The sequence below is a fragment of the Hippoglossus hippoglossus genome, chromosome 20 (assembly GCF_009819705.1).
Source record: "Hippoglossus hippoglossus isolate fHipHip1 chromosome 20, fHipHip1.pri, whole genome shotgun sequence".
NCBI classification, from domain to species: domain Eukaryota; kingdom Metazoa; phylum Chordata; class Actinopteri; order Pleuronectiformes; family Pleuronectidae; genus Hippoglossus; species Hippoglossus hippoglossus.
In genome coordinates, this window is record NC_047170.1 from 12,057,151 (window position 1) to 12,622,941 (window position 565,791).

The 565,791-nt window shown below is 43.6% G+C and overlaps 37 protein-coding genes and 7 long non-coding RNA genes across 71 annotated transcripts in view; 24 read left to right on the plus strand and 20 right to left on the minus strand.

The window, feature by feature from the left end:
• The first annotated feature begins 11,798 nt into the window (after positions 1 to 11,798).
• Positions 11,799 to 41,307, plus strand: LOC117753937. Its single transcript, XR_004612329.1, has 3 exons — positions 11,799 to 11,973; positions 15,645 to 15,698; positions 41,159 to 41,307. It is a non-coding gene; the product is annotated as an uncharacterized LOC117753937 (long non-coding RNA).
• Positions 41,308 to 61,268: 19,961 nt separating this feature from the next.
• LOC117754050 (class E basic helix-loop-helix protein 22-like) lies at positions 61,269 to 62,378 on the minus strand. Its single transcript, XM_034572688.1, is given in 3 exon segments — positions 61,269 to 61,429; positions 61,432 to 61,756; positions 61,758 to 62,378. Coding segments are annotated over 3 exon segments (804 nt in total). The 5' UTR covers positions 62,214 to 62,378; the 3' UTR covers positions 61,269 to 61,406.
• Positions 62,379 to 67,568: 5,190 nt separating this feature from the next.
• LOC117754052 lies at positions 67,569 to 70,682 on the minus strand. Its single transcript, XR_004612352.1, has 2 exons — positions 70,417 to 70,682; positions 67,569 to 68,338 (listed from the first exon to the last, which is right to left on the minus strand). It is a non-coding gene; the product is annotated as an uncharacterized LOC117754052 (long non-coding RNA).
• A 58,156-nt stretch (positions 70,683 to 128,838) lies between these two features.
• Positions 128,839 to 136,835, minus strand: ythdf3 (YTH N(6)-methyladenosine RNA binding protein 3). 2 transcript variants are annotated; one of them, XM_034572541.1, is made up of 5 exons: positions 136,376 to 136,835; positions 135,882 to 135,906; positions 135,130 to 135,209; positions 132,871 to 134,652; positions 128,839 to 129,920 (listed from the first exon to the last, which is right to left on the minus strand). In XM_034572541.1, exons 3-5 carry the CDS (start codon positions 135,193 to 135,195, stop codon positions 129,897 to 129,899), a joined length of 1,872 nt encoding a protein of 623 aa, XP_034428432.1. In that variant the 5' UTR covers positions 135,196 to 135,209; positions 135,882 to 135,906; positions 136,376 to 136,835; the 3' UTR covers positions 128,839 to 129,896. The 2 variants fall into 2 exon arrangements, with proteins under 2 accessions (XP_034428432.1, XP_034428431.1); XM_034572540.1 differs by having other exon boundaries at positions 136,311 to 136,835.
• Positions 136,836 to 137,686: 851 nt separating this feature from the next.
• On the plus strand, positions 137,687 to 142,179 carry abhd10b (abhydrolase domain containing 10, depalmitoylase b). Its single transcript, XM_034572593.1, has 5 exons — positions 137,687 to 137,829; positions 138,323 to 138,509; positions 139,625 to 139,736; positions 141,135 to 141,272; positions 141,393 to 142,179. The coding sequence occupies exons 1-5, from the start codon at positions 137,736 to 137,738 to the stop codon at positions 141,732 to 141,734; spliced, it is 873 nt and encodes a 290-aa protein (XP_034428484.1). The 5' UTR covers positions 137,687 to 137,735; the 3' UTR covers positions 141,735 to 142,179.
• Positions 142,180 to 143,277: 1,098 nt separating this feature from the next.
• Positions 143,278 to 147,039, plus strand: tagln3b (transgelin 3b). Of its 2 annotated transcripts, none has more exons than XM_034572594.1 (5): positions 143,278 to 143,747; positions 144,573 to 144,780; positions 145,479 to 145,653; positions 145,789 to 145,891; positions 145,983 to 147,039. In XM_034572594.1, the coding sequence occupies exons 2-5, from the start codon at positions 144,601 to 144,603 to the stop codon at positions 146,122 to 146,124; spliced, it is 600 nt and encodes a 199-aa protein (XP_034428485.1). In that variant the 5' UTR covers positions 143,278 to 143,747; positions 144,573 to 144,600; the 3' UTR covers positions 146,125 to 147,039. The 2 variants fall into 2 exon arrangements, with proteins under 2 accessions (XP_034428485.1, XP_034428486.1); XM_034572595.1 differs by lacking the exon at positions 143,278 to 143,747 and adding an exon at positions 143,801 to 144,361.
• Positions 147,040 to 148,219: 1,180 nt separating this feature from the next.
• Positions 148,220 to 150,109, plus strand: c1qtnf9 (C1q and TNF related 9). The gene is made up of 3 exons (XM_034571965.1): positions 148,220 to 148,833; positions 148,948 to 149,010; positions 149,220 to 150,109. The coding sequence occupies exons 1-3, from the start codon at positions 148,647 to 148,649 to the stop codon at positions 149,987 to 149,989; spliced, it is 1,020 nt and encodes a 339-aa protein (XP_034427856.1). The 5' UTR covers positions 148,220 to 148,646; the 3' UTR covers positions 149,990 to 150,109.
• An 878-nt stretch (positions 150,110 to 150,987) lies between these two features.
• Positions 150,988 to 166,533, plus strand: spata13 (spermatogenesis associated 13). 4 transcript variants are annotated; one of them, XM_034571970.1, is made up of 14 exons: positions 150,988 to 151,592; positions 157,737 to 159,290; positions 161,008 to 161,448; positions 162,163 to 162,307; positions 162,529 to 162,659; positions 162,966 to 163,145; positions 163,643 to 163,822; positions 164,063 to 164,242; positions 164,324 to 164,556; positions 164,910 to 165,039; positions 165,127 to 165,502; positions 165,656 to 165,730; positions 165,848 to 166,038; positions 166,076 to 166,533. In XM_034571970.1, exons 1-13 carry the CDS (start codon positions 151,584 to 151,586, stop codon positions 166,030 to 166,032), a joined length of 3,819 nt encoding a protein of 1,272 aa, XP_034427861.1. In that variant the 5' UTR covers positions 150,988 to 151,583; the 3' UTR covers positions 166,033 to 166,038; positions 166,076 to 166,533. The 4 variants fall into 4 exon arrangements, with proteins under 4 accessions (XP_034427861.1, XP_034427860.1, XP_034427862.1 ...); XM_034571969.1 differs by having other exon boundaries at positions 150,990 to 151,592; positions 165,848 to 166,533; XM_034571971.1 differs by lacking the exons at positions 150,988 to 151,592; positions 157,737 to 159,290 and adding an exon at positions 160,146 to 160,520 and having other exon boundaries at positions 165,848 to 166,533.
• LOC117753711 lies at positions 166,445 to 173,612 on the minus strand. The gene is made up of 3 exons (XR_004612299.1): positions 173,372 to 173,612; positions 168,204 to 168,281; positions 166,445 to 166,838 (listed from the first exon to the last, which is right to left on the minus strand). It is a non-coding gene; the product is annotated as an uncharacterized LOC117753711 (long non-coding RNA).
• Positions 166,776 to 175,672, plus strand: tmprss7 (transmembrane serine protease 7). 2 transcript variants are annotated; one of them, XM_034571974.1, is made up of 18 exons: positions 166,776 to 166,967; positions 168,475 to 168,679; positions 169,344 to 169,474; positions 169,557 to 169,624; positions 170,114 to 170,304; positions 170,381 to 170,416; positions 170,503 to 170,734; positions 170,877 to 171,001; positions 171,659 to 171,771; positions 171,864 to 171,970; positions 172,180 to 172,316; positions 172,468 to 172,575; positions 172,699 to 172,806; positions 172,898 to 173,014; positions 174,044 to 174,239; positions 174,725 to 174,993; positions 175,195 to 175,331; positions 175,435 to 175,672. In XM_034571974.1, the coding sequence occupies exons 1-18, from the start codon at positions 166,896 to 166,898 to the stop codon at positions 175,594 to 175,596; spliced, it is 2,514 nt and encodes an 837-aa protein (XP_034427865.1). In that variant the 5' UTR covers positions 166,776 to 166,895; the 3' UTR covers positions 175,597 to 175,672. The 2 variants fall into 2 exon arrangements, with proteins under 2 accessions (XP_034427865.1, XP_034427866.1); XM_034571975.1 differs by lacking the exon at positions 166,776 to 166,967 and having other exon boundaries at positions 168,666 to 168,683.
• Positions 175,673 to 176,245: 573 nt separating this feature from the next.
• Positions 176,246 to 183,687, plus strand: LOC117753709 (suppressor of tumorigenicity 14 protein). Its single transcript, XM_034571973.1, has 19 exons — positions 176,246 to 176,416; positions 176,975 to 177,161; positions 177,256 to 177,380; positions 178,390 to 178,457; positions 178,577 to 178,770; positions 179,189 to 179,284; positions 179,452 to 179,671; positions 179,827 to 179,969; positions 180,111 to 180,208; positions 180,366 to 180,475; positions 180,670 to 180,803; positions 180,915 to 181,019; positions 181,213 to 181,323; positions 181,417 to 181,530; positions 181,785 to 181,904; positions 182,012 to 182,195; positions 182,268 to 182,539; positions 182,639 to 182,775; positions 183,228 to 183,687. The coding sequence occupies exons 1-19, from the start codon at positions 176,336 to 176,338 to the stop codon at positions 183,393 to 183,395; spliced, it is 2,667 nt and encodes an 888-aa protein (XP_034427864.1). The 5' UTR covers positions 176,246 to 176,335; the 3' UTR covers positions 183,396 to 183,687.
• Positions 183,688 to 185,385: 1,698 nt separating this feature from the next.
• flt1 (fms related receptor tyrosine kinase 1) lies at positions 185,386 to 216,549 on the plus strand. Of its 2 annotated transcripts, none has more exons than XM_034571966.1 (30): positions 185,386 to 185,752; positions 188,177 to 188,273; positions 189,251 to 189,456; positions 191,097 to 191,221; positions 194,588 to 194,756; positions 194,835 to 194,971; positions 195,899 to 196,070; positions 196,244 to 196,361; positions 196,589 to 196,758; positions 196,959 to 197,106; positions 203,106 to 203,229; positions 204,196 to 204,304; positions 206,105 to 206,413; positions 208,298 to 208,444; positions 208,526 to 208,657; positions 209,560 to 209,666; positions 210,517 to 210,652; positions 211,219 to 211,323; positions 211,995 to 212,108; positions 212,236 to 212,324; positions 212,709 to 212,817; positions 212,918 to 213,015; positions 213,103 to 213,225; positions 213,728 to 213,839; positions 214,311 to 214,410; positions 214,650 to 214,755; positions 214,869 to 214,966; positions 215,143 to 215,212; positions 215,316 to 215,407; positions 215,567 to 216,549. In XM_034571966.1, the coding sequence occupies exons 1-30, from the start codon at positions 185,695 to 185,697 to the stop codon at positions 215,730 to 215,732; spliced, it is 3,846 nt and encodes a 1,281-aa protein (XP_034427857.1). In that variant the 5' UTR covers positions 185,386 to 185,694; the 3' UTR covers positions 215,733 to 216,549. The 2 variants fall into 2 exon arrangements, with proteins under 2 accessions (XP_034427857.1, XP_034427858.1); XM_034571967.1 differs by having other exon boundaries at positions 194,591 to 194,756; positions 215,567 to 216,548.
• Positions 216,550 to 216,776: 227 nt separating this feature from the next.
• On the minus strand, positions 216,777 to 229,267 carry pan3 (poly(A) specific ribonuclease subunit PAN3). Of its 5 annotated transcripts, none has more exons than XM_034572101.1 (19): positions 229,084 to 229,267; positions 228,577 to 228,944; positions 227,542 to 227,663; positions 227,217 to 227,289; positions 227,045 to 227,115; positions 226,713 to 226,857; positions 226,218 to 226,435; positions 225,687 to 225,791; positions 225,528 to 225,585; positions 224,925 to 225,086; positions 224,448 to 224,564; positions 223,662 to 223,763; positions 222,750 to 222,915; positions 222,396 to 222,483; positions 222,069 to 222,208; positions 221,639 to 221,768; positions 219,891 to 219,955; positions 219,668 to 219,806; positions 216,777 to 219,243 (listed from the first exon to the last, which is right to left on the minus strand). In XM_034572101.1, exons 1-19 carry the CDS (start codon positions 229,101 to 229,103, stop codon positions 219,103 to 219,105), a joined length of 2,430 nt encoding a protein of 809 aa, XP_034427992.1. In that variant the 5' UTR covers positions 229,104 to 229,267; the 3' UTR covers positions 216,777 to 219,102. The 5 variants fall into 5 exon arrangements, with proteins under 5 accessions (XP_034427992.1, XP_034427996.1, XP_034427993.1 ...); XM_034572105.1 differs by having other exon boundaries at positions 216,784 to 219,243; positions 228,577 to 229,003; XM_034572102.1 differs by having other exon boundaries at positions 216,784 to 219,243; positions 228,577 to 228,941; positions 229,084 to 229,223.
• Positions 229,268 to 230,948: 1,681 nt separating this feature from the next.
• On the plus strand, positions 230,949 to 238,496 carry flt3 (fms related receptor tyrosine kinase 3). 2 transcript variants are annotated; one of them, XM_034572099.1, is made up of 21 exons: positions 230,949 to 230,954; positions 231,820 to 231,929; positions 232,022 to 232,140; positions 232,384 to 232,559; positions 232,746 to 232,884; positions 232,996 to 233,173; positions 233,556 to 233,656; positions 233,763 to 233,868; positions 233,988 to 234,190; positions 234,278 to 234,390; positions 234,530 to 234,666; positions 235,399 to 235,499; positions 235,588 to 235,698; positions 235,838 to 235,994; positions 236,129 to 236,241; positions 236,341 to 236,456; positions 236,789 to 236,911; positions 236,990 to 237,101; positions 237,205 to 237,304; positions 237,929 to 238,034; positions 238,201 to 238,496. In XM_034572099.1, the coding sequence occupies exons 2-21, from the start codon at positions 231,841 to 231,843 to the stop codon at positions 238,414 to 238,416; spliced, it is 2,616 nt and encodes an 871-aa protein (XP_034427990.1). In that variant the 5' UTR covers positions 230,949 to 230,954; positions 231,820 to 231,840; the 3' UTR covers positions 238,417 to 238,496. The 2 variants fall into 2 exon arrangements, with proteins under 2 accessions (XP_034427990.1, XP_034427991.1); XM_034572100.1 differs by having other exon boundaries at positions 234,530 to 234,662; positions 235,395 to 235,499.
• LOC117753772 lies at positions 234,241 to 235,657 on the minus strand. The gene is made up of 3 exons (XR_004612309.1): positions 235,521 to 235,657; positions 234,483 to 234,658; positions 234,241 to 234,374 (listed from the first exon to the last, which is right to left on the minus strand). It is a non-coding gene; the product is annotated as an uncharacterized LOC117753772 (long non-coding RNA).
• LOC117753773 lies at positions 234,692 to 235,259 on the plus strand. The gene is made up of 2 exons (XR_004612310.1): positions 234,692 to 234,906; positions 235,078 to 235,259. It is a non-coding gene; the product is annotated as an uncharacterized LOC117753773 (long non-coding RNA).
• Positions 238,497 to 240,652: 2,156 nt separating the features above from the next.
• Positions 240,653 to 241,980, plus strand: LOC117754145 (2-oxo-4-hydroxy-4-carboxy-5-ureidoimidazoline decarboxylase-like). 2 transcript variants are annotated; one of them, XM_034572878.1, is made up of 3 exons: positions 240,653 to 240,776; positions 241,004 to 241,268; positions 241,433 to 241,980. In XM_034572878.1, exons 2-3 carry the CDS (start codon positions 241,094 to 241,096, stop codon positions 241,780 to 241,782), a joined length of 525 nt encoding a protein of 174 aa, XP_034428769.1. In that variant the 5' UTR covers positions 240,653 to 240,776; positions 241,004 to 241,093; the 3' UTR covers positions 241,783 to 241,980. The 2 variants fall into 2 exon arrangements, with proteins under 2 accessions (XP_034428769.1, XP_034428768.1); XM_034572877.1 differs by having other exon boundaries at positions 240,654 to 240,776; positions 240,996 to 241,268.
• Positions 241,981 to 244,336: 2,356 nt separating this feature from the next.
• On the plus strand, positions 244,337 to 244,870 carry LOC117754146 (2-oxo-4-hydroxy-4-carboxy-5-ureidoimidazoline decarboxylase-like). Its single transcript, XM_034572879.1, has one exon. The coding sequence runs from the start codon at positions 244,457 to 244,459 to the stop codon at positions 244,868 to 244,870; it is 414 nt and encodes a 137-aa protein (XP_034428770.1). The 5' UTR covers positions 244,337 to 244,456.
• Positions 244,871 to 244,915: 45 nt separating this feature from the next.
• On the minus strand, positions 244,916 to 250,254 carry pdx1 (pancreatic and duodenal homeobox 1). Its single transcript, XM_034572518.1, has 3 exons — positions 250,012 to 250,254; positions 248,133 to 249,968; positions 244,916 to 246,280 (listed from the first exon to the last, which is right to left on the minus strand). Exons 2-3 carry the CDS (start codon positions 248,512 to 248,514, stop codon positions 245,895 to 245,897), a joined length of 768 nt encoding a protein of 255 aa, XP_034428409.1. The 5' UTR covers positions 248,515 to 249,968; positions 250,012 to 250,254; the 3' UTR covers positions 244,916 to 245,894.
• Positions 250,255 to 250,384: 130 nt separating this feature from the next.
• si:ch211-140b10.6 (protein POLR1D) lies at positions 250,385 to 253,040 on the minus strand. The gene is made up of 3 exons (XM_034572519.1): positions 252,885 to 253,040; positions 252,292 to 252,366; positions 250,385 to 251,237 (listed from the first exon to the last, which is right to left on the minus strand). Exons 1-3 carry the CDS (start codon positions 252,908 to 252,910, stop codon positions 250,895 to 250,897), a joined length of 444 nt encoding a protein of 147 aa, XP_034428410.1. The 5' UTR covers positions 252,911 to 253,040; the 3' UTR covers positions 250,385 to 250,894.
• A 1,022-nt stretch (positions 253,041 to 254,062) lies between these two features.
• lnx2a (ligand of numb-protein X 2a) lies at positions 254,063 to 265,852 on the plus strand. Of its 3 annotated transcripts, none has more exons than XM_034572514.1 (11): positions 254,063 to 254,223; positions 256,516 to 257,072; positions 260,871 to 261,106; positions 261,223 to 261,360; positions 261,577 to 261,776; positions 262,062 to 262,475; positions 262,587 to 262,760; positions 263,071 to 263,248; positions 263,342 to 263,567; positions 264,035 to 264,193; positions 265,319 to 265,852. In XM_034572514.1, exons 2-11 carry the CDS (start codon positions 256,669 to 256,671, stop codon positions 265,452 to 265,454), a joined length of 2,265 nt encoding a protein of 754 aa, XP_034428405.1. In that variant the 5' UTR covers positions 254,063 to 254,223; positions 256,516 to 256,668; the 3' UTR covers positions 265,455 to 265,852. The 3 variants fall into 3 exon arrangements, with proteins under 3 accessions (XP_034428405.1, XP_034428406.1, XP_034428407.1); XM_034572515.1 differs by lacking the exon at positions 254,063 to 254,223 and adding an exon at positions 254,257 to 254,451; XM_034572516.1 differs by lacking the exon at positions 254,063 to 254,223 and adding an exon at positions 255,261 to 255,651.
• Positions 265,853 to 266,239: 387 nt separating this feature from the next.
• Positions 266,240 to 268,462, minus strand: gtf3ab (general transcription factor IIIA, b). Its single transcript, XM_034572517.1, has 9 exons — positions 268,266 to 268,462; positions 268,043 to 268,137; positions 267,833 to 267,929; positions 267,658 to 267,746; positions 267,498 to 267,571; positions 267,336 to 267,416; positions 266,994 to 267,226; positions 266,571 to 266,624; positions 266,240 to 266,474 (listed from the first exon to the last, which is right to left on the minus strand). Exons 1-9 carry the CDS (start codon positions 268,377 to 268,379, stop codon positions 266,358 to 266,360), a joined length of 954 nt encoding a protein of 317 aa, XP_034428408.1. The 5' UTR covers positions 268,380 to 268,462; the 3' UTR covers positions 266,240 to 266,357.
• An 8,069-nt stretch (positions 268,463 to 276,531) lies between these two features.
• Positions 276,532 to 279,152, minus strand: rpl21 (ribosomal protein L21). The gene is made up of 6 exons (XM_034572119.1): positions 279,055 to 279,152; positions 278,203 to 278,281; positions 278,027 to 278,088; positions 277,807 to 277,919; positions 276,809 to 276,959; positions 276,532 to 276,656 (listed from the first exon to the last, which is right to left on the minus strand). Exons 2-6 carry the CDS (start codon positions 278,267 to 278,269, stop codon positions 276,567 to 276,569), a joined length of 483 nt encoding a protein of 160 aa, XP_034428010.1. The 5' UTR covers positions 278,270 to 278,281; positions 279,055 to 279,152; the 3' UTR covers positions 276,532 to 276,566.
• A 974-nt stretch (positions 279,153 to 280,126) lies between these two features.
• On the plus strand, positions 280,127 to 286,399 carry usp12a (ubiquitin specific peptidase 12a). The gene is made up of 9 exons (XM_034572116.1): positions 280,127 to 280,422; positions 281,523 to 281,603; positions 282,166 to 282,379; positions 282,575 to 282,810; positions 283,151 to 283,227; positions 283,850 to 283,933; positions 284,028 to 284,225; positions 285,287 to 285,365; positions 285,481 to 286,399. Exons 1-9 carry the CDS (start codon positions 280,375 to 280,377, stop codon positions 285,580 to 285,582), a joined length of 1,119 nt encoding a protein of 372 aa, XP_034428007.1. The 5' UTR covers positions 280,127 to 280,374; the 3' UTR covers positions 285,583 to 286,399.
• Positions 286,400 to 287,117: 718 nt separating this feature from the next.
• gpr12 (G protein-coupled receptor 12) lies at positions 287,118 to 290,547 on the plus strand. Of its 2 annotated transcripts, none has more exons than XM_034572117.1 (2): positions 287,118 to 287,428; positions 288,332 to 290,546. In XM_034572117.1, the coding sequence occupies exon 2, from the start codon at positions 288,344 to 288,346 to the stop codon at positions 289,370 to 289,372; it is 1,029 nt and encodes a 342-aa protein (XP_034428008.1). In that variant the 5' UTR covers positions 287,118 to 287,428; positions 288,332 to 288,343; the 3' UTR covers positions 289,373 to 290,546. The 2 variants fall into 2 exon arrangements, with proteins under 2 accessions (XP_034428008.1, XP_034428009.1); XM_034572118.1 differs by lacking the exon at positions 287,118 to 287,428 and adding an exon at positions 288,004 to 288,196 and having other exon boundaries at positions 288,332 to 290,547.
• Positions 290,548 to 293,845: 3,298 nt separating this feature from the next.
• On the minus strand, positions 293,846 to 306,109 carry wasf3b (WASP family member 3b). Its single transcript, XM_034572113.1, has 9 exons — positions 305,979 to 306,109; positions 300,679 to 300,835; positions 298,205 to 298,339; positions 297,803 to 297,956; positions 296,769 to 296,886; positions 296,395 to 296,576; positions 296,019 to 296,294; positions 294,957 to 295,276; positions 293,846 to 294,652 (listed from the first exon to the last, which is right to left on the minus strand). Exons 2-9 carry the CDS (start codon positions 300,809 to 300,811, stop codon positions 294,495 to 294,497), a joined length of 1,476 nt encoding a protein of 491 aa, XP_034428004.1. The 5' UTR covers positions 300,812 to 300,835; positions 305,979 to 306,109; the 3' UTR covers positions 293,846 to 294,494.
• A 1,400-nt stretch (positions 306,110 to 307,509) lies between these two features.
• cdk8 (cyclin-dependent kinase 8) lies at positions 307,510 to 315,382 on the minus strand. The gene is made up of 13 exons (XM_034572120.1): positions 314,734 to 315,382; positions 313,321 to 313,396; positions 312,870 to 312,980; positions 312,114 to 312,254; positions 311,362 to 311,419; positions 311,142 to 311,273; positions 310,892 to 311,035; positions 310,045 to 310,114; positions 309,775 to 309,847; positions 309,571 to 309,668; positions 309,075 to 309,153; positions 308,733 to 308,891; positions 307,510 to 308,552 (listed from the first exon to the last, which is right to left on the minus strand). Exons 1-13 carry the CDS (start codon positions 314,859 to 314,861, stop codon positions 308,427 to 308,429), a joined length of 1,395 nt encoding a protein of 464 aa, XP_034428011.1. The 5' UTR covers positions 314,862 to 315,382; the 3' UTR covers positions 307,510 to 308,426.
• A 1,217-nt stretch (positions 315,383 to 316,599) lies between these two features.
• Positions 316,600 to 322,308, plus strand: rnf6 (ring finger protein (C3H2C3 type) 6). The gene is made up of 4 exons (XM_034572121.1): positions 316,600 to 316,728; positions 317,804 to 317,959; positions 318,161 to 318,325; positions 318,685 to 322,308. Exons 2-4 carry the CDS (start codon positions 317,818 to 317,820, stop codon positions 320,535 to 320,537), a joined length of 2,160 nt encoding a protein of 719 aa, XP_034428012.1. The 5' UTR covers positions 316,600 to 316,728; positions 317,804 to 317,817; the 3' UTR covers positions 320,538 to 322,308.
• Positions 322,309 to 323,448: 1,140 nt separating this feature from the next.
• Positions 323,449 to 374,285, plus strand: atp8a2 (ATPase phospholipid transporting 8A2). 6 transcript variants are annotated; one of them, XM_034572122.1, is made up of 37 exons: positions 323,787 to 323,917; positions 326,848 to 326,955; positions 332,426 to 332,603; positions 335,059 to 335,158; positions 336,409 to 336,507; positions 336,609 to 336,654; positions 336,884 to 336,924; positions 339,090 to 339,163; positions 339,678 to 339,747; positions 340,142 to 340,269; positions 340,489 to 340,600; positions 341,357 to 341,525; positions 341,640 to 341,767; positions 341,858 to 341,935; positions 342,184 to 342,272; positions 342,523 to 342,567; positions 343,349 to 343,424; positions 343,537 to 343,725; positions 343,812 to 343,861; positions 343,958 to 344,027; positions 344,121 to 344,205; positions 344,525 to 344,664; positions 346,013 to 346,151; positions 346,770 to 346,834; positions 355,276 to 355,448; positions 360,382 to 360,565; positions 361,277 to 361,387; positions 363,321 to 363,395; positions 364,316 to 364,438; positions 364,855 to 364,933; positions 365,019 to 365,080; positions 365,567 to 365,623; positions 366,800 to 366,907; positions 369,082 to 369,170; positions 369,368 to 369,472; positions 372,364 to 372,455; positions 373,327 to 374,285. In XM_034572122.1, exons 1-37 carry the CDS (start codon positions 323,875 to 323,877, stop codon positions 373,419 to 373,421), a joined length of 3,675 nt encoding a protein of 1,224 aa, XP_034428013.1. In that variant the 5' UTR covers positions 323,787 to 323,874; the 3' UTR covers positions 373,422 to 374,285. The 6 variants fall into 6 exon arrangements, with proteins under 6 accessions (XP_034428016.1, XP_034428017.1, XP_034428013.1 ...); XM_034572124.1 differs by having other exon boundaries at positions 332,459 to 332,603; XM_034572123.1 differs by having other exon boundaries at positions 323,913 to 324,042.
• LOC117753788 lies at positions 323,507 to 331,399 on the minus strand. The gene is made up of 4 exons (XR_004612311.1): positions 331,266 to 331,399; positions 327,545 to 327,831; positions 326,794 to 327,426; positions 323,507 to 324,204 (listed from the first exon to the last, which is right to left on the minus strand). It is a non-coding gene; the product is annotated as an uncharacterized LOC117753788 (long non-coding RNA).
• A 2,087-nt stretch (positions 374,286 to 376,372) lies between the features above and the next one.
• On the minus strand, positions 376,373 to 382,987 carry LOC117753787 (protein shisa-2). Its single transcript, XM_034572130.1, has 2 exons — positions 382,054 to 382,987; positions 376,373 to 377,863 (listed from the first exon to the last, which is right to left on the minus strand). The coding sequence occupies exons 1-2, from the start codon at positions 382,355 to 382,357 to the stop codon at positions 377,298 to 377,300; spliced, it is 870 nt and encodes a 289-aa protein (XP_034428021.1). The 5' UTR covers positions 382,358 to 382,987; the 3' UTR covers positions 376,373 to 377,297.
• Positions 382,988 to 384,089: 1,102 nt separating this feature from the next.
• spice1 (spindle and centriole associated protein 1) lies at positions 384,090 to 389,533 on the plus strand. Its single transcript, XM_034572129.1, has 18 exons — positions 384,090 to 384,206; positions 384,449 to 384,544; positions 384,629 to 384,676; positions 384,903 to 385,043; positions 385,210 to 385,312; positions 385,410 to 385,528; positions 385,692 to 385,780; positions 385,907 to 386,049; positions 386,140 to 386,265; positions 386,370 to 386,644; positions 386,842 to 386,973; positions 387,073 to 387,199; positions 387,291 to 387,392; positions 387,476 to 387,903; positions 388,117 to 388,300; positions 388,383 to 388,458; positions 389,179 to 389,242; positions 389,356 to 389,533. Exons 2-18 carry the CDS (start codon positions 384,449 to 384,451, stop codon positions 389,410 to 389,412), a joined length of 2,310 nt encoding a protein of 769 aa, XP_034428020.1. The 5' UTR covers positions 384,090 to 384,206; the 3' UTR covers positions 389,413 to 389,533.
• A 22,237-nt stretch (positions 389,534 to 411,770) lies between these two features.
• boc (BOC cell adhesion associated, oncogene regulated) lies at positions 411,771 to 439,035 on the plus strand. Its single transcript, XM_034572133.1, has 18 exons — positions 411,771 to 412,146; positions 425,386 to 425,514; positions 426,220 to 426,492; positions 430,236 to 430,382; positions 431,539 to 431,682; positions 432,075 to 432,368; positions 433,513 to 433,785; positions 433,867 to 434,135; positions 434,219 to 434,384; positions 434,852 to 434,911; positions 435,188 to 435,397; positions 435,723 to 435,898; positions 436,060 to 436,282; positions 436,381 to 436,566; positions 436,660 to 436,871; positions 436,964 to 437,052; positions 437,547 to 437,701; positions 437,975 to 439,035. Exons 2-18 carry the CDS (start codon positions 425,403 to 425,405, stop codon positions 438,145 to 438,147), a joined length of 3,162 nt encoding a protein of 1,053 aa, XP_034428024.1. The 5' UTR covers positions 411,771 to 412,146; positions 425,386 to 425,402; the 3' UTR covers positions 438,148 to 439,035.
• A 1,169-nt stretch (positions 439,036 to 440,204) lies between these two features.
• On the minus strand, positions 440,205 to 449,441 carry LOC117753789 (basic helix-loop-helix domain-containing protein USF3). Of its 2 annotated transcripts, XM_034572132.1 has the most exons (8): positions 449,307 to 449,441; positions 448,646 to 448,770; positions 448,506 to 448,537; positions 448,338 to 448,420; positions 448,128 to 448,224; positions 447,726 to 448,009; positions 443,079 to 447,530; positions 440,205 to 442,547 (listed from the first exon to the last, which is right to left on the minus strand). In XM_034572132.1, the coding sequence occupies exons 2-8, from the start codon at positions 448,687 to 448,689 to the stop codon at positions 440,745 to 440,747; spliced, it is 6,795 nt and encodes a 2,264-aa protein (XP_034428023.1). In that variant the 5' UTR covers positions 448,690 to 448,770; positions 449,307 to 449,441; the 3' UTR covers positions 440,205 to 440,744. The 2 variants fall into 2 exon arrangements, with proteins under 2 accessions (XP_034428023.1, XP_034428022.1); XM_034572131.1 differs by having other exon boundaries at positions 443,079 to 448,009.
• A 201-nt stretch (positions 449,442 to 449,642) lies between these two features.
• Positions 449,643 to 453,744, minus strand: naa50 (N-alpha-acetyltransferase 50, NatE catalytic subunit). Of its 2 annotated transcripts, none has more exons than XM_034572137.1 (5): positions 453,466 to 453,744; positions 451,893 to 452,029; positions 451,441 to 451,560; positions 451,283 to 451,349; positions 449,643 to 451,094 (listed from the first exon to the last, which is right to left on the minus strand). In XM_034572137.1, exons 1-5 carry the CDS (start codon positions 453,471 to 453,473, stop codon positions 450,917 to 450,919), a joined length of 510 nt encoding a protein of 169 aa, XP_034428028.1. In that variant the 5' UTR covers positions 453,474 to 453,744; the 3' UTR covers positions 449,643 to 450,916. The 2 variants fall into 2 exon arrangements, with proteins under 2 accessions (XP_034428028.1, XP_034428029.1); XM_034572138.1 differs by having other exon boundaries at positions 451,893 to 452,026; positions 453,466 to 453,681.
• An 888-nt stretch (positions 453,745 to 454,632) lies between these two features.
• Positions 454,633 to 464,442, plus strand: atp6v1ab (ATPase H+ transporting V1 subunit Ab). Its single transcript, XM_034572135.1, has 15 exons — positions 454,633 to 454,785; positions 457,476 to 457,579; positions 457,732 to 457,860; positions 458,185 to 458,399; positions 458,488 to 458,625; positions 458,722 to 458,873; positions 458,977 to 459,139; positions 459,224 to 459,332; positions 459,482 to 459,604; positions 460,467 to 460,581; positions 461,920 to 461,983; positions 462,069 to 462,272; positions 462,374 to 462,468; positions 462,633 to 462,804; positions 463,725 to 464,442. Exons 2-15 carry the CDS (start codon positions 457,498 to 457,500, stop codon positions 463,815 to 463,817), a joined length of 1,854 nt encoding a protein of 617 aa, XP_034428026.1. The 5' UTR covers positions 454,633 to 454,785; positions 457,476 to 457,497; the 3' UTR covers positions 463,818 to 464,442.
• Positions 464,443 to 464,851: 409 nt separating this feature from the next.
• Positions 464,852 to 476,395, plus strand: gramd1c (GRAM domain containing 1c). The gene is made up of 18 exons (XM_034572134.1): positions 464,852 to 464,982; positions 465,532 to 465,638; positions 466,112 to 466,237; positions 467,294 to 467,394; positions 468,290 to 468,385; positions 468,478 to 468,558; positions 470,837 to 470,955; positions 471,040 to 471,196; positions 471,283 to 471,442; positions 471,532 to 471,675; positions 471,771 to 471,889; positions 471,973 to 472,115; positions 472,196 to 472,299; positions 472,702 to 472,872; positions 473,611 to 473,677; positions 473,877 to 473,996; positions 474,399 to 474,486; positions 475,786 to 476,395. Exons 2-18 carry the CDS (start codon positions 465,545 to 465,547, stop codon positions 475,852 to 475,854), a joined length of 1,959 nt encoding a protein of 652 aa, XP_034428025.1. The 5' UTR covers positions 464,852 to 464,982; positions 465,532 to 465,544; the 3' UTR covers positions 475,855 to 476,395.
• Positions 476,285 to 477,170, minus strand: LOC117753794. Its single transcript, XR_004612312.1, has 2 exons — positions 476,765 to 477,170; positions 476,285 to 476,729 (listed from the first exon to the last, which is right to left on the minus strand). It is a non-coding gene; the product is annotated as an uncharacterized LOC117753794 (long non-coding RNA).
• Positions 477,171 to 477,552: 382 nt separating this feature from the next.
• Positions 477,553 to 483,559, plus strand: zdhhc23b (zinc finger DHHC-type palmitoyltransferase 23b). Its single transcript, XM_034572454.1, has 6 exons — positions 477,553 to 477,751; positions 479,274 to 479,428; positions 480,019 to 480,708; positions 481,259 to 481,426; positions 482,383 to 482,652; positions 482,979 to 483,559. The coding sequence occupies exons 2-6, from the start codon at positions 479,292 to 479,294 to the stop codon at positions 483,022 to 483,024; spliced, it is 1,311 nt and encodes a 436-aa protein (XP_034428345.1). The 5' UTR covers positions 477,553 to 477,751; positions 479,274 to 479,291; the 3' UTR covers positions 483,025 to 483,559.
• Positions 481,250 to 498,808, minus strand: ccdc191 (coiled-coil domain containing 191). Its single transcript, XM_034572453.1, has 17 exons — positions 498,617 to 498,808; positions 497,149 to 497,187; positions 496,271 to 496,406; positions 495,988 to 496,140; positions 495,634 to 495,812; positions 495,269 to 495,492; positions 493,906 to 494,050; positions 493,539 to 493,729; positions 492,923 to 493,172; positions 491,948 to 492,369; positions 489,039 to 489,130; positions 488,453 to 488,535; positions 488,227 to 488,328; positions 487,902 to 488,045; positions 485,670 to 485,822; positions 484,840 to 484,994; positions 481,250 to 483,806 (listed from the first exon to the last, which is right to left on the minus strand). The coding sequence occupies exons 1-17, from the start codon at positions 498,692 to 498,694 to the stop codon at positions 483,575 to 483,577; spliced, it is 2,778 nt and encodes a 925-aa protein (XP_034428344.1). The 5' UTR covers positions 498,695 to 498,808; the 3' UTR covers positions 481,250 to 483,574.
• An 805-nt stretch (positions 498,809 to 499,613) lies between these two features.
• On the plus strand, positions 499,614 to 511,023 carry qtrt2 (queuine tRNA-ribosyltransferase accessory subunit 2). Of its 3 annotated transcripts, none has more exons than XM_034572455.1 (8): positions 499,614 to 500,198; positions 500,307 to 500,362; positions 502,178 to 502,254; positions 502,465 to 502,674; positions 504,014 to 504,213; positions 506,517 to 506,686; positions 509,933 to 510,050; positions 510,174 to 511,023. In XM_034572455.1, the coding sequence occupies exons 1-8, from the start codon at positions 499,996 to 499,998 to the stop codon at positions 510,433 to 510,435; spliced, it is 1,296 nt and encodes a 431-aa protein (XP_034428346.1). In that variant the 5' UTR covers positions 499,614 to 499,995; the 3' UTR covers positions 510,436 to 511,023. The 3 variants fall into 3 exon arrangements, with proteins under 3 accessions (XP_034428346.1, XP_034428347.1, XP_034428348.1); XM_034572456.1 differs by having other exon boundaries at positions 499,659 to 500,198; positions 509,933 to 510,054; positions 510,178 to 511,023; XM_034572457.1 differs by having other exon boundaries at positions 499,659 to 500,198; positions 506,517 to 506,668.
• Positions 511,024 to 529,049: 18,026 nt separating this feature from the next.
• drd3 (dopamine receptor D3) lies at positions 529,050 to 551,944 on the minus strand. 2 transcript variants are annotated; one of them, XM_034572319.1, is made up of 8 exons: positions 551,501 to 551,944; positions 549,403 to 549,735; positions 542,541 to 542,653; positions 539,035 to 539,171; positions 536,916 to 537,109; positions 533,843 to 533,908; positions 532,414 to 532,786; positions 529,050 to 530,845 (listed from the first exon to the last, which is right to left on the minus strand). In XM_034572319.1, the coding sequence occupies exons 2-8, from the start codon at positions 549,691 to 549,693 to the stop codon at positions 530,649 to 530,651; spliced, it is 1,371 nt and encodes a 456-aa protein (XP_034428210.1). In that variant the 5' UTR covers positions 549,694 to 549,735; positions 551,501 to 551,944; the 3' UTR covers positions 529,050 to 530,648. The 2 variants fall into 2 exon arrangements, with proteins under 2 accessions (XP_034428210.1, XP_034428209.1); XM_034572318.1 differs by having other exon boundaries at positions 532,414 to 532,789.
• Positions 551,945 to 554,251: 2,307 nt separating this feature from the next.
• Positions 554,252 to 555,743, minus strand: si:ch211-161h7.8 (thiosulfate:glutathione sulfurtransferase). The gene is made up of 4 exons (XM_034572322.1): positions 555,555 to 555,743; positions 555,045 to 555,167; positions 554,785 to 554,947; positions 554,252 to 554,354 (listed from the first exon to the last, which is right to left on the minus strand). The coding sequence occupies exons 1-4, from the start codon at positions 555,676 to 555,678 to the stop codon at positions 554,297 to 554,299; spliced, it is 468 nt and encodes a 155-aa protein (XP_034428213.1). The 5' UTR covers positions 555,679 to 555,743; the 3' UTR covers positions 554,252 to 554,296.
• An 8,337-nt stretch (positions 555,744 to 564,080) lies between these two features.
• LOC117753865 (cystatin-B-like) overlaps positions 564,081 to 565,791 on the plus strand; it is a 4,310-nt gene continuing 2,599 nt past the window's right edge. Inside the window, exons 1-3 of one of the 2 annotated variants that reach the window (XM_034572323.1) lie at positions 564,081 to 564,283; positions 564,408 to 564,509; positions 565,642 to 565,791. The exon at positions 565,642 to 565,791 is cut by the window's right edge and continues 135 nt beyond it. In XM_034572323.1, the coding sequence (XP_034428214.1) occupies positions 564,164 to 564,283; positions 564,408 to 564,509; positions 565,642 to 565,770 (351 nt within the window). In that variant the 5' untranslated portion in view covers positions 564,081 to 564,163 and the 3' untranslated portion in view covers positions 565,771 to 565,791. The remainder of the gene's footprint in view (positions 564,284 to 564,407; positions 564,510 to 565,641) is intronic. The other variant, XR_004612316.1, reaches the window with a different exon arrangement.

Sequence of the window (565,791 nt, forward strand, 5' to 3'; positions counted from 1 at the left end):
GGTGATTAGTTACGTTAGCCTTTTAGTGCTGTCAGTTTTGCATTAGCGCTGCACCTATAAAGTAGCTTAAGACGCTTACAGTCGAAATAAACAACATCCCATTAAAAGCAGGGGCGGTTTTTTTCTTCTTCTTTTTAGCGGATAGAGTGTCTCAATGCTTACACGACCATGATGAACACAAATGATGTTTCACTTCTTCGCGGCTAAACAACAACACATTACCGCACTCCACGGAAGCCTGACGTTAATACAAGAAATAAAAAGGTTTTATCCTCCCGGGAGACGTGCGAGCAGCTTAATGGGACAATCTTCCTTAAAGATGCAGCTCGGAGTGTACATCCTCTGTTACTGCTCATGGTCCGGTAACAATGTGAGTGGAGATAATGAGATAACACCGCCATGTGCATTTGGGCAGCTTCTCATCCCTGTAACTATATGAGTAAATGGGTGTTTGGTATGAGGAAAACAAAACGTTCTCTGTGGCGGTGCTGCTCAAACGACGTGTGATGACTTTATGGGCTGGAATCTTTAAAAAAAAAAACACATATACGTCTTTGTTTGATGATGTAGAAATGCATCTTTTCCACAAAGGAAAACTTATGAAATGTTGATATACATAATGCAAATGTTGAAGTAGACATTTTGGCATAAAAACGGTGAATTTACTTTATGTTGACAAGTATTGTAGATAAACTGTATATGTAGTAACTGTATATGTAAATTATTTAAATATTGTTTGAATTAACCTCATGAAATGGGATATTAAATTGATCTGTTAGCATATTAGGAAAACATGAAAACAAAATAATTTAGTTGGCTGATTAATCTTATCGAAGTAAGATATTTTGTGTTATTTAAGTGTGAGAAAAAGGGAGTTAAAGAAGGAAAAGTAAAAAACAAAACAGATAAAGTCAAGACCTATAACTTTAATCTCAGAATTTTGATCTTCTTTATTGAGATTATTGAGGTCATGCTGCTTTAAGAATTTTCTTTACATGCATTTTAGCATTAAATTCATAGGAAAATCTGCAGATCTGTGTTTGTTAGCGAAGCCATTTTGTCTCCTGCACCAGTGCTGAAGCGAGCGGCGTGCAGAACGAGGGCAGCCTCATCTCGGAGCTGTCAGGGCTCTGACTGGGATCAGCCTTATTACAATGATTGAGGGAACGGGCCTTTGCAGCAAAAATACCATCCACAGAGACTAGAAAGTCCACATTCATACAAGCGAGTTCACACATTTGTCTTCATTAATCCAATTCTGTTCTGTTTTGTCAGTTTTGCTACCAAACAGTTACACAGTTACACAGTCAGCGGAGAAATAAAGGGACCAGATACTGCCAGGGGTCACACGACTGATACAGTAAATAGGAACGCTGCATGTTGTGCGTTGTCTTGTTAGCTGAGGAGGTCCCTCGGGTGCTGGTGTTGTTGACCCTTTAACACCAAGCATGCGATTGTAGTGACATTTAATGTAATGAATCACTCGTTGATTCATCGCTGAAGGAATCAATTTTATCTGAAGAGTGATCATTTTCATTGGATAAAACGTCGTTTTCATGGCTGAAATCATCTTTCATCCGTTTCCCTCTTGACCTTCAAATATTAGTTTCATCAGAAAGGAGGACGAGTCAGAAACGAATGATTTTAGATTAATTTAACATATGTTGTCGGCACGCTATTTTGCTGCTGAGCTCTTTACTGCTCAGGCCAAATAGCAACTATCACCCAGACTCACCAGGCCCCGGGAACACAGAGCGTCATTACTGCCTTATCTTTAGAGATGGAGCGAGGTGTCAATGACACTTCTGCTGCGTGCAGGCAGCAGCTGAGCTGTGAGATGTCCTGGCACACAGCTCCGTCTTCCTGGCCAGAGATTTGTAGCCGAACCCAGAATCTTTACCTTTCAATTTCAGGGAGGATTCATCGTCTACACAAATACGACCGATAATAATTCTGTAATAAATCTGACTCTTCTATTTGAGCTAGTTTAAAATTATTCTTTTAGGAGAGGAAAAAGCAAAAAAAATAATTAATGATTTCTTGAGTTGGATGAGAAGCACAATACCAGTTTCATTCCTGCCTGTTGGCTTCAGAGAGGAGCTTTTCTAAGCATGAGGGAAACAAGAAGATACTTTACTTTCTTCCAGAACAGAAATGTTTTTTTAAAGGAAGAAATAGTTCTGCACTTAACCTCATGTGAAACCACAGGCTGGCATTTTTTAATGCATGCTTTATATTGATTGAACTAAAATATGACGTGTTAATTGTGAGCTTTAGAGGTGCCGGTACACAGGGTCTGTCACCCTTTAATGGAGCCAAGTTAGCTGTTTCTCTCTATTTGCAGCCTTTATGCTAAGCTAAGCTAACAGCTATTTGCTGTAGCTTCATAATTGACACACACAGATATAATCTCACTTTCTCTCTCTTTCTGTGCGTTCGTGCTGCTCTTTAGGAAAATTAGGTGCTCACACTGGCATGGTAAGCTTTTCCCCCCCACCTCTGAATTTGTGGTCTGTCTGAAAAGTGCTACTGCATGAAAAGTGACACATTTAATGGTAAGCCAAGGCCTGCATCTGTTTGTGTTTTTGTGTTTGCAGGTTTAGGCCAAAATCCCCCCAACTGATTTCCATGAAATCTTGTAGAGAGATGGGGCAGACACTTTGGGAAGAACATTTATAATTTTGATGCGGATTTGGTCAATTTCTTTAACGTCCCGTTTTTCAAAAATTTCTTTGATTTCTCTGAGATAATTTGGTGGATCTTGATTTTTTTTTTTAATCAAGTAAGATCAGGGGACTGATATTTATGAGAGTGTGAAATTTGGTGCAGATCCAAATAAAAATGTGGATCTATAGTGAATTTAAATGTGGTTTCATATGGGAACTGTTGGGCCTTGGCGGAGGTACATGTATGTAGGCCAGCACCATGGTAATTGGATTTGTAAACATTTTCATTTAATCACCTTTACCAAACAATTGAGCTGAAGTATTTTTAGGAATAAAAAAGGTACAGGGTGTTAAAGCCTCACAGCAGGAGGATTATATTACATTATAATAGTCTCCTCTTTATTCACTGTATCTGCTGCACCAGTATTCATCCACTATCGGAGCACAGAGAGGCCGAGGGCTCGTTGAAAACCTCTTCACCTGCTCCCTTCGCCCCCTCATCCGCCTCCTCCTCCTCCTCCTCCTCCCATCCATGTGTACCTGCAACACCGGGCTGCAGTGCATCATGGGTGCAGCTGAGGCCACGCCAAAACCCAATTTGGAACGTGTCCAGCACTTCATTGGAAAGTAATGGTTTTCACTGAACTGAGTTATGACCAGCTGTTTGCAGACAGTCTGTGACATACTGATGGAGCAGAACGCCGTATGTTGCTTTCCAAATCAAATGATACAAGGAGTGTGACAGTGTGGAGAAACATCTGTCATTAGCAATTTTCAGCACGCTCCGCTAATTCTGGACAAAATACGCCTAATGAAGTTACTGCGGGAAACTTCAAATATTGTCAGCGCAACAAGGCCACGAGAAGCCGCTGCTCACCAAGGCCTGTAATCGCATTCATTTGTTGTGTGGGAAATGCAGAAGGAGGAGGGCAATTGCTTTTGATCACGACGTTTTAAAATGCAAATCACAAATATTCCTCTTTAATCCGAGAACAAAAAAAGAAAACAAGGAATCAAGGACAAGAGGGTGGCTGGTTCGTCTTTATTGATGTCCCCTCCCTTGTAGTGTCGCTTCATAGACGGAGTTCCTGTGCAGAGAGGAGGGTGAGGATGAAGGCTTTGATTGGCCTGATAATCAACTTTAGTCACCGGATATACACGAAACTCAGATCTTGTTTCCTGTCATCCGTAAAAGAAGCTCCTCTCCAGTTTCTTTCAAAAATTATCTCATGGGTTACTCCTGTGATTTCAAAATTGGTTATTGAAACTAGAATTTAATCCGAAACATGATATGTTTTGTATTTTTTGTACATTTTGAATCCCAGCTCTCGATGCATTTTTGCGCTTGGTGAGATAACGCTGAATGATTGCCTCCTCCCTGCCTTTTGGTTTGGTTGGAGTTCAAATGTGGACTATGCAAAGTCTCGCACTAACCATTTTCATTTGGCCATTCCGTGTCTGTAATTTGCCAGTTTCCTAAAACCGTCCACAATTTATTCAGACTCTGCAGCGAGGATGAGAGGGATTGCGACAGGCAAGCTCTGCTGAAAGTGGTCCTCTCCCCCAGAACAGTTGTTGTGGTGAGAAGTGTTAGAGACGGGTGGGCGTCTGAACCCAAGTATGCTGCTCAAACACGAGGCCTGTGTCTATCTGGCAGCCGTCGCCTGGTGGCAGAAGGGCCATAAACCCGCCTGTGTTAATTCTGCCGTAATTATCATGGGTGCCACATGTTACGCAGGATGTCCTACCACTGCAGATCCACTCAAAAGTTTGCGGTGAAATCCTTCCACGCTGCTGCTCAAATCTGCGGCAGACGAGCGGATGCAGAGGGTGACAGTTGGCCATTGTGATTAGAGAGGGCTGCTCCTGGAGCCCTGCCCCACATCTCATTTCCTGTCGCGGCCCTTTGTTATGATGTGTTTTATGCGGTGCATGTTGGTGAATAACTGGCTGCACTGAGATGACAATAATCACCCATAATGCCCCGAGGGAGGGGGGTGGCCACTCTCAGGGACAACATTATTCATAAATATGCAAAACGGCTGCTGCCCTTACCGCACGCTCTTTCACAAATACGCTTTGTTTCAGTTCAAGGTTGCTCTAACTGTTTATACTTAAAAATATCTGATGTCAAACGCCGTAGCTATTCACATAAACAGGCACATTTGACGCCAGATGCGACTCTTCAATTTTACATCTTCTGCATTACAGTAAATCAGGGGATCAATCGAGGATGCAGTAAGAATGTTTACTTGCTTGAGCTGTTAAACATTTAGCCAATAATCCAGCTGCTGATGAATCAGTTAATCACCATTACCCATCACTCTCAGCCTCGCTCATCCTCTCGCTGTCGGTGCTAATAAGTGGTCCTCTCCACCGCCTCGCCTCGAGACTCTGAATCCCCACAGGAGAGCCACGAGCGGCTCCTCTCATCTGCCCGGGCCGTGCTTTGGCAGCACCACGCGGTTTAGCACCCTGAGAAATCGCACACTCTCCCTCCCAGTCAGCGTGGACGGCTTTGTGTCTCTCCCGGCCTGACCTTCTCCCACTCCTGCGCCCCTGCCGTCCATCTGTCCGAGAATGCCTTCCTCCTGTCGTTATGTGATTCTGACAAGATCACCCACATGGTCCCATCGTGTTGTCTGTTCGCAGGGAGACAAGCTGCGTGCACTGCGAGTTTCATACACCAAGTAGTAAATTGAATATTAGCATTGCATCTGTGATAGTTATAATAAGAAACTCTTCATCTATCATACTCTCAGTGCTCTGTGCCGTCCTGTGTCCGGGACTCAGAGCAGTTGGAGCAGGCCACTGACATCCAGACATGTCTGTCAGGTTAGTGGATGTCTCCCTGCCTAAATCTGCTGACGTTGATTTGCGAGCATGATGCCTGATTATAGGATGGGTGACAGATAAATTTTATCAAAATTAAGGCACAATTAAACATTTCATCTCCGCTAATTACTGGCTGTAGATTTGGCAAGATGACCATGTGCTGTAGGAAATCAGCAACCATAACACATTTTAATGGGGCACAGCTGTCTTACAGCTTGGTAATATTTGCACAGTGCACCAGAACTGTAATTTATGAGACAGAAAGAGGGAGAAAATCTGCATTGGATTGAGTGCCAGAATAGATTTGGAATTTATATTCTTTAATGAGGTTTGGATTTGTTGCTGTTGCTTGTGCTTTATTAAAGATCGATGCGGATGCTGCGGCATCCCGGTGCATCTGGGAAGAGACTTGCTCTAGCTTCTATTTATATGTGCAGTTTATGTAAATGCTCACTGAATTAAATGCTAATGCTTTATCTCACATCTTTATTTCCTTGAGAGGCTCACTGCGGGGAAGAGAATGGCAGCCGTGTTTTTGAGTGTACACGCTTTGCAGACACTGGGCAGCGTTGATGGGTTCACGCTAAAGTAATCAGCCCCAGTATCCACTTGTGCCAAGGAATAAGCCTGGGAAATTCACCAAAATGTGGGAACAGCTTGGGAACAGATTGATGCAGAAGGGTGAAAAAGGCTGAGAGGGAGTGTATGTGTGCGCTGAGTCGGGTGTGTATGTGCGTGTGTGATCTCGAAGCTAATTCCAAGGCAAACAGGAGGAAGCTTCTTCTAAGTAACTCAGCTCTGGTGTGCTCCGATGGTATGTCTCCATGGGGTCTAGCATAGCCTCTTCAATTATATGGAAGTTTGGCCACCAAATCCCCTCCAAAACAAGGAGGTGATGCCTTGTGAGGAATTTTAATTTCATCATTTCGCTGATCTGATGTCATTGACCCGAAATTCGATGTTTCCTGTGCCTGTGCAAGCCTGTTGCATTTCTCTTGAGCAACACATCGACTTATGCTGGTGCGACTTCAGCCAAACCTCTTCAGTAGAAACTACTGGACGATTTACCATGAAACTCTGAATCAGGGTGTGGATCCAAGACAAGTCTTTGACGTTTTCACCAATTTCTCAAAGAATAACTGATGGATCTAAATATAAATCAGGCGTACTTAGCGGGCTGATATCTATGAGTGTGTGCAATCTGGTGCGGCTTGATTGAATTTAAGGGGATCGTTGGGCCTTGGCGTTGATATCGGAGTGCTATTCTAGTTTGTTTGTTTGTTAGTTAGCAGGATTACACAAAAACCACTCCACTGATTTCCATATAATTTTGTGGAGAGGTGTGGCATGACCCAAGAAAGTAGCCATGAGTGCAGATCCAGATCAGGGGGAAGATTTCAGGAATTTGAACTCTCTTTAACGTTGCAAGATAAGGCATTTTTCACTATTTTACTTCATTTCTCAGATAATATTTCATGGATCTTGGTTGATCTCGATAAAACAAAATCTGGCATATTGAAGGGACTAAAATTTAAAATCTTGATCCAAATTAAAGTCTGGATCTATTGAATTTAAATGGGGTTTCGTAAGGGGACTGTTGGGCCTTGGCGTGCCATTCTAGATCCTGACCGGGCAGACAGCGAGGAGGGCTGGGTTCGGACTGTGCTGGCATGCTGCAGGCTGCGTTTGGTTGGAGCCCACCAAGGTTAATGTAACTGCTGTTTTCTGGGTGACACCTTCAGTCTGTGACAGGCCTGCGAGGGCCGGGTGCTCGTGGCACTTTCCATGATACCCCACCGATCTGCAGTTGGGTCCAGTTCAGGTACACCCCCCGAAGGCCCCGTTGACCTTCTTTCACCAGCAATTATTTTCATGCTTGGTGCGGTGACATCATGGTGCTGCGTGGTCACTTAGCTAAACCAACACTCTGTCTCTTTGATGGACTTGTGGCAGGTAATGATGGCCGCTCATATCATGCACAATATTTTCATGAACTAGCAACAGATTCATCCTTGAAATAGTGACAGTGGACTACTTTGGTTATGTTCGAGAATGCATGCACACATCTGAGTTAAACGCTCCTGTCTGTTCTAAATAATTAGTTTTCAATATGTAAAACAATGTTTTTTCAGGTTGCCTTGGCAGTGTTTAACCAAAGTGATGCCGCAGTCTGTGGCCGTGCACGGAGCGTTTCTGCTTTGCCCTGAGCAGAAATGTGACCACAGGCTGGCGTACAGTATGTCAGTTTGTGCACCGTGCTGGAGACTGACGAGGGGGCTCACCCTAGCAGATAGCCGGCTGTTGTCCTAAAAGTGCAGCACATTGCTGGATCGCCCCAGGACAGAGAATCAGGGACAGCAAAGGACAATAGTGTGCATGCAGCATGTTCTCCTGACATCAGCCCACCCTTTTAACAAACAAATAAATAAACAGCGATTTAATGGCTTTTTAGTCACTCATACAAAATGAATTATGCAGTTTCCACTGGATATGCTACTGTGAAGATTTTGAGACATCATTTATGCAAGAGAGTGTTTCTTCTTCACTCATTAGGTCAGCTATGCGCTTGAATAGTGCATCTTTGCAGAGGGAATCCAAACGCTAGATTAGATGTAATTGAGAGAAATAAAGCCATGCTTCAAGCAGTTAAGCCTTTTGCATTAAAGCGTGCACTGAAATGCTCTCTGTTAATCTCTGATCAAGTGGGATATTACCTCTTATGAAGAGCTCAGTAAATGCTCATTAAAGCGTTACACCGTAAATGCCTGAATAATTATGAATTCCATTTCACCTCCACATAAAATCTGAGAGTTTACCAAACAGTGAGCGGCAATAAAAAGTGGATGAACTTTTTGGATTCTGAAGGAGCATGACAAATGTGTGTTGACGTTACACATGTCAGTTTTTAATCCTGGACATACTCTTCACCCTCCTGGTCATGCAGTACATATGTCAGGGATAGGGACAACAGCCTCCTGCCAATGTCTCATACCAGGCGGAATCTGTTTGAATCAGACTCATGCATGAACGGACCTCACAAAGACCCTATTGCACATGCAGCGTAGTGCTTCTGATTATTTTATCATGACAATTTGCAGGCACTCACGCTGACGCCTCTTTAGAAGCACTTATTAGCGTTGATCAATGGGCACATGTGGTCACACAGCCTTTGCCACGATGCTGCAGGAGACTGTCGACATATTGTGTAAAGACGTGACATTGACAGCGTGTGGCAATAATCCTCGATGCCACACATCGAATCACAATGTCTATTACATGACCGTGTGTTACCAAGACGACAAATGTCACCGACACCCATGCCCACCTTGCATTTTTGCCACGTGCCAGATTTTCCTATTATACAGGATTAGAAACAGGTGTTAGTGTGTGAACATGTGCGTGCGTGTGTGTGTCTTTGAGTGTATGCAGATGTATTAACACAACCATCACATGCCCTGAGTAGATTTGTGTTTATTCTTTTGACAAGTGGTCCTGTGTGCTCTGTGTGCGTGCATGTGTGTGTGTGTGTACTGTCGTAGGCCAGTGACAGCTGAAGAAGAGGACTGTATTTGTGGAGGAACAGCATGGCTGCAGAGAGGAGTGGAGATCCTGAGGGAGGCCTAATGGTTCCACTCCTTCCTGCACAGAGATAAAGACTCATAATAAGCGTGTATGCTCACCATCTGGCCCTGTGCATGTGGCCCTTATGGAGGCGAAAGCAGCGCAATCTGTAAACGATCAGGAGCCATGGCGCTCCCCCTAGAGAGGCCGCCATGCAATCAAGGTGACAGATGGCACCACCACTGCTGTGGCCTCATGAAGGAGATCAAAATCACCTTCAATAAACTCTGACTGGAATGGGCACAGGCCCCTCAAAAAGTCAGTTTGTCAGTCAAACTGTGGCAGCTTGCGGAAACAGGGGTAAAACACAGCGGTCCGTCCGTCCACCGCCTGATTTCCATATTTTCCGTCTGACTGAGCCTGAACTGTGATCTTTCTCCAGTTGTCCTCTCGACTCGTGCCGGCGTGGGCGAGCTGGCTGCCAGGATTACCAATGCTACTGGGGGGGGGGGGGGGGAATTCAGAACAAGATACTGCTAATGTGGGGCAATAGGAGCGGATTGTGGTTGAGAGGCATTAAATAACCAACTGGTATTCTTTTTTTGTGATATGACAGGACCCCCATGAGTTGCCTCTCTTTGTTTATTTAATTGCACATTTACACACACACACACACACACACACACACACATTTACACACACACACACACAAAACCAGGCACCATTATACAGTAACACATCTCATCACCATAACATAGCTTTACATTCAGCCGAGGGCTCATACTGAATTCCTGTTCTCTGACGATCTTTTTGTTTTACCATCTGATGGAGCAGCATGGTCCGGCCTCCGCATCGTGTCTGTATCTCAGTGGTTGTGTCCCGAGCATGGAGACAGAAATGCTTGGGAATGCTATTTCACACATCCCCTTCATCTGATGCGCAGCTTCTGTCAGTGATGTGAGAAAAACAGCCTGACTCTCCAAGCTTTTTTTGCACCAGTGCAAAAGTTCAAAATTGAAACGCCATCTGTTCAATGAAACTAATCTAGGCAGGCAGAGCTGCTTCCTGTCCTGATTGGATGTGTTTCTCGTCTTTGAACTCTCCGCCACGAGGTTCAGAATCAACCCCGGATATTGCCATTTGTAAAGGACGTTGCAAATATTTAGATTTTAAATATTATATCATTATAATATTAATATATGTTTTTAAATCATATTTATTATGTTCCTCCGTGTTATTAATTCAGCTGTAGGCACTTTTATTGTACATTATATATCTGGATTCAGCCTCTTGACCATCTACACTCTTTAGTTCTAATAAAACGAGGCCGTAAGTACTTTCGGAGAAAATCGATTGTCCTCTCCTCCTCTGCAGCCCTTAAGCACTCACTTAGTTAATTGCCACACTTATTTGATTAATTGGACAAGTTCCATTGTAGTCCCCCTCTATCTCTTGTGTTTTATAGAGGTGTCCTGGAGTACTCTTAATCATCCACTTTCAAACATTTTTCCAAATGTTAAATATGTGCACTTTAACTAATAATTAGATCAATTACACTAATTAGTATCATAAGTTGAATTGGAAACAGTAAAGTGGCTTTTAGGTTTCATATCTATAGTGGGCTGGCTTTGTGACTCCAGTCTTAAATCTGTGACCAGTGTGTGTCTGGATGTGCAGCAAGGACGTCGGGGCTCTGGTCGGCCCAATTAAGGTTAAATTAATAGTGCTTAAAAAAAATCACCCAAATTGAATTGGTTTTATTTGGCCAATATATCAGCTGCAAGACAAGAGGACTGCACAAGAGCTGAGTCTTATAAGGACTTTTTTAACCATTAGTTAGGCTTTTCAAATACTATACTTCATACATGCTGTACAGTAGAGCTGATAGAGACCTTGAATGGTCCTGCTATAAAGTCATTTTTCATATTTTACAGGCTGCTCAATAGATGTTTTAATGTAGAAAAAAGTGGCACTACTGTTGATATTTGTACTCAAATCATAAATTCTAATTTGAATCATTTAGTGGTTGACCAACAATGAATTACTTTTCACAGGAAATGTAATTAAAAAGTAAAAACTGTGTAAATTGTTTTGGAAATATATAGAGATAGCCTGCTAATATCACTCAATCATTAAAACCTTCTCCTTACAGCCACCGCTGAGTCTAAATCTTATTTTATGATTGCCAATTTTTCAACAAGCACTGTTCTGATATAGTGAATGTTTTTAAATTAATGAATTAGATGAACCTGCCTTACAGCAAACCGGGTCCCTGGTAGTATTCCAGTTTATAATCAGTCACTTAGAGCAGGAGGGGTTGAGCAGCTTAAATTGGCCCAGGGGACTTGAAGCTGGTTAATATGGTTATGGGGTGATCTGCGAAAAACTAAGTACAAACATTAGCTTAAATTCACAACTATCAGGTTAAATTCAGAAATATTACATTATAATCCCAAATATCAGGTTAAATTCACAAATATTAAGTTAAATTCACAAATATCAGAATAGATACAAAATATATGGTTAAATTAGCAAATATCAAGTTGAATTCACAAATATTAAGTTAAAATCAAAAATATCAGGTTAAATTTAAACATATATCTGTTTAGATTGGCAGACATAATGTTTTGCTGTGTCAGGGTTTCACCACATTTTTTTCTTCGGTCAGTATTTGTAAGTGGGCGGGGCTTACTCGCAGAGCCGACAGGTGAGTGGTGCTATGACGTGCAGCTCAGCAGGAGGATGCTATGATGCTATGAAGTGAATCTGCAGCAATGGGCTCCAGCTGTCTACCTGCTGGTCAGCTGGACTTTCACTGACCAGTTTCCCCATGAAGGAGAGCTACTGGACGCACGTCACCTGAAGGAGCCCTGCTGGTGCTTAGGTAGCATTAGCCTCCAGCTAACAACAGGTGAGCTCCCAGCAACCAACTGTCCCTATCCTCTACTTCCTGTTTTGATCGTTTGCTACAGAGAAACACACACTTTACACCAAGACACACAAATACAGAGATTGTCGTTCATGTAACTTTAGTTTTTGTTGGAGGAAACATCTGGTTTTAACAGTTATAGAGACAGTTAGCCTACTGTTGACCTCTGACTTCCAGGCCTCTTCAGTACATAGACTGCACCATGGAGCAGGGACATTGCTGGTGTTGGACACATGAAATAAATAAGATGGGGACTTAATGTTTGCAGGAAGTTATATTAACTGGAGCTGATTGTTTATTATCTGTCGCTCTGACTTCTCAATGAGTCATTTTGGCAATAAAGTCCTGTAAAAATCACATTTCACCAGAGCCCATGGTGCCTCATTTTAATAACTTATTTCTTTTTCAAACCAACAGTCAGAATATAGTAATTTAGTTTGATATAAAGGAGTTTCAGGTAAATTTTCTGTGGATTGATTTGTTTAAATTTTATATTTGTTTATATTAGACTTTGGCATATTATTCTGCATGATAAAATATGAAGAACTTTATTTTCTTATAGAGCAAATTTTTTATCTGAGATTGATATTCTACAAGTGATGAATGTGAGTGATAAAGTTAAGATCAGGTGTTTGAGTCGGATGACACGATGTGATGTTTGTTTCTTTGGCCTTGTTCGAATGTTCTGTTCTGAAGAGGAAAAAAGTGACAGGAGCTTTGAACCCGGTTGAACCTCCAATGTTCCTTCATGAACACTTTATGAAGGAAATGCGGAGAAGGGCAATTGGGTTGATCCCAGGTGAAAATGTTGGCTTTGGGGCTCTCCTATGATTGGATTAAATCATACTGATTCATGAATGAGCTCACTCAGTCCCCATTGATTTGTCAGATGAGGATTTTAATTTGAGCCTCACCTGATGGATGCTGGTAATTTATGCTGATTAGAAATAAAGCATCATATTTTCCTTTATCATCCCCCACCCGTCTGAACAAGAAGAAGATTTTTCCAGAAGGGTATAAGGACAGCGGTTGATTAGTTGTAATGTGACCGCAGTACCCCACAGGCTTAAATTTATGTCCTCCATTTGAACTGTGGCTGCGTGTGCTGTATACATCAGGTTTGTTAATGAAATTTGTCGCCAGGAGGGAGCCGGTGACTGCGGTTGTTCAGCGCCTCGACACATAATTGTGTGAAATCTAACCTTTCAAACTTCAAGTCAGCACTACTTTAGTTGTAATATTATTATTCCTTACATCAAAACGTAATACGTCTGGCTTCTTCATAGATTATTACTTTCAGACTGTTAGGAATAATGAAATGAGTTTTATTGAATTATTGTTCATATTATGTCCTCACACATGAATGAGAAACTATTCTTCACATCAGCAGTGTCACCATATAGCAGCACTACAGTACCTGCTGTGTGTGTGTGGATGAGTGGCAAAGTGAGTTCATTGCTGTCCTGCATTAACATGAGGAGCTGTGTATGCTGCTGTCCTCTCCGTCCTGTCTGTGAGCGTGTGACTGACAGGTGTCAGAGTTGTCATGGCTTCCCAGGCCGCCGTGTGTGCGATGTGCAGGGACAGGGCGGGATGGAGGTGGTGGAGGAGAGGGTCCGAGAGAGTCTGTCATTTCATCTCGGGCCGTTCTCTTTCTGACACGCATCCTCACCCCCGTATTGTCTATCAGCATCACCAGATGACTGACAAAGAGACTGTGCAGCTACAGACAGGTCCACATCAGGACTGTGTTTGTGCCTCTTTGCTCTGTATGTACTTGAATGGCTTATGTAAGTGTTGCATATTAAAACAGCGGCGTGCCACTGCTTTGGGAGATCAGCATATCTTCACAGCGGAAGAGAGCCTGCTGGCTGCTCACTGCCCTCTTCCCCTTTGCAGTCACTGACTCTGGCCATCAAAATGCTGACTGCTTTCCAAAAACTTGATTTCACAAATGGAAAAACAGCATCTGCTTTCCTACAGCTTAACATATGGCGGCCATAGCTGCTCATATGAACTGAAGCAGGTAAGCTGGGCAGGGGGTTGGCCCCTTGGGGACCTTGAACAGAGGGCTTGGCCCTGGGGACTCTGCTGGGCCACTCAGCAGTTAGGGCCACGCTGTCCTGAGCCAGATGAACCTGCATATGAAATGAGGCACAGAGCACAGAGAGCTGAGACCGTGAACATGAAGGAAACTAGAGGCTGTACAGTCGTGGTGTGGATAAGCATAGCATAAGAGTGTTGTCAAGTAACAATATAACATTAAATAATTTAACACATTTATTTGTTTACTACTGTTTTTATATGAAAATGACAACACGTCTTGATAAAGATAGATTTTCTTTTTTTTAAAAGATAACTCAGATATCCTGGCACCCATAGCAGTGGTTTGCATTCAGAAGTCGTTATAGATATAAGTTAGGCAGGGTCATGTCAATCCAACAGATAGAAACCATCTATTGTGGACTTCAAAATCAGGTTTAAGAAAAGTTGCAGATGATCATAGTGAATTTTGAGATTATACTTCAAACGGTACATTCCAAATACAAGCTACAGGGAACCAGCCGCTCCATCCAAAGGTGCAGTTGGATCCGATTTTACTTGTTCTACATTCCCATCCACTTGATGGAACTTGAACTAGATTGAACCACACGTGAAATTGCACAGCTCTCAAATGTCCAGTCAGTTTGAGAGAGGGAGTGGGATTAACCTCTGTCAGGAATTTTTGTTTATGTTGATGATATTGCTTTTTAACTGCATTGCAAAAATAATAGAAGCAGTAGAGAAGAATAGAAGCTTCGTGGCTGTGAAGTAAAAGGAATTAAATACTTTGCTGCTGTTGTCAACCTGTTATTCATTTATCTCAGGATTTATGTTTACTGTACTTCCTGTCCCCCTCCTGTTTGTGGCTATGCAAGTAAATGGTCTGACTGCAATGTAATGCCATGTCCACACCATCCCCCTAAGTACAGTGCAGTCTGGTTTGCTTTTTTTAGTTTGGCCTTGGATCTTCTTCCCAGTGCAGTTTTTACGTGTCATTAGGTTAACTTCTTTCAGCGGACTGTCTCTCTCTTCCTCCCGTCCCTCTGGTCTCGCTCTCCTGGCGGTGTTACCGGTGATCACAGCGTGATAGACTGTCCTTGCGGAGCCAGGAGCACTGTTTACAGCTCTTTTGGTGTCAATGCCTCCTGTCTGCTCCAATTTCCACTTCACTGCTGTACCTCCCACACTTTTGTCCCTTCAGGATCTACATCTATTATACACTATTAAACGGAAGGGGAGAGATTCCAGAAAAACACACAGATAGCTCAGGCTTTTAACCTTTTTTATGTGAGTTGTGCTCTCTTTTAAACAAACAAACAGATGCTCGCACAAACACACACAAACAAATGAATTAGAGATCAGCTATCAGTTGGTTACGTCATTACCAATATCCGCCTGTGGGCCACCTAGAATAGAATGATGTGTAATGATTGCTAATTGCCTTGTTAGTATGAAAACAAAGCAGCGTTTTTTTGTGCTGAAGGACTAAATTAACGGGAAACAAACAAGTGGATTGGAACATGTGAATAAGGATGTTTTTACATGAGCATCTGTGGATACAGCTGCCGCTTACTCTGACCATCCTGCCTGCTCCTCTCTCTTTCTCTCAGGCTCAAACAAACAAAGCCAAACAAGACAGCAGCCTCATGTTCCTGTTTTTTGGGGTAAGTGTTATAATCCACGTGCCCAGTTGTTTATGACACTAGTTCATGTCTTTGTCTGGTGAATGAAAGCCACACCCATCTTCATCATAGGTGGCGAGTCTCGTCTGTTTTACGGGTTTGTTTTTAAGTTAACACCTGAAACTGTGAACCGCATCACTTATGGTATATTAACGTTATCACTTGCGTACCCTCTGGTAATGATTGTGATAAATGACACCCCAGGGCACTTGTTTCTTCGACAGCAGAAGCTATCATGTTGCTGATGAAACACACCCTCACTTTTATTCTTTCTCCTGCTCGCACCTTCCTCTTCATCCCCAGAGAACTTTGTTTACCTCAGCAGCCACCTGCCACCGCAGGAGCCAGAATGAGATTCAAAGGCCTTTTGTCCCAATCAGCTTTTCCTATCAGGCTAAATGCTCTCTGGAGACGGGGCTTATTACATGACACGATCCTCAGAGTAGATAAATGGCCGTCCATGTCACGAGCTGGACCCCACTCGTGGGGGAGAGTACGTGGGGGTGAGGAGACAGACAGCTTGGGGTCCAAGAGATGAAAGGAGCTCACAGCTTTATTGACGTTTTAATCAAAAACAGTTAGCACTGAATCAGTCCGTTTGCAAGCAACAATTCAGGGAAGCTTTTCATCGCTGCCTATTGAAAAAATGCATGGATTGAAATGCAGACCTTTCTGACATATAATTTACCTGCTGTCAGTCTGTATATGCATGTTTTTATTCCACACACACACACACACACACACACACACACACACACACACACACACACACACACACACACACACACACACACACACACACACACACACGCACACACACACGCACACACACACCCTCCCTTCACATCCCTCGTCACCTGTTTTAACCTCAGCTCCATTTCTTTCAAATTGATTTGTGCTTGTGAGCATTTGGTTATATTTACAAATTGTCTTAAAGGGTGATGAGACTGGGATGAGGTTAGTTTGAAGTCGGTTCTTTTTGGTGAGTAGTCGTTCTGCCGACAGAGCCTGTCGAGTGTCACAGTCTGATTTGCGTTTGTCAGGACAGAGGAGTAGTGAGTAAGAACTTGAAGAATGCAATGCAAAGGTTCTGGAAATCATGTAAATATCAGAACATTACTATTTTTAAAGACCTGCACATTGAAAATGGTTGAACCTATGCTGCAAATTGAAGTCTTGTTCTCAGCAGACTATTTTACTTAGGACCTGATTTTGAAGCAAATCAATATTGTTTGAGTTCAAGTGTCTCAGTCAGACATGATGTGTGTAACTTGTCCGCCCAAGATAAACGATATATCTTCTTTTTGGGCTTTGTGGGTCACTGTACTTCTACTTTTGAGTTAGACCATCATTAACCTGGGCAAAGGTGTAATTAGAATAAATGGAAACGAACTGTGTGGCCTTTAAAACGTTAGTAATTATGATGCTGGGATGAGCTGATGGTCACAGTTCTGCATCAACGATGGTAATGATGTTTTAATGGCATGAACATTCGCTGTATCATACACATTTCCTACATTACAATCAAATGTCATGTGTTCGTCTGTGTCAAGCTTGATGTTGATATCCCTAATGGGTCAGTAGTGTTGGGCATATTTTCCTTTTCATTAGTGAATTAGAAACCACTAATGCAGTGGCCATTCTAAACATCTGTATTTGGAACGGGATGTTTTCTTGGCCTATGGTGATGCTGGTTGCAGCTTTCTTTCTGAAACTGTAAAAGTGACCTGCAGTAATTGAACTGCAGCTAGTAAAGACCGGCTGTGGGGATCAGTGCTTCCTGTGTGTTCATAGTTCCGTGATGCTCGAATCAGTACGCAGGACCCCGAACTGGAGACTCAACTGTCCTTATCGTTGTAAACGTGGCCATTTTTGCGAACTCGTGGTTGTCGTTATTGACAACGTCATTTATGTTGATGAGTCCCAGTCGCCGGTATTACAGTGCGCTGGTCGTCTGTTTATTCAACGTTTGTTAATATTGAATGTATCGCATGTCCAAATCTTTTAACGGTACACTTCATTGTGCCCTTAACAATACAAATTGCCAATTGTGAAGATGAACGGTTCTCAAGATATGTGTTTCACATTCCGACAGATGGAGATTTCTGGAATTATTAGATAGACGAGCTAAAGTACATGAGGTAAACTGAGAGAATGTAAACAGACCAAATATGATACGTTTTTTTGCTTCATTTGTTGCCTTTTTCTTTTAAAAATAATGACCTTTAACGACTCACTGACGATTCACGTGCTATAGGACGTTTAAAGTCAAGTAGCAAATTTGTGTTTATCTTTGGATGACTGGATTGTTTGTATAATTTATGTGTAGTGTATATTTATTTTTACTCTATACGCCGCATCACAGTATGAAATATGGATTATAACATACCGGTGTCCGCTCCTGGTGCTTATGAATGTTGCCTCAGTTTACCTCTGCCACATCCGATTTCCCCCTCAGGATTTGAATGTTTAGAGAATGTTACAGACCAGGAATCTCAAACATTAACATTTCTGCTAAATTATTCATTTTGCACGCGTTAATGTGAGTCAGAGAATGCAGCAAAGAAATGTCCACACTCACAACTACACGACTAATTGTTAAGCGCACTCCACTGGGTTTTAAAGATGTTGCCACAGACCTTCCATCAAACATTAATGCGTGGTACCAATGATTTCACGCAGTTTGCTCTTAACATCTCGATCTTAGTGACACTCTGGAAAAAATCATAATAACTAATCATAAATTACAAAATGATAATGGGAGGAGGGACCGCGAGAAGAGGCTCTGCTCCCCGACCGGTCATAAGTTGATCATCTTAAGCTCTGAGCTGCAGGTAGGTGATGACAGCTGCTTAATTTGGTTTTGTCGCCAGGGTGACTTAATCCTGTAACGGGCCCCAGTGACAGCGGCCTCACAGACGGCTGAGAGAGGGAACGGCACTCTGGTTGCCCGTTTACAGATGCAGCAATAGAAACCAAGGTCACTTTAATTAACTGCCAAATTACAATTTAAACGATAATACTAATCACTCACTTTTGCAGTAGCAAGAAGCTACTAGCTGTCATGTTAATTTAAGGCTACGGGGGAAAATGGACATTTCCACGTCTGCCTCACAGTGGGGTTTGAGTCTGTGCTACGCTGTCTTCATTTTCTCTGCGTGCTGCCACTTTCCCACATCAAGAGCAGGGTGACCCGACTGTTTTTCTGCAGTTCTTCTTCACTTATTGTTATCGTAACATCTCCTTCTCTCGCTGTTTGTGTTTTCCTCTCACATTGAATCTCTCTCCTCCTCTACCTCGTCAGTCTCTCTGGATATTAATTAGATCCCACTGATGCCTTTGTCTATGTGAATTTCCTGTAGTTTGGCTGCAGAGACAAAGGGGCTTCATTACAAGAAGTTTCCTCTTTGAAGCATCTGGAATTTAAATGAATGGGCACACTAAAATCCACGTAGACATCCTTAACCTTTTTGTTCATGGTTTTGTTTTATTTTTAATAGAGGACAATCTCCTCAAGCAAAACCACAGGAAATGGTTGAAATGGTCAATGTTGCATTGAGCAGAAGTTCCTTTTGAGAAATAAGCTAATTTGCTTTCTAGACGAAATTTGCATGAGAAAATTCCACTTTTTTTGTTTAATCCATAGAAAAGTGAAGTGTAAGAGAGGATAATTTTAAATATTGCTTTGTCCTACCAAGTCCAAAAGCCCAATATATTCAGCTAACTATAATTGAAGACTCAGGAATACAAACTAATTTCAGTTTGAGAGGCTGAACCCAATTATTTTTTTGGCTTTTTTGCTTAGAACATTACTTCTTCATTGACTTTGAATCATGGAGTCTTAACCTTTCTGTTATTGTGGACTGTCATGGAGCCTAGTTGGACACAGTAGATATTAGGTAAGTTCCAGACCATGGGATATTTATTCAAGCCAACCTCCAACCCATTACAGTTACTGCCCATCTGCCACTGCTGCCACTCGGAGCCCTCCTAAAGGTTACTCATTTACATATGGGTGGGGGGGGGGGGGGGGGGGGGGGGGGGGCGTCCACTGATAACAGAGCTTCAATCAATCAATGCTTCATGATTAGTCCCATGTAAAATCCCAGCAGTTGGTAAAAACTATGCCTTTCTTGCCTTGTTGCCACTTTTCAAATGAGGTCCTGGAATGCTATGACAAGTAACTGGAAACTACCGAATGGAAAAATTCATAATTTCTCGGATAAATTATGACGGGGGGTCCTGAAATTGATTTATTATTGTGATCGTTAGCCATATGGCACACACTGCTTCCCCCCTCCCAACATTCGAAAATCTGCGATCACAGGGCTAGGTCAGTGCAACCTTTACCATTGCACGAATGAATCTCAGTCTAGTCAGAAGCAAAGGACAACAGAGAAATTTACTCAAGCTGCATTCACAATAAAACAATGGAAGATATACAGTGATCAGCTGCAGCATTAAAATCAGTAAGTGGTTTTAATGTTGTGGCAGATGGGTGCATATCTGTGGTTCATTTTGAAATAGTTCATTCAGAACAATCAGTATTGTGATTTAAAACTTATTTTGTAGTTTCAGTTTTTCTCTATTGGCTCCAGTCTATACTATCTGCCACAACGTTAGAACCAGTTATCTGATGTCAAAGGAAACCTAAATAAGAACAGTTTGCTAAAAGGTAGTAATAAACTTTTGAATCCAAACACCTACAACCAAAAACACAGGAAAATGAACTGAACTCTCAGTTGTATCACAAGTTTTCTAAGTTGTCACAGACCCGTAGGAGTGTTTCAAGGATATTTGCTTAAGATTTTATGTTCAAAGTTTATTCTCGACCTGGGTACAGTAGTTTCATTGCACACTGCACACACCACTGACATTTAATCACAGTTTAAGTTGCTTGCAGACATTTACCTTCTTACATTACATATCCAAGTTATGAAGCATTATTAGCATTCATTCCCAGTTGTGTTTCTGGTCACCAGTTCCATATTCCCTCTATTTCTGGCCTCAAACAGCTTCTGAAGGGAAAAACAAGTCTTAAGCTGCTAAATGTTTCACTATATGCATCACCTAGTCACTATTTGGTGTTGAGTACATGGTATTCACCGTGTTTTTTGGGGTACTACCTAATTTAAACAAAACAATGAGCTGAAAGACACTAACAAGTTGATTGATAATTCTATGGATGCATCACCATTAGTCACCCTTTTTACACCCACTGTGATTTGTTATCATAAACATATAATGACTGTAGAAGCTTTTAAGACTTGATGATCGAGTCCCAAACCACAAAATGTTAAATTATATCGTGGATTGTAATTTTAATTTCATTTTGAACTCATGGCATAACGGAAAATTAGACTGACAACCATCTCCATGTTCTTTTTCTCGGAAAGGTAATGAATCGACAACCTTACACGATACTTTAATTAATGAAAACCTTTTTGGTCTTGTTCTGTCATCGTTTCATTATTGCGTCTTCTTGAGTCCTGACGCCCCCCCCCTTCTTATAGTACAACCAATTATACCAAAAGTTCAAGCTTTAGGAGGAAATATCGTATTTATGATTATTTGCATGATGCCTGCCAACGTTTACATTACCATCTCTGTCTCATAATAATTACCTGGTCCTCCCATTGGCTCAGGGCAACGTTGTATTAGATTGTAATCTCCTACACTGTTTCCTGACACAAACTTGATGTGTCACCGTGATTGGCGTGGAGGAGATGACATGACAGAGCTGGTTTTGGGCGACTGACAGATAGTTGGCAGGTTAAGGCTCCCCTGTTGGGTGCTGCGCTGCCTCAGGACAGTCACCTGTCAACTCAGGTGAAGGCTCGTCATATCTGATGACTGGGAGCAGCAGAGTAGATATAATGGGATGAGCAGACTGACACAGATGTAGTGCAGGACTCCCTTTGTTTGTGGGCAAAGGAGTAGACCTGGTTTCAATCAAGTGTGCTGAATAGTGTATAAAGATTTTTCACACTGGTGGTGGCATTCATGTTGGACACATTCAACTGATCTGAGTAATATTCAGGCTGATGATATCAAACTGTTCATGAATTGTTTGCCTAAACCAAATAACCATCCAGTTATTGTTTTAAATATTGCATTGCTTTATAATTAGTTACAATCATAATAAAGATGTATAAGATCAGTTTTTTATTGGATGTTAGGTTAAGTGTAACATTTTTAACACTTGACTGTCCCCTGACTACAGTGTTGCTGAGGCAGACATTTTCAGTTTGAACCCAACTAAGCCAGAGAGAACATAAACTGAGTCCTTCCTGAACCAGACAGGCATTCTGTTTTTTGTGTTTGAACCCTAACTGAGCCCGATGTTTTACCTTTATATAGACATGTGTAGCATAAAAAATCAATTAGATAGCCCAGCTAACATGACCGAACCCGAGCCAAACCCAAATTCAAAAGGTCCAACTCATCGGGTCCCAACAGGTATCCACACTCTGCCCCTGAATGTTTGCCAATTGTTGCCTCCTGTAAGATAACGTTACATACAACACATTTGGAAGAAACCCAGAAAGACTATTTTAGATGCTCTTCTTTGTTCCATTAGACATTATCCTCAAATGACGCAGAATCATGAAAAAGTTAAAGGTGAATACACAACTTATCTTTTCCTCATCAAGAATATCAGTTGGCAAAATCAATGTCTGTGTTTGAGTTGTTTCATGTCTTTGGTTTTTGTGAGTCGGGATCTGGGGTCACTGCGGCGTGTCGACCCAATCACTGTTGCTGTTTTTGTTGAGTTTCCTCAAAAGACCGTCCTGCCAAGCACAGAGGGAGCATGTGTCCATCAAAGTCAGGCTGATATGAGCCATGAGGGCTGAGGCCTGCTCGAGAGATGTAAGGGTGCAACTGACTCATGCAGAAGCTCAGGAATCAACATGTCACTCTCAGCGCAGCACACTGCCACAGTGCGTTAATACACTCGGACTCTTCTGAAACTTCAAGCAACTGGATCACATTTAGATTCAATATGGAATATTAGATGAGCTGTAATTTGATGAATTTTACACAGGCATAATCAGTTTATCGAAAAATTGATATCATCTGAGAAATTAAAGGCAGTTACATTTCATTCAAAACTTATTTACAAGGGCGAAGACGTACTATATGTGTAACAAATTTTATTAAAGCCCTCAGTGAATTGTGGGTAATGTAGATGCTATGGTTGGGTTTAAGGGTGTAACAATGAAACCGAGACTGAAACTGCGATACAAATATCCTTGTATTGCAATACAACTGTGACAGCCCCACCCCAACCCTCTGCAGGTGCAGTTTGTTGAGTTCCCAAGTAAGAAGTTTGTCTTGGAACATTTCAGTTAACTGATGTCTGAATCAAATTGCAAATCATTTGCTTAACCCAGTGGCCATTTATTCCACCAGAGATTTTAAAGCGAGACCCACATCATAATGCTGATGATGATAACCGTCATAGGAACCTCTGACTCAAACACACACACTCACTAGCTACTGCTCACATGTGTGCTGTCCACCTATTCCGTATTTCAGCAGGTCTCTATATCTCCATGTCAAATCATCCGCTCAGTCCCCCGAGCAAACATCAGCAAGGCCTGTCAGTTATGAGGTCTGATCTGTATTCATAACTTCTGTCAAAGCACTGCCATCCAGGCTGTTCCTTCCAGCCTCTGTGAAGAGCAGCAGCAGTGCTCAGTAATCTGGATATAATCTCCATAACCTGCTCAGATTATGCAGCTTCTTGGCTACATCAGGAGAGGTATTATTGCTTGATCTAACGGTTGTCAGAGCAGTCTCAGAGGTCCTGAGTCACGCTACCCTAACCACTTTATAACTAAACCCAGACCCTCCCACATCTGATTCTTTTACCTTGTGATTTATGGACTGTTTTATTGTGAAAGGTAGAGCTCAAGAGGGGGCAATGCTGGCAATAGAGATCGAGGATTGGTAGCATTGTGAGTGCATAAGAAATAACTTGCCAAAAGATTCTCTTGCTAATTTTTACTAGTACTTAATGAGCTTCTTCCAAGTATTGTTGTCTTGACAGCTCTTGGTAAAACAACAATATATGCAGCAGTAACTAAATACAGCAGTAATCAATGGTAACTGTGCGGCAATTACAGCAAAGTCCCTGGACCACTTTGTGTGAAGCTTGTTTTCATCTCGTCTCTGTCATTCTACATTGCTGCAGGTGGTTTTCCAGTCCCATACTGTTCAGGGGCGAACTTCAAACACAAGATCTGCATAGTAAATATTGAGACAGGCGTTGTCTTTATCGGGAGTTTGCTGTTTGTCTCTCCTCTGCTGCAAGCCCTCTGCAGATTCGAGTAAACCCTGCCACAGGAAACGATGGTTCCCACTGGCGAAGTGCACATCAAGGTGCAGCCCACATTTTACCTTTCCCCTCTGAGGGGTTGGATTTAATCAGTGTGAAGTCAAGAAAACCTCTCGTTAATTAATGGGACCTCCATGAGAGGTCAGCGTCCAACACGGCGGAGCCACGCACATTCAAAACTTCAAAACAAAATAGTGGTAAACAGTGGTTGCCTCAAGGCTACTCTGAGTATTTATTTGTGGTTTTATTTAGCATGTTGTTTTCCTGATTGCAGGTCCTACCGGGGGCATCTTAATTCTCTAAATGACTTTTTAAGTAGTGCCTCTGCTCTGCGTGACCCTGCTGAGTGACAGGCCATTCTAATCCATTTACACAAGGGGAAACAGCCTTTATTGCAGCCTCTGGTTTGTTTTGCCCAAGCCCACAACATACGGCATTTAACACTCCCATAATTAAGTGGCTGAAGCCAAAGTGCTCTGGCCAATCTGAGGCCATCGGCTGGTGCTGATTGACAGATGAGCAGAGGGTATAAATTGTCCCTTTTTTTATGTACACATAAATTTTATTGCAACAGCTGTGAATAGATCGGGAATGGTAGAAAATATAGATTAATTTCATGAGTTTTTTTCATTTCATTATTTGGTAAATCAACACTTCACTTTTCATCAAACAGCGAAATGAACGTATTTGACGGAGATTAGCTCTCAAACACAAAATTACATGCGGTACTGGGGAGTCTTGACAGTGTCCCTGCTTGCCGTTTATCCTGTTCTCTTCTAGCCAACTGGGTGAAGGATACTCTGCCTGTTTCCCCACCCAAACTCTAGGTCCCATCTGCTCAGAGAAAGGCACAACATTTGTCAAAGTAGACTGGATAATGGCTTTGGCATCCTTATTATAATCTCAGCATAATCTTCATTTGTCCACTTTTGGCATCGAGACGCTTCTGGGTTTGGGAAATCGGTCAGAACTCTTAAGTGTCCTCGTTTCTTTTTCATTAGCTCAAATCTAGGCATGAAAGCTCATTTTGACTCCAATTTAAAACATGATGGCTGTGTGTTTTTTTTTTTTTAGAGGCACACAGACAGCGGGGATTGTTTTCAATCCTGCTGTGATTAGCCTAAATACGATTCCCCCAAATTAAAACGGTCGTAGAAATAAAGCCTTATCAGTCAGTGAGTCTGATTACAATTAATGTTTCGGGGTTGTATGTTCTTACCAATGATTCTCTCTGATACCCAGCGTAATATCATGAGTGAGACATTAGAGTTAAAATGATTATTACCAGTAGAGAGTGCAACGATCATAGAGCCATTTATTCAGTGTGTATATTCTTATCTGTAGACAAAAACAATAAACAAGGTAAAGAGAGATTAACAGACTCCATTTTCGACTTTATGCATGTAAAGACAATAGAGGGACAAACTTCATATCATGTCTCTCCAATCTCCATTAAGGTTGTGGCTCTCAGTTGACTACTGCTCCCCCTGTATGTGGGTCACACACACCGTTCCCAGCTGTGCAGCCCAGTCAGCTGTGCCTTTTGCCATGCCCGCCAACATCTGCTCCACAAAAACAATATCCAGCTTTTAGCACTCAAATGGAGGTTACACCATATGCCAGCAAGCCACTTAGTTTCTGCCAGGGGAGCTGGGGCCTGGCCGCACTCGTCGAGGTAACAATGAAGGAGAGCGACACAGGGATGTGAAGGAGAGCTCATCTTTCTCCCTAATTTTTCTTTTTTTAATTTCTTTTACTTCTGTTCTTTACCTGTATCTCTCATTTTCTTTCCTGGCCTTAATATTTAAATTCCAGCTCCTCCTTATGTGTGTCTAAAGCCTGTCTGTCTCTCGTGGTCTCTGCAGCTCCTCACTCAGGCCATCAATGTGTGCCAGTGTGCATCTGCTCAAGGTGCTTTGGCAGCGTCACCTTTTGAATATTAATGCACCACCTAAACAACAGTTTGCCTGCAAGGTCTGCCACAAGGTCTGGTGGCGTGCATGTGTTTGGCGTGTACACACTAATGGTGGAGAATCAACACAGCACTCCTTCGTATATGCTTTGCAGAAGGGATGGGTTCTTCTTTAACAAGACTTGAAAACACTTCCAATTCTTTCTTTTTTTTACTTTTCCTTGAAGAAAACTTTAATACAAATTGCACAAAATGCCATTTATCCATTTATGACCAATTAAGAGTGCAGATCTGGATAGTATGGGATGAAGTGCTGCTCATTCTACTAAGAGGTGATAATGGATTTTTAATTAAATATGGGAACCAAAGGTCCCAAAATGGAGCTTACAACTAACCAAGCAGTAGCCATTTGGTGTCTGTACAGACAAGGTCCATTATTGTCTCTCCGGCCTGGAGTCTCTTCACTTTCTGCGGCCTGTCTGCTGTCCGCTCACTTCTGGCTACCACGACGGCTTCTTGTAAGAGAAAGGGTGCATTGGAAATTAATAACGATTTAAGGTGACAAAATGTAAGATACAAGTATGAAAGTATTATTTTTAAGGCACAGGCTGCATTAAACGTGACATTTAATTCATATTCACACCTTTTTTTACTTCACTGTCATACCGTAATATATATATATATATATATATATCTGTTAAGTGTAATAATCTATATTTCTTCCAGGTTTGTGTGTGAAAACAAAACTGATTTTTTTTCACACACAAACCTACACTACAAGGCACATTGTCAGAGATTATCTTATTCCACTTGTGCAAGCTCTTGTCCTTGCTCAGTCTCCGGGGAGTGGGAGAGGAGGGGGAGACTGGCAGAGCCACGCGCTCGGGGGGTGGATCCACGGGAAGCTCTGGGACGGCGGGTCGGGGCTGCCTTCTGCAGGTCACGGTTTCACTTGTGGGTATTAATTTGGGAGGGACCGGCACACGGCAGCTGTGTGCGATGGCCATGGTGAGAGTGGTTGCAGGAGCTGGTGAGCAGTGAGGAATCACCTTGACGGGGTCTGATACTGTATATCATACGAGAAGCTGATGCCACTCATGAATGCTGATTAGAGTCTACTGGGAGTTTAATTACTTTCTGCTTAGATGCTGTCAGTGTTTGTGGTTTGAACCTCGCAGTAGCAGCTTGTTTATCAGAGTGAACGGTAAAGTCTTCTGATAAAACATGGAAAAATAGTCTTTTTTTGTAAGAAAACAACTTTGAGTATCATTTAGGTACCAGATGGTTGAGCTTAAGATTACAACAACACTGCTAAAAATTCACCCAAAAGGCTATGCTGGCAACGGCGATATAATTTAACTGTTGAAAAATAATATTAGCAACACATTGGGACTTATTTCCCCAAGTTGTTTATACCCACCTTTAGCTTGTATTTAATCAATCCGATAACTATTTTTCGTCCAACTTCACACATTTGTCACATTTATTTGATCAAATCACATCCGTCTCAGAGTCACATGCTTGCGTCGCAGAAATGCCAGCGCTTTTGGCAACGGCAGCAGATTTCTGTCAGCGTCTATCTTTGAACACCTCCCACATCATGTTCTGAGGAAGTGATTCCTATCCGCTGCCAAAGGGGTGCAGTCCAACAACAAATGGCACTGGTTATGGGGCTGGAGAGGAATGGGGGGGAGGGGGAGGAGGGGTCCTCTCATCCACCGACTGCGCACTGCCGACAAGTAATAAAACTAATCTTGCAGTCCTCCTTGCTTCAGAAGATGTAATGACTCCGGCAGTGATGAGGAGTAGTTGTGGTGGCATATTGATTGTATGCACTTCCGTGGACAGTCAGAGGAGGGCAGTGCTTAAGTGGAAACAAAGCAGAAGCTGTCAGGCTACAGTCGGCTTTATGTGTGTGTGTGTTGAGCTGTGTGTGTTTCTGCAAAGGTGTTGTGCGTACCCTTGTTTATATTCTGTGAACCATGTGGGTCTCTCACAGGTCAATAAGAATGTGTGGTTTTATATTATCCGCAGTGTGTAACATGCTGTTGGGTGTCTCTGTTGTGCTATACATTACAGTAAGTAACACGGACAAACTAGCACAGAAATTATGCTAATGATGACAATGATTATGTTAATTTGACTTTACCAGTCCAGTGCAATGATGCTGAGCTCACATGATTATTAATAGGATCACAACATGTTAGCTCACAGAATGGTTAAGATATGCTTGTGTTCTTTGTGTGAATAATCTGTGACATCAAAAAAAAGAAATTTTCTACTTTGGTTCCGTTTCTGTAACACAATTCACAAATATGTTTAAAAAGTAAATCCTTCCCTTTCTTTAAACTGTTGCTACATGACTTTATTTCTAATCTTGGTTTAGATATTTTTAGACATCGTAGCAAACTTTTGTCTCTGATGAAATTAGACCCCGACGCGACGTCTCTGTCACATTTGAGGTAAGTGGCTTTTATCGGGCGCTCGCGTCCCGACTTCTCTCCGAGACAACTTTTTAAGGCCATCGCATGACTGCTCCGAACGAGAGTGAGACCTCGACAAATGTGTTCAGTCAGCAACCACATCTGGGTGTGATGCATCATGAAGACCTGTCAAAAAACTCTGATCCTGATCAGTGTGAGAAGTGTAGACAAGGATGTAATATTGAACGTCCAGATGGTTTGCAGGCAGAGACAGACGTGTGGTGGCTCGGTGTTATCTTTAATTTATATCTGCTCAGCTGTTCCCCCCTACATTGTTAGGCCCTGTCTCTGGGCAATGGGAGATGTGCAACTAATTTAATATGGGGGAACAAACAAACTAAGTTTAGTCAGTGTCATTTTGGCCGGCACTCCAGCTAATTTGTGTGAACAGTATTGTGTATGATATAGTGCAACATGGTGAATGCTTTCACTTGCAATTGGAAATGACTTTTTTGGGGTGTGTTGCCAAGAGCTTGATGATGATGCTCAGAAGCCCAGTATGGTTCACGCCTCAGCGGTTCAAAGCAACCGCTAAGCTCTTTTTAATGATATGTCGTACGTTATTGTGCTCGACTTAGTCCCGTATACCTGTTTATGTCTCGTTTCATCACTTCTTGCTTATTTATGCATCAATAGAATTAAGTTTTGAGAATAATAAACACTTAAGATTACTGTCTTATGCCTAATGTTGTCTGAATTTGAAAACGTTCTTCACAAGGATGTAACATGTGTATTTACTGCAGTTTTTCAGTGTATTTTTATGGCCGCAAATGAAAGGTCTTCAGGAATGACAAATAAAGCTTTGTACAACCAGCTAAGATTCATCCAGGGCAGAAGAGCCAGAGTCATATCCCCACTTTCTCTGGACCCTGGTTTTCATACAAGACCAATAGAAAGTAGATGTGATGAACTAGCTGGGCAGTCGGATACGCTCATGTATTATCGATTATGGTGCAGATGTGTCTGTATCTGTGTGGTACGTCGACTAACCTGATATGAGAGCCCCGACATCAGGCAGGTTTTATGCCGGTGTTAAATGTCATAATTGAATTGTAAATTATTTTATTGGTGAAGAACACTCCAACATTTTGATTTGGTTACTTTTTAGTGAAGTAGTATACAGTCTCAATGCCAATATCGATCAGATGTTGAGTTGATGAACTTTCTCCCCTTGGAGGATAGTTTGCTTCCAAAATTCAATGCATCTGCTTTTCAGAAGCGACTGACAAATGTATGTTAATGTGTTGGCAGGATTTTAAAAGTGAAATGAGGCAGCCCATCTTTTCAGATCAGTCATGTGTCACAAAGCCAGAGCCTCAGCTCTTTTCCTCTCTCCTCCATGGGACTGGGATGACCTCAATAATTAAGGGACAATTTTAAAATGCATTTCTAATTTTCTACCAGACTGAAAAGCTTTATTATAGAATGGCTGACAAAAACCCTCCCCTTGAATGGGGGTGACTCCTGGGCTTCCACTAAACTGGTCATGAATGCACAAACCATCTGTTTTTCTGGCCGTTTGTCAGTGTGAGCGTGGCGGAGGCAGCTGTCGGAGTGGCCTCGGTTTGAATGATGGAGCACACAACCTTTGTTTAGCTCGGCAGTGGCTTTGTGAGCTCTGGCTCGTCCCGCTCATGCTGCCCTGCGTCGGAATAAGGCAGGGAGACGGTCTCTGTTGTCGGCCCACCAGTCACCTCCAAGTTGCCAGAAAGAGCAGAGTCACAGCGGCAAGAGATAGATTTGGAGACAGCCTGAGGAAATGAAATGAACGCGGAGAATGAACGAGAGCGAGAGGGAAAAATGGGGAAATGGACAGGAGGGATGTGGGGAGAGAGTTAAAGAGAGGGGAAGGTGTGCGGCCGGTGAGCGCATTGTGTTGGTGAATGAGGATCTGGGACATTGTGTGCAGGCCAATCTGTAGCTCAGTGGGTGAGGTTGTCAGGAGCCAGAGCCAAGGATGAGGGCCAGAGGGCCAGGAGAGAGAGGTGAGAGCAGCCAGCAGAGTGGAAGCATGGAAAGAAAAATGAGAGCAAGGGGAGTGAACATTGGCTGGTGGAGTTTAAAAAAAGTGTAGATTCATTTTGGATTTCTTTGACACAGTCTGGGATAATTTTGTCTTATCGAATCAGACAAAGTTTGTGTGACGTGAAAATAAACAGAATGAGTGAGTGTAATGTGGGCCAGTGTTCAAAGGCAGCCTCTAGGTTATTACACACTTAAAACATAATTCCCCCGACCACAGTATGCCTTTATATTTCCAAATTAAATGCTCGCACCAGCGTATTGGAGTATTATTTAATTCTTATCACGCACAGTGTGTACTGTACTGTGCTCCATGTGTTTTTGTGTTTATTAAGGTGATGTCCTCAGACAATTTTACCCCCTGTGCCCTGATGGTGTAGGGTCACAGTGTCCAGCCTGACCTAAATGCATACATTTGCGTGGCTGATGCACTTGACCGGAACAGAAAGGCTGTGATTTTCTTTTTTTTTATGATGCAAGGTCAGCCCATGTGGGCAGGGTGGGGGGTAGATGGTGTGTGCAGTGTGTGTGTCTTATATCACCCGACACTAGACCAACATATGTCAGCAATATAATCCCATTAGCATAAAGGTTCAGTATAGAGATAGACGGTGCAATCAGAATCATTAAGCCTCGTCGTGTTGGCTATTTTCAGAGACATTATTTGGGATTTTTCAACCAAACTTGAGAAACCTGAGCCTATTATCGACGACAGAAGTTGCCTGAAGGCTCCAACAAAAAATTTGGCCCAGCTCCTCTTGTGTGTGGGATTGTAATGCACCACTGCAGAATGTACGAGGAGCTGATGGGGTCCTTTCTTTGTGTCACAATGAAAAAATTCTCTCACACGATTTGCTGTTTAGTCACTGGCTTCTCGCGTCTGTGCGCAAAGAAAGTGTCTCTTCTTGTTGTAATTGGTTTAATGAAGAGGTTTATTCTTGTTATTTGTAACGGCAGATGGATGGTTAGAAATATATGAAGTGTATTGAAGAAGCTTAATTTTTATGCACAAGCAGTGTGCTGATACGGTTTAAGAAAATCCCTTAGCGTTTGAAATTCCTTCACTCCTTATTAAGTTGTTTCACTTAGCTGCTTGTGCGAGTACAAATGTGATCACGGCATTCGTTTTATTGCTCCTTTTCCATCCCTTTCCCTTGTAGTAGGCCCAGCGATGTGGGCTGGTAGAGCTTATGGTGGCAAAAGAAGAGCTTAGCAGGAAGCAGTTGTGTTCTCTCACACGCCAGTCTGAGCATGGCGTTTTTCTGTAGCCCCGGGGCAGGCGAGCACACGGCGCTCGCACTGCCCATGCCCAGCCCCTCCCCATCTGTGTGTGTCACGAGTCAGATCTCGTTAGGCATGACGGCTCTCTGATGTGGACAAATTGTCACTAAGGGGGGACCTGGAGACTGAGAGGCGCAGCTTTGGCGACTTGGAGGGGAGAAAGTGCAGGGGAAAGGCATGTTCAGAGGAGGCCCCTGGAGATGGTGGAGGGGTAATTCTGAAGCCTGCTGCTGTCTGTGAGGTGTTGGAGTGTCTCTGGGGTTTCATCCACCTCCTCTGTGAACGGTCTCATGTGGTAGTCTGTCTGGGTTTTGTAGTTGGGTATTTAGCCACATTCTCTGGGAGACGGTAGAAGAAGAAGCATTTGCAAATCCCACATGGCCATGGCTTCAGCACATTGGGTCTAATTTTCAGAGATTCCTTGAAAATCCCCAAATTCCAGTTTTTATTCATTAAAACGGACTCCAACTAAAAAACAAAACCTCTTTCTCTTTCAAAATAAATGCTTGAATCGCATCAGGTGCATATTCTCATTTGAATTGTGTGGATGGAAACCTCCAATGGACTGCCAAGCACTCATTCATGATCTCACACTTTTGTCTCTTAACCTCGAAGCCCCACAATAGACAGTGTGGTGACAGGGCGGCCCCCTCTTTTAATGGTTAACGGGCCAAGAGAGGCCGAGTGCCGACACCAGGCTTTGAGAGTCGGCTGGAGAAGCATATGGAGCTCTAAATAAAATTCAGATCAAGCACAATGATAGCGGAGGTCTGCTTTGTGTTCGGACTGCATGGTGAAAAAAAAGGGGTGGAGTGGAAAGTTAGATCCCCATAATAAGATCGTGAAGCATGAGCAAATGAATGTATGGCTCTGTAATGCGGCGTGCTTTCGAGTCTGGAGGAAAATTGTGGCAGCAGTGTCATTGTCCCGGACAAACTCTTCAAACTCGGCTCTCTATTACTTTTCAACGGTCGCCTTCAATGAGAACTCATCATCCGCCCAGAGTTCTGCTCTAATCAATGATCACTGACACTCGACAGATTTTCCAGGCTTGGGGTCTTTTGTCAGAGGCTGATGACCTGAAAGGGCTCGGGTGGTAGGGCAATGAATAAGATGTTTAGAGCTAATAAATAAACCCTTTAAAGCTGCTCTGGTGTGTGTTTCTATCACAGTAGAAGGAGAGTTGGGGGGGGGGGGGGATTTTTCTCTTTTCCTTTTTTCCTCCCTCTTTTTTTCACACTTGCAGAATCTGCGGCCTTTGAAGGACTTGTGAAGCCGAGGGCGTCCCGTTGCTCAATCAAACAGATTAAGTCAGTCAGACAAGCAGCGATCTGTCCCATTCAATAAAGTTACTTTTGTCATGCTGGATCTCAGAGGGCCTCATATATGCATAACACCGGACATGGACATGTCACTGTTTTATCACACTTTTTTGGGGGTCTGTTTTTGAAAAGTGTAAATTTGTTACGTACATGCCATTATTTTCTTTAAAAAAATTATGTTGTTAAAACATTTTAACACATTTCACCGCTCGCCTTCTTCAATTTAAGATTAAAGTGAAAGATTAAACGCTTTCTCTTAATCCCCTGAGATATGAAAACATGAGTATGTAGTAATTCTAAAACACGGGCGACCCAGTAATGAGGACATCTGTTCTCATATGGTCCTTGACGCGTAGCACCAGAAATTTGATGTCATCCTGTCCAAACTGGTACATGGCTGGCAGACAGCATGGCATCCTGTGATTGGTTCTGACAAGCCAGTGACAGCTCTGGAGGTGAGGAGGGTGCATGACAAAGGGCAAGCAGAGGGATGAGGGGGAACGGCATCAGGCTATAGGTCTGTTCGTCTGTCTGTCTGCCCGTCTTTTCTGCCTCTTCTACCAACACCCCCGCCCCATAACCCCCATCAACCCCCTCACAGCGCTCTGCCATAAACACTCACCCTCATAATCAGACCAATCAGATATGTTTTTCTAAGCTGTAGCATTTTATACAGCAACATAGTCATGCTGCTTTAAATTAAAATTTAGTTGGCTGTTGAACTGAGCATGCTACTGTTTGTTTTGAGGCTGATGTACTCAGTCATGGTGGTAATGTGGCAGCCACTGTGGTTTATGCCTTGTATTGTGTGTAGATCTCTGATTTAAAGATGGCCAGCTGCCATTATGAAAATCAGGGGTTGCTATGGTTCTGCACACAGCTGAGCGCTGTGGGAGCCCACAAAGCCTCCTTGACTTTGAGCGCACAACAGATTTTTGGCATATCCCTTCATCATTTCCCCCCCTCTCTCCCGGACATAAATGGGAATCCTCTGTTTTATAGAAGCACCATTTATTACAGCCGCTAATGAAAAAAAGGAGCCAGTTTAACACCCTGACATTTTATTGTAGAGGATGATGACTACATCAGTAGTTTGTGTCTGTGTTGGTCTTGCAAGGCAAATTGGATGGCTGTTTTCTCCTCATGTGGCCAGTCTCCAGTGTGACCTTGCATTAGTGCATATGCTCACAGCAGGGTCACTGGTTCAGGGCATGATCTGTCAGCCTTTGTTTATGAAAGGCAGACAGCACAAGCCTGTAAGATAACATATTTTATGCAATTAGTGGTCTGCTGTACTGCATTACACTTTCTCCACAAACACAGTAAACAACATAAATTAAAGCGAAAGCGTGGGTTGTTTCTGCTCTATGTATTCATACATTTGTTAATGCTATAATAGCTTTGTCTTCAAACTTTTCTGTTTGATCTGCTTGACTTTTAAAGAGAATCTAAACCAATAACATGTATATCTGGCAAAGACATTATAATAACACCAGAACAAAGAGGAAATGCTTAGAAAATGCTTGATTGTATGCATCTAATGATTACTGTCATTATGGACTAATATACAGATTTAATTTTCACCTGATTAATTGTTTTGTCTTCAGCAAATAGCAAAATATGTCCATCGCAACATCCCAGTTCCTAAAGACTTTCAGTTTGTCATTTTCTTTTTACAATTTTTGTTTTATAAATTACTTAAAATTACTTAAATCTTTAAAAATGATCAAACTAGTTGCAGATTCTAATGATGGATTAATCATTTCAATAACTGACTTATTATTTAGAGCCTTTGGAAATCTACGTATTCGTGATTTGAGACCAACCAGTCTATGGTGCAAAGAGTTTGGAAGAAGATGAAGATATGCACGGGTTGGGTCTGTATACTTCCTGGGCGAGCGTAGCGTTCACATGATTGAGATGGTTTCGATATGATAGAGATAGGTTGACAGAGACTGTCAGTGCGGAGTCGGCTGCAGCTCTGACAACAGGCACCCTCTGACAGTCGCTCTATAAGGCTTGGTAACCAGCCTTTTTCCTGGGAGGTGTTTGCTGTCACTGTGCGTTGTGGGTGCCTAGCAGCAGTATTTCTCCAGGCTGTCAATCTCCACAGACACTAACCTGCCATGTTAGATTTGACCTCCGTGGGGGAGATTACTGTCTGCAAGCTCTGGAGGCATCCTTCATTTTTCCTCTGCTCTGTAGGGATACCTGGGAGAGACGAGACAGTAGTGCACGCAATGCTCACAACACCCAGATTATACCAACATATTATTATCATCAAAATAATGTAATCGCTGCTACACTGTCATTAGCAAGGAGGTGTTTAGTTTTAGTGTGATGACGTTTTAATGGCCATTTCTCTGATAGTCTGCTGTTTCTGTATGCATTTGATTTAAAAATATCCCAGAATACATTCCTACAATATGCAGGGTTTGATATATGAATGTTCGGTTGTATCGTAACACTACAAGTCCTTGTTTTTGTCGAGTGGAGATGGGTTTTGGATACGGACACTGGCTGTGACTCTGATACAGTATGTGTGTGGGAGGCCTCAGAGATGCCTGTTAATTAATGGTGTTACATGATTACTCTCAGCACAACCAGTATAGGGTCCAGACTGAATTAGCCATCTCAAGGTAGTATTTTGGGACGTGATATTTTTTGTTTATGGCTCTTATGTTCATGGGATGCGGGGGAGGTTTTTGATGAAGTCGTTTTGTGATGTCAGCCGCAAAAGTAACAAGGTGGTTTTCTAAAATACTGTAGTTTTACGAATTTACGAAAGTGTGACTGATTATATGGGACGCCAAAACCTTTATTTTTCCCAGACCAGCAGGTTTGCTGGTATGATCCATGCATTATTTCCTGGGCAATTGGTGAAAATGTCAAAAATTCCATCTTGCAATGTTAAAGAGAGGGATGCACCGGCCCAAAGATTTAAAGTGTTCTTTCTAACCCCACTTTCCATCCTTCCACTAAGTTGTAAGTAAATCAGTTGTGTAGTTATTGTGTAATCCTGCGAAGAGACAGACAAATGGACAAACAACAGTGAAAATAAACATGGTGGAATTCATGATTACAATAAGCTGCATGCAGAGTAATTAATGTCATGTCAGTAAACGTGGAGCTTTTTCAGCATCTAGTTAGCTTAGCTTAGCATAAAGACTAGAAAGCACTTTCTAACACAGTGCCTCATTTATTCTGATATAACTCGCTCACTGGGATCGTTAAGGAAAATTGTCTTTCAGCATTTTGCCTTCATCTGTGGGTAATTTTCACAAAAAAATTTAAATTCAATGTTACAGTTCATCCAGACATTTTCATATATCATTGGATTAAATAGATCAAGTTGTGATTTTACAACGATTCATTTCAAGGTGTTTGTGATGCCCAGAAAAATACAATCAGCACGTACCATATATCACCTCAGTGTTTTGGCGGCACATAGCAGTGTATGAAGAACAATACAGTGAATGTAGAACACATGCAAGCTGTTTTATCTCAGAGGGAGAAGATAATCAAAACATACTTACCTGTGTATAACCACCCCTATGATTTCCAAGCACAATGAGCTGCTATCCAGTAATACACACAGCATGAATTACAGTATTATGCTTAGATTTTTTCATTATTTCCTGAATGTGTATCCTTAATTTAATTTTGGAATAACATTTGATGTTGTTTTTTTTCCCCAGTTTTTAAATATTGAATTTTGTGATCTCCTCTCTGAGCAGGTTTCGAACGTCTTGTTTGGATACAGCTGCCCTCGCTCGGCACGTAATGATGTTGTTTGAGATGGGCCATCACACATTAATTTACGGCTTTCTCCATTCTTATCATAAATTGACTGGTGCACTAAGAACGGGCGGTTATACAGTCACATAAAACCTCCAGTTATGGCCGGTGTTCTGTTTAGCCCTTGATAGAAATGTGCCGCTGCTTCCTGGTGTATTTCTGTCCATGAAAATTATAATATGGAACAAAGATTAGAATGAAATTATCGCGGCCGGAAGGCATTTACCGGCCGTGCTGTGGCACACTACACGGGGTTAGGGGAGGGGAAAAAAACCCTAGTCCCCAAGAATAATGATAATACATTAGGCTGTGAGCGTGCTGGTATTATTGCTGTACATTATGTATGTTCCATTTATACTACCTCACACAGCCCAACCGCTGCTGACGGATAGGTCATTACTCCCCGCACCGATGAACACTTATCAGGCCCCACTGCTGTTTATGGCCAGAATGAAGAGCACTTGTCAGTCAAGGTCACTGCTTTGTGTGTCCTCTTTAATAGTTCCTTCTTCACAGTTGTTGAACTTTGTATGCTAGCTCAGGCCCCCCCGTTAAGTGGTAAGGGATATGGGCTGGCTGCTTAAACAGGGAGATTCAATCTTTTATGTTTTGTGGAGGGATGTCCCCGCTGCCGCTGTTGACAGCAACTAAGTGTGTGTGTTTGACCAATGGAGAGCTTAAAAAGGTGCTAGTGGTCGGAGAAGAGTGCAAGACAGTGGGTTTCCTGCAGTGAGTGAGTAGCATACGTGTAAATGAGGGATTCAGGAAGATAGATTAAGGTCTTTGACTCTCCGTCGCAAACAAGCTGCTTTTCCATGTTCGCATGTGCATGTCGAGGCGCGTGTGAGCATGTGCGAGAGTATACGGTAAGTTTGGGTGACAGGATCCTAAGAGCCTGCTCTAACTGGAGGGCCAATGCTAATGCATGGCTGGTTGCGTTACACCAGCTAGTGCTGAAATCACAAGTGGCCCACAGTGCAGTACAGGCTTTGGCCCTGGGACAAAAACAGATTTTGGTCTGCCTCAGATTCCTTTAGCCTCAAGCCCCTAATATTTGTCATTGCTGCACAAGTCGTATCTCTGTATCTTGTAGCACTGTGGGCCTGCACAAGCAAAAACACACTTGTTTACCCCGACTGTGAAGTGCCCCATGGTAACTGTCCATGTTATTTTATGTTATGCTGAGATCATGATTCTATTTCTTTTCTTAACCATAAAAAAAATTCTCATTAAATTTTTAAACCTATTTTATTTAAAATAATATCTTTAAAAAAAATTTTTTTTTTTTTTTACTAATGCTTTCTACATCCAAAAAAAAGAAGAAAACATAAATGATGAATTTGATTTCTTTAGAATCAGAGATGTTGCACATTGTTGCGCCATGCAGGCAGCACTGCAGTGGACTCACACGACTCAGTGTCACATGAGCCCACAGTGGACATTGTTGTGTTTGACATTAACAAACCAGATCTCTGAAAATCATTCACACTCTTTGTCTCAAAACTCTCCCTTCAACTTCTTGTCACAGCTCTATTTTGACTCTGCTGTCATAAATCCAAGCGGCGGATAGTTGACAAGGTGCTTTTCATTGTCATCATTTCTCCTGTAAGTCACCCAGCGTAATTTACGGCGCTCACCTTTTCAGCCCGTTTCCCCCCCCAAAAAACCCCTCTGCACAGTCCAACTCTCAGCTGTAAAAATGAACAGTTCCTGTGTCACCGCTTTGATGCAATGCTGACAGGAGTCACTTTGATATACTTGGGAGGATGAAATTTCAATCCGTCCGGGGTTTTTTTTCCCCTCCCGAGGCTTCATCTTTGCAGACATTGGGAGCTGTCATTTTGCGACACCCTGTGACGCGGGTGACACTCAGCCGATGTGACAGGTGCTGGACAGCAGACACACTCCTAGGCGAACTGGCTATATTTCTTCAGGTAAAGTGCCGTGATATGTGTAAAGGAAATATCTATAAATTTATCACAGTGGATTTTTTCGAAGAAGTATCGAGTGGATGTCCAGAAATTTAGTATCATGTCATTAAGCACTGGCTTTGAATTTTGCACATTAATTGGAGTTGGTTAATTTTGGCAAATATTAGAATATTCCAACAAGCGGAGTAAACAATTATTAACAATTTTATAATCTGAGAAACACAATATCCTTTACAGCATGGTTGAAAACATTTCAAATTCACACTGATGTGAATTTCACGCATCGCTTCATGACTGTTACTACACTTTGGTACTGAGGCACTCAAACAGTTTCTCTGTGAAGTCTGTTCTCTCTGTTCTACTGCAAAATAATCCTTCTTCAGGGCTTTGCATTAACTTTTTTTGCACACAGCACTGGTGCTTCAGAGGCAGAGTTAAATCTCAACTGTAAAACAAAAGAAATTAATTTTCCACTCTGTTATATCTAAAATGTCTTTCTTTTGGGTCCATCATTTCATTTGAAATACAGCTTTATTTTCCCTTGTCTTCTATCTTGCTTGACTTTGAATCAACATGGAGGTAGCTGCATTAGAATTATGGCACCGTTCCCTCGGAACTGTGGGCAATGGTGTAGGATGTATGGAATCTGCGTGGCAGGGGACATGATTATTAATCACACAATAGACAACAACCACCAAGTAGAATGATAATGTGCCATTGATTCCCCGTCACACAAACAGTCACTTCACACCATCAAGCAGTTCTGTCTCACACATGCACAAATGTATTTAACAGGTGCTAAAGCGGTAAAATTCATTCATTGCACAGATCGTTTTTTTTCCACAGCACATGCAACATATGTCGTAGGATACAGCTCTGGTCTGGTCAAGACATTTGTTCTCAGATTCAGCCAGAAAAGTCCTCACACAAATGACATAATCTCAGTTTATGAGCAAAATGTTAAAGTGTTTTAAGAATTTATACGTTTTACTTTTCAATAACAGACTTGTTGAATTGTAAGATTTTTTGCAGTGTGCATTGGGATGAAGGCTGTGCAGTGCACTGTGGGAGCCCACAGGGTGTGTGTTCACAGCGTTTCCTGGATTAGACACCTTGGTATGGCCTGTGGAGAGATGTTCGTAGTCCGCTGTTCACACAATTTGCCTGCTACAGCTGAGCTGCCCTTTGCCAACAGGCCTGGAGAAAAGGACGGACAGATTTAGATCCACATGTCACAGTTTTCTTTTGGTGAAGCTCGCTATTATTTTCTTACCTTAACCATTGTCTCAATGTTAAAATAATCATATTTCAGAGAGGGTTATAATTTCATGTGTGTGAGGCCAAGGACGTGCTACCAATGTCTGTAAAAATAGAAATGTTTAAAAGTCACCAAACTACTTCCGTGTGTTTGTGGAGCCACATGTCTGTGTCCATATTATTTGAATATTGTGGTTGATACAATATTTACAGATTTGTATGCATGATAATATGTTGTATGATCGGTTACTGAATAAACAGCCAGTTTTGCCCATAATAGCACAGTTCACAGCTCACAGGCCCCATTGTTTCACCACACACACACAAACATGTTGACATGCTCGCTCATCTGTCACTAGGAAAACCGCCACAGGCTGTGGCCTTGGCACAAAGACATTCTCCGAACTGAGTGAAGATGCTCGGAGCCAAGATGCACCCAGTCAAAATGTTAAGAATTTCAGATGCCAGAACAGACAAGCACAGGCGTTGATTTGAGGTGAAATGATGTTGAAGCAACAGCAACACAGTGGATATCTATTTCAAAGATGATTTGCTTGTTTCTGACAACCACAGGATAAAAACTCCCTAGTTGGTTATGTTAAGACCTTTAAAATCACAAGAAAAATTATTTACTCAGAGTTTAAAAGCCTTAGTTGTGGCATATTTTGCTGTAGAAACAACTTTTAAGACTGACGATTCCTGCCAAAAACGAACGCTGCCTCTAAAGCGAAATCTTTAAAAGAGCTACAGCAGTGTGGAGCTAAATGTGTACAGGGTGTGGTCAAGAGTGATTGTTTACTTCAAAGCAGAAGCTGTAAGTAGGCATTATTATCATTATTTTTGCATCTGCATTCGTTCAAGAAACAGCTGTTGAATTTGAACGAAATTTAATGTGGCAGGGCCTGGAGTTGTTCTTGTTCATTCAGCTAACTTCGCTTTGACATGATGGCTTCTGGCAGAGTTTTGTGCTGAACTCAACATCTGTGACAACCGTCAGCGCCACTGACCACTGCTCCCTCCCGCTCCCTCTGTCTCTTTCGCTTCTGCGTTCACGTATTTGCCTTCACCCGTCCTCCATCTTTCCCTGCCTTCCAGGATTGCCCAGTTCGGGGTGTAAAGACCAACACAGAAAAAGTGGGGGAAAAACGGGAACCTTTGATGCCACTAGATCAGTTTCCTCTGCCAGTACCCATCTCCATCATCGCCACATCAGCTGGTCCCAAGGTTGCGAGGTTATCCGAACATCTGGCCCCTACACCATGTTCTCTAAGGTCAGTGGGTAGCATCTGTTTATAGACCCTGCCACCTTCAGTGTCTCTGACAACAAGGATCTCGCTGAGAAAACCAGACAGAATTATTTGATCAGTCATAAATGTTGACAGGCTGTAGGTCTGATGTAGTGAACCTACACTGGTACCACACATCTGGTATGGAAGCTGTAGCCATTGTTTTTCTCTAAATGTAGAAATATCAATAATTACATATTTGTTTAAATTTTCTTTAAACTGAATTTCTCCTATAATGTAAACAGGGTATGGACCAAACCAACAAAACAGATTTTGCACCCACTGTTGCATTTGGTGACCTGTTCCTTCATTAAGAAGAATACGGTTTGTTTATATCAGAAAATAATGTTTTGGGCCTAGTGAGTTGTCATGTATTTGGTATTTGGTTCTGGCCCTTGGTTACATTGTACTTGTCCAGACAATATATAGGCAATGTACATATTGTTTACAGACAGGACACATATACAAATATATAGTCGATCCAATACACACCCCCATGTTGTTTTAAACACTCGATATTGTTTCAAACATGTTTTCATTCACAGCTAAAAATAGTATCCATGATCCATTTTCCAAGATTACAAAGTTCAGTATATGACTTGTCTTGGAGTACAAAGTTACAGAAAAGACGAACAAGTCAAATGTTTGGAGAGATGTTGTTTTGGATTTGTTGAAAGAAGGAAATTTCAAAAAGACACAATTAAAAATACTGGCCCAAAGGTAGTTCGTATTGGACATATTCCATTTTTGCATGATCCTCCTTGATCTCCATCTCAACACATTTTCCTCTTTTTTAACAGTGCCCCTTCAGATTCAGCTCAGACCTCTTTCTTATTGATTATTCTCACTGACAGTTTATTTCCATTGTGTTATTAGTTTAACCACCCACTTGACAGATATACAAGCATCTTGCAGATCATTACAAACCTATGAGCCTAACTGAGTTGCATCGTTATCTTTTAGGTCCATATCCATATCAGTTGTTTGTTTGAGAGTTTGCTTGGTTTACGTTAACAACAATAAAACCCATGATCTCCGTCGTTGATGCAGGTTGTTGAGCCAGATGATTTGGAAGCGGGCACCTGTCCCTTTGTGTCTGGTCCCCCTGAAGTTTGAGCAGCAGCCGGTGCTGTGATGTCAGGGGCTCTCAGGGGTCAGGACAGGAATTATTGAACAGAGGGTGGCTGACAGAGAGAGCTGGCACTGGGAGCAAACAGATGTTGCAATCATAAAGAAATACACAACCTCTGAATTAAATATGAAGAGCGTGGGCAGCAAGATTGGAGGATGGTCATGACTATTTCTTCGCCAATCACAATGGCTTGTTGCGAGTTTGAGCACCGGTGATTGGCCTGTGGCCGTCGTGAGAAGAACCAGGTGAATTCTCACAAATTATGCAGATTTCTTAAAATGATGTGACCAAAAGCCTTGGAAGAAACTTCTTGCAAGAAGACAGCTGTTTGGAACATATTGTAGATGCATTATTCAGACGCAGAGGGTCTCCGGATGCAGCATGTTATGTCAAAGTGTTTTAAGGCATTTACGCCACAGCTCAGTGATGAAATCTGTAAAAATGGGACGAATCTGACAGAATGTCTTCAGAACATTGTTTTACCACAAGTGTTTTGTTTCCCAGTCATTTTACAGGGTTTCTCACTCACAAGGAATAACAAGTCTGTCTGAATATTTGATGGCAAGGACGAGCCTGTTTTTACTGAGAGAATGAGGCTTCAGTGAGGAAGACTTATCTGCCGATAAATCATGTTATCAGTGCCCTGCTGTGGACTTACTAACAATCATTACTTGTCTCGAAATTTCAGACTTTGTTCTGAAGTTGTTGCAAATATCAATCTTGCTTAACGATGGATACATTTATGGCTGCTGGTTAGTTAACCGTTATTTTCAGGGCAGAGTAACTCCTTAGTTATTTCCTTTTGTTTCTTCTAGTCTGTAAACAGTAAAAATGTCACTGACCACCAATAATACCATTCTTAACCACACTGGTGCCTACTGACAAACCTGCTTGTTTCTCTCTCTTTACGTATAAATGTACAAAATTAATAAGTAATGAGCTTTAAATCCACAACTGCATACTTCCATCTCCCTTATTTCCATAAAGTGGATGGCCGTCTGCCAGTTGGGCCCAGCTCCGAGTGCTGTAGTGTCAACACTGAAGAGAGAGGGCCAGAGGGGTGATGTAAGTATTGATACACTCCTTGAAATCACTTTGTTGCCACCAAGCTGCTGGAGTAACACAATAGGAGGGCGATGATTGTGAATTCTTGGCAGAGGGCTGAGGGATGCCATTAAAGTGGCAAATGTGATTAATTTTTTGTGAGAACGCCCTCGTCTTGGCGATTGTAAGTGAGGTCGGGCTAAAGGGATGTGACACAGAAATTACTCTTCCTCCTATCGTCTAATGTGACTCGTCACTTTGAGGAAATATCCGGGAGACGGGGAGACTGACAAAAAGGCTCTTGTCTAATTGACCGCCTATTTGTTCGAAGCTCATGTGGCAGAGATCTGGCTCGATATGGTGAAGTGATCTATTGCTTAAACACAGCGGATCACTTTATTATTTCAACACAAACAAAATGATCGTGTCTCAACTGAAGGCTTCTTCACATTTGTATGGACAAGGGACAAAAACAACACAATGAAGGAAGTGTAAAATAAAGGTACAATAGATTTCTGCTGTCTATACTTATATTTAATCTTTTTTAAAGAATTAACACAGTCTTCGAATCTCCTTGTATGTGTCAGTGTTGTCAGTGTTTTCTCTGAACCTGTTTTCTCTGAACCCCCCCCCCCCCCCCCCCCCATGGAGTGACATTTTCCAGGCGACACAAAAGTGCAGAACACACTTTTTCCCGACCGCTTCATAAACATGGCAGCACTGCCACCGCGGCCTGTCTCTTTAGTAGAAGTGCTAACAACAGAAGACAGCACGCAGGTCACGCTAAAGGTTATGTCTATATCCATTTCAAACAGTTTTAGACAATACATTTTTTTCTCTACAAATGTAACTTAATTAACATTAAGTGGAACATAATTATTACAATATGTTGCCTACAATGAACTGAACAGAAATCATGTTGGTCAGCCAAAGAGACGGTTTAAATAAGTAAGTAGACAAATACATTTCCATGTGTCAGTTTCAGTTGTTTTGGGTCTTAACCAAATTTAACTAAAGGTTGGATTGTAATTAATGTTTTTAAAACATTAACATTTCCTTCCTCATCTGTCTTTTGCCCTGGAAGTTACACCAGTGATGGCAAAGTCACGTGTAAAGTGGAGATGATGAAATTAAAAGGCGACCAAAATGAAATGTCTGGTTGCCTTAATTAATATTGTGGATTTCTCTGGATTTAATTGCTGTTATAAACATTTTGGATAATGTTAGTACACAAGTCAGCAAAATATATAACATAGGTCTAGTTGGTTTTTATACATTTAAAAGAGGAATTGTACGTATTATATCTTTAAAATTATATATGACAAAGAACAATTGGAAAATAAGGGCCTGGAACCAGTGAAATGTTGTATTGTGGCTTAAAAAACCACTGAAACAATCAGTCAAAATAGTTGGTGATTCATTTTCTGATTATCTGTTGATTGATAAAAAATTACATCACAATTACTTGTTTTGGCTCAAGTATAAATAGCAATAAAATCCTCATCCAAACTGTACTGCGTATTCAGTGAGTGCTGAATCGCTCATAAAAGTCACATTATAAATCATCTGAGATCGTACTTTCTTAATCTCTTTTTGTTTGCAATCTCAGATTATTCTTTGGTTTGTATCTCCTCTGCAGGAAATGACTCCCACTGCCACAGGCTGACAGAACAGGCCCCTGCACACAATGCTGTAGTTTACTTTAGTGAGAAAACCGCTCACGTTCTTGTATCCCATTACCGCGACCACCTTGAGATAAATGGCTCTTTCTCCCCTCTGCCATAAGGTTTTATATCAGACGACATGTGTTGAGTATCTGACTGCAGCTTATAATGTTTCAGCGGAAATAAAACAATCACCTCTGGAGCGGCCTGCCCGCCTGCGGTGTGTAACCGCCGGGCCAAACCATACACAGTGTTTATAGATGTAGGGAAGAAGACAGTGGCAGTTGACAGGTTAACTCTGCTGTGTAAATTCCTGGGCCGTGTATGATGTAGCCTGTGATCCTGCAGTCCTTGATTAGATCTGAGCTAGTAAATATCCTGTGATTAATCAAAAGGGCTTGTTCTGCGTGTAGCATCCCTGTGTCACCTTCACAGCTGGGGAGCAGGACCGCCTTGTTTACTGCTCCCAGCTCCATCTCCTCAGACCCCAGCCTTATTTCATGGCAGCTCACAGGGGCCTGATGTATACGGCTCCACACCTAATGCTGTGGACATGTTTGGCATTGTAAACTGAGATTAAAGGGACAATATTTGTTATGGTAAATTTTATTGTATATTGGACAAAATAATAGCTTATTATGTCCTATTGGTCATGTCCTGTCTGCCCAGTATGCAGATTCTATAAAGGAATCAAACTAACCTACTGTTAAAAATTGTGGTATACTGGTTACTATACTAATATTAGTATTAGTGCGTTGATGTGCAAAGCGTGTGTGCGATGCTCCCCTTAGACATAGTGGGCGTGCCGACCATCTTTTTCTCTCCTGTGTATGCTGCAGGATTAATGGTGACTGGAGGCGTGGCAGCAAATACGAGTGACCGTCCGTGGCTTGTCAACAAAGCAGACCGAGAAAGCAAAATGATTTCACTTACGTACCTGATGCTCAGGCCAAACCCTGTGAGGGATGTCTTAAACAGACTAAAAGTCACGTTACATAGAACACTGACTCACAAGGCTTGCTATCTGTGCATTACTGTGCAGCGCAATGTCCATGTGCAACAGGAACCTTGTGATAACACCTCGTAGATGCAAACGTAACTTTCACACAGATAATGTATGTTTACAATAACTTCCAAGCTGTTAAAAGGATCACTGGTTCCCCCTGTGATAAAGTGTCAGAGGAAAACTTTTGGGGAACATTTGCACTGAGATGCCATCACTATCCTTAAAATGGCCAATTCCCCACAAAGAAAATTCCACAAAAAACTGTATAAGATATATGTTGACTTTTATGTTGTTTCCCATAGCGAAGGGGAACAGACAGGAAGTGGACAGGGAGGAGAATGCTGTGTGCGACATGAGGCCAGGCTTCTACCCACAGCCTTCATCCACTCACTCAGGCTTCGGGTAATCATGGCTTTTACATTTTTGGGGGACATTTTTATGTTTTTTATTATATAGCAATAGTGAAGGTGGATAAGAAATGTGGAAAGGGAGAAGTGGCACTGACTTGTAAATGGCCCAGCTGGCCATCAAACTATAGGCACTTGTTCCTCAGGGCATTTAGAGGTATGTGACCTAACCACTCGGTTAATGGTTATTTCGATTACCAGAATACGACCTCCACCGAGGAGCCGTATATAGTCTTATTAAACCCAATTGATTAGTATTATCAAGTTGCAAACTAAAGTTGGCTATCAAAGATAAAACCTAAACATTTAGGGGATATTGGATTACTGTGCATACCATGTAAAAGCTGTGATAAAACTATGACTTTATACTATATACTTTATTATTACTTTACTATTTGTGGTAACCGATGTTCTAAATGCAAGTAGACATGTGAAAAAACATTAAAACAAACAACGAAACACTTATCAGCACATAAACTGCAGTTTTTATTGAGCATGGAAATAATCAACATAAATTACATTAAGTTTAAGTTTGGCACTTTGTGGTGATGAAGCTCAAACCAAGGACTGTCTGCACACTGTACACTACAGTGGTGCACTTAAGTGACTGAACGTACCCCGCACCCCCACTCTGTTACACTGGGTGCCATTATATTATTACTTTGAACAGTGACCCAATCATTTTTAATCCTTTTGCTTTACTCACTTGAGCCCTAAATGTGTATTAATCCTTAGCTGGAAATCAAATCAATGTAGTCCTGTTTGAGTAACTACATTGTTTAAGGAACACTTAACAATACAGACTAACACTCTGTTGTTTTTTAAGTAGAATATTTAGAGAATATTTCCTGAAAACAGCTTTGCTTAAGGCTCGTTAAATGCATGAAACATGTTAAAATGAGGGCCAACATGATAATGGGTGATTATAGTAATTAATAGACTGAACTAATTACTTCAGCCAGAGAGATTTATCTAATGAAGAGTAAGTGTTTGAGCAGAGGTTGTCCAACTGAAACTGAACCGTTTGTAATTAACCATCCCGTTCTGCTACCTTACAGTCGCTGTAACTCGCAGTAACTGGTGTCACTTCAGTTACTTTCTGCTTGTTAAAATAAAAAAAATCCTCCGTGGCTGTTACTATATTTTACTATATTATCTTCGGAACAGTTCACTCGGAAAATGCTTTTTGATGTCCCCGACTTGACAACACAGTCCTGACCGCAGAGCATGATTTCACTGATTGCTGCCCCCCTTTCCATGATGACCCTTTGATTGTCATTCGAAGACGTTGTATGGGACATGCTTGTCATGTTAATAAAGACATTAAACCACATGTATCCCTCCACCATCGAACAAAGTCAGGACCTGTCTGGGAATATAGATCTCTAATTGCTTTTGCGTGGTGGTGCAGCAGAATTGTGCTTCCCAGATGTCACCTCTGCCAAAGCCCAGTGCACGTCACTGTCAATAGGCCCGAGAAATCTTCCTAACAAGCTCGCGATTACATAAATCCATAGCTGTACTCACGCCAAAGAGACTGAACAACTTTCAAGGAGACTTCATGTTTGATGTCCCAGGGCTTGATTGCATTTTGAAAAAAAAAACGCAAAACCCACTATATTGGGAATGTGTCCAAACAGTCTAGGTTTGCTAATTTTGTCATAGTCAATTTCATAGCACAGTCGTGAGAACGGGCGGCGATGGAATGAAGTTCCTGAGTGCTTTGCAGAGGGGCGTGAGTGGGTTTGACAGGCCCAGTGAAATATGCTCCGCTCTACCTTTTTTCATTACAGGAGCAGGGACCAAAAATGCAAATCCAGGGTCCTTTCTCGAGAAGTCATTAGAAAAGTGACACATCAAACAACTGGCTCCAAGTGGCAAACCCCATCTTACATTATTGCTACATCATTGTTTTCATATTTTAATTTCTGACGCGATTATTGTGGCCTTTTTCAAACTCACAGTTTCAATAAAGAAGGGTTTCGCTTTGAGCAGCTCTCTGGTGTCATTGTTTAGATGGCCTCAGCTTTCACTTCCATGTTTAATATGGCAGAAATCCTTGATGATCTGAATAGCAAACACATCCTAAAGAGGGTGACTGATAGACTGGATCTGTGTCATGGCCTTCTCTGAAGAGGTGATGAATTGGCTTAATGGTGAGAAGATGAGAGAGCCACACTTGGGGAGGGAGGGGGTGGGGGGGGGGGGGGGGGGGGGGGGGTGATGGGGAGCATTAAATGACATGTTTTTATAGCCTATCAGTATTGTCATAGCCCCAGTGTAATTTCAGCCTCTTTTTTTTGTGCACCATTATCCAGGCTGGATGTTAGGCCTTAACCTTGGTTAAACACACAACTCTCTCTCCCATCCCTGGTAACTCATGACGCCATGTGTCCTCAACAGTAAAGCAAGTTCACGAGCTGATTGAGCTTCAACCATGAGAAGCGAATGCCAACTGGTACTTTAACATGTGCTGTTTGTAATGATTTTCATGGACAGCAGTAATGCGTTTATAAATATCACATCAATAACATAAATATCTGTGTTAGATGGATTGCCAGGTAATTTTGTGCCACCATAAAGTTGAAGTTTTCATTTATTAGTAGAATGTCTCAGCGAGTACGTACGTATTAGCTAGAAATTTGGTCGACACTTTCTTTGTCCCCAAAGGATGAAGTTCAATAACTTTGCTAATCCCTACAATTTTTCATTGAGACCAATGATCAGGTCAAACTTTTCTAAACCTAATGCAGTAGGTGTAATGTCTAGAATCAGCATGATAGCATGCATAAGCTAGCATTATGCTCAAGCTACTGCTAGACTGAGACTAAGTATGGCCTCAAAGAGAAAATGCGGCACAGTCACACCAAAATCTGCATTCTGCTCGTTTCAGTTGACGTTGTCGAAGGCTTGAACTAATTAATGGAATGAATAATAGACAACAATTCTGGGGAAGGTGAAGTCTATGTCCCGGACCAATATGTTTCCCTTAACTTTGAACCAAACCTTATCCCCAATACCGGCTTATTTCCTGATCTTGGTATCTAATGGTAACCCACTCATTTCTAAATGTAACTGGGTGACACATTGGCACATTGGGTGAAGTTCCCTCAGTCAGAGTTCATTCTTAACTGAACTTGCAAAGTTACAAGGCCTTCTAATGTCCAGCATTTTGACGGAGGAGGTGGGATTGACACGTCATTGTGGAAATATTACTTGTTCATATCTTGTTGTATCACCGAAGAAGGGATGTTGTTTAGCTGCAGTGAGTGGAGGTTAGTGAAAAGCTAACTTTTAGGACTGTTTTTGTTTCCCTTCTAGGTCTTGCTGATATATTAATAATATAATAACAATATAATTTATATACTCATGCTATTTCCTGTCCCCTCTTGCAATTTCAGTGTGAATGCACCTTTTTCTTTGTGACCATGTGATTAGAAAGGTAAACGAGGACTTACTGGGATTTGTCCGTGTGAGTGTGAGGCTGCATTTTCTAAGTTCATGTTTACTTGAACCCACTCGTACATGCAAGCCAGACCCCGTGAACACGGAGACCCATTAGTGTGATATTCTCCTTGAGTATTTACCAGGCTGTCTTCAACACAAGTCATTATTTGTGATGAATTAGCAGGCTGATTATAGTGATATGCTCTAATTTGTAAATGAGCGGGGTGCACCTGTCAGTAAGACTCATTTGCTAATAACAACCATCCACTGAATAAGTAACGACCTTTCTAATTTCAGTTGACTCCTTAACCGTCTGGTTTGTATTATTCTGCCCTTTCATTTTGCTGCAGATTTATTCTACCTTTTAAACTATATGTTTATCCTCATTCTTCCTTCTGCACTTAGCTGCTTGTCTAACAGGTGATCGGAGCCGAAACGATCAGTCCATTAATCAAACTGTTGCTTGACAGAAAAGTAATTGGCAACTGTTTTTATTGAAATTTGCAGGTTCGAGTTCTGGACTGTTTTGTCAAAAATTTTAAACAATAGCTATAATGTTGAGTAAAAATCATCATGGGTATTTCCCAACCATTTTATGATATTTTATACACAAAATAGTCAGTCATGAAGAAAATCATTAAAAATCGAATTTTCCCTAACAAAAGTCAGACAATTCTGTTATGAACTCTTAAAACGCAAGACTAAGACCGAGAAGTGTGGAAATCATAAAACCAGAGTGACCAGCAAGAGAGAAGGAGCAGCAGGATGGGATAACTGGTTTCCCATTAAAAGATACTGCCCCGTTACTTTATTGAAATACAAGACTAGGGGGTATGTGACCCTCAGCCATTAAACCACCCTGTTAATTGTCTAATAATAAAATGTTTTTATTGTGCAAAACCCCTTTACTATAATTGAATTTCTCTCTGCTTCCACTCGCCTATTTTTTTTATTTCTCCCTTTTTGCTGAGGCTGTGAATCCTCACCATTACTGCTAATAATGACGGTTATAGGATTGGTTTTCCAGGATTGCCACTCATCCACCTCTTCTCCCTGCAAACTTTACATTTAAACCCCTCTCATTACAGCCCAGATTACAGAGGCCTATTGGTCCTCATTAGTGCCCACTGATCCTTGGCTGGGCCCATGTCCTAACATCTTTTAATTAGCATTCTGGAAATCTAATCAATGTAATAACTCGGATTAATCTCCCCTTTTGCACTTATTTTCACCCACTCTTTTATTCCTTGATGTTATTGGCTCCAAGGCTCCAAGGCTGAGAGAACGGGGGCCGTTTTCTCAGCCTACCAGGTATGTGACATGAGGGGAGAGGAGACCTTGAAGGGCTCGTAGTTGAAGGGCAAACTGGATTGCTTAGTGGATTGTGATCAAACCAAATGACTTAAAAAACTCAAAATTCATTTCTGAGATATAATAATTTTTGTGTATTTCGAAAAATAACTGCACACGTGAGATATAAGTGTAAGTAGAAGAACGTGTACGCCTTTATACACATTTTAGTGACAGATGTACACGGAGAGTTGTGGGTTTTTCCTCTAAATGCCCTGTGAAGCCCCCAGTCCCCGGCCAGACCCTGTGGTGTGATATGAAGTGAAAGCCAAGGCGGGGTTTGGCACTTGTCGGCCATTTTGTGTCTGCTCTGATGCGTGATTTTACTGGGTGTCACTTTGGCTACATATCAGAGTCGGTGGTGGTGGCGGCGAGTGAAGCTGCAGGTCTCATTACAGCCTGTTTACTGCAACAGTTGCAGGGAAAACGCAGAAACCTGGTGAATTTTAACGACACATTTACGCAGGTTGTGGCGTCAAAATTCAAATTCTAGACCATCAAATCCTATTGTTCCCGAGCTGAATGTCATATCTTGAAATCGCAGATGCCAGTTTCAATTTTATCTGCTTGTAAAATAAGTAGAGGAGGACAAGCGCTATTAGGCCAAGCTGACTAGCATCCATGTGAGAGGACTGCAGTCTCTATCAGGCCAATATTCACACACCTTTGTGTACAGTAAAGTGCTATTTCTATGCCAGGTATCCAGGGCAGACATTTTGGCACAGCTTGGGCAGTACAGACAAAGACGCCAGGGTGTGATGGGACACAGACCTGCCATTTCCCAGCAGCACTGGCATGCCTCTCACTGTAGAATGATGAATGGTTGCACACACATCCCACACGTTTGCTCATGTGCACGCATGACACACATCAACGCATGCTCGTGTACACACATACACACACTAGCAAAAGTATACAAGCAACCCTCCTGGTCAGGTCAACCAGGCTTTGGCATTGCATCACACACACGAGCACAGAATCACACAAAGACAGGCGTCCTTACTGTAGCACTGCCATACTCAGAGCCAGGTGTAGGAGGAAGGGGGAATAAGGTTGTGTTTATTAGCTGCTCCCTTGGTGTTCTCTAAATTGCCTTGTTTGCTCGGCACAAGCACACAAACAGATGCTGTCCTCTCTGCTCTGGGTAATTCTCCTGGTCTCTGGGTATTTAGTGAAAGACCTACCGTACCAACACACACAGCCTCATTTGTGCCTGTGCACACAGTCTCTGCATACAAACGCACACATCAGACCGGGCGAAAAACACAGTACAGTCTGATTCATTGCGAAGAAGACATTGTCTCTCCACATAAGTAATTGGAGGGACCCCATACAGCAGACTTCACAGTGCCTAACCCTCTCAGCGACGCAATTTCACTCTTATTAAGAAAATCTGCATTTAGTAGGGACCAATGCTATCAGTCGAAATTAATCTGCTTTGACTGATCCCTAATGTGACCACAGTCATCGAGTAATTATTGTCTGGATGGCTGTGCACCAGCCTCATAACCACTGTCCCCCCCCCCCCCCCCCCCCCCCCCCCCCCCCCCCAAAACGGGCTAGTCCTTGGTGTGTGAATCCTACGTATAGTGGACTGGTTACAATGGGTGCGGGAGGCATGTCATTTAGCCCATGATCAGCGACTCGTGATTAGCCTGCCCTGTATTATTGTGATTAACGTCCACCCAGCGGACGACTGTCCTGTTGTCACCAGTGATACCATCTGAGATCTTGAGACTCTGGGACGAGGGCCAGTGGAAGAACCTGGTTGTACAGCGACACAAAACTGCTCACGCCGATGATGGCTGCATCCCCACACACACAAATACACACACACTTCCACTTCTTTCGCGTCAGTCACAAAATCGAATGCATGTAACGAGTGCAGTGCTCTTTCACCACGCGGCTATGTTTTGTCTGTGTGTCTGCTCCGATTAGTTAACCCACTACCTACTCTGCAGCTTGCGTGTTGTGGCAGTATTTCCGTCAGGCTGCATGCCTTGTGTTGCCTTATGTGCTGGAAACCCCAAAAACCACATCTTTTTCCTGTGCTCCGTTTTCATCTCGCACATCCTCGACCAACAAAGTCGATTTGATCACGGCTGATTATAGTAACGAAGGCAGTCCAAGAGAATATGCACTTTCTCACTGTACGTCAAATTAAATCAAAGCATGGGGGGGGGGGGGGTCGAGCGCTGACCCCCCTCCGTCCATTCTCCTCAGACAAATGGTCGCATACACACAGGGGGCCTTTAGAAAACAAGGCTGTGAAGCAAAGTGTGGCTGATGTCTCACTACTGCAACACACAGGACAAAGAAAGATAATCAGGGGAATTGAGAGGCTCAGATTAAATAGAGAACTTGTGTGTCACAGAGAAAAAGAGGAAAAGACGACCAAAGTTGAGAGGAAATAATTAAATGTAAAGTGTTTGTGCTTTATGTATGAGCTTTATACAAAAATGTGATATTTCAGAAGAGGAGAAAAGAGGATTTCGCTGAAAACATCAAAATCTACATACAAACTTATTTTTTCTTTTATAGTATTTTGATACTGAAAGTATCTGCAGATTTAAATATCTTAATTTCAAAAAATGTTTTTATTGAGGAAGCTTTTTATGCACAAATCTGTGTATGTGTGTATCATTCCTTTGTAATTACTCGCCTAAACTCAGACCCCCTTCTCATGGCTCTTGTGCATCCGCCGGTGGAGAAGAGTCAGTTTTGATTACAAAGTAAACGCTGCAGCCTCAGACAGGGGGGGGTTACATGCTGATGTGCATTCTATCAAGATGATTTATGCAAATTATGCACATTATTCCCGCAGGAATCTCTCTTCTGAAAGTGCCAGGATAAATTGCCGGAAATTAGCCATAAAATTCACTGTGCAGGGAGTGTGAGGTGAAGGCCGCCGAGGAGCCAAGGACATTGGGCCGCCGCGGTTACGCTTGGCCTGGCCTGCCTCCCCCATGCTTGGCATTCATGGCTGTTAAAGACCTCTACTCAGACAGATACACTGAAGCCTCGAGTAGCACTCAGCACATCAGTAAGATCAGCCAAGCAAGTGTTACACTAACGGCCGGGGTTTCATGCTCTAGTAACATGACAGATTTTCAACAGAGGGAAGCGCATCGTCCACTTTTTCTGTTCACATTTCAGATTGAAATCCACTTTATAAATTCTCTTACATTGCTAGAAAAGGAACGCAGTTGATTGAGATTCAGCGGATGACCTCAAATCTAGTCAGCGTCAGATTGTTTTTTATGTCGTCGTCATGTCTGTTTTTATGCCTCTGTTTATAATACACTTGACCTTGTTCATGGTGCATCTTAATCTTCAGATTACACCCCAATCAGAAACCTGTCCGGCAATCAGGTAATAAACAACATGTAAACAAGTAGTTGTCAGTATCTCAACACACAGTTCAGGCTGTGTTAGATGGCAGCTTTGTTATAGCTTTACCCACAATGCTGTAAACGCTCAGGCCTTTTATTTGTCTCATATATCTGTTTGTTTAAAGAATGTGTGTGTCTCTTACATAAGCTACCTTTTGGACAAATATCTGACTAAATATGGGACGGCTTGTCCAACTTGGGACAAAAGCTGTGTCCCTAAATTGGAATAAGGCTGACTTTTGGGTCAGTGGTTAATGTAATGGTTAGATGGTTAGGGAAAGTCTCCAGGAAATGAATGTAATGTCCCCAGAAGTGACCTATGACGGTGTGCGTGTGTGTGTGGCGAGAACGACACATTGAGTGATTCACACTGTTATTGTGTCATCCTCATGTCTTTATATCAATGTGGAAGCCACAATTAATGAACATCAGACTGGAGATGAAACCCACCTCACCTGAGTTTTAATGAACCCTGAGAGGATCAGGATCTGCATATCGATCAGGACAAGTGATCGCTCACGCACAATGTACACACACACACACACACACACACACACACACACACACACACACACACGCACACACACACGCACACACAGACAGAAAAGATAGTGATTCCTGCCCAGTCCAAATCAGAAAACATGTTTTATAAATTTGGCCTAAATAATAAAAACATTTTGTTGCTTTTCTTTTCATTCTTTTAATCAGCTGTTTTTTGTGTGAGTTTGTAACTGTTGTGTCTGAGTGCAGCTTAGTGTTGTATTGTTTTTTCCTGTTCATGTGACCCATGGAGGATGCCGGGTCACTGAGAACGCTACATCCGCTCTAATCAAACAGCAGCACATTCTCTGAATGCTAAATTCACAGAGAAGGACACTTCACAGCTGATTTGAGAACTACAGCCACCGTATAAAGACAAAAATACACTAATGTCCTTCATGTGTTGCTGTGACACTGTCACTCATCACAAGGTTTGTTTAATGACATGATTTTATACTAGGATTGTTGACATTTGTAGGTAATGTGATCACGTTGTGAACCATTTAAGCAATTTGTCAGCATGCAAACTTCAAATTTGAGAATGTGGGGTGAAAAACAACCCAACTTGATGTTTCTTATAAACACTGCGCGGTATGAAAATGTCAACAAATCAAATCAATGCCCTCCCATCAGCATTCATAATTTGATTTATTTATGAAAGCACTTTATCTCATTGCACCTGTTTTTGTTTGTTCAAACACGGAGTGAATTGTTATTGTGGGAAAAAAAAACAACCTGCACAGCTCTGTCCACAACAACACCACAAATTACAGCCCTCTGCCATGACACAATTTAATCCCAGAGGAATAAAAGAACATCAGATTACGACACAAAGGCAGAGCCATCAGTAAACAGGGATTAGGGGATTGGGACTTTAATCTGATTAATATGGAGGCAGTTGGAATATTAGAGATTGTACTCAACAACTGTATTCCAGATGAGAGGATAATCACACATTACTACGTCATTTATTGTACCCAGTTAGAGGTTTCAGAGCTAAACACGGCACCATATGTTTACCTGACCTCCAGGCTGCCTCAGAGAGGGAAAACATTCCCACTATAATGAATTAGGAGCTCATTAGGCCAGCAGCAAAACATACAGTCAGAAATGTACAGGACATTTCAGTGTTCAGACCAAGAATCACTGAATGAACTACCTCTTTGCCGGTGATAAAAACTTTTAACATAATTTCCCGAAAATAGGTTCTTTAGATTTAGGGAAATACTCTCTCTTTTTTTTTAAAGTTATACTCCTGTATTTCTAATCATAATCATTATCCCATAAACATTTAATTGAGGTTTATTGGTTTTTGAACACTATGATATCAAACAAAATCATGCAAATACACTGACAGGGGACAACATAAGGATCAAAATATATATTAGAATGGGATGTATAATAATAAATATAATCTTCACAGCATCCAATAGACAAAATTAAGGACCTCCTAATGTTAACCTATTTCAAACAAGTCAACTATATTCCTTTTTTTTTCAAAGGCAAATTTCAAGTGTTTCATAACTTCTTCCAGTGTGTGACGAGAGGGTGTGGGACTTTTCAGTTCAATAATTATACATTATATATAATATATAGCTTCAGTTAAATTATTATTGTCCATTCTATTCTATTCTCGCCTGAGATCTCAAGTATAGCAGTTGGAGGATGAGGTTTTAAAAGCTGTCCAAAAATAGTGTTTTGAAAATAGAGCTGCAAATAGTGTGTGTGTATGTGTGTGTGTGAGAGAGGTAATTATGTGTATGTGGGTAGGAATAAAATATAACCAATGATAAAACAGCAGTGACTGTGAGTAACTTGTGGAAAGTACAATTATGTAAAATGTTTCAATATATTAATGAATTGCACTAAAAAAAGAAAATAGAGCTCCAATAATGGAAGACGATTCCGCAATATGAGAGTAAGATAGATGGGGAGTGATCTGCACTTTAGGAAACATTTTTAACCTTTTACAACATTACATTATGCCCATTCTGCCTGAAGTCGTACGTAGTCACTTTCATGCTGTAGCCTGATCCCTCTTCTCTTATACCCCAAACCCCAACTCCACCACATGCCTGATTTTGAAATATTTAAAGAGAGAATCTGCAGGTTGAAAAGTTGATCAAATAAAGATGATGTTTTCCCTCCGACTGAGGGAATCTGATTAAAAAACAAAATATCCAAGTGTGTAATCATTAAATAAAAGTTTAATTAGTTTGACACTAGCAACAAACCTGAAGAAATCATAAAGAAGTGAGACCAACTTAATATTTACTATACAGTTCTGAATCCCCTTGAGTTGTACACTTGTGTTGGTCTGCATTGTGTGTGCACACAAAGACAACATTATGCATTGCTATCAGTGCCCTGACAAAAGTGAATTACCACCCAGCGGTTGATTTGGTGCCTCAGCCGGTGCAGCACATATATCTTTACACAGTGTGACAACAGCATGGATGAATCCATTGGCAGAGTTTTGCCTGTTACTGATATGAAGGGGACGTTTCGACTCAACACGCTTATGTATATTTTGACTTTCGTGTTTATCATTCTTAGCATACATCACATCAGCGTTATGAATAGGCACCCTGCTGGCCCTTGATATGGTAAATTGGACATTTTATGGTTTATGAAAAGGAGCGTTTTTTTATCTTCCACTTTTATTCATGAGCCCCCGATTCTCCCTGTAAATGCGTTTAAGACAGATTCAGCTTTATTAGACTCATGAATACAACGGTGCTGGCCTATTATGACTACTGGCCCTGTGTTGGTGGCCACTGGAGAAAGCTTGAGCCTCCTGGTTTTCTCTTTCTGTGACACTTGTGAGTGCTGTGTGTCGTCGCCCAGTCCAACCCGCCCACATAACATTTCACAGACCCTCGTGTGTACATGACATTTCACTGGCAGAAATACCAACAAGTATCTAGCAGTTCCCACATCAGAGATGAACATGGTCGCGTTCAGTATTGAAGATCCTACATCTCCTACATGTTGTCGTCCCTGTAGTGTTGTGAATTTTTCTTTGCATTTGAACACATATTTGTTGCTGGTGGTCTGTTTTCCTTGTTGGCACTGTTGTTTCTGTGCTCCACACGCATATGGCTCTGTCTCACCCCTGGGGAATTTCCTCTTCTGGGCTAATGTGAATATTAGTATGGGTTAAATGCTCCAGTCATTTGTGCATTAATGCATATTGCATAATTAATGTATTTTGTGAGGTCTCCGTTTCTAACAGCAGGAGGAAATAAAAAAGCATTTTTGTGCTAAAACTTAAAATAATCAGTTAAACCCTGGCGCAGGATGATACCCATGATGAGTTTGCTGACAGGATTTTTATGCCAGAGCTGTTTTGATGTATTCCAGATTATTCCATTCTTGATTTAGGGCTGTTCTGTGAAGATTCGAGGCATTCAGAGTGTGATGGGATTAAACCGGACACTGTAATGACCTTGTTGTCGGAATGGTTCATCATTCAGACACAAGCTCTGAGATCGCAGCCTGACGGAATAATCACACTTATAGAACACAATGACATTGTTTACTTTTATGTGGAAAGGAGAGAAAATATTTAGCTTTTTTGTCTTTAATTATTTGGTGAACTTTGTTCCTTTTAATCTATTTTTTATTGCGTGTTTTATTTTATGTATTGTGTCAGATTTAAAGTAGTTTAAATAATTTCTAATTGTATTTGGATACATCCTAGGTTACTCTGATCTATTGAATTTTAAGTGACCAAAACTTTTTCATTTTTACACATTTGATGTAAAAAAAAATGTGTTGAGGAAAAATAGAATATCTGATAATCTTTTTTTTGCCATCACAAAATATTTATAATGTGCATCCATAAATAATTATTCCGGCACCAACTGATAAAAATAATTCTTACTTTAATTAAGTGTCTATTTCTTTCCTCATATCTGTGAATCTCTGCATGTCAGTCTTACACATCATCAAATCTGTCTTAAAGGAGATAATTAATGGTGTGAAATAAAATACAAATGAAAATGACGTGTATAAATCAATCTTAAGACTCCAGGATTTTTATATATTTTTAGTTTTTAGTCTGTCGTGTCTGCCTCAAGAGTAAAGTCAGTGTTTGGGTTCCAGGGATTTTCAGCACCATGGACAGAGAATTAAGAATCAGTTACTTACACCTCAGTAAAATATGATTTTGTAAAATAAATAGAACATTTAAATATCACTTATAGATTGTGTCTTTAACACGTTTTTTTTTTTTTTTTTTAATCCAGCCTGTGTTTGATTAGAAATACGGTGTCCCCACTGTTTGGCCCTGAGTGTTTCAAGTGCTCACATCTGAGGCAAAATGTCAAATTCCACCCTTCTCTAAGGATTGAGCTCCATGTGTCTGGTTTTATGTTAATATTCGAGATATTTTCACACTTGTGCTGTTTGGCCCTCGTCAGAATGTGGGGTGAGGACAGCAGAGAGGGGAGGACAAAGGGCGAGTCGATGGGATGAGTGCAGCTGATGGCTGCGTTGTGATTAAAGACGCCAAATTACGACAATGAGCAGTGTCGTAATTACATTCCTTAATCACATTCTGGGGCTCTAATTGCCCTAACGATGCGTTTCATTGTGTGAAGCCAGGTATTACAGTCGACACTTTTCATACACATTTGTTTTCGAATTAACGTTATTACGCAGCGTCGTGGCAACTGTTTTAATAATGATAATCAGGGTTTATTTATCTGCTTGTGTGTTTCTTATTAAAACATCCCCTTCCTGCCCTGAGGCACACGTTCGCCCACCTCGTCTGGCCTTCGCTCCTAACACTGGACGTGACTTAAAACTCAAGAAGGCAAAAGTTGTCGGTTTTGATGGAGCAGAAAATTATTGATCCATTCCCCCCCCCCCTCGATAGTTTACTGGAGACGTGGTGAAAGTACGAGACTGACAAATAACCGTGTGTACTCCACCCCCACGAACGACGAAGGTCTCATTTAAAAGCAATCACTAATTACAAATTGGATTATTCATAATTTATTGTTCTTAAATCACAATAAAATGTCAAATTCATCTTATAATGTTATATGATCACGTTGAAGGTAGAATGAAAGTTGTATTTTTCCACTTCCTCGACACTTCACAGATGAATCACCAGCAGTATCTCTGTTGTTCAAAATATTTTAATAAAGCTTTTCAACACTGAAATACATACAAATGGCCCCTCGTTGCTCATAGAATAACTTAGGTATCTACAATAATCCACATCTTGACCTGACAACGCGATTATAATCTGAAGACCTCGATCACATTGTGTGAAAAAACGGAAAAAAGACACATACAGCAACTGAAGTGAAACTACAATGTGCAACACAAGCAAAAAAAATAAAAATAAAACCGCATATAAATATCCAAATAAATAAATTACAAAAAGACAGCGAAACCACCGGATGAGCCTTGATTCAGGGTTTTCTAAAATTTGCTGAATTTTTATTATGTCACAAAAAAGAATTGTAATCATCGTGCGCAACTTTTAACAAGTGTCTGGATCAGCACATAATATCTGTTCAAACCGCTGAACTCGTCCTCTGTGTCATTTTAACGTTGCCTTGCTCAGGACATTCCACCGTGCGCAATAGAAAAGTTCATGAAAACAGGCCTTGCACCGGTGAAACAAAATGTCTCTGAGGCGAATCAAAACAAGCAGAAACCCGCAAAATGAAAGGAGGAAGCAGCAGAAAGTGAGGTTGGACTAACTCTCCAGGAAGGTGTCCATCTATTCAAGTGAAAAGGTCGCGAGTTGTCAGGTCGCCGAAATCTCCAAAAGGGTCCATAACAGAGCGACTCACACTCAACACCTGCAGCCACTCTCACAGGCCTGTACTTGTGTTCGGCCTTCACTGTCATTCATACCAGCACTTTAAGGATGATGTATATACACAATCAAGTATTGTTTGGACAAAAAAGCGTTTTGAATGCATTTAGTACATATTACAAAAGTATTCGTCGGCGTAACTTCTTTGTCTCTAAGCCTACTGACTTCAAGCAACCACTCTCAGAAGTGATCTCACAAGTGGTGTCTGCTCTCCACTGCGCTTCTCTGGGTCTCTGTTAAGGCTTGTCAGTGCACTGTTGCAGAGGCTGGAGTTGGCGTTGTTGAAAAGGGCACATTTGTCTGGGCATGTGGCCGCGGCCACTCCGCTGGGGAAGGGGTATCCGGGCGGCGGCTCGTACGCGCCCAAGCCGGGATTGGCGAGCGCAGTGGTGGCCGGTATCGAGGCGGCAGAGATGGCTTGGCCCTGGTTGAGATATGCAACCAGCCTCCGCATCTCCTCCAGCGCTTGCGCCTGCATGAGGATGTAGTTTTTGGCGAGCAGCAAAGTGGCAATTTTGGAGAGTTTGCGCACCGACGGGCTGTGCGCGTAGGGGATGACCCCCCTGAGCTCATCCAGTGCGTCGTTTCAGGTCGTGCATCCGTCGTCTTTCTCTGGCATTGATGTTTAGCCTCAGGGATTTCTGCTCTTTGGATTTCTTACCTCCTTCTGCTTTCCCCGCGGACACCGTCCGCCCGTCGGTCAGGAGGACCATTTCACACCTTTCGTCACTGTCATCGTCTTGGCTCTGCTCTCCGCCGCTGCTCTCCGCCGCCGAGGTCCTGTTGGCGCTCTCGCCGTACTTTAAGCACAAAGATCCGGTCGGCAGACCCAGTGGTCCCCCTCTAACTCCCGCGAGTCCTCCCGGCTGAATCGGGTCTGGATCGGTTTGGTCGAAGCAGCTCATCGGTGACTGGCGGTCTCTGGCTGGTAGTTCAATGCCGACCGACGACCTGAAAGGATCCATTTTTTTAGTGGACACGGCGCTCAGAGTTTTGTGGAAAATGTCCCCTGCGCCGCCGGGCAAGTTCATCCCCCTGTCCATAGCCTCGGTTCCGCGTTGTTGCGAGCTACGGTCCCTTCTGGAAACTCTTGACGCGTCTCCGCGACTTTCTTCCCGTGTGCGCACTGCACGAGTTGAGTTGTGCGTCAGTGGTGAAGTTGTGGGCTTGTCAGCTGAGGTGTGGAGACGAGAAGGAGACTCGTGTAATAAGTGCTGCTCCCTCCTGCCTCTCTCTCCCTCTCTCTTTCTCTCCCCCCCTCCTTCTCTCTCTCTCTCTCTCTCTCTCTCTCTCTCTCTCTCTCTCTCTCTCTGTCTGTGATTCACCTTCACCGAGTCTCCACGATCATCCTCGTTACGCACAAGACGCCTGAGTCTTTTTACATCATTATCTCAGGCGGGTTATTAAAAAGGATTCGCCTGTTGGGACAGAGACACCGTCTCCCCCTCTCACTCTCCACCCAATCAGGTTAACGTTTTAATTAATGGCATTTAAACGATGACAAACAATACCGCGTGCACTCCATCTCCCCCTGTGCGTGTGATTGTGTGTGTGATGGAGTCTCTTTATGACGGTGTTTTGAGGAAGCCCTCTGCTCATAAAAATCTCTGTTTGTGTGACATTCATTCCTGTGTCTTTCAATAGAAAAGTTACATATCAAGGTAACAGTTGTCTCTCGTTCGGAATTAGAAAACAAGAATTGTTCTAATCCTTTCAACTATTTGTTTGGTGCGTGTATGCATTTGTTTGTCAGTTCTCTTTTTGAATGTGACACAAAACCTTCACTTGGATTCAGAGAAAGACAATTGTTACATTATATTTGACAACCACAGCCATTGAATTCTCACATGTTTTTGTTTTACATCACATGTCCCAAAAACACACGTGAATTTCTATGTTTCACTATTGAACTCTGTATGTTTCCGTTTCAGGACCAGTTTTTTCATGACTGACAAATCCTGCAGCACTCCTACCGAGATTAACTTGTGCCCATACTGCCATCTACTGGATTGTCTAGTTTTGTACACCCATAATGGGAAATCAAATGTCATCAGGGTCAACAAACAAGCTCCATCCAGTTTTCTTTAACCCCATTAAGATGCTTAAAGGAGACAATTTATAAGGAGAAATCCAGTCTTTGAAAACAGATGTGTAACATCTTCTAACCTGATGATGAAATCTGGACTTGACACATTTAATTTTCAACAGAAAGCCTGTTTCAAACTGGTGACCTGAAGTGTGGATGATATTTGTATTTACCAGACATGACGGCTCAAATGAAAAGTTCAACATCCAGTGTTTTGAGAGCTTGACCCATGCTGAACTACAGTCGGGTTATTTCGTGGGTTGTAGTGCTGTCCATGGTGCTGACGGCTCCACGGTTTACCTGAGCTACTTTCAATTCCAGAGGAGTCGTACCTAAACTCCATAAGTATTTCTTAAGTTCAGGCTCATGCCTGAGCATCTCAACATACACTAATATGCTCTGTAACTACTTGCACTTCGCAAACCTATTCTCCTTCACTTCAGCAAATTCAGGATCTACACAAAAAAGCCAAGTTGTTTGTAGTCTCTAACTGCAATGAATTAAAGACAAAAATCTCCCTCCACTTCATCTGGAGTGAAGATTACCATAGCATGTGTGCTGCTTACATTAAAGCTTCAGTGGGTAGGATTTAGTGGCATCTAGAGGCGAAGTAGCAGATTACAACCAACTAAATAAAACTCCTCTCACTCCTCCCATTGTAAGTTTGTAGGTTAAACTACTGTGGTGTTTCTTCTGGTAATTTCAACATAAAATGCTTTATAGAGCCAGAGTCTTTTTTGGGCTACTGTAGAAACATGGCAGTGCAACATGGTTGCTCAATGGATGAGGGCCTTCTCCCCACAAATCTTTAACTTCAGGTTATACCCAACTGAAAACATCATTATGAATACCATATAATTTGTCTGCCAATAAATCTTCCTAAATCCAACACACTTTTTAAAAGGTACCATCAGCTGTGATTCCAATTCACCGCTGCCGAATGGAAACCACAATGAATGTGTTTTGATTCATTGAGATGGTGCCTCTCAGCTACATATTGTGTAGTTGGAAATGAGATTTGTCCCTTGTATCAGCCACTGACGTTTGACAAAGCTTTGTTTCAATCTGTAAAATTATTGAATCTAAAAAAAATAAAACGAATTTGTTTTTGGAAAGTTTAATCAAAAAACTAGAAAGTGATTCAAAATGACCGTGAAGAGACACAAAAGACAAAACGAATTCAAAGAAACGTGACTTGTGGCATCTGTCGACCAAATGGTGAAGGCCCTTACCACAAAAGCACAACGTACATTGTTTAACGCCTGTCTCCCTCTTGACTGTCAGATAGAGCTAAAAAAAAAGTTGAACTCAAAAGAGATCATAATATAAAATCAACCCAAAGAAGATCAAATCAAAAGGAAGCAAAGAAATGTGTGTTTTCAAGTGCAAGTGCTGCAATTCTTATTATCTTGTCGAGGCTTCATGTTCACACAATAATTTTTTGCAGCTACATCACAAACACTCAAAGTCTGACACTTTGTTCAACACATCCAAGGTCAATGTTTCATCCCTTCTGGAGCATATTTCAATTAGCTTATGTTCTGTCTCTGTGCTCAGGCTCCATGAGAGGCCATCAGGGGCAGCATACTTGAGGAATTATGTTCTAACGAGTGGCAGAGACAGTCACTTTATCCTAAGACAGCAAGAGAACACCTTCATGGCCAATCAGGTCGAGCTAATGAGACAAGATGGGCCGGGACTGTGGCGCCGCCATTACAGCCGCGGTCCGTCAGCACTTTGCTAGTGAAGAGACCGTGGAGGCAAAAGCGTGTGAGGAAAAAGAACAAGCATCAATTTAGTTTTTGATGAAAGAAGCTTAGACGTAGGAGCGAGACAGGACGCGCTTTAACCATGAATTAAATTTCCAAACACACAGTGGGGTTTACAGTTTACAGTATGTGACCTTAAAAGGTGTCAGACATACGCACACAGCCCAGCAAAATCATCAAAATCGATCAATCGAATAATCCAATTTTATTTATAGAGGCCATATTCACAAATCTCAATATATGCAATAGATGTTGCTTATAACAGAGCTTGTCCACAAAATGACAATATGTACAATCCATATTTAAAACCCAGGTCTTGGGTCTGATTTAGCTGCATGTACCTTCATCTTACCAGCCTCATAAGTGGTCACTGATTGTAACTTCCAAAATTGATGTAGCCCTACTGATGTAAAATACTTAAATTTGACAGTATTTAATGTAGCAGATGCATTTGAAATTTGAACTTGTATACACTTTCACTGACCTTCGTGCAGTTTGCTTTCTCCCACAAGGGGGCAGTGAGTGACTTCTAATGGGAGGCCCAGTTCACGCTGGAGGAGCTGAGGGCAAAGCAGGAGCATGATGAACATGCTTTATGGCAGCCTGGTGGATTTCATTTAACTTTGAGGATTTTGGTTATCAGCGGAAGCCAGACACTCAGCCTGTCGAGTCCTGATATGAAATTTCAATTTTGTCATGTTGTGCTCTACATGGAGACGCTCCAGTGTGCCATATTCATGACGTGGCAAGAGGGCTGATCTATTTATTCTGTAGGCGACTGAGCTGCTGCTTTTTATAGAGTCATGCTTCAACATTTAGGGTCAGGGGTTGAAATAATTTGATTGCTGTTGGTGGGTCATTGCCATTACTATTATCTATTGTCTTAAGTGTGCCACTGGATCATAGGCAGTGTAGAGTGACAAGTTTGAGCTGTATTTTTGCAGCCAAAATTATATTACTATTTTATATCAAATGTTCAATTTATGCATCTCTTGTTAACGCAATTATTTTGTCAGCTGAACTCTTGGATATTATCACCGTGCTGTTGTAGCATTGGTTGTTGTTTTCTGCTCAATGCCTATTTGAAGGATTTAGGGAAATAGACATTAATGAGTGGATGAAATGATTGGAAAACACACACACACACACACACACACACACACACACACACACACAAACACACAAACACAAACACACAGCATCAGCAGGCCCCTCTTCCATTCATCCATCACTCCTCCCTCCATTCTCGGTGATAATATGCACAGACTCGCGTCATTAATCTTGATCTGATTATTGTCTGCTGTCAAAATGTGCAAAATGGAACCCGTGTCTTTATTCATAGAGCTAGTGCACAACCCCCCCCCCCACGGAGTGTTAGATGACAGCAAGGACAAATCAAATTCATGTAATGTTTTTTTCACATATCTCAGAAGGTGAGAATTGTTGTTCTGAAGTCTTATCATAGTTTCTGTTGTTGTGTTTTAAACACTTAACTGGAGAAGGAACACTATCCACGGTCATGGCATGGTATTGAGTGCACTGCTCATGAAGGCCACTAGGTGACAGCCTAACACAGCAGGATGTGATTTTCCTCTCGACACAAATACCGTAAGACTCTCGCAGCCTCTGGACTCTATTCGTCAGTTTTGTCGAAAGATTTGTTGGCCGACATTTCCTGAACCTCTTTATATTGATTTAATTGTTCATTTTGAGCTCGCGTCTGTGCTGGAGTTCATCTGCCCACCTCCTCATTTACATTCCATACGTGGCCCCGCGCCTATGGAAATTAATATGCAGATCAAATAAATCATCATTTAATATCCCTGTCGTGCAGAACCCTTTTTAGATTATTGCAGGAGGGCGACGGTGGATGTGCTTCACTGCGAAACATGGCCGTTTTAACAAAAGTGTTGCTGGAACAAGAGATCTGCTCAACCCTCGAATCAAGTGACAATTATTTCAATTTTATCAGAGGGATAGTTTAGTTATTATTAAATGTTGTATATGTACTGAAACAATATCAATCAAGTGTAGATTACTTTACACTGTTAATCTGACTCCACCCTCTTTAATTCCTGCTAAGATTTTATTTAGACCTTACTGCTGGATGCAATGACTGCTTTTTCATATAGCCTCTAACATCCTCGCTTGTAGGTTATATATCTCTGTGTGTGTGTGTGTGTGTGTGTGTGTGTGTGTGTGTGTGTGTGTGTGTGCACCGTTTATATGTCGAGATTCCGGGGCTGCATTCCTGCACTCCAGTGAAATAGTCGAGCCATTCCTGCTTGTGCACAGGAAGACGAGTAAAACAAAAGGCTGATCGGTGGTGCGTAAATTTCAGCACCACAGAAGGTGGACAGCGCTCTCGGGCAGCCTGTGTGTGTGTGTGTGTGTGTGTGTGTGGTGTGTGTGTGTTGTGTGTGTGTGTGTGTGTGTGTGTGTGTGTGTGTGTGTGTGTGTGTGTGTGTGTGTGTGTGTGGAAAGAAGGGAACAGAAGGGAGCCATTACATGTATGTTCACATAAAAATCAGACCTTTCAAAAATCGTTGTGTATTTATTTTATTTTCTGAAAGGGGGTAGAGAAACAGTACAAGGGTTACACGTTACAGTCAAAACAGACAAAAGCTAAACCGTCACTGTGTTTTTAAAGAATATAATGTAGTGTGTGTAATGCGTGTGTTGGATCTGCAGACACGTGAGGAAAGAGGAATCATCTCTTGGCATTCACCGCGTGCCTTAATTGTAAGACATTAAATCAAGGTCCGCTGTGAACACGGAGAGACACAACCCGCTCGTCTGTGTGTGTCTGTGTGTGTCTGTGTGAGTCTGTGGTTGCATGTGTGTTCGTCCTCCAGCTGCATTGACTCGACTGTAAGAAAGAGACACATCGAAGCTTTCCCTATAACCTGTCATTATGAATATCATCACATTATCTTACAGCCTTCGAGGCCTTTATGTTGTGCGACTACAAACTGTATCGTCATGTCAAGTTGAGCCAAAAATGGAAATACAATAAAGAAATCCCAAACATCAGGCAGGGTCCAAAGAGATCAAATCCTCTCCCGGCTGTTGCAGGCTTACCTTATATTGTAAAAAAAAAAAAAAAAAAAGAAACTAAAAGAATATGCAATTGGAGAAAAAGAAGTTAAGTTATAGAAATTATTTTTAACGCAATGCCAGCGGGTTTAGTTTTGCGGGCGAAATGCTCAGACGTCCCAGGCCGTTACCGAAGATTAAAAAGGCTCCGTTTGTTCTGTTCCCTTCGTCCAAAACTGCAGAAAGCGTAAAAGTCCTCCGTTATCCAACAATGCACCTAAAAAAAGAAAACACAAAAATTCGTCATGAACTTCATATTGGATGACAGGTGACACAAACTCATATTCCACAGTGACCTGTTTAAAAAGCACTTGGCATCCTCCATGAAACTGAAAAAAAAGTCACCGTCCATGTCCAAAATATTGATTTCACTTAACCCACGCAGTTTTTTTTTCCTCCCAACACGCACACACACACACAAGCCTGCAGCCTGTACTTGCGGGTCACACGTTAAAACTGCCGCAAATGGGGGCACGCTGAAGAGCCTCGGTAACTGCGGGTGTCCTGAGCGCAGCGCGGTGTCCCATGTTGGGTGTATGTGCGTCCACATGACGCGAATGACCGGGACGCGGAGACGCACCGAGACGCACCGAGTCCAGCAGCGACACCGCCTTAATGGGGCTGATCTCTCTCCGTCAGGTCTTTTCCTCTGACTTTGGGATTAATGGTGCTCCAGCCAAACAAATGAGGCATCTGCCTTCAGCACAAGAGGATTGGGATAGGAGGAGGGGGGGGTTGGGGATTGGGGTTGGATGGGTGGGGGGATTGCTGACGTCACCGGGCAAACAGATGTTCCTCTATATTACCCAGCGTCCTCCTGGATCACTACCCTGTGCCCTTGAAACTAGGAGGGAAACTGAGGACTTCCCATTCCCGGATTATTAACGTTTATCGGCGAAACGTGTTAATAGATCTGCAGTTGACTGGTTACACTCTCTGCATCTCTCCATATATGTGTGTGTGTGCGGAGAGGAAATGCCAACAATGGCCCCGCAAATTGTGAAGCCCTAAATCTGGCATTTGCTGTGAGCGGTTATGCAACATTGCACTATCCCCCCCCCCCCAAAAAAAAACGAGCGAGAGAGAACAGACGTGCACGTACGCACTCACACCAAATACAGACTCACACTCGTGCACGGGCATGCGCACATGCACCCTCCCCTTGCACACGCTTAGACGCACATACAGGGGGATGGATGGATGGATGGCTGAGGGAGGGATGCTCTTGTCATCCTGAGCCTGCAGTTTGATGTCAGAGCACTTTGGTCCAGCACATCCTGTGTTTCTGTTCCGTGTGATGAGCTGCAACTAAAATTCACTCCTTAAAATAAGAGTAAGGGTGAATGACATTCAGTGAAGTGGTGCACCATGTTCTTTTCGTCATGGTTATATAAGTGTGAAGGGGAAGTGCAGTAGCCAGTGTGTTTAATTTAGGTTAAATTACATAAATGCAGTGTTGCGAGGGGGTGACACAGATCTGAGATTATAATTCTAACCCAGACTATAGAGAACCACTTGCACTGCATATCTACAAATGCAATCTGAATTCAAATGATGTCAGTGCAGTCACAGTCGTGTACCTGCTCTCCAGTGTGCGCCTGACACCAGACCTGGCACCAGCTCTGCATCTGACAGCACATTGTGTGTTGGAGCCATCCCTGTGTAAAGAGTGGAAACGAAGAGGCGCAGGCTGCAGATATGGTAATCGCACGCTCGCTATAGAACCGAGAGGAGAGGGATGCAGAAACAAAGGGAATCGCCATTTTAGACGGAAACGTCCCCATCCCACGAAAACCGGGCGACTCTCGCGTCGGTCGTGCGTGGTTTTAGGAGCTCGATCGCGGCTCGTCCGCAGCACATCACGGTGTCTCGGGTCCCGTCGGTGTGGGCTATCATGACCACCGACAGTAACACGACCCCCATTGTCCTTTAGCGCCGCGCAACGAACAAACGAGGAGGCTCGGAAAACGCAGCATTGTCCTCGTTATGCGTCTTATTCATGCAAAACGTCGAAACACTACGGGTTTGCCTGTGCCTTCTTATCGCCCTTTGTTACCAGCTCCGTGCGTAAAGTGGCGTTATTCCCTAAAGCCCGCAATAACAATGGCAAGTGCAGCGTGAAGCGTCCAGGACCGTTATCCATCTACAGATAAAGAGCCGATCGCTGCTCTCATTTCTCCTGTGAGCTGCTGAAATGCGCATTTAACCATCAGACGAAGGCGAAGGTGAAACAATTCACGAATCTACATCTGATCATAAAGGATCGAACATAAAGCAAACGCAGACATTACTCACCAGGATCTGCTCCACGCCATATGGTGGTGCACCGCGCTCTGCTCGTATGTATCCGTGCTCTGCAGGGTTTTTTTTTAATTCTCTCTCTCTCTCTCTCACTTCACCTGTGTAATCTTATACTTCACTGCAGCTCTGTACATCTGACCGGAGACGGTCGCTTGTATTCCCGGTTCCGTCCTCGGTGGAGCGGCGGACGAGCAAAGACTCCGTTTGGCGACAAGCTGATGCTGCCAATGAGAGCGACGCCGGAGCCTCTGCAAAGCATGGCTGCGCTTTCTCGCCTTTTTTTTCAAAAGAGGGCAGGTCGTTCTGTGCATTACAATGAGTAAAACCCCTCTCTCTCTCTCTCTCTCTCTCTCTCTCTCTCTCTCTCTCTCTCTCTCTCTCCCCCCCCCCCCCCCCCCTCTCCCTCTCCTCGCATGCACACGCCTGCACACACGCATTAATACATACAAATGCGCGCTCGCTCACACGGATGCAAATGGAACCCTCCAGTGTTTTTATTTTATTTTATGAGTTTTTATATTTCTTTATTTTCGTGCATGTAGTGTCGCTGATGAACTGGCTTTCTGTGCGCAGTGAAACACCAACAGTGCAGTCGGCCCGTTGTACTTTATATGTGCAGCCATAACGAGCCTGCTGTATAATTTATTGCAGCTCTACATTAGGAATATGTGCAGTCGGATCGTCGCCGCAATTAATCATGTTTAATGCCGTTTGTCTTGAGAGGTTCATTAGTGCGTTGCAGTAGCTGATAACCACTCGGTCTCCGTAGATTGTGTGAGTCCAGTTGTGTTGTGGATGCACGTGTTTTTGTTTCGATTAAAGGTCTAAAATTGCTAATACTAAAACGCACAATATTTGGCTGTTCAGGGCCCAAACAAGGAAAAAGGAAACACGTTATTGTTTTCTTCTCACATTCGCACCCATTTGTGCAGCTTGAGGTTTTTTTGTCCTACAAAAGCACAGAGGCTGTGTAGTTAAAGGGAACCATTGGTGGAGCATTCAGCACTGAGGTAGTAATTGATTGAAGCAAGTGGCAAGTCCTGCGCCTGTGTCCCCCCCCCCACCCCCCCCCCCCCCCCCCCCCCCCCCCCCCCCCCCCCCCCCCCTCCTGCACTTCCTGCAGTGACTGACTCCCAGGCAAAGATGTCTAAACCGGGCCCCATGGATGATGTCATTGGAGTAACCCGCTAACCCCTGCAGCCAAGGCGGAACGCACCGGCCTGCTAATGCCTACTTATACCTCCAACCTATTAATATATAGCCTGATCTGATTCCAGCATTAGAAATAGCCTGTAGGTGTTATTCACGGTCCATTTTCCCCCCTCTCCCTCTCCCTCTCCTTCTGCCATCTCATCCTGTGCATGCGCATCCCTCCTCTGTTTCACAGTTTCACTCTGTTACTGTTTTATTGTTTCACCCTCTTACAGTGTTTTTTGGGCCTTTGACGCCAACCAGTGCGATGATGCAAGGGTGCTGGTGTGATGCAACGCTGGCGAACGCACCACTAACAGCCTTAACGTTTTGTCAACATTTTTACTCTTTATTTAGAGGGGGTTAGAGGGGGAGTCTAGCGGGGGCTTGCGTCAGGCTACATATAGAGGGAAGTTTGAAAGCTGCTTTGGAGAGAGGGGGGGGGGGGGGGGGGGGGTGTGGTGGTGGTGGTGGTGGTGGGGGGCTGAGCTGCTGAGGCTATTGTTCCCCCTGAAACAATGGGAGCTGCGGGGCGACATGCAGCGGTGCGCACATGAATGGCAGGGCTCCGGGAGTGTGTGTGGGTCAGGCGCCGGGTCTCCGTCCCAAAGCCCCTTTCCCAGCGCCTCACAATGAGCGCGCACAAGGTCGGGATCTCCGCGGGGTCACAGGCCACCCCCCTTTGTCCTGCACTTCAAAACACATAAACATTTATAATCAAGAGGCAACCACTGGATGTGCATGGGGGGGGGGGGGGGAGACAGGGGGGCGTGAAAGAAGTGGGGGAGACAGAAAGACATGAACTAGTGGCTGCAGAAGCGCATTCCATCATTATGGCTGAGGTGGAAGTTTGTAAAAGTTGCAGCACTAATAAGAGGGAGTTGTGCGCAGCAGCAGCAGCAGGATGGAAACACGCGGCCACGCGGGACTGTTTGGACTCGATCTCAAACCTCGTTCTTCTTCTGTTGGATTTGCGTTCGCCATCTCTGGAATGGGATTTCAGGCGATGTCCTTCTCCACACCTGATGACAGAAAAGAGGGGGTACAGCCGCCTGCACACATAGCACTGAAGCGACCTGACGAAATGACTTGAAAATAATGGAGTCAGTGGCAGCCGCAGTGTCACAGTGAATATTTACATGAAAACACACGGGGGGGCTGCAGGAGCCAAACGCCCTCCACACGCACATGGAGTGCAAACTAGAAGGCGATGTCGAAATGCTACTTTTGTGTTTGCGTGCATTTTCAACAACAGCTATTCAGTTATTTGGTGACATTAAAATCCTAAAGCAGGCCTCCTCCTCCTCTCCTCCTCCTCCTCTTCCTCTTCCTCTCCTCTCTCCTTTGCTGCAGCTTGGCCACATGACACATAGGCTAAGAATTTACTTTAAAAAAAATAGTAATCAACTTAATTTCACTCGAGATCAAATAGCACTTGGCACCGGTTAAAATAACACCCGCATTAATTTCATTTGAAAGGTGCTCGTGGGCATTAAAGCCACCTAATAGGCATCGGTGTTGTTCTTTTTGGGAAACAGTGGAACGAATTGGGAACCGAATCGAAACGAAAATACACGAGCCTGTAGGAAGAGGCTGCTGCTGCAGGCGGTGTCCTCTGCTGCTGCAGCAGCAGCAGCAGCAGCAGCAGGGTTTATAAACGCTGTAGTTGCATCGGTTTCAGCAACGAGATGCTTCAATATCTGCAGCCTTTCTATCAGAACCCCCTTTATTATCTGCATCATGCATCAGGCCTCCCCCCACAACATCACACAATTCTCTATATTCTCTTTAAAATGTGGATCAAAGCTGGTTTGATCAGTACAACTGTTAATTCTATTTTTTATTTTTACCTTATCAATAATTGATAGAAAATAACCGTAATACATTTGTTAGGGGTCCTGCAGCAATTAGTGGGATTTAGATTTTATTTTAGATTACATTTTTTATTCAATCATAATTAGGTTTTAATGAAGTTCAACTACTTAAAAGAGAAATTTGGTTTGAAATATGTATATATTATTTGCCTTCACGTGTGTATATATGTGTATGTGTGAAGCTGCAAATTAAAATAACATTACAATCATTGTTTTAGGATATTTAAATTTATTTATTTTGCCCTAAACTTTATTTATTGTCGGTTTGTGAAAATCCGTCACTGTGATCTTGAATATTCACGTAGAGAGTTGGAACAGGTCTGTTTTGGGTTTGTTTTGGTTTGTTTTGGTTCCCTGACTGAAATCAAAGATGCTGTAATGTCTAAATGTTGCATCAGCAGCACAGACAATTGAACTCATACCTGCAGTTCCACATAAGATAAAGAAGGTTTCTTGTTCTTCTTTATAATGCACATCATGAGTATAATAATTAACCCCCTTATATGTTTCTTCCACCAACTTCTGAACAAATGTATTGATATATTCTTCTGAACAATTAAATCCATTTAATTTTGAATCCATTTGCCATTTTTCACTGGGTGTGAAAACTGCTTTCTGACACAAATCAGCTTGTAAAAATTATTGAACAAACCTTGCCTTTATAACAAAACATAGGTATGTGTGGTTGTTATAAGAATACTTGATGCTAATAACAATAACTTTGTCATCAATGGCTTGTTGTTTCTTTAAATAAACCTTATTGTTTTGCGTTTTGCTTTTCCCAACAAACATAATTTCAGACATCTTGACATCATCAAGCATCTCTAAAGGCATCAGTTCCACTTTCGAAACATAATCTTGTGTAATCCGTGTTCGTAAAAAATGACGAGATGTGGGTCATAATGATATATGTGCCACAAATCAATGCCGTACCCAGTAGATGTATATCCTGGTTTGTTTCCGGGTGTGACCTCATTGTTCACTTTTCTCCCCGTCCTTTTTATTATTTTGTATTTACAAATTTTTTCAGGGCAAACAAATCCTGACGGTAACATGTGTCTGCATAGGACGAGCGGGGACACTGCGCTCCCCAAGCTAACATCAAACACCAAACAGCAGTTGTTATTTCATGGTTGCGTGCAAGCAGAAACAGGTCATCTGCACTGGGTTACAGGCCTGCTGGCTGTGTGTGTGGCGTCCTCCACTGTGCATCTTCCCTCGTGCTACAGACAATTTGTTCTCCGCTCAGTATAAAATCCTATCTTTCATATTTTTTGCCTTAGTTGCTGTCGAATTTTTACACATTTAACAACATCTTTAATTTCAGAGGAGGACGAATCAGAGAGGAGGAGTATTTATTAGTAACGGTGTGTAAAAAAAAAAAAAGAGGGATCTCTTGAAATTACATTTTGTGTAGGCAGTTTGTAATTTGACTCAGTTAAGGTACATTTAAAAGTTCTTTGGATGAAGCTATTTTTTAACTATCATGCAAAATTTGCCTCATATTGTACAGTGTGAATTCCAGTCCATTAAAAAGGTTGTTTGATTTCTGGAAGGATGATATCACTGATGTGTTTCACCTCTCGCCATGAGAACATTTCTATCAGGAAACCGACTCCTGTCCCTTATCACTGAGACAGGTACTTTGCGCCCTCGCATAGTGTTTTGTGCGAGTGAAGAGGGGATGAGTGTGTGGGACCTTCCCCCTCTGACATTAGCGGGGGGTCAAATGTGCATGTAGGGCACCTGGCTCTCCACCTCCCCTCTCTCTGTGATGTTAAATGTCAACCAGCAGCATCCAGAGAAAGCAAGGCGAGCCTCCATTCTAATGCTTATGCCAGAAGATCATCACGTCTGACTCCCAAAGCCATGTTTCTCTTGTGTAGGGCAATTAACGCTGAGAGAGAGGGGGAATTTACAGAATCATTAACCTAAGCTTTTTTATGTCTGTGAGTAAGATGGTGTGAGGGTTGGTGTGCTGAAAGTAAAAACCCCTGGCTTTAATATAAATTTAAGATGAGCAGCTTAATCTTGATGTGTCTCAGAAAGATACGTGTTAACAGCGACTCGTGCCTTTAAACGTAGTGAAGACTCTTATCCTCCATGTGTGAACATTACTCAGTAATTGCATTAAACACATGAATTAATTTATTCTGGACACAGGTGCTCATGCTTCTGGAAATCCTTTTGCTCTAATAACTCGTGTTCCGCCGCCGCTGCCTCTGCTTTCCTCAGTCACAGTTATTTTTGTAAAATAGATGCAGCAGGAGTGATATGATCAGACCACCGATGTTACAAGGCAACATGGATTAGTGCATAGTTCAATAACTGCATTGCACATTTATCCAGTCGCCCCTGTGATTCGAGGTATGCGCTTCAGAATTGTGTCCCGCTCCAAGGTGCTCGAGGGGTTAGATGTAAATCTGCACTATCAAACAGAGAAGCGTCCTCGTTCAGAAATGGCGGCAGTCAGGACCTTCTGCTGCACTTCCACTGTTCCCTAATAGAAATCCTATTGAGGCCCAATCAGCAGGTCTGTTCCAGGCTTGTAAGTGGATTTCTCCCCCTACACCCCCAAAGTTTGTGAAATAGGGGTCAATGGGTCTGTTATTGTTTTTCTCTGCCTCTTTATCCCCACATAGCTCTGTGATGTCAACGGTGAGGAGACGGAGAGCGCAGAGCCCAGGAGAAAAAAAAACCCAGAGAGGAAATAACTGCTATTATGATCTCTGTGTGTGTCTACCCTCTACTGGGCTGCAATTGTTCCAGTGGGCATGGACGCGTATCCATACGAAGAGAAGAAAGAGGTAAATATCACTTATCCTCCAGCAGGTTCAAATGAAGAGAGCTGCTGAAAGTCTCAAATTCATCACTAAGCATAAGAATCACTGTCTCCCAGATGGTGCACAGTTCATTTTACAATAAGCTCCCTCGTAAAATCATTTAATATTTAAACAATATTGTTATATGTGCCATTTTCATATGCTGCTTACACGTTTCACAGCAGGACACTGTGGTGGTAACATGTACAAATGCAGGGTGTGCGCAGCTTTTCACATTTTTCTTTTTCCCACCGTGGTTCTGTGCAGAGCAAAATGAAAACAAATGACTGTTCGCTAATGTGACTGTGAAGAAATGCATTTTTTAACAGATACGTTTATGTCAGAGATGCGATGGCATTGTTTTCCATCGTGTTGCAGCCTGGTGCCATTTATTAAATGAAAGTGGGGATCTGTTATGAGCTGGAATTTTATGCCTCTGCCTGCAATGTGATCATTGCGCCAAAGCACAGTCATAAATTTCCTTTGATATAATTGTATTAATGCAGCGAGTAATGGATGAGCATATGTTTCACTCTGATTACTATCCCTCTCTGACTGCGTGTCCTACTTGCCTTCCCATCGCCTGACTATCGGAATGAGAATATGTGCCTTGAGTTAATGCTGATTGCAGCAGCTGCCAACACATGAATCTCCATGGCAACAATAATGGTTGCCAGGCAACCATGCTCTTTTAGGGACACTGAAAGAAGCCCAAAGGCTTACTAAAAATATATATGGGAATAGTACTTCTCCAACGCCTTAGCCATATGCATTATGCACAGAACGACAAACAGTTAAAAGCTTTAAATCCCTGCGTGTCATTTTCCTTCTATTCAGCTGCAGTGTGCAGTTACCCTGATGCTACTCGTCTTTGGCATGAGCGCTCCGCTCTAAATGGCAGCCACAAATACCGATATCTCTCGTGACATTAATAGACAGAGCCGTGACAGGGGGCTGAATGCTTCTTTAAGGGTGTGTGGTGCGTTTAGGGCCGTGGACAGCCTGAGTGAAGAAGATAGTGATGGTTTTTCACACTTGAAAAATGGGGCAACTGTCGGCCATCTTGACTCCTGCATTGAGCTTCCCCTCGCCGCTCGCACAGACCCAGGTGGCATGCGCACACGCTGTGGAACAAAGCATTCCATCAGCGCAAGTGACATCACTGCAGTCAGCTCAGCTGTTTCTGCCTGCGCTATAAATAGTGTGGCAGAAAGACCGGCTTGCCTATGCAGAAAATATTTAACTCTGACCGGAGCGTTGAGAGAAATAGATTTTTTCTTACTCCCAAGGAAGAGGTAAACTGGATCTTTGCCAGTGCATCAATCATGAGATATGGGTGTTTGTTCATGCTCTCCTTATTGTTGTAAGTCCTCGCACAGTTTTTTGTAAAAGTGTGATGTATTATCTTGCGCTCTGGTGAATTTATGATCAGTGACTAAGCTTTAAAACACAGGGATGGAAATTTTGAAGGTTATAATAAAAATTGGATCATTCTGAGGTTTTTCAGATATAACAGCATCAACCAAAAGGTTTAATTTGTGTCACAGTATTGATTTGATAGTTTTTGTTATTTATTGTGAACAAGCCTTTGCTCTGTTGCATTTCATCTGGTTTTATTTTTGTATTAAAGATGTTTTAATCACATTGAGGATCTTCAAATGGGGAAATGACTTTATTTATGTTGATAATCTTGTTTTCTCGTTGAAACAGATAATTCAACCTCCAGTTGTGAAGCATGAAATTGCACAGAGCAGTGACATTTGGATTCCTTGCATTGGCTCCTGTTAATTCAGTCAGACCTGCGCCCTGGCTGATAAAGCAGCATGTCTCACAGACAGGGATCCTCCAGGTGGGGCTTCCTAAAGTAACTGCACTTTATTCATTTTGTCAAACTAATTGGTTCCTGGACGTCAGAACGGCAGTTGTGCTTTTATTGTGGTTTATAGACGTATTGTTTAGCCCTGTTAGCTGTGAGTTGTTCAGAAAGGGAATGTCGAGGTGAAGCCCGGTGGCGAATGCAAAGATAAAGCGAGGGAGAAAAGCAGGGGGGGAGAGCTCAGTCACACACACCGCTGAGAGCAGGAGAACCAATCGCAGTCATCGATAATGCAGCATGTCCTCTGGCTTCCTGCGGTGGCTTTTGCACATGCTCTCTTCCAATCACACACACACACACCCTGATGCACGGCTGGCTGCGGCTGATGAAGTTATCCCTCACTGTTTTCTTGCGCAGCGAGGCCATCCAGCCGGGCTGAGGGTCGTGGCGTGGCTGGCCGAGCGCCAGGACGTGTGCTGGGGGCTATGCCACGGCGTTGGCCCTCGCAGGCTGGCAGCATTGAGGAGGGTAAAGGCATTCAGTAGCGTGAATGTCCCTTTGTCTCAGAGCAATGTGCCAGGCTAGCTCTAATGAGGCAGCTCTTTGTGGCAGGCCTCTCAACATCAAGTGGGCTGGTGGACTCATTAACCTGACTACTGCAAATAAAGCAGGCAGGCACAAGAGACGCCTATGATAGCACACTTAAGGCCCCTGCTGAATCCCCCCACCGCCGCCATCGTCCCTCCACCTCCTCCCTCTCCTCTGTTCCCTCCAGTCTCCCAGGCTTTCTGGGGCTCCTCTGATAGGAGGAAATCAGCCTCTGGCCTATTTCAGGTGTCCCAAATAAGGGATGGGGGTGATTTCCATTTTCCTTATTCCGTCTCCTTCATACCTTGAGCTTTAATCAGTTTTTGGCTCCGTTCTGTAACCTGGATTTTTGCTGAAAAATGAATGAACTGGGTGCGTTCGCTCCTGTGGAACAGATGTACTCAGCTGGTGCAAGTGGCTCCGTACAAAGTGTTTCTGAAAAATGTGATGCCATCTCATATATTAATTTACCAACATATCTTTCTTTGCTCTTTGTTTATATACTGGTTGAAGCATATACCTGTCTGCGAGCTTTGAATATATTTAAAGACTGCAGTTTGTTTTAATACAGTTACAGTTCAGTTGAATTGTTCCCAAAAACAATTGGGTTTTGGGTATAAATGTCAGTATATTTTACCCAGTAATAACAGACTGTTATTATTTGTTGCTCTAGTTCATTTGTTTTTTATCAGCAGCAGCACAACAAAAGCACAGCCAGATTAACTACAGTCTATTCTGTGTTATATTCAAAAGTGGAAAAGAGAAGATAATAAAAAAAATGATTAAAGAAATGACTAATGGTAGGAAAAGTGTCAATCTGCTTTTCTTTTCATTATAGGAGATAATAGTGTTTTAACATTTCTAATTCATGGTTCTTCTCGATTTCATGTTCTGATTGAGGATTTTTAGGTGAAATAATGTTTCCAAAAATAATCTGACGAGGTACTCTCTCTGTGTTTCTCGTAGTTGAACCGCTGTCAGTCTGTCAGTTTCAGTTTCATGAGTCAAGTCTCTTTTTACCATCTTGAATCTTTTAAACTTATCAACTTGGCCGATGCGTTGATCAGCTTGACTTATTTAGGTCAGTGAAGCCTTTATGAGTTGTTCTACCAACTAATGAAGCAGTTGTAATGTCGGAACGAGGGATCGTGAGCAAGTCTGCAGAAATGGATTTGCTAACTTGTTTTGATGAATATTTTTATAGTGGTGTGGAAGTCGTATAGCTCACCAATGAATTATGCATCCCAGTGAAATTGGGTCATGAGCAGCTGTTCTGTGCACACGGACAAGGACAGGTCAGATCTCATCTCACGTTATGATAGTGTGTTGTTTTATATTTCTCCCTATTATTTATCTCTCATGTCCCTGCTGGTTATTAACGCTCAGCGTTATTGCTCATGGGTGTGGACCTCCCAGTTATTGATTCGATGTTAATGTCATGTACTGTTTGATATATGGCCTTTGAAATTGCTCAAGCATTTGATCAGGTTGCTTGTATGTAGATTAGATTCATTAGATATTCCCCCTGCTATTTTTCATGATGTTTCCCCACATTCATTTTATGGCCTCTCATTGTCCTCCGTGCACAGTAAATGATTTTAATCTGGGCGATGTTGTGTACACTCAACGAGCTCTGTGCAAATTCAGGCTGCAGCAGCGCAGAAGGCAGGAAGAGGCTAACGCCACAATAAGCACTAATCGTGCAAGAACCTCATTTTCTGAAAAGGAATATTCATACCAACATCAAAGGGGTGAGCACTCCTGACACTGACAAATTGCAGATGAGGTTTCATTAATTAAGTAGGCCACTAATGTTTATTTAAATGAAATTCACGGTTGCATTATTGATTTTCCACCGCAAAATTATCTGACACGATGCACGTGAGTCGTGAGCACTGGCTCTCTGCAGCAAGGACAGACGGCAGGAGTGTGAAAAGGGAGGATTGATGGTTATTTGGAGGGGGTCTAGGTATATTTGAAGCCTAAAGAGAAACGGGGGAGAAGGTTAGGAATCTTTATAGCTGCCAGCAAGAACATGCACTTACATATCCTGAGAATGAAGGAAAGGAGGTTTGCATTTAAACTGCAGGAAATCTGGATATAATATTTCTACTTTTATAGGACTTGTAGCAATAATGGAGAGAAAGTACACATCCAATTCACTTGACTTTATTCGGATAAAAACAGCACAGCCTCATATCTCTGCCAGCGTTTACCACACATCAGCATTACTGTCTTCAGTTTCCGTGCTTCTGGAACTGGTGACTGGCGATGTTTCCTTTCACTCTCACTGTCAATACCATTTTATAATAGTATATCTTAGCAGGCTGTCACATGTTGTAAGGAAATGCTTTACAATTGAATTTATGGTTTGAATTTAGAAAATCATTTTAGAAAACGAATTCTCCTCTGAACATCACCAAAACTATTTCATACACTTTCCTATTATTGATCCCAAGGGCAGGATCAAGGAGACAAGTCTAACCAGCGTGTGTGTCTGTCTGTCTGTGTGTGTGTGTGTGTGTGTGTGGTGTGTGTGTGTGTGTGTGTGTGTGTGTGTGTGTGTGTGTGTGTGTGTGTGTGTGTGCGCGTGTGTGTGCGTGTTTGTGCGTGCGTGTGTGTGCATTCATTGAAACACATGTACACAATTGTGAGCTGCACCTACACGCTTGGCGCTGTTTGCCAACACAACACAAGTAGACGAATTGCTATTGACAAGTATACACAATACACCAAGGGCTACTGAGAAGACTCAATAAAATTGAAGGATGGGCTCGTTGAGATCCAAGGCCTTTCTAATTTCCTGTAATAGACTCCTCTATGCTTTGAAATGTGATTTAGGCTGGAGTGGTGGGTTTCTGTAGTCTGTTAGCGACTCAATCCATCGCTCCTCCCTGTAATGGAGAGCATCAGAGTCGCAGGCAGTTTTTTACACAAGCGGAGATGTTCACCGCAGCAACAACCACAGGCCCCCCCCCCCCCCCCCCCGTCCATCACACAGTCAAACATTTGACAGAGCAAAAATCAATCGTAATTAGATCCCATGAAAAGAATCCAGGTGTCAGAGTTCAAGCTGATACTAATAAACCAAACTGTTTGTGTCTGGATTTGTACAATGATTTATCCGTGACTCCAAATAAAACAGTCCTCCAGCTCCTCTTGTGCGCAAATGGTTGGAACAGGGTTATTTTACAGACTGTAAAATGGAACAATATCTGTGGTGCCCAGTCTGCAGATACTTCGACACATTTACACCAACGTGTTCTCTTCAAGCGGTTTACACTCGCGTTACTCAGTGACTTAACACAGGCAAGACACACACACATGCATGTCGGGGTCCAATACTGCGTGCCTTTGTTGTAAACTCAGATCTTAGGGTAGTGTGTGTTTGTGTTTGTGTGTGTGGAAGAAGAAGAGCAGAATAGATGAAACTGTTTCTGTTCTCCTCTTCCTCTCAGGCAGCGCACTGATGGCAGGTCCAACGGGATGACTGTCTGCCATCTGTCCAGGTATCCTGCTCCACATGCCATCGCTGTGGGTGATAGAGTGTGTGTGTGTGTGTGTGTGTGCGCGTGTCTTTGTTTACTGTTTTTTTTACCATCCTATCACAGAGTGTTCTCTAAAACATCAGACAGTAACACTCATTTATGAGCCTAACTTCATCCTCCAAACAATTTTATCCACTCTTTGATAATAATTTTGTATCCACACACACACACACACACACACACACACACACACACACACACACACACACACACACACACACACACACACACACACACACACACACACTGACATGTAGTGAGTCGCACAGGTACCCTGTAGCATGTGTAGGCCCCCTTAGTGCTCAGGGATATGCCCATATATGTATGTGCATGTTTGCAGAGAGAAAAGAGTGGAGGTGGAGCTGAAGGCAGAGATATGACAGTGTTGTGTGCGTGCGTGTGTGTGTGTGTGTGTGTGTCTGTGTCTGTGTGTGTCTGTGTGTGTGTATGGCAGGTGGTAAATGACATTGCAAGCCAACAGGCTGAGGTCAACCTAACTGGGCATAAGCCCAAGCTATATTATCAACTGAGTAGCTGCCAGCTTGCTCATACTGATGCTACTGCCCACACCCACTGTTATCCACACCTAGACACACACACACACACACACACACACACACACACACACACACACACAAAACACACACACACACACACACACACACACACACACACACACACACACAACACACACACAAACACACACACACACACACACACATATACACAGCTTGCTAGAATATAGATTTTTAAACAGCATGAAATCCTACAGAAATGTAAAGTTTTATTGCTGGTGACAGCCAGCAGCGTTGCCTTCCGACTGAAGCAGCAACTAAAATATTGCCTTGAAAAAATCTTCCCTCCATTTGATTTGTATGGATATTTAGAAGAAAAATGAGGCCAGGAGACACACTATTCATTTTAACTGTGGCATTTTAAATAATGTGCAGTGTTTTTACTCTACAAAAGCAAAAACCTTCTTTATGTTCTGTAATCTCTGGACGTCTCTGCTGCAGTTTCTGCTTAGATACATTGGTTAATAGCGTTTTTTTTGCATCAATATCTGATCAAAAAATGTCTGTCATACAGAACAGAGTCAGACTGAACCAAGGCCATTTTCAGTGTTCAAAATAGATCAAGTGTCTTTGCTTGATAGCGCATTGCGTTGCCCTATCTCCATCATCTTCTCAAAGTGAAAGAAAAATCTTCTGACATGCGCTCATTTTTTTTTATGCAGCAAGTCATGCTTCATCAGAGCGGCGTGCTGTTTGACCCACTTTACTTCAACATTTCATCCTCCGTCGTCTCAAACAAAACCAAATACCACGGTGCGTTACAGTAATCGGGAAGGGACAGAGTTTTTCTCTGCAATTTGCTCCATATACTCGTACAGTAAATACCACAGTCACTTTACAAAATACCTTAGAATCACACATGGCTGTGTATTTAAGATTTCCAAGCTCCAAGTGAACATTATGTAGGTGTATATGCTTGATGAAGCATTTAAATCACCAGGGAAAACATTGCAATGATAAAGGAAGATGTATTTCCAGCAGGTGTTGGTTACCACTGGTTTATCTCTTCATATCAGAAGTGGGTGAGTGTAGCAGGAAGGAGGTCACACAAAAATATGACAGCAGCATTTTCATGATTTTACCCCTGCTGAGATCTCCACGCACCAACGGCGCGTCGGTCGTATAGCGAAGATTCCCGTCTGAGGTTAGGAGGCAGGGATGGATAGAGAGATGATGCTGAGGAGAGGGGGGGAAGGGATGGGATGGAGAGAGAGGGGGGGGGAGGCAGCACGGCAGCTGGCTCCTTTTTCCTGTCATTATCCCTGGTCGCTGTTTCAGTCAGCTCCATTTGATGAAAGTCAAATAGTACACTAGCCTGATTATGTGACGACTGGAATTCACCTACTTAGTTAATCCTGCGTCGGGGTTTAGATTTCAATTAATTTCTCTCTGGTTGCTCCATCCTCCTCGAGGGTGGCGAGAGCAGGGTGGGGGAGGGGAGCCTGCTGTGTGGGTGAGGAGTATACAGTATGATGGAGAGGGTGGGGGAAGGTGAAGCCATACATAGAGAAGAGAGATGGCGGAAATGCCTGCACAGCACATTCAGATATACCACGCAGGGCAGGGAGGTAGTAAATGTCTGGTTTTCATACTTCATACAATCAGCTGAATATTTTTATTGCAGGGGATTCATGGCGCGTGTGCGACTGCGGCGCAGACACCAACGTCTTTGTGCGCCGCGAACGGCAAGCTACCTGCACATCATATCTACATGCGCACATACATGAGTGCTTTTGTTCATGTATCTGTGTGAATCTGAGCTGCATGCAACACACATTTCAGAGCATGCATTTATGTCTGTGTTTCACACAAAAAAAAGCTGCATATTAATCAGGTCTCAGTGGGCCTTCAGGGAATCAAACCCCCCAGGTTGTGATTTTCCGCCATTAGTCTTATGAGGCTGAGGGGACTGGGACTGTTTAGGCCAGCTGAGCCTGCTGCGCTGAGGGAACAATGCTACTGTATTCTCTCCTCTCCTCGCCTCCTCTTGTCATCTCCTCCCTTCGCTCTATCTGACATTCCTTGACATTCTGATGGAGGTTTGAGTTAGAGGCTCCTGGCCGTGTCGCCATGGTAAATCTTTCGACATATGGCGTCCGGTCACACCGGGCGTCTGTGGTGGGGGAGGGAAGGCAGCGTGCCTGGTGCGATGCTGCTGCACATCCATTTAAAAATGAAGCAGGTAAATTCCAAGAATCAGAACAGATTGAATGTCATGTCTCCATTTTTTACATATTTAAAACTTAATAAAAAATAAAAATCACAGTTGTAGTGTATAAAATGTATCTTGTATTGAAACATTAAATATTGTATTATTCAAAACAACATTTATTTATTTAATCCATTAAATTTAGCTAGAATAAATTATGATTTTCTTTTGTCTAGGATATAATAGCCAATTTTAATGCATTTAGATTTAGCATTTTTCTCAACAGTATAATTAATATGATAACAAAAGACTCCTGAATTCCTATTAAAGAGTGATATTTACATTTTTGGAGGAGAACAACTTTAAATAATCTTTCAATATATAGGGTTAATAATCTGTCATGTGTACAACATCAGCTTTAAGTCTTTTACAACAATCAAGTCATTTTTATCATTTAAATCCCACAATTAATTTCATGCAATTTCTTAATTAATGCAAAGAAAAAACGTGTGTGTGTGTGTGTGTGTGTGTGTGTGTGTGTGTGTGTGTGTGTGTGTGTGTGTGTGTGTGTGTGTGTGTGTGTGTGTGTGTGTGTGTGTGTGTGTGTGAGTGAGTGAGTGAGTGAGTGAGTGAGTGAGTGAGTGAGTGAATGCGTGAATGCGTGAATGCTTCTGCTTCCATCATGTAGCCTCATACAAAAAGCATCCAAGCAGTTATCAAGGACCCTCTGCTTATGTGGGAGCTAATGGCAAAGCTAATGAGAAAGCTTATGCGCGGAGGTGCTGGTGGTAGCTGAAGATAATGCCATGTAGTGCTGCTGCAGGGAGTCCTTGCTCTCCATCAGGTCTCATTAATGGAGATGGTGCTGCGGTGTAAAACGAGGCTGACCCTTAATACACAGCCAGCTCGCTGCAATCTGCTTTCACCAGCATAAAGCGTCTATGTAGCCGGGTGGTTAATGTAGCTGACTCTCCTGTACCGTCCCTCCACCTCCTCATCCTGAACCTGCCCCGATCCCCATGTGGTTACGCTCTACTGTGTGTCCTCCCCACCAAAGTGAAGGCCTCAGAGTGGAGGACGCGGGGACACTAATGGAGCTTTGCATCCCAGCTTCCCAACAGCGTCTCCACACGAGCGAGAATACCAGTATGATGAGTGGAAACCCTGTAATGACACACAAAGCTGAGGTAGGAGGAGGTGAGGAGCGATGAGCTATTCAGGCCTCTGACTGGCTTCATTGTGCTGATACTGTTTAAAAGAGATTACAACTTGTGGTGGATACAAGTTTATTAGGTTGTTATATTATTGTTAAAAGAAAAAAGAAATGATGGCTCCAAATGATGACTAAATATATTTAACGGAATATTTTGGCAACATTTTTTGTACAAATGGAGGAAATGGAGACGTCTCATCCATCTCTCTGTTCAGAGCAGTGTTAGATTAGCATAAAGACTGGAAACAGCCTGGCTCTGTCCAAATATGTGCACTCACACATCAAGTGGCAGTTTTATTTCTCTGCCATTAGGAAAGAGATGACTGTAAATCTCGTCTTCAACCTGTACAGCTAATGTTAATTAAGGACTCCTTTGCAGTATGAGTTTTTAATATATGAAAGTGTTTTGTTTTGTGATGTTATCCCAGTGTGAAGTGTATCATTTAAATGGTACAGAGCAGGATGGGATAAATAGAGAAACGTGAATGTGCATATCCAGTCGGCCGTATTGTATGTAAACAATTCAGGATACTTCTTTGTGCTTCCATTCTAAATGCTAAGCTACGCTGACTGTCTCCTGGCTGTAGCCTTATATTTAACAGGGAGACGTGAGAATGGTATCAATCTTCTCCTGAACTCTAAACTCTTGCAGGGAAAGCAAATCACCCAAAATGTCAAACTATTCATTTAATGTCCAATCAAAATGTGATAGAAAGGACGAAGCAGTGAACACTGCATCTGAGTCATTGAGAGCCGGAGTATAGAGAGTTCTCCTGGCTCTGTAATGGCTGCCATCCTCGCTCTCTCTTTCTCTCTCTCTCTCTCTCTCTCCCTCCTCCTCATCTCGCGGCTGCTGCGGCGGCTCTCCGGCTCCTCCGCGCCCGTGCATGCTGTACTGAACTCCTCCTGTAGCTGGCTACCTCCTGCACCACTCCTCCCACTATTTCAAGGAAAGTGCAACCTTTGCCTTGGGCCTTAATTATGTTCAATTTGCCAAGCTGGGCCTGAAACCATTGGGGGGTGGAAAAGCTCTCTGACCTATTTATCAATGCAGCTTTTTCCTTCCACTAACTGAGACCCAACCAGAGACATACACACAGAGAGAGAGATAGACTGTTCACATAGTTTCACATTATATATATATATCGATATGCTTTATTTCTGTTGGTGAATTCTGATCGTTACCTCTGTGGGCGTGTCTCTATATATTTTTAGCTTATCATGAAATCAACAGTACGATCCAACTTGTTTTTTTTGTGTGTGTTTAATCCTCAAATCAAACCAATTTTTTTTCCTTTGTTGCATTTAAAATAAAATGACACATCAGTGTTTGTTTCACCTGCAGCCAACAACGCCGCGTTATCTCTCAACCCCACCGCTGCTCTTTCAATAGAGACGGAAGAAGAAGCTTTTTTCCGACCACATGATTGGAGGTAAACACTGAGGAGGCCATTGACCTTTCATTATAGCTTCTGATAAGGCCAACTATCTCCCCTCTCTACACTGTGCCCCAAATGTCAAGTCACTGTATGTGTTATAATTACCCCGAGTTGGTATTTTCCTCCTCTTTACGTTTCAATGCATGGAGCACATCCCGCTAGTTGAGGTTGGCTGAGGACATGTCATACTACATTAGACGTGTGCAGTTAATTTAGCTGTCCGTGGGATAATAAATTTCCCTTTTTTTCCCCCCTCCTGTTGGAACATAATATTTTCCAAAGACGGAAGGCATTCTTAAGGCTGAGAATTCACCTCCCCAGAGTCGAGAGCTTGTTAATACACTCTCATTAAGAGGTTTTATGCATGGACAAATAAACAAATGCTAATAAACTCCTAATTATTTTCTCACAGCAGATTCAGGGATTTTGAATATTCATGTTTGACCAAAAAGTACTGCAATTATTTTCCCTGTGCGTGGATGTTGCAGAGCAAGCTAATTTAGAAAAAGCTTATTTTTTGTTGACAACTATTTGACAGACGGAAATGTATTTCAGGAACAAAGAGGTAACTCTCCGTGTCAGGACTCGGTGTGTGTTCAACAGACAAGATTATATTTGAGTAATTATTGAAATACTGTTTTGATAACACAACTCAAGAAAGAAATCAAATGATCATAGTGTGACTTTATTTTTTGCTAATTTATATTTAATTGGTGTATTAATAATTTCCCTCCCTGAAAGCTATTGCAGTCGGGCTTTTCGCTTCCAGCTGTAGTGTCGATTTTATTTTCTTGTGAAAGATAATGGCAGAGTTCTGCAGTATTTCCCCATAAAAAGAGGATCAACCTCCAAACATCAACTCAGTACAATGAATTTCACCTCTATTGTGATTTTTTTTTTTTTTCTCCCGTGAAAACATTGTGCATCACTAATGCAATTTGACTTGCCGGTGCAATTGTGTGGAAGAAGGTAGGCCCATTTTGGTGAATGTCAAGGAAAGCTTTTAAACTGTCACCTCACTCTCTCCTTCCTTCATACAGAAACCTTTTAGAGGTCCTCCTCGCTGGCTCGGACAATGGTGTGTGTTGATGCCGGGTTGCTCGGTAGTCTAATGACTGATCGGCTGTCAGAGACTTTGTTTTTCGGGGATGCGCGGATGTGTACGCATGTGACACAGTGGGTTTTGACATCGTAAACATGAGGGCTTTTTGACGCATATACAGACATACCATATCGGGAGTCCAAGTCTAGTTTGCGTGTCGAAAAAGCTGCCATGATTCAAGATGGCACCTGTCTCGCTGATGTCTGTACCGCTGCTCCTCTGGGCCCTGTGCAGCTTAGTGACAGCGCGGGTCCTCGCTGACATGAAAACCCAGCGAGAACCGGAGGCCCAATCTGAGATTAGGAATGTTGCTGTAAGCATTAGGGAGCATGCGTGGCCCCCGTTGAGGACAGGGCTCCGCATTAGCCGCCAGATTAAAAACTGTGGGGTGCTGAAGACATTAGTCACTCATTCCAGGCGGTGATTTGCTGCATGCTTTTAACAAGTGCAGCCATCGCTTGCACACGGCAGAAAATGAAGTGAAGAGAAAATGAAATTATGATTTGTGATGACAAAACTGAGACGCGTGCGTGCTACCACAAAAAAAACAGCAACAACTCATGAATAATGCATGGCTGCCATGGGCTATAGATTAAGTGTGAATATTCATTAATTTGCTTGCCCTTTGGGAGGTGATGCAAATTCATACAAAGGCATGCTGGCAACTGGGTTATCCACCGCTCATATGAGTAAATAAGGATAACTACGGATGGCTCTGGATATTTCTTCGTAAATACCCGAGCTGCCTGGAAAATGAAGGACAGCTGAGTTAAGAAGTTCCGGAAGAACCAGGGTTTTCCTCAAGTAGTGACCCCCCCCCAACTCTTAAGTGCTAAATCACCAGAGCAGGGAAAGCCCATTAGCGTAAAGAAGGTGGTGGGGGGGGGGGGGTTGAGGCAGGAGTTTGAGTGATTAGGCTGATTGGATATAGCAGCACTAGTTTGCTCAGGTCAGGACTAATCAGCTTCAGAAGGAAGGTCCCTAACGAGTAAAGGAGAGAAAGATGGAGAGATGCGACGGCTGTCCGGTGTAAACAGGCATCATGTCACACACACACACACACACACACACAAATAACACTGTCATACAGCCCCCAGGCAAGCAGGGTTACTGAGTCAGCATGGAGATGGATGAGCCACCATGGAAGATAAAAATAAATAAAAACGGCTACTGGTCGATGGTTCTCTTTAGTCCATTCGTCCGAACCTGAGGCTTAAACTCTGCAAAATTCTGAAAAGAAGAGACGATATTTAGAAATCTCCAGATTTTCAGTCCGTACCGCGCAATTTCACCGAAAACGCAACTTCAAACAGAGCAGAGGGGCTTTTTCATTGAAATCACACTTTGTAGTTTTTGCTTGATATGACAGCCTGCTGACTCTCATCCCTGTTCGGCACATGGTCGCCCGCCGCTTCTCTCCTTTTGACAGTATTTTTTGACACACTTCACCTGCACTATAACTCGTGGCCGTGGCTTCCTTCCACACTCACTGTCTCGCTCTCCTCTGCCCTGAAAAAACAAACCCGACTGTGCAGGATAAATTGATTTTGTTTAGGGGATCATTTGCACATTTATCCATGCTATATGGAGGAGCCAGCCATGTGTATTGCCCCGGCAGCTCGGCTCTGGCAGGAGGAAGAGCAGGGATTGGATGGAGATAAACGACTCATTAACCCCAAATTGATCATGAGCTGCACACTTGTGAGGACATTTCACCATTAATATTTCAACTTAATTATTTGTGCGTGTGTTGACTCCGAGGTCCTAATTTACACGTCACAGTGTGATGTATGAATTATTGTAATGAACAATATTTGAGCAGTTATTTCTCCCCCCCACAACCATTTTTCTTTTTCCCCTCCTCTCTTTGTCTCTCACCTCTGTCGCTCCTGATATTTCTCTCTGTGTGCAAAGATAATTTGGCCTCATGATAAACTCATGTAGCAGGGGCTTAAATCTCAAAGAATGTCCCCTATAAATCAAGCTCCGCCGGCTGAGGGATGTTTGCCTGTGAATTGCCGGCACAAAGTGTCTCTGCTTTGTTTGCTCAAAAACATTTTTCGTTTTGGAGCAACACTTCTGAGAATAGCTGTCAGAGGAGATTGAATTTCTTATGCGTGGCAGAGAGATCGCAAAACATTTTCATGAAGTTTTGTGTTCGCCGCGCCTGAGCTGATTCCTGTTGTCCCCACTTTTATTCTGTATGACATGCAGTAGGTATCAGCATGGTGATTTGCTATCCCGCAGAGGTGGAGTGTCTGCTTTGCTTTGTTTACCTCCCTCCCTCATGTCCCCATCACTTGTGCTCACTCAGATAGTGGCGACTGCGAGAAACTTTCATTTGTGCTAACCCGTTGCCTTTCGACAGTTCAGAGAATCCACACACCACAAATCATTCTGTACACTTGTACTATAACATAAAACTGCAAAGAAACATCTAAAGCCAGACAGCAGGAGAGCTGTGAATCATTCAGCCCAAAATGCCAACACCTTTAACAAGACGTCTCATTTCAGGCACCGGCGCTGTTGCCACAGTTTCGACTCTAATAGACTCCTCTGGGTGAGGTTTGAGGTTCAGAGCAGAGAACCAGATTGAGAGGTCTGGGGATTGGAGGTGAGTGCAAACCTGTGCATCAGCATGTCTTAATCCCAGGGAGCCATAATCTGGGATTAGTGATCCTCTCCTCACTGGATCCAGATTAGAGCCTCCGCTCATGCAGCAGGCTCTGCACCAACGGCTCGCACCGCCTCCCCCAACCCCTGTGGGAGGAGCTTACTGAGCCCGTGGTGCCCCCTGATTGGAGAATGCTCTGGATAAACTATGTGGTGACAGGGGTTGCCAAGGCGATCACGCTGGCTTTGCAATGATTGGTTGTGTCAGAGCTCAGGATATCTGGCTGGCCTCAGACGCGCATTAGATCACTCACTGGAGAGGTTGTATTAACGGATCTACACGCTCACTGTTGAACATGCATGTAAACTGAAGCATTGAACGCTTTTCACCCCACATATCAATTTATTAACAACACACTCATTAAAACAGTGAGACATTGATTTATGGATCCAAAAAAGTGAGCAGTGCAGGTAGTATGTCATTAGTGTGCACGTGTGTCTGTTTATTGGGAAGTGGATCTTGTGCTGTCAGTTATCCGTAACACACACACACACACACACACACACAGAGCAGCAGCCCACATAGGTCAATCTCATCACCCTGCTCACTGGCACATGGTAGAACCATAATCCTAAGGGTCAGAGGTCAGCTTCATGCTGCTTGCCTGGCTGAAAGGGCAGATGGGACACACACACACATGCACACACACACACACGCACACACACACACACAGGTCATCCTCATGCTGCTGGGTGGGTTTGAAGGGCAGATGGGTACATTGTGTCATTATGGCGGCCAGGCTACAGCTTGTGGGGGCAGCCATATTGTCATTGAGAGGACACTCACTGGGTCAGGTGGACGGAGGCGGACGCTGAATGTGGTGTCTTCATTTTGAGTGTGGATGTCTCACAACTAAAATCCTCTATTAGACATGGCAAAGTCTTTTTAATGTATTTTAATTTTCGTGGGTCATTGTGAATCATGCTTTAAAAAAATTAAAAAATAAAAAATACTAGCTATTGTAACAAAAAGTGATTTGGACAACGCGCAGGAAGCCTGTGAGGCAGAAACTCAGCTGAGTTGTTCTTTCTGCCCACTTCCATGTTCTCATTTGGAGCTAATCCACTCGAGGGTTCTTAAGAGACAGAGAAATCTGTGAGCAGTAAAAACACTGAAAATGGCAAAGTGATATTATATTGATTTAGTAAAGTAACATAAGGAAAGTCGGAAAAACCTTTTTGTTTTTTAGTGCAGCTATTTGGGTCACAGGGCACAATCAATTACACACACACACACACACACACACACACACACACACACACGTCTGCAGTCTTTACAATCACAAACTTTTTTTTTTGTTCCTTCTGGGACGGATGAGCCTTTTCTTCTTAGTTTCTTACAAACAATCATCGGCGTAACAATATCGTTTGTCAAAACATCATTTACACGCTTCGCTTTGCTCGCTTGTCTCATCGTCTTTATTGCGGCAGAGACACGGTTTTGGGAGGTTTACGCTTTGTAAGCTGCTTCCATTGCATTTCCAGTGCAAATGTGGTATTAAAATACTGCAATTTTAAGGAATTTAATACATGTATAATCTGCTTCTGCTGGATTAGGCTCCCACATTAGAACAAATCGGCAAGAGACAAAGGGCAGGGACTGAGGGACTAAATATACTCCCTTTATCCGGCGCTGCATCGGCCCCATTTTTTGGAGATGCGCTTCTGGTGATGAGCGGTGGTACTTTGTTTTTACAAGGGAGGCATTAGAGTGTCTCTAAAATAGGCAGGGCTGTCAGTTCACTCTGTTTGTATAAAATCTGCTCGTGCCCTGATATAGTAGAGGGTCTTGTTGAGATAATCGATATTTAAAATAGATGTATTGTGGCTCGCACAGCAGAAGATGGATTTTAAATCAGTATAACACACGAGGCATTGTGAACATTTTTGATTGTATGCCCCCAATAGTACATTATTTATTCGTCAGTGTAGCGCACATTTTGACGTGCGGGGAAGCTGCAGAAGCCAGTGGCGTTGTGCTCGTACATGCACAGTATGTGTGTGCATGTGAGTGAGAGCACAAACTAGAAATGGGTATTACATGCTATGAGAGAGGTGGAGAGAGGGTGACAGCCCTCAGTTAGGTCTGTCAGACCTGGGACTCTGCAGGCTGTCAGTCCCAGGAAAGCAGAGAGAAAATGGAATACACTTTATCCCTGGTCTCCTGCAGGTCAACTGTGACAGGGTTGCCCCTCAATTACTGAGTATCAGCACCTCTTCTCTCCTCCCCTCTCCCCCTTTTTCTTCCTCCTCTCTCCCTCCTGCTCGCTGTCTGTGTGTGCTCTGCATGAAGCGTGCAGAGAAGAAAAATAGAGAGGAGAGTGGGGGCAGGGTGGCAAGTACCTACAATAGGCTGCCTGGAGATTCCATAAAGCACAACGAATTTCCAGAGGCGTCTATACCTTGGTTTATTGTTTGAATACATCTCTTTACCTACATCCAGGATTTGCTTGCTATCAAGTGTCTTAACGAGACTGTATGTTTTATTGATTCTGCTATGAACGCTGAGCATCCCTTCAGATATCGCGGCTATATTCGCAGTCGGCTATCCTCCCTTTAAATGAATTGCATATATCTAATGACCCCAAACTTCATGTTTTATGTATCCACCTTAACTAATAAGGTCAACTAGCAGTGAAATGGCTGACAGGAATCTATGCATTTTAATGCAGCTGCAGAACAATAGACACGCGCCAAACACAATAGGGTGGATGTGGAATCAGTCAATGAGGAGGTAGTGTGACCAGCTGGAGCCCTCTACCCCCTGACCCCGGGGTCACCAACCGCTACCCTTCTCTTTCATCCACCTCTCCTGGTCGACTCATGAAAATGCATAGAATAGGAAAGTTGCTTTGTCATACAGATAACCCCGACGCGTGGAGGTCTGATAGGGCACCATTATGAAATCACTTCCCTTTATTTGCAGGGGGTGATTGCTCAGACGCCCCCTGACGTTTCATCTTCTGCGCATTTGTGATGGAAAGCAAGGTCTGACCTGAAGCAGATGGACTGGGTTGTGTCTGGAAGTGGAGCGATATAACAGGACACCCTTGCTTAACCTTGACCTCGTGTGTACCCAGACTGCACTGCCCTGAGGTCACTTGGGTTTTAATATCTTCAAAGTATTAGGAACAACGGTACAACATTAAGCCAGCCGGTCTTTCAGCAGCTACACTCCTTTTTATTCCAGGCTTCTGAAAAGCTGCAGGCCAAACAGAAAGGGACTCGCTGGCTTCTGTGTGTCCCCGTCCCTTTCAGAGCAGTGACTCACGCTTTGTGTTTCGAGACTAAAGAGCTCTGTCGTGCTCTTCTCTCCTCTTTAGTCGCGCGCCGACCAGACCTTGCCGCCTCCAGCTCGCAGCTTGTACACCGCTGCAGCTCACAGACAGTAAGAAACCAAACAGTGAAACAATCCAACCTGCAGAGCGACTGATCCTCCACCCTTGTCCCTCTACACTTGAATGGCAATTCGACCCATTAGCCGGAGATGGGCCTGTCACAGAGATTGGGCCTTGAAGCCTTTGAGCGCCGGGGTGCAATGTCAGCGTGGAAATGCAGTTTGTGCACAGTTGAGCCAAAGGCTTGCAGATCCATTGAGACTCCACTTAGAGGCAACTGCTGACAGGTTCACGAGGCTTTTCGTTTAATTTAATTTTGTTTTATTGTTTTTTTTGTAAATCGATTAGATTTCACATGAAAAGCTTCTATGTTAAACCATCAGCTTCAACACTCAAGTTAATGAGGACTGATTTAACTGGAATCAGTGGATTCACTACAAATATTGAATTTTCCCAGCATTGCATTCAAGGTCTGTCTTTTCAATCTAGTATCATGCCTGTAAAGCTCAACCTCCGTTCGCCGGAGTATTGTCAGACAATTGCGAGAGCATTGGTTTGCTCACGCTCCCAGGAAGGAGGCAGAGACAAGGGAGAGCTACAGATAACCAACCCAAACATCCATGGATATCTCTGTGCCCGACTTCCCTGGTCTTATATTTCCAGGGTTAAAAATCAATAGGGCTACTGCTGATGAAATTTGCCGCATGAGTGCGCGTTGGAGTCTGCAAAATAGACCTGAACTGAGGCATTTCTCTTCACCCGCCCTTATTCACTTTTGTTCCATTCGGTTTTTAAATGCAAAGGGGATTTCATTTCATTCTCCTTTTGCCATTTTACTTCTTTCTTTTTGTGCTTTAAATCCAGCTTTTGGAAGGCCCAGGGGCTGAGTAAATGTGATCGATTTCTGGAGTGTGTGTCATCTAGGCCGCCCTTTTAGGAGTTGTTTTGTAACAGCGGCACAAAGGCGCGTGGAGCCATCATTCAGCCGGCTCTTCCATTGTTCACTTAATTCATGCTGAAGGATCCAGGTCAGGCCAGCGAGCACCCTTCACAGGTTAGAAGTCAGGGCTCCTTCGCCATAAACCACGGACAAGAACGAAATCACTTACCAGAGGCTTGATGTTTTATGATGAATTCTTATCGCCCAGAAATATATTTCCACAGCTGTTTCTTCTCTGTTTGTAATATGACTGTGAAACTAATGAGGACAGAATCTGTCTGAAATTATATTTGCTCAGCAGGGTTTGCAGAACAGGGAGTGGATATGAGAACATCAAGTTTGTGTGTTTGCCGGACTGTGTTTACTGGAGATGATTTTGAATCTACATTTTGTCGAACACGGTCGTCTTTTATGGGGAGAGGATAATACCAACTTGATTCGGTTTGAATGAACCGTAGCATGATGCCATTTGCTGTCTGTTAGGTATGGATACAGCCAGTTTATTTAGCTTTTATCTCTCACACAAAGTATCCTCCAGTCCGCCTAAGTCTATGACAATGAGCTCCTCCTGTCTTAGCTTTTCCCAAAGAAGCTATATCTTCTCCCCGTCACTGAGGGAAGAAAGCGCACGGCAGCCGGGCACTCCTGTGAAGGAGAATTAATCTGCTACAGACAACCTTTTATTTTCTCTACACAACTACTTGTCAGCCTCCACTAAAAGCAATTTGTTTTTGGCCCGCTTCTTCGGGCTCATGTAGCACGACTGAGAGAGCAGTGTGGCATGTTGTTTCAAAAAGGAGAAGCCGGGGGGGTTGTCGGGGGGGGAGACAGTGCTTTAATCTGATTAGACCTGGCTAAAATCCCAAACCGGGGCTGAAGTGCAGTGCTTGTGGTTTCTGAACGGCTTACGCTAAGTCTGTACCATGGAAATAATCTACTCTTAAAACCCAGGAAACAAATCAACTATGGTAAGGACATAAGTCGCTGTCATTACGGAGTCATTAGGAGAAACATTTCCATGCAGCGTGCAGGCCAGTGGTGCCGGCAGAAGGGGGCAGTGTGTGTGTCTGTGTGTGATTGTGCGTGCCTCTGTGATCATGTCTTCATATTTAAGAGTGTCAGTTTGTGTTTTAAACGTACAGTAGGAGCATGAATGTTCGTTTCTTCATATTTGTGTGAATTTCTACATTTTACCTGGAACAGATTTGGGTGTTTGCACATGCTTTCTCTGTGTGCGTTCCTATTTCTCCGATTCCATGTCTTTATGCGTGCGTGTGTGCACGTTTCTCTGTGCTGCTGTGGGATTGCAGGACGACTTCTCGGGTGCTGAATAATGAATCAAAGCATGAGCGAGGAGCAAAGTCACACTGCAGCAGCTTGTCTCTCTGCACTGCTTTTTACTTCAGCTGAGTTAGACGACTGGAGCCTGAAAGAAGCTCACTCTAATAGGGCGAAGACCCTGCCATCACCTCCACAACCACGCAGCAGTAAACCACCAAATTCTCTTTGATTTGTGGTTAAATGCAAGTCAGACCACTGCTAAAACTCAAGAGCATCGATTAATATTAATCATGGAATATTAATATTTATTGTCGAAGTAGTATTTGTTGATTGGACCATTAAATAAGACACGCAGGAAGAGGTCATTTAGTCAGATCAATAGAAAAGCCTCATAAACATGCACTCCATCAGATGGCTTTTGCTATCAGTAAATGTAGAAAAATAAAACCAGTTGGTGATCAATATTCAATCAATAATGTAAAAAAAACAACGAAAAGGAGAAGTTAGGAAATAGAAGAAGAGGACATAGAAGCTTTTACCGCCACATTTTTCGCTCGGAGCAATAAAACAATGCTAAATCTCCCTAATGACACTATTAAACTGTTTTACCACGGTATACCATGTTGTCAGCCACAGTGTTTCATTGTCTCATTAATAGCCTCCCAACACAGTGCAGATTTCAATATCAGTTCGCTCTCATTATCTCTCTTCTCTGATACCGTTTCATTTTGCACAGGCTAAATTAAATGTAAAAAACCATAATACAATTTTGCTAGAGGAGAACATGGCGGCTAATTGCATTAGGCTGAACTGTCGGTGGCGTCTGCAGCGACCAGGCCCCCATCACTCTCACGCAATTAGCGCTGGCTACTCCCCTCAGCAGCAGGTGTTGTTCTGCCCGTGCCAGCACTCCAGCTGATTACCTAAGCCGAGCGCTGCGAGCTGCTCCCCATCCATCTAGGTTACCACACCACCACAGCCCTGTGCAGAAACTGAGAGCCGCAATTACATTACTGTCGAGCCCACAGATACAGATGGTGGGCTGTGTGCGCCGCACTGTCGCACTGGAGGCAGGGGAGGCTGCCGAGTTGCAGAAAGGACCGGTGTGACGCTGTCATGCCGGAGACAGAGGAGAGCGGTTAGCTGCAACCTTGGCCCCCCGAAGGTTGTGGTGTGTTGATGTGAGAAGCCATGCAGGAGGATGAGGGAAGAGTGAGGGACAGCGTGGTAGTAAAGGCAATGGACTCACTCGCACACGTACACTTAAACACAAACAAACACACACACACACACACACACACACACACACACACACTCTCAGCATGAGGTTGGCAGCATTCCAGCAGACTCTGAGAGCAGTTGGGCTAACCGAATTATAAATTTACAAGGACTAAATTACATAGCTAGTGTACACACATACTGTCACATCAGAGACAACCACACACACACACACACACACACACACACACACACACACACACACACACACACACTCTCCCTGTGTGCCCGTCTCTCCTCTTGCTCACACATACACACATCTGCGTGTGAGCACACCGGGGCCACAGAGGCAGCCAACATCAAACAACTGAACTTGAACTTTTGGACAGGTGGAGAAGGTTCTCTGCCTGATATGAATAAAAAATCCCAGAAAGCTCAAAGCCCACAGCTTTTTGATATCATTTATTCATCTGTGATCCCCACATCCAGATTTCCGTGTATCTAAAACGCAACACAATGAAAAAACGCACAAAAAATAAATGAAACTGAGGTCGAGCAATATGAGAGACCCAAAGAGCCTTGACCATAGTGGGAGTAGTTAAATTATCATGTAAAGTCCAAGTGGCTGTACTTGATTGGAACTTGTTTGTGGAGTTTTTCTCTGCGAGTTCTTGTCCGTTTCTTTCATGTCTTGTAAACTGGATCCATGTTTGAAGCAGGCAGTTTTGAAGTAGGTATTGATCTGTAGTTCAATGTCAGATTTCACCCACAGATTCCACTGCAACACTCGACAGGTGTACCATACATGATCAGGTCCTATGGTGTTTTGAGTACTGCTTATTCCGCACATTCATCCATTTTTAATAAGGGTGAAGGTGTCTTTAGGGTCATTGAGACAATCGTCAAATTTATGTTATTTTATTCACTAGCGATCTCAGCAAACAGCAGGTTTACAGTCGAGGCTGCTTAGCGAGATGAGTGTTACTGAAAGGAATAAGATTGTCACCTCCTGTATCCCAGATTTGGGGTGTGCATCAGCCACAGTAGAGCACAGCAACAAACAACAATAAATTCACCTTAAGGCCGCTGAGGTGTTTCTGCAAATACGCTGGCTTCTTCAGGTTTCCGTGTTTTTGGGCCTAGAGAGCAGGTGCAGTTTTCCTGACTTCCTGTTGGCTAACCACACACATAAATGAAGAAATACTAAAATAATAATGAAGTTATGGAATTATACAGCTCTTCTAGACTTTTAAAGGGTAACTTGATTGTCTTTTGTGGGGTTGGTGATGCTCACAAACTTGTTCTCTTCAAGCATGGCCCCCATTCTTCACTCATATGTTACATGATGCACGTACATACACGTTCATACATATATGGGAGCATAAAAGCTGTGTCCAATGGTTGTGATGATTCTTTTGCTGCCTGCTCTAATTATTCTGTAGATGTCTCCTTAAAGGTTGTACATACCATATTCACTGCCACTTAGTTTCGCACTAGCTGCAGCAGTGTAAACAAATGCTTTGTCAAATGTCAACCTCCTTCCTTCGAGGGTTAGGGTTAGTTACAGTTTAATGGTGTTTGCGAAGCCCAGTGAAATCGCAATAACTGAACAAAGTTAGCCTGTGTACGGAGGAGCCAACAACAAACCATCCAGCTAGCTGCCGTGCAGACTGGTGAAATGGATTCAGCTGGTTTGCATGGATAGCATAATTAGCATAGCTGTACAGTGTTGATGTAGCATTATAAGGTGTAGCCGTGGTTGGCTGTTTCTCCTTTAACATCATGGGTGGTTGGCAGGTGGCAGGTGTGTTTATAGTGTGTGTGTGTGTGTGTGTGTGTGTGTGTGTGAAAAGGGTCAAAATTAGCACATCTATCCACTCATGTGTCAGTTGGTTGCTTTATTAATGTTAATCTTTCGTGCATAACCTTTAAAAGTCCTCTGAAAACTCCCAGGATTCCTGTGTTTGAATTCAAAACAAGCCTGCAATGACAACCAAATGGATTTGACAATTGCATTTCGAGCAGTGTTACATCTGACCCTCATCACTTGCCATCCAGGAAGATGTTAGTGTTTTATTGACTGATGCAGAGGTCCTGCTGTTGCATATTGCTCTCAGCCTCCGGGATTAAAGAGACACTGCACTCTAGACGTGACTCACTCATTGAATTCCCCCACTCACATGGCCTCACTGCAGCTCCAATCCACCAGAGACGTTACGTAAGTTGGAGGCAACTTCCCTTACTCAATCTATTATAGGGAGAAATAAAATGGGCAGCATTTTAAGTCGCTGTCAGCTTTCTCTGCACCCCCATCATAAACCAGTGATTTGTGTTTTTGGACAGGAAATGTTCCTGGATCTCTGACTGAATCCCTCCAAGTAGTCATCTTAGAGCAGTAATATAGGGAATCATGTAAGTAAGGATGGACGACATGACTGCTTCCCACCAGTAAAGCTTAAGAGCCTCCAATCGCCACATGGTGCCTAGCTGCAGCATAGGTCCTTAATCCTGCCTCCTCCATGTTAGTGGTTGGGAACTAAAACTACTAAGTCGAAGTACATACCAAGTACATTTTTCGCAAAGATGGATTCTGTCATTTTAGGTAGTTCTTATTACACTTATGTATGTTCAAGTACTTATTTTTCTGCTAAGTTTAGTTTGAATGAGTTATTTGATGTTGTTAAACATTAGGTGAAACATCATGATTGACAGCTGAGACTGGCCTCGCTACGTTCACATCAGGGATATTTTGGCTTCATTTCTGGATAGTGGGAGGAAGTGGAGATGTGTCGTCCATCTTTTTGTACAGTCAATGGTCCCAACGTACACCAATTACCCCGAGATTAAGAATAGGAAAGTAGGCATACAAACACACTGTCTCTTGTCCTCTCACCCTAGTCTTAGCCGGTAGCACAAAGAGCCATTTGACACCCCTAAATTGTCATTTGCTGGAATAAACAAAATTTCTAACTGGCTTTTTTATTTATTACACTGTTAGTAATGCAACAAAATGGTGCATGTATTATCTTAAAAGCCCTCTAAGCATCTATAAATGTATGCAGGAGATATAAATATTATGACTATTCTATTATATTAGTAATCAGTTCAATATGCTCTAAAACACCAGAATCAATAAGAACATTTATAAATCTACATGTACCATGTAGATTTATAAATGTTCATGGCCTGGTTGGGCTTTTGGTGTATTTTGATGAGAATGTCGTGGACGGTGGAGCAGCTCGAGCTCACATCCGTGCAGACGTGCACACGTGTCTCTCCCATGGTTAATTGCTGTTCATGTTACTTCAAGTGAGCCACCCCCTCCCATATCTGGCCTCAGCCAATTTACATCTTATTATGTCTATCTGTGCTGAGACCTAGTATCTCAAAAAGAGAGAAAATTACTCTCCATTTCTGGGGGAAATCGCTACTCATTGCAGTCACCCCAACATTGATGCTTCCTGTCAATGTGTCAGAGGTGCCTGTGAAGATATTGTGACCATGCAATGGCTTCTTTTTTGGCCCATGTCCCATCTTTCCACCAAGTTTAGAGGAAATCTGTTTGGTAGGTTTTGCGTAAACCTGCTGAGAAAGGAGGAAGAGGAGGTAACAAAGCCAACATCCTAAATAATGAATTCTAGATATCTGTTGATTAGTCAAGTGTAAGAAGGCTTGGTGTTCAGGTCATGCTTTTGTGATGAAGAGTTGTATTAATATAGTTGACAGAAAAATGAAAGGCCCTCCTATGGGGCGTTTATTTTTGTTATAAGCAGCATGCTTGTGGGCGGACAGCCTCTATATACTATACTATATACCCTATACACCAGCAATGAGTGAGTGACAAAGCCTGTCCATATCAAGGCAGCTAGTATTTTTACCAGCACTCACGATCGATGCTCTGCCCCACGCACCCATATGAAATAATGCACTGTTATGAGAGGCCAGGTGTAAGTGATGTCCCAAAGCTGTTGGCCTCATGATAGAGAATTGTCTTTAAATTCAATTTCCTTCAAACTCCTGCACACGTATGACTGCCTGTGACCTTCCTGTCAGCGTTTAGTTAATGCTGACAGGATTCTAGATGAATGTCATAAAATCAAGCAACGGTGTGATTATTTCTGACAACAAGATCAGTTCATAAACATAAAAGCATAATAAACACAGACGCACAACGAATGGGCCACGCGGGTAGCGTATCGTAGATGAAGAATTCTGAAGGTTTAATGGCATCGGGTGTCTTCGTTGTTGTGATTGTTCATAATTCATATTTATTGATTAACATATATATATGTCATCTCTACACTTTATTTTTATTTTATTTGGTTAAACGTACATTGTAAGTCAGGCCGCTAGAGGTCACTCCATCAAACAATAACTAAACACCTAGTTAGATGACATTGTGGAGCAGCATTGGATCATGGGAGTTGTTGTCTTAACCATGTTCACAAATGGTGAGGTAACATTTAAAAAAATTCTCCAGCAAGCAAACAGGAATGAATAATCGTGAACAGCTAATGAGCTAGCAGTGTGTTCTTACCTCCACCATTCGTTATTTGCCCCGGATGCTATAGCACAGCCATGGGTAAAGTGGATATGACACAATTAAAAGGCGAGCTAAATGAAATGTCTTGTTACCTTGAATACAAGTCGGCATTTCTCTGGGTTTGAACATTGTTGGAAACACTTTGGACAATGTAAGTACAAAAGTCAACAAAATATATAACACAGCTCTGGGAAGTTTTATACATTTTAATTACCAATTGTTCCATATTTTATCCATAAATGTAGTTTCTGTTGTTTTCATTACCTTCATTACCGACCCACCTGAGGGGTTTGTGTTAAAATATCATCCATGTTGTATCTTTATTGACTTTATCGGCAGCCATTAGACTGCATCTATTTGCTCTGTCTCTCATCCCCGTGTTCACACACACACACGGTGGTGGTGGTGAGATGGGATTCTCTGATTCAGCAAATCAAAGGCCTCTCCTCCTGTCCATATTATCGATGCTGCCGGAGGGCCGTAGAGGATGCCGGGGCACAAGGCAGGGTGGGGGTGGGAAGAGCTGGCGGATCTGTGGGGGGCAGGGCAGGCAGGGCTGGAGCTGCAGATTATTCTGGAAATTGCCAGCTGCAGTGTCTGCAATCAGGATCAAACCGGTTCCGGGTGGGGGAGGAGGAAGTCACTGTCGATTTTTGTCAAGCCAGCCTGTGCCTGTGTGTCTCCCGGCTGAGTGGGATGACATTCGCGAGGGCGATGGTGGAAATGTCCCACCACCTCATCCTCTCCTTAATAATTCATCCACCTGCCTCGGCTCTCTGCAGGTCTGTGGCTGCGGCCGTGCTATGCCCGCCTTTTAATGGAGCCAGTGATTACCAACACTGACATCTTAACATTTAAATAATACACAGACACCGGGCCGGAGCAAAATCAATAGCACATGGAGAGAGCGTAATGAAGAGCGCAGCACATCCAGCAGCCATCTTGCCTACTAAAGGAGGCATGTACAGAGCATGGGGATGCAAAAACACATTCAGCACTCCTTGCTCTGCACGCTACCTCCCCCACCCTATATTCCCAATGATGCTATGGGGTCTTCCTTTTTTCACTCCCTCATCCCCATCCTCTCCTCCTCCCTCTTTTCTTCTTCCTCTCCCTCTATCTCTGCCTCCACTTCTCTCCGAGGATTGCCGGGCTCCTGAGGCGAGCAGTGGAGCCCTGGGACAGACCCTGATTAAAACTGCCTGTTAATGACAAAGGCCCCAACGCTGCAGCTCGCGCTCTAATCCTAATCTGTATGCACCCGCCGCAGCACATATTTCCTCCCTAGCTCAGTCCTCTGACACCAGGCAAACGGAAGCACAGAGGCAGCCATTTTGGAACAGCTGCATGGAGCTTCGTGTAATGGAGGAGCCCTGCCCAGGACACCAACGGGGACAAAACCGCTGCAACAAATCCACTTGTGCTTGCATATATGCTCCTCTCATCCCTCCAGGCCGATGGTGCCATATTTGTTGCAACACGAGGAAGAAAAATAAAGGGGAAGACAAGGTGCACATTTTTAGTTGTTTTAGCCCGATGCTGAGCAGAAGCTGCCATTTCATTTGCGCTGATTCTAAATAAACCATGGGGGGGAAGCTTGATAGCAGGAGAGGCAGCCTGTTCACCTGAAAGCGAGACTGATGGACTAACAATACATGGGGAAGGTGAGCAGATTATTTTAGCAGCGAGGGGGGGGGATGTGTGTGTGTGCATGTCTCCAGTGATGCGGGGGTGATTTCTTTCGGCAGGCCTGCAAGTGCCCCGAGGCGAGGAGGATAAGGGCCATAGAGGAGAAGGGAAGAGAAAGAATCTGCCCTGGAGAGCCTTTGCAACATGAGTGCACTGAAGCCATTAAAAATATAACAAGACATGAGTGTAACAGTGTATATTTAGCTATGGAGGAAAAAAGCCTGCTACACTGTGTGTTGTGTGCCCGTACTAGTCGTTGGTTATGGTTTGGTCACTGCAGGAGCTCAAATCAAAGCCGAGAAATGCTGAAATGAGAAAAACGACGGTAAGGCAAACTAAGGTGTTTATCGGTTGTTGTTGTTAGCGCTGGTGTGTAATAGAAGCAGCACCACATCTGTGCAGCAACCACTTCCAGCGCGATAAGAAACAATGGAGTTTTAAAAATGAACGGGGGGGGGATTGGTTCAGTGCTCAGAATTACAGATGCTGGGAAAGGATCTTGGGTGTGGGAAAGATGAGAGAGGATTATGAATTTCAGCAAATCAGAGTAAAGCATGTGGAGAAATCTCAGCGTCGCTTCATCTATTTTTTTTTCTCCCTCCATCCCTCCCTCCTTTCTCTCTTTAATTTTCTCTCCCACTCTCTTTTGTCTCTATCTTGAGCTCCTCTGCTGTGTTTGATATAGAGGATTTTACATTATTTTTTCCATTGACATCTGCCTACATTTCAACTGCGCCCATCCTTTATTCTCTAAACTGCTCGTACATCTAAACTGCATGAGCAGCCCGTTCCGTATGAAACATCATTGGAGAGCTGCAGTATTTATTAAAACCTCTTAACTCTCATTTTAAAAACTGAGTATGTTCCTGATAATGGAGAACATCACAGACTGCTTCCGCTCCCCCTCGTACAATCGGCCTTAGCTGAATTATGGATGACTTTTCAATCAAATAGGTTTTGTTTCCCAACACTTTATGTTCACAGTTCAATCAAAATGTAAAATATTTAAAATATTTAATATATTTTATGATGTTATTTGAGAATGACTGCTGAAGATTTGCTTCCGTTAGCTTAGCTGGCAATTAGCTTAGCTTAGCATTTTGACTGGCAACAGTGCCTCGCCAAACTGAAGCCATAATAATATAATTTGTTTAAAAAGTACAAATTTTACCTTAGTGTTTATTTTAACACGTCGGTTATGTACTGATTTAAAAAATAACATAAGTTTCCAGTCTTTATGCTAGCTAACTGTACTGTCAGCTATTTTAACTGTCAGCTAAGCTATAACTCATCTTTGTGATCACTCAGCAATGCTAATGCTCAGCTAAGCTAGCACTCATCTATGTGAACACTCTATGCTTTATGCTATGCTATGCTAACAGTCAGCTGCAGTAACAAACAGATACAAGAGCTGTTTCACTATTTCATCAAACTCTCAGTATAAAAGCGATTGCACGTCTTTAAAAGGAAATGCGGAAACGACTCCATTCAAATAGTCATCACTTCTCCATTGTTGATTGCATGAATTTTCTTTTTATTTATTCCAGAATCTTATATAAAATATTTTTTCTTACAACTTACATTTCGTAGCTGTTTAATTGAAAAATAAATCAATACACAGCTTACAGTACCATCGTGCTTCGTGGCAGGATACAGGAGTCCATCATACTCGCAGGCATTTTCATTCTGTCCACTGATGAATAGGAGATGGTGTTTGTAATAACAGGGTGCTTTGCGGAGTGTGATTGCGGCGCACCGAGGGTCAGCGGGAGCAAGGTTCAAGCTTCTTGATAATTCCCAGAGAAATAAATATCACCTAAAGGTGAGCGTGGGCTCCTGCGGTTCACGAAGCCGTGTAGCTCCGTGTAGCGCACCTTTGGCTCCAGAGAGTCAAGGAAATGATTTAGTGATCTGAGAAAGCTCTGGGGTGCTAGTACGGAAGTGGCAATCATAGAGAAATTAAAGGGTAGAGCCTCTTTAATCCATGCCGTCGGCAACCTCTGTACGACAAAGTGTTTGGAGAATTGAGCAGATGGGTTTTGGAGCTAAAATGCGCGGTGCTGTGTCAGGTGAGAGCAGCTGGGGTCTTTCTCTCAACGCTGCCAAAGAGGCTCAATACGTGAGAAAATGTTTTCCTGGATATCACGTGTGTGGAGCGCATGTCCTGTGCTAAAAGCAAGACTTCTTACCGCAAGGGCCACATTATTCTCTCAACTCCAATGAAGCTAATGGCTGTTCTTGCAAATTCTCCCTTCTCATCACTGAAGTGACTCGCCTGTTAGCGCCGTACCTCCACACATAATACAGGGGGTGCAGGAATCTCCATTTTACAACAAAGCACAAGTGGATCTCATATCCTCCTCTTAACGGCAATAGTGGAAACATCAAATATTGAACTCAATAATTTGATGTTTGAATTGCATGAACTTCTACATGGACAAAGAAGACCAGCCCTCATCCTGCCTCTTCACATGTGTAATTTAAATCAGTGTTCGCCATTCTCCGGCTCTCAATCTGCAATCAAGGCTGAGGGTTGTGAAACATTTTCAGCTCAAACATGTCCATTTGAATATGAATAATACACAAGGTAGAGTGCATTATCATAATAGCCTTCAATTACACAAGATCTGCATATCTATCTCCTTTAAATCTTGAATGGCATGAAGAGGAACATTAGACATCTGAGGACACTGTACGCGAGAGCGGCGCGAGTCTTGGATCAGCGTCACGTCCCCGCTGCCTCTCCTCGTCGCCTGCCTGGTATCAGCATTCACAGCCCGCTTCAATCAATATCAATTAATTATCATGGCCACTCCAAAGTGATAAATGCTTTTTATCAATCAGTTCCCAAATCGATGGCTTCACTGTTACTGTGCTAACATTCCCCTCATCGTCCGGCTCAATCAATTGAGAAGTCGCAGTGGACAATTTACATTGGAGATGTATGATGAAGGGGAATCAATATTATTAGAAGTGAGAGTGAAGGGGAGTGTAATATCCGTGACAAAGAATAAAAAAAAAAAAAACAGCCCATAAACCTCAACGGCTCTAAAATTGTATCACGGTAGATCACAGAGTGAGTGGCGTGCATTGATCAGAGCGCACCACGCCCTTGCATGTCGTCTGCGAGGCTGTATATCACGGCTACCGTAATTCTCAGGTTCAGCATCTGACAGGATGTTAAGCCAGAGGTTATTCTCTACACGCCGGCCATGTTTTGCTGTCATGCAGCGGTTGTAACTCATGTCTCACATTGTCCCCCTCAGATCTGCGTGACCAAGACCCACCTCTGACATTTTTATGAAAGCCGGGCTTTTAGACAGAGATGCTAATTCGGCTTTGAAGACGTTTTTGTGCCAAGTGCTAGACTGTAATCTACATTTCTAGTGATGAAATAAGTACTCGATCCTTTTTAAGTAAAAGTACATGACCAAACTGTACTGAAAGTATCAAACCTAAAGATACTTATACAGGAAAATTACCTCAGTAAATATCACATTATTAGATTGTTAATGCATAACTCGATCGGTACATAGTAGAGGGTGTAACACCAACAGGGCCCAGCAGTCCCCTTATGAAACCACATTTAAATTCACCAGATCCCCATTTGTATTTGGATCAGTCCCCTACACATGCATGTTTTTGTAGATCCACTAATTAATCTCTGAGAAATCCAGAAAAAATTTAATAAAAATTTAATCCACCCCCAGATCCAAAGCCGCACCAAAATTGAAAGGGCCATTCCCTGATCCATACGGCATCATACCACATCATTTCATAGTAATTCGTCCAATGGTTTATTGCGTATTCCTGCTCTTATGAAACAACAAACCACCACCACTATACACATTATTTATTTATATTTGATATAAATATTCCAGCCCCACACATTACTCCCTTAACTGTATCATGTGCATTAATTTATATCTGTTGTTTGTTGGTCCACACAATGAAGTGATTTAGAAAAGTCCACTAGATTTCCATGTTCACAAAAAGAAAAGACTGATATCAAATATCATGGCATAGGTATGCAAATGCTGAGGAGTTATACTGCTCCCCTATTTAGAATCATTAGGGAGCAAACTCCATCCTCATTTTGTAATAAATGTCATGACGCCTGAAGGAGCCAAAAGTTTTTCTTTCCTCTCTTAATGTCAGGAACACCTTTGTCTCTACATTTTCTCCACAGAGCCCGTTTAGGTGCATATTTACTTAATTTGGACAGAATAGATTGTTCACAGCGGCCTAATTACCATAATTACACATGTTTCAATATAAGCCCATGAGTCCAGGTTTGATTCATTATGTTTTACCTCCCAGACAGTTTTAATTGTTGTGATGCGAGATAAGAAATGACTGCTGGCATTTTCAAAACTACCCCACAGTCGATTTTTAACTGCTGCCTTGGAATTTCACTTTATGTTGGCCACACGCCCACACACCTGTCGAGGAACCACTTAGTTATTATTCCAGCCGTATGGGGAATGTTAACTTCACTATACGTAAGGTAACTTTATGACGAAACTTTAATTTTCGAGCAGCTTCTCTTATTTAATATGTCACTAATCTATCAATAAATGTTTAACTTTGTTCAAATTGGAAAAACAAGTGCGCATTTTATGTGATCCTTTAAAAATATATAATTTGACAGAAGCTTTGAGGTACATAGAAAAGTATTCCAGTGTAGCCTTGAAAATAAAGTCACCAAGCCTTAATATCCTCCACAATAATTATGGTAGAATAAACTATGTTTTCAATTACAGCAGTTTTCATTGAAATGGCAAAAAGTCATTTAAATGGTGAAATTGAAAATATATCTCACATTCTACATAGTAATTGCTTGTGTTTCTCAACTTTCCACCAAAGTAATCTCAGCATGTGACTCCCAGGCGCTTCCATGCACAGGACTTCGTGTCCACTGATTCTTCTGCCTCTCGGTCCACAGAGGACACGTCTCGGCCCCACACATCTAAAACAAAAGCTCTCAATTAGTCATGGTTGCTGGAGTTTGGGCCCCGGACACATCCCCCCGCGATTACAGAGCTATTGATCGCTCAATTACACAATATGGGTCAAATTTCCCATGATAGATGACACTGTAAAATTGAAAAAAAAATAAAAAAGAAAGACAGATGGCAAACAAAGTGTGAGGAGTGAGGCAAAAAATACATGACTGGAGAAAGTTGTAGACGGCGTACAGTATAATAATATGTATCATCAGTATCATTTCTACATTGTGTACTTTATGTTCTCACATTAATTGCATATAGGATTATTAAATATACTGTATTGCAAAATGAAATCAGAAAAAAATCCTTGTAACACTATGTCAGATTATTGTAATGAGAATTCTTTTAAATTATCAACCTCTAGGGGACTTTAGCCTTTTTTTATTATGACCGCCAGTGATGGAATGTAAGTCAATTACTACAGTTTTATGTTACTTTAATTTTTTTTCTCTATTTTAATCTTCCACTCCAATCATGTACTTTTTAATCCACTGTTTACTCCAATTTTGCACCCAAATTGTATGATTATCTTAATAATGACGCAATACCAAGTGTAAACAAGCGAGCAGTGAGCAAATGATCACAATTTACTCATCTCCGCTCGTTACAACATTAACATGCAGCACAGACTTTAAAGCATTGTATGAAAATATAAAACAAGAGTAATTTGTAAAATTTGTCGGCTAAAAATTTGAATGCAGCCCATTACACATATACACTTACTTGCAGTACCTGGAGTATTTTTTATATCTACCAGATGATGTAAAACATATTTTTAAGTATGAAATAAATGTGTCATTCACACACGCGCACACACACACACTAACACAAACAGCATGTTATGACTTTCAAAGTCTCATGTGACCACTGATGTCACACGTAACAGAGAGTAATATTGCTCTGCAGCTCATGTGGAGCCTGATATATAAACTCCAGCCTGGTGTGTGTCTGTGTCGGTGTGTGTGTGAGTGTGTGTTTGTGCTGGAGTCACTGTGACAAGCCGAGCTCCAGATCCCTCATCTGTTGAACCGCTAGTGAAAAGTTTTCAGGCAACACAAATTGGTGGTGAGCTACCTGCGTAGTAAAGGTGACTGAATGGCTATAATGAAATCGTCACCCTGTTATTTATGTGCTCTGTCTGTCCCCGTCTCTCTCTCCGTCTCCCTCGGCTGTGCTATTTTCTGCTCTCCCTCTGCAGCGCGGCCCTCTCGCTCAGGCAGGCTCTGGCTCCCAGCTCTATTTCTGCAGCACTTGCCAACGTCCTTCATTTGACCTTGGCGCACCACGATGCCCTCTGTGGCCGTGCTGCTAGCCTCGCTGTGCCCCCCTGTGGCTCACCAACTTGTCATTACAGACACACACTGAAACACAAACACACACACACACACACACACATATTGCCATCCCGCTAATCAATAGTGCAACGGGCTCCGGGTCAACAGAGGGAATTAACTGAGCGTGCGCGATCAGGTGGAGTGGGCTTCTGGGAAAAATCATTTGCTCTGCAGCGTTATGACTGGTCACACGTGTGGGAAGGTGAGTATGTATGCCTAGGTGTGCTTGCGTCTGTTTGTGTGTGTTTTTAGTAGTGAGTAGGGTGTAAAAGGCTAAAAGCAATATTTGGATGATGACCTGTTGGTCGCTGCACACAGGCCTGTGTTTTTGTATGTGGGATGTTTGATCATATGTGTGATTTGCCAAGTGTGTTAACACTATGTAGGCTCCTGAACCTCTTCTATAGAGGTTACACTTGTATCATCTCGTCCTCCGCCTCCAGCTCGCTCCAGCTTCTGTTGAACAGGAGCACTTTACACCCATGTGTGTGTGTGTGTGTACCTACCTTAACTGCAGAAACAAAAAAAACGCCTTTTTTCTTACTGTGACTCAAAACACTGGGAACTTGCTAGCAACACAACTACTGTGGTTATTTCTGTCTTTTTAAGAAAGCCCACACATACCTGTGTACTGTCCTTGTGTACCTCTTTACTGACAAAATTGGTAGAATTGTTCTTTAGATTATCAGTAAATTAAATTTCCCATCGAGCTGCAATATCCTTTAATGTTTGTTTGATGACAGAAAGTAACTTACCACCATCATGGATGCGGCTACAGAGTGTAAAAATGCCTGATATTAATATACGTGCATGTGAGTCTACATTTTAACAGGACTCATCCTAAACCTGCATCTGTATAAAAGGCTGACCAGTGAGATAGAAAAGACTGCGTGGCATTCTGCTCTATCTCCACCGCTCCATTCCACTCATCTGTCCCCAGGGCCAGAGTCAGAGCGGCGGGATCAAAAGTAAAATCAGAGCGGAGAGCTGTATCCAATCGTGTCAGCCGGAGAGGTCTCTCCCTCTACTGTAGTCTGGCAACGTCCAGGGCTGAGGGCATTGATCTCTATCAACGAGGATAAATTCAGTCAAGCCTCTAAAATGTGTGGCGGCAGACCTCAAGTGATTTAAATCATTAAAATGAGGCCGGCTGCATCATGCAGGCAGAGCACGCAGTGGGGGCATCCAGCAGCCGGGCACAGAGAGAAGAGTGCCATCATCTGGCTCATGCTGATACATCCATCCCACTGCAGAGAGCCCGTGTGTGGAGAAATGCAACAGCAGGGCAGCAAATTGTTTAGTGCAAGTGTCTATGGGAACAAAATAATAAATTCAGGGGACACAGTTGACAAATTGTGCGACTTACAGGCCCATCGTAAAAAAGTAGAATCTGCACCTTTAAGCCAAAGTACTCATGTATAATGCACGTTTGCGGTGCCGTGCAACAACAGACATACCTGCGTCGTTCAAGTGTTTGCTTGCTCGTGTCCGTGCGTTCCAGGTAATGTGTGCAACAGTGCAGACTGAGTGTGGAACTTGTGCGTTGAGGAGAAAAGGCGCACTAGCCTGGCAGCGTCATTTTAAATCGGAACAGCTTTTACCAGAGACAGACAACAATCACACATCAACCGTTCCATTTGGCAAATAATAGCCCAGCGCCTCCCACAATCATTATACGGGCCTTCGGAGAGGGAGGGTGTGTGTGTGTGTGCTTTGTATAACTATAGGGTTACGGGCATATGTTTGTACTCATTCTTCTCATCGAATAAAAGTTGTGAGGTGATGATTTACGTTGCAGTGTGTAATTGAAAAAAGAAAATCAGTACAAGTCACTCACACTTGCAGTCTCCAAGGAAAAAAGTGTTTTGGGGGGAGTGAAATGAAGCGACTTCCTCAGCTGAGACATTTCTACATCGTACAACTCCAGGAGTTTTATAAAGTCTAATAATCATTCTGACTTTATCTGTTTAAACAAACTCACAGACTTTTCTTTGTCTCACTCTCACAAGCACAGATTAAAAAATAGAAAGCACAGAATGTTCCACCGCAGAGAAATAAGAACTGCTAATCACAGCCTTGAAATCTCAACCAAACTGGATTGTCCTGCTAAAAACAAGATCAAAAACAAACAGGCGGAATTATCTGTGACACACACCAGACAGCAAAAACACACGGGAGCGTCTCAGTCTATCAGCAATCACGCCGGTCCCGAGCATAAACACACCTATTATACACGCCAAGCGGTGTCAGTGTAAACAATGCAGAACAATACACCCTGCATTTCTAGCTGCAGTGGCTCCCCTGATTGGCCGGATCGATCGTCGGAGGTATTTGATATTATAGGAGGAGAGGCATATTGATTGGAGGATAATCAGAGTCAAGCCGGCTTGGTTCTCTTCAATAATTCAAAGGAAGGATTTGGGGTGAGATTCCCTCAGATCGGAGGTGTGATGTACATTTCATAGCCTGAGAGGTGGGGAGCTGCACGGGGAGGGGTGTGTGTGTGTGTGCATGTGTGTGTGTGTGTGAGTGTGTGGGGAGGTGGGGATGGAGGTCACGTGGGCTCAAACATGAGACCCCTTTTAAACCAATCACACCCCAAGTAACAGTGAACTAATGCTGTTCTGCATCTGCGGGAAACCATGGAGGGAAAAATGAATAATTTGTATGTTTTCTCACGTACGCCCATGTGCCTGCATGTCAGGTTTTTTTTTCCTCATGCACTTAATGCACATGTTTCCGTCTTCGGAGGCTTTTTGCAACATTCCTGAGGCAGCATGTATAACAAACTATGTTTACCTCACCCAGAGGACCCTACACTGCAATCCAGCCATTGATTTTCCTCTAACACCTTCAGCTCTCTCTGTGTGTGACTAAGTCAGTTTTACTGGCCGTGATATCGCTGTGAAGAACAGAACGCGCATAAACATTTTACCCTCTTCCTCTCTGTCTTTACTGTAATCGTTATATTCTGGATCAAAGTGCTGCCTTTCGACACTGGGCTACATTATTTGCTTGAACATCGGTTCACATTAGATCAGAGAACAAGTCAAGTTGAATGAGTGCCACACACTAGAAAAATTACCTTCTAAACAAGAGAGTTATTCTTGTGCTTCATCAGTGTATTCACATGGTGCCTGCAGCTCACTGGACATGAACACACCTCTAACAAGACTCCACCAATGAATACAGGCCAGATCCAGAACTAAGTGAAATGAGTCCAAAGATAAAGAAATTAAAAGAATATTATATTTATCATTATAGTCAGATCAAAAATCTTCTTTGTAGGCTATATTCATATGGACATATTAGAATCCATGCCAAGTAAATTGTGTGTGTCGGTGTGTGTGGGTGTGGGTGTGTGTGTGTGTGTGTCGGTGGGTGGGCTTGTAAATGTCTACCATATAGGTGTGATTATAAAATCCTATCATAAAATTGGAAACATTTATATATAGTGTGTGTGTGAGAGTGTGTGTGTGTGTTCATACAAAGTTCACCTATTGTTTGTACCATCTAGGTGTGAATGTCTTGAATAAATCGTTATATAATGGTACCTTACAATTTGAAGCATTTAGACATGCGGAACACTATCTACAGAAATCAATCTAAAATAATAGGGAGAAGATTGTGGTAGTTGTGTGGCTCTAAAAAGAACAGACATCATATGGAAAATCATTTTAAGAGAGGTAAATAGCACCCTGTAAAAAGTTGTGAACCCCTGCTGTGTCTTGAAAATATCAGGCGTGTGACGGTCATTACGCTGCTTTGAAAAACCTTTTGAAAGTCAAGCTGAAGGTGGTTTTGTCACAAAAGGCCTGCACGGGATTGTAAGTCTCCATATCTAACAGCACCACGACCTGCACATCTCCTGTATGTGGTGCTTTTCTCACACGTGTCTGGAATCAGACTGCAGCTCTGGTTCTGCAAGACGGCAAGAAGGTCTCCCTGGGGGCTTCCTCCGTAACGTACAGTTTTCTCTAGGCGCTCTCAGCTCCTAATCGCTGCAGTTGGCTCGGCCACACTTGTTTGTTTGTTTGTTTGTTTGTTTGTTTGGCGGAGAGATGCATTAGTGTGTTTGCGTCTCGCTGACCGGTGCAGACGTGTCAGGCAGGCGTCTGGGGAGGGACACTGCGGTTAGAGAGGAGGCTGACTGCAGATGCTGGATGTAGATAGAGGAGCCACCACCACCATCATCTTAAAGATCATCATCATCGTCTTGATCATCTGTGTGTGCAAGTGTGTGTGTGTGTGTGTGTGTGTGTGTGTGTGTGTGTGTGTGTGTGTGTGTGTGTGTGTGTGTGTGTGTGTGTGTGTGTGTGTGTGTGTGTGTGTGTGTGTGTGTTCCTCGCACGTTCAAAATGAAGCTCACAAACTGGGGAACTGCTGCATCAGGTCATCTGTCAGTGTTTCCATACTGCACCACACCCTATACACCAAAGATGCTCCTTTAAATGTGTTCACGTGTTCACATCTCGACTTAATACTTTTACGATCCTCTCCTCTATAAATGCTCGTACACCGTCTTTAAATCTTCACACTACATTTTTCATGTCTGACCTTTGACAAACACTTTTTTTTTTTTTTTGTTCTCTTCATGTCTATTTTTTTTCTCTCTCTATGGCACGCAGCCCTGTGATGTCTTGTCCTCGCTCTAGTCTCGCTCTCCCTCGACCGTTAACTATTTGAGAAGAGGAGGTGAGCGTGTAGACAAGCGTCCTCTCCTGTGCTCTCTGTCACCTCCTACCTGGAAGCACATCTCCATACGCACTCTAATTATCCAGTTTGATGAGAAACGGGGGCTCCTCCGCTGCTGCTGCTGCTGCTGCTGCTGGAGCTGCTGCTGGAGCTGCTGCCGCTGCTTCCTGCTCTGTCTCCAGGGTCGTCTCCAGCCCGAGCAGGTATATGCGGGGCTTCTCTCCCACTCATCGTTACTGCAGGAGATACCTGGCTAATTATAGCGCCGTGCCGCTGTAATACACACAGACCTGGGTATCAGGGTGGCTGGGAGGAGCATGTATGGCTGAAAAAGGAGGATATGGAAGAGAGAGGATTAACACGGGCGTCTTGCTGCTCATGTAGAAGACATCAGAGCGACGCCAGAAGAGAATAGATATATTTTCTGAATGCAATTTTAATGTAAACACCAAATTTTGTAGTTCTGTTGAATCCTTGTTTCTAATTTAGTTTTAAAGTATTTTTTTAATTCATTTTTTTTAACGTTTGCAGTTATACTCTTTTTAATATTCTGTGCAATATACAAATATATTCATTCCCTGTATTCTAACACAATAAGAGATATGTGTGAAGGAAAAAAATCCATATTTTTGGGATATATTTACAATGTATATATACATTTATAGGGTGGTGCCAATGTTAGCTCCAGCATTTCTCTATTCCAGCCTACACAGTGCGAAGCTTCTCTGTTAGATACAGTTTGACCTTGATCGGAAAACTGTAGGTGAGCTTGACGGCACGGTTCAACACACACATGCACGCACACACACTACGTATTGTGTGTGCTTATGCAATTGTGTATGTGTGTACATCCTCTCCGACCCAGCGTGTCCTCTCTCCATCATCCCCTGTTTTTTTTTCTTTTTTCTCCCATCATCGTAATGGTTCTCTGTGCTGCCTCTCCGGGTTTATGCAGCATCATTCACAAACATCACCCAGTCCTCCAGCTCCTTGTCCTTCCCCCCCGCTCACTCTCCTGTCCTCTCATTCTTTTGAAGTCCTTGATTCACGTATATGCTGCTGAAGAGCCTCTATATGTCAGCCCACCAGCCAGAGTGACAAAAGCAGGCCTGAGTTAATTACCTATCATTTAGAGCAGATGGCTGCAGATGATATGTAAATGTGTGTGTGTGTGTGTGTGTGTGTGTGTGTGTGTGTGTGTGTGTGTGTGTGTGTGTGTGTGTGTGTGTGTGTGTGTGTGTGTGTGTGTGTGTGTGTGTGTGTGTGTGTGTGTGTGTGTGTTCTTGTGTGATTGGTTTTATACCTTTTTATATTTTCTTTTGATTGTGCACACATATTCTCACACTCACATAAATAGAGGGATAAAGACGCTTGGCAATTTAAATTCTGATATGGATTGTTTTATTCCACCCAGATAAAGTGTTAATGACCGAGAACATAATTATGGGTTGCAATTTTTCTGCAATTACTCGCAGCCTCCTTTAGGCTGGCTGCAGATTCATTCAAATGTATGTTTAACAATCTGTTTCTTCATCTTATAATTACAATTCTGTGTTGTACATTTGCTTTTAATTATCTCAAGCCCATATTTTTGCACCCTGGCCATTTTATATGTATATTACAGATTTAGAAAAGCATGTGTTGTTCGGCACGTATATGTGCTCTAAATTCGGTCGCTCTGAGCCCACAGAGCACAGAGTTGAATCTAGGCCACAGTGCGTCTACGGAGACGTTCAGTTTTTGGTCTGCTCTTGTTTGACGGCTTCTCAAGAGCATCCCGTCAAAGCCCAAAGAGATTTTTGAGAAGCGAGTTCAGTCGATGCCAAACAGAAGCCGGTGTGCTCTGTTTCCTCGCACGGTAAATCAATGACAAATGTGCAGTGAATCAGAGATATATGTTACAGTGCTCCTCATGACACAGGAAGAAGTGTAACCACAGAGGGAGGGCCTGGGGGGGAGGGGGCTGGAGGTGCAAGCAGTCAGATCAATAGCGGCGTTCGAGAGGCCTGTCCGTTTTTTGACTTCACACTGTAAATTAAGCCTTCGCAGTGCCAAGGTTTTCTCAGCAGTGTGTGTGAATTACTGTCTATATATGCAGGCTATAATGCGCCCCTTTGTGCACGGTGCTGTGATGTGTGTGAAATAATCTGTGTGTTTATTCTACACCAACACGCCCAGCAGGAGTCTGTGAATGTAGCCAGCGTGTGTGACTGTAAGTTTGCAATGTCACAGATGGAGACCCACTAATTTACTCATTATGGAGATTTAATATGAGAGAATGCTGCTGCAGTGATCAGATGAAAGTAACTCACGGCGCTTAATTCACATTCAGACACCCCCCCACCCCCCCACCTCTCTGCTGCATTTCACTTATTTTATTCAAACCTAAATGCCCAAAAAATTTAATAAATCTTTTTTGTGTTTTCTTTGCACAGATTTATTTTTTTTATGCTCAGGCATGACACGAACAGTGCGGCGGCGGCAGCAGCAACTGGAGCCAATTCATGTGATGGTTAGTCCCCTATTGGCTCCCTGGTGAGCAAAGCTCTTCCACAGCTCTGAGGAGTTAAAGCTTCAGGCCTTTCATGGAATGATGGCAAATAGAACAGTTTGGGTTCATCATTTACTAACTCAGAAAGTGAATCATCAAATTATGTTTTTAAATACGTTTTTTTTTGCAAAAGAAAAATGTGTAAAAGATCTTGAAAGCAACTGTCAAACTGAGTTGAAATAATTTTTATAATGGTTTCTTCTAATACAGGAATTATCCAGTAATATTAGTCTTGTATGTTATATGGAATGATACACTTTAACAATCCAATATATCTGTATGATCTGAATCACCTTAATTTTGATAAAAACCAAAGGCAGTGAATGAACATTGTTTCAGCTCAGGAATCAAATCAGTGTGTGGAAGCTAGAAGATGGAACGACCATCTTTGAGCTTCATGTTGTAACGACGAGGCCCTCTACTGGCACAAAGGGTCTTTGCAGTGGCACCCATGTAAAAATATAACATAGAGAACACTAGCAGGGCCTCCTGTGCTCATTTCAGTTCAACCTGTTTGTTAAGATTCCTTATTGATCTCTGTTTTAACCTCTGTTGCAGAAATAGTCCAGACTGTAAGTGTAAAATTTACATTGTGGTCCACCACTGTCTGATTGAATCCAGCGGAAACATTCGAATACACCCAAGACGCTCCTGCAATTAACAATATTGTGCACCTTCCGGTCTAAATATATCTGCTCTCAAATAAAATGTCCTACTGTGTTGAAATTACACCGACCCAATTCATGCAATGCTAGTTCCACAAAATGAGGTTAAAAAAAGGATTGTGATTAACCTTTGGCTCTGATTTTGTGTTAATTGCGTTCCTCTGCTCGGTTGTCTGCGACACGTCGACTCGCTCTCACACACGTTTTCTCTCCCTCTCACGCAGACCCACAGTGTTTGTCTCGTCCACCTGCGGAGGGAAAGTGTGGGGCACTTTTGATCTGGTCTTGCTCGCGGTCTCTATCTCTGCCGAGGTAGAAAACCATTGCATACGCTTTGTGTCCAGATACACTTTCCATGCAGTGGCTCGGCTCAGATCCCAGGGAATCAAAGGTGTGTGTGATGCCTCCAGAACCTGTATTAATATGCATGAGAGCAGGAGCTGCCTATGATGTAATTGCGGTAGCGGTGAAGGTCAGTGCCTGATACCTAGCCCATGCACAATATCAAAGCCCAGATGGGCACGCGCCACTCCAGGTTTCCTTTTGGTGATCTCTGTGCATTTTGCAGACACTCTGCTGATAGAGGTGTCTTTTAATTGTGTTATTGCCAGAGTTTTTTTTTATGATCTCAGGGGTCTGACTCTCACTTTACAATGCTGCGCTCTCATGTTCTCTCCTTGAACACACATCACAGTGATGGCAGCTTTTCATCCACGGTGCAAAGCTGTTTTCAACCCTCTGCCCTGATCTGGCCCCGAGCATCCTCCTGTGTATCAAAGTAAAGCTTCCAAATGTTTACTATTAAGGACTGTGAAAAATAAAACCTGTTCCTGGAAAATAGATCCTTCGCTCCGATGTGAAATATATAATATTCCTTGTAAATGAAATCCAGCATGTTTGCCTTTGTAGTGAGCGACTCATCCTGCGCTGACTTGATGTATCCTCAGTTATTCCCTCTGTATTGTTTCCTTGTTGATGTGGGTGCTGTGAATCCCTCACTGGCGCAGCTGATTGATAGAACCAGGACAGAGAACAACCCCTATCACACAGCTGTGGCTGCCTTCAGACCTAGTTCTGTCACAACATATGACTTAGCCTTAAGAAAATAGAAATCAATAAATAAAATGTATTATAATATTTAACGTGGAATCAAACTTGTCCTTGAGGTATTCAGACAGTTTTCAGTCAGTGATGGCCACAAATGATGTTGGATTGTCAGTCACGATCTCTCAAGAGGCCAAATCGTGACTCTGACACGATTGAAAATATGGACTCAGTGTTTGTTTGGGTACGATTTTGTTCCAAATTAAGACAAAAGCTCATGTTACTAATTTTCATCGCATAGATTTTAAAGATGGACGATGCATCTCCACTTCCTGGTAGTTTTCCCTTCCTCTTGTTGAGGTTTCAGGACGGGGGATGCCGCACCTTGTTAAGCCCAATGAGACAAATTGGGATTTGTGAATATTGGCTATACAAAAATAATTTGATTGATTGATTGATTCCTCCCACTATCCAGAAATGAATGCAAAATATCCTGTATATGAACGCCGCCATCTTGTTCCAATGATGTAATTGGAGTCAGAGTCTGTGCTGTAGTGATCGGGCTGTGAAGCTGCAGTATTGAGATCCTGTCGATTCAGGAGCTCAACCAATGATAGAGACACTTTGGCTTCACTTTTGGGAGTCGTCATGTCGTCCATCTTTATGTTTCATTAGTCTCAGTCTAGCATGATAGCATTTGGATATTTGCTAATTAGCAACAAACACAAAGAACCACTGAGCTGACGGGAATGTCATTGATCAAAAAATGTACATTTGGATCTGTTAGATAGGGGATTGCAACTGTCATTAGGAAACTGAAGACCATGAATATCTGAACAAAATCTCATGACAGTTCATCAAATAGTCTTGGAAATATTTCAGTCTGGACCAAAGTGGCGGTCCGACTGAGTGACGTCACCTAAAAACCTTCAAAGTGCTCAGATGGCTTTAAGATCAGGAGTTTCTCAGAATAGACTGCGAGTTACGTGGGAATCCCCCTGAATTAGCAGCAGAGTGGGACCCTTCCTGTACAGCAGAAACTAAGAAGATTTCCATGAGCCTCTGTCAGTGCTAATAACCTCGGTGGTCTCACAGACAGCTCCCCCAGGGCTGTTTGACCATGCAGGCGACGGGGAGGGGGTGACGTTCGGGGAGGTTGGGGGTCGAGGGGGTTCGAGCTGATGCCTCTCGGACTGTCTCAACTCATTTAGCTCTTCATGGGGAACGGCCTCACCATCTCTCTCATGTAGAAACAAGGTTCATTACAACCCCGCTGTGTTTGGATAGGATCGGAGATGGTGAGAGCACAGGAGCGAGGAATGGGGGTACGATGAGCGAGCGGACAGCGTGGCCAAGAGACAAAAATACATACAGACACGCAAGCAGATATACAGAGGCCTGCCTGCGTGTGTGTGTGTGTGTGTGTGTAGCGGGGGGAGGGGGGGGGGGGGGTGAGGCCTTCTGGGCATGCCCCACTGCTGACATCAGCAGAGGCAGTCGCACACCCCCCACAGAGAATCTCGAACCACGAAGGGTGGGCGAAAAAGGAGGAAGAGAAGGGAGGGGCGAGGAGGGGGGGGAGGGGATAAGGATGGGGGGGGGGGGGGGGGGGGGATACAACACTTGTAATCGGATCATTGGCTACAGTGGGTTGAGTCGATGTGATCAATAGAAACTGCACATGCAGCAGAGAGCCTTTAATGGCCCTTAATCTCCATCAGGCCCGAACAGGAGGCCGCTGGAAGAGGAAGTCACAGGAGCAAAGGCAGCCGGCATCACATAACGCACTCAACCTCACACACTGCCATGCACTTAGGTCCTCCCTCACACACACACACAAACACACACACACATTCTATACATACATATACGGTATAGAGTCCTGACCGGTGACTCCCAGGACTCCAGGCCCCGGCAGCCAGCATGTCATGTTTCATTCCTTTGGCACCTTTTCATTTCATTTGAAATGCATTGCATCTCAGACCTTTCCAATTCCTCACTACCCCCTGCGATGCAAAACCTTGGCTCCAACACGCCGCCCCGGCACGAAAAACACATTCCAACCTTTGAATTCATCAGCGCCGTGTAAAAGAGGCTGCGGTCCAGTTATGAAGTATAGATAGATGTGGTACCAGAGCTCCGGATGATGTGCGCTCTCATTCCTCCACTTCATATATTTTACTCATCTGCTCCATAGATTACAGATTCATATTTATGAGTCCTGCTGCCGGGGTGTCGCCAAGTGTCCTAAAAGGGCAGTGCAGCATAATAAACACAGATAGGAATTAGCGAATAAAAATACAGCGGCCGTCCTCTCGGTCTCCTTGTACCTCACTCTGATGCTCTTTCATTACTTTCTCCTTCTCGCTCCCTCCCTCGTGCACTCTTCTTTTTCTTTTTTCCTCCTCCCTCTCACTGCTCTCACTTATCCATAAATTAAAGAGTGGATTGACAATAACCTGGAACCTCAGGGCAGAAGCAGGACTGTGCATGACCTACTCTAAAATGAATAACGATGGCCCACATATTGTCAGATGGTCTCAGATAAGAGACCTTTGGAATTTGCACAAACTACGTTTCCTTTTTGTTTTTCCCGTCTCATGTGCCTTTCTGTCTGTTATTTATTCTCCATTAGTCGTATGCACTCACCCTCCAGTGGATTATAAAGCACAATATCTTTATTCATGTACGCGCCCATTTTTGGATTTCAGAAGGACAAATGCAAGTATCTTAACTGCGGCTGGATACACAGGCGCTCCTCTTTAGGCTGAGACCCATTCACAGCTCCACTTGTATTAGTGATACACAGGGAAAATCGTCCTCCTGCCCAAGGAGTTGCATCAACGTTGATTCGGTAGCGCTTCTTGTTGCCAGGAGACATTTGAATAGATTAATGACCCTGTGCCTTGAATTATTCCCTGTTGCTTTGAACGTAGCCTGTATGCATTACATAAACATTTCATTTGTCCAGCAAACGCAGGCTTGACAAGAGTGCTCTTACAGATCGCTGCCTAAAAAAACTGCATTAGTAATTCCTCCTGTTGGAATAGCTTCATAAATCCAACACATATAAAGGATTTATGAAGTGAATATTTGCCATGTATTTACAGTATCTGTTGAAATTATAAAAACAAATATTGGGCTTAACCACATTCAAAACAGGTTAAGTCACTTTTACCCATGTTTGCTATCGAGCCATTTGAATCCATTTGTAAAGTCCTACGACACATGAACAGATATCTCAGGATGAAAAAGAGGAGCCGTTCACGTACAAGACGACAACTTGGGAAGACAACGAGATTCGAGAGCTTTTGGCGTCAATATGTAAACCAAAAAACGCTATGATTTCCGCTGCAGAATTTATACGTTATGTCCTTCCTCGTTCTCTTCTCAGGTGCAAACCCTCAACTGAATGTTACTGAGATGTGAACATGTCTGACACAGGAAACTTCCTGCTGCGTTGGCAATAGACAAAATATTATGCTCTAACTTATTGCTAAGAAGTTAATGTTGATTACACAACTAACTAATAGAATAATCACACTATCTGCATTTTGATTGGTTCATGATAAGCTTCCCTGTCATTATGCAATTCTGTCTGCAAACGAAGGTTCAAGGTTCAACATAAAAAGAGCTGCGTCTCTCATCGCACAACCAGAACAGACTCGAGGAAATGGTGGAGCAACCTGAGCAACGACATCAGTGAGGATCAATATAAAGACTGACAGGCATGGTAAAAACTTTATGGATTTTTTTACAGTCTGATGGTCTGACTATAAATAAATCTCCAGGACAAAAGAGTATTTAAAACAGTCAGCGATAATTCTACCAGATCAGTAAGTGGCCTAATAAAACCTACGTATCTGCAGAGACTTGGATTTTTAAACATAAAGCGCATATGACAAACATGAGGTGGACATTTACAAGCAGTAAGTAATCAAATGAAAGATTCGACTGCATCATGGGAAACCAACTTCATGGATGTGCAATGCTAAATTGCTGGAATGTCCCTTTAATTTCAAATTCCTCTGGCATGTGGTTATTTTCTAATTTACTACCCATTTATTTGTGTTTTCTTTATATCATTTGTAAGATAAATGTGAGAGTTAAGGATCCTTCACTACTGGAAATCTCATTGTTTTCAGTGTCTTTAATTCAGTTGTCAGCGCCGGCTTCTTCCATCTTAGATCCCTGGCAACTTCCTGTTGTCTCGACTGCTGCAATTCTCTCAATGTAGGAATCAGTCAGTCAGCGCCGTCTCGCCTGCAGCAGGTTCAAAATGCAGCAGCAACGACTCCCTACTGATAAGAAGAAGAGAAAACACACATCACCCCTGTACCGGCCTCTCCTCACGGTTCACCAGTCAAGTACCGAATTGATTTTAAGATTCTTTTCTTTGTTTTTTTCGAAGTGAAACATGGACGAGCACCAGGTAACATCTGTGAACTGCTGCCTCAGAGCCCTCAGATCTGACGGCCAATCGCTGCTCTCCATTCCACTCAATTCAATTGTATTTGTATAGAGCCAAATCACAATGTATGTGATCGCCATGCTCCTTTGCCATGAAAAAACTCCAGCAGAACCAGACTCAGTGTGGGCGTCCATCTGCCTCGACCGGTTGTGTGGGCGGAGGGAGATGGGGGAGAGAGACGGGGGGGACGGTTGTGTAACTGTCATCCTAAAGCTCCGTCAGACTGGTTGTTATAATTAACATAATAGTAGTGATACTTATAAATGTGATGATGTTTAACTTACCCAGTTAAAAACCCCATAGCGATTGTGGCATCGCTTGGTGTCTCCCCTCCACCCGCTACACTACTAACACCAAAACCCATGAAACAGACATCTCTTCATTATTTGAATTAAACGATGGCTGACCACACTCTGGCTTTAATTCCTCTGTATATTATTTGTTGTTATTTGTGAAATGCCACTTGTTTTATGATTTTGCCAAGATAATGTATGTTTTTATTAGTTTATCTGTATCCTCCTATTTACTGTCTGCAAATGGTCAATAATCATTAGTCAAATAATCCCATGATTTATTTGAAAAGCAGTATGGTGAACATTTGTTCTTTTTAAATGTGCTTTGTGAATAGTTGTGAACTAGTCACTGGTTAGACAGCAAATGTGACTAAAGGTTCACAACCATGTTAAGACTCTGAAGAGGCAGGTTAAAATCTGCATCCTTTTTAAGGATGGCGCCTCCCTGTGGGCATCAGAGACAATAACAGCTTTAACACCAAATTGCACTATTGCTCTTTGAACCTTTATTTTTGCATGAACTACAGACACAGTTATAGCATAAATACATGAAATGTGATGTTAAATAGAACCGCCCAGCTCTACATAAATACAAATGTCTTGTACGTGATAATAATTGTCCCTGTTCGACACCTGTATTAACAGAAAAACATTCAGGAAAAGAAATGACATTGCAAGATCACCTTTTCTTTTCATTGTACCCAGAACAATAAAGTCTTTTCAGCTCGGATCTACATCATATCATGCTCAGCAAAATGCTCAGCCTCCACTTTCAGTTCACAGATAATGATATAACCATGGCAACAGAGACACCTTGGGAAAGGGCAGGAAGAAGACTTACCCTTGTTTTTTTAAATGAAAAATAAAACAGCTGACTATTTTTAACCCGACTTGCTGAGTAACACCTCAAAACTCAGCTGACATTTATTTCTGTGTATGTACTCACACATCTGTTATTTTCACTGGCAACATTTAAAACTAATGAGAGAAGCCGAGAATCACGTATTCGGAATAATTCAAAGATCAACAGCACGTCACTTAACATCCTCATCAATAGGACTAATCTTCTGTGAGGACCCTGAGTGACACGCCATGGCCCAGAGTGTGAAAACCTTCAAAACACTGAGCGAGTGCCAACCCTGAGACTCGGCCTAACCTTGCCCTGAGCCATGTGTTGATGAGTCTTGAGCGTGACTGAAACTTCAAAGATATTTCAGCTCGCCAAGCAGAAGATGCCGCTTCTCTCTCTTCTTCACTCGAGCAAATCCCTCTGCAGAAGGACACTTTTTGATGGTGTGGGGAGAGATAAAAGTTTGGCTGGAACGGCTTTGACCACAGTGGACGAGGGCAAACTAAATGATAGAAAGGTCATTAACCAGTCACAGGACAAGCTGCTGCAAACAGATGGTTTTGCAGTGCATGTAGATATTTTCTGTCTAAGTCTGATGATTTAAAAGCAACAGAGAGTAAACGTTGTCATTCTGCTTTATTTCATCCTTTCAAATGAACAAGGTAAAACTCCACATCCCATCAGAGGCCTCCAATCAAATCAGCCCTTTGCATATTTGAGAATTTGCACATCTCAGCACCATCACACTCACAACTAGTAATTGTTGGAGCATTGTGCAGTGAATAAATAGCAAGTTCCCTGCTTGGTGTGTCTGTTGTGTTCGCAGACAAACGGAGGCAGGAGGAGTGTGGTCTTTTCAAAGGCCGCCTGCGAAAAACCTGATGGATGCACAAATGAACACACAGAGGAGAGAAGTCGCGATGCGGAGCCTCCAATGTTTTAATTACAGCTCTTTCCTCCTCCTCGACAAACATAAAGGGGGATTTCTGTCACATCCTCTCCTCTCCCTCGCCACCTCTCACTGCACAGCTTGGTGAGCTGGCATTAATTGCCCCAGAAGCTGTGGAAGCACAACAAGTGCTTCTCATCCTGGTGTAATTGTGTCTGTAGGAGTTGGGGGGGGGGGGGGGGGGCTTTAGAAGAGAAAAGGGGATTTGTGGTGCGTCCTGGGAGATGAGGACATGATGTGTGACAGAACATGATGTGGTGGCGCACTCTGGTGGACACACACTGAAAGAAAAGGGTGCACAGAGAATATAAAAATCATAATAAAAAAGACCTTTGCACATAGTTTACACGTGTATATTGCTAATGTCCAACTAAGTGATGTCCTTGATTCATTTTTCTTTAATTTAAGGACATATTAATAAATGTAACACACACAGAACATCTTATGTGTATAAGCAATGTCTATAAGTACCAGAACTTGGCCTTGTATGTTCTCTACTGATGGAGTTTCATTCCTGTAAAGTCTATTAAACTCTTAGTTTTATTTATTTAATAATGTCAATATGTGTTTTGTCATTATTTCTATTTCTATTATAAGGTTTACATTCTCTAATGTTCAAAAAAAGGGCCTGTATTATAATGATTTCTCCTTGGTCTGAGTAACAGCATATTAGATTAGATTAGGCTGACAGGAAATTCCACATATTCTGTAATGATGCATTTGTGTGTAAAAATCTCTTAGTTGTATTTTCTGAAACATTTTTACGTAGATGAGTCACATAATTGTACATTTATAATTTAGGGGCCGAATTTGAGCCTGATAACATCTTCCAGTTGTTGTGATAGTGTAGAAGTTTTGTTGTCAAAAGCCCAAACTGCACATTCAGATCTAAAAAAATCTTGATCTTATGTTTGTGATCACAACTGAAATTCTGTATTGATTAATATAGCATGTGTTTTCATTTACAAAGCACTTTAGATTAAGTTGCTCTCTCTTGTTACTCTTTATTAAAAGCCCTGTCAGTCAAAGTGGAAGTAAAAATAAGTGAGTTCTGGGTCATGTTTTAAAAGCTTCCAATGCAGACGTCGTCAAGGTTTTGTGCAAAGACCAAAGACTATAAGGACGAGATGGTCCTCATACCCGTCAGGTTTGGGTCTATCTTTATCCCAGAGATGTAAAATGGACTTGATAGTTGTATTTGATTGATTATTTGCAGCAGTCAGGTCATTTATATCATCTTGACCTCATTGTGATTTAAATCATGTTTGGATCAGGACGCCCCCTGCTGGTCTGTGCAGCAAACATACACAATGGACGTGTCACACAGAGTCCAACAGTAGTATAAGTATAAATTCTGCCTTCAAAATCCTACTTAAGAAAGAGTACAGCTGTATTATTACCTACTGTGTTATTATATATGGTTTTACATAAAACTGTTAATACTGATGCATCAGAATGTCATTGTTCTGTTGTAGCTGTGAGAGATGAAGCTGGTCATTGATAGTTTACTTCAGTGGTTCCCAGCCCTCGGGGGTGGGCCCCTCCGAAGGGTCTCAAGTTCAGTCTGAGGGCTCATGAGATCTTTACTGTGGTAGAGAAGAAGAAAAGTAAAGTTCTAACACACAAATCTGTTTTTTTGTGTGTTTTTGTTCTCTTCTCTGATCTTTGTATTTATGTTATATATTTGATAATCTGAAATGTTTTTAAAATATAGTGTGAGAGGGGAAATGTCTCCGGGGGAACTGCTAACAGATCACAGACATCTGAAACATGTCAAAGAATCTCAACAATGCATTTTTTTAATAGTATATATATATGTCAGAGGCCGTGTTAACAGCCTTTTATGTGGTATCTTAATCTGAAAAGTAACTAAATGTCAAGTGTAGTGAAGTAAAAAGTACAATCATTTCCCCTGTAATACTGAGCTAGGAGTATAAAGTGACTTAAATAACAAGTACTTCAAAACTGCACTTTCTGAAATAGTCTTTCAGGCAGAATCTGAGTTACAGAATATTTGAGAAGTTCAGGATTTCTCAATTCCCAGTAACTATTAATTCAAATAACCTTTAATGCATATATCTGTTTGAGAAATGCCCACCAATATTGTTCTGATTGTTTTAAAATTTTTAATATTAGTTACCTTTTCCCATTAGCGTCAGTAGCTTTTACAGTAAAGCGTGTGTGCTTCAGTATTTGTGGCTGCATGGTACAAACTGCATTGTGACCAACCCGCTGCAGATTGTCAGGGCTGCTTCACACATTGCAGACATGTTGACGTGGTGTCATCTTCTGGTCTATTTATTGAACAGCTTTGATGTTTTAACTTTATGGTCAAACTCAGCCTCTGGGTGCCAACACATTTCACAACCACTATCGGTAATGTGCCAAAGTGAAAGTGTCATAACTGTAAATACACAAGTTTACTTAAAGGGAAGATCTGCTCATACTCCAGCAGAGTTGATATATATGTTTTCATCAGTGACTGTGTGTGATGCTGCTGTGAAAGGCCCAGAAGTCATGCAAACCATTTCAAGAGAAAAAAACCACAAAACAACATTTGCGCTAAACATGGGTAATTTTTATTTAGCTAGTGAGTTACCTAGAGGAGAAAACTGTCACATCCTTGCAGTTGATATCTTGCCGTTTTGGGGGGAGTCCCGGTGGAACCGAGCAGGAGGGGGTGGGGGGTGTGGGGGAGTTCTCCCAAAAGTGTTAAGAGTTGCGGAGGACGGACAGTCTGATTGAGTCGGAGGTACGGTGGCGTACGTCGACATCAGAGCAGAGACAGTCACCCACTGGGGCCACAGGAGGCCACGGCTGGTTCTGTCAGAGCAGCAGGTTTCTCCTCAGACAAATGCACTTCAGAATGACAGAATCACAAGAGAGAGAGAAAGAGAGAGAGAAAAAAATAACAAAGATGTGCACTGGCCGACGTGTGCCGACCTGCTGCGTAACTGTAATCTTTTAGTACACAGAAACAGATGCAGAAAGGAAGGGAGCAGGTCGAGAGAGGATACATCCTATGATTGGCATGACTGTGGCCGTTTCCCCAATTAATTCCCCCCCCACCCGTCAATCATCCACAGCCTCTGTCGGAGGACGATCAGACGGCTGGACACGGACTCAAGTACGAGATTAATTTATACATATCATATTTAATTCTCTCCAGGAGCTAACGAAGCTCAGAAACATCCCAAACATTTGAGGCATTTTTAAAAAAGAAAAAAGAAAAGACAATTAAGCCCGGTGAAATCTTCTGACTACTCTGGGTTAGTCAGTTAGTTGCTCACAAAGAAAAATCAAAGAAGAACAGAGAGTTAGAGAGTTAAGGGTGTTGGTAGAGGCTGTTGAGAAGGACTGAAAGTGCTTTAAAGACACGAGTTCTCAAAGTGGGTTCTTTTCTTCTCGTGAGACGGGATCACGGGGTTTGATGCACCAGTCAACGGATACAGATGAGTCCATCTATTGGCGTGTTCAAGTGTTCCGAAACGTTGTCGTCTTCAGCTGGAAAGACTGCGAGAGCCTCTCCTCCTCCCCCTCCTGGTTAGGCAAATTTTAAATTTAAGGTCCTACATCATTAGTGTTGCAGTTCTAGCAGAGAGCTTGCTTGAAGGTTACTGTTTATTTCTATTGCGCTCCTGGCAAGAGAGGGAAAAGCACACCAAGAAGAGATAATCAGTGGATGGCACCAGAACAAGACATGGGACACAAACAGATAACAGAGATAATCAAAACTCATTTATGTTGGTAATCGGTATTGATTTCACTTCTTGAACAACATGTATTGATAGAATGCTCTCATTGTGTTGGTCTCCTTTTGTACGAATCTGCTAATGTCCTTCATCTCCGAGAACATATGTTTCTCTTTTGAGTATCTTCCAGAGCCCGGATGCAGTAAAACATTTCCAATACCTCTATATTGGCTGATATATATATTTTTAAATGTGGTAATGATTCCTAAAATATTGTTTTTAAACCCTTAAAGTTAAGAAAAATATAACTGAGCATTAATATTTTACAGTTTAACCATGAACTTTTACATAAATAACAATCCAACTTAATATATAGAGCTTGAATTGAGAAAATAAACTTTTTCGTTAGTAAACATAAGTGCAAATCTTTTCTGCAATTTTTTATTCTGTATAATAAAAGTTTTCATATTTGCCAACATAAACGCAGATCGCAATATATTTTGAACAGCCAACCAATATGTTATTTGACTTATACAGACAAAATATGCAATTAACTAAATTCTAGTTATAAATTGACAGCATCTGTATAATAGTTCAACTTAAAGCTTCAGTGAGTTTTAACTATTTATTTTTAATCTCTGCTATTTGTTCAAGGAACCAAGTGGGCATCTCCAAAACTACTAAGAGGAATTAATAATACAAATGTGCTGTTGAAAGGAGACTCAAAACAAATGGGCCTCTGTCTATTCGAGAACAGTCACTCTACAGTTTGGCTTCTCTTTTTCTTTGGAAAGTACCAGTTTGCAAACTTTCCCCAGTGTTTTCATTTGTACTTGAAACTTAGACCGTGGAAACCCCAACTGATTCTTGTATGTTGACTAAAATATCAAGTTGCCGTATATGACACACCACATATATATTTATTTGGGTACGTCTTTAGTTTTCTCTCGTTATAGTGATTTACACGACAAGGAAAACGTATCAATCACTGAAGCAAGGATACTTAGCACTTTCTCTATTTCTCTAGAGACCATCTTCTATATAAAAGTTGGTCTGAGACTTAAGGACCCGACTCCACACACTGACCAAAATACTGAGCTGTCCTCGACTTGTAGTATCAACCCTCACTTGGCTACAGAAGAACACAAGACTGGAACAAATGCATTTTAAAAATCACAAGATATCACAACTATTCCAGAATGTGTTGTGGTTTCTCATTAAAGAAGAAATAAAAACGTCTAAATAAGCCGGGGATCTTCACGCACAGCTGACACAGACTCAACTATGTTCTCTCCCTGGGGAGTGAGTGTCCATGTCAGTGATCTGGGAAAAATCTATGACACCTCAGGTCATACCAATTTAAAGTATCTAAGTAATATATTGTATTACAACCGGAGTGTAATAATGAAAGAAATGTAACTGATTTATTTCTTCATAAAATAAACAAAAAATGTTTTCTATTTCAACACCTGACTTAATATTAGGACTTAGACTTAATTGATATTCCAGTAATAAAGATCAACCCACTAACTTCCAGCTTTACTGGTACGACACATTACAGCAGACTGGCATTCACCCCATGTGCCACGAGCTTATTACAGCACATGCAGGGGAATTAAGCAGCTCAACTCTATGTATTAATTACCAAAATAGTTATGCTAATTCAATCCTGGACAAACATTTGGATCCACGGTGATCTTAAAAAGCACTTTGGGAAGGTGCTGCAGCGCAGGTGGCTGTGCTGGTTTGACATGTCTCAAAGTTCGGGAAGGACGGGCCCAAACAACTGAGAACAATTAACCTTGTCAGGCGGAGGAGGGTGAGGCCTCACGCGGGCCGGTGCTGTCATGTAGGAGGTCAAGGCTACAAAAGCTGCACAGTGCAGTGGCTGCACGGCGCCGGATGAAACAGGCTTTCTACTGACAGGTTGTTTTCAGAAGCCTGAAAACATTGACTTGAAATATTTATGAGAAAGTAACCCAGCGCATATTAACAAGGTCAGCGGCGAGGAGTCGATACCGCATCAATGGAGCAGTGGGAGGAAAGGGGGGGAAGCGGGGAGCAGGTCATGGGGGTTTTCTGAACGCAATTAGATTAGCATACTGGTGGATCTAAGAATGGCTGCAGCTGAATTCCAGCGGTGACAACATGTTATTCTCTCCTCGGCTGCTGGTTTTCCACAGCAGAAGCTCCCCACTGAGGTTTTACTACTTAAACTAACATTTGTGCTACACCACTGTTGTTACCACTGCAACATATTTCAGTTTACCCTCTTACACAGTGTGTGCGCCCGTTGGAACTGTGTGCACAGGCAAATGTAATCATGCATTTTATAATGTGTTTTTGCAGGGAAACATTTTTAAAAAATCAACCCTTCAGAACAGCTGAGCTCGGAGGCACACTGCAGCCAGTTTGCAGGCCGAGGGCTTATGTTGTTAAAGACTAATAAAGCATGAGGAGCCTGCGGAGAGCAGAACGGCTCGGTGTTCAAAGGGAGATCAGAGCATACATCTGCCTTTGTCTGAGAGGAAGAATGCCAGGAATGTGGGCTATTTCAGGAAACCTCTATGCATCCAACTCCACTCGGGCAGATCAACGCGATCTCAACAGCACAAGATGGCTGATGAGGAATCAGTGATTCCTGAACCTGCTCATGAGTAATGGTGGCACGTCAAGTCCTCGGAGAACTTCCGGTTACGTCAGATCGTTCACGCAGCGACAGGACGTTACAATCTGTGTCTAAGAGCAGGTGGAGGGAGATCAGCTGACGGCGGTTTGGCTGCAGCCTGTAGCAGCCGCTCAGTGAAAGTTAGCCTCTGTTTGAATTAATGCGAAACAAAGTGACGTGTCTCATGCATACGAACAAGCTTTTTTTTTGCGTGTGTGTTTATCTCACCTTCCTCAGAGCCTCCTCCTCTTCCTGACGTTTCTCATAATGTGCAAAGTCATCAAAGATTGAGGTGGTATGCTTGTAAGTGGCGATAATTTTAAGCACTTGTTTGGCCTTCTCCAGAGGCACTTCCTGAGTGTCCCTGGAGTTGGTCACGGGCTTGTTGTCATTGTTCTCCAGCCGGATGTGTCGCAGCTGGTTGTTGGGCACATCTTTGATGAAAACCCACTTCACCTCGAACTTGCCCTTCCACTTGTCCTGAGACCAGACGCCCGCATAGGCATTGTAGTCCACCGGTGAGCGCATCTCGGCCACACCACAGAAGTGCCCGCTGCCGTTGACACTGAACAACAGGTACAGGGGCCCCTTGTTGCCCAGTGAGCGGTAGGCACCATCCAGGCGCTTGTTGCCATGTTCTGTACTGCACCAGATAGAGTACTTGATTGAGCGGTGGATGTCATCTTCTGAATAGCTCTTGATTATGAAAACACGTCCGTTTTTCAAGTTCCAGTCAAAGTCTTTGGAGTTGTAGTTGTTGAGGGCCCGGAGTTTCTCCAGCACCGGGTGCACTTCTCCCGAGCAAGGGGAGGCACTTAGGGGGACCCCCCCACCAAAACCGAAGCCCTCACCCCGGTTCCTGGGAGCCACCCAGCGGTTAGGAGGCGGGCCGGGCTGCTGGGGTTGTTGTTGATGAAGGGGCTGTGGGGGGCCATGCTGAGAGGAAAGGTGCATGTGAGGAGGGCCAGGGGGCAGTGGCTGGGGATGCTGGGGGTGCTGGGGATGTTGGGGATGCTGGGGGGACTGGAGAGACTGGATTTGGAAGGGCTGGTGTTGGTGGTGTTGGTGTTGGTGATGTTGGTGTTGTTGGTGATGTTGGTGTTGGTGATGTTGTTGGTGATGTTGGTGTTGTTGTTGGTGGTGTTGGTGTTGGTGCTGGGGCTGGTGTTGATGCTGAGGGGGCAGAGGGCTCTGCAGTAAGGGCTGGGGCTGAGCTAAGAGCGGTTGCTGCACTAGAGGCTGTTGGGGCATCATATTCTGAGCTAATGGGGGCTTATTCAGAGAGCCCTTATCGTCCCAAGTACCAATGTTCATATTGTGCTTTATGGGGGGTGGAGGAATGGTGGCGATTCCCCCCATCCCCATGTTGACTTTGGGTTTGACCTTGGGCTGCGGCTTGGCCGGCTTCTTGGCAATGGCTGCCCAGGAGGCGGGTTTAGGCACTGACGAGCTGACAGACGGAGGGAGGTTATTGGCTGCCATGCTGGTCATACCTGCTGTGCCTCCTAAGGGAGAGCCCACGGTTTTGGTGACAGCTGCCACCATGTCCGTACCCAGTTTTAACCCTGTCATACCCTGCTCAATGCTGTTCAGTACCGGCACCTTACTGAGCTGGGTGTCACTTCCAAAGCCTGCTTGTCCGTCCGTTATGGCTCGGCCCAGTGAGCTGGGGGCATACCCATAGCTGTTGCTGTACACTGAGCTCTGTGTGGACTGTCCCTGAGAGACACTGGTACCCCAGGTGGAAAAGTCTGCATTACCAGGGAAGAAGTTGAAGCCGTGCTGGCCGAGGAAGGGAGGTGTATTCCCCAGGGCGCCTGGCTGGCTGAAGACGCCGTCAGGGATGAAGTGCGGCTCGCCATTGCTCATCTGTCCATAGGTAGTTAGGTAGGGCATGGGGGGGTCTCCTGCTGTGGACCAAGCAGCCTCTCCCAGAGAGTAAGGGAAACCGATGGATGGAGCATAGTAGCTCGGCATGTAGGGGTCAGACATTGGTGGATAGTTGTTACTCTGTATAGAAGAGAAGGATAACCAGTTAATGTTTTATACAGAATCATGGGTGGAGCAATTCAAAAATCAACAACATAGGGATGTTGCAGTGTTTGAAAGCTTAAGGAAAAAAAATAAGAAATTAAGCAAACTGGGAAGACAATAGTGCTTTATGTTTGCTGATAGTATCAGATTATAAAATGAGTACTGACGATAGATACAGATCATCACTGGGCAGACTACACAATTTCTTCTTTTACACCAACATTAGCAGTTAGTTTTTTTTATTTTAAATGCAGGTAAACCCACAAAAAAAAGGCAATTGACTTATTTCCCATTGCCACTAGTAGTTTGCCTTTCTGTTTTTTTTCCTCGAGTACGTCGTGTAACGTCAGGACGACGCAGCAAATGAATTGAATTCATTCCCATTGCAGGCAAAAGCCAGATGTTAGTGGGTCTTCTTGACCAGTGGAAAAGAGGCTTATGATATACCGTTACCTGATTTGTCTGGCCGCTTAAGTAAGGCTCAAAATCATCATCATTCACACTATCCTTTTGATGCATTGATCCGTTTTGCACTATGGATGGAAAAAGAGGACATTAGGTCATGTCATCACTATATAGATAATGTTATTGTCATAGGTTATGTAGTAGACATACTTCAAAACAAACAAACACAGATTTAAGGACAGTTAACTCTAGGGGTGGGAATCGCAGGGTAACTTACCGTACGATACACAATTAATGACCCAGGATAACGATAATATCACAATGCAGTGATTCTGCGAAAATCAATATGCTGCAAGACAATCATATACATCACGATATCTGTCTAGCTGTAGAGGAAATACAAAATACTGCTGAAGAGGTCGAGTGCAGGTTATGTGTACTTATTCACTGCAACGTGGGGAGTTTGACACAAACTCAGATAAAACCATATATGGAGAAGTGCATAAAGTCTTATCTTAGTTCCTCTTTAGTCTTAGTCAACTTCCACACATGCCATTTTTGATATTCTATTTTATATTTATTCTATTTTTTTTTTGCTTGTAATATTCTGAGCATTGCTAGAAGAGAGCCTGTGACCCAAGCATTTCATTGCCAACGACTGCTAAATGTAATTGTTGTGCATATGACAATAAACTCTTGAATCTTGAATTGAATCTTGATATTTGGTTCCAGGAAATCGTTTCTATCAGACTACAGTTTCAGCACGGTATCATATTTTCTGTTTAGAAAAAAACCCTTACCTTTATTTCCTTGTCCTTTGGGTCTCTGGAAAAATGGACAAAACAAGAGATGAGTGTATTGACAGATCACCACAGGAAACACACACAGACACAGAGATATATCCTCCATGGATTACCACACAGTGCAGTGTGGTAACCTCAGCCTGGAGCCATTCACAGGTTGCTTCACGTTATTGACCGGATGTCAGACGCGGTGACATCCAGTAAACGGTGCCGCATTGGCAGCCGGATGAAGCTGGACTGGGTCGGCGGCACGGTTGGCCTACATGACGGCTAAAGAAGCTATCACGTATCCAAAGACTTTATTTAGCCCGTTTGATCCGGCGAGCCGAACCGGATCAAACTGTTTTCGACGGGGGGGGGGGGGGCAAAGTTTCAATCGGCACCGCTGCTGCTTTAGCTAATCCACAGCACCGACCCCACACGAACCTGATCGACGGTGGTCGCAGACATCCTCCAGGAACCGACACTGATCCGCTGTGTGTGACACTGACCGCGGCTTCCCCCTGCCTCTCTCCGGGCTCGTCTCTCGGCTTCTCTCCGCGAACGTTGCGAGGCTGCGATCTTCCTCCCCGACGACGATCCGCTGCTTCTGGGTTGCTTCTTCCGATGGCGACTCGGTCGACGAGCGTGTGTGCGATCCGGCCACGAGCGGGGATTAGCGGGTCAATCTGAAAGTGACGAGCGTCTCTCCGGAATATCTCTCACCATATTCCACAATGGCGGATCGGCTCTTTACTCCCGCTTCCGTTCCGTCCTGCTGCTCCGTGACCTTCCGCTTGTGACGCTCTGAGTCATGTTACACACGCTCTTCACATGACTGTCACAGCCTCCCCAGTTCTCCCACTGCACATTTCAACAAACCATCACTGATGCTGAAATCAACCATCAGTTCGTTATGGGCTGCGTGGGGTCCGTCTACTAAAAATTGAATAACAATACAGAATAAAGCAGAAAAATAACCGATTACATTTGTACTTACTTTTCTATTTCAGGTACTTGTACTATACTTGAGTATTTTCACTGCATTTCATAGAGATAATTTATTTTTAAGTAGTATTTATAAACCAAAACATGAAGAACCCATAATATTATTATTATATTTAACTACCCAATATCTTATAAAGTACATGCAATTTGCTCCACATCACTAGCTGCAATATTTAAATCATACATACACATGAATAGCCTATTTTTTAATAAATTGTAATACTAACAACAATACTTTGGTATTGATAGTGTGAATGATGTCAATATTTATTCCACTACTGTCCAGAAATGTTACAATGAAGAATCAAATTCCCAGCTGGATTATACTTAGTAGCAACTACAACTAAAATAAAATAAAATAAAATAAAATAAAATAAAAATTTAAAATAAGATCAATGCTGACAATACCAAAATAAGTATCATTATTAGTATAATTTAATACTAATTTTGGTTTTGGTACTGCTATGTTAGTGAATGATATCAATATTTATACCTCACACTGTAGAAAATAACTGGACAATACTTGGAAGCAAATACACATAAAATACATAAAATAAAATAAGATATAATAGAATAAAATAATGGTTGTTCACGTCCTATTGACAAATACTTTAAGGCCCCTTATAATAAACACTCAACACAGAGAGGCTTTCGGCTTTATATAGATTAAAGAATAACGTACTACAGAATGTATTACAGTTTGTACTACTATTTCTCACCTCGTATTTTTACTCCTCGTATCACATGAATAAAACGAGTAATAATATAATTTAACTTCTTATGGCCTCACTGGTGAACGAGGACCTTCTTCTACTTCTCGCTCTCGCTGCTCTCGCGATACTCGCTCAGAAGTCTCGGGGCAGTATGGCAGCGGTGGCGCTGAGGTGCTGGCGCAGAGGACTTTCACAGATTTCAAGTCATGGAGGACTCGCAGCTTCGTCTTCAAAGTATCTGGCAGGTTGGTGACATTCTCTGATGTTTACACGGTTCGTCCGCGAAAGCTGGAGTTTGACACGAGGCCGTTTAAAGGCTCGGGGAGGGGGTGTGGCTCGCTCACTGCGTCGTCTTTAAAATGTAGGGCATGGAAACGGCGCAGCGTCTGCGTGTGTGGGCTGGTTTTGCGCCGACTGCGTTGGTTTTAAACGCATTTGAAGACATTTAGTCATTCACTGGTTTCACGTAGTTGTGTGTTGATATGTTATAATCATTGATATGTCTGTCTGATGTGAGTAACACCGCCTCCCTAGTGTCCATGTGCTGTTTCCCAATTAGCATCAAGGAGCCTTATTAAGCTAATTAGCATCAAGAGGCTTTATCTCATAAAAGGGGATGTGATGTTCTGATCCAGCAGAGTTGTGTTGTCTGATTCAGCAGATACACACACAGCCGGGGTTTACATAACATGTTTTCCCATAGTAATGGTACTTTGCCCCCCACCATGTGTCCACCAGGAGACAGAAGACACAAGTCCACAGTGCAGTTTGCCTCCAGACCAGAGCTCCCAAAGCTGGCCTACAGGAGAGTGAAGGGGAAGAGCCCCGGAGTGGTCTTCCTCCCTGGGTATGGCTCCAACATGAACGGACAGAAAGCAGAGGCACTGGAGGAGTTTTGTAGGTCACTGGGTCACTCGTACCTTAGGTAAGACTGTTACACACAACACACAAGAGGGACACACACACAGAGAAATGCAGGTGCAACAATCTCAGGACACAACAACAGACCTGCTTCACACACACAAACTCTGGGAGTTTGTATCCTGGGGGTTGATCTTTCAAAAATGGAGAAAAAACTGAGAAACAGCAGCAATATCCACAAAAAGTGACTATGTAACCATGTCACTAGGCTGCCTATGTTTATCTTGTTTTTTTAAGTTTTAATCTTGTTTTTAAATACTCTTACGTCTGCTATGCCATAATTTGAAAGCCTATGTTAGTCTATAATGCACAACTTTGTTTTGTGTGCTACTGGATGCCTTAATTTCCCTCGGGATCAATAACGTATCTATCTATCTAACAAAATACGTACGTACACATCATGAAAATCTATACATGTATCACACTGAACTCAACTCGGATGATTCAGAGTGAGGCGCAGGATTGCAAAGAACAAAAATAAAATGCATGCACCCACCACACACCCACATTTACACTCCTACAGTCCTGATGAGCGAACGAGAGATCAAGCACATGTAGCCAATATGTGAAGCTAGGTTTTATATAAGTGGTCGGTGGACTGAGATTGAAAAGAAGGAAGAAGTCTTGCTACCACCAGATTAAGTTAGATTAGCAGCTCTCTGTCAACAGCAGAAAGTTACTAATTAACATGGGATTATGATTAGAGATAAGATAATATCAGCATGCAACTAGCAATTAATCATATGGATACAAATTTCAATTTGAAAAATGAACAGAGAGATCGAAATAAATATATACATTTATATTTTATACTATAAATACATTGAATTCTTTGAAATTCTCTGTTGGACAACTGTGTGATTAAATCACTGAATAATTTCAATATTTTTAAAAACACTTCCAACCATTCAGATATGTCTCATAGGTGGTTCAATATAAAAGATATGGCTCATCATACCAAACATGTACAGTAAAGGCTCGGTCCCATGTTAAGTGCTGTACTCAAAATGTCCTAAATAAGCAAAATGAAATGAACCTCGTCCACGGCCTCTCATTGCTTATTCTTGTTTTACCCTCTGATACCCATGACCTTGGCCTGTTTCATACATGTTTTCCCAGGTTTGACTACACGGGCCACGGGGCCTCGGAGGGGGTGCTAGCAGAAGGAACGATTGGTACCTGGAAAAAAGACGTCCTTTTTGTGTTGGATGAGTTAGCAGAGGGGCCACAGGTAATTAGTTTTAAGAGACCATAAGTACTGGTGTTAAGTAAGCAATGAGGTTATGAAAACTATGCTCAGAATTAAAAGTCTGACACTGTCTGTTATTGATTTAGATGCATTACAAACAATATCTGTGTGTCTGAAATCTTGCTTTCGAGAATGAGCACTTTCGTAGCTTTATATGTGAGCAACTTCTAAATGTTTGGTTTCATATTATTGTATTTTAAACAGACTGATTAAGGGGGAAAAGGTGAAGCATGTAAACTGTTGATTTCAGTTCAGAGCTTCAATTACATGACTATAGTTGATCAATATTCATACATTAAATTACAGGATTATGATGTTTTTATTAAAATATAGGAAAGTAGATCTCACAGTACAAGTTACTCTGTGTTACCTCCCATTACACTCTTTATGATGTAAACATCTGTTACACACAGTCAGCCTTTGGTATTTATAAATCATGACAGGAGGAACCAAAAATGCTTGTTTTGTAAACACAATATAAGATTTCTGATGTTTGACTCTCGTAGCTCGACACCACTGGACTGAGCGATTGATATTGAATTAGCAGTAAATTAACCTTTTATAAAACCTGTTTTGCTCTCAGCAAAATGTCAAAAAGGTACAGATAAGAAAATCAATAAAATAATTGCATTAGATATCTGAATGGATAATTATCTCTGCTTTAGCGATCATGTTTTTACCCAAGTCTGTTTATCTATCGGCAGCATTACACCAAAAGTACTAAACTGATTTGCACCAAACATGGTGGAGGATGGGGCATTTAGTCAGGAAAGAACCCAGTATAGTTTGGTCCTCGTTCAGGCAATGGGGCCAATCCAGGAATAGATTTTCTTAATCTTTCAAGTCATTGTAACCCAGGAAATAATCACATGTATTTATGGCGTTAAAATCTATGAGTTTGGTCAATATGCTGCAGACTACTTCCTTTTTATCCTTCTGTCATATAATGCGAGAAGAAGTTGTTCATTCAAGCATCTGTCTATCTTTAATCATTTCATTCCCAGAGCAGAACTCAAACCATTTCCAATTCTTAAATGAAACATCACAAGTATGTATGATATTTTGAGTTTGCTGGGAGGGGAATTTCATTATGACTTTTATTTGTAGGGTTATTTGGCCTTGGTTGAGGTTTGTGCTCCACTGAGTTCCATTCTAGTTTGAACTGGAATTAAAATCCTCTCTTTGCTAGTATTTAATGTGTATAATTCTCAATACCCCCAGACGGTGGCACTGTATGACCACATCTGTGATGTTATTAGTCTTCTACTACCATGATGAAACTGCATGAAACTGAAGTTGACTCTATGCAATGTTTTAAATCATGATTTATTTGTTTCTGATTAATCATTTGATTTACAATGGGTTTTTTCTTACTCGTAGATAATGGTGGGTTCCAGTATAGGTGGTTGGCTCATGCTGCTGGCAGCCATTGCAAGACCAGATAAGACCGCAGCACTGGTGGGCATCTCCACTGCTGCAGATCATCTTGTCACATCGTTCAATTCTCTTTCTCTGGAGGTAGGAATATATAATATTGTTTAATACAGTACATCATATTTGTTTTGTTTGAAAGTTTGCAAAGCATTTAGTTTTTAAGGAGGTTTTCTAAGAGCGATTTGTCCTCTTTGGAATCTTTAGGCACGTAAGGAGTTTGAGGAGAAGGGGGAGTGGACAGTGCCCACCAAACACTCGGAGGAGGGTGTTTACAAGTTTAACATGGACTTTCTGCGTGAGGCAGAAAATCACTGTGTGCTCCAGAGTCCCATCCCCATCACCTGTCCTGTGCGACTCATCCACGGGCTCAAAGACGAGGACGTCCCCTGGCACATCTCCATGCAGGTGGCAGAACGCGTCCTCAGTCCTGACGTGGATGTCATCCTGCGGCGACATGGCCAGCACCGCATGAAGGAGAAGGATGACATCAAGCTCATGGTCTACACTATTGATGATCTCATAGACAAGCTGACCACTCTGGTCTGAGGAAGGGATGTGTGGGGGGGGGAGTGGCGAGCTTGAGAGGTTGCTGAGTTAAGAAGAGACGTTTACCAGGAAGTCAACCCTCAAGGAAATTACCAAACAATGGCATGTCTCTCTGCCAAATATGACCTTTTAACCGTCTGTTGTTCTCCCTGTACTTCATCTGGTATTTCCACATGCCACCACGGCTGCTAGCTGCTCCTTTATATCTTCAGGTTGCATTTGTTTGTGTTCCAGGTTGTTCTATCAACTGTCGTGCTAGTCAGCCATTATTAGGTCTGCCATTGCTGTTGTCTCTGCCACTGTTCTTACTGTTTAACTGTTTCCTCTCCCTCTTTAATTATATGCTTAGTTTTCCCTGTGCCTTTTTAAACAAAATCACTTTTCACCCATTTTGGCCAATAAAACCTCTGCACACTAGAGTGCAGGTCTCAGTCTGTTACCACAACGTGCACACTGTCATGAACTGAAAAAATATCTGTCTTTATCAATGAAGATAAAGGGACATACATCTTACTGAAGTTCTAAGTAGCATCAAATATTTATTACTTCATTGTAGGGATTGAAAGCTGTATTACGAAGGATGAGAAATGATATAACTATGAGGTTGTTTCTTTAAAATGATCCAAACAGCAACACATTGAACAGAAAGACAATTAGCCAGTTACATTAGCACATCAACCAAATGAGTTATGATTGTATACGAGTCAGAATCAGACTTGTAGGCTACAGCCATGGGAGGTTTTTTCGTGATAGCCCGACATTCTGTTACATGACTCCTAATACCTGCTGGCCTTTAGCCACAGAGCGACTTGCTGAATGGAGCCACTGGACTGTTGATTATTAACATGTAATTGGCCACCAGCCGCACTGCGCTCAATGGGGCGAATCCAGCCACTTAACTCCCAGGTCTGCTTAACTGCAGCTGTGACCTTTAACTCGCGGCTGAGCTGTGGAGTCTGTCATTTTTTTGCGTCAAAACTATCACAGAACACAGATTTATGGATTCGTACAGCATGACGGTTGTAATGCGAGTAGAAAAAGCTTTCAGTGTGGTGATTTCACCCGTTGCTATATTATTTACCAGTGCATGAGCAGTATGGATTTTGGGGCAGATACAGATATTGGGAAATTAAAATATCAATATATTGACAGATATTTGATAGAAAATTTGGCAATGATCCCTGAGCTGTTGGTGTCAAACCCTTATGAAAAAGAAATGTAATCTTTTTTGTTGATATTTTGCAGCTTAATAAATAACTATAAATGAAAAAGAAAGAATGCAAATATAGCCAAATATGTAGAACTGCAATTGAGAAAATAAAAATTATTTTACCAAAACATAAATGCACATCCTGCATTGTTTACTCTGTAAAACAACAGTTTTCACGTTGGTAAATATGAATGCAGATACCGACGTGTGTGAAAGGTTCCCATTATAAGACCAATCAGGTAGACTAGTTTTATATACTTGTTTTACATAAAGCAGCTTTCTGCAACTCACATTCTTGCAGTTTCCTACATTTCTGAATGTTGTGTAGTCACAACTCTACAAACAGTATTTTCCAAAAATCCTATCCCAAATAAAACCTCCAATCTGCCTGGGTGCCATTGAGCAAGGCACTAAACGTATTAGCTATAATGAGGTTAAATGGGACTTTAGTGTTAGGTGGTGTATAACGTCTAAGTCTAAAAGTTAAATTATAGTTTCAATTCATTGGGCCCCATCATGTTGCCTGTGCGTCCTGACGCCCACTCTACGCTGCCTGACTCTGAGCGTGCAGAGTGACCAGTGTCCGGCTGCTCTCCCTCGGGACCCCTCCTGGAGGAGCAGGCATATAAAACGAGCGTCTCTCCCCTCCCTGGGACACAGACTCATCCAGCCCGGCCCGACGCGCCTCAGCCGCGCTTCATGGATGCTTCAGCAGCGGTGCAGCATCCTCAGCCCTTCCCAGCCCAGCGGGACTAACTCTGTGTGAACCGGACTCATCCCAGCGCTCTGTCCTCTCCTCTCCTGTGAGTGCACGCTGTCTTTTCCTCAGTGCGTGGCTTTATTGGATGTGACGGTGCAAACGATGCTGTGTCGCAGATGGAGCGTCAGCTTTTACGCAGTTGCCTTCGCAGAGATCCTCGTGTTTTAACAAGCTGCAGAAAGGGTCGGAGCAGTAGATTGGGCGGACTTTATTTGAATGTACTTAGTTTAACTTGCACAATTGCGCCTCACAACAGATGCAGCAGAGACAACACAATCATTATATGCGGCAAAGAGCACTGACGTAATTTAATTGAAGTGCCCTGCAGGCTAAATATAGACCCAGTGTTCATTGTGGGAGTGCGTGCTGTCTTTGTAAGAGGACTAACTTTTATTCCGACGAAAAGATACAGTTGATTGTTTAATTTGCGTCAACAAAGCTGCAGGCCATACTTAAAGCATCGTGTCATGCGGCCCATCACGGGTCTCAGTGTGCCGGAAACGGGCTTGATTGTTTCCATGGCAATAAGAGGGCATGTCCCTGCCTGGGACAGATGCCAGGGACCACACCCTTCCAGCCTCCAGCCCCCAGAGATGCTGCGCGCTGCTGGGTGCTGTTAGACTGGGGGAAACCTGCTGTTCTTCATTAACTGAAGTGGTTCGTGATGAAGCTCTTAGGCTACAAATTTATAGATTAACTGTATTAAAAAAGGTTTATCTTGTAGTAATTTAACCAGGATACAAATAAGACAGTGAAATATACCAACATGCGTATATATATTATAGGAACTGTTTGCTGATGTTTTTGTTCCAACATTTGCCATGTTTTTTATAGAATTTTTTTTCATTTTGCCATTTGTTCTCTTCAGAGATACTGCGAGTGTTGCGAGAGCTGCCATGGCGAACCGAGGGCCCACCTACGGCCTGAGCCGAGAGGTGCAGGAGAAGATCGACCTGAAGTACGACTCCGACCTGGAGCAGAAGTTGGTGGACTGGATAGTGGGTCAGTGTGGAGGAAGCATGGAGAAGCCTCAGACGGGCAAAGAGAACTTCCAGAAATGGCTGATGGATGGCACAGTGAGTAGCTGCGGTACCTGCACTTAAAATAGAAGTGAGCATTGAATTATTAAAGCTGCAACATGATAGATATAACAGCCCCGTCAGATTTAAAGAGGCCGTGAATTTCAGAAAGTAAAAACACATCTAGGTTTATGTTCCCTACAACTTTGGAAAGCTTGAGTAAATGATATGGATGTGATATTACAGTCATTGAGACATTTTTTTAGATATAAAACCTGCAACAATAGACCATTATGATCACTCCCATTGGAAAAAGTGTTTTCGTTATAACTGAATTAAAAAAACTGTTCTTTGCTTTCCAGAATTTCTGGGCATGTGTGATTGAAAACCCCTGTCTGAAAATGCTTTGCACTATCAGACCTAATTAACAACCATATTCTAAAAGGCTCCTTGCACAGTGCTGCAGTGCTGTCGCTCATGTAGAGAAAAAATCATTCAGACAAGCCAGAGGCGTCGGTTTCTGCACCAGCAATTAACTTAACAGAAGATTTGTTATCCCTTCTCTAGAGGCATGACACACTTACTGTTGTTTTTGAATCGTTGGTAGAAGTAGAACATTTCATAACAATTCATAATTACATTTAAGGATGGCAAATAACTGAGTCTATTCTTTTCCCGGACCCTCTTCTGTATGTTATGGGTGGCATTGCCATTTTCATTTCATCAAGCCAGTTATCTCACCTCCTTTGTCCCAGATCCTGTGTAGACTCATCAACAGCCTTTATCCAAGGGGCAAGGAACCCATCAAGAAGATTGCAGAGACTCAGATGGCCTTCAAACAGATGGAGAAGATCTCTCAGTTCCTGCAGGCGGCGGAAGCTTATGGAGTGACGACCACTGACATCTTTCAAACTGTGGACCTCTGGGAAGGTAAAGAGGTCTAATAAACCACGTCTGTGCTCACAGTTTTCAATCTGATGATGTGCTTTGTTCCATCTATCACTGGGGGGGGGCATGTATTGGTTTGTGTGAGAAAGTATAATTATGTTGTTACTCTGTCCACAGCAAAGGACATGGCAGCAGTGCAGAGGACTCTAATGGCTCTGGGGAGCGTGGCTGTCACCAAGGACGATGGTCATTACAGAGGTGACCGAGAATGGTTCCGCAGGTAAAGACAGAGAGGACTCGAACATGAGAGCAAATCATATTCTCCACAACAGTTTGAACATGATTTTTGTTTCTGTTTGACACACGTGCAGGAAAGCGCAGGCGTATCGACGAGAGTTCTCTGAAGAGCAGCTGCGCCAAGGACAGAGTCTGATTGGCCTGCAGATGGGTAGCAACCGCGGTGCTTCCCAAGCTGGTATGACGGGCTACGGCATGCACCGTCAGATCATGTAGAACGTTTCCTACCTAACCTGCTCCTCTGCTTCCGAGACCTTATTTTCTACTAATACCACAAGCGTTGTAGCCCCCCCAAAAAACCTCCCTATATCCTCTGTAGCCGTGTCGACCTCAACTTCCCTGGAATTGCTGCTTTTCCCCAGACAGTGTTCAAACCCACATCCTAAAAGAAATGATGTCAAATGCTGTAAATCTCCTTCTTCACGCTGTCTTCCCTTGTGCCATGTGCTGTTCCCTCCCTCGCTTTGTTGACTGTTTCCTGACTTTCTATATCCAAATGGTTAATGTGGAACTCGTAGTCATTCAACATCCCTTAGGTCTTATAGAAAACTGTAGATTTTAATGAAACAAGCCATCAGTGTTATACGTATTTTAAATCTGAATTCTGTAAGCCCCTTTTACAGCATGTTGTGTGCTATTTATTTATTTATTTATTTATTTGTATGTGCATATTCCTTCATTTAAAACTACCATTATTCATCGGTCGGTGACTGTGTAATTATTTTTGCCTTAAACCTGATGAAACTCTCGCCTGACGATGTCTCTGCGATCTGGTCTGACGACTTGTTGCGGTATTTCTTCCGTAACCAAACCAACCTCACGTTGTGCCTGGTTTTGGGACGTCAGTGACTGGGTCCTGATAATATTGGCCTCAAATTATAAACGAGTTTCATTCCTTCTGAGCCATACCCCCGTTGTTTGTTTGATTTTGTCCATACTGTGTCCATTTTGTGTTTAAATCAATGTGCAGTAGCCAACATGTGTGACAGCGACGTTTCCATTTCTGGTGCCAGGTAAAGACGCTGCTTGAATGTGCACATTTATGTATTGTCATGTTTATACTTTTGAATATATTTATATCTGGAGGCTTGTGAGAAGAATAATTGAAGAAATAAAGTATGTGAATAGATACTCACACTCATATCAGTTTCTGTGTAACACACAAACTGGGTAGACAGGGTTGTATGGTGTGCAGTTTATGTTGTGGTTTGTCTTTCTTATCTTGGTTTTTATTTTCCGGTTCCTCCCTTGTGCCCATCCCTCCTCTCTCTCTCCTCACTGTGCACAATCTAATAAAGTTGCAGCAGTGTGGCATAATGATGATGGTTCATCTACCAGACAGGCCTGATTCAAGCCTGCCTGCCAGAAAACGTCCGGCTTGCTGAGTAACCTTGAGTGAGATATTAAATCCTAACTGTTTAATAGCTGATCTAGCATCTGTTGAACTACCTCACGATCTATCTGGGAATGACTGTGCATCTCAATTTTTTTTCTTTTTCTAAAGCAATTTAAATGCTTTGATCATTAACTCATGGATCCAGCGTCGAGATAACATCTGAGGGGAGAGGGTGAGCACCAGTGTTTGTCTAAGCCACTCCAGTGACGATGGGCTGAGCTTTGGACCACTAAAGGTCACATTTGATGTCAGTGATCCAGTTTATGGGGTCGGATGTTACCGACTGTTGGCATTTCAAAGAGCACATATGAGAAAAGCATGCATGAATTAACTTCTCATATTGTTATTGGCATCCAATTACTTAAGAGATCCAATTACAATGCTGTTGTTTAAATTCAGCTTCTATTATTCTCAGGTGTGGATTCCTAATGCCAATTTTATTACCACTGCCAAAGAGGTTTTGTTTTCACCCCTGTCCATTTATGGGTTTGTTTATTTGTTTGTTTGTAAACAAGACTACGCAAAATCAACCGATCGGACTTCCACGAAATTGGATAAAAGGTGCAGTATGGGTCGGGAGAGAACCCGGATCAGGGATGCGGATCTAGGAATTGTAAGATGCAGCGTTTTTCTATATTTTCACCATTTTCCCGGTGGAATAATTCATGGATCTTGACGGAAAAAAAATGGGCACATTAAGGGAACTGAAATCTATCTATCTTTTTTTTTTGTCTGGTGATCATAACGGTTCCTCATTCAGTCCCTGGCTCCTCCAGAGTGTGTTGAAGAGTGTGCCCTTAAGCAAGACACTGAACCCCTTACTGCTCCTGACCCATCAGTGGGTGAATGTGTGTGTGAATGAGACATATGCCGTAAAAGTGCTTTGAGCTGTGAAGTATCCAGAAAAGTCCTCTGTTGAAAATAGATGTCTTCACTCTATAGGAAGGCCGTACATGTGACACTCTGTGACCTTCTGCGTGTCTGGCCCTCACGTGCACTTCGAGTCAGCTTATTATTAGCCTAGTGTGCAGAGGAGCACATGAGATGTCTAACTGACGGACACAATAAGTAAGCTAGAAACACAGACCAGTGAACAGGCTGTGAGAGAACAGACGTCCCTTTTGTCCAAAGTTCTCGTCTGTCTCATGTACAGTATGTTCTTTGGTTGTCTTTTGTTCCACTCTGCTCATCTCGACTCTGCCTGTTGGAAGAAAATTTGCAGATTCATTGCTGCGTGTGATTAGGACACATGGTTATGAGGCTTATTACGCACTTGCTTGAACTTTGAGTTTTTTGCATTGTGGGATACTTGCGTTTTTTTGGGCCAGGCGTATCCAAGACAATGTTGCAGGTGATTTTTCGGGTTGCTCTTTTGCTCCTTCTGTTGGTGGTCTGGTGTGCTGCACTGGAGGAAGCCCAAACTAAAGGCTGCGTTTGTGGATACCCTGGAATACCGGGGGACCCCGGGCACAACGGCACACCCGGCAGAGATGGGCGAGATGGATTAAGCGGTGAAAAGGGTGATAGAGGTATGTTTAGAAGACACAATTTCTCCTGTAGAACTTGACTATGTCCACATCCTCTTGCAACTTCAACTTCACATTTTGTAACAATATTATTATTTATCAACCATGCATGAAAAGGTGAAGTCGGTTCAACTGGTCCAGCAGGCAGTAATGGTGCCAAGGGCGACAAAGGGGAGCTTGGTATGTACCTTGAGAACAAAAAACAACAAAATATAAATAGGTCTTTAAACTAACCTGTGTTAAATCATTACTTGATTTCTAACTGCTGTACGTCCGTTTATCTTTTTTTCTGGGAACATAATGTATTCAACACTATATATATATATATATATATGCCTTTTCACAGTATAAAAGGACAGAAGGGTTTATTGTCTGGTTGTCATTTACAGGTGCCGTTGGCCCAGCAGGGCTCAAAGGAAAAAGGGGGGATAATGGAGAGCGGGGCCCTCCTGGGAAAATGGGGCCTCAAGGAGTCTCCGGACCCTTAGGCTTGAAAGGAAATAAAGGGGAGCTTGGGCTGCCTGGACCTCAGGGACCTAAAGGTGATTTGGGGGCTCTTGGACCTGAGGGTCAAAAGGGGGAAATTGGTCTTCAAGGTGACAGAGGCTTTCAGGGACCACTGGGACCCCCGGGCAGGCCAGGCCCAAAAGGGGAAATTGGTATCCCAGGTCACAAAGGCAGCATCGGTTATCGTGGGGAAAGGGGGAATCGAGGAGAGAAGGGTGATAGGGGAGACAAGGGAGAAGAACTTGTTATCTCTAAAAGCGCCTTCTCTGTGGGACTCACAGCACTGACTAAACTCCCAGCAGCCAATGCACCGATCCGGTTTGACAAGATCATTTACAACCGACAGAATCACTACGATCCACAAACAGGAAGATTCACGTGCTCCGCAGCAGGCGCCTACTACTTCACCTACCACATCACCGTCTTCTCCAGGAACGTGAAGGTGGTTCTCATGAAGAATGGACTAAAGATCATCCACACCACGGACAACTACCAGAACAGCGAGGACCAGGCAGCAGGGGGCGCTGTGCTGCACCTTGAGGTGGGGGATAGAGTGTGGCTGCAGGTGGCTGGAGGAGAGTTATTCAATGGGCTCTTTGCTGATGAAGACGATGACACTACTTTCTCTGGATTTTTAATCTTTGCAGCATGATGCAGCTTGATACTTTGTCATTTCTAGTATATTATTTCAAGTTAATGCATACATATTTGTATTTACTGTATGTTTATACTTATATACATATAAATACACATGTGCATTCATGTGCAGATGAAAATTACACCCTTTTCTCTGGACTCTTAATCTTTACAGCTTGATAATTTTACAATGTTTAGTAATTATTTTCAGTATACATGCATATCTGTATGTATGTATACACATGTATATGTGTGTGTGTGTGTGTGTGTGTGTGTGCACTGGTTATGATGCTAACACAAATGTTTCTGGATTTTTAATGTCGGCAACTTGATAATGTTATTATTTCTAGTGTGTATACAAGTAAATAAGTTTTAAATCTGATGACCATGTGCTTTGTTCAATCTATCACTGGGGTAGCTTTTAATGGTTTGTATTAGCAGTGGTCAGAAGTTGTTTCTACATTCATGAAAGTATAATATTACACACACACACACACACACACACACACACACACACACAAACACACATATGAGCTGATCAGGATGATGTCATTACCTTCTCTGGAATCTTTGCACCTTGATCATTTTGTTATTTCTAGTACATGTGTGTAACATAACATGTGAATACACTACACTGTATACACTCGTACATATGTGTAACAAATATACATAGTGACATAATAAACAAGATGGTAAATCGAGGTGTTGTTGTGAACTAATTCCCTGCTTCCTCTTCTTATAATAAAGGCTTGCTCAGTCACTGGTGCGTGTGGTATTTGGGGCTGGGCACACACACACACACACACACACACACACACACACACACACACACACACACACACACACACACCACAAGCATCCAGACATGACCCAGCAGCACCGACTGGAAGGCCCGGTCTGTTCCTGTCAGTGCAGCAGCAGGAAGTGAAGGAGCTTGTCTCTATCTTTTACGTTTGTCCTTTTCCTCAATGGAGCGCGTTCCAACGGGGGGCGTGGCTCTGCGGTCACACGGACTAAATCTCCCGAGCTGCGATTGGCTGCGAGCGGGATGGTCACTGTGCGGTCAACCAGTCGCCTCCGTCGTGAACCTCGCGGCGCCCCGCCCCTCGCAAACACAGCAACAAGTGCATTAATGATGCTCGACTGAAGAAAGGAGCTTCTTGTGACTCAAACAGCCGCTGAACGCGCCCGAGACTCGGGTTAAAACAACTGTCCCTGCGCGTCCTCCCTCTTCACGTCACCAACCACTGGATCTACCGGTCCGCGGAAGTCGGCGAATTAAAATCCCGCGGAGCTTGCGCAATGTTTTGAACCAGTTTTTTCGTTATCAGTGAACCCGTGAGCTAGCTTGAGGCTGCTAACCCGGTGTGTGTGTGTGAGTAAGAAAGTCAACCAGTCTCAACATGGACACCAGTTAGCTGCGAGGTGCTTTTTAAAGTTTTTCTGGGGCCGACATGTTTGCTTGTTTTTCAACGAGAGAACAACGAAGGTGTCGGAAGCTCAGAGAAACTTCCCCATGACGCAGAAACAACCCAAACAGCTGCTGTGCTGATGTGAGGAGGAGGAGGAGGAGGAGAAGAAGAAGAGTCAGGTGGACAACATCAGCGACTATGAGCTGGGTGAGCAACACGATTCCCTCAATTGACTCTGGACTCTTTAATTCACATGTAACAACCAGATCGTGTCAATTATTGATATTCTCCCATTACATTGCGTTCACAGTGATGTTCCCCCTCGTGTCCTGTGTTCGAATGGGACCCGAGGGGCTCATTGTGGCGCATTACTCGCCTGGTTGTTATAGTGATGTGGGAGATGCCAGGCTGTGCAGGGAGTAGCTGAAGGAGGAGGTGGAGGGCCCAGCCACTACAAAGAGCTCCACGGCCAAAGAAAGTTAATTAATGCAGAAATAAATAAGCAGTTCGGCCCCCAGAGTTCTTTATGAGCTTAGAAAACTACTCAGTCTAATCCCCTGTTCAGGGCACATTGTTTTCGGAGACTGTTTAATACTGATTTAGCTGCATTACTAATGCAAGTCTGCAGGCACCAGTTCAATTTGCTCCAAATGAATGAACCTGTTCTTATATCTCCTCAGATATACTTTAATGTCAGAGGCGAAATGTGCTGTATAGAGGATTCCCACTACTTTGCATAACAGCACTAATCACTGTACAACAATATGGTTTTGGACTTTGAGCACACCGAGTACTGATCTGAAAATTACAACCTATACGATGTGTATTTACAGCTACCACCCCTGTATGGACACTATGATTGCCGTCATTGTTGTATGAACTGGCTCAGGTTAAACCCTTTAAACAATAGATAGAATAAATAACATAGGAATCCAGTACCACAAGTAATTGAATCTTTAAATCTAAAAATACACAATTGATTTCTTTGAATAGCTTGAAAATGAATCCTTGCATACGGTACACATCTCCATGTTCCTTGTTGGACTTTCTAGCATGAAATATTGCCAAATTGCTGACATTTTAGTTACGTCTGTGTAACACTGCCCTGCTGGTCGTCATTTCTTCTTTGCCTCAGTAATCTCAGTACTTGTCAGTGGCAGTACAGAGTGACTGTTCTTCTGGAGCATGACAGACGAAGTGAGAAAATTTCACTTTTATCTGAGTAAAACTAATATACTTTTATAGACGTGATATCGGATCGGTACCGGTGCCAGATCCTGCATTTTCTGCAATATGGGAAGCATTTGCTGGTATCAGAACATCTTTATAATATCTTTTATTTCCTACTCAGTTGTAATTCCGCCTCATGAGACATAAAATACCTCGACCTTTGTCACTGTACTTAACTTAATCTGCTTAAGTTTCTTTCCTTTTGAACTTCAGTACATAGGACAAGCAAATAAATGTTCTTTGTTGCTTCATCCAGCCATGTTCAGTGCTGTGACCAAGTTAAGTTAAAGCAGTATTTGTACCATGGATATAGAGTGCTCATTAATAACAGTACAGGAGTAGGAGTATAAACTCTTTCTAAACTCACAAATTAATGGGAAATAGTTGCAGATCTTCGTGAGTTGATTTGACCTCTTGAAGCTTTGTGTTTCCATGGTGTTTGAATGAACATTGATGGAACCGCCTTTTGATTTTTGTTGTCCCTCAGTCGGGTTCCACCGTTGACAGCTAGACTCTATGTCTGGTTATGTTCCTGCTAAGCCTTGTACACTGTGTGGTGTTAAATTTCTGGGTGTCTGTCTCTATGACAGTGCCGAGCAGATCAGGTGAGTGAGTGACTGTCTGTGTGAATGTGCCGACACTCCCTGGTTTGGCCTGAGCCCCTACTTCCCACGCTCTATAGAAGGGGGCGTGGCAACTCCTGTTCTCCATCTGTCTGCCAGATCAAAAAAAAAGGAACTAGGTCATGGCCAGATATGAGACTTGAACCAGAGCCTCTGTGCTCCCCTGATCCACACTGGAAATGTCGGGGAAAGGACAGGACCTGCTGTGGAAACCAGTGCCATAAAAAATAAAGATGATGGGTTATTAGCAGTTTGTGATTTTAATTTGACCCCAGAAGAGGTGGTGCACACCCTCTGGACACTGCTGGTGCAATTTTAACCTTTATCACAATTAGTTTTTAATATCTCTTCCCCCAAGCCGCTCCCTTAGAGTTAAGTCTTGGTGGGCTCTCTGTGTCACTCTCAGTCTGTGCTGAATAGCCTGGTTGTCTTCCTGATTAGGCTATCATGTGTAGATGAAACCAGTCCTGCACACAGACTGGTAAAGCTCTGCTAATCAGATTATTACTGGGAAGGAAGAGGAATTGGGTATATGCACACAGACATACACACTCCCACTCCCACACACACACACACACATACACACTGCTCCACCACCTTTCATCTTTGCTTGGAAAAAGGCGATGAGGTTGGCTGACAGGCATCAAGGCTAAGATGATTATCATATGGATTCAAATATCTTATAATAACAACTATTGTTAACTGTTGCTTAGTCTTAACACACGATCACATAAACATTCACTTGAAAGAAAGAAATGCAGTGAACCTTTTGTCTATTATTCATCAGCTTAATTTTCACATAAACCTATCCATTACTCATTTTCTAATCAGCTGGTCTGTACTTTAAAACGATATGTGCTGTTGTTAGGACTTTTATTCATCAGGAAAAATAAGCGACTGGTAAAGTGACAGCTTACGGAGGAATGGCAGTGTTGCTGCGGGGGGGTTTGTGTGCGTCTCAGAGTTGAGCCAGAGAATAGAAAATGACAGAAAACCTAACCTTCCCTTGATACTCCCTGTCTGGTGGTCTTTTACTTTAATACTCAGTTCATTTTGCACTAATGACTTGTATCCCAGCCTCAGGCAGGACATACCTCAGTCCTCTGCAGAGGGGAACTATGGGCAGGAGGTTACTTATCACTTTGCATTTATAACTCGACTCCTTATATATCTGCCTGAGTTTTCTAAACAAACAGGAAGGGAGTCAGTGATTTAAAATGCCTCACTCCCCGCTCAACTCTGCACAGGGGCCGAGCACCATTTGATAGGATGCTCCCAACTATTTTGCACTCCAAAGTGTTTTTGGAGTGCATGCATTTTTAGCCCTTGTGTAGATGTTTACATATCCTGGTGCTTGTCCATCCTCATCCCTGGGAGTCTAATCTAAGGCTGGCTCCAGCTGGCTGCCATGTGTAGGGGGGGCACCTCCCTGAGCTCTTAATTAACTCTGGACCAGGGCCCCAGTGCGCCGCTCCCATCCATAGTTTTGCAAGAGGAAGCCAGCAAGGAGCAGCGATCTTGGTCGAGTTTGGAAAGGAAGAGGTTAGACAGGAAAGTTTGACATCGAAAAGTGATCGGTACAGGGCGTGATGTTGAAATATACGTAAGTATTATTTGTCTGGATGTGACAGATATGGATGCATGGTTGTAGTTATGGACTTTTTTACAGTAGCGTGATTTATTTGCATTGTTTAGTTTTGTCATTTGTCATATTTTCCTTTAAACTTTTGATCTTAGAAATGCTTTATACATTGCAGGATGTGCATGATTTTTTACAGTATAAAAAGACGGTGCTTTAAATAAAAGTCTATATACCATGCATTAACTTTTTTTATCTAAGGGTGCTGATCTAAGTGCTTTTTATCATCAAGGAAATGGCATCAATGCTGACATTGTTTTATATAGTTTGTAATTGTGCTGGGTTTTACTATATCATGTATATGAAAGGTTACATTACCACTGATATTGATGCAAAAATTATAATAGTAATCAAACCATCACCAGTTTCAAAAGGCATTGGTAGAAGTAAGGATGACTAACAGTCTGTACACTGTTCTTTAGGTATAGATGTTATTGCACATAAGGTGTGGATGTCTAAAGTCTGTGTTGTGTTCTCGTGACATGGTGACCACCTGTCTCAGCCTGGTTCTGATGCACGGCTCTGCCAAGTTTTCGTCGGCACCAACTGGCCTGTGACAGTTTGCACCAAGTGTTGGGAGAAAGCGGGAGAAAGGTGTTTTAAAGGATACCGCTGATAGCAGGATGAGTAACAAAAACAAACTACGTCAGCGGCAGACATTCTTTCCATATCTGTCATCTTTCTGCTCTGACAACAGATGGAATTATTGATCGTGCCTCTTTCCAGTTGCCACTCGACACAACTCCTCCGTGGCCGAAGAGAAGAAAGCACAAGAAGACAATTCAGCGTCGCTTTGAAAGCCGCACATTGTTCTCGAGGGCTGTTTACTGTCTGTCAGCAGTGGTGCTTGGCAGCGGCGGCTCTGTGTTTACATAAGTGTTCAGTGTGATGGAGCGAGCTGGTCGAAGTGACAGCTGATTCGACAGAGAAAGCCCATCTGGTGCTGAACATGCCTGGAGACGGGAGGAATGGGAGCGTTCCAGGCCCCTTGCAACTCCGTGCATTTGCACACACGAAACAAACAACATCAAACAAACCCTTGAAATTTACTTTCGCATGTGTTGACAAATCAATGCGGACAGAAATCGCAATATTTTTGGATTGAATATCTGAATAGTATCGACAGATGTGGGAGTATTTTGTTAAAGGTTTTCCAGCCTTAAAAGTAAAACAATCAGCAATAATGTGAATGTGGTAACACTTTTTAGCATCATAAGCCGCACATTAACAATTAAATGATTTATGATGCACTGTAATATCATTATAAGCAGATGCTTTTAACTGAAACATCATTAGAGGGCTTTAAATGCAGATAATGAATAACATAACCATTGTAAATATGTAGAATATCACTATCTTGAGAGAAGTTACATTGATTCAATGTACATTAATAAACACTTAAAATGTCCTTATATCTGCTCACAATGACATTATAGTGTCATTAACATTTTATTATTATGTTCATATTGTACTGTTTTTCAAAAACATGAAAAGTGTTTCTGTGTCATACTATCCTAACAACCAAAATCTGAGATCATGTCTGGTCACACTCTCATAACCTGTTTTTTAATCTTTAACATGAAACCATGAATCATCCTAGTTTATATGACAGAGGCAGAAGAGTTGCGTCATATTCAGTGAACTAGTTTGGACAATTTAATTCTTGGTAATCTCATTTCAAAATCAGTAAGAAGGGTGATGTCATAAATTCTGAAAGTGTGGGAATTGTTTGGATACAAATTTACTTTAAAATATCTGGAAAATGTCAATATGGGATGATAATTTGTATTTAATGTACTATGGAGTCGTCATCATCATTGTACTGTAGCCGTATAGCCAACTTATTAAATGCCAAAATCTTATTATATAATATTTGGAGGAGAATCTGACTGTTTGAAACGGGCAACATAGAAACAGACATGATTAACACCTCTGCTTTTCTGTCAATGGTGAGTCAAATGTTTGCTGTTAAAACCGTCAATTAGCTCTAAACTTAATCAGACAGACATTTAAAGTTTGCTGTGTATCACCATGAAGGGTCGAAACTCTTCACTGATTTGATGATCCACACAAACCTTCACCTTGGCAGCGCCTCATCAAGGACGTAATCTGGAGAAAACTGGGCAATTTATTGCATTAATCACAATGGATTAACAAATTTCATTGCTTAGTCACGCTCACAAGGCCCAACTTCAAAGGCTCAGCTGTATTAACCACTGCCCTGGATCTCTCACACACACACACACACACACACACACACACACACACACACACACACACACACACACACACACACACACACACACACACACACACACACACACACACACACACACACACACACACACACACACACACACACACACACACAGCTGAACTTGGCACAACACCACCCCGACCTGGGCCTCAGCTCTCCTTGGACATTGAAATATGGCACCAAGGACAAATGCACATAGTGTTCAGTGAAAGATATTTTACTGCTCTGGACTCTGTGCACACTGAGGGATACTGACTCTGTTTATCTGTGTCTCTCTCTTTCTTCCCGAAGTTCCTTCTCTTTTGCATACTGACACAAGAACAGTGCACTGTAAACACACAGTCGTTAATTCTCATGCGTCCATTCCCTTAAGCACACTGCATGTACTATTTCGGCTAATGTTCGTTTCAGCTTTTATTTTATTGGCCGGCTTCGAAAGAATGTGCAGCAGTGTTACTGTAATCATCAGTTTTTATTTTACTTAAAAGAAATTTCAGAATGAATGTGTCTCTAGTTATGTAATTTCATTAAGGCAACTATTAACCATTAATTCTGCTTTGATTCAACATGAGGTCACTGAACTAATCTATTTGGTTTTGCAGGCAGAACAAAAGGACAGAGGCTTGTCTACAAGCGAAGACCCTCTCCCGTGCGTCCACAACTCAAAAGCTGATCCGTTGATCCGAAGCCGACCCCTCAGTGACATCTACCCCTTTCAGAGTCAAGGTGACAGGAGTGCAGTCCCATATCTGGTGTCTGGATGTGGCGCACAGGTACAGCCCGTGACCGCGGGTCCTCTCACTGAGGAGAACAAATTGAACAGTATCAACTCCTCTGCTTGGTCCAACCCTGTAATAGGTCAACCTGAAGGAAAGCCTTACCCCTCAAGAATCATGAGGCTATTTTCTAACTCGAGGAAGGGCCCTGTCCCTGCTCACAGTCCAACCACTGACAGTCCCACCTCAGTCGACAGCAACGACAGCAATGGTGGCCCCCAGTCCTGGTCCGGACTTCCAGGACTGGGTGTTGTGGGCTCCTTCAAAAAGCTCCGCTCCTCTGTGCTTCAGGGTATTCAGAGTAGAGGGGCAGCAAACCTCGATGAGGAGTATTTGCCTTCATCAAATCCGGAAATGGTTAATGGCACAATTGTAGCCGACACTGACCCTGATCTAGATAATGGAACAAATCATTTAAAAACAGCAGAGGGATACAGTTTGTCGAATGGAAATATCACTGTGCATACGTTGGCTATGGGGCAGTGCAGCTCAGATGTTGAGGACTATGATGATGAGGAAAACGATGAAGGAGATGGTCTCACACGGAACTCCCGATTATCCAGGAGTATCAAGAGAGCGTATGGGGCAGGACGCATTTCGTTATTTGACTTGGGGAGAGGAAGGGTTGCTGGAAGCAGCGCAAACGAAGCTGCTGATCAGAAACCAGATCAGACATGCACGGTCAACGTCCAAACAAAAAGCACGAACCACAACACGAATGTGAAGGTGTTGAACAGAATGAGCAAAAGCGCAGACAACCTTCACATATTTAAGGCACCTTTCAGACGCAAAGCCCCATCTCTAGGTCCTCAGTTTCCTCAGGATGAGGCGCAGGGGACCAGCATGTCAAATGGGAAGCCATACATCCAGAGAACAGCCAGCGCCTCCTCAGTGGACCTGCGAGGTCATGCTGTTAATTACAATAAGAACCCTGTGAAGACCAAGGCGCCGATGCTGAAGCTGGTGGGCAGCATGACCGACCTGACTGTCCGACGCAGGCGAAGTCCCTCCCCCAGCTCCACATCTGCCATGTCATCCCTCTGCCGTCTCCATGACGACTACTCCAGACGTGTGCCTTGCCCACAAACTAGTGAACGACAGCGCCGGCCTTCGCCGGTCAGAGCGCGAGTCATGTCTGTCGAACACACACCACTGGTTCATCACCAGCCTGAAGACGACATAAACCCACAGCAGCACCGGGTTCTCATCAGCCCAGTCTCTGTGGATCCTCCAGATTCAGCAGAGACTTCACCTGGTTCCTCTGGTCACTGTGAGCTGCAGGCTATAGCAACAAGGGAACAGTTGGAGGATTGTGATTCATCTCCACTCAGTCACAAAGAGACTTCAACACAAGATGAGGAGAAGTCACTACAATTCAAGGTAAGAGGACGTTGGTGAATCATGTGCATAAAGATGTCAGGAGGTAGTTAAAATATAAAGTTTTTTATCAGCAGTCACTTTTGCTCTTTCCCTCCCTCCTCGTTGGCTCAGGAGGTATTCTGATAAGCTGCCCAACAATCCTGATCACATCAAGCTCACTCGCTTTTTATCTTTATGGAAGTGGCCCGTTTGATAACGCAGCTTTTCACTGTTTGCAGATGCATCAAATGTGCTGCAGCTAAGGTACAACAAAGCTGGGAAATGTTCTCACACTATCACCATCAAAAGCACATTTATATCAGTGCAAATAGAGGCGTGGGATTAGAAATCATTAAAATGACAGGTGCTCTTTTAAATTGCAGTGAGAAAGAAAGCACTGAAAGACAGAGGACAGATTTATTCTACTTATCACCTAGAATAGCATAATCATTAATGGCTGCCAGTCATCCAGCGAAGTGACGCTGACCCTCGTCTAAAGAAATGGAAGGATTTCATGATGTGATCTTTGAATTTGGCACGAGTCTAAGGCTCAGAGATAAGTTCCTCTGGTGAACGTGAAACTTGTCAGGACAGTGCGTGACTGCCACAAATCTAAGCTTCTGGTCCAAAGTCCGCTCTGTCCGTATCAAATAAATAGTGACATCGACTTAACATTGACTTTCCCTCCTTTTGCTGTCTGTTGTGTGTGTTGTGCTGACTTCTGCTGGAGCAGGGTCACGTGCTGCAGCCAGCTGTTCTCCGCTATCATGCACACTGAAGGAGCAGGCAGAGTTAATGATTAGGCTTTGTTTATGATTAGTGGGCCTTGCGCAAAAAACAGCTCCATAGTCCTGGTGCTGTGAGCGAGGGTAGGCGGCTATGAGTGAGTCCATCCCCTGCCCCACTCCCCACCGCCTCTTCATTCTAGCTGCAGCCCAATGGATCAAAGTCCAGCACCATGGACACTGGGACAGCGAGCAGCACCACCAGGCAGACGAGACGATTATCACACTGTTGTAGAGAAATGTATTTTGGTCGAAGAGAAAAGATTTAGTCTTTAGAGATGAGCCAGAAAAATCTGAATTGTTTATTTTAGAAACCAGGTGGTTTTTTATTGGCCTCCAAAAAACGTAGGAGCTTGGCCTCGGGACGCAGGTCTGTGTTAGTGGGTGTTTCACAATGGTGCTAGCCCACTGTGTGCCTTTCCGGTGTATGTGCTCGGGACCAGACCCAGATCAAGAAAACCAAGAGGTGAGGTTTGATACCACCGGCTGACTAAGAGACTCACAACAACCATTTCCAAATGAGTAAGCATTAGCCAATATTTGTCTGCTGAGCGTACAATACATACAGTTTGATAACATTTAATTGTGGAATATTTATGCTATTTCTGTTGCCGGTCCTTGTTTGCACTTGATAAGAATGTGGGTTGATTGCATTCAATATGTCGAGGAAATCACTGTGTGAACTTGAGCACTAATCAAGTTTCTCAAGAGAATCCTGGTGAAAACGTTTCTCACTGATTCTTGTGGTTCTGCCTCGAGAGCCAACCAACACTCTTGTTTCTTCTCGGGGCTTTTATGACTCGCAGCACCGTTTTGCTCTGTTTCTGATTAACAGATGTTCTTCCCAGCAGATATTGTGTTCTACATCTCTGTACGTCGCAGGTCACTGAACAGGAGGAAAGTCAATATTATCAACCATATCGAGTTTTGAACTTGTTCCTCTTGATCCCCAGGTGACATCAGAAGCAGATGAAATGTCTCCGACAACCAGCAGCAGCACACCTCCTATCTCCCCGACAAGCCTCTCGGAGTCACCCACGTCTTCCGCGTCGTCCACAGATGCAGCCGCGATGACCACAGAAATGTCCTCTGTCAAATCTAGGCGAAGGGCCGGGCGTTCGCGACCACGGCCTATTTCTGACTACGGGCAACTTATTTCCAGGAAGCACTCTATTCCTGAGGAAGTGGCAGAGATGCGTGCTGCGGAAAGGACAGAAAATGCATCACTGCATAAAGATTGCAGTGATGACGACATGTGTGTGAACAGAGAAAGCCCTGAGAACTCAAACATGAATGGGGACGGTCAGTGCAGGAGGTATCGGCCCATCTCGGTGATAGGAGCCGGGGATCTGTTCCCCCCTGATGCTGAGGAGAAGGAAGACCGCCTTCCTTCTGTAAGCTGCTACAGTTACACTTTGAGAAATGCAAATTGGCTGTAGGACTACTAGAACTACTACTACTTTCCATGAGTGTTGAATTAGGTTTAGCTAGAAGCTGTTCTAGTAGCTAATAACAGTTTCCAAATAATTAAATTCCTGGTTATTTATATATTGGAACTTAAACCTGTATTTTCCAATATATAAAATACTGTGTCTGTTTATATTTAGGGTTGGTAAGTAGATTCTGAAACACATTTGTATCTTTTTCATGGAAATCCTCTTCATGTCCCTATAGCCATCAATAAATTAAGTAATCGGGGGGGAAAACATGTCCAATTATTTTATTTGGACTGACTGAAATGATTGGTCTGTCAATAACTGACCTGCCTGTCTGCACTCTGCCCATGCTTTTACTGCACATGACCAGAGTCTTCAACCGGAGAGACACACACTGACCAGAGCAGAAACAATAGTCAGAAGTTAGTCAGTTAAATACGTCAAACGTTAATCACAACATCTGTGAGCTTATTTCTCCCTCATTTTCTATCATCTCTCTGCAATCTGTAAAGAAAAAGCCTTAGAATAAAAAGTACTTAGAGGAGGTCCTAGTAATGTACGTTATTTGTTAAGTTTTCTGGCCGTTTTTGTGGGACATTGATTCGTCAGGTGGGAGTCATAGTAACTGAGCTTTTTCTAAATCCCAGGATGTTCCTTTTGTCCTCTCCGCAGCCTGTGTCACGGCCGCCCATCCCCTCCCACCAGGTCCCCCCCTACAGAGCGGTGTCTGCCAGGTTTCGCCCTTCAGCTCTTTCCCAGAGCACCCCCATCGGACTGGATCGCGTTGGACGGCGAAAGCTCCACAGAGTGCTCAGCGGTGAGAGCTGGGGTTGCTTGTTATGTGACACTGGATCACAAACTATAGTCTGTGGGAAAAGTCTGGAGTCTGGGAATGTTAATACTTGTGATGGAGGAAAATCGTGGTGGGGAGCCAGGTGTGGGTTTGCTTGCATTTGTGCCTCGTTCCGCGGAATATTAAAATCTTTTAGAAAGTTTGCAGCTCAATGCAGTTCTTTAGCCTCTGTGTACATGTTGCAGATGGTGCGTCTGAGTGCTCGGCGACGCTTGATGACAGCGTGAGTGAGGAGGAGGAGGGGGGCAGCTTTGATGAGCTCACTGATGCCACGCCCTACCTCCAGCCAGGGGTGGAGATCTCCGTGCTAAATGAGGTGAGGCTGGGGAGGTTGACTCACTTGTCGTGTTGCAACGCTCCCAAACATCTCCTCCAAGAATGTGCATTCAATTTATGATGTGACATTTATCTTGCTGTGTGCGTGATTTGTGTAGAGCCATGTGCAAATGTTTTTGTGTGTGTTTTCAAGATGTTTGGCCACAGTTCAGCACAACAGACAACCTCTGCACTGTCCACATGTCTATACATAATCTTACATGTTAGAACTCTGGGCTTAGCCTGCATGTAATTGCATCTTTATCTTATCTCTCTGTGTGTGTGTGTGTGATTGTGTGTTACTCAGTGGATAAGCTCAGGCCACACGGTGTATGCGGAGGCTCTCTGGGACCATGTGACCATGGAGGAGCAGGAGCTGGCCTTCAAGGCTGGAGATGTTATCCGCGTCCTGGAAGCCTCACACAAGGATTGGTGGTGGGGCAGAGGCGCTGACAGGGAAGCCTGGTTCCCCTCCAGCTTTGTGAGAGTAAGTGGACGAGCTGACCCGTGTGTCTGACCCATGTTTGCTCCCCAGCAGCACAGAAAAGACTGGCAAACTGGCTTGGCTCCAAACCAACCTCTCCAGTCCCCTTAACAGAGTTTGTGAATGGGGTTCAAACCTCACATGGTCAAACGGTTTCTGTGGTGATCAGAGCTGATTGACATCTGAGTCTTAATTAGGCAGGCCAGAGTAACCACGATGAGGTCGTTTGATTGGCAGATAAGCTTCTGCTGTGCATTTGCTTGTTGCTGAATCAAAGCTGCCGACCAGGAGCTGGTTAAACTCACACATTTTGTTTCCGTAGTGATATGAAGTAGATCTGAATTGTTTGTAGCTATTGTTCCCTTTTGTATGATACAGTCGATGTGGTTAAAAAACTAATCATGACTTTGAGATGGCTTTTAGATTTGAACCCGTTTATGTTTTTGAATTGTAAATGTTGCTCAGGAGATCTCACTGTGCTTCTGGTGGCTGTGTTTCAGGTGCGAGTTAACCAGGAGGACTCGAGTGCAGACAGTGTGGAGAGTGTAGCGGACCAGGAGGATCCGGCACCCAGGGACACGCACAGCGCTCAGCACAGGGAGCAGATGAGAACCAATGTTGTTCAGGAAATCATGAACACTGAACGCATCTACATCAAGCACCTGAAAGACATCTGTGAGGTATGAGCCTCCACGTTTACCCCCTCTGTCCTTTTGGCATCATTCACATGTCTGAAACAGGCAGATATTTACTCTTTGAAATTAGAAATTTACAATAAGCTCCATTTGTATTGAATATATTACTTGGTTTTATACTAAAAAGCTGAACTCTCCCATCCAGCACCTCCTGTTGGCCAATATCTGAACTGTTTTAATATCTTCTGTCAGCAGAAATTAACAAATATTTGTGCATATTCTCAGGGTTACATCCGCCAGTGCCGTAAACACCCGGAAATGTTCACTGAGCTGCAGCTGAAGACCATCTTCAGCAACATAGAAGACATCTACAGATTTCAGAGGCAGTTTCTCAAAGACCTGGAGAAGAACTACAACAAAGACCAACCACATCTCAGTGAAATTGGCTCCTGCTTTCTCTTGCAGGTAATGATCAACTGAATCACTGTGCACCTCATGTATTAGCAGATTCGACATTTTAATTGAATCTTTCTCGTTTTTCTCTAGGAGGAGGGTTTTTCTATATACTCAGAGTACTGTAACACCCACCCAGTGGCCTGTGCTGAGCTGCAGCGCCTCATGAAGTTGGGTCGATTCAAACATTTCTTTGAGGCCTGTCGGCTCCTCCAGCAGATGATCGACATCTCCATCGCCGGTTTCTTGCTCACGCCCGTCCAGAAGATCTGTAAATACCCGCTGCAGCTGGGAGAACTGCTCAAGTACACCCCAAAGGACCACAGGTACTCCTCAGGAGATTCATCACTACTCGCAGTATACTGCTCTTTTACTTCTTGCACTAGTTGTACATTTTTAAACATCTTTATTTGGAGCTCTCTGGAGTGTGTGGAGTTAAGGTGCTGTCTTTGCATGCCTGCACCATTAAGTGTAAAAAAGTATTTTCTATAACCTCACAAAGATGCTTGTTGTTATGGTTCAACTCCCTGCATTATGTTTAGATTTGTGATATTATTACAGCTGTTTTATCTTTACTTTTCTAACCTTAAGATGGAGGCAGTGTGCTACTTTAAGTGTAAATTTGCTCTATGTCTATGCTGCGCCCCACGCTCACTGTTCTATCGCTGATTCATTGCAGTGACTTCAGCGGTGTGAGCAAAGCATATGACGCTATGAAGAATGTGGCCAGTTTGATAAATGAGAGTAAAAGACGACTGGAGAGTGTTGACACCATCGCTCACTGGCAGGTTGCCATTCTGCACTGGGAGGTGATGATTACATCTGTTTATGAGTTACATGTATTCTGTGTGTTTTTCCAACCATATGTCCAGAACACTGTAAATCTCTTGTTGCAGGGACCTGACGTGCTGGAGCGCAGTTCAGAGCTCATCCACTCCGGGGAGCTGGCTCGTGCCGTCCGACAAGGCAAAATGCAGCAGCGCAGCTTCTTCCTGTTTGACCACCAGTTGGTCTTCTGCAAAAAAGACGTCTTGCGCAGAGACCTGCTCCACTACCGCGGACGGCTGGATATGGACCAGACCGAGGTATTGGACATGCCTGACGGCCGGGACCTAGACCTGGGCCTGACCCTACGGAACGCTCTGCGCCTGCGTGACGCCTCCACTCTGGAGTTTGTGTGTGTGCTGTGCTGCAGGAAGGCCCAGGACAAGCAGAGGTGGCTGGAGGCTTTTGCCAAGGAGAGACACAGAGTCAAGGAAGACCAAGAGATGGGTGAGTGCAGACGGATTCCTTCGACTCGTGATACAAAACAGCTACTGTGGATAGATGTCAAATAAAAGTTGAAGTGGGTGAACAGATTGTTGAAAAAGGGGGTGGATGGAAATATTTTGACCTGAAGGTGTAATTCTTTGTGTTTCTTGGCAGGAATGGAAATCAGTGAGGATCAAAGAAAACAGGCCATTGTTAATGCCAGAAGGGCCAAACAGGGAAAGATCAAACGTAAGAAAAAAATAAGTCTTAATACCTTTTAAGCTGCTCTTTATTTATTTTCAGTTTAATTTACTTCTTGTTCTGAAGTTTGACTTTTAGTTTTTGCTTTTTCACCTTTATTTTTAGCCATCGGTTACTCTGGTTCTGTGCCACCCCACCACCCGCAAAACCTCCACCCACTTCACCAGCGTCACGTCACCATTCCAACCAGTGTGCCTCAGCAGCAGGTCTTCTCATTGGCCGAGCCCCCGAAACGAAAGCCTTACCACCTGTTGTACAGCATCACCCGCAACGCCTTTTTCAAGAAGTGAGGCTTTGCTCCCTCGTCCCTTTGTTTTGTTTCCTCTGTGCATAATCACAGCGTGCCCGAACCGTCCCGAAGACTTCGAAGAACACTTTATTTTCCCTTGTGTTTCCCGTCTGTGAATGTACTTTCACGTTTGCTCTCTGTGCCTCATGTCTTTCTCTATATGTGTGTTGTTGTTGCACGTTTGAGTTCAGTGCCTTTTCTGTGTATGGGGCGTGACTTAAGTGTTAAAATACTGACTGTTGGTGTGTTTATGCTGCTCACTAAAGCTCATGATACCCCACCTCTTTGTCTTATTAATTCCCAGCTGCAGGAGTTTTTATTTTATTTTAATTACGACAACGATGTATCTTCTGCTTTTACATTGACAAACATGGTTGTAGGTTATTTCACAAAGGCTGGACCCTTTTTTTGGGGGTTTTGCTGTGAGCACAAACAGCCAGAGGATCAATTAACTAACACATTCATCAACCCGTTTAACACTGTAAATAAAACTCTTGTACAACCAAAATGAGAATGTTGTTACTTTAAAATTAGTTGTTTGCTGCTGCTGTTGCTGGTGACTGTTGGCTTCTGAATATTGGTTCATGAGAGTTTGATCAAACTCGGCGATAAGCGTTAATGAGTGAAACTTTATCCATAGAAGTGGAGGAGGCGAGCTCCCTGTTTCTCCACTGCAGGATCTGGTTTCACGCACCTGTCAGCTGTGCATCCAAACACTGGGCTGTGTGTGGCTCCCAACGTCGTTTCTGTGTCTGCTGCTGGCTGTTTGTGAGGCAGTTTTCATTCCGAAGGGAGACGAGAATGGATCTAAGAAACCAAACATCAGGAGTTAGATGATAAGAGGCTGGATGGGATGACCGTGTCATGGGCGCAGAGCGTGAGGAGAACGAGCCGGCGAGCAGAGACGATGATGCAGCTCAACAGGACGCAGCTAGTGTAAGTAAGATGTACCCTTAACTTTGTGTTATTTCCATTTAGGCTTGGTGTCAAGAATTGTACAATCTTGACTGTAGATGTGGCTGTATTTCCAGATTTAACCCTAAAGATTGAGTGCAAGAGAAGCAAAGTAAAAATACAGTAATCTTGCACATAAAATGTCTGAGGTCACATTTGTTTTCATGCTTGATTCAAATATACGTAAAACATAAAAATATCTTTATTTTTCCTCTATTCGGAATCTATACCCTGCTAACTTGTGATAGATTAAGAGCCACTTGCACAGTATGGGATGACACTGAATGAATAATACATGTGCCCTGGGTAACTCAATGAGTCCTGAAAAACTGATGGAGTTTCGTTCACACATTCCCCTTCATAAGCTAAAGTGACCTGTAATGAGGCGTCATCGCCTCTAGACACAAGATTACATAACTGTCGACAGCTACATGTTACAGTTTTTAATACAACTTCATGAACACTGGTGGTTTTCCACTGCATGAAAACACACAAGTGTTCATATGTGAATTAACTAACATCGCTCAGCCTATTATATTCTAAACTGGAAAGGCTCAGAGCGCTTACGTCCCTCAAGGCCTCTAATGAAACCACATTTAAATTCACTAGAACTGGCTTTTAATTGAATCCCTCTAAATCGCTCCCCTTCATATAGCAAAATAGTTTTGGCCCTGCTTTGGCCCACATACCGTGTGGAATGGTGGCTTTGGGTGGTCTGCTTCTTTTTGCCATATCTGCACCACAATTAAGCCACGTCAATACCGCATGTTTACCAAAAGGGGCCAATGGTGGCCTGTATTTGTTTTGTGCTATTTGGGACACAGTCACCATTTACCACATGTGCTACTTTAGCTTCTCATCCTGACTACTCCTTACCTAGAGCACAAAAAAGGCCCTTATTTGTTTTGTGCTGTTGTTTTGCTATTTTACAAGTGGGCCACTTTAGGCTCCCATTGGAACCACAAGAAAACAAAAGTGCTGCATCATTGCTTCAAGTGGCCCACGTCCATCTGTCTGGGGATTATTTTAAATGTATTTATTTAATCTCTGAGAAATCAAAGAAAATGTTAGAGAAATGGAGAAAAATTCCTGGATCCTCACCAAAACGTAATTGTTCTTCCATTGGTTGAGTAGTGTTTGCGTAACCCTGTCAACCAACTAACTAACTAACAAATGCAAATGAAAACATAACCTCACTGGCAGAAGTTACACTCTGACCTGGATGAGGTGGAATGATGGTGGCAGCAGGGTCACGGTCTCTGAATTCTCAGTGAACTCATTCGCTTGGCGAGCGATCTGCAATATCAAGACACTTGTTTGTTATCCCCATATTATTTCGGCATCATTGACCACATCCCTATTAGAACCAGGACATATTAGAAGTGACTGTTTCAAAGGGCAAGTCAGATTTACTGCTGCATTAATGGCCCTTTGCATTAGAGCATGAATGTGACCCCCCCCCCCCCCCCCCACCTCTCTCTGGCTGTAGATTGCAGACGTGTCAGTGGAGGTGGCCACAGTGGACCACACTCTGCAGAAGCTCTGCAGGAAGTACAGGAAGACCAGACGGAAGCCCAAGGGACTTGAGAGGCTGTGGGCCCGCCTGCTGAACGTCCCCCACCTGACTCTCATCATAGCGGCGGTGGTGTTTGTGGTGGTGGTGATCATATGGTCCCTGCTGTGGGTCTTCATATGTAAGTGAAAGGATTCTTATACTTAAAAATGAGTAAATCAATATCTTTACAGTTATAATACTGTGTTTTTACCTATTCGGTGTCAACTCTGGGTCTAGATCAGGGGTCTTCAACGTTTTTCAGGCCAAGGACCCCCAAACTGATGGAGAGATGGAGCAGGGACCCCCTACTATACATATTGTATAAAATTGTGTTTTATATTAAACTGGGCCTAGTGCCATGTATAAACATACCTACCCTGTTAATGTGCATTCAATACTAAGCTATTCAAATAATACACAGGTTCATATATCCATGTTTTTATTTTAAACGTGCAAGGTGCAGGGTGGCCGTGCCACTGCCATTTATAAACATACATCTTGCATACAACACTGAGCTATTAAAATAATTCACAGATTCATGTTAATGTGTATTTAAAGACATTTAAATTTGTGGAAAAAAAAATTATTGGAAAAGAAATTTTTAAATACAAAATTGTCTAATCAACCAAAAATTTCGTGACCCCCCCCCCCCTGCAGTACCTTCACGGACCCCCTAGGGGTCGCGGACCCCCTGTTGAAGACCTCTGGTCTAGAGCAGTACTGTATGTCCCACGTTGTTGCGGTGTATCTGTGTTATTTAGATTCTGCACCATATGATCCACATTATGAATGTATTTCCTCAGTCCGCAGGGAAAGCAACAGCGGAGCGTACTTTGCCGGGATGTTCCGTCTTGCCAACGTGGAGTTCATCCCCGAATACCGGCAGGCTGAGTCCTACGAGTTTGTGTCCATGGCAAACAAAATACAACATGTGGTATGGTTCGGTGTAGCCTTGTTATTCACAGGATGGTGAGTCGGCTCGGGGAGTCTTAGCGTTAATTGCTGGTGTCTCATAGGTGAGCAACGTGTACAAGATGTCCTCAGTGGCCAGACTCTACAAGCAAGCTGTGATTTCAGACCTCAGGTACAGTAAATGTGTGTTAGTCATCTAAAAGCAAAGAGGGGACCAGCTGATGTTTAGTGTTCAGTTTCTGGCCTGTGATTCCAAATTCAAGCATCATCATTTTAAAGGAATGGTGCATTTCTCCCTTCATTCCCCCTTAGATTCAGTCGAGCTGCACCAGATTTTATACACTCACAGATATAAGTCTCAGAAATGTGCTGAATGTTTTTTAAAGTTTTTTTTTTCATTATTCCCTGTATTTTTAAAAACACACCTATATCACAATGTTAAAGCAAGCAAAAATAAATTCCTGGATCCGTCCCCTGCTCCAGATCAACACCAGAATTTAATGGTTTGGTTTCTTGACCCATTCTGCAACCTTCCACCATGTTTTGTAGAAATCCATCCAGTTGTTTTTGTGTAATTTTGCTCACATACAAACTGACAGGGGTTACAACACACGATGCACACTTTTAAAGGTTCAGTATAAACGTGTTTCTCCCTGTCCAGTAACAGTAAAGATGGCGTGCTGGTGCATTTCTGGATGGTGTTTGTGGTCCCCCATCTGAGGAGCACTGCTGTGTGTGAGGAGTGTGTGGGCGTCATCTTCAGAGACTCCGTCCACACCAGCCTCAGGAACCGGACGTCTGTCGGCTACTTACTGAGTCTTCCAGTGGACATAGACTCCATCCTCATCAATGGTGCGTCTGTAATTCGGTCCACGTGTTCTCAGTGTGTTTTCCCAATGCAGAGACTGATTGTTGTGTCCCCCTGAAGCTGTCCAGCGGTCAGACTACACATCAAATGCTGGAGGTAGATGAAAAAAACCTTTCATTCAGATAAATAAAAGTTCTGGTACTTTTGTTTTCTAATGAGTAGCTTTTTTTCTTCCCTCCCAGCCGGCTCACAGTGTGTCGATAAGATGCACGCCAACCATCCTGGGGCCAGGGTCCCTCTGAACGTCTTTTCATCGTGGGGGGGTGTGAGTTGCCACGTGAAGCTCACCGTCGCCCCCGGTTCCCTCGTCCGTCTGACCATCACCTCGTTCTTCATTGAGCCCAGCGACTGCGTGCATGACGCCCTGACGGTGTACGACGCTCTGCTGCCCATGAGAGGGCGCATTCTGCACAGGTGAGTGTGAAGTTCCCAGTGGATCACAGAGCCTCACAGCCTCTTCTGACAAATGCAATGAGCTGTTTGCCACATTTCTCTTGATATTTCTGAGTTTAATTTGATAATTTGACATGTACTGAGGTGTGTATCTGTGCTGCAGGCTGTGTGAGCCAGTGTCCGCCTCCTTCTCCCTCGTCTCTACCTCCAACGTCATGCTGCTGTCCTTCAGAATGACGGACGGCAACAAGACCTTCAGAGGACACTTTGAGGCCATCGCAGAAAAAAGTATGACACATTTACCTGCTTATCTTTTAGTGGCTGCCAATCTTTTTCAGCTCATGTCCACATTCTGTGTCCAGAAGCAAAATGTGAATGTGATCCTTTGTCACAAATTTAATTTGTCCATGAGTTGTGGGCAGTTGGATCAAAGCATTTATTAGGCCACCCAGGACTATGTTTTTGTCTTACTTTGTTTTTCTGTGTTAGCCAGCAGGATTGTGCAAAAACTCCTGGAATGATTAATATGAAACTTGATGTGGTTTGGGTCAAGGAAAAAATCCATTAAACTTTGGCGCAGATCCAGGAATCTTTTCCTCACTTTCCTTAACATTTCGTAATAACGCGTTTTTTTACATTTTCATTGATTTCTCAAGAGAATAATTCATAGATTTTGATGAAAATGTTTAGGGCACTGATATTTATGACTGTGTGCTACTTGCTGCAGATCCAATAATCTGGATCTAGTGAATTTAAATGTGGTTTCATAAGGGGACTGTTGGGCCTTGGTTCATCATCCATCATCTTCTGACCCCTCACGCTTATCTATCAGGCTCTTCTGAGTGTCCCAAACCCCAGACTGTGAAGAACTCTTATACATAAAAGTGCCATGTGACATACAGTACTGTCTGAAGTATAATCCCTACCTCTGTGTCTGTCTCTCAGTTTGCATGTCTCAAATTGAGACCCAGTTCGAGCCTGACGTCCCTGGTCACATCTACAGCCCCTTCTACCCCAGCCTGCTGCCCCCTCGGTGCTCCTGCACCTGGAGGTTTGAGGTACATCACACATTCACACACACATATATATATGTATAATATGACTGTGGTTCAGTGGTTCTTATTGATTGTTTCCCTCTCTTTTATTCTAGACCTCTAATCGTGCTTTAGGAGTCGCTCTGCAGTTTCAGAACTACATACTGAAACCAAAGGGCATGAAGCGCTGTGACTACGGCTGGTGGAAAGTCAATGAAATCATGTATGTGCGTACAACTATACTATATAGGTTTAAAGGAAAATTTGAAGTTTTTCTTATCTTATATATTATATTGTTTTCCTAAGCTGGAAGAATCAAATCGAGGCCAAATCAACTACCAGTCAAGACATTTTTACATAGTTTTTAATTGTGTTTTACTGCATCCTACAACATCCTGTCAGGGTTTTCTGATGGTTGCTCTCTTCCCACAGTTTCTGCGGCAGCTACGTGGGACACCGCACGGTGTTTCGAATCACCGACCACAGCCCAGAGGTGGAGTTTCGCTGCAGCTCACGAAACTCTGCTCAGCCGTTTCAGGCGTCATACAGCAGCTACAACATCAGCCTACGTAAGCGCCGCAGCAGCAGAGCGTGACTCACTGTAATCTGTACGTGTAGGAAATTACCGCAGCTACTTCGTTTCACAGTGGATGTGAGTCAACGACTTTGTTTTCAGAGTGGACTCCAACAATCCTAATGGGCTTCGCTGTTTTCTTCCAGCCTGTCCAGAGAGCCACTTCCTGTGCTCCACTGGCCTGTGTGTGGAGAAGAGTCGACGCTGTGACGGCCTGGACGACTGCCAGGACGAGAGCGATGAGGTCTTCTGCTGTACGTCAATTATAATTATTCGTAGTTTTCCATTTCGATTGCTTGCGTCTGACAATGCATCTTAATGTAGTGAACATTTATGCAAAAAGTCACATGATGGAAGAATGATGCATGTTTTGGCAGCGAGGCCCACGATGAAATGTGGCGGCAAAAGTCCTCCACATCCTCTGTTTGTGTGCAATGGGGAGACGGACTGCACCGATGGAAGCGATGAGATCAACTGCACTCAGGGTTTGGATATTTACACTTAAGTTAAAAACAGAACTGTATGTTTTCAGTCTTTTCGTGCTACTGACTGCGACGTGTTCTCTGTTTTCCTCAGAAACCCCCTGCTCTGCGATCAGGTACCAGTGCAGCAGTGGCTCCTGCATCCTGAAGAAGAACGCTAAATGCGATGGAGTTCATGACTGTCGGGACCGCAGTGATGAGGCCGACTGTGGTGAGTCTCCTGCTTCACCTGGAGATGTTTCACACAACATTTTCAACAATTTCCCATTCACCCTTCCACATCAGGTTGTGCAGTACAGAGGCACACAACTGTAGCAAGTAGGATTTTGGAAAACCAGTTCCCTTTTTTCAATAGATTATCAGTTCACCCTAAAAGTCAGGATCTATCAATATGTAGAACTATAATAGCTCTCTAGAGTGTATACCACCTTTTTATAATCACCCAAATTATTCACCTTACATTTCTAGTTCTACATATTGTTCCAGTTGTTCCACGTCCAAGTCCAGATCAAATATGATATATCAGGTTAATGTAAACCATGATCACACACATTTGGTTTGGTCCCACCTGAGTTGTCTGCCCTTCATCAAGCGTTTCTTTCATAGTGATCGTGCAACCGCGACACTGTCCGTTCTCTTCCAGACCCTCAATGTGGGCTCATGAGAAAGTAGTGGTCATTTTATAATCCACTGAGCAGCGAGCTCCAAACCTGCTGACCTGCAGCACTGAGGTGACCCCGCTGTAATAGCTCTCTCTCTCTCTGTTTGCTGTTATTTTATCACGATGAGGAGTCAAGGTGACGGGAACAGGCCGCTCTTTGATCGCTCACTGATACTTAGCAGGTGTGTGTGTGTGTGTGTGTTTCTGTGTGTGCACATGAACACGCATGCATCGAGGGCACTATTTTTTTAATAAGGCAGCAGCAGATCCATCTTTCGTGGTGATGACTCAGCGTGTCAGCATAGGTGGTCACTGTAGTTGTACAAACACACACTGTGGACTCACACCGACACATGCACACTGTGGTAACGTGGTGCTTACATCTCTCACTGGGGTACAGTTTGTCATAGGGCACAATAACAAGTATATGAAATATAATGTATGTGTCGATTTACAACTGTGCATACATCAAAACCAACAGGCGCATTTTTGTACATGCACATTGCAAACATACAACCTGTATGTTGGTTTACATTAAAACCAGTATAACAACAAACTCCATCCCTGTGTGCTCCTCAGCCTGTGGTCGTCCGACCCCGGTAAAGAAGGTGGGTTCCTCCTCGGGCCCCGAACGCATCGTGGGTGGCGATAACTCCGTGGAAGGGGAGTGGCCGTGGCAGGTCAGCCTCCACTTCTCTGGTAACCTTTACTGTGGCGCCTCTGTCCTCTCCTCTAATTGGCTCATCTCAGCTGCACACTGCTTCAGCAAAGAAAGGTCAGTGACCGTCACTGCTGATCGGCAACATACTCTTTGACATATGAATCCACGAAAACACACATCGAAGGTGAACATACGTTTTTAGACTGAGAAAGGAAATTTTAGTTTCAAAGAAATGTGTCTTATTTACTTTTGTGAGTGTTTACCTCTGGTGTCCAGCTCATATATGTTTTAATGTAATAATAAGACCTTTTATCATCTGGTAATTTATCTTATAAACAGTTCAGTCATGACAAGTTGTGACCTTATTAAGTCAGTTTTTATTTTTATCTGTTGCAATAAATGTCTTTTGAATTGTCCCTGTTAAAAAAACAACAATACAAAAACAATTTACAAGACTCCTGACTCACTGTATTCATTTCATGAACAAACCTGTCACCTGCTGGACATATCATGTCTATTATTAACTAGTTTCTCCATCCAGTATAATTTAGAAAACATCCTCCTTCAGCATCTTTGACCTCTGACCTCTGACTCTGCAGGCTGTCAGACCCGCGTCAGTGGAGCGCTCATCTGGGCATGGTGACGCAGGGCAGTGCCAAACACGTGGCGGAGATCCAGCGGATTGTGGTGCACGAGTATTACAACGCGTACACGTTTGACTATGACATCGCCCTGCTGCAGCTGAAGAAGCCCTGGCCTTCCTCCCTCGGCGCGCTGGTCCAGCCCGTGTGTCTGCCGCCCACCTCCCACACGGTCACCAAGAGCCACCGCTGCTGGGTCACCGGGTGGGGATACCGCTCGGAGGAGGGTGAGCAGTAACTCGGATATGACTCAGTTCCCCTTATACGTCAAATACACGATGAAACTGCACGATGTGTCTGTATTTCCTTCTTAATTTGTCACTGTATCACACCACTTTTGTGAACGTGGTAGGGTGACAGAGATCCTCTTTATCAGCTCCTGCATTCTTTATGAGCATGATTCATGTCCATGTGTTGCTCTCTTGCAGACAAGGTGCTGCCGTCAGTCCTGCAGAAAGCAGAGGTTTCCATAATGAGTCAGACAGAGTGTAAGAAGAGCTACGGCCCTGTGTCGTCTCGCATGCTGTGTGCCGGTGTCCCCTCCGGAGAGAAGGACGCCTGTCGGGTGAGCTCCCATCTGACTCAGTGGATTCCTATACCTGCATGTGAACAGTAAAACTGCCATTTGCTGTTTTCTACCTTCATTAACTGTATGCTTTGTGTTTCAGGGGGATTCTGGGGGTCCTCTGTCCTGTCAGGCACCGGGCGGGGGTCGCTGGTTCCTCATTGGTATCGTCAGCTGGGGGGCGGGTTGTGGGCGACCCAACCTGCCTGGCGTCTACACCAAGGTCAACAAGTTCACCTCTTGGATCTACAGCCATATCAGCTGACATGAGGAAACTCAGCAGCCAGCGGCAGCCGATGTTTAAATATTCTGTTGCTCACATTAAAAAATATGACACAGTACAATGTGTGTTTGTGGGGTTTTTTTCTCTCAGGTTAACAACAATGTTTGCCCTTGGGTGAAACTCCAAGGTGACGTTGATGAGAAATGTCCTCCTTAATCTAAAAAGGCCTTGAAAGGTGTTTATCCTCAATTTGACTCTTCTTCATCAAAAGACTGAGATTGTAAATTCTCTTCCAGTGTAATTAGGGACATATTTGATGCCAGATTTTGCAATTGCAGGTCTTGTCTTGCTTTACGCCCCAGTGGAGCATCCAAGGGCACGGCCGCCAAGCTCCGATAGTAAAACCTCGCACACGTTTGCCCCTCAAACACTCTTTTGTCCCTCCGAGCTGAACTCCTGCGTACACACCGAGGAAGTTTGCCCACAATATCTGTGCCACGGATGGTTGTGGGGATTGTACCCTTTCATAGTGCTCCCATTGTCCCCCGCACTGCATTCTGGGGCTCCGTGTGACACCTGCCGCCCAGTTCAGGTAAACTGGAGGCGGTGAATACCGGCCGCATCCGAGCCGTTCAGGTCGGATTTCTGTACTTTTTTTTTTACCTTTTCAAAGGAAGCGACAGTGGGGGTTTCCTCTCTCCCTCTCTCTCCCTCTCTCCATCGTTTCTATGCCTGAGGTATTGTTGCATATCGCCTCTCCGGAGCTAAACGGGACAGTGCTATGAGGACTCTGCCCAAAAGCCAAATTTGTGAAGTGTACTACGTCTCTGGGCATGGACACTCCGGCTGCTCTGCTGCACAGGTAAGACATCCCTCTTTCCACTGTGCAGGACTTTGGCTCCTGCAGGAACTCTTTTCTCAAATTTACCCCGACCATCTCTCCAAAGTAGACTGTTTAATTTATTAACATTTTATTTTTCACAACATTGGTTGCATGCTTAATAATCAAAGCCCTCAAACACAGTCATCCTCGCCTGCAGAAATGCGTCTCTAGGGACTCGGGGGCCTGATTCTCGTGAATGTCCATGCCACTTGATTGAGTGCTGACACCGCAGGGCCAGGCCGTGGGAAAGCAGACCCCTCTAGCCACGCTTTGTCTGCTCCCCCGAGGAGTCCTGCCAACCCCTCAATGTTTAAGGAGATCCTTTCAGCTCAAAGATGTTCACCGCTGCTCTCAGTAAATCAGCGTCCGCTCAGTCATAAAATCTATGGCTCATTGATTTTGGCAGATAGGCTGCGTTGTCTTTATTGCTCCTCTGCTTCGGTCAAATAGAAATAAAAACCAGACAATTACAAGCAACTTGAGCACAGGCATAAAAAAGCCGGTATGATTTTTGAGTCATGTTCTTGTCTCTGGTAGGGAGAGGGGGAGTTGAAGGGGCCCACCCAGTCGCTGAGCCCCCCCACGAAGCCTGAGGATGGAGCAGAGCAGAGGGCGGAGGGGGGGCCACCTCCAGCCTGTGGCTCCTGGAGGCGGTGGATGTTGGGTCTCCTGCCTTTCTTTCCCTTCACAGCTGCCATTGCACTGACCCTCCACTACTTAACATGTGAGTAGTTTTCTCCTCTGTCCTCACAGACGTGTTTATGTTGACTTCAGTCACACAGTGTCTCAAATCTCTCCCTCCTCCTCCTCCTCCTCAGCGCCGCCCTCCTCAGTGTTCTTCCTCGGAGGCAGCATGGAGTTCCCAAACCTGAGCTTCTCCTCAGAACTGACTGACTCCACCTCCCCGCAGTTCCACCTGCAGGCTCAGGCTTTGAACCATTATGTAAGTGGAGCTGTGGTCCTGTCCGTCACTGCCTCCCCCCCTCTGAATGACACTGTAGAGTTCTGCTTGACCTTCCCACTCCAGGCTGAGGCTGATGTTGCTGCTCAAACATTAATATGATTGACTGCAGGAGGCTACATGTGTTTTTAGGCTGCCCTCCTCTCTCCTCCATCTTTGCATTCTTATTCTGTTGCTTTTCCTCCTCATCTGCTTTGTCCTCCTTTATCTATCTCCCTTGTTTCTTTCCTGCACACCACTTTCCTGTCTTCTGTTCTTCTCCCTGTCGGTGTTAAATGTAAAGCTGAAACAGGAGCTGGGCACAGTGTTTGTGCGAGTACCCGGGAGCCCCAGGGACAGGGCCCTTTCAGGGCCGAGGACAAGCCCGGCATTTGTGAGCCCAGCTAGGCCCAGGCAGCAAGAGTGAGAGGAAGAGCAGGCCTTCAATAAAAACATTGTCTGTGTAGCCTTCACACAATCAGCTGCTCTGTGCGCCGCTCTGTGCACGACGGAGAGCAGGGGGAACCTCAGGTTGACACTGGAGGTGAGAGGGAGAGACAGGGCAGTAGGGCATGCAGGGATGACAGATGGACTGAGGGTCGGACAGAGATATGAGACGTGGAATTTGGCTTTTTGAAGCAGACACTCAGATGCACATTCTTGCTCAGCAGTTGGGAAATGGGGACTTGATTAGTGGAAGTTCCCATAAATCTGCCGTAATGCCCCCTGTGATCAGCTGTGAGGTGGTTGTTGAGTGGTTATATTATATGTGCAGCGTTAAAGAACAGGTGCCCAGGAGCTCATACTGCCCAGGTCCTCACCTGTACACAGTCAGCAGGTAGAAACACAATGGAGCTCTGTGCTGCTCAAAGTCAACATACACACATGCAGAGTCTGACACACACACACACACACACACACACTCACACACACTTGTTTTTGTTGAACTCCGGCTGCATGTTCAGACAGGTGTGTTCATTTTGTCTCGTCAATGTACTTTTTTCCATTTCAGTTGTCAGATCTCTACGAGTCGTCTCCGTGGAGCTCTCACTACCTGCGCTCAGGGATTACTGCCTTCAGGTAAGCTGCATCAAAGCTAAACCCACAGAAACCAAAACCCACAGAAAGAACACGAATGAGACAATATCATGCTCAGCTCTGTGTGTCTGTAAGTTCAGAGTTCACCCTCTGTGTGACAGTGAAGGAGCAGAGGGGCTCAATGTCTTCTACTGGAGTCAATTCTACGCCCCGGACGATGTTGCCATGGCGATCCGGATGTCCAGCCCGGAGAAGCTGCAGCGCAGGCTCCCCGGCAGCAACAAGGTGCAGCGGTTCAGCCGCAATGAGCAGCGCTACTACATGGAGCAGGATGATGACATGCTCCACCTACTGGGTAGAGGCTCTCACTGTTTTCTGCATGCACATCAACCACACACATGTAGACATGACATTTTTCTCATATATACTATTTAACATATAGATATTACTTAACGACTATACAATAACTCTACTAATGCTTAACACGCTATAACATTTCAAATACAAACTTGGTTTGAAAATGATAGCAATTAACAGAAAACTCTTTATAAATGCTTTATAATAATTTCACCCATGTTTTATTAATATCTTTAAAGTACTAGTTTTTAGTGTATTAATATGGACTGATACTAACAATAGTTTACACTTAAACTCACAAGGCTCTAGAGGTCTAGAATCAATTATAAACATAAAAAACTATCAATAAATGTTTAAGTAAGCATTTAGTGTGTGTGCGTGCGTGTGCGCGTTCGTTCGTTCGTTCGTTCGTGCAGGTTTGAACCCTGATGACTTTGAATCAGATGAAAAATCAGGCAAGATAAAGAATCCCAACAGCCTGCAGAGTGGGAAGTGGCAGCTCGGCTTCCAAGGTGAGAGGAACACGTCTCTGTCTTGATACAGCTCATCCTGTCTTTCTTACACGGTGGTGAATTTATGAATTGAAGCATTGAACCAATCCTGCACGGTTGTTTTCACACTAATGTGATCCGTAAAGACATCATAATATTATTATAATATCCACATCACTCCTCCGCAGCAATGTCCTTTGACCTCTACGCCAAATACGGCAACAACCGCACGCTGAGCCTCGTGAGTCCCAAGAAACCGTACTACCAGTGGCGACTACGCGTGCCGTCGGGTCACGTGGTGCGGCTGGTTATCCTCACCCTGCATGGTGCCACGCCAGGAAGCTGCACTGCCCACAAGCTCTCGGCCTACGACTTCCTGCTTCCTTTACAGAACAAGATCATTGCCAGGTAAAGAGAGTTAATGGTCTTTTTTTGTTTCGCCTTTAGCATATTTTAATTGTCTGAATAGATGTAAATGACCTTCAATTAGAGGTCAGAGGTTAACGCTTTCAGATGTGTATATGTGTATATGTGGCTGGATGTGATGCATGTACCTGTCTCAGGTGGTGTGGTCTGCCTGTCCTGGGTTCGTCTCCGGTCATGAAGCTGACGTCCTCAGGGAACGTCATGTTAGTCACCTTCTCCTTCAGCCGACAGAGAGATGGAGCGATATTCAAAGCATATTTCCAGGCCATCCCGAAAGCAGGTCAGAGTCCGTCACAAATCTTATTTCTACTCGGTTGCTGCCTTCATGCTGGAATTATTTCGTTGTAATGATTGGTATATGTGGACTTAAGTTGCCTTGGTGTTATTGTGTCTTTACCTATGCCGCCATTTCCCCCTGCAGGTTGCGGAGGATCTCTTTCCTCTTGGAACGGCTCCATCTCCTCGCCCTACTACCCTTCCTATTACCCTCCGAATATAGACTGCGTCTGGACACTACGGGTGTGTTACATGCGTGTGTGTATATACATACCTGTGTGTGAGTGTGTCAGTAACAGTAAAAGACGAAACTAAAGAATGAAAGAGTGAATCACCCCTCTGTTATTCAGCCTGTCCCCATTCCTGCAGTCTTTATTCATCTTTGGGTTTTCTTTATCAGGCGCCATTGCCAGGATACCTGATCTCCATGACGATCGTGACGATGGACATTCAGGATTCCCCGTCATCGGACGGATGTGAGAAAGACTGGCTGGACATCGGAGGGGTCAAGTGAGTCATGACTGAACTGTGTTTCAACAAAGGTGCACGCATACAGGGGTTTCGGATCACTCATTCGAATCAGTGCAATTTAGAAAAAAATAACAATAATTATGTGTTTTATCTCACAATTGTTGTAGTCATTCCAGATGTTGTGGCTGCATGTTTGATATAAACTTCTAACGTTCTTGCTGCTCCCTCTCCAGACTGTGTAACCCGGTGTCAGACAGCAGCAGGAAGCGAGTGTACTCCTCTCCACTCTCCCTTCACTTCCGCTCCGATGAATCACTCACTCACAAGGGCTTCTACTTGCTCTACAGAGCCTTCTCTCCAGAGAGCAGTGAGTGAAATCCCCCTTAGGGATTTTCCACGGGTAAACATGGTTGTTGAAGAAAAAAACAATTGACCAATCAAACAATTAAAATGAAGTTTTCTTGCCGTCTGTGTCCAGCTTGTCCTCGTCAGTTTCGCTGTGGAGATGGCCGCTGCATCCCGCTGAGGAAGGTGTGTGATGGAGTGAAAGACTGCTCAGATGGACGGGACGAGGCTAAATGCTGTAAGAGCTGGACGCTTGTCCCCCCCCCTGTCTTGTCGTGTTTGCTGAAATCTCAAGTTATTTATCCTCTGTCTCCTTTTATCTGTAAAAGTAAAACTATTATTTTGAATTTGAGGACACAAACCTTGTGGCTGACTCAGATTTTCTGTGTGTTTTTTTTGTTTCGCTGTGCACATGTGTATAAACCATGTAGCGTCCTGCAGGCCGGGGGAGGTGATGTGTGCTAACGGCCAATGTAAACCTCAGAGCAGCCAGTGTTTCAGTCAGAGCACGTGTGATGACAGCAGCGAGGAGGGCACCTGTGGTGAGCACTGACACCATGATGTAACACAGGCATGTGATCCGCTGCGTTTTCAGATCTAAAGTTAATGCGGTTTGTTTTCTTTCCTCCCGTCAGGAAGTAAATGTTATCACATGTGTCCCAACAAGTTGTGTTTGCCAAAGTCTTCAATGTGTGACGGTGTCATCGACTGCAAAGACCGCAGCGATGAACTCAACTGTACCAGAGCATGTGAGTCATGACATCAGAAACTACTCTTTTCACTGAATGTCTGATGAGTAATTTTTCTAAGAATATGCTGTATCACTATATCCGCTAAGGAAGTTATGTTTTCACCCCCGTCCATCCTCTGTTTGTTGGTTTGTAAGTACGATTATGAAAAATTACTCTTGGAAAACCATGAAACTTGGTTAAAGGAGAGGATATGAGAACTCTGGTCGAGATTCTTTATTCTTTTTGGATAATTATGGGTTTATTCTCTCTAGATTTTAAAGGCTGCTCCTCGTCCTCTTACAAATGTGCCAATGGAAAGTGTGTTGGTAAGATCAACCCTGAGTGTGATGGAGTAAAAGACTGTTATGACGGCTCGGATGAAATGCGCTGTAGTAAGTACTCGCCCACCAAATGCGGGTTTAGCACTTATGACTAAAGAGGAAATTCCTCTGACCTCCCTTGCTTTGGTCTCCCTTTCTTTCTGTCTCTCCCTCCTCAGGTTGTGGCACCAGGCCCAGGAAGCGCACCAAGATAGTTGGCGGCTCTGATGCCGGAGCGGGTTCCTGGCCGTGGCAGGTCAGCCTCCAGATGGATCGCTACGGCCACGTCTGTGGAGCCACGCTGGTCTCCAGCCGCTGGCTCATCTCTGCAGCTCACTGCTTCCAGGACTCAGATGCTATTAAGTAAGAAAGATGCCTCATCATGATAGTCATAAAAACACGTGTGCGTACTCTTCATGCATAGTCTGTTCGCAGATACTCAGATGCCCGAGCATGGCGGGCCTACATGGGAATGCGTATGATGACCGTGGGGAACAACGGAGCAGCCACCAGACAGATCCGGCGAATCCTCCTCCACCCTAAGTACGACCAGTTCACCTCGGACTACGACATCGCCCTCCTGGAGCTCAGCGCTCCCGTCTTCTTCAATGACCTGGTGCAGCCTGTGTGCGTCCCCGCCTCTTCACACATCTTCTCCACAGGGACCAACTGCTACGTAACAGGCTGGGGGGTCCTCATGGAGGACGGTAGGTTAAAAGTATCTGATGAAACTGAAGAGCTAGATCACAAATATTTACCTCCATTCTCCAAAAATGTTTCCGTTTGTGTGTTTGTGTTTACTGAAGGTGAGTTGGCCTCTCGCTTACAAGAGGCCTCAGTGAAGATCATCAACAGGAACACGTGTAACAAGCTGTATGACGACGCCGTAACTCCAAGAATGCTGTGCGCTGGGAACATGCAGGGAGGGGTGGATGCCTGCCAGGTGAGTGTGTGCATTCGTGTTACTGTATGAGTTTTTAGTTAAATTCCGGCCACTGTTAAAACACATTCCCAGGTTTGTTGTGATGTAATTTTACCTTTGGTCGTAACCACAAAATTCCCAGTGTGACTCAATTAGTTCCCCAGACCATCTGTGTAAACCATGTGACGGCGCCGCCATGCAGCAGACTGAACAGATTTCCAGCAACAGTTGAAGAGGTTGAGCTTTTTACAGGAAACATTGAGAGGCAACAAATTAACTGGTCGTAATTAGATCACAGGAAATTATGATGTTTCATAAAAAGAGTGAGACCAAGCCAACGCACTGTCTCGCCATGGTAGAGACAAAAAACATGAGCCATTCAGGCACAGTTTGAAAGACAGAACTGTACTTGAATGCCTCTTCTTTGAGTGTTGAACTTTTTTGTGTCCCTGTTTGTGTGTCTGTGGCCTCAGGGTGACTCGGGAGGTCCGTTGGTGTGTCTGGAGCGCAGCAGACGGTGGTTCCTGGCGGGGATCGTGAGCTGGGGCGAGGGCTGCGCGAGGCAAAACCGCCCCGGCGTCTACACGCAGGTGGTGAAGTTCACCGACTGGATCCATCAGCAGACTAAAGGACAGGTGTGACCGACACGGGCAAGAACGACAGACTTAACACACTGGACGGAGGTTTTCAAACATGGATTCTATCTGCAGACCGTTGTCACGACTGGATGACGACACATTCAGACAGTTTTGGGGAACTTGTTCACTGGAAACACCAGTGGGAGCATCATCTCTACCAACCAGCTCCTGTAAGATCCCTGCTAACTCAGACCTGGTCTCAAAACATCACCACTTTAACCGGATTATTAAATCAACGTAATTATTCGACTTTGGTTGGAACTCCTCACTTAGAATACAAAGTCAGCCATACAGAATTATACAGTTTACTGTTACGTAACACTCCAGAGTTTTGGTTATACTTTCTGCACACCCAGGGTCCCAGACATTTTTTTGGTGTCAGCATAAATATCTTTAAGTGCCTTTTACTAATATTGGAATCCAAAACTTTCGCTTAAAAAAAACAGATACTACAAACGTTTTTCTACACAAGGCCTCTGCTGAGCTGCACTTGCCACACGGGCACCTCAGTTATTCTAAACAGTGTCTTCTTGCAACTAAAAGCACAACGTTTAAGAACAGGAACATGAATCCATATTGAAGTCTGTTAAGCTGCTCTGCTTTCAGAGTAAAGTATTACTTTGAATCTATAAAATACATGTTACAATCTGCAACTTTGACAGAGTAATGGTACATTTCAAGGCTCCTCAATTGGCTCCAAAGGTCAGTACCCACTCACGTGGAACCACAGCCAGGTTACCCTGTTTCTATAGCCAATTACCTCCTGTTTTCCTAGCGTCTCCACCCTCTGTGATTTTGCTGTCCCAGTTGTTCACAACAGAGCTGATGACCACATCATGTGTTGCAACAAAAACCAGTTCAGAATATGGAACAAGTTCTCCTCCCACGATTATGTAACCGTGTATGTTTGCCCTCATCTCCATTCCTCCATGTACTGTATCTGTGTGTTCACGACTCTCTGCGCGTGTTGTTTCTGTACTGTGTGTGTATGTATGTGCATTTTTATATCATGCGTTTATCTGAGTCATAGCCTCATGTTAAATATATCCTGTAGTGAATAATCCCACAGTAGGAGGTGGTAATATATTTTGCATTTCAGATTCACTGTGACGTGTTAATTTATCTCTATGGTGCCTCGTCTCCTCTCTACCTTGTGCTCAGTGACAAGCAGGATCACATCTGCTCTAAAAACCACGATGCAGTGGATTCTGGAGGAATAAATAAGATCAAGTGAAAAACTGTTTCAAACATTTCATCCACTCTTCTCTCTCCTCTCATTCAGCTCTGATCACCACCCAGTGGCCAGTCTGTGCCACAGCCTCTCTCACTCTATCCCCTGAGGGAGGATGCACCTTTCTCCCACATGGCTGCTCAAAGATATCACATCACATGCCTTGGTATTAAATACACTATTTCCTTCGCAGCAGGTCGGGAGTGTGTTTCTCATCCAAACCTTTTGCGCTTGCTGTATTTTTATTTTAAAATTTTTAAACTTCGGGTGAGGAAGTACTGCTTCCACTGTGATTGGTGCTTTAAACTGATACGAGAATGATGCAACAGTAGCTTGTATCCATATTTGGTATGAACTACCTGTCCTCTGGTGGTGGAGTTGTGGAATGTGTTCCCTGCTTTTGTTCAGATACTTATTAATTTTTGGGGGATGTGCCAGAGATGAGAACCGTGACGGGCATGTTGGTGATCAGGACCCCACCCCTTCACATCGGTGCCTACGTGCTGATCATCCCGTATACCGAACCAGGGAATGAGATGTACGCACAGACTTGCTCAGTGCGCATCCTCTGATATGTGGTGCATACCTCATCCAGATTGTAGAACTATTGTCAGATAGAGTTTCCTGCATAAAAAAAACTTCTTCACAACTGGTCTAAAGGGCTAATTTGGGTCCTACAATATTCCTTCAACAACACCTCACTGGTCGATTGGTTGGTCACTGGGGGGGAGCTAAAAGGGGACCGCGGTTACGCGCCATGGGTGTGTCAGTGGACGTCACGAAAGTCCACTATCCGGTGGCCGCACTGTGGGAACTGTATAAATCTGCGCCGCTATCCCACTAACCGATGGGAAAAAGTTGCATTGGATACAGGCGCGGTGTCCTGTTGCGTGATCTCACGCAGCTCTCCTCAGGAAACCAACCACCACCTCCACGCAGCGACCATCAGCCGAGCGCAGCAGCCAGGCGCGCTGTGCCTCCTGTAGTCTGCTCTTTGGGGAGGAAGAAAACAGCAGGAATAAAAACTTGTGTCATATTCCATATTCGAAAACTGCACCGGAGTCAGCAGACATGATGAACTGCATCCTCCTCTGCCTGCTTTGTGGATTGTTTGGCGTTTGGGCAAAGGGTGAGTAACAGGTTTGCTTCTGCTTCTGCACTTGGCGCACAGGACACCTGCTGCTGAGATTAGAGCTCATGTTCACAGATTTAAAAAGTTCTGTTAGTATTTGAAGTTCTCAGTGAGTTTAAACCTAAGAGGAAACTGGGCTTTTTGCAACTTCAAGGGGAAAAGCCACTTACGCACGACTTCGAAGATGTTTCCCATAAACGAGTGGCTGCTTTTACGCACGGGTTATTTAAACAAATAGACTAATCTCCATCATCAGTACACAGCAGTCAGTCTTTTCTTTGGGAAAAAACAAAAGACGCACAAATCCCTATCTTGCTGTAGCAGTCTGTTGTGTTCGCTCATAAATCGCTCTGATAAGTGGTCGGTGCCCGCGTGTGTCTGACGCTCTTCTCCTTGTAAACCTGTTGGCACCGAGTGCAGAGAGGGAGATAAGCGGTATCCTGCAGCACACTTGTTTGGAGAACGCGGACCTCTGTGACCGGGCTCCTTGTGCGCTTGGCCCCGGTTGAATGGACGCACGCAGGGCGTTGTTTCCTGAGACTGATGAGTTTGTCAAATGGAAGTTCTGATAGAAGTGAACGAGGGGTCACGACCAGCTGAGGGAAGATATCCAGTGAGAAGTAACCAGGGTTAATGTGTGTTTATGAAGCGGTCGGCAGGTTGTCTTTGTGCGCACAGATCCATGTGGTGTTAGTGCTCATTTGTTGCAGCAAAAGTAAAACTAACTTCATATGTGGCACCCATTCAATATCTGTAAATAAATATGATCAAATCTAAAAGAATAGTGTCGCTTAACAATGACTGTCTCTAAACTTAACCGTATTTGTTTTCACACATACTATATAAGTATATTTAACACTTTTCCCTAAAAAAACATGAAAGAAATTGTCTCCTGTTACAAAAAGCTGTTTTATTCAATATTATAAATGTTTACTAATCATCTTGTCCAAGTCAAACTTTTAGATTTTTGGGGTGCATTGATTTCAAACTTGAAAAAGAAGAATAATCAACATATATTATGATATGACTGATGATTATCATTGTTCTAATGCAACGTATTCACATGTTAATTCACATTAATATTCATTCACATTCATCTTAATGTCTTTGTCAAAGATCTTTACATTTCTAAGAGAAATACACAATTAGAAATTGTGAAATATATTCAATTCACTAAATACTTTTTTACGTTTTTGTCACATTTGTTCCTCGATAATGCAGAAAATGTACGGTATAATAGATGGATACTCTGAATTTCACTTCAGTAGAAGGGATTTAATGATGAGTGAGTGAAAACCGGCCACAAGACTTCTACTTTTCTGTGATCAGGACTGTGAAGTTTAGGACTGAACTCTCACTATTGTCTTGTGGACGCAGTAGACATGTACTGGATTATTTGTAAATTGGGCTTTTATCTACTTCACAGCTTGTTGAAAAAGCCCCAAAAGGCGTGGAGGAGATCCCTCACTTCCCTCACAATGTGTGTGTTTGTGTGTGTGTGTGTGTGTGTGTGTGCGTCTCTTGCCCACTCGCACACCGTCAAATCCAAGGAAACCGTATAGGAAGTGCTAGTAGTGTGAGTAATGCTAGATCTGCTCAATGGGTCGTCCACTGGGAACAATGATGCTGACAGTGAATGGGAATAATGGACTTTAGTGATAAACTCACTAAGTGATTGAACTCCTCACAGAGCCGAGGAGTGGTCGTGTTTTGAGGAGCGCTGGTAAGCTTTGTAATGAGCGGTCAGAAGAGTGAAGGACGGATTTCCCTGAATGATGTTTCCGCTGTTGTTTGGAGGAAGGAAGGGCGGACGGACAGCCATCTTTATCTCTCATTAATAAACCCTCGGCGATGGAGTGGAGAAATGCCTTCGCTCGGTAAACAAGAGGGACGCTGCTTACGCATTTCCACACGAGCTGTCAAGTGGCCCGAGCGAGGGTCACAGACACCGTGGCCTGGATGGAGGACATGCTGCAGCGCCTGAACTCACTGAGACGGGTTCTTCAGTCAGTCAAACGTTGGGTTTAGTTTAGTTTGTAGTGGACAGCGTTTACAGGAACTGTCCAAAGTGTTTATCGGCTGGAAAGTGTTTTGTCCTCCAGGATTTCCTCTGAAATTGGTCTCATGTTGAGCTGCACTGATTTGGATTTGGATTAAGCCTGTTGAATTGCTGCCAGTTATATATTTAAATGAAAAGATGCAACAAACATAACTCTACTCTATCAAAGCCCCCTTTCACCATATTTACATATATTCTGTCCAGACCCTGAATTATAACCTGACCTTGACCTCTGACCTCACAGGACTGTTTAAAAACCCTTGTTTTATAATTAATTTTAATAAACCTGATTCTACACATTCTCATTTAAAACCTGATGTTGCTTGTGTTCTGAATTCTCATCTTTTCTTCTGGGTCTGCAGATAAAGAACAAAAAGGGAAATACAGCGTCCCCATCCTGGATGTGAAAACTCATCCGCTGATCCGAAACACCAGCCAAACACTGCAGCTCAGCTGTAGGTGAGTTTCAGGTAGATGGACGTGAGCGCCAGAAAAATCTCAATTTAACATAGATAAATAGAAGAAACTGGGAAACTGGTTACCACAGCAAGTAATCAAGCACAAAACACACTAAACAAAATATGAGAACATCCTCCACAAAAATATACTAAGGAATAAATAATGTAAAACCACAGGAAGGTGCAGGGATTTGGGAAACAAGTTATTCAACAGATTTGAAGAGTTGTAGAGTTTATAGACTTTATATCATTTAAGCAGCGATGCAACCTTCATCATGACAGATACCTGTAAAATAACATATCGAACGTTCAGCCTCGCTCCCTTTCATCACCGAGACTCATTACAACACTTTTATATCACAATGCAAATATTTGTTTCAACTTGAATCTACTTGAAGAGTTTTATATCATTGATAACATCACAAAACATTTTTCTTCCAGTTGTGCTTCTTTTAGTCTCATGATTCAGTTCGCCTCAGTTTTTCCATTTAAAATGTTTCTCTTGCAATTATTAGCAAAAACAGTTGAGTTTTTGTTAAACTTGATATTAATGGTATTTTATCCGGATCTCTTTTGCCTCCTACTACAGAACATAACAAAATCAAAAGAAACCAAAACATAAAGAATTATATATTTCTTATAAAGACCTTTATGAGGCCTCTTAGTGAAATGAAACTCACTGGGACACATTTTGTTGAGGCTTCATTCCTCCATCCTCTCACTTTAATAGTGCATTTTATTTATGGGCCCCTTTCAAGACACTCAAGGACACCTTACTGATAAAATGACAATAAAAACATCAATAAAACAATTACAGTAAAAGGCTAATGGAATTATGAGTCTAAAATAAACAATAGTAAAAACCTTCACACATGATTAAACAATCATTAGATAAAGGGATGACGTTCCTCTGGTGTGATCTGAATGTAATTGAATATAAAGTGTAATTTCGATCGATCCCCTGTGCCTGCGGACCAGGGGCCGCTGGGAGCTGACCTGGGCGTTCCCATCAGGTGTGACCAGAGACCAGGTGACAGTGGAGGACTCCCGCTGTGGGAGGACAGGTCAGCATCACTGCAGCCGCTTGACGATCAGCCGCAGCCGGCCTCAGGACACGGGCCTGTTCCGCTGCAGGTATCGGCACCGACCTCGAAAACAGGCCTCCGTTTATGTATATGTCACAGGTAAGACAATACTGCACCTTTTTCCTTTTCTGTGTCTCTCTCTGTGTCTCTCTCTGACTCTGTCTCACTCCTTCACCCGGTCATGCTTATTGTTTTCATCCCCAGGTTAAACAGGACGTGGTGGGTGCTAAATTCAGACCAATGCCAGAGAGACAATTATATCTAAACACTGTTTGTCCCAACAACACATCCTTCTTGATGACTCTGGAACAGTTTCACTCCCCTCCTCCCTCCCCTGCCTCTCCCTTCTCAGCCTCCCTCTTGTCTATAAATAAATCCTTTTTTACTTTCATTTACGTGCTACCTCGAGGCCAGGAATAGCCCAGCTGCTGAAAGGCTCAGGCCCGGGCAGAGTTTCCCAGGGCATCAGCCTTATCTGCTCGGCTCAGCCTTGCTTGAAGCATCCTGTGCTTGGGGGAGGAGGGGAAGGGTTTGAAGGGGGTGTGCTGGGAGGGGATGTCGCTGTGTCTCTACAAGGTGGCGACGGGGAGGTATGTGGAAGTGAGGAGTTGAGAGGGAGAGGATGAAGGCCAGAGGCTCGGAGGTATCCAGGGGCAGAGGAGGCACAATGTCTGCCCCGCCAGCTCCTCCCTGTCCTGGACGATGACGCTGGTCAGACAGGGCTGCGCGGGGCGTGGAGCAGCGGGCCGATGGCCAGGGTCACAGGGCACTCTACTGTTTGGCCAACAGGACCCTCGGGGGCCATCAATCGCTCAGGTCGCCATGTCCATTAAGCGTCAGACTTGGCCTGCAGCTCTTGCTCAGACGTTGCCTCCCTCCCCGAGTCCTCGATTAAGAATCAAAGCAAGAGAAGGAAGCCCTCAGTCCGCTAGTCCTTGGGGTACTTTTGTTCAAATGTTCAGAGATTTGCTTTCCTTGAATAACACCCTACGGTAACAAACAATACAGCGAGCAACACCCACACCTTTTCAATGGCACAGGACTGTTAGCTGGGAGGAGAGCGCAGAGAGGCCGTTTGATTGCCTCTAAACAATCTGTGTGTTTATTGTTGACTACAGGCAGTCATCTGCTGAATGGGTATTCAATAAATGGGTGTGGAGGTCGGTGTGTGTGTGTTCGGGAGTGTGTGTCTGTTTGTTTTTGTTTGTTGCCGAGATTGATACTTGCAAGTGTTTGTTTGTGTGTTTGTGCATAGAAGCAGCTGATTGTTTTCTTTTCCTTTGTGTGTGTGTGTGTGTGGATGAGAAAAACATATTTTCTCACTCAGTCAAGGAGTTCGTCTTTTTTTTATCCCTCTCACTTTGATCATTCTACATAATCATTTTCTTACTAAATTCAAACATTATCCTCTTATTGACCAAACGAGAGAGGATCTGAGTCCCCCTCACTTACTGTGCTCAGAGCAGTAACCTAGCGGAGCTGCAGCGAGTGATGGAGATGATGCCAACTCAACATGTCCGTGAAGCCCTTGCACCTGATTGTGTCCAGAGTAACCAGGACACTTGATTCAGATGATCAATATACCACAAATATCTCAAAACTTAGTTTATGTGCAAGTCCCACTGGGTATAATGAAATATGTTTTTCTATCATTTGGGTGTAAACGCTTTAATGCATTGATTGTACCATCTTTTTTATCTGTACCATATGTGTCCCTGACCGCAGTGTTTGGGTTTCAGACAGCCAGCGGCCATTTGTGGAACAGCCGGGTTTGAGCCCAGATGTGTTGTACCTGATGGAGAAGCAGCCGCTGGTCATCCCCTGTCGGGTCACACACCCCAATGTCACCACCACTCTGGTCAAGGTCAGTGCAAAAACAAAAAAAGGATAAAATGACAATTTGTGTGTTTTCTGCATTATTTCTGACATGCCTCTGCACATGCACGTCACCTCAGCCCAATCACCTCACACACACACATTATCTGCACATCCCAGTTTGTTCCATCGGGGGCTCACCAATGCACACGATTATCTGCCTCGTATCTCTCCTGATCCTTGCCCACATTGTTCTTATCTTGGCAGCCATTGCACCGTGGCGTGTGTGTCCGTTTGTTTGCGTCCATCTGCGGATATGTGTGAAAGTGTGTGCGGATATGTTTGTGAGTGCTGGTGCTTGAGTGCTGAGTGAGGGAGACAGAGTCCCTAAGTGCAAAGAGGAGCATTTAGAGTGCTTGTTGACTGCATGTGTGTTTGAATGCACATGTTAATATATCAGTGTGTAGGTCTGTAGGTCAATGTAGTTCACAAGTTGAAATGCATTGAATCTGTTTGTGCACATCCTCGAGGAAACCGTCAAAGCTGCTTCTTTCTTCAGGGGCTTTTCCCCCATTGCGTGGTGCCCACAGCCGCTCTGCTTCCACCTCTGGAGACAGGACGCAGAGTCTGAAGTGCCCTGTTGGCCCGCAGCCGGGGGCACTTCCCATCTCTTCTCTTGTAGTAAGAACCCTGGCTGCCAGCTTCCTCTGACTGATGCTCTAAACAGCTGCTGCTGCTGTGCCTGGTGGAGGAAGCAGAGGCAGCTACTGTTGGCCCCTGACAAATCAAAGTACCGTCCGTTCTCCTCAATCATAATATAACGGCTTGTTCGTCACTGTAGGAAGCTTATTGTGGTGTAACTACAATGGAGTAGCTGCCGAACACGCAGAGGGAGCTGGAGCAGACAATCCAATTAAGGGGAATAAGTGGGTGTTGATGGGAAACTTGTTCTTCACTTTTCTGACCCTGTGTGGTTTGAAGTTTTAACGTCCGAGATCCGACACGCATCATTGTTTTCCACAATGATGCTTCGTTTTACGGGATTACACACCAATAGAAATAATTTTAATATCACGCTCCATTTCTGCCGATAGATAACTTTAAATCCTACACACTCAACCTTTAAGTAATTCTTTCAGCTTTGACAATAGTCCTCCAGAGCCTGAAAAGAAGGAGCTGAAGTGGATTGAACGTCACTGGTTTTGCTGCTATTCAGTCAAAAACCAGACAAATTTAATTTTGAACTGATGGTGCATAGGTGGTGCGAGATAAAAAAGTCAGAGCATCACAAAAGTTATTTAAATTCATCCTCTGGGGAACTGGATTACCTGTGTCAAGTTTCACTTCAAACCATGACATTTCTGCGAGAAATTTCACTGACCACAAATGTCATTGTCATCATGGTGTTACAGAGGAAAGGTCAGGATGAGATCCGATGAGGGAACATGATAAAGTCTGAGTAAGATTTCTTGGCAATCTATTTCCCACTGACATTGCCAACCACAGAGCCATGCTGCTAATATTTCTAAAATACCAAGAGGAAACATCTAGGAACTTGAAATTCTACGGAATTAGAATTCAGGATGTGTAAAGCTGTGTTTTTGTCTCGCTTCCATCTCCTCGCAAACTTCTGGCAATGTTCTCCTCTAAAAATAACCTCCCGCCCCCTCCCTCACCTCCCGCTCCCTCCTCCGACCTGCGCTGGCCGGTCTGAACCAGGAATCCACTCGCTGTCACTGTCTCTGGAGTGTTTTTTTCCTGGAAGGATTTTTGCACTTTGCTTGGATCTTTGACGTGACCCCCCCTCTCAGCGGGAACCACACCCAGGAGGCTCTGCTCTCTTGTGAAAGTGAGCAGCAGGTCGGGGACGATGGGGTCGACCTGGGGTTCCAGTCAAAGTGTCTATATCCTGGAGTAACAGGATGCGAGGAGATGGGCCGGAGTGACGTTTCTCACATCCTGACCCCCCCCCGACTCGTTCTCCACCTCCACCACCATCTCCACCTTTTGAGGATGGGGCAGAGAGGGCACTGATGGCGCTCAGATGGGGGCCGCACACTTTGCAGGAGTATGGGTGGAGGAGCTCAGAGGAGTCGCCACTGTCTGGGAGGGGGGATATCGAACAATTCACACTGGGGGTGCAGGAGGAGAAGGGGGGGGGGGGCTCTACCTGTTCCCTTGAGAGTGGGTGGGACGCTTCCACTGTGTCACATTTCCTTGACGCTGCCTCCAAGAAAACAACAAGGTTACGAGGGTCCATGTCAAGGTTGCCAAGAACCCACGTTATAAAACCAACAGAGTGAGAATGTAATCAGCTTCTTCTGGAGGCTTCTTTAACTCACGTTTCTGTATTTTAGATTCTACAAGAAGACTCAATAAATGAAAACCTACAATTTATGAGCATAAACGTTTCTCCCTCTTAGACGAACCCTGCACATCCTTTATTTAGGCCTATGCATCAAAATGTTAAAGGTCAACCACAAGACTTGGGAGTTGCGTTTTTTCTTTCTTGAAGGAAGTTGTGTTTTCACCCTTGTCCTTTCTGGTTGTTTACTTATTTGTTCACAAGATTACGCAAAAACCACTGAACAGATTTCCATGTAACTTGGAGGAACCAGGAAGTTTTTCTTTTCTCTTTAATATTACAAGTTTTTCAACATTCTCTTTGGTTTCCCAGGAAATAGTTCATCAACCTTGAGGAAAAAAATCTGGCACATTTTGGGGACTGATATTTATGAGTGTGTGTAACTTGGTGCAGCTCGACTGGATTGCTGGGGGCTGTTGGGCCTCGTCGGAGGTATTCACTCTACTGAGTGACATTCTATTTTAAACTATGTTGACTTGGACTTCTCCCTAAGGGCTTGTAAGTTTGGTATATTTATAATCAAACAAACTCAAAATCCAGGACATAGGCTTGCATTCCATAAAATTTGCAGAAGCAACACTCCGATTTAAGGAATTGAGACAAAGATATGACTTTCAGTTTCTTCTCGGAGTCAGACTTAAAAAATACTGGATCTTATAATTATCATAATGGAATTAAATTGCATTTTTATTTGGATCCTCCCTGTACCTCCTATGTTTACTTGTTTCTAACAGCACACCCCTTCAGGCCTTTTATCAAAACCATCCTTAGCCCAAGTTGAGATGACCCCACCAGTTGTTTTCTTCTAAAGGTCTTTCAGAGCTGCAGCAGACTTTAAACATGTGTAACCTGAATGGTGACATGACCTTTAACCTCTGGTTTTGAAAACTGACACATTTTTCTGATGCACTGCATTCATCTTATCTCCTGATGCACATGACCTCACTGCCATGTGTTTCAGCAGGGTCATGTGACCGTATTCCTTCCTTATGCTCATTTTCTCATGGTTATTGTGCCGTGAAATATTTGATGTGGGATCTTTTCCTCCCACAGTTTCCCAGCCGGAGCCTGAGTCCTGACCAGATGAACATCATCTGGAACGGTAAGCAGGGCTTCACCATCCGATCTCCCACCTTCTACTACATCGGCCTCTTCTTCTGCCAGACCGTCATCGATGGCGTCACACACAAGTCGCATAAATACTTTGTGCACAGACCAGGTCAGTTTATACCCAACATGTAAATCGCAAACTGATTTATATGCATCTCCTTTACGTTTTGCCCTCTCTTCCCCGCAGTGAGTAACATCATGGATGTGTATCTGAACAGCAGTGGACCTGTGCAGGCTCTGAAGGGAAAGAGCCTGGTGTTGAACTGCACAGCCACCGGGGAGTTGAACACCAGAGTCAACATCACCTGGGACTTTCCCGGAAAGGTCAGAGCTGCACTAAAGTCTGTGGAGACCAGAGAGCCACAGTGTTACATGAAAGAGACTGAACAGGAGAGGGTTAATGTACATCTCTTTACGCAGTGGGATGGCAGACTGGTACAGGTGCTTGTCGAGTACTGCCAGAGTGCCTTTGGGCAACAACAGAGAAACTAGACACTACTTTATTGGCATTTTATCAGGACAAGTGTTTCTTTGAAAGTATATTTGCGCTTAATTCCTTTTAAGGTAGTTTCAAATGTGCGAGGTACTGTTTTTTTTGGTCCTTTTTTTGTCCTGTCCTGTTGGATGTGACTCCCCATTCAATTCAATAGCTTCCCTCCAATGAAATATTAGTTCTGAACCACTTTCTATTAAGGTCATTGGGTATTAATTACTTGTAACCAATGATTGTATAATTACTTGATAAATAATGTATTTATACTCCATGTATACTCCCACTGGAGACAAATACTCAATATGTGGACAGTGATCCTTGCAAGGAAAGAACCTCGTACTTTCTAACTGACTGAGTCATTATTATGTATGGTCTGTGGGTTTCTCCCAGATTTTGAGGATTCTTTACTCTTCTCACATTTACAAATATTGTTTTATTTGACTTTTTGGGGGCATTTACGGCTGTGACTGTGATTACATCCAAGAACATCCAAAACTTGACCTCATTAATTCCCCTATTACTTATCTGTGAAGCATTAATAAAGCACCTATCAACTATCAATAATTATATGTAATTTGAATATTTATACAGAAACATTCCAGTCTATTCCAATATTGCTGCTGATTGCTCCAGTTATTTGAATTTGAATGTCACATTCAGTCAAATGAATTCCAGCTCTTCTGTTTGTTTTTCAAAAATAAATGTCAAAAACAGGCAGGTGAACTTTTAGCATTGATTCTTTTCCTCTCAACCTTCAGAGCAACAACGTCGGCTCCTTTACCAAGAGGCTCCTGAAACACAGAACACACATGTTGTTCTACAGTATCCTGACCATCCCCAGACTCCAGAGGTCAGACCGAGGCCTCTACACATGTCGCGTCACCAGCGGGGAAAAGACCAAACAACAAAAAGTCACTGTTACTGTTTACGGTGAGTCTTTCTCTGTTAAAACTCGCCCACACATCAGAAGTTCAACCACAGATATGATCAGATTTCTCATTACTCAAGTTTCATTCTGAGGTTTTCAGACTCTGAGTCACTTATCAGGAGTTGTGTAAATGTGTCACAAACTTAATCTGACATCGATTTTTCCCCAACTTCAGACCGTCCGTTCATCCGTCTGAAGCCCAGACATGGATCTGTGATGGAGGCTCAAGCTGGACAGAAATCATACAGAATCTCTCCCAAACTAAAAGCATTTCCTGCCCCTAAAGTCATCTGGTAAGACTTCACATTGATCCTCACATCTGAAGCTCTACCTGTGAATCATCGCCTTTCTTCTTTAATCGACCACCGCAGCAAACATTTTAAATCTGTAAAAATATTATTACAATATATTCTCTGCCTTAAAACTCTGGTTTACGTTGGCAGTCACACAGAACTTTAAAACAAGCGTTACTCACTTTCCAATTGAAAACTTTGCTCAGGAGTCTTATTTTTTCCGACAGGCTGAAGGATGACACGGTGGCGGCAGAGCAATGCTCCCGATACCACATGGACGGGAATTCCCTGGTGATCCGGGACGTTGCAGAGGAGGATGCTGGGAAGTACACCATCCTGGTACGAATCCAGGAACACGGCCTCTACCAGAATCTCACGCTCACACTTGTTGTCAACGGTGAGGAACGAGAAATAAACAGCCGCTCTGAGCACGAACTAAAACTCCGCTCGGTGACTGAACTCTGCTCTTGTGTCTGTATGTGTGTGTGTGTGTGTGTGTGTGTGTGTGTGTGTGTGTGTGTGTGTGTGTGTGTGTGTGTGTGTGTGTGTGTGTGTGTGTGTGTGTGTGTGTGTGTGTTTGGGCTTCTTGTTTGACAGTGAGTCCTCAGATAGGGGAGAAAGCGGTGTCGTTGCAGGACCCGGGCTCTGTGCCACGGGGGAGCCGACAAGCGCTGCACTGCACGTCCCACGGAGTCCCTCCTCCACACGTCCAGTGGCTCTGGCATCCCTGTCCGCCCAAAGGCCTGTAAGTAGCACAGAGGAAACTGAAGTGTGCAGCATAGTGTGTACATTGAGACATGAGCGGGAAACCTTTGAGATTACCAGCTGGAATTACAAAAAGCTTTAGTATTGAATAATATTTGTTACCGTGGAAATCTTTAAACCTTCCTCTATTATAGAGGTTATAAAGTGAAATAAAATGTGTCCACACACACACCAGGCACAATAGAAACGTATAGTAAACAGTTAAACTGAGTTATTTGAATTATTTGTAATCAAAGTTATGCAAAAAACATTTTTAATCAAACAAATTAAACTGCAAAACAGCAAATGTATTAAATTGTACAAATTGAAAAAAGACTTTTAGTCAGAGTATTAGTTGGTATTTATTTGGTCTGCAACATAATAATGATACAAAAATATACAGTACACATAAATTATTGTTATTTAGTGTAGGTGGTGTGTGTGTGTGATTTTTGAAAAACGAGACATGTTTTGTCTACATCAGCGTGTGTTCAGACAGCGTTTCCTTCTTGTAACCAGAACAGATGCATTTGGGGGCCTTTCATGTGCGGGAATGTGTGAAAATGTGTGTGTGTTTATTTGTGCACATGCACCCCCAACCACTTGTGTGCGTTTCATCATGTCTGTGTTTGTGAGTTTGCTTGCTCGTCCATATGTTTGTTCTCTTACTATCCATGTGTCCTTTTCCATATGTTTGTTTGAGTGCCTACAAATGTGTGGCCTGCGTGTGTGTGTGTGCGCGTGTGCGTGCGTGTGTGAGTGTGTGTGTGTACATTCACAGGCATAGCACACAGTGTATCTCAGACTTGAAAGGGCAGAGAAAAAACACACTTCAATAGAAGCCAGTTCCGTGCTCTCAGTCACGATTTGTTGGTTTCCAAATCAAACACTATGATTTAATGAATTTCCTGTGCAGGATGTAGGGTGAGAGGCCTGTTTATTATTGTGATTGCACACTGCATCCTGTGATGCTTTTTCTTATATCTGACACACACACACACACACACACACACTCACACTATATATAAAGTTCTCATGAGAAATGGCCCAACCCTGTGATGCAGAGGGACAGTTATTTAGTTAACTCACACACACACCGACACACACACACCCACACACCCAAGTATTCCAGCGAGCACTTGGCAGAAGCATTGATTGAGTTGTTCTTGGAGGTCACACACTTATTGTGTTGCTTATGACCGAGTCAGAGAGGTTAAGTATTACCTGAGAGCTCCACAGCAGCCGCCCACACTCTATCCCCCCTCTGAGACACACTGACATCATCGGTGTACTTGACCCTTGAGCCCAGCACTCTTACATGGCGCCATGCCGAGGTGCCGCCACTGTGGGTTTCATCCGTCCGTCTCTGCCAAATACCAAATACACAAAATGTACACGAGTATGCTCTTGACCAGCTGGCCCTGAACCAAGACGTATTTGTGATACACAATATTCATCCTGCAGAAACGTTACCTAGAATATTTGCTGCATATTCAAACAAAATGTTTCGATTTCGTGGAAATTGTATTTTTATATTCTGCTTCTGTTGTGTTTTATTATCACGGGACATGCAATCTGCACATGGAAGAAAAGTTGCTGAGTTACACCCAATTCATGATCAGTTATTTGTATACATTTTTTTATGTTTCGGTAAAAAAAAATTGTGATTGGTTTGTGAGTCAAATTTTAAATAAAACACATAAAACACATTTGCATGACAAGTGCAAGAAAACAATAAACATAATATAACATAAAGATAAAACAAAGGTGTACACTGAAGCTACAGCTTGTTGCTCACGTGCAGATTACATTTGCCCTGTTCACTGGCTCATAACCATTTACTTTAAGTCCATTTGTTTAGCATTCAGAAGTAGCACATATACATTTAATTAATGGTTTATAACACATGCGTGTATCGATATAATATTTAACAATAATTAACTTTTCCTATGGGCAACCATAAGTGGAATATGTTGTATAAAAGGACAATAAAACACTTAAAAAGTTCCTTAACTCTTTGTACAACCACATTAAAAGTGTGTTATAAACCATTTATTTAGTGTTGACCTGAATTCTAAACATGAGGACTTAAAGTAAAGTCTTGCCTGACAGACATGTGGCTCTTCCCAAAGCTCTGTTCTGGTTCTGCTTCAGTGTTTTGAGTGTGTTTCTTTAGACCAGTTTTTTTGGTTGGATCCTCACTGGGCCCTTGTTCTTTGCAGCCCGGCTGCACCACGAGCCTGACGCCGCGCCGGAGGAGGCCCAGGGACTGTGGACCAGGCCGGGCCCGGCTGACGGGGGGCCTCACGCCTGGGTCCCGGGTCCACTCCTGGGTCTGGCCCTGGGAACCGCAGCACTCTTATCTGGCCCAGGCAGGAGGCGCACTGGGCTTCCTGTGAGAAAATCAGAGCGCTTTTCCTCTCGTTGTTTGGCTTCCTCTCCGATGCGAGACGCTTCCCAGCAGCGTGATTGTCCCTTCGTCTTCAAACGTGGCACAGTCCGCTTCCTCAAGAGCTTGATCTATTCTTGAGAGCCCCCCATCACACACCCCCCACCCCCAACTCCGCTGCCCCCCACACATACCTCTCCCTACCCCTTCCCTCACCACCTCTGCCCTCCGCCCCATCCCAGCATCCTCTACCTTTACAGAAGAACAACTCCCCATCGCCTCCCGCCCTGGAGCCCACACCCTCCACAAACTCATCAGTGCTTCTGCACGGCAGCCAGAACACTCAGTGACACAACCAGAGATCCTAAGTGATGATCCTGTGTTCGGTAAACTGTGGGAAGTGAGGAAAGTGACTTGGACCACTGCTGAGCAGTGACAACCAGGACACGCAGGAAACACGGAAGAATATAAGTCTCATCACTGAGGATTTAAGGACCCACTGCTTTACTGATTATTTATTTATTTCCTTCATTCTGCCAGTTTCATCCCCCGCTCGCACCCAGCCATCCTGTAGTTGTCTATGCTTTTTATTTTTTACATTTCACAGACATTTTGAGCCAGAAGAAGTGCAATTCCATCCATCCACCAGCCACATTTCTGGAGCTGCTTTGCTTTGTTTTTTGTGTCCTAGAGTGGTACTATAATGGGTGCATGAACCGTGCCTGTCTCAAGCCCCCGATCTGATTCTGACATCCACAAAAGCTGTGAGTTTCTGTTCCGATATTTAGCCACCGGTAGAGGGTCGAATGTGCTCACCATGGACGGGCGAAACAAGAGAGAGGACAAGATTTGTGTTGTTCACTATGGGATGCCTACAGTTCTCTATTAAAAGACTGAAGGTCAGCAGACGCCTACCATGTAGGAAGTCTCCATGGACCAGAGACTATGACCGCCCTCTGTCATGTTGTGTCATGATGTGTCGTCCAGTGTCAAAAACGTCTTGTGTGGCAAACGACGTCAGTTTAACAGCCCTGTTGTCTTTGTATCGAAAGTTAAGTCAAATCTAAATGTACTGTATGTGTGATACTACAAGCCATGTTAAGAGAGTGAGTGGTTAGCGTTTTAGTAGAGTTCACTTGTGTGTGCGTGTGCGTGTGTGCGTGTGTGCGTGTGTGCGTGTGTGTGCGCGTGTGCGTGCGCGTGTGCGTCCCCCATTCTACGGGTGTCTCCCAATGTGATCCATTCCTTGTATACAGATGTTCTATGAGTAATATATGAATCTAATATTTAATAATTTTATACAACTAACTTACATATGACGAAATGACAATATTTGCCAACTTTGTATGAATCTGTTAAGATGTACTGAAGTGTTATATCGGTTGTTTGTGTTTTTGCATTAAACTTTGCTTATATTTGTGTATTGGTTTTTACAGCTCTGTGGTTATTTTGGGGCTGAGACCGGAACACACAGGGACAGTAAACAGGAGTATTTTAGGCAGCTTAAGAGGGCAGGAAGAAAAAAGGCAGGAGATGACCCCCACTGATACACAACTGGGAACAGTTCATTCATTTCATCCAAGCAGCTGCTCACCCTGTTTGCAGACACACACTGTGTGAATGTGGCTGTTTGCATGTGTACGTGTTCATTTTCTGTGTCTAACCACATTTACCTCTCCACATATCCGTGTTACTAATCCCATTTGTGTATGTGGGTGTCACTTTGATTGAGAAAGCTTTTCCTGGGAAGCATGGGAGTGTTTGCTAGTGTATATGCAAGTGTGTGTGTGTGTGTGTGTGCGTGTGTGTATGCATGCGTGCGTGCGTGGGATTTTTGAAAAACTAGACATGTTTTGTGCATCTGTGCAGCCCGTGCGTATGAGTGCGTCAGACTCCACAGTGTCATGCACAGGGTGGGTCGCACATTATCTAGATTCCAAGAGGAAGGGCAATCAAGCAGCAGAGAGGAACCAACCTCAGGGAGGTGCTCAGGATGACGACGAGGATACAGACAGAGACAGAGAGAGACAGGGACGCAGAGAGACAGGGACACAGAGAGACAGGGACGCAGAGAGGCCGAGTTTGAGACACAGAGACACAGAGAGGGGCAGGGACACATGACAACATGTCCATAAACACACAGAGCATCAATGAACTCTGTGGAAATGACAGTTTACACTGAGGAACATGGTTCATGTCTTAAAATAAAACTGCATTCTTCTTATTATGACATCTGTCTCCATTATTCTAATAGATAGATAGATAGATAGATAGATAGATAGAAATATTATTTGAGTATATTATACTCTTATGAGAGAATCATTGATTTCATTGGCATTCTTGCATAGAACAGACTTAAATACATTAGTTTCTAGTTTGAGCCAAAAATTATTGAACTTTCCTCGTTCATAATTTTCCTGTTAGTGCCTGATAGGAGTATAATAGTTTTTATTTCCAAAAGCAAGTGTATTTTAAAATAAATGAGGTTAGGGTCTGAACAGCCTGCATCACAGACAGACAAACAGAAAGTGAAAATGAAAATGTTATAACTAGGTTGTCTTACACACTTTACAAGAATAATTGATTCAAACAATGCACAATCGTTCGCTTGGTATTGTCAAGTTTCAGTTTCTACTTATTTGAACTGCTGAATCACAGCTGCAGATGGACATTAACTTCACAGAGGGTACAGAGGAAACACTATTCACTTTCGATATTAATAAACAAAAAGATATCTGCAGTGCCGTATATGTGTACATAAAATAGTTTATTAATAGTAAAATGCACAAAAATAGAATTTTCTTTTTTGCAATTTCCCTCATGAGAATGAATCAACAAAAGTTATTTAACTCAGATTTTATTTTGCACAAAATAAATGTTGCTACGTTTTAAAGCAGTCAACACCTTTCGCTACTTTTCCATGACATTACATTTATCATGGCACAGTAGAGGAATCAAGAAATTGAATCAGATACATATCCCAGCATCACTTTATGACTGTTAATTATAGATGAGGTTACAATAAGATATTTATCAGTTGAATATTAAGCTTCTTTAATGCACCTTTCTCTCCATGAGATCAAGCATAGGGACGCTCCCAAGCTTCTGCTCAACTTCAGTTTTTCACCCTCAGGAGATGAATGCAAATAAACCACAAAGCCTCTTGTATAAGCTCCAGTTCCCACAGCTCCACTCGTGTGTAATCTATTGATTTAGACTTGTGAGAGTCATTGACAGCGACAGGAACTCTAGTCCTGGAAATGTGGGATGATTTGTTAAGAATGGAAGGAAGCTGATCCACAGGATGACAGAACCACCTCTGCATCCTCCATAGGTGAACAATCCAGCATTACATAGCACTCCAAAGATCCGCTATTGTCAGGCTGCAGGACAGGGAAAGAGGATGTGATGCTATTGATAAAAATGGTTTGGTGATGATGGTGGTTATGTGAATGACGGTGAAGATAACATCAAGCAGCAGATCAAGGCGTTTCCCTGGTGTTCAGGTCTTCCTCCTGCCGAGTACAGCTGAGGAACACACACACACACACAAACACTTGGAGACTTGTATCAACACAGCTGAGTCCCTGTCCCTCTCCTCCTCCTTTAAGGTGCGTGTGTCCGGCGTCCTCCTCGCTATGGCGCCCTGTGACAGAGGATCTCCCCGCCATGTCTACACACAACCACATCCTGAGTGTTACTCACAGACAGGAAGTTCTTCAGGGGAAGAAAAGGGTAGGTGGAAAACACTGAAACACACACTCTGACAGAGGAGCCAGATGTATAAACTCAATGGTGCAATAACATCCTCAATAAGAGCTGAAGACATGAAGAGTTCATGTGATTTGTTGCAGATATTAGCAGATTTTATAAAAGACATCCGGGAAAGTTCACCGGAGTAAAATAAGTTTTACTTTATTATCAAAATATAAACTATAAATGCAGCACTGCAGTTGTTTGCCTCTACCCCCCAGTGCCGTTTCCATCTCCAAATTTTATTTTTCAGATTCATATGAGATCACCGTTACCTTTGACCTTTGATCACTGAGATCTAATCAATTAGTCTTTGTGACAACTGATCAAAATTTGAAGAAATTCCCTAAAAGCCCGACTTCACATATTCAGGAGGCCAAAAACATGTTTCTGAGGCCTCCTTAATCTTGACCCTTGAATTACCTCCAATCTTCTGATTGAGATCAACTGAACGTTTGTGCCAAATTCGAAGGAAATTCTCTCAAGGCGTTCTCAAGATATTGTGTTCAAAGTATTGGGATGGGAAAAATAATGGATAAAAAGGAACGCATGCTTGTATTCACATGTCGAGTGTGAGACAAGATCGTCTCACTCTCTGCTCTCTCTCCTTCTTTGGTAACCTATCCACACACACACACACACACACACACTCACTCATACACACACACACCTACATTATTACTTATCGACAGCATGTCGAGCTGCCCACTGGGATGGAAGTGGGCAGGAGGTCTGGCTCAGAGACCCCTATTGTCTGCTGAGTGAGCCACTGGAAAATATGACTCCTACCATTAGAGGCAGAGGTAACAGGCCTAATGTATGTGTGTGTGTGTGTGTGTGTCCATGTCCGGTGTGTGCGTGGGCGTGTGCGTGGGCGTGTGCGTGTCTGTGTGTGTAACAGTGTGCTCAGTGTCGGTTTGCTCAGGAGGATGTTTGTGCTCTCTACAGACAGTGGGGGTCCTGACTGTGGCAGAGGCCTTTGTGTCTGGAGTGTATCGCTGCGTTGCCTCCAACTCTGCAGGCACAGACCAGATGGACGTCTACTTCTACATCACAGGTGAACCCAAAATACAGAATGAATCATATCCCCACAAATATGGAACTCATGGGTGTTTCTTTTTTCATGGTGACATCTGGGAGTTCTCTTTTTTTCAAAGCTTACACTGACCACAAGTTACAGTGAATAATTTATTTTAAGTTCCATTGCCGCCTCTCCCCTTCCTCCTTTCACTCCTCCTAAAATGACTAGTTTCAATCATCTGCTTAGTTTTCTCACTTTACTTCACCCTGGAAATGACACATGGCCGGAATCAGCTGACCCACCTGATTTGTCAGTATCACGTCAAAGCATCAAGTATGTGTAATATCTTAATTTTGGATATTTACCCAGAATAATGAGTGAAACGGGGAAATAGTCATAATTCAGTTTTTCCAGGAAGACGATGGCCTTTTTAAAGTTTCATTCAATGAAAAATAGGGAATCACCTATTACATGAATTATTATAATATTTCATCATGTCATCAGTTCCTCATTCAACTTGTGATTTGCTCCCCCCCCCCCCACACACAGACACACACACACTATCACAATGGAGTATTACCAAAAGAAAAGGTGTTTCCATCATTGTCAAGAAAAGTCAAGAGAATACGATAAATGTATTTATTTCAAAGCCACAAGCAGTAAAAGGGACACTATGCTTGTGCAGTAGAAGATGTGTTGTCTTAGAACGACTACATGTGATATAGCTGACGGGAAAAAGTGAGAGAAGGAGAAAAGGCGAAGGAAAGAGGATTATTCAGCTCGCAAAAGAATAAATGAAGAAGGTACTTCTGTGTTAAGGTTGTTTCACTTTTTAGGAAGACAGGGGGCGCTGTGCCAGAGACACTAAAGGGACACTGCAGTGAGTGTGTGATGCTGCACATTTGCAGACCTCAGAGCTTAAACTGGAGTCTGGAGTGACAGGACACTGTCACAGAATACACACTGTTATATGGCATTGTTCATTTCATATCAAACAAATATAACTCTTTACAAAGGAAAATCATTTTGGGTCCTGTTTTGGTATTTTAGACAAACAGTTATGAACATTAAGGTTGTTTTTTGGATAAAAGATTGAGCCATTTTATGAGGAAAGGTGTGAAAATGTTTTTCTGACAGGGTACTGAAATAAATCTTCTGTTACGTGACACATCACAGAAACAAACCCAGTCTCATGATGAGTGTGGAAGCTGAAGGTGTAACACATGTTAATGTAGGTTAAATACTTGGCAGAACAAAGTGGCGTGCGTGGATTGTGTCCACACTGTATCTTGCAGTTGATGTGGCGTTAGATTTGTAACCAAGCCTACAACAAGTTTAAGGTGTTTTTGTGTACATGAGTGTGTATGTGTCCGTGCACAAGGCTGCGCTGAGCTGTTAGTGTGTGAGCGAAACAGGAAGCTGGGGCTCTTATCGTTCCACTTCCCCGTGCAGTGCACTTCCTTGGACTGGCAGGTCCACTTTATTTCGGGAGGCCTTGGGGTGTTCGGGAAAGATAAACACTATCTGCCATCAGGAAACTCTTGAGCCGTTTCCACGGGAAGTTTCAAATGGCTAAAGTAAATAAAAAGCCTTTTCACTGTATTCCACTCGCTGCTTTTACCGACAATGGCCATTCAACATTGTCATCAAAGGTTACAAAAATGGAGGTTTGGTGGAATTGGCTCTTAACGTATGTGTTTCTGGCAACAGGCAGGATCCTGATGTGTCGAGAAACTGAGGAGACTGATTCATCACACAGGAGATCAGGAGGTTTATATTCTGTTCATGTTCCTGCTTCCTACTTCCCATAAATCCACCTCTCCTGTTTCTCCTCAGATGTCCCAGGAGGCTTCAGTGTAAACCAGCGGGAGGAGCCAAGAGAGGGCGGGGACCTCCACCTCACCTGCGCAGCCAATAAGTACCTGTACACAGCGTTGTTGTGGCAACGAGTGAATGACACAGACGACTTCCAATCCCGCAGCCCCGCCCCGAGAATTCAGCTGCTCACATCAGGGGAGTTCTCCAATGCCTTGTCCCTGTTGCTAAGCAACCTGACAGCTGCAGACTCTGGAGCCTACAGGTGCTCCGCCCACCACCTCCTCACCGGACAGGAAACACATCTGGACACACAGGTGGTGGTGACCAGTAAGTAATGTTCTTCCGCATATCCTCAACATATATAATCTGATAATCAGGGTTAAACAATGGACTAAAATGACCTTCTTCAAAAATTTAATAATTTCACTTTCATTACTTTTATAAAAAAAAGTTAACAGAGAAATGATCTTTTGTGACCTGAGTTTTCAAGTTTGAATTCTTCATCAATTTTTCAAACTTGACATGGCATGTCTTTTTTTTTTTACATACGACCAAGTAGAAGTGAGCAGGTTGAACAAAGTTGTTTTGAATATTCAATATATTGGCGCAAATATTTAGCTGCAAAAAAAAAGGCTTTTCTTTACTTCCATACAAATCCTGCTGCGCAAGAACTGAAACTTTTTTCAGGGAAAAGATTCACAGAAGACCCAAAAAGATCAGATCACTGATATTTATTGCGTGGGGCCTTGAATGTGTCACTGTGTGCACCTGCATTCAAAACAGTTTACCTCTGGTTTTCCTTATTGCTAATGGAGATAGTTCATTACTGACCGTTTCCCAAGTTAAACTCGTCCCATTCTCTTCGTGCACATGCATTGTGTCGCAAATACATAAATATAGATACATACATGCAAACAAACAAACACGCTCTCACAGAGGCCTCGCTGCTTGGGAATCGGGTCCCCTCGGCTTCCTGGGGCCCCACCCTGCCTTTGCTCTTGCGCTCCAGCTCAGCACCTCTTTCACGTGGGAATGAGCTCTTGTCTGGAGGAAGAGCACACAATGGCACTTCCCACAATGCCACATTTACAGGCCCCTACACAAGGCCGGAGGAACAATCAGCCAATCAGACACTGTCAGGCCCCAGCCCCCGCGGACAATCATCAATTGTTGTCCAGGAGGAAGATAGGGGAAACAACAATCAGTCGCCTTGGTTAAGTGACTTCTCTTCATGTCCTTTACTGCTACTCTCTATACAATCAGGCTCCCAACACAACAACTTCCTCCCCCAGGACCCCACAAGGGAATTACTAGAGAGACAGGGTGACCAGAGAGGGACGAGTGGGGGAGCTTGAAAGAGAGAAAAAGGGGGGAAGACAGGAGGAAATAAATGTAAACATGGGGGTCGGAGAACTGCAGGGAACGAGGAGCCATCTGATCCAAATATAGTGCGTTAGACCTGTGGTGTAATTATAGTGCATGAGAGTGGAGTCATTGTGTGCACTCAGTGATGAAACACAATACTGTTGTCGCTTTTTGGAAATTCTTTTTTATTGTGGAGTTTTTCGCAGTTACGAGCTGACTCACAGGTTGAAGCCAAGGCCACTCTTCTACTCTCAAGTGTCACAATCATTGTGCAGGAGTGGCACCGCTCCGACAAGGTGTGGGAAAAAAATGCTGAGATTTCACTTCATCGGAAATCTCGTGCAGTCTAAAAATAACTATGAATGTACGAGACACAATCTTAGTTTATAATCTTATCTTAGTTGAAAATACTACAATATAAAATATATTCTGTTATAGGTAAAGTCCTCCATTCAAACATGTTATCATGACTGTTTTGTAATGTGATGAGGTTTCAGGCTTGTAATAATGACCAACTTTAAATTGTCACCCGATTCTGCTGTAATCTATTCGGAGCTTTTGGGATCATTGCTTTGATTTTTGGTTTTGCTCTTATCTCCATTTTTGGACCCTAGCAGGAGCTGTTTCATTGAAAAAGCCATAAAAAGGCCCTTGTACTGTACTTACATTCGTGTTTAAACAGCATTTAAATGTTGGAAAGAGTCAAAGTTGTTCAAGAAATAATTTTAGCTACTGTTGTTAAAGTTAATCAAACGTCTTATATACGATTATAAAAATTGATTATAAATTAAATAACTATACACTCATACTTCAGCCCTCATGGTGTGTTTGTGTGTCTCCCCTCAGTTCTGGAGCCTCCTGTGCTGCACTACAATTTGACTGACTGCATGGTCAACGTCAGCAGCACAGTGACTCTCAGCTGTCCGTCTCACGGCGTCCCACCCCCGACCATCACATGGTACAAAGACGAACACGCTCTGTCACAAGGATCAGGTAAGAAAAAAACATTATACATATAAATTGATGCTGTAATCTGGTGTATTAAAGTTTTTTTTTGTTGCCACTATCTAAAAGGTATCGTCATATCACCAGAAGACGGGACCCTCCACATTGACCGAATCACAGTGGAGGACCAGGGGCTGTACACGTGCCAGGCCACCAATGAGAGGGGGTCTGCAGAGAGCTCTGCCCACATATGGGTCAACAGTAAGTGTCTGACCTCAAGTTTCTCTGCTTTTGATCAGCTGTGTTTTAACATGATGGGGGAACCTCCATGTATGGGTATGTCTGTAAGTCCATTGTTCTCAGCTCTGTAAATAGATGTTTATGTCTGGTCCACACATTGTACTGTATATCACACTGTTGTACATGGATGTAGTATTTATACACTGAGGTGTATCAGATCTATTTATAGACTATGATTAAGTTCAAGATCAAAGTATGTCCTTATTTGATTCTAATGCACTAGACACACACACACACACACACACACACACACATGTCCGGTGGTGGTAGAGGCGGCAGACCCCGTGTGGTTCACAAGTGGTGGATGTGCTTCCCAGTCTGGTTCTGGAGAAACTGTGTTGTTATTTTCTGATCAGTCAGGAAGGAAACTGTCTCCCGTTTTTATTTCCTCCGGACGGGCCCGGCCTTCATCTCTGAGAGGCTCCGCTCCGCTCTGCTCTGGGCATTTCTACATCTTCTCTTTAAGATTAATTTGGGATTTTAAGGAGGAGGATGGATGGTGGTGTTTTGGGATCATGGAGCGATAGTGAAAACGCAGTGCCCCCATTTGGAAGCAAGGAGGAAAACTTAAAACCCCAAGCACAAGCACATGAGTGATACTACGATACAGTACAATATTTTTTTAATGAGGTGGTTTGTTGTGATTTCTGTCGCTGATTTTGTTTCACTTGATTTCAAAACTGATTTTGAATCTCAGAGGTGTGTCGAGGAATAAATGTTGATGGGAAAAGGAAATAAAACTAAAAAAATCAATCCCTCAACAGTCAAAATCCAGTCAGTGAAGAAAAATATTAAATACAAGACATATGCAGGTTATCCCAGGTGAACTTGTGTTCAGTAACAACTTGTGTGTTTTTGTGCAGGTGCCTCAGAAAGCTCAGTTTTGGAGATTCCCACTCTCACCTGTACGTGTGTGGTGGCCACTCTCCTCTGGCTTTTGCTCACATTCTTCATACGGAAACTGAAACAGGTGAGAGGAAACAAGAAACTTTCTGCTTTCGACTGATGCAAGGTACAAGATCAACATTCACTTCTGACAACGTGCTTCTTCCTTTCTTCTCTTTTCTTCGAATTTGTTTCGAGAATTTGTTTCTCTTGAGTCATCGCTACTTGACCAAGTTGTTGTGAGGAGGATACGTGTGGTTACCAAGGTTACACATTGCTTAATTCTAAGTACAAATTGCACACGCTATGGTTTGACCGAATACTACAACTTTCTTTACCTTATTTTTCAGCCTCCATGCTTTTTCTGTCACTTTCATGTTGCATACACATCAACACATTATCTTTAAACATTAGATTAGATTACACTACATTAGATTATACTTTATTTGTATGTTATTCTGATGTTTGTGTCTTGTCACACTTGTTTTAGTGAAACAGATTAGATTAGATTAGATTAGATTAGATTAGATCAAATGAAATGAGATGAGATGAGACTTTGTCACATTATAGAGATTTTTGTCTCTTGTGTGTAATTTAACTTGGTGCATATATGAATCTTTCAGCCTTAAGAATAGGTCTGATAAATATTGATAATTCAGGCCAAGATGCTAAAACATTCAAATGAACCACTTTATAGAATTCATGTTTGCTTATAGATTTTCCTCCAGGTTTGATTTTTAAACTCTCTGGCACATTACTCTCAAACGTTGGGATTTCCCTCAAGCACCCGAATGCACCGAGTGTGAATGTCACAGAGCAGCCGCCTCCACCTTTAAATCACCGAGGTGTAATACATTGTTCACCATATCATTTGTTTTGACATCTGTTTATCTTTTTTTATTTATTCTATGAAATAATCTCTCCGCTCTCTGAAGCCCAACGCCTCAAACGCCAAGCCCGAGTACCTGTCAATCATCCTGGACACAGGGGACGGACCGATCCAGGAGCAGTGTGAGCGACTGCAATACGACCCCAAACAATGGGAGTTCCCTCGGGAGCGGCTCACATTAGGTAGAAATAAAACACTGACAACATCAACGTGATCGGCTTGTTGTATGAAGGAAGGATTTTAGGGAATGTAATGGGGGGGGGGGGATTTTTAAGACCAGACGAGAGATACCAGGACTTTCTCAGAGGTCTTATCTGATTATTATTGGGAGTGTCTCCCATTCCATTAATCAGACTCTGTGTTGTCTGTGGTGAGCTAATCAACTGAGTGTGTGTGTGTGTGTGTGTGTGTGTGTGTGTGTGTGTGTGTGTGTGTGTGTGTGTGTGTGTGTGTGGGTGTGTGTGTGTGTGTGGGTGGGTGTGTGTGTGTGGGTGGGTGTGTGGGTGTGTGTGTGTTGACTGGACCTAATCAGCTCTCACTATCATCAGGGTGGGATTCAGTTAGATTGACTGTGGATATGAGTCTACAGTCTTCTCTTATCAGCAGCTAACATCTGGGATGGATTATAATACTAATTAATAGTGTTGCTCAATTAGACACCAACACACACACACACACCTCCCTTTCTGCTGCCGCCCTCACCTTCTCTCTCTCTCTCTCTCTCTCTCTCTCTCTCTCTCTCTCACAGGGAAACCTCTGGGCCGTGGAGCCTTTGGAAAGGTGATGCAGGCCTCTGCGTTTGGCATCGACGGCGCCACCGGCTGCAGGACTGTGGCTGTGAAGATGCTCAAAGGTACAAGATGAGGATGAATCAATCAAGTTTTATTCCTATAGCTCATATTCACAAATCCCAATTTGCCTCGTAACACTTAATAAGGTGCAACATCCTCCGCACCGAAAAATACCAAGAGGAAAAAAACGTAGAAACCTCAGAAGGCCAGGAATCCCTCTCTCAGCAGTAACATGTACTGATGAGTCACTCATTTTTCTTCCTTCTTGTGTATTTATATGCTATTGACATGGTATTATGTATGTGGTTATACTCTGCCACAAATTGTATTGAAACCTTTAGATTGTAATGATGCTTAACGACGCCTGTGACTCCTGTTCTTGGTTTCTCTGGCCTTCAGGGCTCCTCCCACTTATTATGGTCATGTTTGTGTTGTGGTTCCTTGCTGTAAACACAAATTGCCCTTTGGAGACAAATAAAGTTGAAAGTTGAGACTTTAGGGAACCACAAGTCAGCCGGAATTCTGGGAGCGCAGTGCTCCAGGGATGTGGTCAGTTACTATAAGATCTTAAGGTATGATGGTGACAGGGCTTTGTAGGTGAGGAAGAGAATTTTATATTTTATTGTAAATGTAATCAGGAGCCAGTGGAGTCTGACTCTGAAAATCTAAATATACAACCCTGAACATGAACATGTGTGCCACTTATTTATGTTCTCTGCTTATTGTCCACCAGAGGACGCTACAGCCAATGAGCACAAAGCTCTGATGACTGAACTGAAGATCCTGAACCACATAGGACACCATCTGAATGTGGTCAACCTGCTGGGAGCCTGCACCAAACCAGGAGGTGTGTATTATCTATCTATCTATCATTACCGTTGTTGTCTATTGTTTTAATTAAGTCCTTGAAATAAAGCTAAAGTAAAGATTTTTTTTGAAGTCAGAGTACATGTCGTTGTTTTGTGTGTGAGCAGGACCGCTGATGGTCATTGTGGAGTACTGCTGCTATGGAAACCTCTCCACCTTCCTGAAGAGCAAGAGAGAGGTGTTTGTGCAGGACCAGGTGAGCTCCGCAGCTCCAGCAGGGGCTCAACCGACACAGTTAAAGATGGTGTCGTGATGGCCGTGTATCTCACATCACAACCTCTTCTTCCACCCCAGAGAGAAACACCATCCCCTCTGTGTGCTTCACAGAATTACAAAATTATCTCTCACAAACTCACACTTCTGCAATGCGCTTGAGGTCGGGAGATGTTATCACCTTTACTTCCGTATTTTGTTCACAGGTTTAGACGTTGCAGAAAAACAGTGGCCTCAAAGAAACACACTGGATGAACTTCCCCCTCACACCAGTCAACACATTTACCAAAACTACTACTCAACACATCTCAGGAGTCACATTGATGCATTCATAAAATTTGACTGGGATCATTTCTCTCGATATTAGTTGTCCGGAGGAAAAGATGGAGGGCTGTTTTTTGCCAGGGGTGATTGTGACGGACAGAGCAGCATCAGGGCAGAGTTTGATCACAGGGAAAACAAAGAGAATGGCCTCGGTAAGACAAGCACCGCGTAAACTATATCCTATATCATTTCTATTTAAATTCAAACCGCTTTTTTTTATTTCTACGCCTGTGTCCGCTCTCTTTCTTCTAGATCCCAAATCTGCATCCAACGCTCCGTTATTCCTGGAGGATCTCATCTCCTTCAGCTTCCAGGTGGCGCGGGGGATGGAGTATCTGGCCTCTCGCAAGGTCTGACTCTTTTCTGCAAAGTGTGTCTGCACATCTGTGTGTTTAATAAAATGTTTTAAACCGGTGTTCACTTTGCACCTTCATCAGTGTATTCACAGGGACCTGGCAGCCAGGAACATTCTGCTCTCTGACAATAAAGTGGTGAAGATCTGTGACTTCGGTTTGGCCAGAGACATCTACAAAGACCCCGACTACGTCCGCAAGGGAGACGTGAGTCCACAGGTCCACATAAGCAACTTGGGATGTCACTCAGTGGAGCACAGGTCCAGCAGTCCCCTTAAAGTCAATCAAGCCGTAGTACATTTCACACACTCATAGAAATCAGTTGCCTAAATATGCCCAATATCTGGTTATGTTAAAGAAAGTTCCCCTGATGCAGACCCACACCGAGATATCCTTCCACCAGGTTTCCTGGAAATCCATCAAACAAACAAACAACAGGGGTGAAAACACAACTTCCTTGGCAGAGTGAAAAATAAAGTTTATTAGTAAAACAATTTTATTTTTCTGATTTATTTTAGAACTAGACTTGACAGTTTTGGGATATTCTTTTGTTTATTTTTGTAAGTAAAAATGATTTCAAAATAAAATAAAACATATCTTCTCTATGTTTCTGAATTTTAAAACAATGAACATTCTGTGGCGTCTTTAAATATTTCCTCATAAGATAGCTGCTGGTTAAATCTGCTCCTGTGCTCTGATTGGCTGACAGGCCCGCCTCCCTCTGAAGTGGATGTCTCCTGAGTCCATCTTCGACAAGGTGTTCACCACCCAGAGTGACGTGTGGTCCTTCGGCATTCTGCTGTGGGAGATCTTCTCTTTGGGTAAGAGCCGCCACCCATCTGTTCTCAAACATAGACCTTACATAAAGATGGACGACATGACATCGCCCCCAAAGTGAAGCCAAAGCGTGGCTGGCTGCGGTACAGGTTCTAAACCCCGCCTCCTCCATGTAAATGGTTGGGATATGAACCCAATTAAAAATTCATTTTGCTCAAATATGGTTTCTGAAATATTAGGTAGTTCTTATCACACTGATGTTTGTCCAAGTTTGGATTAAATTAGTTATTCTCATACTCATCATCTTTATATACACTCATGCTCTCCACATGTACATCAACAACTTGCATTATAAATACAACCCAACTACAATATCATTTTAAAAGTGTTTTTGAAGCTTTTGATTTAAATATTTTGATGATTTGAGAGATTTTTTGTCAACTCTTGTTTCTTTAGTCACGTGTGGTTGAGCGTGTTCACATATTGATGAACTGCTGTGTGTGTTCGCCCGACAGGAGCCTCCCCATACCCCGGTCTTCACATAGACGAGGAGTTCTGCCACAGGCTGAAGGACGGGACGAGGATGCGAGCGCCACAGTACAGCACCACTGAGATGTGGGTTGAAATATTTTTTTAAAAAACATTATAACCCACTGAAATCAGCCAGGAAGAAAAGAGGTGTAATGACGAGGAAGCCCAACGTTCAACTTTAACTTCATCTTGTTCAGATTCGTAGTCGGAAAAACACATTTTAGATCAAAGGCCCTGCAGTAGTGGCCCAGACTGTGATTGGGTTAATGGTTTGACCGACTATTATACATTATCCCTGTGTATGTGTGCGTGTGTGTGTACAGTTACAGCACGATGCTGGCATGTTGGGAGGCCTGTCCTTCAGAACGACCCACCTTCCCTGACCTGGTGGAGACGCTGGGAAACCTGCTACAAGCGAGAGTTCAGCAGGTCAGCCCTCGGGATCATGGTTTATTTCTTGTCAACATTTAGATAAGGTACAGAAAAAGACATTCTCACAAAGTATAGGGACCTAAGAAAATTGTTTTGCATCTTTTCAACAGGATGGTAAAGATTATATTCCTCTGGGATCGTTCATGGCTGGAGACGCAAGTCGCAGTGAGACGTTGATGGAGAAGCCTCTAGCAGTCACAAACCTGAGGTAAGGACGTGAGACAATGAAAAACATTACGTGCAGCAGCATGTGGGTCTGAGCTGGAGCATCCTTTACGTAGGCTAGATGGGAGAGATGTGTGTGCGGTGACTGAAAGTAAATACAGACTCGACAGGAAACAGATGGAGAAAGAAGAGTAACTCGTCTTATCTGAATCCAAACAGTTACATGAGGGGTATGGCCACACTTCAGACTTTTGAGGAACTTCCCTGTGAGGAGCCGGAAACCCCTGATGTAAGAGGAACACCTTCACTTCTTCACCTCTGCTTGCACACACGCACACGTACACGCACACACACACAATAATGCTGTGACGTTTGCATCCTCTCTGCCTCAGGACGAGCAGAGTGACAGTGGCATGGTGCTTCCATCTGAGGAGCTGAAGCAGATGACGTGGAGTAACGGCTCCAAGACCAAGAAATTCAGCAGGTGGAGACTTTCGTCTCTAAACCCTTAACTTCCCCCCCCCCCACTCCCAGTAATGATGGATGATCGATCAGGAGAATATTTGTCATTTTGCTACGAGTGACAAAATAGAAAATCCCTCAAGAATCATGAATGAATATATATATTTTTTTACAAATCTAGGTTCTTCAGCTTCAAGTGTCGGGACAACCAGGTGCCCTTCCTGTGCAGTGACATCACTGGTCTCCGTGACGACGAGCCGTCCATCCTGCCCTGCGAGTGGGAGTCAGATGAAGGTGGCTCCCCTCCTCCGGACTACAACTCCGCCTTCCTCTACCCTTCCCTCTAGCCTCTGCTCTAATTCTAACTTCACACAGGGTAAACACTTTCGTCCTTTTAACTCACTCACATGTTATTCTGCCTGTTCACACTCGCTGCTTCCATCCACTACCTCAGTATAAAACCTGTAATTAATCATCTCTTCTAATTTCTTTTAGGTCAGAAATAAAACTTACATTAGTTTTTTTTCTCAGAATCTACAACTGCATGATGATGAACCAGAGTGATCAGAGCAGCTGCCTGACATCACTTATCCTATCGCAGTTATAACGAATGTATTTACTGAGCGTATTAATATACTGGTACCTCATGCTCTGAGCTTTGTGCAGAGGAACACTGCTGTATGAAATAACCGTTCCTCTGACACAGCCACTATATGCTGGACAAGGTATTACTCACTGAATTATAGTACGTGTATCTTATCTGTATTTATTTCAGTGTCCTTAATATGCCAGATTTTTTTCATCAACGTCTATGTTTTATTCTCTGGGAAATTGGTGAAAAAGTCCAAAAATGTCTGATTTTACTATGTTAAATAAAGTTATAAAACAATTCCTGGATCTGATCCAGAACTGCACCAAACTTTTATGGGTTCTTTCCTGATCTATACACCACATCCTTCTACCGTGTAAATCCGTGCAGTAGTTTTTATGTTATCCTGCAAACTAACAGAAAAAAAGCTACTTGCCGGAGGTAATTGTTGAAGCACCACTACAGAAGATCAATCCGGTACAATACTGTCATCTAAACCACTCGGTTAACATTGCAGTCTTGAAAAAACAATATTTACTTGGTATTAACATGTCATTATTATCCATGAACTTTTGCATTTAGTTTTTAGCAACGTTTCTGATGTTATTTCCAGTTTAAAATGGGTTCAAGTGTCTGATGGTGTAATAAGTATCTAATATTTTCAGTTTACGCTTTGAATGTAACGGTTGACGTATATACTAACGTTAGTATTCTTCTTCTGGTCGTATAAACATGCTATAAAATGTTTTGAATGTAAACGTGACATTTTTGAGTACAAAAAAAAAAACCGAGACAACATCGCTCATGTATCCATTTTGGTATTCTTTATTAAAATACTGCTGTACACACAAATATTGCAAAATTTGAGACAATGAACACAAGAGGGGCTTAAAACATACTAAGATGGTGATTGTAGGTTTGTTGATGTGGTGGAGGAGAACGTTGTCACTAATATTAACTGGAGTGTGTGTGTTACCATGTGGAGGATGGTGATATGAGCACTGACGTTGTGTAGGCCGAGTTGGGGAGGATTGTGTGTGTGTGTGTGTGTTTGTGGGTGTGTGTGTGTATTGAGGGTTTTCTAAAGCACCACATTCACCAAGTATGTTTTTGTCTGTTCATTTCACTAAAACAGAGGAAGTAGTACATGATCTAACACAGCTGGCTCCCTGCACGTTTGTTGCCCTCAAGAACAGAGACCGTTGACATCAGATACAACTTTGAAGAGTTGACGTGAAACCGAATGCAGCCAAGACGCTGTGCTCGATTGCGCCGTTCACCTTGATTTGTCTTGTATCTGACGTCCTGTTGTTCTGCAGTCTCGTGTTTGTACACATTCAACAGCTACTGAGAACAAGACGAAGGCATCAACAACGGCGGTTTGACACAGCTTGGGTTCGATTTTTCTGGGTTAAAGTGGGTTTGCACCAAATTCAATCAATAAATTTTGACTCGGATTAACAGAGTATGAACTGTGCTTTAGGGCAACATGAAAATCCCTCGTTGCGTGATCTCTACGTCTCTCCACGCCGTAAACTTCCTAAAACCTCCATCTGAAGACGTCCCACCCACTCCACTGTAGCTCATCTATCTGACTGGACAGGGGGCAGCCAATGACAGCAAAACACATTCAATCATTGGGCCCCTCCAGCTGTTTGTCATCCTGAGAGAAATCCAAGCCATTCGAGTGAGTGACACAGACAGCACCACTGCTTTGTCTCCAGCACGTTTCATGATCTTAAAAAAAAGTCAACTAAAACAAACCTTCGCCCTCCAGCCTTTCCCCCTTTTCCTAAACCCCTACTGGAATTGGTCCACAGAATAATAAAAGTTGAATTGAGGCAAAGATTGAATTGCCCTCCCATTTCCCATCATGCATTCCTGCACAACAGCTGAGCGGAGAGAAAAACGGGCGAGAAAATTCACAAAAAGCGTCACTTTTTCCTTTCAAAAGCAGAGGGCCCTATCCCCCCCCCGAGGGGAAACAGAGTTTGGGACAGAAGAGAGGGGGAGTACGTAAGGGGGTGATGAGGGCAGGCGGAGGGGTGGGGGACAAAATAAGGACATTCCACAAAGAGGCAGCTGTGGCTCCACCTCAACAGAAGCCCCACCCACAGTCTACACCCAAGTGCTGGACAGCCAAACCAAAATGACCCATCATTCAGCAGTTCATGTCATGATAGCGTCCATTAAACAAAAGGTGGTCGCTGCATATGTAACAAACACTTGGTAGACGGCATCAGGAGAAGACACCCCTTCCTCAATGCCAACAGAAACCTTGTTTCACCTCATGAAACCCAAATCCCAGTCCATGCTAGCCCACCCTCCCACACATATGCGCCGGATATTCCACAATCTGCTGAACTAAAATGTCAGAAATCCACCCATTTATTTCCAGTTTTAAGAACCCTTCCCTCCCACCCAAGTGGTTTGTCCTTTCTGAGGGGGAACCAACAACCAAGGCAAAGGTGGGCTGTACCCATTTCATTAAACAGATGCCCCCCATGAAAGCTTCGAGTGGTGCGTCCCGTCTCCTTGTGCGTCAGAATGAAGGGGTGTGGTCTCCAGCCGGAAGAGAGATGCAGTCATTAAAAAGCTGGATTCTTTTGTTGTTTGAATTGTGAGTCTGCTCTGGTTTTTATGTCTGTGTGTGACTTTAGCTCTCTCTGTACACCCTGTAGGCCACTCACACATTTCATAAAAATAAAAAAAATTAACAAAAAAATTAAAATCTTAGTGCATCCTCCTCAGAAAAATAAACCCCAACTGTAGAAATAAACAATAAAAGCAGGAAAGAAGTTCGAAACCTCGTGGTTTGTTTCTCGTTTTGTTCCCCAAATCTAAAAAAATGTCATCATACTCGTTTGTCACAGTTTCCGTATTTGTCCTTTTTCTTTTTTTTCCTTTTGTATCTCGATTTTCAGCTGCAGGGTTTAGGAAAACTAAAAAAAATACACGTTAGAAAAAGCCATCCTGGTGGACAGGGTCAGTGTATGTGACTGAGGTTCACGAAGCCCTGCCCCGCTGCCTTCGCCATGCTGATGTCATCTTTTTAAGCCTGGTCCTCCGCTGTAGTGCAATAGTGTGCTCCAGGTCGGGGCAGACACACCCCGGGCCCAAAGAGGGCGCTACAGAGAGCCAGAGGCTGCAGCCTGCAGCTCCTGGAAGGTGCTGTCAAAGCAGCGCTTCAGGTCCGAGTAGGTCACAACCAGGATGCTTTTCTCATCCCGAGACACAAGACTGATCTTCTCAGGAACACCAGCATCCAGCTGAAGAAAACAAAGTCAACAATTATTTATGTATATTCCAGGAATAAGGAGTTGCACCGTTTAAAAAAAGCTAGCAACTTAAATAAATCCCTTGTTTTGTTCTTCAAAAAAAATTCTGCAAATTAATCAGGAACTATTTTTTCAAGCAAGAGTATCACCCCCTCCCTTATTTGCCTTGTTAACGGATAGAAACCATAACCTTGTATAGCTGTGATAAGCATATGAAGATTCGTTGGTGTACGTGTGAAGTTTGTGGGTATTAATAAAACGGAAAATTCGAATGTTTGTGAAGTACAGAATGTCATTTTTAAACCAGCTTCAAATTTCAGAAAAGAGAAGTGAGAAAAGAAAAAATTTGCAGCTTGTGATAAATTTACAAGAAACAACAAATAAGGGCGTGAAGAAAAGAGGAACTTTCACTGACTTTGTTGAGGCAGGAGACGATGTGGCTGAGGTCGATCCAGGGCGTCCCAGCTTCTGTCACCTGGTGAAACAAGTGATCCCGGAAAAGCTTCAACAGGTAGCGGTCCCCCGTCTCTGACCACGATGGGTCCTTCTGAAACCTGATCACACAAGCCAAGGTTATCGAGGAGTAACAGGAATATAAATGCCACATATTAATTGGTCTTTGCACACGCTCAACTCACTCTGGACGCTCATTGATGGTGCCCAGTTTGGCCAACAGACGGAAGAGACGGCCATTTTGTACCTCCTGCAAATAAGCAAACACTGGTTTTATTTATCAGAAACGTTTTAATGGTTTTAATGAAAGGTGCATCAGCATCCCTGAAGCATAAAAACAGTGGATACTTGAAAAAAAACTTATCACTGCAGGGAAACTGAAACCTCTGTCACTTGACCTTCTGTCTATACATGGGGCCGGACCCTGTTTTCTCGCAGGTTCCATTAGACACTTCCTTCTTTTTGAAAGTCACAATGTTCTCCTAAATATATTTATTTTTGTATGCAGTCTCATCTCTGATTGTTGATTTATGGAAACAAAAGACAACAGGGGCCAACTCCAACATCACTGATGATTTCAGGAAGCGTAAACATCAGAAACAACTGTGGACACCTAGATCAGATAATTCTGTGTTTAGAGGACAAGCTGCTGTACTACTGACCATGTGCAAGTGGTCTCAAGTCAGATTGTGGACAGGTTATAGCTCACCTTCCATCTCTGCTGATATATTTTTACTCATGCCTTTCCTTTCCCTTCCTCGTCCCTGGCTGTCTCACCCTGTCAAACGTTTTCTGCATAGTTGGACAAGGTGAATATGATTGAAGACTGAAGGTGCAAGCGTCCTCCTCCGTGCACTTAGGAAGATACTTTCCAAACTCTCTGGCCACAGTAGCTCGAAACTTACACTTATTGCTGAAAAACAGAGCTGCAATTATAAGCCTTTGAAGAAACTAGTCATATATCTTAACATTGTTTCTATCAATTATAATAACATCAAAAACCTAATTGCTGTGTTATAGGAAAATAAAGCCAGCTAGTGTAAGATCAACAGTTCTAAAAACATGATGTTTTAATCAGGTTTTAACCTAAGAAACATAAGATTAATAAATGAAAAATAAAAAATAGATAGGTTATGACCCAGCAGTATGAAAACCACAGCCAGAGGCTTGACACAACAGTGATGTTGCAATGATGCAGCCACAAAATCCCAACAACAGTTTCTTATTAAACTAACCTGTGCCACAGCTCACATGAACAGAGTTAGGATTCTGAATATTTAAACAAACACATTATGTCCTTCTGTTTAAATAAAAACGTTTTCAGTTTTTAAAGCAAACAGAGATGGCCTGATGTACAGGAAACACTTACACCAGCACAGGTATGAGCAGATCACTGGCAGGGTTGGCCTACTACCCTATTTTTCAAACATAGTTTTTGTAACTCCTCTGTAGTAATAAATACTAAAGGTTATTAACTGGATATTGAGCTGTTCTCTTAAATAGTTTTACTGACATCTTCCCATTTAAACTGTGCATTTGTTTGGGAACAGTCACACTTAATCTTCCGGAGAAAAAAGAAAAGCAGAAACTGACCTCATTAGCATTTACAAACGTTGGATGTGTTGTTCAAGGAAAGGGGAAGAATGAATAGGATAAAAAGTGAGGTGAGAGTAGATTGGTCCACGCGTTCATGTACTCACATGAGGAAACTGAATTCAAAGTGAGACTGCAAAGCGATCTACCGTACAACATCCTGTGTGCACACACAACTTCCCTCTTAACTAACTAACTAATGGCCTACTTCTGACCACGTCCAACAACATCAGTCTGTAACAACATGACTGAGTCTTTTCTACTTAAACGAAATGCTTTTCAAGTTGAGACACAAACTCTGTACATGTTTTTGAACATAAATGTTGCGCTCCGCTTATACCTTGGCCAGGTCCTCCTCGATGACATCGTTCCTCATCTGCGATGCATCTAGTTGTGTGTAGAATCGGGCTCCGATCATCGGCATAATGTCATTGACGCTGCGCAGGCGAGACTGTTCTGTCAGCAGATACCTGCACAAACACAGAAGCAGTCAGAGTTTACCCTCGGGGTGAGTTAAAAAGGTCCAATGAGTATAGGTGGCATTTATTTTGAAAACGAAGGAAGCTCTTTGTTGCCAACAGATGTTACAGATCATTGCTCCTAGCCCATTGTCCCAAACCCAAGTCAGGTGAAAACATCTTAGTCCAAGTGCTTTCTGAGTCATCTCCAACTTCAATTGGCAACAAGTCTCTGTTGTGTGCAAAATTCAACAGCACCAGAAAGTGGTGTCTGAAATGTATGACAAATGCTGCTTCATGCATGTTGCTTACAGAATGAGGTTCTTGAGGTCTGAAGAGTAGTTGATAGACACCAGCTCCATGGCCTTTTGCAGGTTCTCCCTTTGAATGCCAGCCAGGGAGTTACATGCCAACGCCAGCACCACCTTGCCCAGTGACACTAGGTCTGCTTGCTACAAGAAAACACACACATCACAGAAATACTTGTGTTAATGATCCAACATCCCATTTTTTAAAATAATGTAAACCACACACACGTATGCGAAACGACTTTCGCCATTTGCACATTGTGCATGATGTTTATGTGATGTGATTTCATGTGTAATTCATGTGACCACAAGTGGGCATCATACAAAGTACCTGGTACTGTGGCATTAGGGCAAGATGATTGGTCTGACTGCTGTCAAATGTTAAGACATCAAACACTCCAACACAGTTCACCCGTAACCTCCAGAGATAAGAGAACATTATCATTAGTTTGTGTGCATGTGTGTACACGATCACATGGTTTGAAAAAGGAAGCCTGCTCTGAAAATACGGTTCCGCTTTGGTTATAGTTTTATCTACATTTTCTGTGCTGGAAAATTGAAATTCAGACATATATATCGCCTTTTATGGTTATGAGTCACAGGCTTTAAACACTTATATCAACATCCATCTACCCATGCTGAGTGATGAACTGTCTGCTGAGGGGTTCATGTGTGTGGGATATACCTGGTCTTGCCAGTGATGAGAATCTTGCTGGGGTCCATGACACGACAGGCGAGGCCCGCGGTGTGGATGGTGCGCAGGGCCGAGCTTAGCTGAACAATGTAGGCCCAGATCAGAGACTCTGGGAGCAGACCTGCGTGCTGCCGTGGTGGAGGAGGCTCATGTTGTCCTGCATACAAACGCATGTTTTGTCACCTAATCGTCTTTGTCAATCATTCTGTTTACGATTGCGTGCAGAACTTGGTATTACTTGTCTTGTCATAGATTGTAAGTCTGATAACCAACATGCGGTTGTGCAATGGTGTTGAGGTGTGTACTGCACAACAAAAGCCACAATGTCACACTGAGTGTAAGAGTTGATCGAAACGTTAGTTCCTCTAAAAGGCTAAACCTTTGCGTCTATACAATTCACGTGTTTTGGTTGGTGATGCATGTTTACTACAGACTAGACAGATACTGGGGTCCGAATGGTTTTGCTTCCTCTGTTTTGCATGCCTGTAGGTAGGCCTTACCGCACCTGTCCTGAGATCAGTTTCAGCCACAGTTTCCTCCAAGTCCTCATGTCTCTCTTGCACACATGCATGTCAACTGTCAAACTGAGGAGGCTTAACAGACTCCAAATATTAACATCCTATTTGAAGTGTCAAGACAACCACAAGAGATAAGTTTTAGATCTTTTAACTTCTTGGAGATTGTGTATTAATTTGCTGTGTGGTGATAAACACGTAAAAGCAATCTAACAACGTATGTAAGCACAACCACACAAACTGCAAAATGTGAAAACACCTAACGCCTAAATAGACCCTGGGCAATGACCTAATTATCAAACTCTAAATGTGTGAAGCAGAGGGGAGATCTGAAATGATGTTGGACTTATTTCAGTGTGAGGGCGGAGGGGAAGCAGGACCAACTCACCCCACTTCCTCTTAGTAAAGTACGAGTCCGCTGCTGGGTCATTGAAGTGTCTGCCGAACATGGTTTCTGCACCCGCGTGGAAGTCGTAAGAGAACACCAACGCTAAGGCAAAAAAGAAGTGGACATGGATTAGACAAAGGATATAGAGTTTACATGCAGTACTACAGTAATTATGGCACTGGAACAAAGTTAAGAGAAGTTGATGGAGGCTAAAGTTTCTAAGGGCCAGTTACAGATCTAACCATTGAAAAGCTGGTGCTGGTGACAGAGAGGCCAGGGAATCTCTTCCTTATTACTCTACCGGGTCACATTTCCACTTCTACTTTGGAGCACACTTACGTACGCTAGTGGTTAGTTTCGGAATGTAAGTGGCTAACCTCGTAAAATGAATAGCCTGACTCTGCGAGTGAGTCGTTCATCTCAACTTGTGATATGGGAGAGATTCCGCCGGCCTCTCATTTAATGCTGCTGGGTCATCGTTGTTCAGATCATAATTGGTAGAGCCTCCACTGACTTCTTAAAAGTCTTTATTTTTTCACTTATCCTGTGCCATAAAGTAACAAATATATCACCACACCTTGAATTATATAATTTTATAATATAATATAATATAATTTTGGCAAATTAGATATAAATACACTTAAAGTGGAAAATGTAATCATCTATACAGAAACTTAATGTCTGAGACAAGGGCTAAGACGAACAGGATTTACAAAGACAAACTGTCAGAAGCATAGAATTAAATTCACAGAAGTCCTGTACACATAAATTAGTGTCAACCCTTACAGTGGTCTCCAAAGGCCTTGGTGGTGAAGACCTCCCTCAGTGTTACAGAGTTTGAGTGCTGGATCTTCTTCCACATGTCGACCAGCATCATGCACTTGGTGTTAACGAGGCGGAAACCTGAACACATTTTAAAGATGCACAACAAACACACAGGCAATTAGAAATCATACACGATCACAACATACTGTGCCACAGACAGATATGGTGACAACTGGGTCACAACCCACACATTTAGAGTTCTTTCTGACTTAAGAGTCACACATGTCCTGCACTGATTATCCAGAATTACTAATAAGCATTGTAATCAAGTTAGCTTGTGTTTGCTGCACAACAGTGATGCTTTGTTTTACTTTTAAAAGAGGGAGGGGACCAATGTTGCTTTCTTCAAGTGTCAACACCCAATTACATAATTTGCCACCACGGCTATTTGGGTTCTGTGACATCTGCATTGTGCTTCTTTGAAAGACTATTTCTCACCATGTATCCTCCTTAGGCAGTAAGGCAGGTCATCCTTGCTGTTGACGGCCTTGTAGCAGGAGGTGATGTAGCTGAAGTTGCTGGTCTTCTGCATGCGGTTTGGTGGGGGGAGGGGCTCAATGGGGAACAGGCTGTGGTAGCTGTCCACTTCAGACGGTACATCTTTTACAGACAGAGGCAAAAACAAATAATTGTAAATAACATGATAAACAAGCTTGTGCACTAACACACACCATACAAGTAGTAATAGTATTTTGAAAAACTACTTCAGCAGTAGATTATGAATTTCATCATTTATTTTTAAGGGACAACAGACCCAAAGAAAAAAAACATGTGGTTAACAAACTTCAAACCATATTTCACAACACCCTTCCGCACAACCATGATGAAACCAACTCCTAAAGAGACTTCACGTTTGTATAAGCCAGCACTTTTACATTCTTCACTTGTGAACACCAACAACCGAGCATAAAACACTCTCTTGTTTGATATGAAGCTTTATTTGGAATTGTTTTATTGTCAGCCTGCTGTGTTCTGCTGCACACACATAAATTATCGAATCGAAAACACACCTTTGTTGTGTCAACAGAGAAGACCTTTTACCTGGGTTTTCTGAGTGGTCAATCTGGGCCATGGTTATCAGATGTCTGTTTATTAACTCCTGAAGGAGAAACAAGGAGTGAAACACTTTAAAAAATGACCTCTAGAGAAGAGGACCATGGGGATGTTTGGTGAGACATGAGGAGGGCGATTGGGCAATACCTGTCGAAGCTCATCAGCCATAAAGAAGGACGGGGCATTCGCTTTCGGCTGCATGTAAGCCACATGGGGTGCAGTGGGGGGGTAGATATGGTACGTAGGAAACACCTGTGATGAAACCAGAAAAACACAGCTTCCTATTTATTGAGAAATGAAAACCAATGTGATCGCACATGTAGATGTTTTCCCCAACTAGAAGCATTTAGCAACATGAATGTGATGAAACAAAACTGTGAGTTGGGTACATAACAAAGCAATTAGAGGACAAATAACTGCTAGATTGTGGATTTATTCCCAAATTAAAGCAGCTTGCAAACTGAAGCGTAGTGTTTAAGAATTTAGGATTTAGCTTAAGATCAAATCATGTTTTTAAATCAGACAGATTTACATACATTTTATAATTTATAATAAATTTCTGCAAATGTCACCAAGTCATATTGCATCTGTGTATGTTTTTTGTTGTGCTTTACCAGGTTCAGTACACGGAAATTTCTTGACTAAAATACAGAATAGAATACCAGGTGCAGCACATACCATCCCCGCCATCGGTGCTGGGGTGTTGTCTGTGTAGAAGTAGGTAGTCCCCCCTACAGTTTCTTTCTGGATAATGTGAGCGCCCTGGTCCGCTGCACTGGTGGGCCCCATGTAGTTTGCAGGGTTTGGGGTATGACTGCGCCGACGAGGGGCGGGTGAGGTGTGCGGCGTTATTTTGGGGGAGTGGAGAGGAGAAGAGCCAGCAGACAAGGACATGCCTGAAATTGCAAACAGGAGGAAATATTATTTTCAGGAAAAAAAGAAAAAAAAAAGAGCAGCATTAACTGGCTGCAATCAATTAAAATGTCTGAAAGAAACACTGAAGCAAAAGAGATCTACTTTTGTTTCAAAAACAGCAGATATGGTGCTTTATACAAGAGGGAATTCCCAAGTTTGCTGAACTATAAATGAGCTGAAGATGGAAAACAAAACTGAGTCAATACAAAGTGCAGCACAGGGATTTTTCATTTTGTAGTTCTACCCCAAAAAACCCACCTGGAGCCAGTGCAGCAGCTGTGGAGCTGCTGAGACTGGGATGTGGAAAGACAGGCGAGGGGAAGGCCTGGACAGGGGACTGTGGCATGGTGGCCATACGTGGAGCTCCCTTAGGGATGAACTCACTCGCTGCTGGGTTAGGAGCCTGGTAGCACAAGAAAAAAGAGGCAAGAATTCCGTGAAGTCTACCACTGCTGTCAGAGACCAAACTACGGCGGAAAAAGCATAATATTTCAGTTTTGTGTACATGCTCATACAACAAGTTCTGTGTTGAACTTCAAAAGCACTTTAAACTTATTTGGATTTCTTGAAGTAAATGCTTGTGTGCTCACCTTTCTCCTTTGAGAAATGCTGAGAGCACCAAAATCACTGAAGAGTGAGGATGTCGGAGAATTCACTGGATCTGTGAAAGGCCATGGAGTGTTAACACTTGAGCAGCGGTGCTTACAATATTCAGTGGATGAGTGCTGACTGCTGCTTCACGGAGCACTGTGGGAGGCTTACCGTGAGTGCTGTGGCTGAAGTTCTTGGCACCGTCATTGAGGAGACTGGGGGAGCTGCTGCTGGTAGTCATTCGCTGAAGAGAGCACCATCAAGAACAGTTATCGCCATTAATTACTGTTGTGATAAAAATGTGTGATCCCAAACCAAACAGGTTCAACTAACCACATGATAACCATCTACATGCAAAACATTTAATCAACTAATGTAGATCCTCAGGTTATCTAGAGAATTACAGCTATGTAAACACACAACATCTATTTTTAAAGCGGTTTTAATCACACTGTGTGTTTTCACTGTCTATATATCTACAGATTCCCTCTTGTACCTGCATCATGGAGTATTTAGACTCTGCTGGGCTTCCAAACCCATTGACTCCTATGAAGCTGCTGCTGAAGTAAGAGTTGGTGAGACTGGCATCGCTCAGGGTTGCGCCCTCCATCCCTGGGACTGTGGAGGACAAGAAACAAAAGTTCAACCTGTAATATTGGCTCCAATACCTAAAATAACCTAAGCCCTAAAGGTCAGACAGCACTGGCAAAGTCACCACTACTGAATGTTTGCATATCAAATCACAACAGACATTAGAGAGCATGTAAACATTTCCACAACTGCAGGGAGAGATTTACATGCTGTCACAGGGCGATACTATGTGTGGAGAGGGACAAACTTTGAAACTGCAACTGCTGGTTTTCAGGGATTCAGGTTAAAATGGACGTGGGCAGCTTTTTACAGCAGAGCTGCAGGTGAATGTTAGTAACTTGTTATTACTTGACGTTGGGAAAAGACAACACAAAACAAAGCCCCGTGGACAGCTAGCTTAGCTAAGCTAATGTTAGCAAACATTAAAACTCATGTCTACATAGAAACACTATAGTTCACATAATCAAATATTAACTGGAATAGAAATGACGGCACCAACGTTGAGACTTACAAAGTCTCACCGGAGACAAAGTCAAATATACCAAAGTTACTTAAAAACAGTTTAATGCAAATGTGCTAACGCTAGCTGGCTAATAGCCGCACTAGCTCGCGGATTTGTGCCCACTCACAGCTGTCACACAGAAACAGCAGGCCTCCAGTGTAAGCTGCAGCAGCATGGCTAAAGTTAATGTTATTATCAAGCACAACTACAGCTACCTGAAGACTATTCACATCACAGCTGAGGAGAGCAGGGTGCGCTGGTTGCATACCGAGAGGTTTGGATCATGCTGGGCAGAGAAATGTGACCCACGTTGTTTTGGGGTGAAGAGGCCTCCATGAGTCCTCGGGCTAAATTTTTACACAGCCCCACAAGGCCCAAAAGTAAAGTCACAGCCAGTCAGTCCATGTGAGGCCTCGTTGCGCTGTAATTACTACTCACTGGTTAACATCTGTCCCTCCAGCGACGTGCCTGCAGGCCCCAAGGTTTCGCTCTTTTTGGACACTCCGGTCCCCCCGGAACCCGGGCAGGCCGCCGCGGAGCCACCGAGGGGATACCCCGCTGGCGTCCCGCCACCCCCGGCCATGGACAACGGGACGGGGCTACTGCCGCCACCGTGCAGTGGCAGGCTTGTCATGGACGGATCTTCATGCAGGAACTGACATTCTTCTCCGTAAAAGCACGTCTTGTCTTTCGCATAGTATCGGCAGAACTTCACCTTGACATTGGGTATCCCGACACCCCCGAGCGGAGCAGCTGAAACTGGGAGTCCACTGTTCATGGCACCGCTGCCGCCGCCGCCGCCGCTGCTGCCGGAAGACACTCAAACATAGAGAGACGCAGATAGCTAGCGAGCTAGCCAGCTAGCCTGCAAACAGTTTCAACTTAAAGGAACGTGTAAATATGACTTCAGCTGCTGCAGAACGCGTTAGAGCCGACAGTACTCACATTATAAGGCTATGGTTCATTTTGGCTTAAGAAGAAATGAGTGCATGTGTGAGATCCTGGTCGTCGCTGTTGTCGTTATCCATGCAGCTGCCTCCTGCTCAGAGTAGCCTGTTGTTGTTTTTGCTCACAGTGGAGCTGCTGTGCTACAGTTAGCATAGCTTTGCATTGTGGGTACAGAGAGTTCACTGCTGCAGATGCAACATGCGAGAAGTTAAAGATGGAGAATTCAAGCGGCTCCTGGAGCTCAGGGAGGTCAGGTCTGCAGAGCAAAGTTTGCAGGATTCAAATGATGAACTTAGGTTCCAGTTCACATATTGTAGGTTGTGTCAGCTGCACAGGGTTATAACTACATTACAAATAAAATCCAGATGCATGAGGACAGAACATCAGAATAATAAAGGAGAAACTCGACAGTTTATTAAGACTTAAAATGATCAGCTTAAAATATTTCAATTAATTACTTCAGTTTTGTAATATGATATAATATAATATATTATATTTTTACATGCTGAGTATTCTCTATAAATAAAACCCCTGCAAACCTCTCAGCCACAGTATTGATTCCTACTCAGTGAGATTTCTCCCTCACAACTTCACAGAATAATTACTTTTACCTTATAGTAGAATAACATTTGCTTACTCTGCAAACTTATGGAGTGTTTTATTTATTGTTTTCTCATGGCTGAAAAAAAGTGCCATGCATTATAACGCCCCGTTTACAGTTGTGTCAAATATAATGTATAAATATATAATATATGTAAAGCTATTACACGGTCCTCTGCAGGTCCACTTTGACAAATTTACAGGATTAGAGGCGCAACTGAACTCTGCTGGTGACGTCACCAGTTCCTCTGTTTAAAAGGTGTTTGAACTCAACTGGTTCTTCAAAGTGTGAGTCAGAGATGAGGATGTGAGCAGAGCATCCGTGTGGAGGCAGACCAACACAAACATGACTGCAGGTGAGTGGGTCTCAGTGCTGTGTGTCCCAGTAATAATCAGTTTTCAAAGTTCATTTCATATAGGTTTTATAGTTTTATATAAAGGGTATATTATATTGTATTTATTTATTTATCTTTTATGTATATTGACAATTTATATTTTATGTAAGTATTTATATGTTAACTTATATATAACATATAACACACACACTCATATACAGTATATATATATATATATGTGTTGATATATATGTGTTTATATACACACATTTCCACACACGTTTTCCGTTTTTTAAACTTCGTATGTGATGTATATTTTTCTGTTCAATGTATATAGATATTTTATATTTAATGTATTTATGTATATGTGTGTATATATGTGTATATGTATAAACACATATGTATATACATATATGTATGTATAGCAAAACACAAATATATGTTATATATATGTAATGTCCCGTTTTTTAACTTCTGATTTATGAAAATCACCCTGAGCTGCAATCTATGCTATGAAAAGTGCTATATAAAAAAGTTTTGGTATATATATATATATATATATATATATATATAGTTTGTTAATCAATAAGTTGAAGTACTGAAAAGTAAAATGCAATTAATCAATTAATTTATAACAGTGTTAGGTTCTAAAACTTTATTCCATGAGACCTGTTTTCAATTTGCATTTATATATATATATATATATATATATATATATATATATATATATAGAGATATATAGATATATAAATATATCTATATATATCTCTCTTTAAAATGCCCTTTTCAAATATGTAAAGCTATTTACATACATTTCTTATATAAACATTTCTATTTTATATAAATAATATGTAAATAAGAGTTTATAGATTAAATAAAGTTAACCTGAAATGTTCTGTCTTTCAAGCAGTTCTCCTGCTCTGTGTTGTTGGGGTTCTCGGCTCAGACGTCCTGTCAGCACAGAGTCTCCCATGTGTCCCCAGTCATGAGGTAACAGCTGCCAGGATCCTCATGTTTAACTGTACTACCTTTATTAGTCACTTAATTTTTTTTTTTTGTGGTATACTCTAATTGATTGTAATGGAATGAGAATGTGCATGATTACCATGTTCTAGAGGAGACAGCACTTCAGGTTTTACAAAGCAACCTTAAGATTTTAGGATTTAATTTGAGATGAATTAAGATGAGTTTATTTTTTGCTCTTGTATATAGTAACATGTTTGTATGAGTGTCACCAAGTGCCTCTGTCCTCCCACTAAAGAGACATACTCTGGAGATCTTTTAGAGAACATCATTCACTTAGCAACAGGAAAAATAAAAAGGTTGTAAAACATCAGTGAGGGAAACGGCACAAACCTGACTGATTCCGCTCTTGTTTCATTTCTGTTTATCAGAACAGAAATTAACAGTGGATAGTTTCATGCCCCCTCACAGGACTCTGCTTGAAGGGAGAGTTGAAATGAGTTCTGTGTTTCAGGTGGCTTGTCCGAACACATCTGGACCTGTCAGCAAAAACGTGTGCGCTGGTATGAAACTTTTAAACTTTTGGTTTTATTTGCATTTACCTTTTACATTAAGTGACAACCCAATGTGCCAACTGCTGCTCAGAAACATAATGCCGTGTTTAAGTTAGTAGCCTGTGAGCCTGGTCTGTTTAAATGCATTTCAATGAATATTTTGCTCATCATACAGTCTTTATGTCCTCCCTACAATGCACAGTTAACACGGCAACAACACAACTGCAGCAGATACATCAGTGGTTGTAAAACTAACATCTTGCTTGAAATGTTTTGCAGAGCGTCCAACAAAACCACAGCTGATGCTGCAGGATGTCGATCTCCGAATGACGTCCCCCTCTTTTACCTGCATCTCTGAGGGCTGCCCAAAGCCTACAGTCGAATGGTCTGGGTAAGATGTTAATCCAGAGTGTATCTACAACCATCTCATTATAGTAAGATTGGATTTTCTGAATAATCGTGTTTCGCCTTGTTTTTGAACAGAAACAAAGTTGGGACAAATGCAAACAGCAAAATATCAAGTGCTGAATACTCTGCTGAAGGAATGATGTGCTGTGCCACTAATGCAGAAGGACAAGAGTGCTCCCAACTTTATGACTATGGTAATTTAATATTTAAACAAATTAATTAAATGCACACTACAAAATATGATTTCATAATGAACAATTGCAGAATGAAGCTTATTTTCTCAGTTTTGGTCTTCAACCCCTTTAAAAAAATTGGACAAAAAGTGGTTTGCAGTTCAGGGATTATTTATAATTTAAGATATTGTATCAAACAAATCAAATAGATGATCAAATGTCAAATCTGTCGTGTGACTCAATCTCGTTTACTGTGTGTTTTAGATCTAGACCACGAGCAAATGGAAAATGAGGTTTCTAATGTGACAGTGAGTCCCGGTCAGTCTTTACTCCTTCGCTCTCGGATACAAACGTATAATCGTCCATCACCTGTGTGGGAGAAAGGTGGAAAACAGCTAAACGCCAAAACGTTAGCATGCTCTGCTACAGTCAAGAAGAAGGTGATGTGATATTCCACTAAGACAAATGAGATTTTCCTTAAATTAACATGTGAACAAATGTGAATTCCCTCCCTTTATGTTTGTTTTAAAACTAATCCATCATATTTTAATACTCCTTAGTCCGAGACACAAATCGGAAGTGACTGTAATGACCTTCACGCTTCATTTTGTATGTTTTGTTTGCAGAGCTGCATCAAAAATGACTCCCATTCTAACAGTAAGATGGCCTACCTGTTCATCGAGTCAGTCAGTGTGGAGGACGGTGGAATGTACACCTGCAGGAGTCCGGAACACAAAACTAAGTCTGTCTACATTCACGTCCAGGGTTAGTAGACTGTCCCAAATAAATAATTCTCAATGCTTCCACTTCTCTCTGATATTTAGTCTCATGTTTACCACCCGTCTCTGTCCTGATTTTTATTCTGTGTCGCCTCAGCTGAAGGTTTCCTCTCTGTCAAGTTGAATGAGAGTAAGATCGTTCCAGCGCTGAACGCGTCCAGCTCCTGTTTGCAAGCCAACGTTTCCTACCACCCTGTGCTCCAGAGGTGCTCCTGGGAGGCTCCTGATAAAACCATCACGAAATGCCGCAGAGACAAATGGGTGACGAAACACAGGTGAAGTGATGTCCAAATATGTTGTCATGTCAACTTGAAACAAATGTACACAAGAGGTCTTATCATGAGCAACAGTAATCGGCTGGCAGACTTGATATGAGGTACAGAATTGAAGAGGCACAAATCTTTTCTATAAAGTGTGTGACTTGTGGGGCGGCTGTGGCCCGGGAGGAAGAGAGGGTTGTCCACGTACCAGAAGGTCATTGGTTTTATCCCCAGCTCCTCCAGGTCGTGTGTCCTTGGGCCAGATACTTAACCCAATCGTATATAAATGATGTGTGCTAGAGAACGCAGCGTGTACACTGCATGAATGGGTGTATGAATGGTGAATATGACTATGAATACAGTCTATTTACCATGTACTACAACACTGTTTTGTCAGGAGTGTGCAGCTCTGCGGTTCACTCAAACCTGGAGATTACAAATTACACTTGGAGGCCGGAGAACAAAAAGAAACAAAGACCATATCAGTGTGTGTTGTCGGTAGGAGACATTTATTGTGCACATCTAATTATTATTTTTATTATTATTTCAATATCTTTTATTTTAAATGGCACAAAATGTATAAATCCACAATTTTTTGTTTCAGATGCACCGAAGTTCAGTTTCGGCTTCAGCAAAATGAATGATACCGTCATCCTGGAGGCTGTGAGTCTTGTCCCGGCAAATTATTCCTGGATGTTTTGTAACGGCAGGTATGATCACTGTCACTGTTGTAGCCCTAAAGTTCTCATTAAGTCTCGAAAAAGTGATTTAGTTTTGGTTAAATAAAAGAAACGCGCACAGACACACTCTGATTCAGACTGCTTCCTTTCAGCTGTGAAGCAGATTCTTCCTGGTTAAAGATCCCCGACACCTCTCAAACAGACTCTGACGTCTCCTGTAACAAAACAACCAAGACCTTACTGAGAAGAGACCTAGCGACTGGACAATATTTAAGGTTCTGCCTCACAAACTCAGTCGGCTCCTGGTGTACGAACACGATAGACTACCCACCTTCATACAAGGCCTCCACAGGTAGCTCTAGTTCACATATCAGAATACGTTGTTCATTTACCTTTTTTTTTATGACACTGATGTCATTAGAAACTTCTGTGTTTTTAGGTGCCCGACGTACAGAGAACGACAACATGCTGCTGCTGAAAGCCGGCAGTTTCCTTCTGCTTCTGGCTCTGGCAGTAGTCAGTGTGGTGCTCTTGTACTTTGTGAAAAAGAAGGTATATATTAATAATAATAATAATAGCTTGAATTTATAGTGCAGACAAAAAGGGGAGAGAAAAGAAAGTGCATGTTACACATTGATACTCACAGAAACACATGATGACATAAGTACAACCCCCTCCGTGCTTCTCATAGAAACCCCAGTATCAGCCCCAGCTGCAGATGATCCAGATGGTGGGACCCAGCGACAATGATTACATCTACATCAACTTCAAGGACTTTGACTACGACCAGAAATGGGAGTTTCCCAGGGAGAATCTGGAGCTGGGTATGAATTACACCAGACATGAAGCACCTCAGATCCTCAATTAAAAGTACCAAACCAACAATGTGAAAACACTCACATTACTAGTAAGAGCCCTGTATTTAAAATCATACTCAAATAAAAGTACAGATGTATTATTATCTAAATTAACAAGTATTAAAACTAAAGGCAGGACTTTTGCAAAGAGACAAACTGTTAACACTGATGCATGTTACCTCCAGCAAGGAGGGTATGTTTTTGTTTGTTTGTTTGTTTGCCTGTTAGTTGCAGGATTATGAAAAAACTACTGGACAGATTTCCACGAAACTTGGTGGACGGAACTCATACAATTTTGGTGCAGATCCAGTCAGTTGGCTTAACTTAACTTTCTTAATATTGGGAGATAGAGCGTTTTTAAACCTTTCCACTTATTTCCCAGGAAATAATTCATGGATCTTGACGAAAAGAGTATATAGACATATATAGAGGACTGATATCTATGAGTGTGTGTAATTCGATGCATCTTAATTGAATTTAAGTGCTCTTATATTTTACAGTGCTTTCTATTCTTTAAAGCCCATCCTATGTTTTTCTAAATGTATAAACTTAATGTGAAAAGTACATAGTAGATAGTAGTATAAATTTAAAAAAAGCAAATCAAAATACCTCAAAGCTGCACTTATATATACTTCTAAGAATGAATCTAATCTAATAAAAATGAAAATCATACACAGTGTGTTTCTGTGTCATGTGCAGGTGGCGAACTGGGCTCTGGGGCTTTTGGAATGGTGGTCCAAGCTACAGCCTATGGCATCAACAAGCCTGGGGTGTCCCAGCAGGTGGCTGTCAAGATGCTGAAAGGTCAGCGTTTCACACACTTACTCCATGAGGGAAATGTTGAATGTTATGGAGGTCATGTCAGTGGCTGATGTGATGTCTGACTCTGCAGAGAAGCACCAGACGGTGGAGAAGGAGGCGCTGATGTCAGAGCTGAAGATGCTGACTCACATCGGTCACCACGGCAACATTGTTAACTTGCTTGGGGCGTGCACAGATTTAGGTAAAAATTACCACTGATACCTAGAACCATACACAACAAATTGTATCACAATATCACATGATCTAAGAGGGAATTTGGCTTACAGTATCTGTGTATTATTGCTAATAATTATTATTATTGTTTGTGTTTCCCTATGTAGGACCCATATACCTGATTTTCCAGTACTGCTGTTATGGAGACCTGCTGAACTACCTGAAGAGCAACAGCGAGCGTTACAACAAGTCTGTGACCGACGCCTTCAACAAGGACCGTTTCAGCAACTTGTACAACAACCTGCAGGCCCGCAAAAGCTCCAGGTGGGAACATGATAGAGTTTAGTGAAGATGTCAGCACAAGAGAGATCGAACATAGAGTTTCTATGTAGGTGCAGATCTGCTGGAAGTCTAGTTTGATGTTATAGCATCTCACATCTGAATTTTTATTTTCACAGTGAGCTGCAAACAGCAGTGGACACTTATGTGCCCATGTATCATGCTGCCACCAGGGGGCAGGAGGACATCGCCCTCCTCGCCCTCAGCTCAGGTGACATGGATGTTTACGAAGGTCAGAAAACGCCTCATGAGAGGAGAGCATGCATGTTTTTTTGCACCTGGTCTGATCTGTGTTGATCGTAAATCATCTCTTTCCCATGTGCGAACCCAGAGATGTATTTAAACAACGATGATCAGACCGAGGAGCGGCAAGCCCTGACTTTTGATGACCTGCTGAGCTTCGCCGTCCAAGTGGCCAAGGGCATGGATTTCCTCTCCTCCAAGAATGTAAGAGACAAACGTGCCACACCTGTCAACACTACGCTTCCCACAGACATTTTTAATGTTCTTTTAAGCAAAAATACCAACTGCCAAGTTTCTGCTATATAATAATTATAATTATTTCTTTTATTTCTTGAAAATAAATGAGTAACCTGGGATTTTTAGCCTGTTAATCAAACAGAACTGGTGGTTTTAAGACATCAACTTGGGATTCGAGAAAATTCTATTTTCAAATCGATTTTTTACATTTTAGACCCAACTAGTAGCCCCACTAGTCCTTGTATGTGTTATGTGTGGTGGGAGTGAATATACTGACACCCGGTCCTTTCTATCTGCAGTGTATCCACCGAGACCTGGCAGCTCGCAACGTGTTAGTGACAAAAGGCCGACTGGTGAAGATCGGTGACTTTGGTTTGGCCCGGGACATCGACAACGACTGCAACTACGTCGTGAGAGGAAACGTATGTGAAACAGCGACATCATCATCTATCACTTCTTGCACACGATGTGACAAGTGACATGGCTTTGTCGTCCCTCAGGTGCGTTTACCAGTGAAGTGGATGGCACCAGAGAGCATCTTTCATGGGATGTACACCATGAAGAGTGACGTCTGGGCCTACGGCATCTTGCTCTGGGAGATCTTCTCCCTCGGTAGCTTTCACAGACAAATACTCTCCGCGAGCTGCATGTTTAAAACCGCTCCCGCTGCAATACGAAACATGACGTCTCTCTCTCTTTTACTTGATGGTTTCAGGTGTCACTCCTTATCCCGGGATGAAGGTGGATCACACGTTCTATTCGATGATTGAGAGAGGATTCAAGATGGAGTGTCCGTACTACGCCAATGAGTCTGTGTGGGTGTCCGCAGTACTTGACACTATACAATACAGAACTGATATTTCAATCATTTGCACAAAAATGAAAGGGTAAAAAACAAAAGGTTTATTAAGTATACTGGATGCTGGTGGAGGTTTTTATAACATAGATTGTACCTGCAATGAACTTCTTTTTTTTTAGATATTTGTACTTTACTTTAGTATTAGTATTTTATATTTTCTACTTTACTACATTTCAAAGGGATTGTTTTTTCAGTGCAGTGAGAATATTCCAGCCTGTTTTCAATGCAAATCACTGTTTGTTAAAATTTAATTTTTTTAGTTGTAATACAGCAATGCAACCTTCTTCAAGATGAGAAACTGATTATATTGATTTAATTTAAGGAAAACATATTAATACATGAGTGAGAATTATCAGATAATATCCAGTAAATATAGTATAATGTAGTCATTTTCAATTACTTTTCATACTTAAAACACAATCTGGTGAGAATACCTCTGGATTTCTGAATGCAAAGGTTTTAATTGGAATGGAATATTTTATTTACTTTTGTATATCTGTACCGAAATCCTGCAAACCTCTAGATATTATGGATAACTTAACATCTTTATGACTTTGTAATCTTTCCATTTATCTTGCAGGTATGGGATGATGTGTAAGTGTTGGGCCCTGGAACCCTGTGACCGCCCTTCTTTCTCCAAACTGGTGTCGTTTGTGTGTGATCAGCTGACGGACAGAGAGGAGAAGGTGGGTCTGCAGAGCAAGGTCAAAGTATTTTGTGCAGGATCCACTAACAACAGATATTTAGAAATAATCTACCTGAAGCAGAGTTTAAGCTGTTTCCATTCACCAATGAACAGTGAATGTTACTCCAAGTTATTTCTCTTCCTAACTAACCTCCTTCCTCTCTCAGCTCTACCACAACATCCTCGACCAGACGTCCAGCGACTACCAGAATGCAGCGGCCGTATTGGACATTTCTGCGTTGGCAAGGCAGGAGGAGAACAAGACGCAGTCAAGGAATGACTACTGTCAAACCCAAGCAGCCCAAGACAGCAAAGCAGAAATGTCCGACTCCGACAACGTGACAGCTGAGGAGAAACCTCTGAAGCCATCTGATACAGAGTGATCGCCTCTAACTGAATGGAATGTATTTCAAAAAAAGTTTATACAATGTTCTTCCTCTCATTATAAACCCAAGAGTTACAGCAGAAAGCGCTTGATTTTGTATTTTAATGAAATATAGTAGAATCATACATGTTCTCAAATAAACTGAGCATAAACTTTCATTGTGCATTGCATTAAAATGTCAGCAAATTATTATGAGAACAAGTTCTGAATGTTAATACAGTATTTGTTTTATTCTATAGTGTTTTATTGTGCAGCTAAAACTGAAAGAAAGTTTTCAGAAAAGGATCCTAAATATTTTATGGACAAAAATGGAGACATGTAAGCTATGACTTCACAGGTTTATGGAGTGACTGATCAACTTTTGCTATTAAATTGTATTATATATTATATCCATGGCAACAACCCCTTGTCTTGATATATTGTAAGATATTGTAATGGAATTGCTGTGCTCTTATTCTTGTATCAGCAGCTACATGCAGTTTAAATACCATTTTGTACACATTTATATTTTTAAAATCAAGCTTTCTGGGTTTTTTTGTTACAAAGTTTAAGCCTCACACCTGCAATAAAATTTACTTTGCATAATAAATAAGAAAAAAGGAAAAATGATTGCAATGCATGTTTGTCCTTCCCGAATGATTTGACTATTTACTGTTAAAACTAAGTCGTTTGATTGAACATTAGGAGTGAACCGTCAACTTGTTGTCAGCCCTCTCATATTTCATTCTCTTATCCACTCAGTCATCTTGCGACCTCTGGTGGGGTTAGGGAGCTACTGTAATCTAATATATATGAAGATGGACGACATGACTGATCCCCAAAGTCTCTCTGTCGACACCTGGTGGCTGGCTGCAGTACAGGTTGTATAACATTCCCTGCTGGAGCACGGTCGACGTCACAGCTCATCACTTGTGTTCAGTGTTGCCAGATGAATGATAATTATCGTATTTGTATGATAATTTTGCCCTCTGTACGATGTACGATCAATAATGACAAAAAGTCCCATAATGTACAATAATTCGGTCATTTTGCTACACTTTGTATTAGGAGTAGTATTCAGTCTTAGCTACCATCATTGCTCTTGGCGATCTCAATGTACTTCATTTCCCGACAAGCCCTGAATATGACATCACTTGCCCTCACGTTCTGAAGTGGCATCTTGCCCTTTGTGGTTTAGGGTCACATTCTCCCGCCGCTCAAGTTCACCCCTGCGTGTTTACTCACTTTAAAGTGTTTGTGGCTAAAAAGAAAGGTGAACATTTTGAGGAAGAGGAGGGCAGAGTCTGTGTTGGATGAACCTAAACCTTGCCACCAAAAGTACAGGCATGAAGGGGAAAGCGACCCCAATTTTACTGGGTGGCTAAAACCTCTCACAGGCTCTGACACAATATCGCCATGAGGGCTTCAGACCAACTTGTGGATAAGGATATCTTTAAAGTCTCAAACAACGTTACAAGGGACTGGCCCATCCGCGCCTGGGTCACTGATGGAGGAGGTGGAGCTGGAACCTTCTCACTAAGGTAAACCCAGTTATTTAATTCTTTACACTAACTGATGGCCTTTCCAGTCGTGTGGTCACGTTTATAAGCTGTTATAAATAGGCGGCATCAAAAAAAAGTATCTTGTTACGACGATATGTTTTCTCAAAATACAATAATTTTGAATTCCGAATTTCCCATGAGGCAACGCTGCTTCCGTTCCGCTCGAACCTCGTGCGCATGCGTTCAGCTCATGTCACCTGGAGGGAAGTAAACAAGTTTGACAGGTCCGTTCTGCAATAGTGTTAAATATCCCTGTTTGATCAGGGTGCGTCGGTGACTAAGTAAGTTATCATCTTACCATCTTATCAACTTACACCTGATGTGACGTTTCATTGCACTGTGACGCTGGTTGTTAACATCATACTTAGTTGAGAAGCTCGTGTGGTAGTTAGCAGGCTGTTAGCTTAGCCCCGGAGTAGGTGTGTGACCCAGATCATGTGCTCCACCTCAGTTCTGTCAGTGGCTGTTTGTTCAGCGACATGTTTCTGTGCAGCCTGAATCTGTCACCTCGCTGAGAGGAGAAGCTTCATTCCTCTGACGGTCCACCCCGGTCACCTGCGGATTGTCAAAGCCTGCCATGTTACTATATCACCTGCATGCACTGCCCCCTTGCGGTCAATTCGTGGCGTAACGTTTAATCCCTGTGGCTGCTGTGTTAAATTACTGGTTTCCTATGTGAGGTAATTATTCTTATTGTGTGTGTCGCAGATATCACTAAAAAAAACACACAAACAAATCTACCACTAACCTCTGCCAGGTTTGCAGCCCCCTCATGTTTGGAATAAGTGGATGTTTGGAATTAAATGTTCATCTGAAGGTGAGAAGTTGCTGCTTTTTCTCGAACCAGAAAATCTGGCCACCCACACTGTCGCTTACATAGGTCATAAATCGCATTCACTGTTTTTTTCCATTCCTCTGTCATTTGATAGCATTATGTCCAGTGTTAATTTTTTTTGGCCCTTGCGTTTGAGCTCTATAGCAAACTCCTCCCCTCAACATCACATGAAATGACAAATAAATGATTAACCTAAGCCAGGCGTCAGGGGCCTGGTTCTGTGTCCACCAGTGTATTGACCTCGGTGGAGTTCAAAGACTGTCTGTGCAACCATCGAGGACCCACACACCCACGTGGACATGGACATCGACACAGTGAACGCTCTGTCTTATGAGGATTTTGGGAATATATTTGGTAACGTGGTGGAGAAATGTCCCATCATAGCCGCTGCAGTGTGGTCCAGTCGTCCCTTTGCGAGCTTATCTGCTTTGGAAGCTGTGTTCAGTGAATTCATCGATGCTCTGCCAGAGTCAGGTGAGACACACACCTACAGTTTGGTAATATTTTGTCATGATTGTGTTTGGTGGCTCTTTTGAGGGACATTCGTGCATACAAATGGCTTCTATTCTGTGCGTAATGGCACAGATAGAAATTATATGAACAATCCAGAGCAATAATCAGTCACCATGTGTGTCCAGGTAAAGAGGGCATCCTCAGGTGTCACCCTGACCTCGCGGGCAGGGACCTCCAGAGGGGCACCCTGACAAAAGAGTCGCTTGAGGAGCAGGCAGGAGCCGGGCTGGACGCGCTGGAGTCCGGGGAGGCCTCGCGCATGGCCCGGCTCAACGAGCAGTACAAAGAGCGGTTCGGGTTCCCGTTCGTCATCTGCGCCCGGATGAACGACAAGAAGAACATTTTACGGCAGCTGTCCGAGCGCTGTCAGCACGAGTGCACGGTGGAGAGGGCGCACGGCATCAAGGAGGTGAAGAAGATCTGCCACCTGCGTCTCCAAGGCCTCGTGCGCCATGACGCTCCAAACAAGCTATGACCCTGATTCACTGCGGAATCTCTCCTGCTCCAGTCATTACTATCAAACATTTACATGGTGGTAATACTTATTTTATTCCAAATGTATGTGAGGTATTCATCCATCACCCTGTGAACATTTTAGACAATAAAGGAGGTAGAGCGGGTAATCCACAAACCAGAGGGTTGGGGGTTGGACCCCGGTCACCCCTATTCTGCATACCGAAGTGTCCTTTGGCAAGATTTTGTTTGACTGTAAAATGGAGAAAGTGCTGCACATGATACTGTATGAATGTGTGCGTTAATGGCAAAACTGTACTGTAAAGGCTTTGAGTGGTCATCGTTACCATTAAACGTTCTCATAGCGTACGTGTTATCAAGGCATATTTACATTTATAAGTATACATGGAGTAAAAACAATACTGTAATTTAGAATTATCAGAATTATAAATCATAGTTTAAGAGCATTTACAGAAATCACGACTAAATGCAAAACCGAACGCATTTTTGTATTTAAGTATTTTAATCCACAAATCAATCTGAGCAAAAATGAGCAAATATTAAAGGTTCATATTGGTAGAAATAAAAAAACTCCAGGTCCTGAAAGCCTTAAAGCTCCACGGGCTAACTTCTCTTACAGATTTCATCCACCAGGTGTCACCATTGCTCATTGAGTTGGCTCTGGCAGCAGCTACACAGCAATATGTGCAGATATGAGTGTTCAACATCTCAAATCTTTCATTTATTGAAAAATAAAATATTGAAATGTCTTCGTCATAAAAAAAACCATGACTTGAGGAACTTGTGAGGTAAGAAATCCTGTTTGAAAGCCCAGGCTGACTAACATTGAATAGAATAAGATATAATAATATTAACACAGAGAGAAATAAAGGATTTGTTGTACAGATATAAATACATTTAAATGATGATGGCAACATGTTTACAGTGCCAGTCTATGAAGGGCCTGTCCTCTCTTTATCAGAAATCTGTCACAATTCCCCTAGAGGGCAGTCACGAGGTGATCTTCATTAAATGTAGTGAAAAGATCTAAATGGCAAAAACATTTTTGACAACAGCTTCTATACAATAAGGTCTACATGTTAATACATTTTTTGTCAAATACAGTCTTGATGTTATCAGAATTGAAATTAAAAAAAATACTAATGTCCCTTGATTTTTCTTACAGAGGGTGATTTCGCAGATATCGCATTAGCCCGATGCTGATGCGTGCTGATTGGTCAGTTATGGATTAACGACTCATTGCGACAGGACACCTTTTACATTTGGCTGTCAAAAAAGAAAGTGGATCACCATCTAAAAAACTAGATGCCGAAAAGTGACGTGTGACTACATAAATACCAACAGAAAGGTATTTCACTACGACTGGAAACTAATCTTGTAGAATTAGATCTATAGATTTTAACACCAAATATATCGAAAACAAAGACTATTGACTTTTTTTTTTTTGGTACACATTTTGGGGTAACAGCTCCATATAGGCTTCCACTCATTCTGGCCCACCTCATGAGCGCCCCCTATACAACTGGAAGCTGTAAAAGTGGAAGTTCTCCCTATTTTAGAAATGATCTGCTGCTTAGTGACGTTATAGTCACACGACGATGATCTAATCCTCTCTTCTCCATAAATTTCTCAAATTACTGCCCCATGGGTGTCCTTCTTCGTGTAATCCCTGGCACAGACCACACCTCATATCCACGTGCCATTTCTGTCAACTTTCACACCCATGTATATATATTCACGCCATGTGAATGCAGAAATTAGTCATAGACTCACCAGGCTTTAAATATGTTTATTTCTGCAGTGATGTCTCGACATGTGGGTCTGTGGGGGTAGACTTTTGGATCTGGGAACCACAGGGAAGTTTTGGGACTTTGGCATTGGCTCCAGTTTTCAGGGTCAAAGGTCGTCGCTTGGTGTCACCTGATCTCTTAACCTTGTTGGCAACCGTGTTCACTTCTCAAGCTTTGTTTGCTCTCTAGTCGTTGTTTAAGTTGCTGATGACATTTTCTTGCGTACATTTCATGCATGTGCGATTGATGCACACGAGAAAGTGGTGAATAGGAGAGATTTGCACTGGTATTATTTAGTTTGAGGAGCTGAAATTGGATTATTTGGAAGATAGTTATATGTGCTGCCATGACTCATGATATGGATCCGCAAATGGCATATATTGCGTCATGCGTACTTTACTGTTTGCACTTTGAGCACACTAGAGTTGCACTAGATTGCACTAGTGATCTAGCACAATTATGTGTATGCATATTGACGTTTGTGTGTTGTGCTGTTATGGTAAGTTGTGGTATAGTTATTTTTCACCTAGAGCTGCAGCAGAACCGGTCCTGCTTGTTGCTAAGAGGATCATAAAGTCCCTGAAGACTGTACTGATGCTCCACACAGACATGGACATCAACACAGTGAACACTCTGTCTTATGAGGATTTTGTGAATATTTTTGGTAACGTGGTGGAGAAATGTCCCATCATAGCCGGTGCAGTGTGGTCCAGTCGTCCCTTTGTGAGCTTATCTGCTTTGGAGGCTGCGTTTAGTGATTTCATCGATGATCTGCCAGAGTCAGGTGACACACACAGCTACTCTTTAATAACTGCTTGTCTTTTTTTGTATTTCAATCCCAAAGAAAAGTTTGGTGGCACTTTTAAGGGGGTTTAGTGCATATAAATGACATGTACTCTGTGCGTAATGGCGCAGATAGACATTATAATAACAGACCTGAGTCATCACCTGTGTCCAGGTAAAGAGGGCCTCCTCAGGTGTATCAATGTCCTCGCGGGCATGGACCTCCAGAGGGGCACTCTGAGCAGGGAGTCGCGTGAGGAGCAGGCAGGAGCCGGGCTGGACGCGCTGGTGTCCGGGGAGGCCTCGCGCATGGCTCGGCTCAACGAGCAGTACAAAGAGCGGTTCGGGTTCCCGTTCGTCATCTGCGCCCGGATGAGCGACAAGACGAACATTTTACGGCAGCTGTCCGAGCGCTGTCAGCACGAGCGCACGGTGGAGAGGGCGCACGGCATCGAGGAGGTGAAGAAGATCGGCCGCCTGCGTCTCCAAGGCCTCGTGCGCCATGACGCACCATGACCCTACACATGCTTTTTGTTTTACTCCAAATGTATGTGTGCCATTCATCCATTCAATAAAGGATGTGGATCACTGATTCTAGTTTGACACTTTATTCTTCCTGACAGTCATATTATGTATATTAACATTCTTAAGCATGATGGTGACAATACAGGCCTCTCACGTCTCTGAGGTGAGAAACAGGTTCTGTATCCATGTTGCTGCCTCTAAACAGAAATGAGGGGGTGTGCTGACATATGCATTAAGATATAAGATAAAGCAATGTCATCCATGGGGCTTACAGTGGTCCTTGAAGAAGATCCCATAGAGTTGGGACATTAGTGAACATGTTCTTTCACTCGGTCCAATGTTAGCTGCCTTGTGAACGACACAGGCTTAATAGTAATCTTCTCAAATTGTGCTTTTTTGAACTACTGGAGTTTATATTGAATCTCACTTGTGCAAGTTTATCAGACATATACACATGTCGTGATATTCGTTTTATTCTAAATTTACGTGGGACAGCCTATTCATACTGTGAAATGAATCTTTTAAACAATAAAATATGTGGATCATCGATTATAGTTTTAGAATTTACACTATAGGCTTATATACACATGCGATCATTGCAAATATTTAGCCTCTTCCTTGACAGTCATATTATGTGTATTTACATTCATTAGCATGATGGTGACTATACAGGCCTCTCACATCTCTGAGGTGAGAAACAAGTTTGTGCAACTGAATCCATGTTGCTGCCTCTAAACAGAAGGGGGGGGGGGGGGGGGGGGGGGGGGGGGGGGGGTATGCATGGAGAAGTTGATTAAAGCAATGTCCCTTCAGTCCAGATGGGAAACATCCAAATGTGACATCCAGTGAGTGGCTGCAGTGGCGCCTGGGGGAGATCAACAAGATCAGCAGAAGGGGAACATGAGTTTTACCAGTCCTCTCAAATTGTGCATTTGGGTTTTTCCATATTTTCTTGGATAAAAATGTCCCTGCAGTATCTCTGGGTCGTACTTCACATAGTAAGTGCCCTCGTGGTCTACGCGGTCTCTCGGGACCCAGCAGCGGAGAGAGAGTGAGCGCGCAGCGGGGACACGGGTGGCGAGGCGGCGTGAGGTCCGTTTGTGGAGGAGACGCCTCCCGCGGCCTCCCCCTGGTCTCCGGAGGTGATGGAGGAGTCCTGGTCCGGGTCCGCGCCCCGGACCTTCCTGCGGTCCTCCTCCTTCTTCCACTTCATGCGCCGGTTCTGGAACCAGATCTTGATGTGACGCTCGGTGAGGCTGAGCGTCAGCGCCAGCTCCACGCGCCGCGGCCTGGAGATGTAGCGGTTGAACAGGAACTCCTTCTCCAGCTCCAGCAACTGTGCGCGCGTGTAGGCAGTCCTGGTGCGCTTGTTGTCCTCAGACTCAGCCATCACGTACGCACCTATAGTGACAGACACAGTCTTTACAAATTAGACTGTAAAGGCATGTAAAGGTTTATTATCACTTTTGATTGGATTATAATTTCAATTTGTTTGTGATAATTTAACCTGTTGCATTTTGTATTGTAATGACCTACATGCCTTACTGGATGTGCATGGGCGCCAGCAGGCTCCTGCAGAAACCACAGTGTATATTTGCCTTATGATAGCCACTAGAATAAACACTTATTCACTTGTAATGTTATAAGGAAATTTGATTTGGTCTAAATATACGTCCTCAGTCCGAGCTGGAACTTGGAAGCAGCAGGTGTTATGGGGACACTGTTATGTGGTTTTAGGGAAAATTTGTTTTTATATTACAAAGTTCACTTTTATTAAAATTTGGGGGGGCAAAGCTTGTTGAGATAATTTGTTTGTGCTGCTATGTTTATATTATAGCTGTAACTGTGGACAAAGTGCATTTCATGTCTTCTGGTCACTTGACTTATTTATTTGCTAATTTAAGTCTCATCTTGAACTCATACCTAAATAGAAATGAATCTACTCAGCTTATCCAAGATAAGTGTTGTGCATTATTTCCCCCGATTACCTTTAGAAATGTTTCACCTAAAATCAGTGATCACTCAGATATTTAATTTATTTCACATATTTAGTCAGCGCAGTGTTAATTATATGGGTATAAAATCCCCAAATGTCTTTTGTGTCGATTTAAACTGAAAGAAAATTGAGTCCAAACAGGCCCCATTTTAATTATTGTGATTAATATATATTTTCACACTAACAATATAATTATAACTTTTTTTATGAATATAGAAATCGTGTTTAGCCATTGACGGTTCATTTGTTTTCCCACAACAGCAATTTTGCCAGACAACTTTTTTTATTATCATAATTGCTTGCCGTTTATTGATAAAAAATATCGGAATTAATCAGGTATAAACAATAAACACATTATGTCCACAATATGCTCGAATAGTCACGGATTCTTTTATCAAAAAATCTGTGCGTAAAAGCAGGAAACTGTGTCAGAGGAAAGGTGTGATTGGCTTTGAAGACTCAGTGTTAAAATGTCCTGTGTATAAATTTACTAACACATTATAAATGTTTGTTAGATTTTCTGAGAATGTTCTTCTCATAAGAAAAACCTCCAGGAAACTTTTAGCCGGGAAACAAAACAAGCACGTACTTTTTCCCTTATCGCAAAACCAAAATACTTTGCACTTGTTGCAAACCTTAATAAAGCCATTCAAATTACGGGATTCCTTTATAATGTTAAACGATTCATTTACTTCATTTGAGCTGCAAAGTTTAAAATCACTGTTAATATCAAATCTCCACATGTCTTTTAAAGTCATTAATCAAACATGGATGTGGCAGATTTGGGCGTTTTAACATCTTATTATAGTCTTATAGTTTCCATCTATTGTGTGTCTGTGATATAGAGATTGGTGAAAATGTTGTGTAAAGACGAACCCCACATTGTTTGCGATGATAAGACCTGATAAATAAATATAAAAAAAGCAGCACTGGCTTTCCGGGCCTTTTACAAATTGACTGACAAGGTAAACTGAACCACCCAGGATCATATTGTTGGGAGCATGATGTCATTATTCAGGCGTCACAGAGACTCAGTGTCAACTCAGTTGTGAGTGCTATGACTACAGAGTAATGTTGGAAACAAAAAACTCAACATGGATTTTGAATTGAAAAGACTTGTACATGAGCAATTGCACTATAAGAGAGGCCTGCTCTGAGAAATCCCCTGTTGAGGTTCAGTTGGTTTAAATTATGGATTCTTTTATAGTTATTTTAATACATATTAATTAGTGATATGTTTCGGCTTGAGGGGTTTACCTGCCCACTGTCCCTTCCAGGTGTGTGAGTGGGATTTTGTAGTTTTCATCCAGGGGAAAGGGAGGTGATATCTGCTCTGCTCCACCGCGTCTCCATAGCCTGCGGCGGGCTGGAGGGTCTGCTGCTGGAGCCCCTGCGGGTGGTGGAGCTGTGGCACACCCTGGTCCTCTCGCAGGCCGGGCAGGTTGTAGGAGGGGGCGATGTCAGAGAGCCCGGCCTGCTCCAGGGCTCCCATGGCCGGCTGCGTGTAGATGGAGTGGACCTGCCTGCTCATGTAGAGGCAGGGCGGCGGGCTGTGGCTGTAGTCCTCGCCCTGCTGTCTCTGGTAGGCGCAGGAGTCTTTAAAAACCTGCGAGGGGTAGTAGTGATCTTCCCGATTCATGGCTGCCGAGGACCCGGGGCTCTGGGGCCGTTTGCGCGCACATGTACCGGAGCTGCTGCGCCCTGCCTCGGCTTGCGTGGACCTTCCTCTGCTCTCACCTGCCTCTGGCGCAACTGCGTGGCCCCTCACGGCTCCACACAGGTGTGTCACTGTGCCACCATGTGACTCTGCAGCGCACAGGCCATTGGTTTCACTGTTTGCTCACCCCGACAGACCTGGCTCTAGACTCAGTTTCCAGGATATTGTGCAGCTTCTTTTTTTCCCCCCCTTCTTCAGTGAATTGAACAGAACGCATGTGAGCGCGTAAATCAATGTCCCTCTGTAAATACCACAACCTGCACCCACGTGTTTGCCCCCCTCAAGCTGTGGGACCCTACATCCATGCGTAAAGAACCTGGTCAGAGGTGTCACTTTTTAGTCTTAGAGCGCACGACCGTTTCTCATGTAGGGTTTGCCCTCAAACACATGCACCCATCGACAATTTATATGGATGTATCTCCTGTCTGCACACTGCAGCAGATAAATCGATGCGGATGGGCGCAAACATTGGTTGACCTGCGAGATAAGAGACCTGCATGGAGAGACAGCTGTCTTGGAAACTGTGGTGAAAACGCTCAAACATCACCTCACTCCCTCTTCCTCCTCTTTGTCTACACCTTCGTGACTTTTAAAATGTTCCCATGACACTTCTGCAAATGCATCATTTAACACCATTTAGCGAGTGTCCCCTGCACGATGGGCCCTTGACAAGCGGTCGCTTTACTCCCCCTGCACTCTCACCATGTTTGCCGGCCATTAGCAGGTGTGTGTCCGTGTGTGTGTGGGTGTGTGCTCGCCCCATTTAACAGCAGCTCTCGTGGTAAAACCAATTAGGTTGGAGAGAGCAACAGAACTCAATTAACAAGCGAGTGCACGGAGCGTGTCTCTCCAGCTCACCTGCTCCTTTATGCAACATCCTGGGCCTCTGCTATAAGATCAGTGTAATTTAGCCATTTCTCGTGTAAGCTGCAGCACGATGAGGCTTTTAACTTGATAGGGTTTTATCTACACACTATTTGCACTGAGTTCTTCAAAACCAAGTGCAGCATTTTCCACTGTATCTTAATGGGGCACTCAGAGACGCAATAAAGTTCAAGTAAACCAATTCTATATAAATCACCCCCCCCCTGCACTATGGCTTAATGGTGTTTATATTTGATCATTGTTGCAAAGAGGAAGGAAACAGTTAACCCAAGCTATTCCCCCACTACAGTGGAGAAGGACAACGTGATTTATGAAGCATGAGGGGTGTTAAAACGCATTTTAGTCGCCTTTACAGACAGAATGTTTCTGCATAATGGCTTTAGGCGAGGAGTAACGCAGCTTCACTTTGATATAATAGACATGTGGGTAATATGTGAGCATAAAGACGTTTATAAAATGCCGAGGATGAGGAACAATAAAAAGAAGATAGCCTAACCTTGACCACATGGATAGGACAGATATAAACAGCATCACATTTTCAACACTTGAGCAAATCCATCTGTTTTCAAAAGGCCCCATGACCCCATTCAAATACGTGGAAATAGTGAATATTATGTACAAGTTTAGCGAGAGGATTATTAGTGTCATAGTCATTTTTGCTATTATTTCTTTTACAGCCTATTTAAATACAATTAACCTACTCATGTTGGATCCGAAGACGTAGGCACCAGCAGGAGTGTCAGGGAAAAAAATAAAAATTCTCCTTTGACAAACAAAAGCATTTCTGATAGCCGGTGTCTCCATGTCAAAAAGTTAGACACCTGATAAAACGTGCTTACCCAGTGGCGACAGTCGCGCGGCTTGTGTAAACATTAAGGCAAGGTGAATGATGACAGGAGAATGGTAATCACATTATAATTGAAATCAATCCTCCTTTACTGTAAGTGAAAAAGAATTACAACAAACCATGAGTCATTTGAGAGGGGAGGACATGGACAAACAAATCAAATGCTCCTATGTCCTGAGCTGTAACGGCCCTTTCATAGTTTATTTACTTAAACTTCTGTGGAAAAGTTGGGGGGGAAAGAAAATCTTAACTACTGGATGCGTGAGAGATGTCAAGGAATCAACTAAACCTAAAATATGTTGGTAAACTCAAATGTTAAACAATTAATTAACAAATGTAGAAGATGATTGTCCATCTTGTCTCTCTGTGGGGAAAACAAAGTTAGGTCTTGAATTAGTAAAAAGTTAAATTCAGTGTCTATTCTGCCTCCTTTTAAACAGCCTGGTGAAAAGGACTCAGCAGGTGTGCGTTCTGATCTGAGAACAGTTTCAGGAATGTCCACCTCTGTCCTCCCTGGACAGGAAGTGGTCTCTGGTAAAGCAGTGTTCCTCCTCTATAAGCAGAGGTGCTTCACTCACGAAGTCTGTGTTTTTTCTGTCCGTCGTCCCTGTGTTTCCTGTCTCTTTTGTCTCTGTGTCTGTGACTCCTGTCTTTGTCTCTGTCCTCTGTTTTGTCTTTATTTCTTCTGCTGTCCCTGTGATGCTTTTTATGTTCTGTGTGGCCTCCATTGCTCTTTCGATCTCTGGGAGGTGACCTGCTGCGGTCAAGGCTTCTGTCCTGACTCTTGCTCCTCGTGTGCGATCTTGTGGCAGAGTGACTGGCCCTGGGCTCACTGGAGCGCCGCTGCAGGCCGGTGGAGCGCAGGGTGTTGAGGAGGAAGCGTTTGTTGGTGCTCCGCAGGGGACACTTCAACCTGACAGAGGAGGGAACAAAGTTTTTAACCCTGATGTGACAGTGGGACATGTGTTTGTGTTATCTTGATGACAAGGGATGTGATCATTAGCATCTAGAAGGCATCAAACTATTATCATTAATAAGTCATTGAGGACGCTATTGATTTCCTCCCTAAAAAAAGATGTTGAGAATTCTTTCTTAAATAAAGCTCAATATCAAGACTTGTATCAAATTTGGTTTGATTATTCAAAATAAAATAAGTAAACGATGCATTTGATATGGATTAATAGCATACTTGTTAAAAATCAGAATCATTACAAGGATGTTTTGGAAATGGCCAGGAATCACACAAATTTAAATAGTGAAAAACTGACTATAATGTTTATTTGCGCTCATGTAGAACCATTTAGTAGGATTAGAAATATTTTATAATGAGAGCTAACATCAGGTTATATGGTACAGTAAAACAATGGTGACATGGAATTGAATTGTAATTATTTAGATACATTATATAGTATTTAATAAAATGACTGAATTTATTTAAGTAAGAAACAACTCATTCAACTCATTCAACCAGTATATGTACTTGGAGTAAGTACATATACTGGTTTTATCTAAAAAAGACTTCAATGGAGAGGAGCTATCCAGTCGACTTTGATTTGCCATTGGGGATGTGAATTGAGAAATGATTAATTAAAATGATGATTTCAATTCTCTAAAGTGAAAATATTACAGTGAAGTCTGGATCATGTAGCGTTTTGAGTTGTTGTTTTGCTCTTTCTCCCTGTTTGTCATTAACACTTTTTGTGACTGTGGTAGATTTTCCCATTTACGTATTATAAACACATTGCTGTGGACCTGAAGGATAGTAGCTGCTCTTGTTTTCATCCCAGGGATCCACACGCACCACAAACAAGCTGCACACTCAGAAAACAACATTAGCCCCCCCCCCCCCCCCCCCCCCCCCCCCCCCCCAGTGCAGTACAGCTAAGCCGATAAGTAGCAGCTCCGTGTCCAGAAAATGACAGATGCACGCGGGCTGAAACAGATGGGATGTCACAAACGGTGCTCACCATCCTGCGGGGCCCATGGTCTCTGCTCTCACCCGAGCCCGGTCCGTCTCCCTCAGGAGCTCCTCGATCGCACGCCTGGGTGGATAAACAGAGACAAGGCTCAGGGGGGGGCGGTGGAGGGAGAAGTGGAGGACAAACATGGCACGAAGCCTCAGAGGAGAATAATCTAATTAAGCGAGAGAAAACAAAGTGACGCGGTCCGCGGAGGAGAAAGTGAATCATTAGTGAGTGGATGGAGGGGGACAGACAGCGGCGGTGTCCCGGTTTGACCCGAGCGGCTGAATCAGCAGAGTCCCGGCGGAGGAGACGCACTGGGTTTAGCCGACCCCCCCCACCCAGCCCCGGCAGCTAACACTATCAGTTGTATTAGCAGGATCCACTTACAGCCGCTACACACACATACACACTGTCTCCACCTTTCAACACGACATAAACAACAGCTGTCGCCCCAAAATACCCCCTCCTCCTCCTCCTCCTCCTCCTGATGGACGGGTGTCAGGGTTTTGGATAAAACAAACAAACAGTGGGGAAACGTGGGGAAACCGCGGATAAACACGTTGACCGGCGACACGCAGACAGACGCTAACACTCACTGCTCCAGCTCGTTGTCTTCTGCCATCGCGATGCCAACAAGTTACACGTTGCAACAAAGTTAATTCATCAGAAAATCGATGACTGCGACTCAATTAACTCAACATCTGCTGTGTTTACTTCTCTGCGGGGTCCTTCCACCGAGGACCCCGTGTTCCGGGTTGTCCTTGGTATTGCCTGATTGCTTCACAAACCTGACACGAGTACCATGCAAAATAGATTTGAAAAATAGGCTTAAGTGACATAAAAAACCCCCCCACTATTAATACAGATGAGAGACTGTGTTCTAAAATTAAACACTGTACATCAAGTTATTTTAGCTGCATTTGCAAACAAAATATTCACTACATGCACTATTATCAATGTTAATGCTGCAGTTGTTGGAGGTATTTTATAGATATATGTTATCTGTATGTTTACCAATAACAAAGAGAAATAAGATGTAGTATTGTAGGATGAAAGTTAGAAATTTGTAAGTGAGAAATTCATGGGCATTATACTAATAACCTCCAACTGAGCTACAACGCATTACCAAATTATTTATTTACTATCCAAACACCTAAAGCCATGAGTCACAACTTAAAAACGTGTGTGCACAACAGACAATGTGTTTTACTGACATAATCTATCATTGTCTTTCTTTCTTTATTTCCATGCATACTTATCGGCTCTTCATTTTGTCTATTAGTGTCTATTTTCACTCTTCCCTTTGCAGCATGAATATAGCCATTTCCCCAATAGTGGGACTAATAGAGGATTATCGTATCGTATCATAACATTTATTTTATAATAACTTTATTTGGATAGCACTTATCTGAACAAGGTTACAAAGGGCCTCACTAAATCCATGGCAAAAAGTGAATTCAACTCAGTTCAATAACAAAATGATCGTATCGTATCAAATTTTATCGTACGCTAAAAAATAAAGTTTCAAGATGATTTTTCTCCCCTTAATTGCATAATAGTTTATTGCAGTAAGACATAAGCATTGATCCTAAGATAGCTTAACTTTTACAAAAAAATATAACTACTAATGTAAACGTGTGGGGTCCAAATGCAACACATCCAGACGTGCATCTAAACCAGTGGCAGTGTTTGTGAACAGGCTGTTTGGAAGCCACCCGCGAGTTTGCTTTGGAGTGACAGCCGCAGACCCCGCCCCTCTCCGTTGACGGGACACCAGTGGGCGGGGCCGGCGCCGCCAAAGGCACGGGGGCGTTTTCGTGCGGGGTTTGCGGAACGGTCCGTTGCGGTGGATGCGTGATCTTGGTCCCGCGGCTAATAATCGTCCCCCCCTCGCTGGGGCCGGAGCGCGCGGCGCGGAGGAGCGGCGGTGATCAGGTAACATCACATCTGCACAACATCCACCGGGTGCATGTGTCAGTGAGCGGCTGCCCGAGCACTGATCTCCCCATTGTCGCTTCTCGTGTCCTCGCTGCTCCGCTGCTGGAGGGAGGGATGGAGTCAGACAGATGGGGACAATGATTCCAAATGCTCTGCTCTCATCAAACGTGTCCGACGCCCCGGTTTGCTCACAGCTCATGACAGTGCAGCTGCTGCCTTGCCAAGGTGATTCAGGGCTGAGAGAGAGTGTTTGCACCTCTACAATGAAATGAGTGTCAGTTTTTGTGTTGTTATTGCATGTCTGAAAGCAGCAACAGAACAACAGCAGGCCTGGTTTTGCCAAGTGGCTAACAGCCTTTTTTGTTTGTGTGGGTCTAAGATACGAGAGGATGAGATGGGGTTTTATGAGAATGTAGGCTAAGCCGACAGGACCTCAGATTTTAAATCTGTGGCCTAAAACATCATCTCATCTTATCTGAAAATGTCATTCCTGCATGTGAGGTAGTGCACGAGCTGATTGTGAGATTAGATTGCCATGGCTGAAAAATGAAAATAAAAGGAGCAGGCACAGGTGCAGGGCCTGCACTGTTATTTCTTAATATTGAAAGCAATGCAATGACAATAACAGTGTGGCCTTGGCCTCTCACACAGACGCACACACGTAAACATGCACAGTGAGATTAAAAAGAAAGATATGCCACAAGCATTTCCCACTGTTCATATGACTTGGCTAAAGGAATCTGTTGCCTCTGAGTCCAGCTGTGTTTAAAATAGATTTAAGTGCTTTTCATGGCTGACGCTCTAAACTGCTGCCACAGTGAAAACCTGAAGACTTTACTTATTGATAAAGACCATTCGCAGGATCAGGTACCTCAAAAGCTCTTGTGCATCATGCATGTGTGTGTGTGTATGTGTGTTGGTCCTCCTTGTGTAGATTTAGACTTGTCCACAAGTCTGTGTGTGAGTGTGTGAGATGTGGTGATGTCACAGCTTTGTTATAGGAACAGAGAAGCCTTGTGTCCTCATGATTAATTCATGTCCAGCTGCGGGATAGAGACAGAAGCAGCCAGTCACACACAGACAGGAGCACGTACTTAAAGGAGGCTGAAATCAGTGAGTACAGGTCCGGTAGCCAAGGAGACAGGAGAGACAGGTTGTCACGGAAATGGGCAGCAACGGAGAGACGAGACGCAAAAAGCAGCAAAAAGGGAACCAAGGGGCCTCTCATCATCGCCTGGGCCGCCTGACAAGCGCTCAGGCTGTACCAGGGAGGAGGAGAGCATCCTGCTGAGAGAAGAAGTGCATCTGTTTTGTGGCTCCTCTGCATCCGTCTCCAGCTACACGCTGAATGTCAAGCCCCACTGAACAGAACAGGCTCCAGGTCGTCATGGAGACAGGAGCAGACCCTCACTGGAACAGAGGCAGGTAGTCAGTGTGGCTTGGCTGGCCTGCTGCGTGCCGCGGTACGCCCTCTGCCGTCTGCTGAAAGCAAGCGGGCCCACGGGGGGCTCGGCTAATCGAGGGGGCTGAGGACGCGAATGGCTGTGGATGTGAAACGCTGTGGAAATGATCAGCGTACACAGGGTGCATTAGCTGTGGGGGCTCGCTCTGCTCACTGGAGTGCTTTATTTCAAGACTTTGCTTCAGGCATGTTCTCTCTCTGTTGCAGAGGAGACTGAGTGCATCTACTGCACATGGCCTGAGCCAAAAATATCAAGTTCGCTGAGGGGAATGTTTAAAGAATTTCCTTCTCTTTCGTCTACTTCACTGCCTTTATGCTCTCTCCCATCCTCTCCCCTGTCTTGCTTTCTTCTCTTGTCTTATGGCTCTTTCAGATTTTCACATCACATGAATTTCCTTCACCCCTTCCTCCTGTCACTTCCCCTTCTTACCCACTCTGTCTCTTCTTCTCTTCTTGCTTCCTCTGTCTGGCACCACTTCCCCTCTCTGTTGCGTTCCCCCTCTCACTTCCTCTGATCTGTGTCCTCTCTCTGCCTCAATCCCAGATAATTCCCTCTCTGTGGAATTGGAAGATTGCAGCAGGCGAGAGCAAAAGAGAGATTATACTGCCAGATTAGTGGACAGGAGCAGCAATACATAATCTCAGCACACTCACTGACACACACACACATACACAAACACACGCACACAGACTGTACCACTCTCGATCTCATGACGACACATGGGCCCACGTGCACAAAGCATTTGCCACATGAATAAATATATCAGACACTTGTTGTTTTTCTGAAACAGCTGTTTAACCCTCTTGCTTTGCCCTCTGACCCACAGGGTGATGTGCCATCAGCCACTGGGGGGCATCTGTCCTCTCTGCAACCCGTTCATCCTCTGAAGCTTATGGGATAGGAGTGTGTGCCCCTTCCCAACACTGCAGCACCACTGGAGTCATTTGTGCCAAAGCTGAGTTGTGCTGAGGGAACAGAGATGGGCAGCCCGGGCAGCGAAGTGGGTCTAGTCGGGCCGGTGGAGCCAGCACTTGAAGATCTGTGCTCCGAGTGTGGCCAGATCCACCGCAACAGGGAGAACCACCTTTACAACTACCGCCTGGAGGTGGACGACGACCTGGTGTGCCACATCTGCCTGCAGCCGCTGGTGCAGCCACTGGATACGCCATGTGGACACACCTTCTGCGCCCGCTGCCTGCGCAGCTTCCTCCAGGAGAGGGACTTCTGTCCTCTGGACAGGACACGGCTGCAGCTCCAGGCGTGCCGCAGATCCAGCATACTGGTTCACAAGCTACTGGACAAGCTGTCTGTGTCCTGCCCTCTGACCCCAGTCTGCTCCCTCAGCATGCCACGCTGTGACCTGGAGGCACACCTCAAGCACAGGTAATAAAGCTCACATATGATCATAATAGATTGAGACTTGCATAAGAGCATGAACACACCCACACGCACTCACAGATCACACACCATGCATGCCTGACTGGCAGGATTTCCTAAGCTTTATACAGGTAATCCAGCTTTATTGTACTCATAAGATGATTAGCAAAGATACCGGGCACTTAGTTATTACGATGCCAATCATTATAGTAATCTTTTTAAGCAAAAACTGCATCAATTTACCATTTATATATTTATAGGAGTGAAATTTTGCTATTTTGCTTCATCCACTCTGATTTTGAACTTACACCCAAAAATGCTTTTGTGTTTTGTTTTAATAAATAATGAAAATACCCATTATACTTAAAAAACCATACCAGCCGCTCCTCATTGTTTCTGGCAGGACCATTGGGAGATATCATTAATCTCAGTCCAGATCAGTTCAATTCCCACTGGCCTTAACCTTAAAGGTTTCCCGCCGTCCACCCGCTTTGGCTTTGGGCCCGTTTGGACCAGGTGCTGTGAGACCCTGAGGGGATTATTGGGCTGTAGGTCATGTGATGAGGGATTAGTGGTTCCCTACCACAGTCATGGGTTGACGGACCAGGAGCTCCATGTTCTCATTCTGCGATCATGCTGGGCAACTTCAACACCAGAGACCTTTTCAACCATTTCTTCTGTGAGACGGCCAAGGGCAACCCTGGCCTGTGGTGAGTCCGACACGGCGGGAGGAGAGGTCAGCGTGACTTGGGAGAACAAAAAGGCGTTTCGCTCTCAAGTTTTCCCTCTTTTCGCTGCGTCTGTCTTTACTTACATTCTCCTCCTAGCTTCCTCTGTTGTCCTGTACAGAAACATGGAGCAGTGTGTGTGTCTGTGTGTGTGTTTGTATTTGTCTATGCATCAACATTGCCAAAAAGAAATCCCCAAAACGCTTAGTAGTGGGAGTGTAAATTGACGAGGATAAATAATCAGTGTTTGTAGGAATTAACAATATAAGGTATTTCAGTTAAAACTTGCTTTAAATGTGTAAAAACATCATTTAAGTTGAGTTGGAATGAGTTTATAATAATTGACTGATTTGAGCGCAACTACGACTGAATTTCTAAAGATGGTTTGTTGGTCTGTTGCTAAGGAGCCGTCCGCAGGTGTTCTGACATTAACTTACTGACTTGTTATCCAGTGACTTCCTAACACTTCAGCTAAGTCGAGGAGATTTTCCCTAACAAGCTCACACTAACAAGCTAATGCTAACAAGCTGTTAAAAGCTTTTCTGAGTCAGCTGTTTTTACGTTTAACTGTCGCTAACGTAAAAAATCGTGTAAGTGTAAAAGTTACAGTGTAAAAAGTGATAATTACTAGATAATGGTCTCTGTCCTTCTTCTGTACGATCAATAAGGCCAAAATGCAACAGTATTATCATCAGTTTCGTTAAAAAAAAGTGTCTGTGTATACGCATGCTTGTTGTCATAATATACGTGAATGTGTACAAATTGTCTGTTGTTTTTTTCCGTATCTCTTTTCACGTGACGTCTCTGCAGCCAATCATTTTTGGCAGACTGGCGAAGGGTGTTGGCGACACGGGCAGCGATTCAGAGGTGGAGCTTGAACCATGTTTTTTTTCATGTGGCTAGATTTGTCAGCGTTGTCAAATAGTCGTTGAAGGTATTGCACATTGATAAGCAATTTATTTATTGGTTGTGTATATATATATATATATATTGTTGTTTTCTTAGCTATGAATCTGATATGATAGTTTTCCCGAAAATGCGATAATTTTTAGCCTCTAACACGATTCTTCAACACTTCCCATCTGGAAAAAGCTGTATGCGACCAATTTAGGCCATGGCAGCAAAATATCCAATTGTATTTAATTCAATTCAAAATCTATTCACGGTCTTTCAAAAGTTTCACAGATGCCCTTTAAGTGTATCTGAGTTTGAAAATATGGAAAGTTCCAGAACTCTTCAGTGTCCTTTGTTTGTCTTAAAGTAAATCTATTGGGAACAAGGGTCTGTATTTCCTAGCTGCAGCCCGTTTAAACTTTATCGCCAGCAGTCTCCTTGTACAAGTCTGTACAGCAGATGGGTATGTCTCAGCACAGTTTGCACACATCTTGTTGCTGGGAAGAAGAGGAGACGTGGTTTTAAGACAGTTCTAACCAGGTCACCTTGAGGACTAACGTGACATTCTTTAGCAAAGATTAGACCTCAGTCGCCCTCGTGGGCTCGCCGTTCCCCTGCCCCGCAGACTTAGGTTTAGGTTAGTAACAGGAGCCAAGAGTCTGCTGTGGCTGTGTGACAACATTGTTTATGGTAAAGATTAAGGACGGGACATAGGATTAGAAGACGAGAGGCGTTAAAGGTGGGTCGGTTGATCGTATTATCGAGGGTGTGTCTGTGTGAGAGCTGGTGAACTTTCACAGTTTCTGAACCATAGACGTTGAGTTTAAGCCTCCGTATGAGCTAAACTTGTCCAGGGGCCGAGTATTTGTTTAAAAAGTTCTCTTTTTCCACTCAATGTTCTTCATCCTCTTGATGGAGACGTCTGTGGGTCAAAGATAGATGTGAATGATGTGTAATTTAGAAAAGAAACCCACAGTGACAAATAAGGCAGGTCACCTGGCCACTGGTTGTGTTTGCTGTTTTGATAGTTGCAAGAGAACAGAGTCATGGGACAGCAACGGAAAGGAAAGGAAAGGAAAGGAAAGGAAAGGAAAGGAAAGGAAAGGAAAGGAAAGGGAGAACAGAGATATTTAAATAATTCAAACAGCGTATGGCTGCCACTTAGAGTAAATACTTCAGTCTATTAAGGATGAGACCACATTGATCCCCTGAGTCTGCCTGTCTGTGTTTATTTTTAATTGTTCTTCAGTTAAGAGTTTCTATTTGTGGGACAGGATAGATACACCCACCTCCACCAGATTTATTTTGGTTTTGGTAGAAAGAAAACTCTGAAGCAAATACTTTTTTGTCACCATTTCCTCGTATATATATTATATTGAATTATTTCTTTCCCTTCCTATCCTCTCAAATCGGATAAATGGCTGTTTTTTTAAGTCTGCGTGCCGGCATCAGCCAGTGGCATGAGGTGTGTTTCAGGTCATCCTTCCATCCCACTGTTGTGAACACGGTGTGTCAAGAGCACCTTGAGGGAATTTCATTAAATTTGGCTCAAACGTTCAGACTCAAGGATGAACTGTTTAGACAATTTGCTGTGACAATTTGCTGTGACCTTACAAATACATTGTTTTGCCGTGTGAACACAATATATCTCAGCAACACCTCCAGGGAATCCTTCCAAATTTGGTACAATGTTCACTTGAACTCAAGGATGAGTAGATCCTGGTGGACAAAGGTCAATGTCACTGTGGCCTCAGGCAAACGACCGCATGGTGTTGATTCTTGTTCTGTTCGCATCGTGTTTAAATCTTTGGTTTTGACCTTTTACATTTACTGTTTCAGGGGAGAAAAATTTCAGAGCCAGTGCAATTCACATAACACACAGATGGTCACATATGCACATAAATATTCATGCCCCTACAGACATCCTCTCATAAATGCTTATTTATTCTGTGGTGCTTCCTCACATCTAAAGAATCTATAAAAGAAGCCATGCAGAAATGGCCTCTGGTCTCTAATCAGAGACAGATCAGTGTGTATTACTGAATTACCTGCATTGTGCACAAAAAAAAGAGAAGTTCCCTGCTATGGATCAATTCCGTCACATTAATTTAACTGATGCTGAACCTGATTTTCTTTACACGTCAGATGGACTAACAAACTGACACCTGTTGCTTGGTGAAAGGTGTCCCGGGACGCGGTGTCAGCAGACCAGCGTGGACGGCCCGAGATGTGAGAGCGGGGACGAGCGAGCGATGGTGACCAGCCCCCCCAGGTCGCCGTGCTCCCCGCAGACCGACCTGAGAGACCGCACGCCCTCGCCACCCTCTGGACCTAATAACGCCTGCAGCAATGGGCCCGTGTGGACGGACGATGCCGGCCTCGACAACCCTGCCTTCGAGGAGAGCACAGAGGAAGACAGTGAGTCGATCCCCAGTCCCTTCCTCTACGTGAAGAGATTAAACTTGTCAATGAAGTCAACAAAGTTTAGACTGATAAAACACAGCATTAATCTCTTAATCTCTCCATGTCTCCAGGTGTGGTCGGGTTGGAGTGCGTGGTCCCCAGGGTGAAGCGGCCCCTCAGTAATCCCTGCATCCACCTCCTTCGCTCCGTCAGCTCCACTTCCTCTGGCTGGGACTGCCCCGAGTCCCCGCCTCTCTCCGCTGAAGAGGGTATGACATTACTTCCTCTGTTTTACTGAGCATCTTCCCAAGGGGGCTGCATGTTAGAGATCTGAGATATGAAATAATGCTGCTTATCTTCCCCATACGAGTGTAAGTGCTGTAATCTTAGACGGCAGGATAATCACATTCAGGGAACATTACGATACAGTTGTGGAGATTAAAGTCTGAAATGTAGCCGTGTAATGTAATTTGCGTGTCCATTAGGCTGCGTGAAGTTGCCCTCACTTCCTGAAGGAGAGATAACTGCCATAGAAGTCCACCGGGCCAACCCGTACGTCGAGCTGGGCATCAGCGTCGTCGGGGGAAACGAAACGCCGCTCATCAACATCGTGATTCAGGAGGTGTACAGAGACGGGGTCATCGCACGAGACGGGAGGCTGCTGGCCGGGGATCAGATTCTACAGGTGAGAGACGTTTGAGGTCATTTTCCCTTGTCTCTCAGGAGATGGTGCAGACCAAAACAGAGCAAAAAGAAAAGTTCATATTAGACTTTTACTTTTCAGTTGTCTATATCTATACTCACACACTGATATATGCATATACATACAAACAATAAGAAGAAATACAAAAGTATGACGATATCAAATATGAAGAAATCAACCAAGATGAACGTATAAGTGTGGCATCACAAAGTAAAACATTAGAATTCAGTTGATGTATTTCATGTCCTTCAACGTCTCTTTTCTAAGGTGAACAATGTGGACATCAGTAACGTGCCGCACAGTTTTGCTCGTTCGACACTGGCTCGCCCCTGCACCACCCTGCAGCTGACTGTGCTCCGGGAGCGTCGCTGTGCCTCCCGGGCGCCTCCCTCCTCATCCTCCTCCACTCCAGCTGTGCCCCACGCGCCCTGCTCCACCCCAGAGGGTGCGCCGTCCAGCCCTGCCACGCTAAGAATCACCCTGAACAAGCGGGACTCGACAGAGCAGCTCGGAATCAAGCTGGTGCGGCGGACGGATGAGTCAGGGGTGTTTGTTTTGGACCTGTTGGACGGAGGCCTGGCAGCGAAGGATGGCCGACTGCGGAGTAATGACCGCGTTTTGGCAGTCAACGAGCAGGACCTACGCCACGGCACCCCAGAGCAGGCCGCACAGATTATACAGGTTCATTCATGCTCAATTTCCTTTAGACACAATGACATTTGAGTGAAGAAATAAGCAAAATAAATCTGATTTGATTCTTAAACACTGACTCTGATAACTCTGACCCCGCAGGCCAGTGGAGAGCGAGTCCACCTGCTTATCGGCCGACCCAACAAACCAACTCCACCCCCACCGCCAAAATCAAGCTCCACCAGAGACCTTTACTGCCTTGATCACTTCCTGCCTAACCACAGCTCCACCCCGAGTCCTGTGCCCACGCACCTGTCTCGCACCAGCACCCACAGAGTGAGGAGAGGACTTATATTTATGTGTGTGTGTGTGTGTGTGTGTTAGTGTGTTGGTAGAAATGGGTTGAATTGTGTGTTTATTTTTCCTCATCGTTCTAACAGCATGAAAAGCCCCAAATAATTTGAAAATCAGTTGAAAATGCAGCTTTTCTCGGCTCAAAATCAGCAAAATGTGAAATCGCAGAGAGTTTGAGTGTGATGCACACAGAGGTAGCAGATTCCTCTATATTTGACTCTGAGTTGACACCTTCTCTGTTGCATTAAGGCTCATTTGTGTGCCTGTCACCTCTGTGTGTTTACACTCCCAGGACCTCTCCCAGTGTGTGACCTGTAAGGAGAAACACATCACTGTGAAGAAGGAACCTCTCGAGTCTCTGGGCATGACTGTCGCAGGAGGGAGGGGCAGTAAGAGCGGGGAGCTGCCGATCTTTGTGACCAGCGTCCAACCACACGGCTGCTTGTCGAGGGATGGACGAATCAAACGAGGTGAGCACTTCGGCTGCGTCAAAGTATTTTGCAAGGCCCCATTACTCACCACACAGTTCATTGATAACAGCGAGAGGCTCCTTGCTCCAACAGGTGACGTCCTGCTCAGTATCAACGGGCAGGACTTAACGTATCTGAGTCACAGCGAGGCAGTGGGCACCTTGAAGGCCAGCGCCGCCTCGCCCTCAGTCCAGCTGCGGGTGCTGGAGGTCAGCATGCTGGAAGAACATGAGCGAGACGAGCTGCTGCCTCACTCTCATGACAGTGACTTTGACGCCAACTGGTCCCCGTCGTGGGTCATGTGGCTGGGCCTGCCCAGGTAAACACACGGGAGTCAAAAATCCCCAAATACCACAGCTCTGGACATAAAAGGATTTACATAATTAACCAGATGCTTTTTTCTTCTTAAAACCGAACAATGTGAACAAAGATGTACTGTTTATAGATTATGTATTATTTATAGATTATGTATTATTTCTGATTTGTCTGGCATACTGTAATTAACTATAGGTCACTGTGGGCTTTTATTTGTCATTGGTTGTTGCAGCTATTCTCACTTCATTTGTATTTGTGACCACTAACTAAAAAAAACAATATGTCAATGGTTTGCAACGTCTTTATTTTTATTATACAGCCGTATTAGAGTATTTAGAGGTATCAAAAAATATTGAGTTCCTTTTGAAAAAAGAATTGTTTCTATAAATGTCTCAAAGGATGTTTGAAAACAAATTAAGAAAAATCACAGAACATTTTCCATCACTTTCACTCTCTTGTCTTTTCTTGCAGCTACCTGCACAGTAGTCATGAGATCGTCCTGCGGAGGAGTCACCCTGGCAGCTGGGGCTTCAGCATTGTTGGCGGGTACGAGGAGACTCACGGCAACCAGGCGTTCTTTATCAAGACCATAGTCCTCGGCACGCCTGCGTACTACGACGGGCGCCTCAAGTGAGCGACCAGTCGTCTTTCACATGATTGTCTGTGGCTTTGTGTCAGCAGTGATAATGCCAGGCGGATAAACTGTGATCTCCAGTTGGTGACTGATAAGAGATACGATCGACCAAAGTATTTACTGTACTCTGTTTTTCTCCCCTCTTCCCTTTTTATACCAAACATCACAGACGTGGCCTTTTGCCGTTATCAGCATCTTATCTATTGTCAAGCTGCAGGCAACTACCAATAAATCAATATTCATTCTGTTTGATCACATCTTTATCCAAATATAATAGCAGAAATAGACATCTATTGCAGGTTAAAAAGGTCAATGTCAACTTAATTTTTAAACTTTAGTTTATTTTTTACTTAAAGGTAGGTTTAAAAAAGGTGAGTAAACGTCCTCTGTAGTTAGAGCAGACAAAAAAAAGATACAACTTTTAATTATTAATCTGGAAGTTTCAGAACACGTTCGGTTTCATTTCCCTTCACAGAACTGAGGTTAAACTCTGTCAGGATGCTCTACCCCAGGGTTTTCCCTCCACCTTGTCTGTCCCGGCAGTAAAAAGTAATTTTCAAGGTCGTTTTCTACTGAAAGGATTAAGGATAAGTGTGGTTATATTTTATATTTCTCCCAATGTCGACAAATAACGTCAGTACAGCCTCATATTCCTCAGTGCATGAAGTCCATTGTTGTCCTAATACAATACTATTGAAAGCAAATGCATGACACAACTATTTTCTTAATTAATTTAATAGTTAGATATGTAAAATGTAATAAAATGTGAAGCGTTCCATCACAATTCCCCAGAGCCAAAAGGTGATGTCTGCAGGTTCTTTCTTTTTGTAGTTTTACAGTGTAAAACTCAGATATGAGCTTTTGCGGTGATGCAGGAACTGATTTAGTTTAAGTTGAATGAGTTAACAATTGTCAGATTAGTATCAGATATTTTCTGTTGCTCTTTGGACCATTTGTCAGTTAATTAGTGAATTAATTGACTAATTGTTTCAGCTCTAGTGGGTTTTACTCTTTTCATTGGAAAAGATGGAAACAAATATTTATACAGAATCATCCATCAAGTGTATTTTCAAGCCTCTGTCCTAATGTTGCCGTACTGACTTGTGTCTGTGTCATCCTAGATGCGGCGATATGATTGTGGCAGTCAATGGCCTTTCGACAGCAGGAATGAGCCACTCTGCGCTGGTGCCCATGCTGAAGGAGCAGCGCAGCCGGGTGGCGCTTACCGTGGTCTCCTGGCCCGGCAGCCTGGTATAGCTGGGCCAGATCATAAGCAGGCTGCGCACCACGCAAATTCCACCCCAGAATGTTCTATATTGGGAACGACCTTGGCCAAAGTGAACTGGTACACGCTACTGTATATCGCTCCATACCGGGCTTAATCCAGGACCAAAAGCATCCAGAACTGTAGTAGACCCAGCAGGACAAAGCCTGTCCTGACCAGGTGGGAACTGATCCAGATCGTGCCACGTCACTCGACAGACTGCACTCACGCACACACTGCTGTGTTCATATGGTCATGTTGTCTTCACTCCCGCGGGGAGCACGGTACTTCAACTGTTAACAGGCGATCTGTGCTGTATTCATCTCACCGGGCAGTTGTAGAATCCAGGGCTGTATTCAGGTGGATGCATCGTTGCAGGTAGAGATAGAATTTAAGAAAAATTAAATAGGTAGCCTGTGATCCTCTGTCATTGAGGATAATGACCTATAATCACGTTAATCAAGATGTTCTGCAACACCAGCGCTGTATCCAGCTGAATAAGCCTCAGGCCTTATTAGAAAACCTGCCTCACCCTGGGGGGGGGCGGCTCAACTACCCTTAGGCCTCATCACCATGGCAACCAGCTGCCCCATCAGCTGGAGTTTTATACATGTGTGAATGTGAGTTTGTTAATAAACATTTCCTTTCAAGGATTTATTGTTGCTCTTCCATCAGTGTGAATAGAAGGCAGATGTGTGGTTGATAAGAGCAGGAGGCTGTTTACTACTAACGTTCACTCAGTCACTTAGAGACAAGTATAGGACGTACTTTAGTATAGTGCTGTATTAACAAGGCTTTATTTTTATATTTGCATAAATAATAAAGTAATCAACTGAAATTTGTTGCAACATTAACAAAGGCATCCAAGTGGATATTTATAATGATAATATACAGCCTCAAGATTTGTTATCCTCTAAAGTTGTGTTCCTCAGCTTTGCAGCGAGCTCGTTGGCATCCGCCTGATTGGCTGCAGCTGCCGGTGCGACCTGCTGGTTCTTTTTAGGATGCAGGTTCTGTATCGGGAGGAAAAACATTAAATACAAGGACAAGATAAAAAAGGGAGAAAAGTCAAATAGCCTTAAAAAAAAAAAAGTTTACAAGGACGTTACCTTCAGCTTTTTCTTTGCTGGGTCATGCACCACCCCGTGTCGCCACAGGCTCTCCTGATAAACAATGAGACCAGTTACCAGAGACACTAGCAAAAGCAATTTAATGGATCAAGTGTTAGAAAAAATATTTTCTAGTAGTGTCTTACCAGGTACATTGTTTTAGTTGATCCATTTTTATATTCATATGCCAAAGAGACCAGATATAATTAATGTTAAACAACATCTGTTCATCTGCACTGATTAGTTTACTTTGCTCTGTAGAAAACAGCTCCAGATAAAACAAAAGCTAGATTTCACTTTTTTTTTACCCCTTGTTGCAGCACATGCCAATAAAACCTTTACCAAGTACAACCTAAACAATCAGTGGCTACAACAAGCAGGAAGTGGTTTGATTTGGGTGAAATGACTTAAGTGCAGATGTACCTTCATGGCAAAGCTCTTCCCACAGCCGGCGTAGGCACAGCTGAACGGCTTCTTTCCGTCATGGTCACCCAGTACGTGACTCTCCAAGTGGAAACGACGAGTGAAGTTTTTCTTGCAACCCTCTCTGGGGCACGACAGCATCCTCGCATTTCCAGAGTGGGTGCGCAGATCGTGCTGGTGCAGGAACCAGGCGTTGTTGAACTGCCTCTTGCACTTGCCACACAGCAGCTTGACTGAGAACACATAAGTCCACAAAATGTATTTGCCATCTGTGACTCTGCAGCATGAGTAGCAAGATATGAAATGCAACAAAACAATCACTTCCCTGTATTACTCTCATACCTTTGTGTTCTTTTATGTGCTTCAGATATTCGGTCCATGTCTTTCCTTGGAAAGGACACGCGTCCGCCTCACAGGGGTAACCTGCAGCAAAGAAAGTCAGGGCTCGTTCACATCATTAAGAAAAAAAACAAAAAAAAAGGAAGCTTTCTGTTACCAACAAACCATCATGAATGTTCTTGTGATGCTTCAGTTTTCCGTGAGAGGCAAATTCTTTTGTGCAGCCACTGAAAGTGCAACTAGATCAAAAGATACACGATCAGATTAGAGATGGCCCAAGGACAGATGAGATTGTTATTCTTGTGTCAGACGTGTAGCTGCTTACTGAAAAGGCAGGAGCTGATCGTGCTCGCCCTTGTGGGATTTAAGCTGGTTTCTCTTGTTGAAATCTTTTCCACAGCCCTGACGGTCACACTGAAATACAAGAAAAGTAACAGGAAGATGCCAACATACTTCAGGATTCAGAGGGAAACAAGACATGTTTTTGAAGATGATTATACTTTGTAACGCTTCTCCTGGTGCTGGTGAACCCGAGCCATGTGGTTCTTCATGCCGGTGTTTGTGACAAAGGCCTCAGAGCACCCGTCAGCCACACACCTGGAGACCACAGCAGGAAACACAACAGGTCAGAACAGTAAAAAGCAGCTTGAGAAACACAAAACACGATATTTTACTTTGCCAATTACTTTCAAACAGGGACAGTGGCTTACTTGTGTGGTTTCTCCCCACTGTGGCCGAGCTCATGTCTGGTGAGTTGATAACGAGTGCAAAAGCTCTTGTCGCAGTTCTCACAGGAGAACGGTTTCTGAAGTTAGGGAAACATTCGATACAGAAATCAACATTTACTCAAACATAAACACTCCCTGTTTCAATCTGCCTCTGGATTCATGATCGATTATTCTGTTTGGCTCCTTCCACTTCAGAGCCACTTACCAATCCTGTGTGTTTGCAAAGATGAGCCTCAAGCTTCCACGACTTAGTGAATTTAGCATCACAATCGAAAAATGAGCAAACGTAGCTTTTTTGAGTTTGCAACCGCTCCCCCATCTTTAATAAGATATGTCAGATGTGGTGTTGTGGTCACACACGAAAAACTAGTTGTAAAGGGGCAGGACACTTACTGACCTACAACCTGCAGCTCACCTGTGCTCTATTTACCTTATTGGGATGTACCAATTGGGAGGAAGGAAGAGGGGTGTCCTACCTCACTGAAACTGAAAAATGTTCATGGGCCGTGTTCAGCAGACCCTCAGCTGTGCAGGTGATCCAACAGTTGCTATAAAATGATTTAAGCCACTGACTTTAATAGTGATCCCATTGATATCCAAACATTATAAACGTTCATGACTCCTACCCTTGTGTTTATTGATTCGGGCTTTAAATATGTCCCGCAGGCTCCTCACAGTGTGCGTCCCTATCGGCCGATCTGCCCTGTGTGCGGCCTGCGGCCGAGGAGCAAGGCGACTGTGTGTCTCCATCAATCACACACACACACACATTGAATTTACTGCTCTAATCCTAATCTTATCAACCCTCCAATATTGCTCTCTGATAGGTGAGATTTATTGTTGTCAGAAATTAGTCTCCACTGAGGCCATTTGTGACCCACAGAGCTGAAACGAAATCAACCTCTCACAGGCTTTTAAAGCAAGAATACAAGAATATGGAGTCTTACAAGTGGAAAGTAAAGTCATGGGCAATAAAATACTGTTCAACATAGAGATTAACAAGATTCTACAGCTTTATTGGTCTTATTGGATAGGACCAGCTTATCGCTAATCTATTTTTCTACATTAAAGACTGTATATGAAGATGGATGACACATCGCAGTCCAGAAATGATGAGTTTCCAGAAACTGCCAGAAATGAACTCTGCCACGTGACATTTCAACTTGTTTCAATGAAATAACTTGGACCAACAGTAATGTCACAGGAAGTATTTTTGAGTGAAATGTATTTGATGTGTTCTTTGACTTTTTAGTTAGGCCCATGTCCCAACATGAAGGAGGCAAGACTTGGGATCTATACAGCAGCCGCCCACCAGGTGGTGATTGAGATGCTTTAGCTTCACTTCTGGGGAGAAGTCATCCATCTTTGTATGCAGTCTATATAGAACACCTATTAGAGACAGAGCATTCTCCACTTGTGCTACTGTTACATTAACTTAGCATTTTATTTAGTATGTATGACACAAGCACACTGTACAGTTAGACCACCTTTATCTAACTTAGACCACATTTATCTAAGTTAGAAACCCTTTATCTAAAGTTAGACCACATTTATCTCAGTTAAGTCTAATATTCTTTAAAAATAGATAGTAGAAGTGTACATGCTGACAGTTGGACAACTAGAGGACATTAAGTCTACAAAAGAAACCAATCTCATTAGCAGTGTCTGTATCTATTTGAAGGTTGCTAACTTTAGCCTAAACTAATCACTGTTCTAGTCAACATAACCTTCCGGGTTATAAATAAATCTGCTTTCCAAAGCAGATAATAGGACAGTAGATGCTAATGCTATTGAAGCAGAAATTCAACTGTTTAAGCTTATGACAAACTGCTAAAACACTTTGTAGCAGTTGCACTATAACTAGAGGAGATTGAGTCAGCAAAACAAACAGACTGAATTAGCAGTGTTTGTTTTATAGCTGTTTTTATTTAAAGTTTGCTAACTTTCGCCTGCATTAGTCACTATTAGTCACCATAAGCTTCTTCCTAAACTAGTCCAAATAAGCCCGTGGCAGAAACACCCATCCTAGATAGCACATGAATGTGGGCCACTTCAGATTCAGCCTTTTTGTGGCCTGAAGAAAAATGGAGTAAGCATAATGTTGCCTACACGTATAACAGCAAATATGACCCAAATATCCCAAAACAAATTAGGGCCTGAATATGCTAAACATGCTGTTCTCCAGGCAAGGTGTAATCTGGATGTGAACCTAAAACAGCTCATGTGGTAAATAGTGAATATGGCACAAACAACACAAAACTATGTGTGGGATGTCGGCCAATTCTGGTCCAAAACAATTTTGCCTTGTGTGTTGGGAGTATTAAAGTTAGCCAAGATGCATTTGTTTTGTTTAGGAATTTTATTTTGAAGATCAAATAGATTATGTAGTCATGCTTTGAATAAAAAAAGAGAAATTTGAAGGCCTAAAAGACTAATTCAGAGTGCACTAACAATCCGGTGACACTATCTGCTTGTGCAAACACTGGAGATGACCCCTGTGCCCCGTGCCATGCTCTCACATGAAACCTTTGACTGACTTTTGTGAATGAGGCCTATTGAGAGCCTGTTGGCCGTTAACTCGGTGCCCTCCCATGCTTCAGGTGAACATGCCTGGGTCAGTTGACTCTGTTATCAGCCTCCTCCTCTTCTCTTCCGGTCGCCCTCACCTCCTCCTCCTCCTCTTCTGCTGTCAGGGCCGGGATCAATACAGCTGGCCCAATATCCACATATATGACCATGCCTCCCCCGTCTCTGATAACCGAACAGACTCTATCACCGCACCTATCACACACAGAGATACAGCATGCACTCTGTTTGGCCTGAGGTGGGATTTCCTTGTGCCTTTGTCAAAGCCTCAGGCCTATCCCAAACACACACACACACACACACACACACACACACACACACACACACACACACACACACACACACACACACACACACACACACACACACACACACACATATCATGTCATGTCAACACACACTGTCACACCTTTGCACACTTGCACCACAGTCACAAATATTATTGTCATGACCAATGAAGGTCCTTTTTCTTGTAGAGAGCACGAGGGAGATAAGAGAACGTGTTTTTTCTCACCTAGCCCTTCTGGGACTTCACCCCAGTACAATGGAAATTACTTTAATTTCATATGTGCTCACAGTCCTTAAGCAGATACTTAACTTGAGTATTTCAATTTCATTTCATTTCATTTTTATTTATTTCAAATTACGATTTTGTATTAAAAAAAAAACACAGTGATCTAATAAAGTACTATAAACTTTACAGGTCACAAACACCCCAAAATTACACCGAAATTCTGCTAATACATAAACACATCCATAGGAATAAATTAATCTTATAATACATGATACTAGCACACTTTTACTTTGATCATTTTCAGTACTTTATTTCTAAAAAAATTATTTTGTGACAATAGTTTTGATGCTAGACTTTTATATTATATAGTAACAGTTTTTTTTACATTGCATTAAAATATTTGTACATAATTCTTCTCTTTATCAGACAGATTTCATACTATATATGCAACGTCCACAGTATTCTGAAACATCCAAACAAAAACACAGGACTACAATGTAGGATCCTTTAATCTGTTTCCTAACCACTACTTTTACTTTAGTGTCTCACTAGATAAAGAACAATGAATCAAATTGAAAGAACAGCAACTTGTTTCCCAATTAATCCACTGACGACACTGACCAAAGAAAGTTGACACTGTTGTGTTTATTGTCATCCAGACCACAGTGAACACAGACCACTTTTTCTGGAGGGTCACTTTCCTGTTGAGAGATTTCAACCCACGAATAGAATCCCATTAATCTCTATTGTAAATCTCAGCAACAGATGTCAAACGATTGTCACAAGAAACCACGGTATGTGACTGTAACTCCAGAGATAAGTGAGGGAAAATGTATTTGTATTATTTGGATGGAGGTGCCCTTAATCGTAAGTGCATTATGAAGGGTAATAAATGTAAAATGTCATATCATGCTCGACTCCTCTGGTGCTAGAAGTCTGTGTCCATATCCAATTATCTACCCTGTGTGTGTGTGTGCGTGCATGTGTGGGTGTGTGTGCGTGTGTGGTTAATATGTAACACCCCGAGTCGATACAGCTGCTCCGAGCTGCTGGCTGAGCTGACAGACTCAATCTGTGTCTGTCAAACGTGTGTGATTAAGGAGTTCATAGTGCTCCACAGCTTTTATCCACAGGCCTCGTCTCTCTGCCCTCCTCCCTCTCCGCTCGCATTCTCTCTCTTTCTCTCCTTCTCTGTTTACTTTTTGTTCCTTCAATCAGTAACTTCCATGAGTCAGTGCCACACATGACACTCTGGTGTATCTGTGAGAACGCACACACAAAGGACCTACTGTAGATGCATAGACAGGATATATTCTTAAAAACTGATCAAATGAGGCCACGCAGCTATAGTGGGATTGTTTTCAACTTTCGTGGTTAAATTGTGAAATGATTTATTGTGAAAAGCAGCAAAGTACAAATCCCCTGTGCGGCTCAGTTAATATATTAAACAGTGATAAAAGCTGTGGGAATATACAAAAATGTATAGATAAAAATGCCCCTTATCTAAATACTCTGAGCGAAATCCAGACCTAACCGATCAATACCAAGGGCTTTGGCTGCCAACCCACTCATTGATGGATTGCATTTTATTTATCTATCTGTTTTTCCTGGTTTTATCTCCTCGGGTTGTTGGATACTTATTACTCTGCCCTGATAAGACCCGCGTCTGAATTCCCTGACCTCAGGCCTGCAGGGTTATGAAGGTGTTGAAAGACGACCTCTGCAGATTGATCGTCAGGGATCCATTCCAGGATTGTTATAGTGCATTTTCCCTCGTTTATTTAGCTTCTCTTTTTTTTTTTTCTCATCCTCGACTTTTCTTCATAAAGAAAATTCAAGATAGAAATGAAACATAATCCTTGGACTGATTCATTAATGGCCTCCTCTCTCTCACACACACACACACACACACACACACTCACACACACAGACACTTCATCCTGTCAGCTGCTGGCCCCTATCTCTGTAAACTGGTCCTAATTCGTGTAAATATTGGGTAAAGTACTGAGGTGGGATGAGATAACCTATTTGTCACATAACCAGCCAGCCATTCAGCCTCCACTGATTAAACAGCACACACCAAGTGCTATACACACACACACACACACACACACACACACACACACACACACACACACACACACACACACACACACACACACACACACAGTGCTGCAACACCACGGCAGGCAAACACAAACACACACAAATATATATGTATCAACAAAATACCCAGAGGCATTTTGACAGATCGAATCTTCCTCTTATTATTATTATTCATAATATTAATGGTAATATTTAATAGCTACTTTAATTAACCATTAACTTTATTGTGGTATAGTCTTCATATTTACATCTGTAGGAGCTATTTCATTAGTTGAGATATTGTGACTATTATTATTTGTTATTTTTGCATTTATATTTTGGGACACTAGGGGGCACTAAGCACTAGACCAGGTAGGATTCACCATAAAGGTAGCAGGTGTGTTAATGAGGGGAAGCAGCAGGAAGGGAACTGGTTTTTAACCAGAGCACGAGGAGAAGAACATGTGTAACTGTGTTTTTGAACTGGAAAATAAATCTACCCAACCGTGAATTCAGCGTGGACAATGGACTTCTTTAATTGCCTGAGTACAACCCAATTAGACTGCTGCATCAGTGGCTTTTTCTAAAGTTGATTTTGAAAAAAAACTCCTTTGAAACTTAAAAGTCAAAAACCTTCCTTTGAAACACAAAGTAAAAGACCTTGCTTTGAAAAAAAGTTTTAAAAAATCCTTTGAAACATGAAAGTAAAAAGAAACCACCCATGGAACAAGAAAACTGTAAAAAGGAACATTTGTTGGATTCGGTGGATTTCATGTGGATGTGCATTCTTCAGTGCACGTTGTAAAAGCCAAGCTTTCAACGACACGACAGCCAAGCCAAAGCACGAGCGCACCGTACCAAACGGAAACACGGGGCACGCAGCGACATGGTACGTGTACTGCAGGACACACAGTGACCGTCAAGCTGTGTGGGAAAACGGCACAACGATTGGAGTTGACGGTCATGTTTCATTGCTTTGTGCTTTGGTGGCTTTAATTGTGTCGGCCCTCGATTTGCGCAGATAGTCTGAGTTGCTGCTGCGGTTTTCGTTCTATTGGTGCGAGACGCCAAGGAACTACCGTGATGGTTTGATCCCGCAGTGCAGAAAGAAGTTGCGGTCACTTGATTTCCGGTTGTAATATTGATACATTGGAAGCAGTGACCTGTGATTGTGATTGTTGATGACCCTTGCAGTTCTGTGGACAGTCATGTGATATCAGGTTTGGAAGTGTCTGGATTGGATAAGGATGACTTCATTGGGTTGCCTGATGTTTTCACCTAAAGGTGCATGCCGGTGACCAAGCTGAATGTCCCCGTGCAACAAGATGTTGATCAATGGCCATATTTAGGGGTTTTGAACTCCATGAAATTCACTCTGACATTGACTTGCTCATTGGAACAAAGGCATCAAAAGTGATGGAACCTTGGGAGCATGTGTTGAGAACCAAAGTGGGATGGGTACTTGATGGTCCACTTCGAGATGGAAACAACAGCAGGAAACAAACTGCATCTGTAAACTACCAATCGAATTTCCATTGCAAACATTGGTGAAATGCTGGTTAATCAAATAACCATAAATTCAGCAAAAGGTCATCCAAGGAACAGGCTGAAATGTCAAGAGAAGACATTAAGTTTATGAATATTTCTGACAGCTCAGCAGTGCTGAAGAATGGCCATTACTCCCTTGACCTACCTTTCAGACACAAAAATTCCATCTTACCAAACAACCACTGTATTGGAGAGCAGAGCCTGAAACCAAGTGTTTCCACACATTTGTTGCAAATAGAACAGCTGTCACAAGAGAAGCAACTGATGTTGAACAATGGAGATATATTTGGTCTAAGGAGAATCCAGCTGATGAAGTTTATTTTGACAGAAACATCTTTTGGACAAATAGCCACTACAACATCTTTTTAATAAAGACATGATAAAATAGCAAATGATCTTCTTTATGTCAATGAGTTACGTTTTTAACTTTACAAATGACGCTATCTGTGGTTACAACAGAAACAGTCAGTAAGTATTTTCAATTCTGACAGATCAACCTTATTTAAACAAACAGGTATATTAATAGTCTTATACAGCCGAGAAAAAACAAATGCATGTTCTGAGTTCAGCACAAAACCTGGTGCACACTGCCACCTACTGCACTAACACAGTACAACTCTTACTGGTTGTGGCATCCACTAGAATTGGACTAAATTGTATTTATTTTTTCTTTCACTGGCGTGACCAACTGAGCTTGACGTGCACACAACCATTTATGTAAGTAGTCAAAGCCCTTAGATCCAGTGTCTTTTAACTTCCCCTTTGAGTGGTTTCAAGGTTAAACAATAAATCCCCTTATTCCACTCTCTGACACGATCAGATATTTTGCCTGTCTGTTGTCATGACTTGACTGTTTCCAGTTCTTGTATCAGATCTCAACACTGCTGTTCTGGAGTTTATATAGCATTAATCGCTGTGATCTATTTACTTTATCAGATATAGCAGCACAAATCAGTCAGTAGGCCTGAATAACCACACACACATACTTGTTCATTGTAGTGAAAGTGTGAGGTCTCAAAAGTGCTCCAACATTTGTCCTTGTTAATCAGTTGAGGTAATAAAACACCAGTGTAATCAGTAACACTCATTTAGGTACAACACATGTTTGTGAGGCCTTTGTTACTGTTACAGAAGAATTATCAACCCCAGGTCACAGCAGATGTTTGACTCTCTAACACATGTTCTCCATTGACCAAAAACATTATTGGATGTGTTCTGTTCATATGACCCTGTGATGTCATGAGTGAGCCAGCATGGAGAACACCAGAACCCTAAAAATGAGGCAGGTGGATTGAAGTCAGTCTTGTTACACAAGTTTTCATCTGCACTTGTTTGATAGTTAGAAGGATGACACATCTATATCGGTGATATGGGTCAGAGAACTCATTCAATTTTACTGCAGAACTGGATCAGGAGGCTCCACAAATCTTTTTTCTTTAGACATTGCAAGATAGTGTTTTCCAGAATTTGTTTATTAATCAGAAAAATGTATCATTGATCTTTGTGAATTATTAGAGGACTGATATTTGTGTGTGCAATTTAGCACAGATCCCCCCAAAAAAATCCAGATCAAATTTATTTAAATGTGGTTTTCATAAGGGGACGGTTGGGTCTTGGCCCAGTTAAGTGCTCTACTTCTGATTTCATTTTAAGCCATCAGGCATATCAGAGTAAAAAGTTAATCATGACACACAAACATACATTCACAAGTGTGAACAGATGACACCATGACGAGCAGTTGAGTGTACAAATGTTTTTATTCTTGTGAGCACTTTAAGCCATGAACTCGTAGGGGATGGGCTCCAGCAGCTGTGGCACGTTTTTCTTGGTGCTGACGAAGTGAGCCTCACGGGGAGGAGCGGGCTGTAGAGACAAGGAGGAAATTTTACGTCATTGAATTAGAAAACAAACCCCAGAAAACTAATTAATAAAGTTAAAACAAGTAAATGCAATGACCACTGCAGTTCTATTAATTTCAAATCTGCATTCACCAGAGTGTTTTCACCAAGACATACCTGACGCTTCAGTTCCACCCAGCTGCCCTTCTGCTTGGCCTCCATCTTTTTGCTCTCGTTCTCCTTGACGCGCTGCAGGAAACTGTCCCTGCTCTTTGAGTGCTTCACATGCTCAATGCGCACGTTGATCCTCTTGGCCAGGATCCTGCCCCTGTGAAAGCCCAGAGGATAAACATGTTCATATCCAACACACAAAACATTTATGTAGCCTGCCAGGCAGCTTTTGCACAAAACTAAACAGCAGCGGTGTTGAAAGATCTACTTTACTCGGCTGTCCCCTCAGTACAGCCCCAGGTCGAACAAAAGTTAGACTGGGGTGCTTAAGGATGAAATAATTTTCCCCATGTGAATGACCACTGAGGACATTAAGAATCCAGGTGGCAAAGTGAAGATGGGGTCTCATTTTTTCCTATAAATGACATTTAAGAGCAAATACACAAAAAGGACATTTTATTATTTGACAGACATTCAATGCAACTTTGAACAGTGGCTCTTTATAATCAATAGTCAATACCCATTAAGACCCAAGATGTCCTCTAAAAAGGCTTGTTTCAAGTTATTGTATTTGCATTGTGGTTATCATAATGATTGTTGTACTCTGTTAAATGTTGCTCACAAGTTGCTAACATCTACTGGTAATTGGTAACTAAATTTGTGCAGAAGATCCAACGTACAAGTGATACTCATCACGTCCAGATCTAAAGAGAAGCACATAGATATCACATGTTGCATCTGGTCTTAAAGGCTTCATGGGGTTAGTATAGACTCAAACATAATACAGTTGGTTTCCTTAGTCTTGGGTCCTTGTATGCCGGTCAATTTCATAGTGATGACAAAACGCATTTGTGTGGCTTCAACAAATAGGAAATCTGTTTGAATTACTAAATGTAATCAGCTTTTGATTTGTAAGTGTTGAGTTTTTTGGTGTGAGCCAGTTCAAAGTTACACGAGCATACACATTCAGATATCTCACACAATAATTGCAACTTCCGACTTACTTGACCTGCTTGTTGACAATGATGCCGACAGCATGTTGGGTTACGTTGTAGACACGTCCTGTCTTGCCATGGTAACACTTGTGGGGCATTCCCTTCTGAATGGTGCCTGTGCCCTGGAAAGAATCACATGTAACAATGCATTACAAACAGCAATGTTAACTATTTAACTTAATCATAAGGGCATGGACCTTAGTGCACTTCATTTTTTCCACTGTCTTACCTTGATGTCAACGATGTCACCCTTCTTGTAGATACGCATGTAAGTGGACAGGGGGATTGGGCCTGTGGAGAACATGCAAATGAATTCATGTTATTTTGCAGTGGTCCTGGTTGTAAGAAACAAACTTTCGGACACATCAACAATAAAAACAAATGCACTTAAAAACATGGACTCACCGTGCTTGCGGAATGGCCTGCTGAACATGTACCGGGTCCCCCTCCTCTTGCCTCTGGTGTTCGTCATGATGCCTGATTACTGAGAGAGAGAGGGGGAAAAGATTTAGAAGTTTACTTTTAAATTATGGAAAATGATGTCAGTGCTGGAGTGTACTTTGTTTTAATCTCACTGCATCACATTAAGATGGGAGATGTGTAACTTCGGTACTGTTTAGTGTCCCAAAAAGAAGGATAGATTAAAATTCACTACAATGGGTAAAGGGTACTTGACTGCAGTGACTATCTGTAAAGGCCAATACCCTGTCCACACCTTGTTGCTTCATAAGATGAGCTCACTGTGCCTGAAACAGCTGATCCAAGTAAATGACAACTGTTAGAATAGATTTAAACACGTATATGGTTAAAAGTAAATATCCGTGGATCTAGACATAGCGTCTTTGATTTGACGCTATGCAACCAGGCAGCTAATTCAACAGCCTATGAATGGATTTATGATGAACTATGGGACTACAGTAACTTCGTAGGTGACATTTACGCTGTGTTGTGGTTAAATTAGACCGAGCATCAACTACAAATGTCGGTGAAGTTGCATTTAAGTGGTGGAATCGAGGATTTAGAGGAATATACGGTTTCTATGCTGATTGTTTCTGAGCTAGCGGAGCCCACATGGAGAGCCACGCTGCTGCTCCTGCTCACTTTACACGAACAATATCCCTCCGAGGAGCGATTTCTCACCATAAATCCTCACTGTGACATGTCAGGATACATGTGTGGTGCGTATGTTAATGTAATTATGTCGGTATGATGTGATAATAGCGCAGAAAATGTTATTTATCGAGGAGAAGATCTTACCCCCGGTCGCTACAAGATGGCGGGTACGGCGGAAAGAGAGAGATAAAGCCCCAAAACTCCGCCTAGTAAAATACAATCCAGGCAGTCCGCGATATTGCCTGAACAAAATGACAGTAAGACCTTAAACAAAAACAAAATGTGAAACAGGCAGAAGATCCTGAGTCAGTTTATTTATCGATAACACCGGAGCACAGAGGCACTGAGATATACGTCAACTGCGTTAAGATCAGATGTTGACAAGGACGTCTCTGCGGCGAATTTTCAGTTTATCATAGTTTAGTAGATAGAAGGAAAAAAACACCAATCGATGCAGTTGCTTGTTTATTAGGGAAAACAAATCTGTGCTTTTTGTTTAATTTCTGACGGCCGCAAACGTTTTCACTTTGTGCATCATGCAAACCCAGAAAACAAAGGTCACTTGGGCATGCTAGCTAACGTTTAACTTATTTAACACAAATGAGTAACTCATCAAAGATCATGAAGTAACTTTATATGTGTTTATTTATTTTGATCGGAAACATACTCAAACTACATGCACAATTCTAACAGAGAGCCCATGCGTACATACAACAACAATATCAAAGTTGTCAATCATATGTTAGGGAGACATTTAGGCAAATATAATAAACCAACAACATCAATTAAAAACATAAATAATAATAATAATACTTAAAATAACACTTAGGATTTACTTTCTTTGCTTTGTCCCAGTGCATTTTCTTAATAGTCCAGTGTGTAAGATTTAGGTGAAAGGGATCTATTGGCAGAAATTGAATACTAAATAGTCGTTTTCATTATTGTGTGATCATCTAAATTGTACCTTTTATGTTTAAATCAGAAGCAGGTCCTCTCTATGGAAGCAGCCATGTTTTTTATAGTAGCCCAGACTGAAGAAACTTTTGAGTTTTTATGACAACTGAAAGATTCCACTGGTTCTCTTTCATGTTTGGGAGTGGTATTCAGCTGCAACATGCCACTTCACCACTAGATGCCACTAAACTCTACACACTGAACCTTTAAGGGACGAACAAAAATAATTGAAAGGTGGAATCTCCTCATTTAATGGAGCCAAAGTCATATTTCACCCCATGAGGAGGAAGATGTTGCACATGTCAGAATTGGAAAGATTGAGATTGTCCAAATAAATTACGAACAAGGGTCGCGATGACGCTTGTGCGTGGACGAAGCTAAGCCGGAAGTAAGTGGCAGTGAACGCTCTCGTTTTGTTCCTCGGGCTGTCGGACTGTGCCTGCTCTCACGCGCCGAGCCAGCCCAGTCTTGTCAGCGCGCAGCGGTGTGGAGGAAGATGGCGCGAGCCGAATGGAAATCCTAATGACAGTCTCCAAATTTGCCTCTTTTTGTACCATGGTGAGTGCACGGCAGCTTCACACCGACACCACTCACACCGCGGGCCGACCGGGGCGCCGCGTCCGTGCCGTTAATTGGGCCCTTGAGCCGCGGAATCGTCAACGAAAGCAGTTGATTCGCGGCGGCGGTGCTAGCACAGCGGGTTTTCCGTCCACGGCAAAGCAAAGCACGCAGCCGCCCACCGTCCCTCTCTCGCTAACAGCAGCCCACTCGCTTCCCCTGCGTGGTTTTCTAACCGCTAGCTTGCCGAGTTAGCCGCTCGGGTTATTCATCGCAGTTTCCTTTTAAGCTCAATGACAGCGCACCTGCCGCTGGGGTTCGCTGCTAACTAGCTAGCGTGAATGTAGCCGAAGCTAAAAAACCAGCGTTACAGCCTCGGCAACAACTGGAACACAGCTGGATGATGGATGGTGGCTCCCGGTCGATTAATCTGCAGCGTGTGTAGAGAGAGAGAGAGAGAGAGAGAGAGAGAGAGAGGCCAATTTAGCGCGTGGGCCTCGGACGATCCACCAGATATTATTAACGCAGGGCAATGACGACATGGTTTAACATTAGCTACGCAGTTGTGGAGCCGCTCCATGTCCGTGTCCGCTCTCTGCACAGTTTGTTGCTGTCTGCACATCCCGTCAACACTCACCGGGGGGGAGAGAGATCTGCGTTTCAACAGCCTCACTGATCTGCACCACATCCAGAAAAACATCCGCATCGTGATCTTTTCTACAGGGACTCGAGCTTTTTCTGTGCATTTAAAATAAATCTTTGCTGGGATGCGAGCCAGCTGCGGCCAGTGGCAGCTCAACTTCACTGTCAGCTCAACTTCACTGTCAGCTGAACCTAATGCATGTTCGCTTTGAGCTGTAAAAGCCCAGAATGGAGTTAGTTTGAGGAAACGCTTTCGTCTCGGAAGCTTCAAGCACCCATTAGTTTTTTTGTGTTATCTCAGCAACACGTGACCTTGAAAATCTCGAGCTGCTGCCAATCTGATTTTACACTTCACTTGTATAAATACCATTGTCCTGTTCAACGTAATGGCTGAACTTACAGTGTGTATTGATTTAATGAATATAATGTATGTTTTGTTTGTCTCTGTGTATTTACAGGGCGCCAATGCCTCTGCACTGGAGAAAGAGATTGGATCTGAGCAGTTTCCGGTCAACGAGCACTACTTCGGCCTGGTCAATGTAAGCAAATGATACTCTGTGCATATCCAGTGTCTTGTTGTATACAGCTCCACCAAAAATGTTTGAAGAAGAGAAAATCTGCACAGCTAAAGCTCCAGTTAAAGGATTTATTTGTGCCGGTGACGTTCCGAGCACAAGGCTCTTCCTCAGACTTCTGATAAAGAACAGATTTGCCATCTTAAATTCCCACAAACCATTTTGAACAAACCATATGATGTATTAGCAAAACAGAATTTCATAGTTTATATCAATATAAATAAACATAGAAAAATAGTGTACAAAATATAAACTCGCACGGAGAATTCATGTCGCATCAATAGTTGTAACTGGTTCAGGCCATAAAAAACTTTCAGAGGCCTCTCTGTGCACTTATATGGGAAAATAGGGAGAGTCAATAAAACCATAGATCAACATTCAGCCGGATGTATAGAGAAATATCCGTAGAAATCCAGAGTAGTCAACAAATGACGAACAGGACTCATGATGGAGGAAGGAAAATCTCAGGAACTCATTTCCATTGTGTCATACTTTAATTCTACTTTGTTCCACATTTTAATTATAGTTTGGAAACACCTGCTACTGCAACTCGGTGCTGCAGGCGCTGTACTTCTGCCGGCCGTTTCGGGAAAAGATTTTGGCGTACCGCAGCCAGCCACGGCGGAAGGAGAACCTGCTCACCTGCCTGGCTGACCTTTTCCACAGTATTGCCAACCAGAAGAGGAAAGTGGGCGTCATACCGCCCAAGAAGTTCATCACACGACTACGCAAGGAGAATGGTGAGGGGGAACGGATAAACTCAGGAAGATTAGTGTCAATTCATCACCCAAACAGCCGATTTAAAAATCTTTACTCGCTTGTTTCTCCTCGTTGGTTGAGAGTTTGTAGAGAACATGATGACCTGAAGTACCTGCTGAACGCGTAAATCAGCTGAATTAACTAAAGTCTCTCTCCAAATGTATTTTCTCCTTCAGAGTTGTTTGACAACTACATGCAGCAGGATGCCCACGAATTCCTGAACTACTTACTCAACACCATTGCTGACCTGCTGCAAGAGGAGAGGAAGCAGGACAAGACCAATGGCCGCCTTGCCAATGGCACATTGGATTCCCAGAACAACAACAGCAATGCCACGCCCGCTCCCACTTGGGTACACGAGATCTTCCAAGGCACTCTGACCAATGAGACACGCTGCCTCACCTGCGAAACGGTAGGATGCCTCACCACTATTCTACATCTCAACTTTGAGTCAGATTACATCAAACATCTTCTAATGTATGACACCATTGCCTTGTTTAAAGTTTTTACTCACGTTGAACCATCCTGCTGCAAATGTCAGTGATAAGTAAACTTACACGGATGATGATTGTTGGCACAAGGTTGTGTTTGAGCTATAAATTATGTCAGTGTGTGCTTGTTTGCAGTATTTTGAGTAAACACAATGGAACGGCACACAGCAGAGTTTTTAATGCCATATGGCCACAGCTTGTAGTTTCATGTTTTTCTAGTGTTTGGTTTTGGTTAATTCTGATGTTGTCTTTTCTTTCCAGATAAGCAGCAAAGATGAGGACTTTCTGGACCTTTCAGTGGATGTAGAACAGAATACCTCCATCACACACTGCCTCAGGTACAACAGCCAAACAGGCAGACCTACCGCAGAGTTTGTACTGTTGTTGATTGACAGAAAGTTAATCTGCAACTGTATGAAAAGGCTAATTTCAAGCTAAAATGTAAAACATACTGGTTCCTGCAACTCATCCGTGAGGGAAGGAGCAGCTTTCTCTTCTTACATTATAGTAAACTGAGTTTCTTTGGGTTTTGGACAGTTGGTCTGACAAAAGAAATAAAACACTGTATCATATGTTTTTAAGACTAAACACTTACCAATAATCAACTAAATATTAGCATCACAGCACCAATCAATGGGAATTTACACATTTTTAACCTACATAGATTTTGGCTGAATTTAACCACATAGTTGTAAAGTTTAATTCTTTTTCATGTATTTTGTTTGATATTGGACCCATGCCAGATGCTGTTGGCTTAAGGCCGCTGCCTTCATCAGTAGCGATCTATTTGAGTGAAATGTTTCATAAAACCCTTTTTGCATCACTAATAAAGAACATGAGGTGAAATTACTCTCTGCTCGGTCCTGCAACAGCCTGCATAAGGAGAATTCACTGTTTTTGAAATTGCAACATTAATTTGTAGATGTGAACTGACCAGTTTTTCTCTTTATTGGTCTTCAGAGGTTTCAGTAACACAGAGACACTGTGCAGTGAGTACAAATACTACTGTGAAGAATGTAGAAGCAAGCAGGAAGCACACAAGAGGTCAGTGACTAGGTTCAGTCTCTGTGTATGAACTTCAGTTGTTCTTTCAGTATATTCAGATCCGGTGTGTGATGCTGTAATTTGTGATTTTTAGGATGCGTGTTAAGAAGCTGCCGATGATCCTGGCTCTGCACCTGAAGCGGTTTAAGTACATGGAGCAGCTGCAGCGCTACACCAAGCTGTCCTATCGCGTTGTCTTCCCCCTGGAGCTCCGCCTCTTCAACACGTCCGGGGACGCCACCAATCCCGAGAGGCTCTATGACCTGGTGGCCGTGGTGGTGCATTGTGGGAGGTGTGTAGGTCATCACGCAGGGAGACACAGAGAAATCATTGTTCAAATGATAAAATGCAGTCGAACCGTTCGGCAGCAGAACAAAGGAATAATTTGCAATAGATTCTAAATCACACCTCACAGCAGAAAACACGACCCTCATCATCCGGCCAGGTATGAGCCAGAGGGAGTGGGCGTTAGTGAAAGCACCACTGATAGTCCTTGAGTGATACAAGAATTTTATTTATCTACTTCAACCGACAATAATTAACACAGACATATTACAGGGCATGATCGAGTATACTCAAACCAAAATACTGAATTTATCCCACTCCAAGATCACAATACACAATATTATACTTTTCAATAATTAGTATTAAAGTCAAACTGCTCCAGTAGTAATATGTTAAAAGTCTGAGAAATGCCTCACCGTTATTATCCCCTTCTTTTCTTGATGTTATATATTTTCATATTATGTGTGTCCTGGTTGAAAAGTAGTTTATGCTGCTGACAAAGTAACCACATCGGGCCTGAGTCAGGCCAGCGATCTGTTGCATCTCATTCCCATTTCCTCTCTTCTCTTCCTGTTTGAATTTGCTGAATCATGACAAATAACAAGCCCAAATTCCCCCAAATAACTTTCACAAAAAGGCTTCTTAGTAAAGGGAATCTATTAAAATGAGTTTTGTTGTGTTGGAGTTACACAATGTCACCAAACTTCACATAAAAAAGTATTAACAATGCAAGCTGTTTTAGTTTCCTCACTAAAACAGATGTTTGTGGGAGAACCATTAGGTTTCACATCAGTGTAATTATACTCATATTTAATGGGTATGGTGTTATGTTGTCAGTTTGCAGTATTTTAGTCTTCACAGTATCTGTAGTGATACAACCATTCTAATGACGTCATGATCTTTCCGATCAGAACTTTCCATTCAATAATATGTGACCGTAACACACTCGCATGATCCTGAGAAGGAATCTAATCACTTAAAACAAGTGAGGGTGGGTCATGGATGTGTTGGACCTTTATGGCTAAATTTGACCCCATAGAGTTAATACTCTGTTTTATTTCTTTTCAGTGGTCCGAACAGGGGTCACTACATTGCAATTGTGAAAAGTCACGACTTCTGGTTGCTGTTTGATGATGATATTGTAGAGGTGAGTGCGTTTTTCTTTTTTTGTCATACTTTGATTTAGACTCTACAAGCACGTGTCTGATTGTGTAATACTGATTAAATCTAACTGCTTCATGTCACCATTTATGTTCTGGTAGAAAATCGACGCCCAGGCCATAGAAGAATTCTACGGTCTCACTTCTGAAATCTCCAAGAACTCTGAGTCGGGCTACATCCTCTTTTACCAGTCCAGAGACTAAATGTGGACATCGAGCGTTTCACCACGGAAACCAGGAGGAATGCTCGGTTCCCTCTTCGCGCGGCACAGCGGACCATAAACGCACCACAGCAGCCCGTACGGTGTCATAACTGCTCGCACAGCTGTAATCCATACCTGTGCTTTTTTCAGCACTCTGCGCCGCAGCTCAGCCGTGGAAGTTCTGCCTCTGTACCAGCTGTCCCTCCTGACCCCCCGTGTTCCTCCTCTCCCATCATACCCTTCACTTTGGCTGGACGCTGCTGCTGCTGCTGCCGCTGCTGCTGCTGCAGAGACAATGAGACGATAATGAATGAAAACTGTCCAGATTGTTTTTAAAAAAGGAGACGTTGAATGAGGGTTGTACAGATGTTGGTTGGTATGAGTGGCGTATTAGTTTTTGCCTTGGGTGTGGGGTTGAATGGGTATTTAATAATTCATATGATGTAATATTGGCCTTGTCTTCACCCCCCCCCCCCCCACACACTCTTCTTGTGCACTGGGATTTACTGCGAGTGGATCATGCTTTTGATCGTGGAGGGAAAGGAGGACATGTGGGGGGGTGAGTGTCCCACTTGCGGAGAACGAGGGGTTGTGTATTTCTACAGTGTACAGAATGGTATTTGTATAAATATTAAAAGAAGATAATATTATCATTGGAACATGTTAGACCTTGAGAAGATGTATTAACACTATGGTGCACTTTTGATACCGTTTTGTAGGTGTTGCCGAGTTTAACGTGAGGGTTTGCTTAAAGAGGCCTGTTGTGAAGCGATCATTTTCTGTTTTAAAGAAAAAGAAATAAAGGCGGTAAGATTGAAGCTGGCTGTGATCTCCTCTGTTCCTCAGGTGCGCACTGATGACTCATACCAGCTTAGCGTATGAGCGCCCCCTAGTGTCAACCTACCTGTTCCTACTGCAACAGGAGCTATTTATAATCCATTCACACTCAAAAGGTGGATAAAGCACACAAAGGTGTCTGCTCAGTGTGGTCAGATATGCGCACATCAGTAACTCACCCACTGACTGAGCTGAGGTGTGTTTGCAGGCGGCGCCGCAAGGATGGAGAGATGAGACAGAGAAGATGGAGGACAGGGGAGAAGGAGGGAGGGATGGGAGGATGGTGACACACATCAGGGCTGCTGTTAATAGCACAGACGGGACCAGAATAGCAGGGCGTCGCAGGGGGGGGGGGGAGCGGGTCCCTGTGAAACTGGAGCCAGGCTCCTCAAAAAGAAAGAAATCAGTGAAACTCACAGAGCTCTGCAGACTGAGTGCATCCTGCAGGAGACACTGAATAAACTTTATTATTGAATGTTGCCGCACGCAGGTCTGCTCGTGCCTCGGCTGGGAAACAGTCTGCAGGTGCGTAAAAACCAGTCTGTGCGTACTGGAGCCAGCAGGTATCAGACATTTTGCTCTTTTTTTAAATGGAGTTCAGCCGGTCTCTGAGAGTCTGGCTCATTTGGGACTCCTCATCACCACCCCCTCCTCCTCCTCCTCCTCCTCTCCCATCCACACGCACACCTCTTGCCCTGCACAGCCGCAGTCCACGGCGATGTGCCGTTAACGGCTGAGCCGCCCCGCGCTCCTTTCTTTCTTACTCCTCCTCCTCTTCCTTCTAATTCGTCTTCTTCTTCTCCTTCCACCATCCCTGCTTTCAGGCAGAGAGGACCAGCATCCCACCACCACCCCTCCCCTCCTGCCTCTCCTCCTCCTCCTCCTCCTCCCCGGGCTGCTGCTGCTGTCTCTGTCCACCGGCGCTGCAACCATCCTCATCACTAACATGGAGACACCAGGCTGCTGTCGCGCTTCCATCTAGACGGAAGGTCTCCGCTCGCAGAATCAAGGTAGGCTGGGTGGAGGTGGAGGTGGAAGTGGCTGAGCATCCTTTGCATGCACGAAGGGAACATTGCACCCTGTTATTTTTCTTTTTTCCTCTCCTGCACCCTTTCTCTCTGACGTGCAACAGCAGCCTCTGTGTTTTTTCCTCCGGTGCGAGGTGCACCATATGGCCACCAGTGTGAGGTGCATGCATGGCGTTACAGACGGAGGCTGTGAATCCGTGACGGGCGCGGTATCTGCCACTGTTGCTCTCTGACAGCTTCGGGAATTGTTGCTCTTTGGGAAATGTGGCCTGAAATGATGCTGCAGAGCCTGCACCGTTTTTCTACCCCCCCTCCTCGTGCATATACATTAATAAACAGCTCTTCACGTGTGGTCTAACCTATGTAGGCTGCAGGCCTCTGCTGCTTTAATAATAATAATAATAGCCACAGAGGAAAATGCATAATGGTAATTGCGTGGAACCGATGCACATTCACATGCCATTGCTGTTCAGAGTTTTATTATTTAAAGCCATTGGACGCAGAGTGATGTTTTTAGTGTAGCTCAAGGTTTTAATTCCGAGTTATAAAAGTGCAGCACTAAGGTTTGTGTTTGTTTCCCTGCATAATGTGCGTTCACAGGCCCACACACCAGACTGAGAATATAACCTTGGCCATTTTTTGTGTTGTGGAATGAGTAACACAGGTGTCTAGCCACGAACACATCCAGTGTCGTGCACAGACGTGGAGAAGAGCGGCCTCTCGCTGTTTTTGTTTTCAGTGCATTTAAGTGTAAGAGCTAAAAATACAAACCAAAAGAAAAACACACACGCACAAAATGATTTATTCATGGCTTTCTGATTTTGTGTGAAGCTCCACATTTTGGACGATCACTTCAAAGCCTCACTCTTTCTCTGTCATTTTCAGACGGGGGGCACAATGAGTGAAGAGCCACCGGTCACTCCCAGCTGGCTGACCCCTGACCCCACAGCATGGGCCAGCGGAGGCGGGGGGCCGATGGACAACAGTACCATCCTGGGGTCGTTTCCACCAGAGGACTCCCTCTCGCCCAGCCAGCTGCCCCTGCTGGTCAACCCCTGGGACATTGTGCTGTGCTCGTCAGGGACCCTCATAGCCTGTGAGAACGCCCTGGTGGTGCTGGTGATCTGGCAGAACCCGGCACTCAGAGCCCCCATGTTCCTGCTGATTGGCAGCTTGGCGCTGGCCGACCTGCTGGCCGGCCTGGGCCTGGTGCTCCACTTCACCTGTGCCTACCTGCTTCGCTCTGACTCTGCCCAGCTGCTGACCGTAGGCCTGGTGGTGGCCTCCTTCTCGGCCTCCGTCTTCAGCCTGCTGGCCATCACGATTGACCGCTACCTGTCGCTGTACTATGCCCTCACCTACAACTCGGAGCGGACGGCGGCCTTCACCTACACCATGCTGGTGCTGCTGTGGGGCCTCTCCCTGTGTCTGGGCCTGCTGCCGGTCACAGGGGTCAACTGCCTGGCGGAGGAGGCTACGTGCAGCGTGGTGCGGCCGCTGACGAAGAACAACATCGCCGTGCTCTCCGTCTCCTTCCTGCTGCTTTTCGGCCTCATGCTGCAGCTGTACATCCAGATCTGCAAGATTGTGATGCGCCACGCTCATCAGATCGCCCTCCAGCACCACTTCCTGGCCGCCACACCCCACTACGTCACAACACGGAAGGGCGTGTCGACGCTGGCCATCATCCTGGGCACGTTCGCCGCCTGCTGGATGCCGTTCACTGTCTACTCCCTCATCGCTGACTACACCTACCCTCCACTCTACACCTATGCCACGCTGGTGCCTGCTACCTACAACTCCGTCATCAACCCGGTCATCTACGCCTTCAGGAACCAGGAGATCCAGAAGGCACTGTGGCTGGTGTGCTGTGGCTGTGTGCCCGCCAGTGTGGCCCATCGTGCAAGGACCCCCAGTGACGTCTGACGAAGCAGACCCAGGTGGGAAGAGAGAGGCGCCCTGGGTCAGCTCTGCTCCTCACTGGGTCTGTCCAGTGTCACAGAGGGCAGCGTCAGGGGAGGAGGCCCAGGGCAGTGGCTCCGGCTCCTGCTGGAGGTGTCACTGGCTGAGGCAGGTTGCTCACTGACCCACAGCCCGCCTGGATGGATGGATGGATGGAGTTTCTCTTTCCTTTCTTACAATCACCATAGGGCAACGTATCTCACTGTCTTCCCCCTGTAGGCCTGCATCCCGGCCCCTCCCTTCCGACCCGTGCCACGCCCTTCCTCTGTTCTGCAGAGCGCGCTGAGTGCATCACATGTTCCATCCATAGGATGTGCATACAGTTAACAGCACCAGACCTCTGGCTGACACGTGCTGTTCTTCACATGGGGGCAGGGAGGGGCGGGTTTATTATTAGTTGGCGCCCCTGTGCGTGCGTAAAAGCGCACGGGAGATGAACAAAGCCGCGAGAGGGAGGGAGGGAGGGAGCTGAGAGGAGAGGACACGCAGGCATCTCCACCGTGAGGCCCGTCTGTCTGGAGCAGCATCCCGGCTCTGTGCTGCTGCTGCTGCACTCTGGACGTGCGTCGAAAGCCAAACAGCGGCGGAGAGCTAAAAATAGACCCGGCGCTCTCTCTGATCCGCGCCCCGCGTCCTCCACAGACGCCGAGAAAGAAACCGACCCGCCTCTCCTCCTCCTCCTCCCCCTTTCTCCCATTTCCCCCCTCTCTGGATTGTACGCGTATGTATTTTTTGTTTAGCTGCAGCTCTCGCGTCTGGGAGGATCAAGACAAAGCCCCAGGAGACCCCCACCACCATTAACCCCCTCTCCTCCATTTCTTATCAGTATAGAGGCCTGTTGGGTTATGTAACCACCTCTTATCCCTCCTCCTTCACCTTCTGAATTGAAATTATCTCTTATAGTTGAATGGATTTAGCTATAAATCCATTTAAATAGAGTGATATTAACCTGAAAGCAAATTTTAAATGATAACACAAATTTCAAATTCAATGCCCCTAAAGCATCGACATGACATTGAAGAAATCAAAAGCTCACGTGGCATAAATCTGAATAAAATTTCATTTATTTGGTCTCATGCCATCCTCCACGCTTCACCTCAGTCTACTTTGCATGCAACACAGATCCCCCCCCCCCTTTTCCTGCTGACTCCAGTGTGGCGGGTCACACAAGCCACTGGAGGTCACGTGTCACCACGACCCCAATAATTTACTAACATTGATCCCACAGACAGATTTGCAGTGTTTGCAAATCCATTCTCCACCCATGTCAGCAATAACTCGCCCATCGTGAATGGTTGTTGTTTTTTTTTTAGATGTGAAGCAATACTCAGACAGCAATAACATCCACCATGACTTCTTTACACCACGAAGGCCGCTCGGGTGGGGAGGACCAGGCTCCAGTGATTCTTCGGCAATACATCTTCAAACAGGGGAGGGGGGGTCGGGGGTGATGTGAAGAATCATGCCCAACACAAAAAGTGGACGAGATCAAACAACTCATTAGTCTCAGTGACACCACTGCCTCATTCATTGTCCCCCCAGAATCAGGCTGTGATAATTTGTCCCACTGGGATGGATTTTATTGTGTGGTTGTTGTTTTTGTTGCCTCTGTCGTCACAACCTAAAGCCTCAGTGTGTCGCCTGGGACTGTGTTGTCGTGCATATGGGATGGGATGCATGGCCTCTGGGTGTGTGTGTGTGTGTGTGTGTGAGTGATCCAGCAGCTCAGCAGACTATGATCTGTCTCCTTGTGTCTTGTGTTTGTTGGGTGTGTGGTGGTGGTGGAGGTGGGGGGGGTCTGAAGAATACAAATTCCCATTAACCCCCCTCCCCCCTCCCTCTCCCTGACCTCGGAGGATAACGCTGCCAGTCTTCCTGTCCATTCTGAGAGAAGTGGCCTCGTTTGTGTGTGTGTGTGTGTGTGTGTGTGTGTGTGTGTGTGTGTGTGTGTGTGTGTGTGTGTGTGTGTGTGTGTGTGTGTGTGTGTGTGTGTGTGTGTGTGTGTGTGTGTGTGTGTGTGTGTGTGTAGAGCTTCTTTCTTGTCTTATTTTGGGACAGAGATGGGACTTGGGACTTGGATGTGGACGCTCCAGTTCTTCAAGCCAAAGTGAAAAAGGGGCCGGGACCCAGTTTTCTCCCTTCCTCTGTTTCACCGATATCCTACCCTACTTTAAATAATCAATCCTGTCTGGTGGAGGCAGGTGTCCGTTAAGTGACCTCTGAATGATTATATGAGCTAAAAAGGGCCACTTCCAAATGCAAAGATGATGCTGCTTCTTTGCATCCTCACGTCCCCCTCTCACCGATCCGAGGAACGCCCAGTCTTCGTCCTTCTGTCCTTGGGTGAGGTTCGAGGGGGGAGTGAGCAAGGACGGCTGACGAGCAGCATGTCTGAGCATTGGAACGTAGCCCATGTATGTGAACTTGTGCACAGTGTCAGACTGAACCTTGCAGTTTTCCCGACAGGTCAGACTGGCACATCACAAACCATCACAAACTCTTTATTCCTTTTACCTTTGGAGAGAAAAAAAAGTCTATTTTGTTATATTCATTGAGAAGTTCTATTTTTTTCCCACTTCAGTCGGGCCTGTGTTCTTTCAGATTCTGATGATGTTGTACGATACTAACGGCGCTGTAGAGCCTTTTTTCTGAATGTAGTTATAATCAAACTGAGTCATTTGTTTCTGTATATAACGCATGCATAAGAGAGGGGGGGGCTATATTACTTTATACCACCGTGCATGGTGCTACCAAAGCCAGTCAGACCAGAGGGATGAGTTGGGTCGCACCATTTTTTAAAAATTGTTTTGACTGACATTTCTCCACATCAGCTGTCAATGTAGGATACATTCTGTTCGGTTTCACTTTTCTTCACTTCAGTTTGCACCGGTTAAAGGACGATTGAGCAGATTTTGGCGTCACACACGAGGGGAAGAGAAGAGAGATGGTACACGACCCTCTCTGATTGGTGAATGTTTTTCCTTCTGGTGCAGCCAAACAGCATTGTCGAGCTTATAATTTTTTTTTTTGAACGGGTGTGAACAAGGGCTTTGTATCCACGAGTGGTGAAGGACTGTAATGTTGGATGTAAAACTTCTCTGTACACACACATACCTGCTTATCTACTGAATGGTTTCACAGTGTAACCGTGCACAGACATGTTCGACGCAGCCGGGGGTTTGAGAACATGTGTAGCCAGCGATGGGCTGTTCCACTGAGGGGGAGGTGTCTCTCCGATGGTGACTAATCTAGAGCTAAATATCAAAACACTCAAGGGCCTGTGAATGTGTGTGTGCGTGTGCGTGTGCGTGTGTGTGTGTGTTTAGGGGTGGGGGGTTGGAGCTACGGGGGGGACACCACAGTAACAGCATCTTGTGTAGACGTATGCATAGTTTTCAATGTGAAATGCACTTTATTTTTTGGATGAAAATGGCACAACAAATTACTAAGTATCTGCAAAAGGAAACGTATTAATGATGATAATCAAGATGCACTAACTTAACGGAGATATTGTACAAACGTGTGTGTGTGTGTGAACGTGGTGTCTATTTTTCCAAGGTGTTAGTTGTACTTTTTAATTGCTTTGGTTAGTTCACTCAATTGAGAGATCTTGTTAATTTTGTATTAAAAACAAACATGTGCTGTGCATAAAACTCCTGCCTCGACTAATTTGTTCATCGTCGCCCCGGCTCCCTTTTTCACACTCTTCTGTTTCCCTGGCAACTCCCTTCTTAGTTGTACTGTTACCATGGTAACTGAAGTCTTGAAGCCAGGTACGTGTCGACGGCGGAACAGAAAAGAGACATGGCATCCGACCGAGATCCTTCATTCAGCATTTTATTTTTTTCTCTGGGTCAAAGGTTACACAGCTCACACTAGCATATACATGACGTCCCCCCCCCCCCCCCCGCCCTCACCCGTACCCTCCCTCCCACACAGCAGTGAGCGATTGCAGACGCAGACGGCTCAGTTTTCATATTAATGATCAATAAGACTTTTTACATATCGCCCTCTCATTCATCTTTACAGCGGAGAATTAGGGCCGTGTTGAAGAAAAGAGAAGAAATCTCAATCTCGTTTTTTCACTTTCACTACTTCTGGATCCACAACCTTGAATCTCATTGAGAAACTATGAAACCCCTTTGAATATATCAACAGTTTTCAGTAATGTACAGTCGAGCGTGGTTCTTTCTTCAGAACAGTTTCTTACACAATCTTTTCAAAGTCCTGATTCACATGATAATGTGGTGCTGATGAGCCAAAAGAAGTCATTTGTTATTTGTGAACTTTATATTATAGCACAACTTAACAAGATGCTCCACATTTCTAATTTTAACGCAGGCAACAGGACTTTATTCTCGTCATATTCCAACTTTATTCTCTTAATTTTTTTATGCAGTCTTTTCCCCCCCCTCTAAGTGGCCCTAATTCTCCGTCGTGCATCTTTCCCACATCCCTTCAGACGCTCCTCCATCTTCCACTGACTGCAGCTGCCACTCAGCTCGTCCGTTACTCCAGTTATTTCCATCTACATGTTAAAAACTCGCCTCCTGATCTATGGCATACGCAAGTGTTTGAGTAAAAACATTAAAAAAAGACAAGTACATTGGTTAGCTCAAGAGGAAAGTTTCTAATTCTCCTATAACTCTCTCGAACTCCGACTATACATGAGATTAGCACCTTCACGCGGTGTCTAAAGTGTTACGACAGGCAGAGAAACATCCACTGGGGTGTATTCACAATGCTTTGAAATATAATCAGCAGACTGAATGTTAGTGGTTCTCGGAGTGGTCAGCATTAAAGTCTATTACTAGATTCTTTACAGTGTTAATGCAACTTGAATACACTCCCAGATTTCCAGTTTTGGACCTTTCAGCTTATATCAACCTACAGCATGTGATTGTGTAAGTGTAGTAGTGTGTGTGCGCGTGTGTGTGCGTGTGTGTGTTTGTGTGTTTTCAGCGACAAAGTGTGTGATAACCCGTGGGCATTCCTTCAAGTGAGTATGAGATCGACCGGTTGTGTGTCTTCTTCTCATTGTGTGTGTATCTTCAGTGGTTATTATCCCATATTTTTTTCGCGTGTGTTAATCGGACCAGTCGTTTTCCTCCAGCTCGGAGTCGTCCTCGGAGTCGGAGTATTCCACGGCGATGCGTCGCGACAGGATGGTGGCCACGTCGTTTCCGACCGGCTCCCTCTTCGCCTGCTGCTCCTGCTGCTCCTGCACCTTCTTCAGCTGGATGCCTGCAGCGGAAAACCGAATTCCATGTTTTAAACCTATTCAGCTTTTAGAATTAAGCTATTTCTTAATTATGTTGTCTAACGTGCATTTACGACATATAGAAATGTCAATATATTCATACCCACATTTTTTTGTTATTTTAGTGTCACATAAGCTTCAATATTGGATTCAGTGCTGTACCACAATACTGTGAACATTTCTCTTGTATCATTGTTTTTATAAATGCTCTGCAGAAAGGATTTACAAATGTATGTTGTTTTAAGGAAGATAAATTAAAATGAACCACACACACGCAGTGGCTCTTACCCATACGTATAGCAGCCAGCAGGTCGCTGCGGGGATCAGTGACCCCTGCGGCCTCAGCGGGCGCAGAGGAGGTAATCTTGCGGGCTGTGAAGTGGGAGGCACCAGCTGGAAGAGGAGGGGGTGGAGGACCAGGAGGACCAGGAGGAGGTGGAGCCAACTGGATGCCAGACATAGGTGGTGGAGGCAGAATGTAGCTGCCGGCAGCCATTGAGCCTGGAGACATGGGACCTCCAGGAGGTGAGGCAAAGGCAGTCTGGGCAGACGGGATGAGAGGAGCTGGGGGAGGGGGCGGAGGGCCGGTGTTTGCATATCCATCAATACTGAAGGAAGGACAGAGCAGAAACAGACGGGTTAGAAAACAGTCACAGTCGGTACTTGATATTATTGATGCTGTTCTGTTTCATAAGTGAAGGCAACAGGGTTCGAGAGTAAAGCCTAGAGATACTAATCCACTAGGTGGCAGCATTATCTCAAAGTGAAAACATCATTTAATACCAATGTACTATGTGAACTGTGAAGCAGCTCAACTTCTGTCCAACTTTTTTTGGAGTTGTCACATTTGTCTCTCTTTTGTATTTTTTAAACATGATGTATTTTTATACTGCAATTATTTAACTATTTATTATTTACTCTATTGCACCGTTGCACTTTTTAATGCATTTATGGTTTTGTACAATTTCTAGGATCACAAATTCAGCACAAACTGATTTACAGTTTTCTTCATAACATTTGTGTTTCTGGCAGTAAATCGGGCCGTCTTAATGAATTGGAAAAATAAGAGCCAGCAGTAATTCAGATGATGGAAATGAAGCCGGTTGTTTCCTCTCGCAAACATTTACTGAACAAAATCAATAATATAAAAACATAAAGAATCAAAAATGAGAAATGAGGAGAAACAACTAACATGTATGAAATAGAATGCATTATTTTAATTGGGACATTTCCTTATTATCGGCAAAATCAGAAACTATTAAAAAACTATTAATACCATAACTGTAGCGAATAAAACCATATTAATATGTATTGACAGTATGATAGTGATAGTTTGTCTCATATGTTTACCTGTAGTCCACAGGTGGGAGAGACATGGAGCCGCCGTTCATAGCCTCGCTGGGCGGAGGAGGCAGCGGGACCTGGTGGTGGTGAACACGGCCCAGTGTCCCGCCCTGATAGGCCATCATCGTCCTGCCCCTGTTGTCATGTTCGCCTCCTCCACGAGCGGCGTGTCCTGCAGCCATCTGAGCGGCCAGGATGCTGGGCGGCGGGCCGGAGTAGGTGTGGGCGTGGCCAGCGTGGTTCATGGCGTTCGGGTAGTGGTGCTGATCGGCACCATGACCCCTGATAAGAGAAGGGATGAAAATCGAGGAAACCTTGAAGAGCTTGTTTCCAGTCGAGAAGAAAAATGAAGAAACACAACGGACTGTGTGTGTTCACTCACCTGTTCTCTGGAGACATGGAGCCCTCAGAAGAAGCCCCTCTGTCTCGGTGTATGGTGTGTCGATGGTCCGGCCTCAGCTCCTTGTCCAGAGCCATCATGTTCCACTCCTGGCGACGGTTCCTCGCCTTGCGAACCTTCTTCACCTCCCTCTGTAATGTCCCATCCACACAACGACGCTGCTCCTGGAACAAAAACAGAGAGAGATTTGTAGGATACTTTGTTTAACTAAGGGCTGTTTTATGTTCATTATGTGAGTTTAAATGAATTGCACCGGAAATTCCTGCATGTTTTATAACCTGAAGACCTCCGTAAAATGTAATCTTGGCACATTGAACCATACGATGATACGGGAGATGCTTGTGACAGAACTGTACCTTCTGCTTCCTTCTCTCTTTCCTCTTGTCCTCTGTGTCCTGCAGCATCTTTTCCTTCCACAGCTCAAAGAAGTACGAGGGATCAGTGTAGAACTTAAGTGCGTCCTTGTTGTCATCCCTACAGAAAGAGACACCGAAAATGTTAAAGAGGAATACAAAAGTGAGTAAAGAAATCTGTATGAAATAAAGTCATTGCGTTGTCCCTGTTTGAGCAGAATAGTAGGTTTGGTGGTATTTTTGTGAATGTACTGGGTTGTGGAAAACGTGAAGCTGTGAATATTGAAGAAAAGTGGAGGCTGATGGAAGAACAGGGGTGAAATCGTGAGTGGGAATCCTGTGCTCTTATGCACAGAGTGAAAACGACAAGCTGAAAAAGTGGAGAGGGGGAGAGATAGAAAGAGTGAAGAGAGAGAAAACGGAGCAGTGTTGTCAGGGCTAGGAGCTCGATTCCCACTGGAGCCAGTCATGCTAAATATGTAATGCACCTAAAGTACTGGAAAATACAACTGCATGGACGCAGTGACCAAGACTGTGAATGTAGGTCAGACACTAGTGAAAATAGAGAACTTTTAAAGAGGACTCTGCATCAAGTTATATTTAGGACTTTTTCCAGGCCTTTTTGATGCCACACAGATTCAGGACCAGCCAAAGTATAGAAATATGATATATATGCATATAACCTTTTTTATATTTTAAAGTATAATTGACCAATTTGTACAAAAATGTTATTGTATGAATTTTTGATTTTAGCTTCTTAGTTTTATAGATAGAGGTTTGGTGTCCTACATATCAAACATTTGTTTTAGCTTCCACATCATAAAGCTGGATTTTGCAGAAACACATTATGCTCTATTTATTTAATGTGCTTAAAAGTGAGAAAATAAAAAAGCTCAGATATTGATGGAAAATCTCTGACCAAATGTTTTATGATGTGTGATGTTTTCTCATCATAATTACAGCATATTCTTGCAACCTGCAGCAGTGACTGACCCCCACTCGGGGGATGTGGAGGACAATAGATGGGCAGCACCAACCTGTACGTTGAAAGGATGCTGAGCGGCGGAGGCTTGTCACTCAGGTTGTACATTTCTCTGACAGGAATGGGCACGCTGCTCTTGGACACCACCTGTTGGTCCTGAATGGTAGAGCTCTTGAAGGCTTTTCTCATGTTGATATCTTGCAGGGAAACTGACAGAAAAAAAAAATGAATGAATGGCCTTTAGGAAAAAAGAGAGAAATTAAAGGAAAAAAAGAAAAAGCGACATTTGCAGGGTTACAAAGATAAACTATCCCTGTGACAGCGTTCAGTCATGTTATGGGTGGAAATCTCTCTGATACATTTTAGTGAAAAAATGCAGAAAACATAAGGCTGACACTTCAGCAATGAGTAATGACTCGCTGCACCCTGTCCCTCTGACCTCTAACCCCTGACCCACCTTCCTCCACAGTGGAGTCCAGCTGCGTGACCTTGACGGCCAGCCGGTCAATGCGGTCCTGGAGAGAGTTGGCACGCAGGTAGAAGGTGTTGGCCTCATTGAACAGCTCGCCAAATATGTCCTCCGCATGTCTGCCTGCAAAGAGGGAGAAAGGGACGGGAAATCAGAGGGAAAGAAGGAGAAATCATTATCTGGGGCCAAGTAAAGTCCGCAGAGACTGAGGACAATCAGTCAATACACTGGTAATGTGACACAATGTGAAACCAGAGTCTTAAGAATCTGTGCAGGAAATGATGCCTCATACGTTTCCATGAAGAAACATTCCTCATGAATAATTTAATATGATCTGACTATGGATTGTTCAAATTCTACTGTGTATATGTGTGCAGCTGTAAAAGGCAGGAAATTAAACAATACTCTGCTGTGGATGTGCCAGTAAGCAAGTATCATTGTTATATTATTCTTGTGTAGCTGGTCAGTGACACTAGTTTACGAGAAGAACACACACTATTTCTTGCTGCTGAGATGCAAAGATTCAGAAGTTGCCCAGCAGCATGTAGGAGAGCTGATAAAGTTTAAAATTAAAAGCCAATAGTGTTTATTTCGATTTCTAATTAAGAGATATGATTGACTCTAGGGTTCTATACATGTGCTAAAGCTGGTGCAGGTCCAGGCACATAAGTGTGAAACTGAGGCTCAGTGGTGGGATGTAACTAAGTACATTTACTTCATTACTGTACTAAATTTGCCAGATTTTTTTCATCAAGAGCCATGAATTATTCTCTGGGAAATTGGTGAAAGAGTAAATGTAATATGTTCTTCCCGGATCCATACCACATCCTTCATGTGTTCAAACATAACCTCTTACCGCAGAGGTCATGATGTACCTGACTGTTGCACTAGGGAATAGGTTTCACTCAGCAAGTACTTTTAATACTTACAGTATATTTAAAATATTTGACTACTTCCTCCACCACTGCTAAGGCTACTATCTCAAAGAAAGTGCTGTTATCTGTAGGACGGTCCATTTGACATTTTGACTGGATGACAAACATTGAGTTGTTTTGGTTCGGTCCCAGTGGACACACTTAAAAGTAACCCCGCTGTGGAAGAGGGTTCAGTAAAGGGAGGCCTCAGCAGCGGGAGGAAGTAACCCACAGTAAAATCTGTGATCGTGAAACGCCTGTTAGTCCAGGACTATGGGAGCTGCTCCAGGCTCCAGCAATCTAAGCCCATTTTAAAGAAGAGAAGAAAACCTTTTAATACAAGACTCTAAATTATTGGAAATGAATGATCAAAGAAAGGAGCAACTTCAGCAGGCATCTGAAAACTTTGTTTACGTTTAGAACACTGTGTGTAAAAATAGATGGTACGGCCAAAACACACAAACGCATGCTACAGGCTATTTTTGTCCCCCCCGCTGACAGGATGGGCAGTGGGAAAAATATTGAGAGGAAGGAAGAATCACAGATCCGGCATGCTGAGCCCCACAAACTCTGACCTCTCTTGAGGATTCTTATGGTTCTCGTACACACACACACACACACACACACACATGCACGGTGTGTGTTGTCTGTCGAATTGAACCCCGCCAGCCCTCTGCAAGTATTTATATCTAACCCACACAGCTGCTGTTGAAGGGCCCACTCCCAACACAGGAACTTGACACAATGAGAGACAGACAGCAAACCAGTGTGTCAGGGCCAAAGAGTAGAGGGTTAACAGCGTGAAGGACTGGTTTGATTTTATGCTGTTAAGAAACAGAATGAACTCCTAACAGTGGGCTAGAGGGAAAATGAGAGCAACTGAGGATAAATGGGTGAAGAGCACCTGTCCCAGGACAACACAGAGCATCGTGTTGACAGAATATGAAACCAGGACGTGGCCACGGACGAAGGATGTGATGATAGATGCCCTTGGTGGAGTAATAACTCAGTCTAATAGATCTGCAGTGAACATAACATTCAGTGTAGAACAGTTCTCCACACACTGACACAAAGAGTAGATCTGCACTGTCACATGCACACAGCTGTCCAGATAATTTCATTTCTGCGGAGCTACAGTATCTAAAAGGATTACATGTCAACCCTCCATGCTCCAGTGTGGGGCTGCTGTAAGCCGCCTGCTAGCCCAGTGACCCCAGGCCCTGTAACCACGACAACGCCCAAATCAATCTCAGCTTTAGGATTAATGATGCAAGCATGTGATCTTGTCCTATTACAAAGAGGCTACACACAGCGTGGACAGTCGTCACGCTGCAGTCAGAGGGGTTACAGCCCGAGGAGGTTAAGATTCTGTTTTTCTGTTCACACAGAAACCTCTTTTGGTGTTTTCTTTTAGATGTTAGCAGCGTCTTCTTGTAAAGGCGACATTGTGTGTGTGTGTGTGTGTGTGTGTGTGTGTGTGTGTGTGTGTGTGTGTGTGTGTGTGTGTGTGTGTGTGGGGGGGGGGGGGGGGGGGGGGGGGGGCCTTACTCAGGCTGCTGAGCTGACGGATGATGGAGGAGAGCGTGTTGTTCATCACACACTCCAGCTCGCTGCCGATGCCGTCGGGGAGCTCCCCTCGGCAGAGGTGGCGGGGCTCGATGTTCCTCTTGACCAGCGGCATGTTGAGGCTGCACACTGGCACAAACTGGGAAACAAGCACAAACTGTTTTAGACACAGATCCCACACAGGTTAGAGAGAGACTGTGTGTGATGGAGAAACGATGTGTTCACAAGCATCCGCTCTGCTGAAGAGTCCATGAGCAAGACCCCATCATCAGTTTGGAAATACATATTAACAAGAAATTGTGTATTAAGGCTGCAAATAACATTTATTTCATTATTAATAAAACTGCTGATTGTTTTATCAATTCAGTGATGACTGATCTGTAAAAATATCAAGTAAATTACACAAAGAAATTACATTTCTCATCACAGAAGAAAAAAATATACATTTGTAAAAGTTGAGCCTGAAAATTTTCTTTTGACATTTTTGATCGAAAAAAGTCAAATAAATAATCTAATAAATAGCTGAATAATGAAATAGTCCCCTATTATATTTCTGGTGATTGATTAGTTGATAAATAGTTTCAGCACCAGTTAAAATACAGGCATACATTGAGTTGCCTGACTGAAATAAACAATAAAAGTTAGTTGCTTAGTCATGCACAAGGTTTTTTACCCAGAAACCACCACACCAACCCCCAAATCATAATAAAAAGTTACAGTACCATGCTCGACATATTGTAATATCCAGTCCCAAAGAGATAGAAACTATGACAATATCTAGTTTTGTCAGAATCGACCGGTTCTAGTTCAGACGTGAGTCAAAGACAAATAATAACCAATTGTAAAAACCCTGCAAAAAAAATATCACCTCTATATTCATATAATTATTTGCAAATATGTATCTTGCAAGTTCATTTTTGAGGACATTGTTTGCAGTAGTGTTGTCGTATTGTATTGCTTTTTACTGTAAGGTGTATATTTAAAAAAACAAAAGCGTGGCAAAACATTATGAAGGGTGAGCCTGAGGACAGAGAACCAACAGTGATGATCAACAGTGTCCAAAGCCAGAAGACTTGTGGTGACCAGCAGAGAGATTAAAGCATTAGGGATAGGAGAATCCAGCGTGCCAGCTAATCCCAGGCCGGCTTGTCACTTGCCCAGCTGGAAACCTGACACAAACAGAGATTCATGGACGTGTTCAACACCAACAAACATTGTTGGTTATGGGCGACAGTCATTTGAAAGAATTAAGGGCAGAAATGTTTTCATCTAAGCCCGTAATCGCAAGGTTGAACTTTAGTCTCGGAAATTAAACTCTGATTAGCTTCCATCCGACCCTCCGACCCTTCTGTAGTTCAAAGGTGTACAGATAATGCCCTTAAAGAAGAAAGAGAAACCCCAGGGTTCAGTGAAGCCGCCATCTTATCGGCTCTTCTTCCTGCTTCCTGTTTTTGTGGTCTCAGTCTGGACTGTTTCCTGGTCCTCCCAACTGTCACATCTCTCCTTCCTGTCCAAACTCTTTGCCAGAACAATGAGGATACGGCTCAAGAAGCAGCCAGGAGGACAAAACAGCGAGACAGATGGATCCACACACACACACACACACACACACACACACACACACACACACACACACACACACACACACACACACACACACACACACACACACACACACACACACACACACACACACACACACACACACACACACACACACACACACACACGCCCTTTTCCAAAAATGAAACATTCACATGTAATTCTCAGACTCGCCAATCAAATTATTATATGCTTATTAGCAGTTCCAGAGCTTTTACTGTGTAGCTACGCCAAAAAAAAATAGAAAAATCACTTCAGAGAAAAGCAGGTTGGAAAGACACACGCTCTGGCAGTCTGACAGGGGGCTAATAATAGTTGACAGGTACTGGAAACACAAGTCATATTGTTTGGGCTTTGTAGGAGCAAATTAATGAGCACAAGAAAATAGGATTTTAAATTCTTATTAACCAATAAAAACGACAGAATATCCATATTTTTAGTCTTTGTAAATCCTTATCTCATTAAAGATTAGATTTTCAATAGTATAAAAAAAAAGACAGAGCAAGTAGCAGATCGTGTCATTACAGCTGCCCATGACACAGAAGAGACACTTCTGACCGACGAGGCCAATGACCACTTGCAGAGGCCTCATCTGGCCCTGTTTTCTCAGCGAGCTACCCCCTGCAAACCCCGACAGCCTCACGCCACCGAGGGGAAACAAAAGGGTGAAATTTACGCCATATTGCGCTGCCTCAGAGGACACTGAACACAGTCTATAATGTCTGGCTATGTTGCAAAAGAGCGGCTTAGGGGTTTAAGCGGTCTGAACTCTGCATAAACATTTTGGAAATACTGCCCTCCTTGTTGCACTGGAAGGAGATGATGCAAATGAGAAGATTGCGTGTTTCTGCTTTCACTGTCTGGCTGGAATGACAATCACATCAATGAGGCGAAATAATGAGGGGCTTTGGGTGGGGGGGGGGGGGGGGGGGGGGGGGGGGGGGGGCTGGCAGGCGAGGGAGGCGGAGGAGGCCTGCTTGTGAGAAACGAGGGGAGAGCACAGCGAGGGAAAAGGAAAGGGTGCATGGGATAAGAGCGTGTGACAAAAAAGAGACAGTGAATGAGAAAGTGTGAGGGAGAGCGAGAATGGGTGGTGTGTAACATTAAGAGGTGGACAGAGTGTGTGTGTGTTTATGTGTGTGTGTGTGTGTGTGTGTGTGTGTGTGTGTGTGTGTGTGTGTGTGTGTGAGGGGGAAAAAAGAGTGTGTCGGATGGGGGAGGGGTCGGAGCAGGGACCTCGGGGAAGCCACTGAAAGGTTCCCGGGACAATAGAGCTGCGTTCACAAGGCAACAGCACTGGCTCTCCCATGCATCCTCCCCCTCAACCTCCTCCTCCTCCTCCTCCTCCTCCTCTTCGACCTTCTTTAAGGCCCCCTATACTCTTGTAATGAAAGCATGAAAAAGTGAGTAAGCAACCCAGGAGTGGGAAAGGGAAAGTAAACCTCAAACATCTCACCCACCACACCAGAGAAGACATTAGCTTGTGCTCATTGATCTTTTTTTTGTCTTTTGTGTTTGGATGAATTATTACAACCCATCGCGCACACGCAGGCAAACAAACATGCGCAAACACACCAGGTAGCCTCTCAAGCGTCCCATTAGCAGCATCCAAACAGCCCATTCAGCAGCAAAGAAACATCTGTGATCCTCAGAGGGTTGAAGTTCAGAGTGAAAACCCACTTCCCCCCTGTGACTCGGACAGGATGCCCCACGTCTCCTCTCTCAGAGATGCACGGGGCGCAGGAGAGGCCTTTACTACAGACGTGAGAACTCCATTAAGAACTGAAAGGGGGAGTCATTACAAATTTATGAGCCCAGTACAGCTTCTTGTGTTGCAGGCTGTTTTGCTTGCCCTGACGTTATGAATAATGCAGCGTGGATTACGTCAGGTCACACTGCCCCAAATATGATGTAGGGAAAAAAAAGAAGATTCTGCTGTGACAGTGTGCCTGTCCAGGAACGTCTCCTTGTTTTACTCTGTAGTAAAACATTGATGGTACTGTACCTGCGATGCACTCTGGGTAAAAGCGGCGACTTATAGTGGATCATAACGTGCACAGAAAAGGCCTTGAAGCTTGGCTTTAAGTTTCACCATCATTTCTATTATTATACACTATTATCAAAGCTAATGATTCAGAGCAAACTTTGACTAGAAACTAGCATAATTAGCTTTGACCATCATTTAATTACTTAATATGGGATTTAGCAAACTTACCATACTGCGACGTACAGTATATTGATATTTAAAAATGTATTATCTTCACCCAGCCCATTAATTCTCTAGCATTATTCTAACTCTTCTTGTTCCTACTGAGGAGTTGTGTTTGTTATCGGCTGTAAATGTGTGTGTGTGTAAATCTATGTAAATGCACCATCATACTAACGTTTTTCTTTTATTCCTTTATTTCTTTCCTATTTTTAGTTAAGCTATTTAAGATGTCACCATAAATATTCAATGTTTTCTGCACTATCCCTTTTTTTATTCACCATAAATATTCTAGTATGATTAACATCGTACAAGCAAGTGTAATATTTTGTGAACTCTGGGTCTCCTAACATGAAGTATATATTAAAAACAGGATTATTCTTACTCATATACCTGATTCTTTAATGCAGACATGACCTAATGTTGCTGTTCTCCTCACGGTGACACAAGCGGATTAATAGCTGACTCATCAATCAATAAATGGATCCAGAATTTGGTGATCAATCAAACAATAAAACCAGCCTTTGTAGGTTTCGGGCTTACAATTGCAGAAATTGATTGCTTATTTTTGGTCACAATTGTGATTGTTGCATGTATTTTACACATTAAACATGTATATATGTTGGTATTCATTGATAAAAATGTGCTACACACGTATTAAATCCCAGTGAACAGCTGCAGCTACAGATAGTGGGGATGTCTTTGAATATAGGGTAAGCTGTCATTATAGTGTTAGTGTCTATTACTAATTTGCCATATTTCAATATTGAGCACTTTAATGAGATTTCAGGTTCAATCTTTTTCTAATATTATCGAGTGCATGTCACTTTGAAGTTATTAACATGTGCTGCGATGTGGTTTCGTGCCTTAAAACCGACATTTATCCACAAATATACACAGACACACGCACACACATGATCGCACGCTGCCCATCTCCCCATGACACACACACACACACACACACACACACACACACACACACACACACACACACACACACAGGCGTGAACTAATGGCAACCTCGATCAATCAGTGTTCCGCACCGCCGCTTCCAGTTACTGATGGATTGACCCACATCTGTTCATCCACGTCGGGTTCCGGGATTTTCTGCCAGTTTTCATCCTGAAACCCGACGAACCGTTTCCAGTCGGTGCGTCCAACAGCTGATTAAAAAAAGCACCGGCACAACCGCCAACATCCATTTAAATACCCCCCCCAAAAAACCTTTAAAGTCCCAAACCAGAGGAGCAAATACCCCCAGTTTCAGGCCGGGTCCAGCGACCCAGAGACCGGGTATTATCCTCCCTCCGCCGGGGGTCCGCTCCGACTGACCACTCGGTTAGCTAGCTAATGCCCAGGGGTCGACCACTAAGTTTGGACAAATGAGGCTGAAACCGGCAGAAATAACCGCGCGAATTGACCCGAATGTGACGAAATGTGCTGTTAGTGTGTCAAAGTATCACGAGCCCCTCACCAGCAGCGGGAATCGGATCAGAAATCAGCCGGTCCGCATGTCCCGTTAGATTCTCCCGTTAGCTGCCATCCTGTGTCCCTCAGCCCGTCTGGACACTCCGGGGAGAAACCCATGGAGGACCACGGCCCGCCCACTGGCCCGCTTTCAACCAGTCACGCCTCAAGGCAGGGGATTTAACACGTGATGGACGTTTGCTCCAACCAATGGCGTTTCTCCACAGAAGATGAGTGACAGGGAGGCTCCCTGGACCCGAAGTGATGCTGTGAACGGAGGGGGCGGGGCTACACTTGGGCGTCGCTGAAAAGCTTAATTTTATATTATAAGGGTTGTAAATTAATGTTATTTTCAGGCCTGTAGGGATTTTTAGTGCAGAAAATGATGATTTAAACAAAGTGTAATGGCAGAAACATTTGATGTAACGTTAAAACATGCTACAGGGCAGTGGTGCTGAGGAGCTGGGGTGGTATTGTGTAACAGACAGAGAGAGCTGGGCCAGCATCCTGCAGGAAGAGGCTCAATGAGAGGATTTGCTAAACATAGATCTACGCTTTACTCTCCCAGGTGTGTTTGTAGACACAGAAACGGTGTGGGGGAGATGATGGCTGTCACCAAAGAGAAGGGAGTAGTGTCTGGACTGCAGACTGAGGAGGTTTGGTGCATTAGGAAAGGGAGTTTCATTAATCGGAAATGCAGTTCTATTCCTGGACAAGGTGCAAAGTGAAGGCCTGCATACGTTATAAAGCTGTCACTTTGACATTTATAATTGATTAAGACATGAATTCCAAAGCATACACGTGTGTGACAATGTAATAAAGTGGGCCAGTTAATTCAGAGAAACACATTTGCTCCCAGTTCACGATTCTGTAAATTCGATGGAGGGATCATAGATTTCACTAAAAGTTCTGATGAGGCTGTTAGTTAATCGACAATTTTCCTAATCACTAGTCAATTTTACAAGAGATGTTGCAAAAATCTTCCCTTGTTTCACACTCCCCAGTGTGAAAATCGCTAATTTCATTATATTATCTGTATTATATAATTATGTAATTTAAACATATAAGCACTGTTGCCTCAAAGCAAAAAGGTTCCTGGTTCAAATCCCAGTCCTTCTGTGTGGAGTTTGCATGTTCTCCATGTGTTTAAGTGGGTTTTCTCATGGTACTCTGGCTTCCTCCCACAGTCCAGACATGCAGACTGGGGTTGGATTCATTTCAGACTCTAAAATGTCCATAAGTGTGAATGGTTGTTTGTGGCTGTATGTTGGCCCTGCATTATGATGATCACCTGTCCAGGGTGTACCACACCTCTCAAGCTCCAGCTTATTACCCACAACACTCAAAGGATAAGCAGTATAGAGAATGGATGGATGATGTGGTTTGTCTTAACTCTAGAGAAATAGTAACTCTAGGTGAGTTACCAAAAAAACTGTTACTGGTGAAAATACATTGGAGGTGTAAAACTTGAACAGTTGCATAAATTAGCATCACATATTTGTGTCTCATGCATACACACTTCCAACATATCACCAATATCAATGTTTCCACTTTTATTGTCAGGATACTTGCTTCATGTAAAATATTTCAATACAATACAGTACAATGCATGTTCCATCTGCCATCCTCCATGCGATTGGTTGGTTTTGTCATCACGATGTAAGGCTTGCCCACAGCATACAGCAGCTAAGCGCTCAGCCAGTGCAAGCTGCTTTGCCACGAAAACAAAACCATAAAAACCGATTAAATTATAAACTACTAAAATCATTATTTTGTCACCTTTTTTTTGTCCTTTCTGAACAAAACCCCTCAATGCCACAGCTATGGGGGCTCCACATCCTCCTAGCATGCTTCACAGCAGCTCAGTTCATTCCTCAGCTGAGGCCCTCATAGGGCTGCTCACGAACACACAAAATGAACAGACAGACAGACAAACAGACCGACAGGAGGACAGAGAATCTGTCAACGCTGGCAGTCACATAGCAGCTTTCAGTCTAATCCAAGCTTCAACAGGAAGAGGGTAACTGGCTGGGGCAGGACGTTGGTGGAGGTGTGGGGACAAGTGAAGACAAAGAGGGGAGAAGATGACACAAAAAAATATCAAGTGCCCCTCTGAACTGAGCCATCTTCTCTTGGCTGGTTTGAACTACAGGAGGGAATGAGCCACAGCACCTTTTCATCTCATCCTCCCGCCTTGTGCTTCACCCGTCAGGTGTTGCTCTTTAGCAATGTTTCTAATAATAGGGTTACGTTGTGTCATTTCGAAGAAGTGAACATTGTTGTTGTTCTGGCCTAACAGACTGCTGCAGAGAAGGTACCCTCTGTGGGGTGGGGGGAGTTTGTTGCCTTTGACCCCCACATCCCTCAGTACATTCGTTCAGGTGGGCGTGGTGAGGGCTGGGCATGTGTTATATATGTGTGAATGTGTGCCTGTGTCGGGTGAGAGGGGGGGGTTTCAGTAGCGATGGGTCTGGTGAGAGTACTGGGGGGGTTGTTGGGAGGTAGTGGAGTATCCCATGCTGCTTTGGGGCAGTGTTGTGCTTGGTCCAGGGTTCTGGTAGGCAGCATGTGGATTGGAGCGCTGCGAGGATGAAGAGAACACAAAGATATATTCATTAAATCCTATCAATGATCTACACTGAATGTTTACCTCACCTTTAATGTTAGTGGCCTATTAGTCAACAATTTCCATACAGATTATTTTCTCTGGAAAACAGTGTGTGTGAGAAAGAGAAAGAGAGGCAGAAAGAAAGGGAGCTACCTGGTAGTCTGAGGTCATGATGAGGCCACTTGAGGTAGTGGTGGGCGGGACAACTCGCACTTTCTTCAGAGGCGGACCCTGGGCGTGGCTGTTGTCAGCGTTGCCAGTGTGCCCCGCCCCATTCGTGTGGTTGTTTCCCTGTTGCTGCTGCTGGTTTTTCTACAAGTCGAAAAAATTTGATCATTTCCTATTTAGTTTTGCATTGTCAGTGCTGTAGTGAAAGTTACATCATTACATTGTGTATTTACTACCTCTTTGTGATGCTTCATATTAGCTTTCTTTATATAATCATGAAATAAGGTCCCTGTATTGCTTTATTTAGAAACTACACCGATTTCTTACTTTGTCTGCCTTGTCCTCTGGCTCCTCTTCTGTCAGGAACTCTCTCTTGGGATAGGGAATCTGGCAGCCTGCAAACACACTGGAGAAGAAAAGCAAAGAGGCTCATCAGCTTCAAACATTAATTCCCATGACTTAGAGCTAATTAACTAAAGCTGTTTTCAGGCAGAGAGAACGCAGCAGGTCAGACGCGTTCACAGCAAAAAGAAAATGTCCAGAACATACAGGCGAGGCTTGGCGTCTGAGTAGAGCTCACTTGCTTGTGAGTTTTTATGGAAATTTTATGTCTGGATTCTCACATGGGCTCACTCTGACATTTTCCAGATATTTTCCAAGGAGGCTGGCAAAAAACATTTGCATCCTCACATACAGCCCCTCTGGAAAAGCAGCTTATGAGACCTGTTCAATGCAGTAGACATCCTAACACTGTGTAACTCAAGGTAGTGGCACAGAGATAAATAAACTGGACACTTGTGGGGTTGTGTGTAATATAACTCACTCAGATGTGGGCAGGGGCTCCTCCAGAAAGTAAGGGTCCTGCATGGCCTGCTCAGATGTGATTCTACGGATGGGGTCCATTGTCAATAGCTTCTGCAGCTTTAATGAAATGCACACAAAGTTAACATCAAACAAGAAACCACTGATAGGATTCAATATAATGATAGAACATGTAACAGCTCTTTATCAAGGAATCTAAACTCACCAAGTGGAATGCTTTGCTGTCTGGTTTGACTTTATGTTTCTCCATGTACTTTATAAGGCTGCAGTTTGTATATCTGTGATAAGAGGGAGCACATGATATGAATATGAAGCCTTCGGTACAATTACCTCATGCAGGTTTATCACATGATTGAGAAAAAAAACTGTACAAAACTCAAAATATATTTTTGCCAGCAGACACAGCACTTTGCTGTGACTCTTGTCTCAGAGTTTGGAAGAAAACTGGGACAGCGGCGGTGCTCTGCACACTCACGTGTTCCTCCTAAAGTCTTTCATCAGCGTGGAGTGTTCTGGCATCTTTTTGATGTCCTCCCAGTCTTTATCTGTCAAATGAGGGGAAAGGCAGGATTACATCATTATACCATGTCACATCCTCCCTTCCTTCAAGAACCGATTAAACACATTGAGCTTTTGACTCAGAGAAAAAACTGGTTATATACATATATTGTAAGTGTGTGTGTGTGTGTGTGTGTGTGTGTGTGTGTAAGACTGAAAATGGCACTTGCTCATCTGCAAGTTTTAATACATTTACATCAATTATCTCTAAGCTTTCCAGTAGAACCAGCATCACTGTCACACATGCAGAGGGATTGTAAATTATGCCCTAATGCAAATGCAAGGTTTGATTCCATCCTTCCTTCCTTATTTCCATCAGACTGGTGAATTACACAAATAGAGCAGCAGGGGAAAAAAAGATTCGCAGAGAGATGCAGCTTAAGTGAACTGGAAAATATAGGCCCAAATGTAGCCCTGCAAGTTAGAGTTTCTGTGTTTGTGACTTGGCTTCATCCATCATGTCAGTGGATTGAGGTTATTACTGCCTAAAGCAAAAGAGAGGGAGCAAATGTAATAGTTGGCCTATGTTAGGAATAAGAAATGCTCATTCTTCTGCAGCATTTTGTAATGAAAAGGGAACAGAGTAGCACAATTGATATACATACATCGTTAAGAAAAGTACTTACTTCCCTTAACTTATTAACTAATCAGTCTAAGCTTGTATTTATTTAAGAAAATAATCAACAAACTGTTAGAAAATAATTCAATTAGAGTTAATTCTTTTTACGATATTTCTCTCTCCCTTTCAGCCTGTGGAGTCTCACCGGCAGGAAAGCCCATGACGTTAAAGATGCGGTCCAGTTGGTCATGGTGGTATGGGTTACTGGTCTTGATGTCCTCCTGGCGACAGTGGAATATGGGTTCAGACGTCAGCAGCTCTGCAAAGATGCAGCCAATCGCCCAGATGTCTGAAATAACAGCCAACACTCTCAGTTAAGCTGTCGGGGAAGGCAGCAGAGTTGAACTGCACATGATCACACAGACTGTGACAGATTGCGTCGCAGAAATTCTCACCGATGGCTTTGGTATAGTGCCGAGCACCCAGCAGTAGTTCAGGTGCTCTGTACCAGAAGGTGACCACCACAGGGTCGAGATCGGCTAAAGGCTTTAGCGGTGAATTAAAGAGACGGGCAAACCCCATGTCCGCTAAAAAGACAAAACACATTAGTTGGAAAAGAAACAAACTTAAACAATAAATTACTTTTTCTTTTTAAAAGGGAGCCATTATACGTACCAATCTTTACTCTACCCCTCTCTGGCCCTTCCCCCATCACTAAAATGTTTGCTGGTTTCTGGTGGAGAAAAATGACACATGGGGAATTTTAAACATTCAACTAGAATCCAAATTGTTTTATATACAAAGACAGAAAATCAGCTTAGGTTGATACAGCTTTGTCCTGCATGTGGTGTGTAATTAAAACTATGTTGCTGCCCCCTAGTGGTATTATCTAAAATAATACACCAACCATTTCCACATCACCACTGAGTCAGTGATGCAAATGGAAAATTATTTGGTAGCTGTTAAAAAAAATATACATCACTGACAATACTTTGACAGAATTTTTAAACTCTTAATTTTAAAGAACGAATTGCAATAATAGAAGAAAAACTACAACTATGCTCAAAATAAATGTTTTTGCAAAAAATAATCTATCAATATATCAACTAGATCATAGAATATTATAGATTTAATGTACAGATAATAATCAATACACTGCTGAAATCTAATCCAACTCAATGCAATAAATCTATTTTTATAAATGTTGGCAAACATGTATAAAACATGCAATTATGAAACATGGCTAGACCCACACAGACTGACACAGCTTCACAGACCCTCACAACTGATTCTCTACTCAAAAACAATTGAGTCTTTCATCAACTTGTTTTCCCTTCTACCTAAATATTTTCTCTTCCCCCCCAACCTCCTCTTGTGCTGTTCCCTCTCCCCCTCTCTCTCCCCTCTCCCCTGCCCAATCCTCTTACAAGGTCTCTGTGGAGGACCCAATTGGCATGGAGGTAATGGATGCCATCCAGGATCTGGTAGAGCAGAGACTTCACCATTCCTCTAGGCAGCTGAAGTGGCTTTTTATTGGCCTTGGATGCTCTGTGAAACTTAATGATGTGCTACGGGGAGACAAAAGAAAAATGATTGAGCTGTGTGCGTACGTGAGGAGTGACATGCATCATTTTGTGTCCCTTTTCTACATTTGTATGGTCGCAAATGCAACATATAAGCTGCAGGCAGTATGAGTAGGGCTGACGTTTGTGGCGTGCCTCTCCACTTCTTTACGAGGGGAATGCGAGTGTTGCAGCGCTGCGGCAGAACATGGCATTTTAACTCAGTGCTGATAAGCTGCCAGTTGTAGCTGCCAACTGCAAAACAGCAGAGCTTTGGACTAACAAATGTTGACGACTCCTTGGTGTATGTGTGCGCTCTAATGAGACTTAGCGGTGCATAATTAACACCATTTTGAGTTTGTATTCGTGCAACTGGCCGATGGTGAATGCGAGTATCTGCATCAGTAATTTTGCCTTGATGAAGGTGTTTGCATTTCTCCCAAATATTCACATATGTGCAAAAAACAGTAGAAGGCCTAAATATTTATAACCTTAACTAAGTTTGCACTTAAGGATATGCTGCATCTGCATGTGTGAAGGTCTAAACTAATAAACCACAATATGTTCCATAAGTCATGTCATGCAGCTTCAGTGTGTGCTGTGTGTGTGTGTGCATTTTACCCAGAGATCATGTTCAGCGTAGTCAAAGAGCAGCCATACTTTACGGTCTGCATGTGACAGGAAAACCTTCTGCAGGGAGATGACATTAGGGTGCTTCAGCTCCCGCAGCAGCTGCAATACACAAACTCATAGTGAGAATCTACTGCACTGAAGACTGTACACAAAGCAGTAAACACAGGAACATTAAAATGCAATTCAAAGACATGGCTCTGCAACGAATACTTATTTTAAAAAGCTTTCTAAGTTTAATACGTTGACAAACTGAGAATGAGCTGTCCATGTAGTCTGTATTGTCTAATCTCTGTGTGCATTACATTCATGTCTGATTCTAAATGTTCTTCAGTGGTTATTTCTAGCTTTTCCAACTGATGTTGTTGCTGACTTGCCAGAGATGTTGCATAAAGGTGTTAAACAGAGACCAAATAAAAAGCAGAGTGTAAGCAGTTCTTACTGCAATCTCTCTGCAGGCTGACATGGAGATGCCAGTGCCTTCAATCTGCTTGAGGGCGTAGTCCTTATCATCCTTCCTACAAACACAGAGGCAGAGCAACATCAACACCAAAGCAGACTGCGGGCCTCCCGAAGGGTGTCTGCACAGAAACATAAAGGGGGGGCACTTGGCAGCTGGCACGGGGCCTCGGAGAAGAGCCCGAGTTGCATTACCTCCAGATTTGTGTAATCAAGCTCACCTCTGAGAATCAAAACAATAGAGGGGGAGAGGAAACAGGCCCTGTCTGGCAGCTGGCAAGGGACAAACAGCGCACTGGGACCAACTCTCACTTGAATGAATTGGTTACAACCCCTCCCTCCCCCTGGCCTAAATCTTCCCATAAACCCACGCTTTGTGCCTCCTCAGGCCTCGTCCGACTGCTGCAGCACAAATTAGCTCGCAGAGTCTCATAAACAGCAGCCTCCTCAAGCGAACACAAACATCTTTAAACACTTTGGGGCTCTTTCGTGTGGTTCCGGCTGCCAGTTTGTTCCGGGGCTGTGGTAATGGGCCTGGTAGCTCGAGCTGCCTTCAGCTTGTGTCCGGACACAGTTACGGATGTCACAAGGGTTTCATTAGAGAAGTAGGAAAAGGGGAAATAAGTTCAAGGATTAGGTGACAGTCTGGTGGTCCAGGTTTGAGGAGCTGGCTGCGAACCACAGCGTTCAGTCGAGGACAAATCGTGGAGCTTGGCTGCATTTTATTTCTCCATCTTTCCTCGTCTCTTATTTAATGTCATCATCAAAAGTAACAGTGGACAAAAAAAATAGAGTGGTTATTTTGTTGCATACACAACTGAATCTCTAACTTTTTTTGGCTTTTCCGCCGTGCAAAATCATCAAGCGCAAAATAAATCTCTTCTGACACCTTCACAAAAGTCCAAATGGAGGATGACATATGCACACAAGTTGGAGTGCACGTATCCACCTCATGCACAGTAAAGGAAAACACCTCTTGCCTGGAGAAAAGGAGCAGTGAGATCGTCAACAAGTGCTGACACGTGCACCTGCTGTCTCCTCACACTCACCACATCCCCTCTACACTCTCTAAACCGTGCTCAAGGAGATCATGCATACAACAAAAGATGCCTGCAACACATATCTTATAACATATGCAAGTGAGGGAAGCCACAACCTCCCCTATGAGCCACATGTCAGTGCTATTTAACACAGCATCATCCTGACAGAGCAGGAAATGCTCCTCCACCTTGTTATTCCTCCACGTAAACGTCTAACAACACGCCTCCTCTGCTGGTGGCCTCGAAGGGGGGAGGGGGGGGGGGGAGGGGGGGACATTAGAGCAGTGTATTTGGGGGAGAGAGGCTGGTTCAGCGGCTGGTTCAGCGGCTGGAGGCCTCGCCGGTCATCAACTCACCCATCTTTTCTCTTCGCTTTGTAAACATGGCCGTAGGTGCCTCTGCCCACTTTGCATCCCTCGTACTCGAACAGGTCCTCGACTCGCTCCCTCTCTCCAGTCAGCTTCACTTTGAAGTCATAGTCCATCTTTCACCCCTGCTCCGGGCGCAGCGTGTGTCTCCGCCGCTTCCTTTTTCGTCGAGCGTCGCCTTGGGAGGCGACTGGGCTACTCCGACGAGCTCGCTTTGGTAATTCGGCTAGTCGCCTTTTTCCCCCCCAGCGTGGCCCTTTGCTTCCCTCAGCCCCGCGTCCACATCGAGCTCCCGCGGTCGAGTGTGGTGTGCCGGCGGTGGTCGGCGAGGGTCCCGGTGGAGAGCGAGCCCGAAATTGAATTCCTTTCTCTGGCTGCGGAGCTTCTCTCCGCCGGTATCTGCTCCGAAGAGACGCACTTCACTCCCGTAACGACGGCGGATTGGCGCACGGCACTGTCGTGAAAACGTCGCGAAGCAGAGCCCCTGCAGCAGAGAAAGAGATCAACAGACTGAGAGCAGACTAATAAACCACGTGGATTATCACACTCTTACTAAACCAGAGAGAGCCTCCGTGTGCACATATTTAAAGATTAACGGACAAATGGTGGAAGTAAATGGGCCTGTTTTATTTACAACTTTACTACGGAGCACCTGGAGTACTACGGAGCCCCAGAAGTGCCAAATCTTGGGCGCACAACATAAACAACTTGTGCACACACAGTTAATATCTGCGTAGTAAAGACATACGTGGCCGATGCATTGAAGACAACATCAAGTCACGTTTATAGCTTTTCGGAGTTTGTTTATTTCTCAAGTATTATGATTGAAACACGGTCCTCCCGTCGCTTGAGCCTGTTTTTCCATCAGTACGCGCAGCAAATGATTCCTGACAATCCTCTGTACAAGAGCAACAGGCATTTCTTTGTGTGATATTCCCAGGCGTAAATAAAACTGGAATAGCTTTCTCTCCATGCTATGGCACAAATATGGTGGCTGTGTGTGCATTTGAGGGAGTAAAACACAAAACATCTTCTTAAAATAAATATCTTACAAGATTAAAAAATAAAATCATTTGGGACTTAAGGGGCTCCGTGCTAACTATATATCTATTTATGTCTATTACCTCAGTGTAACAGAAAATATTGATATCATAAATTATTATTATTATTTGCTTTAATTTGATAATAAAAAATCATCTCGATAAGATATTTATCTGTGTAAAATAAGTAAATGATCAATCAATAACTCATACCAAATAGAAATACTAAAAAGATAATTACCCTTTTTATTAAATTCTTAAATGCAGGAAATATTTAATAGTAGAATGGTCATGTCATCGAGATGTTGCAAAAGCTGGTGAGAATGAAAGTGAATGTGTGCGACAACAAACAACAAGGCAATGAGCTTTTGAGGGAGCGGTGAACAAAGCAGTGGCAGGAATGAGACCTGAATACTTGGAATACTTGACACAACCTCTACCAAAAACGTGTTGGCATTGGCTACACTTTGCTTTTATATATGTTGGTATATACAGTACATACAGTATACAGAAATGCCCAGATAAATGTTCTATAAGGTCTGTTTAATACACAGCTTTATGATTATTTCCTTATTTTATGCGTGATCAGATATTAAGTTTGAGTGCAAAACGAAATTAGCGTTTTTTTAAGTGTTATTCTATAAAGAAATACCTTTTTAACCATGTTTAAATTGATAAAGACTGTGCATAAAGATACATTATGTTTTAGGAGATCCTCACCACACTGTAGACTGTTGAAGTCTAATTTAAAAAACGATCGAATCATTTTGTTGATGTGAAATTATGAACAACAAAGCGATGTGTTTTGCAACACCTAGGAACGGATGTGGTCCGGGAGGTTGTTCGTGACGGACGGTTTTGAGTGTAGCACCACTGGTCCCATCTTGGTTTGAGAGAGAAGGGAGAGGAAAGCAAACCGTCCATATTACAGCTGCTTTGTCAGGTACTAAATTCCGTTTAATGTCCTTGTCAACTCATGTAAAACTGTGGCGGGGTTGCGTGTTGACGTCCACGCACAGTGGGGGCTTGATAAAACTGTGCGTCACGTTTATATATGGGGAGTTATTGTGACTCGCAGCTCGCTGACGGCTGAGCTAATGCCGCTAACACTGGTGTCGACGGGCTAACGTTAGCGCTTAGTTAGCAAGTAAAGCGTTGCGCATTCAAAATGACACCTCGCGTCTTTGTGAGCTCCTCGGAGCTGCTCGTTGTGTTAGTGCGACAGCGGACATTGTCATCGACAGGCACTATCACCTCCACTATCTATTCTTTATTACTGCTGACAACATTCTTTGTCTTTCCTCCTTTGCCCTGCGTTTACATGGAGGAGACCTCCGTTTTGCTCGTCGTGTCCCGCCTCTGTCGAGCTCTGATTGGCTGTTTGGCGTGTCCGTCATTCACGCTAGGCCGGTGATTGGTGGCTAACCAGGATGACAACGCCAGTTTTATTGCATTATGCCCCTGCCTTCAACATGGCCTTCCGTTGCTACTGTTGTAACTTGGCTAGTTTTAGCTCACATGAAGACTACGTTGTTAGCAGGATTTCTCTTTGCTCTTAGTGAATGGATCGAGCATTTATCAACATGTTAAATCAGAGGAATCTAAGCTCCTGGTATTCGTGCTACCCGTTAGCAGCGTTAGCAAGATTACTGTAGCCTCTCTCTGTCTCTGGCTGTTGGGAGTATTTCGATAGAAAATGGATGTCGTTCTCTTGACTGTCGTCTTTGGTTCGAGACTAGTTACTGCAGCCCTAACTTGAATTGCATTGATGGCCTAGTATCTAATACAACACAATATGTGCACGATCCACTGCAGGGCAAGACGTTTGTTCTTTATCTTTGCAACAAGACCATCAGATAGCCAGTAGCTTGTTTACCTATTGTGCAACATATTAAGATGTCCTATGAGCATGTTCTCTTGAGCTGCAGAGGCTCTATGTGTAAATTCAGCCCTTAAAGGCCCAAATGTGAAGATGACATTCCACCCTTGACTTACACCTCCACTCATCTGTCTACCAGCACTTTCCACGGTGATGGACCCTCCTGGTGGGGGAGACGAACGGCGGAGGCAGGCAGAACGTCTTCGACGGGAGGAGGCTTACTATCACTTCATCAATGAATTGAGTGAAGAGGAGTATCGGTTAATGAGAGACAGCAACCTGCTTGGCACCCCTGGTGAGAAGGAATACATCATAAGCATGTTAACATACTGATTGCGATTACCTGCATGGTCTGTTCTACACACATTAAGTGTATGAAGTATACAAGGTATATTTTTTTATATGTTAATAATCTCCTGATAATCTTATATCACTATAGCAGAGATGCTTCTTTTTATCCCACACATAACATCCTGCATATCCATATGTTTTGCAGGGGAGGTGACTGCTGAGGAGCTGCGGCAGCGTCTTGACGGAGCAAAAGAGCGGGTTTCATCTCAGCCCCGCACTGAGCAGCTCCCGCCGACTGCTGATTCTGGAGAACAGCAGAGCAGTAGTGGTGAAGGAGAGGAGAGAGGGGCTGGAGGGAGACGAGGGCCAGGTAAGGAGAAGGAGGGATTCAGGCTTTCACAAGTTGTATTCTACGGCTTTGGATGAATTGCTATTGATTAATGAAGAAACCTCCCATAATAACATAGCTTAAAAGTGACTGGGCAGGAGAAGAGATGGCAAACAAATGCTGGCATTGCTAACACAGCTTTTTCAACTGTGAATTCTGGTAATAAACATAGTGAAAGCAGTTGCTTTTCGTTAGGCATAAAACCACTGAACTAAAACTGTTGGTGTTGTAAGTGGACAAGAAGGAACAGTAATGTATTTATAAGATTTATCATACAGGAGAATAGATTTTTTTAATGAATGCATGTTGGTGTACAGTCTTAACCCATCTATTTTTTACAGGAGGCACAGAGCCTGGAGCAGAAGCCTCTAATGGTGACTCATTACTGGAGTGGCTCAACACTTTTAGACGTACTGGTAATGCTACTCGCAGTGGACAGAGTGGCAACCAGACATGGCGTGCCGTCAGTCGGACCAACCCCAACAGTGGAGAATTCCGCTTTAGCCTGGAGATCAACATCAACCATGATCAGCCTGAGCCAGGGGAGCATAATGATGCTGCAGATACTGCAGAGCTGCCAGTGACTGCCCCAAATACAACTTCAGCCTCTATACACACTGCTTCCTCCTTCTCCAGCCCTCGCCCCTCTGCCATGTCAAGGCCAGCTCCATACCCTTCCCCCCGCCCGGCCCTCAGTAGGAGGATGCAGACACGGCGTACACGCAGCAGTGCTAGCACTCTTTCTGTGAGCCCCCCGGCACTTCCTGCCCCAGAGCCCCCTTTAGTTGCTGCTCAGAGGAGAGGTTCCACTTTGCACTCTTTATCAACACCTCCCACTGTTCCCAATCCTCCTCTTGATCAGACTGCACCTTTGCAACATCAAGCCCTCAATGCTGAAGGAGAGCAGGGGCATGATGATATGTCCGCTTCTGTAGACTGTCCTCGTGTATCACCCCAGTCTGGGTCTCAGGCCCCAGCAGTGGGTCACGAATCTCGTGGCAGTAGGACTCGATCGCGTGGTCGTGCACGTAGAGCTGCAGGGGGGGGTGGGGTTTCATCTCGCTTGTCTAGGCGAAGCCGCTCACCCTTGCACAGAATAATACCTGTTAGCACCACTCCACCATCCAGCAGTGGCGTCAGTGGCTCTAGCATCCACACTGTTGAGCCAGGCAGTGGCACAAGCTCTGTTTCCATGGAGACAGGAGAGGCTGTGGCAGAACCTGCAGCTCTTACAGAGCCAGCTGTAGAGACAGGAGAGCGCGAGAGTGAGTCTCATGTTACAGGAGCAGGAAATTCAGCGGTGCGACGGCACCCAACCATCATGTTGGACCTGCAGGTGAGAAGGATTCGACCCGGTGAGAACCGTGATCGGGACAGCATCGCCAGCCGAACACGGTCACGTGCACGGGTTGCTGAGAATACTGTCACATTTGAAAGTGATAGTGGTGGATTTAGACGCACCATCTCCCGCTCTGAGCGTGCTGGAATCCGCACCTATGTGAGCACTATCCGGATTCCACTGAGGCGCATTAGTGAGACAGGCTTGGGGGAACCCAACTCCACTGCACTGCGTTCCATCTTGCGCCAGATTATGACTGGATTTGGGGAGCTGAGCTCACTAATGGAGACTGAGGCTGATTCTGAAACTGTTCCACCCAGTCACACAGATGCTATTGGCACAAATACTAACACCAGCCCATCCAGTCGTCTGCATGCAAATGAGAGTGCAGTTGGCCCGGTTGGCACTGGTGGTGTCGATCAGGAGAGGGTGGGGCTGGTTGGAGGTGAGGAGGATCAGGATGGGCAGGCCAGACTTGGAGGTGCAGTAGTGAGCACCACAGAAGGACGGGCCACCAGCAGAGACACCAACAACCTGGTAGAAAACGGTACTCTACCCATCCTGCGGCTGGCACACTTCTTCTTGCTCAATGATGAAGAGGATGACGAACACCCAAGGGGCCTGACCAAAGAGCAGATTGACAATCTCTCCACACGCACCTATGGTCAGGCCAGCCTGGAGGGAGAGATGGGTCGTGCGTGCAGCGTGTGCATCAATGAGTATGCCCAGGGCAACAAGCTGCGCCGTCTGCCCTGCTCTCATGAATTCCACATCCACTGCATTGACCGCTGGCTCTCTGAAAACAACACCTGCCCCATCTGCAGGCAGCCGATACTTGCAGTGCATCATGACTGAACTATTTGCTCTCAAACACAACTGTCATGTTCCTGGCTGGCTGAACTGAGCAGACCCAAGTTGGCTTTGCATGTACATAGCGCTTTCATGGTTTAATTTCTTTGAAAAAAATCCATTGTGTCGAAGTTGAAGAAGGTTAAACCAAAAGTGCGGAAAAGAAGAAACTATAAATGCAGAGAATTAACAAAAGTTTATTTTTTTAGACTCCTTGTTTTCAGCAACTTATTGTTTTAGTTTCTTCTTCCTGTGACTTGTTTCGCTGATCTCTGTCACCAAGCGTCAGATGCCCGTGTCAATGGATGGCATTAATGCTTAAGGGGCTCCAGTAGCTGCTGCTGACTCACTTTAAATCTTCAATGTCTGATACATGTGATGTCCTTGTCACATCTGGACTACACAGGTCACTTCTAGAGATGATTTATTCAGTATAAGCTGTAAATAACTCACCAGTGCTTGTATGTTAGGGGTTTGAAGCAAGATGCTCCTCACATACCATCTGTTTAGAATGGAAACAGGAAACCTTTAGTTTTTTAAACATTAACCATTTTAAAGCTTCGACGTCCATTTTAAAATTTTAAAATCCCTTTACAGTTGGTTAAGAAATGTTTGATTTATTGTTATGTGTATGAGCAATGTATTTAATTTTGAAATGCGTTTTATTCAGCACATCTGATATTATTTGTTTACGCTCTCTCTCCACACACCTGGCCCATAGAAATCCAATTTCTCCGTTAATAACATTAACATTACCCATATGAGCAGCTCAATTCAAATGAAAGGCAAGTGATAATCAGGAATTCAGAGTTGTAATTTAGTTTGAGTTGTGCAATACAGAGACAGTTTTTGTTTTGCTTATAGCTGTTGTTTACATTGCAATGCCTGATTATCATCTCCACTTAAAATCAAAGTCTTGTAAACCCTGAAATCATGTTTCCTCTTGGTTTCTGTTTCTTACAAACACATTGAGACCTGTTTCATGGAGTTGCATTGAGCAGTAATTCAACACACGCTGAGTAAAGAAAAAACTGGGTCATCAATATTTCTGGAGTTTTTAATGGTTTTTATCTCTCTCTCAATTTTTTTCATGAGAAAATTCGGAGCATCTGCTGCATCACTGCTCCCTAGCTACATTCACTGCTAATGAGAATCTGTAAACAACACATCTCTTCCTAATTGGGTGTATCAGCTCCAGTACCATAACAATACATTAATAAGGCAGTGTTAATGTTACAATATTCCTATATGCTCTTCATGGTTTGTTTTTCCATAGCGTCATACACAGATGTTGGCATTTCTAGTGTAGCACCGGTGGATTATTTAGCTGAACACCCTAATCAGTGTGTTCCCACCAGGGTCATCATTAATAACAGGAGCTACTGTCACTAACAACACTGCAGGACTGGTGCAGTATGGAAGAGGGTGCGAGAGTGGGATAAGTGTGTATGGGTAATTGTATGTGTGTGTTTGGGCGGATGTGCACTGAAGGAAAGGTCACGTGTTCCAATAAACCTGGTTCTCAGAAGGCTTCTGTGCAGTGGATGTGTCCACTTGGAGACGAGGAGAAGGTTGTGGCCACTCCGTGCAGAAGTGAATATTTATTCTGTTCCTATTTAATAAAATGGAAATCAACTTTTGAAATATGTATTGTTAAGATGTGTGAGAGTAAATAAAACAGTTATGATGAATATGTTACTATGTAATAAAAATGAAGACATGGGGTTTTCTTCTCTGCTCCTTAACAATGGAATAAAATGCAGCTTTGTTATGGCAGGAGATGTGGTTCGTGTGTTTATGTGTGAGAGGCTTTGAGTGACGGAGGACAACAAGCTTTAGTATGAAGCCATATTTGGGCTAAAATGTAAGCAGACATGGAATGAATGACAACACTGAGTCAGTTTACTGAGGGAATTCATAGCATTGCTACACATTTTAATATTTAAATGTAAATAAACAGCTACCGTGAGCTTAAAAAAACTGCAATACAAAAATTCCAGCTCATATTTTTCATATAACCTTAGGACTCTCAAAAAAACACAAATATTCGTCTATTAGTTCTTAATGTTTAAAAGACACGAGAAAATGCGTCTAAAGCCCGGGTGCGCGCACGTATCTCATCATCCGATGCGCGCTCCTCTGCTGAAGCGATGGGCATCTGACTTGTAAAGTCAGAAGAGAGCGAACAGTCGCCTTTCAAAATAAAGCTTAACATATTTTCCTGTTTAATGTAGGACCGCAAATAGCAATTTACATTAGTACTTAATCAAAGATGAATTTGTAAAGTAATCGATTTAATATTTGTCCCCACATTTCCTAAAACACAGGTTGAAATCTTGCTGTGTACCATGAACAGTCCAGAGCCAAAATACATTGAATTTACATAGAATGAAATAAAGACCGCAAAATGATTTAGCTGAAAGTAATGCGCTTGTCTATTTTTTACACTAACTGATTAATCAACAAATCATGTCAATTCAAGTTTAATGTGAGTAAAACCAAAAATAATATCTCAAAAGTTACATGGCAGAAGAATGAATACAGTATTAAATTGATTATAGTGTCATACAACTAACATATCATACAAATGTAGACGTGAGGATTTCCTCTTGATCACAGATGTGTGCTCTTATTATTTTATCTGGGATAAGGTAAATACAGATATGCAATTATATTTGTGTCTGTAAAAGGTGCAATGATTTTTGAATACAAAATTTGGGCAGTTTGTTTTATTTTAAATGTTAAAAAAATATGAATATGGCACCAAGGAAATTAACCTAAAAATAAACTTATAAATACAAGAAATGCAGCTCAAAGTGCTTTATGTACAATATAGATAAACAATAAAAACAAAAACATGTTTATAAAAACAAAAACATGTTAGAAGGAAAAGTGTTTGTGTCCATGCATTTGAGAATTAAATAAAATGTACAAAATACATATCTAAACTCTGAAACAGATAAAGTAAACAAGTACAAATTGAATTTGGATTTATTAGATACACTGGAGAGTGAGCAGATCCACCTCGTCTCTACTTTGACGCACTTTGTTTTGAAAGCCGGAAGTCGCCCCCATCTCCCTCCTCTCGTCTCAGCGGTGACTGACTCCGTCCTCCAGCACATCACCTCCAGCCGAGAAATAATGACCCGTGAGCAGTGGCAGCAGCAGCAGCAGGAGGCGGAGGAGGAGCGGCCTCAGCCCGGGTCCGGAGCAGCAGCAGCAGCGGCGGCAGCGGCAGCAGCAGCAGCGGTGGCGGTCTCCTGCTCTGTGGGGGAGCCATGAGCATGACTCCGCTCCGGCCTCCTCGTCCCAGTCTCACCGACACTCGTCCACCAGCAGCAAGATGTATTTCAACCGGAGAGCCAAGAAGATCCACAGCGAGGGAGGTAAACAGATACGACCTTTATTTCATGTGTTTGGAGTTCCCCTGCTTAAGTCGTGAGCTGTCAAAGTAAAGTCGTGTCGGTCTCCCTGGTGGAATCAGGCCTGATGGAGCGGCCTGTTCAGAACCGTGCGTATCTCACTATGTGCTCGGCATATTAACTGGGGGGATGTGATGGAACGGGAGCTGCCCGGGACTGCGGCATGCATGTGGGGGGGAGTTAGCTCTGCTGTGCCGGTGTTTATCCTCCAGTCTCGGTTGGCGATGCAGGAACGAGCAGACTGCAGGTGTCTGGTAAATACATGGATGGAAGATAACAGCATGTTAATGCTCTACAGGATGAATGAGAATGACCTAATCACCATTTATATAATGTACTGGAATGAGCATCATTATGGTGTGGTGTTACATAATAATGCAACAGCCTCTTGTATCTCGAATTGCACCGTCACCTCATGGGATCTTTTATTAGGAGGTTTAGAATACATCTATAAGCTCATTTCATGTTCGTCCATTTCCAAATATCCGTGACTATTACAAAAGTTGTTTTGCTTTTCAAACGTGCAACACAAGCTGCCATAGATCAGTCCGAGAACAGCCTATTAGCTCCCCGACTTAAGAACCACGTGACCGTCTAAAGAGCGCTCCTGACCCTGAGCCCTGCACATCTGAGTGTCACCTCAGCTCACATCCAGAGGAAGAGCTGCTGCACACATGAGCCTGTGTCTGCACGTTGCTGTGTTGTGTGAACAAATGCCCATGGCAGCCTGCGCAGTGTTGACTCCAGCTGCAACATCTTTTTTTTTGCAGGAAGTGGCTTTAACTTCAGAATTGGAAAAAAACAGCACACTGCAGTCAGTGGGTTCCACACAATCAGATGAGACTGTCCTAGAAGAGCCAGCTCATCCCGTGGCCTTTAATAGTGACAGGCACATATTGTATGGCTGCATTGATGTTGTGTGTGTGTGTGTGTGTGTGTGTGTGTGTGTGTGTGTACATGCCTCCTGCAGCTTCCAGAAATAGAAAGCAGGGCAAACTGCGAGCAGAGATGAGCCAACTGGGCCACGCTCTCCAGAGGTTCCCAGATATTTTAATTGTTGTTTGAGAAAATAAAACAGCTGGATGGTTTCACACCGAGGCAGCGCAGGTTTATCAAATGAAAGGTCAAAGGTTAAAAGCTGTTGAGGAAGAGCATTTTCACAATATAGTGACAGACACATAAGCTTTTAACCTTTATGTTTGTATTTAGCTTCAACAGCTCTGTTACAGAAAGCAAAGTATTCATTAGATAATAAAGCATTGTACATTTGATATAACTAATAATGATTGTTCCATATCTGACCCACTGTGTTGAAGTTTGGGAAAGTACTCGCAAAACATCTTTCAGTTTTCGTTTTACAAGAAATGAAACTGGAATCACCAGTAGAAGTTGCTTTAGAGATCCGTCAAACCCATTATTCATTCAGTGAAAGTTGTTGAAATTAAAATACTGTGTTCTGCAAATTATGTATAAAGCTCATAAGAACATCCAGAAATCTTTATCTTTAAAAAAACGAGATTCAGAACCAAATTGGGGAAAGGAATCAGTTTATGGAACAATCTCAACAAATGATCTAATAACAACTACAGCCAGTATGTTAAGGAAATATAATGCAATGTATGAATTATTGTGACAGGTAAATCATTTTGTGAGCTTCTTTGAATGGTATATAATGAATTGTAACTTTGGAACTAATTGAGGGATGTGTTGGACTGCAGCTATTTCAATTTGTCTAATTTTATTGAAATATTTGCTTTGTTACTTCACGTCTTGTGAGAGAGGGGAAGATTATATAAGATTATTCTTCTCTCAGCTCCTTCTCCTTCAAGAGTTGAGATTTTGTGTTTGCATTTAAATTGTTTTGTTTGGTTGATGAATGAAAAAAAACTTCTATAAAATAAGTAAATATTTGTTGTTCAGCCGGTGGACTCACGATGAGTCACACTGCTGTTATTAGTAGTTTTACATATCTTATTTGATTCTCATTTGGCAAAACATCAAGTATGACATTTACTATATAAGTGTTCACCGGTGCTATATTTAAAGCACAGAATGGTAATGGGGGGTGGGGTGGGGGGGGTTTACAGTGTCTGTTATGTAAATGTGTTCCCTCCCAGAGTCTCCATGCTGCCTTCACTCTAATCTCTTGACGCCTGACCTCTTGAGTCTTTGCTCCAATTAGTGAGTGGCCACATCCCTGCTGATGACGTCTGCAGCTCCCAATCTGTCACATTTACTCCCAACGCGTCCACACAGAGGAATTCTTTCAATTGTTTGTATTTAAGAAGACCTTAAATAGTGGGTGCTACTCTCAAACTCAAAAAACACTTCTCTTATTGGTTGAAATTGCTTTTTTTACTGCAAAGTGAAGTCACAGTATGAAGCTAAATAAACTCTAATTAAGATGTTTTATAGGTTTTGCCTATTGCATAGCCTAATATGGATTTAAATGTAAGGAGTGGTCTTGTCATAGTGTCGTGGGTCTAGTTTATAGGCGCCATGTGGCTCAGCCAACTGTCAACAATATCTTCTGTTTGGGGAAGATAATGAGTCGTTGTCATGGCTGCCAAACAACTGAAGATGCCATTCGGGAGATAGAGACACCTAATAATATGCAGTTGTCAGGTAGTTACATGAGTTGGCCATAGGGGGGCACTCTTGGGTAAGCTACAAGCATTTTGGTCCAGTCCATTTCTCTGTCTAACTGTCAGACCTCCATGTTTCACATGCAGGCATGAATCTCATCTTGCGTATCATTGCTTGCAGGGACAGACGCATACAGACACATTGACAGTGCATTTATTGACATATAGATGTGTGTGGTATGTGTGTTTATTTACTGGTTGTCTTGTGTGTGTTGTTTTCTCCCGCCGCGGCCTCTCTGGTGCCCACAGAGCAGTTAGTGTTGACCACCATTAGGCAGGAGGCTTCTGAACTGCAGGACCCAGGCCAGGGCGCCGGCGCTGACATGCGCGCCCGCCTCACAGACAGGTTGGACAAAAGTGAGTTTGCTCGAATTAGACTGGATGACGCCCAGTTTGAGTCCCAAGGTGCATGTGGCCATGCCGTGCGCAACAGTTCGGAGCAGCTGTCTCCCGACCCCCGGCCCTCATGAGCTACACTGTCTAGTCACTGTCTAGGTTCTGGTCTAAAAAGGTTATAACGTAGCCGTACTGCTCTGGACCCTGAAGAATCTGTAGCTCCTCTGGGCCTGGAGTGATGAATGCTGAGCAGGAATTAACCCTCTCACTGCACGTGCTTGTAGATAGTGGGGTGACCACATATGTCGGGGGTCTTTATGCAGCACATTTGCATGTTCCAGTTCCAACAACACATGCATGTATGGACATAGCATGCCTGAATAGACATGTACATGAGCACTGCTGCATGCATGTATGACAACATGAGCTGGGTTTGGAGCAGGGGCAGAGGAGTAGCTGCATGTCGGGGCCTTGCATTGCATGATTTTTAATCTGTGGGTGTGAGAGAGACAGTGTGTGTCCATCATGCATTGTCAGTCTTTGAGTGTGTGTATATATATACGTGCATATGCATACATTAGTGTAATGTATGTTCGTGTTGAGGTCCCACCTGTAGGATAATCTGGTTATGGATTAGCAGCAGGTGAAGTTGCAGAGCAGACACAGAGGGGATTATCATGCTCGTTCACCCGGACTCCTAAGAGGCTTGCCTTATGTCCTGCTCTGTTTCGGTGGAAAACGGACCCAGTAGGAGCGCACGGCACCAGGTCAACCAGGACCTGCAGATAGGGCCTGCAGGCCACCTCGGAAACTAGGACGGCCATGGGACGTAGGGGTCGCTCGGTCAGACGGAGATCTGTCGGTAATGCTTTCTTGACCACACAGCTGGATTGTGGGCTAGACAAACGGAATACATGGGAAGGTGGTTGTGGTTCAGTGTTTAACTCGAGAACACTTTGGCAGGAGCTGTTGCTGTTGAGAGTATTAAAACCTGAGGTGTAGCTGTTAAAAGGCCAATAACTCCAAAAACTTTGCCAAGATGGGGTCACAAAACTTGAAGGGATAAAATATACATGCACTCTGATTTGCCAAGTGCATTCATCTAAGTGCAGTTCCATCTAAAATGGTTTGACAGCTTCACAGACACTGTCGGGGCAGCTGTCCTCAGTGTGGCTTGTGGGGGTGAGTGTGCTTCATCAGCTGGAGGCAATTGTAGCTTTTCCAATGTAACTGCTGTTTCAATTAGTTGCTATTTTCTTTTCTGGCTCATCTCTGGGATAATGCGTGTTTGGAAGATTTCAGCATGGCTTAAATTGTATTAAATGTGTCTCCGAAGCCATTTCAAACACAATTCTGGCAGTTGTGTGACTGACACAGCCGCTGAGGGAGAGACGCTCGTGGCGGTCGTTGATATGCGAGTCGAAGGCCCGGGCACGGGACCAGGACCAGGTGTTTGGTGAAATATGCTCTGCCATACTGGAAAATGTAGATGAATTATGCAGCCGGCCTCAATCCATTATTCAGGAGGCTGCTTTTTAACTGCGAAACTTTGGCGCCAGGCCAGAGCATGTTGGGCTCAGCCCAAAACACAAAGGTCACACTCCATCCATTTGTGATGAGTGAGACCTTCTTCTAATGTTATATTTTGCTGACTTGTGTACTAACATTATCCAAAAATGTTTCCAACAATGTTCAAAATCCCCAATTATATTCAAGGTGACAGGACGTTTCATTTTGGTCGCCTTTTAATTGCGTCAAACCTGCTCTACTTGTGACTTTGCGACGTATGACGAAGGACAAACATGCCGCTGCTTTGCGAGTCAGCTGCTTCTTTGACAAATATATACACAGGGCTGTTTTTAAGAAAGCAGGACACGTCTCTAAAGAAACCAAGTGGGTGGCAGGCGGTGTCTTACCAGCAGAGTATGAGATCAGGCGGTTTCTCGATGAAGGATCAGTCTAATCTTACCTTCTCCGGCTGCAGGTTATCAGACTATCAGACCTATGGTACCTGTTTCGCTATATCCCGGGTGCTTCAAGTGCAATTGACCCAGTTGTGCTCTGCTGAGGGGATTTTCTGCTGACTCATCAGTGTGTACGGAGGTGACTGCATGAATCAAAGCCAAAGTGGGGCTGCTGAGGAAGCCGTTATTGATCATTCGTACAGGGTTAAAAAGTGGAGATATGGGCAGGGGGATTAGAGATACCGGTAATAGTTTTATACAAGCACAGAAACTAGATGACGAGGAGGGAAAAGCGCATAAGGTGACAGCAGAAATGATGACATTATCGTTAAGGTGCATTGCCCTTCGCTACTTGCATCATCCTTAATCATTTCCCTAAGAAGCGCTTGCTATCTTGATTGACCCTGTGAGGGGTTTGTGATGCGAGTGACTTTTTGGTCAACAGGTAACAGCCTGGTCATAGATACAGAGATAAGATGAAGGGTGTTTGCCTATTATCATTTTGTCCGGGTAGACTGTGACCTTTGCTCTCCGGCTTGTGCAGACACTTTGCAGCCATGGTGTTGAATACCAAAGGCTGGAGTTTAAGCCCCTTAAATCTCAGAGCAGGTTTCTTTTGCAGAGATAGAATGATGCACTGTGTATTGCAATACAAAAACTAGATTACCTCTGTTAAATATCAATATCAAAAAGCCTCCCCTATAAAATAACACACAGATGCCCTCAGTAGAAAAAAAGATGCAGTAATTGTTGCTGTTTCCTGTAAACACATGCGCTTCATGTCTCCCTCGTTGGACAAGTGGATATCTAATGTGTCATTAGTGATGAAAGCACATAAGCCTGACTGACTGCCTGGTGTCTGGGCTGTTTTTTTACGATTCCTCGCCTCCCTCAGAACGACATGTATAAGTGGAAAATAACGATATTAGCCTAATTGATTGACGAGGGGAGAGAGAGAGTGACCCTTCTCTTGTGGGATTCTAGTGCTGCAGAAACTGGGTTTCAGGGCCGAGGAAATCCAATCTGCTGAGCCCCGCCAGTGCTTATTCTTTTCTAAATTATTGATGCATTTAGTCTGTTGTTGTTTTCACACACACACACACACACACACACACACACACACACACACACACACACACACACACACACACACACACACACACACACACACACACACACACACACACACACACACACACACACACACACACACACACACACACACACACACACACACACACACACAGGCTGGGCGATATGGGCAGAAATGATGTCAAGATCGTAAAACGCAGCAATTACATCTGGTTTAACCGATCTTCACGAAATTCGATACACGCGTGTATCATGACCGGACGAAAAATAACAGGCAGTCGGCCATTTTGGTATTTTTGGTGGCCATTTTGGCCGTTTTACTTGTTACATGTATTTTAAACAAACTCCTCCTAGAGCTTTCATCAGATTAACTCATATATTCCTTTATGTCTTAGACTGTTATCAAAGGCGAAAGATTTATTCGATCTGAAGAGAAACAAGAGTGTTTTTGACCTGAACAGATCTTAGTCTGTATGTAGTGATAGTGATAGCACCACCTTCTGCCAAAAGGAGGTAAGCCTCGTTTTACAACTTTAATTAGATTTACATAAAATTTTCACCGCATGGGCTGTAACGCGTGACGGACGCAGGAAGTGACCCGTATTCATTTCCTGTGTGAAACCTATCCTTCCCACACAAAACGCACACAACACGGAGCCGTTTCACCCTCCCCGCGGCCGCATCAGGTCCCGGGCCCGCACAGTGCTGCTCGCAGTCAGTTCAAAATGTCTCATGCAGTAATTGTATATAAACATTCTCAAGAGAAAATGAGTGACTGAAGGAATATTCTAGTAATGTTATGTGAAGTGTGATTGGGATGCAGTGGGTTGAAGTGATCTCCTGATGGATGGCCTCTCTAACCCCTGGATGTCATCTGAGCCACCAATGTGCATAAACATTCTCAAGAGAACATTATTGATTGAAGGATATTAATAAGATTCATATAATAATGCTGAGTGGGATTTTGCCTGTGTCTTACCATAAATGCCTTTTAGATAATAGTCTGTTGTTGTATCACTGGAGATGCTGAATTGCACGTGCACTTTTTGCATGTTGTGGAGAGCAGAAACCTGTGGTGGTCAATGCACTGTTGCACATGCATCTCATTGGGAGGCAGTGGCATGACGTGATCTCCTGATGAATGGCCTCTACCCCCCCTGGGATGTCATCTGAGCCATTTGTGTGCATAAACATTTATCAAGAGAATATTAGATTTAGACTACACTCAAATGCATTGTGTAGAAAGTGTCATCAGGCTTTTGGGGAGTAGCTTACCTGTGTCAAAGGCTTTTGAGGTAATACTCTGCACATGCACTATTTGCACCTGTGGAGAGCAGGAACCCTGTGGTGGTCACGGCTCTGTGGCACATGCATCGCGGTGCCAGAGGCAGTGACGTGAAGTGATCTCCTGATGAATGGCCTCTGCCTCGGGGAAGTCATCTGAGACATCCACCGCCACAAGCTGAAGGCGACACCAGGCTTCTGGCCCTTTAAAAGCGGAGCCCTGTCTCTGCCCCTCCGCCGCACCGAAGCAGCCCCGCGCCATATGGCTTCCTCGCGTTGTCTGGGTCAGCGGCGTTGAGGGAGGGAAAAGGAGATCGTGCCGAAGTAAATACAAGAATGGAGGCTTTCCCGCAGCGGCAGGTGTCCACATGACGCGGGGCTCGGCGGGCCTGTGTCTGTCAGCAGAGCCGGGAGCGTCCTCTTCAGCAAGGACGAAGGCGGAGAGAGGAGCCGCCGCCGCCGCTGCTGCTGTGTCTGTCCTCGCCCCAGGTCTGGTTGTAGTCGCAGCTGAGTAAACCCCGGAGCCGGAGCACCGCGCTCACTCCGCCGTTTGGGACGAATCTAGCCCCGGGTCCTGGTGGCGCACGCGTTTCGGGGGCGCGGGAGACACGCGGAGGGATCGCGACGCTTCGGAGGCGGTTGGAGATGACAAAGCGAGGCGGGCGGGGAGGGGGAGTCTGCGGGATCAGAAGAAGCGTGTAGCACCCCCCCCCCCACCCCTCTGTCACTTTTCTTTCTCCATTATGGATGATTTGCCGCGCAGTGACAGCCGGCTCCGCGCGCTGTACATGTGCTGATAAAACACTGCAACCCGGAGTGTGTTTGTTCGCCATTGTGCATCCCTCAGCACATCCATTATACGCGGGGGGTCCCGTGGGCGTTCGTGTGCATTGACGGTACCTGCATGATAATAGCGAGAGACCCGGGGAGGGGGGGGTGTTTATAACGGGAGACGTCACAGGATCGAGCCCGCAGCGGATCACTGCAGCCTCTGGTACTTATTGGTCGCCTTTTGAACTGTAAACCACGTCTCCTGTCTATGTCTCTCTCTCTCTCTCCTCCCCCCCTCTCTCCCCCTCTCTCTCCCCCTCTCTCTCTCCCTCTCTCTCTCTGTGTCTCTGTGTCTCTCACTCACTCGCTCACTCACTCAGCCTCGCCTCTCTCCCATCAATCCAACGGTGCAGGACCCGCTTGCTCGTCCACCGGTTACCGGAAGGCAGATGATGAGATGTCCGGCACCACGTCCCAGGCGGATCCCGTAGACGCCACGGCGCGCACGGTGCTGCTCAACCGGCCCCAGACCACCAAGTTCTGCGACAACCATGTCAGGTGGGTGCCTCCTCCACGGAGCTCTTCGAATCAGCACTTCACCAAAACCACAGTAAAAGTAAAAACATCACCAGATTGACAGAAACCTTGGTGTTTACTCTGTGTTGGATCAGCTCATCCTTCACACAACTTACTTTATCCACCTGCAGCCTTCTCTGGGCTTATAGGGATTAACTGTCTTGCTCAAGGGCTCTTAAACAGCGTGGATCTTTAACCCAGAGGTGCCCGGTTGAAGGACCGTACAATCAGTTAACCATGTGCCACATGTAGACTTTGGACCACTGAGGTTGTGTTTTGTGTTTTTATTTTCCTCTCTTCCTCCTAAACGTTCCGCTTTCTTTTTGGTTTCATCAAGATAACTTGGAAATGTTGTTTCCCTTCTACAATTGCACCAGTTTTAAGGGGGGCACCAAATTCCTTGATAAGAACATTTAATAACTCACCTATTAAATGATCATTTGCGGCTCTTGAGCAGTCCCAAAGGTTGAGGCCTGGCTTATCGTCACTCATCACCACCGCGTTGCCTAATCGATGCGTCCTCATGTATGTTTAATGCTGCCAATACAAGAAAACGATAGGTTACTTAAAGTGTTGTAGCCGTGCCGATTAGGTAAAAGGTGTATGAATCTGTGTTTGAGAAGATTACAACGGGGGCAGCGCAGAATGAGATTTCTCAGGACTGAGTCATAATTCCTGGACGTGTGATTCTCGTAGTCATGACCTTCTGTGGTGTGAGCTGCTCAGGCAGAAAGAGGCGGGCGACGCATCTTTAAACACACTTCATAAGAGTTATTCCACATATTGTGCTTGGTTGCTGTACTTCAACTCTGAAGCAGTCCAGCTGTTGTTTGCTTGACTGTGGTCATAGATATTAAGTCACACTCATTCAAACAACATAAGTTTGATTTAGACCTAATTTCCTTTGTCTTAACCTTTTTTATTTTTCTTGTTCTAACTGACGCCGGTTCCGTAGAAGCACTGGCCTCCTGTTCTGAGAGTGAAAGCCTCGTTATTAGTCGGCTGACCTTCAGTGGTCCTGCCATTAATGTCCAGAGATTCGATTTCACTTTCAAAAGAGCCAATTTCAGCTCCACAAATAAGATTAAGGCAGGTATCCCCTGTCTCATCTGATTGGATCATGCGTGGAGTCCCAGACCCCCTGTATGCTGATTGGAGCGTTGCGCCCGAGAGGTGTGCCCTCTGATGTCCCTGTGTTCCTGTAACTCTTCTGTTTATGTTTTAAAGGTTCAATAGCCTTATTGATTTTCTGAGATTGAAGCCTTGTAGCTTTTATCTCTATACTCAACTCTATTCCCCCCAGGCCCCTCGCTTCAATATTTCACTGTGTAGACTTGATTTTATACAGCACAAGGCAGTAATGCTCTCCTGTGCACAAACGCAGCAAAGTGTCTCACACGTCGTTCTTAGGAAAATACATTTTGGAGAATTTCTCAACACTTCCATTCCCAGTGAATCTACCTTCCTCCACTGAAGGGGTTAACTCCTCGCTGACTTCAGCTCAGTGTTTTCTTTTGGCCTTTAAATGTATGATCTTTTTTTTTACGTGAGATAAAACACTCAAAAGGCAGATAGGAGCAGCAGGAGTCTCACCCCTGCAGCGAACAGCTGTTCACACCACTGGCAGGCTGGACATCTATAGTATGAAAAATAACAGCCAGATGTTTTTGACTTGTTTTTTTTGTCCTGATCCCGTGGAAACATGCGTGTGTGGAAACTGGTATAACTTGTCCTTGATTAGATTAAGGCAGCTTTATCTTTCTGATCATGGGTGTAGTATCACTGACTCTTCCGTATGCATAGCATCAGGGAACTGTGATGGAATTGTGTGTTTTGCCATTCAGTGCATGCACTTTGGTGCACTCACTAACTCACTCACAAACACACACACTATCCATTAAACAAAAGCTATCAGAGAAACTTTTCACTCAAGCTACACCGGCAGGCCTTGACTTCAAGGTTGACATTTTTATTTTTGGCCCCTCTAAAAGCTCTTACGGTAGCTCCTGGCTATAACAACGCGAATCAATACAGTTGTCTCATCAATACAGTTGATTGACGGACAGGTCAAGGTTGCCAACTTTCTTTGCACCTATTTTCTGGGGTTCTGGGTCTAAATTTAGTTTTTTGGATACAAAGTCAGGGTCTATTTATAGGCTTTTGATGTGTGTGCAGCCCGTAATGGCTTTATTTGCCCTCTCCGAGCACAATTGAGTGTTTCTAATAGATTTTCAAGTGCTGCGATATTAAAACCCAATGTTAGTCAGCTGTTATTCAGCCTTTAAGTTAATGCTGCTTGAGCATATCAGGTTAAAAAAAATCGTTACCCCACAATTTACTCATGAAGTCCAGCTTTTACTAATGCACTTGCTGGCTCTGCCTCTGTCTGACTTTAAACATAGTGTAAAGTCTCCTCTCGTCTTGTCTTCTCCTGCAGCACCACCAAGTATGGGGTTCTCACCTTTCTGCCCCGGTTCCTCTATGAGCAGATCAGACGGGCTGCCAATGCCTTCTTCCTGTTCATCGCACTCATGCAGGTAAAGCCCCACGCACACAACGCTAACAACAGTGGTTCCGCTGTTGGTCTGTCCTCAGTTTGATGCTGTGGCCCACACAGGCTTCAGAGTTTTTTAAAACATCCCAGCTGTCCCACACACCCAGCTATTTCTGCAATGTTGTGTTATAGATTTTTCAGAGATGTTCTCCAGATGAAAAAAGTTCAGATTTGGCCAAAAGTAACAGAATAAAAGTATCATTCAAATCAGGATTCTCATAAGATATGATGACTTTACAAAGGGGTCACTTTGCTGAGTTATGATAGCATTGATACATCACTATGCAGTTATTCAATATTACTCATTTACTCGCTTGCACAATTGAATAATGCATGTTGCAGGTATTGATCATTTCCCTCACAGCAAGTATATTCCAAAAGCTGCTCTCAGACATGCACTTGAAATTCGGACATTTTCCTGAAATTTAACCTGCGAAAGCCGTAAGAATACAAATATCTCAGGATGCAAAAGAGACATCGTGCACCTAGAAGATGCTGACATAGACGTTGGCTTGGAAAGACACCGAGATTCGAGAGCTTTTAGTATAAAGGCAGACACGTTTTCGATACGCGGTTAACAAAAACACTTTGCTTTTGGCAGTGCAATTTATGCGCCATGTCCAGCCTCCAGCATTATCTACCCAGGTGCCACCCCTCGCCTGAGTGTTTTGGAAATGTTTACGTTGTCTGACCCGAACAATCGACTGCTGCGTTCTTCTAATTTGCAGAGGCAGAGTTTTCGGAAAACGTCTGAACCTAATTTTCTGGTCATTTTCTGGAGTTCATGTCTCCAGCAGCTTACGACAGCTGTTAGACACATGATGAGTTTTGAGTTAAGATCACAAGAAAGTTGTGAGATACTAAATCCCACAAAGTGCTGATTAGTGTTTAATATTTTTCTTTTTCACGGATGTAGGAGAAGAGGTTTTTTTTCTTTTTCTTAAGAAAGTCACACCTAGTTCTCATTGTGCTAACATGGCTCATCCTTGTGTGATTTGACATATGGGTGACATTAGGGTGTTGAAATTGACATCTGTCTCAATAGCTGTGTTATTATCATCATCATCGTTGTCATTGTGCAAGCTGGAGCAGTTATTCAGAAAAGCTCCCGTGTATCTGCTTAATGTACGAACATGCCGTCCCTGTGATGATCCCTCGTGGCTGCCTCAGGCCACTCGGCACTCGATCTGTCGTCAGTGATTTCTGACTGCTTCCTCTCTTTCCTCTCTTCAGCAAATCCCTGATGTATCACCGACCGGTCGCTACACCACGCTGGTCCCGCTCATCTTCATCCTCACCGTGGCCGGGATCAAAGAGATCATAGAGGACTATGTGAGTATCTGCAGCAGCCGCGAGTTCGGTCAGTCTGAAGTAGGAAGGAGAGAGAGATAGTTCTCCTGAAAGCTAACGCACCTTCATCTTCATCTTCACAGAAAAGACACAAAGCAGACAACACGGTCAACAAAAAGAATACAACAGGTATCGTGTGTGTGTGTGTGCATCAGCTGTCTGCACTTTTCCATGAGTGTGCTTGTATCTATTTGTGTGGTTTTTGTTTTCCTTTCACGCCTGAGTGAATGGCTCTTGCCTGTCACTCACTGCAGCGCAGGCCACACGGCCCCAGACAAAAGTTTAGCTGCTATGAATACTGTATGAGAGCTGCTCTATAGGCTGACTGACTGATGGCTGTGTTGTCCTTGTCTCTCAGTGCTGCGGAGCGGAGCCTGGCAGACTGTCATCTGGAAACAGGTATCGCTAACAGCCCCGACTTCGTCCATGTAGTTCTCTCACTCATCACCCCTCTGCTCTCTCTCTTTCTCACCCCCCTGCCCCTGTTCAACGAGCGAGTTCAAAAATATGTTAAGAACAAAAGATAGTGTACGTTAGAGCCTGAGCGGTATGGATTTCCGGGGGCACATACAGATATTAGGGAGTTAAAAAGGTTCTGATACCGATGTATTGACTGGGAAATAAATGCTGGCTCCATAGTGAAAACGTCTTCTCCACATTCAGTCTTCCTCGTACAATCCAAACAGATCAGGGAACACATTTCCAGTCAGAACTCTCCAAGCAATTTCTCAAAACAGTAAATGTACATGACTCCCCAGATGGGAGGCGCCGTTTGATCGGTGGCACCAGACGTTGAAATGAATGTTCTGTAAGTGTTGCCTGGAAACTGAAAAACTGGAAATGAAAAACCTAAACTTAATTATAAATAACTATAAATACAAAGAAAACACAATTACAACCAAATATATAGCCCTTAAATTAAGAAAATAAACATAAATGAAGATCTTTTTTGCATTATTTATTCTTTGAAATAAGTTTTCATATAATAATTTGAATTGGCCAACTGTACATTTACTTATTTTCCTACTTTAAGCAGTGGAAATAAGTAAATAAGCAAACAAAACTATCAGTTAAAGTAGAGACATTAAAATTATGATTTAAATGGAAAATAATGAAATGCTTCAAAAGCATGAATATGTAACACGATACATTAAATATCAGTAAGACAGTTTTATTAAATGTGAAATATTTTGCAGCCAAACGTGCAGCACTGTTTAAAACTCACGATTTACCCATCAAATGTTTTCGTTTATTTGATATTGAATATGTTACACGCCTCAGAGTGTGTGTTTCTCTTTTAATCTCACCTGGTGTGCAGTGATCACATAATGTTCTCTGCTCTTTGTGTCCGCACTGTGGTCACTGTAGTCTCTGTTGGCTCAGCATCTGTCTATTTTGGCTCCTTCATAATAAAATGAAACTCTTCCAATCGCGCAATCTGCCAAAGTAAAAGACTCGGAGGAAAATAAACTTGGAGTGTAAGGTTCCTTCTCAAACATTGAGTGGGAGCTTTTCCTTGAATTTGCTCATTAACTGAGTCCAGCTGTGAACAGTCTCTGCTCCAACACATCAAATCAGATCAAATCTGAGTCCTTGTTATGTAGGTGACAACAGGAGGGAACAGGGAATTAGACTCATTTTTCTCCAGGGTCAGTGCAGGTGAAGAGATTTGCTCCATGCATCACGAACATAGTTCATGCTGAAGAGAAGTAGTGATAACTTCCTTCCTTTTTCCGAGCAACTGAACAAAACCCTTTGTGCTTCATACATGATGTTTAATTACATGGTGGAGAGTGAGTAGAATAGTGCTTATGGGAAGAGCCTGCTTCCCCGTCAATAAAGCTGCAGTGAACATTACCCCTGATGCTGTTAGTCAGGCTTCTCTCCCCTGGTGTGTTCTGGGAAAACAAAACCAAGGCTGCAGCTCTCAGGAGACGGAGCAGCCTGCAGAACCAGGTTGATTAGTTTTTAGGCTGCTCGGATGTAGCACACCGGCTGTGTCTGAGCTTGTGCGTTTGTCCTGATGATAACAACTGCATGTTTTCCTATTCCTCAGATTACTGATGTTATCATATACAGTAGCTCGATCTATGTAACGTGAAGCTTTGGCCTTAAAGCTTTCATTTGCTTTTATTCAGAATGTGTTTCAGATTAAATTAAATTGAGCTGTGATGTCCTCATTTCTCTTTTCTTCTCTCCTCTTCCTCTTCTCTCTCTAATCCACATGCTTGTGAAATCTCACTCTTTTCTGGCTCTGTTACAGTCTCATGAAAATAGTTGAAGCGCTGCACTGCTGTGCTCACTGTCACTTTATATCACGTCTCTCTATTGGCTGCCTCTTGGCTGGTCACTAACTAACTTGCTATTTCTGCCCCACCCTCCCCTTTCTCTCTTCCTCCCTCTTATTCCCCCCCACCCTCCGTCTATAATCCCCCTCTCTCTCTTCCTCCCTCTCACCCCCCCCCCTCACCCTCCATCTATAACTCCCCTCTTTCTCTTTCTCTTTCTCCCTCCTTTCTTTAAAATGATCTCCTGCTGTTGCACTGCTGTGTCCTGGCCACAAGGTGGCAGTTGGAGACATAGTGAAGGTGACCAATGGCCAGCACCTTCCAGCTGACATGGTCATAGTGTCCTCCAGGTCAGACTCTGTGTGTTTGTGTGTCTGTTAATGTGCGTTCACGTTAACATCCTCCCAACAGTTGTTGTGTGTTACATTACACTTTAAGGCTGCAACCAATGATTGTTATTAACATAGACATTTTTGTTACGTTTGGGTTTAGTTAGGTATTTGATGTTTTTAAAAACGGGGTTAAATGTCATGATTGAAAGCTGAGACCGACCTGTGATTGGTCAAGTGCACATATTGATGGGACCTCGCTGTAATGGCTCCTCCATCCCACAATTGCTACTGTGCAGACTCTGGCTCCAAATTTGCAATATGGCAGCATTCATTTCTAAAATATTTTGGCTTCATTTCTGGAAAGTGGGTGGAAGTAGAAATCCGTTGTTAATTTTTAGACATGCGTATTCTACCAGTCTATGATTAGTAGGTTGTTTTTGATTAGTTGCCTGATTATTTGGCACATAAAATGTAAATACAATAATGAGGAACATATTGTTGTATAACACTCCCCTCTGCCTCCGTTCCCCAGTGAGCCACAGGCCATGTGTTACACTGAGACCTCAAACCTGGACGGAGAAACCAACCTGAAGATCAGACAGGTACGACACCATTCAGATTCACAGTGCATGGATTCAGCTTGGAGTCAGTGAGGAACTTCTTCTCCTGCCTGATGTCAATGCTGTGTAAACACTGTAAACTTAAATATGAATACACCTCAATAACTGTCAAGGGAGCGACTAATCCACCTGAAGCGAAGTCTGTAATTTAGTTTTAATTAGAAAGTTTGTTTTAGAAACCTAATACATATTAATGCAAGTGAATAAATTAATTAACGGTGTGTCACACATAAGGTCTGATTGTCTCTCTCGTCTCTTGTTTATGACCTGTTTCGTTCTTCTGCAACTTGTTTTTTCCCCGTATTGTTCTTTCTGATCATTATGTTTGAAAGTAAACGTTCCTTGACTTGACCTTTCACGTGTAATGTTTCTCCAGGGTCTCTCGCTCACAGCCAGCTTTCAGACGCTGGAGGATTTGGTCGCGCTGACCGGTCGTTTGGAGTGTGAAGGACCCAACCGGCACCTGTATGACTTCACCGGCACGCTGCGGCTGGAGAACCACAAGTGAGACACACACATACAGTTGTTTCCCTTCATAGATACGGATTGAGAATCACAAATTGTCCAAGTGATATATACTGTATCTAAATAGTGTCTTTGTATAAGACAGGTTTAGCTAAGAAAGCAACATAAATAAATGAAACCACCTGAACAATGCAGGCCACCCTATATCTGCATTAATTCATAAAGTTTCCTGCTCATCATTTCTCTTTCTGTCCTCAGTCCCGTTCCCCTGGGCCCAGACCAGGTGCTGCTGCGTGGCGCCCAGCTCAGGAACACCCAGTGGGTTGTGGGAATCGTTGTCTACACCGGCCATGACTCCAAACTGATGCAGGTAAAACCCCAGTGTCTTGTCTGAACGCAGTAAACTGCCTGTGTGATCTTCTTTAATCATAGAACCTTTTTTTCTTTGTGAACTTTGCAGGATTAGTTCAGAGCTTTTAATCAGCCGTTATTACTGGGAGCTAGTTTCGTTTTATCTTCACTTCCAGTGTTGGGATTGCTAATGCATTCTTTTGCTGAAACACTTAGATAAAAAAACTTTTAGTATTCCATGTTTGTATTTACATGTATGTCTGACACATTCATTTAATAAAACAAAAGACATTAAACAGTCCTGCAAATTAACTTTTCTCTCTAGAGACATTATTATAACTAGAGCCTGACCGATTTTTTTCGGTTGACCAATAAAAATTGGCCGATCTGAAGCTTTCGAAAACCTGTTTACAGAATAAACAGTGTAGAAAAGATGTGCATTCAATTTTACATTTACAATAAAACATTTTATTGTCCCAATTAAAGTTCTATACATTTGGTTGTTTTTGTGTTTTATTTATAATGATTTATTCTAAAGTTTATGGACAAACTAATGATTATTTGTAAAATATGAAGTCTCAGTCACATTTCTATGCCATAAGGGTTTATAACGACATCTTGGGAACCACTGCCAAATAGTTTTTATGCATATTTCTATTGGTCAATATTTAAATATCGGCCCCACAAAATCCTTATTGGTCAGGCTCTAATATTAACTCGATAAGTCTTCCAGTATTTGTTTGTTTCTCACTGGTTGTATTCACTGACCTTTCAGAATTCCACCAAGGCGCCACTGAAGCGCTCTAATGTGGAGCGAGTGACCAACATGCAGATCCTGGTTCTGTTTGGAATCCTGCTGGTCATGGCTCTGGTCAGTTCTGTTGGCGCTGCCATCTGGAACAGGGAACACACCGAGGAGGCCTGCTGGTACCTGTCCCGGGCCGGTGAGAACACACACCAACACACTTCACTTCCCATCTCCTCACAGTAATTGAGAATTTGGATTAATACTCAACATTACAGGTCAGTAAATGAGAGGTTGTTGTGCATTTGCGCAGGTGACATCTCCACGAACTTCGCATATAACCTGCTGACGTTCATCATCCTGTACAACAACCTGATTCCCATCAGCCTGCTGGTCACCCTGGAGGTGGTCAAGTTCACACAGGCTCTCTTCATCAACTGGGTATGAACCGCTGTCAATGTTTAACATGTGATCGAATATTTTAACGAGCAATCAAACATTCACGATTTTCCTTCTTTTGTTTTTCCTCAGGACATGGAGATGTACTACGCAGAGACAGACACACCGGCCGTGGCTCGCACGTCCAATCTTAACGAGGAACTTGGCCAGGTCAGCTTCAAAATGACATAATAATATTAATAATAATAATAAATCATCAACCAATCCTACAAAGTGTGGTTAACCTGATAAAATGGGATAAATCGTGGCTAAATAAACAAATTAGCAAGGTACAATGCAATTGTAAAAGATAATAGTGAAGAGAATATATACTGTATTTATATAAGATGATGTGATTTTATAGAACAATTATCATGTGCACTCTCACTTAATTTGATTTCATTCCCTGTCGTCTTCAGGTGAAGTATCTGTTTTCCGACAAGACGGGAACTCTGACCTGTAACGTCATGACCTTCAAGAAGTGTACGATTGCAGGAATAACATACGGGTCAGTCGCCTCTTTTATTAAATTACATTCTTACCTATTAGCTTTATCTGTAAGAACATGTCTTCCTGTGCTGAACTGAACTTCCTTTAATCTCTAATCACAGTCCTAGTCCCGGACTAACTTGTAAAAGAACGACCTGTTGTTAAATCAGCTGATCCAACTCTCGCATGCTCTCACAAATGAACTAAACCACTCCTCTGCTTATTCTGAACTGATTCCTTCTTCACCACAACCTCATTCATCACTGCAGCCACTTTCCTGATCTCGACTGTGATCGTTCTATGGAGGACTTCAGGTAAGTCACCGCCGTCTTCTCTTTTGTTCTTCTATTCCTTTCCTTCATTTTAGACTCTTTTAGACACACTGTGCATGCTTTGGTTAGAACAACAGTGTAACTACACAGATCCAGTAAAATAATGGTCGAGTTTCTTCAGATTTTTTCGAAGATTTATTTTCTGTCCCTCACATGTTCCTCATTTGACAACGTGAAAACTACAAGAGAAAGATAAAACATACGCATTTTAGGACTTTTTCAACAGAAGATAAATCAAATAAAAATGTTGAAAGTATCACGTTGTCCATATAAAGTCTCTTAACATGATAAACAGTGCAATAAAAATCAAAGACAAGGCCTCTTAGACCACATGTGAATTTTGTTTTACATGGATAGAAGTTATTTTGTGCCTCCATTCTTTGTCTCCACGCCGACCCTGACCCACAATGCCCCTGTCCATCACTCTGTGACCCAGTTACCTTTCCTGTCAAAATAAGATCACCCATTCAAAGTGGACAAAAAGATTAAACCAAACCCACTAAAAGGCGCCTTATTTATTACTTTTTTTATCTTTTTTTTAATCACATTTTTATTTACTTTTTAAAGCTGAATAGAAAAGATGACCTTGAATTCTAGACGGAAACATAAACAAACATTTCAATGAAACTGTCATTGAGACAATTACACATAGACAAAGGCTTTGTTTATTTTATCCTGTAAGGAAGTTAGGCATTTGAATTCGCCGGTCAGATTGTTTTTCTACACAGTAACTAACTCTTCTTGTACATTTTCTGTCTCTCAGCAATCTGCCGGCCAACAGCAATAACTCGACAGAGTTTGACGATCCGGCCCTCGTTCAAAACATTGAGAAGGACCACGTAGGTGTCTCTGCGGAGCTTCTCGCAGCTCTTTTATTTGAAGTGGATTCTGCCAAATAAATCAACTGAGTCTGGTGTTAATACCTGTGTCTGCTCTGATTTGTGTGTTCAGCCTACATCACCTCAGATCTGCGAGTTCCTGACAATGATGGCGGTGTGTCACACGGTGGTCCCAGAGAGAGAGGACGACCAGATCATCTACCAGGCCTCGTCTCCAGATGAGGGAGCTCTGGTCAAAGGGGCCAAAGGACTCGGCTTCGTGTTCTCCGCAAGGACACCGCATTCCGTCATCATCGAAGCTGTAAGAGTGTATTTGTGTACTTTATTACAGTAAAAGAGGCCTTTCTCTAACGGGGGTAAAAATAACAAATTTGGTTTATATTTCAGAGAGGAAAAGAGATGAGCTATGAGCTGCTGAACGTCCTCGAGTTCTCCAGGTGATTCTCCCTTAAATGTTCCCCTCAGTCAGTAGATTCTCTAAATACAAGGCTGCAGTACGTTTTTTAAATCTGATCCCACTCTTTCCTTCACAGTAATCGCAAACGCATGTCTGTGGTGGTCAGGACCCCCGACGGGAAGCTCCGGCTTTACTGCAAAGGAGCTGTATGTTTAACGTCACTATCATGTCTCCGCACTATCATTCACGTGGCGTCTGTGTTTCAGTTCTCAGTCGGTCGTGTTGTGTGTTTTTTGCAGGATAATGTCATTTTTGAACGTCTGACTGAGGCGTCCCAGTACAAAGAATTATCCATTGCTCATCTGGAAGCGTTTGCCACTGAAGGTAAGAGGAGTGGAGGAGAGAGTTGAAGAGTCTCCTTTTGCACTAGATGTCTACATCATAATATTTTAGCCTATGTCTTTTTTAGAATAGAATACAAATATCTCAGGATAAAAAAAGATTTGACTTTACGTGAGCTCACTTCAGTTTAATGTTTAAATTCACCATTCAATCACCATTGTCTCTGTGTTGCCTCCATTCTCTCTTAGCTTTCCAAATAAATAAAAAAACATTGGACAGCTCACTCCCACTAAATAACACAACCTTTTTCTGTGACCACGCTGATTGATTGTCTCTCTCTCTCCCCTGCTGATCCACTCAGGCCTGCGCACTCTGTGTTTCGCCTACGTGGACCTGGAGGAAGACGCCTACCAGGAGTGGCTGAAGGAATACAACCGGGTCAGCACCGTGCTCAAGGACCGCGCTCAGAAACTCGAGGAGTGTTATGAACTTCTGGAAAAGGTAAACGCACCTTCTGTTCCGCTCTAGTGATGGGTATCTATCCAGTCTCAAAAAAGTCATTTAACCTTGTACGTTGGGTTATGAGGGGGAGTAAAACAATCTGAGATTACGAGAAGAAAGACAAGTTTTGGCAATGAGTCATTTTCGAGATGTAATGTGGCGCATCTAGTTAGTACAAATCAGAATATTTAATCTTTTGGCTCATAAGCACCACGTTATCATAAGTGTCAGGACTTTGAAAGGATTCTGGAAGAGAGTGAAGAAAGAACCACACAGACCAGGAGGAAGCTGCTTCTTTTTTCTTTTGATTGACCAAGAGGTTTCCTGTGTTGGACCGTTTCATTTTTATTAGATTTCCTTCTGCAGCAGATTTAAAAGTGAATTGGAGAATTGAAGGATTAGTATGAAATTGGAGTAGAGAGCTGAAAGAACATAAAACTCTTCTGTACACACACACATGCACACACACTTCATATCTGCCAGCAGGGGGCAGAGTGTGTCCATCATGTCCTTCACTTAAACAACCTTGGTGTCACTTCATTATTCCTCAAGTGCTTAACTTCCAATACACACTCAGCTTATTCATGCTTTAATTATCTATTTTCTTCAAATCAAAGTAAAAACACACATACTGGACTTTACATCATGGTTGAACACTATGGAAATTGTATGGTGGTTGGTCAAAGACAACACTGATGTAGTGATGACACAGATTTCGGAGTTATTCAGTAGAGAATCAAACTTATTGGTGGGAAAACCGAAGATGTGGAGGAAAGAGGGGAGGTGAGAAAAGTAAATGAAGGGCAAAAAAAAAAAAAGAGGAAGCAAGAGGAGGAGGGGGGAGCTCAGACTGGGAGACCACACGGGTAATTACCTGCGCCAGCCTGCCAAAAGCCCCATAAAACTGGAGTCAACAACACAGTAGTGTTAAGTTGTGTGTCTGTGCGAGTGTGTGTTTGTGTGTGCGCCTGAGTGTGTCTAATGAGGGTACATGTGCATTTAAATGCTGAACAAATTAAAGCGAGGGGGGAAAGGTAATGGGTTACTTCTTGGCACGAAGACACAGAGTTGGTACAGCGGCACCAAAATGAGCTCCCTCACCGGCTGAGCTGAGCTTCCTCGCTCGCCCGCTCGCATCGCTCTCATCCTTAAATTAGAAGTGGATGATGTTTTGTGCAGAGGAAGAGTCTGGTGATCTGAATCCGGAATATGATTTGTTTTAACGTTATTTCAAGTTATTTTTACTTATTCATCTAAAGCCTTTTGTACCGTTTGTGCCACATTTCAATTGTTGTTGTCTGTTTGAATCCCAAATTCTCTCTGTCACGCTCTCCCGTGCCACCGACAGAACTTAATGCTGCTGGGTGCCACGGCCATAGAGGACCGTCTCCAGGCTGGCGTGCCAGAGACCATCGCCACTCTCATGCGGGCCGACATCAAGATCTGGGTCCTCACGGGAGACAAGCAGGAGACGGCCATCAATATAGGTGAGAGGAAAACCCGTCTAAAAGCAACACTGCAGGCAAAGTATGAGTTTTACATCACGAGGACAGCGATTGAATTGAATCCAGGGATGGTGAGGAAGACGCAGCCTGACGTGCAGCAGCAGAGGAAACTACGTGGAGTTAATTCAGTTAGAGCCAGAAGAATAGGGGGCATTGTGTGCGCCGTCAAATGCCAGACATGTCTTCAATCTCTGAGTGAAATGTGCCAGTGTCCCAGTGGCGGAAGGGACTTTTGATTTTCCGCTGGCAGACCTCGAGGAAACTGGTGTCAGATGATTGAAAAACTAAATCTTATGTGAAGACACATGTCGCGCTCCTGCTTCAGTTTCTCAAACCTGTGTATCAGTGGCTGATCTAAATCAGGGGCCACAATTTACTCAGAGGGGCCAGTTGTATATCCAACATCCATACACAAGTCCTGGGTCACTAAGGTGAATTATCACTGAGGTGAATTAAACAACAGAAGAAGAAAAAAAAAAGCGGTTTGCAGGATTGCTTGTAGTCTTCGACACCAGTTTTTCACCTGTGTTTTGGGTTTGAACAAATCTAATCCCACCCCCCACACCCGTTCTCCCTCCACTAACTGCGTCTGTTTCTCAGGTTACTCCTGTCGCCTGGTGACACACGGCATGTCCCTCATCATCGTCAACGAGGACTCTCTGGATGTGAGTAGACCCTCCTCTTCCTCCCGCTCCCCTGCCTCCATCACGTCTCTGTACACTTTGTACGATATCTCTTTTTGGTGTGTGTTTGTGTGTTTACAGTAAAGGTGCGGGAAGGCGAGAGTGTGTGTTGGGTGGTGGGGGGGTCTTAGGAGGGTTACCGTGGGAACTAAGGTGTGGTCCCCCCGGCAGATTGGTGGGTGGGGCTCATTGTGTGCGTACATCTGCAGGTAATTAAAGTCTCTGGTGTCCCGTTGGAGAAAGGGATGAAAAGAGACAAGCAGTGAACTGTCACTTTTCCCCCCCTCTCTCTCTTTCACATACATCCACATACAGTACCTGGCTCTCAGTGTTCTCACCCTCCCCGTGGCTCTCAGCCTAACCTCTGCCGAGCTAAACGCTCACATAATGTACAGACTGAGCGCGTTAAGTGTATTTATGTTCCTGTTAGAGGGAGATCTGAGACATTCTTTATCTCCAGATTCGATTTATGCCCCAGTTATGTGTTCTTTACGTTCAGGTTTCATGTGTGACTTTACCTAAATGCCTTGATTGCTGTCATGTGTCTCTGTGTCTCACACGCAGTCCCAGACTCCCACATGTGTGTTCACATACACGTATAAACACACACACACACACACACACACACACACACACACACACACACACACACACACACACACACACACACACACACACACACACACACACAATCAGTGTTTTCACTTTTACAGAGTTTGTTTATACGTGAGACGGGGGGAGATTATGGCTCATAAACTTTAAGCCTAGGAACTGTGCGTGTGTGTGTGTGTGTGTGCTTGTGTGTTTTGTTTATGGGTGTGTGTGTGCGTGCATGTTTGTTGGCCCAAGGTGTGCGTTAATCCCTGCTGTGGAGACGTCCATGTTTACATCCATCATGCTCCTGCTTCATGCAAGTCGTTCTGCAGATGTTGGTGTGATTTGGAGATTTGAGTGTTTTTTATGAAACATCGTCAACATGACATCAGAGACCTCTGTGTAGTTAACCCTGCATCATGTGTAAACGGATTTTAATGTCGGTCATGGTTTTAATTTTAACTGCACAACTGATGACCATCACGCCGTCTCGTGCTACGCCAACTTCTAGTAAAAGAAATAGTTAAATTTTACCGTTTCTTTTACGTGTTTTTACGTGGTGTCTGAAAGCTCCCAGACTCGCTGGTCAGAAGCCAAACGGCATGCGAAGCCATTTAGATGCGGAGTGGATTGAGTCGGACAGGGTTGAGGGTAATAAGGTACTGAGAATTGCCTATATAATGAGCACAAGTGGCTGAACGCCAATACAGTTAGCACTGTAAGTGGATCATTGATAACACGGTTTGGAAGGTTCTGATCACATGTCGGACTGTAGAAGTAAATAGTTCAAAGTGTAATTGCTGTCTGGTCGATACAGTCTGGGTCAGAGGAAACTGTAAAAGCTTTTTTTTCTGTCAGCCCCTCCTCCGTTTGTTTATTTCTTACTGGTAAGTCCAATAGCACATGTGCACATACAGACTTGTATAGTTTTTATCATGAGGTCTAAATCTTTTTTTGCAGCCACACATGCGAAACAAATTCTACAGCTCATATCTACAGGTCTTATCTTTATATGTAATCTAAAATTAAATAAAAGTGAAGGGCAATTAGAGTGGCTCTCATGCATTTGGCTAGGCCCAACTGTCCCCTTCATAAAACTACATTTAAATTAACTTAGTCCAGATTTTTATTTGGATCTGCACCAAAATTGCACACACTCATAAATATAATGTTCGACAGCTCCGGGGGGGGGTTGGTGGTTCTGTCCCGTAGCTGACTCTGACTTTTCTGTGGAGAAGCACAAACACAAAGGGAAATCCCCCCCCTTTTTGGAATGAATAACTTTTTGGGTTTCATAGTCTTCATTTTTGAAAATAAAGTCTTAAATATGTTTAGGAAGGTCGTAAGTACTACATCCGTCATGCTTTAAGAAATGTTTTGGATAGTTTGTAATGTCTCTGTGTGTTGTAGTTTTCCCCAAACAATAGAGATATTAGCTCGCTGTAATGAAACTTCAAACAAGACTAATAACAGGACTGAGTCCACGATCATCCCGGTCAGTTTTATCACAGTTCACTCGTCTCAGCTGTGGGAAAGACCATGAATACTGTCTCTGTCTGTAGTTTGAGAGATAACACGGCGTAACGTTCCTCGCTGCGAGACCACTTCGCTCCAATTATGGGGAAGTGTAATTAATTCTGGTCAAACTTTGACACAGGTCTTGACTTTGATTCATTATCACCTAAAAAGTATTGGATTTAACTTGAATTATGCAGCCCCCCCTTGAAAGCACCACTGTTGCAGAAGAAGAATCTTTTTATTTGACAGTCTCGGGTTGACGTTAAAATATGGGTCACGAGTGGCGTTTTTCATGTGACAAGTCCATGATGTACTGTCTGCTTTAGTGCCACCCACTTTCAAGTGGGTGTGAATATTAAACAACAAACACGAGACAGATAAACAAGATCACATAACCGCTGCAACTGAATTCAGTTAGAAAAGAGGAGAAATAAAATCCTGGTTCTCATTTGTTTATACACAAAATACAGTGATGGCGTCCTGCAGGTTTTCAGGCATTTGTCCGATCAGATAACTGATATTCTCATCTCATGAAATAAAGTTCATCATATGCACAAATCTAGATTTACTTTCTGATATATGTGAATTTAGGTGTAGACACGTGCTCTCTCTTTTAGATGCATGTATCCTGCTCATGTGTGTCACAGTCATGCGTGTCGATCAGGTCGGCTTCACAGAGCTCTGGTCATGTCTGCTGGTCACTGTGGATGAAAGCGACACTTTTTTCTCTGCTTCACTTATCTCGCACTTAAAATAACTCTCACCGGCTCAACTCCTTTATCCTCTATGGCCTGTGTGCAAGTTCAACCTGCGGCGTGAGTGAAAACAGAATCTCACCTCAACGTCGACCTCCTGTTCCCCCATTTAAAAAATAAATAAATAATAAAGTGTCCCACTTAGGTCTCACCCTCTCTGCGCTGTTAGCGGCGCGAGTGCTGATCTGTGCGGTTGATCTCGCCGTCCAGGAGGAAGACGCTGAGACCGCGCTCAATGTCTCCTTCACACCGCTGCCTCCACATCTGTCAGCGCCCCGTCCACACACAGGAAGCGACTACACAGCGTCTGTGGTGTGTGACAGGAAAAATGCGTGTGTGTGTCTGTTGGAGGGAGAGCAGGAACAACACAAATATGGTGTTTATCTTTGCGGTCGTTAAGGAGTGTGTTTGTGAATAAAGCAGAGGGATGTTTATTGTACTTCATGTTAGAGATGAACAATCTGGATAGAGAAATGGAAGGGGGGAGATTTTTAGCTGAGCCATGTGGGGGCGATGAGTGAGTGGTAACACGATCTCCTTTTGCTGCTCCTCTGCATCTAAACAAACCCCGTGAGCAATGCCTCCTGGGTAAACGGTTTGTGAGCGCTGAAGCCGTGACAAGTGCCATCTGTCGCCTCCAAAACACACAGACTGACACCCTGAAGCATACGATCCTATGCTCGCCGTTTACCCAAGATGCACTGGCACATGATCGGCTTGATAGTTCTGTATATACATTACGCTTAACTTTCCCACAATCCCTCTCTGTCTGTCATGCTGCCCGCAGTACAACTCTTAAACAAACAACATCTCTCTTCTGCTCATTAATCATCTGCTCGCACACAGACACACACACACATACACACATATGTTGTGCCTCAGCATGCATGCTCCATTGTTCTGGCATTTTTCATTTTCTAATAGTTTTTTTGGTACACGGGCCCCCCCCCCCACTGTTTAACACCACATGTGTGTGTCTGTATGTTTTTTTGTCAGCTGCATGTATGTATGTGCGTGTGCGTGTGTGTGTGTCTGGCTCAGGCAGCAGAGGATGTGGGTGTTTGCACAGATGCACAGTCTGATAATTAAACGCTGTATTAAATCTCACTGGTGACAGAATCTGCACCTCAGATACGAGCGCGTCTTTCTCCACCTTCTCTTCACTCAGCAGGACTCCCTCGTTCTTTCAGTCTCGTCCCACTCCATGTCCGTCGTTCTCTCCCTCTTTGTACATTCTCTCATTCATCTTACTCAGTCCTTTTTTTTGGTATATTTTTTTTATGCTTGTTATAATAGCTCCAGTGATCCTGGTCTCTCTGAAGGGACAGGGTGGCCTGGAACGGGTCAACATTTTCCCGTCCTTTCTGTGTTCATATATATATATATTTATATATACAGGAAAGAGATAAGTGTGTTTGTTCTCATGCATTTTATGGTGAAGTGTGCAATCGGAGAAGGTGACCTGTGATATCTCAAACCGCCTCCATGCCCTGCCCATTCTGTGATCCAAATATAAACCTGATAAAATTCCGTGCAGCAGGGTCTGTGGACATGGTTTACAAAGTGTGTGTGGGTGTGTTTCCGCCCTCTCCGAGCTCAGATGCATATGAAAAATAAACATTTATTTTGGAGCTTAAAAAGCGCTTGCTAATGAGATCTGTCATAATGAAACGGTGCAATCAAAGAATTAGGCTTTTCTTTCTTTCTTTTCCTCTGAGGTCTCCAGAAATAGCAGGTAATTTTAAGCGTGAGAAAGGGGGAAACCACACAGGGAAGCGTTTTTCTTTGCCTTCGTGTTTGTTCTCTTTCAGAAAGTGTTAACAGATCATAGTGGACCCAGCTGTTTCTTTTCATGTTAAGACGTTGTTCTTTTGTCAGAGGGATTCGGTTGGGTCTGGTCTTGCCGTGTTTAGTGTGCGGCCGACTGTTTAGCTTTAAGAGCTAACCAGTGTTTGTACCATAGTTACTTTTTTAATCTCCTGTAGCTTCCCTGCAGACGCAGCCTGGTTATTATCCCTGGTTATCTCAGCCACTGAAGCTTTGACTGGACCTGCTGTGACAAGTCACTGTGATGCATTAGTGCCTCAATGCTAAGCAGCTGAATGTTGTACATGTAGGGGCTGACCCATACACGTGAGCCTCTCTGTGCCTGTATGGCCTGATCATTATACCAGACAGTTACTCATTGGACCATCATTATATTTCTGTAAATAGATTGAGAAAGATGTAGAATTTGCAGTTGTCCCCTAAAAAAAATCCTATATAAAATGGTTTGTTAGCTTGTCAGTAGGATTAAGCAAAAACTACTGAACACATATCCACAAAACTTGGTGGAAGGATGGATGGGACGAGGGCCAAGAAAAAAATATTTTGGATCCGGACAAAAGAGTGGATCCAGAATTAAATCAAAGTTTCTAAACATGTCCCCCTCATACCTTTTTATATGATAAAGGTCATACTTAATAAATAAGCAGTCATCATCATGGCTTCATGCTTCCAGTTTTAGGGCCCGGTCACACATACACAAATGTATTAGTGACAAACCTTCCCGTTCACTTCCAGTCTGTGGGAGAAAGAAGGTGAAGGAAACCTTCGTGAGGGGAATCCCATTCACATGGAGTTGAGGTGAACTCTGACTCTCACGTTTGCGTATGTGTCAACAAATGCCGGTCTGAAAAAAACCAGATTCAGGGATGGTGATGTCACAAACCTCAGAGACCAATCCTGTCACCTTGTGGGTGGGGCTCAGCAGCTGGAAAAGGCTCCTCAACCAATGGTGAGCTGTGAGGGTGGGGAGATGAGGAGCGGGGTAAGAAATGATGAAGGAAGGTGTAGAGTTACATTTAATCCATTTTTAGGCCGTGAGGGGGATTTTTTTCATGACAAACCTTTTGAATATGTTATTATGAGGAACAAAGACGAGCTTTAGGGGGGATAATAAGCAGCTGAGTCGGTCTTTAATGATGTGAAAGTGCATTTTTTAAAATATTTTCACCAATTTCCTTTGAAATAATTCATTAATCTTGATGAAAAAAGTCAGGCACTTTTGCAATGTAAGGGGACTCTTGCAGAGGTATGTGCTCTAAGTGCCATTGTAGTCTACAGTGTTTTTATACTGTAATTTTTCACTTATGAGCTGTTTACTTTGCTTTATGCTGCTGAGGCTTTTGTGTCCATTCCTCTGTGATGGGGTGAAGACAAGCAGAGAAAAAATTAAAAGGTTCTCATCTCTCACACTCGCACGCCATGTACGCACAAACTCACTAACAACCAATGCATGCGTCTGTCACACATGCATACACGTGTTTTACTCCACTATAAAAACACATGCACTTCACTCTCACACACGCACACAGCCCCTTTGTGTTTCAGAACTCTGACAACCTGTAATCTGCTTTAATCCCTTCATTATGTTTTTGTTTTCCTTTCCCCTGTTTGGGGGGAAAAAGGTGAATGCAAACAGGAATTCCGGCGCACAAAGAAAAACACACAGCCTCAGGCTGAGAAAACAAGAGCAGGGATTTTTTTGGGGTAAGAGGAGGCATGTGTGCGTTGCTATTTGGCAAGAAGTAGAGCGACTCTGTTGTTGATGGGGTTGTCTCACAATCATGGCCTCTACATGCGAGTGTGTTTGTGTCCGCTCGCTGTGTTGTCTCTTCCACACGCGCTGATGGTTTGACACAGGGTTCATCTCCCAGTGGGTCACTGGACTCTCTCTGGCCTCATGGCCGACAATAACCCACTGAGAGAGATTATGTAGATTCTTAACGGCACCAAACGTCCAAATGTTTGTGCACTTTTCTGTGTGGAGTTTAGTCTTCAGTGGCTGATTGCTCTGTTATTATTGTCCATGTTTCCATAAACAATTCCTTCTATGGGTTATTTCACTTTGCGTCATTCCTTGTTTATTATGTGTGTAAGCTGAATTCCACATGTTAAACTAACAAAAGTGTCCCGAGATAAGAGACTAAGTGAGCTGTCAGCGACTGTACTGGATTTTCCTAATGGATAAAAATGTCTTGTTCCATCTGTTTAGTGTTGGAGTGATTTTAACAGACTTTAACCTGAACACGCCTGGTGATGCTCCCAATGTAAAGAGCTGTTAGTAAACACTATGTCAGGGCTGGAGCTGTAGAGCAGAAATAGGTTTTAATATCTCTTTAGTTAGTTGTCTTTGTTCTGACATGTTGTAACATGAAGGACTATGAAGAGGAAATAAATTCTGACATTTCTAGAGTAAAGTCATAATATTATAGGAACCCCAATCTCATTATTTCTTGAGAAACTATGAAACCCCCTTTGAATATCGCACAGATGTAACCAACCGTAACCTCACAGTCGACCACTACCACACACATTTCCTCCAAGTCTGTGTGGTTCTTTCCTCAGAATAGACGGTTTCTTACACAAATTCCTGACACATAATATTTTGACCCCTCAGAACCACATTATTTTGTTATTTGTGAAATCTATACTGAATTATAACTTCACAAGATTCACCACGTTCCTCATTTTAACGCTGGCCACAGTCGGATCTTCTGATATTCTCCTGAGTGGCTCTAGTGCGCCGTCGTATTGTGAAGATGATTCTTAATTGAAATTTAACCATTGTTTCTTTTTATTAGTTTTTTAAATTGCTGTTGGTTAACAATCAGAACGGCTGAACAACTGTAACTCTTTGTCTACACACCTCGAAACATATATTGTTATTCTATTATGTTTATGCTCTATAACATTGGGATCTTATGGAAATCCGACTTTAAATCAATGTGTGTGTGTGACTGGTAGCTTGTACTGGGCCTGCTCCTCCACATGGAATTCATTACATCTCCATGGGACGTTTATTTTCTCTATTAATCTCTGTTCCTCTATTATCAAGAGCTCCATCAAAACTGCCACAAACTTCTGCCTTGCAGGGAAGCCGACACACACACATAAATAAATGAACAATACATTCATCCAACTCATTTATCCCTTTCACTCTTCTCCTCTGCTCTGTATTTGTCATTCTCAACGTGCCGCCTCAACCTTGCAGCATCAGTGTGTTGTCATGACGTCTAGAAACAACTGTGAGCTTTATATTGGCGTTCATAATCGTTTTAATGTACACAGAAGCAAATTCTTTCCTCACATGAAGAGAGCCTGTGCAGCCGTGGCCATATGTCTTCCATTTATCGCCGGCGGTTTTGACTTTTAAACAAATTGGTCTGTGTGTCGTATTTTCACCACCACGATTTCCCCGCAAAACATGAAACCAGGGCAGCTGTCTGATTGCATAAGACAAAGAATCGCTTTCAGGGTGAGATGTTGAGTTATGATTGGTCAGAGGGCAGATTAGGATCTACAGGAACGTGGTTGGCAGGTTCAGAGGTTTGGTTTTCTTTGGAGGCCAATAGTATTTCATCCTGCTGTACATCCAAATGTGTGAGAGTTGAGGAGATGGAGGCAGTAAAAGCATGTTGATAAAATGTCCACTTGTCTTGGAACTGAAAGAGGGGACATATCTGATCAATCTTTCTTACGAATAAAACTTTTCTCTCCGTGTCTTTGTCTTAGGCCACTCGTGCCACGCTGACGGCCCACTGTTCGTCGCTGGGCGATTCTCTGAGGAAGGAGAACGAGCTGGCGCTGATCATCGACGGCCAGACGCTGAAGTACGCGCTGTCCTTCGAGCTCCGCCAGGCTTTCCTCGACTTGGCTTTGTCCTGCAAGGCCGTCATCTGCTGCCGGTAAGGAAAACACTCATTTAGGGCATTGTATGTCAACATTGTATATTAATCTAAAAGGTAATGACAATTTGTCGTAGTTGTGGTGTGTCTATAAGCCTCTGTGTCAATAAATAGGAGCATGAAGATTGAACATCCTGTGGAAAGGTTCATTAACTTCATATTTGATGACGTGTGAAGTATGGACAAAATTGACCTCCTGTCATCGAACGAACAAATCAGTCTGAAAGACGTCTAGACAAAGTCTGGAGTTTTAATCAGTCAGGAGGAAAAGCTCTGTGTATGGAGACGTCCGTACAGATACACAGCGTCATTGTGCTGCTGTGGGAAACCCCGACATGTAAATCAATAGAGAGATCCACCCAATGAAATGTACAAACTCCCAATAATATTTTTAAGACATGTTGACAATCTCGGTGAGGTAAATCCTTGATTTTAGTTGCTTGTTGTACCAGGCTTCGATCTGTACATTCTCCACCTTTTTATAGATATAGAGATGGATGGAAGGATGGATAGATACATATGGATGGATAGCTGGAGATAGATGAATGGAGTTGTAGATAGATGGATGTATGTATGGAGATAGAGATGGATGATATAGGTAGATATAGAGACTAATAGATAGATGGATGCTGTAGATTTTTTAGATTTTTGTAACACCTGTGTTCAAAAAGATGACACATACCTGCACATTATCTCATTACCTCTTCTTTTATTACAACACGTACGCGACTGTGGTTTAACCACAAATTGCCTCCATGAGCTAAAGATACAGGTTTGTGCTGCAACGACACATTAGACAACGTGTAATGAATGTCGTTAAATGCTAAAACACCTATGTGCAAGTCCAGAGTAAGTGTTGACAGGACGAGGTGGTGGTGAGAGTGTGAGTCACTGGATTTAAATCCTTAAACTGCTCATTTTAATGAAAGGAAGCAAATCAGCAACTGGAAGCAGCTGTTATAAGAACAAAAACACAAAGCTCAACTGGACCTCGGCACAGACGGAGAAAAAGTGTGTGTGTGACCGTGCACAGGCCTGCATACCTGCATGTGTTTGTATATGTTGTCGGTTGCCCACGGTCTGCAAATGAATGAGGATGATAAAAGTCCGTCCCGCTGCACAGCAGGAGAAATGTAACATGCTCAACTTCATGGAAATGTCAAAGTCATGACTCACTTACTGCTGGTACCCCAGGAATGGGCACAAGAACACACACACGCGCACACACGCACACACACACACACACACACATGCACGGACAAAAGACGCGTGGAAAGTCTTTTATTAAACATCACAGCTGGTGCTGAGTGGAACATGACCAAAAAAGGGAACATGCAGTAAACATAGTATGAACAGAGTGCACTTTGTATCAATGGAAATGTATAATGGCTGTGTGCGTTGGTGTGTGTGTGTGTGTGTGTGTGTGCGTGTGTGTGCGTTCATGCAGCCAAGAGGGAAGTAATTGACTCTCTTGCGTATCCAGCCCATATCCGGACTCGGCTCTCACAGGCCTCACAAACAGCCTCCAGCTTCCTCTCCTCTGTTCCCCGCTCCTTCACTACATCCCCGTGCTCCCCTTTACCTCCGTTCCTCTATCTCTCCCTACCCCAGCGAGAGCTTGGTACCAAACATCCCTTCCTTTTTTTTTTTCATGCAGACCAAAATGAGCATAGAGCATGTGAAGAAAATACATTTTTAGACCATGTGCAAACTTCCGGTACCGAAGCGTGAAGTTGTGAGACGATGTGGAGTTTTGATAAAAGGCCGTGTACCGTGACGTCAATGATGATGTCACAGTTTTATTGTAACCCGTGCAGCCTAAAAACAAATGGGTGGTTGGGGTCTTTACAACTGTCACTGTCAACACCGCGCTTCGTGGAGTCCGCAGCTACAATCCCACCATGTTTGGAGTTCACCAGAGAAAATCAAAGAACTGACTCCAAGATACGCAGACAGAGATTTCTGGATTTATTAGGAAGATTGTTAAATGAGATGAATTTACAGAGAAGTTTGGGGAAAACAACCAAGTTTTTTCCTTGTCGCGCATTTACTCTCGTGTTGGTTTCTTCCCTAGTAATCATCACAATGCTTTAGATTCATCCTGCGACCCCTGAGAGAACCAGAGCCAGGTGACTCATGTAATGTGTGTGTGTGTGTGTGTGTGTGTGTGTGTGTGTGTGTGTGTGTGTGTGTGTGTGTGTGTGTATGTGTGTAGGGCACTGTACTGCGTTACTACATAATCAGCTAGAGGTTTGACTTTTAAGTAGAGGTGTCTCTGTGATAATCTCTCTCTATCTGCTGTATGCGTATGATGGATGTGTGTGTGTGATTCAGGGGCGGGGACGTTGAGTGCACTCGTACGCATGGGTTCCTGACTTCAGTCCGCGTTTGTTTACAGGAGGACTTAGCGGCTGCTTATTTTCTGCTCAGTTCCACCGTGGAGAGCACCGCGGGGCTTTCATCTCCCCGATGCCACTTTACACAGTCGCAGTCGTTAGTCGTGTTTAGAGGAAACGTAGAGCGGGAAAGAAAGGGGGAGATAAAGGGAGATTTGTGGTGGGAGGCCTGGGAGACGCGCAGGCAGACGCACTCGCGCACACTTCAGACGCAGGAACAGGAAAATACAAAGAGCAGAGGTTGATCCCATCCTTCAGCGATGACTTCAGAGGCCAAGTTTCTGAGGTTTTACCCCTGGAAATATCCTGTGGCGTGTGTGTGTGCGGAGGAGGGGGCGGATTGTGCATGTGTGTGTGTAAATGTGTGTTTTTGCGCCACGCCAGTGTATGAATGAAGCGGACCACCCAGCTCTGTGATTTATGCTTGACCGGTACATGATCCTACATCCATATTCATAGAAGAACAACCATCGCTGTGACCCGTAGCCTCCAGCAGAGCGTGTGCGTGTGAGGGGCTTTGCAGCTGCTCATGATTTGATTTTGTCATATCTTTATCAAAGCAGCATATTGTATTCTGTTTGCATGTGATGCCTCTTGTGGCCGCACATAATTTAATATTGTAACATCATTATCAGAGCACTGACGAACAGAGTGGAGCTGCACCTGACACACACACACACACACACACACACACACACACACACACACACACACACACACACACACACACACACACACACACACACACACACACACACACTCATTGTGAAAGTCCCTCTTGAACTGTTTGAAGTATTGGCAACAATTTAAGTGGATCCTCAAGCATAGATGCTCAAGTTACCATCATGTTGTACTGCACGTCTCTTCAAAACTATATTTAGAGAAATACAGTATATGTTTAATATCTGGATTTGATCTATAAATCCAGTTGAGTTACTCACGTGCTTACCAGACAGTTGACGGTTAAAACAGTAACCGAGTTTGAAGAGGAAAACCAGACATCATGTAAAACTCAAACTTACTATATATTAAAGTCTAATAGGAACATTTGCCATCATTTGTCTCACACTGTTCATTAGACTTTACAGTTTCATGTCCTGTACTATGAGAAATCTAACTTTGCTTTGTTGTACAAGTTAAATCCCTGTTCCAGTGTCGGTTTTCTCCCTTTGTCGATGTACAGTATTGGTTTTCACCACAGGTTGTGAGGGCAATGCTCACTTGAGCTCTGTGCATGTGAATGACAGTGAACTGGCAGAGGAGAACGCCTCCTCATGCAGAGCGTGTTGTGAAAACAGAGATGGAGGCAAATTCAGTCGTAGTCCCTGGGTCGAGAATGCAGCATTTAAGAATGTAAACACCGTGTGCGGTTGGAGTTTTCCTCTCACGACCTCCTCCGAAGATCACGACCAGTTAAGGGTGATTGTTCCTAATCTCAGCTGACATCAGGCGAGAGGCGGAGTGCGCAGTGGACAGGTCACCAGTCTGTCATAAACCTGCCATACAGGCTCACATTCACACCCACGGGCAATTTAGAGGCGACAATTAAATTAACCCGCATGTGTTTGGACGAAGTTCCTGGAGAAAACTTGCACACTGGCACCGGTGGGACATGAGAACACCACAGAAAGGCGTTGACCAAACAGGCGTTTGAACCACAGACTTCATATAAAACAATGCGTCTCCACTTCCTCCCACTATCCAGAAATGATCCAACATATTGAACGCCGTGATCCAAGGCATTCTGAGCCAGAGTCCACGCAGCTTTTATAGCATCAAAAAAATGTCCTGGATCACACATGAATTCAGATTTACGGGTGCAGGACTAACGACATCATGGTTGACACTTTCAAACATTTTCTTCTTCAGAATTTTAAATTTTCATCTCCAGCACACAAATCAAAAACACATCACAACTTCCATCTGTGGCAAATGGAGCCAAGAAACAGGGAGTAAATCCAGAGAGAACCACCACGGGGGGGAGGGGGCAGCAAGGGATGAAGGGTGTCATTTCAGAGACGCAACACATGACTCCATTAAGTGTAAAGAAAAAATACCCATAGTGCTTCAGAAAGCGCCTCGCCATCAACTCTCAGCGGCCCTGAGGGGAAGCATCTGTAATCGAGCCTCCCTCGGTCCTCCATTGTTGGCGGAGAGACAGAACCGGTTATAGACAGAGGATCAGTGATACGGGTCAAGAGGGTGGAGTACCACTGGAAGCTCCCCCGACACACACACACACACACACACACACACACACACACACACGTATACATAAACGCATCAAACGTGAGCTTCTCAGTCTTTTGAGCAGAACAGTGAATCATTGTTTCCTAATACCAGGTGAAGAGCAGTAAACAGAGCTGGGCCAGCCCTTTATCTGTCTCTCTCTTTCAACTCCTTCTCATTCTTAACTTCCTAGACTTAATTCTTTCTTTCCTTATGACTGTTATTTGCTCGCCATCTTCCCCTCTACCCCCTAAACCCCGACAGCTCTATGAATTTAACATAACAATTTCTTTTGACTCTCTCCCCAGAGTGTCTCCGCTGCAGAAGTCCGAGATCGTGGACATGGTGAAGAAACACGTGAAGGCCATCACGCTGGCAATAGGGGACGGCGCGAATGACGTGGGCATGATACAGACGGCTCACGTCGGAGTGGGGATCAGCGGCAACGAGGGCATGCAGGCCACCAACTCCTCTGACTACTCCATAGCACAGGTTGGCTGGCGGACGAATCGTGGAGCCATGAGCGTAGATAATGGATGCGTGTTTGGTTGCCCACCCTGCTGACGTGTCTTTAGGGCAAGACACTGAACCCTCACCTGCTCACTGTTCAGTTAATCCCGACCTTTGACCTTCCTCTAGGGGGACAACTGAAAGGAGAGTTTGTTTACAGGGGCCACTCACATATCATGTTGTCAATACAAACTGTGAGCAAGTGGAGAAGCCTCGTCCATCTTTATTTACAGTCTATGGTTCAGTTCATTTATCAGTGAACAGAGGAAAACATCATCTCTAATGGATTTACTCCTTTTCTCTCTTTTATATCATTGTTAATTGAATATCTTTGCTCAGACAAAACAAGCAATTTGAAGACGTCACTTTAAAACTTAAATCTACATAGCTCATTGTGGCGACTCAATGGAGATGTGATTAGGCTGAAACAACCTGAGGGTTCAGGAGTCTTGTCTTTTTCTGTGTCTGTCTCTCACGCAGATGTTTTCTGTCACTTTCACTGTTTTACTTTATCTCTTCACCTCCGGGCATCTTGCACAACTTATCTCTATCAGTGAGCGTCCTCTCCCCTCAGCTCTCTCCTTCTCTCCCTGTGACATTCTTCATGCCATTTTCTGTCTCTTATCATTACTTCATTCATCTTTGTATCTATGCCGATGTTTAAGTGTTTCTCTCTCCCTCTCTGATTGGCAGTTCTGCTACCTTGAGAAGCTGCTATTGGTCCATGGGGCGTGGAGCTACAACCGTGTCACCAAGTGCATCCTCTACTGTTTCTATAAGAACGTGGTCCTCTACATTATAGAGGTGAGAGTTCTGCCACCACATGCTCTTTGTTTCACACACACTCGCACACACACACACACACACACATATGCACACACAGGCTTACGCACACAGTTACATTAACAGAGATGTTTTGCAGCTGTTTGTCGACGTGGCGGACAGTGATGGACGAGGTGCCCTTCTGGTGTCTGCTTTCTGTCTCTTTTACTCTCACACACACACACACACACACACACACACACACACACACACACACACACTGCACAGAAAAAAAACGTGTGTTGTAGATCAGCAGCGATGAGACCTTGGCTCCAAGGGTCGACGTGTGTGTGTGTGTGTGTGTGTGTGTGTGTGTGTGTGTGTGTGTGTGTGTGTGTGTGTGTGTGTGTGTGTGTGTGTGTGTGTGTGTGTGTGTGTGTGTGTGTGTGTGTGTGTGTGTGTGTGTGTGTGTGTGTGTGTGTGTGTGTGTGTTGCCTGATGCCTGCCTGTCTGTAATGGGGGGTATTTGTCAGCTGTGCTCCACCCTCCACTCACCCTCTGTCTGACATTAAGGATGCCAGCAGGTGCAGGTCCTCATGGGAGCTGCAGCCTGTTGCCCACTGTCCCACTCACATCACCACAGTGTGTGTGTGTTTCTGTGATTATCTCACATGATTGGCTCCCTGCAGAGCACTCTAGGCCAAAGGTTAGAGACTGTCTCTGTCCACTTAGAGGAGACAGAATAAGGGGGATGGGTGTGTGTGTCTCTGTGTGTGAGAGAGTGTTATTTTGTGTATCTGACCTCACCCCTAGGCTGTAGGCTGCACTGTATGCCCCAGGAATGCCACAACTCCCACCAGTGGCCCCAAACATTTTCTCTATCGGCCCTCAGATCAGCTTGTGTCTGCTCCACGAATGTGTGTGTGTGTGTAAACAAGGCGTTAATGAAGGTTTCCCCTGGGCCACAGTCACATTTAAGCATTGTGTTTTGGGTAAATTAAGCTCTGTGGAGTCAGACTGTGGTTTCAGAGGCAGCCACAAGCTGTGTGAGGAATGCTTTTAAAACTTCATGCTCAGTGGTTTTAATGGAGCCACAGGAAGTGCAACCAGCATATTTTTATATTGTAAAATCGATAAGTCGTTGCCAAATCATGATTCGCTGGAAGGACTTTTTTAAACAAATCGGACCATCGTCTCTCTGCCTCAAACAATTCCTGTCAACGCTGCTGCTCTCTGAGCCGGAGGTGATGTTTGCTGCTTTTATTCCAGGGGTTTCCTCACGAGGATGACATGAAATTCCTATTATGTGTTTGAGCAACATCATTCAAAGGAAATCTGATCTCAGCTTGTCCTAGAATCACAGCGACTTTTTGTTTTTTTAAAGTCAGAAATTGTTAAAACTTCCCAGCAGGCCCCAGAATCTCACCTCATCATCTACTGATTGAGTACATGACTACATCCATACTTCTATGTTTTCATTCAAAATAAAACGATTTTTGTACAAACAACAAGCGTGACGAATCAGCAAAAGTTTCATCATGACCAACACGACCTAATCAGCAAAGGGTTGTGAGTGTCATCATTTTTAAAACATCTCTGTTTCAGACTAAAACACTGCCCTGAAGTTTTCAAACTAAAATGAGGCCAGCAGAGTTTCCAAACTGGACGCTACATCCATTTTCCGTAGCAGAGCTGATGCGTTTTCAAATGATTAAGCATCAGCTCTGCTACGGAAAATGGATGTAGCCTGAAACTACTAAATCAAATGAGCTCAGGTGATGAGCGGTGTGCAGGATTTATGGATTCTTCATGCACTGCAATGCTTGAAGTGCTCTACTACATGTGTATATGTACCAGCGGCATAAATTTGTCCATCTCTCTGCACTGTTTCCACTATCATTGTATCCCTAAAGGCAGATTTACCCTCCTCTATTGTTCCTCTCATCCCCCTCTCATCCCTCTCTTTGTGACCCAGCTCTGGTTTGCCTTTGTGAACGGCTTCTCGGGGCAGATCCTGTTTGAGCGCTGGTGTATAGGCCTCTACAATGTGGTGAGTTTTACGTCTCTACTCGCTCTCAAACTACCTCTCTCTTTAACTCTTCTCCATTTCTCCACTATATCCCCCCCCCCCCTCCGCCTGCTTGACATCCATCACCCTCTCTCTTGCTCTCCACCTATCTCCTGATCAATCTCACTCTACTTTCTTATCACTGCTCTCTACACACACATTTGTATGCACGTGTGTGTCTGAGAGTATGTCTCTATGGCTGCTTTCAGACATGCACTGAAATGTTTCCAGAGGGCCTGAATGTGAGAACGCAAATATCAGAGTCAGTTGCTCTGGACATTTTCAGGAACTTTTCCTGTCGGCCTTCTAGTAAAGTGTCCGGAAAATATCAGAGTGAGCCCATGTGAGAATAACGTAGGAGAATGTCTGGAAAATTCACAGCAAGCGAGTGGACATGTTGATTAAAGCGTTTTGAACATGACGTACGCACAACTGGAAGAATACAAATATCTCAAAAGAGGAGCCATACACGTAGAAGATGCTGACAAAGATGTCAACTCCGAAAGAAAAAACGAGATTTGAGAGCGTTTGGCGATGTGTTGATGTGCTGTAAACAAAACCATGTGATGTCTGGAGCAGGATTTACACGTCACGTTCTGCATCCTGCATGCTCTACCCAAGTGCCTGCCCTAACATGAATGTTCCAGACATTTCTCTGTTGCTGTGAACGTGTCTGACCCGAACAAGCTCCTCTTGTGTTCCTCACACGTCAAAGACAAACTGTCCAGACCAAATTTTCTCAAAGTTCTTCAAAGTTCATATCTGGAAACGTCCATTTTTAAACCATGATTGAAGTAGTAGTAGTAGATGTAGTGCGATATGAGCGTTGTCCAGTTAGTAAAAGTACACGTGTCTGTGTATTATGTGTCACTAATGTGTGTGTATTTGTGTGTGTGATCCAGATATTTACTGCACTGCCTCCGTTCACGTTGGGGATATTTGACCGGCCGTGCAGCCAGCAGAACATGCTCCGATTCCCGCAGCTCTACCGCATCACCCAGAATGCCGAGGGCTTCAACACCAAGGTACAGGCCCACACACACATTTTACAGTCTGCGTTCACCTACGCAAACAAACAAACAAGCAGAAGTGCTGCATCTGACAGTTAAATTTAAATCTGTCATCTTTGCACTCTGCGTCCAACCCGTCACACGTCGCGGCTCGTCTGCGGGGCTGACGAGTGATGCCTGCTGTTTGTTTGGGACGCCGGCGAGTAAACAAGTGGCGTGGAGACTGGGGTGTTTCCATGGCGACCACTAATGAGATTCATAGGGCCAGAATAAGGAAGGCTTTCATTTTGGAGTGTGTGTGCGTGTGTGTGTGTGTGCAGTACAGGAGGGAACTTTTGGTAGCAAAAAGCTGAAGTTGTGTGTTTTGCAGTTTTTTGTGTGTGTGTGTGGGGCATGAATGTGTTCTGACTTGTTTTTCTCCCGTCTTTCAGGTGTTTTGGGGACACTGCATCAACGCACTGATTCATTCAATTATCCTCTTTTGGTTTCCGCTCAAAATGTTGGAGCACGGTGAGTAACTCATCGCAGTAATAATGTATAATAATTGTGGATTGTGTCACGCTTATATTGTTTGCTTGTGCATTTTCCCACACAGACTCGCCCTTCCCCAACGGGCAGGGAAACGACTACCTGTTTGTCGGGAACATGGTCTACACGGTAAGCATCTTACTTGTGTGTTATATTTTAACTCCTGTGTCTGTTGGCAGACAGTTGTGTTTATATTTTTGAATGTGCACAGTGTTTGTGTACACACCAGCGTTGTGTAGCTTCCTCCGAGCCGTTCGGAGTCTCCAGTCAGTCCAGTCCTGTCTAGCCAGTCTGTCTCCTCTCCTCCTCATCCATCTCCTCTCTCCGTTCACTTCTCCATCTCGCTGTCTCGCTATCAGTTTACTCCCTGCAGTGTCATGTGAATGTCAGAGGGGTTTATTTGTTGTCTGTGTGTGTGTGTGTGTGTGTGTGTGTGCGTGTGCGCGTGCGCAGGCTACCAGTGGCTGTGGGGGTCCTGATTATTTCACCAGACATGACTGAGTTTACTATAAAACATAAATGTTTATTATCACCACAGTCGCCAGTGTACTAATCTTGTTTCTCTGTTGTGTTTTTTATTTCCCCTTCCTCTCCCATGTGTTTGTGTGTGTGTAGTATGTGGTTGTTACAGTGTGTCTGAAAGCTGGAATGGAGACCACAGCTTGGACCAAGGTAAGGAACATTAACACACTCTAATAAGCCACACAACACGTGGTGCATTTCACTCAGCTGTTGATAAATAAAGAGGAGGGGGGGCCTCTTCATCAGAGCTTCATGGTGAGGATTCATGTAACATGGTCTAAATGCTTTATAGTCAGGAGAGATGTGGTTTACCTTGATGTTATGGCAGAGGTCTGAGGTTTCTCATACTGTAGTTACATGCAGCTCTTCTTCCACACAGCTCGTTTTCCATTGCCCTGCTGTGCAATATTCAACTGTATCCACTGATTATAAAACTTAAAACATTTCCAAATAATAATGAAATAACACTTGATGTAAAGTGAAGGTTTTTTACTGTGAAGAAGCTGCGACAAGCGTTTAATTTGCTCCAATAGATTAATCTTGTAAAGACTGATTTGATATTGTTACTGCTCAGCAAAAGCATAGCAAAGGGGTATAAAATAATAATAATAGAGGTAAAATAATATGACTAAAAGACACCTAACCGTTAAAAGTCAGAATAGTTTCCGACACAAACAACGTCACTTTTTTGGGTGTTTTTAGGTCCCGACGGCATTTTGTCTAATCTTTACTAACAGTTATCTGCAGACGAATTCAGAAGATGCGTTCTGCTCAATGTCTTCAGCCTCTTTTCCCCTCTGTTTACATGTGGGACACCAAAGTTAAACAAAATCTCCCCAAATCTTGTCCCTCCGCCCAGAATCTGTTTATGGAGATTATGGTGGAAGAATCTGACCAAAACATTTGGTTCACACTTTGTTTATCAAAATCAAGTCAGATGTGTGTCGAGTTGAAAGCGACAGTAGCTCGGCCTTTGACATGGTGTTGCTCACCGCTGCTGTCGGGGGGAGAGAGAGAGAGAGAGAGAGATTGAGATTGGCAGGACGGACAGAAGGGCTCCGACACCTTTGTCCGTTCAGCTGTCCACACAACAGCCTGGCAGTAATGAAGCAGGGACCCACTGGAATTCACACAGTGTCCACTTACAGCACATCACAGACAGCGGGATGAAGACAGGGGAAGGAGGGAGGGGAAGGAGGGAGGGAAAGGTTGTCTATATTCGGACGAGCTGTATGTAAACTATTTGACCTCACGCTGTCTCTCTCTTCTGTGTCTTAATCCCTCCCCCTCTTCTCTTGCATCCCTCTCTCTCTCTCTCCGCTGCAGTTCTCCCACCTGGCAGTGTGGGGAAGCATGGCGCTCTGGATGGTCTTCTTCGCCGTCTACTCAGCCATCTGGCCCTCCATCCCCATCGCCCCCGACATGCTGGGCCAGGCAAGTCCTCCCTCTAGCAGACATGTGTCACTCATTTCAGCAACAGGGGGCGGGGGGGTGACGGGGGTTAAAATAGCCCTACCGCTCGACGTCTCTTTTCCGCAGCCTCCATCACCTGCCCCTCCCTCGTTCTTGGTTACCACTACATGGCGCCTATGAGACTCACCTCTTGGGTGTTCCACGTCGGCACTGATGGAACCCCGGAGGGAGATTTATGCGCCTCCTGCCCCTCTCACCAGGCGTCCCGCACCTGCTGCATGTCACCCGAGCCCCCCGGTCTTTTACTGCCCTCTGCGGAGGTGTTGACTCAAGAGGGTGGGCTGCTGCTACTGCTGCTGATGATGAGGGTCCAGTGGGGGGTGGGGGTGGGGGGGGGGGGGGGTGAGGAGCGCTCGTGGAGACCCCTTGATTGGGAGACTCATTTTAGAGTTCGGGGGATAAAGGCAGGGGTGAGTTGAGGTGCCCCCCTGAGTGGGCAGGGGAAGGGAACCGGACCGTCTCAACTCACCCCAGCCCATTAATTCAATTTGTGTCAGAAATCAGGAATGCGGTCAAATATCTCTGCAGCTGCTCGGTCTAACTGGGGAATGGTCAGAGACACTCGGCCACCATCCCCCACAGCCCTCCATCGTCCCCCTTAACTACCCCATTACCTCTCTCATTTCTCCCCACTCCTGCTATCTATATTTCCATCTGTCCACGGGGGGCCGGATAATGGAAAATAGCTGCGGAGTTCTTAGAAAAAACTGTGTGTAAATTTGTACACGCCAGAATTAATGCCCTGTGTGTGTCCAGCTATGTGTGATTTGTGTCGACTGTAACTTGGCGGAGACCAACAATCTGTTTCTGTGGATGTAAAAGCAAAGCAGAGACATTTATTTAGCTTGTCTCCATCTTCCCAATGTATGAAGAGCATGTGATATATTCAGTGTCTGTTTGTGTGTAGGTGGGAAGTAATGAAGTACAAACACTTAGTTACTGTACTTAAGTACATTTTTCAGGTTTCTGTACTTGAGTATTTCTGTTTTTGACGACTTTTACTTCTACTCCCTAGATTTTAACACAAATATCTGCACTTTCACTTGCAAGGAAATTAGTTGAATTGGTGATTTAAGTTAAATAGTCTTCAAACTATATTAATGTGACAAGAGGTCTTTACTTTAAACATTTCAGAGGCTGTACTTTTATACTTTTACTTGAGTAAACAGCTTGAATCAGTACTTTTACCTAGTAGTAGAAGCCTCTGTACTTCTACTTGAGTAAAGAATGTGTGTACTTTTGCCTCCTCTGTTGTCACTAACAGACACAGTGAGTGCTTGCGTGAGTGCGCTCAGATCATCTGGTGATTCCAGCTGCTTTAGGTGATATCTTCCTGACGCTTTTCCGATTCATTTTCCTTGTCGCCTCTTCCCTCTGGGAGCCAAATTATCTCTGTATCTCTGGATCCGATCGCAGGATACAGGAAGCACACGTTACGGCTAATAAACCTGCAGTGAAGGACGTCATAGCGCACAAAGTACTTTGCGACTATTGACTTAAAGGCTCACACCCAGAGACGAAGACACCAGAGCTTGTGAAACACCGCAGAGCTCTGTGCAGATTACCAAAAGGGAGATATTGGGTCATAAAGGGAGAAAACTGAGGGATTTACAGGATCAGGCGAGGACAAGCAAGCGAAGATGGAGCCGGTAATAATGTAAAGAAGTTGTGAAAGAGCGAGATTGGAGGGAACCACAGGAGAACGAGACGTGGGCGAGTGAGAGGCGGGGGGGAGACAGGCGGACAAATTGAGACAGTGGTTAGATGGGTGATTAATCCCTGGAGGCTGAGGGTCAAAGGTCGGGGAGAGCAGCTGCAGAGACAGGTAGGGGTGATGTGTGGATACTTGCTCGAGTTTTTATCTTTCGTCATCGGGGAATCGTTGTATTTCAGCTGTGGGAATATTGTGTTAAATCCAGTTTGTGGCGCAGACGCAGGGTGTGAGAAAGCTGTTAAATGTGTTTGGCGAACATCAGAGGTATTCAGGTTTGGCTAACTCTGATTCTTTATGCTCTGTATGCTCTCAAATGTCTCACCGCTTCTTCCTCTGTGCTCGCTGCGGAGAAAAATGACTTAATACTAAATTGAATTAATACCGGGGAGAAATAAATGGAGGCTGTGTGTTGTCATTGCAGGCTGGCAAGGTGATGCAGTGCTGGCACTTCTGGCTCGGCCTGATCCTGGTGCCGACTGCCTGTTTACTCAAAGACTTCGCCTGGACTGCGTAAGTAGAACGCGTCGAACATAAATACGTGGGAAATCCATACAGAGGCTTTTCAAGTCAACCCAAGCGTTTACATAACTCATACTGAGTCTGTGTCAACACTTACGCACACTTAACATTATGAATCACTCGCGTCTGCAATGTGAAACACTCAGACTTTCCTTCGTGAGTCCGATGAGCTTGTTTCTGCTTCACAGCACACGTCGCACCGCGAGGAAGTCTCTTCTGGAGGAGGTGCAGGAGTTGGAGGCTCGGGCCGTCGACCCGGGGGCAGCTGTACTTAGGGACGCCAACGGCCGCAGGTATATGTTACACTCTGCAAAGCATCATGGGAGCACACTTGCATTCACATCCAATTTTATTGTGTCATCAGAACTTTTTTTAATACATTAAATTAGATTTTGTGTTATTAAAGCTAGGGTTGGTAATCCTGGAAAGGGGCGAAAAAGCAGGCTACCGATACATATACGCCCCCCCCTCCCATTGGTCCTCTCGTCAAAGCTATGTCCCCAAAACACTCGCTTTTTCTTTTTTCTTTTTTGCGTACAACTTTATTTATTCATGGTTATCGGGGCGTGAAGAGGATTTTACCAAATAAGATAAAACGTGTTTCAAAAACAAACTACCAACCCTACCTTTTTAAAGTAGAATGGCTACATACAGTTTTTATATAATCACATTACATAGGTAATATGTTTGTGTGTGTATATGAAATAAACGGTTTTCCTGGTTCCTGTGTGGCACCGTCCGTAGGGCCAAAGCCAAGGCTGAGGTCCCGTAGAGCCAGAGCTGTCACAAGCTCACAGAGGTAGCTCCTGCGTTTGTTACCTCAGACGACCTGTGTGCTTCACTACAAGCTGCCGTGGAGTGACTCTCTATTTCTACTCTCATGTCCATTCTGTTTCTCTTCCTCTCTGTCTGGATGGCTTCATAGGTGGATCAATTTGAACTGCTGTACAGAACTGGTGTGTTTACCATAGCTCGGTGTGTGTGTGGTGTCACTAGAGATGTGTTAGAAACAATTGGATTGTTTAGTTTTGTCTGTGCAGGTTGTAGATACAGTGTGTTTGTAGGTTTCCCTCCAACGAAAGTAACTTACTACATTTTCTCAAGTTTTGGAGGGCAGGGTTGAGGTACTTGTACTTTATTTGAGTATTTCCATTCCGAGCTCCTTTATTTGTCCGATTTAGTGACATTTTACTTTGAAGGTTCATCAACTTCTATTTCCAGAAATCTCTGTATGTGGAAGACACATCTCGAGAAATGTTCATTTTATTGGCACCACACTTGGCATGTGTATTGTTGAGGGCTCAGGGAAGCACAGTGTCTAACGTGGTGCGATTTGGACAGAAGATATGTCCAATATTAATAAACTTGGCGACCAGCGCTCTGTAGCAGCCGTTCACGATAATGGCCGTGACGACTGATTCTCCAGTTCGGGGTTCGGAGTTGAGCTTCTCTGAACTTTTAATAAACAGGTGAACAGCTCATTCAAATTAAAATGCTGCTTAAATGTAAATACATTAGCAATAACAAATAGTAGTACTTTTAGTGTATTTGATGATTTTTGTAAAGCAGGCCTTGCTTGTAATATAATATTATATTTCACAGTGGTTTTCTAGTGAGTCTTTTTAAGAGTTGATATTATTTCTCACTGTAATAATGAGTCAGACGTGAGTCGACCAGGACAAGGTTTTTTCTCTGAGTAGTTTTGGTTCTTGGAAGTCGTGGGAGAGGTCTGAGGTATGTCGTCAGGTTCACGAGGGATGAGTGGGCGACCACAGTTCTCCTCCTCATCCTCACTCAGGCCCCCTGTCCCGACCGACCCTGCCTCTAAATCCAGGCTCGTTGGGCCCTTCTCCATTTAGAATCAGAAGAGGTAAAGTAAGGGTGGGCAGGCAGGAAATTGAGCAAAATGGAAAAGAAGCACATCTGTGTTTGTAGTTCCTGGGGAGGTCCTGGATGGAGTCTGCTCGGGAAAGGAGGAGGAAAGGTAGCGTACAGGAGCGTCTCGGGGGAAGAGTTCAAACGGAGCACATCCTTGGACCATTTTAAATCGGGAGGTCGTCAGAATGAAACATCACTGGTGGAGAACTTGAGTCGTACTCATGCATGAGCCTTTCATTTGTTTGTCCAACCACCGTTCAAGTCTTTTATCATTTTCTCAGCGCTGTCATCTTTCTAACAGACATCATTTTTTTTGGCCAAAGAGAGCTTGAACAAACTTCAGAGCCGCCTGTTTTTTTCACACTCCACTGAAGGTTCCCAACAGTCACGTACAGTGTTGAGAATTTCCTAACTGCTCGCTTCAAATTTGAAACTCAGGAAGGCCGACTTTTTTTCCCCTCCCCATAACTACTCCATTGATCATCATCACTGCTGCGTTAGTGCCAGGAAACCCCCTCTTGTGTGAAGTCACCGCTGGTTAATGCCAGATAAGATAGAAAATGTGTTTTTACAAATGAAATTGCCAAAAGATAACGACTCCCTGACGTGGCAATAAAAGACACAAGTGTTAGATTTCCATCCAGTGCCTTTGTCTAACAACTATAATGGCTCTAACAACGACGAGGAGACTGGAGAGAGGTATAAGAACTTAATAGGTGCATACGTGCATTTGTGTGCAAAACCTGGAGAAGGCTTAGTTATTTTTGGTCACGGGAGGAGAGGAGCCGTGACGGCGTGTGGTCTCAGAACAGAGGATCCAGTCTTCTTCTCGGAATGGGGGCAGTTAAGAGGAGAGGAGTGAGGAGTGAGGAGTAGTTTACTGTGGATGTCCTGTTGCCCTGCAGGCAGTTTATGAATTACTGTTGGCTCAAATTGAATGTCAGAAGCAGTCAGAGTCAAATCCACCTCCACCTCCAACTCCCTGGTCTTAAGTCCACTTATGTTGCTGCCTTATTGATCTGTGTGTTTCTCCTGTGTGTGGATCACTGACGGAGGCTTTTTACTTTCTCCTTGTATACTGCAGCGTTTTCCTCAAAGACCCTTGAAGGTTGAAGGAGTATCTCCCTACTCATTAGCTTCAGAAATTAAAAGTCCAGGAACCTGATTTTTAAAACATATTTTCCAGTAGCCTGTGATGGTTTTGTGCTGTAGCGTTGAGTAGAGGAGATTCTCTCTGAAATCACCTGTAGACCAGTGGCTACGTGTCGACACTGTGATGTAACTGCTCTTCCTCTTTCCTCCTCAGTCTAAACGAACGAGCCCATCTGCTGACAAGAGTCTTTAGGAAAACACCTTCAAGTGTAGGACGCTCGAACTCGGTGCAGCAGACTGTGTCACGTGAGTTTCTTCTTCCAGACACATTTACTATTACACCGTCAAAGTCCTGCTTCAACACAGGCTTTAAGGCGAATATACACATCTTCCATGTAAGTCCACATTTGTCAATTATTGTTGTTGCAATTGTTGCCTTACAAATCTCTATTTCTTTATTCACTCTCATTACATTAAATACAGAAAAGAAAAGGAAGTGTTTCACTTTATTTTCTGGATATTTGCAAAATCTGATGCGTTTCTGTTTGTGTTCTAAGAAAACATTTAAAAACTGATATTACAAATTGAAACTGATGTTTTAAGATCTGTGCCCCACATGGAGTGAGAAGTGAGTGGCTGTGGCTCAGGGTGTAGAGCGGGTCATCCTCTAACCAGGAGGTCGGCGGTCCAATCCCAGTCCTCCCCATTTTGTATTTGGCTACAGCTGTATACAATATTTTACCATATTTTAGCATGAGAGAAAACAAATTTATTCCCAGTTTCTCCAGTAGCCATAAAACTAAATTATAATAATTGGCATTGAGCATTGACATATTCCCAATGTCTGGCCAAGAACACACACAGAGCACCTGAGCAGAGAAATAAAACCCCTGTACATTCTCCAGCTGAAACAATTATCACCCGGAAATATATCCACCAGTATTTTAAAAAAAAATCATTTTAAAGTAAATTTCAGAAAGTTCAGATTCTCATTTGTTAACCTCTTTCTGCCTTCTCTCTCTCCATGTGATGAACTGATTATCAGTCTAAATATAATTAAGTTAGACTGCAAACATGAAAGCACATTACATTCTAAAATACTAACTTAATAATGTGGTAACTTAATACACAAAGATGGTTCATCGTTTGACACGCTTCTTCTTCTTCCTCTCTGCAGACGGCTACGCCTTCTCTCAGGAGGAGCACGGTGTGGTGTCCCAATCCCAGGTCGTGCGCTCCTACGACACCACCCTCCAGCGCCCCAGCCTCTAGCCCCACCCCTGGCCAAGACTTTGGCTCGCCGTAGCAACGGTTATCAAGGCGACAGCGGAGATAGACTTCTACGTGACGCCCTCACGCTGGGCGATCGACCCCTGCTGTGGCCTTACTGGAACTACGACCCGATCCCGCTCGCCGGGGGCGGGGGTCACGGTCAGGCGTGGAGCTGACGCATAGAGGACTAACTTGAGAGAGGGGACCAGGCCGAGTATACAGAATAAACTTTCACAAGCTGCACAGGCATGAGCCATCATATCCAGGCACAGACATGAAGACTCAAACTCAGACTGCTACTCATACCAGTATACCCCTCAGACTGGGTTTGGATCATGCCACTGTGTGTTTATGTGTGTGTTTGTGTGTGCGCAATGTAGTGCGTTTGTATCTGCCTGTGCATGTTTGTTTGAACGCATTGACACACCTGTGTTTCTTGTGCATGTGTGTTTCGGCCAGTGTGTGTGTATGTGTGTGTTTGTGTGTCAGCCTCGCTCTCGTGACGTGGCTTTAGCCCGTCTGTTACCACATGCCGACACGGGAGGGGACATCAAAATAAACACACACAGACACACACACATGCAAGCGCAAATGAATTCCTCGCAAAGGGAGGGAGGGAGGCACAGGCCGAGGACTGCCGGAGGCCTGCACCCGCAGCTACAGCACCCAGCTCGTCCCATCGCAGCCTCAAGCCTCACTGCCAAACACCACAGAGACGCCGCTGAGGCAGAACGCACACCCCTAACCCCAAACTGGACCTGAGCCCCTCCTGCTCCCCTGGGACCTCCTCCTGCTTATCTCTCCCTTCATTTCTCTCCTCGTTATCTCTCCCATCTCCCCGTCGCTCTGCAGCTTCCATGTCTCTCATCCAACTGCTGCACGTCTCCTCGCCCTGGCCAGTAACAAAAAAAAAAGAGAAATCCATCTCATCGTTTCTGTGTTTGATTCCGACCGCTCCTGTGATTCCCGAGGCCGCTCGACTAGCATCCACAGCTGAGCAGGCCTGGCGTTAGCGCTTCCCTCTTCCACGGTTCTGTTGGATTCTATTTACCGGACTGTTCATTTTAACTTTTTTTATTATTATTATTAAAGCGAACATTAATGTGTATGTGTTTATATTGTTTTTCTGTTTACATTAATGCCTGTTTTTTTGTATTCATGTATGGAGACATGTTTTAGAAGGGAGTATTTTACTTGAACTAGTTCTAATAGGCATTTAAACAGAAGGGATGTGATTGAGACTCTCGCCTGGATCATGTGTTTTTCTGGCTCTGGGATTTGTCTGAATGTAGAGTCCGTTGTCTGCGTTCTCTGTGTTGAGGACACTGTTTCAGGAATGCAACACTGAAGTGGGAGGGAAGTGAAGGGGGGGGTTGTCCACTGGAGTCCTAATCATTAAATCTAATCAATCCATGGCCTGACAAAATGTCTCTGTGTGTTGACTGAAATCTGTCTCCTGGTGCATTCAAGTGGTTTTCTGAGTCAAACTGTGGCTACAGCGTGTCTGCTCTGACAGGAAGCTTTGATTTGTACATGACGAGTATATGATTTCATATACCGACAGAATCAAACCTCTCCCACACTCCTTCTCGAGGCTCAGGAGACTTAATAGAGATGGACCGTCAGTGGACTAATCGAGCCCCGGCCCCTGGACACCGGAGTCCAGCGCTGGAGATCCCTTTTCCCACCCACCTTCCTGGATGAGGCCCAGCCCAAACCGGCTACAGCTGCAACAGTATGGAGAATCCATCGGGCCGCGGCCGAGCGGGAGCCAGGGAACCATTTAGGCTTTTTTCAACTCCTCCCCAGTGGCTCCCCTACGCCCCCCCCCCCTGCTTGCTTTCCACATTACTGTAGCTGAGGACGTGGAGGAGGCTGCCAAAACCTCACCTCCACATGGTCGAGGTTTTAAACCGTCCATTGTTGTGGTTTATTGTTCCTCAGCTCTCTGTGTGGGGTGATGTGACAGGTATTTGTTTTTGTCCTCTGCAGGTAGCAGCCCTGTCTGTGATTGTGTGTAATTAGAGCCAAGTAGGCGAGTGTTCCAAGGGAAAAGAGAAGTTAGGATAATGTTCTTTGCAAAACCCCCATTCACAACACAGATTTATTGTTTTCTATTCTTCAAGTCTTCTTTTCTCCATCGCCTCTTCTCCAAGGGTTGGTGTGTAAATCGGAGTAACTTGGAGGGACAACAATGACACAAACCTTTCCCCTCAGGGTTTTAAAACACGAAACCTTTCTTGTTTAATAGTAATGACTCTAGACGGTGATATAAAACTGTAATGTAAACTCTCAACACATGTTTTTTGCTTTAAAAGTTGTTTATTTTTTCAGAAATTCATATGAAAAGAGTCCTTCCTGCACCAAATCACAGAGGGGACAAAAACATGAGGCCGAATTTCATCTACCATTTTACACTTTACACTCTTTCTTTGTCTCACACGAGCTGCCTGCTGTTACAGACACTGTGCTCGGAGTACAGACAAAGGACACAGACATACTGGTTTCAGCATTACCGTAGTGGGACATGTCAGGCTGCACACTTGGTGGAGCACATTTCTCAAATTGCATATTACTGTTACTTGTGAGTTACCAGCTGCAAAACAGAAATATGCAGGTTTCACAATTTTTTTTTTTCCTTAACAACTGATAATCACCATTTCTGTGACTTTTTCTTAAGTGGAAAATAATGAGTAAAAGCTGCCCTGGAGCTGCCTTTGCCCTCTGCTAACGCTCTGAGCTGTGGGGGCGTTAAATACAAACACACATGCTCACACACTCCTCACAGGGGAGAAGCGAGGGGGGGGGCTTTTGGCAGTTTTTCGCTGTATAATTAACCTCAATCTTCAGAGAGCAGCCTCTCACTTCTTCTCCGTCACACACTCACGTACATTAACTGGCGGCCTTGCATGAAATTTGTCTGTTTCTTTTTTGCTTCGTGTGTCCGTGTGTTTCCGCTCAGCGCAGTCGGGCCAGAAGTTTTTGTGTTTATTCGTTTTGGGTGGCAGGAGGGAGGCTGTGCAGCAGGGTGGAGCGTCACAGTCTGCGCCCTGTGTTCACTTCATTAGATTTTAAATGGTCTGCAGGGAGATTGCAACTGCCTCTCACATCACACCACCTGCATTTCCCATTACACACACAGTTCACTCACAGTTACTCATACGACCGCATCCCTCCACACTTCACACGCTCCCACAAACTCACACACATACAGTACAAACATCTTCTCACACACTGTCTGTCCTCAAAACTTCAACACAAACACACTGTATTGTATAAACCACTTACAACCCATTCACAAGTGCACATGTGCACATGGCATAAACACAGCATGTGGTCATATTTTGTTTTGTTTTGCCTGAATAACCACTTTTCATTCAGCCCACTGCTATAAATCATCCAGTCATCATTCATTCAAGCAGATACAAGCCAACAAACCTTTTTCCCACTCTCCCATACACATACATGCAAAGACAAACACGTGCACAGTCTTGATTTGAGCTGCAGGCTGCAGTTTTCTGTGCATTATCACCCATCTGGGCAGTGTAACTCTCCAATATGCAGTTTAATCTTTGCATCAAGACAGAACATTGTTTATGCATCCACGGTACCCCATCAGAGACTGAGCTTAGCTCATTCCAACTTGGCAACTGGTCACATGACACACACATAACAGACACACACCACACACAATAGCGGGGCAGGCCCTGCTGCCAGCAATGGCTTTATGAGTCCTTCATGTGAGTTTGACTCCCTGCCTTTCTTTTTCCACTCTGGCAGTGTCCCCGAAAGGTCTCTGGCGCAGCCCTCTCATGTTAAACTTCACAAGTTAGTCTTCACAACAAAGTGGCAGAGTGGTCTGCATGTTGGCCCTCGTCACACTGTCACTGGAGGGTATTTCTGGTCACTGGCGATACTCGACCCTCCGGCGGGAGGAGGGCACGGGGACTGCAGGGGCCTGTATCCTCCATGCATGGGGTCCATGAAGGCTGCAGCTTGGGTCACAGGGTGAGCGTAGCCAATGTACTGCGGGTGCAGGAACTGTCCCTGGTGAGGCATGATTTGGGTGGCCTGCTGGCAGTTGAGTACAGAGAAATTGGTGGGCATGTTGACAAAGACGCTGGCGTCAGGCGGCAGACAGCAAGTGGCCTGAGCCCGCATGAGAGGAGGGGGACCAGGGCGGGGTGCGGAGGGTGGGGCTGAGGAGCTGGATGAGGTGGCCGTGCTGGACTGGCGTGATGACGAGCCTCTGGAAGTGCTCGCCATCATGGGGATGGTTTCCAAGAGGCGCCCGCTGCCGGGCCCGCCTCCTGACGCCCCTCCTGACGACAGTTCCTGCTTGGGCCGGAGGCAGCGGCAGCAGCACACGGCGATCACAGATCCCACCAGGATGAAGGCCACGAACACAGAGCCCACTATCAGGAACGGCACATAGATGGGTACTGCAGAGCGAGAGAAGACAGAAAGACACATTCACATTAAGTAGCTTGTTCAGGTGGCAAAATAGTGACTTATATTGACCAGGAAGCTTCAAAGCAGCCGACCTCACACTCTCACATGTCTCGCTTCCTTGCACAAGCAAAGCTCCTACGTGTGAGTGGAGATTGGGTAAGACAGTTTAACAAAAGCCTGAGCAGAGAGGAGTGTTTGGACCAGAGTTTAGGAATGAAAGGTGCACTGGGATTGAGTCCCCGGGGAGCCCCACACTCTCATTAGCAGTTATTAACTTTGTTTTGATCTGTTTTAATCCTGCGCACCCTGCTGTGTCCCCAGCCTCCTCCACCCTGCAGAGCAGAGCAGTGTGTGTGTGTGTGTGTGTGTGTGTTTGCACGGGTGACATTCTTAAGCCGCCCCTGCCAGCAGATATTTGTGACCCTTCCTTTTCTGTAGCTATTTACGACCGGGCCTTTGAAAATAAGTTACTCAAGTTGAGCTACAGTACTTGGCTCCTGTTTAAAGAAGGGTATTAAAGTTGACTGATTTAATGCAGCTGAATGTGGGGTTATTCGGTCCTTTAAATCAAAGGAGGCGGCCAATTCCTTCCCCCTGACCTTTCCTATATTAACTGAAAACAGCAAATCACTATTCCACAGGTCAAATAAGTGCTGCACAGGCCTCAATAAACAGGTAGAGGTCCCTGACATGTTTATAGGTGAGGTTCTCAGTGTCAGTCTGTAAATTTGCTAAGTGAGGAGGAGACGCTCCAACAACAACAACTCAGAAACACCATCAACCATAACTTTGCTTGAAAATAAATCACATTGTTTCACTAGCGGCACCTTTGAAGGAACGGAGTGGACGTTTTTTTGGCAGAAACGGCGGCGACAGGTAAGATGAGGTCACTCCCGAGGTGCAGTTCATTCCCATGCTTGCTCAGGCAAACACAATAACCACCATGTTACATTGCAAGTGATTAGTTGTGCTGTATTGTTCCCACGGGGTGCACTTCATTTCTGCATTGAATGTGCCCATGTGTTATGAGCTGTAACTGTATGCCAGAGAGAGAGAGAGAGAGAGGTGGCAACTGGCTCCAGTTTCCTTTTGTCTCTGCGCTCTTTGAAACAAGTCTTGAGAAAACTTTTCAAAAATGCTCATCAAAAGTAGCCGGGTATTAAACAGCATTACCGCGTGGAACCTGTTTGGAGCTGGAGGACACTGGTTTGGCTGCGGAGGTGTAAGTCTGATACAAGAGGAGCCGGGACCTTGACCCATTTCCCCTTTGACGAGAAGCATCAACTTGAGAGGCTTATATACCTCATAGCTACACACCAGGCAGTAAACAGGTTTTAACAGGAACTCTGCACAGGCAACATACAGGATAAGTTACCAGAGCAGAAATGTCCCAGTTAGCCCTCAACTGCCCCATCTCTTCCTGTACTTCCACATCTCTGCTCCCTCCACTCCCTTTTTTCTACTTGGCTGCTCAGGATTAGTAATTGTAAAAACTTTCGTCTTATGTTTGTTCATCCCTTCTTTTTTTTTTTTTATGTAGAACTCCTTTCCAAAATGCTGTACAGTAAATCAGTGATGGAGGGGGGGGGGGGGGGAGACGATAAAGTTTAGCATGTGTGCAGAGTGTTAGGAGAAGTACGCAGATTCTGTTTTCAAATGAAGCAAAGTATTATCAGTAAAGTATCAAAAGTAATAGTACTCATGCAGAAAAACAATGCCTGTGGCCGATATATTATTATATACTCTATTTTGAGATCTGTTGCTGTTGTTAGTCGAGTTGATAGTTTTAGTGTAAACAAGTTTATTCCAGTGGTTTCCAGTTTAGAGTTTGGGTCCAAGATAAATCTGAAATGAATTAATTAAGAAAATAAAAACAACACAAGACTTTAACCAAGTTAGCTTCTGTGAGGATGTATGAACACTGGTGCTTTGAGTTAAATACTTTATGGGATCTTTGGTGTGTTTATCTTTTATATATAGGTCTATGGTTTTTGCTGATTAGCACTAAACCTAAAGTAGAACCGAGGCTGATGGGAATTTCAGGGGCTTTTGAGGGTATTTAGTCATAAATCAAAGTATTAGACGAATACACCATAACACCATCAGCATCCATTGCTAAAAGTGGACATTTGCAAGACAAATTGTATATTTCTTTTACTTGTTTACTTGTAAAATATTTAATATATTAACATCAATGGGTCAAGAGTTTTTTTCTGAATAAACCTTGTAAAAAGTTTTGAATAGAAATAACTTTTTGGTGGAAAGGCAAACGTATCACAGAAGCATGAAAAGTGTCTCTCACTATATGTAGCTTTGTGTCAGGGGTCACTGGTGAAAAAGGATTAGAAGCCACTAATTTAAAGTACCTCAACATTATAAAGTAACTTTCTAACAGCTAAGCATTTAGTCAAATCCAGCCCCTGATTGTCTTACAATTCAAACAAAGAAGCCCAAAAATCCCTTTTTAGTGCACATGGTGGCTGAGACCCTCTTATTGTTCGCTGTCACCCCTCCACACCTGTTGCTGCGGTTGAGCTGTGGCAGCCCTGCAGCAGGAACAGCAGCCCCCTCTCCTAAGCCCTTGTTTTGGGCACAGTCTCTGCGGCTGACTGGCTGGACTCTCCCCCGGCTATCCCACGGGCATTCTTCTGTTCCCAAATACCATATGTTCCTTCATGTTGAGCACATTAATAATTTCCTGCCTGTTATCCATTGACATTGCAATGTGTATCTTTACCGGATGATTAATAAGCCGCGAGCACATGAAAAATGAACGAAATGCACAAACTGAGCATGGCTTAGAGTGTGGGGGGAAAAAAAGCATCATTTCCTTTCTTCTTGGTGAGGAAAAAGCTGCTTGTCTTTAAGTTATGTTGGCTGGAGGCCACTGAATGAAATGTATATGCCTCTTCCTGCAGTGATAAGGCAGGATGGTCTTAGCAAATAGCAGATTATAGCTGCAGGTCCAGAAGAAGACATAATATCCCCCAGGGATATTGTGAAATGAGCCTGCGAAGACTATTTTATCTGATGTGTGCTGCAATCACCTTATTCATTGTTTATTCCAGATATGATGCAGCTCTAAGAGGCTTTTATGGTTAACATATGGGAATATCAGCATTGATGAACGAGGAGCCAGGCCTGGGAAAAAAGTTTATACAGTCACCTAATCCACCACATATTGAAATGTATATGTTGCTTTTGTTTTTGGTAATGAAGCCTCCCTTAAGTGCAGTTTTTTTTTAAGTGTATCTATGTGCCTTGTATAAAACCGATCTGAGTATGAATCCCTTGAAAGCACAGAGGCACCAGGGAGAGGCTGCAGTGGGGTGGGGTGTGGGGGCGGGAAAAGGACTCCAGGAGTCTGGTAGGAAGTGATACATAACGCGATTTGTGTTTTTTATGAACAGGCCTGTCAGCGCCTTTGGGGAGAGCCACCGTCCAAGATCCGGTCAAGTCCAAACTTGATCCCCGTGAGGACAGCGGGATCTGAGCCCGGCCCCTCTCGCACTGTCACGAGCCAGAACAAACACAGCTATTTATAAAGTGCTGCAACACGGCGCAGACACTGTGCCATTTGTGAAACCGCAGTTAACTGGGTTCCTGGAGGAGTCTCTGCTGTCTCCTGTGCAGCTGTCGTTGCAGACGATGCCTCTTAACAGGGAGATACTGTGGCTGTGTGAGGTTTATGAGAGGAGGCCTGCGCTTGTAATAGGTCTGCGATTTACAATATTAAATCTGAGACATCCTGTGCGTGCGCCCTGGGCCCGGTGCCACCTCGCTCACCCTTAAGGGTTGGTTTACGCATTCGTTTTTATGATATTTATATTGAATCCTATTAAAAACAACGTTTTAGCTGAGACTAAACAACCCTTTTCGGGGCGCCAAAGTCACTCCACTGGCACAACTACTTTTACGCATTGTCTACGACATACCCAACAGGCTTTCTTTGTCATAGATCAACAGTGAATATTATGGGGATTATAGGCTTCTACTTTGAATCTCATCATATACTTTGAAACCACGTTCCAGCATATTCAGGTTCACTGAATAACTTTTAAAGTCTTAATTTACCCTCTTCTGGAGTGTCTTTCATCCAAACTTTTGCTTTGCGCGTAATTGGGTAGTATGATGATGAACATTTTTTATATTTGAAGCAGTAAAAGTTTTGTGTTTATACCTGCCCCGGAGTCCTTGTTGTCCTTGCTCTCAGTCCCGGGCGCCTGCGCCTGCCGGTCGTTGTCACAGTTCCCCTGATCCAGCCGCGCGTCCGTGCTGGCGCAGCAGTAGCGCAGCTCACATTTCCCACAGCAGATTATCGCGTCGTCTGAGTCGATCTTCTCCGGGCACTGGAACCCTTCCTTCCACGCGCCCTGGGAGTCGTGCCAGCCGTGGCAATACTCCCCGCTCGCTTTCACGTCGATGATGACCAGGAGGAATGTCACGATCACGGTGACAGACGCCGGGAACCCTCCGCCCCACATCCTCGACCAGGTGGTCCGCGGCCGCACGCTGGCTCACTGGAAGCGACAGCGAGGCTTTCACTCCCCCGCGTCTAAACCTGGTGGAGGTGTGACACGGTCGATCGGTGCGATGGAAGGAGGGGATGCAGTGGGAGAGCAACAAACCGCTTAGAAGATGTCATTTGTTAGAAGAATTTCGTGCGTAATGCAGATCCAACGTCTCCAAAAGGGACTTTGCAGCCCAGGTTATGATCCAAAAATTGTTCAAAACGCGTAATTACGCTACTGAAGGAGAAGGTGCCAGAAATACAGAAGAACTATACAGATTCCAGCTGTAAGCCTTCTGAGCTCTGGTAAATCCAACAGTGATCTCCCCTGGAACTCCAGCGAGGCAGGACACGTCTCCTCCACACTCTTCAGATGACTTCCCACAGGGATGCAGAGAAACAAACACTTGTAGCCTGATCCATGGGCGCACAGCTGCTGTAGCTCCCGTGTCCCCTCACCACGAACTCCGTGCGTAAAGATAAGTCCTCAAACTTCTGTGGCTCAGTGCGCATTGTCCATGCGTCAAGAGTCATGGAGCCAAGTGCGGGCCAGTCTAGTCAGATTGAACTGAAGCGCGCAGTCTTCACTTCACAGTGGGCGAGGGGCGGGTAAAAAAAAGTCAGATGTAAAAACACACCTCTGCGTAAAAAGAGCAATAAACCGACCTGCATCAAGTTAGAATGACTAACACATACAACTTCCTGTTCAAACTTTTAAACCCCAAAACGCACAACACAATGTGCATGCTTCAACTTTGGTGGGTACTTTAAATGAGGTAATACTTCAAAGTTTAAATATAGACATAAAAAAAAACAGCATGTGTATCCATACATCTAATTCACAGCATGGGAATCTTACAATTTGAGTTCATAGACATTTTCACCTTTTGTCAGAGACATTTTTAATTGGTTGCACTAGTCGTCATCTATGAATGCAGATGCTCTGATTTACTGCAATAGTTGCCATGTATCATCCAGTTCATATCAACACTCTTTCATGTCAACCACATACCACAATCTTCACAATGTCATGCTTTTACTTTGAAGGTGAAACCCCCTTATTCCGGTTACATTCTTGTCAAAAGACACTTCAACACCAGAGATTAGTTTTGACCAACTGCCCCAAAATTCAGTTTGACTTTTCTGAGTTTTGTTCTGAATAAATCTGACAGTTTTTCTTTTCCAGATGAAAAAAAGATGAGAGTTTAGACTGTTTGAAATCTTCAGGTAGCCCCCCTCCCTCCTCCTCTTCCTCCTCTTCCTCCTCCTCCTCACTCCCCTATTCCTTCTACCCACACCAGCATGGGATTTGCTGGGTGACATTGCCATCTAGTGGTGTCTGCTTTAGCTGCAGCTCATTTTCAAACCACAGTATTTTATATATAGTAACTTAGAATATAAAGTTTGTTGTAATGAAGTTCTTTATGTGTTTTTGGTAACTTATGCAGTAACTATTACTGTCAAACAAATCTACTGAGGTAAAAAGTTGTAGTAAAGTAAGAGGTAACGTAGTGACAGGAAATAATCACGTGAAGTAAAAATACCTCAAAGTTACTCATAAATTAGAAAGTATATAAAGTTACTTTCCATCACTATCTATTATGGTATGCACTCTTTAGCGTTGTTTGGGTTTCTTTGGGCTCACCGCCTCCACTTCCCGTCATGCACCGCGGTGAAGCGGTGTCCGTGGCAACAGCACAGGAAGTGGCGCCAACTGTTGAAAACCTGTCACACACTTGACATTAACTTCCACCGCCTCCGAGACTAAAGCGGCAGAAACAACCCGAGACGCTGCTCCTGTAAAACACCGCTGCTTCTAAAACGTAAGTGCTAGTTCACTATTTAACAATGTGCGTGTAAACATTGAGCTAACGTTAAGCACAGCTGTGTAGCCTAGCTCAGCAGCTACTGATGCTCCAACTTCACCTGAGGTTGATGGGAAGGAAACGTAGCGCAGAGCTAGCTTAGCATCAGTCATTCCACTGGTGGTTAATACGCGTGCAGCCACTTTACAGAGGTATCTCCACAGTGACATGTTCCTCTTCGTGTCGTTGCCTGTGAGCAGATGTCGTCGGTGAGAGTGGGACGTTCACAACAACACAACAAAGGGAAGAGGCCTGTTCGTCCCAAGAAGGCAGCAGCTCCCAGAAGAGAGTGGGTGGTGAGTACAGACAAGGAAAGAAACAGTCAGTGACCTGTTTATCTTGCAATTGTATGATTGTGATCTGTTCTTTGTCGGTTGCAGAGCACTGTCAGTGACCTGTCTGTGCACAAGCTGACACCTGCAGAGCTGGTAAGGTCTGGGGCCATGTTCAGGAATACTGCATTGTTGTGAGATTGTGTTTGTTTCATCTCCTAATGTTCACTGTAAAACATATTTCAACAGGCGTATAGTTAGCTGATTGAGCTGAAACATTGAATACATTTATTGGTCGGGGGTGTAGTTTGCTAAGCTTCACAAATCCTAAGCGGTTCATTCTTAGTCACAGTCCCTATGCATTTGTTCTCTTCTGCTTCAGAGTCATCGGCATGAGATTCACAAGTCGCACAACAAGGCCGCGGCTCAGTGGGAACTGAGAGAGAAAGCTCTGACACGCCGCTTCGGACACGGCAGGAGTCCTGCCCCTCTGGACCCCGCCAGCCTCAGCATCATCAGGGAGGTGTGTGACTTTGATTTTCCCTTCATCTTTAGTGTCTTTTGTGCTGCTTGTATAAAATGTAATATAGTTTTGTTTGTTAAACAGAAACAGGCATTGAAATCTTACCCAAACTCTTCCCCTGTACTGAGTTGAATGTGATGAATGTGGTGTTTTGGTAACGCTGCAGGTCTTCTCAGACCAGCTGCTGCTGCAGGATGTGCTGGCCCGCTCGGACAGAGCCATGGCTGTGGTCAAGGATTTGTTTGGAGATGCTCCTCGCAGGCACACTGGTATTTAGATGTTGACATCATGGAAGGTTAGGTGACAATGCTGGTATTTCTGTTTATTGATTGTTTAAGTAATGTGTGTAAATATGTAATTCAACAGGGCATCCGAGTGTGACCATGGCTCCAAACTGTGACTCTGACTCAGAACTGCCTGTTCTCCAGAGACCAGATCCTCCGACTCAGTTGTGCCTCCTCAGCCAGTCTATGATGGACCAGCAGGTTTGTGTGTGGAAAATAAAGCTGTAAATATTTGATATTTTACTGAGCAAAATACCATCACCAACTTTCAACAGTTTTTTAAAAATGTTAATGTTCTGTAAGTTTAGTGCATGACCACAAACTATTTGACCTACATTAACATGCATTGAATGGTTAATTCCAGGCTCTTAATGAACTTCAAGACTCAGAGGAAGACCACAGTGATGAAGATGCAAATCCCTCTGGCAGTTCAAACTATCATGTAATCAGAAGGTACTAATGCCAGTGCACCACCTTAGTTTGAGATAAGAAAGTCACTTGTGTATCATATAAGGGGGGAAATATATTTGTTCACATCCTGCTGACACCACGTCATCCCTCACATTCTTTTCTTTGCAGGGCCAATGTGAGAAAAATGAAGGCACACTCTCGGGGGAAAGTGAAACAGCAGCAGAAAGCCCAACATCCCGTCGCTGACCATGGAGACAGAGATCATGTTCTTTCAACCCCCTGTACATCAGGGAGAGCACCAGATCAAACAGGTGAGGAACTTTTCATACTTTCAGTTATTTTATTTATAGACTACATATCAGAGTTTCACAGTACCCACAGACTCATCCTGCATTTTTCAGCTCTAAATGCCACATTGGCTGTTCAGCGTGTTCGGACCAGACAGAGCCAACCAGAGGAAGACGAGGAGGAACCGTCTGTCCTGGTTTCTCAAGTGCTGAACCCTGAAAGGCCTCTCAGCCAATCAGGTAATGTCTGCTAGCGATTGAGTTTTTCAAAAATAGACATTTTAAATGTGAGAATGCTTTCATATCAGTAAAATGTGTTGTGTTTCTATGTTTGTCTTCTGCAGGAAGGATCCGCACTAGAACCAGCAGGACCAGGAAGTGTATTTCTCTGAGCTCAGAGCTGAACGGCTCCTGTGTTGCTTCTATCAGTGGGAACCAGTCGAGTCTGGGTCTGCTCCAGTCCATGTTGGGTCAGGTGGAGGCCGACTTGGACACGATGAGTCCTGACACAGAACCAGGATCAGCACAGAGTCCAAACCAGCACAGAACACAAGGCCTCACTGGGTTCTCTGTTGCACTGATCTCCACGGTTGGACGTTTAGTGCACCACCTCAAAAAGGTACAGCAGGAGAACAATAAAGTCTCCATTAAAATCTCTTATAGACAGTGTACACATTCTGCACTAAACCTACATGAACTGGATCATCTCAGTTTTACCAAGGTCCATTGTTTAGTCATTATTGTGGTAATAATAAAGCAGACATAGTGTTTACTTTAACATCATCTGTTTAACTTATCCCATTTTCTCCTCCTTAGACGGACGAGAAAGTTCATAAAGAGTCTGAGGAGAGGAGAAAACTGGAGGAGGAGCTGAGAGCGCAGCGCGGCCTGATTGATGCTCTCACTGCAGAGACCATGACTCTGAGAGAAGAGGCTGCCGCCCTGCAGGTGCAGCAGATCTTACTTTATTGTTCGAATCTAGTTCATTGTTAGTTTCCAACCGTACTAATACATCCTTTTTTAAATTTTATTGGTGTTTCCTCTCAGGCAGGGCTGCTGCAGCGGACCACAGAGCTGGAGCAGAAGCTGGATGCAGTGGTGTTGTTGATTGGGGGACTTGGACTCCTGGAGGCACACACAGACCCACCCCGAGACTCTGATGTCAAAGCTGCAGGTTCATACTGTCTGTTTGTGTGTGCATGGATATATATGTGGTACTATAAAATGATAATAATTGGTTAACCTTTTTTGTTACCTGTGTGCAGTTTGTCAGTCTGTGCTCGTTCCTGAGCGAATACAAGCATCTGCTTCTCCCGCCGTCCTGCTCTCTCCACCTCGACAGAGCGACAACTGGCAACATATTCCTGGTAACAGTCTCATTCTAACCCAATACAACCCCCTCGTCAATCAGATATAAAAATCCTAATTTAGCTTTTGTCCCCTTTCATAGTGACTCACCCCGTACCGGTGCAGCAGCAGCTTCTTCCTGTAGATAACCTCCGCTCCTTTGAGGACATCCAGGCCCTGTTCTCAGCCTCCAGCCTCACCAGCCTCCCTCTCACCAGCCTTCCCTCGTCTTCCTCACTCTCACTGACGTCCTCCGACCCGCTCAGCTCACAGCTCCCTCCAGAGGCCTTGCTGGCTGAGATCGCTCAGCTGAGCAGGCAGAATGAGCTGATATGGGCCCAGCTGAGTCAGGCTAAGAGCCTCAGCTCGGGTGGCGGAGGATCGCCCAACAGTAGCATCGAGCAGAGGAGACCCAGCAGTGGAAGAATTACACCTCAGAGCGTTGGAGAGAGGAGGACGTCAGGGTCCAGCAGCTCACGGAGACGGAGCCAGAACATCCAGGTCGCTGATGGACACAAAGCCACTCGTCAGGTGAGGTTGAGTTTCCTTACATGGGCATAGAACCCATTCATAAATCAAGTGTTTACATTTATCCTTTTCTGAAGATTAGTTTCCTCTTCCACAGCTTAGATCAGGCTCTGTATTTTATAATTATCTAAAAGTAATATTCTAGCCACCAGTAATCAGTTTTAGGATGATTATACTACATTCACACAGGATTTCTGTCTCATCTTTCTCTCTCAGACGACCCCTCCTAATGACCCCAGTGTGAGCACGGTGGAACAGCGCCTCCTAGAGCTAAACAGGCAGAGTGCAGCAGCAAGGGGTCGCCTATTGGAGCTTATTGAGCAACAGAAACACGTTTCTTCCAAAGTTTCTCCTTCTGTCTCCCCCATCCCTACGTCTGCCTTCAGCCCACAAACAGCAGGTACAGTGGGTCGACCTGACACGTCTCTGTCTTTCTGATCACATGTGATCATTAAAAATCTCTGTTATCATGTCATTCTCAGCTGGAGGAGGAAGTCCAGACGTGTCCGTGCTGCCGCCTGCACAGGAGCTTCTGTCACAGGCCGGTGGTGAGAGACGGTGAGTAGCTCAGTATTAGAAATCAATTTTCTATTTTCCTCTCTGCCCAAATGAAACCAAGGAGTCAGGTAATAAGACTTCACGGTCCAGAGTGACACAGTAACAGAAATGCTTGGACACAGATGCTCTACTCTGACATCAGGGAACAGTTTCAAGTTTCAACACCAAACATGAAATAGATACGCAGACTGTCCTCAGCAGTAGAAAGTGAGGGATCACATCTTGTGGTAAAAAGCATCACGTGCCAACGAGTGTGGCTCGGGCCACAGTTTTCTGTCCAAGCCCACGAGAAAATAACCGAGGCCAACCAGAACCCAACAGACATTCTGTGTCTGAACGTTCCTCAAGCCCGATGTTTTCCTCGTTCTCCTGCCAAAATGACTGAGCCCAGCCCAAATCCAAATATCATTTCAAAATGTTGGTCCAGACCGGTCGGGCGGGGGTCAGCGATCCACACTAATACCAAACACATCATCGTCTGGGAATTGAAGTTCATATTTGGATCATCATAGCTCGAGGAGGAAAATAAAAGAATGTATTGTAATATTACTCAAATGATATTAAACAAAGTTGAATGCTAATAAAAATACAATGGTCTGAATGTGTAAAACATCTGTTTAATTTTTTTTCATGTAGTTTCTCCATGAGCAGACCGACGCTGTGGTTTATAAGAACAGGTCTGTTCTGTACATTAAACATTATCATATTTCTTTGCTGCAGATCTGCTGGTTCTGAAGTGTCTTCTCACAGATATGAGGGAGAAACCAGAGGTGGAAAAACACAGGTGCGCACACACACTCTCTCACACACACACACAAACTAGATTTCACAGATGTGCTCATGTTTCACCAAACTGTCAATTGAATCAAAATCCTATTTTCTTTATTTCTCCCACAGATGGAGAAGCAGAGAGAGAGAGAAGGCTGGTTTTCCTTGTCCGCTCATGTCAGATGATTCATTATTCACCCTGAGAAACCTGAGGACATTTTATTAAATTCTGTCTTTTAATATTTTACCTGCACATTTCAAGAGCTGATTTTAATTGAATGATTTTAATATAAAACTTTTAAATTAAGCTTTTGTCTATTTGTCTTTATTTGTTGTACCGTGCACTCTATCTATTGAAGATTATGGAGGATAACATTTAGACACATACTATTAAATAGTGGGTTGAATGAGAAAGTGTAACTACAAGCAAACAATAACAATAAGGCTGTGATGTAGGATTTGTTACCGTCATGGTCTGTTTCCACATCTCTGAAACTTGTTGGATATGATTTAGTGTGTTTGTGTTTTTCGTAAGGAGACAGAAGTTGTGTGTACAAAAGCCACGACTGAGGAAGAGGAGGAGGAGTGAGAGGAGTTTCTTTGTTTTGTCCTCTCCACTGTGGCTTCAACTAAAGTATGGCCTTTTGTGGCTATTCATAGTACAAAAACACACTGTGCATGCACACACAAACATTTGTTCTTTCTTCTTGGAGTTTTAAATCTTCTCTCTGTAACAGTTTTTTTTTATTTATTTATTCAGAAATTCATACAGACAGTTTGGTTTAATGTTTCATTTGTATCCTTTACTGTTTTTACCCCTATCAATGTATCTTCCCATTTCTAATTCTATCTTCATCTTTCCATTAAACTCATACAAGTGAAACTGGTGCATTGGAGTTTACAGTCTGTGGCAACCTGCAGTCATTCATTCATTAGGATTTAAAAAACTGAGTGGGCTTGTCTCTCTCTTTACTCTCTTTTATTTATATATATTTGGGGTATTGGTCTGTTAGTTAATTGTTTTTAAATCTTTTAATTGTTCACTTAAATTTCCCAATTCCCAATATGTATTTTCTATCTATTTATAATCTATTTATAATCCTACTTTATTTTCTATAAATATTTTTGTATTCTTATTATCTTATCTATTATGGAGTTGTGTCAGGAAACATCAGGGCAGAGAGAAACAAACTATGCAGCAGAGCTCCACAGCTGGAATCCAACAGGGATGCTGCAGTTCCATGGTAACCAGGGGCAACACGTTCACTTCTCTGCCAGCACTTGTTTGACTTTGTCCGTTTACTGACTGCTGCTCTTCTGTGTGCCTCCTTAAATCAAGAAGCCGTAAATAAGTGGTTGTGAGCGACTCGTTCCCACTTCAGGTGGTGTTTGCTGTGGGCTTTAAGGTTTCAGGGGGTGCTGCTGGCGTAGGAAGGAGAGCACTTGAGCTCGGCAGTCAGTCAGGAGAGCTGTGTGGGCGACGACAATGGTCGACGAGGAAATCAAAAGGGAGTAAATATTGCAGATAATCACAGAATGGAGGCATAAAGGGCCCTGGGATAGTGGCCGCAACCGTGGGGTCAGAGGTCACCGTGGAGACCCAGGGGGAGGCGGGCGGGGCTTATTGTGCCCCGCTCGGCTGGGTGAAGGACGGGGTGAATGGGGATTAACCCCACACCGGTGCCTCTCAATGCCCCCACCCCAGGGTCTGGCGAAGGTTCCCATGTGACTGCCCCCCCTCCCCATCACCACCACCACCACTTTATTGTGGGCCTCATCATACCTCTGGTACTCCTCATTCACACATGCATCATGCAACAGGTTATGGTGGCGGGGAAGGAACTGTAGTGAGGGGAATGAGGAGTTAGAAAATTTTGGATGAGACAAAGTCAGACTGGAGCCAAGTCATACACACACACACACACACACTCACACACACAATGAAGTGGGTGTCATGGAGGGGGGTAGTTTTCTTTCCTCATTTAAATCTGCCCCCACTTCACCTCAGTGAAGGAGGCTGAAGTCACAGAAAACACACACTGAAGCTTGTGCACTCACTCACACACACACACACACACACACACACACACACACACACACACACACATCGGCTCACACTGTCGCTTTTGACAGCGTCCAAAGTGACATCAGCATTGTCTGATGTCTATCAGTTTATTGAGTTTATTTCTGGAAAGAGAAAAATTATAATAATTCTCATTTACTTCCTTGTTCTTGGCATTTAATCCATCATATTCCTTGACTTAGAATGGAATATGTTTATAATTTAAATGTTTATATTTGTCTTTTTCTAAAATCAGTAGGAAATCTTTGGATTCTTGTTTAGGTAAAGTTGTTTGGCCACACACCCGTAACAAGTTGGAGACATATGAGAAGGAACTAGTTTACTTCTAAAAAGAAAAGTATTAATAATTCTCATTTTATTTTAATCTTTTAGGAAATGACCCATCATTTTCCTTGAGTTAGAATAGGACAGACTATTTATCAATTAACATGTGGATATGTTTTTTTTCTGCAATCAGTAGAAATTATCTTCTTTCTTTTGGCCAGACACCACTAATCCATTTAACATATCCTAATAACTTCTTTCATACTAAAAGTTCAGATAAGTCATGTAATCTTAATTTTAACATTTAAACTTAAAGGTTGCAGTGATGTTACATTGCCACTAGAAGGCAATGTTATTGTGCTGCAGCTGCTCCTGAGGAGTTCATGTTGAACTGTTTCCCAAGTTCCTATTGGTTTCTTTTTCAAAAGATTTTATTAGTTTCTCAAACAATGGGAGAAAATAGCAAAACGTGACAGGACTGATACCAAAACCAACAAAATAAAAATGTTTTGAGAGGAAACAATGTATTGTGTGCACTGTGGTAGAGCAAGCACACAATACATTAATTTTCCAGCTTTCAAAATAAGTACGAAGAACAAAGGGAGACATAAAAATAAATTAGATTAAAGGGAATTATAACAGTTATTGGTTTGATTACCACACAAACCACTGGGACATCATAAACATACTGTAGATCTTTACGCTCAGTTTGTTTTCATGCAGTTTGTTGTTGTCATGCACGGAAACATTTCTGAAATAATTCTGTTCATTTGTTACCAAGCGTTCCTTTAAAACGTCTCAGGCTTTAGCAGCAGTGTGGTGTGACATGTGTGTGAAATGGTCATGGCGTGTGTGCATGCGTGTGTGTGTGTGTGTGTGTGTGTGTGTGTGTGTGTGCCTGTGTGCATGGCATGATGTGTGTAGGAGTGTACTCCACAGCTGTGTGAGGGTCTGATCTGAAGCAGGCTATTGCTTGCTGTGAAAATATTATTGCAAGTGTTTATTATTGCTTCAGTGTGAAACAGTGGGAGTGTTGTGTGCACTGCACGGGCTGGTGGAGTATGGAGTGTGTGTGCGTGTGTGTGTGTGTGTGTGTGAATGGATAGTGGTAGTAGTGGTGGGTGTGTGTGTGTGTGAGGGGGGGGGGATCTCTGCCTTCTCTGCGTTTCCCACCGGCCAGCCCCCAGCCTGTGCCCCAATGCACCCTGGGTAATGGGGAGGCCTATTGGAGTTGATTAGTTCCGGCTGGATCTCAGATAGAGTTCTGACAGGCAGGAGAAACGAGCTCTCAGCGTGACCCCCCACTACCCCCACACACCCCTGTCTCAGGCACAATGGGCAAAGCAAGGGAAGGGCTTTTTAAACAACTGCAGCTTTGCTCTACTCCGCTGCCCCCCCTTCCCCAACAAAACTGGGCTATTATTACAACAAAAACCACATTTCACTGCTGCACAAACACAACCTCTACTGCTTCCACTAGTGTCCATCCACACGCAGTTACTGGGACGGAGGGTGTGTGTGTGTGTGTGCGTTTTCCTAACTTTTTACCTCTTTCCTTTTCTTCACACACACAAAACCCGACTCAACAAGCCATTACTCCACAAGTCGTCTCCATGTCGTATGAATGCTGCACGTGAAGATGAATGTTGGAGCTGGATCATGCTCAGTGTGTCGCCTAAAGAGCCGGCTGCATACATCAGGATCAGCCACAGTTCATTGTACTTCTCATGACAAACCATCACGTCGACCATGCCGGACACCTGTGGCATGAACTGACGTCCATTAGACACATTCCTCAGCAGAGCGGCGTCATTCACACACTTTTTCCCTCCCCAGCGTCATCCTCTCTGTCCTCTTTATTTCCCACTCTACCCCCCAGGATCCTCTCTTTCTTCCTCTCTCCTTTTTCTCCCTCTCTCTCTTTCTCCACACATAATTGATGAAGGGCCGTTTTCATAAATCAATTTGGGACGCACATCAGTCAGCCCTGAATGGAGGAACCCCCCTCTGAGCAGCGGTATTAATCTACCTCAGCATGCCCTGCCACTCTCACTTACACACACACACACACACACACACACACACACACACACACACACACACACACACACACACACACACACGCAGCTCTGTGGAGCTTGTTTTCTTTACTTTAGGTTTTTGGCCGTCGCAGGTTGCCAAACATGAAATATGCTAATGTTTTCAGCAGTATTGCAGACACTCCAACATGGAACAGGAGATCTGACACACACACTTTCCACTGGGTCTGAATAACGCTCGCTGTTCGGAAGAATTTGGAAGAGAAAAGCGGGCGTTTGGGGGTTTGATGGATCAGAAACGATGACAAAAGCAGAGGCAAGCGAAATATAAAAGTTGAGAGTCATTTTTTCTTCTTTATGGATGTGAAAGAAGTCTAATTCCTCCCATATGTCTTCGCTGTATATCCCTAAACAAACAAATATGGTGTTTGTCCCCTCAGCAGTCTGTCTCCAAGACAAATGCTGTTTATAATTACGCAGAGTTTATTGCAATTATTATTAAGTGACTTCATTTCTCTCTCTCGCTCTCCAGAACCGTCTCTCTCTCTCTCCAATTCAAAGCGGTTGTTTTGGATGTTTTGATATAAATGTAACCATGACGCCGCCCATTCTTATTAGAAAAAAATGTGCCAAGTTGCAATGGATTCTGGGAACATGAGCCTGCAACAGCTGCAAGTGATATGCCTGACTTTTCTCTCTCCCCAGAGTCTGGATTTTCTTACACTCTGCCCTTTCTCTCTCTTAACTTTTTTCCTTCACCTTGATCTCTTGTTCTTTCTTTTTTTTGTTGAAATACTTCCTTCTTGCCCCTGTTGCTCCGGCTCTTATTTGTTTCTTGTTCTTTTTTACCTTCCCTCCGTGCCTCCCCCTCCTCGCCCCGCCGCCCCTCTCCATGCTCCGGGGTGTTGGCTTTAGTGGTAGTGAAAGCTGCTTTGCCTTTAAAAACAGTTTGTCTTAATGAGAAGGTGGGGGCGGGCGGGAGGGAGGGGGCAGGAGGGTCACAGCTGAAGCCAATTGCGTCCCTTTCCTGTCTGAGGTGCAGCGGGCCGGGGTCAAGCTCAGGGTCACGCTGGCCCGTCACTCCGGCTGGGTCCTGGTGCCGGTTCTGAATTGCCGCCAGCGTCTCTGTGTGTGTGTGTGTGTGTACAAGACGCCGCGTGTGTTTTTGTGAGAGTTAAGAGGAGACGGGGCAGGAGGCACATCTGTTTCTGATCTCCCAGAAAGCCTTGCTCTCCGGACCTGGAGGTGCTGGCGTTCCTCAGGAGGACTGACACAGCGAGGGAGAGGAGGGGTTGGAGAGGGCGAGCGAGCGGTCACACGTACGCAGTGTGTGTCGGGTACAATGTGGTGCGATGTGGCCTGTTTCTGCCGCCACCTCCTCCTCCACTTCCCTCTCCCCCTGCCTCCCCCACATTTACATTAAAAAACATCTGGGATTCTGGAAAAGGAGTAAGAATTGATTAAATAATGCAGTGTATGTCTTTCAGGAGCGTTTCCGGACTTTAACACATAACCATATTCCCATACTTGTGCCAATACGTGCATTAGGCCTCAGCTAATTTAGCTTAGCTTAGCACAAAGAAGGTATCTGCAACCCTGGCTCTGTCCAAAGTAAAGTGTGGCTCAGGTCGCAATTTTATGAGAAAAAACTGACTGACCTCGACCCCAACTTGGCAGGCATTGTTTTTGTGTTAGCACTGGTTAGTACCCAACCTGAACCTGACATTTTGCCGATTACAGGCTTGTGCAGTGTAATATCCCAACAAATGTGACCCAAACCGACCTGAAGCTGAATTTAAATTTTAAGTCTTTGTCCAAACCCGGCCAGGAACCCGTCGGGACTCACTCAGGACCTGCTTGGGTCAGGTATCCACACACTAGGTCAAAGGTCACACAATCTATGGACTCCTGTTAAGATCAATTAATTAATCAATGTATACATTTATTTTTTATTCATGTGTATGAAAAAGTGTTTTGTCTGGGCTGTCATTGGTGCACTTTACTTTTTTCCGTCCTCCTGTTGTTACCAGAGCCAAGTTAGCTGCATCTTCCCTGTTTCCTCTCTTCATGCTATTCTGGGCTAAAAGAGTCGGCTGCCGGCTTTCTACAAAACACAGATGACTCTCTCGATCGTCTCATCTGACTTCAGGGGGTCTGAACAATTTGTGCCTCCGCCTTTTTGTTGCAGAGGCTCGTCGTGACTTTTCTGATGGGTCAACAGCTGCTCTCTATTTAGGTTTTTTTCTGAGGAAACCCGTCGTATTTTCCACTCATTATGCATCTTTAAAAGTTTTTCTGATTTAAGTTGATGAAATTTGCAGGTGGCTGCCATTTTCCTCGTGCTCTCCGTCCAGTTACTGACTTCCTCCTCCCATGACAACAGTCTCTTACCTAATGGTTTCTTTCCAATGCATTTTCTTTTGTTTGCTTTTGACATTTACCTTGCCCCAGCAAAAAATCGGACATATTATTTTACCCAGTCGACAAAACAAAACAAAAAAAAACTCTTTACAAAGACCACTAACGTCTCCCCTTCCTCCTCCTCCTCTTCCTCCTCTCCTCTCTGCCTGTGTGGAGAAGGTAAGGTTGAGATGAAACGCCACATCAGTCTTTGATGAGAGCCCGTAAAACAGGCGCATATTAACAAGCATGACTAACAAGCTGCAGGACCCACAGAGCCGGATCACTCACACCCCTACATCATGTCTCCTGCATGATATAGTTTTCTTTCTCTCCCTCCCTTTTTTTGGTCCCTCACTCGCAGCTTTTCTTCATTTTCCACGCACATTTCATGCATGACAAACACAAGAGCTGTTTTTAAAGTCTTTCAGCCCGGGGTCTTGAGTCAAGTCTTGTCAAAGCCGCTCGGAGCTCACTTCAGCTTTGACAAGACTTGAGCTTTAATTGCATTTTATTGTTTTCGTTTTCATTGTTGTGTCAAAGGATAATTCGAGTTTATTTCAGCTTAGGTCTTATTTTGGTCACTTTGGCCGTAGTGTCTTTGGGTCATGGAAAGATTGAAGGCTACTCACTGAAGTAATTGCAGAGATCTGGGAACACAACAACACTGCGTCAACAACAAAGTTTGCAGCAGTCGAACAAAAAGCACGGCTGCTCAGATGATCAGATCAAAAGTTTAGCCTGATTCCCTTCTTAACCATATTATCAAATACATATAAGTACAATGGGTTAAAGATAGACCATGGTTTCGCTTTTTCCCAGGTAATCTTTTCAAGATATTTTGCATTAGGCCTTTTCTAAAGTGTGTAAGGTAGAGAGTCGGGGAGGTCATGCAGCAAAGCGTCGAGTCAGCATCGAAACTCAACTTAAGCCACATTTTAAACTGAGTCAAACTCTAAACACAGTTTTGCTCAGTACACTGCCTGTTTGTCTTTCTCCTGGTTCCATTTTCTCATTAGCACACTGAAGCACACACACACACACATACACACACACGCACACACACTGGGCTCATTGCTATGACACACGCTAATATCCCCCATTCACCATTACACCGTTCCAAACTCCCTGCTCGACACACCTGAGCCAATAAAGTGGGACGTGGTTGCCAGGAAAAGCTTTATCATTCTGTCTCTGCCCCCCCTTCTCCTCTCCTCCCACTCCCTCCCCCTTCCTCCCCCCCTGTACACCCTCCGTCTCGGTCCCCGAGGTCCTAAAATACGGCCCTGTACTTAACTTCTCCCAAACCCCTGAACACCACCATGTCCACCGCCAGTTCCCCCCCCTCAAACCTTTCTCCTGCCCCCCCGCCCCAACTCCACTCTGGCCTCGTCCCCCGGGGCCTTCAGCCGCCGAACATCCAACTCCGCCTCCTCCCCTCCTCCCCTCCTCCTCCCCTCCTCTCTCCCCCTTCAGGCTACTCCAGAGAGGTTCTTTACAGCCCTGTCATCCCTGCCAGAGCAGTAAAAAAACACATCTGGAATCACACTCAACGCTCAACGCTCTCCCCCCATGTTAAAGAAGCCCCCCCCCCCCCTCCACCTCACCTCAACCTCTCCTCCGTCCCCCACCACTCTCCCCCTTCCCTTTCCCTCTTTCTACACACACACACACACACACACACACACACACACACACACACACACACACGCACACTCACGGCGAGGGCCACGCCGCAGGAAAAACACTCCCATAACGAGCTACAAACGCTGAAATAACACTGTTACCCTAAGTGAGATGTTTCTAATGAGCGCTGGAGAGGAGCGTGTTAGGGGAGAAGGAGAAGGATAAGGGGGGGGGGGGGGGGAATACCGTGAAACAAGACGCAGGCATGTTGGATTTCACTGTCTTCATCCGCCCACGCAGGCCGAGGCCATCTTGGATCTTGGTCAAGCTTCAGCTTCCCTCCCCAGCCCGCCTGCGCCTGCGTTTCCTTTCATATAGTTTTGTTGTACGACCCCGTGTTCGCTCTTTGCAGCTTTTGTGTGAGAAAGTGTCTGCTGGTCTGAAGCGTGACTATATATACATTTAATATGGGCCTGTGCGGTGTCGTAATGGGCGGTTGGGCTCGGCTATGGTACAGGGAGGAAATGTCAGCAACAGATAGAGAGCTAAGAGAGCGGAGAGAAGACAAATTGATTCCCTGAAATTGTCACCTCATCTGCCCTGATTAAGACTTGTGTGAAGAAACGTTGCCCGTGTTTTCACGTACAGTGTGTTTGTGTGTGTGTGGTTTCCAAGCTCGCTGGTTTACATTTGAACCACTTCACTGTGTCTGTGAGAAAGTCCATGCTATTGTCTCCCTCCCTCGCTCCCATTTTTCCTGAAATGGCTCCAGCGATGGATAGTAGAGGCTCAACAAATCCTCCGCCTGTTTTATCCTCCCTCTCTTTTTTTTTTTTTACCCTGAAACTTAATCGGGATGAGAGAAAGGGGGAAGAATAATTGAGGAGAACAAGGAATGATTGAAGGGGACGGAGGAGGAGGAGGGGGGGGGGGGGGGGGGGGGGTAACTCCTTCTCTTATACATCTTGTGAAATTAAGTTTAAGAAACGAGAGGAATAACTCTACAAGAGATTGGGTTTCATTTGGAGCCAAGAACCTTTTAACCAGGACCATGTGCCACTTCTTGGCTGGTTCCATGTACTGTATGTTCGTGTGTGTGTGTGTGTGTGTGTGTGTGAGAGAGAGAGACACAGGGTCAGGTTTCGGCACTGAGGGGAGGTGCTCGGTGCTGTAAGGGAGAGAGAGCAGTGCTGCGGTAGGTAAATAGGGCCCTGACCCAGGCCTGCCAGTGGAACGCTCTCTTCTCTCTCTGCCAGAATCTTTTTTGTTTTGTTTTTTGTTTTTTCTTCTTCTTCTTCTGCAAGACTTAGGAGGGGAGGGGGTTAAGATGGAGAGGGAATGTGTGTGTGTGTGTGTGTGTGTGTGTGTGTGTGTGAGGGGGGTTGGGTATTAACGAGCACCATAATTTTTCTAATTAGTGCTTTGGGGAATATTTTCTTAGGGAGCGACGACCCTCCCTGCTGAGCTTTTTGGGGGTGAAATGCATGTGTGTGTGTGTGTGTGTGTGTCTTGGCCTTGGCCTGTGCATGAGTGTACAGTGTGTGTGTGTTTGTGTGTGTGTGTGTGTGTGTGTGTGTGTGTGTGTGTGTGTGTGTGTGTGTGTGTGTGTGTGTGTCTCGGCCTGTGCATGAGTGTACAGTGTGTGTGTGTGTGTGTGTTTGCACGCATGAGTATATCTGAGTTTTCATTTTGCGGCTTTTCCTCGTTATGCAGGAACTTTGCAGAACCTTTTCTAAACAACCACATTTATTCAGAACTTGTCTTTCATTTATTCACACACACGTCCCATCGTGAAGGTATGAGTGGGGACACACACACACACAGACACAGACACACACACACACACACCGTCACACACTCTCTACACTCCCAGTTCATTAAATGGACGGGTTTCAGATCCTCCCTCCTTCCTGTATTCTCAGAACTCGAGAGCAAAGGAAAATTTCTTTTCTCTTTTCTTCCCTCTCAAACTTTCTTTTCTCTTTTCTTCCCTCTCTGCTGTTTCTTTTCAGTGAGTCTACGGCTCTCGTCCTGGCTTTGATCCCCCCCCCCCCCCCCCCCCCCCCTCAAATCCACCCCTCCGATCCCTCCCGGGGCCTCCAGCCAGCTCACTGGAGCGGTTTCCTGAGTCTGCCCAGATTAATGAGTGTAAGTTAGTGTGTGTGTATGAGTGTGAGAGAGAAGGAGGGAGAAAGAATGCCTCATTGTACCACAAATTGTGAGTGTGTGAGTTTGCATACTGTACGAGTCCTTCTGTGTGTGTGTTTGTGTGTGTGTTTGATCTGTGGTTTCCAAACCAAACTTTATTTTGTGGGATTTTTTTTTCTTTTTTCCACAAAGATCATCAAAGTAAGTGATTCCACAGAGGACTGGCTTTTCGTGTTGCATCTGGGCCGTTGTAAAGAATTCCCCAGTCGCGAGGCTGCCGGGATACGATTGCAATCGAGCGGCAGGCGTCTGCAACAACAACAACAAGAAAAAGGCCCAAATGACCCAAATTCTCCCAAACTCGCCTCCGAGACAGTGAATGGGGATTGGTTTGTGGAGCTGCGACTGCAGACTCCATTCACAGTCTCAGGCCGAGAGTGTGGATACTGAAGACAATCACATTACAACTGATTGGAATTCCTTCATGAAAACCCCAAAGTGCTAAAAATAATCCCCTGATTGGAGCCATGTGTTGAATTTGGGGCTGGGGGGGTAAGGTGCTGTGTGTGTGTTGGTGTGTGTGTGTGTGTGTGTGGGTCGGGGAGAAAGGGAGGAGGCAGCAGAGGGTGGTATGAATCAAACCAGAGTGAAAAAAACAGTTTGTCTTTTCTTTGAGCTCTGATAATAATGCCACGTGAGTCCCCGCTGCACGGCGTTTATTTACTCTCACAACTCGCAGTGTACACACTTTCACTCTCGCACACATAAACATGTACACACTCTGTCATCAGCGCAGCACACGCACACACGCACATACACACGCGGACGCCTTCCAGCAGACTTACAAATATGGACATAAACATGTAATCACAACCATGCACGGTCCACTACGGCTGCAGTTTCTCACTCCTTTGACCCCCCCCAACCACCCCACACACACACACACAGATGGGAGGAGGAGTGATGGAGAAGAGGAGGCTCATAATGGCCATGTGGTTTTAGTTAGGACCGATTCCACCTGAGAGCATACGAGAAAAAAAGAAAGGACACAGAGTGAATTAGTTTTCTTGGCCAGGTAAGTTTCCAAGAAATTCAACTTGGGTGGTTTTCATCTGTTACAGTAAGTGACATGAAACAGAAGAAAAAAAAAGTATACAGCAAAGTTTAGATTCAGGGAACAGGTCTTGTTTTATGATGTACTAGTACTTCATGAAATCTGAGGGACACGAGTGAGGTTTTTAAAAAGAAAGGTGGAGAAATCAAGTCATCTTGACCTTCTGTCCGTTAAGCTCCAAATACAATGGATCCTACACATCCCATAATGCAACCTGGTAGTACCTTTTCATTTGAATCCTAAAATTTTTGATACATGCACACGTCTTTTAAAGCTCTACACCTCTTTCTGCTAAACATGTGTGGTCCAACTGGAGATGACCCTGATGACGTCACAATGACATCACTGGGGTTATTCTGTCAGGGTTTAGAAATCTGCTCCAGAGATCCTACATCTGTCTTCTGATGACAACACTGATGACTAACAAAGTCTTCTCCTTTGGTTTCCCATGAAGGAACTTTTGCGGTTGTGAAACATTGTCTCACAGTATCAACAAGATCCATCTCTTCACAGTAACAGATTTAAAATTCACTGAAGTTTCAAAAAACAGATTTACACTAGTTTTTTTAAATTTTATTTGGGACACAGTATTTGTTCACACCATAAATGCAGAACTAGAAAGTGACTAAAAAGTAAAATTTGAAAATAATCCAACCCATCTTTATTTACAATCTGCATTTCAAAATGTTAAGGCTACCAATGATGTCATGGTGCTTTACAAGTATTTGTAAATAAGATTATGCAAAAGTTTCACTTTGTGTGATGGAGCAGCAACAGAAAAACAAAATACTTTCCCCAATCTGGCTGAGCTCGGACTTCAATCCTACCTCATGGTCGTCAGCAGTAGACGATGGAGTCCACCCATTGTCACTGACTTGTCCAGATTCCCAGACTGTCTCCTCATTAAAATGAAGCCGAATGGACAAAAGAGAGCAGCTTCTAAATTGACCTTGTGGTGAGATTGATTCGTCAGCTGCTGTTTCCAGGATCAGGAATGAAATTTGAATCTCAATAAAACAGAGTCTGGTTGGATATTTCACTCTTTGGACTCTGTGGAAAATCCATTTGGTTCGTTTTAAATGTCCCACTCGGGGGAAATTCAGTTTCAATACACTGCACATTCACCCCCACAAACTTTGAAACAAACAACAGAGCACCCCCTCGGAGCTGGAGATGTGACGGGAGTATAGAGTCTGCTCGGACCCATATTTGACTCATAAAGCCTCCATTGTGGAAGCCACCATCGGCTCTTATCTCTCTGTCACAACTGAGGGTAATCACCATGGAGACCGAGAGAAAACACTGTGTCATCTGTCACATCTGCTCTGTATATGTGGTGTCTCTGAAGACAAGTCTATAAATCCTGGCTGAAGGGAGCATCGCTGCTGCTCCAAGATCATATCTGAGAAGCATCTGTGGATTTGCTCGTCACGCACTGTTGAGCAAATCCTCACATTAAAGGAGGACGTTATAGGAGATGAAGATTGTTTATTACAGTCACTCTATGGATCTACATGTATGAATGGAAGCTGTCGTTGAGCACGGACACTGGTGTAAGTGGCTCGTTCTGCTGTCATTCACCGTGCACAAGGCGAGGCCTCGCTGCGGACAGCCTGGAGGAGAGTGGGCGGGATATCCTCTGGGAGCGCGTGGTTGGACAGCGGGCTCGGAGGCAGTGTCTGCTTATTTGATAAGAAGTCGTCCGTCAGGAAAGAAAATAAACAGTCGAGTGTGCAGCTACTGCAGAGCCAGAGGAAGAGCTGTTACTAGAGCACAACACAATATTTAGACTGCAGGGCTGACGCACATGCACACAGACACACACTGACAGTGGGCAGCACAGACACCTGCACACGTTCAGGAGGCCAACAAACACTGAGACGTGCACATTTACACGTGCACAGAGAGGAAACAGGTGCTGGGATGAAAACTTTCAACTTCAAGAATTTGAAAAAAAAACTGAAATTTAGTTGAACAAACAATGATTGTGGATTATGTGCACGCATGCATTTCAGTTTATTCACGGCACGTACAAATATACATGTGCAGGGGCCAACAGTGCATCTAGTACAAACTTATAACAATGCCTTGTTTAAGTTGTTAAGGGATTGATGCATTGCAGAAATTTATTAAATTAAATGAAATAAAAGCAATGTTCTTCCAGACTCATGTTGCAGAGAAACACTGGCACAGAGGGCGACACGGTTTATGGAATCATACACTGGTGCTTTAGACCACTTACTGTACTACCCAGTAATTTACTGTTAAAGGTTAATTCATTTTAAAAACATGCTGCTGAATGCATTTCTCAGACATTGAGTGAATTCTGTTTAATTCTATAATATCTGTAATAACTGAGCCTTGCATGAGTTGTGAAAGCCGTCACAGAGAAACACAGAGAATGCATTTGTTTTTGTCACTATTCTTTTTATGAGGTAATACAGTGCAGTTATTTCCGTCTGCACTTAAATTACTGCACCACAGGAACGAAACCTGCGGCGAAGAATGACTTGACTTGATTCTCCCTGTGATTGATTGCATGAGTCAAGCAAGCTTTTCTTTTTAATACCAGGCAGAAATGAAAAGAGAAAGAAATGGCGGCCTGGAGCGATGGGAAAAAAACGATCCAAGACTTGTAGGATGCATTTAGAAAAAGCCAGGAGAAGTGATTTGTAGAGCTAAACTTGCAAAAACACAGAAGTGCTCCTGATCTGCATCATGATCAGTCATTAATCCATTTATAAAATGAATATCCTCTACTAGACAAAGGTACATAGAATAATTGGTATTATTCAGATATTCTGAGTATTGTTGCAGTGTGTTGTTCATGTTATTATGACCCCCCCCCCCCCCCCCCGTGCTTTGTGATTATTCTTGTTTGTGAAAGCATCTCTTGTGTGTTTAGATAAGGAAGGAGGGGGGGGAGCCGAGGGACCGCAAGAGTCCTGACCTTCTGGCTCTGAGCCCCGCCCTCTGGCAGTGACTGACAGATAGCATCAGTGCAGCGCCTTATCAGCTGCCGGGTCCCTGCCCTCTGATCTGGGATCTGCCTCCCAGCACCACAACAACATGGAGGAGGAGGAGGAGGAGGAGGAGGAGGAGGAGGGTGGGAGATGGGGAAACATGCCAAGGCAAAGGGGGCACGGAAGACAAACACACACACACAGATATGCACATATAAGGACAGGTATGGTCATGTGAGGGAAACACACTGTTTGGACATATTTTGTGATTTATTTGGCTTTTTGTGTCGCACAAATGTGAGTTTGACGCAACAGAACAATAATTTCATAAACAAGGGGAAACACTTGAGTTTCTGTTTAACTGAAGAACCAGGCAGCTTTATTTAATGGAGTCTTGCTCCCTGGCTTTCTTTACTCGTTGCCAGTGTGTGTGTGTGTGTGTGTGTGTGTGTGTGTGTGTGTGTGTGTGTGTGTGTGTGTGTGTGTGTGTGTGTGTGTGTGTGTGTGTGTGTGTGCGCTTTTGCTTTTGGACAGTATGCCTTTCTGTGTTTGTGGCCTGTGTTTGGGAGCCTCTGTAAGTCATTTGCTGTGTTTTTTGGAGGGAGTGAGATCATGCTTCGCTGCTGACACTGAACATAAAGACGCATTGAGTGGAGCACGGACCATAGGCCAAGTCTGGAGGTACGGGGGAAAAAACAGGGATTTACACACACACACACTCTCTTTCACTCTCTCAGGGCAGTGAGTGTAGAGGGCTCCCGAGGGCCAGGGGGACTATCGTGTTCCCCGTTAATTATGACCGTCTGGCAGGCTGGAAAGCAGGAAGTCGGAGAGGGAGACGTGGAAAGAGGGAGGGATGGTAGATAGATGATAGGAGGGAGCAGGGTTGGGGGGTGAGAAAGCGAGTCAAAATAAGGGAGGAGAAGCAAAAGCCAAGATGGATGATGGGAGGAAAGAGGGAAAAGTATGAAAGGGGAGTCCAGGAAAGGAAAGGGGGGGGGGAGTGATAGAGAGACAGATCCAAATAAAACCATACACAGGGAGGGTTTGGATGATAAAACCAGGTGCCTGATAAAAAATGTCAAACATCAGGGGTTTTTCTCCTTGCGCTGCCACTTTGTCTTCTGGCGTCCACTCCCTGACGTCCGATACACAACGTACACTCCCCGGCCTCGGCTCTCGTCAAACCTTTTGACCCTTAGAGCAACACAGGCTTGTGTCTGCAACTATTTACTCTCTAACCTTTTGTACCAATCCCACTCCTCTGATGGACCACTCCTCCTCCCCTGAGAGCAAAAGCAAGACGTAGGTGAATAAATGCAGCACAGCAGACTGTATATTCAGATATTAATGTGTTTAAAAAGTAAAGTGGTGTACGGACAGTTCCCTGCATCGGGCCAAACAGCCACATGAGCTGAGCAGAGCGGGTCTGGGATTTAACTGGCTCCAGGTCCAATTAGGACTGTCTGCCTCATCTGGACACGGTTAGCTGCTAGAGTCAAAACTCACACTTCACTCCAATAGGGATATAAAGTCACAACTTTTTTAGACTTCAGGGCCAGTTTAAAATTTAATACCGCAAAGAGCAGGGAATATTTACTGCGCCGCACCAGTCATAACATGGCTGCGCTGATAAAGACCTGGAAGAGGAGAAGGCCGAGTGAGACGGAGCGAGGCTGGCGTGCCGCTGTCAGATTGTGTCAATAACAGGATTTTTTGGTTTTTCCATGTTGCAACACACAAGTTATGTTTGAGGCTTTTGCTGAGGGCAAACAATTACTGGAACAATCGCAAGAACAAAATCTCTACACTAACAATGCTCGGAGTTAAGCCTTCAAGTGGATATTAAGTGAACAGGCGCAGGCCAAGAAATACAGTTATGTTCTCTACATATTCATGGAAGAAACACGTTTTGCAAATGAGCATCTTCTTTGTATCGGATGTGTGTGTGTGTGTACTAGCCTATATATGGCATAATATTAGTATATAGGATTTGTAGGATTAAGTTTTACTGTTGTCTATAAAGATCAGATTTCATGCTCAGAAAGTCAGATCAGGTCTATTTTATGAGTTATAATTAGAATCTAAAACTAGTAGAAATACAGACTAATTGTAAGAATATCAAAACTGATGCAAAGCGAACTGGTAAATATCAGTTTCACAGCGGAATCTACCTTAAATTAACTTCTATTATAAACAGCAACCATTGTTTGAACAAGTGACTATTACAGGATTATATCAGATGCTAAAATGTTGTGTAGAGATAGCGAAGTAGAGTAGAGTGCCTCAAAAAGTTAATGTCATGGTGGCTAATGCTGCTGATATGTTGTTTAAAAGAGTAATATTGTGGTACTTCCTATTCAAAGGTTGTATAGCTTGTCCAGTTACAGTTACAGTCCTCACTTCAACTTTTCAAATGGCAAAAAGTTGATGATGGTGATGCACTGATGTTAATTAATGAATAAACCTATAGCTGTGCTTCTTACCTAAATGTTCACCTTTATTTCACATTGTCACTTTTTGTATATTGAATCCCGGGCTCCCTCATTGTTTCTACAATGATGCTTCAAATAAATGTCAGACTTTGTTGTAATCACAGAGATGTAATAAAAACATCGTCTAAAAGACAAAACAGAAAAGCTAAAAGGAAATTGTTCGAGGATGACGATGGGTGGATCTTGGCTTAGAGGCTTAAAGTTTGGAACCAGCGATGGAAAGTTACAGATTTTAGCTTTAAGCAGTGATGGTGACCCACTTTGGCGAAGTGGATGGACGTCAAGTTGCAAAATCCTTGGAAAAACGAACAAAACAAGTAAATACTGTAAATGAAATAAACCAAATGAGCCTTAACAAATGTCTTCCCTGTCACCTCGGTTTTAGATGTGCAATAAAAAAAAAAACTGTTGCAGAAAATTACATCCCATGGATCCAAGTTACCGCTGAGCATAAAAACAACATCTAATCAGAGCGTTCACACGGCACATTCCTCATCGTGACACACTCGCTAACTCAGCCTGAGGTCCGACCCCACCTGAGCCTGGATCTGTGTCTCAACAGCACAATCACACTGGAATGAGAACCAATAACAGCCTATTACCCTCCATATCCCTCCAGCACAAACACACACACAGAGCTTTACATCAATAGAAATGAAAAAGAACAATAAAATCTCCGGATATGAAAAGCTCCCGAGACAACAATGCATAGTACAAGATGCTCCCTCTTTATGTCTGTGTGTGTCTGTGTGTGTGTGAGAGTGCTTTAGTGCTTTGGAGACATCTGAAAGGAAAAATATGTCATAAATCTCTTCTCCCTCAGTTGCAGGAAGAATTTTGATTGTGTGTCTGTCTTTGGAAGCCCAGGGCGCAGTGCAACATGTAGCTGTGTCTGCAAAACTCAGGCATGTTTCCTCCAATAGTGTTCAGGTGAAAGTACGACTTTGTAACTTTACAATGCTACATTTCACTTCCTTACATTAACTGTATCTGATGGCTGCAACATATACTTTGCACAATCAGGTTTTATGTAACGAACAATAAATAAAACTGTTATATTGAAAGTCTCTGCTTTGTTATTAACTACTCACTGATTGTGCATTTCCAGATAAATTCAGTTGGTATACTTGGCACAAGGCAAATGACGCTTCACACAACCATACAATACAGGAACGGAGCAAAACGCCCCAAATTAGAGATCTTTTTATTTATAATAGCGTTATTATGTGAGGTCATTATGAAACTGTGCTGGACAAATTAGAATATGGCCGACCGCCACAGTCTTGATGATTAGTCTAATGGGAAAAATCTGCTTTGACATGGTGAGAATGGGCATCAGCTCTGGCAGAGGAATGTGCTCTCAGTGTTCCTGTTGTTTGTTTGTTTCTCTGTTGGTTAGCAGGGTTACGCAAAAACCACTGGACAGATAAGGGTCAGGACAGAGCCCGTTGGATTTTTGGTGCAGATGTGGATCAGGGGATTGGATCCAGGAATTTTCTTTAAACTTTCTTTAACTTTGTGAGATACATCGTTTTCAACTCAATGGACCTGGATCTTTACTGGGATCTGCACCAAATTCCAAATAGATGCCAGTTCCTTAAATAGGAAAGATTTATTTCATCAGGATCCATGAATTATTCTCTTATCAATCAACAACAATATAAAAGACAATGAAAAAAATAGCTCCGATAACATAGCTTTTAGTTTATGGTACTTTTTGGTTTGACAGTGGTATTTATATTTTTATCTAACTATCATCAAGAAAGTGAATAATTGTATTTTCCTAAACGTGGAACAATGCCTTAAAGTGTTGAGGAAATTATTTTTCTTCTTATGTGACATTCACCATTTAAAACACATTATATTAAATTAAACATGTCTGTTTTTCTCAGCTCATGAAAAATGTACCTCTTGTCCACACACCGAGACACTGAGAGTTTGAGAAGCTCAACAGCAAGTTTTAAATAAAGAAGCAATATCCTGATTATATCCTGGATAAGCCAAAGAGTTCATGTCTTCATATGTGCACCGACTCAACCGTAGTTCTTTCCACTTTAAAGTCAGATAACTGTTAAGTACAGTTTGGACCTCAGGACGGGTTTTGTTACTCAAGCGAGGGATTTTTGTATTTTCTCCTCCACTGTAGAAAGATAAGTTATGTGCATGAAGCTGCAGTTGAGAGGTCACGAAACACCATCATTCACTTTTCTATGGGGACATTTTCCCATGAGCGCCTTCTGCATTTCTTTTTTTATTTTGTAATTTAAGAGAGGAAAGAAATTTAGAAGAAGAAGTGGTGGAAAAAACCAGATGACTCCAGACCCCTGGCTTGAATCTCTCACTGGACAGCTCTGACATGTGCTCTGCAGTTTCTCAGCTCGCCTGCATTTATTTTTAGCTGTATATGCTAAGAAAACTGTGCTGTTGACTCTACCTCCCATCATGCTTCATTTAATCCTTTATTCAGATACTGTAATGGTATTATGCTCCATAAAGAGGAAGGTCCTGCAGGACGACACGGGGCTGGTCCAGAAACACCTGTTGTTTGAATGACTGGGTTATTGCAATGATACGACCCATGACTGAGGGTGTTTGTGCAGCGACCGGCAGCACATTTCTCCTGTCAGGGCCGACGAACCCTGACACTCCCACTGAGCTTCAGGTTGTTGTTGTTAACACAGAGACAATAGTGACACTTTAAAGGAGAGGGTCTGATTTTTTAATTTTCAGTCTTATCTTAATACAAGCGTGAAAAATGTATTCGTCACTGTAATCATCCCTCTTGTCTCTACTGGCTGGGAAATGACCATGGTGTGAATATACTGTAATCTATGCTATATTCACAGCCCTCATTCTAAGGCCCATGACACAGTGATGTGCATCATCAGCGAACCTGTCACAGTGTGTGAGGTGAATGGATGAAGATGATTTCAGTATTTCTGTCTGCAGAATGCATTAGAAGTCTGGTGAATTGTGACTCTGTGATGCATGAATGTAAAAGTCGAGACACGTATCATCCAATTCGTCATGTTTTGAAAATGCAGCAAATGAAAAACCATGTTTTGACCACGAGCCATAGGAGAGTTCTTTTGGCAGCACTGGGGTTGTTATTTTATAAACTTAATTCAGTACAAGCCTGTATTGCATCATTTCATGTCATATTCTGAGCATATAGCATATAGGCTTATTGGTCTGGATGATATTAAACTGAAGTACTTGTCAGATGCTCCAGTGGCGTCTGAAACCACCATTACAAAGTATCACTCTGTCGATTTCTGTGACTTTTTGAAACCTACGATACAAAAACCTTGTCCATTCTACACAATGATTGGTTGTTAACAGCAATCTTTCATAATTTCCCCATTGATCTCAAAGATTCTTTTGCTGGTGCCCAGTATGAGCACTTCCACTGTTCCAACACCACAGCTGCATAGAAATAGATGAGAATGATATATGTTCACACTGATGTTGCACTGTGATCACATCACAGCCAGTATGAACTGGAGGTATTTAATATTTCGTCATGACCTGTTCAATGTGTTGTCGTCTATACTGATTAATGTGAACATACAAAGAGGGAGAGTACAGGATTCTTCTTCTGTCTCCCTTTCATGTGTGTGAGAGTGAAAGTGGGGTTGTGTGATTTAGTTCACCTATTGACAACAAAGTATGTGTGTGTATGTGTGTGTGCGTTTTTGTGTGATTCATTCTGGTTTTGTCACACTGAGGAAGTGACACAGCTGTTAAGGTCAGCAGGATACTGAAGAGAGAGGGAGAGAGAGCGGGTCGTCGTCATGGCGCCCAGCAAAACAATGGAGTGAGGAGGTCGGAGAGGAGACGGCATCGCACAGTTTGGACCCTCGAGGAGAGATCACCTCATACTCCACACACACACACACACACACACACACACACACACACTGTTGGACTATACAATCTAAGAGAATGGGACACACACTGGCAGAATTCACACCTGACAGCTGACGCCCAAAACTCACCCCGCGCTCTCACTCCATCTAACTCAGCGTCTTTGTTGGCGAAACATACAAATCACAACACGTGCTCACACACCGCTGACATCGCCTCCTCTCCTCCTCGCTCGCCATCACTTTCATAACAACATTTATAATCATCTACATGACAATCTGTGTGGGGCTCCACAGTGAGGCTCGGGGGTGACAGGGGTGAGCGCTGAAGGGAAGCGGTGCATGCTGGGATTGCGGCCTGCTGAGAGAGTGGCATTCTGGGAGGCGGTGTCCTGCGGGCAGGGCCTCTGGGGGATGCTGTATGGTTAATAGGCCTTTCATGGCCGGCCCACAAAGCCTTTTGTCCCGGGCTAATTCATCCTGCCCAGCATGGAGAGATGGAGAGGGGGGGAGGGGCGTCGTGGAAGGTTTTATTATTTTTTTTTAGGGGTTGGGAGTCCCCATTTTTTTTCCCTCCTCACTTTCTGCTCTGCAGTGTGGTGCAGGGGGGGGGGGGGGCGCTAGTGTGAGGCAGCCACATGCAAACAGGGGCCTGCTTGGTAGCAACAACACCAAAACATTGGCAGAAGTTGCAAAGCACTGGCAAACTGCAGCACAACACTGGAAAACACTCATGATTAATGACTCCTCGGAAACATCTTGAGGCTGGAATATCCTGCTGGGTCTGATGCTATGATGTAGATATTTAAATGCAGGGATGCTTTAAGTCATTAAAAAATGGCTGAAGACGTCCACAATATGTCTGCACGCAAACACAATCAGATGTGCACAAGAGCCACAGGTGTCACGGAGGGCCACGGCTTGTCAGTGGGTCACAATAACGCCTCAGGTGCATCATGGTGGGAGTTCCTGCATGAGTCCCTGCATTCACAGAGGCGAGACCACCACCAACAGAACCCCCCCCCTCACTATCAGAGCCTGTGATCTGGGAATAGTCAGTTATTAATGAAGTGGACTGGAGCGGCTCCCCTGGTTTCAAAGTGTGCTGATTGAAGTGGTGAAGAAGAATTCCTCAGCCGGGGACGGGGGTGTTAGAGCTGTGATCACTCTGGTATGGAAGTGTGTCAGTCTGAGTCTGAGTGTGTGTGTGTGTGTGTGTGTGTGTGTGTGCTGCACTGTCCTGACTGAGCCCGTCCACAACAACACAACCCAGCACAGACCTGCACAGCTGCACGAGAGGGCCTGCAGGCCTCAATGGATGGGGGTCAATACAAACTCTGTGGGGACCAACGCATACCAAATCAGGGGGAACAGAGCAGGAGGAGGGGGAGGGGGCGCACTTTCCCCCTACAGGACACCGTAGTTTTGAGCACATGAAGTTTTTTTAGGAGTTGTTTCTTCACATGTACACACCTTCCTGTGCGTTACGTGCGCGTAACTACCTTTCCACGAGCTAAAGTCCTCCGCAGCTGCGTGTGTGCACGGATCTGCTGCGTGGAGAAACGCGCAGGACCCAGCTCCGGGGATTTTGGGAGCCAGTCAGTCCCCATTGTTCAGATCCCTCCTCCTGCTTGGGAAGTGGGAGGACCCGAAAAGGCGTCGCAAAAGGGAGAATTGTTTGAGAGCTCAGTCATCCAAAAACGGCCTTTCAATGTGAGAACTTGGGGGAGCCAAGGAGAAAAATGTCGATGGCATCGCAGTAAATTACCCAAAAAAGCAGCGAGGCTTTTTTTTTTGAGAGGGAAACGAGAAGTTAAAAACTGTTGCTGCTTTTCTTGTTTGGGACTAAATCTCGGCGCAGAGGAGAGGAAGGAGGCCGGGAGGAGATCGGGAGGCTACAGCGAGGTGCGAGCAGCCTTTTGGTGAGTTTTATCCCTTCATGCGCTCCGTGTTTTTACGCTGTTCCCCTCACTATCAGCCTGTGTTATAAACTTATACCAACTTGTGTGCTTATGTGTGCGTGTTCGCAGTCTCACGGGAGTCTCCACCAACTCTTACGATCCTTAGTTTGCGTAAAAAGTTGCGATTTTGGTGTTAAATGACTACTTCACGTTGGCGATAGCTACGTTAGTGGTTTGTTTTTCCTTCGCTTATTGATTCACGCAAACTTTACTACAAACTATCCGCGCCACGGATCATCTACACTTGAATGGATGTGCGCGTGTTTGCTTGATCGGTCTGTGGAGTTTGGTTTAAAGTAGTAAAAGTGAACTTTACGCACGGACTTAGCCTGTTGTTGATGGCTCGAACTCCGCGTCCCGTAGTCTCCCGAACACAATTTTCCGCTTTTATTTGTTATCACTTACAACACGATACATGCGCGAGGGTGAGGATCAGTCTTTTGTGACACGTCGCAGAGATTCGCGGTTGTGTTTTTGGACGTTTGTGCGTATTTTGGGGGTGAAAGTGTGTCTGCGCTTTGCAGGCCGCAGCCTATAGTCGGTTCCCATAGGGTAACAGAAAACAGACATGGTGAAGCTCTGCCAGATTTACCCCCATGTTATCATATGAGAGTGCAGGAGTGGAGCTGTGCGTGAGGAGGCTTCCGAACAGTCTCCTCAGGTCATGTCAGCTGTGCGGAAAAGCGGCAACAATGCCCATTATATTAAGGAAGGTGTTGTTTTTATTTGAGGAATCAGTTTCCCAAAGATGCATCTGCAAATGAAGATTGAAACGGCCCCACATCACATCCTGTTTCCTCCATCCTCACCATCTTGTTGTCATGGAACAACAACTCTACCTGTGCGCGTTCTGTCTCCTTCCCTCCTCCACCCAAACTCCTGTCCTCAGAATAAACAAAGCCTCCATTACAGTGACAGCATCCAGGACAGATCCTCCTCATATCAGTCCCTCATTCAGGTCTGCTTTAATGAGAAAATGTTTGTCTTAATCCTCACCGGCCCTGCTAATGAGTGTTGGCCGGGGTGTCACTCACCGTGGGGGCCCGGTGGAGACACAGAGGACACGCAGGAGGAGGAGGAGAAGGAGGAGGTGGTGGTGGTGGTGGAGGTCTGCAGGAACAGCCGCAGGGGCTCAAGTTTCCAACCCCAGGTGTCGTTTTGTTATTTGGATTACATGAAGCCTCCTGCGCCTCGCATGGAGGAACCTCGGGCGATCCAGTGACAGACATGGCTTCAGACAAGAGCAGCCGATTGTTCCCACTGAATCAATGTCACTTGGATTAAAAGTCGAAACGAATGGCCTGGCCTCCTCCAATTAGGCGCACAGCTTATGAGGGAATTAATTGGTCTCAGTAAAAAAAAATAAAAAAAACCCCGGAGAAGCAGCCCCTTGTTGGTTTGGTTGTTGTTGTTGTTGATCATCTCTGGCAGTCGGGAGGATGAAAGTTGAACTAATTGATTTCAGTCTGATTATCTGCCTGTTTCTCACACTGCCACGGCCCCTTTGATTGATTATGTGCTGGATGGAAAAACATAATTATGGGAGTTCATGATCAGTTTTGCAGCAGCCATGCACCCGTCACAGTATCCTCACATTCATGTCATCCTAGTGTCATAACGTAGGGGTTAAAATACAAGAAATCCATATCTGCACATCATATATACACTTCAAGTCCCTCTCTATACTGTAACACCATGCTTGTATTAATTCAGCTTGTGCAACTGAATGAAAAGCTCTCAGGCTGCAGTCCACTGCCAAAATATGAGTTATTGCTGGGAAGTACGGAAGTGGTACTGTTGATACTCCTTCCACCCAAAGCTTGAGCCAAAAACTATTAATCTGCAACTTTCTTTCAGTCACGCAAGTCATTTTCAGGCAAATATCCCATAATTCCAGCTTGCTGTTTTTTTGGTTCTATGTGATGGAAAACTGACTATATTTGAGTTTATTCTGACATATGATAACAAACTAACATATTTGGGTTCTGAAATGTTGCTCAGATCAAATAATCAGGTATAAATATGGTGTGAGGTGACAGATGATCATTGATAATTTTACATTTGCACTTGGACTACTATAAAGTAGATTAAATCCATAACTGAATATTACAGGTGAAATCCCTATAGATTTGTTATAGTATAGACTTGTGTTTTTCAAACCCTTTTAGAATAAAGTCACAGGCCACAACTGCTATAAACTAAAAGTAGAGAAAAACTCTTTTGAAGGTGTATAAAGTCCTGAAAATGTGCACATCTGCAGGTTAAGGGTGTAAACTAACTTCCTTGTCTTTTCGATACAGTCTGATGTGTTTGTTACCAGGTAGAACTTTACAGTGAAGCCTGATCTTGAAACTTAATTTGATTGACTATTGGTTTCCTGCCAAACAGACGTGTAGTGGAGACTAGTTTTCCGCGTATTTGGCCAAAATCTGTGGGATAGATTTTCATCCAGTCTATTGGAGCTGAGTTTTCGTATATGTGTGTCTCCTTGTAAAGAGAAGTTACTGTGTGGATTTAGGTTGGCAGCCAATAGCAATAGTTTCCTGCTCATATATATAACGTCGACTGTGCCATGTTGAAGTATGATGTCAGATATGAGTGGAAGGATAGGATTTTACTTTTCTCACCAGGAGGTAAATCAGAGTCTTAAGGTGCAGATGGATTTCCAGATGCATTTGTCAGAGTATAAACAGCCGGCAGTTTTATCGAGGACTGCTGCTACTGCTCCGATCTCATGTTTGTGATCAGAGAGTTTTGACTGCGGTGTTGGAAAGTTGCAGCGTTGTTGTTGTAAAGGGTGTAGCATCGGTGTAAATTTACAATGGAGAAAAAAAATCCTTCCTGAGGGCATGCTTTCATCTCCGTGACAGCGGGTACACTCCTGCAGCCATAACGGCTTTTAGGCAGTGTGTGTGTGTGTGTGTGTGTGTGTGTGTGTGTGTGTGTGTGTGTGTGTGTGTGTGTGTGTGTGTGTGTGTGTGTGTGTGTGTGTGTGTGTGTGTGTGTGTGTGTGTGTGTGTGTGTGTGTGTGTGTGTGTGTGTGTAGGATTTTGTGCATGTGAGTGACAGTTCTTGTCCCATCAGGATTATCTTTGCACAGGAATGTATTGCTTGTCATTTTGGCCCTTAAAGGCTCACCTGCATTGTCGTTTTAGGATTACACAGAGGAAAAAGAGGAAAAGAGCATTTGTATGAGGGAGTTTACACCTTTTATAATATCAGCGGGAGTTATTCTGGATCATTCGACTAGTCATAAACTAGCAGGGAAAACACACTCCTGGCCAAAGAAGGCTGCCTCATTTCCCGGAGCTGGACATTATTGGCCTGTTGACATGCGGTGCATTAGTCCTCCGGTGCTGACAGATTGGAGGCTCGGGTACGGGCCTGTGCGCCCCCGGGAGGGTTCCTGTGTCCAGTCAGACATTGGATAACCAGAGAGGGACACCTGGACCGGCAGGTGGCCGGGGTCCAAACCCCTCCCCTGGGGCTGCATACCTCTCTGCTCATGATCTTCCTTGTCAGCCAGGACCACAGAGAGAGGGAGGAATGTAAGGTTTGAAAAAAAAGGGTGGAATAGTGAAGGAGAAAGTTCTGACGGGGAGTTGGAAAGGGGGATTATTTAGTACCCTTCCAATAACAGGGCTTAGTTTGTGTGCGTGTCATAAATATAATCAGGCATCCACTTGACGGCTGATTATTGATCGTCCAAGGTCTTTAAAACCAGTTGAGTCGATTAGTTCCACCACTCAAAGTAAGAGTGAAGAAGCTCTTGAATGGATAATGAAGTTTCCCAAACCACGCTCTCACACTCTCTCTCTCTTTGACACACACATGCAAACACAAACACACACACTGTGAGTGTGGTGTGAGTGCTGTTAGCTCATTGATCAACTCCAGACTCTGTGAAGTGTGTGTGTGTGTGTGTAGACAAATAGTCCTGTGTGTGCAAAGCAGATATTTGGACAAAGATTAGAGGGCTGTTATTACGAGCCAAAAGCAACCCAGACACTCCAGTAGATCATTCACACACAGGCACGAGGTCGCACCCTGACTGCTGCATTTAGGCCCCCATCACACACTTTATCCCCTTTATTTGCTTCTCTCTCTCTCACGCACACACACACACACACACACACACACACACACACACACTCTGCTTAATTTGGTGTATTCTGAGTCTACAGTTCAGGTGTTAGACCTGAAGCCTGCACGCATTTCCATCCTTTCTCATGCTGTAACGCAAATTAAAAAGATGCACCACTGCGTGCCGTGCTCCTGTCTCGAGCATGTGTGAACGAAACAATAAAAGCATCAGGGAGACAAGAAAAGAACCTGGCTCGTGTTCCAGCGCTTGATCCAATAATCAGTTTTAAAGTGTTGCCCCAGAGAGAAGAAACTCATCATCGAAGAATGTCATACTGGCAGGAGAAGACATGATTCAACAGAATAAATCACTGGGCACCAGATTAGTTAGTTATTGGGCCCCCGAGGTTATCACAGCTGGAATTTTCCATTTGACAGCGCTCGTCTCTGTGTGCCGTGCAAATCGTGTGGTTGTGGAGTTTTTATTTAATGATATTTCGGGGCTCTGCCATAGGATAATGCACATCCGAGGCTCTGAGTGACGGGACAAATGGTAGCTGTGCTTGACCACATCTCTCTCTCTGTCTTTCTCACACACACGCACACACACACACACACACACACACACACACACACACACACACACACACACACACACACACACACACACACACACACACACACACACACACACACACACACACACACACACACACACACACACACACACACACAAATCCATCCTCTGAAACTGAGAGCTCTCTTTGAACCGAGCCTCCTCCAGCTGTTTGTCCTCTTTAAGAAACTCCTTTCGTACGCAGCGGATTTTTACTTTATAACCGTGGCGCAGTCAGGAGTCAAAAGTCGGCTCGCACCATCTTGAACGCAGTCGACGGCCCACACCCTCGCTTTGCTGTTCAATTTCCTGCCCCTCTCTGTTTTCTAATAACGCTCATATCTGTTTTTCCTATAACTTTCCCCCTCCGGCCGTTTTTTTTATATAACTCCGTTTTTTTTATATAACTCCACGGCCTTTCTCCATTCCACCTCGTCCTCCTCCCCCTCCTCTCTTCCTTATCTCGATTTCCAAATGCCTCCTCGTATCTGTTTTTCATATAATATTTCACTCGCTCTGCTTTTCTCTTCTGTCCTTCATCTCCCACTGAGAGTTGTGGGGCCAGACGGTCTCAATCTCTCTCTCTCTCTCTCTCTCTCCCTCCCTCTTCCTCCCTCTCCCTCCCTCTCCCCCTCATTTTTTCCCCTCCTGCTGAATAATGGGGAGAAATTGCTCTTGATTTATAATTGGTTCCATTCACTCTGATGCATGAGCTGCCAAAGGAGTTCGGGGGCCCCTTTCACCCCCCTACTCCCACCCCCTTAAATCCTCCCCCCCCCCCCCCCAAAACGACGCAGGAACACACAGGGAGCGGGGGGCTGCACATGCACGTACAGCCATGAAACTCCATGTATGTGACTCGTGCATGCGTGTATGTAGTTTGTGTTTTCGGGTCGCGGATAAGTGGTAGCCTGTTTTTTTTTCTTTCTTTTTCTTCTTCTCGCATGTTGACGTTTGGTGTTGGAAAAACTTCCTGAGGTCTGCATATTTATGTGCCTCTGTGAGTATACTTTTACCATGTAATAGGAGTTTGTGTGATTGCTTGCTTATGTGTCATCGTGCGTGTGTGCATGGAGAGAGAGAGAGAGAGAACACAAGCAGGGAAAGAATGGTTGTGGGTAAGTGAAATATGTAACTGCATGTGTGTGTTTGCATGTGTGTGTTTGTGTGATGAGTACTGTGAAATCCAGGGTATTAGTTTTGCCGTGTGTGTGTGTGTGTGTGTGTGTGTGTGTGTGTGTGTGTGTGTGTGTGTGTGTGTGTGTGTGTGTGTGTGTGTGTGTGTGTGTGTGTGTGTGTGTGTGTGTGTGTGTGTGTGTGTGTGTGTGTGTGTGTGTGTGTGTGTGTCACTTAAAGCTTCCCACAAATTGGCCAACTTCTACCAACGAAAGTTACACTTATACTCAATATGTTTTTGTACAGTGATATGTTTGAATATATGGGTACAGTTTTCTTTTTTTTTTGCCATTCACACACGTTCATACAGTGCATCTATGGGCATCACCTTTTCTATGAGAACTGGGATCGAACCGCTGACCTTTTGGTTGGAGGACAACCCACTGTAACCCCAACAAAAATGTGGAGCTACTCAGTTCATGTTTACCTGATTAAAAGATTCAAACAATCTATTATCAAAACTTTTAAATACATGAGGATCATATATACAGTTTTTAATGCATCGGTAAAGTTAGTTGTTCGATCAGCCATTTATATTTGATTTTATTCTTGTTATTGTTTATCTGTGTAGCCAACTAGCTAGACTGCAGGTAGTTGGCTACTTCTTGTATCTGTCCGGCTAACCTCTTCATCATTTCCTTTTTCTATCCATCTTTTCTTCTTCTTTCCCTCTCATCAATTTGTCTGTTGTCCCTTCTCTCCTTCCATATATGGTTGGGTCCAACATCTGAGACCACTTTTCCCATTGGTAACCTCCCCTGTTCCTTATTTCCTTCCATATCCACCTTTCCTTATGTAAATTTTCCTTTTTCTATTATCCAGCTGACATTCCTTCTATTCATCCATCCGTCTTCTGTCATTCACCTTTCCTACCTTCTTTCTTTCCTTCTATTACCCTCCTTTCCTATCTTCTTTCGATCATCCCTCCATCCATCTGTCCTCCTATTAACTCATGTCTTTCTTTCTTTCTTTCCTGTTATTCTTGCTTCTAGTTATATTCATTCTTTCATCCTAATTTCCTTCTCTATCCATCTGTTCTTATATCAGTTATTTCAATCCTGGTCACTGCCCCTCTTCCTCCCTTCCTTCCTCCCTGCCTGTCTTCCCTTCCTTCCCTCCCTCCCTCTGATGTAATTGTCTAGTACCTACATCACTCTGTGGTCCATCTCTTTGGCTTAAACTTCCCCTGAAGCTGCGATGATGTGATCCTGTTCCCATGGCCCCGGTGGGCACACTGGCATCCCACACCAGGCAGCGGAATGCGTGTGTGTGTGTGTGTGTGTGTGTGTGTGTGTGTGTGTGTGTGTGTGTGTGTGTGTGTGTGTGTGTGTGTGTGTGTGTGTGTGTGTGTGTGTGTGTGTGTGTGTGTGTGTGTGTGTGTGTGTGTGTGTGTGTGTTCACCGTGGCACCATAATTAGCTCTCCGTGGTTAATTCAGCTTCGTTATCTAAATTATGCAAATGCTGCGGTGCCTAATTGATTAGAACGCCCCCCCCTTCTTTCCATTGCAGGGTCTTTCCAGATCCCTCTCGTTAATCCTCGACGCTCTGTAGCTCGTTAGTGTCGGTATGGGGGGGCAAAGGAGGGGTTGGACGAGCATATAGCTCGTTAATACTTTGTGAAGCGTGTGTGTGTGTTATGAAGGAGGAGGGGGTAAATTCTCAGCCTCGTTAGGGATGCTTAGATGCTTTTGATGTGTAATTTTATGGCATGAGAACGAGCGATGTCTCGAGTGGAGGATTTGGACCAGTTCTCTTTCCACCTGTTGGCCAGAGCCCTCATGCCAAGATAAGACTCCAGAAGGTTCTCATCTCGCCGGAGAGAGCTCGTCTGTGGGGAGCGGAGAGATGGATGGGAATAGATTAGGAATTTCTTGGTTGCCAAGTTTTTATACAACAAAGAAGAGTGGATGTTCTGCACGTCAGTTTGAGCTCTCGCTCGCACTTTGAAGAAGAGAAGCCACTTTAAGCAGCGTTTACGTGCTGTAAAAATATTATCTCTGTATTTCTAAGTTTTGATGCAGGGGAACAAATCAGATATGAGAGAATCATACTTTAAACTTACTAACATGCCATTCAAGGCTCTATCTTTTAAAAAGTGAATAACGAGCGATTGCATGTTAAAAACTATATTGGGCCAGGTCCTCTATGTATTATTGGAGTTTGACTCTAAAGTGACATAACTGATAAAAAAACTAACTTGACATGTGTACAATTAAGTTCTGAAACAATGAATTGATTAATCGGCTTGTTGATCAACAAACATCTTTAAAAAATGTAATTTATTCATTGTAGATTGAAATGACACTTAAAATTGAACAATCAAGCATTTGAACTTGAGATTTGTGAGTTTTAGACCAAACAATGATTGACAGGTTAATCAATAATGAAAACAGTCTGCTGCCCTTGAATGTCTTGTTGCTGTGTTGTTGCTCTTTCCCTGCGTGATGGTCCGCTGGTAAAGCGGGTGTGTTCCTGTTTTGTTAAGCAATCTCCGGGACCCTCCTCGTCCTCCACCAGCGCTCGGCACAGGCCCCGGGCCGGAGCGAGAGGCCAGCGAACAGATTGACAGAGTGAGGGGAAAATATGTTGGGACATTCAGTGACGCTCTCACACACGCTCTCTCAAACACACTCTCTCATTGACGAGGCCCTGCTCTCTCCTCCTGCTCGCCTGCCAGTTGACATCCTCTCTATTAATTTGAGTCGCCGCTCTGCTTTCTCAGCCAACCTCTCCACCCCCACCACCCACACCCCCGACTCCGACCATAAACCCCCTTCACCCATCGCACATCAATCCCCGCCTCCCTCCAAAACTCTCCACATACTACTCTCAAACCTCTTGGTCATTGAGCCCCCTCCTCCTCCTCTTTGGTCATTGAGCAAGGCCCATCAGCTCTTCCCCGGGCCCTTCAGAGTAGCGTCTCCCCTTTCTCCCGGGGTCCACGGGGTCTTTGTCCGTGCACCGGCTCACTGCTTTACAATGACTCTCCACTCTATTAAGGTGCGTTCTGCCTGTTAGCGTCGCCAGGGGCAACTGGCCTCCCGCATGGCAGCTATGCAGCATGGCATTGTGGGCCGCGGGCTCGAGCGGGGCAGTTGAACCCCCGGCACTCCTCACACTTGACACCGCATGTGTTTATCTAAAGGGGGGCTTTGTGGTGTTTGGAGAACCTCGATGGAAGAGGGGTGGGGGGGACACGGGGTGTAAAAAGACGTAAAACTGGGGAAGGGGGGGGGGGGGGGTTTCGGGAGGTGATAAATATTCAACAGCTCAGCTCCTCAGAAGGAGTTACTATCCTGCAGCCCCTCCACCACCTCCTCCCCTCCCGTGTGTCCTCTCCATGCCAGAAAGCAGATGGAATGTGAGAGCTCAGGGAGGAGGCTCCAGTCTGGTTTTATCCAATTAGCAGGGTTGTCAAAATGAATTTATCCACGGAGGCAGCAGGACAATGGGACCGGCAGTGGCCCGGGAGAACAGGGGCCCCGGTGTCTTTACTTAGCACGCTCACAATGAACTTCTGTCAAGTGACTCTCCACCACAGAGACATATTAGGCACTCGGATACCTACACTCACGATGCATTTCTATACACACACATACCACCACATCCCCAAAAAAACCTTGTACCCTCAACAATATCTACTGTACGCCGCAGATGTTGCACACGAATTCACCCACAGACACCTGTGCTCAGAGCTGTTTTTGACTTGGCTCCGATTCAAGTTATTCAAAACAAGTTAAAGTCAAGTCTTAAGTCCCTGAGGGGAGGGACGAGTTTCCACAAGCAGAATACGAGTCAGGATGCTCTCTGGTCTCTCAGTGGTGACCATTGAAATGAACATTTGACCATTTTCTTGTGTTAATAGTTGAGATATCCATATACAAACCTTTTGTCTCACAATACTGACTCCTTAAGTCTTGGTATGTGAACTCCCATCTAATACCAGAGCTCTCTTTTTCCAATATCATGTTTAAGTGCAGGGAATTTATTGCCATAATCTTTATGCTAAGATAACATGATTGCAAGGATTGATGTGGCTCGAACAAAATGAGTTGACAATCGTCTATTAACCGATCTAAAGAATCAGCTGCTTCTTCTTATGTAATCGATAAAAGAAACTATACTTAATGTGGCTCAGGGGAGTTTGGTCAGTAAGGTCTGCTAGAGCTGCATATCGACTAAAATATTAAAGATGGAAGTGTTGAAAGAATTCCTGCGTTTTGGTACTGATACCAAAATTATACCTTGTGTAATACTCTGAAGAGCAGCTCAAGTTTTTAAAGAAAACTTCATAAATCGAGATGCCAAAATACTTTAAAATGTACGATATGTAACTTTTCTCCGTTAGTGGTCTCTCAATCCAAACAATAACAAACCGCAAGGGATCATGGGAGCTGTTGTCTTCCTTTTCTCGTTCTGCGCATTTGCAGTATACTTGGAGAGTTTTAGCGAGTACAAGTGCAAGACAACATGGTGTATAACATAGGTCCAGTTGTTTTTACACATTTTAATGCAGAATTGCTACATATTATATCTTTAAACACAAACAGAAAATGGACGATGAATTGGATCAGACGTTAAAAGTCAACTTTCAGCAGCAACAGACGCAGTTCAGTTGATGCCAAAGTAAAAACGAAAAGGCCTTTTGGGAGTCTTGAACATTTTTGCAGAACTAGCTCTTCTGTACACTCATCATACTTCTGCACTGCAACTGACAGATTTGAAGAATCCACACAGTTCTCCTCAAAGAACTGTCACTGAAGTATGTTTTAATACCACAAAGCTGCTAACACAGTGTTTGCCATGCTGTGCTTTTCATTATTGGTGTCTCTCTCTCTCACACACACGATTTCTCGGTCCTTAATTTAGTGGAGCTGTCTGTGTTTATGCTCTGGTTTTTATCAGTCTCGCTGATGCGTAGGAGGCTCCTCGCTCTCTTTCTCTCTCTCTGCCTGTAGCTTCTCTGGGATGGATGGATGGAAAAAGTTGGACGTGGATGTTAGGCCAACTGTTCATCTTGTGGAAGGGTATCTGCTAAGCAAACACAGGACCCAGCTAACTAATGAATCAGACAGACAGGCTCGGAGGAGGAAGGCTTTTCGTTGTGGGGGGGGTGATGATGTACGAGGGGCCTTCTCATGTTGCTCTTGCAACAAAGCTCTTTCTTTGTGTCCGTCTTGCTGCTTTTATTTTGAAGGGACAGGTAAGAAGTCTGGAGGCTGAGGTAGCGTGTCCCGCTGCGCGTCCAGTTGGCAGACTCACCGGTGTGGTTTACGGTTAGTGACCCTCGCAGTCGGGACAGGTGCTCGATACAGATGTACGTCTTTAATGGGCAGCTGTCTCGGGTTGTGTCCATACAGCGAGCGGCCACAGAAGCCACAGGCCTTCACCTATGCTCACTCCTCGTCCCCACAGTAGCTCGCTGTTTGTTTACCGAGTCAGCCCACTACTGATGGGCCACTCTGAGGAGACCAGTGAGTAAATGAAACTGAACATGTATGTAGGGCTGCGACGAAGGGTTGATGTCTGCCACAACCTTCGAGTTCAGTGTTGTTCAAATGGCTCGTTTTGTCCGAATAACTTTCCCAAAGCAAATATATAAAGGTTACAGAACTGAGAAAAGCAGCAAATCCCTTGTTTGGCTTTTTTGCTTAAAACTGTTATATTCTAGATCAACAATCATGTATATGTGAAAGAGGTCAGTCACTATTTGGAACTAACACAGGCCTCTTTAAGGTCACGGTTTTCGATTGACTCATTCAGCTCTCATCTGCTGTACCCTGCCTGTTCGACCTGAAACGAGTAGCTGGGGATCATAGTGAAGCATTAAGCAGCTAAAGAGGTGGTGGAGACCTAAACTGAGCTAAAAGGAGAGTGAATATTGGACTAAAGTGTTCCAGTAGACCACCTACACGAATCCAAATGAATGCTAATGTTTCTCCTTTTGTGCTGGATGTTTGAAAAATAAGTCGTATCAACTTTAAAGATGAAATCAGGGTTGTACTCCCTAGTGGCACAAATAATCAGCTGATGAATAAATAAAATGATTAATTAATTAATAAGTTGGGAAAATAAGTCAGTGATGTCCAAAGAAAACCGAGCAGGCTAACATGTGGCCTCGTTTGTGTCGTTAACAGCTGCTTTTCCATCAGCACGCCACTTTGCTCATTTTCGAAAAACGTGCCAGGCTGCTAAACTGCTGCCATTAGATGATGAAGGTGCGCTGTAAGAGTTTCCATCCCTTTACTGTCCTGCTTTGGCCCCCAGTGTGTGTGTGAGTCCCTCGTCTCCGGGCCTCATTAATCATCGCACTGCCATAATAAGATCGGAACAAATATGTATGAGAAAGTTCTGCGCTGCTTCCATTTTTACCGTAGCCATTGCCCATTTGTGTGTGTGTGTGTGTGTGTGTGTGTGTGTGTGTGTGTGTGTGTGTGTGTGTGTGTGTGTGTGTGTGTGTGTGTGTGTGTGTGTGTGTGTGTGTGTGTGTGTGTGTGTGTGTGTGTGTGTGTGTGTGTGTGTGTGTGCATGTTCAGCGACATGTACTGTATGTATGTGGGAGGGAGGGTGGGAGAGGTTCAGGTCTGCAGGACCACCCTCCTCATTCTGACGGGAAGTTGTTAGTTTAACCTGACAGGAAAGAATTCGGGAAACTTGGCAGCAAACGACAAGGGAGAGAGAAAAGCTCCTCTCTCTCCATTAACTGTTAATAGACTGACCATCGTCTCCATATTCATAACAGCACCGAAGTGAGCGAGTCCACTGCTCCTCCGCCTCTCCTCCTGCACGTTGCTGTGCTTTATATTTCCCCCTGCCCTGCCTCTCATTAGTTGCTCTTTGTCCCGACTCTTTAATGCAACCTGTGTGTTTTCCCTTCCTCCCTCCTGGACCCTCTACCTGTATCGGTTACACCTGAGTGGGAAGGTGGAGGGGTCGGGTTACGGCCCGCAGAATGAGGGCGCCCCTTTGATGGATGCAGGGCTGGATGGGTGCGGGTGCAGGCGGAGGAGATGGGGTCAGCGGTGCGATGGGGGCTGACAGAAAAGAAAGGCTTTATTTGTGTCTGGAGTTTGGCTGCTGAGGGGGCTGCCGAGTGCGCCTCCTCGCCTGGGTTGTGTTTCGTTAATGGCTGCCTGTTTGTGTATGTGTATAAAACTAAGATAGAAGCAGAGAGACACGGGGTTATGTATGAAATCAAGACTCAATGTTTATATGGATGATGTAGGTTTGTGTTTCTGTCCAAAGAAAATGGTTCATGCTGATATTTCTGTGTGCATCAGGCCTGTAAATGACTAACCTTCTCCTGTGTGTTTGTGTGTTTCAGGGGGTAGTGTATGGAAGATGTTTGGAACGAGAGACTGGACTCCGTGGATGAAAAAGAGAAGGGCTCCAGTGTTGTGTGCTCTGGGTGCAGTACTACTGTGCTGCCTACAGAGCGGCGCCTCTGTCTCCGGTGAGTGTACGAAACAAGATGTTGGAAAAAAAACTGGATCTCAAAGTAACAATCTGCATAAAAAGAAGAAGAAAAAGTCTTCATTTGTTTGCAGGGGAACATATTACTCTGTCATAGGCTCTGTCTATGCTCAAGTGCATGAATGCCTTTACATTAGTTTTTCCAAACACCTGGTACAGGATAAATCTTGCCAGGGATAAAAACAGTGTGGCTCACAGGGAGGGAAATGTTTAATGTGTCTGTCAGCAGCAACAGCAGTTTGTTTGAAATATATCTGCAGCAGAAGGTAGTTTGCAATAAGCTGCACTCGCCACCAAGGGTGAAGTGAAAATTGAAAGATGTAGAACTGCAGTAATTACCCCATTTAATTGATAAGTTAATTAAAAGAAACATTGCAACTGCTTTGATGATTGATTATTACTTAAAAGGGATTTCTCGCAACTTTCTGATTTAATTTCCAGGCCAAACAAAAAAACTTCAATATTCTGACTATTGACCTTAACCGAATTGACCGAATAAGGCGTTATTTCTATTATGGTGTTTGCACGAGTTGGAAATACATTATTCCCTTCATATTCCCGATTATTACTCACAACATTACATGCACTCAGAAAAGGTCTTTATACAGTTACTGGAATCAAATGCAAAAAGAAAGAAAACTATAATTGATCTGCTTCTTTCTAACTTTTATGATCTTTTCTTCAGATGAGGTCCCCGTCTTCACCGAAGAGCCCTTGTCCGTGGTGCAGAAGTTGGGCGGCAGCGTGAACCTCCGCTGCCGCGCCCGACCTTCCTCCGCCAACATCAGCTGGCGCCTCAACGACCAGGAGCTGGTGGACGGGGATGTTGGCGTCGTGCTCGGCCCCGTCGGCCTGTTCATCCCCGCCCTGTCCAACCTGACACTGGGGCGGTACCAGTGTGTGGCCAGCACCGGCGCTGGAGCCCTGGCCAGTGTGCCCGCTAACGTCACCGCTGCCAGTGAGTAACTGCCCACACAAAGCTGCGGCAAATATACACAGGCCCTCCTGTTGGCCCCTTTTTTGGTTTGTCAGAATGTCTTTGACTTAATGTTCTCGAAGTAAAACAAAAACAGTGAAGAGGCGGTGTTTGTTTCTTTAAGAACTTCAGCAACAGTAGTGAGTAAACCTCGTACTTTTCCACTGATTGTTACAAAGGTCCAGCGACAGTTTCTGTGCTGATGATGGAAAACTGTGGCACATCTGTGATATAACTGAGGATTCAGAAAGTATCTATTCATTCCATTGACGAACAACATCTGCTGTATCATATTGATCTAATGGAGTTAAAGTGAATTATTCTCCACACTGACATTTTTAGTGCTTTGCTGCTCTTGAGTGTGTGTTGTTATATTTGATATGCATCATGGGACTCAGGAGGGGGCCTGAAGCTGTGTAACCGGAGCCGGAGGAATGGAGGGGACCCAGGGCCGGGGCCAGTCCGCGCAGCGAGAAGGGACCTCAGCTCAGCCTGGGGGCCCCCTCCCCACCTCCACTGGCCCCTTTTCTCCCCACAACATCGCATTCCTCTCCACAGGCCCCGACAGCAGGGCTCGCCAGAAATTATGGCCCCGTAATTGGGTAGAGGTTTGGGGGCAGATGTGTGTGCGGGGGTGGACAGAGGATATGGGTGTGTGCCTGACTAAAACACACCGTTAGTTTAAAAGCAGCAGCCCTGTTAACTGTATTGTTTTACATGTAGGGTTGTGATGTATGAGGCTGTGTTCCAGGCCAGTCGAGACAAGATGAGACGGGATGTCACATTCTCCTGTTTCCTTGAAGCACCTCCATAACATGACACACGCTCGCATTTCTCTTCCCCTCGCACATTTTTCACTCCGCACCCTGTCACTTTCTCTCCCCTTCCCTCCTTTCATTATCATTCACTCTCCCCTCCTCTTTTGTTTTCCTCACATCCCGCTCTAATTTTTCCCCTCACTTCTGCTGAGTGACGCTTTGTCAAGCGGTGGTTATGAGAGACGCGCACAAAGGCGTTAAACAAGTTATTGATGGCTCCAGTAGCGGATGAATCCTGTTGCGATAACCACATGTGGAGCCAGACTGGTCGCCCTGCCTCCCCCTTCCCAAAAAAACGTTTCTAATTTAATAACGGCTTCTCCTCGGCCACCCCCAAACCGCCCAAGGAATTGCTCCATGGGGAGTGTGTACGTGCCTGCCTTTCCATATGAGCCCTCCTAGTTGTGTGCACATGTTTTTTGTGATGAGGATAGGTTGATTCCAGACCCTCCGTGCTATCCGCCTCCGAAGAATCTCTGCTGTTTTGGCATCGGTTAAAAGCTCCTCGCTCGAATTCTTACGCAGACAATCACCCTCCCCCGTTTATTTTAGCTGCAGAAGACGCAGACATGTATCTGCACAACGTGAGCGTTTGCACAAACACGTTATAATTCAGATGCACAACACGCGGGCCTCCTACTGCTGCACATAAAGATGATGAATGCACTGTCTCTCTCTACAAATATTTCAAAGTCGGCCGTGCCAAACAGCGCTGGTGCGGGAGGTCTGCAGCACTTTATGAACACCATCAATCGTCCATTCCTGCAGGATGAACACACACACACACACACACACACACGCATGCACGCGCACACACCTGAAAGGCACACATGCGGGGTTGTTCCTGTTAAGAATGCAGGGCAGTGCAGTTTGTGTGTGTGTGTGGGTGGGGGGGGGGGGTTGAAAGGTGTATTTAAAAAAAATTCTGGGAGAAGTAGGCAGATGGAGGAGAGATGGATGGATACTTGGTAAGGGGGGAGGCAGAGGGGGAAGGTGGCTGTAAAAACAGCACCTGATTGATTTAGCAAATGGAGCGCCACATGGCCTTGACATTTTTTCCCTCTAACACACACACACACAACTCTTTGGTTGACATGTCCTGGCTGGGATTCTCATCTTTCAGAATAAGAGCTGAAACAGAGTCGGAGACTCTGTTTCCCCCCCCCCCCAGACACAGGGACGGATCCAGGACGCATGGTGAATAAATCAAGCGTCCTGCTGTGACGCTGTTTGCGCAGCGCTTTGAGTAAATCACGGCGACGTCGCTATCAGCAGATACCGTGGCCTTAACCAAACTTTGCTTATTGAATTAGAGCCGTATTCAAAGTCTCCTCGGCTGAGTGTCTGTGCACCAGCAGCTCGGACTTTTTGCCAGGGAGCACGGCTGGTCCAAGAAAAACACACCGGTTTTAGCACCTCTGGAAAGAATGGAGAGAGACGGCGTGTTTGTTAAGAATAAATCAACAACGGCTTGCTGGATGTTTAATTGAGTTCCCGGAGAAGTTTTATTTATCTTTCATTTCACTGCTGGACGCCATCATGACAAATTTCTCCAGTTGTTAGGCTACTTTCTTTTTCCTCTCTGTCTGCTCCCTTTCCTTTTTTTTTCCTCCTCTGTCTCATGTTATTTTCCTTCTGCTTCAAATCTCTAAAATGGCAGCATGTCCCCTGCTAAGATTTTGGAGCGTTTGTCCTTTTTTCCTCTTGCCGTTTCCTCCCCGAACGCAAACTGGATATCTTTCTGTGAAACTTTATAGGACGAACACCTCTCACCTTTGACCCCTCTGTGGCCAGGCCCCGGGGCCGCTCAGGTGGGGGTTTAAGGAGGTCAGAGGTCAGATGGGTGTCTGTGGCGTGCAGACTGCGTGTCTGTGGGACACAGTTGCAGCACATGGCCCCAGTAATCTCACTCCTCCGTTTCCCACAGAGTCTCGAGCGGCTCCAGTCGCAGTATAATGTTGGACAGGATTAACTACACCCACTCGAATGTTACAGACACCACTCTCAGGCTTTTCGGCCTCATCTGAAGTGACATGGAATGAATAAAACAGAAAATGAACCGGTGTGAAAATGTCTTCAGTCGGATCACGTTAAGATGAGCAGTGGGAAAGAAATGAGACTAACCGGAGGTAGAGGAGGATTTTATTTATATAGGAAGCTCAACAGAGAACTTGTGGAAATGTGGTTATGAACAATGGGGCTGATGTGAATGGCACTTAACATGGAAACCGCTCGGTTATTACAGTTTATTATAGCTCAGAATATTGTTGTTTTCTTCTTCTAAAGCTGTGTACATGTGTAGTTAGATGTGATTCACATTCAGTATTCGGAAAAATCCAGTAAAATATCAGCTACTAATATATTAAATATAACTTGGTTGATTCCTAAGGCATCACACTGAGAAATGTCATTGAGTTTAGATTTTTGACATTTTAACCTTAAACCTTATTGTAAATAACTATAAATAAAAAGAAAACACAAATACAACCACATATATAGAAATTAAATTAAAAAAAATGTAGTAGAAAAATCTATCAAACATTATGGTAAAAAACTCCTGCCGCTATCAGTGATTTATTTCTGTGCTCAACCTTCATCAGGCAAAGGCACCGAAACGTCACAAATGAACCACTGCACGTAAAGTTTGGTTCACTTCCTTTTCTCCAACGCACTTGTGATAAATATGTGTGCGATGGAATTTTTTCTGTTATTTATAAACAGAAATGTAAACACAAATGCACATGTTTAATCTCTAAAATAAGGGTTCATATCTGTGAATATCTGTGAATATCTGCAAACATGAACATCAACATGTCTGTCAAAGCTCTCATATCCGCTCATGTGTCGGTCAGGCTCTTCTTTGGATGATTGTCAAACTGACTTCTCTCTTGCCCGTGTGTTTTCCAGAGCTGCGCGACTTCGAGCCCGACGACCAGCAGGACATCGAGGTGGACGAGGGCAACACGGCTGTTATCGAATGCCACCTGCCTGAAAGCCAGCCCAAGGCTCAGGTCCGCTACAGCGTCAAGCAGGAGTGGCTGGAGACGTCCAAAGGTACCAGAGCTGCTTTTTCTCATCAGGATCTCCCATGATCCTCCTCCGCCTCTCTCCCTGCCTCCCTCCTCATTCCCATACTATCTTTAAAATTTCCCAGAATGCTATAATCCTGCTATCAGGCCCATTATACACCCAGTGATAAGGGTATTTATCTCCAGTGTTGAAACATGGGAATGCAGCTGTTTATTTTTCAAACTATTTACTTCTAAGTTGGCTGGAAGAGAAGAAAAGCTCCTGTGGTTTGTGTCTGGTATGTTGATGATGCCTGCGAGCTGTAGGTACTGATATCTGCAGCTTATCTCCGAGGAAATGAAGACCACATTGACGAGCGTTCAACAACCGCTCGCGGTCGCACTCCATGGGATCCACCTTGTGGCCGCTGGCGACGGTGCAGACGTGCTGTAGAATGGCACATAGGAATCATGTTACAGTGTTTCACAATGTGGACTTCACTTTTCTGGGGTTGCTCTCTGTCTCAGTCATAACCCTGTATTTTCTTACATATACTATCGCCAGTATCTTTGCAAAAAGTTTAGGAATAAGTTCAAAACACTTAGCAAAAGTATTTCTTTTGTCCCACATTGTCCTCTATGAGTCCTCAGGACAGCACATTCGATCTCCAGTGGTGATGTTCTGCTCTTTAACTCTGACATATGTGCGTTGTGCAAAGAAAGAAGAAAACAATCAGGCTGTAATTTGCTGCCCGAGAGAAAGTTAGCGGAGCCTTCCCTTGGACTCGAGAGGCATTTTGTTTTTTGAGTCGGAACCCGAGCCCGATGTTTTCCCTGATTACAGACACGTGCTGCGTTTAAAAAATCAAGTAGAAAGTCCGGCCAACGTGACCGAACCCGACCCAAACCAAGATACCATTTCAAAAATGTTTTGTCCGAGCCTGGGCCGGGTCCAGACCACATAACCCCAGTGTCCCCTGGCTTGAGTCCAGCCTGGGACCTTAACTGCACATCTCCCTCCCTTCTGGAAGGTTATTCATCAAATAAAGGAAAATACTTAAAATGTTTTGAATCTTTGTCTTCAAGCCATTAAAAGCACAACTCCCCCTACAGAAGTCTTAGCCTGTAACTGATTCATTTATTGGATTATTTGGACTTAACATCCCTTTTGACATCTGTTTAATTTTTTTTCTTTCCTGCAGGGAACTACCTCATCATGCCGTCAGGGAACCTGCAGATAGCCAACGCCACGCAGGACGACGAGGGGCCGTATAAATGTGCTGCGTACAACCCCATCACTCAGGAAGTCAAAACATCCACCTCTGCTGACCGCCTGCGCATCCGCCGTGAGTCTCCGTCTCTGACACGCATGTTAAGAAAGAACAGCGAAGGTTTTTTCTATTAGTATAACTTGATCTAAAGAAAATGTAATTAGATGTCATACTGAAATATCCACTGCTCGTTGAATAAGAACAGAAAAAAGCTGGTAGCTGCAGGAACATGTGGTGCACATGTGTCTTACTGTTGCCAGTTGTGTGACTTCTATCGTCCGATCTTGCCTGAATACATTTAGTCGCAGAAGATAAAGAACACGAACAAGCTTTCGCAGCTTTCAAGTCAAAGATGAAAGTGCTTCGACTTCGCATCTTGATTTATTTCATTGTGTTCTAGATATAATTTATAATCAACAACAGGTTTACAAGCCCTTTAAACTTGAGACTCTCTTCGTCTCTTCCAGGCTCCACGTCAGAAGCCGCTCGGATCATCTATCCGCCGGCGTCTCGCTCCATCATGGTGACCAAAGGCCAGCGGCTGGTGCTGGAGTGTGTCGCCAGTGGCATCCCTACCCCGCAGGTCACTTGGGCAAAAGATGGGCAGGACCTGCGTTTCCATAACAACACGCGCTTCCTGCTCAGCAACCTGCTGATCGATGCAGTGGGCGAGGGCGACTCGGGAACCTACATCTGCCGGGCGGACAACGGCATTGGCTCAGCGAGCTCTGCAACGGTGCTCTACGACGTCCAAGTGTTTGGTGAGGGAGCAAAAAGTTGCTTTAGTGTGTTTTGTATCATTGTTTTTAATTTTTTTTAATAATTGTTGTAAAAAAAAAAGGTTTGTCATGACATCGCTGCAGAGTAATGAACTCCGGAAAATGTCCACACCTAATTTTTCGGGCATTCTCCGGAGTTTGCCTTTAACATTTTGCCTTCCGGTTTTGGTTAGTTTCACTAGGGGGCCGGCAGGAAAAGATCCGAGCAATGTCCAGAGCAACTGACTCAGATATTTGCCTTCTCACTTGCAGCCCCTCTGGATAATTTCAGGAATATTTGCGGATTTCTACGCACATCTGAAAGCAGCTTTAGTGCATTTTTATTTTCCTGGTCAGAGTTTTGTCTGTGTTATGGATTTAATAGTTCGACTGACTCCTGTTTGGCGGATAGAGAAGACAGGGGGGGGGGGGGGGTCTGTATGTGTGCGTGCACCCGTGTGTGAGGAGCACGAAAGCCTGGGCCGAGAGGTGGTGGAGACAGAGCTCGCTATTCTGTAGCACAACTTGATTGCTAAGTTATGGATGACTGTTTTTACAGTGATTTTGTGTGTGTGTGTGTGTGTGTGTGTGTGTGTGTGTGTGTGTGTGTGTGTGTGTGTGTGTGTGTGTGTGTGTGTGTGTGTGTGTGTGTGTGTGTGTGTGTGTGTGTGTGTGTGTGTGTGTGTGTGTGTGTGTGTGTGTGTGTGTTGTGGGCTTATTTCCCTGCAGCTGGCTCTAATTAAAGCCAGAGAGCTGCAGAAGCTGTAATGAGCTCTGTCTTTCCCTTATTCACAAGCAGCCAACCATCAACTAGCTGGCCTGGCTCTACAAACCCCCCCCCCCCCCCCCCCAGTCCTATAGCCTGCACACACACATGTGCACGGTTGTGATTTGACACACACACGTGCTCGTACACATGTGACATTGTCAGAGCTGAAATGATTAAACAGAAATGGATTGTTGAAGTTATTTAACAAGCAAAAATACCAAACATTAAATGCTTTCAGCTTTTAATATAAACCACAGATATCTTTTTGGTGGTTTTGAATCTATTCCGACCAAACAAGTCATTTGAAGACATCGACTCGGGCTCAGCCTCCTCCGTCTGTTTCTGTGTCTGACTCCATTTCTCCGCTCGCTCCCTCAGAGCCTCCACATGTGACGGTGGAGCTGCAGCAGCCGGAGGTCGTGTACGGCGAGACCGTCCGCATCACCTGTCAGGCCCGCGGCAAGCCCACCCCGGCAGTGATGTGGCTCCACAACGCTCGGCCCCTCGCCCCGTCTCCTCGCCATCGCCTCACCCCGCGGATGCTGCGCGTCTTCAACGTGGGCCCTCAGGATGACGGGCTGTACCAGTGCATGGCTGAGAACGGGGTGGGCAGCTCGCAGGCATCTGCCCGCCTCATCACAGTATCGACTGGTAGGTCACGCAGTTTTATCATTTATCGCAGATTTAATTGTATTTCACAGCCGTTGATATTAATTGATTCTGTCTCTGAAGGGATTTCAGCCAGAGGGAAGTTACCCTCAATCTATCGGCCTCTCAGCCCGGACAAGGTGCTGAGGGAGCAGCCGCCGGTGAGGCCCGGGGCCACAGGGGCCATGTTGCCTCTGGATTGTTCCGAGCTGCCAGGACAGATCCTTCCTGCAGAGGCCCCCGTCATCCTCAGCCAGCCTCGCACAGGCAAGGCCGACTATTATGAACTCACCTGGAGGCCGCGGCACGAGAGAGGAGTCCCGGTGCTGGAGTACATGGTCAAATACAGAAAGGTACAACAAGGGGGATACTCTCAAATTCAACTAATTTAAGTTTTAGCCTCTTCTTACTCAAACATGCACATTTTCTGTGTCAGGTGGGAGACCCTCTAGCAGAGTGGACCTCCAGCAGCATCTCGGGCTCCCTCCATAAGCTGACCCTGGCTAAGCTGCAGCCGGACAGCCTGTATGAAGTGGAGATGGCCGCCAAGAACTGTGCAGGTCTGGGACAGCCTGCGATGATGACGTTCAGGACCGGCAAAGGTACGACACTGTCAGAGCAGTCGCAGAGTTTCGAGCAATAATGGTACCATCAATAGGCCCCTTTACAGTATCTTACATGTTCTTTATGATGTACAGCGACACTGTACTGTAAATTACTGTAAAGGTACTTTATTTACTTCACAGTATTTATTCCTGTTGAGCGAGGTTTGATTGAAAACTACAGTTCCCAGCAGATTTAGAAAACCATTTGATCCCTTTTTTTTTTTTTTTAAATAAAGGGATAAATTCATGAGTCATTTTTCAAAGATTTATGTTTTCTGTGGGAACAAATTAAATTTCCGTGTGTGCCACAGTCAGTTGGAAGGTATTGACAGACTTTGGTCAAATCATGGCATTTGTGGGCAAACACAAAAGTACAGAGTGTCACCAGTCTTTTTAAACATGACTCAGACTGTCTTTTCTTTCTTTAAACTCTGATGTGACTGTTGATGTTCTTGTGTCTCCAGGTCGGAAAGGTCAAAACGATCCACCGAAGACTCCGGCCGTTCCTTCCCCGAGTCTCTCTCGTAAGTGTCCTGCAGCTGCTCCTGTGGCAAAGTCTCCTCTGATTAACCAAACTAACGAAGACACTAACTCCTGCTGTGATAACTGTGACTGAAAACTGCTTCTCGTTCTCCTTTTGACTAACACGAACATTTCTCGACTTCTCTTTCCTCTCCGTCACTGGAGGATGAGCTCCCAGTAAGTTTGCCTGTGGTGTGTTTCGTCATAATTACAGAAAGTTGTCTGAGTTTTATGTCTGATGTCGTCCTCCGTCTGACACCGCTTCTCCTCCGCTGCAGCTCCCGAGGCTCCCGACAAGCCCACGGTCTCCACGGCAACGGAGACATCCGCATATGTGACTTGGATTCCTCGCGGTAACCGTGGCTTCCCCATCCAGTCATTTCGGGTGGAGTACAAGAAGGTGAAGAAGGCCGGAGAGGACTGGGTGACGGCGGTGGAAAACATCCCTCCGTCGCGGCTCTCGGTGGAGATCACGGGCCTGGAGAAAGGTCGGTCCGCCATTACACGCACCTAAAACACTGTTCCTATTCACAGACTAAGTGGAGCTGTCGCCCCGTGTAATTACGACGACGATGTCCTGCATCATCACATTCCCACGGCCCCGTAAATTCATCAGCATAATGAATGTTGTTAGAGCCATTTCTGTAATTGCTGCCATCAATCAAAGCCACAACTGAATTGCATTCGCTGCGAGAAGGAAAACAGAGTAATGTGAAAACAAACATCATTAGTCAGCGCACAGCATATAACTCCATTCAGTGCAGCTCGCCGCCCCCAGAGACAGATTAGTGATGGTTATCCATTTCCCTGCAGGTACCTCTTATAAGTTCCGTGTGGTGGCGGTGAACGTCATCGGTTCCAGTCCTCCCAGCGCTCCCTCGAAGGCGTACACTGTGGTGGGCGGGAGAACCCACGAGCGCCCCGTGGATGGACCCTACATCACCTACAATGAAGCCATCAATGAGACGACCATCATTCTCAAATGGACGGTGAGTCAAGAGGAGAAATGCAAAACCAAAAAAAATATAAATAAAAGTGTGATATTTGTTTACTGTTGATCACGGGGCAGGTGAGAACTTAAGTGTGTTTTTTTTTTTTCCTGGAGAAATCACAAAATAAAATGTAACAAATATAATTTTTCCCTCAACAGTACACTCCTGTAAACAACACGCCCATCTATGGCTTCTACATATACTACCGGCCCACAGACAGCGACAACGACAGCGACTACAAGAAGGACGTGGTGGAGGGAGACAAATACTGGCACTACATCACCGACCTGCAGTCGGAGACCGCCTACGACATCAAGATGCAGAGCTTCAACGAGAAGGGCGAGAGCGAGTTCGGGAACGTGGTGATCCTTGAAACGAAGGGTGAGGCCGTTTGGCTGATTCGAACTTGACCGAACAGTCCCACAGTCCGTGTAAGACAGTCCTGTTGACCTTTTTCTCTCCACGTTTTGTTTGCTCAGCTCGTCCGAATTCCCCGCGGACTGATCCATCCCAGTCCCCAGACACTGTTTCTGGGCTCCCCAGTGGACTGGTGCCTCGGCCCGGCGACCTCCCCTACCTCATAGTGTGCATTGTCCTGGGAACCTTCATCCTAATCATCGTCGCCTTCATCCCCTTCTGCCTGTGGAGGGCTTGGGCCAAACAGAGTGAGTGGCTCCTCGCAGCTCCTCGGGTCTCTGCAGGAAATCACGTCTCAGCCTCTTTATCCGTGTAATTCTCCTTTTTTGTGCTTATTTCAGAGCAAACGTCCGACTTGTGTTTCCCTGCTGTGGCCACCCCCGTGTCGTCATGTCAGTACACCATGGTGCCTCTTCAGGGACTCGCCCTGGTGGGCCGCTGCCCGCTGGACGCCCACATGACGGCTCCGCATGGCGTCTACCCGGCGAACGGAGAATACATTCCGAATGGAAAACCTCATCACCCGATACACTGTCTGCCAGGACTGCAGCAGGTACAAGAAAGACCCAGTTGTTAACAGGCTGTGATTGTTGAGAAGGTCCTTGAATCCTTGAATAATGATGTGAATGCTCGTGTTCTTTGCAGAATGAGGTGGATTGTGATATGGAGTGCGACACTTTGTTGCCACGGCCGCTGTCAAATGGACACATGCCCGTCTACCACTACTCCACCAGGTACGTTTATGTATAAAACTTTTTTACTGTAGGATAACAGGAAATAGTTATGTTTTACATTTTTGTAGATCTACTCTCTGATGATTTTTCGTATTTGAATTTAGTTTTATGTTTATCTTAACTGGAGCCAGAACAATCAATTTATTAAGGATTAGTTTGTCAGCCAGAACATTAATTATTCATTAGTTATGATCAATTATTTTATTGAGGCAAAAAGGCCAAATATGTGTGACGCATACAGTGGATGAAAATATGCTCAAGCCAAGTTATACATCTCTTATTTCTCCTCTTCCTCCTTCATATTCATATATTTGCGCAATTTGACAAATGCATAGAAAATGACATGGTAACCAATAATGATATAAATAAATTCTAAAGCCAGGTGATAAATAAACTCTCTGAAAATGTCTCCTGGGACATTTGGAGAAGTGTCCTGCTCCTTCCTCCCATAACAGCCTGGATGTAAACCCTGCTTTGTTCCTCATCTTCATCAGTGGTGCAGATCATCACCAACAGACGTGCTGTTCCCCCGACGACTCCACTCACCAGCTCCTCGACTCTTCTCACCAGCTCCTCGACTCGCTGGAGGCCGGAGGAGACGGCAGCTTCTGTGACGGAGATGAAGTGGAGGACGACGGCATCACTCAAAGTACGTGTGGAGTCTTTTATTAATATCTGATGAAGTGAAGTTAGATTCCCAATACTTGGGTCTTAGATATAGATGATTTACATTTCCTGATTGAGACATGGTGTGAAAACGTTAGAGGTCGACTGTTAGTTGAATTCATTTTTGTCACAACCTGACTCAAGCTGAAGATTTTGATTTGGTTTCGACATTTTGAAACATGTATTTTTCCTTAAAAAAAAACAAAACAACTCTTATGTTTTCTGACCGGTGCTCTTCACCTCTCTCTTCCCACAGAGTCGGCGTCGTTCCCTCTTTTATCTCTAGAAGACGAGGGGATTTTCACCACGCCCTCGTCGGTGGCCACGACGCCGCAGTCGCTAGACGCAGGAACGATACAGGAAGTGAGCATCCTCCCAAATGAAGCGACGCCCGAGGACGAAGGGAGCGACAACACGACAGATGCATGAGAGACTGTTTGAAAGAAGCAGAAGAAAACGAGAGAAAATATTTATTTTTGTATCAGAGATATTTATATATTTATGTGTTTGTACATAGCTGTCTGATTATACTGTATATAAGGTTATTTTCATATTGAAAAAAGACTCTTTATTCTCGCTGCCCCCCCCTCACTGCGTCACGGACTAAGGGATGTGACGCTGAACGCTGTCTGCGTTTCCTGAGGAGGGAAATAAGATGTTAGACAATTAGCACTTCCTGTCCAGACCCTCCTCACGTCATTCCTCATAGACCTCCATCCTCAGTGGGCCTTAGGTGCTTAGCTTTACGTGCAACAGAGTCAAAAGGGACCATTGAAACCAGTCTGATGCTGTGTGACATCAGGAGGTGCTTCTTCGCTGTTGCTTTATCACGTCCTCAAGAACCATTTTGTATAGCAGTAACACAAACGTATTTTACGCCTCGTTCATCATTAACAAACTATTAACACGTGTATGCAACATAAATCATTGTGTTTCAGTAGTGTACAAGAGATTATATATTGTATGTTATTTATTTTTTTATTCTGTGTCACTGAATGGGAGAGATTCTGGAATATATCTTTAAACTCAGTCGTTGATAAGCTGAACGTTACACTGCAACCGCTTCTGTGTTTACTCATTCGCTGGTTACCAAATGTCAGCCAGGTGAGGGCGCTGTGACAGGTGTGTGTCAGTATTATTATTGTTCCTCCCTCACAGGTCGGTGCATTAAGTATTAAGTCTTTACCAGAGACGTCTGCAGTCGAAATGAAGGAGATCCTGAATCTACACTCCCTGTTTTGTTTTTTTAAATATAGCCGTTTTATGGTTGCACATGCTGGAGCACTATTGCATGTAAATAAAAGCTTATGAAATTGATCCGTGTGCTTCGTGTGTCCGTCTATGGCATGTGAAGTGTTCCTATAGTAGAAATATCAAAGAGAAACGGAAGTGTTGTGATAAACTAAATTATTTGATATATTACATAATATATATATATATATTGAACATATTTATTATATATTTATTAATTCCACCATGGAAGTTATGTGTTTGTCTGCGTTTGTTTGTTCATTAGTTCAACTAGTTATTGCAAAAACAACTACCGATTTCCATGAAATTTTGTGAAGAGGTGGGGTGTGATCCAAGATAGAACATAATAAAAAATGTCACTTTTCCTTATTCTACATCTGCTCCAAAATGTAAGGGGCTCCTCTCAGGCTCAGGCCTCATCCCTCCACCAAGTTTTATGGCAATTGGTTTAGTAGTTTTCTGCAAAATCCTGCAACATACATTGTTTATGCATCCACTGAGGTTAAGAAAGAATATTTCAGGCCTTCATCAGGATCCAGTTTATAGAAAACTCCTTTCCCCTCTGTATTTAAACAGTTTGAATTACTCACAGGTTTTAACTCCACCTTTCCATTATACACAGAGGTAGTGACATCAAACCACACGTGTTAGGCAACTGATAGGAAGTGAAATATATGCTTGAAATTAGGATGCAAACTATGAAGCCCTGAAACAAAGGATATCAAATTAATTTCAATACAAACAATTAGCAAGTCTCAACCTGAAGAGCTTGAACTGAACAACCCTGAACTAACCTTCTCTCAACTCCTCCCCTGTGCACTGACCATAGACTGTTTATTAATATATAAAGAATATATTCCTTTACATATTCTATGGTTTTGAGTATAATAATAATATGATGTAAGATGCAGCCACAAAACTTTGTAGGTGTGTAGTTGAGATAGAAATGAAGACGGGTGTAGCCTGACCCTTGATCAATGACTTCTCATGTAAAAATGTAGTAATGACTAAAAGTGAAAATAGATCATTTACTGTGTGATTTCCTTATGAATACAAAAATTAAATGTAGCTAAAAAACATTTTTGTTAGAATAAAGGCATCACAAGAACTAATAATAGTTTTCTCCTGCTTCAGAGTTTGCACCACCCTCAGAGATGGTAAAACAAATTACTGGATTCAAGCGCCTCCTAGTGGATCATGAGTGTAAGAGTAAACACACAATTCTCAAGTTTGCAGCAAATACAAAGGTCTTCTTATAAACTTTATTAATCAATTTTGTATTTACAAATACATACATAATCTAACAATTCTGATATGAAACATTGGTATTTACAAAATAGCTCTTGGGAAAAAACAAAACAGATTCTGTACAATACAACCTGATATAAGTTAGTAAATTACATTGGTAGGTGACTGTGCAGGTTTCTTTATAACCGAGAATACATTGAATTCAAGTCCTAAAACTAAACTTTGATTTTGTTTTACTACCAAACAGTCGGTTTAACCAACACTTCAAACAAAGAGCTTTTATGTCCCCAAAGTCAAAATGATTCTTGAAATATTACAAATCATAACATCAAATGTACGACACGGGAACATGTTTGAGATTGAAATCGTGTGAATATGTAAACAACGAAAATCTCCACCAGATGTGTGAGACGTATCGATCTAGCAACTGTTCATCTGGTGCTTCACGTCCATTTAAAAGAACGTGTCTCAAACAGAAACGTAGACTTTCACTTGAGAGCAGCATAAATATGCAGCGGGAGCTCTCCTCACACGGCCGAGCTGCCGTCGTGGCCCAGAATGTGGCTGATGTTGTGGGCAGGGCGATTTGGCTGCTTGCTTGAGTCGGCAGACGAGGTGTTGGAGAGCGACAGCAGGGGAGACATGGGCATGGACGAGCCGTCAGTGGGCATGCCAGTGGCGATCTCGGGGAACAGAGAGGTGAGGCTGAAGTTGGATATGTGAGGGGTGATTCCCGACGAGTTGGTGATAGGCATCGGGGGCATATCTGGGAGCAGGGAGAAGCTGGTCTGACCAAAACCCACAGGGCGAGGCGGGGAAAGGATCGAGCCAAAGCGGTTGTTGAGTTGGGGAGCGCTGCCTTTGTCGGCACTTGGGCTGGTAAACATTTGGTTGGGGAAGTATTGAAGGGTGACGTCACTGGGAAGGCTGGGGTGTGTTGCTGGAGAATAGGAGGGATAGAAGGAGGGTAAAGTATTCTGGGGCTCCACAGGGAGAAGGGCGGGCGTACGGGAGGCGTTGGACTGACTGACTGGAGGGATGAATGTGGAGTTGGGGTTGATGGGAGGAGGATTCATTCCTCCTTCGGGAATAAAAGGGAAACCGAAGTTCTGTGTTATGTGTTGCTCAGGAACCAGGTTGTTTTCACTGGGAACCTGAGCACCATCAGCCATGAAGCGAACGATAGTGCTGCGCCGCGCCTCTCCTCCAGACTGTGGTCGGCCCAGCAGCACCCCTCCTCCAGAGGGCAGAGGTAGGTGGCCCTCTGGCTCGAAGGGGTTGCTCGATCTCAGAGCACCGGACCGAGGTCGGTCCCCGGGTCTCAGCTTGGTGGGCTGAGTATCCCGGGTGATGTGCCGGGAGTGCTGGCTGACAGCAGTGGGTGGTCTGGAGGGCGCCGAGGAGCGGCCTGGCTCAGAGCTGCTGTGGGGAGTTGGAGGATGGGGGAGACCTGCTCGCACACCGGGGCCTCCGTGCATGTTGCTGCTAACCTGAGAAATATGGCCCTTGTTGCCTTCTCCGAGCCTCATAGCGGCAGCCTTCTGCGTCTGCGGCACACTGGGGTTGGAGGCCTTGGCCTGAATGTCTCCCGAGGAGCTTCCAGGCACACAGCTGTAGTCCATGCTGACTGGGGGGCAGCACTGCACCGCTCGCTGGTGGTTGCTCTGCTCAGGAAGGTGGGGGGAGAGGAGGCTTTGCATAAAACTCTGGTGACAAGCTTCCTGCTCTCGGGGCAGCGGCGGTCCAACCTGTACTCCTTGTGAACCAGGATGAGCTACACTGTAGCCGCCGCGGTTCCTGCTGTCTGGGGGAGGGCCAACATTCATCCTGAACCCTCCCTGCTGCTGCCCCTGAGGGCCCCTCTGAGAAGGAGGCACTGACTTAGTTGTCATGTCACTTCCACGAGACACCTGCACCTCAAAACCACTGAGTTGATGCGCTCCTCCACTCATAACCTTGAAGGGCGGACACTCTGAGACCCGCTGAACATCAGCGGACCCTGGATGATCTGAAGGCAGGCGGCTCTGCGGGTTGTGTGAAATATTGGCCTTCCCTCGGTCCAGGTAACCACAGAGCTCTGGCTGCTCCTGGGTGGTGCCGTGTCCAGATTGTAGGTGAAGACCCATGCGTTGCTGCTGTTCACCATTTGTGGGGCTTTTACCGATGAGCGCCTCCGCAGAGTAACTGGAAACACGATGGCGTTCCTGGCGCGATGGAGCGCAGGCCAGCTCGGACGACCGGGACACGGGATTGCTGGGAGGAGAGATGAGCTGCTGCTCCAGGGTCCTGGAGCTCATCATCCTCTGCATAGCATTATGGTCCTGACCAGACTGAGGGAGGGAAAACATAAACATCATTAATCTGTGCTTTCAGCTGAGTTACTGTAAAACATATTATTTTATAATCTTTCGTGAAGGTTCCCATAGATTTATAAATAGAATATTGAATCCATACCATGTCTGACAACTGGTAGTACAATAAAAATGTTAATCCTTACAACCTGGAATTGTTATTTTCATTTCTCTGTCTGAACTGTGGCTAAGGGGTTATATTTAGGGGACTGATATTTATGTGTGTGCCTGTTGGGCCTTTATGGAGGTATGTGTGCCATTCTAGTTAGTTTTTGTATCCAATTGTAAACACAGACCGAAAATAATCAAATCAGTGCAAGTAGGTAGTGAACAGCTGATATCTGATATGATTTAAATGGTAAATAAATATGTATTGTTTTGCTTTCTGTTAAAGACTTTTTTCTTTCAAATGTATCAACTAATATAAAAAACCTGTTAATGGCAGTTACATTAAAAGCAACAAAGCTCAACTTAAACACTGCAGGAGACAAAGTCTGTGACACTACCCACCTTGAGGTGTTCCTGCTGAGCCAGGTGGTTACTGTGGTGGGCCCTGGATCCTGCTGACTGGGCTTCGCAGCTCTTCTCCTGGTGTCTGAAGTGTTGCTGCTGCTGGATCTGCTGTAGATGCTGCTGGTGTCGGGAGTGGGAGCTCTGTTGTTGCTGTAGCTGCTGTTGGTGTTGCTGATGCTGCGTCTGGGGCTGCTGTTGAAGTGTCTGCTGTTGGTGCTGCTGGGGGTGAGACTGTTGGTGTTGCGTTGGCTGTTGATGCTGCTGCGATTGTTGGTGTGACTGTTGCGGATGCTGCTGCGACTGCTGCGTGTGCTGCTGATGTTGCGTTTGTTGTTGATGCGAGTGCTGCTGTTGCTGCTGAACTCCAGACTTCTCCAGGTGATGTGGCTTCTGTTGCAGCACAGCTGGTGAACCCGTCTGATTTCCTCTGACCGGTCCCCGCTTCTTCTGCACGTGCTGCTGCTGCTGCTGCTGCTGCTGTTGTTGTTGCTCTTGTTGCTGCTGCTGAAGCGCCCTCTGGTGTAGTGAGTGGCGCTGTCCAAGGTCAGGCTGTGTCAGGTGGTGTTGCAGATGATACAGATGGTGTCTCTGCTGCTCTTGTTGGTGCTGTTTCATGTAAAGGTTCCCCCCCAGGTGTTGGCCGGGCTGGGCTGCAGGATGCTGCGGGTGACCCTGGGGCAGGTGAAGCACCCCCGGCTGGTTCTGCTCAAGGGGCCCTTGAGGAGCACAGTGCCCATCTGTGGGCCGCACTACTGGGCTCATGAAAGAATTTGTGGAGAAGAGGGGCCCTCCACTTTCTGAGTTAATCCTTGTCATGACACCTGAGGAGGTGGGCAGCAGCTGTCCCATCATCTGGCTGTGATCAGGAACTTTAATTTCCATATGGGTGACACTGGCGGCCGATGGAGGACAAAGCTTGGGTCGTTTTCCAGTGTTAAGCATCACCGCCTCCTGGGCCTGACGCTTAGAGATAATCTTCACTTGTCGCTCGCCCACGCCAACTCCAGTCTGAGCCCTCATTAACGCAGTTTTCATGGGGGTGTATTCGTTCGGCTGAGCTGCACCTGAGCAGGGTGAGAGGGCGTTGTTTGAGACTTGGGATATGTGGGCTGAGGTCCCCACAGGTGAGGGAACTGAGCCCTGTTGGCCAGTCAGACTGGGGGAACCGGGGTAGGGCTGCTGACTGGAGCTGGGTCTGATTAGGTTGTTGACACTGAGGCTGGCACCAGTACCACTCTGGGCTGAGCTCTGAGTCTGGACCTGGGGGAGCGACTGAGACTGGGAGTAAGAAATGTTTTGTTGATGTCTGCTTCCATTCGGTGCACTGACAGACCCCTCCCCCACTTGTCTTCTGACTGACACATGGACAGCGGGTTTAACTGTATCCATGGGCTTCGTCACTTTTGCTTGCTGTCCATTTGAGCCTCTTTCTTTACTGTTAGAAACCGGCGAGGGTTTGGGAGGCTCCCATTGGTTTGTAATAGACGAAGCCGTGTTGTCCCCAGTGCAGCCTCCACTCCTCCTCCCAGGGCTGTCCTGTTCTAGCATGGCCAGGGCCAGCATCTCTGCCTGCTCCGACGTGAATGTAAATGTTCCAAAGGAGCCTGATGATGCACTAATACTGTGGCCCTGAGGAAGCATTGATGCCACGGAGAAACCTCTGCCTCCTCCAGCTCCTGTAGACATGGGAGAATCTGTCTGTCTGCTAGATGTCATAGGGTGCTCCAAAGTTTGATCATCAAGGTTAGTGTACACCTGCTGCGACAGGGCAAAGTCCTTTCTAGAGGGGGCGTCAGAGGTCGCTGCCAACAAACTCTCCTTCCCTGCTGCTGTGGAGTGTTTCTCTTCCTGAGTCTCTCTGTCTCTTCTGGGGGCCGGAGGTGGTTTAACCTCAGTGGGATGACAGATGGAGGGATGGGATATGTTTATATCACTCAGCTGTGATGGTGCTTTGCTGGCAGTGACTCTTTTGCTAAATTCTGAACTCGTTGAGGTGACGGAAACAGAGCTATGGGCTGAAGATAACATTGGTGCCACAGTTATGGACCCAGAGGATGAAGTGGTGGGCTGAGGCTGAGGCTTATTACAGGGCACGGGGGCTTGGGTGTTAGATCTCTGAGGAGGACATACAGATGTTGGTGTGCTGGCTTGCTGATTTAAAGATACAGGTGCTGTTGTTGTGACACTGCTGGTGCAGACTGGAGTCGAACACGCAGTGCAAACAGTGGTGGACGTGTACCCACTCTCAGTGGCACCTGCCGAGCTGACCACAGACCTGCTCTGTCTCGAAGCAGCAGTGGTGGCAGCTGATTCTCTTTGTGTTGTGCTGAGTGCCGAACTGGTGGTTGGCTGTTTAACCTCTGGTACTGAGACTTTGGTTACAGTTGAGTTGTTGCCAGAAACTACGGCTGGTTTACTCTCTATGACCACAGCTTCACTAACCGATGGCTTCACTGGTGTGGCACTGACCGTTGTTACTGGAGTTGTCGTAGAGCCAGTATAAGTTTGACTGAATATAGCATCACTCTGAGATGCACTGACTAAACTTTTGCTCTGTGAATTTGATTGACTGACTATATTTGTCTCACTGGATGAACTACAGACAATGATTTTCATTGTGTTTTGCGTAGAGGTTACATTTCCTGTCGCGTCACTGCTATCTGTGCTTGTGACAGCTGTGGTACACGTGGGGGCAGTGTCTGTGATTTTTACAGTGGAGGATTGTAAAACTTGAGATACTGTAGTTTGAACTGTCTGACTCTCTCCTGCAGCAGCCGTGGGCTTCGCTGAAACAACAACAGCAGGCTGCACCTGAACGAGCTCCTTTTTCTTGACAGGTTTCGTCCTTTTAGCTGTTGCTCTCTTTGTATTCAAAGTTGTGCGAACCCTCTTTCCTGAAGGCTTAGAGGCATTAAGCACCAGCCCTGATGTGACTGGGGTCAAACAAGGGACCTGCAGCTGCTGGACTGGTAGAACAAGTGTGGTTCCAGAGACAGGCACTGGAGCAGGAGGCTGCTGCTGTGGCTGCATCTGTTGGACGACTGCTAACTGAGCAGCTGCATGCTGACCATTGTTCTGACTAGAGATGGTAATTGGGAGGCCCTGAGAGATGCTCTGGTTGAGACTGCTGAGGGCCCCTAAACTGTTGAGGGCCACATTAGTAGTTGGTTCCTCTGTGGTTGTGGGCTGGACCAGCTGGAGTGTACTGTGGCCACCCTGGGAAATTGCTTTGTCAGAGGTCTTAATGGGCTGCAAGGCGAAAACTTGGCCATTCACAGTGATAGTTTGTGGGGTTGAAGGAACCGGCGGAGAAGACGATGCCTGGGTGACCTGCAGGGTTTGGGTCATTTGAGGCGGAACAGGACGTGGAAGGATGTGCACCAGCTGCTTCCCTCCAACGCTCTGTAATGAAGTGGCAGACGCTGAACTGCTGGTTGTGGATATTTGAGTGGACACTGCTGCAGGTACTGCAGAGGGAACGGCGGCAGGCAGCATGCCAACCTGGGGATTCTGAGGGGCAGGTGCAACCTGATTGGGTGCCTGGATGATCACAATATGCTGACAGGGTGTCTGATTGGTTATTTCCTCCCTTACAACTGACTGGGTTGGGCAAGTGCTGGCCTGCTGCAGGATGACCACACTTTGGTTGTTAGAGTTCTGTGGTGCTGTTACACCTGAGGCTGTTGCTCCGTTCGTGTTGACCTGCAGCACCTGCATGGTCTGGAGAAGTGGCACCAGGGCTGGCTGAGGCTGAGGAATGAGGGCTGTTGCAGGACTGGGAAGCAACGACCCTTGTTGAAGGACAGCGGGCTGGGGCTGCGACACAACAGCAGGGTGGGCCACCACAGCTGGCTGGGGTACTATGGCTGACTGAGGGAGAACAGCACACTGAGGCTGGGGGGCTAGGACAGGCTGAGGATGTGCCTGGTTCAAGATTGCAGGCTGTAGCTGGGGAGGTCTCTGAAAGGGCTGCGTTTGAATGTGGGCGGTAATGGGTGCCTGCTGTACAGGGACATTTGATTGCATCTGTATTTGAATTGGCTGAACAGATGGTTTGTTGCCCACTGGACACAGAGTCACCTGCTGAACAGTCTGGGTGGTGTTACTGACCTCTGGAGTGGGTAGACTCTGGCAAACTGGCTGTACTGTGTTCCCCGCGATCTGCAGTGTTGTCCAGGTAGTCTGTGTGCTGCCTGCTGCTCCTGCCCTAAGAAGGGCTTGACTGTTGGGGACTGCACTGTAACTCACTGTCCTGATGGCAGTGTCCTGTGTGACCCAAGAGGCAACCTCTGCGGCTGTCGCTCTGGTTACAGTCTGGGTAAATGTGGGGAAAGTGGACACGGGCAAAGCAGAGCTTTCAGTGGGGAGCTGTGGGGCAGAGGTGGCTGTTAACGTGAGGGCATGGGCTGGGGTGGCAGGTTGCGTTTGCTGGGGCAGGGCTGTCGGGATCTGGAGAGTGATGTAAGACACAGAGGGTGGCAAGTTGGGGGCTGCAACTGGTGTCTCGACCACACACTGCTCTACAACTCTCAAGCCTGGCGTTGACTGGGTGGGTGTGACGGTCGAGCCAGGAAGAAGTGCAGGGGTGGTAGAAGAAGTATTTACTTGCAGCAGGGCTCCGTTAACCCTTAACCTGCCACTAACCTCAGATGGTGGCTGAAGAATTAAGGCTTCTGATGGCTGTTTCCCAGGGCTATTCTCCATCCCTGCCGGGCACATTACATTCCCATTGGAATAGACGATGATCCCCTTTGGTAGCTGGTGAGTAGGCGTCACCTTTGCCACATTGGCACAGCGTTGTTTTCCCTTCCAGTGGATAGTGGGGTCCTCGAGAATGTTGACGTCATGGGCTTTGAGGAGCTCGATGTAGTGAGCACTCTCCTTCCTGAGCTCCTCCACCTGACGCCGCAGCCGACGGATCTCCTCCGCTGCACAGAGGACAAGCACGCACAATCAATCAATTATGCACTTTAATGACTTCAGTTAGAATCTAACTATGAGAAAATCTATACATATGTGCGAGGTGTACATTTGTAAAAACTTTACCTTGGACTTTATCGCCTCCCTCCAGAAGCATTGCGTCATTTTGTTTCTTCAACTCATTGATGTAGCGAAAAGCTTGGTCCAATATCATATTTTTGCTCTACAGATAAGAGGATGAAGATCTGATATTAACTTATACCACATGTACAGAAAATATTATGAGCATAACATGTTGCTGAGTAAGAGAAATAATAATGTCAGCTTGTCCATTACCTGTTTAAGTGCCTGGGAACAGGGCAGAAGATTACCAATGCGGTTAATCCCAGTATTAATCTTCTCTTTTCTGTGTCTCTCAACTAAACAAAGAAGGGAATAAACTTGAATGATCTCCAGTTATAGAAAAACATACTCAACTGAAACATAGGATGGGAGACATTTTACCTGCATTGTGAGATTCTTTGTTTTTCTTCTTTCTGTGAAGAAAATGAATTGAGATCACAAATTGAATTACATTTGGCTGAAATCTACCTGTATTTACAATTTGGTTTCAAAACACAATAACTAGCAGATGAGATCCTTACTTGGGTTTACGACCAGGCGTCTGAGTTTCAGTCATCTCTGGCATCCTGTCCTAACAGTTGCCTTTGGGTTACAGTGCCAGTCAACACATTTAATAACTGGACCTTAAATCCATCCCGTGTCCAACCTGCAACGAATAAACCATCGGGACAGAGGATGAATTATACTGAAGCACAATGACACTGTGGAACACCAGGGATAGAAATCATTTAGGTTTAATTAACCAGCAGTAGTGTTGTCATGATTTCATACAGAACAGATGATATAGTTATAAGAAGAGGCTGTTAAGCTGCATTGAGCTTGTACCACAACTACTAGATGCTAACAAGCTGGTGTAAACCAATCTAGCTCCACAGCTAACTTCAAACTCATCTACCTGCATATTACACCCTTACAACTGTTCAACGACGAGCAGCTGTGGTGGCGAGCGAGTTCCGGTCCACGGTGGCGACAGTGAACGATGTTCAGATAATTGTCCCCTCACTTCACTGACAAGAAACTAGCATTCTGAGCCAACAGCTATTCAGCTAGCTTTATGTTAGCTAGGTGGCTAGTAGCTAGCTTAGCTCACCGTTACCGACATGATTACAGCGCGAATTAATGGCGGATTTCTCCGCGTCACCGCTGACAACCCGCAGCTAACGGACGGCAGTGTTTACTGACCTGTAGCCTCGGCATGTTGGAGCCTGTCTGCCTCTGTGGGAACTTTGAGTTTGGATGCTAGCAAAGCTTTCCACTCAACTCATCTCTCAAAACAATCTGGGTAAACCTAACATGCGCTCACAGAGGAGGAGCTGACAGCCAATAGGAGTACAGATGTGGGGGATTTCAGCCAATCAGGAAGTGGTAAATGGGATGCAGGGGCGGGTTTACAGCGAATGCACCCAGATATTTCTACTGTACATTTTTTCTGTACACGTTTTTTTCAACCATTTTTCGGTGTTTTCAGTTAATGATTCATTATGAACATGGAGAAAAAATAAGAACATTTACAACACATTTACTGCAAATAGTAATTCCTTTATTTAGATGTTAAAAAGTCTTACAATATAGAGCTCCAGAAAAGATAAAATTCTTCAAAGAAAGAAAAAACATGCTTATACTACAGTGGAGAGGACAAAACTCTCCTTGCATGCAGAGGGATCAGAGCTTCCTCTGGGTAATACACTGTTTTAGAAGACCATACCAAAACTTCAAAACTGAGCCTCAGAACCTCACGAAGCAACAGAGGCTGAGGCAGGAAGTTTGAGAAGACCATTTCTGCACGGTGGCAACATAAGGTGCCAAAGGTGTTTAAGGCAAGATGTCTCTAATCACTTCCAAGTGTTTAGAGACACACATCCAAACACACCTTTATTATACCACTGAAAATAATGCCCAAATCCAATCCTAAAGAGCCAATCTGTTGTTATTCGGACATTCCACACAGGACATTGTACACAGTCAATACAATATTTTGTTTCTTTTACTCCTTAATGTTTTTTCTCTTGGTCGTAAAACCCAGCAGAACCTCTGAACCTTTTGCCTCCTCAATGTAAAAAATAAAAAATAACAGAAACAGTTGAAAGGGGAATTAAATTAACAGGCTGGTAAAGTGTTATTCAGAAATTATGAGTGGCGACAACATCTTCCCACCACCTCAAAACAGTTCAGCCTTCCTTTAGCCTGTAACGAGGGGATGCATTTCTGCTTTTGCCCCTACAGACATGACATATCAACAAACTGATTCATTTCCCATGCATCCCAGGGCTCAGGTGGTGAGGGAATAGAGTTGTGACTCTTCCATGGAACCACTCAAAGCCTCACTCCGAGCTGATCAGCTGGGATTTGTGTCAGTGATGGTTTTTCAAACACATGTACTGCTTCTAACCAACCGTTTTCCCTTGCGCCACAGTATAGATATGCCCCCATTAGCTTGAACAACCGCATAAAAACAACTCAAACACAAACAGTATGATTTGCAAACACCACACCCTTCCCCTCCACCAAGTCTAAAACTGTCTGAAGTTGGCAACGTTGTCAATACGAACACGTTTGGATACTGAGCTTTTTGTCACTTTCTATTTTCTGTATGAGGAAAGGGGAGCAATAAAATATGCAAAATCAAAAGGGGACCCCTTTGCAAAATAAATGCAGCAATTTTTGTACTTTAAATTTGTTTTCTCTTTTTAGCGTCCTTTGAAGAAAGTGTTGAATGTGTCGACCCTGGGGCATTTGTCACAGTTCTGTTTCTGTGGAGGCGAGCACATCGGTGCTCTTTCCATGTTGTGCCCCTACTCTCCCTTCTGAAGCTCTCCGGTGGGTGGTGCACATGGGCTGCGCAGGCTCTTCTGCAACACATGGGCATCTGCCGGCTCTATCCTCTTGTAGTAATTCTTTTTTGTTTCGATGATCTCAAATCCAAACTTCTGGTAAAAGTCGATGGCTGACTCGTTGCTGATCTGCACGTGACTGCAGGGACGGAAAAAAGAAGTTTAGTTAGAGGTAGGACAGATGAGGGCTGAAAGAAAGGGTCAGTTTGAACATTATCTGTAAAGATCATCCAATTAATCTACACTGAAAATACACATTAACTTCCACTCCTGCTTAACTACAATAATCTAAATATCATCATACACTCTCTACAGTAAGACACTCACAGGTAAATGTTGTCAAAAGTTCCGTCCTTCTCACAGATGTTTAGCACATGATTCAGCATCTTCGTACCTGAAAAGAGACACATTGGCAAAGTTTGAAAACAAAAACACAAGATCACAAAGTGTATTACAGCGTCTCCAAGAGATTCAAAGCTCCTTACCAATTCCGAGTCTACGGTAGGGTGCTAGACAGCCGAGTGTCATGATGTACAGTCTCTTCTGGTTCTGAGAGTGGTCCACTCTGCAGCACACAGCACCCACTGCAATGTCATTGAAGTATGCTGCAAGACAAAGAAGCAGAAACATTGATTCACCACCAAAACCCAGGGAATCCCTAACGTTGTATAACGTAGAAAGTTATGACTTATAAATTGCATAGTAGAGGAATCTGAGGGTTTATTGACAGAGAAAAATGATATTATGTGGTAATGGAGTTATTTAAAAATACTTTTCATTCATGTGGTTGTTAAATCTGCTGCTTGCACCAGGGACTGAATACTGTCAGTGTTGTTTGATCCTTCTCAACTCTTTTACAGTTGTAAGACTTTTTTCTGTTTTAAAACATGATTTATTTGTCATTTTCTTGATGTGTGTTACATGATGCATCTCTTACCTAGCTTTGCAAGCTCCCCCACTTCCAGCACATCTTTGTAAAACTTGTCATTGTAGCTGACAGGGAAGATGACCTGGTTCAGGCGTTTAAGCTGCTTGATGTTGTGGGGAGTCACGTCCCCCAACTCGATCCGGCTACTGGAACAAGAGCGAAACGGTCAAATAGCTGACAGCAGGTACACAATCAGATTGAGGATTTTTGACCTCAAAATGCATTCAAGAGTGAAAACAACAACAGCTGGTCATCGTGTCTTGATAACTTAAAGCTATAGTACAGCTGATTAGTTGAGATCTTGTTTTTCCAAACCAACCGAATGGATCCATTTTTAAAAAAAGCTTAACATTGTTTATAGAGTCAGTGCCAAATAAAGTATCAACTGTAAGTGATTCATTTCTGGGTCATTTTTTTTATGATAAAACGTTAAATATTACTGAACAGCAGCTTGTGGCTGTGATGGGTCTATTTAACCATTGTTAATTAGTCACACAAATGATTGGCAGGTTACTTGATAATCAAAATGATCATTAGTGGCAGCAGTGATTAATCCCCTAAGTCCGGTCATGCAACAGGCAAACCAGAGTAAGTGGAAGGTCCGTCACTGCTCCACAAACCTCATCCTACAGCACAGAGGAATGACAGGTAGTTTAATTTAGCAAACAACCATATGTGGAGCTAATGATTGAGTCTTAAATTTATATCTATTATGGTGCACCTGTTAAAGTCCAGAGTAAGAACTAGGATTTATGTCTCAGTGAGTGACCCAAACACAACAGTCCATTTAGCCTGGTTGAGTGGGTCACTGTGGTATTTTTAGTAGGACCACACATCCAAAAACAGCTGGTGGTCACGTGTGTTGTTCGTTAGGATGTGCAGAGCCAGCATCTGCACGCGCACACACACTTTACACGGTGATGTTCGTGGAATCCTGAATTGAGACAGAAGTGTGTTAATCGCCCTCGTGTCATCTGAGGGTCGAGACTTTAGCCAGAGCAGCGTGCGTAAAAACGTGGAGCATCTCTGCTGGAGCGTCACTTTGACAGATCAAGTTGCACTGAGCAAGCTGCCACTCTCTGAAGTTGGTGTCGGGTGTAATGTTAACTCAGCTGACACCGAGTTGACCAACTCCACGGATCGTTCAGCAACTAGTCTGATCGTTTGGTTGACAGACGAGGTTGATTGAGCTCAAGTTCAACTGAGCTGTTGTCGACTTTGATATGAACACACAAATGATCTGAGAGGCAGCGGCTGACATTTAGCTTAGCTCCACTAGGTTTACTGACTCAGCTTCCCGGCAGCAGCTAGCTAGTTAGCTTTGCTCGTTAGCGACTTAAACCGACCGAGCAGCGGGTTAACTTAACGAGAACAGTCGTGACAGAAGCAGCTTAGCATCGGTGCTATCGTTTGCATTTTCTGTTCGGCACCTAAGAACAGGTAGCTTGGCAAGCTAGCGAGTTAGCTAGCTAGCTAGCCTCGCTGTCTGCTCCCCGCCTCCTCTTGTAGGGAGGAAAAAAAAGACATGACAAACTTTACTCGTGCTAAGCTACTTATTCTCGACTCCGAAGCTCACACTCACCCTTTCATTGTAAACAGATATTATCCCTTATTTTCGATGGGGCCGAACTTTGCCGTAGTTTGGGGTGAGAAGGAGGAAAATTGACAGAGTTGGGGTCGGGGATGGCTCCCGTGTTACCCTCCACATGTAGCTAGTTGCGCTGGTTGCTGTTAGCTTAGCCGCCGCACTCCTCCACGACTGTGGAGCCCCTGAACTCTGACCCCCGCATGCGCACAACCGCTGCTGCAGATCCGCCGGGGACTTCTTTCACCTGGGTTTGGTCTGTCAGGCTGCACCGCGCCTGCACATGACACTGACAGCGTTTCCATATTTATACCTAAAAACCATCCAGGGCTCTGTTTATTTTCTAAATACTAATCAACCCTTTAAGTTTTATTTAAGCAAAACTGTTCTAGCATTTAAAACTATAAACTGTAAGAAACAATGGTGGACTTTATAATGTTTAATACAATATTAATCACCAAACCTATAATATGTAATTTTTTTTACATTAAAATGTCCTCAAATGACTATGTTTTATTATTTATAATTTTTGAGATGTGAACTTACATTATCTCAAGGTTTCCGGCAATTTTCACAGTTACAAATCCATTATTGTAATAAAGTTAATGGTCCTTTTGTGAACTTACCTGTGACAAATAAACTTGCACTTGAACGTGATAAATATGTTAAAGCCTATTTCAACAAGGTGGGGCCTCTCTGTGACGGTTAGGTAAAAATACAGGAGTCACTTTGATTTATTTTGAACTTATTTTATTGCTGGTTGAATTTAAAGTTCATGTATTCCCTGTATTTTTGTATTGCTGCACCATTGAAAATGAGGGTCCCACCTCAATGTGTTTTAAATCAATAAATGATGATACAGGCTGTGAATCAGGGCATTTAATAACAAAGTATGGCAACAAACAGTGTAGTCATATTTAGGTATATTTCAGCACATATTCATCAGTTTGACATGATCCTGGATGCAGTTTTGTTCATTTTATCACAGAACATTAGTGGTTTTGTAGACTGAATAGTTATAGTTATAACAAAACTAGATCAGTGCAGGGAATGAACCTACAAACTGAATTAAAACATGCGTATAAAGTGTCGGTGGCTCTCTGGTGCTCGGCCCTTTAAAATCTCTGCCGCGGATCCTGGGAGGCGGATCCAACATGGCGGCGGTTGCAGTGGCCCCCCCCCCCCCAGCAGTAAAAACCGAGCGAGAGGCAAGTGAATGAAGTCAGCTGACCTCAGTCCGCTGTCACGCATCTCACCGGAGCTCCCGTCGTCCCTCAGCCGAGTCGAGACGCCGAACCGCCGCTGCACCATCACACGGTGAGTGTCCTGGTCACGTTCAGCGCCATGTTACAAACCGACATTTTACTTTGTCGGGACTCGAGGATGAAACCGTTCGTTTATCCCGCTGCGCTGGGAAAACAAAAACGCTTATGCCAGCAAACGCGAACCAGGCCGAGACACCAGTGTCGTTTTCCATTAAAGCGAATAACACACGCAGCTAGCTGGGGTTAATTCACCAGGATGAAGACACGGAACTAAGGGGGGGATGACAGACATGTTTGTTTACGATGTGTCGGCTGAATTTTAACGCTGACATGATGTAGCTAGCTAAAGCAGAAATCCCCTTTTCACAGCAAAGATCCCTGTTCACCATGTTTTACTTTATATACACGCTACCACACCTATGACTTGCCTATTGTTATAAACACATACAGTCGCATTCAGTCATGTGATCATCCACCTTGCATCCAAAGCCCGTGCAGTTAACAGGAGTGTGTGAGGAGGTTGTGTGTGGCCCTCTCACATACATGTCACATTTCTCAGCCTGCACAGACCTCAAGTATGTGCATGTACACATCTCAGTGTCATCTCACTGTCTCTTTGCTGCAATGTTCAATGATGAGCATCAGGAGACAAATCCTGAGTTGTAGGGATGATACCCAACCAGCCCTCTCTCCTCTCTGTGCCTGGCTAACAACCCAGCTTCCCTTCTTTCTACTTTAATATCTGGCATTTAACATCAGATCGCTCCTTCCTCTATTCCCCCTCCACCAATTCATCACAGCTAGCAAAGCTACAGCTAAGGTCAGTGGTGCGATGCTTGAAGGATGAAGTTATCGTTAGTAAGCAACATGCTCATTATTCTGCAGAGGGACCGTGTTTCTCCAGTGTTTCCACAGATCAAATGTGGACTTCCCAGTTTTGCACCATGCCTGTTTTTCCACTTCCTTAAAGAGACTCACTCAGATGCCAGTCAGTCATGTGCCAGGATCATATGATCAACTGCTGCGTCTCTTTGTCCGTGACTCCTTTATCTGGGAGTTATGAGCCAATGTTGGATTATTTAAATGAGAATTTATGTCACAAATCATCTAACATATATATACACCACAAAAGTCTTTATAAAATCTTTTATATACGTTATTGTAGTTTGATCTGTGTGGTTTATATAAACAAGCAGGTAGAGGATGGTCTGTGATGAATTAATCATGAAAACAATAGGCCTTATCTTCCCTCTGTATGCTGCAGTTTGAGGGCTCTTTAAAAAAACATGATTAAGACATTGATACCTCGATAGTTCAAGCATACGTGTAGATAAAAACAATAACTATATTATAATTATTGTAATATCATTTTAATTAATAGCAATATAACATAAGTTCAATATATATGTCCATATATTGCTTTTGCCTTTGGGGAGTACAGTGAGGAGGCCTTCCCTCACAGAAGATTTTAAAAACACAACATTCACGTATAAGCAAAAATCTGTCTTTAAACTTAACAGAGATAAAATCATGTTCATCGTGATTGTTATCGATATCTTTATAATTTTTGGCCATATCGCCAGACCTCAAATTACCCTTTTGCCCTTTTTCAAAGGTGTAGTTGTAATTCCTGCATTGACCTGTTGGTGGAGCTGCTGTTCTCCTGCACAGATGGTGTAAGCGTCTGAGCGTAAACAGGATGATCTGTGCATCAGTGGGAAGGACAAGAAAGGACACAGATGTAGTGTGTGATGGGATTGTCGGATAGAGAAAGATAAATGAGGGATGCAATAACAGCGTGTGTGTTTGATCTCTCCTCGCTGAAACACACAGTTCACTGCAGTTCATACCGCACCTCAGTGTGTTAACGGCATCTGCAGTCACGACTGGTGACAGCTTGTGTTTGTGCTGCTCCTGCATGTAGCTGAGGGTCGATTCTACAGATATGACCTAAATTAGTGAGGAAAAATGTGAATAATAGGATAGAAAATTTGAATTACAGACATTAAACATAATAAAAAAGGAGCAAGCTTTGTGTTACTGTCTGTACACATGTGAAGGGGAAATAGAGGAAGATGCTGCACTGCGTGGGATTCCCCTCTAATGTTAGTCTGACACGTCACTCTGACTGTAGTACTGAGGACCTGAGATGTGTGTGCAGCCAAGAAGGAGGAGAGGAGGGTGTGTGTAGGGGGACGGGGGGGTTGCAGCCTAGATCAGGCTCTGTAACACTGAGAGATATGGGGATGTGATCAGTGCTGTTGCTGTATTTTCCTTGAGGTTACCATGGTTGCAAGGCAGACTAATATTTGTCTGTATATTAAATTTTGGCACGGTGGTACAGTTTAGCACTAAATCTGTTTATTTTCTTTATGAGTTTGTATCATTTTGCTCATTTCAGTGATTTTCCTGGGATTCCTGGGACATAATCCCTTAACCTTGTCAACAGCACCATAAACACAATGGAAACACAAAGGTAGATTTCACAGTTGTCATAGAATTGGTGCCGTTTTATCTCAGATGAAGTGAGCTGTCATCGCAGTAATCAGAGCCTCAGTTTCACTTCAATACAGCTGACTGGCTGCTAATAAAATCCTTAGTTATTAAAATGGAGACGTAGATGTTGTTGCTGTTGACAGCTACTGTAACACTCGTCTGCTTCATTTTCTCCTTTCCCTCAGTTCTCCTTTGTTGAATGTTTCTCTCATATTATTCTTCTCCTCCTCTCCGCTCTCCTCACAGTTAGACGACTAAACCCGTGAAGATGGACACGTCCAAGCTGCCCAAGATCAGGGATGAGGACAGAGAGAGCGAGTTTGGATATGTTCACGGAGTCTCTGGACCAGGTTAGTCACCACACACACAGACACACACAGACACTCACACCACACACAGTAGTTTTTGATAAAGCTGCCACGACAAACATGTCCACATCCGTCTAACGATACCAGGCTAAATGCATTTGTTCTCATGATTTATACCACGCTTGTATTTCTAGTGGTGACAGCCACAGCCATGGCGGGAGCAGCCATGTATGAGCTGGTGCGTGTCGGCCACAGTGAGCTGGTGGGAGAGATCATCAGGTTGGAGGGAGACATGGCGACCATCCAGGTCTACGAGGAGACATGTATCCTTACTGTTGAACAATGTCCCCCCCTGTATGTCCAAACAGATCTGAGTCCTGGTATTATGATTAATGATGTTGATATAATTTGTTGACTTGATAACCCTAATGGTACCAATTTTGGTTCATGTAATGTAAAAGCTAATGAATTACATAGGGCAACCTAACTTTTTGTGTTTAATAGTCTCTGTTTCATAATGGTCATGATTGTAAGATTCACTGCGGAGCTGTTGTATTTGACTGAACTCAGTAGTATGTACTCCTCTTCTTTGAGAAACTGTTCTGAGCTCTTACACAAACATTAGATTTTCCTGAGCTTGAGCACAGCTGGTGTGTCTGTTGGAGATCCTGTGCTGCGGACGGGGAAGCCTCTATCTGTCGAGCTGGGTCCAGGAATCATGGGGTCCATCTTTGATGGTATCCAACGACCCCTGAAGGACATCAATGACATGACACAGAGTATCTACATCCCCAGAGGCGTTAACATCGGAGCCCTGAACCGAGACATCAAGTGGGAGTTTACTCCCTGCAAGAGCTTGCGGGTTTGTGTTTGTGCAAACTGTTTCTTTTCACGCTGGAATAGTTAGCTGAATAGTTAGCTGAACATCTCTTCTCCTTTCTTACTGTTAGGTTGGCAGTCACATCACAGGGGGAGACATCTATGGCAATGTGTTTGAGAACTCCCTCATCAAGCACAAGATCATGCTGCCCCCCAAGAACAGAGGCACCGTGACTTACGTGGCTCCTCCTGGGAACTATGATGTTACCGTGAGTTCAACAAGCCTCCATCTTTAGCTCTGCTAAAATCTAAGTGACTTTTAGCTGTTGCTTTGTTTTTAACGTGTGTGTGTGTGTCTGTGTTAGGATGTGGTGATGGAGCTGGAGTTTGAGGGCGTGAAGGAGAAGTTCACCATGGTGCAGGTGTGGCCTGTCAGACAAGTGCGGCCTGTCACAGAGAAGCTGCCTGCCAATCACCCGCTGCTGACTGGACAGAGAGTTCTGGATGCCCTTTTCCCGTGAGTCCTACATCCACCTTTTCAATCAAAAACATTTAGAGAAAGACAATTTACTTGTCTTTAAAGCTATTTTGACTTTTTTTTCCGGGTTTCCTTTGTGAAGATGTGTGCAAGGAGGTACCACAGCCATCCCAGGAGCCTTTGGTTGTGGTAAGACTGTCATCTCCCAGTCCCTGTCCAAGTACTCCAACAGTGATGTCATCGTTTACGTTGGCTGTGGGGAGCGTGGTAACGAGATGTCAGAAGTACTGCGAGACTTCCCTGAGGTGAGTAGTGACACCAATCACTCTTCATACTGGTTAGAGTGACTTTCAGGGTAACTGACATTGTTAATGTGGTCTGGCCGACAGCTGACCATGGAGGTGGGTGGGAAGACGGAGAGCATCATGAAGAGAACAGCACTGGTAGCCAACACCTCCAACATGCCTGTAGCTGCCAGAGAAGCCTCCATCTACACAGGTAACTGAAAAAACACCTATTATGAACACAAATCACAATGAAAACAATAAGCAGGGTAACTTAATGGATGACTCATTCATTATTGTTCTGTGATCGCTTGTAGATTAGCTCCCATGAGCCTTGTGCACTGATTGACTTTGTTTCGGCAGGAATCACGCTGTCAGAGTACTTCAGAGACATGGGATACAACGTGAGCATGATGGCCGACTCCACCTCTCGTTGGGCCGAGGCTCTCAGGGAGATTTCTGGCCGTCTGGCTGAGATGCCTGCTGGTAAGTTTGGAGGCTGCTGGAGTTTATAAAAAAGCTGATTCACGCTTCAGTAATAAATTCTTGGCAATGGGAATAAAGAAAAACCTTCACATGACATCAGGTGGTAAATTCAGCTACGGCATCAGACTCAAACTTCAAACTGGATTACAAGAGACTAGAAAATCATTTTGGCGTAAATCACATGTTTTTTAGTGGCTTCTGCTTTATAAAAGGAAGTAGCTGTGACTGTGCACAATTCTTTTTTGCTGGTCCTATAAAGAACCACACTCTCATTTCCTTCTTTGACTTCTCATATCAGTGTGAGAAGAAACAGCTTTTTATTAAGTAAATGATTGAATGAGGAAGACTTGTAAGTTTGTGTTTGTTGCTTATTTCCTAAATCTTAAACCTTTTAGTCAGACCATCAAATAGCACAAGGTTGTATAATCTAACTTTAGCTGAAATGATTAAACCAATAAGAACTTGACTAATCAAAAATTAATCAGAAACAATTTTTTTTAATGCCCAAAACCAAATTTAGAACAAGGAGTCTATGAATATTTGAACGATTGCTTCTTTGGGTTATAGTAATATTTATAGTAGAATTTCATGTAAATCAGATCAGTAGTTTTTATGTAAACCTGCAGACAAACAAACAAACGGCAATGAAAACATAATCCCCTTGGCAGAGGTGATGTGTATGTGAATCTGTGCTAAGAATATCACCTGAATTCACCACTACAGTCCTCTGTGTTCACATTGGAGCTCACACCTCTTTGTTTTGAAAGAGAGCCAGTTGGGTGATGCAGTTTTTTACCTCCATGAAGCAGATTTGTCTGTAGTGTTGTGTCTAAAAATCTGTTATTTTTAAATCTGCCCACAGACAGTGGATATCCTGCCTACCTTGGTGCTCGTCTCGCCTCCTTCTATGAGCGTGCCGGCAGGGTGAAGTGTCTGGGCAACCCTGAGAGAGAGGGCAGCGTCAGTATCGTAGGAGCGTGAGTACAGCTTTACATCACTAGGGGGAGACATTACTTGGCACATGTTTTGTTGACTGTAACTGGAGGACATCAACAGTTGAAGGGGACATAGCATGCCCATTTTACCACAAGTTGATATGGTTCCTTGGGGTCTTAATGAAATGTCTGTAACATACTTTGGTCAAAATACCACAAGGATCATTTAAAACAGCACCCTTTTTACCCTGTATAAAACAGCCCTCCACAGAGTGACCTGTTTTGAGTGCCTGTTCCTTTAAATGCTAGTGAGCCAGCTCCCCTCTCCCCCCATGATTTTAAACGATATAAATTACATATTTTATATGATATAAATTATCAAATATGCATCCCATACTTTGTATTCCCCTTCTGTTGTCCTGGAGTTTTAATTTTCCCAATCACATAATTAAATGTCCCCCTCTGCCCATCCACTACAAGCACACAAGCAGACAGACAGACAGACAGACAGAGAGAGAAAGAGAGGGGTGGGGGGGGCTATGAAGACCATCATTTACCCCCGAACCCCGACATTCAACGGGTACAACAACAAGCGGCGAAAGCAGAATCGCGGGCTGACCTTATATATATATATATATATATATATATATATACATATATACAGTCTATGGGGCTGACCAGCGCGGAGAAATGCACGTCCCGTGTGAACAGCCAGGCGGCTGCGCGCTTGAGAACGGCGCTGCGCTGCCTCGCAGCGGCGCTTCCGCGTCCGGTGTAACCCGGCGTACAGTAGTGCTGAACACTGCGGAAGTCTTCCACACAGCCAGCAGTGTGGAAGACTTCCGCAGTGTTACAGTAGTGCTGAACACTGCGGAAGTCTTCCACACTGCTGGCTGTGTGGCGCTGACACAAATTCCAGCTCACGCACGGGAGAGCGAGCGGTCGCGCCCGAGCAACTGCTGCAGCCTCCCAGTCCCAACGATCCAGACAAATGCCACATGTGAGTGAATCGCGGGCTGACCAGCGCGGAGAAATACTCGTCCCGTGTGAACAGCCAGGCGGCTGCGTGCTTGGGAACGGCGCTGCCTCGCAGCCTCGCTGCCTCCGGTGTAAACCCGGCTGAACGGGTGGGGGGTGGGCCAAGACCATGTAGGGAGACTTCCAGTGCCTTGTTACGACACAAAACCCAGGAAGCTCAATCGAGTCGCTCAAGCATGACGTTTCTGACTTAGAGGAACTATAACAAAACGCGCAAGTGTTTTTTTCCCAGAGTTTTTGGGTTGGTAGACATGCCAGATACCCACATTAACCTGTAGAAGCACTAACAAAGTGGAATTTGCATGCTATGTCCCCTTTAAATGAAAATGTTTCTTTCCACAGTGTTTCACCTCCTGGTGGTGACTTCTCTGACCCTGTCACTTCCGCCACACTCGGTATTGTACAGGTAAATAATCAAACACTGATCTCACTGTCACTTGAACTAAGTAGCTTGTTTTCAGTATTTCAGTGACCGTGCTCTCTTCTCTCAGGTGTTCTGGGGTCTGGATAAGAAGCTGGCACAGAGGAAGCACTTCCCTTCTGTCAACTGGCTGATCAGCTACAGCAAATACACCCGAGCTCTCGACGAGTATTACGACAAGCACTTCCCGGAATTTGTGCCCCTGCGTACCAAGTCCAAGGAAATCCTGCAGGAGGAGGAGGACCTGGCTGAGATTGTGCAGCTCGTTGGAAAGGTAATTCAGTGTTATAATTAGCTTAAAAATGAGAAGCTGATTCTGCAGAAATATCACATTGTAAAGCAGCTGCTGACCTGATCACGACTTTGATTTAACAGGCTTCACTCGCAGAAACGGATAAAATCACACTGGAAGTGGCCAAACTGATTAAAGACGACTTCTTGCAGCAGAACGGTTACACACCTTATGACAGGTAACGTTACTTTTCCTCCTACCTGGACTCAAAGTGAAACATAGCAGTTGAGTGTTTTTGTCACTGTAAATCTGATTAGTCCTAAATAGGCATTTTAAAGCCTAAAACAGATTTATTGATTTCATCTCTTGATTACTGATCACTTTAACTGATGCTCTCTTCAGGTTCTGTCCCTTCTATAAGACGGTGGGCATTCTCTCCAACACGATCGCTTTCTACGACATGGCGCGGCACGCGGTGGAGACCACAGCTCAGAGCGACAACAAGATCACCTGGGCCATGATCAAGGAGCACATGGGAGAAATCCTCTACAGGCTCAGCTCAATGAAATTCAAGGTGTGTGGGTGTCTGCCTTATGTATGAACAAAGTGGTTCTCAGGTTGATTTTTAAGTTGTTAAAACACAATTATCAGTTTTGTTTATTTTTATTTATATATATTTTTCCACATACCTCACCATATCAAATTTGTTTTCTTTGTGAAGCTCAGACTAAGAAAACTCTATTTTATTTTAGTCTCAAGGTAAAAAGGCTGAGAAAAGCAAAGGGCTTCATTAGCCTTTAATAAAAAAAAAAGATAATACTATTACATTTTAGGTAAACGTAACAATTTTATATAAAGGGAACATAACGCAAGAATAATAGTTATATTGACTTAGATTTTTTAAATACACTTTCAATACAAGAACAACTTGTTGAATTGGAATGTAACAAGACATCTGTCTTTACATTAGAGAAGGTGTCACTAATACTGTAAATCTTGAAGGGGACATTTTGAGCTTTTTCTGAGAAATGCTTGAGTTCTAACAATCGTAGTGAAAAAGTGGAAAGTTAATTTTATGTCAGAATGTTCTCTACAATGCTTTGACTACAATACCCCGCCCCCCCTCTCAGCTTTTGCTTTTCATTTGTTTAAATGCAATTTTTTATGCAAAGGAACATTGATTCAAATACAGAAACTGGCCCAGATATTTCCTGTCATGATACAGGAAAGATGCACATCTAGTATGAGTTTCCAAACACAATAACTTTAAGAAAACCAAAGTAATAAGCTCTGAAAATGTCAAGTCATTCTGTGCATCATCCCAGAAGGAAGGGAAAGTGTATTTCCTTTGTTTAACTCCTTTCCCATGCGAGGAGCTTATGTTTGCGAGAACACGGTGATAACGCAGGTCATTGTTAAAACACCACAGATGATCCTGCTCAGGCGTCTTGTTTTCTTCTCACGCTCTAAGAATGTGTTCCTACATCTGTGCAGGACCCAGTGAAGGACGGCGAGGTGAAGATCAAGGCCGAGTACGCTCAGCTGTTGGAGGACATGCAGAACAGCTTCCGTACATTGGAGGAATAGACTCCCGCCTTTGGAGACCTCTCCGATTTTCATCTCTGACCCCTCCACTGCAGAATCACATTCCGCCTCCTCGAACTCCCAGAACCTGTGTGTGCTCCCCCGTGCTCCCCTGTGGGTGATTGTGTGCACAATTGTATGTGGAAGGAAACGATAAAGTTGTACTGTATTCATTATTCTTTGTAGCCTTGTATAGGCTCACCCTGGATCCTCTGCCTGGTCAAGGTCATGTGTATGTGTGTGTGTGGATTTAATGTGTTTGAATGAGGGACCTCTTCGCCTTCTTTCCTCCTTCCTCTGTTGTTTACATGATTGCTGCCTGTGTAGCTGTGTTGCTCTTTCTGAAGAGGCGCGTTCAGTTGATGTAATGTAATTCATGGACCATCTGTACAGAAGAGTATTGAATATAAATTTAATAAGATCAGTCTATTTATTGCCAGCATTTTGACGTGAAGGCTTTGCTGTTCTCTCTTTTTTTTTGGGGGGGGTTTGGTTTTTATGGTTGTGTTTCATGCTGTTCTGTGTTGTGTACTTTACTGTGTGAATGTGTCGAACTCTGACGCTCTGCTGTTCAGTGCTTTCATCGTGTTACTCCCAAAGAATTAAAACATGGGGCAAAAAGAATAATGTGTGTTTGTGCTTGTTCATTGTTTGACTTCATGGTTTCTCAAAATGCTGTGGAACTGGTCTTTCTGCATAACACTCCCCTGCTGCCTCTAAGATGCTCCTTGAAATAAAATAACAATCTTTTAATAACTGTCCTTTTTTAAAGGTCTGAGATAATTTAAATGTTTGCAATCAAAAGTACAGATGTCCTGATGTGGTTTTTAAATGTTTTATTTGTTAATAAAGTGAAATGAAAGGAAAAGCATTACAAGGCTGCATTCCTTCACCTTACTTGGAATAAAAAAGTACCTATCTATAATTAGAATCAACATGATCCTAAGGGAGAGGTCAGTTTTGGAGCCATTAGCCAGTTGTATCGAGACCAATGAGCGTCACCAACGAGGTGACAACTCCCTTTAAAGTATGTTCCCCCGGTTTGGTGGCATGCACCTGCAGCTCACTTCACTCAGAGCTGTGAGGGACGAGCAGTGTCTTCCTGTGGCAACTTTATCTCGCTCACACACACACACACAGAGGAAGTCCTGGCTCCGTTCCGTGCCAGGTAAGTCACTGTCAAGAGCAGATTTGTCTCGGATCATGCGCGTGTTGAGACTTGCTGAAGCCATGGCACACCTGTGCGCCCATGGCACCGTGCGTAAGAGCGGTTTATACACACGCTGGACGTCTTTACATGTCTGATAGTCATTTAATCAAGTATCGAGTCAGTTTATATCGCTGCGAGAACAAAATGAGAGGTGTTGGCTCAGGGTCATTTTACTTTTATGCTGAGTTATTACTGGATTCTTCTGTTTTCCCACTGTAACACAAATCTGTTCCTTTTGCGCGGTGTTTCCACGTCATTACGCCCCACGGCTGTGCTCAATGAGAGTCATTAGTGCGCAAAGCTTGCGTTCATTGGTATGAGTAAAGTCCCTGAGCAGTCCTCCCAGTCAAACCAGTTCTGCTGCAGTGATAATTACAAGCCCTGCGGTAGATGCTGCTGCTGCATGTCCCTGTTCGAGGACAAGGTGTTTCAACCTAAACCCTTTAAATAATGGTCGAAACTTGACAATCGTGTAGCGGATCTTTGTCTCTATTTGGATGTGAGCAGTGCAGCAGAGCAGATGGAGCAGGTATCCAGCCGGTCAGGACTGGGCAGTGATGACATTCCAGATGAGACCACATCAATGGAGAATGTCAGATGGAGTTCTGATGAGGTAAAACAACTTTCCTCTGTGCCTGTTTACATTAAAAGCTGCTGCTGCTAAGTGGAATCATGAATGTTGCTTGTATGTGACATTTAAACCATTTGATCTTTGATATTATTCACTTCATTCACTCGGCTCCAGTGGAAGTAATGATAAACAATGACATGGGGAAAAAAGTTTTACTGCCCTCTTGTGGCTCAGCCTTATTACGCCATCACCTCATACAAGTGGGATTGCTGCTGTGCCTCTCATGCAAAGCACAGAAGACTAATGATGCTGTTTATCATCCGAACAAACTAATTTCCTCAGTCTCACTCTATCTGTCTGCCTCCCTCTGATCTCCGGTCAGATGTTGTGTCAATCAGTCAATCAGTCAATCAGCTTATCAGTCAATCTTCTCCTCTGCACATAGACAGAACAAATCCTTTCAACTTCTAACGTCTTTGTCTCGGTGTCAGTAATGTGTTCCCCTTCTCGTCCATCAGAGCTCTGACCCTCAGGGACAGTGTCTCGCCGCGCCTACGACTCCTCTGCCAACCTACAAGCAGAAATATGACGAGTTTAAGAAGCTGTTCAAAGAGCTGCCGGAGTCCGAGAGACTCATAGTGGGTGAGTTCTGTAGGATGTCTCTTCTGATGGTGTTAGCTCTTAATCCAGATACTAATGTCATCGTTTAACATGCAGCTACTTTGAAATGCCATGAAAGTGTCCATATACTATTCTAAATGCTGCACTAGTTTGGGTGGAACAGGCTCTTAAATCCCTTTTTAGACTAATGTGAAATGGGACATCTAGGATCCATTTCTATAAAGATCCGTTTTTAAAATATGTAGGAAAAAATGTATACAACTTCTTTAAGTCCTGTTTTTAGACCGTTTGATGCATTTTGTGCTCGGAGAGAAATCTTCCATCTCATAGGGCTTTTATTTGTGTTTTTATTCTTTGTCTTGGCCCTGCAGTGCAAATCACAACAACAACAAAGCATGACAGCAAATAAGAAAACACATCGGCAAATATAACACAAAGACAAATGAGAAAACACAAAGATGAATCACAAAAAAATCTGCAAATCAGAAAACGCAATACAGCAAATAAGAACATAAAACACAACTGCAAATAAAACCCAAAGACAAACAAAAAAACACAACACATTTACAAAAGGCAACAAAAAATAAAAAAATAAACACCAGCCAATTAGAAAACACAAATGCAAAAGGTACCTGCTAGGTACGTCGTTGATTTTATTTTTTTCAACAGGAATGAGACCGAAATGCAGTTTTGTGATTTATTGATTGTGTTTTGCACTTCAGGGCCACTGCACCTTGGTATTAATGCTCAGTATTAATAGCAAATGTTACATGTGAGTTTTTCGTGTCATGAAAAAGCTAAATATCTGATGGGACATAGTCTTGTTCCTTAATAAATATATATGCTAAAGCACTATTTTCCAATTAATCCAGTGTTCTTAATAAACCGTACACATTTCATCTGTACACACACACACACACACACACACACACACACACACACACACACACACACACAACAAGAATACTGCACAATACCTTACTACACTGAGCTGTTTTGAAAAAAATAGTGTGTCATACATCACATCAAACTCGTCTGTATTAATGATTCACCAGCTCCAGATATCTTTCTCCTCAGACTACCCATGTGCGCTCCAGAGGGAAATCCTCCTTCAGGGACGCCTCTACCTGTCGGAGAATTGGCTCTGTTTCTACAGCAATGTGTTTCGGGGCACCAAGGTAATAATAAGACAGGGCGGGAGACAGAGGGAGGAGCTGTGTGGTCGAGTGTCACACGTCCATGTCACATGTGGATGAAGCAAACAAACACAGAAATGTATAACTTCAAATGATTCTATTCATTCATCCTCTTTACTGTGATATATACATTTCAGTGATGGTAGTTTGTTTCAGTCGTACTGGACTGCAAATCACAAAACACAACAATATTATCTTCTACCTGTTGTGTTTTTCTTATATTCTATCATGGTTTTCATTTGTCATTGTGTTTTTATATTTGCGGTTGTGTTTTTCTTATTTGTTATTTTCCATTGTGATTTGCACTTCAGGGCCACCGTAGTTAACTACATTTTCTTACATTTACCCACTTTTTACTTCCTCTAAGTTCAGGAGAATCGTTCAGGATATTGGAGCCGTATTTAAATGAAAGATCCACCTTAAAGCAGTAGATTAAAACAGTTAGAGTCAATGTTTTTCAGCCCCTTTTGACTGGATGCTGCATAATAACAGGCCTAGAATTAGAGCTGATGTTGAACTGATTAAACTTGAGAGAATCTAAAGCGCATGCATTTCAGACATCTAAGATGCAACATTTTGCAATCAGGTGCAACAGATTGCAGGACTCACAAAGCCCGGATACTAAAGGAAGAATAACAGGAAGGATTCACTAATTGCTCCACTTGAGACCGCCTCAGTCAGCCACACGATACAGCGTCAGATCAACTCACTGCTGTGAGCTCCTCACACCTCCTCATACGAGTCGTTACCAGACGTGATCACTAAATGAATCCAGTGTAGATAGCTCTGTCTGACAGTGGGATGCTATCTGCAGTTTCCCTTTTTTTTTCTCCCTCCTCTTTGATTACCCCGCGTTGTGACCTTTGACCTCTTATAGATCACACTGACCCTGAAAGACATCACGACGATGAGCCGAGAGAAAACGGCACGGCTGATTCCCAACGCGATCCAGGTCTGCATGGGCACAGAGAAGGTATAATACGGTGTTGGAAAAGAGTCAAAAGCAGGCGTTGCGTGACAAGCACATGATTTATGACCATTTTCTCTTCACGTCTTCCCCCTCAGTTCTTCCTCACCTCCTTCTCTGCGAGAGAGAAAAGCTACCAGACGGTTTTCCGCATGTGGCAGAACACACTGCTGAACAAGGTAAAGCAGCCGGCACGTCTGTGACTTTACCCCAGTTTCCTGCTGCACTTATCTGACATGTCCAGAGTACACATCGCTGTGTGTCTGTATGAGAGGTTATCAGCGCTGCTCTGCTGTTGGCCAGAGGGTAGAGATCTGCACACAGCAGCAGCAGCAGCAGCAGCAGCAGGGTTTGCTCATGGGTTCGACAGACACAAGCTTGTATTTACTGTTCAATATACGGCGGTACTTTGTGTTTGGAATAACTAACCTCCATGTACAACAGAGATCAGCTCAGCCATCTCTCACCAAGGTCTTTGTGCTGTAAACGTACATAGATAAGAAACAATAAATCAGGTGAGATCACTTTGAAACTGTAAGTGTGCACGCTCAGGCTGAAAACTGCAGGAGCAAACACCGTAAATATGTCAAAAGGTCATGAAATGTTATTTGCACGTGAGAGGTAGTTTGACAGTTCCCTTCAGGAGGCTGAAATGTCAGCTTGACTGTGAAGCAGAGGACGTAGCTGAGGACTTAAACACCTGAAATGAGGCCAACGTGAAGAGATAGAGATGAAAACTGTTGAAATATCAGCTGAAGAGTAAAGAAGTGAAAGCAGCTGTCGTTTTGTAACATGCGTGAGCAGTTGAAGTGCTATTGGGATTAATTCAAACAGTCAGTTTGAAAGTAAAAAGCTGCGCAACTGTCGGTTAAAGCATAAATGCTCGAATTACTTGGAAAATTTGGAAACAGATTTAAGCAATAGACTGTAAATAAAGATGGGTGAAGCTTCTCCACGATCCAGAAACGAAGCCAAAATATACAAACTCTGTCATCTTGTGCATTTGGAGCCAGAGTCTGCGCAGTAGAGATCAGGGGATGGAGCCACAAGAGAGAGCTCCCACCAACAGAACATGGAGCAGGCAGGATCTATTTACTGCAGCCAGTGAAGTTGAGTTGTCAGGGTTGAAAAACTACTGGATGGATAAACACGGAACTTAGTGGAAAGATGTGATCAGGGAAGAACCAATTCAACTTTGGTGCAGATCTGGATCCGGATCCAGGATTTTTTTTTACTTTCTTTAACATTCTGACATTTTCCTTGATTTTCTCAAAGAATAATTCATGTTTGATGGAAAAATTCAGTCATATTTAGGGGACTGGTATTTATTAGTTATGTGCAATTTGGTGCAGATCCAAATCTGCATGGGTGGTGTCTCTTCGCTTGTATTTGGATAATAAACTACAGGCAGTCATTACTCCTCCTTTAGTCTCTCTCAGCTCTTGTGGAGGAAGGGCTGTGTCGCAGCAGCCTCCCCGCAGGGAAGTGTGTCTGCTGGGATCCGGAGCACAAACCCCTTCGGGCCTGTAACAACCGCAGCGCATAAAGTTCAATGACCTGCAGGTGTGGCATCGGTTTGCATGGAGGAGGGGGGGGGGGGCGCGCCTCCAACCCAAAAGACGCACGGTGCGCACTTGACGCTGCGTCTTTTTGAAGTGAAACTAACAGCGGGGTCGGACTAAAACGTAACCGGGCTGCTCACCTGGCCGTGAACCGGACTTTCGACAGGTCGAACGGGCTCTTGTTGACTTTTATCTCGCTGTTTAAAAAAAAATCGGGGCGGCTCGAACCAGGAGAGGAGGAGGAGGAGGAGGAGTAGTAGGAGGAGGAGGAGGAGGAGGAGGAGGAGTAGGACTTCCTGGATGTGAGTGGGTTCAGGTTAGAGATCAGTGCGTGACGGCCGCTTCGAGCTCACAGCCGCGGGGACATGTCCACCGACAAGTAAGTGAAGCCCGTGGGAATGGATCCCAATCTTGGTAATTGTTGTAGAAACTGTTTGCGCTTCCATATGGTTTAAAAAGTCTTAATAATACTGGGATTATAGAGTCTGTTTACATTTCCTGTAATGGGAGCAGGAGACTTTGTTTTTGTGTCAAAACTGAACATTTCCTCTGAACACATGTGCCTCCACGTGTTTTTATTCGGTCCTAAATATATTTCAGGTAACTTATTCATTTCTTTATGGTGAGATTGAGCTTCTGTTGTCCTGTCCAAACACAAAAAAAAGTCAGATGAGTATCCAAGCGTCTCAGAGGGACAATAATGTTTGGAGGTTGGTTGTCACGCACAGAGATAAGATTACATTTTACTGTGTGGATGTTTCCTGGTTACACACAACCCTGTGTTTTTTGTCTTCGCGTTACGGTTTTAAGTTTCTGCAGGAGCTCATTTCCAACCCAGCTGCTCACGCTGGACGCCTCCGTGCCCCCATGACCTCTCCTCCTTTTTCCATTTCAGCCGCTGACCAGCTCGGAGTTTTGGCAGATGGTGAAACAGCATTATGGGCATGACCTGGGCCTGAGCCATGAGGAGATGGAGTGCATGCAGATAGCGTCGGAATTGAACATGCAGAGCAGGTGAGCACATTGAGCCTCCCCATGATTACACACAATTATAATGTGTTGGCAATGTATATATTGACTCCTCCTGTTTGCCTGCAGCCTGACAGCGAGGCCCGGTGGGGATGATGGTACTGGCAGGTTGGAGCGGCCCCCTTCCCTGCGCCTGCCTGTGCTGGAGCATGGGCCCTTAGACACCTCCACCCCTCAGGGGGAGGATATGCCTTCCCCTTTTGGCTCGCAGAATTCAGCAAACATGGTATTTTAAAGTAGCGTATTCCTCTCTTGTGTGCCTTGTGCATATCCAAATGTTTCAACAGCTCTTTAAATATCCCTCTCCTGTAGGATGACTCTCGGAGCACCCCGTCCCAGCGCCGCAGTCCTGCCCCGTCGCTGGACCGCCTGGCGCCAGAACGGGCCTCCAAGCGCTCCTCGCTGTCCCTTGACCTCAACGCCAATGAGAATGGCGTTTCTGAGCCGAGCTGTTCAGACAGCATTGAAGAAGGTTAGAAAAAACCACAACCCCAGGCGCTGGAGGATATTTGAGTGCATGTATTTTGTGATATTTCAATACTTTTCTCTTGCTTTTGACAGTGGAGGAGCGAGTGGGTCTGACCCAGGTGCAGGGTCGAGTCAATTTAAACAAGGTCTTCCACATCAGCGCCGCCAAAATGTTCGAGCTGATCTTCACCGACTCCAACTTCATCCGCAGGTTTATGAGCGTCAGGAAGATAACCAGTAAGACTCATTCCTTTTCTTCCTGTCCAGAAATCTAACTCCCTCTCCAGTTCCACCTAATCGAAGCTGCCACGTTCGGCCTTTCGTGCTTTCAGGTCCCACCTTCTCCGCCTGGCAAAAAGACGCCTCGGGAAACATGAAGAGGAGCCTGAACTACACAGTTGCCATCAGCAACCCCCTGATTGGCAAGTTCTCCACGGCCACAGAGAACCAGGTGGGTTTACGCCCTTGAACGGATGAAAAAAACGCATTCCTGTGTGAATGATCTCTCACTGTCGTCCTCCATTTACCTTCCAGACGCTGTACAAAGAATCCAGTGATGGTCAGCATTACCTCGTGGACTGTGAGGTGTACGCTCACGACATTCCTTATCACGATTACTTCTACACTCACAACAGATACTGCATCAAGAGTAGCTCGAAGCGGAAGTGCCGTCTAAGGTGAGGGGTTCTGTAATTGATCTGCTGATTTTCATATTTTCTATATGCCCGGCTTTTAAAACTCCATATTGTGTTTCCAGCATTTACACCGATGTGAAGTATAAGAAGCAGCCGTGGGGCCTGGTCAAGTCCTTCATCACTAAAAACTCCTGGAGCGGCATAGAAGATTATTTCAGACAGCTCGGTGAGTAGAAAGCGCAGCTCGCTCACTGGGGAGAGCACTTCCTTGTCTTCTTTCATTCGCCGGCTCTGCTGCTGTGCAACATATTACAACTGTGTTTTCAAGTACGCAGAAAGAGCATGACAGTCATATGACGCCATAAAAGGGAAGATAACAAGCATTACTTCCCGAAACACACGGGAGCTGCTCTTATCAGTGAAGCCTTAACAGGAAACCTTCATGAATAATGTACGATTTTAAGGTTTTTTTTAATGTGTTTAGTCACCCATTGAGAAAATGGTGTCTAAGTGTGTGAATTTCTTTCTGGCTTTGCAACCATGTGGTGTTTTTACATAGTTAACGCACCCGAATCTGTCCCATAATTGTGTTTTTCCATATTTGTGGCCGTGTTATGACACAAAACAGAAACGGAGCTGCTGGAGGAGGAAGCCGAGCTGAATCAGGGAGGCGGCGACCCAGGGAAGATTGGTGGGCTGCGGAGGAGGAGGAGGACGTACAGCCGGACGCTGCCAGAGCACATGAAGCCCAACAAGCAGTATGGACAAGATCCAGAGCAGCACAGAGATGGCAACATGGGTACATGACTTATTTTAACAGTCGGATGAAAGGATTGATACCACTCGTACGTCTCACTGTTATAAATGAAGCTGCAGCCAAGAGGTCCTATTTCCCAAGTTATGAAGTAGTTGTTCTGACCTTGGTGTGTTCATGTGCAATTTTCCCAGTCGTTAACAAATGTTTCCGGTTATTCCGGCACCACATGAACACAATGAGATCAGCCCAAATACTGGATGCACTGCTTCCTTCTAATCGTAAAAACAAAACCCAAAGTGTAACGTGTCAGTGAACTTGAGATGCACTCGCTAGAGCCAGGCCAGCTGTCTTCCCTTGTTTACAGTGTTTATGCTAACAAAAAAATACGTCTCTGCAAATATCAGTTTAACATATGTAAATTTGAAACCCCGGGACAACTTTCCTCCATGTGACGGCTGTAGAAAATTATCCCAGTTGCTTCTACCTCAACAACAAACGCTCAAAGTGTTGACAAAGACTCGAAAACAAAGGTGCAACTGCTGAAAATCACCGATCTCACTGTCGCACGTCGCTGTCTTTATCTGGTCCCACTCTGTGACACACCCAGACAAATGCAACGTTTATATCTCAAGCTGTTGCAAAATCTTGAACAGGCAGGAAACCAGCAAAATGTTGCAAACCAAAATTTCTCATGTTGTCTGCAGCCGGGTCTTTGTTTTCAAATGGCAGCATTTAGGAAAGAAAATCTATCATTCATTGATCTGTCTGATTGTGTTCCAGGCCCCATGGAAATGAAAGGGTCGGGCGGATGGAACATGACAACGATAGTAGCTGGGATGAGTCTGATGTGAGTAAACAACCTGGAAACATGTGAAACAACGTGGGTGTGACAATTCTAAATTGCGCCTGTACTAGCTGAGAACTGTTGTTGAGTGGATAAGTCATTATATCTAAATGTTGTGTATGGTCATTTCTGGTATTGGTGCTTCCGTGCTGCTGTGCACACCAGTATTTACTTTAATCCCAATTCTTTCCGCCTCTCCCAGTTTGTTGATTCTGACGCTGCTGAATCTGGGCCTGTTTTTCAAGCTGTGGGCCATGGAGGACGTAGCCCACCGCATGTACCTGAGCACAAAGCATCGCCTGAGGGAGAGGAGCGAGGCCAGGTCAGATAACTTTGGATCATCACCAGTAACTGTCACTCAGGAAGTAGTTCACTTAGGAAGTAGTTGTCCTGGTGTGTGGGTGGAGAGGAGGCAGCAGTTAGTTCCTCCATCTTTTTTGTTGTTGTCGTTATCTGCGGCGTTTAAGTGACCCACATACAAGTGAGCTCTTGTACAAATGACTCACAACAATCAAACCGGCGTGTGCGTGCGTGTGCGTGTGTGTGTGTGTGTTCCGCAAGTGTCACCGTCTTCCATCAGCTCTACTCTACTCTTGACTTCTACTCGCCTTTCCTTCACTTTCTTTCGGTTTTTGTGCCTTCTGCCGTCTTTTCTGCAGCAAAAGTAAATCACTCATTGTGCACATCATAATAACCGAGCTCTCTTTTTTACCTCGTTTGACAGCCTGGTCCAGGGCCCTGTGCACAGAACCAGAGACGAGCTGTACCTTCTGAAGAATGTACTGCAGGACTCCATCAACCTTTTAGAGCAGGTGAGTCAGAGCTACAGCTACAATTAGGCCATGAGTGAAGCGTTTTTCTGCAAAATGGTGCACTCCACCATTGACTTTTTGGCACTTGTGTGCTTGAAATACAGTTATATCACATGTTTTTCTCTGCGCCTGTTTGATAGTTGGCATGTATTTTTTCCACTTTAACATTGGTAGATGTTTTTCAACATTTGCTTGATTGCTCAGAGAATAATTCACGGACTTTGATGAAAAAAAAAATCTGGCATGTTTAGGGGACTGATATTTCTATTAGAGTCTTTGTAATTTGATGCAGATCCAAATAGAAATCTGGATCTAGTGAAGGTTTTTTTAATAATACAGCAAACACTGTTGAACAGCCACTTTGTCAGAGTACAACAATACATAGTTAGGGAATCCAAATTCAGTACACGGATGGCAAACTGTGCAACTATAGCAATACAAACTACAATATAGACTGATGATTACTACATTTAAATACATTGAGTATTACAGTAAGAAATGCTGAACATAAATTGAAACCTGAAGCTTGAAATTGTTTGATAAGGTAGCTATATTTAAAGCCATTTTTAAAGGATTTTAATTGTACTAAAAAAACAGAGGATTTTTTTTTTAAATGAAAGGTTTTATGTACAATATTCATCGCCTCCTAGATGTCGCATGCAAGTTTCATCAGCCTTTGTGTTTCTGATGTAACTGCACTGTGGAGGTGTGCTCACAGTGTTTGTTTTGCTCTGAGAGACGTCACCGTGTTGGAAGAAAGGCTCGTAAACGATCGTGGCCAACTGGGTGTCATGTTTACATCTCTGTCGATAGGAGCTGGAGCTTTGCCTTACGAACATGAGGAGGGCCAATGGTTTAACAGGGAGGGGCTCACATGCACAAACATGAAACTGGCCACCAAAACAAAGAAGAGAAGCTCGGATCAACACACACACACACACAGGGCGAGTGTGACTTATTTTCAGCACAGGAGGCCATTACTGCTCTATGTCTTTACATCGAAAATAGGTGTTGTATCTAACCTTGATGAACAATACAATTTTTTTTTTTTGGGGGGGGATAATGTTTTAAGGAAAACCTTAGTTTTGCGTAATCCTGCTGTCAGACAGACAGACAAACAAAAGAAAACATGTTGAAGGTAATGATATGAAGGGAATTTGCTGAATGAAGAACACGCGTTGCACTGATTCTCCTTCAGATAAAACAGACGTGCAGCTTTTTCATGTTTTATTTTAAAGCCAGCAGGAGTCCATCATATCTTTGTTATAGCTGCTGAGTCTGTTCTTCTTTTCCTCACAGCTCCGCAGCTCTCTCGTTGTGCTACAACAAAACTTCGCCATGGCCAATCAGACGGCAGCGCCGCAGTGACGCTCCTCATCCGTTGACCATCGAACGCCAACCCCCCGTTTACCCTGTAGAGGAAAGACAGGACAGCAGGACCCAACTGCCGCTGATGTTGCCATGAAGACGTCCCCAGACCCCCTGACATGCCATGTGTTGCCAGGGGTTACGCTAACCCAAAGCCTGTCATGGGGCCTCAGGTGTCAGGATGTTTTTAAAACGCTAACTGACTGATGCGAGGACACGGTGACATCAGCGTCCGCCACAGGTGGAGCGGGGGGGATTATCGTCAGCTCCCATCGCTGCCTCTGCTGCGACTCGTCTCCTACACGGTGGCAGTGGATCTCAGAAAACTTCCCTCAAGTGCCTGACTGTATTCTGACGGACCTCACACCACATCCGATGAACTGTTGTCAACTCTTAGAAACAGAGCTGTTGAATAACATTGATTCACAAATTCTAATTTTGCACATTTTAACATTTGCACAAGTGCCTCGTAGACTATAGGCTATATTTTAGATATCTTTTTAGATTATTATATTTTCTAATAAAAATTGTGGTATCTGCAGCTCTAATTCTAAACTTTGTCTTCTCTTTTGTAATCATGAGATTGTTGCTCTATATAAACTGCAGGGAATGCTGCAACTTTAAATTGACTTTAGATTGCAAGCGGAAAACTTTACTTTGTATGGAGCCAAATCTGGCGTACAGAACATGTGGCTGTAAGGGCCACATATTTAATACATATTTTATTAATTTATAGCTCTGCTCTGGACCAAAAGTCCAAACAACGGTGACGTGTTCGATTTATCTCTGTCTTCTGTACATGAATAATCACACTTGTCTGTATTTTTCACCTTGTATGTGTAGGGTCAGTGGGACTATCTCAGGTTATAACAGCACTGTACATTCACTATGTCAACATCATACACACAACTTCTGTTGTGTGATTTTCACATCGATATAAACACTGGTTATTTTCTTTCTTTATAATCACTTGTTGGCGACACACCACTTAAATTCTCTTGAGCCGTTTTTTGATGTTTACAGTGTCGCCCAACTCCCTCTGGATAACCTTGCTCAGCGTTTCTCATTTGAAACCACGTCTTCGGGCCACCACTTGTTTCTGTGTTGTACAGTTTTAGATATATTGCAATGTAATAAATATGATCTCTTAACTCACTTGTGCTGCCACTATTGTTTTCTAACAAACACTATCAGGGTTGAAATATCATTCTTGTTATCGATTACTCTGCTAGTTACTTATTTGACAAATTGTTTGGTGTAGAAAATATTTAGCAATCGTGGATTAGGCTCACTCCAGATTAAAAATGATTCCACATGAATAGACACAGATACCTTGTTTAATTAATTTGCTAAATAATTTCAATTTGAAAAATAATATTGCTCTTCTGAATTTTATTTCAAAGTATGAATTGATAGATGGAAGTGTGTGTGTGTGTGTGTGTGTGTGTGTGTGTGTGTGTGTGTGTGTGTGTGTGTGTGTGTGTGTGTGTGTGTGTGTGTGTGTGTGTGTGTGTGTGTGTGTGTGTGTGTGTGTGTGTGTGTGTGTGTGTGTGTGTGTGTGTGTGTGTGTGTGTGTGTGTGTGTGTGTGTGTGTGTGTGTGTGTGTGTGTGTGTGTGTGTGTGTGTGCGCGCGCGCGCCTCCACCACCTCCACCTCCTGTGACGTCACCAGCGGTAAGCACTCCACCCGGAAGCTTGAACCACAGACTCCATATTAAACGTCGGGTCTCCCGCTGCAGCTGTAGTTCCGGTATCGTCCACACGACAACAACACAGAGCGGTACACCGGAAACCAGAGCCGTCACCGGGACGGACACTTCCGCTCAGGAACCCGGCGGAAGATACCGTCCAGTCGATATTTACCGGAACCTGTCGGCATGTAGCAGCTCAGTGCTCAGGTCTGTTAACTCCTCTGTTTATCTTCTGTTGTGTAACTCACGTTGTGTTTGAGATTTAGTTGTCGCCATGTGTCGCTTCCGGACATGTTTGAACTGAAATCTGTGATGAGCAGCCTCCAGACTGTGAACTTTGTGAAAGTGCTAATACACGAGAAGCATGAAGAACATGAAGAATAACGTGTCAGTGCTGCCCAGGAAACACTCAACGAACCTGCTATCAAGTTACATCGACTTCAATGTTCACTGCAGAGACCGATTAATCGTTTAGCCGATAAAAACTGTCCTACACAAGCCTTTCACCGACATGTCAGTATCAGTGTTTATGTTTTTTAAATATAAAAGCTTTTAATTTAGAGAATAAACTGCAGAAAAGATTCCAGTTTTTTATTCTAATGCGATAACAGTGTTTATTTTCCTTATACAGGTTCTATAGATTTGGTTGTATTTGTGTTTTCATTTTATTTATAGTTATTTATCATAATTTATGGTTAAACTGTAAAATATCAAGCCACAATCACATTTCGTAAACTACTTTCAGATAGATGCACCGAAGCCGGGATATTTTCCCTAAAATATTCAGGATAAATAAAAAGAAGCATAGTAACATAAACACCACAATTACTTTTAAAAAGTTGCATATTGATTTTCTGTCTTCTGGTTTGTTAACTTGATCTCTACAGAATACATCCCTGTTCTTAATTACAGCTGATTATCATGAGGCCTCACTCAGAACTACAGACATCTGCGTTATGTCTTCACAGGGATACAGGGCTGTTTTTCTTTCTTTCTGCAGCGCTATTCAATGTCCTGCAGCAATTGCAAGTCAAAAGAAGTGTATACCACAGGAAATAAAGTGTTACATCAGGACATAAAACTGCTTAGCACCACTGTCATGAATCCTTGCAGCAGTATATGTCTTGTTTTTTTGTTGTGGTCAGGGAGCAGATGTGCTGTTCGACTCTACCACACTCCCATTAATCAGAACATGTTGGGCTATCTGTCTTCTCTGGTGCTGCTGACCTTTATGTCCCTTTTTTACTGTTAGTTTGATCAGTGGCTGGACAATAGTAATAACACACGCTCAGATTTTTTGTGAATCGGTCTCACACAGGCCTCCTCAACAGAGCCACATGCCCCCAGAGAGGTTTAATTGAGCTGAAGGATTAATCCCCCTCATCCGGTGTTGCTCTCTGTGATCAAGAGGAGACCTGCTGCAAACGCTGCCGCTGACTCAGCTGCTCTCTGAACCGTGGGGCTTTAAAGCTGCAGCATTGAGGCTGTTCACTTTCTTACAGTGTGACAGATGTGAGGACAGGAGGTGGATTGGATAGGATCAAATGAGCAGGGTCTGCTTTGCAGTGTTGGCAATGATGGTGGAAATCAGTTTGGATCCACCATCTAAAGCACCGTGCAGATGTCAATTATCTCACCTCTGTCTCTCATCTGCCTTAAACTGTCTTTCTCATAACGCCTACACAAGTTCAGTTAAGGATTGATGATGTTTTTTTTTAACTTGTCACAGGCTGCCAGGCTGTTTGTCATGAAGAAACGAGCCAACAAGGTGCGGGAGGAGGATGAGTCCTTGTGCTGCTGCGAGTACGTAAACAGACACGGGGAGCGCAGCCATGTCGCAGCCTGCTGCTGTGACTGCGAGGACCTGGATGACGTTTGTGACAGGTGAGAGACATCTAACTCTAGGGGTGCAGCCACAGGCTGTGAACAAAAAATGGACGTAGACTCACAGGTCTGGAAAGTGAAGCTTAAGCAGAAGTTCCTGAAAACTGTATTAGTTTGAATGACCAGCCAAGAGCGACCACACTGATTACATAAAGAAGTTTGTTTCTATTAAAGTCTGGTTTAAAAAAACTTTCCAAAACAAAAGTTTACAAACCAAGGAGTGAAATAATAATATAATAAATAATATTATCTTGTTGAGATTAATTTGGAATTAATTGATTAATTGGCCAAATGAATGTAAAACACCCTATCGGACCTGGTATTAACATCCACCTCAAAATGATCCCATCACATGTGGAGGACTCAGAGTTCATCAGTTCACACCAGGCATCAGAGTGTGTCTCCATGCGTGTCTCGAGTGACCACTTGTTATCGGATCCCTGCTGTAAATAAATAAACACTCTTCAGTTTGCAAAGACCAAATTGGGTTTTTAGCCAGATTGACTCAACAGTACAGGCAGAGTTAAAAGCTGAGTGAATGGGAAATTTTAGCTCATGTTGTAAAAGTATACTCCTGTTTTCCCCGTCAGGTTTCTGAAGAGGGAATCCCAGAAACCTGAATCCCTGTCACAGGTCTCAGCAGTCGTCAATGACCGGATTCGCGTGCCCTGGCTGTGGGGTGGAGCCCGCAAAGTGGAGCTGTCTGTCATCCCTCCTCTTATTCTCCTTCCTGTCCTACTGCACCTTGCTGCTCTCCACTTCCTGCTCGGCATTGTGGTTCTGACGGCTCTGCCCGTTCTGGTGTTGTGGTACTACTACGTCACCCACCGCAAGAAGGGACGGACACTCTTCTTCCTCAGCCTCGCTCTCTTCTCCCTGGCTTACACTTACTACATGTTCGTCACAGAGGTGTTTCCCCGTGGGGATATCAGCCTGGTCCAGCTTTCGGTGGTGACTGTGGGGGTAATCCTCACTCTGGTAGCTCTCGTCCACACTAAGAGAGAACCTGGCGCCGTGCTGCCAAAGCCACATGATATCCACAGCACAGTGACATATTACAGCCCTCTGGCAGACAGGGACCACGCCGCCAACGGAGGGAAGCAGGATGTGACGATGACAGTACCCAACTGGACAGGGTCACGGGAGCAATCAGGGATGGAGCCGAACGAGAGCAGCCAAAGGAACTGGTGTCCAGTGTGCAGGGCGGTGCAGCCCCCGAGGGCGGGACACTGTCGGATCTGTGGTGTGTGCGTGCTGCGTCTCGACCACCACTGCGTCTGGTGGGTTCCATTTAAAAAGCCTCTCACTCGGCCAGTCTTCCCTGTTTCTTCCACTGTTGTGTTTGTGCAGCTGTTTGTCTTGCATCTGAAACACTGCTGTGGTTTGTCTGCTTTTCTTCTTCACACATAATCTATTGTGCAAACATTCGTTACATTTTCTAAACGTGAATGGCATTGAGTAAAGCAAACTCATCAAGCTGCAGCAAACTACACACACACTCATAGATATCAGTCCCATAAATAAATAGGCCAAATGGAAGGAAAATGGAAATGCATTCAGTAGTTTCTGTGAGTTTAATACAGAGTTTCTGCTTTGTCTTCATTGACCATATTTGCATGTCGAGTCAAACATCACATGCATCGTAACTCCAGCTCCAAGTGAACATCTCCTTGCTTCCCTCCAGTCCTTTCCTACAGTATATGTGTGTTCCTGCTTGTCTTATGTGTCGTATATATCCCTCGAGTCTTAGTACAATGTTCTGTCTGTGTGTGTGTGTGTGTGTGTGTCTGTACTTGTGTGTTTGCTCCCTGTCCGTCATTGCCGGGGTAGGATAAACAGCTGTGTGGGGCAGGCCAATCACCGCAGCTTCCTGCTCTTACTCGTCCTCTTCCTGTCGACGTCTGTGTACGGGATCAGCCTGGTGCTGCAGAGCGTGTGTCCGACCCAACCCCTGCTTACCTCCCTGCTCTACTGCCCGGGCGTCTACGACCAGTACAGGTATTGAAAACACTGACACTCACAATTTCTAGTCGGCACAAACATGCAAATGGTATGATTACTTATTTAACTTGTGGCAAGAACGCAAAAAGGGTTATTTCCCAAAATGTCAAACTATTCCTTTTCATGTTAATATCGATATTGACCTCAATTTTCCTTCCATTGTATAAAGAACTGCCACCACCATTTTTTGGTTTACTTGTCTTAATGAATATTGGTTGAGAAATGTAATGGAAAAACATATATTTTTTTATTACAATCTGCACAGAACAAATTTAAACATCTCCTGAATCGCTCAATAATTAAAATTTTATGCCTAAAAGGAATAACTCGGCATCAGGGTTTATCCACAGTTCACATGGAACTCATGGAAACAGGCAACTGCAGATAACCTCGAAGCAGCAATCAAAATGGCCTTCTTTTAATAGCTAATAGAAACTGTATATTCAAACCGAGGCACTGTGGGGCATTCGGAAATTTTTCCCAGAACTCACCCCAAAATACAGATAAAATAACTTTGTCTGAGGTTCTTGCTTATTGGACACGAGGCCTCCTTCAGAACAGGGTTGAATCAGTTTCACAGAGCATCTTGGAGTGAATCCTGTCGAGCTGCTGGAGAGGAGACTGGCTGTTTGTGCTGGGAGCAACGAGAGAGAGTGGTAGAAGAGCGGTAGATTAAATAACGTGCTCTGGCAGTGCTGTCGGCATCGCACACTTTAAGTGAGTCTTCAGAAGATGTTTCTCAACCTCAGACAACACATCCACTGTTAAAAGGCTCACACTGACTACTTTATAGTTTTGCAGGTTTAGGCTAAATTAATTTTCTGTGGTTACAAGCCCACCCAGTCATTTATATAAAGAGTAATGACCTTGTAAGTTTGGTGTTTGTGTGTGTGTGGTGATTCATTGTTATCTGGCAGCAGGTTACACCATCTCTTCTCCTTGTCTGTTTCCAGCGCTGCTCTTGGCTTCACCTGCGCCTGGTACAGCAGCATCGTCACCGCCGGGCTGCTTCACCTGCTCGTGATGCAGGTCATCAACGTCAGCCACAACGTGACCGAGCGCGAGGCACGCGGCGCTCTGCGAGACAGGACCGCTCGCAGCGCCTGCTGGGGGCTCGTGGTCGACACGGGCGTCTACTCTCTGGGTTTCCGTGGCAACTGGGCCGAGTTCATGGCCATGGGGGACAAACTGAGTCCTACCTCTCTCGACCGAACATACCTGGTGTAAGAGATTGTTACGCAGCCTGATTTAAAAAAACTGTTTGAGGTGGGGGGGGTTGTGGTGGGTGATAATGGCTGCTGTCCTGTTCCTGTCCACCGGATGGCAGCATGGCTCCTCTCACACTGACTTAAGTTCGCTGGCCGTCTTTTGTTGGGAGGACTTATCACCGACTCTCTGCGGCTATTCAGATGCCACCTGACTTTCGCTGACTTTATCACGCAGCAGTAACGAGGACAAACTTCAACAAGATGTGTTCACTGCCATTAATGTAACACTGGATGTCTTCCTTTGATTTGAACGTTGTCTTTATGTTTCCTCTACATTCCAGTGCCTTGGTCGGAGCCGACAAACTAGAGGGACATGAGAGCGAGTGATCTGTAGATCCTCGTTAGGATGTTTTCTTTGAGCACAGCGACATAATGATGCTTCTGCATCAGTCCAGTAACACATGGGCTGCACATCATTGAGAAGGATGGTCTCTCTGCACACTTCACCTCCTCCTCCATCCTTCACACGCATTCATCTGCAGTGCATTCACGAAGGTGAACACCTCACCTGGCCTTCTGAAACGTGCCGCGCATATTTATGTCACAGGTAAATGAAACATCCCTGCACCAGCCAGATAATCAGTCTAATTAAAATTCTGTGACCTGTCATTGCATTAAACATAATGAATGATTGGGTAGATATGAATTTATTACATAGTCTTCTGACCTTGTTCAGACTGACTCCTATTATTATGAAAGAAGCTAATAAATCAATACACATTATTGTCAGCTAGAGAAGTTAACTTTCGCTGATTTGAAGTTGTCACAGAGATTGAAAACATTTTTGAATCCTAGTAATTGTATGCGTCCACATGTTTGTATGAAATGAATTTCTATTTATTTTTATTAAAAGGATGTGAGAAATGTGCGCTTGTATTCACTTTCTTTGTGTTTCTATGAGTGTCCTCGGCACAGTTTGTGTGTCCTCTGTGTGAGTGGGCAGTTCCGACTCTCTCTCCCAGGGGCTTAGCGGTGGTAGCGAGCAGAAATCAGGCAGGACTTCGCTCACTTTCCGTCCCAGCTTCTCCCGCCGTGTCTCCCGCTGCCTTTCCCTGCGCAGCAAACACGGAAGCGGCCTCCAGGCCAGGAAACATCGCCGCAGCACCCGTCTAAATCGAAGGCAGATGGAGGGACAGATGGGAACAGAGCAAGTGGGCAATAAGAAGCTAAATTACAGAGACCTGCAAGTTGACAACACCTAATGAGTTTTCACATGACGTTACTTGGGGCTCGGTGACAGTGGCAGCTGGGTGGCCATTGAAAATTCACCTGCAGGCTGTGGTCATTTAGCCGACCTGGCCTTGGAAGCTGAAGTTCATATTTAGTGGCAGTGACAGTTAAATCAGAAAGTTGGAACATTGCTACAGTGATCATTAATCACAGTAGGAAAAGGTCCATATTGGTAACAGTAATGTTAGTTATAGTTGTTATAAAATAGTAAAGTTTGCATTTACCACAAATCTCTGCTGTGCCCGATGACAGCCTGAAAAATCTGGTAGCATAGCAACCAATTCTTAGTCTCGTTAGAGTCACATTACAAAATTAATTGAGTACGAGATAGAGGGGAAGAGGATTAATGCTGCAAATAAATGTTCTGTTACTCTGGGTCAGAAACCATTTAGTCCAGAACCACTCTCTCTACGCCAAATCAAGTTGGCAAGAGCGGAAACCGACTCCCATTAATTATAACACAAAGAGACGTTTGCAGGGAACAGCAGATGCGAGTCACTCCGCTGAAGACGAGGAGATGACGGTGTCATTTACAATCTAGTGCTCAGGCAGTTGCTGTAAAAAGGACAAAATATGTGTCGGTGCGTCACCACTGCTCATATTTCATCGTGGTAAATGTGTAACAACTTCTTATTCAATGGATGTTGCAGTGTCGACTCTTTGTCTTTAACTGTCGTACTTACAACAGAGGAAAGTAAAGCCCAGTCTTAAACTTTAAGTAGAAAAGGCCTTTGAGAGTCTTTATATTAAATTAATGTCAAGGCATCGTGGTATCGTTGTGTACTGTAGTCCGATTGGTCTGAAATTACATCCCATCTTGTATTTATAAGACACCCTGTTAGTAAGTGTCTCCAGAGGAGCACACTGCAGCGTCCATACAGTGAACATATGGCCGAGTGCTGTGTAGCAGACCTGTTGTTGTGCTTCTGAGCCAGCTCCCGACGGTCCCAGTCATCCAGCCTCTCCTGGGTCACATAGTTGAGCAGCGCCAGCAGAAACCTCCTCAGAGTGCGTGTGCGATAGAAACGCTCGGCTTGCTCCTGCTGAATCCGCCGCCAGTCCCTCAGCTGAAACAGACCACGCTCACTTAGAGACAGGGATGTTCACCTCCATGGACGTTGTGTTGTCATTGCTGTTGGTCTGACTGTTTGCAGGATTATGCTTAAACTACGGAAATGATTTTATTGAAACTCTGTGAAAGGGTGGGGTACGGGCCGAGTGTTTTTCTGCGAGTTTCTTAAAGAAATTAGATATTGATGATTTTTGTGAATTTTTCATGGAATACTGCTCAGATCTTTTTTCTTTTATATTTGTACTTTATGAATGAAACAATCATGTTTGGATTGTTGGGCCTGGGCAGAGCTTTACTCCACTGAGTGTCACTCTAGTTTAAAGGTGCAACATTTGCCACACAAATGATTTATCTTCCACTTCCAAAGCTGGAAAATGCTGCTCATTGTCACTCAACACCTTTTATTGATTCAACTCGGCAGTTAAAGCAATAAAAGTTAGGGGCGAGGTGAAAGAGATGGCACCGACTTAAACAAGAAAATCACTTTATAATGTTTGTTTTTCAAGACTGGCCACATGAAAATGCAACAGGTATCTCCTCCTCTAACAGGTAGAGGAGGAGATTTGGAAAGGTCAGTGTCAGAAGATTGGGGGGGGGCAGCTGCAATCCTTGTTGAGGTTGTGTGTGTCTGTGTGTCTGTGTGTGTGTGTGTGTAGGTGTATATACACACTCTCATCCAGCAGCTTAAGCTCCTCTGAAGCAGACAGTGCCGGTGCAGTTGGTCAGCAGAAGCTTCTTTCCCAGACAGGGCCTCTCTTGTTGATTGCTGCCAGCCGAGTGTGCAGCTCTTCAGGAGGAGGAGATTGTGATGACTCTCGGCCAGCTGGCGGTGATTGAAAAGAAAAAGTGGCGATGGTGAAAGCATCCAAACTCAATCACATGCGCCAGGTAGAAATAATGGAGTGGTATGAAGTGAAGAAGGGCCCAGAGGGGATTTTTATCTCGCTGTGAAGCATGTATGCAGAGGGTTTTCTGTATTTCCTTATGATGTTGTGACAAAGGAAGGGAACATTTGGAAGATGAATTGACAATGACGTCGAGGGAATTCAGTTAGAAAGGTGTGTTCTGAGCTGGTGTGGACGTTTTCACTTTGTTTGAGTGCGTGTCTCTGCTTTGATCGTACATTCCAAGAGTATAAGTGTCGTTGCATGGAGGGTATCTGTGTGGTTTGTGTCTTTGCTGTTGGCTTGCTGGGTTTAATTTAGATGCCAAGTGAGTATTTTTACCAAAAACAGTTTGCTCATTGCTCACAATCATCAGACTATTAAAGGTGTTGGAGTGGGTTGCCTGTGGATACACAGCATGTGGTTTGTGTTACTTCATAATAATAATAATAAACTTTCTATAGCACCTCTGAAAATCAAAGTGCTTAATATCAGGGAAAGTACAGCACCAACAGATGGATAATTCTAAGGTGGAATAATCGTCATAGAACAAATAAAAACAAATAAAATAAATAAATATATATATATATATATATACCATAGTAAAATGGTAAAAAAGTGTTTTTGTTTCATTGCTGTTATTATCATGGTGATTTGGTCAGAACTTTCCAGCATCAACCAAAGTTAACAAGTCTCCAAACAATGTGGATTTGTTATATGTAGTAGAAACATGGAGGACGTTCTCATCCATCAGGCCCAGGACTCCATCATTTCACTTCATCCATGTCCTCACCTGAGACTGAAACCTGGAACTTTCTGTCGCCAATAACTCTCAGACTGCACAAACCTACATATCCAACATTCATATTGCAAACATCTTTTTTCTAGTGTTAAGAGTATTTTTCTTACTTTTCCCTATTTTCATATATGTATATTTATGCTCATGCACAAACACATCGCAGCAAATTCCTTGTATGTGTGAACCTATTTGGAAATAAACCCCCGATTGTGATTCAGAAGGAGCGGTTACGCAGTGACAGCAGGAGAGCTGCTTGTGCTCCGTGATCAGTAGCTGATACCATTCCACTGTCAGCAAATTGTGTGCGTTTAACAAACGCTGATATTTTGGGGTCAATGTCTGCACTTAACAACCTGACTCCGCTGCTCGGAGAGAAACCGTAAATGATGTCAAATGCAGTGGAGACTCACACGGAGCTGGAACCAAACAAGCAGCATCCAGCATTATCATGATCTTCTGAAATTACTTTGGCCGACATTAAACAAAGACTTTAGAAGAACAATATGCACGACTTTGCACATTTACTTATCTGAGGTTGTGTTCATTTAAATCTGCATTATGGGAAGTTTCTTTACAAACAAATACAAATTTCTTAAATGCCTTTAAGTTTGTGTATCAGTACTTTTTCAGGACATTTTAACTATACAATACTGATAATTGTGATAATTTGGAAATTCATGACATTTTCCAACAGTGTGATTTCTGCCTTTGTGATTGACTGCAAAGAAAAAATACATGAAAGTAGCAGGTTCTGGTAATGTGTGTGTGCTGTGGCCACTTCTGAATGATAAAAAGCCTTCAATAGAGTCTGTGAGCACATCACCTCTACAGCAGATTACAGCTTCTCAAACACTATTATATGCGCTCTTTTTAATGTTCAAGCAAGTCTATAACCGGGGAGGCTTTTTTTTGTATTATTCACATTCTCGGCATTTACCTCGCCTGGGAGGTTCGTGCCACATTTACCTCTGGATGTCAAATTTTCTCTCCTTTGCTTATTGAAATTCGTTTCCGACAACGTGTGAGATAATGAAACGCCCAAAGCACAATTTCCCATTTAAATAAGATTTTTAAAAGCTGAGGCCAGACTCAAGAACGCCTCCTGGGTTCTCTGGGAGGACTGAGAGCAGATTAAGTTTTCAGGGAAATTGTGTGTGTGTGTGTGTGTGTGTGTGTGTGTGCGTGTGCTAATGCCGTGCACGTACGACAGGTGATTTACCTGTGTGTTGGCTCGTTTGAGCTGAATGAGGCGTTTCCACGGCGCCAGGCCTCTCCGTAGCAACAAGGTTCCTAGGTAGTGTTGACGGGCGACTTTCAGGAGCTCTTGCTGCCTTTTCACCTGCCTTTTACTTTCCTCTTCCCTCTGCAAACACACACAGAAAGTGACATTCATTTAATATTCTGCAATGTGTCACAATGTGTCGTGTTAAGTCACTAGCTTATAAATATGAGTCAGAATACAAGAAGCAGTCATCTCCTCGACTGCTTCACGTATTTTGGCTCATAACTTTGTGAACATCCATGAAATATGTAACACGTCTCACTTCTCTTTCCAGCCTCTTCTCCTCCCTCCTCTTTTCTGCTGCTCTGCGTTTTTCCTCCTCCTCCTCGCTCTTTCTCTGCTCCTCAGCTGCTTTCATCTCAGCCTGGAAACATCAGGTTCTTTGGTTATATTCTTTCCCCCCCACAACATGCCGTCAAACAATTACAACTTGCCACGACGGTACAAAGCACTTCAGCTCTCCTGAACACGACTTCCCAATCTCTCACCAGCTTCTCCTCCTCCTTCTTTCTCTTGAGCTCCTCGATTTCCTTCCTTCGCTCTGTGCGTTGGCGGGCGCGGGCCTCCATGGCTGAGGGATTAGGGTGAGTCTGTTATTCTCAGGAGAGGATATGTGCATTTTTTTCAAGATATATATTTATTGACTTTTTTTATGCATTATGGCAGAAAGAATTCATCATCGCCACTTTACAACGTCTTAACACAAGCAGACGAAACAGTATGACGATTGTCCATCCTCAAATTCCCTCTGTATGTAATGTACTAACCAGCTTAGTCAACCGGGCTTTACATTTTTTTTAAGTTTTGAAAGGACAATCATCACTCCATACAGAGGATATGTGTGTTTATGTATGTTTCACTCTTATATAAAATTCTCAACGTGGATGTTAAGGTAGCATCAGTGCTGCTGTTGAAGGACTTCTCTATACATCTGCCTACAGGCTATAGTGTCTGCAGTTCGTCTGACATACTTGGGACTCAAGGTCAAGCAATTTCCTCTATAAGAGTCTCTGTGTGTTTCTGTGTATACTGTATGTGAGTCGCTGTGTTGAGCTTGAATAGTGTAGGACTGACCGGAGATGATTGGAGGAGGGCATGTCTGACATGTGACAGCTTTCCTCGGAGGCGTCCGCTGATTGTCGGTCTCTGCGGAAACTCTCTGTTCCCTGAAACAGTAACAATCACAGCCAGAGGTAAGAGAAACAAAGAGCTGTCACAAACCTGTCTGCCCATTCACATACATCTGTAACACCTTTTTGCTTTTTATTCATACGAACATTTCAAAAACAGGATATGAAGCACAGACACACACCTGGTTTCAGGCTCTGCCTCCTCCATATTAGCAGATGGGACATGGACCAATCTAAAAAAGTCAAAGTTCACGTCAAATAAATTGTAGGTAGTTCTTATCATACAGATGTTTGTTCATGGTTGGTTTCTGGTAAGTTAGATTTTGATTTGTTATTTGATGCTTTAAAAACAGGTGATTGACTCTTTATTGGTCGAGTGCGTGGACCTTGCTCCATCCCCTGATCGCTACTGTGCAGACTCCAAATGTGCAAGATCGCATATTTCCGTATATTCTGGCCTCATTACTGGACAGTGTGAGGAAGAAGGGACGTGTCGTCCATCTTCATATACAGTCGATGGGTTGTACAGGCTTCTTGGAAAGCGTATTTCATCTTTTGTCACAGAAATATAATTACACAAGCTCAAAACATTAACTTTACACGACCTCCTGCTCTTCCGTTCTCTCTGAATTCTCCTGTAACTGATCATCTTCTTTCCTTTTACTCCTGTGAGATTTGTTTTTAATGAGGAAAGCTAATAACGGACAAAGGTTAAAACTTTCCTCCCATGCTCGGCCACTCAAGAGTCCGCGCACACACACAAAAACCTGCCAACTTGTTGTGCCATTAGTCTCCACCCTGGAGAGAGAAGGGAGCGTAGCTAAGGACTATTCATCATCTTGAGAGAGTTTCAGAGCTAATAGCACATTTGAGGGTATGTGGAGTTCGAGAGGCTGTCTAGCTCATAATGCACTGTCAGGGGGGCTGTACAGAGAAAGGATTGAATGGGAGACCAGCCATCATACTGTATAGGATAACACATACACACAGTATATACACACTATCCAAGTGACTAAATAATCCCATACAGCAGCAAAGACTCGATAGATCAAAAAAAAAAAACTAGGATAATTGGCCGATGCCGATAATGGCAGATGGTCTCCGCCAACCAGGGCAGTTTCAGTCTACGTACATTTTCTTCAGAGTATTACGAAGTCACTGTGACCTTTGACCACTGGAATCTTATCAGTTCATCTTTGAAGTGTCAACTGATCAATATTTGAAGAAATTCCCTAAAGGCAGACTTGAGGTATTATGTTCAAGAGGCTAAAAATATGTTTAGTGTGGCCATCAGTTAATCCATGAGTCTGAGTGAACATTTGTGCCGAATTTGAAAGGATTCTTTGAAGGCGTTCTTAAGATGTCATGTTTGCGAGGCAGAAAAAAAGGCTTTGAAAGGTAACAGTGAAATTTGACCACAAAATTCTAATCAGTTCATCCGCGTGTCCAAGGGAACGTATGTACCAGATTTGAACAAATTCCCTCAAGGCATTGGTGAGATATCGTGTTCACAGGAATGCAACAGACAGACGAACAACCCATAAACATACAGTAATTCCTCGGACCGCTGGCTGTCGCCGGCGTGGAGCCATAAAAATGCTGCTTTCCTCTCGTCTCAGTGTGTGTGTGTGGGTGTTCAATCGATAAGTCAGTCCAGGGTTTCAGTTACTGATTATACAAACAATGTATAAACAATGTTGTTTCAATTTGAAATGAAGTTTAGTTTCTGCTCCACCATGATGCAGCATGTCTAAAGGGATCTGCTCGACTGTGGCGTCCCACGTTGTTGTATCTGCTGTTGCTCTGCTGCGACGTCGGTGCAGAAAATCGATAGTAAACAAAAAGAGGCGCGCATCAAGAGCTCGTCCAAACAGTGAGGAAACGGAGTAAGGGTGAACTAGTTCTTCAGTAAATGACTTTCTATTAAAACTGCTGCATTAATGATAGAGCGTGTCTTTGAGGTAACTGAGAACTTTTAAATGAATGCTGATTTGGATGTGGTGTATTATTTTAATGCTTCTACCTGGAGGCTGAAACATTTATTATGAGTGTCGAGTTAAACAAACTGGAGCCTCATTTGAAATGCTGTTCCACAGTGTTTTTTCAGGGTCATTTTCAAATCCAACTGACTAAAAGAATCCATAATAATAAAAAATATTAAACTTCAAATTAGTCTACAGCACTGGAAATCTCAAACAGGACATGCCATGTCACTTCAATTAAATTCTTGTCATCCATATTAATCTTTAACACTGTCGCCCTACATAGATAGTAAGTCTATAAAATGCAAAGACAATTTGATATGTAACATCTGTTGTGCAGAATCCATGTGCTGATGAGGACTGTGTGAAATGACTGAGAGCTTCAGTACTGCTAACTAATGGAGCCTGAGGTTTCCACCGCTGTTTCCAAGTTACAAAATTAATTCTGCAAATTAATGTCAAAGCACTGGTGAGTGCACAATGATGCAAGGTGAGTTAATGACCTCTGCCAAGGAGGTTATGTTTGTTTGTTAGTCTGGTAGATTACACAACTACTACAGGACGGATTACCATAAAACCTGGTGGAAGATCGGGATTCGCGTCAGGAAAGAACATATTAATGTTTGTGTGAGGATCCGGATCAGGGGGCAAATCAAGAAATGTATTTAACATTGTGCGATTTTTTCCACTTTTGGGGTTTTCACCAATTTCCCAGGGAATAGTTTATGTATCAGGCATATTTAGGGGACAGATATTAATAAGTTTGTTGCGACTTGATTGAATTTAAGGGGACTGTGAGGCCTCTCTGAGTGGAAACCTCTGAGTGTGAATGTGATAAGCCCACAGACATCTTCAGTGCCTTTCACATTACCTCTGCTCTGTGGGCTCAGAGTCGCGGCTCTTTGGTCTCGAGCCTCTTCGCTTTGATGGTTGTGAGAACTGTGCAGTTTTCTCCGTCTCCTCCTCCAAACCCTTCACGCTCTGCTCCTCCTTCAGCTGTGCAATTTGCTCTTGCTGCACCTTCAGCAGCCTCCGTTGTTGTGCGATGACTTGCTGCTGGATGGCGTGTCTGTTCTCAAACCTGTCGCTAGGTGAGGTGGTGCTTTTTGAGGAGGCGAAGCCGCCACCGACCCCTTGCTGCCGTGCATCCTGGAGCTCAGCAGCAGTTGGAGCTGCATGCCTTCGGGTCACCTGCCATGGCTGAGTGGGCTGTGCCGCGGTTCTCGCAGGCATCTTATCCTTATGTAGTGCAGAGGCGTTACGGGCCAAAGAGCCTGACCTGTGGTGATCCCCCTACAGCGAATGTAATAGAACAGAGGAGAAGTTGGTAAATTATAGATGACAGAATCACGGACAGAAACACTGCCTTTAGGCCGAGGTCTATAAAGAGCTTATGGGGGTTGCACAGAAACAGCACCAAGCTCCGATCTATCTCTACACCCTGATATATATAAGGAAAGTATGTCTCCCTTCTACCATGAACTCCTGCAGTTCCAACTTCATCTCCCGCTCTGCTTCCTCTGTCCCTCGAGCTGTGTTCCCGTGTCCTACACCTCTCATTTCTCTCTGTTTCCCTTCTCCTCCTGCTCGCCCTCTCTCCAGAGTTGTGAATATTTCAGCAGGAAATCTTTTTCTCCCTGGCTGAAGCACCAAAAAAGGTTCAGCTCATCTCACGCAAAAAGATAAGAATTGGAAGAGAACTTTTTTTTTGCTTGTTTGCCTCAGTGATGACGCCTTTCACACTTCCTGCTGAGAACAGTCCTAATGTTTTAGTCATGATTCCACTCAGTGTAATATCTGAGCCACTATTAAATTTAATCTGCAGATGTGTGAGTGCATCTGTCACCTTCTTCCTGGTCTCTGGTGGATTCGATGCCTCGTGTGGGGCCATTATTGGTCGATCAAGGGGGGCTCCTGGGGGCTTGAGTTTGCCTGTTGATGCAGCGCTGATTAAAGCGGCCATTTTCCGGCGGGTTTCCTGCTGCTGGGCCAAAAGCTCTCGTTGTTCCCTCTCCTTCCGACACCACAGCCGCCACTCGTTCACACAATGTTTCAGCAGCCGCCTTCGGTCACTCTCCACAGCCAGCTGGCATTGTCTGGAGGAGGAAACAGATGGGATTTTATATTCAAACATCAATTATTGTTGAGTAAAGTTAACAGGATATAAATGTTTCATTTATCAGTGAGTGAACTGAAGAGATAATGTCACAATTTATATTCTAATTTAGAAAAGAGGAGTTAGTAGACATGGTGTAATTTGTGATAAAGGCGTTGACAGGTTAATGGGACGTTTCATCATTTATTACCTTCCCCAAGGATGGCCACATGAATCTTGATGAGAAAAATGTTGTATATTCAGGGAACTGATATATATGAGTGTGCAGTTTGGTGCAGCTTGATTGATTTTAAGGACTCTGTGAGCCTTGGCGGAGGTATGCACTCTACCACTTCATGATTCTTGCCTGTTTTCGGTCCGTAGCCTCTCCTCTGTTCTCGCCACTTCTCGCTGCCTCTGCTCTGCCCACACCACTGTCCGCCAGCCTCGCCATGCTCTCAGCTTCCTCTTCCAGTCAGAGAGGGCCCCGGCCTTACCCATACGAAGCCTTCGGTCCAACACGACTGAATACCATTCAGAAAAATGCCTCTGCAAACACTTGAACAGACACACATCATCAGCATTGTTACATTTCCTGCACCGCAAACACACACACACACACACACACACACACACACACACACACACACACACACACACACACACACACACACACACACACACACACACACACACACACACACACACACACACTGGTAAATACTGGTACCAACCTTAAGGTTGCTCAAGTGAAGCATGGTTTGAATCGCCTGTTCTCTGTACAGTTGCTCTGCGTCCTGCTGCTGCTGCTTTGCAGAATGTGTTGGAGCTGACTGGAGGTTACTGGTCGACTTCTGACCTTCCATTCTCTCTCTCTCCCTGTGGAATAAACAAACAACTAGTACTGACTCTACCACAGCCCTGAGATGAACAACTCAGGGCTATAGTGTGAATGTCAGTATGAATAAAATTGTATATTACCATTCAATAATTCACCAAATAATCATATTAATCGCCACATAAAGAAATAAAACAGACTCTCTCCTCCATCAAGCTTCACAGATTCACTCATGTTTTTCCCCAACTGTGCAGGAATTTATCACATTTTATTGCAAACACCTTTAAATTTTTAATTTTTAAATAATATATCTCTAATTCCCTTAAAACTTAGTTACTCCAGCGTTTTATGGCTATAATATAAAATTATAATTCATCAATGACAACAACATAATGATTACTCAAGAATATGAATGGCTGGAGAAGGCAATGAATCTATTTTTAACTCACATTTTTCATTTGCCAAATATTTACAAAATACTATTGAAGTTTCCATCAGCCTCAGTTGTACTTGGTGTTTAGTGCTAATTAGCTTATATTAGCATGCCAGCATTAAAATAGCGAACATTACACCAAACATCAGCATGTTAGCATGCGAATAAGGTTGTATATTTGAGAATATATCTTTGTTCATATAATATCTTCACGTCAGTTTGTATTGAATAGAGAATAGTTATTTTTTACAGTCACTGTGGAAGTCACTGCAAAAGACTTGGCTGTATTGAAGATGGACGACATTGCTGCTTCTCAAAAATGAAGCCAAAGCATGTCGATCGCCCCCAGGTGGCTGGTTGCAGTACAGCTAGTAAATCCCATATATACAGTTTATGCTTTCACTCATAATCCCTTGTGCTCACGTCCTTACTCCAAGAAGAATATTTTAGCTTCTTATAATTTCCCACTCATGATGTATCAAATTTAAATATTTGTATGGTGACAGCCTTTGATTGCTTCCAGTGAAGTTACTTAAGACAGAGTTACAGTTGCGAGGCAGACAGACCTGGGCCTGTATCAACACACATGTTGAGAGATGATTACACAACACTGGTCTCTTTGGGGACACTTCCACAATTCTTGGAGCTGGCTCATCACAGGCTTACTTGTCAGGAAGCTACCATTAAGCCATTCTACCCATTATAGGTAGTTGGAGCCACCAAAATCAAATCCAACGCAATCAGTCAGGAAACATGGGGTAATTTTGGATATCGGGTTGTTGTAACTACTTCAGCAGAGGGCTGGCGGTTGCTGTGGAGACCGTACCTCTGTCGAATCAGTCGGTCCGGGCCTTTCCTCTCCTCCATCTGACGCCGCAGTCGCACCATCTCCTGCTGCACCATCTCTGCCTGTCTGTGCGCCTCCTGCTTCTTCCTCGCCTCCTCCTCTCGCTCCCTCCTCTTTGCCTCCTCTCTGGCTCCCCGCTGAGCCTCTCTCTCTCTCTGCTTGCTCTGCCTCTCTGCGTCACGTTGGGCCCTGTTCTCTCGCACCTTCAGTGACAATCAGTTGCAATTAGAGCAAATGAGAACACAATGGTGGGTCCCCTTCGTTCCAGCTGATTCGGTCATGGAGACATTTTCCAACCCACAGCATTAGTCATCTCATCTTCAAGAATTTTGAGCGTCACGTACCTGCTGGTGTCGTGCTTCCATTGTGATGAGCGGGTCCCTGAACTTCTTTCTTGATTGTCCGACATCCAGCACCAGTTCCTCCATCATCCCACTGTCTAAAACCTCCTGCTCCATCAGGCCTTGTAGGAAGCTTTTAACAGAGCCGTACTCCTCTTCCTCGGTCAGGCAGTTGTAGAGATCTAAGTATTTTGCACAAGTGAGGAGTTTTCAAATGACTGTATGAGTGATTTTATATCTGTACGCAAAGTACGTTTTTTGATTGGTTTGATCGATGGGCAGATTTTCTGAACTGGTGATTGATAACAATAATGAGCCACAGGTTATCTGGGTGAGTGACACAGTTTTTATTCTTACCATCAAAGCTGTCGTAGTCTGGGGCGGTAGGTTGAGTACAAGCCGGTGCAACGGGGCGTCTCCTCCCAGTGGAGCGCGTCAGGTCATCTTCCTCCTCCACCTCCAGCTCCGACCGCATCTTACTGCCCAGCCAACCATTAAGAAGAGCCTGAGCTGCAGGAAGCAACAACCAACAACCTGAATGTCGTGGTTCAACCTGCTGCACCGGGTCAACTCTCAGCTACACAGGAAAAGAACTCCTCTGTGGACAGCTCTGTTTATTTTTGGCAACTGGCTAACTTACCTTCACTGTAAGCGTCATCGTGTTCTTTCAACTGGTCAGAGCTTTGCAATGGAACGGCTCGGCTGCTGCTTCTTGACTGAGGTGTCTTGTGGGAGAAGACTTTAGATACAGCAAACTCCGAGGCCATCTCCACCCGCTGAGGACGAGGAAATGGACAAAAAGATGTCATCGGAAAAGCAAAACACATTAAGTTTACAATGATAGAAAAAGAACAAAGATATTGTACAATGGCATGAAAATTATGATTCATAGAGATGCTTGTATGTGAAAAACATAAGAGATTATAATGTTATGTTTCAGGAATATATAATTAGCGTGTTCAATCTTATAATCACTCGTTCAGCCTATTTAAATGGAGAAAATGTGTCATTGTGCTGTTTGGTATGTTTGTGTGCACCGTGCTGAATGTGGACAGGGGAAATAAAAGAAGAGAATTTCCTGAGGAGATACGAAAGATAATATTGGACAAGAATGTTTAAATAAAAAGATATAAACGCAACTAGATCATCTCCAATTGGTTTAATGTTCCACGTGACCACATTTGCTTATATTCTAAAGAAGTTTAAGGTCCGTGAGACTGTAGCCAACCTCCCTGTCTGTGGCTGCAAGAGGGAAACAGACCCAAGATTGAACAAGATGCTTTGAATGGTGGAAAAATAAATGTGGGTCTTGAAATAACCTATAGATTTTGTTTGACGTGGACACAAATGTTCCGTCGCCATGACATTCAAACTATCACATTTCAATTTGTAGCCCAGTATGACCCAATCCTATGTGTCTGTTCTATTGAATATGTTATAGTGAATGGTGGATACCAAGTCAGTTTTATTGTCAGGATACCAGCACTTTAAGCCACATCTGTACATAGCTGCCCTCACCTTCCTCCACTGATCAATATCCCCATTCTTCACGTGCACCTGTTATTGGGAGAAAAACATAAATTCAGTTGAGTTGACACTGTTTGCGAGCGAGAGGCCCATGGAACCGCTGCTCTCATGGTCACCTTTCTGCCTTGAAAAGCTCACAGAGACCTTGAACTGCAGGTGTACATGTGCAAATGTGACAGCTGGGCCAATTTCTGATGCCTGCGGATTAGTTCTCCAGGAAAGTTTAGCCATAGCCAGCAGATTACTTCAAAAGTAATTTCCCAGACGTTGCTTTACGAGCAGCAATCTCTGGCTCAGGCGGCAGTGATGTGAGGATCTGAGAGAGGCCTGCTGTGAGACATTTCTAAACTGGCCTCTGAAACAAGCCACATAGTATTAACACACTTACACCTCATTCATAAATCCAACAGGGCACTCTGTACAATTATGATCCAGGAGATTTGATAATCCAGAAAGGTAAAGAGAGTGAAAACATAATTGACATTTCCCCTTTAGATAAGAGAACGAGTGGAGGTGAGCATCTTGGGTTTTATTTCTTAGAGTAGACACATGTTAACATCTGTGAAGACTTTTAACTTTATAACCCTTTGATACACAACATGGGTCAAAAGTGACCCGGCTCAGTTTTTATTTTCTATATCTTTGCAGTGAATGAATGTCATCATTCAGTATTTCAGGTATTCCCCAATTAACATATTAAAATGTTTCCTTTGTTACTTTTTGATTAAAAATCATTTTTGTAAACAACATGGGTCAAACATTACCCGTATTCATTTCCTGAGTGTTTCTTTACTATATTTTTGAAACAAATGTATTTTATCACTTAATATTCTAAGTATTCATTTAATATCTTGTTTTCATAAATTTTGTATTTCTACATCACCTTTACACACACCTACCATTCATTTCACACAGCTGCGTTTGAACATCTGATGTATGTAAGTCTTATTATATACTTGAAATATAACAGTATATACTTAATAGACTGATTCATATGCATTTGAAAATATGCTTTTGATTTTCGTTATCCAGAGTGTTGGTATGGCTGGTCACAATCATTTCAGACTTACGGTTGAAATGGTCATAATGATGCTGCATGAAGAACAGGATGAGGGAAATGAGGAGGCAGTTCTTGGTCTTGATTCTGAGTCTGAAATCTCTGATGCTGAAGACCTAGACTATGTTCTACAGAATCAAGCTGGAGTTGTGGGTGTGTCTCGGAAATCCAGCTCTCCTGAATGAAGAAGGCTCCTTTAATGACATAGAAGACTAATCAAAGGAGCCTTCTCCAAAATGAAGAAGGAAGAATAAGCTATAACAGAATATAGCAAATAAACACTCACTGGTCCATGAAATAACACAGGAAATGAATATGGGTCATTTTGGACCCATGTTGTGCTAATAATTAGAAGGTGTTCGCATAGCTTGTGTTTCAAAGGGTTAAGGAAAGTAAACTTACCTTGTCTGCAGATGTTTTACTCCTGTTGAGGCTCCTCCACCTGGACAGGTGAGGGTTGTGACCTGGGAAAGTCATCATCTGTTTCGTTATCGACTTTTACCTCCACTGTAGTGTATTCCATAAAATCATTACTCTATATATCAAATCTATTTATAAGTATAACCACTTGAATACTCTAAATGTAAAGGCCAAATACTTTAAATGTGGATTAGATCGACGAAAAGTCTCACAGAAGTCACAACAAAAAGCCCTGACGAAACACAAGGGACGTAAACACAACTGCCGGAGCGTTTGATCGCATTGGGTTCTGGGAAATGTAGTAAATTAGCCTCCTTCCTTCGATAATTGTCGGACAAACGGAACACCACAGGACTACATTTCCCACTAGCGTCTCCTTGGTAACTATAGTAACAGTGTTTGCCTCCACAAATGTGCCAAACACTGAGAGAAAATACGAAATAAAGATTAAAATAAAATAATTGAAACAGTTTTTAATGTGTAAGTGTGTTGAATAACGATCTATGGTGCCATATACTCATATTCATTCATTTGTATTTATGTCGAACATGTGTGAATAAAAAAAGAGAAATTATACAAACAAGTGGAAAAAAATAAACAGCAAAAAAGTATTATTCACAAACAGTGATTATTTAATCAGCATATTTGAAAAGGAGTGAGAAGAAGTACAAACTTATTTAATATCACCCCTGGTTTATAGATCATTAATGAAATATTAACTTATACTTAACCAGCTTCCTATAGATCTATACATATGTGCTCTAACCATCAGCACACAGTGGCCAATGTAAACATGGTGTCACGCACATACAAATAAATCAGTGACAAAAAACTAAGAAACATAAAAATACAATATAAATCCACATTTGTAACATAAAAAAAAAGAATTGAAATGTAGATTAGAGTTAAAAACATAAAATCCACCTAAAACATTAAACATATTATATACATTAATGGTTTTTACTGCTTTTTTTGTTTTGTGTGGAAGTTTTCAAAGTATCCCTTAGCCCAGTGATGACGACATCATTCCGCGACTTGTAGTTCCTGTCACACTGAATTTTTATTGTGAGCTAAAGAAATTCACTCCTGACTTTTAAAAGTGTTTAACTGAAGTATAGTCGTGAATGTGTAGTTTTTATTGTTTTCGTTTTCACTGCGACAGCTTGTACAAAGTCGTTACACGTACGTGCAAGGCTAGTTAGCTACGTGGCTAATTCACGTGTTCTTCTACAGCCCGTGCTTGTAGCTAACGTTAGCTCACTGCTATCAGCCCCATTCAAACGACATTACGATAACAAAGGACTTCCAGGCGTTGTGCTGCAGGTATTTAGTGACCGGGTTGGACTGCTCGGAGCAGCGGGATGAAGCTGGAGCTGTCCCGGCTGGTTCAGGGAGGAGGTCGGCTCGGGGTCCTGAAGGGGCTCGGCAGGACGAAGCAGCTCCGCCTGGAGGTCCCGGGGTGTCTCCTGTACACACACTTGGGGACAGTCCCCCACCTCACCCAGGACACACTGCAGACCCTCAGCAACCTGCCCTCTGTCACCCAGGTCTCCCTGTCCAACATGTGAGTTCAACCCAGTCCACACACACACACACACACACACACACACACACACACACACACACACTGGGCTCTCTCTGAGATCTAACCTGCATTTCCCCCCCCCTGCAGAGCAGAGCACCAGGAGGTGTTGGAGGAGTTTAAGGATGGATTCAGGAAGTTTGCAGGTACTAGCTCAGTCACATGTAATTCATCTTTTCCTCTTTCATGTAATGTTCTTTACTTTAGACAGTAATCCAAAGAAAACAGGAGTGGAGAGCGATTAAACAGCACTGATTAGACATAAATATGATGACATTCATTCAAATCATGAAGGCTTGTATTGATATCTAAGCAGCATAGTTTTACTTTTAATGCATCAAACTACATGTGCGTATTAACAGTTTTCTTTCATATCTAACCCAACACTGGATCAGATATGGGGACATATTGTTTTAAACCCACAATTCAGTGTTTCTCTGCAGTCAAGAAAAGTCTAAAATTCAGTAATCTGAATGTAAGACCTTAAATGGTCTAAAACGTTGATTATCGTATATCTTATATTTTATTTTATTTTCTATTTTATTTATTTTACATTAATAATAATTGTATGTTATTTGTATTACTTGCACTATGATGTATTACGTTTTACTGTCCTTTTGTTATACCATTACACCTGTAAAGCACTTTGGTCAACCAAGTTGTTTTAAATGTGCTATATAAATAAAATTGACATTGACATTGATTAACAAACTTTGGTGTGATTGAAGGTTCCTACATTCTTCACCTCTTGACAACAGTGTTTTTGTCGACATGTTTGTTTAAATGAGCCAAACCTTGTATCAGAGTCCTTGTATTGGACTCTGTATTAGCAGATATATATCAAGGTGTGATATTGGTGTTATTAAGAAAATCCCCAACAGCAGTTTGTGATTACACCCACACACATTACACACTTAACATTATAGATTTTCGTGCTTCTAAACATTAAAACGTTGCCGCCTCTTGAAAAGAAGTTTTGTTTGTAAATATATTTGTCGTCTTCTCCTCATTCCTTTAATTCACTGGTCGTTATGTGTCTGCTGAAAACTATTACAGTTTAAATGTTCTTTGTTCAGACTCTAATTGTAATTTGACTGCAGTACCTTTGGTAACATAGCTTAATTAAAGTGTGATTGGAGCAGTTTGTCTCCACTGCAAAGATTATGATGCTGTAGATGAGGAAAGGGAAAAAATCTATACCAATAATTGTTGCAATATTACTTTCATCAATAGCAGTAGAGGCTGTGGTCATTTTCCGGTAGGATGGTTTTATTTAGTTATTTGATGCCAAAAACATAGGCTGAAATGTAATGATTGACAGCTGAGACTGCCTCTGATTGGTCGAGGGCTCCATCTCCTTAACGCTCCTGCACAAACTCTGGCTCAAAATGTGGCTTTCATTTCTGGATAGTGGGAGGAAGTGGAGACGTGTCGTCCATCCTTAAATACAGCCTATTAGTTCAACATTAAAAAGCTGATTTAGCTCAGTGAACTTGAGGAAAATGTGGTGCTGAGTAACATTTAAATAAATGCCCTGGATGAGTGGCCTCATTTGGCTTCGCTGTACATCAGTAGTAGTGGTGCTAAGCCTCACCCTGCTTCAGACAAACACAAGTTTAAATTAGAAATGGAATCAGTGTTGCGTCAGTTGTTGTAGACAGTCAGGGGATTATAACAGTGCTGTCTCCAAAGTCCCAGAAGGGAAGAGTAGTGATTGAATAATTAGAAGGTTTAAAATGCTGTCTTTATTTCTGTTTTCTCACCTTTTGATCCTCTGCTGCAGCTGTGTTTGCTGATAAGGCCACCGTACCTCATTCCTCTCTCCGGAGTTGTCACATTAGTAATAAAACATCTCGCTCTGTCACCTTGCTTTGTGCTCAGCCTTTGCTGACAGGAACGCTTTGTCTGGTTTTGTTCTTTGTGACTGATGCACATTGATTTTGGGTTTTGTTCCTCTGCAGGTCTTCATGATACTTTGTTGTACTGCTCGCTCCACGACCCTGCGGCCCCCTGTCCGACAGGCTATATTACCAACAAGGTGAGATTAAACTTTTACTTTCAAGAACAAATCAACATAATGGGATTCCACTCATTTGTTGCTCCACTTTTTTCTCTCTGCTCATCTCAGTCTGTGCCTGCAGTGTCGCACTTTAAAATCTCCCGTCCTACTATAGCTGAAGCATCACAAAAGCTATTACTTTCAAATGTGTGTTTGCCAGTGAAAATGTCCTCCCTCTGATGTTACTAGACGGTGTCAGTGTGGGGCAGCGGTGGGCGGATAGAGCTGACTGTGGCCAAGTTCATGGCTCTGCAGAAGGTCGTGCAGCCAGACTGGTACCAGAGCATGGCCGACGGAGAGACGTGGCAGAACAACACGTCACTCAAACGGGTTCGAAAGTCTGTGGATCGTACTCTCGCTCACTTGGACGAGTGTCTGCTGGTGCACCAAAACTCACAGGTACACACACACACACACACACACACACACACACACACACACACACACACACACACACACACACACACACACACAGAACAGCCACTAAACACACACTGTTGCTCTTTTTACGTCTTAAATTACTTTGTAAACTGGGTTTACTATCATATACATCATTATATATTGCAATACTGTAAGCAAGGTTATATATTCTGCTTTTCTATTCAATTTTAGGAAAACTCACGGTATAAAGAACACAACATGATATGCCTATAATACGTTATGTAGGAGTCAAATTGGTGGAGATAGATTACAACACTGATAACTAACAGTCAGGACTTCAAACACAACACAATTTGAGAACACGACAAAACATAATATTGCAATTCTCAAGTGTATCAATATTTTCTTGCACCCCTACTGTAAATAATTTTTTGTTAATCGGTCATGATGACACTAAACAAGGATTGATTTTGGTTGTTGAGCAGCTGTGCTAAAGCTGGAAACAGTGAAGGAAGCAATACTTCATCAGTGGGTGTGTAAGGGTTTTGCATCAGACATGACAATTCAAAAAAACAGATTTTCTTTCTTCTAGCTGCAGTGTAGAGTTGTCTTGACTGACACATATGTAGTGCTAGATGCAATCAATAGCTTTAGGTGCTGGGGTTGAGTTGGAAAGAGCACTGCACCTCTTAAAGAATTTACAATGATGCAACGGCACAAAATGCATTATATTTTCAGGTTGTTTATCTGTCCGCATGTCCCACTTTTCATGAACACAATCTATGTGGGTAGTCCTTCAAATTTGGTTGAAGTGTATGAACTGATTAAATCTTTGTGGTCCAATGTCAGGGTGACCTGGCTTTGTGAAGGAGATATCGCCGAAACACAATGATAGAAACACACTTGGCAGAAGTGATCAGTTGGACTCAAAGATGACGTGTTTCAATGTTTTGTGGTCAAATGTCACAAGTCAAGGTCACTGTGACCTCACAAGACAAGTTTGTGGCCATAACTCATGAATTCATACAGTCATTACAACAAAATACTTGTAAACTGCAACTTAAAGCAAACAACAGAAAGGTGGTTATTCTAGTTGGACATGTTTTTTTTGTGAATTTGTGTTTTTCTCTGCAGTTATTGATAAAAGCTGCATTTACGTGTTACATTTCAAAATGTGTCCCTGCAAACCTCATCATGCACCGTGTGTGTGGTTAGAAAATGGGGCTGTAATCTGTTCAAAATCTCTGTTGCTTCTCTGCAGTAATCTCCTTCTTCTTTGTCCTTCTAATTTCTTCTCTTCCTTTTATCTAGCAGGATCTTTCTGTCTGATGTTTAATCACCTGTCTGTCATTGTCAGGAGTTGGAGGGAGTGGAGGTGTTCGGCGTGGTGGAGGGAGGAGACATCTTGGAAGAGAGGGTGCGCTCGGCAAGGGAGACGGCCAAGAGGCCCGTGGCTGGATTCTGTCTGGACAGCCTCCGGTCAAGCTCCATAGACCCGGCCCTGAGGACCCAGCTCATCACTGCCGTGACCAAAGAGCTGCCTGAGGACAAACCCAGGTCAGCACTTCTAGTGACTGCATGCGAAATATGTGTATTGATTTAAAGCGATTCTTTTCCCACCAATCATACACTCTTCCCTGGTGTGTAATTGAAAAGTATTCAGTGAGGACGGGCAATCAAGTAGAACCAAACAAAAGAAGAATAGAGGGTGAGTAAACAAACAAACTGTATCCTCTGTTCTGAACTCTTATTCATTATCTTGACATTAATAAGAAAACTTTGGCAAAAGTTTACTTAGTAGTTTCAGACGGCTTAATATAAGCTTGTAGTTCAATCTCTTTTACACACATTCATACAACAAAAACAACACAGGCAAAAATCCAACAGATTGACGAACAATTTATAAGTGACTGTAGTTTAAGGCCAGGATTGAGAAAAAAACAACAATATGTGATAAAAGCCATGTTAACCTCACCACACAAAGCCTGTATTAGCCTGTCCTTCACACTCATGGTTATTGCGTGTTTTCCCTGATTAAAGTCACATGCAGTGCAAAAAAATCATCGTAGTTCTCCATGTACCCTCACCACCTTCACCCCCATCCTGTGCGTAGCTCGAAATGTACTCAGAGTCCGTGACGTTTCAGCTAGCCCCTCCAGTCGCGCCTTTGAACGATGTCCATTTGCCTTTGATCTGGGGCTTTTGTCGTCAGCAACTGGAAAATAGGTCTAAAATTCGTGTAGTTCAGTTTTACGAACAGTCAATTACGCTGTCAGTTGATCAGTTGTAAAGCTCTAACGAGATTTTTTTTCTTACAATCCTGAATAGTTAGTGATTCATAGATCAATAAACTATTCATTCATTTTATTTCTGCATTTATAGTGAATGAGCCAAGCAGTGAAGCAGTATAGTTTAAAGTGCACTTACTCATACATCACAGCTGTTTGTGTGCAAAACAACGTGATTCACAGGTCGAGTGGGCCCAGTTGGTGGGTCCTACTCATTCAATTAATTATCCTGCTTGACTGATTACAAGTGAAAACTGAGCAGCTCTACTGCTGCTGCTGCTGCTCCTGCTCAACCCAACCCAACCCAACCCGTCCTCAGTCTGTCAGCAGTCGTGATGTCAGCTCAGCCTCAAAGAAAAGTTTAGTTTTTGTTCGTTTTACTACATTTTACATGGTTATTGTCTCCTGCAATTATGGATTGTGTGCTGAAAATAGCTTACTCGCATATAATTGAAATGTTTACAATTTCAGTCCTGGCCAAAACAAACACCTTTTTTAAGACCAAAAAAAGGGTTGTACACTATTCATTGGTGGTTTGATCGCAGTCTCGTTCAGTCTGCATGCCAAACTGTCCTTGGGCAAGACACTGAACCCACAAATTGCCCCTAACGACTGTGCCAACCAGTGTGTGAATGGTGTGTGATAGACAAAGTGCTGTGCATCGAAGCACTGTATGAATGTGTGAATGTAATTGTACTGTAAAGGACTGGAGTGGTCTGTGAGAAAAACGCTGAAATCACAAATTAGAAAGGATTTCTTTCTCTTTGTCGATTGTGAATCATCTGATAAAACTGTGGAGTCGCTGCTTTCTTCCATTTTACATCATCAATTGAATTAGAGCTGAAACAATTAATCAACATTCAAAAATGAACATCTTTGGACTTTTGGACAAAAGATGGGCTCTGGGAGCTTGTGATAGACACTCATAACTCTGTCATTTGTCTGGCATTTTAGATAAACAAAATAAATAATAATTATACAAAGAAAGGATTGATTAATCCAATGAAGTTATTTCTAGTTGCAGCCCCATGTATTAGCTCTCATTGATAAAGCTGAAACTCTGAGATGATTTTGAATCCTGTGAAAGCCCATTTGCCAAATTGTAAATGACTTATTTTGAAGATATTGCAAACAGTCTGAGAAAATAAAGTCTCAAGGACAAACTCACCATAGGAGTCTCTGGTTCTTCCATGTAAATCCCCTTTTCAGAGCCTCGGCCTTGGAGGCGGCTCCACATGAGCGCTCCTGTCGCTGGCGGACGTCTGGCCATGGCTCAGACTAGTTTGAGGGAGAAGGGATGTGAGGAGCGACAGTTTGTTTGAAGGAGCTGGATGCACTTTGTGAACAAGCTCCTCTCAAATACCATGGGGCACCATCCCCGCTGGTCGCTCTAGAAACGCTGCTTCCTGTTGGAAAGTGACATGGAGTCATTCTCAAGTGCTGTTATAAAGAAGAGTAATAGAGAAAGGAAGACTCTTGTGTATCAATAATATGTTGTGGATGTTTGTGTGTGTGTGTTACATTTATGTTTACGATTTTTTTGGCTTTGTGTTGTTTTTGTCCTTGACTCAGACTGCTGCAGGGTGTCGGACGACCTGACGAGGTGCTCGCCTGCGTTGAGGCCGGCGTGGACCTGTTCGAGAGCTTTTTCCCGTTCCAGGTGACGGAGCGAGGCTGCGCTCTTTGCTTCAGCTTCGACATCTCCCCGGACCCGGAGCGCGCAGGTAGAGCGCCCCCTGCAGGTGTGGTGAATAGCTGTGCTGAGGAGTAGTCCTCGTTAACTTTTTTAATTTCCGGTTATTTAGGAGGTAAATTGATATGCCAGACAAAAGTGAATAATACGTTTAATTAGCAGTTTTGTTTTAGTTACAACTATGGTTCTATTAATTTATATGTGGTCCCTCAGCAGGAAACTTGATTAATAAAAACACATCGTTTAGATGCTCAAACATGCTCAAACATATTAGAAACATGAGGCGATGTAGCTCTGTCTCGTTAACTGCTGCTAATGTTCCTGTTTAAGTTGCATTAACCTCACTCCCCCTTTATAGATTAATATACAATTCATGCATGCCCAGATTTATTCTGCAAGAACAGCTTTTCCTCTCAGGCACTAACCTATGTAAATGTCATTGTATTTTTTCACACGCTTTTTTAATTCCAGATTTTAAATGGGGCAAAGGGGGGAAAAGGGGCTAAAATGAGACATTTGGAAATTTGGCCGCACTTCAGTGCTTATTTTCAGGTTTGCTCCTGTCAAAGCAAGCGACCTTTCAGTTACAGCATCCTTGCCCAAAGCTACAGAATGACTTTGTTAAAAGTGCGATGAAGGAAAAAGGTGGAAAATGTGGCATTCCTCTTTAGGATCTTGAATATGAGCCTCACTGTGTCATTTGGGAGTTTGGGTAAGGGGTCTCTTCTCATTTTGGGACTGATATTCCTTCATAACTGTTGTACTTGGCATATGTCTTGAATTTAATTCATTATGTTCTAAAAAGGTCTTAAAATCTACTTGTTGAAACCTGCAGAAACCCTGCCTACCATAATAGTTTCCTTTGTATTTTTTCTGTGTGTAAATGACTTATGGACAAAGCGATGAGAGAATATTTTTTTGGTGTATATACACTGAAATGTCACGAGCACAATGCGAATGAATACTACAAAGCTGGGAAGAGGCACCACTTCGATATTTTAATGGTGCAGAGCATTGAGCGCTCTTTTAAAGACGCTCAGTAATTACTCTGGTGGATTAATTTGTATAGGGGGAGCCTTTGATGTTGAGTTGAAAACACTTACAAAGTCAATGTTCCTGGTTCGTATATAAATGTAAAGAGGCTTTCATCTCTCAGAAGAGCGTTTTCTCTCCTTTTAATCAGACTCAAATGGTTCAGTTTGAAGACTGTGTAAAGCTGAGTGTCTTCAGTAAATGAACAACGCTTTTAATTTGTCGAGCAAAAAGCCTAAGTGACTGCAGTGTGAGTTTCTAAATAATTAATAGGAAACACGCGTGTGTGTCTGTATGGTGGTCATGTTGCTCGGCCCATGAGGGTATTTATTTTGCGTTAAAATCAGGCATAGATCCAGCAACCAGTGAAAATCTGTGCATTTGTTTGCTTGTGTGTCGTGGCTCGTGTGTATTATGTAGCCCCGGGTCAGATGAATAATTGGCTGGGGAGATATTCAGCTGATGAAATGAAATCCATGGTGTGTCACATTGCAGCTGCTTTTTAAGGCAATAATTAAGTCCAGGCCCTTCACTGGGATCGCTGTCCCAAGTGGACATCAACAGAAGTGTTATGACAAGAGCTGTGGGAACCGCAGCACCTCGGCTCGCCGCCACTGACTTCTGTGCTTCATTAAAAAGTTGTGTTAAACTGCTCTGACAGACGGAGTGAAGTTTGGTATCCGGCAGCATCAAGTGTCAGACAGCACTAATCGATTCTGCACAGGTAGCTTAATGGAGTTCAGTGGAGGTGAGAGCCGCGATGGTGTCAAACCTGCAGAGAAACTCTAATTCCCCTCTCAGCCAATTATGAGGCGCCGGTGGGGGTGTAGAGGAGGATGGGTGTAGGGAGGGGGTCGACACCTTCACTTCCCAGTTAACGTCCTTCATGCTAATCTGCTTTCCTTCCTTCCTTTCCTCCTTCCTTCTCCAAGTATTCCTCTGTGACACTTTTCCATTGTACATTTTTGATATGTACTCCTTTCTCCTTTAGTGCGTTTAACCCAACAAATCTGTAACTGGACATTTGGTCAACAGACAAAGAGTTTGTGATATTTCTTTTCCTTAAAAAAAGAAAGAAAAACATAATGATTTTTGCAGCATTTGTAAGAACTACAAAACTTGTAAAACCACAAATAAAAAAACTGCAGGGAGTGGTGGAACTATGCATCTCATGAATTATCCCTTTCCAACGACTTCCAGTGCACTTCTTTTTGAATTTTACCTTGTTTATATAGTGTTGCAATATATTATAGTTTGTGTCTTGTCTGTATCCTATAGTGTAAAAGTGTTGTCAGCGACATGGTACAGTGCTTTGTTCCTGACTGCAAGAGCTCCTCCAAATATGGTTACTTCTAGTTTCACCAAAAAACCAAACTCAAGGTTTCAAAACATTTCAACAGTTCACAAACCAGTGGGTTGGTTAACACTTGGTTTTATCACCTATTAGTTCAAATAGGAAAGATTTTGTTTGTGTGTTTTCCTTTAGTCCTTTATGTCCGAACATTGACAGTGATTAATAATCAGTGTAAAAGATGCTATTATTTGTTTCATAGTGTTAACTCTTCAAACTTAAAGCCCTTTTCTTCTCAGCTTCAGTTTCTGTATTCGTTGCCCTCGCTCTTCAGCAAAAGTAACTTTTCACCCCTTTACATCTTATTAGCTTTGGTCAAGCCTCATTTGGTCTGTTTTGTTCTCATGATTGTCCGCCCCCTCCTCGGGCTCCACGCAGAACCCCCTCTGTTATCAATTTTTTTTTACGCTCTGTTTATACTCCTTTCTGCTCCCTGCTTCACCCACTCCAGCTTCCACTAATCCAATTTTGCTCTATTGTTGCCATTTAATCTCTGTGTTTAATAATTCACATCACTGCCAACCACTGTCTTCCTCTCCTGTGTCCATCGTCTGTCTCTTTTTCATCTTCCTCGCCTCCCTCGTGTCTGTAACGGCCCCTCGATAAAAGACGGCTCTTCATCAGCTCTGTCACTTTTCCCTATACTCATCAGTTTAAGTGAAGTCAACTAGCAGCGAACACCCATCTGTGTAAGACAGGCATCAGTCGTCAGAACATCAGTCATTAAATTATCATAGTGGAGAGAATGTAGGTCACAGCTGTGGTTGATAGGGGTTTAACATACTGTACGTGTTGGCGGTCGAGTTTCGCTGACGGAGAGTAACGGTTCTGCACAAAGGGAGTTTATGAGGGTGAGGTTATGGTGTGAAGGGTTTGTGGACTGATTAATGACACGTTGGCATGTTGTTGCAGTGCTGCAGCTGGAAGATGATGAGAGGGACGCTGCAGAGAAGACGCAACCGAACGGAGATCTTAATCCTGACGATCAAACACAAATGACGTCCTTTGAGATTAATCTCAAAGACAAAAGGTTTGTGGCGGGTTTTTGTGCGACTGTAAAGGGTTTTATGAGCAGTGGCGCTTTCAGAATCTTTATTTGTTCCTTTTATGCGCCTGTTAAATTGATTTAAACTCACTTTGAACTTATATCCAGGTACCAGGACGACTTCAGGCCCCTGGTGGAGGGGTGTGGCTGCTACTGCTGCAAGAACCACCAGAGGGCGTACCTGCACCACCTGCTGGTGACCAATGAGCTGCTGGCCGGAGTCCTGCTCATGATCCACAACACAGCCCACTATCACGGCTTCTTTGGCGCCTTAAGAGAGGCTATGGCCAGTGATAAAGTGGACCTCCTAAAGAGACGGGTACTTAGGGAGAGGGATGAGCAGACGGAGAGAAAAGAGCAAGACGGATAAATCAGAAAGATACGAGAGGGATTGATCTCACTCCTCTTGAGGATCGCTGGACTGAGCTGCCAGAGGCAATCAAAACTCGATCTGGCTCTTTCCAGTACAGTTAGAGGATGTGGGGCTGTGATGCTGCAGAGACCTTGCCGAGCCATTCCTTATGTTACCAAAGTCATGTCTCTTAAGAATGTTTAAAAGAGAAGGGGGAGGATTAAAAGAAAACGAAGCAGATAAAGGCAAGTGTTGATGTCTGTCGGTGCCTTGGGTTTCACATCTGGACGAGCGCTCCTGTTAAATTCCTGTATTGATCTGAGCAGACATGGTCGGGTGCCTGAAGAGGGATAGGAGCTTGACGAGAGGTCAAGAGGAATTTGCATAAAGAAATGTGAGGATGGATGGAGGCGGACTATCGACTCTGACTGATTCCCCATGTGCGTCCTCATGTGGCCCGGTCGCAGGTCAGCAAATAACTAATGTCCTCTGGACTCATTGACACTGCAGCATAAACCAGAGGGAGAGCCGACGACTGACAAAAAAAATCCCCAAAATAGATTCTGCTTTTCTGCTGATCCACATTAAAAAGTCTTTCCTATTGAGGATGGAATCTTTTTTGTCATCTCATATGTTATTGATCTGTTTTCTTCAAGCTTTTGTCATTCTCAATTAATTTTCACATCAGTTGGATACATCAAATAGCTCCTCGTACGTCATGTAGTCCTAACCAGCATGATGAGACTGTGCGTGGTATTAAACCAGTCAACGCCACTCTCTACACGCTGGTGGAGGTTTGTCTCTGGCGGGTTACGGGGAGGTTAAGTGAAGGTTTGTGTTGACAGCTCCAACCATTCCTGCTGCTGGGAATGGATAAAGATCAGATAAAGATACAGGTCTCTGCTGCCTCCCATGCAGTGATGGAGGGAGGCTCTTTGAAGGTGAGGGGACGTAATTGACCGCCAGACCAGACAGATGTCAGTGGGGGACAAGGGACAGAGCGGGACAGAGCGGGAGAGAGGAGAGTGTGACAGATTTATGGAGCAGCCATGAGGATTTTTGTTGTACCTGTGGGTTACCTTAACCGCTTCCAGCATTATATAAGGAAGTGTGCTGGAGGATTTACCGTTGTCAATAGGTGGGCACTGCGCATAAATGTTTAAGAAATACAGGCATAAAATGAGCAGAGATGAAAAGTTGGAACTTTATTAATGCCTGTGGGGGAAATGGGAGGAGGCTAAAACAAGCAGTGACCTCTAGAGTTCATTTATTTTAAGATTTAATGGGATGACCGCGGACAGAAACTAGTGTGGAAAAGGTTGTGAAGTATATCCTCACATTAGCTGGTAAAAATAGAGAAGCTAGTGAAAGGCTGTTGCTTTCTTTCCCCGGATAACTGCTGTTGATGTTTTATTCACATCCTGCTTCTGTCGAGGTGTCGAGCAACAACAGTTTCCCAAATAATGGGAATCTCGACACAAATGTATAGAAAAGCATCTGGCACAAATCGACCCATCCTGTTCTAATAGTACCCAGGTCCCTTTGAAGCTGCTAATGACTGCTGCTAATAAGTGTAGAGCTCTGGACTCCAGCCTATTATTTATTATCAGGCTTTTGACCTTCAACTGTGTGATAAAGTGGAACATAAGTGATCGCAGTAATGATGAGATACAGAGAACCAGAACATAATGTAAGTTCTTGGAAGATGGAGAATGTGGTGGAGTTTGAGCCCGAGAGGTTGTAGATTGTAGAAAATAATGGTGTAAAGAAATGTTAACAATATGTCATTAAACACCGGAGTATCAGGGACAGACTATATAATAATAATGATGTAAGTAATTCATACAGCTCCTTTCAGAACATAGTTACAAGGTGATTCAATAGTTAAAAATGAAGAATTGAAAGCAAACGAACAAATACCCCCCCCCCAAGGACCAACAGTCCCCTCCATGTTTAAATTCGCTAGATCCAGATTTTTATTTGGATTTGCACCAATTTGCACACACTCATAAATATTTGTTCTCTTAACATGTCTGATTTGTTTTTATCAAGATCCATGAATTAGTTTTCTGAGAAATCAATGAAAAATGTAAGAAAAAATAAAATCGGGAATAAAGTTACAAAGAATAAAGTCAGCTCCTTTGGTCCATCACATCCAGTTAGTGGAGCGAGTGATGGCTGTGCCAGCTGCTGGAGCGTTGGTGTAACATCGATATTTAGCCAATTCAAGCTTATTTCAGTTTCCTAAACACAGCCAGCTCCTCTGAGCTTGTGTGGTTTCTCCTTTTGTGCAGAGACAGTGTTTGGCACAATCTCCTCCGAGTCACACTGTGTTTATGTATTAGAAGAGAAAGAATTTCCTTGTTACTAAAACTGATTCTATAATTACAATTTCAGCCACACAAGGCATTTTCAATAGCAACGATAGTAGATCGTATATTCTACCAAATTTGGACTTTAGTTTTTCTTTTTTCTGGATATTTCAACTTTATTCTGAAAATGCAAAATATAATTTTTTGGGTAATTTTCTGAGTAAAAGAGTCTAAAACATTTTAGTTTTAGAAGAAGCTCTTACTTTTGACATCATAGTCTGATATTTATATAACTTTGCTGAGTCGTGATAAGACCTGAGGCCACAGGTCTGACAGTATTTTAATGTATTTCAATGTACTTTAATGTACTTTAATGTATTTGAATCTACTTTAATGTATTTTGAAATAGCCTGATAGGTTTAGCTCTTGTGTGAAATTATGACGGCTGGATTTGATTGATTAGGTGGAGACTATTGGAGTCTCGTAAAACTCCCGTCTCAAACTAGTGTGCGGTGAATATTTAACACATTGACTGAACATCAACATTTACGTGTAGTCGTGTCCACCTGGCAAATGTAAATTCAGTATTTACCCCTTTTGTGTTTATTTTAATTATCGTCAACTGCTGAGAACAATATCTGGCTGCTTGTTTGTCTCTGCTGCTGAGAAAGTAAAACACCGTCTGCTTATCATTGTCTTTTTATTTATCTATGTGTTGTTTTTACAGGAGATGGAGTCGCCTGTCTGGAAGCAGCACAGCGAGGGAAGGTTTGAGTTATGAGTCATAAAAACTAAAACGCTATAAATGAAAGTTTGGTTGTTGTTGCTCCTCTTCTTCTTCTCCCTCTCCTCCTACTCCTCCTCCTCTTCTTCGTCGTCTTCTCCCCCTCCTCCTCTTCCTTTTCTTCTTCTTCTCTCTCTCTCTCTCTCTCTCTCTCTCTCTCTCTCTCTCTCTATGAAACAGACCATTTTGTATGGCTCCATGTGAGAGAATCATAAAAATATATTGTAAATATTAATTCGGGGTTACTTTCCCCTTGTAACTACAATAATGATAACTTTAGTAATAATAAACAATATGAATGTATGAGGGCCGCTGTGCAGGATTAAACTGGCAATGACACACTATTACAGAGACGAGGCTTTTGATTCCTGAATGCAATGATTTTATTTAAAGTGCTGCTAAACATATAAAACATAGTTATAATCAGAAAGCTGTTCAGTTTTACACTTTCATTACAGGGATTAATCTGCTGATTAACTTAAAGTGGCGCTAATTTTAGAAAATGTGTCCAAAACACAGATGAAGACTAAATATGACTTTACGAGTCAATTTCCATGTGGGAGTTTAATATTTGTGAGAGAGACTGGAGCCGAGGGTTTTGCTCTTTCTCTGCTGCAGCGTGACTGACATTCGACACGATTTCCATGTGAAATGAGCTCTGAATGTCAGTCAGCAGGTGGCCCTCAGAGCTCATTTCAACCAATTATCCAGATGGAATGTGTGATGCAGGTTGGAGCGCTACAAGTTCCTCCTCTGACTTTCTCTCCCAGGACAAGTTTGCAGTGTCTCGCATTTGAGTCGCATGTCACGTGGCGGCGGGGTTGTTATCTGCGACATTAAAAAAGAATAAGCTCAGCTGCTCCCTGGCAGAAAGTTAAGGAGGCGGCAGCAGGGCGAGGTGCAGCAGGTGGTGCCGTGCAGGAGATGATAGCCGGAGAGGGGTTCTTATCGGTGAGCGATTGTGTTGTCAGCGCAGAGCGTCCACAGTCTTTTACAGGAACAAGAAGGTGTCAGTGTTTATCATTTTGAGAGGCAAGTGTCCACGATAGTTTGGAAGCTTAAATCATTGACTCGACAAGGTGTTGCAGCCGCAGCCATTGATGGATTACTGAGCACGGAACCATCTCTCTCTGCTTGAGGTGATTAACTTCTTGCAAATTCACGGAGACGTAAAACAATCTGAAAGAGACGCAGGATGAGACGGTGAGACACAAATCAGCTGTAAAGAGGAACTAAACACCCACAAAAGCCATTTTCATACATCAGCTGTGTAGAATCAGAAAAGATAGAAACTTCACCTGGATGTTTACCGGCTCAGTGGAACATTACCCAGACTTTGTGTTTGACTAAAGTCCAATAACACTTGGTTCAACTTCTGTGTTCACACGTACAGCTCCTCCAGGAAAAGGTCTCGCCGGGATCAGGGCTGCAGTGTGTGTGTGAAAGCAGCTACAGAGATGCACGACTGCTTCTTTTGAAAATGTGTTACATTTTACATTATTACATTACATTATTATAAAATAGAGTCACAAAGGGAGAGAAGCACAATGGGGCGCTCTTTCATTCTAGATGCTCCTGATAAGTGTGGAACCCTCCATATGTCTGCACCTGTTAATCTTAATCCATTCATAGCTTCACTTCACGTTTAACCACTTTCATTCACAACATAACACCACACTGTCACCCCCCCTTTACTGCTCCTGACCTTCTCCTCTGTCCCCATGGTAACCCTTGACCACCGGTGAGGAGCAGTCCAGATTCTCGTCCCCCTCCCGGCTATAAACGATTGCTCGCTAAAAAGGAGGCCAAACGTCTTATTAGCCCCCAGATGTATTTCGGGATTCATTTATACACATTAATCATCAGCTGACAATGTTCTAAATCAGCGGGGACCTTCTGCCACCGTCAGACACCCCAACTGAATATTTTATCAGGGCTGCGACTATACGCACGCCGTAATGTATAAGTGTAGGTTGAAGTACCTCGCTTAAATATAGAGAGAAGGTCATAATATATTAATGCTACAGACCTACTGGTTAACATGGAGTATCTCTTTATTTAACGGGTTATGACATGAAACCAGTAAAAGAAAAGTTTGCTACTTGGGAAAGTATTAAGAATTTATCTTAGAGTCAAGTCTTTGTGCAGGAGTTGTGTGTGCAGGCCTTTTATTCATAGGGAACACAAATCCTGTGTATTTTCTTTGGACACTTTTTTTTTGTCAAAGTAACATAAAGTGTTTTTCTTTGTATTTGTACTTGATGTACCAATATCCATGGTGTTGACAGGAGTGTATAACTAGTGTAACCAAAAATCAATCTGCTTTGTCTTTACTTTTGGGGAGTTGTGATGTTGTCCATCTTTATATACAATCTGTGGTTGGTGCTTCGCGTATCCTGCGTCTGCTTGTTAACGCGTATGCAGGATGCAATACCCACTTTATAGGTGGGGGCCCCGTGGTTAAACGAAAAATGAATCATAGTAAACACAGAAAAGAAGGAAATCTTCACATTTGAGAAGCTTCAACCAGAGAACGTTTTAAATTTTTGCTTGAAAAAAAATTCATGAATTAATTAACAATAATCAAAATGTTTGCTGATTACTTTTCTGGCTCGTTTGTGCAAACTCAGCAATAAGGATAAAAGTCAGTGCTTGTTTTTGTCACAACGTTTACACACACACACACACACACACACACACACACACACACACACACACACACACACACACAGCAAATTCCATTAAATAGAGGAGGAGGGCAAACGACCTGCGGTTTTTATTTGAGTGTCAGTGTTATGTTAGGTCGACCTAAACCCACAATCCACTGGAGGAAGCGTTTCATTTTATTTGCCTCTGACTCAGCAGAAACGCACTCCACAGTAAAAAAAAAATAATAATTTGAATTTTTAGACGACATCGAAAAAAATCATTTTTCGGTCGTATATTTGTCTTCTAGCGATCGATAGCCGAACAATAGGCCCACGGACACAAGGGTGAGAAGCATTTTTCATTTTTGGCACCTTTTAAAGTGTGGGTGTGATGATTGGTCTGTACAGTGATTCAGTCCCCAAAGGCCTGATTACTGTGAAACGTGCCAACAGCTGTTACTATCAAGCGAGGTAAAAACCCTGAGAAGACTTAATTTGTCTGCTTTCCTGGTGATTTGGACAATCTGCTCTAAATGTTCAGTTAATTAAGGGATTTACTCAAAGGCACCAAATGTTACTGAAGGTCGGATGAGCTTGTTCTCGACTGGTTCCCTGCGTTGCGCTAAAGCGGGCTCTCCATTTTTTTTTTTTTATTGCTCCGCTGCACCAGAGGTCACGGGAAGTTGAAACGAAAGGTCGCCGCGTTCCGTTTAGGAGTACACTGGACAGATGAAAAGGCCGTGAAGGATTTGACCTTTACCCATGTGTGTTAGCACGGGGGGGGAAACTGAGGAAGGAACACCTCTTTCGGCGCAATTTCTGGTCTGAGAAATGGAAGGAGGGAGAGATGCATGGAGGGGAAGAGAGAGCGTGTTAGGTAGACCACAGGAGCTGCTTGTAACATTTCGATGATTGGCTGTGGTTGAAGTGTCTACAGCTAAAGGTTCCTCCAAGGATGCCTCCCTGCAGTTCTTATTGAAAGGAAGCGGTTTTAAAAGCCTCCTCCACAATGAGCGATGATTTAAAGATTCACCAAACGGTGTCATACAGTTGCTCATGAATGAGGTTTCCTTAAGGATCCTGCAAGGTAATTTATAATGCACCTTCCACCCACTTGTATTTAATTGCCTCTGTTACTTAAATAGCTCGTGGGGTGTTTGTTTGAAAGAGAAAAAACAATGTATAAGGACGAGGGAAAATCTAACATACATGAACTCTTTCAGCACTTTATCTATTAAAAGCCTTTGTCACACACTGACTTCACGGGCCGCGCGTTGCCGTGTTACCTCAAAGTGTAAACAGATGTTACCTTTTGTCGTGTTCGCGTGCGACAATCAGGCGGAAATCAATGGAATTTGATTGTAATGACAGCGTGGTGGGTTCTGTTCTCGAGAGCGTGACTCGCCATCTTCACGGGTGCATGCAGAGCCTTGATTAAAAAGTGATGGCGCTCTCAGGAGGTTCGGTTTGATCCCCGCGCAGATGTGCAGCATTAGCGGAGGTTTTTCTGACTCCGAGGCTCGAAGGGCGAGGATTGGCCTATGTAGCAGTAGGTGCGGCCATTATTATTTTGAAGTACAGTTTTTTCCTGAAAGAACATGGAACATTGTGTTCCCTCTGATTTGCAGGATGAGGAGGGGAAAGAGTTATGGGATGGCAGAGCATTAACCCGCAGCCTTCGAGGGAGCAGGAGGCCGGTGTAGAAAGTGAACGTTTTCAGAGGAGGAATGAGGAGCGTGAAGAGAAATCTGATCATCTGGTTTTCTCTGTTCGCGCCTTCTCTGCTAACGGCAGAGAATTAGAAGTTCAATCTTTCAAAGGGACATCAAAAGCAGATTCGCTTGTTGAGCTTGTTGAGCGCAGCATGGAGCAGACTCAACACAAATGGTGATGTGTTTTTAAGCAGATTCTCCTTTTAAAGATCCCCCCCGGCCACAATTTAGAGAATATAAAAGTACCCTGCATTGAGCAATATTTTGTTTGTAATGGATTTTCAACAAATAAAAGTCCAACAAACAACTGAGAAATTCTTAAAAGCCTCTACTCCCTCACTGAGAACTCCAACCATGAATATGCAAATGTCAAGCTGCTTCAGGGCTCCTGCTCCACCGCCACCTCTGGTCTGCTGCACTGATCTCAACCTGATAACTAGCAGCCACACGGGCCTCGACGTCTCAAAGAAGTCGAGCTGATTCTCATTATGACCGGATCCCAGAGAGTCAGTGTCACCGGGCGCTGCGGCTCATCCACTGTTAAAGAAGACACAACTTTATTAATGCCACAGTGTGGAAATTCACTTGTTACAGCAGCAGACAAGTGAGATTGAGACAAGAGAATAAAAAACATCAATATAAAAATAAGAAGTAAAATAAAAATACAGACATATTATTGGACATATTCACCATTCACTATGGAAATATTGTTTTTGTCCAGACGTGTACTTGAATAAAATGCAGTGGCACGAGGAGATGCCAGGAGATGTTGAAATAGATGTATCCATGTATGTGCATGTATAGACTGTTGATGCCAAAATAGGCAGGTATGGTAGACAAGAAGAATATGAGTGTATGTGTATGTATGTATATAAATTCTGCTTTTAAAAATGCAGGAATTGATGGACTCTGACCGTGACTGTATTTTCTTCCTTTTTCAGAACACAGCACATACAACATACAGCCAAGGGGACAAGGACACACAAAGTTCATTGTCCAGCTGAAAAAACACATACTGGGAACATGCATTCAGGGTTTTGTTTGCTTTCCTATTGCTGGAGTCATCCTTCAAATGCGGCCGACAACAGCATCCGTCAATTGCTGAGAAACGACGGTTCCAACTAGCGGATCCTTCTCGGCCCAACCAATCCCAGGATTCATTCCGCGCCAGTGAAGAAGTTAACAATCTAAACCATCGAGGTGGCAGAGCTGCAGTCAATGTAGTGGCCATGCAATAGCAAGAGCAGGACAATGGTGACACAAATAGGAAATCTGCCAACAACATCAAAGGGTCCCGGGAAACATTTTTGCAAAAAGAGGCTATGTAATAAATCCGCCTTCAGAGAGAATCTACGAGTGGATCAAATCCGATCTTTTCCAGCTCAGCGTGGTCTTTGGATAAAGAAGTGAAAGGAAGATTGTGCCTGAGGGTTTCAGTCTCAAATTGCGAATTCAGTCATGTTTAATTTTAAACCATTAACCCCCCTCACACAAGCTTTTTAGACCATGACCAACAAATGATGCTCCTACATGCACATCTCAAACCAACCCCAACCCTCAAGCTGACAACCCCCCCCCCCACCCCCACCCCCCCCCCCCCCCCCCACCCCCCACCCGTCCAAAACATATGGCCAGGAGCGTTTCAATCTTTAAATCATTATTTTATTATCACAATGATAAACAAAGTGCATACTGTGCATTCACATGAATAAATGTGAAGTAGTAAAGTTTCAGTTCTAGTCTTAAACCAAACCTCTAAAATCACAAAGCTTTTGGCATAAAACTAGCAGCATCAAGTAGGAGGTTCCGACCGTGGTGTTGTTACAGTCTCCTGCATGTAGTCGATTATATCATTTAAAGGGATTCTCACATAGTTGTCGTGGCTGTGGACATAATCAGCCATTCTCAGGAGCCCCTGCTTTTCCTGTCCTGCTGCGACGGCCCCTGCTTTCTGGCCCTGAAACAAACGTTGTTGACAACCTCTGGTATATGTTGTGGGACCAGAATCCTCTTTGCTCCAGGCTGGAGGGAGTGTGTGTTTCTGTGAATGATGGAGCCTACACACTCATCCGAACTCACTGGCATCACTCCAGCGTTTGGCTGTCGTTGATGAAAAGTCTGTCAGGCGGCCACACGTACAGACACAAATCTCTGCTGGTGTCCACTTCTCCACGCCACAAGTCCTGAGCTCGGTTTCTCACCCGCCCACTTGGGATTTTCGGCGCAGCGATCATACCAGCGTTGTGATCAGCAGTGCAGATGAACGTGTACAAATTGAAACTGAGATTTTTACATCTGCTTTTTCAAGTACACATACAAGCAAAGTCATTTGAAATGCATAAGATGGGGCCACAGTATACCCATATCCAATCAGCAGTGCACCACCTGCTTCAAGTATCATTACACCACTGAGGTGATGTCTGTGACAGTATATAATTTTCTGCATGCATGTGCACGTGGTGATTCAAGAAACATTTCTACTGCTGTCGCTTAAGTTGTTTGCGTTCATGGTTCTTTGAAGATTTTAAATAAAATATGGCTTGTTTGTAGTTGTTGTTTATATGTATGTTGTGCAGAGAAGTAGAACACACACATTAGGCCTAGTTAATGATTTGTTTGGATGAATCCACTTATAATAAGAGGGCATTTTTTAATTGAAGAAAAGGCTATATTTATTCAAGCATGACACATAAGATACAAATAAGGGGTGTGTAAAAAAATGCACGAACTTCCCCCATCATCACAACGAGAAAAACAGAAAAAGGCTCAAAGGAGCAGAAAAAGAACATTATTATTCCTGCCTGCTGGTCCCTAAAGCCACATGCCTCTTAGATACTGGGGCATGGCCTCAGCCTGTGTGGATGTCACCACATCTTATATCTTTTCAGCACAAGTACACAGGGGAGCCTGAATTAGCATTTTCTTTTTTACTCAGATGAGTAAATGCATTCTTATATTTTCAATCAAAAACACCAATGGGAGCACAACAGGACACCGATCCAATCTGAGTCTAATCAAAGCAGGTGCAGTTTTCCGATATAATGCACAAAATCCTTCGCATACGAGTCCTCTGCTTTTTCTGAGAGATTTCTTTGCATCGTTATTACCTTCAACCGAGGAGATGATGTTTTCACACCTTCACCGTTTGTTGCTTGTTCGGTTGGTTGGTTTGTTTGTTCAGACGTTCATTTATTGACCAGATGAATCCCAGTGACTGCTGTCCCCCTTAATGAGGTTTAGTGTGTTAATACAAAATATAAAGCTGTCTTCTAAGAAGTGACTCAAATCCCCAATTATCTCCTTATCCCACAGTAAAATTAATTTAAGATTTAAAGATAAATGATAGTTTGCAAAAAGCTTTCAAGTCTTTTCTCTCTTGAAATTTGCGATAAACAAATTTGGATGAAAATAACATTAAAAAAAGAAACACACACAACTTATAAATGTTTTAGAAAAACTTGGCAACTCCAGCTTTATTGTGCACATTTGTTCAGTAGAACATAAATGAAAAGTCAAGGTTGTATTTTTCAATATTTCCCTTTGTTGTCAGCAGTTGAGATTGATTGTGACCATTGAAACACAGCTCTGTGCCACTTGAGATGCTTTGTTTGACGTTGCCGGTCTTACATCCTGTCAGTATTTATTTCTATACACCGCTAACTTACATAAGACTAAATATACAACAACAAAAATAAGTTTAACCTATTTTGATGAAACAGCCACCGACGTCGGGGTACGAAAATGTAAAAACTCCCGGATTACATCTTTGCAGGCTCTTGAAATCTATTTCGGCCCGTTTCAAAGTGGCTGTTGAGTCTGCGATGAATCACAGTCGTGTTTTCTCTGTGACTTTGCATCTCGGCGTTGTTGTGGGTGCTGTTTATGTTTGAGGCAGCTGGGTCGGGTTGTTGTTGCTGGAAATGTTGAGGTCAGACACAGCGATGGCTGCAGGGCCAAAAGAACAGCTGGGCGAGTCAGAGCACCGCCTGCAGCTGAAGAAAGGCCAGGCACCCCTGTGTCTGACTACTGAGTGCACTTAGTATGTAAGGGAGTGAGTGCACATGTGCCCGTGCCACGCTTCTTGCATGAATATTTGTCTTCATTTGTACATGGCTAGGCACAGTTGTAATTTCATTTGCATGTAACCTCTGTTCTGTGAGTCGCCTGTGATCCACAAGTGGGATCCAGCTGTGGGAATAAGATGACAGCCGCTGGACAGCAGGACAAAAATGTGAACATTTTAAGCGCAGAGATAAGAGAAAACGAGAGGAAGAGAGAAACTATCTCTGTCTGTGACACAGGGGCAGGGAATCTGTTAGCATCTAGTGATTGAGATCACTGTTGCACTGTTTGGATGACCTCTTAGTAATTGTAAAGCACACACACACACACACACACACACACACACACACACACACACACACACACACACACACACACACACACACACACACACACACACACACACACACACACACACACACACACACACACTCTCAATCTGGCCGACTGGGCGAGCGTTCTGGGTGGAGTTGGGAGGAATGAAAGTCATCTATTTGTGCTCATCGATTAAACATTTTCCCTGGGGTCTTTCAATCTGCACATTTAATTAATAAGTTTCACAGGAGTAACAGGCAGCAGGGGCCTGCACCCGGGGAGAGTGGATTATACAAGAGAGGAAAGGTGCGACAGACAAACAGGAAAATTAGACAGAGACGGCGCCACGGGCAACAGAACGTGAAGGAGGCTGCGTCTGGAGAAACATTGATGGATCAGAGTTGGAAAAAGGAACATGGCTCGGGAAAAAAAAAACACGCTGATATGCTAAACATCATGATTGACAGCTGAAACATCTTTTTATACACAGCCATGTTGTCTCTGTGTTTCCAGTCCCAATTACGGTGTCTGTAGCTTTATATTAAAGATGTGAGAGGGATTTTATGGCGGAAACAGAGGGATTAGGTCTTGATCCCTTTGAATCAAAGGTTGATTCCAACCACATGCAGGCAGCAGCATACGGCCTCAAAATAGTCAATACGGCCATTCAGTGACGACCACCTGTGCATCCTCACCCAACAATCAATACACAAGAGCCTCACACACGTACACATGTGTGACTGGAAGGTGGAATGAGCTGGAAATGGAACGGGTCAAACACAATGACACAAAAGAAGGAGACAAATGGGTCGGGGGAAATAAAGATTGAGTGTGAAATCAGTTTAGCATGGTCTCTCAGACTCTGCAGCTTGGTGCCGGAGTCACATGCGCAAAGTATCTCACCCGGCAGAGAGTGGAAACAAAAGCAGGGGTAAATTGAAAGTGAGAGCAGCGAGGATCTATCAGGAAACAGAGATGGAGTGTGTGTGTGCCTATGTACTGATTAAGGCAACCGGTTGCATCCACGCTCTTGGGAGGGTGATAAAAAAAACTCGTAAACAGACTCGTGGATAGATTTCCAAATCAGCAAGAATGAGGAATGATTTTTTTTTTTTTTTTTTTTTAGTGCTTCGACTCACCGGTGAAGTATTTCTTGTCAAAGCATCAGCAGCCTGCTTGAAATGGACAGCGAACATGAGGACAGAGTGTGTAATTAGAGAGCCATTATAGCAGTTTGGGTCTAAATGTCATGTACTTATACAAATGCTGCATGCACTTAATTACCAAGTACGTGACCATCATCTTTTCTTTTTCTCTGCAGATGAACACATGTGAATATGCATTTTTGTCAAAAACCACTCACACAGCATGTTGCTCCCCCTCATTCCTGCCAAGGTGCAGGGAAGGTCTCACTTTAATGGCTCAACAGATTGACAGAGTAAGGGGAGCCCAGGTGCTGAGGGTGTGACCGTGCATAGAAAGGATTACTTATGCATACCAACTCCTGACATCTTATTGAATGTGTGCCTCTATTTAGGGACCCCAGCTTATCTGCAACTATTAGTGCAATTTGCAAGATCCACTATGTCTCTGTTATAAAATAATCATTCATAATTGCTATAATTTTCTCCAGAATGAATCTGTTTCTCCTGGGAAGTACAGGACCTCGTGCACTGAGGGAAGTTCCCTCTGGTTCGCTCCCTCCCAGTGAAGAGGGGAGAGTGGATTATTCTAAAATGAATCCTGATAGGTGTGGTGAGGTTGTTCAACCTCTATCTTTGTCTCTCTCTGAGTTCATTAATTCCAAAAGTAGCTCCCTGGTCGAGACCTGCCTTGCCAATAATAATCACACGGCCGCATTGTGATGGTAATTCTCGGGGCAGCAGCGTTTGCCCTTTAATCTATTCCTCAGGAAATAATCTAAGGGAACATCGGAAGGTAGCAGGCTATGCAAACCTTTGAGTGTGTTTGTGTGATAGCGTGTGCACAAGGGTTGTGCACTGGATCACATGTGATTGGGTGCATGTAATCATGCAAACTGTGGGAAGGTTTGTCAGGGGCTTATCAGGTGATCACTTGGTGCAGGACCCTTAATTGACTGTCCACACTACACCTGTAATAGACTGCAGTTGGAGTATTCATGCCGCATCTTGATTCTTTTTTGCATTTTCTCTCTTCTTATTTATATATAACAACATCTTCTATGAAAAAAAGAACAGGCTCAATCTATGATTTTAAAGGTGTCTCACTGAAGTAATTTACTTTGAAAAGATCATTAAAATGTCCCATTTATTTACCAACACACTGCATCACCATATAAAGCTAATTATATCTAATCACGGTAAATAATTACATCAAACCCTCAGTGCTACTTATACATCTTAGTCACGAATCACACACAGAACACGGGCCCTTCGAGGCCTCCATTACTCATGCTAATTCCTTATGATAAACAAGACTGGGGAAACATGAAGGAGTTGTGAGCAGGTGCAGGGCAGGGCCACACTTTTTAAAAGGGTTCACTTGCAAAAGAGCGTCGAGGGCAAGAACTTGTAGAACTTAGCATGTTATCAGAGCGGGCCATGTGTGCTGGTCAAGATAAAAAAAAACAAAAAAACACTGCAATCATACAGAAAGACAGAAGAAAATGTGTGACGGCTGTATCTCAGTTTGTAGAATCAGTTGGTCGTTAATCATATGGCTGGAGTTTCAACCTGTCTGTCGTACAAATGGAGAAAATGAAAGAAAATTAGTTTTGGACAAAAAGAGGTTACAACACTAGTGAGGTAAAACACACAAAAAAAACAATCTTAATACAGAGATCCCTTGTTGTTATCCCCTTCCCCAGCAGAAGACAGCTGAATGTAACTGATTACGTCTGAATCAAACCTTCCAACCTCCCCATGCTGGAATTTATGAGCTTTACTAATATGTCAGTGTAAATGAGTGAGTGTTGGGTACTCACTCCATCCGTTTGTTTTGATCCTCGCTGAGTGGCTGACATGTTTAAAGAGCTTAAAACATGTTTAAAGGGCTTTAAAGAGCCCCTGGGCCACATGATATCACCACGGGAACCTTTAAACACACACACACACACACACACACACACACACACACACACACACACACACACACACACACACACACACACACACACACACACACGCACACACACACACACACACACACAGTTGGTGATCCATGGCCTTGGATGTGTTACGCAAACAAACCCGGAATGATTGTGTTTTTGTCACTTAGGAGGGCACTGCATTGACTCACATATATTCCTGGAGATTTATTCTCTAATAAGAAGAATTAGGCATTCTGGGAAAACACTTATTTGATTTCTTGCAGGGAAAACATTAAGAAGATCAATACCACACTTACGTCTGGAAGTTGTAGCATATCCAACTGTTATTACAAATTAGCTTCGGTTAAAATAGAATGGAAAGAGGGATACGGAGGAGAGTTAGGGCCAGCCATAAAAAATACATCAGCTAGAGGCCAGCGCAGGGCCGAGAGTTTCCGACAACAACAACAACCACGATGACGGTGGAGGAGGTTTATGATGATGTTACTCTTAAGAAAGCGTCTTATGTCTTATGGGGGTCTGGCTTGAACTATTGGCTACACTGCCCCCCATGATTTCCTGTGGTACTGCTTGGTTTTAACTGTTTCATCAGTATCCATAAGCTAAATGTGGCCGCCGATCCCCCACAATGCCCCTGTGTTTGAACCTTTAACCCTAAACCCGGGAACTGTAGCAAGTGCATGAGTGGCAGGGAGCGACAGAGAGGGGAGGATGATTATCGTGCTGCTTTGACACATTGGTGGGAGGAATAAAGCGGGAGGCATTGGTGGAAGGAGAGAGGGGCAGACTGATTGTCAAGGCGTGTGGACACCCCTAACTGTAATCAACATCTTTATCCATCATCGCTAGCCGACCGCCAAACAACTCAAAGTGCCGATCACATCTGCTCGTCCGCCCACAGAAATGCACAAAGCCTCTCATAACCGTTAAGACAAAAGGAAGAAGCAGGAGGTGACTTGTTAATTGTGTAGAGACGGGAACTGAGGGGATTTCAGACGTCAACTTAAATCTGTGTTTTGCTTCACCAGATATTTTAGAAAATATCAGTCTGCATTATGAGACCTTGTCCAAACTGCGACGCATATTTTTTGGAACAGATATTTTCGCCACAGTGGATGGAAACTTTTTTTTCCATCCACATGACCTTCGTTATATAAAATACAAGGAATGCTCAAACAAGCATCAATGATCTGTCATATATAAGACCACTGTGGTGGAGGTAATATTGGGTGAGGAATTTTGGTAATGTGGTGCATTGATAATTAATTTAGCTGCAAACTTGTAATCAGACCTGTAAAGCGCAAATATCTCAGTTTTAGTGACTAGAAATTCCGTTTGCGTGTAAACGAGAAGCTCAAACGCAGAAGAAAAAGTTCATTTCGCAAAAAATATCGGCATTAGTGCGGACAGGTCTGACCACGTCTGTGTCATCCAACAATGAGCAGCCATCACTCAGGCCTGCATCCTCTTCCTTCTGAGACCCGCTGATGAACACGCAAACGCAGCATCCGTCTTTCCCTTCCTCCGATGTGTCATATACACTGAGCAGCACAGCTGCACCTCCCTCTGACTTCCACTCTCGGATGGCCTCCTTCACTTTTAGGATCCGCCTGCTCTCTCAGACCTGTTTACACTATGTTTCATTATGCACGCCACATGAATGCATACGGACACAAAGAAGGTATACTCACCTGTTTGAGCTTGCACAGACATGCACACATCAGGCTCATGCATCTCACGCAGCAAATTATATAATCACCTGAAGCCTGTGTATGTTTTCTCCAGGCATATATGCATGTCGCTCCAAAGTATCTACACTGACAGTAAGTACAGTAAATACACAGATGCTTGGGGTGAAGAGAAAGGTAAATCCAGTTAATCAGTTTGAAGTGCGTTTTATCCTGACATTAATATTCAGGGATACGACTGCTTGGGAGCACAGGGGCCACTTATACTTCTGCTTCTGCTCCAGCAGCGGCAGGAGTCTGTAGAGAGTCGTGTCTGTCTGTCCATCACTTTGGTTCAGAGCGGCTGCAGGACTGCTGAATTGACCGCTGGCGCTCTAACTGTATTCCCATGATTCCCAAAGGCATCAGAAAGAAACATTCATAACCCACTGACTCCATTTGTAGTTCCAGAATGAGTCAAGTTGTATGATATTTTATTGAGATACTGACTTTATTCATTTCTTGCCTGGTTGAAATGCTCTGCTTGTGCCTTGTTGTGTTTCATTTGGTTTCTTTTGGAAAGTCCCTTGTGTTCCATGCTCGGCAAGTGCTAGACAAACTGTATCATTCTTTCAAATTCTGACTTATATTAATCATTGCTGCCTGAAAACCAACAACACAAGTAGCCCACAATAACAGTTTTAGACGGAACTTTTCTCTACTTGTTTTGTCAAGTTTGTTGGGATAACTACCACAGACTGTATACTCTCATCTCTTTAGGCTAATTACACCTACTGGGATCTAGTGCTGTAACACTTCACGTAATGTCGTGATACGTTTGTCCTCAATCACACAGTATTGAGATTGAAGAGACATTAAACTGCACATTTTGACACATTAAGCTTCTCTTGACTCTCTAGGTTATTAAAACAATTTATTGGAATTAATTGAACGTTAATGTGTAATTTTACACATGTTTTTGTGTTTTCCTTTAAAATGCTATCCCTATAATACAATATCACAAAATGTTGAAATTATTAAAATAAAAAAAATAACTGTTTCCATCCTTAAATTCTTCAATATATTATTTAGAATGGAAAACTAAAAGGGGGGAAATAAGTGGTAAACGAACAGGAAATGTCAGGCATATAGAAATATGCTATACTGAGAATAAAAGTATAGAGAGTAAAATAGAGTATAGAGGATAAAAATAATAGTATAGGATTTTTCCATATACACTATACTCAAAACAAGGGCATGATTCCTTGTTTGAAAAAATAAATAAAACTTGGCTGATGCTGAATTAAAACAGCAGATTTGTTGATTTAATACAAATAGTTGACAGGGATGAGTCGTGTGACTGAAGTCTAAGATGTGAACAACAGAGCCTCATCGTGAATTAACTCGTGTCTTGAGTTAATTAAGCAAGAGTTAATGCTGTGAAGACATTTCTCCCATTTGTCATCTGCGACAGCTGCTTCTATCTCGCTCTGCCGTATGCAAACACAGAGAATCACATGTTGTTGTTTGTTTTTATGACAAAATGTCAACCGAGACACACAAGACGTTCTTTAATGTAAAAACAGAGTGCCATGAAATTGGATGAGCACATGGTCTTTACTAATTAACCCGTAACCTTTCCTCTGGCGGCTTTTAAGGAGAGGCGTAATATTTTTAGCCTCGCTGGTTGTGAGGACGAATGGAAAATGTCCTTAGCATGTTCAATCCATGGAGCTGCTTCTTATTGGATGCACTGAGCACCGCAGCCTCCGGGTCCACGGTGTCCCCAGGCCTTCGGGGCGTCGGGCTTGTCGGCAGTTCATTTACAGTAAGAGGCGAATGAGTGGTTTGATTATCATCTCTGAATGACTGGGTGTAATCTAGAGGCACATGTGCACAGCTGTGTAGCATTTATAACCCATGATGAAGCTTTAATTAAATAAATGAATATTCAAATTATAGAACAAAGGAAAACAAACATCTCATCCCCTTCATTTTGATTTATAACCTGATTGTACCCCCCGTGAATTTATGTTTCTCTTAATCTCTAACTTGTATTGAATATTGATCTGGTTATTGTGAGGGTTCAGAAAACACAAGCTAATCATATGGTTTATTGAGGTTTGCCTCATGATTACCGTGTACTGGAGATTCCTCTCAAATCCTAACGTGCGTCAATAAATCAAGGCACGCACACACACATGTACACACCTGGTGCCTCATCATCACAAGCACACTCAGTGGAACAAAGCTGAGTCGACGCAATGGCACAAAGTGTCAGGGGAGCAGGTGTTTATGCCTCGGTGAGAAATAAGAGAGCTTGAGATGTGGGCTGAGAAACACCGACCCCCTCTCATCCTGCAGCTATCCACGGTCCACCTTCTCTTTTATCCTCCCACAGACATCTTTGATCTTTACTCATTCCACTTCGTTCCTGTTTGGCTTTACTCCTTCCTCCCATCATCCTTTATCTCGTTCTGTGCTTTTCACTCAGATTCATTCTCCGTCTGTGTCACAGTTGCTTCTCTTTTTCTGCCCCGAAATTGCCCAATATCCTTCCCGGAGCACTTTCACCCTCCAGCACCTGATGGCATCTTTCATCACAAGCAACATTCAGACGCACACATGAATATGCGAGCTTTGTATCATTGTGTAGACATAGATAATTACAAGGTGGGAAGATGGTTCATCTTTTTTTTTATTTTATTTACAACACACTGCAGCAACTCTGTCCACGACGGACCTGCTCTCCACATGGTTTACAATCGTGCTCGTTTTGTTAAGATCACAAAGCGCCTGCCTTCATCGGAGCTTCAGAGGAATAATGGGGAAGTTTGACCCATTAAAAAAAACACATATTTTTTCACTGTGCATAACATCAAAATGTCACTTTTTAAAAAATCCACATGGCAAACAATGCCTCCACGTCAAGATATATGACAATCAAAATGATGTGAGTCCTGGCAGGGACCACTTCGATCCTTCAAACACAATTCTGCTGGATGGCCTTGAATTTTGATTTCTGCATGCACAGGTGAATAACTGATGGTGAAGATAATGGAGTGGGGGGGGGGGGGGGGGGGGGGGGGGCTGGAGGAGGTATAACATCAGTTAATCCACACAGTGCGTTGGCAGCCTGCCTCAGGACGAGGTGGACTGCAGGTTTGCGATCAATCCATCAACCTTAAAGCTCCTCTATGGTTTCCAAACTCTCATTGATCGAAAAGTCCTGAACCGAGGAACTGTGCCAACGAGCAGTGCACATACTGTACAAGACATATCCACGAGAAAACACCTTGTGCTATCAATAAGACCTTACGCATGGGAAAAGTCTTATTTAAAGAGTAATACTGTTCAAATGAAGTCCCAGCCCTGTTGAGAAAGAAAAGCTTGAGTCTTTGTTTGAGTCAGAAAATCATAAATCCCCTTTTGTTTACATTTATTATTGCGTGACACGGTGTCAGTTCATTTCCATCCATCGCCTCGCTGCCTCTGAATAACTCCTGTAGGGCACAAAGTGTGTTTGCCTTCCTTGACCATGAGCAGTCCGTGGTCGTGGATTACAAAGCGCACCGGGCCAGAGTTTTAGCACTAGTCCGCAGCCTCATTTCCTTTTTAATTTCCTTTACTGCCTCCTTCCTCAGCAGCTGAGGATCTTGATGAAGGCCCGTCTGAACTCGATGTTAAAGGTGGTGTAGATAATGGGGTTGAGGGCGCTGTTGACGTACCCCAGCCAAGTGAAAGCACTGTAAAGTGCAGGAGGCACATAGCATGTCCTGCAGTGGGTATTCAGGATGTGAGTCACAAAGAAAGGCAGCCAGCAGATGAGGAACACGCCTGGTGTGGAGAAAAGGATGAGAGGGAATGCAGGGTTGCAGATGTTTGGAAAGATCAAGTAGAGCAAAACGGTGAGGAGCCAGAGAAAACGTGAATGTGAAATGTGGGGAAGAGTGTTTGTAGTGTAAATTTAAAGGAGAGGAAGAGTTTAGAAATGTGAAGAAGATGAAGATTAGAAGAGAATGAGGGAGAAAAAAGAGAAAATTCATGTTAATCACGATCACAATTCATGTTTGCTAAATATAATTTCGCCACTATATGCACAGCAGGTCTGTCAAGCTTGAAACTATGTACATGGGACAATATTTACCGGATTATTATGTGAGGGTTTCAATCAAAAAATCCTAAATTGTGAAGAATCGATTAAAACTGTGTCTGCTCATGAGTCTCAAACATGAGCCGACAGTCTTTTGAGTCTCTTGTGTTTCCACATTTTACAATTTCAAATTCAGAGTGAAGACCTAGTTACTGACGCGTACATCGTTACTACAGCAACCCCTGCAGATAGGTGATGTCTGAATCCTGATCAAATAATACAGAGAGACTGAAATTAAACAAAATGAAAACCATCATTAGCTGATAATGTGCAAATCTTAAAGTGATAATTAACTAACTACATAAATCAATGTGTCGGGTTTGAGCTGACATGAAAAAAATCCCTGTGCAAACCGAATACATTACATTTTCTAGCATAATATAGTTGTCTCCATGGAAATCTGCTTGAAATGAGACATTTAATTTGTATGTAATCAAAGAGCTCTGCAAAAAAAATAAAAGATTTCTAGAGGGAAATCTGTCCTTTTTATAAACTGAGTCACGCTTGTTAAAAAAAGCTAAAGAGGAATTAAAAGAGGCTTTAGCAAAGGTTCAGTTAAAACGCTTTTTCAATTCCCTGCACTTTGTGTGGTATTAAGCACATTTATTAAACAGGCGCTGTTATGTATCAACAACTATAAACCCTGCAACTTTTAAATTCAAAGAGTTTAATTCGGGTCACGTCATCACAGGAAATCAATGATCGTCTGGATGAAAATCAGATGGGAAGAAGGCTGTATCGAGATCATCTGTGTGTGTGTGTGTGTGTGTGTGTGTGTGTGTGTGTGTGTGTGTGTGTGTGTGCGTGCAGCCTTGTTATCACCGACACCAGTGTAATGTCATCAGGCACCACTGATTCCGTTTTTGTGTCAGCAGGATCTATGCTGTGCCAGAGCTAACTGGACCGGGCTTGTAGCAACCTGGCTGATAATTGGAGCGTGTGGAAGCTGTGTCAGGAGCTCCGGAGTGTGTGTGGACACAAACTGTGAACCTGAAGCCAGCCAGGAGTTTTTTGACATTTCCGCTTGATTTTTTTTCTGCAAATAATGCAGCAAATGCACATGAAGTAGGCAAATGGACTGGTATACCAACACAGTCAGACGAGAGCAGGGAGGCTGAGAGGTTACATATGGTGTAAAAACCAGAAAGACAGAGGAAGCAATTTGGTCGTATGTAACATCATTAAAATGTCCTGAATTGAGAGTTGTCATAGATACACTTTAATTTTCTCTCTCCACACAGCCTCTACTCACCAAGCACAATGGCCAGCATCTGCGTGGCCTTTTTCTCCCGCGCGTGCATGCTCCTGAATCGTGCATTGTTGGTGTGCAAGTGAGGCAGCGGCCGCAGTGCCGTGTGCGTTCGCCCGTTGGAGAGATCCTTCACCTCGCACCGCATCCTGACCGAGGCCTGTTCGTCCTGGTGGTTTTCCTCCGCCTCCCGCTCCCCCCGATCCTGCTCCAGATCCAGCTCTGTGCGGCCGCAGGAGGCGTGGCTGATGCTGCAGTAGTTCTGCGTGTCCACCGGGGGCAGCACTGAGTTCTCCACCGGTCCCGTCTTCGGGTGGTTGCGCCACAGACATCGTGAGAGCAGGTTGGGCTTGGAGGGAGTCAACGGCTCTACAGTCTGCTGTCGGCACAAAATGAACATGATTATCAGGAGATTGCGTTAATGCACAGGTCTCCTTACATTAGTTAGACATTAGCAATGTTTTGGTGGTCTGTGCTGCAGCTTTAATGTTTGGTGACCAGCTAAAAGGTTATATATACATATTGGATCAATTAGCTGCTAAAGAGATTCAGATTTTCTCTAGAAGTTGGTCAGCCAATCAATTATTACAGCTTTAAGGTGATCTTGGTATATTGCTCTAAATTCATTCTTAAAAACGTCTTCTACAGTGGAATCTATTCAATGATTACTTTTATTTTATTCTGCTTTGACTTTATGTGGAACATTTTGGAAGCAGAGTGGTACTTCCATCATGTTTTTTAAATCACAGCTGGACAGTTAGTATTCAACACAAATCCAAAAATGTGACTATAGTGTTTGTGCATTACCCTTTAATGCAATATTTCATTTTCTATAGCTTTTTCCATTGATCTATTGCACCAGCAGAAACTTTCTTTACTTTTTTTAATTCAGCAGCTACAGCTCCAATGAGCCATTTTCCTTTGGTGAAGGAAAAACAAATCATTTCCAGTGCGACCACAAATAGGAATTTTCATTTTCATAATCTTTTCTTTCTCACACACTCATCTCATCACGCGCTTTCCTCCGGGGGGAAATTACATTGTTATTCTCTCGGCCTTTGAGCAGTCTGGGCATTATGCAGGTGCAGAACTGTGCATCAGACCTTGCTCAGCTGATGAGTGACCAGGTGAGGCAAGGCAACAAGCCACGCTTCAGAATCATGATTTTTGGCTCCTTCTCAGGCCCCTGGGCTGCGACCACACAGCGGAACAAGGAATTCAAGTGTGCATGAGCATACACACAGACAGACCCACATGAAAAGCTAAAAACAGAACCGCTTTGCCTCCCACTGTGTCACAATACGCCAACACAGTCAGCATGAGAGTTAGGCAGGAATTAGGCTACAGTGCACTCAGCAAAACTAGAGCGCTGACAAATCTATCCACGAATCTCTCAGTTGACTTGGAATCTCTCATTTAAAATGATACCTACCACTTTAATCCTTATAGGTGACAGGTCTTGCTTCGCCTTGGGAGTCTCTTCTTGTAGACAGGTCTCCTGGGGAATCAGATGGCAGTTCAGGATAGAAAATATATTCCAAAGAAAACCTTAAACCCCCCCTTCATCCTCACACTCCTTCCCCATCAGTCTACAGGTAGGCAATCGTTGTGCCATTTACTTTGGAGCATCATTGCTTCATCTCCATTCGTCTCAGAGGATGCTTTAAACAAATCTCGCAGTGTCCCTGACACAGACAAAATACATCAAGTGAATTAAGATTAATGTCTGATATGTTTCCATTCGCTCTCACTGTTGAGCCACTGTGCGACTAAATTAAACCTCAGTACAAAAATAAAGACAGTCGCCTTTGAAACGTGGAAAAGACGGAACCACTCCTTCCTCGTTTCAAATGTTCTTCCAGTCGACTGAGATCGAGTCACATTATGTTATTTCAAAACACGTTGAACTCTCTCAGCCAGAACAGCTCCAGGACTTGGATCTTACGATGGATGTCTCAACTCATGGATGAGATCCCACAATCAATTATCTGTAACCTGCTGTTGAAACAGAGCACTTGACTGTGCATCAGTGTGCAACAAGGAGGGGAAATGGGGTGGAAAGAATTCGACCACATTACGCCAGAAACTCCAGGAAGTGCCTGAGTTGGTCAAGTTACTTTAATGAATTATCTAATTGCGTCTTTTTTTACACCATATTTTAATAATAAGGTAGATATATTTGACTTGATGTATCCTTGCCTGTGCTTATTAAGATAGAGCCATCATTGGATGATAGATGTTAATGGGACAAACATTAGAGTGATGGATGTGATCAAAGAAATGACGGCGTGTTAGGAAATAGCAGATTTGCACTAAGAAACCAACCATTTAATGAACAGTCCCACATTTGCACAATTTGCTGATAGTAGAAATGGGTAGAACATTGCTTTTCTAAGGACAATTTAAAAAGTTTCTTAAAACAATTACTTTTCTTTCACTCTCTTTTTAACTTGTGAGGAATACACTTTCTTTAGCCATGTTACCATCACTTAAACCTAAGCTTTACTTTCTGTTTGGTGCAAACGTGAATGTTAAGATGCTATGATGCTAACGCCAACCCCGACTGCGAACACGGTTAAATATTAACAAGACCTTGATATTGCAGCTTTATTCCCATATTATATTATATAAATAGTCGTTACTGTGTTAACAAGAAAAGTCCGTACGAACGTGCTTTTTAAGACCTTGATCCTCCCAATTGTATTGAGTGTAACTTTATTGCTGACGTTTTCAGAAATCGAAAAAAGCCATGAAACTTAATTTTTCCTTGGATAATGGAAGTTGTTAATTTTACTCTTTTTTCTTCTTTAGTTTTACAATATATGTGGAAAAATGGCTGACTTTCCAAACAGTATTATCTTTGCTCGCTGTAAGCCTTTATTGCATTACGTTACCCGACTGCTAGTTTGCTAAATCTTGTGTGTGTACTGTACTGCACTGTGGCAGGAAGTTTCCTCCATCTTTATATCCAGCCATTCATTATCAGGGCTGAGCATCGGCCTGTTAGCGCTGTCACTGTGGGCATGTTTGCATCCTGATGATGGATGGATGGGATGAATGGATACTTTATGGATCCCGAGGGAAATTTATGGATAACATAACAACTATATTCTGCTTGGCTGCTGACTTGCTATATATAAAGCTGCTAATTAGTGAATGTTTCCCTGCTAAGTTAAGATGGGTACGTGGCATCATCCACATTGAACACAGACACTCACAGCCTGTAAGCATTGCCATTGTAAGGATGGTAGCAGGGTGACATTAGCATTATATCACCTTTCTTTCCTCCTGCTTTTTCCCCCTCAGAAACTGATATTGTATAAATTAGCTCGAAGACTTCACAGAACACACTCCTCCTGATGATTTGGACTATTTTTAACTTGACAGGTCAGTTTAATTAGCAACATCTTCAGATTTATACACTGACAGTCGTGTCAGCTATAAAGCCGAGCTGCATATTTACATTCTACATTTGGCCTGTGTTCGTCTGAATGGCTTATTGCTCTCAGCCTACATTTATAGAAGAGTCTGATTCACTATCACACTGCTTCTCCCTCCTGTTCCAGCAAACTAATACTCCTGAGGTTCCTTTGACATCTCCTCCGATACAAAGTGACTTATTATCTCACTTATTAAAATCCAGCATTTTGGCGAGGCGCTTTTTACCCAGTGTCTGTTCTTATCCCTGCTACGTGTCACATTTTGTTCTGTGACGTTAACTCAGGCTCCGGGGCAGGTGATAGTGTGTGCACATTGTGAGTGTGTCCAACAAAAAAGGTCTAATATAAAGGTGAGCTGTAATTTGTCAGTAATTACAAGTCTCCATAATATATGTGGATGTGAATGAGGTGGAGAGACTCTCTGTAGAAGTTAAGAATATAAGATTCTATCAATAGAAAACCTTGCATTTAAGCAAGACTAAGCCAATTAGGAGCTCAAAAAACAGAGCAGTTATTTCCAGCTTGAACACATCAGTTTCTTATAACAGGGTTTGTAACGGAGGATGATGGCTTTTTTCTCAACACCGCTCTCGCTAAACTGCATCAAAATAATCTGCTTCTAAATGTTTTCTGTGATTTCTAAATTGCTTCAACTTAAAAGATATCAAATTTCAATAAAGAGTTAGTTTTCGTATATAAAACAACAGCATCTGTAAAATGACTGCCTAAACCAAATTGAAACCATTACTATGTGCTACCGTTACTAAAGCATCCTTCATAGAGTTCTGTTTTCTCTGCTGATGTTCCATTGTTTTATTATGTTTGGTCTTTCTTTGTAACATTGTTTAGAGGTCAAACTGTCAAATGAAGAGACTAAAGAGGAATGAACATCTGCCACAACCAGGCAACTTATCAATGCCTAGTAACTTATAAATAAATTACTTGCAAATTATGTATTGACCGATTAAGAGTATTAGTGGGAACATGTAAATATTTATGGGTTATTAGAAAGTCTTATCATAAATAAGAAATAGAAGGAAAGAGATTAATATAAGTGTCTCTCACAGCAGATGGCGGGGTGGAACCCGGCTGGATCTTTCTGCTGGCTTGGCCGAACGTGATCCTCTTACGCCTCCTCCTGAGGAAGACGTAGATGCGGATGTAGACCAGCAGCGTGACGATAAAAGGCAGGTAGAAGGACACCACTGAGGAGTAGATCACAAAGTCGGGGTTGGAGATGGAGCAAACCATGGGGTCATCTGAGATAGAAGAAAAACAAACAAACAAACATTACGCCGAATAACCTCCAAATTACAGTTTAGTAAAAGAGATCCTCTGATCCAGGTGCATGTTCTCCATCTTCAAAATGACCTTGGTAACTTGTCCTCTTTTCGAATTCTGTGTAAGTTCACATCTATACGGCGCTGCACACTCACAGCCATGACTGTGAGAAGGAGGTATGATTGATTTGACAATAATTGCACCATGAATTCAGGATAAGGGACTATTTGACATAATAATTACAGACTGTAGAACAATTTTTCAATCACAATTCATGAGTTAAATATCTATTAGCTGATAGCGCTGTAAATTGAAGCGAGATGGGATCTGAGTGCAGCTAGGAAATATATGGTGCATGTCAGTGGCATGAACAAACTGAGAAGTGATTTGCCTCCGCCTGGATGTCCCCCTGGATCAATACCACATCCCTCACATACCACACTACACACAGAGAAGGTATCTGGGACAGACAGAAACAGTTCCTACCCACTCTATAAACCTTCACTTGTTAGATTCACACATTTTTAGGGGGTTAAACAACATTTTAATTATTTTATCTTGTTCTTTTTCCTCATTTCATTTACAGGATGTAAAAGAATCCTGTCCCTATGCGACTTAATGTGAACCCAGTGATCCCTCCCCCTGCTGCTGACGCGTGGATGCATACTGACAAAACAGCGGGATTCCTCTCATCACCAGCCATTGTTTTGCAGTGGCCGTAAGTAGACTAAACCAAATGCCAGTATCTCTGAATCCCTTTACATTGTATCTGACTAATGCTCTTAATTGTGTGCAAGCAGTGATGCATCTGTGCTGCTGGCTTTTGAAATGAAAATAGCTACTGTTGATGTCTCTCTCTGCCCATTATTTTTGTTTAGTGGTGGATTATCCCTGTTCCCGCATCACAATGAAAAGAAACAGAGGACGGCAAAATTTCCTTTTTGCAGAACAGGAATGAAAACACGCCTCAAATGACACAATCTCTAAATCCGCAGTGACTTCATTTGATAAGATGTCGATCCATAAATAAAAAAAATTTAAAGTGACAATAATATTTGTAAATTTCTCTTTCTACAGAGCCACAAACTGAGATGGAGGTGCTCAAAGTAACGTGTATGTACTTGCAAAAGTGACATTGACAAACACGGTTGAAATTTAAGGAGCAGAGGCCAAAATATCTCATATTTTAAGCATCAGAATTTCGTCACACTTTGAGAACACTGAAGCGTAAATTTCCTGTGTTTCAACTCAATCGTAGCTGTGTCCCGATTCAGCGGCTGCTTCCTTCTGAGGCTGCATTTGAAGACTGACTGCGTCACAGCGGCATACAGGCTGTCCCATCTTGAAGGCTCCTCCAAATGCAGCCGAAAAGCAACAACAGCTCCATTGGGTGGATCCTTCTCTGGCCAACATATTCGAGGATTCATTGCAGTGGTGCAACATCTGATGTTTACTCTTTAAAAAGTAAGTATCGAGCTTCACCTCAACCGAACAGCTAACATGTTAAAAAACCAAGGGGGCATTAAAACTTCATCGTCTTGTCCAACTACAGCTCTGTTGCTAGGCGACGGCGGTAAGGACGGGTGAAGGTGTTGACGCAGATCCTGGAAATCCCCCCTAGACCAGACTGTCTCATTTCGGTTCAGCCTCCGTGTGCTGTGTAGACCCTTTCGTCCGAAAAGCTGACGTTAATATTTCAACTGGGACGTTCTATGCATTATTTGAACATGGTTTAAAGTGACTTTTTCAGCAGTTTGATGCCAAGTGAACCAACATGCAAACAACTTGTGTGTAGCTTTCTGAATTAGCTGAATTGATTTGTATCGATTGTCTTGTATTAATCATGATCTTATCGGGTTGTAATTGCCAGACAAATTGTTTGATGGGCTGAGTCTGAGCTGACCTGTGGTGTTGAAGCCAAACAGCAGAGGACAGGACACAGCGAAGGCCAGGACCCACACAGTGGAAATCATCACAGAGACTCTCTTCTTGGAGCGATGGGTAGTGTTGTACAGGACGGGCATCACCACAGCTGTGTACCTGCGCGCGCACACACACACACACACACACACACACACACACACACACACACACTCCAATTAGTGTCAGTCCAGTTGTGAAAATGTGCGCAGGAGATCAGATGTGACATTTGAATGAGGAGAAAAGTGCTGATATGATACTGTAGAGTACAGTAAAAGGGAAGTATAATTAGAGGGAGGAAGAGAGCGTCCCTGAAAGGAGTTGAGCTTTGAGGATGCCAAGAAATACACTGCTGTGAGACAGTGAATAATATAAAGACCAACAATGGAGGAGCAAACCAGCCATTTCTATTCAGAAATAATATGGTTATCCAGCAATAAAACGAGTGGAGCTTTGACTTAACAGTTAATCAGCACACTACACCAAAAGTGTATAATGAGCCTGTGAAAAAAAAAATGGCTCAGAAGTTGCAGCAATTATACTGGACCCCGACCCAAAATGGACGTGATGTTATGTTGTTTCGAGCCAAATAACTGCCATGACTGTTTATCCTCATCAGACTAATTACTCTGGTTCTTCTCAGGCCAAATTGCAGGGCGAAACCCGGAGCCAAACAGACACAGGCGTTGACTAAAAATACTCTTCCCTCGCTGCGTAACTCCGTCTTCACCCTCCTGCCATACTGCTGTCTGGTTAAATAAACCCTGAGATGAAAAAGCGGAGCGGTGAAAAAGAATGTGTTGCGCATGGTTTATTGATCAGGCATTGTTTCGAGTCGTATGAGGGGATGAAAAACAAGGTTCCTCGGCTTGGTCGCCACTCAAAACACGACCTGTGCAGCGAGTACTACGCCAGAACTTCCTCTGTGATGTTCTTACACTGCCTTTCGTTTAAATCTTCCTTTAAACAGTGCGACAAATCCCTGCTGCAGCGTGTGCTATGAACTTATAAATAAACAATGCAGAGACAAAGGTAATGCCGGTGTTGTACACTATCAAAGACACCAAATGCCCCCGGTGCTTTGCATTCATTAAGCACCACACAAAGCCAGTGATACTGTAGCCGCGTTGTTGACTCGTCTAATAATCAATCTCAGGGAACCACAGGGGCTCCGCATAACTTCATCCCTCAGAAGCAAACTATGGGCTGTGCACAAAAGCACTGCAGGACAAACATATGAGTCAGAAGGTGCGTTAACAAATGCAATTAATGGTACATCAAAATATGCTGAAAGTGTATATGAAGTGCAGATAATCAGTCCCCACACAGACATATTGTTGCTGCGAGGTCACATATTGAGCGGCTGAGTGAAATATCACTGTCATGTCTTTCAGAAAACATCCCCTGTAGGAGTTTGAAAAGTTCTGAAGAAGAGTAGTAGTCATTATTACAAACCAGTGAAGAGCAACAAAAAAACAGAATCAGAGGCTGGGAATTTTTTACTAAACTGTGTGTGGTCTGTTCGTGGTCTGATCTCCCGGCTCCTCCAGCATGAACACTGAAATCTAAACGTGTTTTATAAGAGTGTGAGTGATGAGTGTGACTTGTAGTATAAAACACTTATATATACAAAAGCTTATAGTTCATTCACAGGCATGGCTGCATTCACCTCACCTGGGGGGTTAAAAACGGCATCGTGTATCTAACAAGACACATCCAAGTTCCCATTAAAGGAAGGTGTCCTGCTCATATTCAGGTTCATATTTTTAATTTGGGTTCACCTGCTCTAATCACTTTCCTCAGACTGTCCATTGCTGCAGCTCCTCTTTTCAGCCTCTGTCTGAAACACTTGGTTTTAGCTCCTGTCTCTTTAATGCGCCCCTCCCGATAAAGTCCAGTGTTCTCTGATTGGCCAGCTTAACTACTCTGTTGTGATTGGCCAGCCACGTCCAGCGTGTGGAGTAAATGTCAGCCTCTGCTTTGTTAGGTACAGACTAGCTGCTATAGCTGAAGTATCGGCCGGACTACTGACGAGGTGTTTCAGCAGCTTCAGGATCAGCTTCAGGATCAATGTACATTGGACCTTTGACTTTTTAACTTTTAACCTTTTACATTCACAAAAAACCTTGAACACACGAGAGGAAGGAAAAACTGAAAAACCCTCATATGTCTCCTTAAGGACCCAGAATCCGGCCGGTGCTCCTGCTCTCTTTACGGCTGCAGCTTTAACGTGCTTTAATTTGTTTAGGGTCATTTTCATTTAGCACAGTTCTATTCGGGAATATGCTCAACGTGAGCACAATATAAAACTGGAGTAATTAGGTTTTAAAACTGACGGTGGCACTCTACATGACAGGTGCACATTAGGCAATAATAGAGGCCCACTGCAGTGGTACAAATAGCTCTACAAATGTGCAATTAAATCACCAAAAGCCAACAGATGCTGAGTAGAACTGTGACTGTGGGCAGCTGCACGCTTTGCCTGGATGGGAATCCAGCTTTACACATGATAACATCTTCTGGAAGCACACAACAGAAAGTCTTATTAACTGCAGACGAAGACAAATACTCCTCCTCCGTACACGCTCTTCAAATACAAACATACGCCTGACATCTCTGGTTCTCATGCACTTTATTCTCTCTCTGGATCTGAACTGCGGGTTGTAAGTTCAAAGACCCTATTAAATATTAAATGTGACACAACAAGAAAAACTAAGCAAATAAATAATGTATGTTGAAGAGGCACATCTACAGTAAAGGTTTGAACTGATGCTGTTGCTCCCTCGGTAATGCAAACATGATGCAAGGCAATTAGATGTGAACACACTCAAGTCTACGTAAAACCTTGACATTAAATCTTCTTACAGGTTCTCACTTAGACACACATGTATCATGAGGATATGAGACGGGAGAAACCCCTTATGGAAGGTGATTGGAAAATATTGTCTCAGCAGAGAAGATGTTGTGTTGAAATATCTATGAGATGAGGTGAAGAGAAGAGGAAGAAATGGAAATATGGAAATCTCACAAGGATGATGTTTACATCACGGATGATACACGATAACAACACGCACACACGCACGCACGCACACAGAGAGCTTGTGTCTCCATGACGTCGGAGGACTATAATTGACTTGCATTGATAACCAACTCAAACATTAAATATAGTTACTACTTGCCTAATCCGAACCTAAACCTAACTATACCCTTGACTTTAACCTAAATAAACCCAACGCTAACATTAACCTAAACCTAACCTAAACCTAACCCTGACTTCAACCTATCCTAAACCTAAATCTAACCTAAATCTCAATCTAACCCTTACACATGTCTTCACCTTAAAATGTAATGATTTACATTATGAGGACTTGTTTTTTGTCCCCATAAGGAAGACAACTCCCCATAATTTGACTGTGTCAACAGCTTTAGGTCCCCACAACATATGTAATCATTGGACCGCACACACACACACACACATGGCACACTCACCTGTCAATGCTGATCGCACACAGGTTGAGGATACTGGCGGTGCACATCATCACATCCAGCGTGACAAAGATGTTACAGTAGAGCCGGCTGAAAAGCCAGGCACCGCCGACCACCTGCACAGGACACACGGGCAGATTAACAACGCACACGTTTCCCTTCCCCATCTTAACCGTGAAGTGTGAAGCACCTCGCCAGCGCACACATGAATGCACTCATGTGGCAGTAAAAGCAAAGAAGCAGGAAAAATGTGCACATGAGATATGGTTTGGCTGATCTTACATTAAAAAGAAATATCCTGCCATGTTTTCCTTCATATACCCAACTCAGCGTTTATGCTAATAGGGGTGTTAATGAGACTAATTTATGCATGATGCACATATGTTAAAGTGGTCAAGCGTAAACTGTGATGATAGCACCATGATGGACGACATACTTGATGTTGTAAGCATGTAATGAGCGTTGAAGTTAGAGACCATGTCAAACACAGGGACTGAAGGTCATCCCATTAACCCCCCAGCTAAACCACCTCCATCCCCTCCCTTAGAGCCCAGCTCAGACCGACAGGCTTTCTCTTAGGCTTCATAATGCCTGGTAATAACTGTCTGACTAAGATGAATGGGATCCGAGCTCCAGCGCCTGTCAACTGAGTCTCTTAAATCTGGTATGGGAATATACGCCTACCTACACACACAGAGAGAGAGACTGCAGGCACACACACACACACTCAAAATAACCTCATTCTATATACCCATATGTGGTCATTCTGATTTCACTTTTGGGCACTTTTTAAACTTAAAAACGTGTTTACTTATCTTGGTCGGTGCCAAAAAATCTGTTGTAAAACCCTCCTCTGTTAAACACGGGTGACGTTATCCGAAAAATGTTTAAGATACATTTGTTGCCTTTATTTGGTGGTGTCAGTGGAGAGAAACTGGAAAGGTGGGGAACAGAGGATGGGGAAGACATGCAGTAAATGATTCGACCAGTAGGGAACAACAACAGGGAGTCACTGCGTCAGAGATTTACATCCGTATGACACGAGGCCTATTGGTTCACCTGAGATTTGGGTGTTCAGCTTGTGCAGATTGTGCAATGACCAAGCCAAGTTACATTCTAGGAACTGCAGGAACCAGCATGTATTTGGAGCTAAATCCAAACTGTGTCCCAACTCCACACCACATAGTGTTTCTAATCACGCGAGAAGAGATTCATTATATTCAAAGAAGTCAATATGAAAGCTAAAATAGTGTGTTTGTCTCTTTGGTGCACACACACACACTATTGATCCATGATTCACTACTAAAAAGGAAAACAAGAAGCTGCTCACAGCTGGAAAATGAATAAAGAATAAATTACAGGTGGTTTGAAAAGATCTTAGAAGATAAAACACCATCAGAAATGTTTTTTCAAAAGAACTATTTGATTGATATCTTGTGGTGCACCATATGTAGCCTTTCCTGTTACTACAGTATGGTCAAATTGATGCTATTTTCAGTTGCAACTAATACACTATGACAGTAAGTACAGTATACACGTTGCACTGCACCAGTTTGAATTGTGGAACTGGGACACAGCGTAGGGTTAATAATCAGGATATCTCAGCCTGTGCATCAATCTGACCTCTTCTCTTCTTGATCTCTCTCTCTCAGATGATCAAATTCTATGGAAGCTCAATGCTAAATCACTGCAGCACCTCTTTAATCTTTTACTATACAGCGCAGTGTATGCTGCATGTACACAACACTTGTTTGAACAAGGCACACGTTTGGATGTTGTGTACAGGGTGTGGGAATATGACGGTGACTCATATCGACGGTGTTTGAAGACAAAATTCAATCAAATTCCCAGCAGGAGAAACGCATTTAAAACAATTGGACAAATGTAGAATCAGTTGGCGAATGAATAGACAGTTTGATGTGGGTTGGAATGAGCGTTTTTACACTAACAGTGTAAGTAATGTGAAGTTACAAGAAGCATGCTTTTGAAGATGGTGGTGACTAACGCTGTGGCTGGAGCAGGCTCCTCATTAACACCCTGATACAATGATTGATTATAATTTAATGAGCTATTACAACCTGCTAACACTGATGCAAGATTCTCTCTCTGGGACGGACAAGGTCGACCACTCAGCTGTGCAGCACCTTCAACCTATATAATCATCAAGTTCCAAGTTTAGCATCGCCTAAAATCAAACGCACCTTTGTTTACAGATGCTCCACCCTCTTCAGGAATTGAAAACTTTCTCCTGGCGACAAAAAATTACAAGGCGGCATATTTCGTTTTCATATGACCTCCTTCCTATTCGGTGACATAATCATAGCCGATGATATAAGGCCCTGGAATTAATCTGAAATCAAATCTTGTACAAAATGTCTAATCATGCAATTCAGAACAGTTCTTACCGTACACAACAGTAATTCTAGACTCGCCAAATTGCACCCAAACATGCCTGACACGTGTGACAGATGTTCCCTGGCTCATTGTTGACTCACTCATATATTTTGGTCGTGTCTGAGACTGGAAAACTTATTTCACAATCATTTCACAAATATTACAACCGGTAATCAAATCATCCCCCGCAGATTTTCATTTTTGTTTTACACCTGAAGCCGGCAAAAACATTGTGGTAAAGAGAGCACATCTAATTTACCCCTCTAGCAGCCTGTGCATGGCAACTCTTATTATGGATAAATCGCTTCTCCCATCATCAACTTCACGGCCGTGAGATAGAATATATTTTTGAAAAGTTTACAGTTACTGGCAGCTCCCAATCATTTATACAAAGAGTCCAATTTTCTTTACTCCAAACCTGGTGAGACCACCTGCAATTTCTTGCTTATTTGTTTGTCTGTCTGACTTTTGCTAGAATTACTCAATACTTACTGAACATATTTCCATGAAGGTTTGTGGAGGGGTGGAGCATGGACCTGAGAAAGAACCCATTTATTCCTCGAGTTCAACAGTAATTCTAGACTCGCCAAATTGCACCCAAACATGCCTGACACGTGTGACAGATGTTCCCTGGCTCATTGTTGACTCACTCATATATTTTGGTCGTGTCTGAGACTGGAAAACTTATTTCACAATCATTTCACAAATATTACAACCGGTAATCAAATCATCCCCCGCAGATTTTCATTTTTGTTTTACACCTGAAGCCGGCAAAAACATTGTGGTAAAGAGAGCAAATCTAATTTACCCCTCTAGCAGCCTGTGCATGGCAACTCTTATTATGGATAAATCGCTTCTCCCATCATCAACTTCACGGCCGTGAGATAGAATATATTTTTGAAAAGTTTACAGTTACTGGCAGCTCCCAATCATTTATACAAAGAGTCCAATTTTCTTTACTCCAAACCTGGTGAGACCACCTGCAATTTTTTGCTCATTTGTTTGTCTGTCTGACTTCCGCCAGAATTACTCAAAACTTACTGAACATATTTCCATGAAGGTTTGTGGAGGGGTGGAGCATGGACCTGAGAAAGAACCCATTTATTCCTCGAGCTAGGATTAGAACTTCTAAAAGGCTAAATGAGGGGGTGGGAGTTGGAGCATTTCATGTCACTGCACAGTTTTGTGATGATTTCTAAAGGGCCAATAACATGTTTATGAAAAAAAAGGTATAACTCTTATTTCACAACAGTTGTAAATTGACAAAAGTCGGGGGGGGGCTAATGTGTAATTAGGAGACAATTTGTATTATAATGATCTTTCTGACAGATTTCATTAATACATTAATAAAACAGTGATAAAATCTTAAACAAGAAGCCATCAATGGAGCCATATTTCTGCAGTCAGCATTCAACATCATTGTGGACAGGGCTCAGTCACTGCTGCCAATACGAGCACTTCCCTCAGATATAAGTCATAAGATCAACTGCACCATGCAGAGATAAGGTGGCTTGCTCAAGGGCATGTGCAGTACCTGCTGAGGGTGGGAAGAGCGATACTCTCTTTTCCTGCCAGAACACATTGGCAGAGGCAAACCCGCAACCCCCGCGGTCACAACAAGCTAATCTGCCGTCCTTCAGATTAGATCTCACAGGGTGATGGTGCTTGCGGTGCCAGTCCTGGGAGTGAAATGTCTTTGCCCCTGACTCTGATCTAGTGTGTTTTTTCCTGACCTTTGCATTCTTTTTAAATTAATGAGCATTGTACTTTGGTGTCATACTATCTTTTAATGACCCTTTCCTAATGGGATTGTAAAGCTGACTCTGAAACTCATGTGAAGAGTTCCACTCTAAAATGAAAAATGTAGCACAGGGTCTAACAGCATGACTGCTTGCATGGAAGTTGAACTCATGACTGAATCCCGTCGAGGTGCCTGGGTTACTTAATTTACCTTTCATAGGATATAATCTTCTTTAATTTGTCCGACTCTGCTCACTGAGTGTGTTCATTTCTTTTTCTTTTCTGGTTGACCTGTGGCTGGAACCTCTGCCCGCTGTGATAAATGATGCTTTCTGCTGATAGTGTGCAAACTCTGAGCAGCAGGGTGGCTGCTTAAACATGACTCGACCTCAAGCAGCTGATTTTTAGATCTGGTGAGAAACACACTTGTACTCCTCATGTTTCAAGGGCCGTTTTCACATATAAAAAACACAACAGGGGATTGATCGGGTCAGATGTGTTCATAAAAATAGGATAATCTCAGTAACTTTCAGGTGAGGGCTGGTGGTTGGGTTGAGGCAGGATATCAGCATACCTGGTCGATACGTATTTGAACAACAGCTCTTCGACGTCTTTGTCAGCTTCTTCTACGTGTATGGCACCTCATTTTCATCCTGACACATTTGTATCACAGTTTTTAGGTCCGTCACATGTGATTGTTAGAAACATGATCAACAAGCCGTCTCGCTGGCTTATTATTCATTAGCTGTTTTCTCACACGGGGCTGGCAGGATAACTGACTCTGACATTTGCGTTGTCACTACAGTGCTGCTTGGACTTCAATTTTCTGCCGTGAAGAACTACGAAAACTAACTAACCAAGCGAACCTGGCAGGCTTTCTGTTTTTGGGCCTTAACCCTCCCGAGCCCAATTTTTTCCCCTGATTACACGTGCAGCCTAAAAATCCCTGAAGTCTGATTTGTGTTTGTCTTGTACTCATGCACAGTCCCTCCGGAAAATTGCAGGTCTGAGAGCAGCAAACGATGCATGTGCTTCTACAAACAGGGCACCTCTTCAGTGCTTTGTCAGCGTGTTACTTTGATAAAATGTGGATGCCCGAGGATCAGGAGCACTGGTTCAGTTAATAGAGCTACTGAACGGCAAATGACATTAAGGGGAGGTAGAGAAAATTAACAATTAGCATACAAACCATGTCACAGTAATCAACGAAGTGCAAATACAAATTAACAAGAAGCATATAAACCTATTTGCCTCAAAGGTCTGATAAAAATGAAACTCACATGTTTGCAGTCGCTTCCTCCTAATTTGAAGCTCAGTCAATTATCTCCAGCAGATGAAGTCATAATTTGTTAATATTCAATATATCCTTCAGCAATTATGTATAATCTGCATGAATAGTGAAACACTGGCCTGGCTAAACTACTTTTCATCATCATTACTGTCTTCCTATCACCCACATAGTTGTCACTACATAATAAGCTCCATTGACCTTCATCCTTTTCCTGTCTGACTCCAGCTTCTTCTTTCGTTGCAAAAGTCCACTTTGTCTCCCACGCAGCGCTCTGCCCTGTCTCCTCTCGTCTCCTCTCTATTGTGAGCTCCTCATTCACTGCCAAGCATCTGGGTTTTAATCTCTTCCACGTCCCCTGTAACTCTAATACTACCCCTCAGCTTTTCTTGCGCTGCTTTCCTTCGCAGTTCTCCATCAGTGACTCCCAACTACTGTATGCAGGTGCCAGGGGCTTTAAAAAAACAGAAAATCCATATCAAAATTCATATTTGATCAGATGATATCCAAATGTATGTGTTTTGGGTGAGGGGAATAATAGGAATACAAACTGGAGTAACTCTTTTAACCCCCCAGTTAAGCCGACTCTATGGAAGACAACAGGTGCCATGGAAATGTATCTAAAAAAATCTATGAATAAATTACAAAATATTCAATTATTTTATATTTTAAGGGACAATTAAAAGAGGAATCATTAGAATTCATGAATGGAATTCAAATCAATCAATAAATAGTTCAAATTAAAAAGGTTTTAACAAAAACAACAGAAAACCGTCAATAAACATATCATTATGAACACAATTAATGGACTTCTAAAGTGCACTTAAAAAGGAGAAATAAAGAACTGGATCCCCAAACTGAGAGAGAAGTTGTTGCATCCTATGATTAATTTGTATGGCTCTGCCTTGTTTTACCAGCACAAGGCCAAAAGTGTCAAAGAAAGGCTAAATGAAAAAACTAAAAGAAATGAAATGACTGAACAAATTGAACAGCTAATAGGAAAAGCAGCTGGGAAATAAAGTTGTTTATTCATTTTGGTAATCCACTTACCCTATCTATTCTTTTTAAACCACATTTTCAAATAGATTTTTTTTAACGGTTAGGTCATTTACATATCTGCAATAATTGTAATTAGCTTGTGATAAGTTATTTATGACCAGCTGAAATTAGTAGTTAAAGGTAATTGGTGAGCCAGTAACTGTTGAAGGTTCTAAAAGGAGCAGCCGAACTGTTTAGCTAAAATACTGAGAGTGGTACCGAGGCTACGTGTTGTATTAACAATGTTCATGTTAATACCTTTGTATATGTTTAAAGGACACATTTGGATCAAAAGGGGTCATGCCAGTGGGACAGGTGTCGGGATGTGCGGGTACGTCAGACAAAGAACGTGTGAGGAGTTCTTTAGATCAATGCTGAGATGTCGTGAATACAGACACTCCTCACCTCCAGGTACACAGCCCAGGGCATCACCAGCAGAGCCACCAGCAGGTCAGCGACAGCCAGGCTGACCACCAGGTAGTTGGTGGTGGTCTGAAGGGAGCGCTCCCTCACCACAGCCAGACACACCAGCACGTTCCCAAACACGATGGCCAGGATGAGCAGGGAATACAGCATGGCGTAGTAGTTATGCTCCCCATTGTCCTGCTCTGTTCCCTCCGAGCTCTCATTCCGCTCGTCCCATCCGAGGCGCTCTGACTCGTTCCAGAGCCGCTCAGCGGTACTAAACATCGCCATGGAGACGCCCCTGTGACATGGGAGGTGATATGTTTGGCAGACCTATCAAAGGAAAAGAGCATGCGTCACATAACGTCCTCTTTTTTTTTGGATTCACATGCAGACACAGACATCATTTCTCATTAGTCAGATGGAAGTGCAGCATATTGGCCATCAGATGATAGTGACAGAGGCCTTCTGGGAAACTGGCTCCTAGCAACTATAGGCAGATGAACTGATAAATAAAATGGTTGAAATGCCTCCCGGCAGTGATGCTCCTTGCCTGTGGATCACTTCTGTTGGCTGTACCCTGGCACAAGTGTTTTATTTTTCCCTCTGAATGAAAAGCGGAAGCACATATTGATGCCTCCTCGTGATACTTATGGAGTCAATCAACTCCATATGAGACTCAGCAGAAATCCATGCTCTTAACGGCAAACTTTCATCAACATTGCAATCAATTAATGATGGTTCCAGTCAGCCTTTAAAATGTAGCCCCCTTTCCTTCCTGTAAATGGTTTCAGACACATCTAACCAAGACACAAACTACTACGCAGAGACGGCAACTTTAATGAGGGGCTGGCTGCGTGAGGTTAGCTCATTGGGGAGGGGGTAATAACTCCGTGCTGCCACCCTGAGAGGTCCGCTTGGCTCCGGTCCCGGGCTCTGCTCCTTGCACTCCATCCTTCCCTCATTTATTCCCAATCCTCCCTATGTGGCACGAGTCCAGATAACAGTGCTGAGGCAATGCTCAAACCTGAGTCTAGATGGTAAATAAACGGATCCATCTTATCCAAGCTCCTCTCTCTCTGTGACAGAAAAAGTCTGAGAAACCAGGGACATTTTTAGAGCTGGCTCGAACCCAGGAGCCTTGTAAAGATTTCCTCAGTCTATAATTCCGCTCTTTCCCCACAATGGCTGCAGTATCATGTTATTGAGAATCTGGAGAAGCAAAGATACACCAGATGCCGATCACCTTGAAGCCTCCTAATGGGGGACGCAGCCCTGAGTTTGGCACAAAATTAGGTGCGACAGATCAGGAGGAAGATGAATCATTAAACATGTAAGCAAAACCACATCCATGCACACCCACAACATATATGCACACACTCATTTTTAGTCTGATTGTTTGGTGATGCAAGGTTTCATGGAGCTGCAGTTACGGGTCTGCTCGCACTTGTAGAACTGAAGTACTAATACAAATTGTTTTCCCCCTTCACTCTATTGTTGCCTGGACCTGTGTCTCCTATTAACCTCCAGCAGTCACTGCTAATGTGAAGTTCTCTGACCTTCAAGTGGGCATCACTAGAACCTTTAACTGCACAGTACACGCATGCACGGGCACATACTTGCTCAGTGTGTGTGCTCCTTTAATTGAGGGAAGGAAGGGTGTTTCACTGTATTTAACCACATAGAGACCTAAAGATAACTCAAGAATAATAATTGTGGATCATTTAGTTTGAGGTTACGCTCACAGGAGGTGATTGCTTTTCCTCCATGTTAATTTTAAGTCTGGAAATGCAGCTGCCAGGGAATCAAACCTTTATCGCAAAATTCAATTAAAACTGATAATAGGAGCAGGTTATCATGCTTCACAATCATGCTTCGAGAGATTGGGTTCAAATATCGTCCAGTAGCCAAACGCTGAGGAGTAATTACACATAAAAACGCATTTATTTTTGCTATGTGATGACCGAACAGAGCGCACGCAGGATGGCACAATTAGGAAACCAATCAGCACATAAGAATTCAACAAACAAACAGTGGTGCAAATGCAAACAAGAACCTACTTTCAACCGTGCGTAAAGGCAGAACAAACACCAAATACCTGTTTCTGTTTCCCAGTGGAGGATTCATCAGATGCCACAGAGGAAAAGCATCATCCGCGCAGAGTTAAAAGTTGTCCGGTCACCGCGTCCGGAGCTGCGAGGCGAGCGGAAGGAGCGGGAGGAGCGCTCGGTCGGTGCCATTGCGCACGGGAGAATGTGGATGTGTGAGTCAAAGCGCAGATGGAGCTCCTCTTCGATAGAGGTGAACGCTAAACACGCGCAATGCTCAGTGGCTCCGTGACAGCCGCTAACACACGCGCCTCGAGCTTTGTACACTTTGATTGTGCCGCCTGCGCTCACCGGTGGCGCGCGTATATGGTCGAGTGGAGACGTCAGGTGGCGCCTTCCTTCGCGTAAAAGTGATGCAGCAGCGAATTAATTTCACCAATCATTACAACCACAAAAAGATTCATCACTTAATCATAAATACGATATTTTTTTCCCACTCATTTATTTGGGAGTTATTACAGCTGCATGGATTGCGCTGAAATCATGCCCCATGGCTGTATTCCTCAGTATGACCCTGAACCAGTCTGGGTCGGGCTTTGCTGGAAGTGACATTCGCATTAAAAATAGTCTAATGTTGACCTAATAAAACCAGTAAATTAGACCACTCTGGGTCAATGCTTGAAAGAAATGTATAGATGTGTCCTATATGGGTCCACAAACCCCCTTCCTCCACATAGGAAGTGCCAAAAATAAATCTCAGTGCAGATGAAAAAAAGTCGTATAGGGTGTCCACACTCCCAGCAAGCCTGCTTTGTTCTGCTATCCTCCACATGACATTTTAAGGTAAGAGGAATAAGCCCTGCAGGAGTTCCTAGAGCACATGACCCAACAAATGAGACCAAACCAATGAACCAAGGGAAGGTGTTATTTCATTCTTCCAACCTGCAGAAGTAGTCCTGTTATGTTGTGTAAGACTTTTCTCTGGCACCCAATTGTGTGCACTATGGAGGGTTATATCATGACATTAACGTTTCTATTGAGAGGCAAACGAAGACCACATGGCTCTTGTTTCCATATATCTTTAACATATGGGAGCAAAAGCAAAAGCCACAGTGTAGATATGATTACAACGCTGTAGATTAATGAACTGCTCTTTGTAACCACAACAGCTGACAACCTGAACTGCTCATTTTTCACCATGAACCCGCAGTCAGTTTGTGTTTTAGCTCATCTCAAAGTGGCCACACTGTCCTTGGTGCTCATTGGAAATTTGACTCATCCTTCATCTCGATGGCAGCACTCTGGAAAATGTCTCCTGTGCCGCGCAGAGCTGAAGAGAATCCTAATTCATCGCACTGTAAGCTGGCAGGAATCCATGCATTTGTAACTTGACAGAACTGAGGGTGTGCGATGTCCATAATGCATCCTGAATTCTGACATGGGAGGATGTTACAGCACAAAACTGCTCCTCCACTCATTCAACAACTAAAGACTGATTTCCCTTCACCTCCATTTATGCACACTCTGCAACATTCAGAGAATCAATCTCAGTCTCTCCTACATGAATGGAAGCATCTGGAGGTGTATAATGTTTTTTTCTGAAATTGCTGTTGCCTTACTGACGTGGTGATTTATAATGTATGAGTTAAATGTGCAAAGAAGAGGAAAAAGGAAGGTGTTCTGGATTAAAAGCATGTCCAAACCCCTTATCCACGGTCACCAAGAGGATCCACTCTGACGTAGAAACCCACAGTTGGCTTTCACAGCCGTCCTCTCATGACCTCCAGACCGAGATCATAAACACAGCATTTATTCCTTCAGCCACCCCCGCACACAAACACACACATAAACACACACACACACCTGCTATACAGTTGATGTTTTCCAAATAGCCCCTCGGAGTGGATGTATGGGAAGGTGGAGGGGGGAGTGGGATTACCCTCTGGATGAGTGATGTGCAGACCTTGTGTCAATCCAGGTCTTGACAGCTGCTCACAGATCTGTTTCTTAAAAGGACCTGTAACTGTCTGGACTAATACCAGTGTGAAGGTCAGGCCTGAGAGCGCATCACTACAGTAACGATAAAGGAAACATGTGGTGGAAATATGGAGAGGAACATTTGTCTTTGTGTTGGTTGAAATTTTGCCGCCATCTTCTGGTCCAGAGACCAAACTGCTTATATGGCACATTCCCGAGTAAAGGAGGTATATGAAAACAAAGTATACACAAAAATACTTGTTCGCTCCTTAGAAATTTAAGACAAATGAGACAAAGTTAAACAGAAAAATTCCTGTTTATGTAATGTCATAATGCAGCTGTGTTTCTTTCTTGTTTTATGAATGTATGACTTTCCTGATTATTTTTTGATTTAGGCTTTTATTTTTTATATATATTGATTTTTTTTTGCAGCTGAATTATATTTTTTGCAAACTAATACAATGAAATTAAAAATAGATGAATAATACGTCATTGTTGGCTGTTACACAATAACAATCACCTTTATGATACAACTGTAAAAACAGCCATAACAAGTGTGTAATGTGTATCTGTAACAAAGTACACAGGACACAAAGACGTGATGGATGTTTGTCATAGATCATTTAATCTAAAAGTAAAACAGCACAACTTGACAAACCCGACTGTAAACTTTGAATCAGTCAATAAACTGTAACAAGTCAATGAAGTGAAATCCTGTTTTTCTTATTAAATCTTTAATTAACAGTCAATATGAAGAGAAATTCATAACTAATAAAGTGACAGTCAATGTGAATTTAAACAGTAACTCATACAGTAAATATGATATAATGGAGTTTGTGTGATTATAAAGAGCAGAATTCAGCCCGGATTCACTTTTCTTCATTCTTCTCGGCCCACTCACTGTAGCCTCCTTCATAATGTCTCGCCCTGAGAAGAAGAATCACAAGCTGCAGCGATTCACAACTAACGCGGCTCAGTGGCTACAGTCCACTGTGTAGTTAAACAGGGTCCACATTGCTTCACATGATTTCAATCTGAATTAGTTTGTCTGGAATTTAATTCTCAGTTAAACAGTAAATCCAGTTTTATTTAAACTGGTCTTTCATAGGATCATAGTAACAAAAACTAGTTGTATGATACTGCATATTTCATGTTATTTTCATGCATATACACAGTATGTATGTCATGTAGATTAGTAATAAAGCATTCATGAATTATAAAATGTAAAACAAAACATATGTATGTGTTTTTGCAATTTTAAATAGAGTAGTTCATTTATAGATAAATATACTAACTAATTATTTAATTAATTACTTTGATTCTACAATGTGTTCCTCCATAGACTCTGCTGTTTTACCTGCTAAATCCCAGCTGCCGACTGGTGTCCAGTGCTTTGGTGCTCCTTTTCCCACTTCTGCAATGAAATACGATGTTGTCGTCATCTTTCCCAGGAGCCTTCACTTTAAATGTGTCCTTAAAGCCCTCTGGGGACAGCTTCAGGGACTCTTCCAGGTTTCCCACTGATATTCACACACACACGCGCAGAAAACATAGCAGTTAAAAAGAACCAATGGAAAACCGTCGTTATCCTACTTTTGCTCACGTGTTATCGCTCACATGGGATGTTGACGGCATCTGGGATGTGTCCGGCCTGGTATTCATCAGGATTCCTCACATCAAACAGCTGAATGTCACGGACGGACAACATGGTCTTCAGCTGCGAGTACGTCACCACTGAAGCTGGAAACATGACAGACAACAACAAAATCCCCCCTTTTCAAGTTTAAACCGTATTTACTGAAACGTGGAACAACTGCAACTCACCATCCATTGGTGTAAACCTGTTTATTTCACTTCTGCAGCAGGTGTGAGGGTAAACTCAAGCTTTCATTCAACTCAGCCCCTGACAGCCCATTGTTCTCCGTTACAAATCAAAATGCCAGAGTTTACCAGACTCTCTGTTTTTGACAGTCACATGGAAAACCCTTGATAAAGCGCCTGCTGTCCATTCATTGTGATGACACTGGCAGAAGATGCTCAACCTGTTGCTTTAATTAGGCAACAGAACATTTTAAATCAAATATAAAACAATAATTATATATAGTAATATTAGCATATTACATTTACCTTTGTTGAAAGCTTCTCCGCATTTCACACTTGAGGTTGCAAAAGTCCGTAAAACTGAACCAAAGGTGGGACTGGACCTGCAGTTCACTCCTGCAACGACCTGGCAGAAGCTTCGCGACAGCATCAGGACGACAGGTGCACAGTTCAGACAACAGACAGTTTTTATACCTCAGGAGTGTTGACATTGTAGACGATTTTGAACACGGACACAGAATGTCATTATATGAACTGGATCTGATTCACACAATATAGATTCTAGAATTTAGAATCGCCCTCCGGGGACAGATAAAGCTGTTTTGAATTTGAATATAGTCCGACTCGTGATGCTCTTGTGAAGTGTGCTCAAGGGCTCCATTTTTTTATCTTTTGCTTTTTAATTGTTAAAGATCAATATCAGAAGATCAATATAACTCATGTTAAATATGGAGCTAGTCACAGGAGGCAAGCAGCTTAGCTTAGCATAAAGACGGGTAGCAGGGGGAGACATGTTTGCCAAGAAATAATATATATTATACTTTATATGCATACTTTCTTGGAAATGTAAATCACTCTTTCATGTTTGTGTACGGATTAAACGTACACAAGATGTACGAGCGGTTTTGTTCAGTTTTTTTCACTTCGGAGGGAACCTGACAAACGGCTTCCCCCTTGTCAACTCTTCATTTCAAGATAACCTCAGAGTTGACTGTATATTTATAGACTTGAAAACAAAAAGGTCAGGCCATTATTTTAAAAGAGGGTTTATCTCTCCGCGGCGCAGATCAAAGCCCAAATATGAACAAAAGGCTATTAGTTATTTATGGAAAGCTCAGTTGAATTTCTTATCTTTTCCGTGTGTGTGTGTGTGTGTGTGTGTGTGTGTGTGTGTGTGTGTGTGTGTGTGTGTGTGTGTGTGTGTGTGTGTGTGTGAGTGTGTGTGTGTGTGTGTGTGTGTGAATAGTTGGATAAGTGTGTTATTCACAGTTTCTTTTCGACTCGAAGATATCTGTAGCTCAAGGGACAATAAAATGCACACAACTCTCCTATATACATTAAAATGACAAACATACAGACATTAGAAAGAGTTAAAATACACAAGGCGGCACATGGCAAAAGCACAAAAATGCAGGATTTTGAATTACGAGCTCATTTATCAGTCAAAAAACGAGGCAAATGAACCTTTCCTCGTAGTGTGGTTCTTTATAAGGGATTGAAATCAGACTTTGTTTTACATGCAGACAATATAAAACACATTCCTCAAAGTAGTAATGGAGATATGCTTTTGTCGACAGTCGTCAAGATGGATACTTTATTGAAAGAGTAATTCAGTATTAGTGTCATTCATTTTTCTGAATATTCTCCTTATGATCAGATCGCTTTCTCCCTGTCACTTTGCTGAATGTCAAGCAAACACCTCCATCTTGCACTACTTAGGACATCTTCTGACATTGTCCCTTTGAGTGGGTCTTTTTCTATGAGACCGGGATTGAACCTCTGACCTCCTGGTTAGAGGACAACCCGCTCTACCCTGAGCCACAACCGCCTCTCAAACTTGAAACCACATTGCACATTCAGCTGCTGGCACGTGTCAAACACCTGCCAGAGAAATAATCTCTATTTTTGCATGTTATGTGTGCTTGAGGTTTTCTGGAAGACAATATTAACAAACTGGGAGTTTTGTTAAATAGCTTAAAGCCAGTTTGAGAATCCACATCCCCAGTTGATTCATGCATTTCAGATAAACGTCAACTGGGAGTGAAGCACTGCAGCAAACTTCACAAATCACCCTGAAGGCTTCAGCTTGTAGAATCTTTCAACCAAGTTTCTTATAAAAGAAAAAAATATCCCACTGGCATTTCGATGATTTAACTCTTTCCAGCCACAGAAGCATCTGCAAATATTATTCGATTTGAACAAAGCTTCTAATCCCACAGTTTGGCCTTTTTTTTACATCTTCACAAACTGCTTTAACTTGATGAGTAATATTATATGTCAGCCAGTTTTTTGAAGAACCCCAATTCAAGCATTCAGCGCTCTCTTGTTATGCAACTTCTTCCGACTTTCACATAACATCTCCCAAGGTCTTAACATGACTTTGTTCGTGGTAAAAAAAAAAAAATCCTGACACATGTGCTTCCTAATTTCTCATTACTTGTCTCCGTCTAGACTCCATTCCTTTGACCTATTTTGAATAAATAATAAAAAGATAATTGTTTTTCCCCATCAGTGAACAGTCTCTGTGTGAGTTTCCTCCTTTTTTCACCATCATTACACACTTTCATCCCTTTGGCAGCCTCCCAGTCTCCAGAATTGTATCGGTCAGTGGAAACCGCTCTCCCATCGCCACCCACCACCCGCAGATGGAGGAATATTGCATATAGCTTAACTCATCGCTCCCCAGGGGGAGTTCTTCCCCATCTGATGGCATAATTCAGCCATTGTGAGCGAAGATATTCAGTGCAGCCTCATTATCACTGCTGAACTCTCGTCTTACTCTGTGCTCATTAAAAAATCTTTTCGCCGGCCCTCGAGATTTGCAGCAATAACCTGCAAAGTTTTCACGCACAGATATCTGTTTGATTTCTGACTGCCTGAATACTGCCACCTTTCAAAGCTGTCACTGCTGGTGCATCATATCCCTGCAGCACATTGTTGAATTACTGAGACTCATCTGTCTTTGGTGTCTGGTTCCATGAAAACCATTTATGTTCCCACAGGACTCTGCAGACTTAGCTGACTGTACTGTTTTCTGCCAGCGATTTAAAACCAAAGACTGTGTATAAAGATGGACGTCATGTTTCCACGATCTCTCTGTTGAACAAAAATTAAGCTAAATGAACCTGCCATCTTTTGCCTCTGACGTTATTTGTAGCCAGAGTCAGTGCGGTAATGATCGGGGGATGGAGTCATGGTATCAAGGCCCTGCCAATGCATCGTGTTCGGCCAATCGAGAGTCAGTCTCAGCTGTCAATCATGATGATCCGCTGCATTTTTTTTGTATCAAATAACTAATTAAATTAAACTTGCCAGAAAAATGAACGTTTGGACATTCATCAATATCAACTACCTTCAATAACAAACTATTTTATTACACCAACTATTTTTGGTTTGGTCCCTGTCCCATCCAATAACATGGAGAAGGTTCCGCTAGACAAATACTGCTGCCTGCCACCAGAGGGCAATCGAGACAATTTCACTTCACTTCACTTTTGGGGAGCTGCCATGTCGTCCATCTTTACTTGCAACCAATGCCACCGTAAAATATGGCTGTGAAATATTCAAATGAAGCTGTCAGAGAAGGCGACGTCACTGTTTAGTTGTTCCCAGTTCCCCCCGCCCCCTTGGACAAGATACTGAACCCCAAATTGCCCACGATGGCTGTGCCACTAGTGAAAGTGCTGTCCATAGATGCTTTGTATATGCACTTGAGTGGTCATCAAGACTTCAAAAGCACAATATAAATAAATTCAATACATAGAGTGATGAGGTTGGGAGGAGGAGGCTAACTTTGAATCCTTATCTCTGCTCTCTGACACATTTCTGGATGTGTTCTGAACCCAGAGAATCATCTATTGTTCTGTCTCTGTTGGTGTTAGCAGAAACCAATTCCACACAAAAGCCCGCAGACAGTGTTGGAAAATTAGAACAGATGGCCAAATATAGACCTGAGGCATATTGTATTGTATTTCACTCTGATGGATCTATCATCGCTGGTAGATTCAAGTCAGGATTAGGATTTCTGTCACAACTGGGTTTCTCACTGATGCTGGATTTATCATATGTGTCCACCAGATGTCCTCATTGGGTTTTGCACATGTCTCCATCATACATGGGCAGAGTGGTGGCCTCTCCTTAATTCAATCGACTGTGGGACTTTATGCACATTAATATATGTATTTAATTCATCTAACAATAACTGGTAAACCTTCTGAAACCAATCATTTTTCCATTCTGCACTCCAAATGCCCTCTGTGGTGTATTAGCAGAAGATCGATTCTTTGCTGTAGATTGTAATTTTGATTATTTATTAACTGATTTCTATAATTTCCAACCCCTCTATTTTCACCACTGTGGCCCGTCTCAGTTTTCTTACTATAACAAAGGAGCTGCAGGAACAGACACTATAGAGGGAGTACTTGGATCCTTTACTTCGTCCAAGTAAAACAAGATACGAATGTGAGTGTGAATGTTTGTCTGTGTATGTCAGCCCTTTGATAAACTGGCGACCCGTCCTAGGTGTAACCACACCTCTCAACTCATATCAGCTGGGATCGCCTCCAGCTCCCCCCACGACCCTCAAAGGATAAGGGGTATAGATAATGGATGGTTGCAGGCTGACAGAAGACATTTCTTATTTCAGCCCATCCATGTTTAACAGATGAGGACTCTTCATGCTGTAGTGGAAATTTATCTCGAGATGTGAAATAAAGAGTTTCTCAGACCGGAGTTTTAATTATAAGCTCTGCAGAGGGTTACACAGTCAGCAACAACACTTCAGAGTGCAACAACGAATAGTTAAAAAGGAAGGTTTTTATACATTGTAGTAAACGGGAAACATAACAGAAAGCAGATAGGAAATGTCTGCAGTCTGGCATTGCTGCTACAGAAAGAGGAATCAACCCCAGGACCCAGTTGCACAGATCAGGGTCAACAGGAGGTGAAATTACCAAGTAAGGGCATGAACTTTGAGGTTGCATCTGCTAAGTGCACAGAAAACAGTCAAAACAGTAGCAAGACATTGATCAGTAGAATTTTCCATTACACTCCCCCCTTTTGACCATACAATGATCACAAGTATGTATAAACTTCATAAAATAACAAACATGAACCTTAAAAATTCACAGAGATTCAATGCAAAGAGAATCTCATAAGGTGAAAGATTAGACGTGGTTCATGTCAGATGTGAATGCAACAGCCTGTGTGTTCAAGGAGAAAGTGGTAGGCGATAAGGTCGGTGGCGATAAGGAAGGTCAGTGATAAGGCCATGATGTGCAATCTTTTTATCAGAAGATGTGAGGAAATTTCTGTGCCTCCAGAAAGGCAAGTCAAGTCAGAGTTAGGAAGAGGTTTGTCAGAAAGGTCAGGTCGTGGTGAACACTGGACTTGAAGTTCAGCAACACAGTTGTGTTCTTCCACGTCGTCCGGAAGCGAAAGAAGAGTGGCTGGGTTCAAGGTTGAACAGCGTTTCACTGTGACGTTGGGCATGTCAAGAAGAAGAGTGTGATACCGAAACCAGCAAGCAGCAGAGAGATGTGAGGTCTTCTGTTCTGTAAGAATGAGAGACACAGCATGAGGAACAAGGAGTGTCAGAGTAGCCTACGATGTCTCGTGGACAATGCAAACACCAAAAGACCTAAGGTGGTTAATCCTCTGCACCCAACTCATTTTAACAAGCCCAACTAACACTTCCACGTTTCTTGACATGTAAAGACAAGCCCAAATATTACTGTGTCTTTTTCTGTTTTAAACAATGTGATGTGAAATCTACAGTCCGGTTCTCCCAAACTTGTCATCTGAGGACAATGGGAGGATTTAGGGAAACGCTGCTGCTCACCAGCCAGATGGTTTCTGGAGATATTTTGAACTCTGACATCTTTCTTTCTTATGGCAGAACCAAAATGTCAACCAGTGGAAAGAGGGCATCTGGAGTGTGCCATTAATATACTCTATTTCTTATAAATTGCTTCCTGTAGAAATGTCTGGAACAAGGAGTGTAGAATTCCTCTTCTCAGTCCAAAAAGTGTCACTGTTCAGACCTGTCGCTTCCCACAAGTCTGTTGGACAAAATGTTCATGTGAATGTTTTTCTCATTGTTGAACAACATTTTTCCAATAAACACATGTGGGTGTGTCAGAGGTGTTGCCTCATCTTGATCTCCATGGAACTGTGCAGATAATGATAAGCAATGAATTAATAATAACAAATAATGATGTAGAATCTCCAAATAATGACTTTTTATTACTTATTCAACCCAAACCAATAATGAGTTAGTTTCTTAAATAAATAATTGCTAATTCAAAAACCATTACTTAAAATAATGAGATTGTAACTCAAAATAATGACACAGTAAGTAATGAAATCATTACATTTGATATACAAGTCATTATTTTGAGGTTTCTCACATATTTACTTTGGGCTTCCATAAAAAAAGTAGAAAACAAGATATTCCCTCACAGTTCACAGGGCTTGTGTTTCATTTTTATGCTTTTGAAACTTTATGATCAGATGAAGTCCCACGTTGAACTGAAAGCAGAGAGGAGCTTTGAGGTTTTCACAGCCAAGACATACAGGATGCAGACTGTGGCTGGGACCATCTACTTCATTAAGGTAATTATATATTACAAAGATTATATCTAAAAATCCTGTCCACACAAGATGATACAAATAATACAAATGCTCCTACAAACCAGACTGATGACGAGAAACTATTCTTAATCTCTTGCAAAAATGAGATTTGAAGCTGTTATAAGCAGAATGATCACAGAGCTCTGCAATTCCCCCAAAATTATTGTGACTTTCAGCCCTTGTTTTGCTTCATCAGGCTTAAATGTCAAGGTTCACTGTTGTCGCTCTCATGCCAAGTTTCTTTCTACATCTCAATTTTCAATTTTTTATAATCATTACTGATGTGTATGTAGAGTTAATGCTCCAGTGAGGTGTCAGCCAAAATGACACAACGGGAAGTAATTAAGAGACAACCAGTCAAACCTGAAACAAGTAAACTCCCAGCATTATTTTTGGCTTCCTGCTCTGTTCAGCGAAGAAACCTGATGTTTTCATGTCATGACCCAGATTTCTTTCCTCAGGAGTTGCAAGAGACCAAAAATGTAAATACAAGCAGAGTGATTATTGGACACAGTTGAATAAAAACGCTCACTTTTGCTTCCTTGCAGGTCCATGTGGGAGGAGAGGAGCATGTTCACATCTGTGTTTTTAAACCATTATCATGTCAAGGAGGCAGCTCTGTGCTGAGGGACATGCAGCAAGAGAAGAAGACAGAGGACACGATCGACTTCTTTTAAAGGACCACAAACAAAACTCATCAGTTCATATCACATTACACCAACAGCTCTGTATGTTTAACAATGTTACCCAATTCTAACATGAAACAACATACTGTATACGTGCTGTAGATCATACTGACAGTCAAAATTGAACTATTTTGAATTGATAAACGATAATTGAATAAATCTGATTTGTTGTGCGTCTTTAAACGTGTTGCTTTTCTTTCTGTGCTGGTTTATGATTTGGAAAATAGCTGCAGGAACAGACTTGCTCCAGAAAGTGTTCACACACCTTCACGTTTTGCACATTTTTCAACCCCTCTATTTTCACCACTGTGGCATGTCTCAGTTTTCTTCCTATAACAAAGGAGCTGCAGGAACAGACGCTATAGTGGGAGTACTGGGATCCTTTAGTTCGTCAAAGTAAAACAAGATACGAATGTGATTTGGTTCTCCCAAACTTGTCATCTGAGGTCAATCGGAGGATAGAGGGAAGCACTGCTGCTGACCAGCCAGATGGTTTCCAGAGAACCAAACAAAATGATTATGATTAATGATTTCTCAAGGTTGAACTACCTTTTTCCAATGAACACATGTGGGTGTATCAGAGGTGTTGCATCATCTTGATTTCCATGGAACTGATAAGAAATGATTTACTAATCAAATATAATGATGTAGTATCTCCAAATAATGTCTTTCATACAAACCAATAATGAGTTAATTTTGTAAATAAATAATTGCTAGTTCAAAACCATTGCTCAAAATAATGACTTTGTAGATCAAAATAATGACAAATTAAGTTATGAAATCATTATATTTGATACACAATGTGCAATAAGAAGATATCATCACGTAAAAGCCATAACAACAAATACAAATAAGAAGAATCAATGAAAAGGAGACAACAAAAAATAATAAACAAAAAATAATAATAAAAGCAATATGTAAAAATTAAAAGATGACATCACATGTAAAAATGTGATTTAAAAGAAGTCACTGAATCTGCAAACCATCATATGGGATGGACAAAAAGTTTAACATGAAAACCTGACTGAGGTTAGTAAACATTTATATGTATTACACTACATTAAATGAGCTGTATCTATGTGCATAATAATAATAATAAACTGGCAGGTACAGGGGAGGTTTGGTACTTTTAACAGCATACTACTACTACAACTAAGACTGCTACTACTAGTTATACTACTACTACAACTAATAATAATAATAATACTAACATGGATTAACCTTTACAAACATGTTTTAATGAACTTTTTGTCTGAGGTGAACATTCCTCATGTGTCACTTCTCGACCACAGACGCGTCTCGGACTAACACACTTCGTCAGTGAAGAGGGGTGGAACAAGACACGGAATCAAGAATTCATACCACTTACTTCTATTAATGTTACTTTACATGGTTTCAAATAGAACCATATTACATTTTATTCTCATTCAGTGTCACCTCATTTCATTTTAAAATCGGTTTATGACTTCGTTGACCTTTCCTCTCCACCCCTCTCCCCTGCAGATGGATGGTACGCTCCAACACATCATATGATCACTGACTAACGGTGACTTACTCACTGTTACGCTAACAGGGACTTCCTCATTAGAAGAATATAAGATGCTTTTCTTGTGTTTATCGTTATTTTTGCTGCAATCAAGAGTCGCGAACATGGCGTGCTGCGGTGGACTCTCTGAGGTTTTAGAAGCAGATGAAAAAGTCCAGACGATCTGTGACGCTGTGAGTAGAGAAACCATTGTTCCTCTCTGTTCTCTGGGATCTATTCACACATGGACAGGGTTTGTGTTTCATTGTGTTGTTATTGTTGCTGTTGTTGTTGTTGTTGTCACTTCTTGGTGTGTAGATGAAGCCCGTGGCTGAAACAAGGACAGGGACCAACTACGTCGTGTTCACAGCCAAGTCGTACAAGACGCAGCTTGTGGCCGGGACCAACTACTTCATTAAGGTAGAAGAAGAAGAACAAGTCCTGGAGGATGAGACACACACATCATAGAAAATATAATCTTTAAAGGGGCAGTTCACCCAAAAATGAACATTCACTCTTTACACACTCACCACTATGACGATCCAATACAATTGAAGTAAATGGTGACTACTTCTTCAAACGTTAAAAATAAACTACAGAAAACATAAAAGCCTCCATGCTGCTCCTGTGGTGTCATGTATAGTGTCTGTGAGCCCAGACATTCAAGTTCGGTTGGATTTGGCTGCAACACAGTTTACTTTCTGACACGTGTGTATTACGAGTTGAGGTAATCAAGATAAAGGTTTAATGCTCCACTGAGGTGCCAGTGTTATAGAAGAAGATGACACAATGACATTTTGATAATAGAGGACCAGTCAAACCTTAAATCAAGGAACAAAATCAGTCCAATTTTATGACTCATGAGCCCTCTGTGAGTCATAGGGCTTATCAAAGTGCATCAGACTCTGCCCCCAACCCTCCAGTGAGGAGAAACTCCCAAATTAACCTTTTTAAGGTAAATAATCCAGAAACTTCAGAGAGAGCAGCAAGTGCAACAGATGTCGTGTTTACAGAGCACATCAAAAGAACAACATTTAAAACGACCAACATCCATAAATGACGTGGGAAATGGGGATGTATGCTTTAATGTTTTGTTTTTTTCATGTATTCATTGGAGGATCTTATTTTCCTCATTTTGAGGTGGTTTGATGATTTGGTTTCAATGCGTGTGTGGAAATCACAGGCTTTATGAAAATCATGATAGATTCTCCCCAAGTGTGTCTCACTGCATCTTGTTGCATTTTGTTATTGATACACAAACTTCCTCTTTGGCTAAGTCTCAAAACTACTGTGATATTTTTACTTTATTGGGTTTCCACTGCAAAGGATTTTTGATGCACAACTTGAAAACACATGAGAGCAGATGGATGGAAACATACTTTCTGACTCATAAAGCATCATTTTCAAATGCAGCAGGCTGCTGTTTACAGGGAGACATTCAACGACTAGATGGTGCACTTAGTGGAACCAGATGTTTTTCTCAGAGGAGCAAAACGTAGATGAACTCGCATTCATCGGGTGAACGCAAACTCTAACTCTTGTTTCCTTGCAGGTCCATGTGGGAGGAGAAGAATATGTTCATCTCAGAATTTACAAAAAACTGCCATGTTATGGAGGAACCCTTGAGCTGACTGAGATACAGCAAGGCAAAAGCCACGACGACCCCATTGAGTATTTCTAAAGGGATCACAAACCAAACAAA

Coding starts and splice junctions, on each gene's coding strand:
- ythdf3 (XM_034572540.1), bottom strand. CDS start 136,334: ATGTCTGCGACCACCGTCGATCAG. Junction 135,907..136,310: donor CTGCGACCACCGTCGATCAG/GTTCGTGTGGGG, acceptor CCATTTTTCCAG/AGACCCAAAGGACAAGGAAA. Junction 134,653..135,129: donor TAAGCGGCCAGACAAATCAG/GTAACGGTATAT, acceptor TCTTCTATACAG/AGTAACAACTATCCACCAAT.
- abhd10b (XM_034572593.1), top strand. CDS start 137,736: ATGGCAGCGGTGGCGCTGAGGTGCTGGCGCAGAGGACTTTCACAGATT. Junction 138,510..139,624: donor CTGGGTCACTCGTACCTTAG/GTAAGACTGTTA, acceptor ATGTTTTCCCAG/GTTTGACTACACGGGCCACG. Junction 139,737..141,134: donor AGTTAGCAGAGGGGCCACAG/GTAATTAGTTTT, acceptor TCTTACTCGTAG/ATAATGGTGGGTTCCAGTAT.
- tagln3b (XM_034572594.1), top strand. CDS start 144,601: ATGGCGAACCGAGGGCCCACCTACGGCCTGAGCCGAGAGGTGCAGGAG. Junction 145,654..145,788: donor AACTGTGGACCTCTGGGAAG/GTAAAGAGGTCT, acceptor CTCTGTCCACAG/CAAAGGACATGGCAGCAGTG. Junction 145,892..145,982: donor GACCGAGAATGGTTCCGCAG/GTAAAGACAGAG, acceptor ACACACGTGCAG/GAAAGCGCAGGCGTATCGAC.
- c1qtnf9 (XM_034571965.1), top strand. CDS start 148,647: ATGTTGCAGGTGATTTTTCGGGTTGCTCTTTTGCTCCTTCTGTTGGTG. Junction 148,834..148,947: donor CGGTGAAAAGGGTGATAGAG/GTATGTTTAGAA, acceptor ATGCATGAAAAG/GTGAAGTCGGTTCAACTGGT. Junction 149,011..149,219: donor GGGCGACAAAGGGGAGCTTG/GTATGTACCTTG, acceptor TGTCATTTACAG/GTGCCGTTGGCCCAGCAGGG.
- spata13 (XM_034571970.1), top strand. Junction 163,823..164,062: donor ACCTGAAAGACATCTGTGAG/GTATGAGCCTCC, acceptor GCATATTCTCAG/GGTTACATCCGCCAGTGCCG. Junction 165,040..165,126: donor TTGCCATTCTGCACTGGGAG/GTGATGATTACA, acceptor CTCTTGTTGCAG/GGACCTGACGTGCTGGAGCG.
- tmprss7 (XM_034571974.1), top strand. CDS start 166,896: ATGGGCGCAGAGCGTGAGGAGAACGAGCCGGCGAGCAGAGACGATGAT. Junction 173,015..174,043: donor CAGTGATGAGGCCGACTGTG/GTGAGTCTCCTG, acceptor TGTGCTCCTCAG/CCTGTGGTCGTCCGACCCCG. Junction 175,332..175,434: donor GAGAGAAGGACGCCTGTCGG/GTGAGCTCCCAT, acceptor TTTGTGTTTCAG/GGGGATTCTGGGGGTCCTCT.
- LOC117753709 (XM_034571973.1), top strand. CDS start 176,336: ATGAGGACTCTGCCCAAAAGCCAAATTTGTGAAGTGTACTACGTCTCT. Junction 179,285..179,451: donor GTGGCAGCTCGGCTTCCAAG/GTGAGAGGAACA, acceptor ACTCCTCCGCAG/CAATGTCCTTTGACCTCTAC. Junction 181,020..181,212: donor ACGGGACGAGGCTAAATGCT/GTAAGAGCTGGA, acceptor TAAACCATGTAG/CGTCCTGCAGGCCGGGGGAG.
- flt1 (XM_034571966.1), top strand. CDS start 185,695: ATGATGAACTGCATCCTCCTCTGCCTGCTTTGTGGATTGTTTGGCGTT. Junction 185,753..188,176: donor GTTTGGCGTTTGGGCAAAGG/GTGAGTAACAGG, acceptor CTGGGTCTGCAG/ATAAAGAACAAAAAGGGAAA. Junction 188,274..189,250: donor ACACTGCAGCTCAGCTGTAG/GTGAGTTTCAGG, acceptor CCTGCGGACCAG/GGGCCGCTGGGAGCTGACCT.
- pan3 (XM_034572101.1), bottom strand. CDS start 229,103: ATGAACCATAGCCTTATAAT. Junction 226,436..226,712: donor AGCTGCTGCACTGGCTCCAG/GTGGGTTTTTTG, acceptor TTGCAATTTCAG/GCATGTCCTTGTCTGCTGGC. Junction 225,087..225,527: donor TGACCACTCAGAAAACCCAG/GTAAAAGGTCTT, acceptor TGTCTGTAAAAG/ATGTACCGTCTGAAGTGGAC.
- flt3 (XM_034572099.1), top strand. CDS start 231,841: ATGCTGCAGGATGTCGATCTCCGAATGACGTCCCCCTCTTTTACCTGC. Junction 233,657..233,762: donor CATATCAGTGTGTGTTGTCG/GTAGGAGACATT, acceptor TTTTTGTTTCAG/ATGCACCGAAGTTCAGTTTC. Junction 235,500..235,587: donor GGCTGTCAAGATGCTGAAAG/GTCAGCGTTTCA, acceptor CTGACTCTGCAG/AGAAGCACCAGACGGTGGAG.
- LOC117754145 (XM_034572878.1), top strand. CDS start 241,094: ATGGACATCGACACAGTGAACGCTCTGTCTTATGAGGATTTTGGGAAT. Junction 241,269..241,432: donor CGATGCTCTGCCAGAGTCAG/GTGAGACACACA, acceptor ATGTGTGTCCAG/GTAAAGAGGGCATCCTCAGG.
- LOC117754146 (XM_034572879.1), top strand. CDS start 244,457: ATGACATGTACTCTGTGCGTAATGGCGCAGATAGACATTATAATAACA.
- pdx1 (XM_034572518.1), bottom strand. CDS start 248,514: ATGAATCGGGAAGATCACTACTACCCCTCGCAGGTTTTTAAAGACTCC. Junction 246,281..248,132: donor CTGGAAGGGACAGTGGGCAG/GTAAACCCCTCA, acceptor CTGTCACTATAG/GTGCGTACGTGATGGCTGAG.
- si:ch211-140b10.6 (XM_034572519.1), bottom strand. CDS start 252,910: ATGGCAGAAGACAACGAGCTGGAGCA. Junction 252,367..252,884: donor GAAGACAACGAGCTGGAGCA/GTGAGTGTTAGC, acceptor TTATCCACCCAG/GCGTGCGATCGAGGAGCTCC. Junction 251,238..252,291: donor ACCATGGGCCCCGCAGGATG/GTGAGCACCGTT, acceptor CTCCTCTGTCAG/GTTGAAGTGTCCCCTGCGGA.
- lnx2a (XM_034572514.1), top strand. CDS start 256,669: ATGGGCAGCCCGGGCAGCGAAGTGGGTCTAGTCGGGCCGGTGGAGCCA. Junction 261,107..261,222: donor GGAGAGCACAGAGGAAGACA/GTGAGTCGATCC, acceptor CCATGTCTCCAG/GTGTGGTCGGGTTGGAGTGC. Junction 264,194..265,318: donor TACTACGACGGGCGCCTCAA/GTGAGCGACCAG, acceptor GTGTCATCCTAG/ATGCGGCGATATGATTGTGG.
- gtf3ab (XM_034572517.1), bottom strand. CDS start 268,379: ATGGGGGAGCGGTTGCAAACTCAAAAAAGCTACGTTTGCTCATTTTTC. Junction 266,625..266,993: donor GGAAGAGCTTTGCCATGAAG/GTACATCTGCAC, acceptor ATTGTTTATCAG/GAGAGCCTGTGGCGACACGG. Junction 266,475..266,570: donor CAGCAAAGAAAAAGCTGAAG/GTAACGTCCTTG, acceptor CTCCCGATACAG/AACCTGCATCCTAAAAAGAA.
- rpl21 (XM_034572119.1), bottom strand. CDS start 278,269: ATGACGAACACCAGAGGCAAGAGGAGGGGGACCCGGTACATGTTCAGC. Junction 278,089..278,202: donor CAGGCCATTCCGCAAGCACG/GTGAGTCCATGT, acceptor TGTTCTCCACAG/GCCCAATCCCCCTGTCCACT. Junction 276,960..277,806: donor ATTGTCAACAAGCAGGTCAA/GTAAGTCGGAAG, acceptor GGGCTTTCACAG/GGGCAGGATCCTGGCCAAGA.
- usp12a (XM_034572116.1), top strand. CDS start 280,375: ATGGAAATCCTAATGACAGTCTCCAAATTTGCCTCTTTTTGTACCATG. Junction 280,423..281,522: donor TTGCCTCTTTTTGTACCATG/GTGAGTGCACGG, acceptor GTGTATTTACAG/GGCGCCAATGCCTCTGCACT. Junction 283,934..284,027: donor AAGCAGGAAGCACACAAGAG/GTCAGTGACTAG, acceptor TGTGATTTTTAG/GATGCGTGTTAAGAAGCTGC.
- gpr12 (XM_034572117.1), top strand. CDS start 288,344: ATGAGTGAAGAGCCACCGGTCACTCCCAGCTGGCTGACCCCTGACCCC.
- wasf3b (XM_034572113.1), bottom strand. CDS start 300,811: ATGCCGCTGGTCAAGAGGAACATCGAGCCCCGCCACCTCTGCCGAGGG. Junction 296,577..296,768: donor AAGAGAGAAGGAAGCAGAAG/GTACAGTTCTGT, acceptor TTTTTGTTCCAG/GAGCAGCGTCGTTGTGTGGA. Junction 295,277..296,018: donor CTCCCACCTGTGGACTACAG/GTAAACATATGA, acceptor TCCTTCCTTCAG/TATTGATGGATATGCAAACA.
- cdk8 (XM_034572120.1), bottom strand. CDS start 314,861: ATGGACTATGACTTCAAAGTGAAGCTGACTGGAGAGAGGGAGCGAGTC. Junction 310,115..310,891: donor CGTCATGGGCTTTCCTGCCG/GTGAGACTCCAC, acceptor CTCATTTGACAG/ATAAAGACTGGGAGGACATC. Junction 308,553..308,732: donor TCATGACCTCAGACTACCAG/GTAGCTCCCTTT, acceptor TCATCCTCGCAG/CGCTCCAATCCACATGCTGC.
- rnf6 (XM_034572121.1), top strand. CDS start 317,818: ATGGACCCTCCTGGTGGGGGAGACGAACGGCGGAGGCAGGCAGAACGT. Junction 317,960..318,160: donor CAACCTGCTTGGCACCCCTG/GTGAGAAGGAAT, acceptor TATGTTTTGCAG/GGGAGGTGACTGCTGAGGAG. Junction 318,326..318,684: donor TGGAGGGAGACGAGGGCCAG/GTAAGGAGAAGG, acceptor TATTTTTTACAG/GAGGCACAGAGCCTGGAGCA.
- atp8a2 (XM_034572122.1), top strand. CDS start 323,875: ATGTATTTCAACCGGAGAGCCAAGAAGATCCACAGCGAGGGAG. Junction 341,936..342,183: donor TTAACGAGGAACTTGGCCAG/GTCAGCTTCAAA, acceptor TGTCGTCTTCAG/GTGAAGTATCTGTTTTCCGA. Junction 366,908..369,081: donor CCCCCGACATGCTGGGCCAG/GCAAGTCCTCCC, acceptor TTGTCATTGCAG/GCTGGCAAGGTGATGCAGTG.
- LOC117753787 (XM_034572130.1), bottom strand. CDS start 382,357: ATGTGGGGCGGAGGGTTCCCGGCGTCTGTCACCGTGATCGTGACATTC. Junction 377,864..382,053: donor CAACAAGGACTCCGGGGCAG/GTATAAACACAA, acceptor CTCGCTCTGCAG/TACCCATCTATGTGCCGTTC.
- spice1 (XM_034572129.1), top strand. CDS start 384,449: ATGTCGTCGGTGAGAGTGGGACGTTCACAACAACACAACAAAGGGAAG. Junction 384,545..384,628: donor CTCCCAGAAGAGAGTGGGTG/GTGAGTACAGAC, acceptor TGTCGGTTGCAG/AGCACTGTCAGTGACCTGTC. Junction 387,393..387,475: donor CAACTGGCAACATATTCCTG/GTAACAGTCTCA, acceptor CCCCTTTCATAG/TGACTCACCCCGTACCGGTG.
- boc (XM_034572133.1), top strand. CDS start 425,403: ATGTTTGGAACGAGAGACTGGACTCCGTGGATGAAAAAGAGAAGGGCT. Junction 433,786..433,866: donor CCTCATCACAGTATCGACTG/GTAGGTCACGCA, acceptor CTGTCTCTGAAG/GGATTTCAGCCAGAGGGAAG. Junction 434,912..435,187: donor TCCTTCCCCGAGTCTCTCTC/GTAAGTGTCCTG, acceptor CCTCCGCTGCAG/CTCCCGAGGCTCCCGACAAG.
- LOC117753789 (XM_034572131.1), bottom strand. CDS start 448,689: ATGCCAGAGATGACTGAAACTCAGACGCCTGGTCGTAAACCCAA. Junction 448,225..448,337: donor GTTCCCAGGCACTTAAACAG/GTAATGGACAAG, acceptor TCTTATCTGTAG/AGCAAAAATATGATATTGGA. Junction 448,010..448,127: donor GGGAGGCGATAAAGTCCAAG/GTAAAGTTTTTA, acceptor TCCTCTGTGCAG/CGGAGGAGATCCGTCGGCTG.
- naa50 (XM_034572137.1), bottom strand. Junction 451,350..451,440: donor CTACCGTAGACTCGGAATTG/GTAAGGAGCTTT, acceptor GTCTCTTTTCAG/GTACGAAGATGCTGAATCAT. Junction 451,095..451,282: donor ACTTTTGACAACATTTACCT/GTGAGTGTCTTA, acceptor CCGTCCCTGCAG/TCACGTGCAGATCAGCAACG.
- atp6v1ab (XM_034572135.1), top strand. CDS start 457,498: ATGGACACGTCCAAGCTGCCCAAGATCAGGGATGAGGACAGAGAGAGC. Junction 459,140..459,223: donor TACTGCGAGACTTCCCTGAG/GTGAGTAGTGAC, acceptor TCTGGCCGACAG/CTGACCATGGAGGTGGGTGG. Junction 462,273..462,373: donor TTGTGCAGCTCGTTGGAAAG/GTAATTCAGTGT, acceptor TTGATTTAACAG/GCTTCACTCGCAGAAACGGA.
- gramd1c (XM_034572134.1), top strand. CDS start 465,545: ATGGAGCAGGTATCCAGCCGGTCAGGACTGGGCAGTGATGACATTCCA. Junction 465,639..466,111: donor CAGATGGAGTTCTGATGAGG/TAAAACAACTTT, acceptor TTCTCGTCCATC/AGAGCTCTGACCCTCAGGGA. Junction 467,395..468,289: donor ATGTGTTTCGGGGCACCAAG/GTAATAATAAGA, acceptor GACCTCTTATAG/ATCACACTGACCCTGAAAGA.
- zdhhc23b (XM_034572454.1), top strand. CDS start 479,292: ATGAAGAAACGAGCCAACAAGGTGCGGGAGGAGGATGAGTCCTTGTGC. Junction 480,709..481,258: donor CTCGACCACCACTGCGTCTG/GTGGGTTCCATT, acceptor TTGCCGGGGTAG/GATAAACAGCTGTGTGGGGC. Junction 482,653..482,978: donor CTCGACCGAACATACCTGGT/GTAAGAGATTGT, acceptor TCTACATTCCAG/TGCCTTGGTCGGAGCCGACA.
- ccdc191 (XM_034572453.1), bottom strand. CDS start 498,694: ATGATGACTTTCCCAGGTCACAACCCTCACCTGTCCAGGTGGAGGAGC. Junction 496,141..496,270: donor CGATGACGCTTACAGTGAAG/GTAAGTTAGCCA, acceptor TGCTTCCTGCAG/CTCAGGCTCTTCTTAATGGT. Junction 488,046..488,226: donor AGAAGAGGCTGGAAAGAGAA/GTGAGACGTGTT, acceptor GTGTGTTTGCAG/AGGGAAGAGGAAAGTAAAAG.
- qtrt2 (XM_034572455.1), top strand. CDS start 499,996: ATGAAGCTGGAGCTGTCCCGGCTGGTTCAGGGAGGAGGTCGGCTCGGG. Junction 506,687..509,932: donor AGGTAGAGCGCCCCCTGCAG/GTGTGGTGAATA, acceptor ATGTTGTTGCAG/TGCTGCAGCTGGAAGATGAT. Junction 510,051..510,173: donor ATTAATCTCAAAGACAAAAG/GTTTGTGGCGGG, acceptor ACTTATATCCAG/GTACCAGGACGACTTCAGGC.
- drd3 (XM_034572318.1), bottom strand. CDS start 549,693: ATGGCGATGTTTAGTACCGCTGAGCGGCTCTGGAACGAGTCAGAGCGC. Junction 537,110..539,034: donor GTTTGGCTTCAACACCACAG/GTCAGCTCAGAC, acceptor CTTCTATCTCAG/ATGACCCCATGGTTTGCTCC. Junction 530,846..532,413: donor GATGCTGGCCATTGTGCTTG/GTGAGTAGAGGC, acceptor TCTCCACACCAG/GCGTGTTCCTCATCTGCTGG.
- si:ch211-161h7.8 (XM_034572322.1), bottom strand. CDS start 555,678: ATGCTGTCGCGAAGCTTCTGCCAGGTCGTTGCAGGAGTGAACTGCAGG. Junction 554,948..555,044: donor AGATGCCGTCAACATCCCAT/GTGAGCGATAAC, acceptor TGTGAATATCAG/TGGGAAACCTGGAAGAGTCC. Junction 554,355..554,784: donor CGGCAGCTGGGATTTAGCAG/GTAAAACAGCAG, acceptor TCTTCTTCTCAG/GGCGAGACATTATGAAGGAG.